This window comes from Helicoverpa armigera, chromosome 20 (genome assembly GCF_030705265.1).
Source record: "Helicoverpa armigera isolate CAAS_96S chromosome 20, ASM3070526v1, whole genome shotgun sequence".
Classification (NCBI taxonomy): Eukaryota; Metazoa; Arthropoda; class Insecta; order Lepidoptera; family Noctuidae; genus Helicoverpa; species Helicoverpa armigera.
In genome coordinates this window covers 403,188-901,808 of record NC_087139.1, presented here as the reverse complement: position 1 = coordinate 901,808, position 498,621 = coordinate 403,188, and the positions used below count along the sequence as shown (strand labels likewise).

Below are 498,621 nucleotides of genomic sequence, written 5' to 3'. Positions count from 1 at the left end.
TTTTAGTTCCTCTTTAAATTCAGTGTACGAGGAAGCATGTACAATATACCAAATACATATAATTACAGTTTTTTTATAAAATAAAATAATTAAGCTGCCATATTTACATAATACGGGTATTAAGATGTAGACGTGTTAGATATTTCTTCCATAAATATGATATTGTATAATTTAATGTTATATCTATGTAGATGACATAGTTTTGTAGTCACATCTCACCGATTTTTTATGTATTTGTTAGTATGGTAAGTTTTGGCATCCCTTTCCTGATAAACATCCAATAACTGTTTTTTTCATATAATACGAACAATCATATATTAATATCGTTTAGGTATTTAAATAATGACAATATCATAAACAATTGATTAAAATGGTTAAGCAACCGTTGGCGCGGTCGTTTCTTAGATGAATATCATCTATTTCACTACAAATTTCGTCATGTCAGAAGGCACGTTAAAATTTGTTTTCTTTTTGTCTAAAAGAACGGTAAGCATAACACATATTATTATTTCAAAATGACTGAAACATCAAGAGCACCCTTTAGAATTCTGAACCAATAAACGTCTATAAAAATCCCACAATTACAAAGTACCTCACTCCCGTTAACGACAAACTGCATTCGGCAACACTAGATGGAAATGTCAGTGTTCCGAGTCCAGTGTATCAATTTGCTTAACAAACAAAGTATCGGGTCCCGCGATAACTGACATCGGATTGACTACTCTGTGTTTAACGGGAGTTATCGAAGTGTGTGTAGCGGGGGTATTATGCTGTCTAACGGGGCTATTATGCTTAAGTCTATGTCGAAAGTTTTGTCGGTTTTTGGGGGATTTTGATTGAGGTACCTATGGGTAGAAATGGAAAAATGAAGGAATAAAGTTGCAAGTGAAGACTTTTTTGGGGTTATTTTTTTACTTTTGTTTTTATTATTACAAATTTTTTTAATAAAGCTAGACAGCATATTAAAATAACTATTTGACACTTGTGTTCGTGGAAAAAAATAAAATAAAAAGCGTTTACATATTATATTCGAGTAGCAATGATAACGATTTTCGTCATGATTATTTTGACGTAGAATATTTTCAAAATGTGATTAATAGTAAGTTCTTTGAATAAAATATTATTTTGACAAATGATATGCCAAAGCTTTCCATACTTTTATTCATATTATATTTTAAATCAACTATGTATATAGTTTTAAGTTTTTAAGAGTACACAATATTGTAATAATGTAAGACCAAAGAATAGATACAAAGATTTTGAAGTTAAATCTAGACAACATTGTACAAAATAAATGGTAATTTTAAAGATTTATTTTTCATTTTTATTTTTTAAAAACAGGACAGAGCGGAAATTGTAAAAGATGAATATACGCATATACTTAATGGTGTAAAATAAAGTTTCTGTAAAAATAAATATGGCAATACTTGGGCAAGTTATTAATTTAATGAGACACTGTTCAGCTTTTTTTAAAATTTTGATTTGTTCAGCTACTTTTGATTGTACCTAGGCCATATTATTTATTTCTTAATACACATGCAAATTACACCTCAATTTTTTATCTCTCTGAAGATTTGCCTACTGAATACAATAAAAACGAAATCAAATGTATACGTTTTAGTATAACATTGTATAGAAAATAAAGAAATATAAACTTTATATTTTATTGTCTGCTTTTATTTTAAACCTGACATTGTTTCTTTATTGTAAAGAATTTATGTTTCATAGTAAAAAGTTATTGAATTTGTACGTTTGTTTGTCAATATTGAATATCTTTGTTGACAAAGATGACCTGACAAAGCAAACAAGATTTTTATTGCTTTCTGACTTTTCCACGTATTTTTGAAAAGCTCTGTGAGATTTTCTTTTTATTTTTTATAAATCTTTTCCTCGCTGATGACTAGATGGCGCTGACCTAGGTACGTGAATGCAAGGAACAGAAATTTTTGAGAATATTTTGTTTGGTAAATTCCAATCCACTTCTGCTACTAAACAGTCCGACACATTTTTTTTAGGAAAGTGAATTCAATCAGTTTTCAGTCGGTCTGTTACCGGACAAATACCTAATTGTTGTTATGTGCATACTACCATTCATTTTCTTACTGTTTTATGAGCATAAACAAACTATTAGCCGATTAAAAATTTACGTGTGCACTCTTATCAAAAACATTATCAATTCTATACAAGAACTTTTAATACCTATTCAACACTTTTTCCTCACAATTTTCCCGTCATAACAATCCTTTGTAAACACGTCTCGTGCAGACAAATCCTGTAACAAAAGTCTAGTCTCACATTACGATTCACGAAGCATCTTTAATATGACATTAGGAATTGTGAGAGCAATATGTTCTAAGTACAATGATATTTATACTGGTAAGCGGATTGCGAGGCGACGAACTCGAGTTTATTATAAAGATAATAGGTTTCGTGTTGTCTTGTTAAAGAATATTTAATATTGAGCTTTTTAAAAAATACCCAATAATTTTTTTATTTTATAGCGATATGAACCGACTTAATTTGGGGGTAAAAGTATGTAAACTTTTACCATGTAAACTTGTAACTACATGTAAAATGTGTTCAGTGGTTTTGAGTTTGCGGCAAACATAGTACATACGTTTTAAATAAATTTTATCTTTATCTTTATGTAGTACCTATTTAAGGTTTTATATATATATTTTTTTTTATTCTTCTTTATTTAAGGGATTTTTGTACACAATAAGCGACGAGGTTTTATATCTTCCATGGTATATAATAGTATATAAGGTGCTTTAATATTACCTGCCAGGACTTGAATGGGGGGTAGTATTGCGTTTATAGATCACAATAATAAAGATAAATAATTGATTATTTGTCATATTTTTTTCATACAAAAACAAAATACGTATAAATTTGACTTAATTTATTAGTATATAGAACCATCCAGTGGAGTTACCGCGTTGCCGCTCCGTACCGAATTCTTTCCAATTTATTTCGCAAAAAGCGCGGCGGCGCCTTTCATACGCTGTTGCCATACTTATCAGACGGCGCCGGCGCGCGGCGGCTAGACAGACTGTCGTCAACGCGCAGCCCCGCCAGCCTGGCGCTGGTGCTGGCGCCGGCGCATGCGATGAACGGGGTAGTGCGGGTGAGGGTGGGGGCGCGCGGGGCTGCGGCTAGACAGACTGTCGTCAACGCGCAGCCCCGCGCGCCCCCACCCTCACCCGCACTACCCCGTTCGTCGCACGCGCCAGCAACCGCTCGCTAGTCGCGACCCGCCGCCCGCCCGCTCGGAAGTAACTTTTTAGCGGTTTTGGTTTGCGGCTGCCTTTTAAAATGCCTCCGAGACGGTATTCCAACCAAGAATACCTTGAAATGGTATAGTGCTACCGCGAGTCTATCAGCACATGCAGTGAACTTGGTTCAGCTGAGGTTTGGTGTGCGAGTGAGCCATCACACCATTTTGAATGCCGCGTACAGGTTCAGTGAACACGGCCGCTTTGACCCGCCACCCGTTGACGTAGGCAGGCCTCCATATTCTGCCCATCTTGAAGAGCAAGTGCTGGATTTCTTCCGGCGTCATCCTCTTGCGAGTACCAGGGATGCAGCTCGTGTCTTCAATGTGAGCGACAATTACGTGTGGCGACTTTAATTGTAATTTATCGTCATTTGATAATAAATCGTTATCGATAGTTTAAACAAATGTGATTCTTTACATTAAGTAACTTGTCAGTCCAAAGCCTGTTTTAAGTGTGATGGGAAGTTTATCATCTTATTTACGTCAGTTTTTTGGAAGAATGCGTTATCTGGTAAGTAATTACACATTTTAAACACTTCTTAGGTAGAGTCGAAACTAGTCAGCTGATTTCAGTTTTCATTCACGGAGCACCTTATATATGGCATACTTAAAGCCGCACTTGATGCAAACGATCCCTGGGAGAAAAACCCTTATTAATTTGTTTATAAATAAATAGGACAGCAAAAAGTGAGATGACGGCAAGTTAAGAGTATGGTACGAGAAAACATGCTGCGCCGACCCCGAATAAAATTGAGATAAGAGCAGGAAGATGATGATGACCTACAGGTAAGTGAATAAACTAATCTCTTTGTATAATACAAAAGTCACGTAGATAAATTAATACAACATTGCACTATTACCATTTAACTGGTTTACGGTGTAAGCGCTTACGCTAACCGTACGACCATCTTCAAGCCACATCAGTTTATTATGACTTCGGACGTGTGCCAAGAACTATGTATATGAGTAACTGTGGCTATGTGTGCCTGTATGTATGTGAAGTCACCATGTCGTGTAGGCAAATGTGTTTTAATGTGATTTTTTTGTACCTAAGTAATTTTTTAATTTGTTTTGAAGTAGAGAAGACAACGAAAACAAGAGCAACAGTTTTTCTTTCTTCTTTTTAATTGTGAAGGACAATAGGCTTTTTATGGATCCTGGACTATCAGCGGCCTGCGATGATTTTAATATTGACGGATGTAGTATGGTTCTATAATTACTGTTCTGAAGTGCTGTCCTCGTCGTGTACGTAAAAACTGAAAAATATGCACTCGTAGGGTTTTTAATCTGAATTAAAATTCACAATAAATAGATAAAACGGGATTAACTTTAAAATAAAATAACTTCTAGATAAGCTTGAACGTCTGCAGAATCTGTGCATTCGCTTCATTTTCGGGCTCAGAAAGTACGACCACGTGTCGGAGTTTCGGAGTCGGCTGAAGTGGCTGCCTATTCGGCGGCGTCGAGATGCTCACATACTTTCTTTTCTTTTCTCTCTTCTCTATAATCCCTTCTCACCAAGTTATCTTCGGGAACGTTTTGAATTTCTTGTTCCGAGAGGCAAACCTTGTCGTACTTCCTCATCTCTTCTCCTTCGTGTCCCTTCCCACACTACGAGCCGCTATGATGGATCGTTCACTGTTCGTGCTGTGAGACTGTGGAATTCCCTTCCACACTCGATACGCGAAAGCCAATCGTTGGATGCATTTAAGAGACGAGTAAAGGAATACTATTTATCAAGATGATATTTCTGTTCTTATATATATATATATATTATATTATATATATATTATATTCTATATGTATTATGTTTATATACTGTGTAGCTCTACTACATACATATGTTTAGTTTATTGTTATTTAATATTTGTTTAGTATTTCATATTTGTTGTGCACATATAATTGACCCTACCTCTATCGAATATCTCTATCGCTTTAAGGTTGGCTGTAAGAGAACCCAATTCTGGGTTAAGCTCGCCGTTGTACATAACTGTCTGTATCCCGTATGTATTTACTGTTTAGTGTGCAATAAAGAATAAGAATAAGAAAATTATTCAATTCTCAAAAAAGCAAGTACCTATTCATCTGTTTAATTCACTCGAATAATTTCACACAATCGATAAATTCTAATCGATTTATTCCATTCGAATACACTGGCTGTATGATTCTAATGTCATTAACACCATAAAAAAGGTTCAATCACCTAACTAAAGAGCCGTATTTTGTAAAATCTCTCAAACTTATTTCATTGGCATTAATATATTTTCCAGTATATCATAGCATTTTCTTTTAAAAAGATAAAAAACTTTATTTTCTTGGACATTTCGGGTGATTTGTTGAAGAAACGGCGTGTGACTAAATTTTAAATGTGAAATGAATAGTAAAGGACTTTTATTGCACTGTTTTCATTTGAAACAAGTTTTTATTTTATATAGTACATATACTGGTTCGCCCCGGTTACACCCTGCGTACATGGCCCTTTTACATTACTAGTAGGCCTTCGTAAATCGTAGGTACATACCAAAACGAATAGATATAATGTACCTATAACTAATGGAGAAAACCACATGAAAATATATGTAGGTTTGTGTAGTTTTTGAGCTTATCGCAAAAAATAGACAAACATTGCTGACGAATTTTTAGTTTCTTTATATGCAGTGATAATCTTGTAAGATCCAGCCTACAAAACACCCAACTTGTTCCTTACTTTAAAATTTTCACGATACGACCTTTCTACATAGCAAGCACATTTTCAATAACCTACGTTAAGATAGAAGCTGCAACAATATAGACGAGGCGATATCTAAGCTGAGCTCGTAAAACTGAGCGACTGTACCAGGCTCCTATGTGGTTAAGGAAACATTGTATTCTGTGTAAAAATCTATGATTCGTAAAGTAAACGAAGATATTTTATGGCAGTCTGTAAAATCTTGCGTGTAGTGAACTGTGATTTTGTTTACAGTTTACTTAGTTTCTCATTTGCTTAAAGTGTAACTTGATATAGTTTAGTCTAATGGTTAAATGCGACCGTTCACTATCTAGGTTTAATTTGATGGCCCAGAATGTTTTTGACAAAGATGTGTCGCAGGTTCGATTCCAACTTAAATTGCCTAGAACATTCGTATACTTTACTAATTATTTCTAACTAGCTTCCACCCGCGGCTTCGCCCGCGTCGAGTTTGGTTATATCGCATTTCCAAGAGAACTCATCAAAAGTCCGGGCAAAATATCCTATATTTTTTCAAATTTTATTAAAATCAGTTCAGTGGTTTAGACGTGAAAGCGTAACAGACAGACAGACCGACAGACAGAGTTACTTTCGCATTTATAATATTAGTAGGGATAACATATTCAACAGATATTTCCACCACATAGAGAAAATTTAAAAGCAAAAAGATGATGGGAATCCGATGGAAAAATAAGTTTTAACGCCAACAGACTACCTTCAAAATTAGCAATACATAAAATGCAATTTACACCTAAAAATCCTTACTTTTTCATTGAAGTTTCTTCAATAATACTCAAGGCTCTCGATCTAACTCTTATCTTCGTAAGTGCAACACAAGCATTGTTAAACAGCATAGCAATGAGTATCTAAACATACAATTGCTTCGTTTTACGACTAGCGCTTAGCCGCTTATATTGTTGCCCTCAGTTTATGGTTTAAATTACAAAGAAAAAATATTATAGAAGGCCCAAAGTTAAAAAAAAGTTTTAATTACGGACTTAATACTATTGTAGCATTGTCAATCTATGTGTTGATTTGCTTGATAAATATTCTCGGTGTTAGATGGCCTATTATTAAGTAAAGCTATAGGATATTTTTTATGCAGATACACAGATTTTATGTCGAAATGAGCACGTTTTCTGATCATTCAAGTTTTGTCTATAATTAGGATTGCATCCTTATTTATAAGACGTGAAATTATTTCGTATTTTGATTAGCTACCAACTGACCAATACTAGACCAACGCTAGGGGAGACCTTTTTCCAGCAGTGGACGTTCATAGTCTATGAAGAGGAGCAATTGATCTTCTGTGCTACAATTCTATAGTAACCTAACACTTTGTCATTGATGCGCTAGTACCCAGTTACGTGAAGGTGTCTATGACTTGAAACAGAGCCTTAATGAGGACAATTTCGTTATTAATTTTAGCAGGCCTGCGTTACCAGGGGTTATGTTCGGCCAAAAATAATGAGTTATAAGCATTTTATTACGAAGGATATACTGGAGAAGAATTATAATGAGTATGACGAGTTTGAGCCTGGCTTTTACTGCTATATATATTATAAGGTATATTTTTTTTTTCAATGTAAGCATATTTCATTACAGGACAAGGAGGGGAGTAAAAACTAGTTAATTACTGAGTCCAAGCAATTTACAGTAGTATTATAAAAAGTTTTTTTTGTTTGCTTGTGTGTATGTAAAGCCTCCGAAGCAAAAATCTGTCGCGGAAAAAAGCCAGTATTTTATAAACAGACTTATCTTCAGAAGAGTTATTAAAACAGAAACAGATCGTAAAACAACTCAAATCCAAAAAGACACAAAAACTAATTCCATTACATCTTTTACACCGACGACAAAAAACAATAACTTTCTTTTATGTTTTTCACAAAACTCCCACAAACGGCAGTTAGTGTTATATTTCAAAAACTTAGCAATCTTACCCAACTCTAGATCGTCAAGGCTTCAAAAATAGGCTTTCTTGTTAACATACAAAGTAAGAATTCCCTCAACGGAGCTGAAACCGGGCTTACGGCTAAATAAACAATATTAATATAAGCATACATAAGCTTTGCCATTCTTAGCTCATAAAAAAGGGATATTTCCCTACTAAACCATTCCATAAACACAGAGTCTCGACTAGACATTTTGCTGTTAACACCACCCTTATTTTCTGGGCCATTGAATCTGTTTTCGATTGCCCCAGCTGTCCAGATTAGCAATGTATTCAGATGCTACGTAACGTCTCTTAATTCTGCTATAAAAGTATAGCACTTTAGTTTATTGCAATCTAAAGTTAATAAGAGTTGAGATGGCTGCCTTTTTGGGGATTATATAATGTGCCTTTTTTAATCCCTGTGTAACAATGGAGGTAATACCGCCGAGATGAAGGTACTTGGGGAAGATATCGAATTAAGAATTTTCCCTATCACCCGTTTGGTAATCTTCATGATTTTTCATTTAATGGGGCTTACTATAGCTATCTTAGATATTATAACGTTTTTGGACTATATTCATAAGATATCAATTACAACGAAAGATTGTTGTAGAGGTTTCCTAAATATTACACTCATAGAGGTATAAATAGGTACAAAAAAGACCCAAAAAAATATTGCATTCAATACTCGTCTTCTGCGAAAACCGTCAGTAAGACTGGTAGGTAACTGAATTTTAAAATTTACGAAATTTTTTTACTCAAAAAATTGTCTAAACGCAACAACAGCATAGAATTTTAAATAAAAACATTACGAAGGCTGTGGTCGGAAGATTGGACTGAAGCCAAATTTCATCTTACGAGCTCATTTCACTTGATTACTTCGTTGCTGAAGCAAAAGAGATATCATTTTAATGTCATAATATATGTTTTACTTGCTAAGTGTTATGAAGAAGTTTTAGATTTAGGGATATTGATGGTGGGACTCCTCCTTTTTAGTGTAGTTTGAAACGTCTTTCTCTTTTTCTTTCATGTTCAAAATGTCGTTTAGCAACCTCCTTCTTAGTTATGTATGAATGTAATAATTAAGCTACTTTACATAATGAAACAGGTTATAGAGTGGTTAAAGAGCATCAAGGATATCTCAGGCCAAGGGTGAAAATCGTGATAATACAACATGAACTACATAATAAAAAAAACATAATCATTTCAGAAAAAGGAAGTTATCAGTCAAACATAAGCATTGCTTTCCAAAAAGACCGGTGGGAAACGACCTACGTTCAGCACCACTAAGTGTAAGCCTAATTTCTCATTGTACGGACTGGACATGTCGGCACACTAAGGCCCAACATACAGATATTAGTAACAAAATATAGTTTTCCCAAACTCCTGACTAACCTGTAAAATAAAACAAGCAAATGCCATGATTCACTCAATTTCACAAATCAAATAAATACGGTACATTCTATTAGTCCTTAAAACAACACGAATGAACAGTAAATCTAAATGGCTAGAACAGTCAGTAGTCAGCATTCTTAACATCTAGTATCGGGTTACATTTCAAGTAACTACAGATTGCTATGTTTCTACTGAAGCAGAGACTGATGAACGATGCAGATGTAGTATGCAAGTGCTGGATGTGGCATAGTGGAACTTTTTGGTCAGTGTTCACAGGTGTTTTTTTTTTTTTTTGGTAAAATTAATAAAAAATACTGGTACTGTTGAACTGCTTAGAAAAGTAGATCGTTTTTGTTCAAATACTTCTAAACTTGAGTAATTTTTTGCATACTACATTAATGCTCAAAGAGTGCCTCAACATTACAATAACTATACATGCAAAGCTTGAGTTTTCAAACTATGATAGCATAAAAACCAACACGCATCTATATGCGATTTATATAAAAGAGATTCTGCAAGAGAAAAGATTCAGAAGAATCTACTTTCATTTTCTTACATTTATACCTACCTACATTTACCTTCTTAATAACCAGCTAAAGTTCTTACCACATCCAGCACTATGAAAATCAAAGCGCACAACTGGACAACCATCGACCGCGGTTACCCGACGCCTGACGTTTCGCCAACCCGACTACTTCTCTAGCAAATTTCCTACAAAATGAACCGAAACCATTCCAATATGGTCTTTGTGAACCTCCCTTAGGTACCAAGCATACTGCATACCAAAATGTTGGGCAATAGTTGGTTGATAATGTGTTTTGAATCCAATCACAGTTTAAGTCGGTCCGATACCGGCGGCGAAAAACTGTAGGTCCCGGCTGTCATTTGAACATCTTTGGCAGTGGTTACAGGTAAATCTGAATTCAATGAAATGAGAAGCCAGTAATTCTGAGAATCAGTCTTACTGAGGAATTCCGTCTTACTCGTACTAAGAAGTTAGAGAGAATTGGGTTACGCGGGTTGAGGAGCTCAGATAGGCAGTCGCTCTTTGTAAAACAATGGTAGTCAGCTGCATCCGGTTAGACTGGAAGCCGACCCCAACATAGTTGGGAAAAGGCTAGGTAGATGATAATCATTACCTGATCGTCGTGATGTGGGTACTACTTATTCATCTCCATACTGACTTGTAAGCCCGATCAAACTATCGGTCGACTAAAAGTTTTCAGTGTGCGGGGTTCTTATAGTTTCCTACTTAATAAGTTACTTAATAAGTAATTTTCAATTATAAACTTGACGTTAAGTTAATAATTAAGAGCGGTAGTTTGGTTTGAACGTTGGAAGACATTGTTATTTGAATGTCATGAGGTAATCAGTCTACGAAGGCTGTAATTTGATGAGTTAAAATAAGACGCAGTTTAAAATAAACTTGGGTACTTGTAATCATTTTAAAGTTTATTTTCCAGTAGCTTTGATATTTACAAACCGCTGATTTAAAGGACATTTAAATACAATCTGTAATAATGGCAACACCCAAAAAAAGTCTTTAACCTCAACAAATAAAAACATCCATCAACAAATATTTCAATTTGAAAATTTTGCCAAAAAAAAAAATCCTAGAAAAAACCGAGTAAATAAAAACATTCATTATGAAACATGTCAACCAAACGGTTGAGACGGACCCCAATTTTCTTGGGGAGTTGGGGTCCAAAATAAATAAATAGAAGACCAATCACGCTTTAAGTCAACAAGGGCTATGTTAAATGGAACTTCTGTGAAGCGAAAAATTATGAGGTCCGAGGCATGGAAAATTTTATGAGAAAAACTTGCTTGTTTTTCTATAAACATCTAAGAAAAATGTAATTTGAAAATATGCATTTACGCAGTCCATCTACATCATTCACAGAGAGACTAAATATAAATATTGAAGCTAAATAACAAATACATATAAATATTTGCTGGATAAAGTTTAGTTACCATAGATACCTTTACCTTACATAACGAGCATTCGAATTGCGGGTTGAATTTGAAAAAAAATCGAACCGTCAAAATTTACTTTTTGCTGCCACAAATTTTACGTTTTCGGGAATCATTTATCTAAATAATGTTGTAAGTACAAAAATTAACCCATTTTACACGACATTCGTAATATCAGCATAACCCAAATTAATCATTCACTACAAACAAACTAAAACAAAACATGACCAGCCTGATTTATTTATAGGTATATCCTTAAGCTAAATCCGAAAGTTAGGCTAAACTAGGTCATAACTCACATTAGGTCGGTTTCAGCCAAAATAAACGTTAGTACGAAACTTCAGGCTGAAACAAACGTATTAGTTTTATGGACCGAAAATAGAACAAACGGCCAGTTATTTAAAGTTTAGTGAAATAGAAAAGTGTTTGATTTAGCACTTCAAAGATGAGGTCAGAGATTAGTAATCTGTTCTAATATTATCTTCAGCTGAAGTTTTTTTTTGTTTGTTAGATTGACTTACTTAAAGCCAGAAGCTACTAAGTCTGACATCAGTCTAACCAAAGGGTATTGGGTTGCTGCGGGTTGTTCGAAAGAGATACCGCGGCCCTGGTACATAAAAGGCCTATGACGGAACACGACGGCTTTTAGTCAGTAAGAGTCTGACACTCCCTCACCGCTGCTAACCCACAGCGGGAGGGGTCATTTGATGATTTTTAACATCGGAAAAAAAAAGGGTTATTGGCTTGCCTGGGTAATCGGGTTGAGGAGGTCATATAGGCAGTCGCTCCTTGTAAAGCACTGGTACCCAGCTGAATCCGGTTAGACTGGAAGCCGACCCCGACATAGTTGGGAAAAGGCTCAGGAGATGGGGAGTTTGTAGGTTCTACTATACAATACGATACTAGGCCGATTTGAGGACTTCATTTAGTGAAAGATATAGCCCATTTATTGATGGAGGCTAAAAGAGTGCTTGCGGAACTCGGGTGAAACTGTTCGCTGAAACTAGTGTTTTTGGTATATTAATCTATACTAATATTTTAAAGAGGAAAACTTTGTTTGTTTGTTTGGTTGTAATGGATAAACTATCTATATGTTATCCCGGTGCAGGCAGTAGCTCCCACGGGACGCGGGTGAAACCGCGGGAAAACAGCTAGTGTGTAAATAAACTGCGTTTAATGTTAATGTAAAAAGCAACCCTTTTTCTTTTTCAACAATATTTTTAATTAAAAGTTAGGTATCTGAAGACACAAAAGCTTAGTCAATCTCATATCTTCATATTTAATCAGCTGATTCTTTTTTCACTATCTCTAGTTACAAGCTAATTTATCCTTTGGCATGAGTTTTCTGTCACTAAGTAAAATGGGAAAGAAAACCTACTTCGAGCAAATAAACTCTTTTGCAAAAAAAACGGGCACCTATGCGAAATCTTAGTTTTAAGGACTTTGCGTGTATTTCAAAGGGTTTTAATGATTGTAGTATGTTTCTAGCATCAAAAGAGTTAGCCGACGATGCGTGAGAGTGTATTCTAAATTTGAATTTTGTACAATTGCTATGAAATTGGTTAAACCTTGTTTTGGACTAATTGCTGGCAGAAAGTTCGTCGGTGTTTTGAAAAGTTTTTGAAGTGATTTTCAGGAAAATGATAATGCAGTTTTAATTAATGATTAATGTACTTTTTTGTTAGATCAAAACATTTTTGAAAAACTATGCGTATTGGATAAAATTTTCACCTGCTCTAAATGGGCTATACTGATGATTGAGGGCAATGTTAAGAGTTCCGGTATTTTAGTGTAAAGCGTTCTATTGTTTTAGTTATTGTACCCATGTGTTTTAAAATATCGCTTTTTCATAATTAAACACTATTTAGAGGAGTATCAGTACCTTTGGTTGCGACAAAACCAATTTAAAGTAAGCCGTGCCGATCATAACCCGTCTCCTATCGGACTTTGATATTTAAAAAATACCAAACTTTGTGATAAATGTTAAAATTAACCACATGAAAAATGATGAGGAGGGTTTAAGCTATCTAAAAAGTCAAATTATTGCCTCGTTGAAGCTCTCGATAACTCCATAGGTATCGGGTTACTAAACGACGATTTAGCTGAAAGGGAGTCAAGAATTCAAAATTATTGGCTAAACGTATGTTTCTTAAGAAATGAGCAGATAGCCAATTATTGTTATGATTTAAGCAGGAAAATGCTGCAGATGCCAGAAAATCTCGGTGTAGGCAAGTTTATTTAATAAAATGTCCGTGGGATGAAAACACGCTATTTGAACGCTCAGACTCATAGATCTTCAGAGGTCTACGGAGTTTTCCAAGAGACGAGGTTATTTAAAAATCAGTGATTACGAGACCTTAAGACCTCGTGCTCACAGTGTATGCGCTATTTTCTTTATTTTGTAGAATTTCAAGACTTTTAAAAATGTCAAAGTCCGATAGGAGGCGAGTTGTGATGGGCACTGCTTACTTTAAATTGGTTTTGTCGCAGCTTAAAGTACTGATACTCTTCTAAATAGTGCTTATTTATGACAAAGCGATGTTTTAAAACACGTGGGTAAAATATCTAAACAATAGAACGCTTTACACTAAAATACCGAAACTCTTAACATTGCCCTCAATCATCAGTAAAGCCCATTTAGAGCAGGTGAAAATTTTATCCAATACGCATAGTTTTTCAAAAATGTTTTGATCTAACAAAAAAGTACATTAATCATTAATTAAAACTGCATTATCATTTTCCTGAAAATCACTTCAAAAACTTTTCAAAACACCGACGAACTTTCTGCCAGCAATTAGTCCAAAACAAGATTTAACCAATTTCTTAGCAATTGTACAAAATTCCAATTTAGAAAACACTCTCACGCATGCTCGGCTAACTCTTTTGATGCTAGAAACATACTACAATCATTAAAACCCTTTGAAATACACGCAAAGTCCTTAATACTAAGATTTCGCATAGGTGCCCGTTTTTTTTGCAAAAGAGTGTATAAATCGATCTTCATTGTAACTAGACATTATCAGAACATGGATAAGTCGGAAGCCTGCAGATATCGGCTTCTAGACTCATATCAAAAGTTTTATTTTGTCAATAAGAACTTACGTATGTGTAACATTCCAAACGTCGAATTTGGCATTTATTATTGTCGGGGGATATTAATTGTTCTAGCTTTAAGTAGTAGTAGATATTATATAATTCTTTAGAGAGTTGCTGGGAAAATCATCAATTTCTTAAGAAATCAACGTAAGGCCATCAATAGCTTCTGAACCATAATTATATCAACTTTCTGCCATTCACCTTCTGTGCACCTCTACATATTTGCACCTTTGCACCTGGTCTCCCTTGGGCAGTCCAGCTCGTATTAACATTGCTTTGTGGAGCCTCAACTTTGCCTTTTACAAAACTGCATCGCGCTTATCGTCGAGTAATGAAGTTCTACATCCTATTTATAAGTTGCTGGTCAAAGGATTTTAATGGTTAATTTAGTTTGTGTTGATGTGTTAGTGTTTAGCCGATTTTAGAAATGGTCCGTCTGATTGTGTGCTGGGAAAGTGTTGGTAGTCTAAACTATATTGATGTTATAATTTTTAATCGGCAATAGCACAGTTGATTTAGGGATGTTTAATAAAATTTAGGTTGTCTTTTACGTCGCTGCAACTGAAATTAAAAAATATATAAAAATTACAGATTGTGATAAATAAACGATTTAATTTTTCCTCATTTTTGGCAAGTCGGTTAAAATACTCAAAAACACCAAGATAACTAAGAGATCACCAGAACCAGTAACGGCCGGTTTACACATGTCTCCGTTTTACTGTTCCGGTTTATCGTGTACGTTTTTTTTCGTCGATGGCGTATGTATTTGTATGAGTGACTTCACACATGGCACAGTATTCTGTATACAGTAAAAACGCCATCGACGAAAAAAAAACGTACACGATAAAACGGAACAGTAAACCGGAGACATGTGTGAACCGGCCGTAAAGGAACGCAATAAACCAACGAAGGAAACCACAGACACCATATAATACACGAGGAATTAAAACAAAACAAACCATTTCCTTTAAAACAATCGAAACCAATAAAAGCAACAAGAAAAGCGATATTTCCACAATATTTACAAGTTACAAGTATTACCACGGCCATCATCGATCACATACGTTAAGACGTTTAACCACGGGGTTCCGTACTTCAGGCCCGTAAATAATATCATGACGCGACGTACCGTGAACCAGTTGAAATATAGATGCAATAAAGACCAGTATGTGAAGGAACATACTATGTTGTAGATAGATAAGGGATTTTGTCATTTGATGAAATGACCAGGTTAAACTTGACTCACATAAAATTTTGTTGATATTTCTTGTAAACACTAAATTATTGATCGTAAGATAGGTTCAGGCCATGGCGCTTGACTAACACTGACACAAAAATCAAAGGTATCACTTGGTTTTTCAAGCTTGATTTGGCCCAATTTTCAGCTGTTGTATATTTTTAAGCTGACCATAATATAGCCATTTTGAGAGACAGGCCGTAGGGTAGGTACTGATTAAAATTTGGACGTGTGAAGTAGTTCCAACAAGATTTGGATAAGATTGCTTTTGAAAGAAATAAAGAAAGAAATTTTTTTTTTCCCATCGCTTACTAGTAGAAAAAAGGTAGTTCGAGATACTGCACCAAAATAAATCTTAAAAATTCCCACTACGTCTCAAAAACCATCGCTATCATAATTTCCTTTAACGACTGCTCACTCATAAAGTTTGAGAATTTACGACTTGAATATGATGAGTCGGTAAAATTAAAAGACGTGAAAACTTCAAGTTTCAGAGTTAAAGTTGTTATCTATTGCAGTTCCCACAAGGGACGGTTATGGACTATAGTTTAAAGTGCATCTTAATTGTGTTTGTGGATAACATTGTGATGCTATTTTGAGCTGTCTAGCTTAGTTTTGTCTTTGAAATCGACATAGATTTTTCAAACATAGATTTAAGGATCTGAAATGACTGTCATGATTTGTGGGAAATGCGAAAAGTACTACGTATGTCTGGCTGTCGTGCTATTGCTTGAAAACTACTGAAGCTATTTGAATAGAACTTGGTAAGGATATATACTACGTTTATTCGGCGGTAGTTGTCTTAGGACGTGAGTGGAACCAAGGTGAACAGAATACCTAAAATTGAATTAACTCCGAATGAAAAGCAGTTGAAATTGACATGTAACATCCATCCCTCTATTAGCGAACTATTTACAACCTATCGTAAAACCTTTTGTAAGGAAAAAAGGTCGTAGTTGATATCCACTTCTTCACTTGTAGACAAGTGCCTTACAAGTTACAATAGGCTTTCAATCTAATTTGTAACAGTTGTTCTGTTTACAACGTTAAGTGAATGGCGATCCTGAACTTGTTATGTGAGAATTCTTTTAGCTAATTCAAGAGAATCAAAGAGAAATAGATTTGGTTGACAAGTAATCTAATGATAAATAATAGCCAGCCCCTTCTGAGGCTCTAGACTCTAGACTTTCTGCGCAGATCATTTTGTAGGTCATATTGTCATTTGAATTTTTTTGCAGCAATCTTTTTAGCAGCTATTTGAAAGTCGAATAACAAAGAGAGAAATTTAATTTCGTATTAGTAAAGATTGCAATATTTAATAAGTATTAAAATTGCATACTGTAGTGCCTTTCACATACAAAGATTCATCCAGTGGAACTGTCAACATATTTTAACATCATAATCACCAGAAAGCTCTCAAAACATCGAATTCAAAACTTCCCCGCAACACAGTATATATCTCCAATAGATGGAATTGTTGTGTAAGGAAGACGCGATTGTGAATTATTGGGAGAAATATCGACAGGAATACACAGATAGGTGAAAGCTTCTGCCCATTGGGGTCCTAACATAGATATTATGGGTCGACTTCGGTCGACTTCGGCCGAGTTGGGGCGAGATGGGGCGAACCCGGCCGAAGTCGGAAAGGGTCAGTAAATACTGATACATTTGTCGAATGATGCATGGTGTATCGAGAGTAGTTTTTTTCTGATTGATTAAACTTGAAGAGATGAAAATTGGATGGATGCTTGTTAATCAAGATGAAATGTTTTTAGTGTTTGTTTGTTAGCTTTTTACTAGTAGTTTTCGTTGGACAGAAAAACACTAGCTTCAGTTTCTGTAACAAAAATAGTAGGACACAATATGTCTACTATGCCTTGAAGTATTTTCGAAGATGCTTTAGTTATCTTACTATACACTCGGCAAAAATTCATAACTTAATACAGGTTGAAACTCATTACTTCAGCTACTAAATCATAATTTTAATTCCTTTGTAAATGTACTTGAATCTATCCTCTTTTAACTTACACCCCTTAAGCAAAACCAGCGGTTAGTATCAAGCAGAAACAAATAAATCAAGGGAGTGGATTCGGTTTTAATTCGCAGCGCTACAGCGCTTCTTAGCCAGAGTGCAAAGCTGCGTACAGCATACGTGGTCCACCTAACGCCCTGTAGGACGAGTCAGGATAAAGAATGGAGAAGATATTTCGAAAATGATGTAGATTTTGTCGACGTCGTATTTTGTCGTAAGACTGAAAGTGTTTATAAACACTTTTTATGTAAGATTGAAATTGGTGTTTCTACGGTTTTGCCCATATTCTGAGATGTATATTGTTCAGGAGTTATTTACTCATCAAATTATGGTCTGCTATGGAAGTGTTCCTGGCTTAATAAGTTACTTTTGCATTGTAGATGTGTGTAAAATTCCTCGAATTATTTACGATCGTTTCCGTTCAAATTCTGGGTCAAAATAGTTTATGAGAACTAGGCTCATTAACTAGCTACTAGCAACAAGCACTTTTCACATCAAATATTAAAATATAACCAAAAAGCCACCACTTCCGAATGTAATTTACGTCTGGAAAGAAGAAGCGGTGACTAACAAACTTCTCAGCAATAAATCCCAAAAATTCATATTCATATTTGCCTTTTTGAAAAACTTACTTACCTACAAAAACTTACCTCCTCCGCGCTTCGGACCTCCTTGTGAGATGCATTAGGCGTCCAGTTTACGAGGCGGGCGGACACGCGGGACGTGCGAGATCATTCGATACATCTCCTTCATCATATAACTTGTGTTCGATTACTGCACTGTATTCAGTATAGCTGACTCCTTGATAAATAGTTCTAGGTAAAAGGTAGGTAGTAGGTTGCCCGGGGAACTGGGTTGACGAGGTCCGATAGGCAGTAGCTCCTTGTAATGCACTGGTACTCTGCTGCATCCGGTTAGACTGTGTTTTAATATTGTGCTCGTGAAGCTAATTGAAAACATCAGGTTATAATTAATGTCCTAGAAGTGGTGTTTAACGTCTGAGGTCTCAAGAGTCTCAAAGTTACCTATATAAAGACTGCATCTAAATGTATGATTATAATTTCATACATATGTTGCATTTTGCTAAATCATGAAATTCAAGTAACAATATGCGAGTGGTATCGCGCGACATTCCTGATAACTTTTCTAACTTAATTATCTATGCAAAAACTGCAATTTAATTTTATTTTATTTATCTAAAAACAAGTCCAATTATAAACTCTGCTGTCCCACAAAAAATATAGCAACTTGATGTCATAAACAAATGAGTTAAGGTCCCTAGAGCTTACATGTTCCAACCATTCGGGCCCCTAGGGTCCCAGCAAAGAGATAAATTGAAACTAAAACATTTGTACAAGCCAGTAATAAATTTAAAAGCAAATTAGTTTTCGGGGTACGCTCTCCAGTATTATTTTATTACTCAAAACAATATGGAATAATTATTACGCGAGTGGTAAATATAAATAGGCATCTGTTGTTTAATAATTGCTTGGAAAATGTACAGATATAAATTTCATTATTGCGACTGGATTAGATAATTTGATAGGTCCATTAATTTAACAACATTAATGTTTCTACATATCTATGAATTTAATAAATTAAAACAAAAAGTAGGAAATACGTTAAACATAAAAAAAAAACTCATATTCGGTTTCATTTCATTAAAATACTGAACTAATCAAAATTTTCTAATATATTTCATGAAACTGTTTCATGCACAAATAGGTACGGTATACTGCACATCAGTGGTAACTGTCATGCACCTTAACTCAATAGTAATAAGTACGATTTTCCTATAAAACTGTTACCACTGACTTGAAGTTGACTGTACATCCTTTGACTTTGATTTTCCAAAAACATTATGAAAATTATTTTCCCATTTTTTCTTAATTAAATTCTAGTGTTCTATCAACATTGTCCACCCAAAAAATTGACACAAAACAGTTACCCCATAACAAAACCACAATCCCACAACTGGGCATACATACACATACATACATGAATAAAAAGCAGCCGCCCCACCGAACAGTCACGTACAATATTGCCTGCGTGCCGTCATCTCACCTGATCCGATGCGGACTTTAATGTGGCTAAAATGTTGAGGATTAAATGTCATAGATGGGCTTGAAAGTCGTGTTATAATACATATTTTGTGGGAGAAGGAAGGACTAAGTAAAGTGCCATATATATTCTATAGTCACTGAAAAAGTCTTGATGAGGGAAAAGTATTAGATTTTTCGTAATATTTTTAAGTAATGTTTATCTGGAATTTACTAACTCAAAATGTTCCAAGATTCAATATATTGTATATTTTCTGAAATATGTTTCATCTCACTTGATCCGATGCGGACTTTAATGTGGCTAAAATGTTGAGGATTAAATGTCATAGATGGGCTTGAAAGTCGTGTTGTAATACATATTTTGTGGGAGAAATGAGAGTAGGAAGGGCTAAGGGAAGTGCCGTATGTAGATTTTGTAGTCACTGAAAAAAGCCTTGGATAGGTAAAAGGTTTTTTTCGAAGTATTTTTTTGGTCGCTATTCTTGTTGTAGTAATGTGAATTTACTAACTGGAAAAATTATGAAACTTATAAATGTAAGAAGATACAAATGCCTGTTTTAAAAATGTCACTTCCCCAAAATACTTTGAGTTCCTATTTTATTGTGATGAAACATCGTGGGAGAAAAGTAAAAAAATCCTCAATGGTTAATAAAAAAATATTAAGGCCCAATTTAAACCTTTACTGCAGACAACTGCCCTAGTCTATAATATATAACGTACAATTATAGTATTACTTAAATTTTCTTCAAAGCAATTTTCACCTACTCAGACTTGCATAATTACAAAATGACTGTACTCCTACTTTCAATTATTATTCACCAATAACGAGTTACGAGTTCACGTACTTCAAGGCCATTTAAAATAAACGTGTAAAATAACAATCTTCGAGCAAAAAGAAATATAAGAAATCTCATTTGATTGAATACAACGTGCCTGCGTCAAAAGCAATAATTTGAATAATTAAAACTTTGCTCGGAGAATTTTGTTAGGCGTTTAATGATCTTTCTAGAACCCAAAAACGTTTTCTTAATCGGATTACGTCAAAAATTATCGTTACTTGCTTCATTATTTTTAAGACTTAATATTTGTGCTGCAATTTGAAAACAATTTTCTTGAAAATATCCAGTTTTTAAGGGATTTACTAATTTAATTTGAGTGATTAGGAATTACTTGGTAAGAGATTTGCAGTAAAGTTATGGATTAAATTATTTATCTTTGCAACTTTATTATTATTTATTCCTAAATTATTTAATATTCTAGTCTTGTTTATAAGGTTCATATTTATGTGACCTTTGGGTTACATAGTTGAGGTTAATTCTTGCTTTGAATGCAATTGCAAGCTAAATCATTAAGGCCTGATCCTATTATTGGTCTGATCTCCACAGCCCAGTTACAGGTTAAATCCTTTAGCCTAAATCCTATTGATCACTTCCCTATTATTTGAACGCACTAATTTCAGTAACTAGTGGTACAATTAAAAAAGCTAGTGGTATATAGAGGTAGTATATCTATCGAAAAAGGCTATAAGTCTTTTGCTCGCATGCGTTTAGTAGATAGTCCTCACGGCATGCCATATAGATCGCTAGTGGACGCTAGTACTCTATCTAAGGTATACCTAATGGCCGGTTTCTGGGCACCTTTATCGGTGGTTTATCTATTCACTTTTAAGGAGACATGAACAGATACAGTACCGATAAAGGTGCTCAGAAACCGGCCATAAGTCTCCATCTATAACTCTATCCCAATTACCGCAGATAACTTAAACAAACGCAGAACACACATTCATTAGCTATCACGACGAAGTCCTTCACTTTCATCAGAGCTTAGATTTGAGACTCCATTTAACAATTAATTAGTTCCCTGAGCATAGTTTAGAACATAACGTAGATATTTCAGTAATTCAATTTTGAAAAACCCAAAAAATTGTATATGGCAAAACGTAGGGCAAGAATCCCAAAATTTGTACTTACACTGAAAACATAAAAAATATCATGCTATACCGTGTCCAAATAAAATTGAAATATAGAGCAAGAGACGATGACGATGATCAAAGAACATTGACTTATTTTTTTATATAAAATGATATTATATTCTATTCCACAGGAACTTAACAGAACACAGCAAAGAATAACACATTTTCCTTCTGCATAGCAAACCAACAATATTTCCACCTCCGAACTAAAAAGTTCACTAAAATATTTATATCTCCCGCCGTCTAACTTCTAGAAACAATTTAAACTTCTGTATCTACCCTGCAATGTCATAGTGTAAGTTTTCCTAATAAATTAGTAGTACTTTATCTTAGTGTTTGCTGAACCGCTCAGCTTCCGAACTTAGGAAAGTCTAAAACAGGTGAACCCGGAGTTATGCTTATCCATCCATTTTGTACCAACTTGAGAATTGGGGGAAGTTAGTGTTTCTTGTTCCTTATTAGTGTGTAAGTGATGTCAGTTGATAACTATGTGCTTCAGAATTATCTATCTTTATGATGTTAGTATCTATGTGCTGTGGTGCTACCTTCTTTAATGGATCTTCATCACGCACAAGGAAAGTAAATGTCTCTAATTTAAGGTTTATAAAGGCGAAAATATCCATATCTGACTGGCACTGATGCAGAGTACTTTCCATCTCTAATTGTTTGGTGTCCAGTCACCCACAAACTTTACTGGTCTTAACACAAAAACTTTTAAACGTTAGTTTAAGACTTGTCTAAAAAAATGAAAAATTATGACGTTGAAATATGATCCATTTTGGAACCACACTTTTTTAGACAAGTGTTTGACACATGGTTAAGTTTTTGTAGTAAGACCATTGGTGTCTTGATCTTTACAATTAGATTCAATACGTACAGCTAATTGTCAATCAATACATGTATTTCATCTAAAAGGGCTGAAAGAGTTCTACCTATGTTTTAATTTGTACTCAGCAGTTACTTAATACTTTATTTGTTATTTAAACAACAATCAATCTCTTCATCTCAGTATGTTTACGATAGTAATTAATAAACTATAATATCTTAAACACAACTCACTTTAACCTCGTTAATTACAACGTCTCAATTTGCGAATTAATTTAACAGACATTTAATTAAACCTGTTTACTCAGACACAGTTAACAACTAAATTTAACTATAAAACAATTACTTAATGTTGTAATTTAACCTTACTGTTGTGTTATGAAAATCTAAACTCTGTTATAATTAAAATAAAATTATATAGATTTTATAATATCTGCCTTAAAGACGGTGATTGTAAAACAGTTCGACATTTAGCAAAAAAGATAGAACGCTGATAATATATCTATAATAGCCTAGAAATAGACTAACAAAATCGATAAATAAAAAACAAAGCTCAAGCTTCGATCATCATATTTAATGACTAGTAATACAACAGGAGTAGTAAGTCATCTATCCAAATCAAACAATGATAACATAGACTTAAACTCACTAGCTGAACACAGTGGTGTATCAATCCTTTCCGTTTCACACAATTTTGAAAAGTCTACATCATAAGTTTTCTTCGTTCTGTCACTGTGAACCATTTCTTTGAACCGATGACCCCATAATATGTCATGTTCTGTATAACTTGTCCTTGCTTGAACTAACTGCCCAGTAGATTCAATTACTCCCTCAAAAACGGCTAAAATTTCAAATTTTCCAACTAATAAATCTGCAGCAGAAATACTGTATAGAGGACTCTTTTCATCTATTACATGGATTACAGAAACAGGCCATAGGAAAAACGTTGACTCACACCCATTAATTTCAACTTCTAGTTCAGTTTGTTCATAATTCTCATCATAATCATCGCCAAGTTTCAAAACAAATACTGAAGCTTTGATATTTAATATTCTAGATTTTCTCATATCTCCTACTCTGAAAATCATGCATAACTGGCCATCTCTCAATGTGATAACTGCTTGTCTGCTGTATAAAATCGTTTGAGTCCTTCCTTTGGGTCTCGTTAATTTTGCAAAGAGTATCCCAACCATAAAAGCTTGAAAGATTGAGCAGACCATGCATTGGAAGCACATAGCTGTAATAGTTTGGGGACACTCCAGAGTAATGGCTCGTTTGCCGTACGCAACTGTGGTATGGACTTCAATGCTGAATAGAAAAGTGGAGGTAAATCCGTAGATATTTTTGACACAGGGTGTCCAGTCTGTTTCGTTCTGGTATGGAGGGAGATGGTCCTCAGTCAGGTCGCCATGAGTCAAGGCAATAAGCCAGTAGATAAATCCGAAGAACAGCCAGTCTCCGGTGAAAGCTAAGAAGAAATGGACAAGAGTCCACCTCCATCGAGCTTCTACCATGGTGACGAACCATCTTGAGAAGAAACCCTGGTGGTTTGTCTTGCCTTTATAAATGTTGAAATCTCCGTTTTTGAAAACGAATCTTCTGGTTTCTTTGTTTGATCGTGAGCGTGCTTTTTGAACGTGTTGTGGTCCTGAAAGGGAATAAAATGTATTTGTCATCATAGTTTTTGTTTGTTTTATGTGAAGGTTACATAAGTTTGATAATATTTTGAGTAGATAAGATATTAATCAGAACAAAGAGATATAATATGATTTACAAGTACACTTCATTGCTCTACATGGCACAATTCTATGTGTTGGCATCTGTAACTTTACACATCTGACGGGACAATATCGCATAAAAATTTGCATTTAAACCCTTTAAACCTTTTTCACGTAATGTATGGTAAATATAAATTAGGTATATTATCACTATACTCACTATTTTTGGGATAATAAACACCCGGTTCTATAAAAACAGCTTCAACTATTGAATTTTCTTCAGTATCGTCAAAATCTTCTCTGAAACATTTGAAGACTTCTCCTTCACTCATGACTGAATTCAGCTGAAACAAAACATTTAGATTTATAAAATTAATGCAGAAAGTTTAGACATTGTAGTACCATCCTGACAAAAATTACGTAGGTATATTCTTATGAAAACTTAGAAAAATATTTTTGCAAATTATCAAGCATTACAAAAGATGTAGGTTTGAGAAGGTGCAACCGTGGGTTTGCAAATATATCGTGAACAGAGTTAACGTAGGTTGTAATCCCAACAATAATTTCACAGAAAACATGTCACTATGTTACTAAGAAATTCTGAAAAGGCACTACGAGTACAGAGAATTCTACAAAGTGATACGTAACATTTTCAATTGAGTGGTGAGTGAATTGCTGTACGATTTCTCGTACTTGCCCTTTCAACATAAGGGAAACATATCGCTTTGTGCAGTAATGCATCAATGACGTTCTCTTTTTTGGTAAAAAAAATATACAATTTGTTGGAATCTGGTAAGACATTAATATAATAATAGGATAGTGGAGTTTTTGATGGAAAGTAATTATGAAATTAAAAATTTTGTTTAAAGTTAACCAGCAGCTGTAGTTGCATGAAAATGGTTTGTAAATGAAGGAAATGAAGACAGCAAAATCATACGGATGGTCACCAATCCACCGGGCCGACTGCTCCAAACTTTGCTTACCCTAAAATGGGAAGAAGGCAAAAAGATGATGATGATGATTTGGAATAACTTCTGAGGCTAGGAATGGGAGAAAAGGCCTAAACCAAATTTAAATAGAATCAAATGTAACATATTATATTATCTGTCTGTATATTTGCGTAAAACATGGTATTAAAATGGTGTTAGATTCTCGTACAAGTTAATAGTATGGACAATCTGTTGAACTAAGATAAAATTAAGCTTATAAGCAAATGTTAGGTAATAGTTGATCTTACCTCCTGTCAAGTAGTTTTGCAGTCAACAGAGATGAGCCTCAAGCACATGGAACACAAAATCACAGTAACAGTCATAGAACGTATCGCGATGTGTTTCATTCTCGCAAAGCCACCGCCTACTGATATCATTATCGCGAGATTTTAGCACTAATTACTATAAATACCTACCACACTTTGGCTTTGATAACAGAATTTGTTTATTCATCTTCAAGAGAGTTTTCATGGTGAACAAATGGTGCAAATTAGAATTTTCTTTCATATTAAATATGTGAAAAATAGGCAGCTTTACCTACAATGGGTTGTTGAAGACAATCGTATTTCTTTTATTTTTATTTCATCAAACAAAATTAGCTCTACTCTCACGTGTTGGTTGAGTAGGACTAAAATAATTTAATTGAGGAAAGATATCCATTTTCTTACTGATATCGTTTATTTTTTTTGAGTGAAAGGAAAGTATGATTGATACTTTAATATATTTTCTTGTAAATTAATCACGTTATATTTCCTCGGTGTTCCTTCCTTCCTGTAGTCTGTTGCTGCGTTTTAGAAGTATTTTCATAAAAAAAAACTGTGCAGCAATTGATTGTAGGTAATTTTCACACACAGAACCTTTGTTGTTCTACCCAAATACACCTGAAATTACATTATTTCAGCTAACAACTATAGATAAACCAATAGACAGACACACAAGATCTTTGTGTAAATAATGAAAATATTTATAGAACACTTAAACTCGTTACCTCACAGAGAGATAAGATTTCCATGACGTATAAAATATTATTTGTTTTGGCTTCTGGCAAGATTTTATGAGATATGTTGTCAAAACAGAGCTAAATTGTGATTAAATTAAAATAATTTTATAGCTGGGCTTAAGTTAGTACTTTATATGAGTCAACTGCGTAAAAAATATCTGTTTCCTGTGAATGTTATCATCTGCCTAGCTATTGAACTTTTAAACCATGTCGTTTGCCTTACCTCTGTAAAAAACCTATGAAAATATACCTACCTAGCTAAAATATTTTTCAAAACTATATCTATCCTGTATATATATCCTATATTTATCCTGTAATATATGGGAAACTTAAAAATTCAGGCATTTATTTCAGACAAAAATGTAATTTACAAAATTCTTGCATTATTAATATCACGACTGATAACGATTTTGATACTTATGTAGGTAACTACGTACCTCCCGAGACTTATAAGCCGAAATTAAATAATTTTAGTTTTAGCAAACACTTTCTATTTACACTTTTTATGACGAGCACAAATACTAGAGATTGTAGCCTTAATTAGCTACATTCAAGTAGCTATTAAATCGTAACAAATTTTGCAATAATTATATCATGCATAACTATTTCTATGAATATTTGACGAAACTTACATAGTTTAATTTAACATACACTATGAATAAAAAAAACCGCTGAACATGCACAAACAAGAACAGTGTATTTCAATAATCTATCTACATTATAAGGATTTGCATAATAGAGATAGAAATTTGAAATTACTCGTTCACGTTCACGTCAAAATTTGATCACTAGTAAGAGCAAATCTACATATAGATTATCGAAACCTGCAGTAACAGAATCGGTTTAGATCTATTTTTTACGGGAAATTCTAAGCCGAGGAAAGCCCTAATTTCTATCAGGATTTTTTCACCCCACTGGTTACACTACAACCATTTATCAGTGATATAAACAAGGCTAACGTTACGAACTTATCGCTACACGGGTGGGGAGGGTGGGGCGTCTTCTCGCCTGATCGAGCCGCCCCACCCTATCGTATCGCGTAATTCATTACGACATTATCTAACACAAGAAATTGTTTGGAAAACATCAGCTGTATTATAGATTTGTGTGGGAAAGTGGGGTAAGTTTGTAATGTCAGGTTTTTCATCTGAAGTATTTTTTTAACGCACAGACTACATCAAAGCAGAGTGGATATTTTTAAACACTCAGGAATACAATTGAGTGAGCGGAGGCAAGATATTTGAAAGTATAAAGAGATTCTTTTGGTTGTTTAAAAAAGCTTGGAATCTGAACCTTTAAAGTTATCTTAGGTTTGAATAGTTTTAATAACATAGGTATTCAGGTACTAAAAAGATGCGAATAACCTATGTACGTGTTTTATATCTTCTGATCAGATATTGACCAAAATAAAGGCCCTGTTCAATTACTACATTATTTGTATTGACGTCATAGTTTTTAAACACCAATGTTTTATAGACAAACCGGCTCATCAACCCTCAAAATCCTTAAAAACTAAGTTACACCACTTTACCACCCAGCTACATCCGGGTAAGGCCGGGTGAAAAGGGCTTCTGACAGATGACGAGCATTCCCTCGACGGGTGTTTGTCATTCTATTAGCAAAGAAAACATTTCCTAGCTTGCACTCGCCGAGTTTGGGAACCGTTGTTAGTAAGGAATTAAATAGGCTGTGTAGTGTTTTTGGAAAAAGAGGTTTTTGTTAATTGAGTTGCAGTTAGTTATTGGGTACTTCTTTAAAATAATTAGCAGTTGGTATAAAAGACTTGCAATATGTGCTCACAAAGTGTGAAAGACGTAGAGTATGTTTTAGGTATGTTGCGTACATATTTAAGGTTTTGTTTCTCGTATGAATATATGTTTTTACAAACTGTTCCCCGCGGTACTAACATCGTGCCAAGGGAACTACTGCCCGCACCTGGATAAAAGTTATCTAAGTCCTTAGTAACATTCCTAATGACTGTAAATGTTTTTTTTTTTCAAATATTTGTGAAAATTACACATTGTTCTTTCTAAACACTCATAATTATTAACAAAAGGCCCACCAAATCATAATACCCAAACACTTAACATCAAGCAAGTACTAAAACTATAAACGCAACATAAAATACCATCGTTTCACAGAAGACACCCGGACATAAAATGAGGAAGTTTCCCTAATATTAACATAAGAATTTCATCAAGACTCCTGTCCGAAGTGTGTGTGTCCGACTCTGTCCGAGAGTGTCCGGGAGTGTCCGGGAGTGTCCGAGCATCGGTCAATGTCCAGCTGAATCTCATATCCGGATAACCGAACCGTTTTAGAAACGGCTAACGTGAGCATTCAATGGTTTTCTACAGTTTTTGTATGGTTGTAAAACTATTTTGTTTGGTTTTTAACCCCCGACGCAAAAACGACGGGGTGTTATAAGTTTGACGTGTGTGTGTGTGTGTGTGTGTGTGTGTGTGTGTGTGTGTGTGTGTGTGTATGTGGCATCGTAGCTTCCAAACGGATGATCCGATTGTAATGCGGTTTTTTTTGTTTAAAAGGTATGTCAGTCGGGAGTGTTCTTAGCTATGTTTGGTGAAAATCGGTTCAGGTCTTCAAGGTCATCAGCTCGTTTGCTAGATGTGATAGGAATGTTACACGCTCAGTTCACTTGCAAGTATATGTGGGATCTGAAATTTGAAACACTAATGTCTTTTGGATCCACTGAGCTGGTCTGCTCTTAGGGCACGAAGGTAGGAGACGTAACCCTGAACTGCCTTTTAGTAAACTCATCGAGTTTGGGCTCGTTGAATTTGTCTTGACGAGTTCTCTTCATGTTTCTGATTGACGAGAACCTGATGCTGAAAATGGGATGTGGCGGATGAAACCCTGGAATGCCGGAATGAAACGGATAAACCGATTTATATTTTCGCTGAAAATCTAGAATGTTCAAAGGTTAATCTTTATTGTTTCTCAATCTGTGCAATTCTCCCAGAGCCAGTTTGTCATGAGGATTGTTAAACAGCTTCCTTTGGCCGAGATCGCATATAGCGACCCCATCTTAAGATAAAATAAATTAAATGAAAGAAGGAAAAATTAAGGAGCTCCTTTAAAAAGCATGAAATAAAATTAAATTATAAATTTAAAAAAACCCCCGACCCAAAAAAAGTACGCAATAATTATGACAAAAGGTTAAAAACGCTAAACCTTATAAAAAGCAAAAAATAACTTTTAACACTACGTAAACTAAATTTTGACGTGTCGGGGGACCGCTTTTTACCTTCATAAATACTTACATAAATCAAATGATACCTACCTAATTACAACATTCGTTTAAAAAAAAACACGTATCTAAAGTAATGAATTAGAGCGGTCCCCCGACACGACAAAATTTAGTTTACGTAGTGTTAAAAGTTATTTTTTGCTTTTTATAAGGTTTAGCGTTTTTAACCTTTTGTCATAATTATTGCGTACTTTTTTTGGGTCGGGGGTTTTTTTTATTTTGTAGGTGTTTCCTAGAAGTTTTCATTCTGAGCCTATTCGTGAGTAGGGTAGAAAAGCTTATAATCGGTTGCAGAGGAATTATTGAGAAAGCAATCAAAGAATGGATGGGATGTCTAATTTCACCAATTTCAATTGAATCAGTAAAGATAACACTGCGAAAAAAATATTACCATAGCATATATGTTTATTAAGAGTGCTCTAGATATTCAAATCTAGATAGTAAAATATTCCAATAATAACATCCCAATTAATTTTAGTATTTCAAGATTTACCAATTAAGGACTAACCTCTTAGCAGGTCCATCTTCACCAATAAACTTATATTACTAAAACAATTACAAATAATCTTAAACCAACTATTTTAACGAACTCAAAACAATAATGAACCAAAGAATTTCAATTACAATCAAATATTTAAACCATTAAGAATTTATTGGTTAGCATAAATTACTTGAAAATAAGCTTCGAAGTTTACAAGACTTTGAACAAGTGTAGGGTTCTCCTAAATCTGTAGATGTCGAAAATTCAGGCTTTGGGGGAACAGTAAAGATAAATTAACGTTGAGTCAATTAGAAAAGCCGTAGTATAGTGTATGTACTAAAACATTTTGTTGGTCTTGCAGTGTTTACAGAATCGATGGGTTGGAGTCACAAGTTCTTAAGAATCTTAAGAAACATTTTCTAACTAATCTCAATGACTATTGTATAACTATGTAGAAAGTATTTCTTTTTAGTACTTTAAATTAAAATATAAAAATTGGGTCCTGATATTTTATTTATTATTTTATTTTGTTGGTATATTTTTCAATTTTATTTTGTGTAAATATTTTGTGTTTCTCATTACTTGGAATGTAGAATCATAGTGAGACGCCTTGAATTGACTATGACTTCCATAAAGCCACGGCAATCTAATGTCAAAAAAACGCACACTTAAAAAAAAAAACTAACCAATAAACATAAATTCACCTTAAACACAAAACAGACACTTATTACGCTAAAACTAGATACAATTTCAGTAAAAAAACAAAGCTGCATTCTTCCACGTTCCTTCTCGTGTAAAATTTAAATAAAACGCTTATAAAAAGTTGAAGTAATAAAACGGGAGAATTTCTCTAATAACTTATTCAATGCAAGTTCGCCGTTCAACGCATTCATGGCTATTATCCAACCTTAAAATTTCAGCTTTCCTTTAGTAGGAGGGGATTGTGTATAGTAGTAGCGTAGCGAGAGATACCTATGCTAAAAGATATTGTTTCGAAGAATTTTTGGTGAACAATTAAATTATACTGGGGTGAGGGCAGCAGCATGATGATATTTGGTGAAAGGCAATATTTTCAAGGAGTTTTTAAAGTTGACCTGGTTTCAGAATACTTGCACACTGCAGACTAAACAATAAGCCATCAGTTGACCTGATGGTTGTAAATATGTTTTTAACGAAAATCTTTATTCTAATTAAAGTTTTCGGTCCGGTACCGGCTTAATATACGTACTGATCTTTGTAATGTTCATAATACCATTCATCTGAACAGTGATTTATGAGCCAGTACAAACTATCGGGCGACTTAAAGTTTGTAGTCTGCTCAGCAGAGGCACAAGATTAACCTGTCGTAGTTACATACTTAATATTATCATCTCATTTTTTAGTTACCATTGTGAAAAAAAAATTCTGATACTTTTACTCTTATTTGGAAACTTCCACACAAAGACACCATTAAAATCTTACTACTACTATAAAATAAAATATCTCACAATTACAGCTTGCGATACACCATCACTCTTACCCAAGGACAGTTTCACACGTAACTGTTTTCCATCTACCGACACAGTGCTTTGTTTAATCTTATTACAGTGCTATTTGTTGAAGCACTGTAGTACACGTTTATTCTAAAATGCTTGTACGTATAATTAAGTGGATGTTTGTATGTAAGTGCAAGTCTGTTTCGGAATTTTCTTTGTTTTGTGGCTATTTTATTTTATGTGGTTAGTGAGATTTGATTGTTAACTTAGTTTGTTTATAAGGATGGGTTGAAATTATTATCTGAAATGAATTAATTAACCATTCATTATTTGAGTCGTGAACTACTGAACATTGGCCTTCGTATACGTCCAGTATCTCTTTATCATATTGTTTGTCCATCTGGTTGGTGGCCGCTCTACGCTATGCTTTTCTTCATATTATATGCCACAGGCTGTATTCTTTCGAAGAGTAATCTAGTCAATTTCCTGAATATTTCTTCAATAATATTTAAATGGCCCTACTCTATTATCTCAAATACAGTTCACAGGTAATTCATTCTACAAACAAACTCTGATAGCAATCTACAGAACATTTCTAAAGCAGCAAAACCGTTTCAAAATTAGACACATCAACCCAACTTACCAACTGAATGAAGTTAAGTTATGATCAGCAACTTAACCAGTGTGATAGTGAAATTATGACGGCTATTAGTTAACGTACGAACAGTTTTCATCCAAGTTGCACCTCGTCTATGGGTGAACAGTCTAAGTAAACAAAGTTTAAGCAATAACAACTCTTGCATAACTTAAACTTATACTGTATTAGGTTTAAAATTTTCTTGCATAATGTTCCAGTTTCCTCAAATTGTTATACTTATTAGCACACATAGTTTGCTGCAAGGAAAGTTTGGTTAGTGCGTAGATTATAAACGTCTGGTCTATGTATCGATAGTTTTAGTAACTTAACTTAGGTATCGATAAAAGACTAATCATTTGCATGATTCGATGTTTTGCTCAAGTTTTTTTTCCTCGAAATAGGAAGCGAGTCATTGTTTACTCTTTATAACTATAAAATTTTACCTTCTAGCAAAGTAGCGCAGTGGAATGAAAATTTAGTTCACTTTCAATTTAAATATATCGGTAGAACTGAAAATGGCTGCTAAATGCTTCCGAGCCTAAAAGCAAACACTAATCAACACCTATCCATGAATTTATTATATATTTAGGTGCTCATGCTAATCGTTCTTATAAAGCTAGTAGACTAGCCAGAGTGAAAAGTCGTGGTGGCCTAGTGGGCAAAGAACCAACCTCTCGAGTATGAGGACGCGGGTTCGATTCCAGGTCAGGCAAGTACCAATGCAACTTTTCTAAGTTTGTATGTACTTTCTAAGTATATCTTAGAAGCCAATGACTGTGTTTCGGATGGCACGTTAAACTGTAGGTCCCGGCTGTCATTGAACATCCTTGGCAGTCGTTACGGGTAGTCAGAAGCCAGGAAGTCTGACACCAGTCTAACCAAGGGGTATTGGGTTGCCCGGGTAACTGGGTTGAGGAGGTCAGATAGGGCAGTCGCTCCTTGTAAAGCACTGGTACTCAGCTACATCCGGTTAGACTGGAAGCCGACCCGAACGTAGTTTGGGAAAAAGGCTCGGAGAATGAGAATGATGACTAGCCAGAGTGAAAGAATTAGTAACCATTAATAACCGTTTTAATTTGTAATTAAATACATACATACTCGTATAAAATCCAATGTTTTATAAAATCTTGCTAGATTCGGCATGTACTTTTATTTAAGCCTTTTATACCTAGATAATTTATTTGTTACATGGAAGACTTACAGGTAAAATAATTTAATAGTAGCACAAGATCAAACACCATATTAACCAAGCATTTTCATTCGTAGGTACCCCAAAAAATCTCCAAGTACATTACACCCATCTGCAGACCAAAACAACAATATTTCACGAGATCCAAACACACGAAAAGCGAGTGTCCAATAGCAAAAGGCCGATATTTTATTTAAAACCCCATATCAAAGGCTCACGGTACACCGACCCCCTGAATTATACACCGTCCTGCGCTTAATGGGTTTAATTTTCAAACTCTTGAAAAATATCTCTGCAAAGTTTTCACGTTAAGTGCGACCGGAGATTCGAGGCGGACAAGTTCGGGAAATCTTTTGTCAACTTCATGTGACGTGGTGAGGATGAATTTTTAATTTGACGTCCATTTTTTTTTTGGGTTAGATTTGAGATTTTTATGGCACGGTATTCATTTTGAATGGGTTTTTCGATTTGATATGGTAGTAAACTGTGGTTATATTTTTACCATAGCTATTACATTCGCTACTTTTACATTTCCCTTAAAGACTTTACATGATATCATCTGCCTAGCCGTTTTCGAACAATATTAATCTAATCAATTTGCTAGATTAGATACATAAGTCCATATTATTTTCCTGTATGAAAAATGAAAAAAAAAGAGTACAAACCGTAACCAAATTTCCCAATCCAGTCATTAGAGCAAATCACCGAATTTTCGCAAATTATCCTCCAAACAAACTCAAATCATATTTTATTATTTCCATAAAAGCTCATTTACCTACGTTCCAATTTATACTGGTACACAATAAGCATGTATCCCCCTCAAAAAAAGTTAAACAAGAATTGTTAAAGTAACAGTTTTCTTTGTATGCAAAACATTTTTGCGAGAGCGTTCAGGTGTGATGTTCGCATAGCCCATATGGATGATTTCATGCCTCATCGGGCCACGGTCGCTAGGGATCGCGATCGGAACTCCGAAGCTTCGGTTGGAAGATTCCAGAACAGACCGTGTTTTGTTTTGAGAAAAGTTTTAAAAATGTTTTTGAACATACGGAGGTAAATTGTTGTTTAGTAGAGTATTTAGTATAGTCTGTTGCGAAGTTCTGTAATCTCTTATTTGCGATATTTACAGAGCTTTCAAACCAGCGAATTTTTCGCGCGGCAATGCTAATAAGTAAAAGGTATAGGCAATGTAATAGGCATCATCGCACGAATGAGCGTTATTTGTCAATTGACAGCTATACAGTCTAAAAAAACTTTTTGTACAGAAAAAAATAATCCTTATTTTATCCGGTCTAATTATAGGAATTAGCTTTATATTTAACTCCAATCTTTACTTATTTAGCCGCAAGTAAAACATCCAATTCGCAAGGAATCAATGGATGCAAATCTGTGACGACACTAAGGAGATTAAGCTACGTTGTAAAGGATAGCTCGTCTGTAATTAGTGGGTCTAAGCTAATTGCTTGTATTGGATAGAACGGTGGTCTTGGATAGAATAATTTGTTGCTCTATTTTTATTTTTTATCTGGCTTTACACCTGTTTTTTCTATGCAACCAAAAGTTTAATGATAGTTTTAGTAGGTCCATATTTTCATCGTTATTGTAACAGTATAAACAGATTTTCGTCAGTAAATTTACGTTTTATTTTGCTTTGTCTTTACGCCCTTGTATGGGTATAATTTCTGGAGTGAAACTCCTAGAAATCCAGCTACATTTACCTTATTTCTTTTACTGCTAATGAAAATTCTATAGAAATGCTTCTTTATCCTTAAACATGATTCAATTACAGTACTATTTAATAACAATAGTAGTAAGGAAAAAAACAATAGTAGCAAATAAAGAACAAAAGATCAAATAAACTTCTACTTAGAGGAACTTTCCAATTATTATCCCTTAAACGTGTGTCGTTACTATACTTATACCAACTTAACTTCTAAGTGGAATAAATACTAAGAAAATCAAAGGTCAATCGTTGTTTTCTTTATGTTAATTGAATTAAATTTACGGGAAAAGTCATTAAAATAAATTGAATATGTAATGGAGGAAAGAAAGGTATTTACTTTTGGAGAGCACGTGGAATAGTGACCTTGTTAAACACACTGTAATTTTTTGGGCGTCTTTTGTTTTAGTTTCTTTGCACACATTTAAAATTGTGAACGACTTGTAGTTTAATCGAACAGCGCTTTCGCCCTTCAAGATTTTCCAATCGATTTTTCTTTCAATCAGGTAGTACTTAATGTTACTTACTTATTTATACCTTAATTGCAGGTGAATAGGGCCCATGCAATAGAAACTACAAAAACATATATATAAATATACATAGCAATACTATAAACGAATACATACAGTTATATGAACTATTTATTATCACTCTTTGTTTACATTTGTTATGCGCGACAAAAACTTTACTATCTACGTAAAAAAACAGCAGAAAATCCGCCAAACACATCGATACAAGAAAAACAAACGTTATTTTTTATCAATAAGCCTTCAACATCTATTTCCGAAAAACGTTAAGAGGACACACCGACTACCAAAGCGATTGATAGAAAATCGAAAAAAAAAATATATTGAGACTTTTCCCGGTACTAGTTGGTCCGAGATGCTCGTACTCCGAATTATTCCAAGCATGTTCTTTGTAAATTGGTACAGGTTACGTTGAAAGCTCCACGTGTGTTAGATATATTCTGGTCCTCAGTCGAAGAGGATATGAGCACTGGATGCACTTGTGTGTCTGACTGTGCTCTGGTAAAACTTCCTTTGTGTCAGTTCTGTTATTGTTATTTTTGGAGATAGAAGATTTTTCCCGGTATGTCTGTTTGGTTTTTAGCCGAAAATTAAAAAGGAATAGTTCTTGGTGCTTCTTTATAGCTCGCATCGCAATTCTACATGTACGAAAAATAAAAAGGAAATTAAATATTTAACCAGAAATAAAAATATTTTAGCAAATAAAACCGAGCCGTAAAATCTTCCCGAACTCAGTTCCGTCGAAACATCAAGACATTTTTAAAGCATTATTAAACAGTTTCGAGAAATATTCTAAGTGAAAATATAAGTTAACTGTTCAGTAGATGAAAACTTAATAGTCCAGGTTTCACTGCGGATTCAATTAGAGCTCCGTTCAGGTGCGACGCGAGCTGGTTTGAACCACCCGTAGCCGGTGTAAGGCGGAAATATCCAGATATTTCTAGAAATTTCACTCCACGCGCGGGTTAATTTCATTTGGTGCACAGAAAACTGTGTGAACGTTATTGCTCGAACAGTTTTTGTATATATTTTTAGAATTTATAATAATAAAATGTTGACCAAAAACAAGGGTTGTGTTCCATTCTGCATGTTGTTTTTCGTTCTCTTTAAACTCGCACGGAATTGTATTTTTTGTACGATTGTTTAAAAACTGGTGCAGAATAAATAAAAGCTTGCTGAGATACATCTGAGAGTACATAAAAATATATATATCACCAAGCATAACTTTGACTATATTTTTGTACTCAACTGTATCTACACTATGTTTTTCCCAGTCAATATTCAAAGGGTCTCGCTCTAGGATAAAGGTCTTAACAGCAACACATGTTGACTCCGCACTAGTTTGAGAGTTAGCAACTCGTCATGTAAATATGGCGGACAAGGGATGGGACATTGAGCAAAATTGTTAAGTGGGTTTAACTCGAATTTAGCGCAAAAGTTGCTCATAGTACAAAACAAGAAGATTATTACCTGATTTGTTCAGATTTTTTTATCGACATTACTAAAGATGAGAAGATGATAGGTTTTGTCTTATTGTAAGATGCTTATTAGAATTACAAACTTGCACTAAACTTTATTTTGTCATTACCTTCATCCTTGTTTTTTTGTAAGTACATATTTTCAATTTACACTTATCAATGTTATTGTGAAAACTTTGCAAGTTGACAGATAAACATAATCATTTTGCAATTAGTTTATCATTGAGTATATTGAAGACGGAAAGGACTAGGTACTCCTGAAAGCCATATACTTTTATCATTAAAAATATATAAAAAATACTTAACCAGCAATACAAAATAGCCATCACTAGTACAAACCAAACGATATTTTGATAGCGGGCCGCGGATGAGCGATGTCGCGGGCAAGTGTGTTGCTTCTGTCCCCACCAGGTTCATTAATTGTAAATGTCATGCTTGTTTTGGGTTGCACTTAAAATTTTAAGACACGTTGGGTTTTTGAGCCTTTGTATGTAAGAGTAGTATTATGTAGCTGAAGTTTGTTGCATTGGATGTGCTTATCTTAGAGCTGCTGCTCCGATTTGCAAATGAAAAAAATATCTTGTTTTAGATAGTCCATTTAATAAGTACCACGTAATGAAAGTACTTATTGATTTACTGTTAAACCATATGGCACAATAAAAAAACAGTGATTCCTTAGTAAATTTTTTATCACAATTATAATTCACACACAAAGATTTTTACAAATATGACCCGGTAAATAGAGCCGGTAGTTCTTGAGAACCTTTCAGCTCTGCAATTTTAAGCATAAAAGACACAGAAAAACGAAAGCAACATTACCAAGAAAAATTATATCACACTCATACGTAACCGTGCTCGAAAATTCACTTCCCAATCCTTCCGCAATTAACTAACAAATCACCTCAAACACTCAAACACGACAAAGACAAAACCAACCTTTGCAAAACTCCCAACAATTATTTCGGAATCTTCGCGATCATTAAACAAAAAGGACTTAAAACTTTCGATACGTGAGTTGTGTTTATGTTACATACGGAAACGGAAGTTCGCAATGCGGGTAGGTACATAAAGGAATGGGCCAATCGAGTATGTTACTGTAAACGCTGTATTCGGCTGCATCGTATATCTTTTCGACGGAACTTTCTAGAATTTAGCAAGCGTTTGACCTGGTGTGTGAGTGATTTGTGAGTGCTCGGTGTTGGTTTGAATCCTGTTTGGAACAGTGTTAGTGCCAATAGGCGTTAAGAGTTCGAAATGAATGTTCGGACTGGATGTTTGGGATTCGGGTGTCGACTATTCTTGGTCACAGGACTATAAAACTTGAAAAAATAAGAAGTAGTTATAGGGTACGATGTAGGTACAGAAGGCTTTTACAAATGCGGTTGTTATAAAGTTCCTTACACAGACACTCTTCATCACACTCAGATTTACCACTGTTTTATTTAATGTATGGGTTCTATTTAAACTTTAAAATAACGATAAAAGCGTGGCTTACCACCACAATCGATAAACACCTACAAAATTAACCACCGAATACCCCAAAAAAGGAATTCCAATCCCATGTCAATTTCCCTTTCTTAACAACAAAATACTCTCACAGCATCCCTCGACAAGCTTCGGACCCAACCATGGAAAACAAAATAACTTGCGGAGGTGCCATAGCGGAAAATCTCTTAAGAAAGTAGCACGCTAAAGTGCGGGTGTGCGGGGGATGAGGAACGCTGCTGTCTTCGCCATTATACGCCTTCTTTGGACCCGCCCATTTTTTGTAATACCAAACATCGTTGACAAATGTCTCAAAGAACCCAAACGCCTCGTTAGTTCACTCATAACTGATCGTTTTGGTCTTGCCCACCGTACGAATTTGGCCTAGAAGAAGGCGCCTGATCTACCTACATTATGGAAACTCCGCTTATATGTCCTTATTCTGTGGACCCAACCCACGCTTCAAATAGTACCTACCCACTTAGGGCATGTTTGTAGAGATAGAACGAATATGTGACGTATCACAATATGGGATCGACTGGCTAACTTACTATAGATCCTTGGTACCCTAAATAAATATTGGAAACTATGTTTGTTGAGAACCGAGTGTCTGGTGGCTTAGAACTGTTTGCGGCAACTTTGTAATTGATTGGATGATTTTTTAACCTGTTGGGGATAAGGGGAGATGTTCGGTTGTTTTAATTGGGGAATAAAGCTAGGGAACTGTTTGAAAATGTATTCAAAATTCATCTATTAATAAAACATATTATATCTACTATTTACTTCCATACAGATCTCAGGAACTATCATTTTAAATGTTGGTTAATGGTTGATTTTTAACCTGTTGGGGATAGCAGTCTGAAATTATAATCGGATTCTAAAAAAAATCTTAAGATACATAAATTGTTAAATATTATACACAGATTCAGATGATGAAATTCGATTGTATTAGTATCTGTGTCGATACCAATGGGGAACTTATATTTTAAATACCTAAACCTATATTTTAAATCAAAAATTTAAAAATCAAATAAAGACTTGCCAAATGATCACTTCATTTCTTAACTATTCCACTTACATAATCCCTATTTCCTTCCCTTTCATATACCAGACATTAAAAAGAGCCAGCAACCGTTCAATAATAAGGAGTTACCGAGAAATTGTGAACTCAAGTTTCCAAAATGGGATTTGTCTTTCGAGATCTTACAAAAGTGCTGAGTCAGCGTTTATCATCAGATCATAAGAGGGTTGAAACTCTCTTTGCTGATCTGAATTTGGACATGCTAATGCAGCTCTTAATGAAGAATTACTTGCAGATAGGAAGGGAACTTTGTCTTACAATGTTTTGGAAGAAACTTTAACTCGGTGTGATTTTTAAACTAAGTTGTATGGTAAGGTTTTAGTATCTTTTCTATATTTATATTGAATAGTAAACACACGTACAGAGCGGTACAATAGATTGCCTGTTTATTACGAAATTTTCACAAATACATAATATAACGAAACAATAATTATGTAAAGCTCTTCCTATGTTTAATGTTGCTAAGGATTTTTGGGACGGAATTCGAATTCTTCAAAACTTACGTCAAAAACTATACTAAGTACTACAATAAGTAACCGTTTTCCTTGATACATCAGTACAAAAAAACACGCAATATTTTCATATCGACAGCCGTCAACGAAACACAGATGTTTATATACACAAAGCCTTTGAGCTATGAATATTTTAATTTCCGGTTCGCCCGACACTGAGATTAAGAAGGTAAAGTATGAAATACTTTATTAACTGTACCCGACTGTACCCAGCTTCGTTTTACGTCCGCTCCCAATATGCAGTCTATCTCTTGTTTTGCTTACCAGAGATAGAGGTTTGATATTAGCCTCATACAAGTAACTGACGTTGACTGAGTTGACTGCCTCGTTGGTATAGTGGTTGCGGTCTTGCGGCTGCTGTGCTCGAGCTCTCGGGTTCGATTCTGGTGCCGGCCGAAATCGCTTTGTGGGTCTTCTTAAAACTTTCACAAAAGCAGCCAAGTAGTCTGGGAGTTGGTGATTGATTTACCCGTGCATTGGAGAGTACTTTAATGTCGGTCCTGCGCCTGATCTCTTTCAGGTCGTGTCGGATTGCCGTCTCATCGGGTTATGAGAGTGAAGGAATAGGGAGTGCACTTGTGTCTGCACAAATGCTCGTGCACTATAATAAAATGTCCTACGCAGCTGGCTGATCTCCTTAAAATCAGAACAGCCGCCGCCGTTTCCAAAATCAGCCGTGGACGCCATTACATACAAGTAACGTCAAATTCCTATCTCTAGTTAGCTAAACAACAGATGGATAGATTATTGGAAGCGGCCGTTAGCATAATGTGGACGAACTGACGACCCGTTTTTGTTTTTTTTTCACCATGAATTTTAAATCAATGTGTGGGCATTTGAGGATTACCGTGTTTTTTTGGGTGGATTTAAAAATGATTAAGGCCTTTTTTGGGGAAAAAAATGTTTTGTTCGTCGTCATTATTAGCGGTTTAGACTTTTAAATTGACTGTATTGAAATTTGAATCTGTTTTTGCGATGTTGCTATTTCGTTTTGGAAATACTATATTAGCATTTATAGGGATTTTTTAATTGAGTCTTATTGCTCAAACAATGAAAAATCTTCACAACCTTTTACTACAGCAATCTTTATACATAGAAATAGTTAAAACGAGTCCAATAAATTAGCTAAGTCTCTTTGCCAACATTTTGAAAGAGTTCACTTGGAAACCAACAGGCACGCTCAATCACACCACAAAACACAATAAAACACAATTATATACAAAATTCCCCATTACCCGCCGATTTCACTAACAACCCGTCACCATGACAACGGCTAACAAGCACAAAAATATATTTACACGGCGTTCCAGCCAAAAAACGTACCTTTTGTTGAACATAAAATTAATTAGGCAGTCACAGGAAAATTTCCAAATTATAATTAGTACTCCTGAAAGTTACGGGACAACAATTATTGTCATTAAAATATGAAAATGTCAAAGTTAGTACCTGAACATGTTTTGATTAGCTATTTTGATGACTGAGAAATTTTGTGACGCGGTGTCGAAATTAAATTTCGCTAAAGTTGAATGTTAGGCATTCTGATTGTAGCTTGTTACCACATATTTTAAAGGGCAATAATTTTCGAAAATTAAATTAGGCATTATTTAGATTATTGCAGAATTGTAAGCTGGTTTCAATCGATTTTTTGTTCTTTGTACAGAATATGGACGTTGTCCTCATCTTAATTATAATGTGCAGAGTATAGTATCAAGCTACCTTTATAATTATTAAAATGTTAACTTAGCAATTAGCCGCACAATAATATTAAAATTCTTAAAACATTGTTCCAGAGATAAGGTTTTAATGTCACAAAATTGTAAAATTCCACCTTATCTCCCTTTTAATGTGAAGGAAAAACAATGTTTTAGGGACGTTTGTCACAATAAAGAATACACAGAAAGCCAACTCTGTTCAACTTTGTAAAGAACTAGAAATAAGTAAAGACAAAAGAGAATAATTGCGCGCAATGCCTGATCACATGCAATTTACATGGGTGTCAATTTAGAAATACTGACTTGTAGTCGTTTGGGGAGGCCTATGTTTCGCAATGGACAGCAAATAGCTTTTAAGCTGGTGACTCGCGTTACTGGTAATGGCGCTGATCTTCCACTCAGTCTCAGATCTTTATACGAGTGCTTAGTATACTATACTCGTCCACCGTGCCTTTGATCTACTATGTGCTAAGGGTTCTTGGACAATTTCATTTTTATCGAATTCATGATCGTTAAACTTCTGTTCATGTACTTTTGCTACTTTATGTAGGGAATGGATTTACGGTCGCTGTAACTAATTGAAATTATCATTAAAAGTTTTTTATTGTTCAGATAAAGGTGAGTCTATGTTTAATTACAGTTTTGTACCTGCTGCTATTGTGTTCATGCCTTTTTTGAACTTGAAAATGTGTTTGTTTTTCTCAAGCTTATTTGTTAGAGGTGTCTGGCTTTTTAATTGGTCTGTGAGTAGTATTTGTATATCCACTTTTTTCGAAGTTGTGTTATTTTACTTGTATTAACGATATTATCATCAACTGCAATATATATTTTTGCATTTTCAAATCTGGTTTCAGTTTTCTGTTTGCCTCTATCTTGGTCATTATTCTGCTAAACAGGTATTTTATAGTCTGTTCAATTCTTCTTCTTTCTTTTTCAATGTCTTCTTCAAACTAATCATCATTTATACCTTACAACACCATTTTGTGGTGAACTTCTTCAAAAAAATATAGGCACACCTTCACCAACACAATTCTCTTATACTCAATCTTCTAACAACTTTCAACATAAAACTTAGCACTTTCAGTTATAAATTTAAAGGCAGAATCATTAACAAAAGGTGTGCCTTACGTTTAACTGTGAACTTTGATCCATAGTCGAATGGTCTCGGTGTCGTTTAGCCATCGATTACTGGGAGTTTTTAGAGACGTTGATAGATCGCCCCCGGCCGGCGATTCTACTTCTACCGGTTATACCTATTCTTTGAGGGTTTAATTCATGAGAACTTGGTATTTTGTCTTCAGGAAGTGTTTTTTCATTGTATGTGTGGGTATGTGTAAAGGAAAACTGATTTTTAGGCATTCATATCAGTTTAGATTGGTTGAGCAGGGTAAGTTAAAGATATTCTATTCTTGCAGGAAAAACCTGCAAGTGCATTTCAAATTGTAAATAAGAAAAACTCATACAAATCTATTTACCACCAATTATTGCAATTGCAAAATATTTTTTATCTTATATCGGGTGTGTCGTTCATAATCACATTAAATTCTATCACATGTACTTCATAATATTCATAATTACATAATCCATTCAGTGGTTAAGCCACAGGACTCATTTTTCGTTTTCATAATTTACAACATCATGTGTAAAGCAGAGATAAAGTTAGGAGTATCGAATGTTTTGATCAGTTGACAGCTGTCAGTTTTCAAGGGAGAATTTCAGCTGTTTGTAATGACTGACTTCTATATGGTGTTCTAATTTTCGCAAAATTACTTTGATTGAAAAATGCATTTTTTTTTATTTTTACGTATTTTTCTTTTTTCTTTGTGTTAATCGACATATATCAACCAGTATATTAACGCATTTCATTTAATGTGATTATGAACGACACACCCGATATATAAGATACTATATACATATAATCTTCTTATAGATCTAACATATAAGACTAACTTCAGCCAGTACTTAGTTTTCACCCGCATCCCGTAATATTTGTATGGATTTCGTATTGCACTTTCCTTCACAAATATGTAGGTTAAAAATATTCCTTTCCCCGTTACCGCTTATAACTTAACAAGTATAACGTACTGTCATTTAGTAAGTGTAAATATAGAGCTAAAACTTTTCTATTACTGCCGTTTGCGATTGGCCAGATATTTCGGCGGGCAGGTCTTCAATCAACATTCTTTTTTTGGTAGATTGTGTGAAAATATTTTTATGTACTGGTTGATTTGTTACAGTGCTTGATGTACAAAAATATATTATCAACTTTAATACAGCGTTGTTTGATATTCCTGATAATCATTATTTTATTTCATGAATTCATACAAAAATGCTTTCATGTTGAACATAATTATTTCGTTGAAAGTTAACATATCTAGTTAGCTGTGAAATTAAAAAAAAAATAACAAAATGGCTTTACCTATAAATTACAAGAAATTATCGATTGATTTACAAGGATAAACTATTTCCACTGTTAGATAGTTACTTCAAAGTTTGACAGTTACTCTAACTTACTTTCATAAACAGGCATTACCTTGTCTGTGCATATGCTGTAAATATAATAAGATCTACATAAAATATTGGACTTAAGTCCAGTTTCATGGGTGAGTGTCTAGACGCATGGATCATTCTAACAAGGAATGTCACCCTGTATGTATTTATGTCACTTATCTATTTCAGTTATATTCAAGCAAATATATCGTTCTGTTGAAGGAAAATACGTATCTGTTTTATTTATTGGCGCTTTATATCGAATGTACAGCAGTATTTCATTATTTTAATAAGTCGTATCAGTCCTAATTGTTAATCGTCATCTCTCAAGTAACATTCCATGAAGACGCAAAATATTACATAGATACCCGTAATACAACTGACCTCCTAGCACCTTGTAATCCATAAAACAGTGATAAATGAACTCGTGTAATACTTTCAAACATAATAGGCCTACAAATTGAATGTACAACGAAACTAGCTTTACTATATACATGTTATTTGTCTTGATTTCACTAGCAGTAAAAGAACCAACCTCTTGAGTATGAGGGTGTGGGTTCGATTCCAGGTCAGGCAAGTACCAATGCAACTTTTCTAAGTTTGTATGTACTTTCTAAGTATATCTTAGACACCAATGGCTGATATAAAGGTGAAGGAAAACATCTTGAGGAAACCTGGACTATTAAGTCTGAAATCGCCAACCCGCAATGAGCAAGCGTGGTGATTAATGCTCAATCCTTCTCCATGTGAGAGGAGGCCTGTGCCCAGCAGTGGGACGATAAAAAAGGCTGTAACAGTAACAACAGTAACACTAGCAGAACAAATTTCATGGCGTGAGAAATGTTCCGCGGTAAATTACTAACAATTACTACTTCATATAGGTACTACATAATTACTGCTGTTACTAGTAAAGTGATCAGTAATGTTTTGGTGATTGGTGTTACGAATTATTTTTATAGTCCATGACGAATGTAATGTCATAACAGTAGTTTTAAAGACTGCCTCGTTGATCTAGTGGGCGCCAAGTGCGTGTATAGTACACGATACCTCGGGTTTGATTCTCGGATCCAGCGAAAGTTGCTTTATGGGCTTTAATTTGCTTTATAAAATAGCCTAGAGTCTCGAAGTTGGTGGCAGTACAACCGTGTATAGGAGAGCACGTTAATGATGGCCGATCTCTCTCCGGTGGTGTCAGATTGCTGTCCTATCGGGCTATGAGAGTGACGGAACAGAGAGTGCACCTGTGTCAGCGGAAATGATTGTACACTAAAATTGTATAAGGGTTTTTTAAATCTGTATTTATCATTTACACCCGTCATATTTTTTAGGTACCTATGTTGTAAAATAATGAACAAACATATTGACATACATCACAAAACAAATACAACAATTTACATAGAACTGATTTGTAATTAAAATATTTCCCTGTTGATGTATCATACACCAAAATATTTGCTCCAGGCAAACAATGTTTTTGAATTAATATTCGTGTACCTTTTACTAAAATTTTGTTATGATATTTTTGTCCACGTAATTTATGAATAAATTCTAATTTTACCCTTGCTTTTGCCTTTTTGAGAGGAAAATATGGATCATTCAGCCTCTTCATTATTTTACGGAAACCTTGTTAAAATGTATTAAATATAGTACGTACCTTCAAACATTGCTATCTACTTTCACACCAGGACTCATCTAAGCCATTTTCTTTCAAAAGATACTTCCATTATTATGAGCAAGTAAGCAATTTGCAAACACTATGTAAACAATATCAATATTATACCTAATGTAAAACAGCACTGCATAAGGAATCAAGGATGATCAATAACCATCATAACTTCTGAACATAGACAAGACATGTATGTAAGCCAGTCCAAACTTCTAGAAAGTTTCGTAGTTTACCTGCCTTACATAAACACGAATCACGAGGAAAGAAGAGTGGAGATAGCATAATGCAGGTAGGTCAGGAGCCTTCTTCTAGGTCAAAAAGGTACGGTGGGCATGATCGAAACGATCCTTTACGAGTGAACTAACGAGGCTTTCGGGTTCTTTGAGATATAGTGTACCCAAAAAAATACTGCGAATGTAAAAAATCTTTAACAAATTGGATAAAATTACTAAATTATGACGACACCGAGGCACTCTTGGAACACATTAAGTAAAATTTTTATGCTAATCAGGTTGTAACAATCACACAAATAATTCACCCCTATATCTATAAACAGCATATGCACAACATACTAATACTCACACACACACACACACACACACACATACACACACCCACACACACACCCTCACACACACACACACACCCACACACTCACACACACCCTCACACACACATACACAAATAAGATAAAGAAATCGTAGTTGTAATTAGTTTAGATTTTGTATTGCTTAGCTATGGAAGAGCGGAGCTCCCCAACACAGGCATTACTTGCTTACAGGGGAGCTCCAAACACAAAAATTAAGAATGTAAACTTTTTGTCAGCTAAGCGGGCTCTAAACCAAGAGATCAACAAGCACGTACGACGCGACCTCCGGTGCTCCAATACTCTTGACATTGAAAGAGCAATTGAGCTGAATCGGGGGTCAAAGGTGTTCGTACAATCTCTTGGAAGAAGCCACTTGACGAAGCTGACCACAACAAGTGGAGAAGTCGTTTCTTCGGTGCCGGCAGTCCTTTCGGAAGTGGAAAATTTCTATGGCCGGTTATACGCATCGCATGCATCTCGACCTGATCCCGGAAATGAGGATTCTAGAGCCACATTAACGCGCCATTTCACCGAAGACCTGCCAGAAGTCAGCAGTGGCGAAATCGAGATCGCTCTGAGACAGCTCAAAAATGGAAAAGCCCCTGGCGAGGATGGCATTACAACAGAGCTATTAAAAGCAGGAGGAAAGCCCGTACTGGGGGAGCTCCAGAAGCTTTTAATGCCGTCCTGTTTGAAGGAGAACTCCAGAGGCGTGGAGTAGGAGTGTTGTCGTCCTGTTCTTCAAAAGGGAGACAAAACCCAGTTGAAGAACTGTCGACCCATTTCCTAAGCCACGTATATAAGCTGTTCTCAAGAGTGATCACGAACCGACTTGCGCGAAGACTCGACGAATTCCAACCACCGGAGCAGGCTGGGTTTCGGAGCGGATACGGCACCATAGACCACATCCACACAATGCGGCAGATTATACAGAAGACCGAAGAGTATAATCAGCCCCTGTGTCTAGCATTTGTGGACTATGAGAAGGCCTTTGACTCGGTTGAAATCTGGTCTGTTCTGGAGTCCCTGCAGCGTTGTCAAGTAGATTGGCGATACATCCAAGTGATGAGATGTCTCTACGAAGCCGCTACAATGTCCGTCCAAGTACAAAATCAGCAAACAAGGCCCATACCGTTGCATCGAGGAGTGAGACAAGGGATGTTATTTCCCGAAACTGTTCACTAATGCAATGGAGGATATGTTCAAGACGCTGAACTGGAAAGGACGTGGCATCAACATCAATGGCGAACACATCTCTCACTTGCGATTTGCTGACGATATCGTCATCATGGCAGAAACGCTGCAGGACTTACAACAAATGCTGAACGACCTGGCTGAATCTTCTCTACGCATCGGCCTACGGATGAACTTGGACAAAACCAAGGTCATGTTCAATGAACATGTTCTACCGGAACCGATTGCGATACACGGCGCCGTTCTCGAAGTTGTTCGGAAATATGTATACCTCGGGCAGACATTGCAGTTAGGTAGAAACAACTTTGAGGACGAGGTGAATAGGAGAATTCAGTTGGGTTGGGCTGCATTTGGGAAGCTACGTCGAGTCCTAACATCGTCGATCCCACAGTGCGTAAAGACGAAAGTCTTCAATCAGTGCGTCCTACCTGTCATGACTTACGGAGCCGAAACGTGGACACTGACGGTACGGCTGGTCCACAAGTTTAAAGTCGCTCAGCGGGCTATGGAAAGGGCTATGCTTGGCATTTCTCTGAGGGATCGCATCAGAAATGAGGTAATCCGTCAGAGAACCAAGGTCATCGACATAGCCCACCGAATCAGCAAGCTGAAGTGGCAGTGGGCTGGCCATATTAGCCGAAGAACCGATAACCGTTGGGGTAAACGAGTTCTAGAGTGGAGACCGCGCCTCGGCAAACGTAGTGTAGGACGTCCTCAGGCACGGTGGAGTGACTTGCGCAAGACGGCTGGCAGGAGCTGGATGCGAGTAGCCGAAAATCGATCTCAGTGGCGTGCACTTGGAGAGGCCTATGTCCAGCAGTGGACTGCGATAGGCTGATGATGTATGTGAAACTTTTTGAAGCAATAAACCATTTGTTTGTATTTGTATAGTTATCGGCACGAATCTTGAACTCTAACCTATATCTGCGCAGAAGTGATTTATTAGCAAAGAACCAATCCCGAGTGACGGCTATGACGCGATGCACTGCGGGCCAATCACCATTTTTGCCCGCCCCCGCGCCTCACTTCATACCACAAAAGGGACCCAATAAACTACTTCTGCGCAGGTGAAGGTCAGAGCTCAAGATTCGTGCCGATAACTATATCTGTCAACGATTTTTTGTATTACAAAAAATGTATCGTGTCCAAAGAAGGCGTACAAGGGCGAAGACAGTAACGTTCCTCGTCCCCGCTCACCTTCATTTTAGCGCACTACTTTCTTAAGAGGTTTTCCGTTATGGCACCTCCGCTAGTAATTTTGATCTCCATGGTAGGAATATTGTTGCGGTCGCGTGAGTATGTAAATAATGAATGAGTAGGAGGATGGGGATTTAAGGACCTTTGTGATGTACCCGGATATTGTTGTATGATGTCCGTGTCCAAATTTAGATTTAATGGTATGAGGTAAATTGTAATAATCCTATTGATTATACGGCTATTGGAGAATGATTGTGAGTCTATTTGCGAAGTATGAGCATTGATCATTAGGCTTGCAGACAAACTCACTTTATTGTAGGTTTCACTCACTTTATTTGGTTAGGCCGAAGCCGATAGAATAAGTACCGAACTAGTGTACGACATACCATTTTACAATTATTTTTCTAACATTACTTCTTTATGATATTTATGAAATAAGTAATCGTTAGCATAATAATAATAATAAATCGAAGCAGAAGAGTCTCACCTTACTAAATACAAAGGTTACACTTATAAAGAAATCTATATAACTCGGTCTTTTCAAATATCGGCACTAATTAAAACGATCTCTGGGAAACAATTATATTTCACGTTGGAAGTACATAGGCACCTAGTAAGAAGACATGTCAGTGTTTCACATACGTAAAATGCATCTTGCTCATGTTCATTCCATTCTTTCATGTTCTCTCAATCGGCCTTTCCTTCCAAAGGCCGCGGCCACTCTTTGAAGATCTGAAAATTACCTTAAAATAAGCCGACACCATCAACCCAGGTGTCTTCAACACACTTACCCAAGTCATGGGAAAAGCCACCACATTAAAAAGCAGGAAGCTAGAACAAACAAAATGGATATGTAGTAATAGCAAGAATCTACACATACTAGGTCGAGTGCCTGTCCACTTGCTTGAACAAATATTGGCCAAACAAGTTTCTGTTATAATAATGTTTGTCGCCAATGTTTGTCTTATTGGTCGTAATGATGCACTGTTGCATGTATGAGGTCGTCGGTAAATGGGGACGGTTTTTTTTTCTAATTGCTTATTTATTATTTTTAGTTTTAGTTTTAAAAGTCGTTCGAAGAATTGTGTTTAGTATTATTTTTAGTAAAATATCAAAAGGACTTTTGATATTTTGTTTTTGTGTTTTTCTGCGTGCTTTTTAATGATGAGCCGTAAATATGGCTTTTCTAGGAAAGCTATTCTTATTTTAGGGATAGCTTTTTTATTTGATTTTAAATTCATTTTGCAGCCTAAACTATACCATAAATATATCTGTTAATTTAATAATATAAATTAAAATTACACATAAAGTGAGTACACTTTTTCCAGTAAGCGTTTCATAAAGGCGGTGTCACACTAATGTGATGTTAGGTAACGTGACGCTCGGGAATAGCGGCGACGTGAGACTCGCGACTATTACTATCGTAATTTTTATATGATAAGTATAACAAAGTAAAACGTTTTTTTGTCTATTTTTGTTAATATTTTAGAAAGTTCATTCGGTTCATTAAATGGAGGAAATAAAGATAATAATATTTTAGTTCTAACAAAGATAACCGTCAATATAGGTACATATTTAGAATTTTTAATGAACGATCATCGAGGAATGAGAAAATGTTTCTAGGTAGAGTTCATCTCAAAATGTTCGCTTTTAAGCTTGAACAGATCACTTAACACCTAATATGCAATATGATACTCCATATTATAACAAATTTAACATTCGTACCTACTACATTACGTTACCCTACTGTCTTTTACATGTTTATCTTAAAATCTAAGATAGTTCACTAACATCGTACGTAGCTCTACAACCCTCCAAAAGGAAATCAGAATCGACGTAAAGCTCTCCCAAATAAATATTTCAAAGAGCATCCTGTAGAACCTGAAAAAACACGAGTCACACGTCACGAAAAACAAAACGTCTCAATCTGCCGCAAAATTAAGACCTCCATAAACCACTTTACGGAAGTGCTACAGAAACCCTCACGTTTTTGTGTACACCATAATTTACAGATGCTACCAACGTGTCGAATGTTTAACTAAAAAAACAAAAAATAAAACAAAAAACGGCACGTGGAGACAGAGCTTTAAAGCGCAAGTTCTCGCTTTTGTGTATGCGTGGAATGCATTTGTGTGCGTGCCGTTGCAGGTATCGCTACGGACTTCAGTCCCCATCGGGCAGTCGACGACGCGCGTTGTGTCGACGCTCTCTCCCCGAACGAAAGCGTTCGACGAAAATCATTTTCGCGATCGAAGAAAATTATCGAAAAATTTTCATTCGTTGGATTTTTGGAAACTGTGAAAAGAATTGTGTGTTCTGTGATTTTTGGATGCTCAGTGGATCGAGTGTCGACAGTTTTTAATGGTTTTTGTGAATGAATGTACAGGTGTGAACTCGTGAATGGTTTTGGTTTTTTTGTGGGATTTAGAAGCAAGTAAGTTATAGACAATAATTTTATTTGTCTACTTATATACCTAAATGTTCTATAATAATAGGAATAATTTCAATAGGAAATCAACTGGTGTTAATAAGAAAATATTATAACTAATGTAACAGTTCTATGAATAAACATAAAGCCATTGGAATAAATTAATTTATTGATACAGTTTGATTCCAAATTGATGATAGTCTAGATATTATAAATGAATCCTCATTTAATAATTTATTAGTCCGACTCACTGATGATATAGATGCCTAATTAAAAATCGATAGTTAATTGCAATTATGACAAGACATGTTTTGCGAATTGGAACCGTGGACTGGAAATTAATTAAAATTCTTAAGTATCATGTTGGATCAATCACTGCTGCCAATTATTTTTTAGCTAATGTAAAATTATCTACACATTTAATCTAATCTATTTATTAACTGACCACCATGTCAATTTAAAAAGCATATTTTTTTATTGCAATCAATTAGGTAGTTTGTCGATTTTTTTTCTAACAATCATTTGTTTTACTTTTTTTTTCTTACGGTGCGAGTACAAAAAATAATGACTTACCGCTATTGTGTTTTCAAACTGATTGTCATTGAAGAAAAAATATCCGGTGGCGAAGAATAGAGTTAATTATTGTTAAACTTCGATTTGAGATCGATTTTTGAAGGTCAAGTTTGGAATGACATTTAAAAATGTATCGAGTATCGACCTTTGGTAAAGTAACTATTAGGTAATACTCGACATTTATTATTGGGTACAAAACTACTATTTATTCTTGAAATATGAAGCTTTGAATTTGATAAATGGACTTGATTGGGCCTTGTTTTAGATATAGAGCAGTGTTGCCTTAAATATTGAAAGGTTTTCAATTAAAATGGAAACAGAAATATAGGTGTCATATTTACAGGTCACTTTGAGTCTGATATACTTTATTCATAAACCAAAGTAAAGCAATGTTTTATTTTCATAAATTGAATGATTTTTCGTTTGGATGGAACTATTATAGATCAGTGTTAAAATGTTTTGGTATATTATGAGCGTAATTTGCGGAACCTTCTTCTCGAGTGCTCTACTTATGCAGATGTTTTAATACTCATCTTTGATAATGTAACGCAAAATAGAAAAATATTGACTTACCTATGTCTATTTACTTATGTCTATCTATCTGATCGATCGGTGAACCAATTGGAAGCCTTTTCAGGTTTCAGTAAATGCATTATTGACACGATTTAATGAAAACTGAAATAGGATTAATAACCCATGAAGTGCTGGATGTAAGCTCATAACTGCTAGAAAAATCTACATAGTACCTTAAAAAATATATAGAGTTAAGTAAAACATAAAAAATCTACATCTTATACCTATTTAAACAAAGCACTAAGGCAGTCTATGAGTGAAGGTAATTTCTTGTGATTTTCGTCACGCATAAACTTCGGCATTGAACCATAATTACTTATGGTCATAGACCTAAATTTAGGCCAGTTCAGTCTAGACGCTGTTACGTTTTTGTTAGAATATGTATATAACAGCCAAAATAATTGGTTTTTGTAAGGGTATAAGTCGTCGATAAACCTTTCTTTGTAAAGTAACTACATACATACTTGAGTTTGGTTGCTGGGTTTTTGTTACTATTTCAAGTAAAAGAAACTGTACCTAGAGTTTTCGATGAAAATTGACACAAAGTATGTAACACAAATCTAAAGAAATTCTTGTTAGTCATAACCTATTATTGATCAGGTTCTGCTAGCGTTTCAGTCGCATCTTCTGTGATAACGGCTTCACACACGGGGATTGAAAGTAGCTATATTCTTCCTCGATAAATGGAATATCTAACACACATTTTTTTAAAATTCAGTCAAGTGGTTCCCTAGATAAAGCGCCCGATCAAACTCTTCCTTCAGCTTTATAATATCTATTAGTTTAAACATTTTCACACCTTTCAATATTTCACTAACAAAGTCACAGTAACGGTTCGTTTCGACATTTTTCTTCAATTAACTACGATTTCTTGACCGAGTTACAACTTCAGACTTTAATTGCCAAACTTTTTGTTGCGAATATAATTTCAGCATTTAAGTAATTTGTCGCTAACTCGAGTTTCTTTGAAACTGTAAAAGATAAGACACTGCAGAGGAAATTATTTGCAAGTTTCTTGTTTTAAAATGCCCTGTAATAAAAGTAGGGATTGTATTCTTGTAAACTTATTGAAGAACCAGATCTTAGCTCGGACCTCGGACTTTGTCCGAAATATGAAGAGATCTACGTTTCGTATCTGAATGAAAATGCGCTATATTTGTTTCAAACATACTATACCTATCTCAGTCGGTTCAACCGTTTAACACGAAATGCTAGGTAACAAACAAAATCAATTTTGAATGTGCAATATTGGTATAGACGTTATTTTTAAAACCATTAATACCGGTCTAGTTGGTAAAAAAAACCTTTTCATTCAGCTTATTGCGAAAGATATAGATGTTCTCTTATGATTCATAACATTATTATGATCGTTCTTCATACCAAAAATTCCAAAGTACTGCACCAAAAAAAGTTAATTTCACGCCATGTGTCATCGTGAACGAATTTCAGGGAATTCGGTGATACATTACTGGCAACCCTTTGACGCCCCCTCCGTCACATTTTATTGCACCCACGAGGGTCCAAGGGTTCACTGTTATTTAGATGCAGTGAATTATTTCCTTTACGACGTCATATGCCAAGGGTTTAACATTATCTCTCCTTGGACACCGTTTATTTCTATCAAAAGACTTTACTTTAACAACTTTGTGAACACTTTAAGTTAAGCTTCGAAATTATCAGGCTATTTTATTTGGACTAACAGATATAAGATTTCAGTTACGTATGCCTATCTTATGTATCACTCAATCTTCAAATTGAAGCACCAAACTTCTGCCGCCAGATTTCTTAAATTGTCACTCAAATGACCTCAAAATACTGGCAAAAATCACCAGTCATTAAACTTAATAGCACTCAAAATAAAATCTGCCTGTACTGTAAACACATAAATGCAAAGCAAAAATTACATAAAGATTTTAAATCGGCCTAAAACTGCTTCTATCTGTAGTCCAAATATAAGGGCTACTACACATGTAGTTACCTCATACCCCCATGAGAAAAACCTTCCTAAACTGTTTAGTACAGGCGTAAAACACCTGTCTTTTCATTAAGTTAAACGCAACCGAGTAAATAGTCATAAAATTAACGCCCATGGGAATCTCCCCCTTCGTTGACAGTGAACTTGAAATGGAAAACAAATATTTAAGAGAAAAGGGTTATGTTTGAGAATGTGCTGTTTTATACTTACTTAGTTACTTGGGAAGATGGTACCTCTGGTGATGTAAAGAACAGTAGACTTGAGTGGCAATTCAAATATGAGGTTATTTATAAATTGTTATCTTACTGTAGTTTTTTAAGGTAATTGAGTAATGATACAGTAAAAAATTACAAAGGGTATTCGTTGAGACTATTTAATTAGAGTATTGACATCAATATCAAAGTTTAAAGTATGGCATTTATTTAGTCAACGATTGATTTCAAGTTAATCATTTGAATTATGAGGTCAGAATTTTGCCACGCCTATAGATTGGAATAGTCATGTACTGTCGCTGTACAGGCTTATCAAAACTAATTTTCTACATGATTCTGAATTGAAAACACATATCAATCACGTATCAATTCAAACCTGTTAGATACGTTTTTGCCACTTTTTACGAAACTATCAAAACATCAAGCTACCGACTCAAGGCGTAACATTGGCACCTTCCAATAACTCAGCAAGAATTCTCGTCTGTTACGTATAAAAACATAATTAGCGCTTCTCGAAGCGTAATCCCCTGAGATTTATCATGAAATTAGCGAGCCCCAGAAATAATGGACGCTCTCTTAGAATTTGAATATTTTCGTTCCTCCACATTTTCGAGATTTTTAGAAGAGATTCAAATGATTCGGTCTTGGGAATTGAGTATGAAATGCCTTTTGAAGGGGTGGGTGAATTGTGATTTTATATATTTTTGCCATATTTTCATTAATTTTGTGATAAATGGTTGGAAATGACACTGATATTTATCTCTCTTTTATATTAAACTAAAAGTGTTAGTATAGTTTTTTGCAGAAAACTTTAGTTTTCACCTCATATTAATGGTAGATGTACTTATTAAATGAAAATTAATTTAAATAGCGCTCATAGAGATAAAAATACAATACATGTTACACTGTAAACCCTTTAAATGGGTTCTCGCTGTGGCGGCATATTGGGCTGACAAAGTGTAGTCTCACAGACACGAAAGAAGAAGAAGAACCCTTTAAATTATAAAGGCCGTCGAAAACACAATATTCATTAGACTTCTCAGGCTGATTGCAAAGTATGATATAAGCTTAATAAAAAACAACTCGTTCGACAAACTTACCCTACGATACTACGAACAAAACCCCTCTAAAGTCAGCTTCTAACCTCAAAAACGAAATTTAACCCCATCAAAAATTCACAGACAGACACAACACTGCAAGTAATTTCATATAACCAACAACATTATACAGCCCCTTTTTCATGGAACGGCGGTATATTAAAAAATAAATATATAAATATAATAAGCCACCGTCCCTTTCATCTGCATGTCTGGATAAAACGCCTCGCTTGGGCTCATCTTGAGCCCCTACTTACATTACAATAGGTAATTGCTTGGGACATATATTATTATGTTTATTTTGTGATTTTTGATGTAGTTTTTATTGAAAAATAGTATGCTTTAGGTAGGTTGCTAGTAAAATGAAAAATTTGAATTTATCTAAACTAATATTCGGTATAGGTTGGCTGAAAATTTTATTTGTCAAGTTTGCTTCATTGTGTTAATCTCAGAAACTACTTGGTCGATTTGATAAAAAAATTACGTGTTCGATGGAACAATGTGAATTCAGCAAGGTTACTGTTTATTTGGGTTCATTTAGATTTTTTGCGGGTTCAACCACTGAAGAGAAGTTGAGAACATGGAATTTTTATGAGCATGCTTGAATTTCAAGATTGATATAATAGCCATGACAACATGGCATGTTTTAGAGGAGATTCAAGTCGAACAACGAAACTATATGTATAGAGTAGATGACTATTAAAGCGATTTTTTTTCACACACTTTATCTAACCTGTAAACCTAGGGCTACTATGTAATGACTAGCCTAGTGCTATCGATCCGTATAGTAACAGTTTACTAGGAAACCAATAAAACTCATTATTTATAATTCAGTCATTGGAGACTAGATGACAGCTTTACTACATTGTATGATATTACCACCTTACCCACTGAAATACAAAGAGGTACTTTCGCATTTATAATACTACTAGCGACCCGCCCCAGCTTCGCACGGGATTACCAGTATTTACCCACTATTTAATGGATGTTATTATACATATAAACCTTCCTCTTTAAACACTCTATCTGATAAAAAAAACGCATGAAAATCGGTTGCGTAGTTTTAAATATTTAAGCGTACAAAGGGACATAGGGACAGAAAAAGCGACTTTGTTTTATACTATGTAGTGATAGTGAAGTAATGATTGTAAAGAAATATAACATTTTACCATACACTATAATCCATGTCAGAGGCAGTCAGGCGGATTAGAAAAAACTCTGACACTAGGGCTTGTTAGGTGTTTAAAATCTGCAGCTCTCACGATGACAAAAAATAATTTTAGACTAGGGTTGTTCGAAAGAGTTACCGCGGCCCTGGTACATAAAAGGCCTATGACGGAACACGACGATTTTAGTCAGTAAGAGTCTGACACTCCCTCACCGCTGCTAACCCACAGCGGGAGGGGTCATTTGGTCATTTGATGATTTTACGTCGCTAAAAAAAAAAAGACTAGGTAGGTACTTGTTCCTAGTCGTAACAATTTTTTTTATATAAATACAAAAGCTATACCGTCCTTTGTACTTAATGAACAAAAAAAAGTCAGTTAAAAACACTATAATCATCTTGTCGAATCATTCAAAACATTATGGAACCATATTGACCAAGAGTTTTTTACATCAACCAGTAATTAAATTATTAATATCAAGCTTGACCTTTATTATATAACAACTAGTGTCAATATTAATAAGAACCGTGTTCCGGTTCATCTGAAGAAAAAAACAGTATTTTTTTGATGATAAATAAAATTCTGTGATGAACGGACTTGTTTGTGTATGTACTCGTAAATATTAAACTACGCTTCGACTTTATCGAATGATTTAAGGGCCTTTTAAATTAGAAAGATTAAAACTACTGTTTTATTCAACTGCACATGGAGTAGGGGTTAGGGTTTTTTCATGATTATTTTTCCGACCCAAATAACCACCAATAGAATTGCACCATTCGACGTCACGTGGTACAACCTACATGGTATTATACTGAAAATTTTTTGAATATTTTCTCTGGTCGTTGCTACGTCAAACTGACAGGTTGTGGCCGACATTTGGGACGGAAAAATAATCTCCCGAATACCACACGATAATTATCTGGCATTTCCTCAGGTTTCTGCAAACAAATAAAGTCGTCAAGTTTTTCAGGAAAAATCACTCGCGCTTCGCGCTCGTTATTTTTTAACCTGAAAATCTTGACTCCTTCATTTGTTTGCAACGAACCTATCGGGAAATACCCGATAATTTTGAAGCTCTTGTGGTATTATAAGTGATAATACTGAATATGTCAATTTGTGGGAAATGGTTTTTTTGGTGATTAAGTACATACTTTGAATAAATTACCAAGAATAGTATGAAGTTCAAAGTACACAAAATAAATCAAGAGGAGATTTTTTTTATGCTATGTATTAGTTCTAAGTCATTTTATACGTGAATGTATAGAATATAGCTTATTAATTTTTTTCCGGATTAAAGGTCCCTTCTCAGCCAAAAAAGTTGCGAACTTATGAGGTCTTCTAAAATTGAGGATCCAATATTTTCAGGTGCTTTACCACAGAGTATCATTAGCAGACTAAAAATAAATTGTCTAGACGTTCGTGTATCGTCTTATATTTGTGGGCAGTCCACCTACATAGGCTTTAGCTTAAAAGTAATCCTTACTAATATTATAAATACAAAAGAAACTCTGTCTGTTTGTCTGTGAGTCCGCCCTTCACGTCAAAATTATTGAACCGATTTATATCTATAGGTAAAAGTTACTTAAAGCCCGAGAAAAGTCATAGGATACATTTTACCCGTTTTCAGGAAGTTGGTCTTTCAGGAAGCGGGTGATACACTCGTGAATTAATAAAACAATCAGATTTTTAATTAATTGAAACACGTATTTTTGTATTCATTGGATAGAAATCAAAAAAATACGTTCTTATGAGGAGAGATTGAAGTATTTCAGAATGAAATCTTTAGATACGCGTCGTAAACTCAATGATGCTATTTTTGCGTGCAAAATTTTTTCCCACAAAATTGAGTCATCTCAGTTGCTGGCTCTGTTTAGGCTTCGTGTGCCGTCGAGAATTCCACGTAGTCCTATCACACCCTTGTATGCACCCCAGCGAAGAACAGTGTTGGGCGCTAATTCTCCCTGCGCAAGGCTCTGTAAGGTCATCAATGGCTGTAGCGATAGATTCGACTTGCATTCACACAAAAGTAAAAAGTCTATTCTCTCGGGCCTGACTGAATTCTGACAGTTTTTAGTTTTTCTGTATTAGTATTAGTTTTTCTGTTCGTACTTATTATTTTTTACTGATGATAATTTATTGTAATGTCAATCAATTAGTGTTGTTTTAAATTTGTTAACTTTTATCGCTTTCTTCCTTTTGTAATTATGTACATTATCACTTTTATATATACTGTTTGGCTTACTTATTTAATTTCACTGTACTTGTAAATTAGCAATTACGTGCATGTCTATACTGAAATGTTGAGTTTACCTATAAGTAATTGTTGTACAACTGCTATTCTACTGTACTAGCTCGTAAGTTCTTGTTTCTTGTATAAACAATTGTTGGTGAACCAGATACATAAAATAAAAATAAAAATAAATAAATAGAATTAAACGTTTAACATTTCCCAGAGCACATTTCTGCTTATACCTGTTGAAACTAAAAGGTTTAACATTATGAGTTATTTAGATTTATTCGTAAATCAGATTATTTACGATCTTAATCAGTTGCCCTTTACCCTTTGAGGAAATGCCATTAAAAGTGTTGTAATTATTACGACCATGAACTTGTTTTAGATCAATCTGATTTCTTGTAAATAACATTAAATTTTAATTCGTAAACTAGTTTATATTTCGTAATATTATTATCACATGTTGTTTCTTTAAGGCGTTAGGGGTAAGAAATGTTGTCATAACAAAGATTAGGATTTGTAAAAAGAAATAAAACTACAAAAAAAAAAGAATTTTTGCTGCCACTGAAAATTACACAAAATATTTTCTGAACCAAGACTCGAACCTAGGACTTCCTATTCAACAGTCGTTTCACTTACTGAACCTACAATTCATAAATAATTCAAAAACATTTCATTAAACCATATTTCAAGTAAAACCAACAGATTAATCTTGTGTTATGAATAAACATTAAACTTGATATAGGCGTTTGAATTTCACGCATTGGTTCATTTTATTAGCGGCATAATTAATAGTTTTTTAAGTTACACTAGTTAATAATAGGAAAGACATATCAACTAAGAAACGTACTATAAACAAGGGCAATTTAAAGATGGGTCACCATAACCATTTTCATGCAATAAAAAGATTATTATTATCAGAAAGCCTTTCAGCCTTCAGTACCTAACAACGCGTAATCCTTAGTTATTGTGTGTTGGTGGTGTATGTTGATAGATCATGATAGAGGTGTATATTGAGATAGATGAGAAAATAGAATCGAACAATACGAATAATATAAGCCCAAACACGAGGTTGTTTACATATTCAGTTGTCGAGTTCCCTCGACCTTCTCAGGTCTCCATCATCAGATTAGCTCCAAACCTTCACAGTTGCAAAGGTGTCGTCAATACAAAAAACCTCTCGACGTACTAAAACCTACCTTTGTTCCTTCTGTTTACTAGCCAGCCAGCTCCAAGACCAGGCTAACTTTTTCGAAGCCCCAGCTCCTTTTGTTTTACTTGGTTAATGAACTAAAACAAGACCATACAAGCCCTCCTGCCAAAATTCCCCGAAATATACCCCATTTACTCCACAGGCAAATATCACATGCCACAACTACCCTACGTCAAAACATGAGCCTGAGCAAATGTATGGGAACCAACAGCTGATTATCTTTCCGCTCGACTTCCATAATGATGCCCTCTAGCTGTGGGCTTCAGCCATCACATTTGGCATATTAATTACATTCCTACTGGCCACGGCAGAATAATATTGCTAATGTGCCTTTTGATCGAATTTGGCATAATTGATATTTATTACTTGTGCATGATTTAGGAGAGATGAATTATAGCTGACATTAAAAGAGACTTCTGTGAAACTATTAAGTACCATTGTCAATAACAAGTTTAAAATTGCCACTACCAATTTTTCAAAAATACTCAGTAAAAAACCTCCCTCTAGTTCAAAATATTTAACTAGTAGAAGGTGCATTGATATTTTTTTTTAAATATAGGTAAAGGAAAAGAGCCTTTGTTTCAAATTCGTTCTTTGTATGAAATATAAATTTACCCCACAATAAGAAACATCATCATCATATCAGGCAATTGCCATCTACGACAAAAAGAATAGTGACCTCTATACTCTAAACTTTTTATACTACCATATTGATTACATTACCACTCAATGAGGTAACATTTCTTGCTACTTCTTCCATAATTTAATGCCTTTATGTCAAATATTTCATAACGATCCCATACATTGAAACCAATATAAGCTGACCTGTGTAGAATTCTGGAACTAAAATTCCAAGTATCTGAATCTTTGATTTATTTTCTTCATCTTTACAATTAGAGTTGCTATGAAGTACGGAATAAGGAAAGATGAGCGGAGATGCCATAATGCAGGTAGGTCAGGCGCCTTCTTAGGTAGGTCAAATACGTACAATGGGCATTACCAAAACGATCTGTTAATAATAAACTCGAAGCTTTCGGGTTCTTTGAGACATCTGTCAACGATTTTTGGAATTACAATCATGGGAGGGTTCCAAAGAAGGCGTATGAGGGCGGAAACAGTCAGGTTACTCGTCCCCCGAACACAAAAGTTTTGGCGCGCTACGTTCTTAGGAGATTTTCCGTTATGGCATCTCCGCTAGTCATTTTGTTCTCCATGCTATGAAGTCTCAAGTTATATTGGTGATATTTCTTTTGCTAATAAAGTCATAACGACGTGAGATATTCAAACGAGTTGTGATTGGCTATCAGCTTTTTTGTATTTTATCATTTTACTGACATGTCGAATTTCTTATGATGTAGTATCAAATGATTACTGTGAAGATTATTGTGGATGTCGTAAGGTTATTTGAGGAACGATATCTAATGAGTTTATCGTAAATCTGTCAGTGTGAATGTAATATAGAAATGTGTGGTAGGTAGAAAGTGAAGTTTTATGTAACAACATTTGGTAACATAAAAGTACTTTATAATAAAACAAGGTCAGAAAATAGGCTATTATTAAAATAGTCAATATCAAAAGAGGGACCAAAACAATAGCGCTTAGAAGCTTAAAGTTGGTGCTGTATTCTTTAGACAAAAACTTGATTTCAAGTAGATTATTAACAAGTGTTAATAATTCAGCACTATATGACCTAGCTCAAACAAAACCTACGTCTTTGAACAGCAAAAAAACTCAATCAGGAACGCTAAAATTATATTCGCCTACAAAGCAATCTAAAGCATCTCATTACAGCTTATTATTCAAAACTTAAGCTAATCACTGCGTCGATCAATCACCACGACCGTCAGCCAATATTAATGAGTACTAGAGTAACACGAGAAACTTTTTTATTTTCCAACTAATTACTGTGTTCAATATTATGTTGGCAGGAACTGTTTGTTTTGTAAGTGGACATAGGCACGGAAATAAGTGTGTGTCTTGTGTCAACTTTGCTGATATGTGGAATGTTCCAGTGTTGGACCGTGTTCTAATTGCGAACGGTTGAATTCGCTTGAAGTATGAGAATCCTATAAGAACAAGGCATAGCTGACATATTTGACAAAGGAATACTTTAATTGCGCTTTACTTCGTTATACCTATTGGTAACAATTTTGCCTACAGCCTCCAGGAAAATAATCTAGTGACAAAAGACAAGCTCCTTGTCAGTAGATCTTTTCCCCCATCATCACTCCTTTTCAATATAAGCGAGGATCGAGGAAGTACCCACCGTAGGCAACACACTCAAACTCAACTATATCCTATCATCACTATATCCCATAATCCAGCCGACCCATACGCACAAAACCTACCCTTAATATTAAAATACACCCTTTCTACCATGTTTGGCTTGAATAAAAAGCAAACTTAGAGAATTACCGGAATCTATGTAAATATTGACGTCGACCCTTCCCGACTTTTAACCTTTTTTTGGGGATCCGTTTGAAGGTCTCTATTGGTTCTTCGTCAAGGTCCTTTTAAATGGGAATAAATAGAAGAGGAGGATGTAATATCTGTTCTTTTACACCGGAGCTAACAAAGGGACTTTTGAAAAACCCTTTTTTTAATTAAGCAGCAACAGCCCACTTTATTAAGGTAGTCAGTTAAATTAGAAGGAAAATTTGTTGTCTATCACAAAAGATTTTGAAACAATCCTCCCTTTTCCTTTCTTTTTTACCTGTTGTCTAATACTATTCGTTAGTGTGTCTCAGCTATGATCCTCATGTATCCGATATGTCTAGATTTTGCTCTTTGTATGGATCTGTGGACATCACTTCTTTTATTCCTAGCATTTTCCCTCATTATAATTTTGAAGGTTTCTTTGGGTTTCTTCTCCAATTCAGCATTTTTATTTTTATCTATCAAATAAAGACTTTTCTTATTTTGATTTGATAAATGAATTTACTATAGTGTAATATCTTCAGAGTACTTACATGCAATTGTAATAAAATGAAAACCTAGTTAAGTTTAGGCCTTATAAAAAATCGATCGTACTTCGCCTAGGTATCGTTAATGCGATTAAACCTATTAGGTATTTTTCCTTTCGTAGAACTCCTATCGTTTGGCTGTTGTATAGTGTTAAATAAAATGAAATTAGGTTTTTCTACCCACCTATTATCGTTTAGATTTGATTACATCGTCGTGCTAAGTGAATTGAAAAAAAATCCATTGTACCAACAAATATAGGTCCATTGTTATTGATTGTTAGCTTTTCAGACATGTAATCATTAGGTTTACTAATGTTTATTATCATTACGGAGCTTTTAAATAATCCATCGATCACTGTACTACACAATTATCACCAAAATGGTGCTATAAAAGCAAAATGTAATCAATTATTTAAACAGAACAGTTTGACCTTGACTGAAACTGAAAGCTAAGTAAAATCCTCACATTAACACATAACCAAAGCCAAACAAATACAAATTAATCCCTAATAATTGCAGCACTTCTAATCCTGATGCCTAAAAACTCCCAACTCAAACGCAAAAGTCCCCGAACCTTACCTATGCGGATTATGTTAATTCTGAGGGTCCAAATATTTCGTTTAACATTTAAAATAATTCCGTCCAGTTGGTACGTGTAATGGAACAAGTTAAAATCTACTCGCTTGTTAGGCGGTTATTAGCTGAAGTTTAATCTGATTAAATCTTAAGCTCTGTTGTTAATTTTTAGCGAAGTATTGCTGGATTGGTGTTGGAATTAGTGAGATGGGTGTTAGTCTGTTGAATTTTGGAAAAGTAGAGTTCATTCTTTTGCGAAAAGTCTGAAAAGGAATACTCGAGACTGACAAATTGATGGCGCACTATACCACTCACTTTAGAATTACCTTGAGGTGACGATGTTGGTGAAACAGTTAGAAATCGATATTAATGATGAGAATTATAAAATTATTTTCTGGAATTTAGTTTTAGTAACAGACCTTATCTAGACCCTGTTAGAACTGTCGGTCATTGTTCAGCTACGAAAAAAGATCTAGCTATTCACCCACTTTATCCACATCATTTTCACTGGAATAATGTTAGTAATAACACGTGATAATGCCCTGAAGTCTGTTCTTTTAATAAAAATGGTATCCGCTTCGTCATAACACGTTGTACTTTCCGTTGGTTAGGTAACTTGTTGCTAGGGGCTTATGAAGTTATGATTTTACTTGTTACCTAATACTTTGCTTCTAGTTATTGTGAGTTGGGGCTTTATTGTAAATTTTGGGCTCCAATTTAATGAATCTGGATTCAGGGGATCGAATTGACGGTAGGGTTTTATGACCCTTAAAAATGAATAACCACAAAAATGAATACTTTTGGTATTATTTTATATTCTTTCAAATGTACTTTGTTCTTGTTTCAATTCTACCTTAATATTTTTGTTTTAGCCCGTAGTAACAAAGGTTTTACTTCTGTAATCCAAATACTTACCTCTAGTCGACTACCATCTATTCTAAAGCCGAGAACGATGATTTTTTTTTTTTGAAAAATGTTTTGAATTGTGGCTCTCTAACCCATCCACAAATCAACCGTGGCAAGACCAACTAGCTTCAACATATTCTATTAACCTGTCTGTCCATTACTAACCCACGACAAAAACCAGACATACCAAAGAATAATTGAATATGATTTGATTGCACTGACGAGAACTGATGGATTGACTCATTCATGACCACACATGGCTACATAGTAAAAAAAACTGTTACAATCTACTACAGAACTAAATTGATCAAGATTGTAATAATATATATTCTTAATTGCTAATATTGTTTGTAATCTATCTGAAATATAATCCTTTCTTGATCTGCTTAAGCGAAAAACAAATTGCCTGAGAATTTCTGAGAAATCCTGCTTTGTTTTTCTTCATCTAAGCTACAATTCGTCGGCAAATAGGCTGATAATACCGTTGCTTAATCTATAAGTCTATTACGGGTTATAACAAATATATTTACGTCATTAGATACAAATGTGTTATTGTCACATGAATGTCAGCATTACATCTAATAATAGTTTCAAGGGATTCTAAGTATTACCTTTATTAGGATTTTTTAGAAACCCATGTATGAAAATGACACTCATCATAATATAACCCAAATAGTTCTGGCATTGATGAATAGGTTAAAAACTTAAAAGAACCCAACCTACTGCCCAGAACAAACCCATAACATTAGTAAAAATGTTTCAGGTGGATGAACTCAATAAATTCCATCAAAAAGCTCTATAAAAAAATAGCAAAAACCTAAAACAAGAAGTCGTGTAACCAAAAACTATCTCCAAGCAGAGCAAAATTAATGATACCAATCAAATTAAAATTACCATAAACTTTATATGAAACGGTATGCAAACGACCATCGTTTCCCCATAGAGGCCTTGCTTCGTCAACTCACCATTGTACGTTCCCGTGAATACGTGTTTTGATTTCACTTATGTCAGCAGCACCATTGATATCTAAACAACCAAAAATCGTCTCTATCTTCAACCACTCAAGGTTGGTTTTCAAGCGGTTGGGTGTTAATGTAATAGCGTTTTTGACTTTTGACTTGAAGACATGTTGTCAGTTTGTATTGACAAGCAATTAATTTGAGTTCTTCTATTGTGCTTATGTTGTTGGTTAAGTAAGTTGTGATATGGATAATGTCTTCGTTTTTATTATTGATAGTTCCGCGATCATTAATTTTCTTCATATTGAAATCAGCAATTTAATATTCTTTTATTATTTAAGTGCCGTCGTGTAATTTGACTCTTTTAGCCTTATAAGTTGTTTTAATTGCATATATTTTACGACCGAGATTTCACGGTTTGGTTTGACCTATTTCTTTGACACAGTTCAAACTTTATTTAATCACTTGAAATTGTCTTTTGATGTATGATATTTTGGTAAATCACCTTAATTATGAAATGCCTTATCTGTAATATCGCCCTAAGTTTGTTTAATTTTGCCTTGTATGTTGTATTTAGTATTACAAGCAGGTATACGTATTGTGCAATATACATATTTCATCGGAACGTCCATCAAAGCTCATCTTAGATTCTAGTATATAAGTAGGTTTATGCCAGTGAGGCAGAAAGGTCAAAGTATCTACGTTTTGTCTCTTAAGGTGCTCCTTAAGATGTTTGTAGGTACTCGTATTACCAGCGATACTAGAGAACAACTTTAGTACCGAGAAATCCTGGATGAAAGCAATGAAGCTTGCGAAAATGGGGCTTGTGGAATTATTGTGATTTTGTGCAGAAATCAATTTAATTAGGAAGGCGTTTCTTGCAGGAGGCCTACCTTCAGCAGCGGATGGACATTGACTGATATGATGATGATGACGATATAACTCGAACATAGATAAAAAACTAAACTAAACTTTTATTCAAGCGAAACATGTGTACGACAGGCGACCACCTTTACTTTTACTTTATTACAACTGGCATAGATAAATAAATAAATGTGTCATATGCACTGTCACGATAATTTACAGTTGATTGTCATGTCCATGTAAGTGATATTCAGAAGTGTGTCTGTGTGTGTAGCGGTTGTCAATTTCTATTTGTTCATTTCTTCTTATTCTTTGTCGTTATACCTTCCATGTAAGGTACATTAGTATATCGTCTATGTAAGGTTGACAGATAGGCACCATATGATTTATTTATACAATTTTAACGAAAATAACTTTCTTATTTGTTAAAATCTGAACTTATATTATAGGCTATTAAATAAAAAAGGGCTCAAACTTTACTAAAGTACAGTAAAAAGAAATTACTTTCAAAAATTAATTAAATTTTCCCAAAATTTCCCCAGACAATCTTCTATCTTTAGACAATGACGAATTTAGGAGGTCCAATTAAAATTATTATAAAACTAATCCGCTTAACGTTTAAATTATTATCGTACACGGTACCTCTGACCCTAATTAATTAAACAAAGGGTGTGATTAAAAGGTAATGGGACCAAAGAGTTGGGTTACCCGCGAGATAGTTCAGAAGAACGATCATTCAGAAGCATAATATGGAAAAAACTTCATAAAAACACATAACTTCCCAAAATATTTTAAAGAACTTCAAAGCGAAGGTGATTTATATAGCAGCATTTTTGTTGTTATGTAACGTAAACTATTCCGTTTTGTTATATCACTCGATATGTTAGCAAAAGCACTTGACAAAAGTGGGGACAATAAATTACACCATATAATATCGACTGTTGTTAAGTTAAAATATCCAACGTATCCAAAAAAGGCGTATCCTTCTTGAACTAAGAGCAATTTTTAAAGTAAAAATAAAAATATCACCAAAAAACAAGTAAAATTCAATATAACAACGCTGGAAATACGCAAGCTAAGCTTCCATGATATCTTCTGACCTTATTTTCCGTCATACACCCTTATCGTATAAAGTGGTCCTTTTGTCCGCTGTCTCTTTGGTACCAAAGGTTTCCAGGGGATAAAGTACTGAGTACTATGTTTCTAGGATTATTACGCGATTAAGGCGAAGCTTAGAGATGGTATGAGTGTACCTTTACTTAAGTGTTCGTGCGAGTGGTTCGGTGTTAAGTATCCTTTGCTTAAGGGAGGTCCTAATTCGTCATTTTTGTTTAGGTAGTGTAATGAAAAATAGCACTTGAGTTAGAGAAACGAGAAGATAAGAGATTCGTGTTTTCGTTGAACTGGTGATATTTTTGTTACGACGTTTATTTCTTCCTGTCAATAGATCATCTACATATAAGTGTTTTTTACATGGACAATTTTGTGACCTCTTATATCTTAGTCAATGTTTCTTTCATCAATTCTTGGAAACAACACGTAAATTCGCAAGGCATCCAAATCAAAACAAAACTGTTAGCGATCCCACGAATTTCACAACTAGAGGTATATTACTCCAAACATTTTGTCCAACTCAGCGATTAAGAAAACAAAATAATTACGGGCGTACTTACGCAAGCGAGCAATTTTCCGCTGGCTCGTCGTACTGTACATTATACTGATTGTTTTTTTTTACTGTCCGATGTCCACTGCGCAGTCAGTACTGTGGAGTCCGGTGCTTTCTACTTTAATTGTTATTATTGTACTTGGTTGCAATTGAAAAGATCGCTAGTAGAAAAGACAGGGATAATCGTGTGTTTCAGATAGGTTTCTGATGAAGTTTTTCTTGAAATATGTTTATGGACGACATAACCTTCTTACTTCTTATACATCACAGAATCTAAAAGCATATAGCTTCATAATACGTATGAAATGTCATGACTAGTTCCCCCGATGTGAATTCCACCCTGACCCCAAAAACCAGCGTCGAAACAAAATACCAAGTATCACTTCGTTTGTTTTAACAGCCAAAATATTTATCTGCCCCAAAAAACGCAATATCATTATTTTCATCAACTTCGGATATGCCCATTAAGTACCTCTCGAGGATTGCCTTCAAAAGTTCGCGGAACAAAAAATTCAAATAGCAAGTCCGGCTTCAAAACCATGACAACGTAGCGATCACAATCATTACCATTAATGTATGTAGGCGTACGTTTTACTCCATAAACGGACTGAGGTCATACCCTGGCATTTTAAAGAATTCGTTTCTAAACAATGAGGCCGTGAAATCTGTTGTTTTGCTCCCCATTGTGTTTGCGAATAAAGCGAAAGTCCATTAAGTTGGGTTTAAAAAGATATATCTAATTTTTTTTCATGGAACTCTGGCTGTGAAAGAAAGCAGCGTTTTGGCTTGTTTTCCTAATGGACGAGTTTTAAGGGTCTTATTTCACAGACAATGTGCAGGGAATATTCGGTGGGGTAGGTTTGTAACTTGCGCAGACTTTTATGTGGGCGTTATTGTTTGGCCCTTCAGATATCGAATTTCAGGTGCTCCATTTTTTACTTCTGTCTTACCATACTATGGGTCCTTTGGTAAGCAATAAATAGCGCTACGTATTCAAAAGTTACCACATTATTAAACATTCACAAATTACGACCACTAGACCGATAATTAGTATCGTTTGTGTAAGGTCATACAAATTGGTGCCTCTATTCAGATTGATAGACCTAATTTATTCCATTCAACTTTAACAAGATACCCATGAATACTAAAGGAACTTTCACAAAAGTCTAGACCCGGTCTAGTAATGTTTGACACTTAATTTTTCAAACCTACCCTGTAAACTGGCGGCGTATTCACGTTAGTGCACTTCAGAGCCCTACGGGAAAAGATATCCATCTACCTTCACACAAGACTCGGTACTTTCATACCACCAGATCCCAAAGCACGCATACTTAAAAGATATTACGTTCCTCAACTCAACGTTATTTTAAAGAGACCGTTGATATTTAAGATGTAAGCCATTTTAATATCGGCTTGCCATTGAAGACGCTTTATTGGCGAAATATGAAATTTCTAAGAGGGTCTACATCGAGGGTGTCTTTGTGAAGAGATTGGTGCAATTTTGTGTCTTATAGGATCTTAATGGTTATTTAACGTTGAGGAAATTAGGACAGTTAATTTGTGGAGTAGGTGTGTTTTCGAAGATGATGTTAACTTTGATGATCGATAAGATCTTTTGGTATTCATTTTTAACGAAAAAAATGTCTTATGCTATTTGAATAATTAGAAAAGAAACAATAAGAATTATGACTTACAACATATTACCGCATAAAAGTTAAAATTAGCTTACTTAATAACATGCAATTATCTACACGACAAAGTTGTCAAGTCCAAAACTTCAATCACACGACGGCATGATGTAACAGCGACGGAAGAATCCATTATTGTAATGACGAAATACCGCTCAAATGACAAACAACATTTTTAGCCACTGTTTACACACAATGACGACCAAGTGCCGCTCATTTCAAGTTTTAAATAAGTGAAAGTAAACCGACTGACCATTGTGTACAAGGACCATTACAAGCACTCTACAACACCTAAAACAAATAACCCATCATTTGAAGTACAGCCAGGCTTCGTTATTACCATTAATCAACACACTCAAAAACTTTGAATGTCAACGCTTTGGGCATATTACGTCATCATTCATACGTCATCATAACATATGAAATATTCACCGATCTATTCATAATTAATTATAAAAAATGGCTTACCAAAAAGTGAACTGTAGATACAGTTATTCGATTTTATTCAAGCATTTCAATACTTCCGTAAATGTCGACGAAAAAGTCTGCTCCCTCGGTCTCATGGCATTTAATAATTAAAAATATCAATGAAATGTTCGCTTCGGATTGATTAAATTCTTTGTTTGGACGTATCGTAGTTTTATACTTTATTTAAATGTTGTCCGAACGTGTTGTAGCATGTTTGATTTAACAAGGTTACATCGAACATGGGACTGACATGAGAGTGCAAAAATAAGGGACAATTGTAACTTTTTTACTACCTTTTTTGTAAATATGGTGATAGATTTTGTCGCTATAACGTTCATGATTTACAGAGACGTGTTAGAGCTATCAGAAATGGTAAGGTTTTTTTTCCTAACTCGGCTATGCGATTTGTGCTACAATTTGTTCTTTATTATGGCAAAAGGACCAGCAATATTTGGTACTCTCAAACCCAGCGAAACACCAAAATTATTCATGATTATTTATAATCAAGACTCATAGGTGAGCGGAACCACAACAGCTGTACCTCAATAATCCACTTACAGTTTGCCAACTTTGCTAATGATGCCGAATACACGGACAGTTTCCAATCAACAACTTGCATATGCAAATAGCCTGGCTTCGCCCGGATTCTGCGTTATCCCATTTAGTTCCCATTTCGGACCAACATCCGAGCTCCTAATTGCTCGCCCTGTATTAACGATTCGAAGGGTTGAATTTATAGGGGATGGGATTCCGTTTTGTTTGACTATCGTTTTTTGATTTGGGGTATTTTGGATTGAAAGTTTGAGATATGTATTCCGTTTATGAATTGGTTTTGATGCATGGAAACTTCGAGAAGCTATTTGGTCCGTATGTAGATTTATTATTGTACATATTGTTAGTTTCGTGTTTACTTATGTTATTTTTTTCTGATTGAGTTGGAACATTCGCGTAATTAGGTATGTTTTCTTGTCAATGTTGGTACCTAATGATCTTAACTTTTTAGTCTAGCAAAATTTTGTTGGTTGGACTCATAAGACTTGGTATAAGTTAAAAGCAATAAAGATTCAAGTTCACAAGAAAAAGTGATAAATGCGATAAATATTTCAAAAAGCCTGAAATTCCATTGAATTACATTAATAATAAACCTCGGACGAAAAAGTCGCGGTACGATTTAATTTTCCTTATTCACAATCTTTTAAATAATATAGCTGAAAGAGTATTTATTAATCGTTATAAATTATTTTTGAAAGAAAATATTATTTTCATTAGATTGAAATTTAAATTGGAATTTAAGACTTGTGTATTAATCAGGTGACTTTATCAGTGACCAAATTAACGCACACAGAAGTACGTAAACAGATTGTAAAGACAGATCACAATAAATAGGTAGATGAAGACGATAAAAATAAACCTATCTCCTTCCAATTAAATTCTAATTTAGCACCACGTTAATTAGCATCAAACCAGCTTATCTACCATATTATCTACCAATTAGTAACACGTCAAAGCAAACTAATAAAGACGAGATAAATATCAACATTCTGTATAGCCTATATACCAATAAAATATTTACATACATCTGGCCAATTTAGTTCTAAACTCCCTGAGGGTGTAATATATTATTCTGGAGGGGAGAGAGGAGTACAATTGGCAATAAATATGCGTTACTTTGCAATAACATACGAAATGAATGGTTATTGTTAGTGGTTGTGGTTCCATAGTTTGACTAAAAATATGGCCCAATATTTGGGTTGTGTTAAAGCCCTGTTCTTGCATTTCAAAGCTGGGTTCAGACGATTGATTTGTGAGGTTATGATTAGTTTCTATCTTTGGATCAGGTGTTCCTGTTCTGTTCAAGCGTTTTGTATTTACTTGATTAATGTGTTCTGTACATATTTGGGATGTTCACATTTTCATTTATATCGATGATATGTTTTGTGGTTTAGATTCATCATTTCTTCTTCTGGTCTAATTTCTACAATGTCATCAAAGCCTTTGTCAGATTCATTTGTGTCTGTTTCTGAAATTTCCTGTTTGGACCGGTCACACGTAGCTTCTAAAACATCGGTTCGCCTTGATTTGATTTGATTGTTCTGTTCCGCAATTGCATCGCTCGCGATCCAAACTCCTTTTTCCAAAATTCCTGCTGTTGAAATTGGTTTTCGTTTGTCAGTAGCCTACCTACGTACCATTTTGAGCTACCAATTCATTCATAATGTCCCCTAACAATGACGTGCAATGACTAAGAAATAACCACGATCATGAAATAGTAATAAACTAAGAAGAAATAAGTATCATAAACAAAGCCTTTCCAAATAACTAAACAGTAACCGCAATTCCCAAAAAATATAACAAATAATAATAGAATAAAATATACTCGTACTTTTTATTTGTCCCAAAACGCTTATGACAAAATTTTATTGCCTACTTCGGAATAGTGCGAAAAAGGTCACACCTACTCCAAACAACGTTTCAAAACTACAGTTTTGCCCCAGTTCGGGAAATATATTCAAGTCGAACCCGCGGAGCTTAGCGTGATATATGTGCCTTTTAAGCTATCTATGTACAAATGATTTGTATCCTGTATTAATTTTAACATTCCCATGTTTTGTTTAGAATTTTGCCGAAGTAATTATTTTTATTCAAATTGCTACAGAATTCAGAGAGAGGTACCGTTCCTTGCGAACCAATTTAATTAATAAGCAAAGTTATACAATATGCTTCAAATGAATTCATTATGTAAGTCTATTGAGTGATATGTAAATAGTTTATGCTATGTATCGTGTTTCATGTTTTATGTAGTATAACTTGCGGTTCAGTGTACATGGTCTCGCAATTGGAGCATTTGCTACGAGACATCATGATATATGGTGACATGTATTAAACTCAAGATGTTAGTTTGTGCGGCTTTGAGTCGTGCCAGCGCATTTACTTGCTTCACTGTGTTTGCATTCAGCTCGACACTACCAAATTTAATAGATGTAGCTACTGATTTTACTATAAACAATGTTATGTAAGAAACCCAAAAATAACCACCAAACGCGGAAGACAAAGTGAACAAATCCATTTTCGCAACAGCATCTCCCGAAAAACGAGAAGATAACAATTTATTATGATGTTTTGACTAAAAGCTTATGAAAGGAGGTTAATACACCTAGACATTATCTTGTCAAGAGCCCTGACAAGGAAAATTCACTTATTAATTCATCAAGATTCCTCCTAAAAACAGATGGGGGTGGCAAAATATGTATTTTTTTAGCAACCTCTTCCTTAGACACCTTCGTCAAACGAATTCACCCTCTCCCGAGATTTTTAAATGTACAGAAAATATCACACTTAATTACGGTCATTTCACGCGGACGTTTAAAGCTTGCCTAAGTAATATTTAAGGGCTTCAAAATCCCTACCTTCAGAAACGACGTTAATGTATTTTGGGAATACGCCTCTGTGGCGAAAGGAATTTTTTAATTGAACACAATGTTTCCTTTTTTGTTTCCTTTTATGCTAGGAAATAAGAAATCGTATACATGGAACAGTTTTCCTAATACAACTATTCTTTGAAGACTACATACATAGAATTGTTAGATCTTCTAGATTACTAATTAGGTTAGTACATCAAGGATCAGATTCTCTAAGACATAATAGGATTACCTTTGTTTTCGTCTACATTTATATTTTCAGATAATACTATAATATTATATCATGAGTTATTGTATGCTCACATAAGAGCTATTCTGAAGTATACAGTAAGTAAACATGTAGAGAGGCGAAATTTTTCAACCGAGAATTGTATGGCCCACTCTCGCTTCTTTTGACATTCTAATAAGCCTTTTTTCTCGGTCCTCACAATTCGTAACCAGCTGATACAACATTTCCCCTTCTCGATGAGCGTTGAAATACCTATATGGATAATAAAAGTCTATTCGTGTAAAAAACGCCTCGAACCGGGATGATTCACTGAGGGATACGAGTGTGGGATAAAAAGAAGTAAATGGACTGACCATTAGTTTCCATCCCTTTCCGTGGGTTTTCTTTAGTTTTATTTTATACTGGCCCGGATCGCGACCCCGGTTGTGGTTTGGTCTATTTCTGGATCGTCTGTGATATTTTGTTTTGAGATGAAATCTTCCAATACCGCGGAAGGATGGGTAATCAATAACGGCTGTCGGGCTTGATAAATATTTACGAATCAATTTCCAATACTACAATTTTGGGCTTGATGAACACTTTGATAGGCCGTGGAGTCTAAACAATCTGATTTATCTTCAATATCATTAGGAGACAGAGGCATAAAAGGTGTCTGAAATGAGCATTCTAAAATTAGGAAATTATATTTCTGTTCAAGCTCCAGTTTTCTGGATGAAGTGTTAAAATTAATTATTGCCATTTCTATCAATTTTCTTATATCATCAGGTCTTACGCGTACAACCGTCCTGACAGTTTCATTTAATATAAAAGAATTTCTTTCTCCCCAGTAAGCAATTCTGTGTCTGCTACTTGATTAATTAACTTGTTAATGTTTTTTTGGGGTTCTTGCTATTCCTTTTTGTGTTGCTTCAAGGATAAATGAAGGGATCGGATAAAATACTACTAATGTTTAGAAAGGCAACAAAATTTTATTGGGTTACGCCGGGAGTAGATTAACGCAATATCTGCCAGAGGGTTTATGTGATGTTTTTGGTGTGGTACAATTATTAACTTTGTGAATGATTAATCTTATCTATTCGATAGAGTGGAAGTTATAAAAATAATAGTTGAGTAGGTTAGGCGGATTACGATTATGTCTTAGCCTATTACAAAAGCATTTCTCAATTGAAACAAATACTATACATAATCGTAATCTCAAACCTAAAATTGGTCTTTTAGCACTTGACAGTTCTAATACGAATATAATAGAATTGCAGGAACTAACAATCATGAAACAAAAGAACAACACAATATTCCATTCCATAACACTTAAAGCCTATAAGTACTTTAGTATATTATTACACCAATTTGATAACCCGACCCCTATAACTTTCAATAAACCCCATTTACTTGGGCCACTTGCTTCTTCAAGCACGTTCGAGCACGCTAAAAGTACACGCTCCGTGCTATCTTCTTTATCTCATAAAGTGTCACGTTTCTTTGTACCCTCTATTATAGAATACTAGCGTTTTAAGTCTTCTAAATCATGAGCGGTAGCGTTTTTATCACAACTATTTCTATCATCTTTATTTTTGTTTATATTTTGAACTTTAGTAGGATTATCTTCTTTACAATAAATTAGGTTTTGGAAAGGTATTGGGTTGCCTGGGTAACTGGTTTGAGGGGTTCAGATATCCATCGCTCCTTGTACAGCACTGGTACTCAGCTACATCCGGTTAGACTGAAGGCCGACCCCAACATAGTTGGAAAAAAGGCTCGGAGGATGAGTAAGTTAGGATTTCAACATTCATTTCAATGGCAATTTCACTCATAATTTTTTATCTAGGACAAATCCTACATTGTACAATTACATTGCCTAGATACCTGGTACTTCATCCATTACGTAATTGTAATATTTTCCCCCTTTCCTTTGACTGTCTCCTGAAACGTTTCCACTATCATTGCTATCGTCAACTTCAATATTATCTTAGTTACAACTGTATTGATATTGTCTCGGTATTCGGACTCGACTATTTTGGTATGATTTTATGTAGTATTTTTACAATCAATTTGTTTATTTCTAGTTCATAAATTGTATCGTCTGATAAATTGCGAGCTCAATAATAGGCTTTTGCATTTTTTTGTTTCATGGCCGGTCTATATTAGAAGTTTTAATTCATCATAAGTTAAAACCTTTACGTACTAGGTCCTTTGGTAACACAAATATGCTGAGTTCTAGAATGTTGAACTTCTAAGATAAATAAGTAGGTAAAGTAATAATAGCCAAATGTCAAGGGTTACCTCGTTAACCGGTCTCATTATCAGTGATATATTCACAATTTGACGCCAAGACATTATTAATTAAGCTTTATTTATAACAAATTGGTGCCTTCCTGTGTTTGTAGATAAGTATAATAATTTTGAAGTGATTTAATGTTGAAATTGTGTCAAAAAAACCACTAGCGTGTTACTGTTTCAGAACTGTTTTTGTATAAATGATGAATGTGCACAAGAATATTCTTTAGTTTAACAAAAAACAAAAAAATCAAAGGCAAACAAATAGAAGGTTTGTAAAGAAATTTCACGGTACTACTACCTTTTATTCAATGCTGTTAATTATATCGTACCCGGATAGAACAATTAAAAAGCTGTAACACTTGACAATCAAGCAAATGATGTTGATGAGGTGAAAATAAGAGCAGGAATGAGCAATTGAGCAGATTGTAAGATTCGTGTTAAGTAAATTGGGTTAATTAATGATCCTTGAATGTGGTTGAGTGAGCAAGCTGTTACATTTGTACGTCATTAGGCTTGATGTGTTGTGCGACTCAAATTGAATCCTTCTGAGAAATATTTCTTAGATGAATCCAATGGACGTGAGAGACAACATAATTGCTCAATTTAAAACTATGGACACATAGCCCTTCACTTTAATCACTCACGTAGTTTTAAAACCTTTAGTTAATCTATGTCTTATAAATGCCATCATTGCCTATTCTAATAGTGTAACTGAATTGTTAAGTAGTGTTCTACCAAGTATTGATTACCCATTAAGTATTTTCTTCAAATGCCACCTTTATTTTAATAACCTTTCAGTGTGCCCTTTAACATGTTCATTTTTCATGATTTATTGTTAAATGTCATATTTGTAACGCCCATGCTTAAAATAAAGAGGTCATTGAGTAAGGTCATTTGTATTAACAGGATATTTTTTATTCCATTATTCACCTTTGCTTATCTTCATCTACCTACTTTGTTTTGTCTTTTATCTTTACATTTGTCCTTCCGATTACATGCTATTACTTGCCATATTCAAAAGACTGGAATAAATGCCTGTGGCATTAAATAAATTAATGCTTTTATTTAAGAAAAGTAATTCACTGGTATGTTGATATTAATCAATCACAGGAAGGTATTAAGCCAAAATATTGGAAGACCAACGAATGTATTCATAAATATACAGGATATTTACGCACATATCCGAATTGAAAAGCAACGAACCGAATTGATGATCTCTCATAACTTATACCACATCATTAATGTGTCTCTTTGAGTGAAAATTTTGCGGAAAATGATAAATAACTGTAGTGACGGGAGCCGAATTTTGATGGCCACCCTTTTGTATCGTATCTTGTTTCTGAGTGAGCTTATCCGTTCTTCGTATAATAGTGTGGACATTTGCCTTGTTATCTGAGAAGGGGCTCGGACCGATATCATGGCTAATGGATTTAATGGTGGCAGGACTTGATAGCTGATAAATTTTACATAAGTTTGGGTTGGATACGTCGGATCTTTGATGCTTTCAATTTATGAAGAGGTGAGAAGGGCTTAAGATGTCAGGTGCAGGTACTGTTCCCTAATTGGTGTTCCTTTTCTTTGTTTATCTTGTGTGTGTTGTTATTTTTAGCATGTTCCTTTCCTACCTTTTCGGTGTTCGCACCGGAAGAGCTTATAATGATGTGTGTTACAAAGTTCGGAGATTTACCTGTCATCACGTTCCGAACTTTCTCCGTATCGTCAGATTGTTATCTTATTTAATACTTAAATTTTTAACATTATTATTATGTTTTATAGAGAATTACTTTAAAAAATATAAGTTATAACATTCTCTTAAATATCTTTAGTTATTATGTAACTTCAAAAAGTATATTAGTTACATTATCTTTTTCGGCTTTTCCTATCTAAGCCTTCATATCATTTTATTCGTTTTTAACATCTAATTAACCAATATCAGAATCAACTAGTTCTCCCACTGTCACCGAAACTATAACATTAAATTTTCTATATCCAAATAGCTACGGGTTTATAGTAGAAATATTTGTGGAATGCAAATTAATTAATTCGAACTCTCCAATCATCTGATTTACATACCAAAGCTGCGTTATCAAACATACATTTACTATGTATAACTATGAATGTGGTTATTATTGAGATTTTGATTGTATTGCTGGTTTAATGTGTTTGCCTATCGTTGGCCTAAACATCATAATCAGAGGTTGTCATGTTTCGAAGTTCATCTGTTTTATGGTTTACCAATGATTGGTTGTGTGCAACTCATTAGCAATTTGATTCTTCATCAAGTTTTACTGCAGTTTTATAGATGGAATTTTTAGTATTTTTACTATTAACACTAGCTTGAAATTGTGGATTTGCCGATATTAGGGACACATTAAAAAGAATGAGCTGTATTTTTGTTGGAATATGTAATTCTTTCTTATATTCCGTCGAACTTAAATACTATGCCATAACATTTATAAGCCTAAGATACACTGGTCCTCTGGTTAGACTTTATGCTAACTCCAATGGTTGGAAAGGGCGAGGCAGATTGATGAACTTTGTTACTCAGTGCTTATTTTTTAAAAACATAAAATGCAAATACATGATAACGTTACTTTTTATTTAGATATTTACATACAGAATCACTGAAAAAGATCCCTCTGTGGTTACAAAATTGTTTTCAGCTTCGAGGAATAAAAACTGTAATGTCACAGTCAGACGCAAAGATAGATTAACTGTCACTTTTATTACTTTGTACTGTTATTTTCCATTCGTCAAAGTAAGTAAAAAACTGAAGAGCGTAGTGTATTAAACTCATGTCTGTATTTTCATAGCTTTGGAGAAATGTATTATTTTTAATGCAATAGATATTAAGATTTTTGTTCATTTATTTGTCGGTCACCTGTCTAAGAATTTGGTCAACCAAATAGATTTTTTTTAATTTCGACAGTTCAATACAGTCTAAATACTAGACTACCTTCCGCTAACGGATTCACCTGTGTTCTATGGGCACTACCTACTCTGTGCACCCAGATAAAAAGAAGATAACTTATATGACCTACCTCGCTAAATAGAACAATAAGAACCAATACGTTTAACGCGTTCAAGTAAATAAACAAACTCTTCAGCTTTTACTACCACTATAGATTCGTGCACCAAACCAATTTATCTGTCTGTACCAAATATTCCTCTCCGAATATCTTTTATTAAAATATCTTGCACCGACCCACGGCATGTCACGCCTCAAAAGGCGACTTACGGCGTCCCATAGACTAATCTGACCGTTATCTTCAGAGGTCTACAACAGGCCTCTCAGAGGGCATTATCAGTGCCTCCGGCCCTCCATTCAGGGCTCTAAGGCACTCCAATGCTTTGTCCATTATGAAAATTTTCTCCCCAGTTAATATTTTTTTTTTTTTATGAAGTCGCGTGGGAAGGAATATTTTATTTATTTTGTTTAGGAAAGTGTTGAATTACTTAATTAAGGTATTGAGGTATCAGGTGGCTGTTTTTTGTTTTTTTTCTTTGTGAAGATCTGCGGAAGTTTTTGTGAGGTATTGTTGGATGAGAATTGAATTGTAAAGTTTTTTAAAGGTTGGTTCCTGTTTGTTGTGGTAATTAGTTGATCGTAGCTTGATGCGCAAGTAAGAACAATAAGGGTCCACAAATTTAATACACATACATCTGTTATTTTTTCAAGTCCTTTGCAATTACTGCCAGTTTCCTTATCCATTATTATTATAGTTATATTAAGATATTTTTTGTTCAGCCACAAAACCCAACCACACAGCCATACCCCCACAAATGCTTGCAATAAAGACGCACCCTTAATTAAACTAGAGTGACAGTTCTAGGGAATAAGGATAATAATATCCCTCGAGGCAGGACAATTACTTATAACCCTCAGAATTTCTAGTTATTAACCTAGAAAACGAGAGCCCATATACATAATTGTATCAAATTAAAAAGAGTTACCCGTCACCCCCTTTAATTTAGTCGCATTGACCTACAGGCGGTTTTTACAGGGTTGACCGACAAAAAATGGTTGGCAAGCTCGTATGTTAGAAATTTTGGGAAAAGGATTATAAATGTGAGTTTGAAAACTATACTGGCTCTAGGAATATTTATTATTTCCTTTTAGTATTAGGGGAAGCCTTGCTTCAGTACCGAGGATATTCTAAAGTGCTTGTAACATAGCTTATTTTGGTAGCAGTGGTCTTAACATTGTTTTCGGTCTATGTAGATTTCAGCACTAACACTTAAGCACAGCTGAAAAGAAAAAAATAAATAAGGCTCTCCTTAAAAGAGGAAACAGATTCTGAAAACCTGCAAACAAACTAAAAACCCCACAAATTATATGTATCACATTAAAAACCGGCGCGAATAGGGTTACCACACTTGGCCCCTTTAATTACACGCATTGACCCGCCTCTTTGCGCGAACTTCTCGACGCCCTCACTTCACACTTTTGTGAGACTCATAATAAGGCTGGCTTAAATCTTTTTCTGTGGCGAATTAAAAAGTATGTTTGTAAGTTGTATATTCAGAATGTGTTCTTATTTTGCATTTTGACGTTTGGAATAGTAAATTTTGTTTCTGGTTTTTTTTTTTTTTACAATGACATACCTTTTGAATAAAGATAAAAATTGCGGCAGTGTTATGTATTTTACATGTAGAACCGTTTTTGCTTGATTTCTGACTATGTATACTTTTCTTATAGTGTATAGAAGTGTACTCAAACATCTAGACCAGACTAGCGACCTTTGTTTGTTGGGGTTTCCCGACCCCAAATAGCAATATACATATTTCGTTATTTAGACATTAATTATAACACCAAATGCCACAAGCCACGATATAATAACAAGATCAAATAAAATCAAAAACATGAAACACCCGACATTTTTATGACTAATTTAAAATGTTAATTAAAAATTTACATCAAAGATAAAAAGTTCACGTTACAAAATTAAAAATCAAATTCTGTAAAACAAAATTAATTCAGTGTCAGTATGGAGGAACAATATATAAATTTTATTCGACGCACGAACACACATGAAATTAAACAAAGTTTAGCGGTATTAGCATTGTTGAACAAAGTCTGTTAATTAAACAATAACAATTTCAGTAATGTTATTGACTTTTTAAATTCAAACACCGTTTTGTGAATGAACGGATTCCTCCGAAGTTTTAAAATAACCCTTTCACGGGGCTCGTGTTTAATTTGTTGGAATTAGTACGTTATGTACACGCGTGGAGGAAAATGTTGGCGCTTTTTGCTTGCTTTTCTAAAATAATTTATTATTGACAATGAGAAGTATGTTTTTTTTTTATAGTATTTAATAAAGTAATCTGACAACGATTAGATAAAAAAAACCGGCCAAGTGCGAGTCGGACTCGTGCACGAAGGGTTCCGTAAATTACAGTTAAATCAACCTATCTCAAAAACTATAAGAGATACTTTGATCAAACCAAAAATCGTTGAAAGAGTTAATTAGCATGCATCACCTCTATTTTTTTTAGAATTTTATACCCCGTAGTTATAAAAATAGAGGGGGGGGGACATACTTTTTACGACTTTGAGAGCTGATATCTCAAAAACCGTTCACTTTAAGAAAAATGTTTTTTAGAAAACTTTATATCATTTTAAAAGACCTTTCCATTGATACCCCACACGGGTATGTACATCGAAAAAAAAAATTTCATCCCTCAGTTACATGTATGGGGGGCCCCACCCCCAATTCTTTTTTTTACTATTTAGTGTCATATTTTTGTAGCGGTTCATACAACACATATTCCCATCAAATTTCATCACTGTAGTACTTATAGTTTCCGAGTAAATCGGCTGTGACAGACGGACAGACGGACAGACGGACAGACGGACAGACGGACATGACGAAACTATAAGGGTTCCGTTTTTGCCATTTTGGCTACGGAACCCTAAAAAAGTATTGGGCCGTAAGGAACTCTAGAAGTATCAAACGCATTTAAAAACAAATGAACAAAAAAACATGTTTAAATATGGAACTTTTTATCTCGTTTGGTTTTTGATATAAAATCAGCCTGTGCTTTTAAGATAAAAAAGGTTTTAGTCTATCCTATTTAAATAGATTCCTAAAAGCGATGTTTATTTAAATATTACTTATTAAAATAAAAGTTTGACTATTAGCATGTCTGGCTTGTAAAATATGTTTAAGATGATAGTGAATGGAATTTTTGGATATAAATTCCCGGAACATAATTCGCCTCATATTCACATTTTATTTCGTTCGTATTGTTATTTTAACAGCTTTTTAAAATATTCTGCTCTAAATGTTTAAGCCATTCCTAATTTCTTAACAGCCTATTATCGTTTACTTTTACATAATTATGCAAGTAGTAAAATTATTTTTATACCTCTATCTGTCATTCGAATAAATATTTATTCCGATGTGACACCTATCAATTAGATATTTTAATGCTATTTAGATTGTTTTAGACGTCGGCAGTAAATTATTAGAGTTCAGTCCATAAATCAGAAATAGTATAAAAAATTGCGACAGATTTTTGCCAATTTGTGTCTAAGATTACGATTTTATTATGTGTGATAACAGTTTTATAAAAAATACTTTTGTCCATAATATAACAGAGTATTGTTTTTTGTTTCAGAAACCTGCTGAAAACAATAGGAACAAAAGATGTAAGTAAGACTTATTTAGACAAAATAAAAGCCAGGAATTCCTTCAAACGTATGATGCTTACCTTTTTAAACGAACCATACTATTGGCCAGACCAAGTAAAAGAAATTAGTTCAGGTGGGCCCCCTCATCCGCTTCGCCGGTCAACCGTTCAATTGAATGAATTGAATGAATCGAACGAATCGTTCCCTCGATCGGGTACGCGAATTCGATAGTTAACGACAACATTCCATTTAACAGTCGGTCAACCCTACATCGGATTAAGCAGTCCTAATTTAGAGCCTATTCCTTTGACGTTAAGGTCCGCTATTTTGGTGACACTTTTTTTCGGGGGCAAAGTTAAAATTGTTTTCAAAGGGAGTTTTGTGATGACTAAAGAATTGATTAGTCACAATGTTTTATTACTTTATTGGAAAATTCCAATTGTTTTTCGGTCTTTTTTAGGGAAAGTTGCTTGTTGGGTGGTAAATACTTGTTTTTTTAAGGCCGTTGGGTCCCCTGCGGAGGAACACCGAAGCCGACCAATTTTGTACATTCAACAGTATGCCTTTTCTTAAATTCCTTTTTACTTTGTTCGGAGCGTTTTGTTTTTTAGGTCGAAAGAAATTAATGTGAAAGGGAAGGCCATTGTTTAGGACTTTAGTAGCGGATAAGTAACTTTTATTTTATTGCTGAAATTACTAGATGAATACTAAAGCTTATCTACACGGTATATCATATAAATAACTTCGAAGATGAACTTTGACCTATCAAAAAAATGAGATGTTATCTAGATAAAAATAAGCTATTCTCGAGTAAAGAACATGGTAATATCTGAAATTGACAAGCTTCTACGTCTCAATATGTTTTTCACGGCACTTGATTTTCAATTGTTTCTTATAAGGTCACGTAGGCAATATTCGATGGCATACTGAAAGACTTACAGTAGGAAATCTAGTATTCATGAAGTACAATAATTTATTATTAAGTAATTTAAAAGAAAGACAAATAAGTGTCATAGAACCGAACTTATGAACGTCGACACCTATCATCTTTGGTGCTAAATAATCAGCACTATGTGAGAAACTTTTATATAAAAAAATATATTTCAGTGGAACAAAAATAAGTTGCTAATTTGTAGGTATAAAAAATGTCATCATTAGGTTAGATGCAAAGTCAATTAGAACATGCTTAGTAATTACTTTTTATAGTTTTTTGGTAAAAAGTTACTAGTTGACATTGACGTGATGTTTTGAGTACAGACCTATGAGTTTTTTATTAGGGTTCCGTAGCCAAAATGGCAAAAACGGAACCCTTATAGTTTCGTCATGTCCGTCTGTCCGTCTGTCCGTCTGTCCGTCTGTCACAGCCGATTTACTCGGAAACTATAAGTACTACAGTGATGAAATTTGATGGGAATATGTGTTGTATGAACCGCTACAAAAATATGACACTAAATAGTAAAAAAAAGAATTGGGGGTGGGGCCCCCCATACATGTAACTGAGGGATGAAATTTTTTTTTTCGATGTACATACCCGTGTGGGGTATCAATGGAAAGGTCTTTTAAAATGATATAAAGTTTTCTAAAAAACATTTTTCTTAAAGTGAACGGTTTTTGAGATATCAGCTCTCAAAGTCGTAAAAAGTATGTCCCCCCCCCTCTATTTTTATAACTACGGGGTATAAAATTCTAAAAAAAATAGAGGTGATGCATGCTAATTAACTCTTTCAACGATTTTTGGTTTGATCAAAGTATCTCTTATAGTTTTTGAGATAGGTTGATTTAACTGTAATTTACGGAACCCTTCGTGCACGAGTCCGACTCGCACTTGGCCGGTTTTTAAAGTTATATCAACGAAAGTCATAATATTATCAGGGCATCTAAAGGATACGGCACGAACGTAAAATAATACATTTGCATATAAATTGTATGGACAAGGGACTGATGTCTACATAATTGCTATTTTCATAACTATTTATTTAGCGTTTTTAAACAAAAATGGCGTCGAAAATTAAAAAAGTTTGATGAATTGCGTCTGATGAAGTCTTTTTGAGTGAAGCGAAGTCAATTAAGTTGGGTGTGTGTTGCGAATATATTTTTTGTTAGTGTGTTAATCAGTACTTAAATAGTTGAGTATTGGAAAACTTACAATAGTTTTACCTCACAAAGCCTTTGCAAGGTTTTTCATTAACTAAAAGAAGTTTTGATTTAGCAAAATAATTAAAAAGTGATAAAGAATCAAATGATCAATATAAAATTAAAACATTTGTTATACATTTATAAAGAAATTATTAATTATGTGTGTAAAGATGCAATTTGTAATCAAAATATGCAAGTGAAATAACTAAACATAATTCTAACAGCTATACCACCAAAAACTGCCTTCAAATTCTACTTAGCATCAAAAATGACGTATCAACAATCTACATAAACGTCGTAGTTTACCTTACAAGCTATTATACGTCAAAACCGCGTAATATCAATGTCTCATCACGGTGTTGGAGAGAAAATTGCGCTCCAACGTCACTCAAAAGCAAAGTGCTTCAAAGGGCAACACTTTAGCGTCAAAATAAATTTACCCTTGAAAAGGGGTAATTCTATATTTTCTGGAGAATGGAACAAATTTCCCTGTCTCACTTTAAAAGCTGTATTATTTTGAAGGAGTTTGCATTTTAATGGGTGTTTAATTGATGATCTAATGATGTTGTTTTCTGATCATTTCTTCTTTCATAATCCTTGATTCCTACTGATATCTGGCAACAATTCAATAAAAAGAAATTATATTTTAGTTCGTATTTTAAATTATTCCAATTAGGGACGTTGAAACAAAGTAATAAAGAACTATAAAGTCGCTACTACTTTATTTTTAGGGTTCCGTAGCCAAAATGGCAAAAACGGAACCCTTATAGTTTCGTCATGTCCGTCTGTCCGTCTGTCCGTCTGTCCGTCTGTCACAGCCGATTTACTCGGAAACTATAAGTACTACAGTGATGAAATTTGATGGGAATATGTGTTGTATGAACCGCTACAAAAATATGACACTAAATAGTAAAAAAAAGAATTGGGGGTGGGGCCCCCCATACATGTAACTGAGGGATGAAATTTTTTTTTTCGATGTACATACCCGTGTGGGGTATCAATGGAAAGGTCTTTTAAAATGATATAAAGTTTTCTAAAAAACATTTTTCTTAAAGTGAACGGTTTTTGAGATATCAGCTCTCAAAGTCGTAAAAAGTATGTCCCCCCCCCTCTATTTTTATAACTACAGGGTTTAAAATTCTAAAAAAAATAGAGGTGATGCATGCTAATTAACTCTTTCAACGATTTTTGGTTTGATCAAAGTATCTCTTATAGTTTTTGAGATAGGTTGATTTAACTGTAATTTACGGAACCCTTCGTGCACGAGTCCGACTCGCACTTGGCCGGTTTTTTTAATTCAAATTAGTGCCAGCATGCAAAGGGTTTTATTCTTATTTCTAGCACAATCAGATACATGATACACATTAATCCACATATGTATACTATAATAACATGTAGGTATATGTATTTTTTTCCTAAAATTGGATCGACTTGGGTAATAAAATATTTAGAACGTATTGTAATTCCAGTTGTAAATGTCAGGACGGAAATAAACCGGCGCCACGGATCTCGTTAACATGATGTTTTCTGATTTATTTTCGATAAACCTAAACAGGATCTTAGTGGGATCTTTGAAATAGGATACATCTATGCCAGTTTGATATACATATAATAAATTATAGAATAGATAGTTAAATGTCCATGTTGGAATACATTTTGTTTCTACGCATCTTTCTATGTTATCTGCATAAATTAACAGTTTTTGAAGCCACATTGGCGGATTTCGAAAACTCGAGCGATATCGCCCTCTCTCGTCATCACGTATGAATCGAGTGGCATTGCTCGAAAAAAAAAGCGGAAAATCCGAAAGCGTGAAAAAGCTATTATAGTCAAAATTGTTCCTATAGACAGTAGTGACAAAAACTATAATAATATATGCACCACATTATTTCAATTTTATCTCTCGTCTTAGTATTAACACATAATCCAATCTAATTTCATCCGGATTTGATTACAAGTTATCGCTCAAGCCTAAATGAGGGCGCCATGACACTTTTCATTACGAAATTGGCCACTCTACTTAAATGTTTTTTTTTTGTTGTCATATACACGACAAGGGATTTAATTACATAATGTAAAAATGCTTTAAAAATAATGATAACGATTAAAATGCCATTAAACAGTTTCTAATTTTGAATGAAAGGGAAACTAGGGCGGTATTAATAGCTGTATGTTTTTGTATGGAAAATAGGGTGATGGACAAATGTTTGATTTTGAAATGTCTTTGTGTTAGTAATGTTACGAAAATTAAAACGCAATCGTATGATATCAATTCAATTGGTAGCAAACTCATTAAGTATTTTTCAAATATCATTAAATAGGACTCAAATCATTTTTTCACAGAAAGAAGGATATTTATGTTATAATTTGAATTATAGAATTATTAAGGAATTAAGGATTATAGGATTATTAACTAAATAAGATTTCGATCGTTGCAATTAATTCAGTATGCTAAATTACCAATTGATTTAAACATGTTGAAAGCCATACATTTTAATACTAGAAATTCAAATTAAATAATAAAACAAAAGACTGATACAGATTTTATTACCACAGACTCACATTAAAATGCGCTCACTGTCACACACACAATGACAAAATCGCACACACACACATACATAAAAATGTCAGTAGCATACAGTAGGCTAAAAAAACAAGTCATTTGGTTATTTACTCGATGTTCCGAGGTTAATACCACTACTCATCTCAACTTATTTTTTGTATCAATTTTATATTTATTTTTCTTAGAATCGAGTCAAGGTTGTCAAGGCCGGATTCCGGTTGACGACCTACCATTAAATTTTTATTAAAAATGTCGTTAGCAGGTGAGAAACAGGCTCTCTTAAGACGATATCCATTAATGAAAATTTTTATTATTGCTATTGGAAATATTAATATAACCAACGTGACTAATGACGTATTTTGCTAAATGAACGTTAAGGTAGTTTTGCCAAAAAATACTGGTTAGTTGGTATTGATAAAAATAATATTCTTGCTAATGTATTAAATATGAATAAACTGTCACAAAGTTTCTCAAAATATCAAAGTTTTCTGACAGTTCTTTGCTTGAAACTTTTCAAAGGTCATTGAAATAACTTTTGTTTACTCGACTTGATTTTTTACAATAAGGCATTTTTCGAAAATTTTTAATCAAGTGTTAACTGATCAATCCTTCTCCGTGTGAGAGGAGGCCTGTGCCCAACAGTGGGACGATAAAAATGCTGTAACAGTATTAACTGCTCAAGTGATCACCAATGCACATATTTCAATACTATTTCAATTCCACCATGTTGTAACCATTTAACTAATTCTAATCTAAGATCCCTCATGTTTTACGACAACCGGCACCATAGACACGAAATATTGGCCATTTTGAAATAGTTTTATCTATTTTATTATCTCGAATGATACCGTCAAAGATAGGATTATGTTAATACTAGCTGTCTTATCTATGAGTTAACATTAACTTTGCATGTGTTATGATGTTCGATTAAGTTCAACTCTTTCGGTGTATGGGCGCCTGGTACTTTGGCTAAGATGTTTGATACTTTATTGACCAATTTTTGGTTTTCTTTAGGTATAATGGAGAACAGGTAGAAGAACCATTTAAAAACAATGCAAGTACTTACATTTTATATCAAAAATACTCACATTACATAACAAAGTACATTTTAAATAATAAATGGATGCTACAAAGGATCCGAAACATCGGGATTCAATAATATTTGAATGCCTTGAAATTCATCATTTTCCTAAACAGATCACTTTGAATCCTAATTTAATTTATGACGATATCAAATTCATAATTACTGAACAGGTGCATACAAAGGCTGTATCATGTAGCTAACGAGTAAGAATGCTTGTTGCAACATGCTGTGACGTCCAACAATAGTATTTCTTAAACAGCAGGAGATATGTTCAAAGCTGTTTGTAGTACAGGAAGAAATAACCACCACCCACGTTTTTAATTAGTGAAGAAAGATCACGCTGCGCTCCTTGAACAACTTAAAGAAATAAATACAGTATTTGGTAATTTGATTACAGAAAAGAATATCATTTGGTTGATGACAATGATGAATGTGGATGATTGGAATTTACGAAAAGGTGACTGAGATAAAGAACTTGATTTTGCACTTAAGGTTGATGACATGTGACATTTGAATTTAGTAATAAAAGCTATAGATAACATTGAAGATCTAAATCTAGAGAGCATTATTAACACACGAGTGAAAATAATTCAGAGTATCATCTAGTATAATTCTACCTATCTGTAAAACTTATTGATATCAACACGAGCGCAACGGAAGAAGCTTATTCTAGAGAAAATATGAGCTACATGCTTTTTATACTGAGACAGCCAATCCCCCGAGATGTAGGAGGGAATATCATTCATGTTTTTTATTCAATCGGCAGAATAATAATGTTATGAAGACATGTAATCCTTGCCAAAGGGACGGAGAAATCTGAGAACAAATACGATAGTATATAATTATGAAGGAGACTGGTTATTTTTGTCCCATGAGGCTAGCCTGACTAGTGCCTAAAAGGGAGACTTTAGTATAGATCTCGACGTTGGTGTACTAGCGGAAGTTGGTGACTTAAAACATCATAGTTTCTTAGAAATACTACTGAAGCTTTAAACAAAACATACTTACGTATCTAAAACTCCTATATCTGAGATACTGTAAGTAAAAAACACAAATTGGCCTAAAATAAATAAACCAGTACTTCGAGGTCGAGACCTTTGCCTCAGGGTGATGTAGTAAGCCCTCTAAAAACGGATTCAACTATTTTTGGGACAAGATAAGCTCAAAAAACAGTGGGATCACACTTTGATTTTGATGTCGACAAAGTATTTCTTATTTGTGTACGTTTTTATGTTAAAAGGGTACATTATTTTTCCCTTTTCTAGTAACAATTTTTTTTGTACTTTATATTGTTTACTAGAGTCAACTGTAGCTGTGCTAGCAATTTTATCATCAGAAAAATACCGAAACATGACTTTTGAAAAAGGTAACTTAAATAAAATTTATGGCGAAAATCCATCCACCCGATCATCACCTTCTAAGCGGTAACAACAAAAATTCAATAAGCATGTAACCGAACGCCTCGGCGAAGTCACAGCGCGCGTTCTTTTCGCTCAAGTTTGAGCAGCGAAGTTGCGCCCGGGGGCGGCGCTCTAACCTTTGTTCGACGTCTGATTGCCTTGTTCTCCAGGGAATCGAGATTTGAATTTATCATTAGTACTCTCCCTGCTGAACTCGATGCGGTTGGACCGCTCAAATATTCAGTAGCACCGCTTGTTTCCAAAGCTTTTTGTTTTTGATGTTCCTCAAGGCCCCCAAATTTGAAATTCTTGGAGAGTTCTCGAAATTTCGTATCAATTTCATCCAGTACTGTTTTTATTTGAGCGATTTTGTTATTGAAGTTTTAAATGAGATTATTGTTACGAATGAATATTACGAGTATCTCTGTGGGAACTAACGACTGAAATCGGAATACTGTTGTGTCAAAGAGATTTTCGCTATTGAAGAAGTCTGTGTGTATAATTCTTATTCAAATCTTAATGTGAATTGAGGCGAAATATTTCATCTTTAATCAAATAGAAACACGATAAAGCTATTTATGGAACCAAGGAAAAGTTGGAATGATTCTAACCCTTTCCGTGTTCAACCGTTAAATCATCGCGGCAAACTTATTTGACAGTGGCAAGTTTGTCACAAATCAGTTTCTTTGGAGTTGATTATTCACACGCAATAATTTAGCGTGGGAACATGACATCCACAAGTGCGGCGAAACTGTGACAAATATTTGAATGACATGCAACATTTCACATCCCCGAAGTAGTCACGCTATACAAATACACATATATTATGTGAACCGATTTGGAGTAATTGGAGGTTGTTTGCTTGGTTGCCTTGCCTTTGTGAAGGGGTATTGGCAATTTAGAATCGATAATATTGCCTAGGGGCGTTATCTAATAGCTTTTAGCTATTGACATCTTCCAATGAAGCAGAAGCTATCCGAATTACGTCAAAAAATTCATATCTGTTATGGATCGAACAATGTTTCCATAGGAGATATAGAAAACAAATAGCAATATTTACATCATTTCACAAATATCCACTACCGAAACAAATCACAAAGGGTTCAAGCGTCTCACCAATAAGCCGAGGAAATAGCCAAGATTACCACAGAGATTACTGCTTCCAGTACAAAAGGAAAAACAACCGTGACTATACCTCAGAACATTATTTCTATAACATTCCCATCCGCGCGATCAATAGTAATCTGATTGCCATTAGTTATATCGTTCATACTATCATAAGGAAAAACTTGCTTCGAATATTTTTCGTCCGTTTCGGTTGAAACAAGATTTGTTTTCTACTTATTGTTTGGAAAGATTGCGAAGTTTTGTTTTGGAATGAACTGAGGAGGAGGTGATTACAATACATTATCATTCTGTTTGTGTTTCTTTGATTTGTTGATGTCTTATGTTTTACTGGAATCTTACTAGATCTTTGACCTAATGATGATGGCCAGCATTGCTTAAATTAAGCATAACGTGGAGCAAAGTTTATCGCCAATTTTTTGGGATTAGTGATTTTACTGTGACCCTAATCAATGCTTTCAGTCCTACCATTTCACGGTAAAGAAGAATTTTTGTATGGTGTTATCAAAGAAGATGCGAGTAATTCGTCATACCACAAACAAAGAAAGCTTGATCCGCAAGCATATGCACCTGATCCTAAGATTTGAAACCAGCTCAAACCCAAGCACGATCTAATGGGAATACAATCCCATCTTATTCCCATCCGATACGCCTCAAATTTTAAACTCAGCATAACTGGTGGGAATCGTACAACTTAGGAAAAACGTGTGCAAGGAATTTTAAAAATTTCATCTTTCGCGTGTAAAGTTGTGGAGAATAGTTTTTGATTTATCTTGAATTGCGGTAGTTTGGTGTTGATGGTGAGTCGCACCTGCATCATCCATCTTCGACTTGAAAGCATTTGATGGATCCTGAAGTTGGATCAGAATTTATTTCCGCTTGGTTCCATTCTGGTACTGCGGATGTCTAATCTGCTTCTTCACAGATTAAAAAACAACAACATCTTTGAAGCGACCCAAATATTTTACAAAGTCCAAATAACTAAAATATGGTCATATCAGTGTGCTAACTTCTGATTAAAGCATAAACTCCAAAATTACCATCCAAACTCACTTTACTACAGCATAAATATCGGAAGGCCATCAAAATCTATCCCATATGAAAACATGAAAAGTCAAACCACGTATAATCCGGCTAAAATTAATCAAATATGACACTACCATTGAGGGTCCTATTAATCCGGGCGTTTCATTTTAATATGTATGTAAAATTTCAAAATCAATTAATATTCAAATAGAAATTTTATCGGTAATCAATACGTTTACGGAGTTGGGTATTTATGTAAATACGTAATAGTGTCGTTCGGTGTGATGCTGGGTGGGGATGGGTTGGTTATAAACTTGTGAACTTTAGGTGGGTTATAAACTAGGGTAGTGTAGAAGATGAATTTCGTATTCTATCAATGATATATATGTTAAAAAGGGGGAAAATATATACTAGTTATGTGTGCTATGATGAAACATACGATAATTTGTTGTTATGCAATCAAGCTTAAGCGCTTAAAGCGATTGAGATAAAATTTGGCACAGATATACATAGGTGGTATCTATCCGAGAGATCATAATAGTGCCCGGACGCGAGTGAAGCCGCGGTCAGAAGCTAATTACATAACATTGTATTCAAAAAAGACTAAATAGACTTATTCTATTAAGAAAGTGTGATATGTCCTATCTACGTTTAATTTTTGTTCTGGGTATTCATTCAATAAATATCAAAGGATACTTATTGTCCTATTTTTACACTAATTCATTCTTCCAGCTCAAACAGCCAATACACAACAAGATCCAGCCTTGCCGTTCACTCAAAGATCTCATTCAGTCATTCATCCATTCATCTCGGTCGGAAACTGTCCTCTATACTCTATGGGCTTCAACCACAGACTGCGTATCGAACAATCTAGTTCGTTCTTGTGTTATAGATCGAAGTTACATTGTGGTATAGTACCTACTAGCTTACATTCAAATTTCTGAAGGCCTAGTAAGTATAAAGTAATTGTGTGAAAAGGTATGTTCAAGATAAAACAGAAAATGCCCTATTTTCTGAATCAAGGAATTTTTTATTTGTTTCTTTATAAAATAATTTCGCATCAGTTGGATAACTTTAACACAAAAAATAATGATGATAGTTTTACAGGTTTTGGAAACAAACGCCAAGCTATCGAAAATAAATAATAAGAATAAAAATGGTCAGTGTTTATTTTCAATTTGAATTATGAAATATTTGACATTATTATAGGCGATTTTGCGATTGCAATTATTTATGAATTTCGGCTTGACAAAGCATATCTGTATCGAGGTTTCACAAAGGTTGGTCAAGCTAGCTTGTAAAAGTATTTTAATAATAAGACACTGGGTATATCTAATAACATAAAAAAATCCGTAAATCCCCAAATTCGCAGATACCAAGAGAGAAAAATAAAATGAAGCAATAATATGTATAATCCAATAAAAATACACGATTTTTCGATAAGTTCTTAGAATATACGCCTGTGTGAAACCCAAGCATTAATTAATAGTCATTAAAATACACATTAAGGCAACGTTCGTCTGTCGATACGTAATATATGTTCGCGTATACTTTTTAAGGTCAATATAAGCAATATATGGATGTTATCAGGAATGTTTATCGAACATCAAATATTTATGTTATTTATGTAATAGGTCCAACTATTTTATTATATCTTGAAGTTACTTTAGGTAGGAATAAGTAGAATGGTTTGAAATGAGTGTCTAAATGACTTCAATTTTGAAGAAGACAAAGCAATGTCGATAGCTTAAATTTCAGCAAAGTAATAAATCTTTAAGAGAGATTATTTTAAATCACAGTTTTTACAAGTAACTTGATCATAACCGGAAAATAACATAACAATAAACAAAAAACCTAATACCCAAAAGATTATCTTATTACACTATCAAAATATCTAAAGATTAACGTGAACAGGTGTCAACATAGATCGATAAATAACAAAATATTTCATTATGTATGGACGTGTTAATTTAAAATTTAAATGTGGCTGGAGTCGGTTACACGCCATTGAATATGGAAGACCAGACATAGAGGAACCATAACAGTGTTGTGTAACAGTGGCGGGTCACACACTACCACGCGTGAATATTGTGCATAATGGCGCGCAATTTCGCGAGGCAACTAAATACGTTAGGACTTAGGACTCGTTTCACATTTTGATCGGTAGCTATTGATATGTGTGATACACTGATGTAATACATAAATATTATTCGTACATCATACTAATATATCTTCGTATATCTACTTTTTTAAGAAAGCATATATAATCTACCCAGATCAAAGCCATTGAAAACACAGTCTGCTTGATTGTTCGGCGTTGTTGTAATTTATACACCAATGGGCTAACATGTTTTAAACAGTACTAATGTCGCTACCAATACTTCTTGCTATCATCAGTTAACTTTATAGAAGAAATCAAGGGAATATTTTCCATGTATTCATCAAGTCATATGCCTGCCAGTAAGAATCGCAGACCGGTGTAACGAAGCTTAGAGTATGGAAGTGTGAGATCCGCTCCAAGAATGTATGTTGTAAGCAAAATTCGCGCTACTGGTTGAACATTAAAAACATTTCCCAAAACTTCTTGGGGGAACAAAATTCAGCTTTATTCGATGCGAACCTAAAACAAACTTAAAGTTCTTGGGAAAGCGGTTTCTAGAGACTAGATTTTGGAGTATATACGTGGAATCACTATATTCATTTCTTCGTACCGATCAGATAAAATGTAGACACGTGCTTAAGTTTATTTTAACAGAAATGTTGTCTATCAGTTTCTTAGTTTTTCAGTTCTCGACAAATAAGTTTGACGCTGCGAAATTATCTCGACTAATGAGTTCACAATGGTCAAAATGTGCGAACAAGATGCTACTGCAAATGCGCGAGGTGACAATTAATAGCCGACTTCAGAGCGGTAAAGTAATTTGATAAGAACTGAACTGATAGACTTTCTTCATAAAGATAATTTAATCTTCAAAGCAATTTTACTGTCATCATTATCAGGCTGTTTAGTAGTGGCCTGTCCTTAGATCGAAGTATGTAATTTGTACCTGAACTTGAAACCAGTTACCTAATTATAGCACTGCTAATGACCTCCAAAAATTACAAAACTCCACGTGTAACAATTAAATACAACTTAGCGACGGAAATAGATTTTTATGACATTTTCATAGATATATTAATTTAAAAAGAGGTCAATATCCTTCTAAGTGTCGAGTTATTTGTATGAAGAAATATTTGTACTGTAGGCGTTAATCGACAGGATATCCAACTAATTTGTCTGGTAGATAGGTGTCTATTTTGTTCTTAGAGCATGTAACTAACTGGAGCATATAGCTATGTGAACAAATGTTTGTAAAAATAAAATTAAAACTGGTTTCAAGAAGGGTTTGGTGTGATTTTATATGTATATTCGTTTTTGTTTGTGCGTCACGAACGCGAATAAACCCAAGTCCCAAAACTTTCTCCTAAACCGCCTCAAAATCATTTCATCAAGATTGAGAAAATCGCGAATTTACATTTATATATTTATTCAAACTGTGAACCTATTTTTTTACGCTGGTTAAAAAGCCTGCTTATTTATGGATACATGTTTGATGCGTATAAAAGCGGGAATTTTCGTCTCATAAATAAAGCAAAGGAGACACAGCAATGGCGTTTCCACTTGGTTGAATGCTCTAAGGTTTCATTCGATAAATTGTTGGTTTTATGAGAAATCGACGCGTTAAAGTAAATGGTTGCGCAAAAAGGTTGTTAGCGCAGATTGATAGCGTTTCAACACTGCGCTAAGTATGTCAGTGTATGATACATAGCCATTAAGGCATTAGTTGGTACATCTTGATATTATTTAAAGCTTGATTATGTTTGAAGAAGGATATGGATATTTGTTACCACTTTACCTCAATTGGTTTAACTTTTAAGAAGTTTGCGCAACACACATTACTTTTTAACCGTCTTCCCAAAAAAGAGGATCTTAATTCATCCGAAATTCTTAAGTAAAGAACAAATTATGTTTAACATGAACCTTTCTAGAACATGTAAGTCTTAAAATTATATCAAGTAAGTGTGTTTATTCTTTACTTTTCTTGTTGTAAAATGGTTACCACCTGTCAGGACCACACGTTTCCTTTAGTCTTGTGGTTTCCTGTTTTGAAAACAGACAATCCTGTGTAAAAGGATAACAGAGGAAGTATGCTTCTTTTATATTGAACTATGTAATCAGAAACAAACAAAAAAAAACAGTTCTTGAGTATAAAGTACAGAACATATTTTTTATCTATTCATTAATGTAACAATTTGAATTTGAGTCGTTACGGGTAGTCAGAAGCCAGTAAGTCTGACACCAGTCTAACCAATGGGTATTGGGTTGCCCGGGTAACTGGGTTGAGGAGGTCAGGCAGGACAGTCACTTCTTGTAAAGCACTGGTACTCAGCTGCATTCGACTAGACTGGAAGCCGACCCCAACATAGTTGGGAAAAAGGCTCGGAGGATGGATAATGTAACAATTTGAGCAGAGCAGCAGTTTTCAAAGTATACCTACGTGCTCTATTTTAAAGAACATAATCCACCCACATTGATAATTATCATCAAAGCAAAAATCTTCATACTAAAAAGGTATTAAGCTAAAAACTTAACACGAAATATTTCAAACACACAGCAGGCTTCTATTTAAAAAACTTAAAACTATTATTTTTCTACCATCATTATGAGATTTTATTTGCATAAAATTAGTCGCCACATTAGTACGAAATATACATATTGAAACAATATTTATTTAATTTTATTCATAAAATGCGGTTTTTGAACTCGAAAACTTGAAAGAAACTACTTATAGTTTCTTTTTAGAATCAAGGTCGTGATATATGAACTACGACCCGATAATCAAACCACTAATCACCAGTTTTATGAATGATTCCTTATCATTATTGAATTCTAGTTCAAACGTAGTAATAACTTAAAACATGAAAGCAGTTCCAGTTTTCAATAAAAGGAAAGTGTGGAGTAAATAAAATGACGATCGTCAGCCTTATGTAACTGTTGGGTCAGTCCGGTATAATATCATTTTAGAAGGGAAAATAAATCTACTATATATTAGGTGCATAATTCCAAAGTGGACGTCTTACGGAGAATGTCATGAAAAGTGGTATTTAAATCGGTCAACAATCTAGGCGTAATGATCTGTCTTATCTCCCAGAATGGCTACGAAAACAGCATTGAAATCCGTAAAGAGTCTGTCGTATTCCTCATCTCTCAACACTAACCAACACTGAAGACAAAAAGAAAATTCGTCAATAAAACAATTGAAAGTCAAAAGCCAAACTCCTTTCCTCACTCCATTGACCTATACCTCCTTAAAGCATTCACAAAGTTAACATTGGCATACATACATAAACAAAACACAAACAGTACACAACTTATAACTTCCATAATTCATTCGTCATGATTTCCAAGCACCAAGAACCACGGTCGACGTATAAATAATTAATGAAGTAAGAAAAGCGAGTGAAACACTCCAGTTTTTACGCTCCAAAAGATATTGTTTTAAAGCTCTTAAGATTTAATTTCCGTGGTGATGGGGCGAAATGTAGCGTGCTGGGAAGGGAAATGAGATTTCTTTCAATGGACTTGAAGACTAATGTCCACAGAAGATATGATAGGGGAATATCATTTTTGTAGTGATTTGATATTTCAAATTGTTTTGTCTAAAAACAAATTTCTTTAGAGCGGTTTACAGAAATTTGTATATGAACACCATACCGTAGGTCGTGCATGGCTATTTAATTTCATGTTTAGAAATAGCTCATCATCCTCATCATCATCCTCCGAGCCTTTTCCCAATCATGTTGGGGTCGGCTTCCAGTCTAACCGGATTCAGCTGAGTACCAGTGCTTTACAAGAAGCGACTGCCTATCTGACCTCCTCAACCCAGTTACCCGGGCAACCCGATACCCCTTGGTTAGACTGGTGTCAGACTTACTGGCTTCTGACTACCCGTAACGACTGCCAAGGATGTACAATGACAGCCGGGACCTACAGTTTAACGTGCCATCCGAAACACAGTCAATGGTGTCTAAGATATACTTAGAAAGTACATACAAACTTAGAAAAGTTGCATTGGTACTTGCCTGACCTGGGATCGAACCCGCGCCCTCATACTTGAGAGGTTGGTCCTTTACCCACTAGGCCACCACGACTACTGTTTAGAAAAAGCTGTCTATAGAATATACACGATCATGATTCCAATTTCTTATTTGTTGACCATTCTTGCATACTATGTCCGACCTAACTTTTTATTGGTATTCTTCCCTGTCATATTGTCTTTCACGCCATCCATTGTTTTTATAGTTGTCCTCTTCCTCTATAGAATATACCTATATCACATGAAATATCCCTGTATAAAACACATAGGTTAAGTTAAAGACATAATAAGGTGCACGTAAAGCTAACAGGGTTCTACCTACAAACACTGTCACACAGCTAATGTCACCTAAAAGCTGCAAAATCACCCATTTTTATTCGACCAATCAGACCTACTCAAACTATGCTCTAACCTAAACCATTAAACCTACCGCACATAATACCCGTGGCTACTATTTCCCATAAAACTGGAACATAAGCTATAACCAAACACATTTCTTAGATCAATCAATAGATTAGCTTTGTATTATGGCTATTAATTTCCACATAATTACGCTTAATTTGCTTTTAAAGCTATATTTTTGACGCTTTCCAATTATTGACTGTGTTAACGTGGTTTTAAAAATATTATGATATTTGATTCCTTAATATTAGGTAGCTGTGTATGGTTTTCATGTTGTGAGATTCTTTTTTGATGTTATCCCACACGTTTTTCCCATGCAGGTATGATTTATTTCTAGGTATAGGACTCTAATACAACTACAACACTTGTAGTCTAATGTGTTAATCAGATTTTTATGTAATACTTATATAAGGTGCTGTTAGGTAACCCTATGTTTTATAATATATGTAGTTAGGTATAATTTAGCTTTCCTTTGAAAATGGACGCTCATATTTTATGAAAAATATGAACCATTTTCATAAAAAAAAAAATAGATTATTATCTAGGAGCAATGTTATCAAACTTTTAAAAACAGTTTTTATACGTTAAAAAAACTCGCAATAAAAATAACTATTTTAGCTCAATAAAATCAGATTACTAGATATAATCTGCCATTTGACGGACTTCTAAACCGCAATACGTCAAAAAACTTCATAAATAAATAAATACTTAAGCATATTTTATAACGTTAGTCGAAGACTTATTAGATTGAAATTTTTGAGTTATTTATTTGCGTTTTTCGAGAACTTTGATGTCGCCGGTAGAATTTTCTGGGATTGCGTTATTACTGTTAAAACTATACCTGACCAAATAAGTATATGTGTGTTTAAATAATATCTCATAATATTTTTTATCAGTAAGCGGTAAAATAAATGAAAGATATATTTTGTATTTTATTAGTGTGCTAATTTAATCATACTTACTTACTTCTTGTATAATTTCAGTTTCATAGTTCTCTCTTTTAGACGATACTTTAAATTCTTTCTTTTTTGTCTCCAAATATATCACCCATATAACAATATTCCTGATTTATTTAAAGAACTCTAAAAGCTATACTTAATAGAACATTATTACTTATACCTACCATAAAACTAATTTAGTTTCATTATCACAAAATTTCACTCACATTAAAGTGTTACCTTCCGATAAACCGGACTTAAAAAGTAATTTATTGACATGCCCAATAATTATTAACGTAGATTACTTTCATTGAATAAATCAATAAATAACGTTCACTATCTGGAGCAATTCAGTCCAATTTTCTACGTTCAACGTATCACTAATAGTATTAAGTCTTACATCACTTAATCTTTCTCGTAAAGTAGGAAAAACATTACTTGATTATATCGTAATAAGAAAGTGGGATGTTACACTTGACTCTATTTATGTAGCCGAATGTACTTAGTGACTGATAATTTCATCTATAAATGGTCACCATTTAGAATCCTTTACAGAAAATAATTTAGATTTAATAAGACTCATATGACTTTATGATAATCTAAACGGCATCTGTCTTGTTTTTTATCTGTGATAACCATGTTTAAGGAATCTCAATCCTTCTCCATGTGAGAGGAGGCATGTGCCTAGCAGTGGGACGATAAAAAGGCTGTAACGGACTATGTTTAACGTAACGTTTAATTCTTTTAAATCCACAATTTGAAATTTTGTAAGACGATGCAAGTTCACTTAGATTCATAAAATCATAGTTATAAAATCAAAATCTAAGCTTAGAAGGTAAGCTTGAAGGCTCGGTCATATACGGCTCAAAGCTTAACAGTCTCGAATTTTCCACCATTTTCGGAGATATTAAATTTTCCCAACAAAAGAATAGGTAAGGTATCTGGTTAGCTGGAAGCATTCCTAAAGTAATATCAAAGCCACACATTGCAAGTATTCTTAAAAAAGTACTTAACCCACTATCACCGCTGCATTTTTCTTTTGCACCACACGAGAACAATTTATGTTATCGCTCTCGGAGCTTTTAGAGTGAATTTCAAATGTCTTTTTGTAAAAGATGTAGCCACTAGTGCTTTACTTTTATTTAATTATTCATGAGATTTTTGCAAGAAGTAAGAATGATGGTCGATAGAATATTGTCCACGTCTATGGGTAAAAAGTTTGTTATAGCATTGGATAAAAGTAAAGAATTGGATAGTAGTGTCTGTGATTTGAGGACTAAAATAATTTGATCCGTATAGTATATTAACAGGTAGAGAGTCATAATTGTCAAGTTAACGTGATCATGAAACTGTGTTTTTTTAAACTAATTCCTTTTAAGCTTCGTCAACTATTATACCTACTAATATTATAAGCTGTTCCATCATCTTTTGAGAAAAATATTTCTTGAAAACTGAAGAAAAGGCGCCTACACCATGTCTTAACATCATGTTCGACACGAACGGCCCACGTAGACTCAACCTAGACTATTATCATTAAAATATCAACATATTTTATTCACGGTATACGGTACAAAGAAAGTGGGTTTTCAGATTATTTCCAATAGAAATGTTAGCGTTAAAATATCTATCAACATGTATAATAAATCTTCTATACATAAATATGCTTACAATGTTTCTTCATGTAGGCGTTTGGTAGGTAGTGTAGGATGGGCTAATGTAAATTCATTGGTAAGCTGTACATTTTGCTTATCAATGTCAGTTACATAATTTACTCTGCTTTGATTTGGATAGTGTTACATTTCGTTGAAAGCATTTTGGGTCTGTTTGGCATATTGAGACCGTTTTGACTAAAAAATGTCTCAAACAAAATTGCTTTGATAAGTCAGAATAAATGACTTCAATAACAATATACATTTTTGTTCTTGAGTTCTTGATATCTAAATTAAAATCAGGAGCTTAAAATATGAACACACTTTGGCTACAGTTTTGTTTCTTAAATCAAGTAAGCTTATAATTTATTTTTTGTTTTAATCCTTACCCATATTTTGAACACCAACTCAACACTTTACCTTAACTGTAGGTACTATAACTAGTATAGTTGGATCTTAACGTCAGCAAAAAAAGATAACCAAAGCTTCCTCATCGGAACGTGATGGAGCTACCAATTACCAGATTTTAGTATTAATAACATTAGTTAAGATTAATTCCTAATCGGCTCTCCCACCCGCCTCGTTATTAGAATTTTATAAATTAAAACCAATCTTCCGTGCCAAGATTGGCTCCGTTATATTTCTAGGTTACTTTTTATGATCATTTTATTTTATATCGTCCAGATAAATTGAGGGGACAAAATTATGATGATGGTTTTTATCTTAGTATGGTCTGTGTGCTTTCGAAAACCTTACTAGTACTATAAAGGTAAAAGTAACTTTGTTTAACGCAATTAATACAGGACTACTATTTACCCAATATTGTGGAAGCTGTAGTTTATATTATTTTATATAGGAAGCTGTGGACATAATAATTTGACTATTATTTACCCACTACGTGGAAGCTGTAGTTATAAATATTTTTATATATTAAGCTGTGTACATATTTAATGCGTAATAACCACGGGTAATAACTAACTTCTGATATCGTTTTGGTCTTAATTTAATTTATCCAATATCTGAAATCAATCAATGCTAATCCAGATTATAAAATATCTGTATGATTACTATAAATTAGAATGCATTAAAACACTTCAGTTTTTTTAACAGTAAACATCCAATAATACGTAAATTGCAAGTTGTATGTAGAAGCAAGAAATAGATCTCAGTGGCGTGCACTTGGAGAGGCCTATGTCCAGCAGTGGACTGCGATAGGGTGATGATGATGTAGAAGCACATACTAAGGCCGTCAATGCAAACATCAGTTTTTACAGAACGATTGTTTACCTACCTACTACTAAGAATTTTCAGGTACAATTTTAAAGCACACAATTCTTGACAAAACAGACATTTATGTGGTCAGTAAAAATAGCCTTGCACGTGAAACATATTAAAATCACAATAAGCAACTCTTTTAGTCTGATTACACAATCAAGGTAAAACCGAGTAATGGTCGAAATAATCAAATTAAGGGTATGAGGGTTACCGTCGTTAGTGGCTTGTGTTAGTAAACTATGTTGCTCTGGGTTCAACAATATGTGAGAATCAGTGAGAACGTATTTCACCTGCTTTTTTCTAAAGTTCTATATTATAAAACTAAAGTAGTTTGGATTGCACGTGCTAATCTTAGGAACTACTAAGCCAATTTGAAAAAACAGATCTGTAAAAACAAGGAAAAAAATGTTTAAACTAAATCTTATCATAAATCCTCTACGCAAAAAAAATCACTCGAAAATTTTGCAGAGGCAGATTTTTCTAGCAAAAAAAGCACTTTTAGTAACTGGTGTAAAAGCAAGTAAAAACATGAAAAAAAAACTGAAGTGTGTAGTTTAACGCGTAGGCAGGTAAGTATCGAGGCTTCGACGATTTTCCATTCATGAATCGAAGGTTAAACGAAGCGCTGTATTTGCGCCCCTCTCTACTCTTGGGGCCAGGAAACCTGTGGACAAAAAGTAATTATTATTTAAATTAATTTATTTAATGGAATAAAAAAATGTGGTTTATAAAATGCAAAATTGACTCCGTAACAATGAATATTATTGAAACAATTAAATTAATCCCAAAAAAATATAAATTGTATTTTTCATGTTAATATACCAAATAATTTTAATAAATAGTTTTTTTTTATACAACATAACACCTATTTTCCATGTTTTATTTGTTGATAAAAAAAATCTTATTTTTATTTATAGCTTACTTCATATTGCAAGATTAGGCAGAAGTTTTTTTGTGAAACCTATAAAAAGTGAATGCATGTGTGTTTTGTATGTTAATGCTTTATCTTATTGCGGTTATAAACACACATTTCAACATAATTACTGAACAAATAAATCTTTCATGCGCGTGTCAGATTATGGTATATTTCTTGATTTTAACTATCTTTGTAAACGAACTTTAAATGTCAAATATTGAATATTTTTACTGTCTCTGTAAACGCACATGAAAACGAGGGTACCTTTATGTAATTGTTTTATGTTCATTAAATTTTATATCTAAAATCTTACATGTTTAATGATAAAATAAATATTAAAATTATCGTTATAAGTTTTAAATAAGATTTGGTGTGTTTAAATTAGTTTATTTCAATTGTGAATTTAGTTATTTGTGTATAAAGCTTACTTGTCTGTGATTGGTCAATTTTGGCGGGATAGTATGACTGTTCGAAATAATGTTTTAAAATAGTCATGGCACTTTTCTGGTGGACGTTGAGGTGTAGACAACACACGAAAGTTAAGTATTCTTCCTGATTTATACTTTCTTACTATGATGTGATTATTGTGATTTTTATTGTAATTGTTGTTTTATGTATTATTGTGCTGATGTTTAAAATGTATAGTAATCTATCGCTTTATACATGTCTATAAGATATATTTATGCTGTACTTGTGTACTTACCTTGGGTACCGTATGGAATTATTTCTTTATGATTTATATGATTTATGTTCCAATAGTTTATAACCATACAGACAGAATTGTGTTGCTGGGGAGTTTGTTCCACCACTTCTTCTTCCCAGCAAAAACACATAGGAAGTGGTGAAGGGTGGGCGTTTTGGGGGCTGTCTATTGTAAAATCCTGACGTTCTAAAAGTGCTGTTTTGCAGCCAAGTTTGAATAAATGATTTTTCATTTCGAGTTGATTTTGATCATAGAAAATGTTTTATTTATTTTTTATACCTTTATGTTTTATTCATTGCTTCCTACACTTATTCTTGGGATTTCAATAAATAAATAATACATTAAATTGCTCTATTATGTATCAAAATCTAACATCAGAAGTGGGATGCCCTGCTTCCAATTATATTTTTTTAACATATGGCCATGTTTCAGGATGGATACTGAGACAATCATAATGATGTGGCGCTTCCAGTCTTTGATCTGAAAAAAAAAACGACAACGGTGCTACCAATGGTGCAACAACATTGAAACGCTCGCCAAGGATCTCACCTGGAGTAGCATAGAAACAGTGGCTAAGGCAGGTAAGGCCCTTAAAGGGTCTGCTTTGATTTGGTTGGATCGAACGTTGTGTCTACAGTGGTTTATGTTGAATACGGCTTGTAATCGTTTGTCAGACTGGCCAAGCGGTTTGTAGAAGGTTCAGACTTAACTGTTAAAAAATCAATAGGTTTTACTCCAATTCGATTACTTATTAGCTGTAATGCCAATATTAAATCAATTCACTCGCCTTAATGATGTTAATGTTTCTGAACCTAGTATATTGATGTCAGGGTAGATCGAGAATTAGCACGACAGCGGTTGCAATCGAAGGCCATAAAATTTCAAAATCGTTTTGATGCTTGTAGGCGAAATACTATAAATTTTGAGATTGGAAATACGGTTAATGTCAATTAAAATCATAGGCGTCATGACAAACTCAGTCCTAGATTAAGGGGTCCATATACTATAATTTGTATTCTTCCTAATGAGAGGTATATTTTGAGGGGTCTAGGTAATTCACGAAATATTATTATTGCTAAGGATAAAAGATTATGGACCGGTGAATGGGTTGATGATAATGCGTCTGAATAGTATAATGTCTGAATAGTATAATGTCTGAATAGTAGTTTGTAATGATTGCTGTTTATTTTGTCAGTTGCTTAAGAATAAATCGATTATATATAAAATCATTGTATTAACGACTAATGTGTGGTTTAATTCTTATTGTAATTACATAATTAAATAGTAGACAAGATACTGTGTAGTTACTGTGAGTGGTTGGAATGTTTGGCCTACTTAATGTGAAAAGTGAGGCGGTAACATTGTTATACTGTAGTTGTTATTCGTCTACTTAATGTGAAAAGTGAGGCGGTAACATTGTTATACTGTAGTTGTTATTCGTCTACTTAATGTGAAAAGTGAGGCGGTAACAATGTTATACTATAGGTGTTATTCGTCTACTTAATGTGAAAAGTGAGGCGGTAACATTGTTATACTGTAGTTGTTATTCGTCTACTTAATGTGAAAAGTGAGGCGGTAACAATGTTATACTATAGGTGTTATTCGTCTACTTAATGTGAAAAGTGAGGCGGTAACATTGTTATACTATGGGTGTTATTCGTCTACTTAATGTGAAAAGTGAGGCGGTAACATTGTTATACAGTAGTTGTTATTCGTCTACTTAATGTGAAAAGTGAGGCGGTAACAATGTTATGCTGTAGTTGTTATACGTTTACTTAATGTGAGAAGTGAGGCGGTAACAAATTGTATTAGTTTTTAAGTTTCTGTTATTCGTCTACTTAATGTGAGAAGTCAGGCGGTAACAAACTGTATTAGTTTTTAAGTTTCTGTTATTCGTCTACTTAATGTGAGAAGTCAGGCGGTAACAAACTGTATTAGTTTTTAAGTTTCTGTTATTCGTCTACTTAATGTGAGAAGTGAGGCGGTAACAATGTTAAACTGAATTCGTTTTTAAGTTTTAAGCATTACCAATGTTTTGTAGACAGTATAATATAAAGAGGTACTTCGAGAGCGAAGTACAGGTCAGTATGGCCGTGTCAGATTATGGTATATTTCTTGATTTTAACTATCTTTGTAAACGAACTTTAAATGTCAAATATTGAATATTTTTACTGTCTCTGTAAACGCACATGAAAACGAGGGTACCTTTATGTAATTGTTTTATGTTCATTAAATTTTATATCTAAAATCTTACATGTTTAATGATAAAATAAATATTAAAATTATCGTTATAAGTTTTAAATAAGATTTGGTGTGTTTAAATTAGTTTATTTCAATTGTGAATTTAGTTATTTGTGTATAAAGCTTACTTGTCTGTGATTGGTCAATTTTGGCGGGATAGTATGACTGTTCGAAATAATGTTTTAAAATAGTCATGGCACTTTTCTGGTGGACGTTGAGGTGTAGACAACACACGAAAGTTAAGTATTCTTCCTGATTTATACTTTCTTACTATGATGTGATTATTGTGATTTTTATTGTAATTGTTGTTTTATGTATTATTGTGCTGATGTTTAAAATGTATAGTAATCTATCGCTTTATACATGTCTATAAGATATATTTATGCTGTACTTGTGTACTTACCTTGGGTACCGTATGGAATTATTTCTTTATGATTTATATGATTTATGTTCCAATAGTTTATAACCATACAGACAGAATTGTGTTGCTGGGGAGTTTGTTCCACCACTTCTTCTTCCCAGCAAAAACACATAGGAAGTGGTGAAGGGTGGGCGTTTTGGGGGCTGTCTATTGTAAAATCCTGACGTTCTAAAAGTGCTGTTTTGCAGCCAAGTTTGAATAAATGATTTTTCATTTCGAGTTGATTTTGATCATAGAAAATGTTTTATTTATTTTTTATACCTTTATGTTTTATTCATTGCTTCCTACACTTATTCTTGGGATTTCAATAAATAAATAATACATTAAATTGCTCTATTATGTATCAAAATCTAACACGCGCATCATTTATCCGAGCATACATATTTCAATCAGCGATGGCCAAATGATAAACACTGATGAGATGTGTATTTTCCTTTACTGTGAGAATGTAAACACAGATCCATTTCAATGAGAGATTTTGTCCAACTGTACTTCCTGTTTTTTCTTTCTTGTTTTGCACTTTTTAATTAATCTTCAGATGAAGAAGGTAATAAATGCAACTTTAAAAGTGAGCGGATGACTTGCACATACATATGAAAATACCAATCCTGTCCGCCTGTCGCGCTTTCAGGCCACAACCGGTCTATAGTGTGAAAAGGAAATAGGCTACTTTTGTACCCGGGTTGTATAATTAGTTTCTTTAGGAAAATTATATTTTTTTATCATTTTTAACATCTTTACCAATAATTATTAATATACATATCCATCAACCTACTTTTAAAATATTAATTTTCCCAAAACAAAAATCCAATATTTTAATTCTCGCTAATTTTATGGCCCTAAATAATCCCTATCCGTGAATTTCGTCCCATAACTCCATGCTCGGGTGTAATCTCCGCGCGGTGAATCTTAAAGCCTGCTGTGATTGGATCGCAGACGTTTTTATCACATTTACCGAATACCCCATGGATGGAAATTTATGTGGGAGCCAGGATAATGTATGGAAGTTCCTATTATTTCGACTTTTGCTTGTAATTATTCGGGGAATTGATTGGGACTGCCGTGTTTTGGAGAGCGCGTACCGATGTTTTAATAAAAGTGGGTGTAAAAGGTAGATTTATCACATTTTAGATTTGGTTATTTGTAACTTTATAACGGTGGGTTGTAGCGAATAGTTTTCTTAATATGATATTCCGCGATTAGTGTAAAAGTTGGATTTGAAGTACTGCGAAGAATAAAAATAAAAACGGATTTTGACGGGTTTGTTATGCGGTCGATATGTGCGTAGGTGTCAAACACCGTAATAAAGAAATCAAACCGAACAGCATAAATAAAGCATTAATCTTTTATCAAACCAAAAAAACTTTCCATCTCTTAATTAAGATCATACAAAGTGTCAAATAATATAAAATATTTGTACGCATTCCGAATAAAATTGCAATAATATTGATTAGTTTTTCGAGAAAATACTGATGTATTAACAGCGCGCGCCATATTTTATATTTTGGTAATATTTTTTACTTTTATTTCTGCGGAATAATGGGCCATTTGGACTGCCGACGTTATATCAATCAATCGGCTTAATTTTTATGAGTAAAATCTCTGAATTTATGGCCCTACTTATATTGAGAAGACGGTAAGATTTACAATAGGTATTTATTTTGAATAAATTATTGGTACTGTTACAAACTATGCTTTTGTGAACGTTTAGCTTTATTGGCACGCTAATTGCTGAATGATGTTCGTTTGTTATTTTTTTATTGTTTTATACGAGTGCTCCAGTTTTTTGTAGTTCCGTAAGCTTTTTGAGTTAATGTTATACTGTTTCTATACAAAAACTGTATTTTCAGTTACATTAATACGTGTTACAATCTGACTGAAAAAATCCTTAAAAATGCTCGTTGTTATTCTAGGTATAGGTACATAATATGTAGACATTTTTCAATCATCATCACAACGACCTTATTATCTCTAAAGTACAAACACTTCTCCATTTCAAAAAGTAGACTATAAATATGCTGCAAGCTCCCAACTTTATCCCTCTAAAAGAGCTTTAGACCCAACTCCCTAAAACACATAAAACCGGTCTGAAACTCGGTCTAACCCGTACACATACACACATATAGTTAAATGTATATACGTTAGAATTTCACAATCGTTTGCGAATCACTAATGAAGTGACTGTCAACTGTCGGTTTGTCCGTCAACGGTGATGACAAACGTGTTTCGATGTTACGGATATTTTTAAATTGATATATGAAATTGTTTTATATCCATCTATATACATAGCTTTGTTTATCTGTGGATATGTGGATGTTTGCTATCACTTTACACAAAAATCTGCTCAATGAATATTGTTGAAACTTTACAGAAAATAGGTTGCACAGGCTCGAAGATATAAAAGTTTGATATCCCCACCAGCTTCCCTAGCCAGACCATTAGTTCTGTGTTGTGGTATAAAACAAAGTTTTGGTTTGCCTCAAACACCTATCTGCTCTAAAATGACAACCAGCTGTCCAGTCCAGCTATATCTAGAGGGAACGTACACACATCCATCAACTACCTACTAGATAACTCTAGCCATCTAAAGAAGACATACATATCAAGACCCCCTAACTAAAAGACAGAATTCTACACAAAACATTCGAATTTCACACGTCCCACTAATGAAGCGGCCGTCAATCAGACCGTTTGTCCGACCGTCATCCGGCCAGTACAAATTAGTGACAACTCCACAAGAATTAACGGTCTTACACGGTGTGAGTGGCGGCTACACATGCTTCGTAATTAATGAACCTATTGTTGGTAAAAAGGTGTTATCTACATGTGATAGTTAGGTAAAGATTTGATTAATGGTTCTAATGAACGCTATGCTTTTAGTAAGTCAAGTTAATGGTTCTGTGTTATCATTGTAGTCGTTTTTGGGTGAAGACTATTGTTGTTTTCTTATCAACAAGTGGGATTTGTTGATGAGTCATTGAAGTAGTTCTCAGGAGTGGAATAAGTTGAGATAGGAATAATTATAGTTATTCAGCAGCGGTGGCCTAACTCGCTTAGATCTTTGGTAAAAATTGTTAGTGCCATATTTTAACCATCATTATCTTCTGGAAATACAATTATGTAACTTTATGAAAATTACAAACGTGTTAAATAAACCAAGAAGTGATGTTACATACTGCATTGATTAATAAGTTCACAGAATGCCTAATAACGATATGCAACTGCGTCCTAATGTTTATAAAATAGAGCATGAGAACAGCCAATTAGCAAGATTAAAAATAACAACATAAGATATTCCATAAAAACACAGTATCGCGTTATTTACTTTATGCAAATAACGTATAAATAAAAAAATAAGAATATTCCTCCACAGAAACTGCATGAGATTAGTTTTAAGAATAATGGCGGCTATAATTTGTGCTGGCTAGTCGGGAAATTAAATGTTGTCCCATTGGTGCTTAGATCATCTACCCAATTGGAAGCGCCGTAAACACAAATCTAAGTCTGCAAATCAGGTGAGGGACGAGGCACTGCAAAAAAAGTGATAGTTAACTCATGCATTTTACAATCAAATCTTTACTTACACACATAATTTTATGTTACTTTTCATCTACGAACGCTTTCTCTCCACCACTAGATTGGTAGAAAATGCGTAAGGCGTTAAGTCTTTCATTGTACTTTGTATGAAGTTTTAAATAAATAAATCTTGGCGCTCATAACACAACAACCACCAGCGCTCTCGTAGCTTCGGATGAAGGGAAGGCACACTTATGGCGTCTCCAGTTAGTTCAATGCTCTAAGGATCAGTGGCGAGCTCCGAAAGGGTAAAGCATCGCCTTTTGTTTTACAAGTTGCCAGCGATGCGGGAAAAAAGATAATTCACATGATATATTTTTCTCCTCTGATTAGCATTACAAAGTCTGTATACGGGTTGCTAAAAATCTATGTGAAGTAAAATTGAGTGTGTTTTTGTAGGGAAAATGTTCAATCGGAGTATCTACATACCTATTGGAAAATTTTGGAAATGATTTAGATATTTTTAGGGTTCCGTAGCCAAAATGGCAAAAACGGAACCCTTATAGTTTCGTCATGTCCGTCTGTCCGTCTGTCCGTCTGTCCGTCTGTCACAGCCGATTTACTCGGAAACTATAAGTACTACAGTGATGAAATTTGATGGGAATATGTGTTGTATGAACCGCTACAAAAATATGACACTAAATAGTAAAAAAAAGAATTGGGGGTGGGGCCCCCCATACATGTAACTGAGGGATGAAATTTTTTTTTTCGATGTACATACCCGTGTGGGGTATCAATGGAAAGGTCTTTTAAAATGATATAAAGTTTTCTAAAAAACATTTTTCTTAAAGTGAACGGTTTTTGAGATATCAGCTCTCAAAGTCGTAAAAAGTATGTCCCCCCCCCTCTATTTTTATAACTACGGGGTATAAAATTCTAAAAAAAATAGAGGTGATGCATGCTAATTAACTCTTTCAACGATTTTTGGTTTGATCAAAGTATCTCTTATAGTTTTTGAGATAGGTTGATTTAACTGTAATTTACGGAACCCTTCGTGCACGAGTCCGACTCGCACTTGGCCGGTTTTTTTTTAAACTATAAAGAGTTTGAGCAACTTGATTTTCTTGACATTTTCTTAGAGCCATCATATTTTTTTCGCCATGTCATGTCCCCTTTAATTCTCAGTAAATAGCATGTTTATATGCTTCGCAGAATAACAACATGTATACGCTGGTATCACTCTGTTAATCATTACTTACTGCTTATTCCCTAAATCCTCCCCAATTTTAACATACACAATCAAACCCGAACTTTCTAGAACAAAGAGCTCCTAACGCGATAGTCACGTGACATCAAACACGCCTTGATTAACGCATGCCATGTGTACATAGGTACAAACTGTCTATCTCCCGATTGTCTGTTCTATCAATAATTGCTTTTAATCATTAACCGTGGTGTTTGGACGGCCGTATACCCTAATTGGCTTTAGTGCGGGACTGACTTAGTGTGCAAAGGATTAGTGATGCTGCCCGATTGATTGGCGTTAGTGTTGTACTTGTGTTGTGTTCAAAGACTTTGGATTTCACAGGGGTTACTTATACATAGCGCATATTTTTTATTTCGTCATATATTTTAATAAATACACTTACATTATTATGTATTTTGATCAAAAAGTGCAACGCAACAAAAATTACACTTATTTCGTGAAGGTAGATAGATTAATAGATACTTAGGTAAATAGTTTGTCTGTTTATATATCAATAATTGCTTTTAATCATTAACCGTGGTGTTTGGACGGCTGTATACCTTAATTGGCTTGACTTAGTGTGCAAAGGATTAGTGATGCTACTCCATTGATTGGTGTTAGTGTTGTACCCGCGTTTGTGTGCAAGGACTTTGATATTCAAAGGGGTTGGATTTTTTTTTGGAATTGCTTTTGTATGGTCCTTCAAAAATATTTTCGCAAAACTGAAATATTTTTCTGTGCGAAAATATTTGGAGTTTCTCTGATACTGCGACTTCGGTCTACCTATCAGTCGTTTTATATTAAAGTTTTCATTTATCAAAGTCTTTTGTAACATTTTGAGCAATTTGCTTGGATTAAATATTGATGAACCTTTTTTGTTAGACATTACTAGTTTTCGTTTTCAGTTGATTAATGAATTTTTAGTACTATAGAAATTCTAAAACTTCAAACAATATTCATAACTTTTTTAATAAATTATGTCATTTTGGTAAGTAATGCCTTCCATACATTATACGCGAAATTTTCGTTACCGAAGCATTAAATATTCATAGATTTAATTAATGAAATTACTAAAAGTAATACAAAATTGGAAACTTTAATTACTAAGTTAATGTCGTCTAAAGGACGAAAGTCAGTTTACTTGACCTGCAAGATTGAATCTAAGCAGATTATTGTTAGAGATTATTGACTAATTAAAATCTAATATTTCTGATGATAGGTAAGGCTTAGCCTCAATTAATTCTTATTGTGGTATATCTAAACTCTGAAGGTTAAGATGCAAGTAAAGCAGAACTGAAACTTCAAAATTCTAGTATAGTGGTAATGCAAAACATTAGGAGGAAAGAACTTTAAAGTTTGAAGTCATCAACTTAGTTCAGTTTTTGTATAATTTATTATTACATGTTTAGAAATTTGGATTGTATTTAACGTTCACAGGAATAGATAGAAAACTATTGTAATTAATTTTATTTTCTTTTTAAAAGAGTGTCCATGGAGTTTCTTGCCGGTTCTTCTCCATGACCACCAACTCTTTGGAACCGAGCAGTAGCTAGACTTGGAGTCCTTTTGAAAGAGCTTTTATAGGCCTATTTGAAATAAAAAAAATTGAGCTTCAGTTTGAGTTCAACAAAGGGATACTAAAATAGTGATCGTGATTACGGATCTATAGATAATCTTCTGAACAAGGCTTCTATAAATTAATAACTCTCTATTATCTGCTACTAGACTAACAAGTCTAGACCAAACCTAAAATATGTATACCTATCTAATTGCCAATACAGCTTGATTTGTACTAATACTTCGATAATAAATGGGCTAGACAATACATAATAATATAATAATTCAATATCCAATATAATAGGCCCTTTAGTAAAACTATTTTCAGATTACACTCAAGAATAGGCTTGTCAATAAAGACTTTACATTGTGTTTAAACCACGGAGAACAAAATGACTAGCGGAGGTGCCATAATGAAAAATCTCCTAAGAAAGTAGCGCGCCAAAATAAGGGTGAGCAGGAGACGAAGCACGTTACTTTTTGCACCCTTTTAACAACCATTTGTATAATACCAAAAATCGTTGTCAGATATCTCAAAGAACCTGAACGCCTCGTTAGTTCACTCGTAACTGATCGTTCTGGTTATGCCCACCATACTTATTCGACCTAGAAGAAGGCGCCTGTCCTACCTGCCTTATGACATCTCCGCTCATCTTCTTACTCCATGGTTTCGATTATTTTGAGCGTACCCCGTAACCGCTGGTATCTTGGCCAGTATGCCTAATCTGAGCCTAACGCTCTCCCGATAATGGACGAGATGTAGACGTATCGATCAGTCGATAGTTGAACTAAGTGTTAGATACGATTAGGCTATTTTCTTTAAGCATCGCTTTAGAACATAGAACAAGGACCTTTTGGCACAAATAGTTTGATTTGAGCGACAACGTAGTCGTATTAGATATTTTTTTTGACTTAATGACTGTAGATAGTAAATTATAAAATAAAAAACTTCTTTTAGAAATCAAATCCAAAGTTAATAAAATAAACAAACGAATCGTTAGCATATTAGTTCCTGTCTTGTAAGAAGAGTGGTAGAACTTAAGAAACAAGAGATGTTTTGCGTATTGAAGACTAGAGGTATATTTTGGTGTAGTATGTTAATACAAACAGTAACCAAATTCCTTTTAATTGTGATAAATCGTACAGTCATAGCAACCACTTTGGCATCACACCTCGAACTATTGAGGTCATAAGATAATCGCCCAGTGGTACCAAAAAACCGCTAGTCACTTCCATTTCACCATAGATTTGGGCGTCGATAGGAAGCCGAAATGGATTTCAAGGAACTTTCCTTGGTTTTCGTAAGTATGTGCTGGCAGTCACGTAAATGCCTCGTTTAGACGGTAGCTGCGGAATTTTTGACTGATAATACGAAGGTTTTGCACTTGGAGGCTTGTTCGAAAAAATGTTACATGTTATGATGATAAGACACATTTTCATAACAATTAATACTCCTTTAATAACAGTCGTTACGAGTAGTCAGAAGCTAGAAAGACTGACAGTGTTTCCCGGGTAACGGGGTTGCGGAGGTTAAAAAGACAGTCACTGCTTTTAAAAGAGAGCATCCGGTTAAGACTTGAGTACTTGTATACCACAGTCATGTGTCAGCCAATGTAACTTAGGGTAGGTAATTAATTAGATAGTTCAACTCAGATTTGCGCGCGGCTCTATGTGTGCGTCGGCTTGTAAATATACAACTTTCATTCGTGTGACAGTGACGTCGTCCGAACATGACGTGTTCTTGTCGCTTTTTGTTATGGGTACAGTCGTTTACGAAAATACTAGTTATTCACGGAAAAATTATTAAGGAGCGTTTCAAAAAAAAATTAAACAACATTCAAAGCTTTTTATTATTAAATATAGTTTTTCATTATTTTCTCATACGTCTTTTCAAATTGACATTGACAGCATCTAAGAAATAAATAAGGTGAAATATCTAAGATGAATTAAATACTCCTTACATATTTTCTAGCTCGGGGTACGCGGACAATAAATAAAAGTGTGGACTAAGAATGTAAAAAGAGGTATAATCTAGTATAATAATGTAAACTACATGTGTTTTGGGAATTTTAAAAAATTATATTGCTTCGCATAATGTCGACCAAAATAAGACGAAAATAATGAAACTCATAAATTAACGTTTAAGTCAAATTGATGAAGGGATGTCGGGTAATACTTGTCGACATGTACAAAAGAAAAAAGAAGAATACTATAGACATTTTGACATGGAGTCAGAATTTATAATTCACCTTGGAGAGCGAATCCGAAAATTCATCATTTGATTTTTCAAGTAGCGATTCATAATCATTATAAATAAATAAACATTAAATTACGTAATAACTGTTTTTCTTTAAACACCCGTATACAACCCCTAAATAACTGTATTGTACCCGACTGTACCTCTTGTCACGCACACAAAGTCACTGTATATGTACACGGGTTACCCACACATATGGCCGCGCGCACGACTGAGTTGAACTTACTATTATCGATATACGATAACGTGGATTCGACAACGCTATAAAAAATAGAACACAAAAAAGCAATATGTACACAAGACCAGTAGCCAATAATTCCGACACCCATAATTTAAAAACCCACCAAAAAAAGAGCACAACAAACACAAAATTAAATAACGCCATCGATATGTATCTGCCAATATTTCCTAGACACGAACCAATTACGGTTTCCAATAAAAGCCGACCAAACAAAAAACAGCAGACAACATACCCTTAATCTTTGTTGACTGGGGCTCAATTAACTCGGTCGGTTAATGACGCGAGTGTACCCACGCGACCATATTGTGTCGTTTAGGGAGTATGCATACAGTACATAGACGGCTTTGTGAGCGAAATGTACTGGAAACAGAGGATTTTCGGCGTAATGGATAGTCCAATTTGCTTGGATGGTATAATCTTCCGTCTTTTGTTGAATGGTTAGAAATAAGTCATGGTGTGGTCTTAATACTAAGCAGTAACTTAAATCCTAATGAGACACAATACTACCAAGAAAAAAAGAAAGAGAGCATAAAAGTCATAGGTATAAAAGAAGATCATACGAGTATAACGGCTGAAGTTTCAAAGAATGTCTAAACGGAAAAGACATAAAATTAAACAACCGCAGCGATATAGAATAAACTAATGGAAGAGCTAGAGAAAAAAATTAATATTATAAGATAGTGAAAATGGGTCCAATCTAACCAACGACATATCAAAATTAGTAGATACTATGGAAGTCCTTATAATTCCCCAGAAACATACTTCTTTGACATCAACACAAAATTCATTTCAGATACAATCAACAAACTCATTTTAGTCAAACGACTAGATATACACACACCTTTACCGACTGCAGTAATGATAGTAAATGATAACGATTCAGGGAAATTGTACCGTTTGTTTGATTTCGATGAGGATCATTAATTGCGTACGTCGGGCGTTAGGAAAACATCAAATGTCTGTTCATATTTGTATATCGTGGTCAGTTCTTAGAATATCCACTGGATTGGAATCGACGTGTCCTGTTTGTATTGACTCGTCTTGCTATTGTTTTGCTTGTGTTTGCATGGTTATGGGAATAATAATTTTCTGGTTGCTGTGCTTCCTCGATGAAGTTGTAAAAATTTAGATCTTCTCAATGTTTGCATTTCTTTTTTTTTGCTATAACATTGACAGACAACTAGGTGGTCTGAGAGTGGTTCTTATCATTTAAATTCAATCAAAATCCTTAAAACCCCTTGATGATCTTCCAGACGAATCTTTGGCCACGGTGGCTCTTCTATCAAAGGATATCAGCCAGCTGCTCAAGCATTTGATCAGACACAGGTGCACTCACTCTTCCTTCACTCTTTTGGACCGATGGAACAATGATACTGTCGGTGACCTACAAAATCTTGAAATACCTATCATCAAAATCCAAGTTATCAAACAGAAACTCTATTAGATAAAAGGAAAAACTTTTTAATGATTAGAACTCAAATTACGAGAGCTTAGTGTTGGAACTTTTGTTGCCAAGGGGAACTTGTCGGGTGAAAAGTTCCTAATTGATCTATTGATAACGATTTTAGTTCCAACTTGTTTAGACAGTGTTATGTGAGGGTATTTTCACACAGGAATTATCCCCCAGATTGAGTTATGGTGCTAAGGTCATTATGAAGTTACGTAGTACAGAAGAAAACATTTTGTGAAAGTAGGCTACAATATTGTGAAGAAAGGAAAGAAACACCTTAAAAAGTGCTCAATTTTAGCCTTCAGTCATAAAACAACAAGGTTTTGAGTTCTCAGTAAGTTCAGGTATTCTCCTCTGCATATATTTTAACAATTATTTCCAATAATTCTTCTCAGTAGGTCAGGATCTAAATCCTCCGAGAAACCGTCAATACTGTAATATTGTTTTACTTTTATTTTACAACGCTGTGGTATTTCTCACAATTCCCATGAAGCTCTCAACTAGTTAGAATTTTTTCTTCGAAAAATAAAAATATCTTATTCATTCGTAGGTGGTACTCCTAAGTTATAAGCAGAAATAAATTGTTGTGCGTATATTTCCACATTTTTCTCTCAAGTTTTCAACAGTATAAGACTTCCTTGTATAAATCTTCACGGAGTAAGGAATTCTGGACATGATTCAATTATTTATTCAGTTAATAGGTCACTGCGGAGTTGTTTTGACTTTGTATTAATTTGAGTTACTGTCTTGTCCAGTTCTTTATGTCGAGAATGAACACTTATTTTATGTTTTAATTCCTTCCGTATTTATATAATATATGTATTTAAGAACATTTTAGATGTTCCTTCTCAGGAACTCGAATTTTCGATACACGTCGCAACACTCAATTGATCGGCCCTACAGTAATTGGGCCCTCAAATTGTAAATGCTTGGAAAAAAGAAAGATAAATACATTTTTCTGCGAAATAACCTCTTCAATTTAATGCCACGTTTGATCGACTTTATTTTGTTTTATAGGTACCCGTACATTATTTGATCTATTCGAACAATACAAGGTCGATTTTCACGAAACTTTTCGTACCTCTTATTTGAAGTGGTACCCTTATCTTTTTCAATGGGATATCCTTGAAAATTACTCGAAATCTCTGCTCCTAATATTGACCCTTAATACTGTCGGTTTGAACGGAGCTCCAGGGGGATTATTGCGGATCCCCTTTACAAGAACCAGCTTACTGTATTATGTACTGTTTGAGAAGACCATGGGAGTACGTGGAGTATAGATTTCCATTGTTACTGCAATGGAAATGGCATGGGGTATTTTATGCTTTCTAATTATTCATGGTTAGTAATAATAACCTAGGTACAGTCTGCTTATAATGGTCCCTGTGATCTGCAATTCTTAGTTGTGTGCAAAGCCTTAGTTTTTCCTTAGGACATAGTTTATCCTATACTACCTTTACCTTTACTACAAGTTTCAAAAACGTTGTAAAAACCCAGTTTCTGATCCAGAAACTACAGCAATAAGAGTTCGCCACTCCGATATTACGTCAGCTTTCAATAGGTCATTTTGAAAATCAACGTGGCCTCTTTCGGCTGTGGAAATCCTACGGCTAAGATGATGATTGGTAATTTCAGTTAGATTAAGAACCCATGCTTTAGAAGTTCTTTAATTTCTGAGCTCCCACATCATGGTATTCTTAGCGAAAAATGTTTAAATGTCACATTACAGTTTGATGTTTTCTGTTATTGCCTGAATGTGGGTTACATGCGTCGTTACAACGCTGTCGTTTAGAAATATTATTGCTTTCGTGTTATTTCGTATCATTGTCTCGTTTATGGGCGCCGTCTTTGTGGGATTAGCTACGGTTCAAATGTTTAGTCGTTTTGTACGTGGACGATGTTATAGATGTTAGTATGGGGCGTGATGATGTTGATATTTCACTAATAACTCATTCGGATTTTGTTCGGAGGTTAGTAGAATAAAATTAAGATTTTTGGAATACCTTGAACTTGATACACATTGGTAAAAATTATTCATTCCCAACTTGTAATAAATTTATGAAAACTCTTAATTTAATGACAGTTATATCGCTATCATATTTTTATATTTATAAATATGCGATCTTGGTTTCCACGTATCACAATACATATTGTACCTGTAATTGCAACAAAGTCACCTCTTTAACCGAAAAATTACCACCAAAGATAAAGTCCTCATTCTCCCAAATTACACCTAAACATGTTATTCAAGTAAAACTTTCGGGAAATGACAACAAACAAGCTTGAACACTGAACAGGCTTCGTGCAAACAATATCATGTACTTTCAGAACTTGTCTCAAACTCCAAGCAATTATTACTTGACAAGGGACCAAGTTTCAAACACTTGCTACCTTCGATGGAATATTTTTCGATTTTGTTTTAATAACCGTATTGATTTCAAGATTAAAGCTATTGTTGTTTATGAAGAAAGTTAGACGTGTTGTAGAATATTCTAGCTTAGTTGAGAAGCTCGTGTTATTAACGTTGTCTTGAAAGCAGGTCTAGACAGCGTTGTCTAGGAGTAATTACTTTTTATGACACAATGTAAAGTCTGTCGCGAAAATCCTTTATCATACTGTGTATGTAGTAGAATTCTAAATATTATCGTTAGTAGCTACATTTTGCTCCTCTCCTTAGACATCAGTTTCGCAGATTTTCATAACATCGTCTATATTACTTTTACTGAATCCACCTACAATGATTGGATCCCTTAATGTTTCATAAGTAAAGATAGGAAAGTCCCCAGCTACGTACTCATTTCTTGTACCACCCGAGGGGAAATATGAGTGACCTATATTCCTTTCGTAACAAATCATGTGTATCCTAGTCACGTAATATAGGTACAGATCTAAAGTTAAATACAGATTCTACGTTTAGTATGGAATATCTAAAGCTTGCTGAGTCAGCAGTAACCATACTTTGAGGTAAGACTCCTGAGGATGCAATAACATTCATTACATGAGTTCCGCTTACCACAGGTGCTCGCTTGGAATTAGATTTAGTTTAGCATTTCTTGCGATTGGAATTTTGGCTGGCTACTTTGGTTCGTGGAAATTTTTGTGTTGGGTTAACTGGGGCTGGTATTTTGGCTTGTACTAGAATATTTTAGGAATGAAGATTTAATATCAATTAACTTATAATGTACCTATCATTTTTTATGTCAAAAGTGACTAAATACCAAAAAAATGTTCAAAGCAATGAAATTTTAAGCTCCCTATCTTCAAAAAACGCCGTTAATTACAATTCCCCCAATTTCCAATAACAAAATTAACATCGGTATTCAAATTGGGCGTAAAAAGGAAGCCGACCAGGAAACAGCAATGAATAATACTGGTAACGTATTGCTATCCTGCCAATTTCCTGCGGTTAGCTCCGGATCCTGAACACTGGGCTCCCAGCTCCCCGCTGTATGCTTAACCACATTATCTATTCAGGAATTGATTTGTGTTTGTGATAATGGAAGGTAGTGTACCCCTGCATGAATATGTGAACAGGTGCTCTGGCAAATTTTGCCAATCGTGGTTTGGGTGTAACCGAAATAACATCCGATCCCTAAACTTGTAATTAGAAACCGGTGAGCAAAAAGGAATTTAGAAAATTAAAGAAAGAAGAAAAATAAAAGAAAACAACTTCATTTCGCCGACAGGAAGAAATAAAACACCGAACAGTGATTAATTATTAAAACTCGAGTTGACAAAACACCATTTTATTCGTTCGAACTTTGATCGAATCACCTCGAAGTTTCAACGTTTATCTTTAATCAACTTATTAATTTCGTTAAAATCAAACAGAAAAATAACAAGTTCGTGTACACCAATAAAGGTTTTCAAATAAAACGGAAAGTTGGACGGTGATCACAATGAAATTCCGATAACTGAGCCTTTAGGGGTCGTTCGCAAACAGATGTATTTGTTCAATGTATAATGAAGACTGAGTTAGTTAGGGATCAAGTTTTGGTTCCCGAGGGCGCGCCGAGATGAGATATTCCAGGTTCCAATTGTCTACTGTTTGAAGACTTGGAATTTGAATTGATGTTCGCCTAATTATTGTGGGTAACTTCCATCATATATCTATGTGGAATGTTTCTGAGGGTGGATCAGATATCAGTGTTTAGTTTGAAGATGTCCTTACAGATATGCTAGGTATGTATTCCGACAAATACTTGATTAAGGTATCGGATTACCGAATCGTGTTATATACCGAAGCAAGATTACTCCAAATCGAAAGACGCGAAATAGAGAACATTATATTTTCGAAATAAAGTCTCTAAATTCGGTTCACGAATAATTTAGCGAGACGCGAAACCTCGAAGGTCCTTAAAATCTTGATGACAAAGTTAAATAAAGCGAGAAATAATCCGCCAAATGAGTTTTAAAATTCTGAGCTCGGAATAAACCTTTAATATTTCAACTTGTCTCAAGATTGTAATTATTATTATGAAAGAATGGGTTCAAACTATAGGTACCTAACCATGTCAATGATATTTTTAAACATTCAAAGTTCTATGGCTAAAATTAACCAACCTACATATTTTTGATCAGCTTATCACAGTAATATTACAATCCAATTAATAAAATAATCGTATCGGACATCTATATTCAGATTACCAGTTCTAAATTAAATCAAGCTTTCAAATACACTGAAACATTATCTATAAAATACGCAAATAATTTGCGCTGAAACAGAAATTTTGCAAAACATGTTAACACTGAAATCCAACGACATATGCCAATGTAACAGAATGTCGATTCGTTGTCAATAAAGGACAGAATTGATGAAATTAAAACTTTGATGGACGTTATACACTCGTTAATACGTAAAACTGATCAATTGGAAATACGATTTTAATTGTTTACTTTTGTTTAGCAAATGTTTTTGGGATCAATGATAATTGCGTTTCTGCTGTTGGGGCACCAATGAGTTTGTTTAAGGTTATTATTAAACCGTTTGAATGTTTTTGTAAATAGAATTGTTGGCGTTCGCTTTTTCCTTGTTTCGTTTTGTAATTTTGGATCAACGTCATTTATGAAAATACTGCATTTTACCATTGAATCATCAGTTGTAACTAAATAATTCATATTGGCACTTCTAGCAACTAGATAATGACCAATATTCGGATGTTAAGGTTTATATTCAGTGTGTTAGTTTTTCGAAGTTCTGGCTGCAATTTACCACAAAGTCACACTCGCCAATTTTCATATTATTTGAAAAGAAATCTTCACTTCTTTATTCTTTCACATTCTTCTCAATTTCTAAAACATTAGTACGGAACCTCGAAGCTAAAAAATCATAATCATCTACTGCTATGAAAGATGTTCTATCAAACATCTCCGCCATATTTCTCAAAGGAATATCGGATCTTCATACTTCAGCCATCTCCATAACGAGTGACCCTGGAGGAAATCGCGAGCACAAACCGACATAAATCAAAGTTTATGTCCTTAAACAGGTCAAGAGTGAGTTGAGCGTATGTGCGATTCCGTATATTTGAGTGCGATGCATAAAATATATGACTGCTTGTTTGTTTGTTAGAATGTTTTGCTATCTAATACTACAAACCCTTGCCTTGCGTAAAATTTTACAATTTTTTTTACTATATTTTTTAGGATTTGAGGCGCTTTAAATTCCAGGAGCTGCAAAGCGACAAAAAGTGCACTTAATAGTTTATATTTGGCCTATTCATGAGATAGTATCCTTGACGACAAAAGACGGTACGATATTTATAATCGATTCCCGATATTCAGCTACAGAACCCCAAAACATGACACGTCTGTCTCAAAACGTATTCATATGATCGTAGACAGTAAAAGTAAAGCAAAACAATAAAACGGATAGTTTTATGTGCGTTTTATATCGCGAACAGGTGAGCTCGGAGGATGTTCCTATATTTTATCGTCCGGAACTAAATTCCTTATACAAAAGAATCCACGGAATTTATAAGAATACCGGAGATGCGAAGACAAATATTGCTTTGAATGCATCTGGATTTCAGAATTGTTGAATCCAAATGGTTGTTATGAAAATATTTTACGTAATTCGTTCCGAGTATTGGGTGTACATCTTGTTTTCATTGATGTTTTATTTTATCATTTGCTGAATGAACGATGAATTCCTTTACTTTACTTTTATTGGAATTTATTTTAAAGTAAGTTGTTTGTTTTGTCTCTTTGAGATGTTTAAAAATGTATCGGAGAATTGAACCGTTCACGGTAAAGTGAGATCAGTCACTGAACATTCAGGTTATTATTTAAAAAACAGTAATGCTTAAAAAATCTAGTCACTTCTAAAATCTAGGTGACATAATTCAGACTAAAAACCTAAGTTATAAACAAGCCGCAAAAGTAAAGAAGCCGTGTAATCAGATTCAATTTCTTACTTTTCCCAACAAAAGATTTACATAGTAAGTAACTTAGAAGATAATTCAAAACATTTGTTGTGAACAGAAAACATTTACAACAATTTCATTTGGAAAGCCCGATGTAAGCTGAAAGAACTACAGTCCAAACCTTACTTGTACAAGAAAATAAATTGGATAAAGATATTTTGAACTCGCTTCAGGGGAAATGCCAGGAAATTCTCTGTGTAACGCTCCAACGATGTTAAATTGTAAGAACGTGGTAGCAACTTCAATTTATAGGCTCTGTTGCGACTGGGCGATTACTGCAAGGCTTTTGAAGTTGCGCTGCACACTTTTATGAGCAAAGGGCTTAGTTAGATTTAGTTGGCAGATGTGAGACTTTGATTTTTATGAGATTGTGGTGACTTCTCGTTGTGGAGACGCTGTTACAATTTCCAGACGTCAAGGTGAAGATAGAGCGACTTTCTAACGCGTCTATGTCCAATTGTAATTTGGTTTTAATTGAGAGTTTGTTGGTTAAGATTTCACTCTTAAATGACTGAACTGATTTAAATTTTTGCCATGAAGTTAGGTAAGTATTAAGCTAAATAAAGTTATCACACTAATTGCGCAGGTACTTATTTATATTAAAAAACTAAACTTTAGAAAAAATATTAACAAAAAGTAGGTAACCTGTTTCTGTGTTACACCGTACTCTCACTTATGGTATGAATTAAAATTAATCGTTTGTAGCACGATATTATTCGGTTGACCATCCGCTGATAGCTTGAGGCGAGCTAATAGAACGGACACGCTGCTCCGTAATGTGACCACACACGTTTACTTTGGAAATATACGGGGTGTATCTTTGAACGGACAAGAGCGTTTTAGACGCTCTTCTAAAGAAAAAGATTCTTAACAGTATTAATATATTTAATGGCTATAAAAACGAATAAACAAAATACTCATTCTCTTAAGCTTTACGCACAATTATAAGTTATTCGGTCACAATAAATCTCGAAATCAGACGAGGTTTCATTAAAATTTATTGCAACGTCGTAAATATTATTATTTAACTAAAATAAATGCAAAATGCTATCTTGCCAGTACATTTTTAGAACATAGGTAATCTAAATTTTGACAAATATTTTATTTTTAAAGTAAAATATGTGTACATAATTATGTATAAGGTTGCTTAGATTTTAATAACGCTTTACCTCAACGAGCACGCTCTTACTATAAACACGTATGTTTCACAAACCCTACAATTAAAAACGATATTATCTATAACCCGTGTTACCTATCTGTTAAATTATACAATTTTAATCTCACGTTAATGTCCAACAAGTTTATTTACCAGTAAATATTAGTTCTTAAGCAATACAGTCAGTTTCGGTACTACGGTTCAGTGGAGACGTTTAAATTGATTAAGAACACCGACTCAGTTAATTAAACGTTTTATTTTAATTAAGAGTGTATTTAGTTTGACTGTCGTTACTTTGATGTGATATCCGGGCAATGTATTTAGCGTTGCTTGACATGAGAGGAAATTAATTTAAAAATTTAAGCAATTTTGTTTTTTAAGTCCGATCAATGCAGTGATTAAAATTGTGGTTTTCGGCATGTTTTTTTATGCAAATTTTCACGTTTTACCCAAAATGTTCTTTGAGAATATCTCTATCTTTTTCTTTTTAGTATTTATTTACGACTTACAGCTATTTATGCCTGCTACTTGACAATAACTAAGAAACTTTTCATTTTGGTCACTTTGGTATTCTATTAGGCATTTTACTAAAAACAAAAATCACTCATCCGTAAACAAATCAAATATTGTCTTGTTTATACAAATCGGGCTTTAGACAAATGCCCCAAAAAAAATCTTAAGCTACAACAATGGATATTAAAAAAGAGCAAAAAAAAAATTCACTATCAACATCATCAAAAGTTTAACATGAAAAAGCTAAATCAAACCATCTTTAAGTGAATTAACTAGTTCACCTAAATTTAAAAAAAGTAGCAAAAATTACAGGAAAAACAGTAGAACCCCAAAGCAGTGCAGTTGCAAGACTCTGTATTTTTACTATGTTGAAAATTCTTATTATTCTCTTTAAAGTCGGGAAGAATTCGGTCGAGTGGCTTTGTTATTTTTCATGCTCTTCACTGCATTTGTTTATTTTGTTCAGCTTTTAAAAAATAAACGGCGGGATGCCATTTTGTTAGGCGATGAGTTACGAAGAACAGTGGCACTGAGTGGTGTTAATTTATAGAATGGTGAGAGCAGTCATTTGTTTTTTAAGTACCTAGTGATAATGGTGTTTATGTTTTTGAATGTGCTTGTTGAGACCTACTAATGTCTTTTCAATTTTAATTGTCTTTTCAACCGACTTAGAAAATAAGTTAGTTTGAACTGGGAGTATACAATGTATGTTCGTGCTCGATTATCTCACGTTTTTCAATCGATTTTGATGTGGTTTTCAGGATAGTAATTGTCACATTTATAAGGTCATATAGAGTATATTCATAAATTTTGTTTTTATGCAAATCTAAACTAAGCGGTCCATATAACATACCTAATATCATCATTGGCTTTTTAAATGAGTCAAAACACAAGAATAATATGAAATCGAGAAACAAAATCAAATAAAATAATTGATTGCGTTCGAATCAAATTAGGTGCTCACCAAGTCACTGGATAGATGAAACGTCGAACTATCCAAAGGGAGCATTATCAAAACCCATTCCGACCAACTGAACCTTATCAATGGACCATTAAAATTGTCCTATAATATCTTCCCTCTGAATTCTGTCTTCAGGTATTAAAAATCAAGACAAGATATTGCTATTTTAGACTAAAGCAATTTCCTTACCGGTTATACTTAAAGTGGCACGTTCCATATAAAGCTAAGTACATACTACGGGTACGCGCAGTTACGCGTTGATACACCTTTTCTGAATGCGTCGCGTGGAGTGAGTCGACACCTTTTAGAACAAAATGACTAGCGGAGTACTGGAGATGTTATAACGCAAAATTTCCTAGGAATAGAGCGCCAAAATGCTCCCGTACACCCACGGGAGACGAGGAAAGTGACTAATTCTGCCCTCATATACCTGTTTAGAACCCGCCCATTTTTTTAAAACCAAATCACCAAATGAATCAATACCAACTTTTGACAGATAACCTTACGAGGCTGGCATAACGCAGCAGCGTCAAAGCCTCATACAAATAAAAAAATAAAAAAAGACCTTTGACAGTTGTCTCAAGAAACCCGACCGCCTGGTTAGGTAATAGTTAGTGATCGTTTTAGTCGCGCCTACCATACGTTACTTTATCTGCCATCTTTTCTTTCTCCGTAGTCAGCAGACATGATCAAATAAGCATCTGTAGGTACTGGATTATTGTTTGTTATGTACACGTAACTGACTACGCGTATTTTAGAACATCTTGTGTGTACGCAGCCTAAGGTATCCGCATCGTCTTCAGATAAGCAAATTAACTTTAAATTAGTTATTAGAGCTCCTGCGGTACGTTTTTTACTTTATTATTATTGAGATTTCTACGCTTCTCGCACTTTTTCGAGGCTACGTGGAAATTGTAAGGTCGATATTGTGTTAAAAGTTGATCAAATTGATAGAGAAAATTAGGTCGCGTGTTAAAATACTGAGATACTAACTTAAGTGTCTAAGTAACTAGCTGAAAATGCTTTATAACAAATGCAGTTAGCACGGAGGAATGTTTTTGAAGATGGGACTGAAACTATACACACTCAGTTGCAATGTGATTAGAAGTCAGAAGAACCTTCTGTAATGGTTTGTTTTATTTATGGTAATTTTTATCAACCCGGATACTTACGAGTTACACTTATCTCCCACACTTCCAAATACCTTAGGAAGGAATAGGATTAATCTGATTATTTTGGTGATTAATGTTCATTCCTATCCAGAAATGGACAGAAGTACCTACAAGTTTTCATCAGATAATAATCTGTACAAGAAATGATGAAACAAACACCGGAACACTTTCTGTTTTACGAAACAAATAATATCACCAATCAGAATTTGTTCTATCATTCCAAGGGACCTACCAAAAATCGCCATAATACCAGTAACTGCAAAGAGCCTATGGCAAGACTTCAAAATTCACTTTGCCCAACAAAAAAACAACTGCTAGGTACAACAAATGACACAAAACAAGATACGATTCGTACAATTTACAGAATCTTGAAATAACCAAATTAACTTTAAATTAGTTCTATGAGTTCTCCGACTTGTTTTTTTACTTGATTATTACTAAGACGGTCGACGCTATCTTTCGTTATCTTTTCTCTTATTTTTTCTTTTTCTTTTTAGACTTCGCCGGCTTTAAATAGGAAGGATGAATAAATGTGTTTTGCTTTGCTGTAATTATTTGTCAAGTAGTTCTTGTCTTCGCTTTAAATCACTTTTAAGACCAACGTTGGTGTTTATTGACTCTGAATGAGAAACAGAATTTGACTAAACCTTACCTAATATTTGAACAAAGAGCAATCACTTTTTAAAAATACCTCAAAATAACAATAGTAACAAAATCACATATAAGATAGATAGGTAACTAAAATGAAAGAATCAGACAACCCCAAAACACAATACAATATTTTCAGTCATATAACAGCTATTGTTATCAATTTTAATGAAAAGAGGTTGTATAAGGTCGCACCTAACTGAACCGCTTTCGCACTAATGAGTCGCAACCTTGATTGTAAGTGTGGATTCAGACTAGCGTTTTATAACGGTTCAAGAATGAGCACAGCGTTAAGCTTTTCATTTTACGCCTACATTTTAAAACCTCATATGGTCTTAGCCTTGATCACTGTAGCGATTTATAGTTTTAACTTTGGCTACTGGCTACTGTTTATATACGTGAACCTATATGAGCTTCATTTCGACAACTTTTTCCTTATTCACCATTCGTAAGGGCGGTGAAGTGCTTATAAACTCCTTTAAGGCCACTACAACTTACCAATTCTGGTTCGTATAAGCCAACGAAGCAATGCAACTATTCCGAAAGAACCGTATACGGGCTGAATAAAGCGCTAGTCTGAAATCACTCTTATAGGTATAGAAACGACACTTTTATTTGAAATCTTAACGAGCATATTTCTTTTCAAGGTGAGCATAGATTCTATGCTGGCAGCCCTAATTGGATCTGTGCTATTTTGAATTTCTTTTTTTTAAAGTTCATTGAAATCTTCGAGACGACTATTATTGTGCTTCATAGCTAAGATTGCTATAATGAGGTATATTTGAAACTTCACAAACACATTCATATAACTATTGATTTATTTATTTATATATTTTTGTAGCCTGAATGGGCCTACTGCCTATTATAGTAATCTGTGCTACTGCTGGGAAAACCTTCTTCATTTAGTCTCCACACCTCTCGATCCTTCGAGTGTTTCTACCTCTATGGCAGTTGTAGGTTGTCATTGACATTTATAATTACAACATAATTTTCAAATAACTAACTCTGTGGTATTTCTATTTACCTGTACAGCAAAAAGTTTTCTTCGTTTTATCCTACCACTCTCCCAGCTCCACAAATGAGTTTGCATTCAAAAATCTTTTCACAAGCTCTAAACGTTCTGTTTTACTTTAATTGCCATAACCTTCCTTTTTCCCGCCCCAAAATTAGCAGAAAAATGCTTAACAGCTTTTAAGCTAATGAGCTAACCTTGACTACTGTTGACCTAGACTGGGTTCATACCAATTATTTACAACTTAGGCAGATTTTTGTTAGCCAGACTGAATGTTGGAATTTTAGCTAATTTGAATTTTACCCCGAATTTCGTTATGTTAATATTTTTTTGACGTTCTAGGAATTTGTTTGAGTAATACGTTAGTTTAGTGGATTTTGTTATAGTTAGTCGTGAAAAGGGTTTTTTGAAAATACAATGATTTTGCTAAGTAAAAATTCGATGAAAAACTGAGTACGTTTATTAATTCATTGCTTAAATTATACGTCTCATACAACCGCACATTACTCATTCACCTACAAAGAAAAAAAAACTAATAAAACATACACCATTCGAACCGAAATAAAATCCGGCCGAACACCAGGAAACGGTGGGTAGTCATAAAATATAAACGCAGCTGATATTGCGAAAACGCCCAATGAGTACAGTTGATATTTCGCTACCGAAGCGCCGAAGCGGCCAATAAGTCTGAACCGCAACGATATAAAATATGTTTGATGGAAGTGACATGATATGCTATGGGGTTTTCTACAAGTAGTACTGGATTTTTTTTCATGTTTCTTAATCAAGAGCTTCTCAAAAAGAGAAAGCCTAGAATACTTCGAAAGTCAGAACTGTTGAAAAATTTGACAGCTACGGTTAAAGGAAGACCTCTTCTATCCACAGTCATGTCTTTTTATACCATTTACCTCGATGACTTCATATTTTGCGTTCAAAGGACAATGGGCACTTTGTATGGGATTTGGTACCCGCTCCAACAGTAGCGTATGATACATCATTAGAAAGGTATTTACGTGAAGAATAATAAAAACTAGGGGGCTTGCCTCAATTAGCTGTCCGATCCGAGTAACGATAAAAATTGAATCGACATAGAAACAAGTATGTCATCCATATATGCAAATTCATTAAGAGGCTTATGTCGTCAGTGTAATAATTTTAAACTTAGTTAATAGACATCTCACATTGTTTGAGATACACTCTACTATAATGTAAAGGTTGTAATAGTCTATGGAGTCATACTACGGAAACACAATCGTCATCTGATTTGACAAAAGTTCAAAACATTTCTATTCATCTTTTTTTAAGAAGAAATTCTTCATTATCTCAGCACCTCTTGAGGAGCAAGATTAAGTCGTAATATGTACTATTTTAACATCGTCTCCTGACTCATCATCATCCTCCGAGCCTTTTCCCAATCACGTTGGGGTCGGCTTCCAGTCTAACCGGATTTAGCTGAGTACCAGTGCTTTACAAGAAGCGACTGCCTATCTGACCTCCTCAACCCAGTAACCCGGGCAACCCGATACCCCTTGGTTAGACTGGTGTCAGACTTTCTGGCTTCTGACTACCCGTAACGACTGCCAAGGATGTTCACTGACAGCCGGGACCTACAGTTTAACGTGCCATCCGAAACACAGTCAATGGTGTCTAAGATACACTTAGAAAGTACATACAAACTTAGAAAAGTTGCATTGGTACTTGCCTGACCTGGGATCGACCCCGCGCCCTCATACTTGAGGTTGGTCCTTTACCCACTAGGCCACCACGACTTATGACACATCGTCTCCTGACTCTTCAACCTTAATTGATTGTAAATACTGAAAGACTTTCATCAAATACATAAGCTAGTTCTGCGTGAACTGCAAAGGTTTGCACAGTCTTTTTTTAAAGCAGTCGGCAGGCAAACATTTTAAGAAGGCCAAATTCTTGTCTTTTTTTGTTACTTTACCAGATTTTATTCAATACAGTTGGATTTAAGAACTACATCTACGTTGATGATTTATGAACATTACACATTCTATTAGTCGATGTCACGCGAAATGGACAAGGATTTGGGACTAGTCGTCATAGTAAACATTTTTTGCCTTGCCAAGACCTACGTAATGGTACTAGAATCGACACTGTTGGACAGGGTACCAAAACGCCCATCGTCCTTTAGAAAAATGGGGAAACGATTCCAACAACTAGATTCATAGTGGTTGGGACTTGCAATAGTTAGTTATATGTCATTTACATATCATGTGCCAAGGAGACGCCTTCATTTTGTATCTGCATAAATACCTACATATTCAACCTTCTTTCTTATTGTCATCTTAATTAATTGAGCCATAATGAAAACATAACACAGAGATAATTGCTTCTCATAAAATTTCTGTTGCATATATCAGTATGGAAAACTCATTAATTAATTTAATTTGAAAAGTCTCATATAAATTTTAATTTAATTCGCTTTACGTCTTCATATAACACCGTTAGACACATCAAATTTAATAAAGCGAACGAATTTAATTTTGTGTCTCACAATAAAGACCCGCGTTTAACTTATTCGGACTGCAACCAAATTGAATCTGCTATGAAAATATGAATTCAAAATCCATTTAAGAAACTTCAGAATAGACCTCTTTGTACGCTCTTGTCTGTGGTCGTAAATTGAAAAGTTTGTATGAGAATTTTGTAGTAAAGTGGAAAGTTTTAAATTTTTTTTTTGAACTATATCGCATTCTTGAGAACGCACTATTTTCTTATTGGGAAAATGTTAGTTTGTGATTGTTTATGTCAATTTTGCTACAGCTGTTTTGTTTTCCAATGCATGTGAATTCGAAAATGAAATACTTTCAGAAGTATTTTTAATGTTTTTCGACCTTGTAGAATGGATTTTAAAAGTGCACAAAAGTATACACCATTTGTACTTCAGGATCCGTTGTTTAGTCATACAGACATTATTTTAAAACGTCACAGCTCATCTAGTGTCTCTATCTCTTCGTCAATAGTGTAAATGATTTTTATTTCAATAGGAAAATGCTGGATCCCTTATAAATCATGGGGTTCCGTGTCAAACTGTCGACGCGGCCCATTAAAGGGTGACTCGGGATGTTTCTAATGATGCTTCACTACGCGCTTAATGGGTGCGGATTGAAAGTTGCTCTATATTTTTGCTTAGGATTTTGTGAGGTGAATTGTCTAACATTATTTCTAAAAAAAAAAAGAATTACTTTATGTGCGTAGCAAACTCCTTGTTTGTGAACATTTGCGTCAAGAAATCATTTGATACTGTCTACTTCATCGGCTTCTTCTCCTTCTTTAAGATATTTTGTAATCTAACAAAACGCTTTTTTCACTTGTCAATCTCTTACGTATTTCATCACTCTGAATCCCCAAAACTTTTCACAAGATTCGAAAACTAAGTACATGACACGATTAAGTTTTTACTATTTACTGTATCGACATAGCCACTTCCAAAACTTAAAAACGCCACAATAATATTAAAAAACCATAGAACTAATAACCCATGATTCCCGATGGCTTGATTTAAAGCCTACACATGATCGGCGCGCGGTCACAGAATTGACATCGCTAAAATATGGCCGCGTTCTGAAATCTGACAGTGCATGTCTGTGTCAACGGGGCATGATTTGTGGATTGACTTTAAATGATGTCTGCATAGATTTGTTCGGGAATTTGCTGAGTCAATCGGATTTTGTCGCTTATTTTATGATGCACAGGATGAATCTATAAAATAGGTGCTATTATGAATGTATTATGAATTCTTCTAGAGGAGTCTTAGCTTTGTGACCTGATATGGCTGAATACTCACTCTCTATCGCTTTGGTCTTTTTAAAAATCAAGGAGGCCTATGTTCAGCAATGGACGTTTTCTCATGGTCGAGTTGATGACAATGTTTTCATAGAAATTTTGACATGTATAAACCTTTAGTAAAACAAGCGTGACACTATGTATTTTTAAATAAAAAAAACTTTTCTGCATCGCATATTTGTCCAAAAAATTCATTCGTGTATAAATACAAATACAAATATGTAGTTTGTGAACACATCTACGTGTTATATTTGCAAAGCGAAGTCAACTGAATTGTATGACATGCCAATTAAAAAATAATATTTACAGGTACTTGTGTACTGGCAAATATTATTTTTTCATTAGCTAGCGAAAACCTGACATTGTTCAAACAAGGGTGTGCCGTCGAATACTGCATTAATGGTTTGAGGAATTTTTCGTATACCATCAAGACTTTGCTATACTGTGTAAACATTGATTATAGTAATTAATCTTGATTACCTAAACTAAAATTCTCTTCGTGGAGTAAAGTAACTTTCTCTTCTTACTAATTATGATAAAGCTATCAGAAACTTCTACACCGATTTAGTTTTTTCAGTTTTACATAGCCCATGATAGATCTAGGAAGGCTTTAGGCAACTTTTATACGGGTGCGCGGAGCATCTCCTACAGGATGCGGGTGAATCTGTTGGTTAGAAATAACCTAATTCAGGGTTTGACATAGCCACATTAAAAACATACCCATATTTTTTTCTCTATTTCAAGACATGGGCGACTTACCCCAAAAAAATGCCAAAACGCCCACACCACAAATTCTTACCCAAAATTCCTAATATTAACGACGCCATAGGAAAATCTCTTCAATACATCTCGTAAAGTTGGCTTGTCAACTCGTAAGTGCTGGAACTTTTCTGATTACCCTCAACTTTGGGTAACAGGAAAAATATTGCCGTCTCGTTATTTTCGACGATATGTTTTTGAGTATTTCGAGAACGGATCAGCTGTTTCGGTAGTGGCATGTGAAAAGTGTGGGATTTACGTCGAAAATAGTATGAGAGGTAGATAGATCACCATCTACAAAAAACTTCAAGCATTTTATGTCAATTGAACATACCATATAGATACGTTAATGTACACATATGTACATAAATAGTGAGAGCCACTGTCAGAGCATAACTGATAAAAGGAACGATTTTTTACCGATGGAATGGGCATTTAATAACTTTAGTGATTTTATCACCGAAAATGAAGTTTCGTGTTTGATTTTAGAGCTGTATTAATTTGAACAATAATTCCATATAAACATGTATTTAGTGATTCTTTCCTTCCTAAGAGAAAGAAAACTATCTGTAATCCCAAGCATGAATATCATGCATTATCGTATTATAAATGTAAGCTTTAATTTCCTTTCCACTGAAATCAGATAGGTATTTATTTACCAACATTAATTATTGAAGTATGCATGCACTTTTCATGAAGCATTCATTAATATTCAGTTTATTTTGTTTCAGGAATCTGCAAATGTAATCCACCGGTATGTAGTGTAAGTATTTACATTACAATATTATATTTCCGTCGACATTTAAGCTCCCACAAATATTGATGGATTGTGACATTTGGGTAACTTTACAAATAAGATATTATGGTGAATTCTGTAGCATTTATCGGCCTTGTGAGCACTTGCCTGTTGTACAAAGAAACATGAGCATTGATGACGCTTAAGTATATCGAAAATTTCAGATTTTTAGTGCAGGTTTCCTTACGAAGTCACCCTAGATAGGGTCCAATATTTTTTTCTAAGAGAGAACAACAAAAAATGCTTTATGGCTGCTTACATTTCAATAATTTATACTGTTAAAGAAAGCTCTTGTTCTTGCCCTAATTTTTTTTTGGTTTAAACCAAACCTAAGATAGCTACATACATTTATCTATTTCTCTCCTTAATCTACCAGAATGTTAAAAAGCCACTACCTTTCCTCCTAACGGTAGAATAATATTTATAAAAAGTATATATATCTAGCATTGACATTATTTAAAGGTATATATGTATTTATTGTTATTATTTTATATATATATAAACATATATGTATGTATATATATTTAGTTTATAATTTAAGTATTTATGGTAATAATATTTAGGTGCGCAAATTGCAGGAGCAAGTGTACACTTAGCCTAACTGCCTACCGTATAATCTTTTCCTTCTCGTCTCAATCCATCCTAAGGTTGTCTGGAAGAGATCGCTCTTAGCGATAAGACCGCCCATTATGTCACCTACCTTAACTAGATTTAGATCAAAATTGTAAAATTGGTGTACCTAATAAAGTATATCTATCTATCTATCTACCCTCATAATTATGATCACCTAGCCAGGACAGCTACATATTTGATGAAGACGAATGAGCGGAGCCTGTTTTAGGCCAGATAATGTACGCAATGAGTTATTGTGGAACGTGGTCCCCCATCTGTCATTATTTGCGTATAAATGTGACCTCTAAGTAAAATGTATGGCGATAGGATCAGGCTTTCATTTGGTATAAAAATGAAGCTGGGTGTACAAAAGTACGACTGGTAAGAATAGTTTATTTTTATGAAATTACTTTACTAAGCGATATGTTTTAAGTACCTTAATTTCTTTTTGAAACATCATATCATATCCTCTTGAATAATCATTTCTATTATTGAAATAGGCAATATATTTTGCTGAAAATAAACCTGTGTGTATTGTTTTGCTTATTAGTATACTAGATAAGAATTTAACATTTACCTCTATGGGGCACATATCAAAAGTCTATCTTTAGTAAACAAATCAATATATAAATATAATATTAGGAACGGCCCTATATAGCGCTATATGTATGTGGCTGTATCTGCGACAGTTAGATTGAGCACCAATCATAGCGCTCAATAGCGATCACGATTGCAAATATCATAATTTACCTGCTCTTCTAATACACATTATAAAATAACCCATTCCTTAGCACAACGCCATAAAATTCCACACACACCAATTAACTCCCACCATGATTTCTTCCACACAGTTTGCCATTTAACCAATAAATACATCTAAACTGTTAGATAAAAATCACGGTAACTATATCAAAGGGGAACCGCATCGGTATCGTTAAACTTTTATTGGTCTATTACTGTTTTATAACAAAGAATATCGAGAGGGAACTCGGTTGCTATAAAATCCTATGTTTCTGATGGTTATGGTCATGAGTTATGAACTTAAAGCGGGTTTATTTGCGCTAATTACTTTAATGGGAATTGGTTTTATTTTGATTGCTTTTTGTTTATGAAGATTGTGGTAGGGTCAACTCCGAAAGCGATTGACATAGGATGTGTTCATCGCCTTTTGGGGCTGACTGTAGGTATAATAATATCGCTTCTTGGGTTCTTTTATTGTTATATAAATTTTTATTCATTTTAAAGTCGACTCAAAGAATACTTTTTTCGACCAAAACTACCCTTTATGTATCCTATTTTATTGGACTCAGTTTTGTCACCTAGACAGACTAACTAGGCTTTAAAAATAATTAAACATATAAACATTTCATTTCATCATCATCCTCCTGCCCTTATCCCAATTTTATTTGGGGTCGGCGCAGCATGTTTTCTTCTTCCATACACTTCTATCTGCCGTCATCTCACAAGTAACATTCTTTCTTACCATATCTACTTTCACACAATCCATCCATCGTTTCTTTGGTCTTCCTCTTCCACTATATCCGTCCACGTTCATACTCATCACCTTCCTCACAACATGACTCTCATTCCTCCGCATCACATGCCCATACCACGACAGCCGGTTTCCACGCAGTTTTTCTGATACCGGCGCTACTTTCAAACTTCCTCTTATATACTCATTCCTTACTCTATCCATTCGCTTAACTCCACACATACCTCTTAACATTCTCATCTCTGCCGCATGCAATTGTCTTTCATTCGTAAACATAAACATTTCATTTAAATGAATCCAAAAAAAATATATACCTATACAATCAGCCCCAAAAATTGAAGAAAAGATCCTGATGTTCAATGAACATAAATTTGGAAATAATAAAATTGATCTCAATATCTCAGACAAACGAACGTTGTTTTCTAGTACAAAATACGAAGTCTGTATCATGTTATCAACGATTTACGTTATGTAAATAATGTAGTACTACAAAAATAGCCATTCGAGAACATCCTGTACGCTTATCACCTGTACCAAGCGTAAACAATTGTTCCCCTGTATAACTTCGTTTCCTTTGAACGTGGCCCCTTTGTAAGACCAATTGAATTAAATAAATAAATAGTACACACTTAAAAGAATGGCTAATGAAATACCAATGTTCAGCTATTACGCGTTTAAACGTTTTACCGATACTTTGATGACGAAATTAAACAATCTTTTTTTTTCTTTTGCTAGATTGGTGAGGCATTTGCTCTCTCGATATCGATAGAATAATATAATATAACTTCTCTTGGCATGCAAATAAAACCATGACATGTCTTCTTCTTCCATAAGAGTGTTCGGTGCTCCTACTCTACCTACCTAGCTTTTGACTTGAACAAAACTTTGACTATACCTACTTGTTCTTGTGACGTAGAAATCCGTACCCTTACTATATTAACATTGTAAAACTAAACATTGTTGATTTACTTGATTGAACGCTCTAATTCTTTAATATAATATAAATCCTTTCAGTGGTGGCTACCTTATTAATCGAGAATGGCTATAGGCAACTTTTTATCCGAGTGTTCAGAGTAGTTTTTACGGAATGGAAACCACTCCGTTATGCTAGTCAAGAAATAATAAATAAGTAGTTAGAAATATTAAATACACAGCGGCCATATTGTACACGTTTCTGAGAATAAAACAGAACTTGTTGAAGCGCTATTTAATTAAATACTTACCTTCTTAATTGCTGAAAATTACATAACCTGTTAAACTTTTGTTCTCTCGTGTAATTCCAGGAATGGATTTATTGCTCTTAAGCAGATAATATGTAATTAATTTCTAAATAAAATTAAAGGGTTTAGCTACAGATATTTGGAAATCCATTCAATCATGCGTAAATACAATATATACATATAAAATATTACTCTAATTATATTTTTCTGACAATCCATAAACTTTGATTTATATTTCAAGTAATCACACAAAATATCTAATAACTACAAACCTATACTTACCAAACAAACATCCATCAGCAAACAACCAAAGAATCTATCGATAAATCTCCCAAGTCCATCGATAACACGGCCCACATCACTAGTTTGACAAAGGTCAAACCCTACCGTTTTGCCGCAAAAACTCCGGACATGACTTACATGGTTGATACGGGACTTAATTAAACGTATTACTAGTTACGCCCGGGATTAGTCCCGGGATCCATGTATTTGTCATGCTGAAGTTAAGGAAAGCTGGTAACTTGTAATAGTTTTGTATGCTGCTTGTGTTGTTGAATATTTAAAGATTAATTTCATGGCTGTTATTATAACGTCATACATTTCCTTCACATTTAACACGTAATTTTGTCCAAGATATACAAGTACTTGACCTGGAATCGAAACCGCATACTCAATACTTGAGAAGCTGGAACTTTTTACGACTTCTAGGCCACCTAAATTCACAAAAATGGGCTTACACTTACCTTTCTCCAATCATTAGGTAAAAATAATCATAAAGAGACACAGGTAATAATATTGACTCTCATATAAAATTCGACTTAACTAATAACAATAACGAATTTCCCACCTAACCTAATAACTCATACAAAATTAATTTACTGACGGCAAACAGCCATTTAAAACCAATAGTTATAAATCTTCGCAGATAATGTAAACAATATTCAAATAAAAGCCTTTGTTATGTTTTATGGCTTTATAATTTACAAATATATATCGATAAATACATAAATTGATTTAATAAGCTAGCGAGTAAATATATTATTAAGTTCTGTACTTATTTTGTTTATGACCTAATGCGTACTTTAAATACGAAATTAACTAGTGTCTGTACGTTCTCAATTTACTTAAGATAAAATTTTGGTATTAAAGCTTTAACATCACAAAAAATTATAAGTTACTTTCAATCCAATACCTAACTAATTCCAACTATGATAAAGGCAAAGTCAGGAAAAAACAGCTAGTATTATAAAATGATATTTTCCGAGCAAAGCTATATTCATGCAAAGTGGAGCAGTATCAGATACAGTGTGAATCCAATCTAACTTTAGATTCTATATAGAAACACTGCGACCTACTGAAGCCTACTTCTGAAAAATAAATTACTTCTGCAAAATAGCTCTTCCTAGACTTATATTTCAGTCCATATTTTTACCTCTTACCTAATAAGATATTTTTACTTTTTAAAACGAGTTGACTGGAAGTGATTGAAGAGGTAACTCATTTTTACGAGCAGAAAAAACATACTTTACGATATCTACGACAATTGTAGGTCTTGTAAACATCTTTAACTGCCCTATTATCCTGAAATAAGCATTTAAAAATATCTTGGCTATGAAATCCATGTTTTTTTTTATAACCGTAGGTAAGAGCAACCTTTGCAAAAGACACCGCACTGTAAGAAGAACAGTGAAAAAAAATACATCTTTGGATCGATATTTTCATATTTATTCCTCAGAATACGTTCACGTTTCCGATCTATTGAATATTGATCAGTTGTATAAATTATGTCTAACACCTGTTTATACGGAAAATCGTCGTGTTGGCCAAATTGGCACTTTACATTCGGAATCACCACGAAACTGTGGACAATTTGCAACTTACGATACTATATCCCTACTAATATTATAAATGCTAGAGTAACTCTGTCTGTCTGTCTGTCTGTTACGCTTTCACGTCTAAACCACTGAACTGATTTTAATAAAATTTGGTACAGAGATAGAGTTGACCGCGAGAAAGAACATAGAATAGTTTTTATCCCGGACTTTTGAAGAATTCTCTTGGAAACGCGATATAACCGAACTCCACGCGGGCAAAGCCGCGGGAGGAAGCTAGTAGCGATATAGCCTTATTTTAATAGGTAAGGGAGTTGTACAATTAATTAACTAGAAGATAATACTGTTTGCTTTCACTTGTTCGAGAGTAAAGTTAGCCTAATGTATTCATAATTCATGTTGTTGTGTTGTTGTAGGCTTGTTGTTGCCTGTGGTTTGGCTCGGGTTTTCGCTGTAATATGGTACCATAACTATGTCCTTTTGCAGGTATCTCTGTAGCAGATTTCCTTGGAATATGATAAACCATTCAGCCATTTCATTATGCAAAAGCCACTTTGGCGCTCAATTTACATCAAAGTTAATAGCAATATTAGAGTAGTTTAATTTCTCAGAAAAGAAACTACTATACTACTAGGAAAAAACTGCAGAAAAAACAAATCAAGTGAAATTAATTCTATTATATGTGCACAATGGTAGCCATTAGCGCATAAAGAAGTCTGTAAGCATAGACACTCGAAAGCGGGTGACTCATACTTGTGTGTGTAAATGCTCGGCCACTGGACCATTCCAAGCTCACGCATTTGCACACACTAGTGTGGCTCACCTGATTTTGTGAGATAAAACATGGATACCAAAAATTGTATTATTATACTTAGGTACTATAGAATCAGTAGATAGAAATACCGATTATCCTGCTGATTCCAGGACCAAGGTCGAGGTGAACACGGCCTCTCTGAACGTCTGGATCAATCCATTACAATCCATTAATATGTAATGTGTCAATATCCATTAGAATCCATCCAGATTCTAACAGATTACTCTCGAATTTATAAATCTCAGGTTTATTATCAGAAATATGGGAGACATGTCGTATTTCAATGTGTTTTATTATTTAAACAATATTTTTTATTCGGTAATGTTAATGTGTTGGAGTTTTCGGATGAAGCAATCGATCAGTCGGGAATCTCTATAAATGTCAAATGATTCAATAAAATACAATAGAAAATTAAATCATGATAAGGACAGAGTAGAAATAAAACGCAAACAAAAATCTAATCACAACAGAATCTTAGAAAAATATAAGAAAGCCAATACTGTTTTCCACTGCATGAACTATAAACAGTAAAATATACAGCAAAATGGTTCAGACTAAACAAATTAAAACATTCTTAAGTCCATTATTAAACCAGGATTTCCAGTTCAGATTACGATTTCTGAGAACTTAAAGAAAGAAACAAAGTGTCTGGATGTTTGCTCTTATAAAATTTTCATGTTTTCTCATAAATAATAGACGAAGAAAGTCTTCGCTTTGGCCGGGCGTAATTGCAAACCTTGGTATTTCAGCACGCCATACTGAAATTAAAATAGAAGCCGTTGCTTTAATGGCGAAATTCAATGCCTAGAATGATAAAGAGGGTTAAAGAAGTTATTACGCTAATATTCTTTGAGATGTTGAAGGTACTTTGGTTTCAGGTAACTTGACTGACGTTGCTTTAGGTTTACTTTGAAGGAATAGCGTCGTAGTTAAAAAGTATGAAAGGCTATGATTTATAGAGGCTTTGTCATTATGGGGCACTAGTTATGACTTAGTGGATGAAATTAAAGTAGATAATGATAAAACCATCGAACGGAAAAACTGTAGGTGAACGCCTAAAGGTGAAGAATAAGAAAAAGTAGTTCTCATTATTTACAATAGGTCTACAGAACAGTAGAATACATTACCTAATATTTTTATAGGTAATTGAAAATGAACTACGCCTCTCATTCACATAATATCTTTCAGAATTCTTAACTAGTCATTCTTCTTTAATGCTTCCTTCAAAATGGAATTCGAGAAATGCTTTGTGATTTAAGTCGAACCAGATTTGATATCGTCCAGGTGTTTCTTCTATTATTTATCGCTATCGACATTAAAATTTCAGACCTTTCAAGAATTTTGAAGACTCCATTTTAGGCAGGTATTTTGGGACTGTGACAAGAATTTTGAATCTGAGATGAATTAAAAATTTAAGAAATATTTTATTTAATGTTGAAACTAAAGCATTTTTATCATACTCGTACTTTTTTTATTTATTGTATTTTCTTTTTGAATACCTACTGAATAAATCATATTTTGGCGAATTATTAAACTGGCTTGTCAATACTTATTGTAGCTGACCAATATATTGCTAACCAACTCCTTTTCCTCTTACTACTTTATGGATAGTTTTCTTGTTATTTCAAGTTAAATCCAGTCATACTTACCTGGCAGTTAAATTAAAAATAACTCCCGACTCGCTCGGGACTTCTTAAGATTTTTCTGATTCAGTATTTATTTAGTCTTGAGTTTCCTCTTTACTAATTCAAGAATCTTCCAAGCTATATTAACGTTGGGTGTCGCAGTGTTTCCAAAACCACTTAGCAAGTTTTAATTCTTAAGATCACATAGTGCATAAATAATGTAAGGCTGCCAACTTCCTTACAAGTTCCACTAAGATATTCTTGCCTTTCATACGTCAGCGCAACTTGCCAGCGTCACATATTTATAAAATTTCCATTTAATATGACCGGCGCAGTTTTCAACGAGATCTCGTTCGTAATACGGATTCTTTCACGAACTGCTACTTTCAGAATTGTGTCAAAAGAAGCCATTTCACATCTCGAGCCATTGATCAAAGTGCTAAATGTTAGAGTACTTTGAAACCTTTACCACTTAGGAACTCTCCAGATGTTTTGATTAGATTTTCGTGTTTGGCAACTACTCAAAGTTTGGATGGAATGGACTTTTCAATGGATTCTAAAGACATGATTATCTTGAAGATGTGTCCCTGTGATGGCGAAATTAGTGAATTTTCCTTGTTTCAAAAGTTACATTTTAGGGTGGTGTGGGGGTTATCAAAAGTTTGTGTTCCATCGCGAAGAATCGCAAAAGACGGGCCCTTAATATTGTTCGGAGTTTCATTCCCATTTAACGAATTTAATTAACTGTATTTACTATTATAAAATAAGTACTATCTAGAGAATCACAGATCTTTTTTTGAACAGCTTTGTGGAAATCACAACTCAAAATCTGTTTAAGAAAATTTTATAAATATCTTCTTAATTGGGTTCATTATTTAAATACGCCATCAGCCACCCCACTTTACAGGAGATATGGACGTACTCAATTTTTCTTTCACGCTTCAATATCCATGTAGATTGACTATTAAAATCCACTTCCAGAGTAAAGTTTCAAAAGCCTATCTCAACCTCGTTAACACAAACGTCAACGTTAAAAACTTTAACCTCGATTCCCAAAGCAAATTATATTTCATTTTTATTTGTTCCCAAACAATTTTCTTCATCTACGTCTACAATTTCAGCAAAAATAATTTTTCGTCGACTCAGACCGTTAACCAATTTACTGAGAGACGTGACTCTAGCTATTTATGGGACAAACTATTTGATTTGGGCCCTCAGCAAACACTGACCTTTGATCGTACCTCTGTGATATAATTCAAAGACTTTTTCTATTGACCTTCCAAATCAATTTTGTTTTATTTGTTCCAAAATAATGTGTAGTTTTCACTTTACTTAATATTTGGATTTAATATGTCTGTAGCCGGTGCTGTAATATTAAATTCTGCTGTGATGTGGGTTAATATTGATATTGTTTTGAGTTATGTTTTACGAAGTTTGTTAGAGGATTTGTTTCGTGTCTTTTATGTGAACTTTGTGTCCCGAAAGTTGGTGTACTTGATTTTGTACGGGCATTTTATTGTTGTTTGTACTTTAAATCAATCACTTGATTTTAGTAGATTTAGAATGGTATGTAAATTGTATTTAGAGACTATGTTGATCATGGTTTACATGATGAAATCAATTGGCTTGACTTGACTTATATATGACTTATATTGCACAACTTGTAAATAAATTAAATTACCACACAGTAAAACTTTTTAAATTATTGCAATAAATTGACCGTTAAGTAACTTTTTATTTCATAAAAAAATATTTTCTTGTTAATTTAAATGAAAATAATTCACACATCTGTTTTTCGCTGATCTCACCCATTTTGACGAATTCATATCATTTTTGTGCAAACATAATAAAGTAAGTACGAAATCCTCGATTGTACTGTATTGTGTACAATAATATTCAGAAAACTGACACATTGTGTGGTAAACAGAATATAAATGGTTCACAAAAAATGACACGAATATGTCATCCCGTGAAAATATCAAAAGTGGTTGAAAATAATGAAAGAAATGGTAAAATATGGATGATGTCCTGACGCCATATAATTAGTGTGAAAATTCATTGATATATTTAATTAATAGTTAATTTTAATTCTGTTTTTGTTTTGTATAATTCTGTTAATTTTATATACCTTCCTAATTAATTCCATTAATTACGGTTCTGTAATTTAATTCGCGAAAGTATTTTGTTTAACCTGATATTAAAGCTGCGGATCGTGTCCAAAAATCCAAACAAAACGAAATTATGGCTGACATCAAAAAATTCTCAGTAATTTTCATTACCGAAAATCAGTGACGAAACACGAATCGATCAATCAGCTACTATTTTCCAAAAAGATTTAATCAAATGAAATTTTATTACAATTAACGTTGAAAAAGAGCGTTTTTGCCCAACTGAAAAATCGTTTCCCATTCAAAGCGTTCGCACAAAGGAGTCCAAAACAAAGGCTCACCACTACAATAAAAACTCGGGATCTTTACCTTGTGAACCTTTTTCAGTGTTGCCTAACCTTTTCCCGCTGATCCACTTCGGTTTAATAACCTTTTGCAATATTGCAAGCATAATGGGATTTCACAATCCGATGCGTGCCCGTCGGCTATGAAACGCCTCTTTTGTTTGCTCTAATTTTTCGGAAATGACCGAATTTTGGTACAATTTGGACGAATCGTTGTCCCACTGACATTTATGTGCTGTCAGTGACAATTAGAGGCCTTTGCTCCAAAGTTCTCGAAGCAGTTGTAAATTGTGAAAGTTGGCTGAATAGTTGGATGTACGGAATTATGTCATCCCTGTATTATTAATAACGTTTACTTTCCCTTTGATAAAGACTTAGTTTGTGGTGAATAAAGTGTCACACTATGTTTAAATGGTGGCAAATTGTGAATTAATTTATCAGGTAAATGGTGTCAATTTTGACAATATTTTTGACGTTCACTATGGAGGAACAATTGGCAATACCAATGACATTAAGCTTAGGACACACATTAAGAAAGTTATGAAAGAGTGTGTAAAAATGTTCTTTAAATAGGTATAAGTGAAAGTAAGAAAAAACTAACGTAATTGAATATCCTAACTGTATTCCCTATAACTAGTGCAATACAGTTATAAGAATATAATAAGGACAGTTTTCAATACAGGCCACGTACCGTAAAGCGCTTGGCTTATTAATGGACCGAAGCTTTCAATGTCTAGCCATTTTGTACGTGATTTGAAGTAATTTATTATCTAGAAGTACTTCAGCAATATTGATAGAGCATGTTCGAAAAAAGCGCAGCAGACCAGTGGTAATAAAATTCTAACTTGTTCTTTAATTTTTATTAACTGTCCAAAAGACTTATTTCTGAACCAATCAATCTTGTAGTCTAAATATCTACTCCATTTAAGCTTATCTGCAATATTTCTCAGTACTTGAATATATTCATATTAAAGTATTAAATATTTGTTACACCATTGTAGTTTATTACCCTACCATAAAAGGAATCATTGTTTACCATACACTAGCTACCGTATTATATTCAAAAATATCGTTTAAATACCAACAACCAGTATCACCATACTTTGACTTAACATTGAAATGTAAATCCACCAAAAGACGGATGTCAAAGTCCATATTTCTATCACACCACAATGAAAACACATAAAGATACTATCTGGAAACTCAACCATATTCGGCCAAAACTTTACCTCGGTCCACGGAGTAAGGAAAGACGAGCGGAGATGCCATAATGCAGGTAGGCCAGGCGCCTTCTTCTAGGTCAAATACTTACGGTCAAATACATACGTACGTCCAAAACGATCAGTTACGAGTTAACTAACGAGGCGTTCGAGTCCTTTAAGACAACTGTCAACGATTTTTGGTATTACAAAAAAAAATGGTTCCAAAGAGGACCACTCTCGTCACCACCCGCGCTAGTTTCTTAGCAGATTTTCCAGTACGGCACCTCCGCTAGTCATTTTGTTCTCCATGGCCCAGTACCATTATCGGGGCCATCGGTATATCATCTTCTAACATAATAAAACATGGTGGAGAATAAGGGGCACCCCATAAAAACGCCATAAACCCATTCAAGTTTCGTAGTTACTTCAAAGATGTGTCGGGCATTAGTAGAACGAAGTAATTTACGCTTTTTTTATATCCCACTTGAATCGCAATGACAATGGACGCCGTATTTGCTGAAGATTTAAGATTATAGACTTGGTTGAATTGTTATAGCTGTGATACGTTCTTGGTGGTGAAAATTGGACATTTTTGGAACGGTTTTTTAACGTCTGGTAGGATGAGTTAGTTGATGAAATTTTTAGGGAAGTAAAAAGCATTGTGATCCTTCTCCGCGTGAGTTTATTTTTACTTATGAATATAATTTTTATACAAGAGAGCGCTCGTAAATTATGGTTTGATTGGGAATCCACGACAAATTACATTGTTTTTATTGGATTACTTATAATGAGGGCGCTATAATACCTGTTCTAGCAAGAGTATTAAATAAATCTATAGCAAATAATACATCGATAGAAATTAAATATAATAGCAAAATTCGTGAATTCATATTTCATAGCGCCAATAGATAAAATACATAGCTGTAAACTTATGCCAGAATTTCGAAATTCCAGGTCAGAGTTGTAATTAAGTTTTCCTGTCCGTTAAATTAAGTTTGAAAATTGCTGTTAGATTTTATTTTATACTTGGGAGCTATTAACTGCTGATTGAATTTTCATGTAGCTTGTAGTTCGAACTGAATTCACCATTGCTGAGTGTCGTAAGAATTTGTTTTATAGTGTTTGCACTAGTAATTTCGATTTAACTTTCAATTGATTTTAAGTGGAGTTTTACTAATTTAAATTTTGCTTTACATATTTAATCATATAAGTTAAAGAACTGAAGATTAAGTTTCAAGTAATTTATGATTTGAAATTGATGTTAGCATAATTTCAGATAATGATCTACATGAATATCTCTCAAAGGCACACACTATCTTATCTTCTATTTTTTCGTTATTCTGAGAACACTAAAGGGTCTTGTTGAAAGCTTCCTTTGACGGCTGGTCTCAAATCTATCGATCTTACAGCCCTGAGGAGGTAAATCCAGGCCCTTATTCCGTTCCTTTCACAACTATCAACATTGTTACAATCTGCTGCAAAGCTGTCTGTCTGTTGTCGATGCTAAGTACACTGAAGAGAAGCTTTAGAATATTTATGAGATGTTTATCAGCCAGTCATTTATTTTTTGTATTTTTTATCACTATTCAATACGTCTTGCTTTTAAAGAAGCGTTGAAAAATTACTAAACATTTTCAAACTATAATTTGATAAAATGTTTTATGAAAGGACTTGTCTAGGTTCGCCTTACATAATAGCACTTAGATTCGGAAACAAAAATCAATTTGTCCGCGTACGTGAAACAGACAACACGTTTCGCCCATATTTCGTCACAGTATGACAACTTGAAATAACTAACACAATTCGGAAACATAAGGGCAAGCCGTGGACAAAATGTAGTTGATAATAAACGATGTTATCTACCAAATCCTTGAAGTTTGTGCTCACGGTCCGTCGACCCTTTTTCAAGTCGTTTTCTCCCAGGATGGTAATATTTAGTGTTCAATCCGGGATAGCTTTGATTTTTAGGGTTTACTTCGAGTTATCGCTTTTGAGCTGGGTTCTAGTAAAATGCTGTTTATGTCTGGGATTGGAAACTGTATTTACTAGTGGGTGGGGGTTATTTTTGAATCCCTACTTGAGTGGGGTTGGAAGTATAAGGTTTCTAAAGAAAGTGTAAACGATGTTGATATTTTGATTCTTGAAACCGGTAAATTGAGTTCATCTTTCACTAAAGCCATACTCCTCAAAATTTTAGTATGTAGATTTACTTACTAACTAAAGAGTATACGTTTAGCATAATACGGATACTTTTTTAGAAAAAAATAGAACCTGAAAGCGGAAGATTAAGTTCTAAAAGAGAGAGCAACTAACGAACATGCAACTTTAATAGGAAAAACCTTTTACGTAGCTCCTAGAGAACAACACAATGATATTTGGCAGCAAACACTAATAAAAGTGACCGTTACAATGTTTAGTAGTGCCAAAGTCTGGTCTGTGCCAAACTTAGTCCTCTTCTAGTCTATTTAGTGCAAAATTAACTTGTAGCTGTTTGGTCTTTGGAGCATCGTTCCTAACGTTTAGATGAGCAAGGGATAGTTTAGCTTAAAGTGTGAAGTTCACTTTATAGCTTTAATCCTGTTCATTAAACGATAATGTTTTTTGAAGAGATTATCTTGATCCACGTCATCATGTAATTAAATTTGAGAATGTCCCAAACACGAAATCTGATACGAAATTTTCAAATCAATCTACAAATCCAACATTCCAATCTCAGGTACAAACGAAATAGCGAAAAACATTAACCGTTCGTGTGCCCAAGGTAAATGTAATTCACAGGGCAGACGACCTCAAGCAAGATTAAAAAACTTTTCTGCCCTACCCCGTGGTTTTGCGAGGGCAAAAAAAATATTAATGAAATTTCACGAAACCTCGGCTGACCGAAAGGAGGGAAACTTCATCAAAGTATTTTCTCTGTTGCGGATAGGCAATTAAGAAATTCAATTTTGAGATACCGTATCGGTTTCTGAGTACCTAAGTGTCTGAAGGGTTAATGGTTGTCATCGGATCATTTAGGAGTCAATTTTGTTTAAGTGGTATCGGATACGTTTTGACGTCGATCTGATTGGAGGAAGGAATTACGTCAATATTAATTACGAAGTGTTTGGTGACCGTTAGTGTACCTCTTAGTTGTTGAATCGCAAAGAAAATCGACTTAATTTTTCTTTAATCAACTATTTACACTAGACCATAGAAGCTAGAATAATAAAGAAATATAAGAATGCTTACTTACATACTTTTATAGGCCAAAAAGGTTCCATAAAAAAATCCATCAGATCTTATATGATAAAATTAATCATACCAAATTCCTGCTACCATAAAACGAAAAGAATGCCTACCACAAAATTTTATCTCATAATCCTTACTATTAGCACCCAACCCTGCTCAAATTCCTTCCCATAAGCATACAACACAAAATAATACTGATAAAGTCGTGCAAAATGATTTAGTGATATAAAAGAGGCTCATATACGTTGAGTGAGAGGGGCATAATTGAAACCGTATGATTTATACGCTGGTACGTACTTTTATCTAGGGCCTTATTTCCAAAGCAAGAGTAAACAATGGTGAAATGGGTGAAATGGATAGAAAATAATGGGTGTAGGGAAGTGTTTTCAGCGCTATAAATGTTCGTGCTTCGCGGAGTTTCTGTTGCACTTAATTGGTTTTTAAATATCGTGTTGTATCACTGCGGTTTGTGTTTTTGATTGATGGCTGTTTTCGACGTTCGTTTTGTTGGAAGCCGGCTGTTGTTTTAGCCGAGTTATCGGATCTTGAAAGTATCGTTGTTTGGAAAATGTTGTTTTATTATTTTCTTTGTTAATTATTTAAGTGTGGTTTGTTGTTTTAAAGGAGTGCTAAAATATTTTAATGGCTTTGAAAATGTAATGTATTTGACCTGGCTTTTTGTGAATAAACTTGTCGTTCATACTTTTATCGCTTCTTTATGTTTTCGTTAACTGAAATAGTAACAGGTAAGATTTATGACACATTTGCAAATCTTAATATGAAGATTCAACATCTCAAGTAATACTTATTTATGATCAATCTATACCCTATCGGAAATTCCTAAACGTGCATGAATATCAAGATAGCATAAAAAATGTCTATGCTAAAACTTTTATGTAACCCTACCTCCGCTCACATCAGCAATGCAGCAATATTTTATATTCCAATCCGCCCAACTCTGAGTACCCGACCGATTCTTATCCCAATTTCCTCAGAACTGATGTAAACACAATGAAAATACCGCATCCATACCGTTCCTCCCCCCTCTCCTCCCGAAAGGGTTCCTGGGCGGAGTCAGTGAATTATGGTCTTTTAAAATCTTTTTTTTCTTTGTTATCTTTCAGAGTTTTTCGTTGCGATAAAGAAGATTACACCATTTATCTTAGGGTTGACTCTGGAACATTTGTGCATTTTGTATAATTTTATTTTTTCGGGTCTTTTTGGGTTGTAACATTTACTCTCATGTCTGGGAGGTCCTTTTATTGATTGCTTTCGTTTTCAGATGTACGGATCCCTCATATATCTTTATCTGCTTCTGTTATTTTTTGTGTACGATTTGTGTTTACATAGGTACGGAATTTTGTATAAGATGAATTTATTGTAGTACCTACCTACGGCCTATTTGTTCTTGTTATCTCTACCTATAGAGCGTTTACTGTGTCTAATGTGTATAAATTGCTGGGCTCAGACGACAATTTGTTTTGCGTTTTTCTCTATTTTTTATCCTATAAGCCAAGTAGTTATTTTTTATCTTCCATAATTCTTCCATACAAAAAAATCTATCATCCTGTTCAGTTTCGTCAAAATTTATTTTCACTTAAAAATCGAATCACACGTGCCTTCAAGCACCAATACCTACCGCACAGTCTAAACAGTGCTAAAATATCACTTATTCATGAATAAAATTACCAGAAGCAAATAAACAGGGCTCGTGTCCAAGTATGTAAAGACAACCAGTTAAAACAACCAGCGTAGCAAGAACCCTCTATGTAAGAAAATGTAAGTTAGATGGAGGGTCGATTTTTATTGGATTTTTGGCAATAGATGTTCTGTTGACCGTAGTCACCAACCACATTTCACAGTTGATTTCTCAAAATTTATTTAGCTGACACCTTTTCTGACAGACCATAAACACGCTACTGCCACTAAAAAGCCGATCTCAAGTATTTATTTCCCAAACACGAATGTATTAATTATTCATACATTAATAGACTGTACCAACATCTCAGCCAGTAGTGTTTCCTCGACGATAAAATAACATTGTGCCGAATAATTACGTAATAAATTATGTATGAACGTGAATAATTTCACGTTTACGTGGACGATATGATGTTAGGGATACCTATTATTTTGGTTGTGTTTTAATTGTTTGGGATGAGAGTAAACATTCATGGGTAATGTATGGTACGGTTAAGCGGGGAGAAAAGATAGCATGGGAATTGAATTTTATGTATTTTCGGAGAATGTATTTTTTAAGGCTTGTCTTAAAAAGTCACGGGACCAATACATCAATCTCTATATCTTTCAAGTTATTTAAATTAGTTAAAACTTATTCATAGTTCAAACCAAATGGCTCTTTAAGTCTTCATTCCATTTTAAAGCTCCACCCCGTTCATATTGATATTTAATTTAACAAAAAATATCTAGCCGAAGTTTTAGAATATTCTAGAAACAAATCCTTTGAAACTTTCGGCTCAAGTCCCACGAAGTCAAAATCTAATAAAAACTAAAATACTCTTAAACTAATGTTATAACAAGCAACAAGTTACCAAACTAATTCTAGGCTAAAACGTTTTTAATTTTGTATACATTTATAAAATGTTTGAAGAAAAAATACTAGCTTCTTCGTAATTTCAGGCTTTTCATCTTGTAATCTCACTCTTATTTTTTTACTACTAAGATCATAGTTACTTACCGAAAAGTAATCCTATAGTTGTATAATAAAATGATAGAAAGTTACCATACCAAGGAGTCAAATAAATTACTACAACTGTAGAGTCTGTTTAAAAAACCTATATCTCTCTAGTAAATATTTCTTTTCTTTAAACCAACAATCAACATTAAACTCCCATAAAAAGATTATCATCACACTACTGTTCGGTATCTTACTTAGAGCATTCACCCTAGCGGAACCGGAACCGAAACCGACAGGTACTGAAACATCGTTCAATTTAATATGCAGTACGATCATAAAATCACTGCCTGATTGAATCTTTTGAGGTAAGAACCAAAGTACGATTGAGTATCTTCCGAAATATCTGCTCATTTAAGATGGGACAAAGTCGACAAGGGCACAGGACGAAATTAACAAACAGAAGCATAAGTTGACATAAACATAAGCACATACGAGCTCTCTTTACATGCCAAAGGGTACGGCACGACAACTGCTTCTCCTGTAGGTGAAGTTATCTAAGGTATCTTACATCTTCCAAACCAGAAGGTCAACCATTTCCTCACTGACCCACAAACTTTCAACTGGTTTGGATGTCCAACATATGCTCTTAGATAGCGAATGAGCTATAAATATTATTAGCTGATTACATTCAGCTGTATTAGGTTAATTTTCTTTGGAAGATTAGTGTGGATTTTTGTAGAAAGTTGGCTTTGTGTAGAATTGGTTTTAGATTATCTTTTTCATTAGATAAGTATGTAAGTTGCATTTTTCATCGATTTTAGAGTCACTTTATATTTAACTGGTTACATCTATTATAACAGTGTTTTACATAAACTGATTAGCTAACTATTGTTTAGTTACACCAAGTAAATTTTCTGACTGTCAAAAGTCCTTTAATGAGACCATAGCTGCAATATTTTGTTCGAACTACAGTTTAACATGCATATGTCCAAAGGGCATCAATCCATCTATAGACCACTTCTTGTATAGCTTACCTTTTATCAATTGATCTAGCTAATATGTGTTACTAAGCCCAATGTCCCCTGAAGTACAAAATTACTCCAGACCAAATTACTAACTACATAATCATTATGTATACCTAAGATTTTACTGTTCTACATAATCACCCACAATGGATTAAGTTAAAAGCTTTACCTATAGGTTACAATAACTTACGTGGTACAAATAACAACTAGTAGTACCTCAATGTTTGCGTAACCTCTCGGCTGATTAATATCCCAAATGAAAGTTTAAGACGTAGGAATTTGGTGTGAAATAACAACGTAGGTAATACATTTGTTTGTAGTAGATTGAAGTAAAAATTCAATTTTATCAACATGACAGTGGAATATTTTATCAGTTAAGCGACAAGTATCTTATTTTTACTATCAGGCTGGAATTTTTGGGAAACCTACTTCGTGTCTTTTGTAGCTTTAGTTATCAATCATTTTAGGAATATAAAACTCAAATAAAATAATCACCTTCGAGTATTGAAGATATTATCGAACTGTAATGTAATTTGTAATTTAACAACGTTTATCTTGTTGGTAAAACACTGATGTACGTTGAAGACCTGTAAGGCCCTGTAATTCTTTAGTCCAGACTGATGGATTGGTAGAGGCATGAAGGGAAAGATTGAGTGTTTGTTTAATCGGTCTCCATTTTTTGTTACTTATTACTTCTAAAATTTGGGTTTTAGTAGATTAATAAGTAGCAGTACGATGAGATTTTACCCTTATTTTAACCTTAACCAATAAGCGTGTTTTTGTCGGTATGACAAAAACTTATATGAGTGCTATTTTTTCTCATACATTAACTTCATCTTTTACTAGGCTTTATTTCCCAAATTCTGACTACTATTTACCCTCCAAATCTTTGACGCCGTCCAGTCTAAGCATGCACAATACAGCTACATCTCTGCCCACCCATTTTCAGTAACGTCAGCATTTCGTGAAACAGGAACATAAATAGAACACAGCTGAAACAATAATGTATTCGACGACGTCTGTTTTACTACATTTTGCATACATTATGTCTGTGTATTTATGTCTAGTTGGGACTTAAGTATAGTATGGTATATCTTATGTGTATATGGTATGAATATATTACCTATTCCTATGTAATATATGGTGATAATTTTATAGAGGCTCCATAAAGCTGAAGAGAGAAGTCGAATGTTTGTAATTTCGGGAATTGATCGACCGGTTTAAAAAAAGCTGTCAGAGCTCGATAGCCCATTTACAGATGAAGGTTTTATGCTACTTTTTATCTGCGTTTGCTAAGTAGTTCTTACAGGATGTGAGTGCAAAAGCTGGCTGAAGCTAGTTGATAGTATACCTTTTAAGACGTCTGTGTTGGTATCAAAAGCTCAATGAATGTGCGTGGGTGTTTAAACTTACTGCATTTTATCAGATACAAACATCTGTAGGCGTATGTGTATCACTGCATATCATATTAATATAACATTCTTAGATAATAACTTTGATATGACTTGATATAGGGATAGTCAGTTCTCCATTTTAGAAGCAATATAATGCTTAAAAATAGTAACTCATATCAGTGAAGTAAGTTAATATTAAAAAACCTCTACAACGATTGCTATCATTACAGGTATACACACTGCCTAAATATCATGAGCAAACTACATGAACCAATCTACTAGCTTCACCATAACATTTGTATGAATATCCATTAACCGTGTTCAACAAAATCGCTCACGAATTCGCCCTAAGCATCTCTCAAACTTTCACTTCAACTATCATAAACGCTATCTCGGAAACGTTGAGAAATTTAATACACCCCAAAATCATATAAAATGGGTCATTTCAATACCTGACCTAGTTACGATAAACAGGTTTCAAAACGACATTTAACCTGACTTATGATACCAATACCTTTTACCAAAGTAATAAGGTCTATATTTCTATTACACCACAAACTACTAACTCGTATCATAAACCACATAATAATATTATAACAATTTTCCTAAACCAGGTATCCTAAAATAATATATTTTTACGAGAACTACCATACGATTCTGAACGAAATACTTAATATAAGTTAGTCGTTTTATATCAGAAGTTTATTGTACGTAAAATTGAGTCGGACCAAGCCATAAAAATGATTTAGGCTATGTTGGCTTAATTTTACAATAGGTATAAGCGATTATGCTGAGTTCCAAACATTTTGGTATGAAACCCTTAATTTAAGTAAAAATATCGCGCAGTAAATCATTTAAAAGGCTGTTAAATTAATATGTATGCCGCCATTGTAAGGGCTGTTTCAATGTTGAGCGACGCGATAGCTTCAGAGAGCGATATTTTATTACCTCATGCATATTGAATGGGTTGAAATGTTTTGTGCCATGATTTAATCTGAATTAAGATTAATGTTTATATTTTTACATTATATTGAAATCTTGTTTCGAGCTTTAATTAATCTGTGGTTTAATTAAACCATTAATATTGAATCACATTTAAAACCATTTCAAAATTTCTTACTATTTCAGATTGTCATTTATTCCTGTAAAACAAAGCAGTCTCGAGTCGATTTTAGTAGCAATCTTTTGTCTTGAAAATTCAGCCATACCTATGTACTAATATTAAAAAGCTCTGTCTATTGCGCTTTGAAAACAAACTAATACATACTAACTAATACACTACTAAAACTAATTAAATGTGGTCTAAAAAATGGCTCAAAAAAAGGACATAGGCTACCTACTTTTACACGGGTGTAGGATGTAAATAATTCCATCGGGACGCATGTCCACTTAGAGCAACTAGTTGTTTATTGATGTATTAACCCGAATTAAAACCTATTTTGCCAACATAATTAGATACACACTTATGTCTTTAGTATATCTTACACTACATAACCACCACAATCCTTACACTGCCTTGCAAAATTCGCTCCATCCGCCCCCTGAATAAGAATGAACTTTTTGCGCCCCATTGTAATGTCAGCTAACATTATTCGGTTTCTTCAGTAGAAACTGCTTTAAATTTCAAATATCACTTACCTATGTTAAGAGTTTATTAAGTTAATATTAAATTACTTTGTACTGCTTTAATCGTGGAAATGGAATATGAAAATTTATTAACACTTGTTTTACTCAGTTGGTTTTATGAAGTTCTGAATTTTATGCCTCGAGGTGTAAAAAGAGGTTGGTTAGCGAATATTGGGATGATTGATATGCTTATTTGTAGGCCTTTGAGATTTTATATTTCTTGAATAAGTATAAAAATACTTACTTGGTTTCTTATAAATGTTTGCAAAATAGGCTGTTATAATATTTTTTTTTAATACGCACCCCGATCTGATTTTATATGACACTTACCAAATTAGGGCCATAGAGATCCTGCTGTAGTAACTCCAAAACTACAATACATGTGCGAAATAAGCACAAGATTCACACCACATGTTCAACACACAACAAAAACAAATAGGACTTGAAATAACAGACTTACAAAAAATACTACAATCACTTTTACCGCAGTTCTATGCTCAGCAAAACCGAACAAACAAGAAGAATGTAACTTAGGTTTAAGACATAAATCTTTTACGAAGTCAAAAAAACCTGAAAGTTCAATTCACGAAAAAGTACTCTGTCAACGAGTCTAGACCATACAGTAATTTAAAGGCACACTTTCTTTATTATATTCGGACCCTCAACTCATTAGTTCGCAAAAAAATATAGAGCGTGTAACAGACTAAATGACAAGGGTAACCTCCTGTACCCTGTACCCATCTCAAATGTGCAGGGTTACCCAATGTGTATTCTGTTTTCCCTGCTTTTTTTTTAATAATCACCTTAAAAACAATACTACCGGAATTTCCTCCCACTAAAATTATTGAACTGAGAGACCTAAGAAGATGTAATCAAAACCTGGTAAATAACTAAAAAAGGTAGTCAGCAATTTTTAACCGACTTCCCAAAAGGATGAAGTTATATTTCTGGGTAGAACCAACACAGCAATGACCTTGAGATGCTTACCGATTTGTAGACAAGTATTTTGTATTCACATTTTTAGTGTTTTTCGAAGCAGTTTTTTATTTTCGAATTCAAAACTGTAATTATTAAATATTTTACCCTGTTTTCTGGTAACCCTGGGAGGTGTGTGGTCAGAATACAAATGTAGCTGAGAAGACCCAGCGTACTCCAACGACTTCATTTAGATTTTACACAGAATATTTACATGTTTTGACATTGGTCTGTGCAAATAATAAGTAGCTTCGGATTTTAATATCTTCATTTCTGTTACATTTAAATTAAGTTTCTGATATTTGCAAGTAAGCACAATTATCACACAAGTTATCTTGTACAATTTCATCACATTTTTTCGTTTTACCGGCTATACTCACGGATAAACATTTTATTCCTTCTAGAAAAATACATAAAGAAAATGAGAACGTATTATAATGGGCAGGAACTTCGTAGAGAGAATTCTGTAACTAAATACATAAAATATAAATAAATATAAACTGTTATGTATAAGGACCAAATACAAATCTATTAGCGGCAATCTCATCAGTGTACCGAACTGTTTGTCGTGCCAAATTCCATGGTAAGCTTCGAAACGGGCAGAATAATCAATCACTATGGCAACCCATCCGTCTCCCACCAATTTGTGGGGAGATACGTAGCTGAAATGACTCCACAACCGAAATTAGGGGAAATCTTGAAAAACATTATTGATTTTATTATGCATTGGTAATTTTTGGAGGTTCTCTCACATTCCAATTCTGTATTGTTTATATAAACTGACATGCATTCCATATACTAAGAATTCTATGGCCATTTATAGGGATCATATTATTCTTCCCTATTTCATTTAATTCTTTCCTATTTCAACCACTTCAGTAGTCAAAATTAGTCACATTCGCATTAATAATATAATATCATATCATATCATTTATTACATTCCATAATGTACATTTGGTGGAAAATATAAAATAATAGTGGTAGTCACAATTATGGACCCTGATGGGCACAGGAAATAGTTAGAAGAGAGGAAGGCGTTTAATGTAATATAGTAGGTAGTATGTAGTATATTATTTAAGTATTTATTTATATTATAATATTGCGTATATCTTCGTGTAGCATAACTTCGCATACATACATAAATACTACATACATACATAAATACTAGCAAGAATGGTTATTGTTAAGTGACAATCACTTGTAGATGTCAACACATCACACCTTCGGAAGGGAAATCTTTTCAAAACCCATTGAAACGCCTTGGATTGAAAACAGAAAGGAAAGAAATCCAACTCATTCTAACCGTTCTATAAATTATAGGTATACCATTTTGAAGTACTTTTAAAAAAACTGAAAATGGCTATCTCTTAAAATCTGTTTGTTAGTTTTTAATTGAATCGAAAAATGGCTAATAAAAACATGTTTGCATGGAATCGAAAGATGTTAATTGTATGTATATTGATCTGAAGAAGACCGTAACTAAAAAATCAGTAAAAAGGGCATCCATCCGCCTAGCCTTTTCGAAATTATGTTGGGGTCGTAGAATTGTTTTATCAAGGGTTGAGGAAAACAGTGAAACAAAGAAATATTACGTAACCCCCTTTGCGAAGTTTTAAAAACTTGAAATTTTGAGTTATTACTGTTCCGTGTTGGGTTTCCTGCTTGTTATTTTTTTCCTGTTCAATATTTTTGTAGGATTCAATTTGCTACGATTTATATAAGAGTTGCAAAAGTTACTTGAAAAAATCAACCATTAGTGAGTTGTTACGCTGTTGAAATATTGTCACGTTTATCGAAGGAAGGGAACATATTTTTTGTAGGAGGGATTGCACAATCACATCGCAAACTTTTGTTTTAACGAAAAATGTCATTAAAGCTCATTTTTTTTTAATATTTTTTGTTTTCTGCCCTTTTTAAATGAAAAAAATGCAAATTAAAAATCAGTATTTTAACATCCCAATCAATGCACCTAGATGTTACCTAATCTTCAAGTAATTAATTTTAGAGCTTTTCATACCAATCACCATTTTTTGTCAAAATGGAAATTAACCAAATTATCTCTCTTTACAGGTAATAACCAAACCCAGTGACAAGTGCCAGTGAAGTGTAGTGTAGTGAGCGATATGCTAGAGTGAATCAGGCCAGTCGGGGCCAAACCAGGCCATTTAGGTCATGACCAGGCCGAGGCTCAAATGCGCCGCTTGGGCCTGGCTGGCGGTCCTCGCGGCTTTCGGCAGAACCACCGCTTATACTGATACCGAGGAGTTCTTGAGTGATCTGGATAAACCAGGTGAGTTTTAGAATGTATTGTAGGGTAGTAAGTATTGAAAGTATGTATGGTATAACGTTGAGCTACAAACTGAACGAAACCTTCGTTATTTTGATAAGAATACTTATGTCCTTTGAATTCTGAGACCTAGTATTAAGAATTTAAAGAAAAACATTTGTTTGTACTTTTAGTCCACAAAGATTGCAAAACTTATCCGTATCACTACTTATTTCTGTCTACTTACTAAGCATTTATTTATGACAGAAAGTATTTATCTCGGCCATTGCTCTCAAACTAATTAACTCCCCACCGATAACCATGACAGCCACAACATCATAACTACAAGTACAACCATTTCCCAAAAACCCACTTATCAATAAACTATTCACATGAGAAATAAACACATAAACTACATTTACACTAAAATGTAAACATTAAAACTAAAAACATTTACGACGATCTAAATAAACAGAAATAGTAACATTTCATTAGTTCCCACAAATTCAAATAATTTCGATTAGATGCTCGCTTTTTAATTATCTTTGGTTCACGTAACCCAAATAATATAATGTAGGCAGTCCAAACTGGTTTGGACATAAGATAGATGTTGCATTGAACGAAATTTATTTTCGAAGAACAAAAATGTTGGTAGAAACGTACATGGTTCATCTATCAACTAACCTCTTTCTTAGTAATTATGTAGGAGTTTCTGTTTTTGATATCTTTAATTTTTGTAGGAAAAAATCTCCGAATTGGATAACATAACAAGCTACAAAGCTATTTTGATTAAGTTGCAGTGTACCGACAAACAAGGCGGAAACGAGTGCAAAATAATGTCAAAATATCATTATTAAACTGTACCTCCTACGTATAAGTGTAAATCATAAACCTTAAAGCAACCTATTAGAGAACCATTAAACCTAAGTAGCCATAATCATTACCTACTTAAATAGTCCAACATGCCCTAAAAATACACCGATTTATTATCAAAATCACATGTAACATCTATATTTCGTCGAACTCCCACCACTGAGTACTTACTTTCATAGCACAAAATTACAATATTATTATACCGTTCAATCAATCACAAGAACGCGTGGGCGCATGGATAATGACTTTAACCGACTTCCAAAAAGAAGGTTATTTAGCGATAATCATCAATATTCAGTAGTAGTTTAGTGTGCTATTATAGTTAATACGTAAGTATGGTAATGTTATGACTCATTTAGGAGTTATAGAAAGTAAGTGGCAAAGAAACAGCCGCTGGTCGATCGATCATAAGGTTAAGCAACACTTAGTGAGATCGGTCCGTGGATGGGTAACAAGATACCCATCGTGTAAATTAATAATTTGTAAAGAACGTAAAGTTGGTAAGGTAAAGTCGGTAGGTTTAGTATCTGTTATGTGGTCAGAAGCCAGAAAGTCAGTCAACCACTCTTATCAAGGGGTATGAGGTTGTCCGGGTAACTGGGTTGAGGAGGTCAGATACGCAGCTCCATGTAAAACACTGGTTACTTATCCACGATTTACATAATATTTTACAACCACTAAACACAAAACAATGTTAAACAAAGTTTTGTATGCAAATATTTGCTACAGAGCAATATATTAAATATTCATTTGGACCACAATTGAATACAGAGTTTCATTAAAGAGCTTTTAGTTTTGAGCTCTTAGACTTAACAAGAGCCCTTAGAAATCATAAAAATTAAGACGAGAAATTATTAATTAAATTACGTACGACCTTTTTGTAAAGTGAGTCTGTAGGTATTCGTTAACTCGTAGTAATATTTTTAATAGTAAGATTTAGAACTCCCGCACACTGTAGACTAAACTGTCGGCTTGATAGTTGACCTATAGTTTAGTCTGAAGATAAAAGTTGCGAAAAATATGTAGTCGGCCTCAAACAAGCCCGATATCTGATCGTTATAATGTGCGCGCTACCATTTGATTCATTTCCATACTGATTCACGAGCCCGAACAATATATCGGACGACTAAAAGTTTGCCGTGTGCTCTTACAATTACTATTACTGTTATTTAAGTGCCTACTCGTGCTTATAATATAGGTGCCTAGATTTACGTGAAAAAAGAAAACTACCATTCAAAATAAAAACCCGTGTCCTTTCTAAGTATAAATAAACTCCATTTTTTCGTAAATAAACAAAGCTAGTTTTCCAGTTCTGTATTTGTAAACGAACAAAAGATTTATTTTCTCTTTTCAATTGAGATAACTACTTCTAGGAAGGACTAAATGGACGCTGGATTTTATTCTTTGCTATTTGAAATTCTATGAAAACGTTTACCTACGTACTAAAAAGTAGAATAGTCGATGTCGTTTTCATTTTGCTTTAACGAGCGAATAACTCTGTAACTATGTATTTTCAATCACTAAATGGGTATTAAATTGTTTATCTAATATTTTAATATCTCTTTTACATAAACAATACTTACATTTTGAAGCTGGAGAATTTGTTTGCTTTAACGCGATTATCTCAGAAAGTTATGGACCGATTTCAAAAATTCTTTCATTGTTAGATAGCCCATTTGTCGAGGTATGCTGTAAGCTTCCCTGCTGTAAGTACCCTTTGTCCGGGTGCAGGAAGTTGTTCCTATGAGACACGTGTGAAAATTTTTACCCCCTATCTACCTAGAAAGGGCGCTAAATATCACCAGATAGGAATTTCACAGCGAACGATTTCCTCTGACCTCCGAAGCAATGATATATGAAATGAACTGTATAAATCGATTCAATCTTACTCTTGATTCGATTCGCGTAGGTTCAGTTATGCACTCGATTTCACACAAATTAAAATAGATTTTTCACGTTGAACGACGTAATATGTTACTTAGGGCGGACTTTTGGGTGGTACTTTAAATCGGAAATTTGCTTAGGCACACATGTTAGGAATGGATAAGATGAAGAAATTTATTAGATTTTATCCAATAGAATTTGCCTAGACTTTTCATAACATGGTATCAATAAGATTTCAGTGTAAATTATAACCCTCATCTTCAGAAGTAGGAACAGCAAAAACTGTGGAATGAGTAAAGTTTTCCATACTTTAAAACACACACCAACATCAAAAGGAAAGTGAATGGTCACGACATAGATGGTCAATGTACCAGCTGGCTGACCATCGTGACCATTGACCATCAGTCATAACGTATCATAAAATACCAATATTTTTTTTAAAAGAGACGCCTATTTTATTGACACTGTAACTTTCCTAGTTTTAGAGATTTGTGAAAAGATCATTCTTACAGTAATATTATAATGCGAAACTCAGCTTTGTTTGTCAAAAAATTTACCTTTCACGCCTTCAACAAATGAGCGATATTTTTAACGCATCGGGTAAAACCGCAGCAAAAATCTAGCTACAATATAAAACAACACACTCAGCAGTTATGAACGCAATAGCAGTTAAAGATTGGAATCGCTCGTAAGCAGTAGTTACCCTTATTTATACCCTTACGTAACACAGTGACCCATTTCCCTAAGCGATATGTTATCTTTCCCATCTCATGTACTTTACTTTATGTATTCAACAACATAAACGTTATGAAGTTATATTGGAAATCTGTTATGAAGTCTGTTTGTGTTATGTAGTAAAATGGTGAGCAGTTTGCAAGCGTTGCAAACATACCTCTCTGCTAATCTAATATATTTTGTCACTATTCATCAAAATAAGTCATGATTTTACTAAGTCTGTGTAAGTTTTTTGTTTTGTCAATAAAAATTCGATACTCCATCAAATTAATATTCCAAGAAAAAGGAACCCTTAGATCGGAATCCCGATGAATTTTAATTTACATCCAACGAAATGCGATCCCTTTTACCAATAATGCCACAAATCATTTTCAAAATTACCATAAGAAAAAAAGTACAAGAAAAAGTCCCATTATCATTAAAAACAGAATCGCTGACAACCCCATAATGCTTATAATGAGTTATATAGACAAAAACATGAAAAAAATGTTAAACGTAAAGGCGTGTTCAGACGCAGTTAGCGGGAATAATTTAATTACTATAAATATTTATATTTGACCGGTATCTAGTGAAATGTGTAGTTAATGGGAAATGCTGTAAATTTTTAATCAAATAGTTGAAAACGCTCGATTTTGTTTTAATGAATGCAGATTTCTGGGTAATTTGTAAAATAGTTGGCATTTAGCCGCTGGCTGTGAAAGAGAAAATATAATATCGAATTTAAAATTCCGTTTTTGTATTTTCTACGTATTTACAAAATACACATATTTTCATTTAAAATCGTAATTAGAGAAGAAACAAATGTTATGTCTTCGAATTATATTTTTAGTACATAATTATGATAATCAAAAGCCTCATATTTTAAGTTTATGGAGCATTCAAATATATTTTTTTATATTCGCGCAATGGCCATTATGATTATGATTAACTCAGCAAAGTAAACTCCAAAAAGATTTTTGGATTTTTTGGATAATCCAATAAAATAAGTTTCGGTTTTCTCTGATATAAGTAATTCTACTAGGTATAGTCCAATTTGATAAAACAAGCCTTAATCTTGCGAATGACACTTCTCACATCGTATGACATCTGTCTTTGTGCTGCGTCTGTGTTCTGTCTACGATTACAAGGTTAGAGAAATATCTCATATCTTCAAGTTATTTTCTCGCAATAAATGTGTAATGAAATCGTGTACGGAGACAAAAATATTGCCATTCGCAGAGGAATGGTTGAAAAAATAAATGAACAATATCTGAGTTCGTAAATTTTGATTGAGAATTCGCACAGATTTATAGCCTCTCAATACTATACCAATAGTCTTTAAAGTAAGAATAATTGTGAAAAAGAAATCCGCTACAACACATTAACAGATACTAATAAAAGTAACATTACCCAACATACGGTACAAAAAACCTTGAAAGCATAAAAATCCCATAATTATTACTACCCTTTCGCATTCTATACTTAGGTACCCATTAACCTTGCACAACATACCATCCTACTATACATGTCTGAAAGCGCCCTTACTTCAAATGGTACATTGGTGGTACATCGGTGGTACAGGGCCTCATACATTCCACTGTCATTGTACCAGCTTTTATTAGCTTTTGTCACGCGTTGCATGGGGAATATGCCATGGTTGAATCGTCGTGTGTTCATGGGTTCTGTAGGTAGGTGACAGGTTTTAAATGAATTGGTAATTAATTGTTTATTCTAAAGTAATAATCTTAGGACTACTTAAGTATTTTTTATTAGGCTCGGGTTTAGAAATTGACATTTTATTTTTCTTTTACAAAAACTTTCATTACTTTTTCTACTCTCAATTCTTATTTTATTGAGTTCAAAGTGTCTGTTACAAGTCAGACTAAAAGCCTGAGATTTATTTCTTCATAATTACATTTGACGCTCCAATCAGACTTTAATTAAACCTTACTGCAGATATGTCAGTCTTTACGAGAGAAATAAAATAAATAAGGCTGTTTCTTTACTTTTATAAATCTGATTCATCCTTCACGCTCTCTACGCACATTTATTATTACAGCCAAAGTCAATTTCGTAGTTTCTGCGTTACATCTCGACAAACCTCTTGAGAATCTCACAAGATTAAATATTTGATTTAGTCTCGGTATTTTTCTGATGGCCCAGTAATAGCTTTTCATTATTTTCTGTCTTGTATTATTATCGGCGTTACACATTTCTCGCGTTGAGCACAAAAAATCGTATGAAATATTTCATACATGAAAAGAGGATCTCTCAACCTCATTCCGGTTCGCTGATCCCTAAAATACACGAATCGTTTTTATTTCAGCAGATTATAATACATCAAAGACTTAACGTATGGCCGAACCTATACGATTCTTACTAGATTACGGACGTAACTCATCGCGATTCGACATTTATTTGTAATAAACATGATATTTTCGGGTACTCATTTCAAAATTTAATCTACAATACGTATTTGTGCGGTTTGGGGGTCGGTCCGTGAAATATGGAAGCGGTTATATGTTTCGTGTGTTAGAATGTTTTGTTTTAATTGATATTCTTGGTGGTCTTGATTGTTAACAGTTTTATTTAATTGCTACACGATAATATGATGGCGATAACACTGAACGTTTGTTTTGAAAGTAAATTGCTTTAAACGTCCACGTAGCGGGAGTCATTTTTTCTTCAGGATTTTTTTTTCTATGTGATTACTTGGTAGAACGCAGCCAAATACAATTCTATATTTTACTTGTACTAAGCATTCATTCATTTAAAATAATTAAGTATTTATCACACTCTAGGCTTTTGAAACTTCAACAAAAGTTCCAAAAAGGTGCTTCAACAGCCATATTTATATTTTGTTTTCAACAATAAACATTAAACACAATAAATAAATACCCCACAACAATAGAGAACAAGCCATATCGCGTGCCGTTTACCTTTCTGAGAAATTCATAAGCCCTTTTTGTAATATCATTTAATGTCAAAATATGAGACAGTAAATGATATTCTGTAGACACACGATATCAGTTATATTGAACCGTATTTTAGTACTTTAGTTATGAACATGTTAGTCTAGACTTGCTGTATAGAGTCTTAAAATGCATGCATGTTTTAGAGGATTTATACAAATATTTTTATTAAAAAATTTGTACGGAACCAAACCAATATTTCTGTAAAACACCAAGTATATTAAAGTTCTATTTGTTTGTTTATAAAATTGATTTTATGGTGAGAATTAAATGGTATTAGAGGCAGCGGAACGGGTCGTAAGATCATAAAAATGTGTAAGTTGTCATATCATTCTATTGTCGTCGTATTAGTGTCGACGTCGCTCGGATTAATAAGCATTTTATTAAAAACTCGTAAAACGATGACTTTTAGTGTACGGCTATTTTATACCTACACAATATTCATTTGTTCCTACATTTTTGTCAGCAATCTCAGAAAGGGCAGAATTAAAAAATCTTTCAGCGTTAGATAGCCCATTTATCGATATAAAATAAGCTGCTTTTATATGAACGCTAGAATTAATTCCCAGGAGCATACATTAATGACATAATGAGATATTTATTACAAACTAATTCCAAAAGCTATTACAATAAGCTACAAGATTTAGTAGGTATTACAAAATTCAGCTATAATCACTAACAATTCGACAAACCCGACCACAAATCGAATACTGATTTGCAATCAGTAATTTTGAAAACGGAAACCTATTACAGATTATTTGAAATGCGGTTCCGGTTTTCCTAAATTCACAATGTAGGTGCCCGAATTAAATGATAAATGGTTTCGACTAGATTGTGTCGGTATAGCAGTATTTTATAAGTTTTTAACAAACTTCCCAAAAAGAAGAGGTTCTCAATTCGGATGTTTGTAGCAATATTTCTATGTTTCAGTATGCTTCTGAGTACTTCTTCTAGTCAGAAGCCAGTAAGTCTGACGCCAGTCTAAACAAGGGGTATCGGATTGCCCGGGTAACTCGGTTGAGGAGGTCAGATAGGCAGTCGCTCCTTATAAAGCACTGGTACTCAGCTGAATCCGGTTAGTCTGGAAGCCGACCCCAACATAGTTGGGAAAAGGCTCGGGAGATGATGATGATGAGTATGTTACTTCTTCACTCGTGGAACTAGTCTGAAACCAGGTAGAGAGATTTTATTCCGGGTTCGTAAACTATAACTTGAGAAAGCTGTTGAATAAAGTGGAATAAGCTAGTGGTTGTATAATTATAAAAATAATAGCCAATTATCAAGTTAGTACCGGCTAATTGCCTAGAAAATTCAGGATTTACATAAATCAATAGTCTACGAAGCTATTTACCCACTTATTAACTACTACTAAAGCATCCATTAAACCTATCCAAGCGTTAATTGGACTTAATAACAAGAGAAAATGCATAATTGACTTCATTATAAAGAAAAGCCACAAGTCTGCAATAGATGGAGTCGAAGTAAATTATTCGTGGAAGCATTAAAATAGAAAATTTTATTCCTAGCTTGGAGCAACTCCGACGAGTTTTATATTTATGAGATGTTTTTGCTTGGAGCCAGAGTTGCTGGTTGCAATTTAATTGTAACAAACTCATAAAATATAAGACTGGAATAAGTTATGGTTCTGTGAAATAATCCTTTGAATGTTTGTTAAGAGAAATAAGAGAGGTATTCAGCTTTGGCACATCTCGGTTTGCTTAACTTGAATCTGATGTCATGTTTTTAAGTTAAATCAATGGAATTCGGGATCAAAATGTGAACAACAAATTAATAACATAAATAATACTGAACAGCTAATTCAGTACATAAGCCAAAAAAACTTAATTATAAATTATTAATAGCAGATTAAAGGAAATCTTTTAAGAGTCTTAATAAGACTTATAAAAAATACATAACAGGGAGAACTCGTGTAAGCAGCTTCAGTTAGAAACTTGAGGTAACTTTCTTGTTACCAACCTCGCCCATTTACCCCGAATAATACGTACCTAGCTTTTCTCATTTCTCTCAAGGCTCTCAAGAAAAGTCTACACCCGAAAACCTTCCATTAACCTTTAGAAATATCGAAAGAATTTTCGCTGCTAACCTAACCCCCTCACCGCGATCTGGCGGCTGAAGTGGGTCGAAATATTTGGCGTGCCAAGTGCCCTACACAATGTTCCATCATACTGTCTTCGTCAAAAATGTTGTCGAAAAACTGTAAGTGGGGGTCGGTGTAATTAAACCTCGGCATTTGACGTAGAAATGCGTCGATGAGATTGTTCAAAGGACCCCGGCGTTGCGAGGGTTGAAAGGGGGCCGTGCAATTATTTTTTACGAAGCTTCGGGTGTTAACATTTTTGTATTGATGTAGGTGAGTGCGGAAGTGTGAGATGGGACTGAAAACGGAATTATTCTTTGTTGTTCTCACTTTTGTTTGGAGGTGCGATCATTAAAATAAAGAGCCTGGCTTTTGGATGGAGATAATGCGTTTGTATGACTAAAATATCGTGCTTCTCGCGACGGGGGCACATTGTTGTTTACTGCCGCCGCTTCCTAAATAATATGTATGTATCGTTGCAGGAAAATGATACGATATTTAAATGAAAATCAAACCAATTAGACAGCCTCATATCAATCAATTTAATTGCAACTTCAAAACATTTGCAATAAAAATCACTTGTACTTCTCAAGAATATTAATACACCAACTATGGAGCACAACTAGCAAGCCTATTTTACTTACCTTCTCAAAAACTATGAGTTCGGTTCTCATAAATATTCAGTTAAATACCACAACAATATATTATTGTGTATGATACCTTTACGCATTGCAAATGTTCGCAGTACGAGTGTAATAAATCATATGGCAGAAATTATGGGCTTTCTATGTGGTTTGTGTTTATTTTTAAGGGTAGTTATTAAATGCAGGATTTGTTTGCTTTTTAAGCTGTGTGTGGTCCTTTATGAATACAGCTCTTTAATTATTTTTCGAATATAGTCTTGTCAGTTCCATCATTTTGCTGTTATGTTTTGTATATGTAAGTTTTTTAATATTCATAAGTTTAAGTGTCCTGTATTATAAATATTTAGCCAGTCTGCATCTTCTAGGTAGAATATAATTATTACGAATAAAATCAAAATTCGATACTAATATAATTTATTTCTAATGAAAATATCTACAAGATGTCTAGGGTTGCTGATACATGAATTCCATCAATTCGTCCACCACCTGCCAATCACTTTGCCTACAAATAACATAAAGAGAAATTCCCATCCACACTAAAAAATCACAGAACAATTCCCAAAACCCACAAATAAATTGTACAAAAATATTAAACAAAAACGCATCTACCCACACACATTGAAACATGCGTCCTTTAAACCCCAAAAGTCATAAATAACTCTGCATGTCAAAGCGTTACATGTTTTTTAACTAAAACCCTCTTTTTTTGTTGTCGGCATTACTATCTGAAATATTTCAATAAGTCGATAACTGGCCGCTTCTGGTTAACGTTATTGTTGGATCAAATCTAATCTTTTATCTCACAGTATCAGGGTCGTTATACAGAAGATGCGTCGCTATAAATATGCGGAGATGTAATGTTGAAGGAGATTGTCAAATTATAAAAAGACCGTGGGTCGTGTGAGAGTAAGCGTTAGTTTGTTAAAGTTTAAGAGTTGCATAGAAAACTTAAATATTGTTTAGCCAATATACGAATAAAACTGTAAAAAGCATTAGAACAATATTTTATTATAAAATATATTCGGCGCACTGGAATAGCATACAATTATATTGTGACGTTGTTGTTCATGCAATTTTTTCCAATAAATAATATAAAACAATATTCAAAAATGCCTGTTTATACGAATTTTCACAACCTAAATTATTTGAAAACATAAGCACCAATGTATACCACTCCAAAAAACACAAAATATTGCCCCACATAGCACATCTTTCACTACAAAACAGGCCTAACCACTAAAACTCCAATCGTCGTGTGTGATCCGATATCGACAGAACATTACTTTTTATCGGCGCGTGCGCTTACTATCAGATTATGTAGCGATAACAGACGCTTGTTAAGATCTTTTTGATCTTGAAGTGTAGGAGTTTATTTGTTAGTTTTCTTATTACTCAAGAGAATGCTTAGGACTGATGGTGTGTTGAAATAGGATATTGTGATAGTATCTTTTTTGTCGTAGGTTTTAGGCTAAGATGTCATATGACGTAAAAACTGAAAATCTATTGATGGACAAATAAACATTTGCACAATTCCGATAAAATCTGTAATCTGTACGTATCTAGTTTTTATTTACAACCGACCTAAAACGTTAAGAAAATATTAGTAGCGACTACCTAAAAATGGTTTCATCATTACCTACTTAAGATTTGATGCCATTCATAGTACCTGTGTATTTTTTTTTTTGTATAAATCACAACCGTATGCTCTGAACAACTGGATAAAGGGCTGCTAATATTAGAAGTTATAAGAGCTTCACAAAAAATCTAGAACCTTAGATAACCTCAAAAAGATCAATCGCTAAACCGAAAACGTAGGTGTATGAAAAAGAGATTTGTCTATACCACGGAGAAAGGAAAAATAGCGGAGATGCCATAAGGAAGGTAGGTCACGTCATCACGTGCCTTCTTGTAGGTCAAAGTGACGTATAGTCTACTATATGTGATCAGTTACTAGAACTAAGGTTCCTAATCAAATCAAAACCAATCTGTTAAATATTGGTCTTGCTTGATTGGTGATTTAAGTGTGAAAATAAATGGGCGGGTTCCATAGCTAGTTCCTCGTTCCCCGAACATCCGCATTCTGGCGCACTACTTTCTAAGAAGATTGAGCATTTTGACATCTCTGCTAGTCATTTTGTTCTCCATGGTCTATACAATTATAAACATACTTATTCCAATCCTACATAGGTACACAGCGATTCATTTAGAATCGTAACAAGATAGTGAGATTGGGTTTTTTAGATCCTAATTGAAATGTGATTTGATATGGATCGGTTGGAAATCAGATCAGTTTTTCGCCCACGAATAGATGACAAAGAGTGCGAGGGATTTCGTGTGGGTTTTTTTGAATTGAGAGGAGCCTAGAGATTGTCGAGTGATTAAAGAGTTTGAATACTCTGATTATGATTGTTATCTTTGACAATAGTATTCGGTGTGAAATTATTGTTATTTAAAACCTATTAGCAGTTTTCTGTACACAAACACAAATATTCGTGGATTTACCATTGAAATCCGTCAAACGATCATTTATTTCATGCTATAAATAAAGGTATGACACTAGGAAATTAAATAAAATACAAAATAGCGGTACGGTAGTACCTAGAAAAAAAATCGTACCTGGAAATGAGCAGGCATCACATTAATTAATTAAATTATTTGAATAACGAGTAGGGACTTCTAGAAACGTATTAACTATTCTATTTAATTAAAACAAATAAATACCTATCACTAGTTTTTCAACAAATTGACAATTCTTTGAAATTCGTTACTGAATATTTCACATTGTCCAATATTTTTGTGAATAACAACAAAAACACTTCTATTATTAGGTAAGTAAATTATCGACTCTTTCAAAACGAAATCAACTGTCAAAATAATCTTAGTGTTGCAGGTTCTGAAAATAGTCAGCCAGATGTTAAGTTTCCAATACAGTGACAATATAGTTAAATAAAAATCTTACTTTAACGAAATTCTATCTAAAAGAAGTGCAAAATAAAGTAGGTAGCACATAAAACAGTGGGTCTAAACAATAAGCTTGGTTTACACTGGCGGGCAAAAGACACTGCGCGGTGGGCGCCGCAATGCGTCATAATTCGACTAGAGTGACTGTAAGTTTTGTGGTTCTAGGCGGGATAAGTTGTGAACTATTGTAAAAAAGAAGTAGGAAGATATTGTGGGTTTTTTATTGAGTGGTTATGTTACTCGATACTTAAGAGATACCTATCATAAACTAAGTATTGCAATCAAGATTTCAAACATATTTTTTAATGTTATAGTTGGCATAGCATAGATTGTGGATACTTATGTTCTCTTATGACATTATATTTTTTAATTAAAATAAATCGATACCATTACTTAACGTCAATCTATATCAGCTGCTTATAAAATAATTAAAGTTAAATTATTTAATTACTTTAAGTGGGCGAATTATCTCAGATCCAACATAACCACCATTAATTTATTTAACAACCCACACAACCGAATCAAAAATTCCTCACAACATTCCCTTAATTTTGTTACTTAGAAGCATAGTGGGTAATTTTTCCCCCTTAATAAGACCCCCATTTATCCTATATTAAATCATGGTCACCCCAGCCTAGAGCTAGACCAACCACGACTGTAGATCTTAAGTACTAAAGCTGTTTCTAGATAATTAATTTCGCGACGGGACGTTGGGATCAAGTGACGTTAAATTAATTTTAAACGGACCGCCGCCATAGCATTTTAGTGTTAACTTAGGTAGTTGGGTAATGGTTTTATTGGGTAACCCTATTTTGGTAGTGTTAATGGGGTACTATTACTACCTACTGCTCTACTTTTGGCCCAATTTTTTGCAAGGTATTCATTTTGGTTTCGTGAATTGTATATTTTTTTAGAGTTATTACGTATCTACCTATCGATTTAAATCCTCGCACTCTACAGTTGATCCGCAGCATCTTTTCTTTTTTCTCTTCCCATTGTGACGTTACGTGAATCCAAAAGTAGTCGTTAATTTTGTCTGGATCTCGAGAATAGTTTCTTTTGTTTGTCAATAGAGATTATAAATGGTTATTTTAATACAAATTCAATACACACATTGAAAATTTCATACACATTAAAAATTATTGCCAAGTTTCAAAGTCAAGTCGTAAGAAAGCAAACAGATTACATCTAAACGAAACAATTAGCCCAAATGATTTTATTCACGACTTAGGAAGTTCAATAAAATTGGCTTTTTGCTGCTTTTTATGAAAGTAATCAGCTGATTATCATAATAATGTGATCTACATAATTTTAGGCGATAATTGCAAAGCACGTGGGATGGTGGGCTCCGATTTTAACTATAACGATGCAGGTTTAAAAAAAATATTGTTGTTTGTAATAACTGTCTGTGCTAATAGGCATATTTCTGAATTGCATAATTTTTGGTTAGAAAAGTACCTATTGATATGAAAAATACGTCTATCAGGAGTTTTCTCAAAGTTTAAGAGAATAAAATAATACTCCTTTTCCAATCAAAATCAATAACGCCATTACTACGCAAACTTCAAAATTACATTACGAACTAAACATTGATTTACAAATAGAAATCAAATCATAACTTGACTTTAAATAAACGCTTTCAAAGTAATTGGTTTGTCAAAATGTTACCTTACGTCATGCAGCGATAGTATCTTCGAAATAAAAGTTAAAATAACAAGAAGACAAAGGGCAGAAGGCCCACTTAAGCATTTATGCTTTATTGTTAAAATGTTTTACGACTACTTTAGTAACTTTAAGTACCGCCCATGGTTATATTATAAGAGAAGCCAATTAGAGATAAAATTCAATAAGTATGCGTAAATTATTGAAACTCAGTCAGCAGACTTTTATAGCCAAATATACAAGCAACATTTCATATCCAAGCACATAAGAAAATAGGTGGTTTAATGTACTTTAACATTAAAATGGCAATGACAACTTAAGTTAAATCTTTATATCATTCTTGTACTTAATTCTTACCTAACAATGAGAAGGAAACTTTTCACACGAAGCAATCAAACGTTTTGACAAAGTTGAACTTTTGTATCTCGCTGTTTCATGTCCAAAGTGACGGTTTTATTGCAAGCCGTTGTAAATAGCAATAAAGTTACTCGCTCAATCGCGCCGCGGTCCCATTGATTTATAGCTGCTACCTTTTAATTAGCACTTTGACGTAAGTCGGTTTAAATGAGATCTTAAAGATTACGCATATATTTATATCAAAGTATTAAACTATGTGATGGACGAAAAAATAGAGCATTTGTTGAAGAAGCATTCTGTTTGTCATACTTTTTTTGTTTGTACCCTAAAGACTCCAAAACACGTATATAAGTATCATACCCAAGTATCATAGGCTATATTTTATCCCCTCACAGGAGATGGGTAAAACCATGAGAAAACGACTATTACTACTACTAACATAAAATGTCGGATTGAACTACATAGGTATATCATAAAATCCACCTCGTCTTTTTCTACCAAGAAATCAATTCTATGAAAACAATCAGGCTAACAATTTGACATAGTTTTTCACCCCATATAAAGAAAATACACAGTAACATAATGAAGTTCAGAAGTTTGTCGTAACTTTGTAATGGGGTGCGTATTTCTGTATCAAGGTCAGTGGTACATGTCGCCCCTACATGTTTATTATGTTGAATAGTTTTAACTTGTAAGCTGCATTTTATTTATTTTGAAATAATGATTTACATTGAGTCTATACTGACATTACAAAACTTAAGAATTTGGTTGTTTGATTGAAAGCGCTAATCTCAAGAAATAATCAATTTGAAAAAAATATTTATTTGATTTTTAGACAATCCATTTATGTAGGAAGCCTTTAAGCTACCGTTAATACGAATTTGCCGATTAGTTTTCACTTCAAAGCTGCATGCCGAAACTAAGAGCTAAAAATCAAATATATCTAAATCTGTTCATTAATTTCCATTATTTGAATGAAATCAAATTTTCTACTAAAAATAATTATTATATTAAATTCCAGTTATGGGACAATACAAAGTACACAAGTGGTACATTCTACCCCACAAAGTAAGCATATGCACCAGAAATTCTTGGAACGAATGCAATCTTTAACCGCATAATTATTTACAAGGCATGCGACTTCCGTTTCCTGAAGATACGTTTGTAAATTAAGTAGGTATGCTATTTAAACGTAAATGCCAACTTGTGAGTACTTCATTTTGTTATACTAGGTATTTCTAGTGGTTCCACTCGCGTCTTACAGGAATAAATAATCCTAATTAATGGTTATCTAAAGCGGTCTTTAGGATTTTATCTGCCACCTGTATATCTATTTTTATAGATTACTTTATAGATAAAAACGGCTAAACTGATCGAGATAAGTACCAGAAAACACAAAAATAGGTGATGAACTAGAGACAAAAAAGAGGCTACTTCCAAATTGGGGTAATGGGGGAAGTGGTCCAGAACGGGAGAAAAACCGCGATCGGAAACATGTAAAAATATAAACAGCGAATATAACTCATTGACCAAATATTTTTATAACTTTTGAGATATGCAAATTAATATTTAAATACCGCACGCTCTGGCCCTTCACCTTCTTACTTAACACATGATATACATAACAAGTCCATCTTTTAATTATAAATTAACAAATACCAATTAACAAATTATTTCCAAGATCAAAAGGTCAATTTGACCTTTGATGTCTCTATAAATATTTAACGGTTAGAGTGATTTTGGGGTCATGTGGTACCTACTCAATGCCCCCTGGTAAGTAGTACCTATATTAAGACCTATGTATTGGGTCTGTGGTACCTTAGGTCACTATCCTATTGAATAGAGTGACCCGGAAACATTTGGTACATTTGGAATTAAACTAATTAAATCAACGATATAAAACTTTTAGACGATAAATATAAGGATCTCTTAATAATACTGATTTTAGAATATTTTGATACCTACTTACCTGTCTTACATAAAGTTTTTCTTTAGTGGTTATTTGGAAAAGCATAACATTTAATAGTTATGGTCATGGGGGTCGAAAATACAGGATCTTTACTAAGTAAAATCGTGTATCTTATGATGTAAATGGCCTACATTAAGATAGAATGGCTGTCTGCAAAGGACTCGGAAGTTGGATGCGTAAAGCGATTGTGTGAATTGACATGCACGATGTTAGGAGAGATCACCAAATTAAAGCTACGTTGAAACAATGGTGAGGATAATAGAGTACCAATGAAAATGCATCAAAGTTCGTAAGTTGGGCATTATAGTCCAGTACCGAGTATAATTGTATTTTCCTTTTAAATATCTCAGATATTTTCCTTCAAGATCCGCAGTTTTCATTGTTAACAAACGACATTTCCTTCCTTGTTAACCGAAAACAAAACAGCTCACTATACAGCATGATACAAAAATATCAAATGACCTTTCGACCTTTGTAGAATGGTTCCGCCGGCCTTGCTCAGGCATTTATGTTTATTGATGCTTCAAACGACCCCGACTTGTTATTTATTTGAATGGATTTCATAAATAAGTAATGCAATGTTTTTTCCATGATCTACAAGAGAATTTTCTTTCATATTTCGCTTTGATTTCTTCGTTATGGATTCGATATTTTTAAGATGCTTGTTGGAGCTATAGTTATTTTTGTTGGGGAAAAAGAAGTTCTTTTCCTGGTCTTCTAATAAGGCTCTTGGTAGTTAAGTTTGTTTGTAGTAAATAAATAAAATATCACGATACTTTCACACGCATCCGGTTAGCCCCGAGGTAAGTCTTACGGGGTGCTAACACAACTGATAAACTGCTTAAAATTACACATACATACATACATATATTCACAGGTATCTGTGGAGATCTAAGGGGGAGGCCTATGTTCCGCAGTGGACGTCCTATGGCTGAGATGATGATGATGATGATGATGATGATATTCATAAATGGATACATATTACAACACCCAGACCACAGTTAATAAACTAGCTTATCACACAAAAGTTGGCTGTACCGGGAATCGAACTCATGTTCAAAATTTTCAGATAACCGCAATAAAACGCGCGTTTCTTTGCTTTATCTACAGGGCCTACTTCTTCAATAAATATAACAAAATAACAAGTCTAGTTAAACAACAATGTTTATTCAAACAATTCATCATCAAAACCTTATAAAATGCAAACTCCGAAGCCTGACACACTTCGGAACAAGAATCTAGTGCACGACAATTTTCCGTGACGTTGAAGCATTGAAACAAAGTCATTTTGCTTGCATTTAATAAAAATAACACTTTTTTTGAAGCGAGCTCAAAGTAAAGGGTTCTGAAGTAATCGAGTGTCATTACTCGACTATGAATAAATTACACAAGTTCCAGACCCGCTTTGGGTGTTGGTTTAAATTTTGAGCGAAAGAGATTATTTTTTGTGATCTCTCATTTTTTCTAAATTGCATTTTGATTACGTTTTTGAGAGGTTTTTGGTGTTGTGTTTTGATTTTAAACCAGAAAAAGTGTCTTGTAATAACTATGGAGATAAAAATGAAATCAGAATTTTACTATAGTCTGTAGGAGTTAGCATGTCTATCAAAACACGACAGATTTAATAATTATCGTTATTAAAAATAGTTAGGCCAAAAATAATAGCCAAAAAATATACTTGAACATAAAAGCCACGATTTATCTACGTCTCTTAGTTTCACAGTAACCCTAAAATGATGACGCTATATTCTAAAACTAACCCCATCCTGTATCCAGCATGAACCGAGTGAAATTCGTTATTACATCACATTTGAACCCTGCCCGCGTTAAAATTGCCGCAGGCCGCGGGCAAATTCACCCCGTAAGGTGCGGCTTTTTGCTTCAAAAATATTATTAAAGGGTTAATGTTAAGGGTTATTCATAACACTTTAGCGTAACAACGGGTTTAGAAGGCCCCCGCTTGTACCGGGTTTTTGGGCGGGATTTTCGAACACATAAAAGTTCGCTCGTGGCTTGAATTCGGAATCGAAGACGGATGTTAATCAAAGTGTGTCGAGCTCTCGTGACAGTTTATGTACAGAAAGGCAGGCTAAGCATTGTTAAGGCTTTATTGGCACTGTTAAAGGTGAAAAGGAGGGACTGTAAATGTTTAGGTGTTTTGTCGTCGCGTGTTGATTCGAAGGCGAAACGGTTGGCAGTTTGTTTCGCAAATTCTTCTGTGTAAATCAGGTTTATGATCGGTAAAGGGAACTTGTTAAGGCGTATCTTGAAAAGCTTTGCATAATCATCTTGAATGAAGGGTGTATATAAAAGGAGTAGTGAACAATGCGGGTTCTGATTTTATAGGTAAGAAAGCTGCTTTACATAAACTTTACCTAGACATGATTGTGAAGTGTATGCTTACAGGCGATTTATTTTCAGTAAATATTAAGCTCGGTATTTTAGTCTGGATTTTACTTCCCTTAATCAATAACCATAGGTAATATATTACACTGTACCATGTGTTCTCGGGGAAAAATGTACCAGTAAACATGATTGTACCAGTAACGTTCAACAGCAATTTACAGGGGAAATACATCCACAGTTTGTTAGCAAAACCGATTTAGTAATTGTGCTCAAATTACAACTGATTTAAGCCCAGATTGGAGCACTTATCGCCAGGTGTTGTGCTGATATATTGAGCCGTTTAGATAAACCTTATGACTGCAATTGTTAGATACGTTGTTTATGCTCAATTGAGATATTTTGAGCCGATAGTTTGTTGTTGCATGTCGTTTAGATAATACATCTAGGTTATAAGCTAGTGGCCTATGACTTTAGATAGTGGTTTGATCTCATATAATTTTAGTGTATAGAAATACACTATACAGTGGTTTGTAGATATCAATCTTGGAACTACTAATAATGTACGAGTTTATGGTTAAATATGAGGTTATCGAATTTACAGCTCAGAAAAGATCTTAAGATTGTGTAGGCTGGGTTAGTAGCTGGAATAATTTTCCCCGTATTTTTAACACTCGACGAAAAAATACGGGAGTTATAAGTCAGTTCAATACAATTTTAATACCGGGCATTAACAAGATAACGATATTAATGAGACTAAAAGTAAGTCGTGTCATTCTTAAAATTACGTGGATATCTGGTTTTTTCCTATTTATCATCATACGTAAACACTATATAGGTATATATGTACCTAAATATTAGATACAATGATAAAACATTCCCAGTCCCTATCTTATTAAAATAATTAGAAAAGTTTTAGTAGGTACTGTAGGAAATCTTGGAGTACATCTTAAAACAAAAGTTTATCGAAAATCTAAGGGCTGACATTACTTCATTAATGTTTCTAATAAAACAAGTTTTCCTGTTAGAATTAGACGTTCTTACTTACTCTTAAGTACCAAAAATATTCGAGAACAAAACTGAAAATCGAATACCTCATAATTACCTGTAGAGAGATAAGTAAAATCCGTAAAATAAAATTAAGGTACAAGCTTTTTTTCAATAAGCAATTTTTTATCTCACTTCAGCAAAAAAACATTCGTGTTTTATCGACACAAAACAGAAAATATGAAGCATTTTCATGAAACTATAGATAGGACACGTCTCCTTATAAATTCAGGTTTAAAAAGCCTGAAAGACTAGACGGAGCCTTTAATATTATGAACTAGCTTTCGCCCGCGGCTTCGCCCGCGTCCAGTTCGGTTATATCATGTTTCCAAGAGAACTCTTCAAAAGTCCGGGTTAAACACTATCCTATGTTCTTTCTCAAGGTCAACTCTATCTCTGTACCAAATGTTATTAAAATCAATTCAGTGGTTTAGACGTGAATGCGTAACAGACAGACAGAGTTACTTTCACATTTATACTATTAGTAGGGATGAAAAAGGTCTGTGGTCGTCCATAATGTAGGCATGAATATATTTTTTATAACAATAATAAAACGTTTTTGTTTATTACCAGAGATGTCGTACAATATTAGTTTTACTACTCATTTTATGTTGTGTGAAAAAGCTGTGAAAAGTGTCAATTTTTTCTTGGACTGGCACTAATATCTATATTTTTTGTGTTAAAAAAGATAGTTTTTGAAGGAACTGAAAGAGTACAGTTACCAATCCTACAATGTGCATTAAATAACCCAAAAGTTAAAAAGAGCAATTACAAAAAAAGAACAACAAATTAGTTATTACCGCAACAACTTCAAATAACTCATTCCTAATAAATTCACAACTCTTACCGAATAAAAGAAACCCGTCGTAAAAGATGTAAAAAAAGATAACCGTACATTCAAAGACATTCTTTACCCTTAATTAGGCTTAAGATAATTTGATGAAAACAACCGCGAATAATAATGCTTGGGAAACTCGAAAAAAATGGCTGAGTTTATTTCTGTATTTTTTAATGTTTCAGAGGGTTGAAAGGGGCTGTCTCAACAAGGAAATTGGAGGAGCGCCGCACTTGAGTTGAATAGTGTCGCCAGATATTTTGCGTTCCTTGGGAATTGTCTTTTTTCAAAAAGATCATTGGAACAAAGTATTTTTGGTGTCTTTATTTTAAGGACAGTTAAATAGTATAGAACTTTTTGCGACAAATATTTTAGGGTCCGTTATATTATGACTCACCTGATGTAAGACTGTTCAGCTAATAATTTGAAATCAATTTTCTAATAACAAAATATGCGGCGCGTATTTAACAAACTGTATTTCAGCTTATATTTTTCTTAAAATAATCAGGTTTAGCTTAAATCAATTTAAGCAGCCACTAAATAATAAAACTCCCATTTATTTGAAATAACACAAAGTGTAACCGCGATAAAAGTCGTTTTATTTAAATGTCAAATATTCGCGTAAGTGTCAGAAATCAACCCAAATAATCTAAAGTTCCCCACTAATGGGAAGATTATCCCATTCCCAACTAAAATCACGGTGTCACTACACTCAAACAGTACACGTCACGGTCTAATGTCATCCGCGTACATTTATAACAATATTTTGTGCGCTTCCTCTCAGTAACCCGACCTTTTATTTAGAGGAAATTACCCTGTCCCCGTGTCCATGTACTTTGCTGACTTTAGCTAAGCAATATTATGGGTGTACATGATACCCGTAAATAGGGAAAAGTGGCTTGTTAATAAATGCTGGCAACCATTTTTATTTAACAAATTAAAACGACATTTAACAATTTTTATTGCGTTCTGAGGTATATGTTTTCTGCACATGGTTAAAAAGTAGCGTATTTACTGTAGTGTAAAAGGACTGTACCATTAGAATGTAGTTCTATTCATTAGAAGTTTCTTATATTCATACATGCTGCAATGTGGTCTTATTTCAATATAATACTAGCAATGCAGAAGTAGCTTTTTCTGAGAAATACTCGGTAGGAAGTAATAATTTCCTTCAGAAATAAACGCCAAGTAATTCCACTTCAATATTTTTTTTCCAGAAACTAATTAATAAAAGTCTTTCCCAAAAATCTTGCATATTTAATATTCTCAGAAATTCTTGTAAATAAAATGGGGCTATTACTTCTTTTCAATTAAATATTTTATTTTAACACTTATATAAAATTGCTCATATTTCTTTTTATTACAAAAAAAAATCCTTTTCATTGGGAATTTAAATTACCAATAATTTACTTTTAATTTAATTTATATAAAGGTGTACTTTACAATATAATATCACACTCTCCCACGCTTATAAAAATATTTGCTCATATCGCTGCTTCAAACCCTTTACTCAGAGGAAATTAGCTTGTCAGGAATTTAAATACAGGTCCTTTTTGTAAAAAAATATCATTTTTACTCAATTTTGTGGTATAGTTAATTCATGGACGTTTTCGTAAAAGCAGAATAAGGTTTACACAAATTGAATATTAATTTAGTAATTCCCATCGGTTTCCCATCAATGGGAATTTCCCAGTGAATACTGTAAGCTCTCTTGAGTTTTACGAGTTACTTAGGAATTAATAATTGTTGAACAAATTATGAAGTTATTAGCCACAGTGGTGTATTCTAACTAACTTTGGTATCTCTAAAGCCGATAGAGACAGTTGCCTAACTGGTCTTTATAAAATGTTTTTGGATATTGTCCCTTTTAATACCTACTTTGTAGTTGCATATGTTTTGCATGACGTGAAACCCGCTTTTTCTCTTCTCTTAAGTAAATGTTTTATCGAGTTTCATTATTAATTGAAACTTTACGCTCACAGAATTTTAATAAAGCCCGCTTCTGTGAAGGATCAGTTGTCCAAAAATAGCAACGTTAATGCAACAGAATTTTAATTTTTTTGATACTTCTTAAAACTGGCTCTGTATTTATTCGTAGAAAAATTCCCGCAATTTCATATTCAAGTTATTACCCTTGAATTAAAATTAAGCAGAATCGTATGTATTCGCATAAAAATAATTCAGTTTTCTACTTAAGTTTATTACTCAACAAACAGTTTAAAAACATAAAATTCTAAAGCACATAAAATAAACCTTAAAAGGCTTATGAAGCTGAAAAATACGTAAACCTGTTCACACGAGTTCCACGAATATTCTTTTGTGTTCAGAATATATTTTTTTCACTGAATTACAGCGGTAGCTACGCCAATTCTGAAATAATCAGCACATAACATTTACATACATAGGTACTTGAGAGATCCACCAAAAACGTATCGTGAACTGATTACCATAATATTCGCAAGTCCATATCCAATCTCGGTACTTATATCTCAATGTTTGAGTACGAATTATTTTTCTTTGAAACCTTCATCCGTATTGTTCGCAAAAACTTTGAAACAACTTCACAAACGGAGGGCACCGTGATATGAATAAATTAGAAAAGTTCAGTCTTACTGTTGGGCCAGAGAACTAACGGGATTATGGCCATTCTATAATGTAAGTACTTTAGTTTGTGAGAATATCCTTACTATGAATTTTGTTCAGAATCGAGGAGCTTTTAAATGTTTAAAGTTTTTGGTCAATTCACAAAGATAAGGAATTGGGTTTAAGTATAATGTTCCATAAAGTCCTTACTACATCTAACGCCTTAAGATACCATCGTTAGTTCTACGTAGGAAGCATTAAGCTACAAGCTGAACAATAAATAGGCAGATACTAACTTTCGATTTCTCACCTAACCAGTGTCGCTAGGTAATAAGATTGGTTCTTAGCATCAAAAATATGTCAAGGTAAGTCCCAAAATCCGTATGGCCACAACACCTGCTGAAATCGGACAGTTCAACCCTCGATCCTATTTGTCATACCCGTAACTACCAATAAGGCTGAAAGTCAGACCACCGACCAAACGTTACGATATTGGCATACCGCTGTAACTGGGTTACGGAGGTCAGGTGCCAGAGCATCGAGTTAGACCGAAACTTGATGTCTGTCTAGTTATAAAAATAGTTGTTACTACAATTCGCTAACAATGTCAGTTCGAGTAGTTAGGTTAGGAAAAACTGTTTTAGAATTTTGTTATTATTCTACAATTGATTCTACACCACTATACTTACTTCATAATATACAACCTGCTTAATTACAATTTATATTGATACCTATAATAAATCTAAATATATCTCGCACTAGCAAAATATAACAAAACATTTCATTTATTTTCTCCTTATTTTCGATAAAATTGCTAGACTTTAGCACATTTGTAATATTGACCCCAAAATCATTATAGATAAATCTATACTACAGTATAACAGCACAATACACGCAGGAACACAAATGCGAAAACGCCATGCATCACGTACAAAACTGTAAAAAACGCAGCAACAACGCAGCGTCAACGCACCATAAAACACCGTATATTTTTCAGCGTGCAAATATAAAACGCTTTTGAACATGCACAGCCCTAGGGATTTACCTGTCTTTTCCGGAACATAAAACTCCTCTGAGAGAAGTTATTTTGTCATCCAGTTGCCTTTTAGGTGTAATCAAGTGACAAACAGATACACACTGTTATTTTTCGGGATAAAGCTTTATTTTTAGAAGTTTTTTGAGGTATAAGAATGTAACCGTGTGTTCTGTATGGCTTATTTTATGCATGGTTTGGTTGTCATGTTTGAATACCCACACTTAGGTGGGTATATATGGCTTTGGAAAATATCTGACATTTTTAACGCACCCGTAAGGTCGTGTTTCATTGTTTATGAAGAGCCCTTTTGTCCGTTAGTAGGGTAATAAGTAGGCCGACTATACCTATGGCTCATTATAGACATTGAAGCAGGTATACCTACTAACTATGTTCGTTAAAGCCACATCAGCTGTTAAATCAATAAAAAGTCTGGCCTTTTTTAATCAGTTCAGATAAAAAGACACCAAAAATAGTCGCTAATTTCCTGCCCCCACGTTTAACCGCGACCGCGAGGTTAAAATTGTCTTCGCTATTATAATGGTTATATCTTGTCAGGTTCCGCTGGTACTTTTAGTACCGCGCTACTTTTAGTACTGGGTACTTTTTGGGTACGCTGGGGAAATGGTCCTTTTTTGGGTGCACTGGGAAAATTTTCCCATTCGTTGGAAAACTTTTGACTACCGTCAAAGGACGGTATTGCTTCGAGTAATCGTCGTTTGTAAGGGATTGCGGATTATAATTGGGTTTGGGAATGTGTTGTGTAAGTGCAACTGGGAAACGGTTGTGGTTTAGTTGTTTTCGAGTTGTTCTGTTGGGAGCAATGCAGGTGTTTTGGTAATGTTTATTGTTATTTCTATGTTTAGGAACTTGGAAATGGATTTCGTCAGTAAGTTTTTAGAGATAAAACTAATTTGAGTTCATGAAGATTTGTATTTTGTTTTGACAGATCTGAAAAAGTATTACCCTGGTGTCATTTTATGACCCGACCAACCATATCACCATTCCCACGTCTCTCAAACACGTCACAGACACCATGACATTTTCCCCAAAAATAGCATTATCAACCCCACAACCACTTCACAGATAATCCCACGTTCCCAATCCGTGCTCATTACAGTAACTTTCAACAATAACCTTACAGAATTCCCCCAACATTTTCCCATCGATTGGTTCGTGTTCACCGAACACGTGATATACTCGCATTTTATTTTTAATTGACCCTTTACTTCTGACATTTTCCACTTGTACTGAACACAGGATTTTTCGAGCTATGCTCGTGTCACGTTTTGAATTGATTCCTTGACGTATGTGTTTTTTATTATGTGACTTACCTTTGACCATCATCTTTTTATCCCCCCTCGCGAAAAAAGGGGTGTTAAAAGTTTACCGTTTGTGTGTCTGTCTGTGGGATCGTGGCTCGAAAATAAATGAAACGATTTGGTTACTTTTTTTGCCTTTAAGAAAGGTATTCCAGCGATGTTTCTTAGACAGCGTTTTATCAAGACCTACACAGATGTTTTAAAGTTATAAGTAATCATTTAAATAGACTCCTTTCAACAAAATCTATAAAGTTTCAAAAGACTGCAGTCTATACACTTACTGGCATATTCCAAATCTATCACAATTACATCAAATCAAGTAGGATTACGTGGCTTTCACGGAGCTCGTTTCGCAAATTGCTGAGATAAAAGAATTCCTCGGCGTGCATTTACGAAGCTGGCTCCGTTACAGTTTGCACATTATTATGGGGGTGTAATGGCTTCATGGGTTATGAGACGGTAGTTTCTTCTTTCGAAATAGTTGCTTTAGTTTAAGGAGGGTTTTTTAAAGTCTAGATAAAGTTTGTTTAATGTTGGTTTTTTATTTGAATATCTTTTTTTGCTTTGCAGTTGTGATTTTTATTTGTAATATGATCTATTAATATGTATAACTTATTAATACTTTGTTGATTGAACATGAATAAAATAGGCAGTAACAGATATACCGTAAATGATAGTTTAGTGCAAATACATTTTTTTCTAACATCATAAAAATTACAGAATGTATCAAAATAATTTGCACAAAATAACACAACCTATCATAAACATACCCCTCTCATATCCCAAATACCAGAAATTCTCAGAATATCACAATAACATTTTGTTTTACCGAACAAAGGCAACATATAGACATTTTCTAACTTATATCTAGACCTAAATGAGAAGGACTTTTAATACCTAAGGTTGCCTAGCAACCCTTTATTTCATTTTCCTACATTTGCTCAGTTTTACATGAAAAGGCGAGTCTGAAACCTTTTCAGATTCTCATGAATTTCAAAGTTCACGTTGACTTGATCGCGGAATGAAAAATATTGGTTGAAATTCAAATAATCTGAGATACATTAATGTACTGAATGCATAATGATTTTCTTGAGAAATGGAACAAAGGTCTCAAGGTTTTGTAAAGCTAACGAGATGTTTCGTAACTTTGGAATGTAATTTTTTATTTATTTTGGAATGTAATTTTTTATTAATTTTTTATTTATTTTACAGTTTTCCGCTGCGGAGTTAGATTCTAGTGGATCATAATGTACAAACATAGCACCACAGCTCTCGTCAACTAACTTTACCGGTCTGAATTCAGCCCTTGGGTACTCCATGAATGCGAAAAAATTTTTTTTTGCAGAACTTTGATTCTTGACGAGACTAGTGTAGAATCATTCCCAATTTCACTGAAATATTTATATAGCAATCTTATAAGAGCAAGCTTTAAAATAAATTCCTAATATTACCCGTTAATTCTAACCATCAAATACAAAACACCAGAATATTCCATCATCCGTTGTTACAATCCTGTACAAGCAATGTAAGTGTTTAATTAGTCAAAATCAATTCACAATCGCTTTAATTGTTCCCGTTCCGAATCAAGAACGATAAATCTAAGGGCGTTTGTGTTTTGTTATACAATAGATCGGCCCAATGAATGCTTGTCGTAATATTATACGGCCCTTCGAATAATATATGGGTATAGTTAGACTAGGTTTTGGGTAAATTTTGGGCTGTATTGTATGAGTCATAACAGGTATGGTTAATTGTTTAAAAGGGTGCTGCAAATTATAGGTCAGTATATTTAGTAGTTGGTATAGGCCTTTGTGTTTGGAATGGATATTCATTTGCTTCTCGCTCGTGGGAACTACTTTACGTAACTGGATAAAATTCTATACCTTCTCTCGATAAATTAACTATCTAATACTAAAATACTTTTCCAAATCGGACTCGTATTTTCTAATATTATAAGACGTTTAAGAATATGTTAAGACACTTCAGTTTTATAATATCAGGATAGGTCTTGGTCGATGTTTCAATTGTTTGCGCTCTTAAATCTTTTGCGATCAAATATAAACATCTTTAAGCTAAGTAATTAACCGAACAATTACTAATGATTAAGTACTGACAGCAAACCCTAAATATAATTCTAACCTCATAATATAAAGCCTAAGTGTACAAAGTACTTACGTATAATACCATTATCTGGACCACTTCATTCAGATATTACCGTAACACATTATCATTTCAGTAACATAAGAGGATTCTGAACAATCAAGCGCTCTGCCGAACTTAGCCGAGTATTCCCGAAGTATGCCGAAGTAAATTAATTTAGCAAAATTCGTATTTCTATGAATAATTACACATGGCCCGTTGATTTTGTGTGTGAGGTTATAATTGAGTTTCGAATGTATGCAATCTGTTAAACCTTTGAAGGTCGGGAAATTGGTGCTGATGACAAAATGACGAGTCTATTTATAAATTAATCTTTGAGAATCTTGGAAGGGAAGCCTACTTTTCTCTTATCTTTATCAATTTTGTAATAGAAAGTATTGTACGCGTACGTTTAAGGACTTATTGTGGTGTAAATTGAGTACTTACCTACAGAGATAGGAGGAACAAATATATGTTGTTTTAATGGGTAACTTCAAGGAATCTGAACCTCTACAAGTATCTATTAGGTCTAGAGTAGGTAACAGATTCATTAAATCAGGATTATTTCTAATTTCTCTTCAAAAAAAACATCCTATTTTCCCCATAATATTCTTAAAGCGCGTAATACTAAGAAATCCCTCTTTGCTAAGCAACAAAATAATGGCGGATAATCTTTTTTATATCAGAGAGTAAAACATGAAAAATATATTATACGTAACACGGTAAAATACGTTTTTTTTATAAATAGGTTTCCCATAACATTTGTGGGTTGAAGATAATAATTTTTGAGACATGAGGATGAGATTTAAAGATCAAAGCGGTTTTGGTTGTGACATGTATGTAGGTAAGTAGATAGGTACGTTTTTCTTATTTGCCTTATGTTTAGGGGTATATTATTTGAGATTTTCTAGGTATTAAATAAAAAATATCATGATGATCAATTATATAAGTATATATATATAAGTTTTTATATTCCACTATATTCTGAATCCTATACTTGCTTTATAATTTGCTATTGTCGTCTTTCTACCTATTTGCATTTCGTCTCAATCGAGTCTGATGTATGTTTACTTAAGTTGTATGAAAACTACTTGGAACAAATATATTTTTTCATAAAATTTTCCACCTTAACCCCTTAAAAGAAAGGTAAGACTATATCCCAAACATATTAAAAGCAATCTTGGCATCACCCAAGTTCATTGTCACAGGGTGTTCACTGTTCAGGTATAATTGCCAGCAAGTGTAAATACAGGGGGAGGTCGTTACGTGTGTAATTGTGCCTCTTTTTATCCCACTCGTTATTATAATGTAGCCGCAGCCGTAAGGGTGGGGGCGTAATGCAAGCGAATAGGTCAGTTTTGTGACATTTAGTTACGTAGGTATGTGAAGTGTGAAAGTTGTGTGACCGTGAAGATATTTTATGCTTGTTAGAAATAAAAGTTGGTGATATTTGAAAATGGCATATACCATAATGAGAAATGTCTGTATGTAATTGTCCTAGCTTTACATAATTATGTAAGGTTCGGTAGGTCCAGACAATGTCACAAGGTTTAACATTCTCTATTATATTAGTTAAGACATTTTTAGTGACTTATCCATCAAACATACAAGTAACCAGCTACGAATATATCATCGCAAATATACACACTGAAAATTAACACCAAACAAGTCACCACATACTTAAACAATTCACGAAACATAACAAGAACTCACTAAGAAGGCTTACACGCACAACTACCTAAATCCCCTCACGATACCTCAAAATATGTTAAATCCAATTAAATTATTTCACAAAACGCAATTTCAATCCGCTTACCCGTCACTGGGACCCCACCTTGCGGTGTGTCGGATATCCGAAAACAATAAAACGCTCGAGCGATTTTAATCCTTTAAGGCTTTGTCTCGCAGACCGTTAAGGGTCGTTTTTGCTTGATCAATCTAATCCATATCGTTGTAATTGTTCGTACATTTCTCTTAGTTCCGAAGGATTATTTGAATGATCTATTTATCTGGTTTGCTGGTTAACACTCGAGTGGACTGGCAGATGGGATAGGCTTACGTATTCTGGTAGGTATAGAAATAATATTGTTTTGTTGGAAGAAATGTTTATTGGTTGCTTAGGGATTTTGTGTACGAAAATAGCTTAACTTAGCTATTTTTGTACAATAAAGACTTTATTGGCTTAGGATTTAGGAAAATATATTTCTAGATTGATAAAACAAACGCCTAAGTTATAATGCCTTAATTGATTTTATGCACTATCTATAACAAGTATACAAATTTCAAGTGAATCTACAAAACAGTACTAGTCAAGAAATAAACTCATAACTTACCTGTGCCATAATAAAGATGGATTTTAGAAGATCAGCACGAAATCCGATATCATCCATCATAGTCGCGTTTCCTAGTTTTTGGTTTTCTTTCATTTTTCCTTTCAGCTCATTTTTATCGCGCACAGAACATTTTGTGTCACGCTTTCACAGTTTCAGGATTGTAAAGAATTTATTTAAGAATTCATTGTTTATCGAGGAAGGCTAGTTCTTTTGACCTAATAAATTCATAGCTTTGATGTGTAATTAATAGCCATACCTAAGTTAATTTGTAAAAGTCAATACGGTCTTATAACCTCGTTTTAGGACTTGTAAAATCAATACTTCCAATTGAAGGCAAAACTACTTTTATTTGATTTAAGAAACATATCCAAAGAAATGAATTTGGGAAATTCAAATGATCAATGGTCACGAATCTAACGTTACAAATTACATTAAAAACGGCGCCAACGGATTAATATAATCCCCAATACCAAATGATAATGTTGACTAATTCGTTCGGTAATCTTAACGCCTTGCACTGCGGTGTAGGCAGGCCTAATTTATAGCTCTCTCCGTGAGAAAGAACGTTAATCCGTAATGATATATAATTATTGAAAGTGATGCATTTCCACATAGTTTTATTGGTTATGTGGGCTCAGTGTGAAGTATAGGGTTTGAGAAAGTATTACGTAAGTGAAATGATTTGATATTGTCATGTGAGAAATGCGTTCTAGTATGAAAGTCTTTTTGTTTTCGATCTTACATTGTACCTATGTGTTATTTTGTTTTAGATAAAGTCACTTTGTAATCATGTTTAATCTGATCCCAAGTTGGGCCATAAATTGAAAAAAATGAGACTAGGAAACTCTGAGTAATCAATGAATTTTATAATGCAGATAAGTGGTTAAAATTAAGCACAAATATGAAACGGTGAAAAAGGCGTTCACCCTTTCATGAAGAACTTTTAATAAATATCAATGACATTAAAACTTTAAATGTACTATCAACCATTGAAGCACCCACGTACTTTTCAATTAAAAAAAACCCTCGACCCAAAAAAGTACGCAATAATTATGACAAAAAGTTAAAAACGCTAAACCCTATAAAAAGCAAAAAATAACTTTTAACACTACGTAAACTAAATTTTGACGTGTCGGGGGACCGCTTTTTACCTTCATAAATACTTACATAAATCAAATTATACCTACCTAATTACAACATTCGTTTAAAAAAAGAACACGTATCTAAAGTAATGAATTAGAGCGGTCCCCCGACACGACAAAATTTAGTTTGCGTAGTGTTAAAAGTTATTTTTTGCTTTTTATAGGGTTTAGCGTTTTTAACTTTTTGTCATAATTATTGCGTACTTTTTTGGGTCGGGGGTTTTTTTAAATTTATAATTTAATTTTATTTCATGCTTTTTAAAGGAGCTCCTTATTTTTTCCTTCTTTCGTTTAATTTATTTTATCTTAAGATGGGGTCGCTATATGCGATCTCGGCCAAAGGAAGCTGTATAACAATCCTCATGACAAACTGGCTCTGGGAGAATTGCACAGATTGAGAAACAATAAAGATTAACCTTTGGACATTCTAGATTTTCAGCAAAAATATAAATCGGTTTATCCGTTTCATTCCGGCATTTCAGGGTTTCATCCGCCACATTCCATTACCAGCATCAGGTTCTCGTCAGTCAGAAACATGAAGAGAACTCGTCAAGACAAATTCAACGAGCCCAAACTCGATGGGTTTACTAAAAGGCAGTTCAGGGTTACGTCTCCTACCTTCGTGCACTAACAGCAGACCAGCTCAGTGGTTCCAAAAGACATTAGTGTTTCAAATTTCAGATCCCACGTATACTTGCAAGTAAACTGAGCGTGTAACATTCCTATCACATCTAGCAAACGAGCTGATGACCTTGAAGACCTGAACCGATTTCCACCAAACATAGCTAAGAACACTCCCGACTGACATACCTTTTAAACAAAAAAAACCGCATTACAATCGGATCATCCGTTTGGGAGCTACGATGCCACATACACACACACACACACACACACACAGACACGTCAAACTTATAACACCCCGTCGTTTTTGCGTCGGGGGTTAAAAATATAATGTTTTTAGTACACCCATTCATTCCCAAAAATAGCCTAAAATTTACCATTTTCAAAATCAATTTATAGTACCTACCTACTTTCTAAAATGACCTTTAGAAATTACACATTGAAAAAATTACACTAAAGGTCACAGTTGTTTAACTACTGAAATCGCGGCAAAAAAACTTTCAGTAATTGATCAGTTTTGAAGGTCAATCCTCTTAACTTAAGTGACTTAAAGCACAATATCGGTTTCACTAAAAGAGTACTAGAGAAGGCTCTTGGATTGTTCGAAAAAAGTACTGTGTACCAGGAATTTAAAGGAATTCTGAACTATAAAAGTTCAGTCACTACACTTAAAGGCAACAAAGTTAGACTAACTGATAAATCTATACTAATATTATAAAGCTGAAGATTTTGTTTCTTTTTGTTTGTTTGAACGCGCTAATCTCAGGAACTACTGGTCCGATTGGAAAAATTATTTCAGTGTTAGATAGCCCATTTATCGAGGAAGGCTATAGGTTCGTGCAGAGATTTCTACAGTATGCGGGTGAAACCGCTGGCAAAAGCTAGTTATAAATAACTAGATGATATCAAAGAAAATTTGGAAGTAATTACCTGTTTCCTGTGGTTTCACCCGTGTCCCGAGGGACGAAATAAGTCTGTAGACTATCTATATTCCATAATTTCTTGCAAATTGGTTCAGTAGTTTAAGCGAAAACGTACAGCAGCCAGACATATTTAATACTAATAATATTACCTACTAAGGATATTTTTAAGTAACTAGGCAGCATTTTCTCATTTATTTCGCACTAAGATTGTCCTCGAAAATCTTGTCATACTTAAAACGAAATTATACCACTTCTAAACTGGAATGTTCCAAATATATAGCTCAAATTACCCATTAGGAGGCACGTGGTACCCTTAATTAGGAGTTTGGGTACAGACATTAGAGTACTCTGTTTGAGGACAATATTCTGAATTTAATGAACAATTATGAGTCCTGCGTCGCGTCGTACAAAATTAAATTTATATTGTTTTGAGTACCGTTGATGTAGGTATGAACGTCATTTTAAGTAAGATTAGGCGGAGAAATGGCGGTGTTAGATTAAATTTCAAAAATTCTAAATTCTTCTTCAGTGACTACCTTTTCTGTGGGAAATCATCAACCCTTCACGCTGTGGGTTAGTAGCGGGTCTACTCGTTACTACTACGTTAGAATCTACTGACTAAAACCCATCATGTTCTTTCTTCAGCCCTTTATGTACCAGGGCCGTGGTAACTCTTTCGAACAATCCCGCTGCATCGGCAGGCTTTTCCCTGGTGAGCCCCGCTGGGTTTTCTGACTCTTTTAGTGACTACTTGCCTACATGTTCAAAAACCTTATCTCCTGTGGTCTATTTATAACTTCTTAGCAAACTTTTTAATAATTTATTACATATGGGAATTCCCAGTAGTAGCCTGGTAAAGTCAAAGTAATTTCGCCCACTATTGCATTGTAATTAAACGTGACTAAGTAGCAAAGTAGGTGTGTATAAGTGGTTCGTGGAAAACCAGCTTGATATTAACTATTCTGTTTGAGACAAAAGTGACTTCATGAATATTTTTTGTAGCTTTACAATTATACATCTGAGTGTATTTCAAAGCATAGAACGCTGCCCGTGTCTTTTTAAAGTTTAATATTTAAGTTAAATATTTTTATGTTCTTCTAATACCTATAATCACTATTTACACACCCAAAACATAATATATAATTTCTGAAGATACAGTCTTAAATAGAAAAAATCCTGAAGCGGCCATCTTTTGTTTAATTATTTATTCTGGGGTTACTACATTTTTTTCAAATGGGAAAATGGTCCATAGCTTGGGATTATTAGGTACCAATAAAATATCATTTTAATACAATTTACCCCAAAAATAAAATGTAATTTCCTCTCTTCACAAGCAGATCAGCGTAAAACACGAGAGTATAACAAAATAATTTATGTATGTAAACCTTATTTCCAAGTATAATTCGGGAACAAAATTGAATTTACAATTCCATTTCGATATGACACCGACGGCGAATAACATTAATCCATTTATTTTAATAGAATGTGGTTATTCTAAGGATTATTGCCGTTTCATTTTGTAATTAAGATTAAAATAGTTTAGTTCGGCCTTTTTAATAAAAAAAACTAAAAAAAAACTGATTGGAATGATATGGATTCTTAATAACGTTTATATAGTATGCAATAAGAAATCACAACCAAATGTGGCAAAAACTCTTCAAAGTCCTACAAAAACCAGAACTTCATACAAGTAAAACAATCCAGATGTTAGGCCCAATTCCGATACAACTGTAGTGCGAGGCCTAATAGCTTTTTGTTGGGACGCTCTAATTAGCTCCTAGCTACTAGTGTACTAGAGCGATTCATTGCCACATGGGAGAAATAGGGACAGAAGATCTGCTCCTTACAAAAAAAACAACTAGGTATGATTTTCAGGACAGTTTGGAGGACCATGCATTTATCTATCCGGCATTTCTTCGTTCAAAAAACTCGAAATAATCTTTGAAAAGTCTAGGCTATTTAGAAGAAACTTGTAGTAGATCTTGGGTACCATCAAACTGTCAGGTTAACTTCATAGTAAGTAACATCCTGATCACTTATTTTATATAGGATCCCATTATCATTGACCATTTAACCAGAGACCTTTGACCAGAGCCATTTTAATGGGGGAACAGTGGACAACTGTTACCTGTAACCCTTATTAACACGTTCAACGCGGAACGAGACCTTTTAGTTCTCGTTTGTGACGTTTTAGTATCGCGCAAGTGAAATCCTATGTCCATCTCATTTCGGCAAATGATATTTCTGTATGTTTCTTTACTGACAGAGTGAGACAAATATTTTTGTTCACATTAGGTACATTGGATGTAGTATTTTTATGAATAAAAACGTACGAGATCTAATAGGTCTCGTTGCGACCAAATAGTAAAATTTTGCATCTAGCGCCGAACGAGAACTAAAGGATCTCATAGCGATCTCGTGCGAATCCTCACAAGAAAATAATTAGTGTCGTGTCAACTTTCGATGTGTGCATATCAATTACGCTATATAATCCGGTAGTGACCACTGAACACAAATATATAGTGAATACCAAGAAGAGACGTTGTGTGAGTTGCTATGAAAAGGCACGAAAAACAATGACTAGCAAGGAAGCGGATAAAAAGACAAAACAGGTAAAAGGTTTCTGTGTGAAGTGTGAAAAAACTATGTGTCTTCCATGTTTTAATGAAAAACATTGTCATTTTTTGCACTGAATAGTTTATTATAATAAATGATTAATTTTATCGATAATGTTGTTGGTCTTATTGTTTCTCATCACTATTTTTTTATCGATACTATGCAATATCTGCAAAACGAGATCTAAAAGTACTCGCATTTTCTTGCTATCTAGTGCAGAACGAGATCCAAAAGTTCTCGTTTTTCTATTTTGTTTTGTTTTCCATTATTGTTTTCGACATAACTTGAGGCGGTGAAAACCTACTGAAAGGTCTGATCATCTCCTACCTACACATACAAAAAAAATATAAAATTATTCAAACTTCATAAAACTATTGGGGTTTGAAGTGACTGAGTCGTACGAGATCTGCTGGACCTCGTTGCGTTATTCCTGATGGATCACGACGAGAACTTATAGATCTCGTTGCGTCATATTAACTAGATGCATAAATGGGCTTCCGCGATGAACGTGTTAAACTTATTTTAGTTAAAATGTAAGTCCTTTTTTCCGCGTATTTTGATTATTATAACTCTTGACAAAGATAACCAAGTTGTGTGATGTGGCCATACTGAGTGTTTCCATTAATGTGGTTTCGCAATAGGCTCCCACAAATAATGGACAAAACTTTTGTAGGCACCAATGTAAATAGATTTTCCTTATCTACTGATATTCGGGTGTGAAGTGCGTGGGCTGTATATTATCTAATATGAAATTGTAATACGGGAAATTGAGTAGGGTAGCGTGAAATAGTTTGTTCTTACGTCTTTACGTAAATGTCGTGGTGGTAAATAGCGTTTTGCTGGAATGACAGGAAGGAAAGATTAGCTGATGGATATTTTTGGCAACAAATTCCTTCAATAATATCTTATAATGTCCTATAATGTTCCACTGCTGGGCAAAGGTCTCCCCATCTAGTTTCCACACTTCCCGATTCTTTCACGCGCCATCTCTTCCGGGGCCTACACCGTCTGCAGCGTCCATCTTGAGGTTTTTTTGATCACTGGGTAACAATCGTGGCCCATGTCTCCGGATGCATGACAATAATATCTTAAGATTTTTATATTATTGGAATAGCCCTGTAGTATAGTTTACTCACTAAAGTCGAGCTCATACTCGCAGGTTTTTTCACCAGCTTAGTAAGTGAGCACGAGCTACTAGTCAATTGTTACGCGAATGGTCCTCTGATCTGCATACATACTGGGCTTAGTTTTTTGTATGATAAGCCGAGATTTGTAACCATTGATTACAGAGGCTTCATTGGTGATACAATGGGTGTACTCCAAATGTATAAAAAATGAAAGCCATAAAATAGTCCATACTTTTTTAGTGAGTTAGTTTTCAAATGCGATTTGCCTTTGTATTTGCTTTTCACGAAAATTCTGCTTTTCAATGTATTTTGATGAAACATGAAACTAAATTGTTTTTCTATTTTGTTACAGGTAAGCGGCATTTCACTACAAATTACCAAACATTTTGTAAGTAAGACACTACATCGACGATTTAATTCTGGCTCTACGAACATTATACAAAAAATATTTCTCTCTTAAATTCATTAACCGCCAAAGTATAGTGTCGTCATTGCTTTAAAAGGATAACTTTTGTTTTATCATATAACAGTTTTAGTGAGTATAGACTCCAGTTTAGGACCATTATATTCATATAAATCACAGGGACCAAGTATTTAAAGACCCCTAAAGTTCAGATCTTCAGAACTAACAATACCCAACTAAGTTCACCAACTGAAGTAGCGGCTTGTTATCCACCGATTACGATTAGGTCCGTATTCCAGAGTGGACTCCATTAGGCTTATTGGTTCCTTGGCAACTTGCCATCACTTACCGAGAGAATTTTTCAGGACAATCCAAAATGTTTTACTTGGAAATTCAAGTAGTGTTCCAAAATATTTGGTTAAAAGGCAATTTTGTTGCAGTTCATTTGTTTTGAAATACATTGTTTTTTGGACTTGTAAGTTGGATTTAATTTTGCTTCTAATGAAAACAGCATCAAAGCTTGAACTTCTCTCTACTAAATAAAATATAGCTTATGTTACTGGAGAATAAAAAAACTGAAAGAATGTTTGAAATGGTTCAGTAGTTTCAGAGCCTTCAGGATACGAATACACAAACAAATGAACAAAAATGTGTCTGTCAAAAAGTAAATGAGTAAAATACAGGTAAACAAAACTAAACAAAAACCAAAGAATATTCCAGAACTCACTCGTTAATCAGCTACTTCATCCTATCATCCCCTCCGTTACATATCAGCACCTCTGTATGATTGATACATAATCCATTCAAAATTAGACGCGCTTACCACCTGAGCCCCGAGGGAGGGGGTGATAAAATAATCCCCTGAAGTGTGACGTCACGGTTCATTGATACTGGTAGGATTATGTGTGTGTGAGTATTGATGTGATGCAACTGATGTTTTTTTATGAGGGATGTAGTGAATGATGTTTCGTGGTTTTTTTTAAGGGAAGCCGTGACTGCTGGGTTGGGAGTTTCGTCTAGATTCTTATCACTGACTGCTTAATACCATTTTACTATAAGTTTCTGAAGAACCTAGAGTTAATTTCCAGATATAATAAATACATCTACGTTAATCTGAACCAGTACTTAGCGTTGATCACAAAAGAGTCAAGGCCTTCAAAATACCTTTTACATTAGACTGGTCTATCACAAACCTACCGTCCCATTTGGTCGCTGTACAAATCTACTATCTATTGAATTTTAGCCGTAAAATTCCTGACCATACAGGGCCGTACAAAAATGGGTGCCAAAAATGGCTGGCCGTCAGTAATTTACGATCTCATGGGCCGGTCCAGACGAGGATAAACGGGTTCATATAAAGTGCTTCCCAAATTTTTGTTGGTGCTCTTTTTTATTTTAATTTATCTAGCACGGCGAAGTGGGCGGTGTTGCCTGCCGTTATTTTGTGAATACCCTGTTTTTACGTCTGCCCTATGAATTGAAAATGTACAGGGGTCTTTTTGGTTGCTTTTTTGTGCTACATTTTATTAGTTTGCCGTTGGGTTTCTTTTGTACACACACATACAAGACTACATAAGTACATTTAAGTGCGCAGCTGAAATAGTTTTGGGAGCAAGATATGGGAAAATTCGTTGAGCTGATGTAATTCATTCTGCTACCGCATATTGAAGGTTCAAAATTATTACCAGCATGTAAACGTGTATTACCATGTAAATGTTCGTGAAGAAACTCGTAATTTTTGCCTACAACATCGTTCATTTTTTCGCTCGAAAAGCCTCGAGCTCTCAACTAGAGATTGTATAGAATTTCCCTGATAAAAACGTATAGAGCTATTGTTGTGAGTTTCGTGAGAGCTCGACAGGGCTCTCTCGGCTTTACTTAATGCGAACTAACTCGAAATTCAATATTCAACACGACATTTTGGTGTAAACATCGCGTGACGGGCGCCGGGGCGGTGGTACAAGGGGTGAGCTTGAGGCGTCATAATTAATCGCGTTATAATCATGTCAGTGACAAGGGGTGAGAGATAATTTCATAAAATGAAGAAGCAGGGGAAATATAATTTGTATTGCACAAAATAAGAAAGAGCGGTATGAAAGAGTATATAGCTTTATGTCATTCTGAATGAATATTTCAAGCGAAAATCTATGCTTGCAATTTATAACTTTTAATTATTTACCAATGCTTTTAAAACGCAGCAACTTATCCTTAATCAACAGACGAGTAAATAGGTAACCAAACATCTTCTATCACTCGTAAATCGCTATTTCACCCGCCCCGCGACCGCTTATAACACAACCCGCATGTTTTGTTGCGTCATCGATCATCTTCACCGACGCTTTTCGCTCGCCCCGTTCACGTCCAAAATTACTTACGGGACCTAACTACATCTCTACGTCGACAAAAAATAACGCCTCAAAAGAAAAAAATATAACACGTACGTAGAAAATTTCCTCGGCAAAGCCCGATCGGTTTGACCTCATTTTATAGTTCAATAGGTTTTGCATATAGCTTTGAGAGATACTTAGTTTGAGTACTGCCTTTATGAAAAAGGGAGGGGTAAATTATTTGTGAGAGAGCACTAGATGCTGGAAATGGCTTTGATTTAGAATTTAGTTGTAGTTGCGGTTTCTTGGTGTCTTCTACGATAGTGGAATACTACTGTAAAGTCTTTGCGAGCAGTAGTAAACTGTGTTCCTATTGTACTGTGTGAACTTTTGTTAATTAATACTTTGAATCAGGTTTGAAGCTTAATCATTAAATTTTTCTAAGCCTAATATTAAATCATCTTAAAGTAAGGAATTGTGAAAGGCGAAATTTTCTTCGAAACGATCAATATAACAGACGTAATATGTTCGGAACCTTCTTAAAGCTCTCCAGATTCGATATCTCACTGGTCCAAACGTGACGAGTCACGAGTTACCTACAAATCCAGTCCCATCTAGCTACTTTAAAAAAGACACCTACGCAACACCTTCTCAGACATTGTCGGACCACACACTACCACGCTTCACACTTTATTCTGAGTAACAATTCATCTCTTCAATGTTACAAGACTTATTTTTGGCGTATCAGCCCAAAACACGTCCACTCCAGGACAAAGTCATCCTCCGAGGTTCACCACTTTGCTCAGTCTTTAGCAATCAGCATCCACTACTTCTCACGACCTTGGCCAGATCATCCCTTCAACTAGTCTGGGACCTGCCCACGCTGCGTCTTATGGGGTCGTGGTCGCCATTTGAGAACTTTTGTACCTCATCCACCATTTGTTCTGCGAAAATAATATGCTAAACATTACCACTTCAGATTTACAATCCTGTGGGTTTGGGGACTTGCTTTAAGCTTAGCGAAAAAAGCACAGTCGAATAAAACTAGAGCTTGTCGCGTGGCGGTCTGAGATGAGCCTTAAAACCCGGCAGAATTACGTCATACGCTACGGGTATGAGGTAATGCAGGATACAAGACGTCATTATATTTATGAGGTACACACACGAGTGAAAAAACATCAACGGTGACAGCACGGAATAAAAAATGGCGGATGCTCCGAGAGTTACGTGTCAGTGTGTAGTGGTAAATGTTTCCTCTTGTCTTCGTTTTCTTGGAATTTGAAATAACTTAAGCAATTTTTGGTTTTGACTCTTACTGTCTGGTATGTGTTTGTATTGGCCAAAATTAATGGAAGTGATAAAGGCTAGGCTTTCAGGAAGTCTTTTGTAAAATTGAGACCTAATTTGCAAAATGTAGCAGATAATTGATAATTTACAGCGTTTCATGAGTTATTCTTTTTTATACGATATGTTAGAAAAAATCTGTACGCGTGCAATTATCTTCCCGATTCTAAATCACCGCACTTTTTCAATGACCAGCACAACTTAGAAACTTTTACTTACTCACTCCTTATCTAGACACACAATTCCTCCGACCTGCATATCCATCTTCCCGACCCTTCAGTAATACAAATGCGTCGGAAAACAATGGCGTTTAACCCTAACAATACGTTTACAACGGCCTACCACGCAAGTAGAAAAATAATGAGCGGCGTCGACTCGCCTAGTGATTTCAGGCGTAGTTCACACAGGGTGATTAGTTCGGCTACAGCACCGCATTGTGTGATACGAGCCTTAGGAATGGATGACTTGGTAAAGGTTCTGATGGGAGTTCAACTTTGCCTTTGTAGGTTGCGTAAAACGCAGAGAGACAAAAGACAATTAAGGACTTATAACTAAACATATTATATTCCAAAGGTAGACGTAAATATGACAGGAGTGGATGTTAACATGATGACTGATAGAGAGGATGTGTGACGGCGAAAACTTTTTAGTAATAAACAACGGTACAAATATCTATTTATACGTAGACGTCTGCCTATCTTCCAGGAAAAAAATACCCAGTGGTTTATTAAGAGGAGTTATTTTCCATGATGCCTATCAAACCGCCGACCTGTATGTCAGTCATTGTTATTTACTCCCTCCGTTCTTTTATTAGCTGTAACGAAATTCATCACAAAGGTCACAGCAACACGAAGTTCCTTTATTCACAATGACGGCCTATTATGTACGAGCGATTTTAATCTTTACATGTTAATAGTTATAGGTGAGAATGGCGTGCAGGCTGAAAGTTTTTGTTGGTACCTAGTTGGCAATTGAGAGGCACTTATCGCGTTATCGATCGCTATAATGTAGTTTAAGTAATGCAGGTATTCATAAATTTATGCTTGTGTGTGTTTAAACTTTCGTTTTAGTTAAAAGGTAGTTGTGGTTGGTTATTTTGCTGATGCTAATGGGGTATGAAGGTTTGTTTGAAGTCAGAACTGGACTGGAATTTAAGATTTTTTTCTCATGATCTAATAATTGTGTTAACTAAAGTCAACTATGGCCTAAAATGTATTATCATCAATGAGCAAGGCAACATTGATTTTCTAAGAAAAAAAAATATTTCTTTAATAATCTCTTATTCCGAAGAATAATCCTATATTATTGCTAATCAACTCAGAAAGGATTTAAAGGAGCAGAGAATACAAAAAACCGATTTCCTCGAAATATATATACACATACATTTTTTACCTGAAACAGAGAAAATTGGGTTAATCTCCGAAGGATATAGGTATAAGTAGATATAAAAATATATATCTTTTAAAAAGAAACATTTGGCGATGTTTAATACGAGAAAGATCAAAGGATATCGATTAGTGTGCCGTTTTCCCGATCCACGATCATTTTGGGATATATTTTTTTCGTACTTTGGACATCAAAAGGTTTTTAATATACGTACTTATTTGTACTTCTGTAGGGAGAAGGTGTCTGTCGTTGCTACTTAATATTATAAGTTTAATTATTTAATACTGTTATTTTTAATTCATTGACAAACAATCGAACACCAGGTTGTGAACAAGATCTGCCAGGCTGTTCAGGGTTAGATGATTCTCATCAATCTTCTCATTGTATTAAATTAGATGGTTGTAAAAAAAGTACTTCCTTCGACACACAAAAAACAATAAAATTAATACAAAATGAAAATAATAATTGTAACAAAATAGTAATGTTTAGTGATGAAATTGGACAAAACATGTGTCACAAATTACATCAATATTTAGGTGACCAGGTAATAAACTATTGTATGCCTGAAGCTACTTATGAACAAATATTAGACAAAATATTAAGCAGTAGTTACTGTCCAACTACTACTTTAGTTGTACTAATTGGGAGAAGAGGAAATGCCACTGTTAAAACAGTAATTAAATACTTTGAGTGTTTATCGCAATTAAATGTAAATAAAATAGTTTTATATGCTTTTCCCTATGGCAAGGGCTTGTCGCAGACAGAAAATAACCATAGACATAAATGCAATCTTAAATTGCAAACTATGACATTGTATAATGAAAAATTCAATTTTATTGACTCTAATGTACTCATTAGTAATAATTATTTTATGACAAATGATAATTATTATATTTGTAATTTTTATAAAGGACAAATAGCAAAATCGCTATTTTATTGTATTTTGAACAAAGCCAAATGCTTGGCTAACGATACTGCTCCTATTGAGCAGTCTAGTTTATTTTTTTCACAGAACTTGGAATTAGTTCCAAGTGATTTAAACTCCACCACCAGACAATAGAGCCAATCTCTAGCAGTCAATCAATTATTTTGAATTGTGACATAAATGCAATTATATGTTCAAATATAAATACCACAAATAATGTTGTTACTTCTAATCCATCAAACCCTTTGAGTATAAATACTAGAAACAAACACAATCTGAATATATTCCATCAAAATATTCAAGGTTTGATTGGTAAAGAATTGGAATTGGAGTTGTTCATGAACTGTAATAATATAGATATTTTATGTTTAACTGAGCATTGGCTTAAAGAGCATCAGTTCATGTTTAGCTTCAAGAACCATTGTGTAGGCAGCTCGTACAGCAGAGTAAATATAATACGTGGTGGTTCTCTAATAATTCTTCGCAATACTATTAAATTCAAAGAACGGAAGGATATTGTGAACCTTTCTGTTGAGCGAGTAATTGAGATATCATGCGTTGAGCTTGAGCAGTTCATTGTAATGAGTGTATACAGGCCCCCATGTGCAACATATACAATTTTTGAGAAGCATCTGGAAGATGTATTATTCAAAATTTCTAACAATAATAAAACAGTTGTCGTCTGTGGAGACATTAATATCAATATACTGGAAAATACTGCTATTGTTAATAATTTTATAACTCTGTTTCAATCATACAACTTGTACAGTACATTTCTCGAGCCGACTAGAATAACTAGCACTAGTGCTACATGTATAGATAACATTTTTACTAACTTAAAACCTTTACACAAACATATTTTAAATGTGTTAGATTCTGATCACTCTGGTCAATTAGTTACCTTTCCCATGAAAACTATCAGAGCTCAGAGAAAAAATGTAAGTTTTATTCCTGTAAACAAACATCGGTTGGAACATTTTAAAAATAACTTGATTGAAAAACTGCCTGAATTGCCCTATCATGATAATCCTGATCAAGCTTACACCCTTTTATTCAACTTAATTAATTGTGAATTTAAAAAAGTTTTTACTACTAAGTCCATATCTGTTTGTGATCAGGTAACATTTAGTGATTGGGCAACGCCGGGTATTTATAAAAGTAGACAGAAGTTATTTGAATTATACTATGAAAGATCATTCAATCAAGATGAAACATTTAAACAGTATGTTAAAAACTATTCAAAAATATTTAAAAGAGCCTGCACCTCCGCTAAATCAATACACATAAAACATAAAATAAAAGCTTCTGGTAATAAAATAAAAACTACGTGGAATATAATCAATTCAGAAATAGGCCGATCCACTGTACGGAATCGAGACTTCCACTTAAAAATAAACAATGTAGACGTTAAGTCGGACTTGGGGGTAGCATCTGAGTTTGAAAATTTTTTCACCAATATCCCTATTTTAACAACCAGAACTCTTATGTCGTCTTCCAGTTCGGCTTTACAATATTAAAAATTGTGTTGCGGAATGTGACAAAGGTTTTGAATTCTCAGTTGTTAGCTCTAAGGATATTATTCAAGCGTATAAAGATCTCGATGTAAAAAAGACTGCTGACCTTTGGGGATTGTCAGTTCAGATAATCTCATCGATAATTGAAATAATTTCACCTTATTTAGCAACTGTGTTTAACTCTTGTGTTGCATCTGGTGTTTTTCCTGACTTAATGAAACTAAGTAAAGTAATTCCATTGTTTAAATCTGGTAGTACAACCGATCCATCAAATTTTCGGCCAATTTCAATTTTACCCACTTTGAGTAAAATTTTTGAGAAGTTAATATTACGTCAATTGTTGAGCCATTTTAATAGAAACAATTTGTTGCACACTAAACAATTTGGATTTACCAAGGGTCGTTCTACTACGGATGCGGGCGTGGAATTGCTTAAAAATATATTCGAGGCGATAACCGTTGGGGTAAACGAGTTCTAGAGTGGAGACCGCGCCTCGGCAAACGTAGTGTAGGACGTCCTCAGGCACGGTGGAGTGATGACTTGCGCAAGACGGCTGGCAGGAGCTGGATGCGAGAAGCCGAAAATCGATCTCAGTGGCGTGCACTTGGAGAGGCCTATGTCCAGCAGTGGACTGCGATAGGCTGATGATGATGATGATGATGATATTCGAGGCCTGGGAGGATTCGCAGGATGCGCTCGGTATTTTCTGCGACTTGTCCAAGGCTTTTGATTGCGTGCACCATGATATACTCATCAGGAAACTTCACCACTATGGTATCAAAAATAAGGCTCTTGACCTTCTGACTTCTTATTTGCATAATAGAATTCAGAAGGTAGATGTCAACGGTAAGAGGTCTTCTGGATCTACGGTCACCATGGGGGTTCCGCAGGGTTCAATTCTAGGCCCTTTTTTGTTCCTTATTTATATTAATGACCTTCCTTATCACATAAGGGATAATCACAAGATTGTGTTGTTTGCTGATGATACTTCACTCGTTTTTAAAATCAAGCGCCAACTCGACAATTTTGACGAAGTTAACAATGCACTCTCTAAGGTTGTTCATTGGTTTAATGTCAATAATCTTCTTTTAAATGAGTCTAAAACGAAGTTAATTAAATTCTCAACGCCCAACGTAAGGCAGTTACAAACTAATGTACAACTAAATGGAGTAGAGTTGAAGCCTGTTGAGTCAACGGTATTTCTTGGTTTGACCGTTGATTCCAAACTCCAATGGGGCCCACATATTGTTAAACTGTCAGGAAAACTTAGTTCCGCCGCCTATGCTATTAAAAAGATCCGTCTAATCACCGATGTGGACACAGCCAGAATAGTTTATTTTAGCTACTTTCATAGTTCAATGACGTATGGGATCCTCCTTTGGGGAAACTGTGCGGATGTTGAAACTATATTTATTTTACAGAAAAGAGCTGTTCGAGCCATTTATAATCTGGGTCCAAAAGTTTCTCAGAGAGAAATTCAAAGAAATAAATATTCTGACTGTTGCCTCTCAATACATTTTTGAAAATTTAATGTACGTTCATAAAAACATATCAGACTTTGTTCAAATGTCTGATGTTCATAGCATAAATACTAGGAATAAACATAATCTTGCTGTACATGCTACTCGCCTCCACAGAGTAAGCAACTCGTTCATGGGTCAATGTATACGCTTTTACAATAAACTTCCCAAAGCGGTTCGTGATTTGCCTATCAAGAAATTTAAAAATCATATAAAATCCAAACTTTTGAAAAAAGGATATTACAAAATATCTGATTATTTAAATGATAAAAAAGCTTGGGAATGAGCTTCTCGCTTGGTGAGTGATATCTTTTCAAATGCCTGTGTATTGTTACTTTTGACATTTAAATATATATTATCATCAGATAACATTTTATTAATGACATTGTTTATTGACATTTATATATTATAATTGTATTTTTTTTTATATTTTTTTTTTTTATTATTATTGTGAATGTGAGTATCGTGTATGCGAGCAACATTATATATTCTTATAACATAAATACTGTCTGGCGGGTTTGAGTATTTTTGAATGGCCTACGCAAATGTTCTGCAGATCTGGTATCGTCGTGTGACAGGTCGTTGAGCTCCCTAAGATATGGTTTGAGCTACACGACGACTGATGCATGCGTGCCGTCTGTTGGGACTGGTCAGCTCCAGCCTGATGTGGCTCTTTCCTCAAAAGGCCATTCCAGACCGCGTACATGGTGACACTCACACATGATATTACTTGATTTATAACATGTTTGGACTTTAAAAGAGACTATGACCCTTGAGTTTGTTTCGGCGTTTCTTCTCAGGGATCAGTCAGTTAGGAAATGCCGACCTCAGCATTCTTAAAATGACGTGTAAAAGTGATGTAATGTCCAACTTGCAAAATAAACGATTTCATTTCATTTCATTTCATTTCATTTCATTTCATTTCATTTCATTTCATTTCATTTCATTTCATTTCATTTCATTTCATTTCATTTCATTTCATTTCATTTCATTTCATTTCATTTCATTTCATTTCATTTATGAGATAACAAAATAGAGGCCACTATTTCATAAGTTCAAACGCGAATAAAAAGAACTTAGAATTTAATTTTAAAATTTATTTTGTCATTTTAAAACCAACTTTCTCGCTGCTTATGTCCTGAGCAACTTTAAAACTATTTTTAGACTACATAGTTCTCATAGGAAGAATACATAGGTAAGAATACCACATTAAGACCATCTGAATACCTACTGTTTGACGAATGAAATAAACTTTTTTATTTCATATAGAATCATGAACATGAAAGTTACCACAGGATACGGGTAAAACCACGAGTTAAGCTAGTACACTTTATATTATGCAAGGGACCGTTAAAAAAATGACGTTTTCAGGAAATTGTCTGTCAGTTCGCAAAAGTTGAATACAAAACCGGCCAAGTGCGAGTCGGACTCGTGCACGAAGGGTTCCGTAAATTACAGTTAAATCAACCTATCTCAAAAACTATAAGAGATACTTTGATCAAACCAAAAATCGTTGAAAGAGTTAATTAGCATGCATCACCTCTATTTTTTTTAGAATTTTATACCCCGTAGTTATAAAAATAGAGGGGGGGGACATACTTTTTACGACTTTGAGAGCTGATATCTCAAAAACCGTTCACTTTAAGAAAAATGTTTTTTAGAAAACTTTATATCATTTTAAAAGACCTTTCCATTGATACCCCACACGGGTATGTACATCGAAAAAAAATTTCATCCCTCAGTTACATGTATGGGGGGCCCCACCCCCAATTCTTTTTTTTACTATTTAGTGTCATATTTTTGTAGCGGTTCATACAACACATATTCCCATCAAATTTCATCACTGTAGTACTTATAGTTTCCGAGTAAATCGGCTGTGACAGACGGACAGACGGACATGACGAAACTATAAGGGTTCCGTTTTTGCCATTTTGGCTACGGAACCCTAAAAAAGTCGGCCGAATTTCCATGTGATATTTACTTTCGCATTTTGAGTGAAACGGGACCGAACAAAGGAAATTGGGAGAAATACTTTTTATGGACATGTTATATTATATTTTGTTGTGAAAACTACGTATCTTTGAAAGATGAACGCAAAAAAAAAGAAATCAAATACTAATGATGATTTCGTAGCTTTATTAAGTTTCATCATGTCCTTTAGTCTATTCTTTAAAAGCTTACTCACCTTTCAAAAATAAAACTATCATCATTGTAATTTTCTGAACGATCCTTCTTTGAATGTGGGAAATCATCAGACCTCGATGTGAGTGCAGCGAGAGGAAATTTCAGACTTTTAGCGACTACAATCCACCATTGTTCTTTCTGGAGCCCTATGTATTACTCGGTAACTCTTTCGATTTTCGAACAATCCCGCAGCCCCAGTAGGACATGAAAATCCCTGCTTACAAAAATTTTACATGAATGATTATTTACTTTTCTCTCAAAATTAAATTCTCTAATTAGGCGTGCAAAAAACAACAAATTAATGGTCCAATTTATCGTTAAAACATTATAACTGTCTAATCTAGATGGTAATGTACATTTCGTAATTAGTCCGCGATTCGGAACGTCGAATATTCCGAAGCGATTCATGTACGTATGTATGTGTCTATGTACTTCACGATATTAATTTATTACGGAGTTAGTGGTGAACGAGAAGCGGAAATTATTATTGTTATTTTAGTCTCACTGTTGGGCAAAAGACTTGTAACATACAGAAATGTATGAGTGAAGTTCTTGTCATACAAACCTGTTTCGAAGTTAGCTACCAATGGGTTCATCAAACGAGCCAAAAAATGATTCCTTTTTATTATAGAGATAATACCTGTTTCTAGCGGTTTCACCCGCGACCAGGTGAACATAGCCTAGATACATCATCATTTCATCTTCCGAGCCTTTTTCCCAACTATGTTGGGTCGGCTTCCAGTCTAACCGAATGTAGCTGTGTACCAGTGTTTTACAGGGAGCGTACCCTATATACGTAATAAGAATAAATAGCCTAGATACATCACTAAGGGAAATAATTATTACTTCAATGAAATCAACTCGATAATCACATCAGACTAATTCCGTAATTCCGTATTCCCGTAATCACTGTCCCATTATTTTAGTTTCAAACCATCCAATTGGATTACGAGTAAGCCATTACGGGTCATAGGCGATAAACTTTTCTATTAACACGTTGACCGCTCGTCGCTTAAACCGCTGAGTTATTAAACCACTAATCAGGACTGATATTGAATGCACGAATATTCTAGCCGCTGAAAGCGCAGTCGGATTTCGGGACAATTTTTACGCTTTAATTTGTCATTGAAATAATTATGATATGGAGTTCCTGGCTAAGAAACCGCCGCTATCGGTAAAAAGGGTAAGTAACGCTCAGCTGGTTGGTTCGTGGATAGGTTACCATCTATGTAATATCGAACGTACATTATGTTTAATTTATAGGCCCCGTGTCGTTTGAACATTTTTGACAATCGTTACGGATATTCGGAAGCCAGAAAGCCTGAGAATAATGGGGGTCCCTTCTTTAAAACTGACACTCAGCCGCATCTGGTCAAACTGGGCGCTTACTTCAATTTAGATGGGAAAAGCCTAGGCGGATAATGATAATAATTAAATCATCATTTTTATTAAGCAGATCATTCGCATATAAATAATTAACTTGATTTGCGGTCATTGTGTCAGGCATTCGTTGAATTTGTAATTTTAGTATAATTAATTTTCCGAATGGAAATTCGTTTATTTGAGTGTTGCAACTGTTTTAATGGATTTTTCCTGAAACTGATACAAAAATAAATAGTGGCATTGATGTGACCTTCTGTGTAACGTAATATGATAATTGGCCGTTAATGAGAAGTGCTAATTAATTGTGACTATTTATCGAAAATTAAAGTTAATATGCAGATAATATATGTAATAAACATAATGATACATATCTAAAAATTAAAAACCGATCCGATAAATAGTTCTCGAAAAATATATCTAACAAAATTACCAAACATTTATTTAGACAAACAAAAATTGAAGTGAAAAACAAGCAAACTACATTCCCAAACGACAAGTAGGTATTACAATACAACACGCGAAGTAGTTTTAAAGGAATAATAAATAAATCGGTGCTTCAGAAAGTTTTTCATACATAAAATAATATAACAGCTCATGTGGAACTGAAAGTTGAACAAAATGCAATACACGAATACTGTAACATGCAACCGACAAAACATGAAAAAAAACCTCCTCTACTGGAGTAAAAAGTAGGTAATTTTATAATATTGTGACATAAGATGTCACAATATTATGAAATCACGTTTCCTGCTAATATTATAAATGCGAAAGTAACTCTGTCTATCTGTCTGTCTGTTACGCTTTCACGTCTAAACCTCTGAACTGATTTTAATAAAATTTGGTACAGAGATGGAGTTGACCTTGAGAAAGAACATAGGATAGTTTTTATCCCGGGATTTGAGTTCTTTTGGAAATGCGATATAACCGAACCCGTCGCGGGCCAAGCCGCGGGCGGAAGCTAGTTTAGAATAACTAGCTATTTGAGTAGGTTTTCTCATATTATTGTCGATCTACATTTTTACTAATATTTTAAATGCAAAACTGCGTCTGTGTGCCAACGTTTGAAGCGATTGAGATGAAATTCCCTGGGAACCGACTCGGTCTACTTTTTATCCGGGTGGTAAAAGTATTTCCCCTGGGATGTGGATGAAACCGCGGGCGGAAGATAGCAATTTATAATGGATAGTGAGAAAAAGCTTAAGTTTGCTTTCCAATTAAGCAATTTAACATTACAATGTTATAAATTAGGGTGAGTAAGTTGTACTTTGATATAACTGAGACAAAAGTCTTCGTCTTGGAACGTCCTTTACAAATATCAAAATGAAATACATAGACCATTCTCCTAGTCTTTTTTCTGATACTTTAATATACAAAATTCCACCCAATTTTCATCATAGAAAAATATCATGCTCAAAAATGAATTAAAACATCAAAAGTATTCCTAGAATGTGAACTTATCGTCTCGTTGTTTATATGATGAATGTGTGTGTGTTTATGTATGTGTGTGTATGTACATTATTCTTGGCGAACACATAATAAAGTATGTACTCCGCGATTGTTGCGGCTTCGAGTTTCTGTTGTCGCTTGCTGTCGTGTTGTGGGTAGGGCGAGGTCGCAATGATAGCGGAAAATTTGACTAGGTATCATTCATGTCGATTGTTTCAGTAGCTTGATAAAGGTAATTTAATTCCTTAAAATGGTACAGCTATATAATCGAAATCGACACAGTGTAAAAAAGTTTAATGTAAAAACTGTAATTGAAACGATTTCCAATTATTTCTTTAATATCCTATGTAATAGTGCAATACAGTCTCATGAAATATTCAAGTTTACTAAAGTCACTTTAATCTATTTAATCTTTTAATATTTAACAAACGGCCAATGATAAATTTTTAAACTGTGTAATTTGTATTTGCTCTTTTGAAGTCATAGGTAACTGCGTTAGATGCTTTATATAACACGACAAATCGCTTATAAATTATCGCTGACACTGCAACCTAGCCCACACACCAAGTTGAATGAAACTTGTAACGGCGTTATTTTATTTCATGAAAAAGAGTTCATTTTCAAAGTTCATGAACATGCTTCAGTTGTTCTCAAGTTATGTTCTGTGGTTAAATTTGTTTTCCCTTGATTTGTTTCTTAGATACTGTTTCTGTTTTACGTTACAAGTACATTATGGCTTGTGGTTCAATTTATTGTTTGAGTAGCATTATTTTCATAAAGAAAATATTTTTATTTTGAAGGTTCAATGGTCTCACTATATGAACCGTTGACAGTAATTCGCATTTTAGGTTTTAATTTTCCGTGGAATACTAAGTGCCCTATTTCACTTGCGAAAGGGTCCCCGCTCCGCCCCGCAGTTACTAGCACATCTCTTGTGTGATTTTGGGCCTCAAAGTAATTATTTTGTCAAAACAATCCATGAATTCACAATAGTTTCTAACGCATTATACTTCATTATGACAACTTCTACACTTCCATTAAAAAAAAAAAACATAAGACAACATCTCAAACACAACCATCCACCAACACACACCCAAACACAAATCCCTTTGTGAAATTCACTATTAAAGGCCTCGCATATAACCGGCCTCTCCTACAACCAGCCTCGCCTATTACGGGGCATAATCCAAGACGGTAAGCGCGCCACTTATGCCTCTTACGACGTATGGTCAGGATGCCTCCACAATGCCCATAGGAGACGTGAGTGGTGTCTCAAGTAAGTCCGGACTTGGACGAATTTGTCCCGGATTTTTGGACCGTAATTGGGAATTATGGATGGAGAATTTTTGGGGGAATTATTTTGTGGTGGATTTTGATGTTTGGTAGAACTGATTCCACTTACCTATGTGCTAATCAAGCTGTGCCTAGGATTTTTGAAATTTCGTTAATGCAATTGCATTATTATCTACAAGCTGTTAAAACGTTTATATTGAAAAATTGTAATAGTAACTCTAACTCAAACAACAACAGTCTTAGTACAATTCATCTCCATTCCTGATTTTGGAGCCGTCTCAAACTCAGCCTACTAAAATTTCTCACTGTGTGGGCTCACAAGTCGGCAACATATTTCAGCAATTTGCACATTAAATAAATAATTGCTTGACCCCGATTCGTAAGGCAATATATCAGTATTCATATTTGAGCAGTGAAAAGGCGGTATTAATGCATAAAGCCACAGTTTCAGCTCTCAAACCCGGCTACATGTTTAACCGCGGCCATATTGTAATGTGGACCGGGTATTTCTCCACGATGTTTGTGCTATTGTATTCCTGCTAGGAGAGGGTTTAAGTTATAGACTTATTAGAGGTTAGCTTTAGGTTATTTGGTAAACGAGGGATAATAAATGGGCTACATTTTGCACCTATGATCTTTGCGAGTAGCTTGACTGTCGATTTTTTTTGTACTCAAAATAGATCTTGCCAAGACTCACCTAAAGCCTGTCTTGAACATTCTTGTTCTGGAATATCAGATGCAATTAAAAACCGCAGATTTAATTGTCGTCGACAGTTCAATTTGAAGATAATCTTGAATAACCAAATTTTTTGTCGAAGGATACCTTCTCGTAATAACGTACGCACTCATATCAATCCGTACTTACATTGTTAAGAACTATATCAACATGATATTCGATTTACTTCAATATTTAAGTAAGAACAAATCATACAATGTTGCTTTATTTAAACTCTGTGCGTAAGTTTCTTATTTGCACCGCGCTCTTATAAGCATATTTGCAACCAAAGTTTTCCATAACCATGTACAAAGGTTTAATAGTATTTGTTTTAGAACGTACATACAATGCTTGATTTCTATGTCACTTGTGTGGTTTAGAAATTAGTTCTTTAGCTGATCGTCAATTATTCTATTCTATTATCAGTAGAAGAAGAAAAGGGTGTACAATTAAAATCAAAAGTACTTTATTCAAAGTAGGCCGACAATTTTCAAAATACAGACCCACGAAACGCCCGCCACTTCCTATGTATATGCTTTTGCTAGTGAATAAGAAATGGTGAAACAAACTCCTCAGCAACACAATTCTGTCTGTATCGTTTGAATCGCGAGAGATCCTCTTCCTGATAAGTTGTATATACATAGATGATTTCCCACATTAAAACAGATGAAGCCTAGAGAACAAAAGCATAACATACTAAGTAAAAAAGTAATTCCAATTATAAAACAATAATAATAACCACAGATGACAGATGGACAGTGGCCCAGTGTGCACAAACCGCTATGCGGTTGATTATCAATACTACCACAACAGATTTCGTTGTGTGGTTGTATGCATTCGCTAAATTGACCCCTGTGTCACGTTTGCTTTATTGGTTTTTAGGCTTTTGTATTTTCGTAATTATTTTGGCTCTTGTAATAAAATGTGCTTAAAAATCACCATTAGGAATACTTTTCTTTCTCTGCAAATAGCGAGCAAAGCAGGCATCTAAAAGCAAATGGCAATAGGCAATGTTTAATACTATACACAGTGCAAATATAGTTACCGGCAAGGATATTGAGCTCTCGGCGGAAGAGTGGGGATCGCTTTGCGCACTGTACACTTAAGGCAATAAACCAATAAACCGGGCTCAATATCCGTGCCGATAACTATAAGAATTGAGAACCTATATCTTTTTGTGAAGTGAAAACACCAAATCATTGACCTTGTAATCAAGTTGACACGTGTCAAATACTCCAAAATAACAACAAAATTAACAAACAACTTCTATTATTGTAATCCTAACAACTCCAAAATGGTCAACTTTACGTTTTAAGATCAAAATCACAAAACAGATCCCAAAAGCCTATGATAAACAAACAACATATATTTTATAAACAGTTAAGTGGCGAAGTTTTTACTGGGAAGTAAACTGACGGATTTATCAAGGGCCCTTACATACGGCCGGTAAAAAAGGACCCTAGATCATTTAACTAACTGGATACGCCTTTACCGTATCTTCTTCTCTGACAAATATACGAGAGCACCGCTCCTACCTGTGTGTTGTAGAACCAGCTATCAACTTACCTCAATGTATCAAATTTCAATAGGTTTTCAACCTTATCATAATAGTAGAAGATTTATGTTAGGTTGGTAAAATTTCACAGATTCGGATGACAAAACGTGAGCTGCTGGAGTCTGTAAATGTATATTACAATCGTACATGCAGTGTGTGCGTCAAGTTTATGCTTATGAATAATTTGTGATAATTTTGTCTTGTACATACGTAACAGTAACAACAAGAATGCATAACTGAGCTATCACTCTTTGTTGCGTTGCCTCGTCTCCTCATAAATTAACAGCCCTCACTTAGTCGTGCTTAGATAAAAACTCTCCTGTTGGTTACATGCTCTTAGGTAAAAACTCTCGTCGGAATAAATACCTCAGTTCGGGAGTGCGGGACTTTAATTTATCGCTCCCTGCGGATCGGGCCGGACAGGTATAAACGTTCGACCGCTCCCCAACTTAAGCTATAGATTTGCGTGAATTTTTCAAGGACTTTTTACGGCTTGACTTACTAATGTATGGAGAAGTGTTTTTGTGTATATTGAAATATTTAGAAGGAGGAGTAGGTAAAATAAATAACAAGCTTAAGGTTTCTCACTTTTGGTTTGATGCAGTGAACTTAATATCATAGGTTGAACGCTTGATCCAAACAATATGCTGTCATCAAAAAACTTGCAAAGAGTCCATTTGTCCAAAGTCTGTTCATTTTAGTAGTTTGTTTTTCTATAATTCTAAGATAAAAAAAAGCAACTCGCTCCAATAATATTGCAAAGATATCTTCCATTTAAGTTTCCTCTCAACAAACAGCAAACAAAACGCAATTAGCATTACATTCAAACACTTAAGTAAACGCTCCCATTATCCATCTTTGTCGAGCCAATTCCGTATGTATATTTGCACTGATCTCAAAAACTGCTGCACACGGTCTAGTAATTGACCACCGTTGCACAATTTGTTGGTTTCCATTGGAGAGGCTTGAAGGTACTCAATGGGGTCGGTCAGAGAAAGTAAAGCAAATTATATAGATTTGAACAATGATGCGTTAAATTAGAACATAATGGTGGGTTATTAGAAATAGATTATAGTGTTTGATTATCGTGATTGGTTGATTATGTAATACGGGTGTTGATTTTTGGTCATTAGATTTCTTTTTGTGGGAATGTAATGCGGGATATAAACTTATATGAAAAAACTTGCCTCTACTCGCGATTTTGCTTTGGCTTAGAACATTTAAGTTTAAAAGTAACCCTCTGAGTATTTTAAAGTTAACCCTGCAACTGCGACAGCATTGTTTATTTTTAAGACATCAGTACCCAATAATATTACTGGAAGTTGTCGTCGATATAAAATGATTTTTTTGATGAAATAAGCCGACGATATTCTTGTGCAATGTTTAATCTTAGGCTCATCCTAAAAGTCAAAAAATAAACCGTATTAGTTATGTTTATATTATAGAAAAAAATATTTTCTTACGATAAGAGCAAACGAACCTTGAACCTCTAAAACGCTACAAAAAACCCAACCCTTAAAAAAACTATAGTCCGGTCCATTAAAATGCCCATGCTGAGTTAATAGATTAAGGCTTATCATCAGAAAGACTATTAATAACTCGTTTTTTTGTTCACAGGTGAGTAATAGTGTTTCTATGGCAACATCAAAGGTAAACGTTTATTTAGATTTTAATAAAGAATGTTATGGTTGTGAATTGAGAGATGATTTATTAAAATATAATTTAGTCAGTCTTTATACATAAGTTGAGTCAGCTTCTAAGTTCGGAAGTAGACAATCTGCTGGATGATAACGACATAAGATGGATTCTATAACCTATTTATTCGTGGATTTGGGAATAAAATTAATTAACTTATGTGATATTAATAAAATAAATAATAAGGAGGATAAATATTAATAAATAAGGATTCCTCTATCATATTTACTACTTTATATTTATTCTATTTACTACTGATCTCCAAACCGATATCGTCCATTCCAAATTGACGATTGCAAGTGGTATCATGTAGGTAAATTGCACAAAAGAAATAGCTCTAAAAATGGTATCTTACTTTGAATACTATAAAATCTTGATTATGTATTACACTTTTTAAGTCTTATTCATCATGAAATAATGAAATCACCATTGTACCTATATGTATTTGAGCTCTGAGAATTACAAAATATGAATTTTCCAAAATTGAAATGATGTAAGTAGGATTGACTGCATATTATTAAAGACGCTGTTCTTCAAAGAGCATTATATAAGTATTGTTCGGTATTATGGAAACAGATCTCATAAAAGTTAGTTTATTTCTTCAATAATTTCTTTGGACATAAACGGACAATGGTTTTATTGTGATGGGACATTATTATTACCTATTGGTATTTATTTGATAGTTTGGTCCATGAATGGACACGTTAGAGTTACTGTATTTTTTATGCATTTTAATAGATTATTATAATTTTGGTCCTTATTGGTTATTCCCGAGTTTAGGTAACTTTGAAGTACGTACGTTCTAAATAAAATACTAAAAACTCTAAAAAAGCTTTCCTAAAAGCTAATTTTGGTCACCCATCTAAAACCTGGCCGCGAGAAGTGTTGCTTAACTAAACAACCCAACTAACTTCTACGGTTTGATTTAGCCACGAAACCCAAATAAACAGGGAGCTATTAAAATGAAAATAAAAGCTCTAACTAATCTGTGGTTCACATTCACACGACAAAGTGTATTATAATTATAATTCCATACAGCCAATGGCAGTAACTCATATTTAAATTTTATTATCACTCAAATATCCTTTTGGCTACGCAGGAGTATTATAATGTTATGAGAGCTGTAACTTCTACATTATCTTTACGACTATTATGGATGGTACAAGGCAGAAGGTTAAGGCTGATTTTTAGTCTGTTGTTTTTTCTATTGAATTAATGTAATGTAACTTAAAACTTTGGCTACACTTAAAGGCGTTACTGGGTATATATCCAAATTCGAAAGTAGAGTAGTTTAGATAAGTACTATCATGAGGCTTCCCTTTTAGAAATTCTGTCATGAAAACAACACAAAATAATTATACGCTTAACTTTATGTTCATGGAGCAATTTTAAACAAAGGCAAATGAAAAATAAAACATGTTTTTAAACTTTCGCGACTTTTATCATGTACTTTAAGGAAAGAATCGTATCTCATAAATTAATGATGATTACCCTTTTTCCAAAGTTCATGTTTAAAAATAATATACCTACTTATCTTGAGTTTTCTATAGCTTGCACCACACCCAAAAACCGCTATAAAATAGTACGAGCAGTGAAAAAGACATCAGGACCCGTGAATCCGTGGAGGTGTGAACCGATCACACACACACACACTATTTACGACTTCCTAGATTTACTGTGCCATATGTTTATAATAATATATCAATCACAGTTTGGGTATTAGACTGTCTTATATTTTATTGAAGTTCATTAATAAAATTGAAAATACGGAAGAGATGACAAAAGTACTTCAAGTGATCTTCTCGAAATTAGAATAAAAGTATTGTGTGTTATTGGCATTGCAATTATGATGTGTTTCAAATTTTAGATCATTTTGTTTAGCCGTTAAAGCGTGATGGAGGCACAAACATGAAAATACCGAACCAATAAACTTTCACGTTTATATCACTAGCTATTCTTCGTGGTCGTACCCACGTCCCGAGGGACCTTTTTCTTGCACCAGGATAAAAAGTTTCAGGCTTTAGACTGTCTCTGCACCAAATGCCATTTAAATTGATTAAGTAGTTTTGGCGTGATCGGCAACAGACATACAGAGCTACTTTCGCATCAACATAATCATAAGTGGTAGCATTAGTAGATACATTTTTTTAATATCCATTTTCCTTACATGGAATCCTTATAATATGAGGAATAAGATTCTCTCTTCACATGTCTGTTAAAAGTCGATTACGCAATCATTATAACAAAACCCTTTTAATTAGCTGTTTGAATCTGTGTTTATTTTCAAAGGATTAAACGGCGCTAGAAATATGATGCAAGCCAATTAATGTTCCGACAATTTATTGTTTTAATGAGATTTTATAGCGATGTTTACTAAAAGGATTAAATTGTTTATTTGTTTATGTTGTTTTGAAGATTTGTTACGGAATATTTTTGATGTTCTTTGGAACTTTTTTGTTAACCGTGTTTATTATACTAGCCTGCCGATATTTTCAAATCAAAGTCATATCAAAAGTTTCCTTCATTGAACTTGCTCTGAATTCAATGACTATTGAAATATTTAAAACTATGTTACTTGTATATTTTTGATCAAAATATCGCAAAACGGTTGACCTATTTCGAGAGATTCGACAAAAAAAATACACATCTCAACTTTGGACTTTTATCCAACGAACACAGAACAAAATATCCTAACGAATCAGAGACAAACGCTCGGTATCTGTCATTTTTACTGACGACTCAACACTGAAGATACGCGTAGTGAATGGGGGTGTAAGGTGGGGTGAGGTGGGCTGTCAGGTCGGGTGCCGGGGTGTGTTCAACCCCAGCCTGAGCTACTCATCCGCAACAAACGATGAGCACTGATTAGCGATGTTGTTGTTTATTCGCAGATAATTATATGGGTGGTGGGATTTACGTTGTTGAAACATACTACTACTAGCTCAAAGTTTTGAAGGGTTATGCAAGTTGAGAATGGAAGGTATATTATAGGTATTTTGTGAAACCATTTTTATGGTGTAGTGGCATTTCAGTTGAAAGTGTAGGTATTGTAGCTTATATAAAGCTACGAATTAGGTAATAAAAACATTTGACTGCATAAAGGGTTTTATAGCGCATAATGTTCACGTGGATTAGTTGTTAATAGTAAGAAAGGTATACATCTTTTAACTAAGAAATGTAATACGAAAAATAATATTTCTTGTAGTGTCTTTAGTGTTTGAATTATTGACATTATGTCAAAGTCTAAAGTCACAAAGGCTCTATGAAAAAAAAGGCAAGAAGTTTTAAACCCCTCACATTCCCACTCATAACACACAATGGCAACAAAACCTGAATTCATCTTTGTAAACTTAAATCCTTCCACTGTTATTAAGTTCAGGAGAACCATGGCTTCTTTGTGAGCCTTCAAAAGCATTCCAAGGCTCTCAAGCAAAGCTAAATTCCTCATACATTCCACCAATATGGACGCGGAACTAATAAAATAACTAACAAAATGCTAAGAAATTGTTCGCTTGTAACATGAATAGGTTATTTCTTATTTTATGATTTGTTTGTTGAGCTGCATTTTTTTGAAGACTAGTGTAACTTTGTTTGAGGAATTTTCACACTGCAAACTTTTAGTCGGGCAATAGTTTGTTTGGGTTCATAAATCAGTATGAAGATTAATGGTAGTACGCGCATTATAATGATGAGGTATTTAGTCGATGTCAGACCGACTGAGAACTTTGATTAGAATCTAGATTTGATCGAGATTCGATCAATCGGGGCAACTGCCGGCCGACTTTTTGGTCTACAGTATGCGGGTACCCTTAGTTAGGGTTTCGAGGAAGAATCTCTTTCAAGGAAATGTCGGTAGGAAGGATATTTTTGTGTAACAATGCAGCATCGCTGTACCCACGCTGTTTGGCAGAACAAGTTTTTAGTTGTCTGAAATATTTTTCGTGGAAACCTTAAACTTGTATAAAAGACTCATAGAAAAGATTTTTTCCTGCTAAAATGTTTATTTTAGACCAATAACTCCTCTCAGAAATCGATATTATAACGATAGGTATGAGAATGTCATCTACGTATGGTTAATTATTTCATTTAATAGTTATTAAAAAACTCCAACTTCACACAGATATTTTCAAAATCGGATTTAACACAAGAAATCCGAAATCATTTGATAAAGTAAATGATAATCTTAATAAAAGTGTAACAAGTCCTTTCATTGCTGGAATCCGCAATCAAAGTATATAATGGAAATTATTTGAGAATTAAATAAGAGAACAAAACTAACTAGCCACGAAGCAACAAATTAAACAACACAGATATTCGTTTGATGTTTTCTTTCATTAGCTTTCTTTAATGAATACTGTTCATTGTTTCTTTGAACTTTGTCATTACTTGTCTCTGGATAGTTTTTGTCTTTGTAAATATTTTGTTTTATATTGTTTGGTTTTTGTAAGCTAGTATGTTGGGCGTGTTCAGAGGTGGAAAAAAATAAGGCCATTGTTTTAAATATATGTATCTTTGTTGTTTTGATGCTAGTATGTTTGAACTCCCAAAAGTTAGCCTAATGTTAAAGAAGATCATGTAAATACTAAACTTGATAAAAAATATATAACTTAATATGAAAACCAAACAAAACATAGGTAATTCATAATGACAAAAACCCAAAAATGAACATTACGAAAGCCGCAATGTTTAATCGTAATAAAACATTGTATTAGCTAAAATATGTTAATCCCAGTTCAACAAAGTCAAACACTGTACAATGACTTTTGGCTAAAACGCTAATCAAAGCAGATGTTTGGGGTTGAAATCCTATTAATTCGGGACCTTCTAATATAGCCCGATGTTTTGTATGAAAACGGTCCAAAGAGATTTGATTAAGCAGAAAATTTCGCCTTTTTGGTCATTATTGGAAAGGCTGGAAAAGTTCGCGTTGCGGTTTGTACCTAATCAGGAGGAATGGTCTAATGAAATTCCTTGAAAAATAAACTTGACTGAGAATTTATTCTGTTTTCAAGGGAGATTCTTCTTCCAATAATGGATAGGTCTGTAGTTATTTATGGTTTTCTAGAAAGGAAAATAAAATGTACTTATGTACTTTTAACAGAATTTGTCCATACCTTTATATGAACAGGTACTCACGTGTTTATTATTCTAATAGTAAATCTATGAAAGCCAAAGAAAGTTTCTTCTTGGAATTTTTCTTTCTTCTATGTTTCCAATTCTATTCACTCACTGACTCACCATGCTAACATCCATCCATACCAAAGCAGCCCTATGATAATATACAAACAATTACGTAATACATCCACCTACTGAAGCACAGCCATGTTCAAGCACAAGGTGTCACCCTAGCCCAAGTGTCACCCTCTGGCCGAGGCGTCACCCTTAACCACGGTGCATCTAACACGGCTCGATGTGGCAGACCGTGTAATTGTCACGACACATCTTGGTGACAGGATCCTTCATCGTTATGTAGGTATGTTACGGCATTTTAAACTGTGTGAATTTTCCCAAACAGATTTTAAAATAGGAAAAAAAGAAAAATATGTAATTCACACCACTATAATATTTGGAGACAAAAATATCTTAATTTTTATCAGGATTAATTTAGCTTTTCTTTAATAGGACCATTACTTTAGTCATTACGTGATGTTAACAATCACTACTAATAATTGATAATGTAAAATGCCAAAGTTATCTCTATACGGCTTTCGTGAAAACGGATTTACATGAAAATTGATAAACAGATAGTGTCTAAAGTTGGTGAAAGGTAACAGGCAATGTTTTGATACGGGTGCAAAAAGTTTCGGTTCAATCGGGACGCAGATGAAACTACTAGTAAGTAGTAAATAGCTAACATTGACCACCCCTGCTTTACACTGTCCTAATACTGAAAGTACTTGTAATACAAATTCAAGAAAGATATTTTGTTATTTGTGATATTTTAAATGACAAAATGTTCTGTAAAATGGCTTTACTTCTATCTGAACGAGCTGGTTAGTGAAGTACGTTCGTTATCTGGTCTCGTTTGAAAGGAAACAAGCACCGGTGCACATCAATAGTATTATCTATTATCTTTGATCCCTCTGTGAGGGTCCGACTTAAGAATATTCCTTGGCTCTATCTTTACAATTATGTGTGTTGGAGACATTTCATGTTGAAGTTGCTTTTTTTGAAAATTTTATGTTTGATTGAGTTTAGACACATTTGTTAAGGTGTTAAAAGCCTTAAGTTGGTTAGGTTGGATTAGATCTTCTCCAACATTATAAGCTACTGGTAATGGACTATAGTTGAGTATCACAAAAAATTGTACTACAGGTACCTACCTTAACAGTGCAGAAATACGTGAAGCTAATCTCAGACAAAAATATTTATTTTTGAACAAAAAGCAAATCATCTATATAGATGCACATATGTACATCCAAGTTAATGGTGACCAAAAGCACATAAAAAAAAATTGAAAACACAAACCTCTTTTTGCAGTCAGCTAAAAACAATTTAAAACAACGCACACAACATAATCCCTTGATCCCCGCTATTGGGATTACAAACTGGGAGAACAGCCCTAATCCGGTTTTATCCAGTTTTCATAAATCCTGACACGTGACCTTAACGTCTATTTATAATTGCACATCTGTCCTTGGAGTCAGAGGTTCAGGACTCTTGGATTAGTGGTGATAGATGGACTGGGGACACCTGGGCTCTTAGAATTTGTTTAAGTCTGTTTTTTTGTTTATTGAGGGATTTTGAAAATATTTTCTTTGGTATTTGAAGTCTAGATTATGATAGATGATATTGATGTAAGTTTTTTGAAGATAGGCAAACCGTTAATTCACCTATTGAAACGAATGTAACACATGCATCAGCCAGCAGCCATCGTGTGACGTACCATCGGATCTTTTTGGAGCATAAAATCTTAACCTTAACAAAACGAGGGATTTGATTGATTGAGCGTGAGAAAGGGCGTAGGCTACTTTTCATCCGCATGTGAGATTAAGTTGCACCCTTTTGACGTAGGTGCAACCGAGGGCAACAACTGGTTTCATATAACGTAATTATTCCCCTTGTACGCATTATTATACAAACTCTCTTAAGTACTTAGCTATTGGCAATTTGTATTTAGATAGGAACCCCTATCGTTATGCGACTGTTTCGCTTCCTCAGGCTAAATTAACTCTCAATTGCTATTCATAGATGGCGCCACTCGTTATGCAAGCCATTTCAGCCAAGTTTCAAAGAATTCCTTATCATTAGGTAAGTGCTTTGCAACTTAGATAACGGCACATAATGTTTTATCACCCCATAGTCTAGTAAGGGAAGCGCTTTTTAACCCCCGACGCAAAAACGACGGGGTGTTATAAGTTTGACGTGTCTGTGTGTGTGTGTGTGTGTGTGTGTGTGTGTGTGTATGTGGCATCGTAGCTCCCAAACGGATGATCCGATTGTAATGCGGTTTTTTTTGTTTAAAAGGTATGTTAGTCGGGAGTGTTCTTAGCTATGTTTGGTGGAAATCGGTTCAGGTCTTCAAGGTCATCAGCTCGTTTGCTAGATGTGATAGGAATGTTACACGCTCAGTTTACTTGCAAGTATATGTGCGATCTGAAATTTGAAACACTAATGTCTTTTGGAACCACTGAGCTGGTCTGCTGTTAGGGCACGAAGGTAGGAGACGTAACCCTGAACTGCCTTTTAGTAAACCCATCGAGTTTGGGCTCGTTGAATTTGTCTTGACGAGTTCTCTTCATGTTTCTGATTGACGAGAAACTGATGCTGGAAATGTGATGTGGCGGATGAAACCCTGGAATGCCGGAATGAAACGGATAAACCGATTTACATTTTTGCTGAAAATCTAGAATGTCCAAAGGTTAATCTTTATTGTTTCTCAATCTGTGCAATTCTCCCAGAGCCAGTTTGTCATGAGGATTGTTAAACAGCTTCCTTTGGCCGAGATCGCATATAGCGACCCCATCTTAAGATAAAATAAATTAAATGAAAGAAGGAAAAATTAAGGAGCTCCTTTAAAAAGCATGAAATAAAATTAAATTATAAATTTAAAAAAACCCCCGACCCAAAAAAAGTACGCAATAATTATGACAAAAGGTTAAAAACGCTAAACCCTATAAAAAGCAAAAAATAACTTTTAACACTACGTAAACTAAATTTTGACGTGTCGGGGGACCGCTTTTTACCTTCATAAATACTTACATAAATCTAATGATACCTACCTAATTACAACATTCGTTTAAAAAAAAAACACGTATCTAAAGTAATGAATTAGAGCGGTCCCCCGACACGACAAAATGTAGTTTACGTAGTGTTAAAAGTTATTTTTTGCTTTTTATAGGGTTTAGCGTTTTTAACCTTTTGTCATAATTATTGCGTACTTTTTTTGGGTCGGGGGTTTTTTTAAATTTATAATTTAATTTTTCCAAATTTCTTTCGTAAAGCTATCTTGAGGAATGAAATTAATTGAATGAGAGTCGATTGTGTAAACTGATACCCATAGTATCAGGAGTTTCTATTTCAAATATTGAGACATTCATGCCCCATATTCTTAGCGTTACTTAAACAAGCTTTTGGACCACTTTTCTGCGCAATAGGTCTCTTGAGATGCAGAAAATTGCTAAGAATAATGTAGTGGTAAATGGCTTAAAGTACTTATAGTGTATAAAATAAACACGTAACTACTTAACAAGCCTATTGATCTTGCGATTTATTTAAGTACCAAAGTTCACTGACACTTTGCATTGCTTACATCATAAAATGCAATTGTGTGTGAAATATACAAACCGACGGACATTTTACTGCCTCTAAATATAAACTTTATGATGTTTAATCAAACGTGCTGTATTTATGATGTTCTCGGCTTATATTAGGAGGAAATTAATTAGCTTTTATAAACAATGAGTTACGATCTGCGAAGGCTGCTGGCAGAATTTAAACGCTTCAAAAGACTGCATTACATGACACATGTTATAAACATAATATACGCAAAAGTCTTCTGAATTGGAAGAAGATACCTACCTCGAATTCAGGAATTGATGACCCAGCTTGAGCTGAAGTTTATTATAAAGACCTGACCTAAAATGACAATATAGACAGCCGCTTATAAGAATGGGAGTTCTTTGATCTTACAAACGTTGAAGATCTTAACTTCACTAAGCTCCCCCCATACAAAAAGTTTGCTCTCAATTGCTGCTAAATATCATTAAAAAGAACTCCAAGTGCGACCTATTAAGGAAGTCTTAATGAGGTAACTTGAGACCTAATTACTTTAAGAAGCTACTGCTGAACTCCGTTTGTAACTTAGCGAAGCTAATTAAAATAAACACAAATAGGCCATTGATGCTTGCGTTAATATCTCATTAGGTCATGAGAAAATTAATGAAACAATAAAAATAACTGTTACAGACGATATATCGGTTACACAAAAAGTTACTAAAGATAATTTGATGTGGGTATTACGAAAAAAACTCATCGTGCCAGCTGCGCGCCAGCATACAAAGATCTGTTTATGTTAAGGTAGCATATGTTCACGTGTTTATATTCCGTTTTGCGTCCGTGTTTAAACTGTTGGGACTTTTTTTGGAAATAATCTGTGTGTGATAGTTTTGAGGGTTAGAAGTTCGAGGATTTTTGAGGATGTTAAAAAATCTGCAAACATTATGTAAGTTGACCCTATCTTATGTTAGTAATAGTTATTGAATGCTCGTGTTTTATTTAGTACAAATGTTTTATTTCCTGAAATCTGGCGAGCCACACTTCTTCGTGCAATGCACTTGCTCATAGTCATTGTATGCATTAGCTCCCGAACTCTCAGTAACTGTCGAATCGCCGAGTCATACAAAGTCATGCGAATGTACATTTAACACTCACGAGTGTGTCTCACCCGTTTTCGTGACATAGAACATACTACACCTAAGTCACTCGACAAGCTAATTTACGACTAGTGACTAAAGCTGCACCCTGAATTTGTCATGTAAACCAATCCGGTCTTAATCTTTATCCGGAAACCAACTTCTCCAAACCGCAGCTACCAGAGAACTGAGAACTGTCAACGAAAATAGGATTCACAAACCAGACATTACTTCGAAATAAATCATCGTTAACGACGACACTGCTACGAATCGGCATTGTGCATAAATTATAATACTAATCAATAACGTGAACATCAAAACATTTAGAAAGCCAGCTTCCATTGCAGACGTTTCCCGTCGTTTCTCAGAACTATTTGAGGCAAGGGAACTCCAAGCGACTGTCTGTCCGTCCGTTTGTTGAACTGTTACAATAAACAGATCCTGTACGTTGAAACTGTTTCAGTCCAAGCTGTGAGATTGTAATCTGAAGTCTTGTTGCCAGAAACTGCTATCTAGATAATTTTGGTGTAAGTCTGAATTTTGTGTTCGCGGTTAAGTTGGGCGGCCATTTTGGATTTTGTTGCAGAGTTTGATATTGATTGTGGTTTTCTTAGCTCTCGTAACGGAGTTAAACTACATTGTACCATTTAGATTATACTGAATTATCTATAAGTGACATGGGGTCTTAGATTATCTTTCAGATAATATTAAACACTTAAGTATAAATGCAATATTAATAACGTAATTCGTGAACTTTTTGAGACTCTTTTAATTTTAGTTACCTCTACAGAATTTTAATCTAAACCATTTCCATTTTGACCGTACAATGAAACCCTTTGAGCCACACTTCAAATCCCAGCCAGGCACAAATGGCTAGATTCCATCAGTGGCCAACGTACCTTCCTTAGAATTCTGCTAAACCATCGACCATCTAGATGTTCATGGAAGCATCTGCCGTGAAGACAATGCGAAATGCTCTGTCGATGTCCGATTTAATTAGAATCGCTTCATTGCACCCCATAGGTGTTGGTGAATCGTTCGATAGATTACATGGATAGATTATATCAGGTAAATTTGATGCTGCCTTTGTAGACTGGCCACTTTAATGAATGAGGTCTGTTCAAGACGGGATTTGGTTGAGTTGGTTTAGATATTATTGATAATGTAGATATGGAGCACAAATTGGAGACTTAGACATGTATAATAATTAATCTAGTTTGTGATACAAATCTAGATAATATAACTGATATTCAAAGGGAGAAATTTGATGAGAATATATATGCTAAGACTTTGTTGAATGTCGACGCAGCTCTAAAATACATTGTTACTTTTTGCTGCAGGAGGCAATGTCATATAAATAAACTTTTACAAGTTACAAAGTGAATTCCCAAAATGATATTTTTAAAAGAATACCCACCCTTTACTCTTAATAAAACATACACAAACTTAACCTTTTCTCAGTAAGGAGGAGATAACGTAAACAAATTAAAGAGCCGTATGTGCGCATACGTTGTCTACCAGTCTGCTTATTTTGATATTTCACCCCACTTCAGTATGAGAACGATCTTCAGTTCAGAAACCTTTGTGATGTTTTCACATAAGAGAAAAGATAACATTCGAGTCAAATGTTGGGAAGATATAACGAAGTTTCACAGACTGAAATTCAGAAATAATATTTATTTCCAAGGATTGCGTTATTACTTCGAAACCAAGTTTGTGCAAACAATTTTCTTTAAAAATATTCTGTAATTATTCTTTGTATCAAGATCCACTCACGATCCTATATCACTCATCCATGGTGTACTAACATATATTTCGACTAGAATAGGGACTCTTAATTTGTTTTGATGTTTCTAGCGAGTTAAAAAAAAACTCATTTCACATCGCATTGACAAAAAAAAGTGTAGAAGTGTTGTTCCATCCAATCTGCAAAATATCAATATTTTAATCTCATCAAAGACACATTTAATGTTAAACAAAATGCAAGTTTAGATGGCACTAATCTTTCCTTGCAAGATTACTCTTCACAGTACACTGTAATCTTCTGTTTGCTAGTGTAAATCTCTAGTCTCACTACAATAGTCGGATAAAAAAAGGTCTAGAAACATTCAACGCTCTAACAGCTTTATGTCTAGAAAAACTAACATGTCCAGTCCTTCTTTTGCATTCATTCTCCGCAGTAGCAGTCGGGATCGCAATGCATACATGTCTGATTTTAGAGACACGTACGCTATTCTCATGAGAATCGTTTTCATTTTTATTGTTACTTTTTTTCTTATATTACAGAGATCTTCAATTATTTCTTTCCATTATTCTTTTTCCATTTTTCTTCTCTATTTAGTTACTGATAAAAAAATGCGTTCAGTTCTTTGTTGTCATTTGTTTCCTTTTCATCCTTTTACATACCACCAACAAATTCGATACACACAAATATTGCAGACGATAAAACAATGAATTCACACACTGCAGCAGAAACACCCGTATCTTCAAAACAAACAACTCATACTGTTCCCTCGATACGAGATAGATTCGTTCCTGGCAATCGTGTTTTTATATTTTTTTTCTCTACGGTAGATGTTTGTGTAAACGGTACGCCAAATCCGGCCTATTTTTGTTACCGGCCACTGAACCGATTCCAGCTTTGTTTTGATTCCTACCAATCAGAAATTCAATTTAGCACGGGCGTACATATAATCAAGACTTTTTGGGGTATATTTTATTTTTATATTTTTGAAAAGCGTTTGACACGATATTCATAAAAATTATTGAATTTAAGAACCGTTTTTTATTTTTTTTTCTGTTGCACTTATGTTAACACAAAAGTTTACTTCCCTAGAAGATAATGATAATATTAATTACTACGTGCGTATTAAAACCCGTAAGTTGTTTCGACACTACCTACACAAATCAATGCTAACAGTTTAAGCTCCTCAATGAGAGCCAGCAAACAGAATCAATTAGTAGAAAATAGCCAGTCAATGGTATTTGATTTCAAACACTATTCATTAGTTACTATTAATGCGTATTTGTGTTTGTGGCCATCACATGGTATTATGTGTCCTAATGCTCCATCAGCTATGTGAAACACTTCAATTACTTCGTTGTATGATGGACAATGTACATTCAATGCTTATAGAATTGCATTAATTGGGTATTTGTTCTACCATATAATTTCCTTGTTATTGTGTCCCATTAGTCGTGGTGGCCTAGTGGGCAAAGAACCAACCTCTCGAGTATGAGGGCGCGGGTTCGATTCCAGGTCAGGCAAGTACCAATGCAACTTTTCTAAGTTTGTATGTACTTTCTAAGTATATCTTAGACGCCAATGACTGTATTTCGGATGGCACGTTAAACTGTAGGTCCCGGCTGTCATTGAACATCCTTGGCAGTCGTTACGGGTAGTCAGAAGCCAGTAAGTCTGACACCAGTCTAACCAAGGGGTATCGGGTTGCCCGGGTAACTGGGTTGAGGAGGTCAGATAGGCAGTCGCTTCTTGTAAAGCACTGGTACTCAGCTGAATCCGGTTAGACTGGAAGCCGACCCCAACATAGTTTGGGAAAAAGGCTCGGAGGATGATTATTGTGTCCCATTAGTATGTCACTATTTCGAGTATCATACATACACCTGACTTACCTAATTACGATGAGATGCTACTAATACATGTAGCCCTTTCTTCAGTTGACACTCCCCTCCCACAATAATGCTATGCAGCGCAAAGGAGTGTCAGACTGTATAACTATAACCTTCGTGTACCAGGACCGCAGTAACTCTTTCGAACAATCCTGCAGCGACCAAAATGTAGCCTGATACCTACTGCCAACTTACAAAAACTCACACACAGACAACTAGGTACATAAAACTTAAAGAGTCTTTTAGATCCGCAACGGCTACCAAATCCTACCATTACATCAATAACGTGACGGAATTGACTGCAGTAACTGATAGTTACCGATTATTTCTCCCTCCTTACCGACGGCTTGGTAACAAGTCTTCAGTTAAAATAACCAGTGGCTGTCGTAATCGTACTAACTGAAACGAATTGGTAATCTTATACTCTAAGCTTGGTTTACTATTTAACAAGACTAGTATCAGTTACTTCCCTGAGAGTTTTGCTAAAGGTATACAGTTGTAAACTTGGAGTTTGTTGCTTTTCACTGTTATTTTTTAACTGGCAATGCCCTTCGGTTTTGCCCGTTTGATGTCTGATTCACTATAACGTCGATCTCTTCGGCTTTGTTACTTATTCATGTTCTCTTGATATTGTCTTAATGGAGTTCTGGGAAATCAAATGTTACATGAATATTCTAGGTACAATGTATTAAGATTCAGCACATCTAAGAATCCAATATTCGTTACTGAATATTAAGATTAGTCCGACATTAAGACCGGATTGGTCAGACTGTTATAAAAGCTTTCATTTATTTTGTATTTCAAAAAGATTTATCTAAGACTTTATCCAAAATAATCTTTACAAAACTTATTTAAGTCAGCTTTTTTAAAAGTCGGCCCACAGCTCCCAATCCTAAATAGGCACTCGCAGCAAAACCTTTCAACTTTTTAATTCCAGTTAAGAAACTTTCCAAGTAAGTGATTTAAGAAAACACTTATATTTCACCGGGAATCTTAGAAGAGGTAGCATAATTTCCGAAAAAAATCTAACCCTCAGTTTGCTAATTCCGGAAACTTTCGGCGGAGTGTTCGAGGACACCTGTCGACCGTTACGGTAAACTTGGGAGATCCCCCCTTTTTTACTACCTTTTGAATCGTTTATCTCAGCGGTGCTTTGGGATGAGTGTATTTGAAACTTCCCGATTGCCCATTATGCTGTTTTTCTTTTTTTTCCGCCGTCGAACTTTTTCGAACGCCAATTGTTGGGGCTTTGGCGAAAAAAAGCAAATCGCTGATTTTCGGGTCGCGGGGTTATGGCCGGTTTGTTGCACGCTGTGACGTAATCAAGATTTTTTTGAACAAAACAACGTATATTTTTTCCACAGATGAATGCATACGGTTCCGGAAGATGTACGTTTCCAATAGATGAATTTTGGTTTGGTTTTTGTTAGATACGTGTTTTTAAACGAACGAAAAGATTTTTTTGTGTTTCGTTTTGCATATACGACAGCAATTTAAAATACGAGTATTTTTCGAAACAATGCTCCAAGCGCATTGTCTCGCTTCATCCTTAAACAATGGGAGGATAAAATATTTGTATAATAAGAGATTTTTGCTACGAAAAACAAAAACTGCACACGTTATTAAATATTTTTGTTAGCGAAGTACCTACCAAGCTGTGCTTGTTTTATTGGCCTGCTGAAAAGACCTTCAATCTTTTCATGAATATGCAATTTGCTACTATTTTAAAATGCTGTTTTTACATTTTAATCTTCGCTGCGGAGATTTTTTTCAAGAATTTACTCTGAATATTTTTGTTGCCATTGAATATTGCATCAAACCATTTCGATATAAAAATAAATACAAATATTTCATTGTTGTCTATAAATTCAAAACTTTCTCATGCTAATAAGGTGCATCAGATAGCTGCCATTGTTATAAAAATAAAGAGGTTGCGCAATTCAAAAGTCGACCTTGTCGGACGACATCCATATAAATATGGTAAGAAATGCATTTCCATTTTTATTGTATAGAAAAGGCCAGTAAAGTATAATCTTGATAGGCGTTGTAACCTGTGACTTGAGGTCAGGCCTATTGTGGCCTACGCAATGTCGTAAACGATAGATGGTATGACCATTTGTCATAATCTCAGACTGTATGCGACGGTACCGAAGCTACAATGTGAATTGTAAATTTTGGAATACGGATTATGGGTTAGTTAAATTGGGATTTGAATTGTAAAGATTAGGATTTGGGAGACGACTTAAGCTTAGGAGTGTGTTGGTAATTACTATTAAAATGGTGGGATCACAATCTTCTAAAGATACCGATGTTTTTCTTCTTGCCAAGGCAGTAGGTACTAGTAAGTACATATATTGGCTACTGTAGATAACCACAATTTTTTAAATAATATGAATCTAATTACAGCTAAGATCTTGGCCAATGTATCTCAATATAACACTCAAATTCTCTATTTCTCAATAAATCGTTCACCAAACATTATAGACGTTAGGGAAAGAATCAGCAGTTAAATGCAAATCTAAAAAAACTTCTATAACTACGAAAAATAACAATAATTATGACTACAGATAAGAAATTAGACACTATTCATCATAACGTAACCAGCTCAAACGTAGTGAGAACTCCGTATAGCGCCACAAAATTAATATAACCTTTAACATTGATTAATGGACCAAGAACCGACTTGGAAATTATTTGAATAAGTCCCACTGGTTTGCAGGTTATCATTTATTAATATTCCTTTTTTGTTAGTTGTAAAATATGGTATTTTGAACTTAATGTATTGTTAAATATGTCTAATAATTCATCATCATTGGTCCATGATTGTCTCATTAGGCTAGTTCTCATAGTGAGAAATCATGTTCATTGATCGCCAAGCTCATTTAAAAATGATATTGACAATATGAGACAAACAAAGTTTTCCGTAAGTGATGGCTAACAACACACCAATATTTACTTAATATTATGAATGTAAAAGTAACTGTCTTTTTGATCGACTTCACTACCGTAACTACTGAACCGATTTCAATGAAAAGTGCACGGTAGTTTAATTAGGGCCTGAGAAATGACAAAGGTTACTTACGTACGCCAAGCACGGAAAATGGTTTCTTGAACCCCGGAGAACAGGTAGTACCTAAAATAAAAATATTGATTTAAAATGTTGACATAAAACTTGGTGGGTTTGGAACTTATACTTTTGTACTTTAGAAACAGGTGCAATATGTATAACGTCTTTTTCATCTAATCCCAAAATGGATAAAACTATCTTATTTCTATATGATCCAATAGAAAGTGTACATTTCCAGCGACTGAGTTACATAACGTTGCATTATAAACAAACTGAACTATATCGGGATCAAGACGGGAACATATAAACATGAGCTATAATGAATAACAACGGGTTTATGCCTTATACAATAACTTTTATAGAAATTACTTCCTGGGTCAGTTGTTTGGTCTGGTTTTTTTGTTTTATGAAATGTTTTGTTTTTTGATATTGTAATTCATGTTGAATATAGTAAAAGTATTTAGTCTACTTTTTGAGACTGGTGTTTTTGTTTTTCGTTTTAGTGAAAATTAATAATTTGCTTTGATATTTTAATTTGATAGAACTTATGACCCACATATTACAAACTTTGTTTGGGCGTATAAATCTGTATGAAAATGAATGATAGTACATTACAAAGATCATTAGCAGGTAAGAAAAAGCCTGAAAACGTTGATTGATATCTGAGGGCACGGCAGTGCCCCAGCCAAGACTCGAGCAAAGCGGGCACGGCCGTACCATCTTTTCTCGAAGCGTTTCGCGGCTATTTCAGCCCTCTGTATCTTCCATATGAACAAAGCTAGGAGTTTAAGTTTTCGACGACCGAGAGTAAGTATTAGAACAAGCTCAGTCTCAAAATTACAAGACATTTGAATAAATACTTTACGAGTTATGAGCGATCAAAGTTACACCATTTTGTCACTGACTCACTCACTGACCGATCATCAAAAGTCTAAGGTACTTCTAGCAAACTTAGAACCTTCAAATTTGGCACCAAGATAGGTTATTAGCTACATATAAAGGGAAAATTATAAAAACCTTAAAACTTAATAAAAAAATAGGTAACAAATTTATATTTGCGGTTTTTCAAGAACATTGTGTATGAATTTTGACTGCATTGATAACTTTGTTATTTATTTATGTACAAAATGTTACTATTTGTTTTATTGTTACGTAGTGTGGTGTATTGTTATTATGTACTAGCCGTTTTCACGCGGTTTCACCCGCATCCCGTGGTAACTACTGCCCGTACCGGGATAAAATATAGCCTATGTTACTCGTGGATAATGTAGCTTTCGAATGGTGAAAGAATTTTTAAAAACGGTCCAGTAGTTTTTGAGCCTATTCATTACAACCAAACAAACAAACAAAGTTTTCCTCTTTATAATATTAGTATAGATTAAATATACATACGTATGAATAAAAAAGCTAGGTTAAAATGAAATGAATAAAATCTTTCATATTAATGCAGTGCGATAAATACTGCATGCTCGCTCGATAGATGACGTTGCCCTGGTCTAAATCGCGCTATGGTTTCGTTACATAGCTTAGTATAAGTAGGACTTAAAAAAATAAAAAATAATTTCATGTGATATTGCCATCTACCTCTGAAATAAATCTCTTTTATTATAAAAGATATTCGATTAAATAATTCGACAATTTCGAAATTGTTTAGTATATTTTAAAAAAAATGTTGTTTACGTGCTACTTTAGGTCTACATATTTAGTTTGTTATATACTTAGAGAAGAAAGAGACCTACAAAAAATAAATTAGATCCCACCAAAAACATTAAATGTAAAAAAAGCCAATCCTCTACGCAATTCCTCCACCGTAAAAAGTTTTGAGATCGCATAGAAGCCAAGTCCTGTTCAACTTTATTTGTAATAATAAATCAATATTTTGTGACTATATCAATAGTTTTGTTCACATTACAATAATATTGTCTTGGCCATGAGCACAAGTTAAAAGTCGCTCCTTGAAATAATGTGTAAATACCATTGAATTGATAAATTCTATATGGACATAATTTTACGATTGGACTGATTGGAATTTGAGATCACCATAGACTAAACATGCGCCATAGCACATGCAGTTCATTGATGTTGGATGATACTGACTGTCGGTCATTTAGTAACAATTGAATAAATTAAAAGTATTTAATTCTGCGATATTAAACTTCATGTTTGACTTTCACCTCTCCAAGGTATGCTGTATTATATTTGTAGTTTATTGTGCTCATGGCCAAGTTAATATTATTGTAAAGTGAACGAAACTATTGATATAGTCACAAAATATTGATTTATTATTACAAATAAAGTTGAACAGGACTTGGCTTCTATGCGATCTCAAAACTTTTTACGGTGGAGGAATTGCGTAGAGGATTGGCTTTTTTTACATTTAATGTTTTTGGTGGGATCATAATTTTCTTCAAATAAAAAAATGCCTTCCATTAGGTCAGCTGTAGGTTTGGTAACTTTAAAGTGACCACCGACCATTTATCATATCGTTCTTAAACTAAGCCATAACCATTCCAATTTAAAACAAACTCCACGCAAAATTTTAAATAACAATACAATTTTCACAACAATACAAAACAAAGCTTACTTTACATTACTTTAAGAACACTTCTGCGTACGCCTGTACCAAGTAGCCAACCGCAGGTGGTAAACTAATCTCTTACAACACAAGTACAGTCGCCCACAAAACGCGACCTAGATAAGAAAAAAACAATTGTTTTCATTGTTTTATTTTGTTTTTTTGTTTTACAATATTTTATCTGTTTGTATGACAAATGGCCAATTATTTTGTGTTACCACGAACGTATTGTGACTGGCTTCTAGTTGAGGTGGCTTTATTTTATTTTTTGGATGTAAAAACGTTGAGCCAATCGAGTTTTGTGTAGTTGAGTGGCGTGGGCCGGGCTAACGACTGCACTATTGTGTCTGACAATATCAATTTGGAGTTTCGATTTTTTGCTGCGACAATTTTTGACGAATATTTAGGGCAAGAATTTTTGATATAGGTACATAGTTTTGTGTTATATAGACGTTTTTGTATAGCACTTGAAGTCAAGTATTCGTAGATTGTTGGCCAATACATTTTTATTTCTATTAAAAAGTGAGTGTTCATTGTGGATGTTTAGTTGTTTATGTAAAACGGCATTTTAAGGATCCGATAATAAAGGGTTACATAAAATTTCTAACGCCTGTTATCTCGTTGTAATGAGTCTTTATCAGTCGCGAACTTCAACAAGCTTTATAACAACCTGATCTAAAAAAATACTTATTACAATGTCACAATGATAAATGCTCAATCCTTCTCCATGTGAGAGGAGGCCTGTGCCCAGCAGTGGGACGATAAAAAGGCTGTAACAGTAACAGTAACAATGTCACATGATATCTATACATTATCAATAAAATATCAACAGCTACCGAAAGATATGAGAAGCTATCATTTGTCCCACATGCGATTACTGTACCATTACGATGCGAGGCGATAAACAATCTATGACATTACTGCACCCACGTGGTAGTACACATTTAATTCGGCTATTGTAGTGTCAGTGATGATAACAACTATGGTATATAAAGTTTTATGCGTATAAGAGGAAGTGGATTTTATTGAAATTACTTTTTTGATATGGTTTAATTTTTTAGTCTTTATAGTGCTCCGTTTATAGCTAGTTGTGTTCGGAAACTAGATAAAATGTACCATTTAACTGAACCTATATCTATAAGTCTTATCGTCATATATCATTCTTTTCATTTGAACCAATTTATCTACTGTTTACTAAAAATCTCAGAATTTACTTTTCAATCTCCACAATACTCTTTTGCAAATCATGAATTTGCGTCAAAAATTTCCTCTCTTAATCCAAAATTGCAATTTATTCAGTGTTCTTATACCACAGCATAGGTACAAAATCTTCACCTATTCACACATTCACCAACTACGTCCAACACGTGTTAAACAGCGAATACTTACACAAACAATGTCTAAGATATTTCATCTAAGCCGTATACCCTACATTGTAGGTCCGTTATCCTACATTTCATTTTACGACTGAGAAGATGGCTCCTAAACTCGCTAGCATTCTGCTATGTCACGCTAGGACTTTAGTACGTTACTTAATGTAAGAACGGCGAAAATAGACTTAAGTGATTCGGACTAAGTATGTATGTACTTACTTACATAGAGTGTAAAGGATAGGTTTGAAAGGATAAAAGCTCTATTGAGAAAAAATAATAAGCACTAAAGTTTTTTTACATTTCATGTATAGAGATCTTATAGATTTATTAGTATTGGTAAAAGAAAACTTAATGAGCATTTCTGCGATAATATTTTTATATGCTAATATGCTGTGGCCATTGCCAATTTCTTACTGAGAAATCTTCATGTACTTAGTTAGTACATGTTACTAAAAAATCAGAGTTAATCAGAGTATGACTTGATTATTCACATTTCAGATAGTTAAACCCTATAATGGTGATGAAATATCAAAATATTTTAATACGTACTAAAATCAAAATTGGTCCGCTTTGAAATCGGGTTTAATTTCCAATCGCTAATGTATGCTTTACTAATCGGCTTACTAATTGATGATAAATTTGACGTCCGTCGACGTTACACTGACTTGGCTATAATAGGATTTATTTTGGAACCAACTGATGGTTGTGGGCGGTTCTGCATTTAGTGATAAGTTGCTTGTTAGTTCAGTATTATGGGATCGAGTTATAGTGACCTTTTAGAGGTTGAGGTGAATACATCTTAATTTGTAATGTGTGGGTTCGGAGTCTAAAAATATCAGTGTGAACATCAAAGTTGTGTGTAGAAGGTAGTTTCTAAGTTTGTTTCGGCTTTTGAAGCCTGATTTCAAAAGAGGGTATAATGGGACCGCAATAAAATGGACCAATGATGCTAATCAGAATCTAAATGAAAAGACTGAATAAACAGGTGAATGGTGGTGGTTCAGGTAATTCTAAGCCCATAGTTATTGTGTATGAGAGTCAACGAAAAATTATCACGTATGAGCGTATTTGGATACATTTTCTAATGTAAATTGTAGTCTGATCCACTTATCAAACAGAGTAAGCGCCCACCTAACCGCCAGCTCACTGCAGTTATTCAAAACCAACCCCCTTAAATCCGACAAAACTCAGATATCATACCAGCCCATAGCCAGGTATGCATTTCCAAGCATTATGACGTAACACAGTGTAGAACTAAGCTATGACTTCCCTCAATTATAAACGTATACTAACTTAAACTGGCGCTTAACTGAACAGTTAGTCGGAATATATAGCTTAGATAAACGGGCTACAAGCTCTAACGGTTAAGGTGGTGGTACACGAGACGGTATCAACATGTTTGTTTGTGTATTCTCAACAATTTTTTTTTCGGTTTTTGAAAATAAAAACGTTAAATATAGGTATGGAGAATAAAATAAATTAAATGTAACACTATTGTACAAGTTTTTAATCATATTCACTGCTAAAGAAGTTGATAGATTGAGTCATATTTCGGTTAACCTTGAAATAAGTCAATAGCTTTCAGCTCGACGTTATTAATTAAATGTTTATGTTCATTTAAGTTAACATAAAATCTGCACTTTTGAGCATTGAACTGTATAAAAAAGCTAGCAAAACTACAACTGTCTGAAAACTCCCTTACTCCCAAACAGAGGCATCCAACACGGTAAAGGTGAACTTTCCAGAATGTTCTGATAATGCCTCTAACATAACACTAGCTGAGAATTTAAGTATCATAGCTGTTGCAAAATTGCTCACTGCTCGCTTTTGATTGTACGGCTTAGCGAGTTATGTAGGTTCGTGGATGCCAAGCATTAACTTTTGGAATTTAATAACATTATAACGAACTGTTCTAGTGTTTTAATAAAGTTAAATACGATTTGCTTTTGTTAAGTTTTTAAGGAAAAATATCGCTTAAATTATTTTTTGTGCTCTTTGCTGTTGAAAGGTACAAGGAATATTTACATTACTTGATTGTGAATTTATTCGAGTGTTTTTTTAGCTGAAAGCAATGGAAATATTGGAACTATAGTTTTAAAGCACTCGAAGTTGAACAAAGTAACTTCTCAATAAAATACAAACTCTATAGTTTGTCAAAGTTTTAAGAGTTATTGCGATTTTCAATATCGAACCAGTTCGAAACGAGACATAAAAGTGGTATAGATCAAATCAATACAGAAACATTTTGTACTACTTTTACTGATTATTTTCTTTGAATTATTCCAAAAGTTTTAGCAATAGATTTTGTTCATGTTTATTAAGCCGTTAGATTAATAACAGAGCTCGACAGTGTTTTGTTTTCCTTCGCCAAATAACAATTTTTATTAAACTTTTTCAGTATGATGAAAAACAGACTGTAAAAATATGGTTTTTGCACAAAATAAAAGCTGAAAAAATGCTAAGCCTCTTCTACAACAAATTCTATAAAACGATGCGAAAAACTTCAATTACAGTATTTTTTATGCACTAAAAGACTTTTTAATGATTCATAAATTTCGTTTTACATATGTAAACGGTTTTATAAAAGTTGCTATATTTTAGAGAGCGGGAATTTGAAATATTTTCATAAAACGTTGTATGTATTTTTTGGATTAATCTGTTACCACTATTGATTGCTGTGTACAAACTAATATTTGCTTTGAATTTTTAATATTTTGTAACCTTGTCAATTAGTTCTGTGAATATTTCATGTTCTTTGCAATAGAGTACCAGTTTTATTGTATTGTAATTTTGTAACTACATATGTGTGCAAATCAAACGCCAAATTGAGGAGCTCGTGGCTAAGTAACAGCCCCATGGGTCGGTTGATCATAATATTAAGCAATGCTTGGCATGATCGGTCCGGGGCTAGTTGACCATCTTGTCATGACGAGTTCTTCCGTGTTCAAAAAGTGTGAACCCCCTTACACCCCTTGTATTTATTTTTGAGCCCTAATTATTCACATCAAAATATTGCCCACAACTTACAGACCAAAACATACAACCTTTCAAAATAATCCCAGTTTTTCTCCTATCTGAAATCGGCACCACGATTTATGTTCCGCAGTAGTCAGAGTTAGACCATGCTACTCGCGAGTGGAGATGTGTTTGCTCACCCGTGGCTCAACCGGCTTTACGAAGAACTCACGCTACTATGGGTTCCCGTGAACTTTTTTAATGTTAAAGTTTATAGGCTTTGCAATTTTAGTCATTTAGTTTTTTGCAATTTTATTATATTTGTGAGCTGAGTTTATATTGGGTAAATCTGTCTGTCTAGGACTTATAAACCTACTTAAGCTAATCTATCAAATGTCTAGGATTTATTAGACGTATTTTCTTGGAGATATCGCGAGGGTTTTTGTTGGTTTTTAATTTAATATCAAAAGATTGTTATAAATCTCATTCATAAGATCGGATTACGTGACAATAAATTGTTTCAATATTTTTATTCAAAACACTCCAAAATATTTGATCTCTATGATTCGTGCTCGTATACCTTAAAGAATCGAATGCAATTTCGATATTTGGTTTAATTTTTACAAACAATATTTACTTATTTACCTCACGTGTTACACACACAAGGATCAGTTTATCCTTAAATAAAAACTAGATCCTCCAAAATTTCGAGAACCATCAGTAGAACAATGTTTGCGCACTCCACATTTTTGAATGGGACCCCTTGCTTTTTGATTTCTAAATAAGATACGGTTTCAAATCTCATGTGCCAGCCAGACACATTCAGTTATTGAATGCAGCTTTTTGTGTCCCAAAGATGTTTGGCAAGCTGGAATTTTCGTTCCCAAAGCCATAAAGAGAGACAAGAATTTTGCCAGAAAATAGATGTATGTTTGTTCAGAAGATGCGGAGTCTGATTAAGTTTTTACTGCTGGTATTGAAGAAATTGCACGCTTAGATTGAAGATTGTTGGAATTGCTAGTTTTGTGATTTGACAAAGGTTCTGTTTGAGTTTCTATTGTGATTGTAGAACTTTTTAGTGCCTAATAACGTCATGCTGCGAAGTATTTTGATTACTGAAAAAGTTTTTGGAGCTAGATTTTTTGGTCGGTTTATTTTATTTTTGATTCTATTAGGAAAATAAAGAAGATGTGTGTGCAATATTATATTTGGTTCATGTTTAAAAGTATCATCACTTTCTAAGAGTATCTTTAAGACCCATAATTTCTCCTATTCCAAAATGACATAATAATACCTAAAACCCTCATGTTACATGACAAGCTCTAGTTTCCAATAAACAGGAGCAGTATTTCAGCATCGCATTTGAGGACAGCAGAGGTAAATATATGTGCCCTCCGAATTTCAAGAGGCACGGACGTTCGCCCACCTGCGTCCCGGCTAAAGAGAAGTTATGCGTTCAATTTTGTTCTGTGAGTGAAGGGGGGTATGAAGTGATGGGAGGCAGCGATTTGTAATGTTGTTTGTGGATGGGCAATGTCTAAAGAATGTTAGAGAAAAAATTGCAACTGTATGTGTAATTAAATAAGCATGGGTGTACCGTTTATTAATTTTGATCTGCAACACCACTGTTGCGTATTCTAGGCTATTTTCAAAAAGAGGAGGAATATAAACCTTTAAAAGTAAATTAAAAGGGGATGTAAGAAATGCAGCAACTTCTTCCATAAAACATTGTACTGTGAAAATGGCAATACAATGACAATCGATGACGAAACTTATTAGTATAAATAATGTATTTTATATAATTCAATAGGTAGGTATAGGTAGATAGAGCAGCACTTTGAAAACTCTTTTTTATATAGAACTAAAACTTTTACACTATAGATATTATTATACAGGCATATAGCCCCTCCGCCGCTATTAAAACTATAACCCGCTACGTCTTATCACTTACTCCATACCCCAACTGTCATGATAGCATCAAGAACCAAAATAGTGCCTCGCTCCGCTGGATCTCTTATTTCAAACACCTTATTTGCTCCCAAACACTAACATTTCTCTTCTAGTTTCCTCCTAAAAGCTATTTTTAGTGTCCTTACATTTTCTTTAATATCTGTGATATAGGAGAATGATAATAGTATCTCATTTCTGAGGCACTGAATAAGGAATGAGGGTTTTCTCTTTCGTGTAATGGACGTTCTTGAGATGCGTCGTTATGTTAATGATATGAAAATAGTGGAAGGGCTAAAATTTACTTCTGTCTGAGCGATGTTAGAATATCCTTGGCAAGATACTAAGATTAATTTAGATCACACCAGTGTCACTTAGAAGAAATAGCACTATTCTTATAGGTTTATCTCGTTCTCAATCCTTTTTTCCCCATGTTATTTAAAAATCATGATCCTTGCGAGAAAAAACTCGGAAATCGTATACTTCCCTTTATGGTATGCCCTCAAATCATACGACAAAATTTAGATAAATCTTCAGCCTCAAACATCAAATTACTTTCCGGTCAATACCATTACTACAAGAGTCCTATAAACATTGGCCATTACAATAAAACATGTGTTAGTAAATGTTTTACAGCCGCACTTTATAACGAAATAACTTACAGTATCCGATCGACGGCGGAAGATCACATCACACTTATAAGAGTGTTAGGTTGCAAGGTGGACTAGGGAAGTTAGGGTTCTGTACCTTTCAAAAATAAAAACATCCAAATTGAGAATGTCCACATTTTTGGGAATTTTGTTAAAATAATCTTAAATGGAGCTTAATTAACTTACAAAAAACTTATGACAGAAAAACTACATAGATGTACCTAAGTGATATTTATATTCATTATAGTGTTACGTGATTCGTTGTTTGCTATTAGATTAGTAATTACTTTTTATTTTACACTGGCTGTTTCCCCTGGTTCCATCTCTATGTTCCGAGGAAATTACTTTTCGTATCTGGATACAAAGTAGCCTATGGCCTTCCTCTGGGCCTAGACTTTCTACGTCCTCTATCATTTAAATCGGTTTAGTTGTTTTGGCATGCAAGCACGACAGATAGATAAATTACTTTCACATTATAATATGGGCATGGAAAGACAAACAAAAAAGGTATTAAAGTTCGTAACGTAGCCTTAACTTACACGCAAAACACGATTTTGCACGGAACCCTAAAAAGGGTAAAACACACATACAACCCGACACACAATTTAATCTCATTGCCTGATTGACACGCTTACAATGTCAAAAGTGACCAATGACCATAGATGTCCAATGACACACACGCGTGTCTCAGATAAGTCTGTGTTCACCCTAACACTCTGGTTAAACTGTGGGTGGCCGAACAGGGAACAATAGGAACAGAAAGTGTTATGGTCACTTGACCCCATGACAGTTATTGGCTCTTATGTGATCATCGGGTGTAGGTAGTTTTTGAGTTATTTTTGTGTTCTTTTTGATAACGATTTTTGTATTGTTTTCATGTTTTTTTGTTTATTGTAGGTAGGTGGTATTGCTATTTTGGTGGTAATGGTTAGTAAAGTAAGTTGAGTGAGCTGGTTGATATATTTTAACAGAAAATGAAACTCCTCTGGGGCCCTTGATAATATGCTGACCAAGTTATTACTATTTATGACCCAAATTCTTTGATTTCCAATGTTTAAAAACCTATATAAAACAAAGAACCTTATAATAATCTCTAAATAATAAGAAAATACTAAAATAGATATTAAATCACTTTAAATCAGCCAGTTCACCTCTAACCTTTTCAACCTTCACGGAAGAATTTAGAATTAACGCATACCAAAAATTAATTATAACAAATACCTTTCAATTAATAATAATTTCATCTCAATTTTTCATATTAAACAATTAGAAGCTAAATCTGGTGACAAATTGCTTGTGGAATTAATCAGTTCTTCCCAATTTTGTTCATTCATTAGTTAGTCAATAAATTAGGTGCTGGACTGAGTTTGGGCAATTTTTCGACCATTAAATTTAACGTGGGTATCGATCGGGCTAGTCGTTCATCACCCCACATTATTCTTGGTTCTATCGTATCGCTGACAGAAGGTTTTGGCGTCCAATATCTTAAGATATGTCGCAAGGTTTGAGATTTAGCGGGAGAAAGCACGGTTACTTTTTGATAGGTGAGATTTTGTAAATATTTCCATTTAAAGCCTCTAGATAAAAAAATAGTAGAGTCTCTTCAGGTAAAGGAGGCGAAATAGTTTCTTATCTATAGACCCCTAAAAAATAACAAAATGGCACAAATATTGTTTATGCATAAAATCCATCACCTAAAAAAGAATAACAAAACTCTTGACGTGTAGAAGTGTTGTTTTCGACCTATTTGCAAAATTAATATCATCTATCATTTAATTAAATCCTGACTTTGTTAAAAAAAACATTTCATAATACATATATTGATGTTCCTATCCTAAAAGTAGACTACATAATTCCACTTTCAACACTCCCAATTCCCAAATAACTTTTCGGCCTACATCAATTCAATGGGACGGTTGATCCAAAAAATACAATATTTATGTACCCATTACAGTCTATTTAGTCCGATATTGGGTCCATAAATATCTTCAAAAATCGCTGGTGCTCCCAAATTGGACCATCCCGGGGAACTAATGCCTGTCACTGGGGAAGAAGTATCGCTTTATATAAATTCTCGAGTTCAATTAATTTCTGTTATGTTGAGCTGGTATCGGTTTAATTAACCTTTGTAGGTTATGCCTCAGATATGTAGGTGATATGGAAATTTCTGAAATAGGTAGGCGTTGTTATGCCTTTATGATGTCAATTATTGCTTTTATTAACTACGTCCTAGTAATAAAAATGTATTTAAATAAATACACTAAACATAAATGTCAAAACAAAAAAAAACATTTCACTAATGTTGGTCACCCATCCAAAGACTGACCTCAGTAACTGCAGCTTAACCTTGACAATCATGCAAGCGGCGCACTTTAACATCCTACTAATATCCGACTAATATTATAAACGCGAAAGTTTGTATGTATGTATGGATGTTTGTTACTCTCACGCAAAAACTACTGAATGGATTTTAATGAAACTTTACAATAATATAGCTTATACATCAGAATAACACATAGGCTACAATTTGTAAACATATTGTTCGAAATACTAAACCTGCGCAGACGAAGTCGCGGGCACCAGCTAGTACTACCTAAACTAAACAGACCAAAAGAAAAGTAAATAATACGACCATATATCACATTTGCTACCAAAGAAAAAGCGGAATGAAGTAGCAATATTTTTCATAGTACACCAGTGATGGAGTTTAATAATTCACATAGCAACAAGTTGGATGTAGTGGCGACAAAGGCCAATGTGACGTAACTATGTACGTACCTACTGAAAAATGTTGAGCTGACGGAATAAAGAAGCAGGCAAAAAGAGACGGATTTATTTGTTTAAAGGAAGAAAAAAAGAGATAGATTGTGTCAGTAATACCTACCTTCTAAAGTAGATAGCTAGTTAGCAGTGATAAGAAACCTATCAAATTCACACTTTTCAGGTATTCTCGGCTCAATAAACCAAGTTCAATAAATATTCCTAAGTTTCCTGTTATCTACATACTAGCTGTTTCCCGTGGTTTCACCCGCGGCCCATTGCAACTACTTCTTGTATCTGGATAGAATATAGCCTATGTCACCACAGGATAGCATCAGTTTAGCAGTTCCGGAGTTTTTAACGAACAATCAAACAATGTTTTCTGTTTGTAATTTTAGTATACTTAGATCAGATACTGATTATCTTATCCCACACTATACATTAAATAATCCAAAATAAATTAAACGTAACCTAACAAGTTAATATTAAACAAATTAATTACACTTTCTATGTAATCGCTTCTAGTTTCGTGTAACTAACATCATTTACTATCTAGCTAAAGCTTTAATTACAAATTAGCCCACGGTTTTCATACAAACTTAACGAGGGGTAATCTTATTTAATTGAAAATAAATTAGGTTGTGTTTTACAGTATAATGTTGGTTTATGATCTTTATCGGTTGTGTTCATGAAATTGATTATCTAGTTGGTAATATGTAGTTAGATATTAGATACTTTCATGAGGATAGAATGAAAGTTAACGGAGATATTGTTATGAGTAGAAATGATTTTAAATAACACTAAGCCTTGAGGCAAGCTATTTCAGAAGGACCTACCTATAAAGGTCATACTGATTTAAATAGTCCACTAAATGTCCACTACTAAACAAAAGCCTCCTCTAAAACCTGGGATGGTTTGGAGAACGATTTTTTCCACTCTGTAATTTTAAGAGAATATTATGAAAATGTGAAAAACTGAGTCTTTGTTACATCACTTGCTACACTGTAGTAGTTTACTCTAGATTAAATCGACACGAAATCTCAAAACATAATATATAAAAAGAAAAAAAAAATAAAGAAAATACGCAGACACATTCATCTTTGTTTTGTCACTATCCATTTTTATCTAGCCACAATAAAAGCCGCTATTTCTCAACAAACAAACAAAACTTGTGACCTATAAATTCTTGAGCAACTTAAATTCTAAGAAATATTACCTCTAGAATAGAAGTAGAAACTATTTCAGATAGTAAAGGACATCCTAGATTATTCTTGTGAGTTCGTCACAGATTTGTTAAAAAAAGAATTGATCTGTTATGACCTTTCTGAAATCATGAATGTGTCAGCTGTTTTATATACTACTACTTACTATGAAATGTTTGATTATTCTAGCCAGTGATTATCAATCTGCAAATAAATGACTGTCAGAATAATTCATTATGTGTATAAGTATCTATGTACAGTCATTTTTTTCATTTCATAGAGGTCTTTGCAGGTATTATGGAAAAACAAAAGAATTTATACTACAAAATAATAATTATTGATACAGAACTAAATAAATGTTAAAAAATCTCGGTTTTAGGTAGATGAAGATAATATATTGTTTCATCTCTTACAATATCAATTATGTACTTAAAAATAATAATGTATTAGTTTATAAGTATTGTTATGTGTATCTTATGTGTGTATTTGTATTTTTATGGGCCCTGTTTGCCTTAAATAAAGGAATGAATGAATAAATAAAAAGAGTATAATATAAGTACTCTCGGCTGTTTCATACCAATACGTTACGAGCTTACACATAATTGCTCAGAAGCAATCTCGAGCTCGCAATTATAGAAGATTATCTTCCTGCTTTCCTTGTTATTACATTATGATAAAGGCGATAAAATGTTGATAATTTATAATGAAAATAATCTGATTGTACCATGTTTACTATACAACAACGAAAATGAAAAAAGAAAAAAATGAGAGAAGTAATTAAATAATCTTTGAGTAATAGAAGCTTTATAATAACCATTGTATCTACTATTTAAAGACTTATAGAACAATACTTCAATACCAGTCCTAAAGATGATCTATCAAATAACTATGCAGACAAAAATAAATTAATGATCCTCATTAATCAGTTGACTCGCATATCAATCAAATGAATGACACTTTCAACCTTGACTTGAAATGTACCAATACTATATTTTTTTTGCATACACTGACTAATACACCTTAATCACAATAATTATTGGGCTGTTACCTAATCTTCAATGGCAGATAATGGTCCAAGTAAAAAACATTAGCGAAAAAAGAAATTGAATACAATCAAGCCAATCTTTTTTCGTTTAACATTAGATGTTATAGAAACACTAGTAGTTTATAGAGTTTTACAACCCATTTCCCGCATCCCGATAAAATATAGCCTAAGTTCACTCAGGGATAGTGTAGCTTCCCAACATTAAAATGATTTATCAAACCAGTTCAGTGGTTTCGGAGCCTAAAGCCAAAATTCAAATATCATTTCAAAGTCAAAACCATTAATTGAAAGTAGGCTAATTAGATTAGCACTTTTCACGATAATATTTACAAAGTACAGATCGCCTAAAAACGTCTCCTTTTGCGTTCACCTTTATCGGATCCAAACAAACTGCTTTTTCTCCCCTTCACAATTACTTATTTAAAAAGACAGTTATATACTTATAAATAAATAACCTGTAAAAATCCCAATTTATCGCATACTTCTACAACTTAGACCACAAAATCCCAGAATTTCGTAAGTCCACTTCAATGACACTAGCCAGTGGGCGCTGATCGATGCCCCACAGTTCGTTATACCACAAGTGTAGAAACAATTAGTTTTTATTACAATGTCCAACAAAGGTTTCGTTGTTTTGTCTTCGTTTCATGGCTAGTACATGCCCATTAAGTAAGACCCTGTGGGCTTGGCTTGATAGGAAATAATTAGCGAGTAAAGAATAGAATGAACAATAGAAATATCATTCGTGAAAAAATTATACTAAAATAGATATTTTGCGGCCTATCGTTATTAATGATGAAGAGTTTGAATTAAATAAGACTTCAAAATTGTGAGATAGACATGTCTATGAATATGAATTAGATTAGATTGGGGTAGGACTCAAACATGACCAAAAGAAATATAATGAAGATAAATGAAATAGAAGATGAAATAGCAAAATCTATGAATATTGAGGTTTACTAGTGTTTGTCTCAAATCAAATTGCTTCTTAATTTTTTTTGTTCTTGAACTTAAATCAATTAAACCAACAAAAATAACAATCATACAAAACTCAAATTACTCTGGACTGTGTAGGCGACTATTGTGTGGGTAGTTAATGTATTGTTGAAAGCACACATTGTGTGTGAAGCAATGTCCTACGTATTAGTAATTTTATATTGTTGTACTTTAGTGATTTGGAAAGCGCGATAAACTGTAGGTCCCAGCCGTCAGTTCATTATCTTTGGCAGAAACCAGAGAGTCTAACTACAAGTCTTACCGGGTAACTAGGTTGAAGAGGTCAGATTTGCAGTCGCTCCTTATGAAAGACCCCAATATAGTTGGGAATAGGCTAGGCAGATGATAATGTTTTATTTTATTTTGTTACAAGAAAATAGTAAGGCTTAATAGATTTCTGGAAAATATGTTCAAACAGACCCTCAACATTAAGGTGAGGCTTCACCATGTGAACGCAAAGCTTCAATAAGAGCTACTTGAGCCTCGAACACACCCGGCTTAAGACAGTGTAACACTGTTTACGAAGTCCGGTACACCAAGTTTTAGCACACGTTCCGGTGTTAAAACTCCTGTTGCTATATTAATTACGTGGAGGGAGAATAAAGTATTTATTCTGGTTAAAATTTTGCATATTGTAAAATATCGTTCTTCGAAATTTATGCTTTATCGATGACATAGTCAATAATGTTGTCTGTTAGGCTTGAATGTGTGGGAGATAAAATTAAGATTATAAACATGACAGGTACTTATTACCCTAATGTCTTGATTGAGGTACTTTGCTACTTGTACTTATTGGTTTATCAATAAACTTACTACTCAATAATTAGCTCCTCAAACCCGTCCACTTCAAAACTCATATATTCAATCATTCCCTGTAACAGTAGGTATCTCGGCGTCATATAATAAGACTAGCTTCGTGCCTCTGATAGCGCTGCAAAGCCTTTATTATAACTGCACGGCCGAGTTCAGCCGGTTATTGTTGAAACTCTCCGGAGAATGTCGGACGGTTGCTGTCTTAAAATATTTCGGGAATTCCGTTGGTGAACTCTGAAATAGAAGCTTGAGTTTAAATAGCTATGTAAATGCTGTTATTGTAAGAATATTCTTAACAGTAAAAAAATCTGCTTTATATAAAAATACTTTGACTAAAAGTATTCACTACCTAACCACTATTTCTACTGAAGTCCACAAGAACAAAGACAGCAAAATAATAATTAAGATTAGCATCCTAGCGTTTCGGTCGTAATAGTTTTTTCCTCTATTCCAAATGAGTAACTACTCAGTACAGCTACCAAATCGGTATTACAAAAACAATAACTAAAATAATAGTCGTTTTGTTTTTCATTTGCTACTGGTCATAACAAGCAGTAATAATATCTTTCTGTGATATAATTTACCCAGCCCATAAAAAATACGGAAAAATAACGAAAAAGGAAAAACCCCAAAATCTCAGTTTGTCTTACTAATAACAACATCAGAAACCTATCATTATAATTTATTGCAAACAAAACAATATTCGAAGACACTTCGAGTGTATAATTATGACACCCAGTCAAATTAAACATAATAAGCAGTTGTTGGTGTAAAATAATAGTTTATCTAGCGTGGAATTAACGATCAGCTTTTATCAGATAGATATAATCAACGAAGATACTTTTGTAATTAAATTTTTATTTATAAATGAAAATAGATTTTCTAATTATTTTTCTGGTTTAGTAATTGATTCTGTAACAAGTTTATTTAGTAATAAGTCTGTTGTGGTGCATTTTATGGTGTAGTCGGCATTTTGTTATACTTGGATGATTTATTAATATTTCTGGCTAATCCTCGCGTTACATAATAGCTGGATATTGTCACGAGCCTAATATGGGTATTTAAAAGTGTATGCAATTCATCATTTTTTTTTAGTTTAAAATTTTAATTTATCACTTAATTAACTTATTGCCAAATTAGCAACACCATAAATTAGCCATCATTATAATTATGAATAATGATGGCATTAATAAAATCTGAACTTCAATATTATACGCGAAACAGGTTGTTAAAATTATCATCATTAAAATTTTAAGGATCGCCATTAATGGCAGGAAATGCCATAATGATTCACGAGTCGACATAGTTCAAAGATGAAGTAAGTTCGCACCTTCGAGGATTGTTGAAAAAACGTATTTTTTATGGATTTAAGTACGGTAAAAAAATAAATTTTCGGCAAGCCTAGGTACCTCTTGGAATTAAATTAACGAATAAATTAGTAAGTATCTGCATAGTCCTGTTTGTTCTTTTGCTGATTTTGACTTTACTGATTCGTAACAGATAATAGCGGAATTCCTATTTATTTTTATCCCTGTAACACGGTAATTATACTAAAATTGGATACAAAGCCAAAAAATGAACAAACAAAATTCACTAGAGACTGATATTCAAAATTAATTTCATGGAACTTCCTTGAATACTGTTTACTAACACGACCCGAATTAATTAAGAAGCTAAACATAATAACAGCTAAATATATTTACACAGAGAACAATATTAACTATAACAATATTTTCCCTAAAAGCAATTTCCGAGCACTGATTTAATATAGATTAATCATTTAATTATAACCATAAATAATATTTTCACAAAACAGCTCCTGAATGAACAAAATTTAAGCTTTATGAATTCTTTAATCTCGGATTAGAAATTGTAAAAGACTTGATTCTATCGCGGTGATAAAGATTTTATTTTTATTGAATTTTGATACTCAGCTTTTCTCTCTTTAAAGGCTGTTAATGTTTTGCCATTTACAGATGTAGATACTCTTACTATGTTTAAGGCCGTCAATAATAAACTTGAAAATAGGTCATTACTAAAAGAATTCTGTTGAGATATATTCTTTTTCCTTATAAAAGAAGTATAGACAAAACTCAGCGTCTGTCCACAATCTGCTTGCAAAGGATCGTGAGATATTTTGGCCATATTGCTCGCAGAGATGCCAATAATTTAGAGCGCCTGATAGTGACCGGGAAAGTAGAAGGAAGGAGACCGAGAGGCCGAAGTCCCATACGGTGGTCTGACCAAATTACCAAAGAGCTGGAGATGCCTATGAATGTTGCATTGCATCAAGCAACAGAACGCAATAAATGGCGACATCTAGTGGACAAGATCAGAAGGAGTCACGATCCTCAGCAGTGAGGGAAACGACTAAGAAGAGAGAGAGATAAAAGAAGTAATACCAGTATAATGAAAGGGTCATTTATTTATCCATAGGGTGAACTTCAGAGAATCGAGACTGTTTTTGTCAATTATAGCCAGGATTATTATGAATCCAAGCACATGACCACTAGACGAATAAAAACCGTTGGTAGATCAAAAGTTTTTATATCAACAACAAAATCCACTATCAATAGTGCCATATTGGCCAAATTGCACAACACAACCAAATAAATAATATCAAAACTGAATAGCAAACTATCAAAACGGCTCATCTATACAAAACCTAAACTGATGATGAATTTCAACGGAAATTCGGTCCAATGAACCTCATGATATCATACCAATAGTTTTAAGCAGAAAAACAATATGACTAGCCAAACAGTTATTCGTACTTAGATTATCATCAGACTATAGTTCCGGATGAATTTAGTACACGTCACTGTGAAACCTTGGTCAATACGTAGAATTTAGAAGTAGGTATTGCAAAAAACGTGTTGTACGACAGTGCAAAAAGCTTGTTTTTATTACTTGTTTGTTTGAATGGATTAAATGTATATCTCTATTGTTGTCTAGGATGATTGTGCTAATCATGCCTGTCTAGAAGTTTAGAGTTATTCACTATTTTTTACTTTTCTGCGGTAAGGCTGCCAAAGCGGATTCATAATGTAATTTTGGTATACTAGCGGTATTCTGCGAAAGTCTTTCCCACGCGTATTTCCTCACATTTAAGTGGGTTTCGTAGTTTTGATCTGAAGCCAGACAGAGAGACAGACTTACTTTCGCATTTAAAACATAAGTAATTATTAAGTAGTCCACAAAAAATCCTTTTACGCTGACTATCTCAAGTCTGAAACCAGTTTTATGATTGACATCTACCTGATTAGAAATCCCGATAGAAACATGTCGTGTTTTGATATCGTTAATGTCCTGAGTCGTTCGTCTATTGTTTCAACTTTTTGTGGCACGTACAACAATAACCAAATTATTACACACTCGTAACTTTTGCGCAGAAACATGAGAGACTCTCAAAATTAAAAACAACTTTAATATGACTGCCACCGACAAATGTACAAACTTTTGACATCAGAACAATATAACTTTGAACGACTAATTTTCTTTAGCAACGACTGCTTCGTCTTTTATTGCGAATACTAAATTCTATTACAATCAGTAGACACTGGAGAATTTTCGCGAAACACCATTAACAAGTTTTTGAAACGATAAAATTAAAATGTCTCAAAAGTTTTTCGGGTCACGGTATTCAGAAAGTTGACGGGCTACGTCAAACTCGATTTTCGGTTTTTTCGCCGACTTCGAAATTGTCCGCGGTATTCTAATGTAATTAACATTGAAATAAAACTTGACTCAGTTCTAGTTAGTTTGAGAACTAAACTTTATCATGTTTCGAAATATAAATCAAACTTTGAATGGTTTCATTAAATTATTGTTCAAACTTATTTAAAAGTGTTTTCTTAGAAAATTATACCTTCTTATATAATCTTCAGTTTGAACATTTAAAAGGTTTGCAATAATTTTAATATTTATGCTTTATATTTCAACATAGTGACTGACTTTTTGGAAAAGGCATTATCTAGGTACGTTTAAAAATCCCTAGAATGTTAAACTATACTATCAGTATCAACACCTATCCCAAATACGACCTTACTCAAAAAATATTCACCAAAAATATACAAAAAGAAGAAACATGTACCCTCAAAAATGTATAACCTTCCCGGTCGGTAAATACCCTAGTGATTTACTTGAACAATTTGCATACATATCACATTGCTACCATTTCAAACGCTCAAGTATATACTTGGACCTCATAATATATTAGACCGAGTGGCCTCCAGGATACCGTATTTATTATACTTATATTTTCCTTTGTACGTTATATAAACTAAGTATTTGTACGTACAGTTTCCTGTTTTTTGTTTACCCTGCCCTCTTTTAGTTGATTCAATTATATTGCGAGATCAAACAAAGGATCTACCTGTACATAAATAATAATTATTTTCTTCCATTTTTGTGTACTGTAAGAGAAAAAATAACTATCAATGTTTCTGTATTTTTGGTACCAATTAGTTCCGGCTTAACGACAAATACACGTCAATTGAAACAGTTGACATAGTTCGTTCAGTACCTACTTTGTGAAAAACTATCTCTGTTTATAGTTTTCGTCCAAAAATAGATCGGTATACAATTCCAATACAATAGATTTATACGCCCAATACATAACAAGTGTAGGCACAAGGGCATCTAAATACACCGTTAACGCATAAATCTCTACATAATAAAGACAGTCAATAAACAAGAAAAATGTAGATACATGTAGGCGACTAGCGGGTAAGTAGACAGACCCACCCACACAAGATTATCTATTGTGTTATAAGTGTTTATATAATACTGATATTCTCCTTACATTTCCGCGTTGGTAACAAAGAACCTATCTCTAACAGCTAATCGGATTAGAACTATATCAAATTGCTCAAATGTATGACAAATAAAGGGTCATTTGGAAATGTGAAATTTTCTCGTCGATAAATGTGGGAGTAGCGTTAACAGAATAGGTACCAGTTACATAAATGTATTTTGAGTGTATTGTATGATTTAGAAATATTTTGATTCCTTCGAATTTACCATAGCGTACCTAAATACTTAACACAAAATGAGCATTCAAATTACGTTCCTATTTAAATAAAACCTTAGTGAATCTATTTACTTTAGATACTGCAGCTTTCACGGTTATTTTGGTCCACTATTCAAATTTTAACATCGTAAAACTACAAAATTAATTCACAATTTTTAATACCCTTCGTGCTTCGCTTACAAAATATACAAAAAACATCATCTAAAACTTTTGAAAAATTCAATTTGGAAAATTTATAACGGGCTACCGGATATTGGTAGTCGAACCACCCTTTCGCTACCCGAGGGTACATTATAATTATTTTAAAATCCCCCTAGACTATTCCGTAACTCAATTTCTCTGTGACAAGAGGTCTGAAAAGTTGTCAATTTTATGTAACAGTAGCTTCTGCCTGCGGTTTCAGCCGCGTCCTGAGGGAAATATTTCCTGCACTTGGACAAAATTATTTTCTCGATGAAGAGGATATAACACTGAATTTGGATTTTGCTTAGTAGTACCTGAGATTAGCACGTTGTAACAAACAAAACCTTCAGCTTTATAATACATATTAAGTACAGCTTTTTGTGTTTTATAAACATAGTGTTATCATAGCCAAGAAGTCACTACCATAGTTATACAGTCTTTAAATTATTTTAAAAAGAATACAAGAAAATAGTCGCGTAGTCATTACGACAACCAGGATCAGTTTTCGAATTTTTGTTGATTATCTTTTAAATTCGACGAAAAATTCTTAATCAATTCCCAACAATGTCCCAAAAAACAAAGCGTGAAAAATCTTATACTAATAAAAATTACAAAATATAGTAGGAACAAGCCGTTCGTGCTATAAATAACCTATGGGCGAGTACTAGGAGCACAGAAACGTAAGTTGGTGGGTAATTTTCTTCACTGTTCATTTCCTCTGTGCGGTAGATGAGTGGGGCCACACGGGGCCATTTTGTGATTTATATCGAGTGTTGTTAGTTTGCTAAATTGGTAGGTGCTGTGTTTTGAATGGCATATCGAATAAACTGAAGGATTAAGGTGGATAATTAAGTGTATCGTGTTATACCTATGAATTTTCTTCCATGTATTTAATTCTTGTAATAATTTGACTGGTACAGTGTAAAAGATAATTCTCTGAAGTTACAAAGAAGAATAAAGAAATCACCGAATCAAATGAAAACTTAACTTGAAAAAATCTTAAAGAAAAAAAAGTGTCAACCAAAAAATGTTTCCATAAAAGAAACCAGCCGTGAATAGAAATAACCTTTAATAAAAATAAGTTTTAATATAAAGTAAACGGGAATGTAAATATGGGTAACGATCGAACTCAAACGTGACCTGGATGCGCGAAACCACAGATTTCGGTTACATTTACCAATATCCGGCTTATATTACATTTAAATTATTCTATCTTATCTTACGAGTTCTTATCGGCGATGTTTTTATACTTCGTTTTATTTTTATGTACGTTTTTCGATGAAAGAAAAACAATCGGGTTTAAGATGGGATGAGAGAGAACGGATGGAAGAGGTGACGTGCTCGAGTGAGTGCAGTCATGTTTTTTAAACATTCTGTGTGCAGAATATATGATTAGGATAGAAGGGATACCGACACTATTACTGAGAGATGAAATTGCATTCTATTTCTCGAGTGGTTAATAAGTTTGAATGAGTTTTTGAAGAGATAATCTAAGTGGCTTTGTATGCAACCAATCTATTTATGAGTGTATGTTATGTATTCACGTGATTACTTTTATATTGTTTTCTTAACAATTAGTCGAAAAATACTGATAATTAGTAATATACATAGCTACTTTGTTCATAAAACTCTCAAAAACTCCAAAAGCACATTCGTACATTCCCATCAAAGAAAAGAAAACTCCAGATTTTTAACACATCATACCCGCATTTATTAAATGAAATAAAGGCCACATTTCTAGCGGGTAGTGTGTTTCAGCGCTGAATACTCGAAGTAGGTCAACAACCGGGTGCTTACACGAAAAGTTTTCACTTCATTGACGACATGCTGAATCAAGTCTTGAGTGTTTTGATTTGCATAGTATCGTGGGAATTATGAGGGAAGTTCGCATGTGATAAAGTTTAGATAGTTATTTCTTTTGTTATTTATTTTTCTTATTAGCTGTTCTCCACGGTTCCACCCTTGTGCCAAGGGAACTGTTTTGATTATCTGTGCAGCAAATATTTTAATCAGTTCAGCAGTTTTGGTGTGAAAGCCGCACAGATAGACGGACAGAGTTAAATTTCGCATTTATAATATTAGTTACAACTATACGTTTACTTAAGACTACTATAAATAGCTTCTTTAGTTCAACAAGCAGGGAGTGTCAAATTGTTACGGGCTTCAACCTAGTCAACTAACCCACGCATATTTCCTGAGTTGCGGTAAAGAGGTGGCGTTTTTTTCTAATTTTTTTATGTCCTTGACAGATACAACCTGAAAGTTATAATGAAGTTGGTAAATTCTAGTAAATTACCAATAACCTTTTAAAAATTTTAATTCCTGTAACTATTAGCATTTTTTACTCAATATTTTCGTTAGGAAATTGTCCAAGTTACCTTTAGACACAAATTCCCTAGATGTTTTGGTACTAAGTCGAAAATTCTATCATGAAAAGAAAATCCTCTAGAGATTTTTAACACACAAACATTAAAGAAAGAACAAAGAAAAAAATTGAATTTGTTCGCTCGGTTTTTGCTTTTATCTCTAAGATTATTCAATAAAACTAGCCATTGTGTTATCAAACGATGTTCAAAAAGTTAGAAAATACTTGGTTTATGTCTATGCCTAATTGCTTCTAGAATTATAATTTAGTTCAGTTGTTATATTATCTTTTAAATAGACTGACAGCCTTACTTATAAAAATCAACAAATCATCTTCTAAGTATTGTTTTAACTAATTACTACTTAAAGCCTTAAGTAGTGATTGAAATATTTTGACCTATAAACGTTGCTTAAGCATGTCTTAAGTAATGAACAGATAATGTCATAAAAACATACTAATTTCTCAACACTACCGGAATGTTGGTAGCTTAAAAAAATATTTGTCATCAAAACGTTATGTAATGGCAACAATGGCATCCGTAAAATATAAAATTAAAAAGTTGAGCTGTCAATAAACCGGAAATGAAAAATCAGCTGATAAGAATCCAGCCATTTTGCTAATTACCGGGTTAAACAAGGGTGTGAGGCTACTTAATTTGACAGCTCATTTAAGACATTGCTAAGAAAATTATTTAGTTCAGCCACGTTTATGAGTAAGATTTTTTCTTAAACACCCCTTAAGTATAACTTATTATTTAATTCACGTTTATAAGTAAGACTGTTAATGTTTAAATCCCAGGAACTACTGGACAGATTTGAACAATTCTCTCAGTCTTATATTTTTCAATGAAGGTTGCTTGTATTTGGGTGCCTGGATAAGTTGCCACGAAAAGCGGTTGTAACTGCAGTAAGCAGGCATTTTTTTAAATTGCTTAGACATGGTATCTTACAACAAAGTATACGGAATTCTAATAAATATTTCACGTCACAAAAAGGAAAAATCTGTCCAGTCAATATCAAAATTAAACTTTACATTTGAACACAATTTTATGTGGGCGGTTTGCCCTAGTCTATTTTCTTAGAAGAGAACAGATATGAAAATACACTAGAAAAATAGCCGAGTTTTTGTGGGCGTATGCCAAGGTAAGTCTGATATAGGTACTTCGTTCTCATGAATAAAATCATTGTTGATAGTAAAAAGTTTATGTAGCATTTATAGACCAATCGATAGTTCCAGCCTATATTCGATTTTTATAGTTGCCGAAGTAAATGAATCATTATTTTGGAAGTATTTTTGGCTCCGTATTAGATATTTAAGAGACTATTCGTTATATACTGTAAGTATCATAGTTATCTCACGTCTTTCGTTGGCCAGTAATAGAGAAAAAATGATCTATAATCTTCAGAACATCACAAAAACTTCGCAATCTTTATGATCCATCAAAGCATTTGTTTGTTATACAAGTCCTATATCTGAAACACATCAAACAGCATTTGACTGAAGTTAGCATGCCTACCAGCAATGTTCATGTTACTTTTTCACCAAAACTACTCCGTGACGGAATAACAAGGAATATTGCGTGTTGCCCAAGGCACCACAATTTGTGCGAGTAGAAGGAACGCGTGAGCAATTATAGACATTATAATTTGTACGTTTAGAAAGAGAATCGCGTGACGGGAAATGAGGAGAATTTTTTGAGGGCCCGTAATTATATTCAGATTTAGGATGTGGTTTATTGGATAACATCGTAGGTCATGATTTTATGTTATACATGGTTAAACTGGGATGGAAAAATCCTAAAACGATATTTGGTAATGACAGTATACCATGGTAGGTAGGTCCATAGGTACCGGACGGGTCGTTCAATACTTTCCTTGCAGTCATATACATAGAGAAAAATAATCATGAGGAAACCTGGACTCTTAGTCTAAAATCGCCGCTGCCTTAAGCAAGCGTGGTGATTAACACTCATTTCTTCTTTGAATGAGAAGAGGCCTATACCCTGCAGTGGGATAATAAAAAGGCTGATGATGAGGATCCAAACAAAGTTAATTCATATAGGTACTTACAGTCACGAAGGCATGAAATGACAGTTGCTTTAGAAATGGAAGATTCCATTTGCTCGAAGTTCCAAGAATGTAGGTTAAGTGTCACAATTTGAATCAGTGTGCAAGTCAATTATGTTGCCAGTGCAATCCTATTACGGAGTTACTGTAACTGAGGTTACCAATTATTCTCTCTGCCATCTGTCGTCCACTGGTGAACTACTTGGTTAAACTGGAAGGGGATATCAAATAGTTCAGCTTCTAAACTTTGTGTTATATTTTGATTAGATATCAAAATGAAGCAGATGTTGTGACAAAGCAGTTTATAACTTTGAAGTGGTTTAGCCAATATTCGTGAATTGTGGCTAAAATTTTCTATGACACAAAAAACTAAACCATTCGGGTTCATTTGCTTGGGAGCTCCGACTTTACAAACAGAACAGTTAACTTTATAACACTCTTCTTTTTGGATCGAGGGTCAAAAATAGTACTGTAGGGACCGGAAAGCTATCTTCTACTTAGATGAAAAAATCTTGATGGCAGAACTGACAATCTCACGTATAAAACTACAATTATATTTTAAAAGATTGATATTCATCTTTTGCACCAGCATTAATTTAAACATGAATAAGACCTCTACAGTACTAATTATAACCTTTCTCCAACAGTGCCAACATCAGACGTGCAAGGCGTGTTGGGGAAGAAGGCATCACTGCCGTGCGACATCCAGCCTCTTCACTCAGACGACGACGTGGTGATGGTGCTGTGGTTCAAGGAGTCGGATGGTGATCAGCCTTTGTACAGGTAAGTGCATCTTGTAATAGAATATTTAAGAAATGTTCTATGAAGCAGAGTAGATTAGCAGAACCCCGATGAGACAAGAATTCTTAGATGGTATTTTTGGTCGATTATAAGAAAAAGATTAGATTATTATTTTACTTGACCTGTAAAATACAACCTTCAGATTAAATAGGTAGTACCCTAAATACCTCAATGTTAGAGGTGGTCCAAATATTTTATCGCTTTGTGACAATTTTATGCCGAAGCGCGAAGGTATATCGCTAGTATCATTACACTATGTTACAATAGCGTATAAATGTCCCCGACCGTAGTAAATGCCTTTCCTCTTTTAGATAAACAGCTCAGGCCATTAAGTTTGTTTCCTCGCGATGTTTTACTTGAATAATATTTCTATGATACAAAGGTTCCAGCAAAAATGCTTTTGGTTTGCTCTACAATCACTTCCTGATAGGAAACTTGTATTGTATTATTTTTGCATCAGAGTTAAATTATTTCTGCGAATATTTTTGAAATTGTGGGACGTAATTTGATACTGTTTGGTAGAGCGCTTAAACTAAATCAAACATTAGTGTGTGTCATAGTATCAAAAATCGCTGGAATCCCGCCTTCGGGTATATAGTCAATATTTATTTACTTCACCAATATAATCACTAACAAAATGACAGCTTCATAACGTTATATTTTATTTATCATCAAGAAATATAGTTACATTTAAATAAAAGCTACAAATATCAACACCCACTCGAATAACGTTGAAGTAATTATATGTACAGCTGGCATAGAAAGCTGTTTATTTTAACAACAGGGAACACTTTGACTAATGGTCCTGTACGTACACAAATTAATATTGGAGCGATTAATATTGCTAGTACTCTAAACATGCTATAGTACTTAAGTGAACCGAATGACCTAATTCTGGTAAGTAGGGAAGCATTGCTTGTTATTAAGCTATATTAAGAAGGTACGCTAGTTCATAATATTGAAGAGGATAGAATCTAAATTACTTTAGTACAAATTTTATTTGACCGATGTGCGCGTATTGCAATTTTTTGCGTTCGAATTATGGTATCTACTAGCGATCTGCACCAAAATTATGCATTAAAATCTTCTTTGTGAATCCCTTTTCTCAATGGTGAAAACTGTATGAAAATCCTCTGCGTAGTTTTGAATTTTTTTAACCATACTTAGGGACAGACAACAAGGGATGGGATTGTATCTAACTATCTTATTTCACAATGTTACTCACGAAACCTTTGCATCATAACAATCTCCTGCTAATATAACCTTTTTCCTATCAGCTACGACATCAGAGGCCGCTCCATCAACCAGCCGAAGCTGTGGTCTTCCCCCACGGTCTTCGGGAACCGCGCCTTCTTCCGCGGCAGCGCCACCCCAGCAGTCCTCATGGTGGACAATGTGATAGCCAGTGATGCTGGCGTGTATAGATGCAGGGTAGACTTCAAGAATTCGCCTACTAGGAACCTCAAAGTTAATTTTACTGTTATTAGTGAGTATTAAAAAATCCTTATTTTTTATTAACCGACTTCCTAAACAGGAGGAGGTTCTCAATTCTTCGGAATCTTTTGTTTTGAAGTATTTAATGTGATACCAGTCCAATTAAGAGAAGACGAACGTTGTGCCGTATAAGGATATTAAGGAATTAGTACTCGACAAGCAGAAACGAAAGGAGCTACACCGACAAGAGCTAGACTCTTAATAAAAGTGTGAAGAGATTTAATAATTATGATGATGGAAACTTAAAGCCGAAAGCAATTATTTTGTCCCGATTTTACATTATTTGAGCAAGATTGAGATAACCGATCTGCCTCGATCAAGCGTAGTCTAATCAATGGTCATAATACATCCTTTGTCTGTATCCAGCATTGGCTTAATACATAGGTCGATGAAGATTGTATGTAATGCAGCTAGCAGTTACACAAAGATAGAGAAGATTTACAACTAATACATTGCAGGATGCTTGTGGCAATATATTTAAGTAATTTGCTACAGAAGTCTTGCAATAGGTATTGATAATGATAATAATGGTCTTTCTTTCTCCACAGTCCCACCAAATCGTCCAACAATATTCGACGCAAAAAGAAGAGATAGAACGAAACTAGTGGAGCCTTACAATGAAGGCTCCAATGTCCTCCTTATTTGTGAAGTAGAAGGAGGTGAGTTAACATTTAGGTTATAAAGTAATAATAGGAATATGATTGTTCGAAGTTACCAGACCTGTTTGAGATTTTCAATTAATAAGTATAGGTATGTAATATGTCGAGACTTAGCTGGTGCTCTCCCTTGCTCCCACAATAATTATCTTTCAGAAAAATCTCACCCGAAAAAATGTCGCTCAAAAATCACTTAGCCTTGCAAAGTAAGGTATCGATAAAAAAGAGTTCTCCCAAAGTTAAACAAATTCAAAAATAACAACAACTACTTAAACCATTCACATAAAAGTAAATTATCCGAGACGCACAGATTCCCTGAAATAGTAAACGTTTCAGAGGCTGTTTAATCTTGGTCTAACACGAAGATGTCTAGCTTAAGCTAATACAGCTCACTGTCAGAATAAACCTTAGATAGTGAAATTGTAGGAAATGAAACAAGCTGTGCTGCACGTGAACGCATTTAGCAGAGGAATTAACATTTGCATTTGCAAACAGGATCGTGTTCTGTAGGACAGATTTTATTAATGCTTATTTTCTGATACGATTTTAGGCGTAATGACTCAAATGACACACTTAATGTTAAATACGACAAGTTCAACATGGTGTTAATAAATGATAGTGCTGTCTTACCTGTCGTTTTAAAATTGCAAAATGCTTAAATCATATTTAATCCTAGAGATGAGCCTATCCAACCCGACAGGTGTACTAACTTCATCCTTGCATTCAGTTTTTCGTAATTCGATAATTTATTGACAAAAAAAAAACTTGAAAGTAACAAAAGAAGTTACAAAACAAGTGTCGATCAAAAACCCAAAAATAAACGAACCCCTCCAACACCATTCAAAAAAACAAAAACAACACCCGCCCTAATCCTTAATGACCCAAATAATTGATAAAACAAAACGAATCTTTAAAGCCATCCGACCAATTAAGACTCATAATTGTAACTTTCCGATGATAAATAATAAAACATTGTAAACCCATACAATTTGGGTTCGAATAGAACAATGGCACCGTAAATGATAAACACAGGACTTGTGGGCGTTAATGATGGGAAATATACGAGAATGGTTATGATGTTGTCGATAACGATAAATCTATTTTACAGGTTACGATTATCTATACTCGACATCAATTGGGTCAGGAATTCTGGGATGCATTTATTCCTACGAACGTTAATATTAATTGCGATGTTAATGATAGCGATTCCCAAATTGGTAATTTGGCATTTCGCTTATTTTAAAACTGTTGATATTCCTGGAAACCATGCTCGTGGTATATTTAATGAAGCCATTAAACACAGAATTAAAGAGAAAGCTTTTAATTCGAAATGTAAACTAGTTGCTTTTATATCTAAAGTTGCAATTCAAAAAGTCTGATCATTCTTTTAATCCAGATTTATTTTGTAGACAGTGAATGTTCAAATATTTTCCAAGACAAATAGCCATCTTAATTCTGAAATTACTTTAGCATATTTCACTTCTTCGTGAAAGCCTAGTTGTGTCAGAAAGAAAAATGAAGCCATTTAAACCCCGTTATGATTGGAGCGACAATTTGTCAATAAGAATAATGATGGTCACCACCAACTTCAGATATTTATCGACAAATTAATGTATCTATTTCGACACTTTATCGATTTTCTTGTGAACTGTGATTTTGTTGATAAATGATTCATGTTTTGGGTTTTTTGCTGTTGTTATTCGTCTGGAAATAGACCATACACGGTCCTGATTTTTATCAACTAACCTGTGCTTAGAGTTTATTGCCGTGAAATATTTTTGTCAACGAAAATTGTGCTTGAATTTTAAAACACTTTCTTTTTTATAGGAAAACCAAGACCACGAGTAACGTGGTACTTGGAAAATGTGGTGATAGATGACTCCTTCGATCAGCGTCCTGACGGCGTGACGGTGAACACGCTGACCTTCCCCAACGTGGGGCGACAGCATCTGAACGCCAGGCTCGTCTGCCAGGCTTCTAATACCAACTTAGCGCAGCCGGAGACCAAAGTCTTAATTTTAGATATTAATTGTAAGTACCTACTTTTTAGTTATTTCTTTGAGTAACGTCCTGCCAAGGCAAGCTAGTTTGTAACTGGTTCATAGTAAAATGGCTGAATCCGAGTCAGATAAAGAGCTAAAGCTTTAAATAGAAACCTATATTGTAGTGCCCTAAAATCTTTGGCAATAACAGTTATATCAAATGTTAAAATTGCATGCATGCCTGTGAGAGACAAAATGCAATTTTAAATGTAAGATATATTGTATTTTTTGAGTTTTGTTACAAAAATATTCTGATCCAAACATTATTTTATATAAAACAGCCCAAAGCCAAAATTGATTTAGTTTTTTTTTTCGTTTCAATGAACTATAAATATTCTATGTATTTTAACGCTTCTAAATGCATGTCAATTTGTACACGCATATTTGACGTAACATATTTTCGGAAAATTGTTCGGTATTTAGCCTATTTTGAATACCAAAATTGTTTTTGATTGGTAAAATGGGGTCTAATATTTGATTTTGTTTCACAGTGAAGCCAATTACTGTGAATATATTGACTAAGGAGAAGCAGGTGTCAGCAGATAAAAGGTACGAAGTGGAATGTAAGACTACAGGTTCGAGACCCGAGGCGTATGTCACGTGGTGGAAGAATAACAGACAATTGAAGAGGATGGCGAAAAATGTGAGTTTATAGACTAAATTAGAAATATTTCAATTTTTTGTATTCTTTGTAACTACCGTAGAAGATTCAATATGTGCCGTATTTTGACTCACTATCATGTTTGGGATTAAAGCCACAATTTTATTTCTGTCAAAGTACCTGTTAATATATCCCCAAGTTGGCAAAATTCTCAGACAATCTAATTACATCAAAATCATAAAGATAGATGGAACCCTCATATTTATGCAACAAGCAGCAAAAAAACAACAAACTGCTCTAAAATCAACCTCCCTACAACGTTCAAAAACCCTGATTCCTTCACAAGCAAACCAATCTCAACACCAAACAAGCAAAGCATACAATATCAAATGCAATTTAACGTAAAGCGCATCTTTCCAGTTTTCCGAGAACAACGAAACACTGAGCGTGTTGAGCTTAGTGCCAAGCGTCGAGGATGATGGCAAATATTTGACGTGCCGAGCTGAAAACAAACATATACAGGACTCCGCGATTGAGGACAAATGGAGGCTCAATGTTCACTGTGAGTATTGAACGGTCCAAGCTTTGATTGGGGAGATGAATGGCTTCTAAGTGACGTTGTGTTGAGAGATCGAATGGATATCTTGGGAGGATTGGGTTAGGGAGAATGGTGATAACAATATCTTAGTGAAGGGATAGATAAATAGTATTCAAATATAAATTATGGATGCTTTTTTCTTCTTCTATATTTGATAAGTATGCAAGGCTTTTTGTGTTTGGTTTTAGGTGTGGTAAATGTCGATAAGATAGTACGATTCCTTGAATTAGTTTCTTTAACTTTTATCACAACTAATGTGTTAAAGTTCTTCAAAAGTGTGGAAATTATATAACAAGGTACACTAAACTAAAACAACACAAAACTTTAATATCCCAATATTAGGTGTAATAACTTGCGCAACATGAATTTTCTCATTTATTTTCCAGTAAGAAACTTTACAAATATCTTCAAGCTAAGGAACTTCGTAGTGTAATGAAAAAACTAATTCTAAACTAAATATCTCTGAAAGTGGTGTTTGAACACGTGTCTCTGTATTAACAAGTTGGTTATTTCAAGTCATGACGCTAATTCTGATATCAACTGATTGGATAACTTCGAAGCAAGTTTCTTTGTTAAAACACTGTTTTTCTTTCACATCGATTCTCTCGATAACATTATTATATGAGTGTAGAGTTGAAAGATGTTTTGAAATTGCTCAGCTATTACCGTTTGATCGAATTCATGTTGTTCTAGTAATATTACATTACTCACAGTTTGTCTTCGTGACTCCTTGAAATTGTGAATTGAAGTGTTGGAATAATGTCTGCTTTTTTATCTTTCTTTATTATTTTAGCTGAAAATGTTCTGCATATTTTTTATGCATTTGAGTTTTTACTTTGGTGGTTATGACTATCGAGTTAGCTATATCATTGGTTTGAATTGCAGTAACAGAAATTTTTGAATCTGCTGCTAGGCTGTGTCGCGGGTTCAACTTAAATTGTCTCAATCCTTAGTGTTTTAAAAGTATATGAGGTGTGGTGTATGTCTGAACTTAAGCTATAGAACTGAAGCTATATTCGATATCCCAGATTAAACGATTGTCTGTTGTCTGTTGATTTGTGTCAAGACCTCAAAAACGTTCAAATTCTGGACATCCATTTAAAACAGTAGCTCTAGATACCTGTGCTTATAATCTTGCTAACTAATCGTTCTATTCACAGATGTCCCCATAGTGGACCTGAAGATGGGTTCCAACCTAAACCCTGATGAGATTAAGGAAGGCGACGACGTCTACTTCGAGTGCACTGTCAAGGCTAATCCCAAGACGCATCGTCTGGTCTGGTTTCATGATGTGAGTAGCCATTGGAACTTCTGTTGAGGATATAATGTTTTGTGTAACTAGTTGATCAAATTGAAAATAACAATCTGTAGTAAAGTTACTGTAAGTTGAGTATTATCATTATTTATAACATGTTGTGTAAGCATAGGTATTTGCACTTTGTGGTGTCCAAAAAAGTTGCTTAGTTTTTAAGGAAAAATAATATTAAGCAGGTTCATAATTTTCATTATAACGATTTGACAATTACGTACTTTCTTGTTGCGTATAATGAAAACCAATGTTTCCAATGATTTCTCCAAGTAGGTACTCGTATTACGATTAGGAAAGTCGCTAACGATGTACTTCGTATCTAAGCTATTTTCGTTAAGCCTATTTTTTCTGAAAATTACGAAAAAAATGTAAGTACTCCTTAATATGATTATCAGCAGCTATATTAGCAAAAGAACCAAAAAAAAATTCTCGGTATCCCACATGATGAAAATTTATCTTAGATAGATATTCTTAGAAAACAATACTTTCATTAATGAAGTAATTTATTCATAAGTATATCACGTGGTCCTTCTAACAATTTCACTAGAAACCTTTATTGGAGTGGAATACAAAACATAAATGTGGTACAAAAATTATTCACGAGAGACCATAAATTCTTTACGTATAGAGCTTCCAGGAAATGTCTGTGTTTTGCTGCATTTTGCTGTTAAAAGACATTTAATTTATAACGTTTTGCTTTGGCAGCGAATAGTACGCCATTTGTAATTCCATGTGTTTGCTTTGGACTTCGTAATGGGGATGCTTTTGTTCTTAATTATGTTGATGTAGGTTTTAAATGTATGGTTTGACCGACGTTATGTCCTCTTATTGTTAAAGTGTTTGTTGCATTTTATGGTGCATAATTTTTAATACCGATTAGGTAAAGAAATATTGGGTCAGTTTTATTAATGTGATGTATTGACAGTTTTAAATTGCAAAACCATGCACAGAACAGCGACTCATGAGTATTGATGTATCCATAAAATACCTATTGGATATAAAATGAAATAATTCGCCTGCTCGTCAGTAGGTATAATGGTTCTTTTGGGTAAACTTACAGCTAAATTCTAAAATGGCACTAAATTTTTTGGATTACTCAAACATCATTATTTCTTTACATTGTAAGAAAGAATGATGTTTGAATTTCTGCGACAGACATACTTTTTAGTCGAACCTAATCTCCCGTTTAATTATATTAGTCTTTTTCCTGAATCTCCAAACTTATGTTTTTGTTCTATTCCCTCCTAGAACTCAGAAATCTTCCACAACGAGGCCGCAGGCATCATCCTGAGCGCACAGAGCCTGGTCCTACAGAGTGTAACGCGGGCAGCGGCGGGGGACTACACTTGTATGGCGGCCAACAGTGAGGGGAAGGGGACCAGCAATCCTGTTACACTATTGGTTAGATGTAAGTACTTAGTGTAATCATTTACTCTGAGGACGTTCAACATATTGTCTATATGAGGTAGTTGTAAACAATGAACAAAAAATTATTCCCTAGGGTTCACTCTATCACCACAAAAATTAAACTCGTACAAAAAAATTACAGTTTTGTGTTCACACAATTTAGTTTCGATATTACAAAATTATGCAGTTATCTTTGATTAATTTACAATAGCTAATTTTATAATGTTTCTCACACAGAATTGGCTAATCTAAGGTTGCATGACATTAGAAAGAGTGTGTAAAAAGTGCAATTTGTAAGTAGGAAATATAAACACATTTCCGTATCAGCTGCAGCCAACACTCGGACTCATGTTTCAGATAGAAGCGCGTTTCACCAGGGACTAAATGTAGGGTTGTATTATTTTGGGAAATATTCAAATTGATACAAATTCAACTATACAGTCTATTTTAAAATTTTAATTAGAAGAAATAATCAAATTTATTTGTTTAAAAAACTTAAAAGAAAAACACGGTAGTCATGTATTGTCATCAGAACTCTGAGCGTATACAAAATTTCATCCTAATCGAAGACCGGGAAGTGGGTCAAATTAAGATTCTAAGATTTTCTTATATACATAGTTACAAGTTAATAAAGCAAGCAAGCAAGCTAATAAAAGCGTGTTAAAATAAATAAAAATCTTGGCCCTTCAATTCGAAACAACCAACACCTAAAATTTTTGCTGAAACAAAACACTACACAAAACGTCGATTTATCTGAATAAATAGCCAACTTAAAGAATAATAAAATCTGGACACTACTGCGTGACCCTTTGCATAGTAATACGAGAAGGGGTCAAGGAACAATCTAAGATATTTATACCTAGATAAATAAACTATACATACGTAGTCACATCTTCATATATTCAGGTTCATTTTGTTCCTCTACTTTCGATCGAGTCCTGGGAGGTATAAAATAATTCATACACCTAGAAAACGACCCTTTATTTTAGTTCTAATTTCAAAATAATATGTCATACCAAATTATAGGAACACATGTATATTCACAACTCATCAGAGAATATTCAGTACATATCAAAATTTCTCATTGCCAATTCAAATCCATGTAAATAGCAACCCTAATTTTCGAGTACATTCCATATTCGTTTGAGGTTAACAAAATTTTCGAGTCAGCTAGATTGCTTTGGGACCTAGATCCAGTACGTTTGAATAATGCTTTCAGGAAAGATGTTACGCGGACATTTGCCGGAATAATGCCTGAAACTGTGTAACGAAGTAATAAGTGTTTGCTTAGTATATTCCATGGAGTAGGGAAATGAGTGGAGATGCCATAATGCAGGTAGGTCAGGCGCTTTCTTCTAGGTCAAATACGTACGTTGGGCATGACCTAAAGATCAGTTACAAGTGAACTAACGAGGCATTGGGGGTCTTTTCTACTGTACAAAAAATGGTCGGGTCCAAGGAAGTATAAGGCCGAAGACAGTAACGTTCCTCGTCCCCCGCACACCCGCATTTTTCCGTGCTACTTTCATACGAGATTTTCCATTATGGCACCTCCGCTAGTCATTCACTTCTCCGAGATACATTCAAACAATGTAATTGGAAGTTTAGTAGTACAATGTGACTATAGAACAATCACCGTTTGAATATTTGGTTTGGGTTTCTGAACGGTTATTGTACGGTCACGTTTAATACGACCAAGTTTTCGGATGTGAAATGTATTCAGTAATATTATAGGTAGTTTGAGATTTACTTTGCCTTTGAATTGAGTGGCAATGACCTTTGTTACTATTATGTTGGATAGTTAGTGATATTATTGGAATAGGTAGATTAGTTGTGGGGATGTTAACTTCTGTTTTAAACTATATGAAAGTTTAGTAAAAGGAAATGTCTGCTATTCCATAAACTGCCTTCAGTTTAATGTGTCCACCGCAACACTAAAATCTTGGAACGTTCCGAGTTCTTATCTACCGACACTAAAATTAACGATGCAATAACTACAAAATGCTTGCTAACCGAGCTTTAAACGTAAATAACAGCATTCCACCAGCAAAGAAAGAGAATTCTCTCAACCGCAAAAAGTACCCAAATATCCAGACAATAGTTTCTTAAACTGTCTCAAAAATCTCCACTAAGAGTACTCGAAATTTTCCACCCGAAAAAACGGACAATTAAGAACGCAGAACTAAAACATTATCACTTAAAACGGTACAGAATTATATTAAAATTTGTTGCGAGACAAAGGTGGGTTAAAATACCCTCGGGGTAAAACATCCCCCGCTTCCGTCAACCGCGGATGTGGTGTAAAAACCTTAGAAAATGCAATTTACTTGCAAAATGTATTAGATGTTGCTGAGAAGATCTTAACATTGTCTTTTTAAGTCAACGGGGTTGTTTGATAGAATCCAGGTGGATTGAATGTTGGATTAAAATTGGGTGAAAAGTATGCTGTCGGAATATTTTAGAGAATATATAAAATTACGGGTCTTGCGATTGAGAGGTCATGTATTTGAGGCCCACACATTGATCTATTGATGTGTACATTTACTTGTGTACTTACTGTATGTATTTCCGGTTGGAAGGGTCAACAAGTCCATTTAGCAATGTGCAAGTTGCTATGAAGTTCAAAAATTATAAATACTTATTTACTTTGACAGAAAAAAGGTTACTGAACTACCAATAAAATTAGTCTTACTGGCTTCAAGTTTTATGAAGTTCCAAGTCCCATCTTCTTACTAAAAATCCATATAAATTCAGCAATATGAACGTAAAACTAGTCCCACGTCACAGGTTGGACTTTATCATTAAAACTGCCGGCCAAGTTGGGTGCAGCACTTTTATAACGATCGCCAAGTTACTTCGTTGTGTTAGACGATGCGATGTCATTTTGTACTCACTTGGACACTTGAAGTTTGATATTGTTTATACTATAGTATTTATTACTTGGGTAAATTAACCATGTGTCTATGATCTTAATGTCTCGTATAATGTGTTTTTTTTTACAGTTTAAACTTGCCAAAAAGAAAGAAGTTCTTCTTCCTTGATTTTTCTGTTGCACTCGATAGGCAATAATGTTTCGAGAATAAGAAGTCTTCGCACTATTTATCTTCAAAGAATTCAGCTTCGCAATTTAAAATCTAGCGTATTCTGACATGGACGATGTCTTTTGAGGGATAAATAGCGCTGAAATAGGCACCCATACAAGATTTTTAGTCGACATTTCTCCGGTCTCTTTCCAACTATGTTGGGGTCAGCTCCAGTCTAACCGAGTGCAGCTGAGTACCAGTGTTTTATACAAGATTTTTAGTTTGTAATAATATCAATATTCTTCTCTCTAGATGCCCCAGTCTGCGCAGAGAGAAGAGACGGCGAACTCTTCGGAGCGCTAAAACAAGAGACAGTCAGTCTACACTGTTCTGTGGATGCCAACCCTGCTCTCGTCTCCTTTCATTGGACCTTCAACAATTCTGGAGAGCAAACTGAATTGCCGCCTAAGTAAGTAACTTCATAATTTATTTTTTAACATATTTTGGATAGAACTAGGCCTTGTTTAAGTTGTAAGTGTTAATTTAAATATCTGAATTTTAGCCGCAATTTTTCGCCCGTTATAACTTCTGCTGACAGCATTGATACAAAAATTCTAAATTACATATTCACATACATAGGTTAAAAAATAATTAATTGGTTGAAAAAATCGATGTACTTCACATGTCTTTCACTAAGTTGAAGTGGCGGGACAAAAATCCCCTATGAAGGCTATATCGGATGAATGTTTTATATTTTTCTGTAATAATTCTAACCTAATGAAACAATTTTTAATAAGCAGCATAAATTGGACAACATTGCTCATTTACGTATTTTGGGTATCGCACCCACAAATTATTTATTAGTTATTATTTATGTTTAATCTGCGGATAATGCAGTGAGCTGCAAATTACCTTTTGGATTTAATAAATATTTTATGAACTATGCAGCTGTTAATTTATCAAGCCTCAATAAATAAAACAAAATTACGATTTGGTTTCACTGGTTAATTCTAATAATAATTTTAGTAAGCCAGATAAATGCCGATAAATAACATTGCTGAACCGTTTTTTTATTATTTTTATAACATTCAAGTGAATGTTTTATTTCACGAAAGCGAGTGAGCCATCCTTGTGTGTGTAATACGTAAGCTTAGGAGCACTTTATAGTGACCAAATCACCACCCAGTCATATTAAGACAATATATTTTACACACACAAGTATAACTGAACCGCCTTCAATAAAATATCTATAACTTTTTTAATACGCTCAATGTCTGTTCTCTAATTGATTGGTGATATATTATTTTATTAAAATTGGCCTAGTAACTGCCAAAACCTTACATCATCGCAACATTATTTGACACTGCACGTCAAAACAGATCCTTTTATCTTTTACCCAGCTACTGAAAATAAACAGCCGTGTACGCAATTCTGTTTAAGCACGTAAACAAATGATCCGATGAAATACGATATTAACATCAGCCACTCATTTTAGATGTTAACAATAGTTAAATGTTAGTTGTAGTGTTTATTGTCAAACACACTGAATGCGATATCAAACGGTCACAAAATAAAGTGCTAAACTAACCATTGGCTAATTCTGGTGTTTGATACTTGAATTGTATATGGATTACTGTGTTATTGTTTGGTATTTTGATCGTATTATTGCATTTATTTGGATGTAGTTTTCCCGTGAATCGCATGGAAATCGAAAACATTACAGTTGCTTTAAAAAAAAAACTGATGATATTTAGCATAAAATATGCTAGACTCCATACATAAAAGTATTTGCATCGTGATGATACCTACTAACTATTCCATTAAAATGAAACACTAAGGGTCAATTCACACTGAAAGAGCAGCGGCCGGCAGCGGCCGTAAGAGCACGGAAAATGTAAGAGCGCGGCGCGATGCGGCGCCGCGCGGCGCCGCGCGGCCCGTGGCGCTCACGCTCAATCCCTTGCAATTACGGCCGCTGCCGGCCGCTGCCGGCCGCTGCTCTTTCAGTGGGAATTGACCCTAAGGAGCGGGTCTTTTAAGAAACGATTTGTTTTGATCATGAATTGTAGTTTTTTTACGGTCTGGTACCAAGACGCATTGTTTCTTCTTTTTAGGAAATACATATTATAATCTCTTATTTTTCTGTGCAGATTATACAGCAGTCACGGCCATACTTCTACCCTGAACTACACGCCGACCACGGACATGGAATACGGTACTTTAGCCTGCTACGGAGAAAACGCAGTAGGCCAACAGAAAGTGCCGTGTCTATTCCAATTAGTGGCTGCAGGTAAGATAATCACACTACAATCATTTTAAGCTTTTAACCTGGCACAAAATAACTGCGGTATTTACAAAATTAAATTAATTTAGAACAGCGATCCTGACATTGAAATAATATGACCTTCAAACTTTTGTGAGAAGAGCATACTGCATTAATAAGGCTGGCAACAAACTTGCGTCTCCTATGGTTGTCCATGGAATGTGCGGAGATAACTTAACATCAGGCGATCAGTCTGCTTCCAAAAAATGCGCATACATAATATGTATAATTCTTACTTGTATCTACACACACATACACAGTTGAATCTACATATAAACTGGATGTAGGCGTAACAAATAACAAAAGAACGCATGCTCTAAAATTAATGGAAAACCTGCCTACCTACTTATAATATTGCAGGATTTAGGCCAGGATTAACTTTGATACTAAAATAACGTTCCCAAATCAGTCCCAAAATAACCTACTAATAAACTTGGAAAACTAATAACAAGATTAGGTCCTGCGTCATTCCTGTTTATTTATAGATTACGTCCAAAATTATATTAAAGTTGGAGTTTTGATTAGCTGTTCTTGACTTCTAAAAACTTTAATAGACTACTTAATTATATCACTTGTAATAATTGTTATCTTGTCAAAAATAGTTTTCTATGTAAGTCAATTAGTCGATACTTCCGTCAATTTTGACGTAAATAGTCTAAATAGATAGGTACTCAAACTTATATTTTTTAATATGAATGGGGTTGATAATAATTCTCATTTCCCGGTCCTAAATGATGTCCTCCTAGCCGTTTATCGGCCACGGTGGCAGTTCTCATGTAAGGAGATTAGCCAGCTGCGCAGGACATATTATTGTGCACAAGCATTTAGGCAGACGCAGGTTCACTCTCATACCCAAGGCTAACCAAAACTTTATTTTGTCCAGGACGTCCATTCCACCTGCAGAACTGCTCGGTAGCCAACCAGAGCATCGACTCCTTGAATGTGGAGTGCGTTGAGAACTTCGACGGTGGACTGCCACAAACCTTCCTCATGGAACTGCTGGAATTACCCTCACTTATTGTAAGTAGTTTTTGTTCTTAATTTTAAAATTGGTTTCTTTACATCTCTATGGGTTGATTGGGCATGAAATGGCAGTTGAATCATCTTGCTGCATTCACCTACACCAATCTATGTTATGTATATCTATAATATTATGTTTGCTCCCTAAAGGCTCCAAAACTACCTACATAAACAATTTGCAAAAAATCTTTCACTATTGGAAATCCATATTATTCCCGCGTAACATAGTCTATTTATTTGGGTACGGGCAGCAGTGTCCACGGGGCGCGTTTGAAACCGTAGAGAAACTACAATACGAAAAAGTCTGTCACTTGTGTGTCACAAATATTATTTAATTTCATTGTATGAAACTGAAATACCCTAAAATAACAAGGAAACAGCCAACAATGTTAGCATTATATCTTCTTGCTGTTGGTCCTTTTAAGTAAGTAATCTTCACGAGTACAGAGACTTTACGTCCGCAGTCAGGAAAGTACCACTTTGCTTAATAGCTCATATTTTCACTACGGTATGAGTCTTATGAGGTTTGCTCGACCGTTAAAAGAAAATATCTTGTACTTAATGTTGTGTAGATTTCCTTCATAAATAAATAAAATATTGTGTATAAAAACAATTACGCAAATTAACACAAAAGAAACAAAAATATCAGAAATTGTATATTATAATTTGATGCTTTTGATCAGCCATCAAGTGCACAGCCCAAAATCCAGGAATTCCAGTTAAGCCGAGATTTTCGTATAAATATTTCATGCAAATAATTTTGTTTTCAGTTTTCTGTACATAAAATGAGCCTAGAAATGTTGCTTATTATGACAGCATGAAAATTGTAAGGAGCAAATGAAAAAATAGGTCATAACGTATCTCTTGGTTGCTTCTTTTGAGAGATTTTTGTTTTAATTAAGGAAGTCGCTTCGAAAGCTCTCAATTTTCCAGCGTTCCTTCTTTAAGAAGAACTGGTACAAACTACAAATATTTTTATGTATATTTGCGACTTCATTTTTTTGCGTCTTCTAGCCATGCTTTTCATATTTTTTGAATATGGAAACATTTTTTCATTTTCATGCAGCAGTCCTACAAATCGGATTCTCCTTTGGAGTAAAAAAGTTTATAGGCCCTCGCTTAGTTAAAAAAAGTGTATAAGCCTTGAGGTGTTTCCAAAAACCCCTTAAAGTATTACTAGCGCTTTTATTTATTCCATCATTAACAATCCATTATTTCTTAGGTCCGCTACAACGTATCAACCAACCGAACCCCTCCGTACTTCGAGATCCGAGGTCTTCCACCAGGAGTGAGCTACAGGATCGACCTGTATGCTGTCAATGCTAAGGGAAGGAGTGATGTGTCAACTATTGAAACTGTCACGCTGAAGGGACAGGCTAAGTTTACTGGTAAGTTTTTCGATATAGATGTTTTTTTTTGATGGGTTGTGACAAACCCTACCAGTCGAGTCTGCTATTGATAGGAAAGGTAAATTTGTGGTTCCAAAATTGTACATACTAATCTACCGACTTATACACTTTCTCTTAACAAACTAGAGGGGTTTTTGTCTGGATACTGTGACTGAAAATATTAGCAGCAAAAAATTCGAAACATTTAATTTTACATTCAGTCAGAACGGCAAATGTCATAACCTCATGAAATCGTTAATTGTAGTTGTGAAATATGTCGAAATTAGTAAATACGAACATCATGTTATTTACTAACCAAACTATCGTGACTAACAATATCAGTTAACATGTTCTACGAACCTGTTAAAGTTATGGGGCATTCAAATCATAGGCTTTTATCCAACAAAACTTCAATGAGTTACACAAATTATTATTTAAACCAACATAAATCTTGTCCAAATATAGAGCTATAAAAAAATCTGGTGATAGTAAACTACGCCCTATACATGGAAAGTTTTCACTAAAAAAACGTATATACACACACGTATTTCTTTACATTAAATCCTAGAACTCAATACTGTGTCCACTTGATACTTTTCCGTTTAGAATCTGTTGCTAACGCCATTGGAACTTCCTCCGAATAAGTTCTCACGCTCCAAATGACGCCCACATTCGGTTTTGTAGTGTCAATAGAATATTACAGAAGGTTCACTTGATTTTTATAATAGTTATCAGTAGGATACCTTCGCATACTATGAAGATGATATTCAAAGTCAAAAATCGTTCATAAAAGTAGGCTAATTAGATTAGCACTTTTTAACGTCGAAATTACAATTTTTTTTTATTTATTCCTTTATTTCAGGCAATTAGGGCCCATAAAAATACAAATACATACATATATATCATTCATAAAAATACTTATAAACTAATGAGTAGTCCCCCTAGTATTATTGAGGAGTTCATTTCAAAGCGCTAATCGAAGGAATGACTGGTTCGAATTAGAAAAATCTTTTAGAGTTAGATAGTCCATATATGTATTCATAAAGGATAAATATTTATATGCTTTTTTTCTGTTGGTATGAACAAAAATGGTACTCTGAGTAAAAATGCCAATTAAGTTCAAGTACCTCTTTTAAAAAAGTAGTACTTTCATAGTAATGGATATTTGATTCGTTTTTAACTCAGATGGACTTATTTTGACTGTAATATTTTGGAGTCTTGTGAACACTGGTTTTACTGTTTTAATTTTTACTTGTCCTATGTCTGAACCTAGAAGTCTGAAATTGTTTGCTTATTTGCGATCCAATTCGAACTCTTAAACCATTATAATGTATTTCTTTGTATTCAGTTTTATTGACTTCCAAACAGTATTGGAAATTCTATTTAAAGAGCTTAGTATTACTTTTTTAAGTGAGTTTGCTGTGGTATTCGAATTTCGTTTGTAAAAACCTGAAAGCCTTGTTATTTATTGTATTTTTTTATTAAAGTACCTACTATGTTGTTGACCTTTAAGCCTGTATGGGTGGGTCGTATGTTAATCTTGTACTGAAGAAGAATACATATTGGAAAACTAAAGAGAAATAAATTTTGATTGCCTACATTAATTTAGCCATAGCGAAATTGTTTGTGTGGTGAATTTACCATCTACAAAACAAGATATTGAGGAACCATGTACAGTAATCACTAACTCAAGTACACAGTCCAACAAAACATAAAACTCATAAAATCAAACCAATCTAAAAATCACAAAACAAACTAAATTTCAAAATTAACCCCAACCAATTTCAAAAGCAAAATGTCATTACAAAGTCTTAGAAACTACACAAGGACCTATAAACCTATGGTTACGACCTAGCATTTAATTCCTAGATGCAAAACTAGGCTCAGTCTAATAGCTTAGTCACGCTAACTTGAGCTGGATTTATTTCTCGATAGTAAAATGAGTAAATACATGGTTCGGTTGTTTATTCTTAGAAATGAAACGTAGTTTGTATGAAGCTATGGTTAGTTAGCCGTGATTTGAAATTTGCAAGTTTACAAGCGATTAAATGGTGATTTGAATGACTTAATTTTGTGATTTGAGTACGTTTGTTTGTTCTTTATATAGCATTCCCTACTAGATTCCGTACGCGGCTTCGCCAGCGCAGAGTTCGGTTATATCGCGTTTCCAAAAGAATTCTTCAAAAGTCCGTGATAAAAACTATCCTATGTTCCTTCTCAAGGTCAACTTTATCTCTGTACCAAATTTTATTAAAATCAGTTCAGTGTTTTAGACGTGAAAGCGTAACAGACGGACATACAGAGTTGCTTTTGCATTTATAATATTAGTAGGGATTAATAGTAAACCAGATAAATTAAATTAACATGACATTTTTAATAGCATGCTTGCATTTTATACTAGGAACACTGACCACTTTTATCATGAGCCTCGCTTAGACTGAATTTCAATACCGCCGGCCAAAAACCACAGAACCAATTTATAATAGCTTAGCACAAACCTACATAACAACATATAGTGTAGGTATATTATGAACTGACCACAGAGTTCATAACCATTTTGGTTTTCCCGTATACAGGTACATAAACGTATAAACTACCGCAAATTTTAATAAGTAGAGGCCGCTGCGCTTTTCAATAAAGCACTTAATTTTTTCAAGTAGATTATTGTCGAAATTGGTGTTATTATTATAATGTTTAATGTAAGTGTGGACTTGAAAGTTTGGAGAAACTACTGGATATTATTACAAAGATACTAACATAATATCATCAGAAAAGAAATGTGCATTAATCACCATGCCTGCTCAAGGGCGGATTGACAATTCAGACTGTTTGTCTGTAATCCCACATCTTTTCTCAGTCATTGGCGTCCAAGTTATGCATTGAAAGAAAATTCATATAATTTAACTCTAACATAGACACATGTATTGATGATATTGATTTGGAATCAAACCCAAACAGACTTTCACTTGAGAAACAGGGGCTATAAACACTATGCGATTGTAAACTTACATCCCTCTCTGTCATCAGAAATAAATACGAGAAAAGATCTAAACAAAATTACAACCGACAAAGCCACAATCCACAACCCTATCTTATTCACACCACCGTGACATCCGCCTTGAGCTACAAACAGTCACTTCAAGGAGAATCAAAGTGCATTCCACCCACGGTTCACATCTCTCCAGTTGGAACTTTGTTCGTGAAGCGTTCACACCTGATTGACTGTCGCCTCAGGGTAGGAACGTAAGGTGTGAATGCGCTGTTAAATCGCTGTTTGGTCGGGTTTAATTAAAAATCGTAATATTTCTCGTTTCTTTATTTATTTTTTCTTAATTAAGGCACAAAGAAATAGAAGATGCTATGTAGCCATATCAGTCAAAATCAGCCTAGCGTTAAGTGTTCAAAATGAAAGTCCGTTCACGAGATTTCTAAACGAACCAATAGTTTCTGAGATTAGCACTTTCAAGCCTAATAAACCTCTAAATAAACTGTTCAGTTTTATAATACTGGTATTGATGAATACAATAAGGTACATATTTATTGGTATCTTAAGATTAATTTCAATAGACCTTATCTAGAACAGATTCAATAAAGGACAAAGCAAAAGCCACTTTATTAGGTACTGAAGAATTAGCTTATTTCTCAAAGTAGGAACTTGAAGAAACATTGGAAGGAAGTTTTCCTTTGAATCATCTCGTCGAGTTATCAGCAGACTTAGTTGTTCTTTACTTATTATGATTTATTTGCCCTTCTTTTATTCAGTGGCGTGTTTTATAACTAGATCTAGAGAATTCTGTCCCGGTGGTTTTAGAAGTAACAATAATTTTAAAAAGTTAAAGTTTTCTTAAGAATAAAAGTCTGTAGAGTTAATGGTTACATCCTTGGGTAACTAATATTATTACATGTGACAGTAATACTGTCTATCTGTATGTAAAAATGTAGAGGTAGAAAGTAGTGGTTAAATGGGTGGACCGGTAATTTAGAATCTGAGAAAGAACATAAACAATTTTTTATCCGGGCTAGAAAATTTGTTTGATCGCGTTGAAAATGAAACCCTGGACGACAGATAATTTTTAATTATTTCTGTAATAGATGGTGTGTATGTAGTATAAATAAAATTAATCTTACCAGGAATTTCTTTGGCTTCAGACGATATTAAAAGCTCATAAATATTAGTTTTGCTTAATGTACAATAAGTTTAGCGCCTACCCCCAGAGATTTGCATATCGCGACGTAACACTCACGTTTCTATTAAAGTGGCGTGTTCATAGTTTTTCAGTATTTACTTACAAAATTACAGCATTTGTCACATTTCATGGCGGTTTTAAATGATTAAAGTTTGCCAGTTATTTATTGCAATGTTTTTATTTAAATTTTATTGCCTTGCTGTTATTGTTGTTTTAATATTTTTTTCAATTAATGACAATTACATACTTAACGTTATTATATGTTTCATTGTCATTTTATATGACTCCACCAGGCTTTATGCCTTGTAAACTGTGTGAAAAGTTACTTTTATTTTTAAAATTCAAATGCCCTTTGGAATTAGATAAGCAGGTAAGTATTGCGACTATGTTGGTAAACCTGCATCTGAATTGAGATAAAACATTTGTACCATTTAGCAGGGAAATGTATAAAATAATTAAAAAACTTTTATTTAACTTTTTCTTTCTCCTTGCTGAAAAGGGAGTTAAAAATAAAATAACTTCTCTCCACGTGCACATCAACATTGTGCAGAAAGCCTCTGACGCTTTAAAGACTTTTTCAGTTTTTAGATTTAAAACTAACTTCTTAGTTTCCCCAACAGGTGAAGGCAGCGCACTAGGCATGTCTCCGGTGCTGGCATCCATAGCGGCCATGTCGGCACTGCTCGCGACCGCCGCGTGCGGCGTGCTCGCGGTGCTGTACAAGCGGCACGCGGCACGACATCGACATTTACCGGCTAAACATGCTCCACTGAGGTATGGCGCTTATTTGTGTTTAAGTGATAAGCATGAACATCAATTTTTCTGCTGGGCACAGGCTTCCCCTCATACAGACAAGGAGTGAGTGGTAATCACCACAGTCGCTCAAGGCGGATTGACGATTTTAGACTCTCAGGTTTCCTAGGATGTTCACCTTCACTTTAACTAAGTCATTGGTTCTTTTTCAGGCTGTTGTCGATTTGTCTAAAAAGTAATTTAAGTCGGTCCTGTAATTCTGGCGTGGCAAAAGCCTGACAAATAAATATTGGATAACTTTGTTGGTCAATTTAATTCGGGTTATATAGAATTGAGTAAAACCTATATTTTTAATATGGTACAATTTTACCAATACTTATATCCCAATGCCTAGAAGCTTTCATCCACCGGCCGCATTGCGTCTTCAAGACTTTGTAAAGTTTAATCGATTCTAGTTCTCGATTCTGAATCAGTCGAGTTCAGGCTTGTAATTTGACTTCCGAACTAGCGCTAGTATTAGTCCTCTACCAAGATCTGCCTACCAAGAAGTTGCATAATATTGAGTCACTAAGGTATTTTGTTAATCAACATACAACTGTTACAAAAAATGCGAAAGATTGTAAGGGTACATGGTTGAATTTATGTATGTGTCATTGTTGCTCTTTCATGCAAAAACTACTAAATTGATTTTGATGAAAACTGGTAGAAATGTTACGTACGTGTCAGAATAATATAGAATTCTTCTGCATTTCTGTATGTAATACCTAGTCTAAGCACCTATTGACTTCTTAATATCAGAGTTAGTTACTAGCTTATAGACCCTTCTAGATTATTTAAACACCACCTTCAGCTATCCTTCAGAAATTATTCAAATGACATTATGCTATATTTTACGAAATTTCACTAATAGCTACTTAAAAAACTTCTTCAACACTCAAAGTGGTTGAAAATTAAGGTCACGCAACACGCCATATTACATAAAAATCCAGTTCATGGCTGAAATTGGTAGTAAAACATGTCTGAAAACTAAAATGTCTAATTTGAAAGTCTAAGTTAAAACAGTCTAGGTGATTATTACTCAAATATTAAAGAAATTATGTCTCCAAAAGTAGTTAAAGATTTTTGTCTTCTCAAAACTTCTCAAAGCCTACATAAGTGCCGAACGTCTTAACAATTACAATGAATCTTATTTACCAAATCCTTACTAAGATAATTTGAAAGTAACTCTATCTGTTTGTCATCGCGCTTTCACGATTAAACTACTGAACTTATATAAATAGCTAATTACATACCTAGATAGTCTAGAGCCTGTAAAAGGACAAAGACTACTTTCTATCCAGATAAAGGAAGGAGATTCGGGACTCTGGTAGAACCACGAGAAGAGCCAGTTAACAATATTTAATTTTTAAAAGGAATTGAATTAGAATGGATATGCAATTACGGCGAATTTTCTTTTGGTTCCAAGAAGCTGTTACTTAATTATACTCACACTCACGCACAGACAGCAGAATAATATAAATTATCTGTAAAAACTAACTACAATTTTTCTCAGAATATATTGCGCAAAACCACATATAATCATATGTCTCCACAATTCCTAGGAGACGGGACTCATCTTGAATGCACACGGTCACCCATCTAATTATTGGCCTCGGCTAATTAGCTGTAATTAGCCGCTATGCTCTATTGATTTTGAAAATTTTGAAAATTGATTTTGAAAATATTATGTTTGTTCGCAAAAACATCCATAAATTCACAGTTAAAAGTGACATTCACCAGATAAATACACGTAACAAACATAAATTAGTGGTTCCCAAGTTTAGGCTAACAAAAACAAATAAGTCGTTCTTAGGGAATTGTGTACGTTTTTATAACAAGCTACCTAAATGTATCCTTGATCTCACGGATAAAAAGTTTAAGAATGTAGTTAAAAACATTTTGATTAAAAAGGCGTATTATAAAATTCAGGATTACATTAATGACAGTGATGCCTGGCGTTAAACTAATATTGTTTTTTCTTTTTCTCTGCACATGTGGCTTCCCCGGCGACCACGGGCACGGGAGTGCCTCCGCCCAGACCAGCCAAGCCCAAGCCAGCAAGACCCCAAATTGTATTATATAATAACTGGGTTACCCAATATATTTTTCTTTGAATTGTATAAATTATTTTTCCAGTAACGATTGCACAAAAATTATCTTGCATAATTTATTAATACATTTTTAGCTCAATTTGGATTGTATAACATTCTCAGGACTAGATAGAAAACTGTATGTTTGTAATTATTTTTATTTTCTTTTAAAAAGAGTGTCCATGGAGTTTCTTGCCGGTTCTTCTCCATGAGACCAACTCTTTGGAACCGTGCACCTAACTTTGACGTTTCGAAAGAGCTTTCATAGGCCTATTTGAAATAAAAAATTTTGAGTTTGAGTTTGAGTTTGAGTTTGATTAGCAATGGCTATTGTGTTTAGACGTGGTTTTGAATTATGAGGTATTGATGTACTTACAAGGGGTTATAGTAGGGTTACAATGTCCTCTTATAAGTTTTATTGCGATTGGCGTTTTACGGGACTCTTGAATCTCAAACGTAACTTCTGTGTTTCCATTCCATCATTCTCATACAAATTCAAGGTAATTATGTTGCAACTAAGTTATTGGATCTGCATTGTGTGATAAACTAGCAATGCTGTTTTCGAGATGTGCTGTGAAATAAAGGCTCTTTCTTCTATCCAGAGAAATCCCTTCAGAATACCTTCTTGCAGTATATTCCGAACCCTCAAAATCTTTATCTTCTCATGTGACACCTACTAAGCATCAATTTCTCCCAACAGTGAAGCAATGTACGTAGAACGCGCGCCCCACTGTCCGACTCCCGTCAAACAAGAAGTGGAATCCCGCGCCAGTAGTACTGAGCCTCGTGACAGAGGCGAGCGAGGGGAGCGAGCGGCGCGGGGGGCGTTACTGCACACCGATCCGAGAGACGCTGATGATGCTGACCCGGATATTATACCCAGTTTATATGGTGAGTGTTTAATGGAGTACTTACAAGAAGTGGAGTCCCGAGCCAGCAGTACTGAGCCTCGCGACAGAGGCGAGCGAGGGGAGCGAGCGGCGCGGAGGGCGTTACTGCACACTGATCCCAGAGACGCCGATGATGCTGACCCGGATATTATACCCAGTTTATATGGTGAGTGTTTAATGGAGTACTTATTAGAAGTGGAATCCCGTGCCAGCAGTACTGAGCCTCGTGACAGAGGCGAGCGAGGGGAGCGAGCGGCGCGGGGGGCATTACTGCACACCGATCCGAGAGACGCCGATGATGCTGAAGCTTGTGGCACATTATAGCAGCACGACAACAGCACGGCTGCAGCACGGCGTCGCCTCGAATTAAGACTACGGCTAGCTGCCAGCGCGCCAACCACGCGCTGTCCGCTCGCCGTCAGCGCGCCGTCCGCTCGCCGACGGCGCGCTGGCCGCGAGTTGTAAGCTTGCTGTCACCGCAAACTCAATATTATTTTAAGACGATTATGATTGATGTTATGATTGAACACGACGTAATGACGTTGTTTCGCTGCCGGCTCGGAGTCGGCGTGCAATTAGCACGCCGTCGGCGCGCTGTACGCATGAGGACCGCTCGCTTGCAGCACGCGGGCGGCGAGTCGAGTTGTGTGGAAGCGGCAAGCACGCTGACTGCTCGCCGTTGGCTTTTTCATATTGACATTACGAAATATATTATAATATACACGATTTAATGCTCTAAATTGAATGACAACTTAAATGCTGGTGTGGAGCCGTGCTGTTGCGGTGCTGCTGTAATGTGTCACGTCCTTGACCCGGATATTATACCCAGTTTATATGGTGAGATTTTGAGTTGAAGAAAAAAAATAGTTGATCAACAGCTGTTGTCCTTTGGGGATTTGTGTGAAAGATTGTGATATAAAGTTGCTATCTTTAAATACATTTTGCAGTGCAATGCAAAAATGCAAAAAATGCAAAATAAAATATGTAGTGAAAGAGAAAATTTGCGGTAATCTATTTCACCTATATTCCATGAGTGTATGTTGCACAACTTATTCATATAAATTGGTGCAGAAGAATACACGATTTTCAAATAACTTAATGTGGAGAATTTTCTCCAACGACCATTCTTATTGCAAATTTTTGTGGGTAGACACTGCGTATCTTGTATATGAATCTTCCTTCCAAGAAAGAAAAGATATGAACCTGATAATAACGATAACGTCTCTAAAATCTGTCCTTCTCACCCCAACAGAGCGAAGGCCAGTATCAAACGGGTACATGAGCCTGCAGCGGCCGCCATCTTCGGGGAAGATCACCAAGCTCAGCGGAGAGGACGTGAGGTCTGAACCCGACGGCGGCGCCTATTACACAGACTATAGGAAAAAGGATTATAGGATACCTTTAACTAGTGTGAGTATTATCATATTACTATGACTAAGTCGTCACGGGACGTTGTTACTTTTTTTCGTAATCATCAATAATGACTGCATGAGGTAATTTTTATTTCGAAAGGTGATGAAGGCCCTTCATGTTTTGAAAATGGGTTTTAGCTGAATTTCTCTTAACACCTTATAAAACTGCATTTGCAAGGCAGAATAAATATTTTTGTTGAAGGAATATTGGGTACCTAGTCATCTCCCGGGAAAATCCTCGGGAGATGACTCATAATTCATACCATTAAGACAATAGCTGAATGTCTTCCATAACCTATGATAAAATAAGGCCTGAAGATGAACTCGTTATGTCATAAATTCCTTACCGTTTAAACCTGTTTTATAAATCCTGATATCTTCTATACAACACTTCTAGTTCTAACAAAATCCTTCTCTTCCAGTCGTACCATAGTTTAGGTCGCGTCAACAAAGGCGTGAACGCATGCAGTCCGAGCTCCGCGACCGGAGTGACTTCGTCTCTAACCGCGCACCGACTTCGACCCGAAGTCGTCACGACTTCGCATCGGGTGCAAGAGAGTTGTATATAAACACAACCCATCCTGTGTACATAGCCTTTATACTAAGTAACGACATAAGAATAAGTAATTTGTATAGAAGAGACAGCGCGACACTTTATTGCCTACTTTTTATTTTCCTCTAAAAGGACTCGGGGTTTATGTCTATAGTTTTTTCTACTCTAAAAAGACACATTTCTATGACTATGGTTTGTACAACTCTAAAAACTACACTTTTAAGCCTACAGTTTGTTTTCATCTGAACAGATTTAGACACTAAAAACTTTCACAGATAAAGAGATGGATTGGTTTAACAGCCTAAACTTTGTAGACTTTCAGACTAATTTTATTTAGGTTTGATTAAAGTAGAAATGTTAGTTTCCAAAACATTTTCAAGAAAATCAACTAGAAAAACTCTGTGTCTATTTGACCTGTCAATAGGTAATGGTTGGCATGAGGTAGGTAAATAAAAAGCTTTTATTTATTAAAATATGGAAATGTCGCTTCTACACGATTTAATTATTCTTATGATATTGACTGTGTTCCTTTAAAGTCTAATGAAACGAGATTTTTGTAAAAGATTTATGAATTTTGAATTGTATGTTTGTATGTGATACGCTTAGTATGCCGTCGGTCGGTTTTAATGTAAATACTAGTTAATTAAGTTAAGACGGCTTCTATTTTATTCGTCCTTTCCCTTCATTTAATTTGTGGATTTCGGACTACTAGGGAATATTCTAGACTTTCTGATTTTGTAATTTTATACCTTGTTAGTGTGTTTAAATTTAAAATTAACTCCAAAAGTTAAATACCACTTATAAAGCCTACATTTTAAGATTACTCATTACTCATTGAAGTTACAATTTAATTTGAGAGTTAAATGGAAAAATTATTTGTAAGTGGTATATTGAATTAAACGATCAATAAAACATTAATTCTGCAATTGGATATGGTTTGTAAAAAACATGCAAGTTCTGGCAATTATGTAGTCTTATCGTTCATAAAAGCTTTTTACTACTTACTTAATTTAAATGATCACACATTTAAATTAAGTACGAAATGGTTTTCATTAATTTTCGTTTCTCGCACATTTGGTTTGCATTCGATATTCTACTGTGGCGTTTATTTAAATAACAGTAATTTTAAAATAAAATTATTGTTAGTAAGTGGTACTGTCTACATATGTAAGCACTTGTTAAGTAAACTAATTTTAACAAGTCATCGAAAACCTTTTAACACTTTAACGATCCAATAAACCAATATTCAAAATGTTACGAAAAGTGACAAAACAGTGTCATATTTGTGACGAAAAGTATTAAGTAATGTGACGATTTTGTGACCAAATGGGAAGATTTAGAGCAAACATTTGACAGTAAAGTGAGGTATGATTGATTCCTGGAAAGAAGTTTTTAAGTTAGTTTTTGTTGATCAGTTGAAAAGTGGAGCAGTTTGGGCTAGGAGAGCAGCGTTTCCGAAGAAAATTTAATTAGAATAAAAACACCAATAGCTAAAAAAAGCTTCTAAGTTATTGCAATTAAAAACAAGTAATTGCTACACATGGTAAATATAAAAGAGTAAGTTCTGTTAATCATTACCATTACTTATGAGGATGTAATTAGCAGGAATAAACTACAAATAGAGTATTATATTTTACAGAAATCATTCTGATGAAATTAATGTTAATAAATCTTAAAATCCCTTTTTTGATACGGTTTTTGAGCACCTAGTAAAGCTACTTGTAGATTATCTCTTGGTGAAAATTGGTTATTTATCTTAAATCTCCTCAAAAGGAGAGTTATTTATCGCTACCCGCTCCGCTCATGCACCCGCTAACTGTCTACCCCCACCACACACACCAGGCCACACGCGACGTATCGTTAACTCGAACGACAACATTTATCCACAGTTCACGCACCGACAGTTATTTAACTCTGTTAAGTCGTTGTAAATTGCTCACAACTGGCAACACTGTGTCTATGTCTTAGAACATGTAACTAGCTGGACCCGCCTTGAGCACAAATGTGTGTGAAAAACTCTGTCAAATTACGCACGGGAAGTAAGTGAACATAGCAAATAGTGATAGCTCTCTCATGCATTTTTGATCACATTGCCACTGCGCGAGTACACGACCAAATGAAACTTGTTCTATCACCAATGTCAATCACACACTTCTGATCTAGTTAGTTAAAAAATCCTTTGAAACTGCCAAAATAATAAAGAGCCTTTACAGTGCATGGCGAATTTCAATAACAATAAGACCACTCTTCAGAACATCACAAATTTCGACTTTATATATCGCTGTCCCCACCGAATAATATCGTAGTCGATTGTTACGATAGAAGTGCTTTTATGGGGAATTATTGTTCTAGAGGTGCGATTACACCCTGTGAATTTTTTTCACGTGATTCGTGCTATTACTTTTTGAGTTAGACATTTTGTAATGAATTTACCCATAGTATTCTACTCTAAATATTTACTCTAGATATTTCAGTAAACCGTTATTACAAACTTATTCAAGTAGAAAAAATAAAACTGATTTCGGTAAAGTATGTTACCATATTATTCGCGTTTACTGTTACCACAATAGATTGTTTTGAGCAGTGAATACTATGGCAATAATAAGTTACCATTATAATGAACATCGCTACTTTACAGTCAAGACAATCGCAATGGACTATTGCCGTGAGTAGGTCATTGTCAACAATTTACATGAATAAAATCGTATTGTGCATTATGGTTCAAAATTGTGTTCCATTTCTGGTAATATACATTTTTAGCTATTACTTAATAAGAATAAATCCAATATTTATTTATATGGCAAATAAATATTTAAGAAAAAAAAAGCCATTTTTTGATATACCAACGATGTTGTTATGTAAACCTGTTAAGAAGTTATAAGCAAAAAACGGTTTTTTATTTTTCCTGTAAAATTTAAAATTTTTGATTACGATATTATTCGGTGGGGACGGCGATATACCTATTTGATTGTTTCTATAAAAAAAAAAACTTGTTTAAAGAGGTTTCAAAAATGTCATTGGTTGATAGTCCATAGGAGCATCAGCTTTGCTCTCCTTCCTTTGGCACGGCAATGGCGTTTCCAGTGAGTTGTATTATCCAATGTGTATGCGCTAGAGTCACGCTTGACAAGATAACGAGTTGTCTTGCGGCGTCACTTTCATGGTGTTGATGTGTGGTTTTAATGTGGTAAGATATTTAACTTCGATATGAAGTGATGGTCAGGGATTGATAGAAAAGTTAAATGTAATTGAAATCTGGAAATGGAATATAATATTTCGCATTTAAACGCACAACATTTTATTTATTATCTTTTATGCTTTGTTATTTTTTACACTGAGAGAGAGTCTGTCTTCCTTTGAAATTAAATGCACAAAACTTTCTTGTTTTGCAAAATAATTATAGGGACTATACCTATTGGAAACCACGTAACTAATTAGATTTTTTTCAAAATATTTCAGCTATTTACAATGTTAACCAATTTTTTCTGTTTCGTTTTGTTTTTTCTGATTGTGTACTTTTCTGCAATATTTTTATATAAACTGCTTTGTAACAGAACAGACAGCATAATTGCCATTTCTAGAACATAAACGTTAACTTGTTTCAGTGTATAATTAGTTAACAGTGTGCTCAGTGTAAAATAACTCTCTAATCAGAACTAACAAGTACTGTTAGATAAATTATTTTTGTAACCAAATATATGCTCGGTGTAATTGAGTTTGTGTGTAAAGGCGATACTCTACTCAAAGCTATACTTTTAAATGCTAACACAAAATGGTAAAAACAACAAACCTGTTAATTTAAAATTGAAATCTACAGATTTCACTATAGTGAATATTATGGTTACTTTTATACATTATTTGGGAATGTGTGGGTATATATTTGATATTTTGTCAGCTTTCCTAAGCTTTTGATACTGTATTTGTAATCAAATAAGTTTTTAGTCCTACATGAATTTGCAGTTTTTTCTGAATATAACGATTTTAATGGTACCTACTTAGATAGAATTTATTGTTTAGCAAACTTGTTGTTTTAATTAAACCAATTTTTTAATTTTTAAAAGTAAAAAAACTCTTGTTTCTTAAAGCTATAAAGTGATAACTGAAAAAAATATATAGCTTTAACTGGAGTGTCGCCATAAAAGTGTAATTTCATCTGCTCAAGATAATCAAATGTATTTGTACTAACGGATCGTGTTTGTGAAGTAAATTGTTAGTATTAAGTTGTTTAATGTTTTGCTTTAAACAATAAGAATTTGTTGTGTCTCAAGAGATTGTTAAGCGGAATAAACTTTTATGTTTGTGTGTGTTGCTGTTTTGTAGTATTACAAAGAATGTTTCATAACGTTAAAACATATGCTGGATTTTAATGATAAAACAAGTTTGTTCTAAAGAATGTAAATAAAGAAAACATTAAACAATTCAGATGGGTCTCTGAAAAACACCAGAATCTTTTTACCATTTATAATCAAACAATCTCGGAAATTAAAGTCTTTCAAATAGGTACTATCAAACTACAACCATTCGTATCCCCCAAAATAAAACATAAAACTCTTTTACACACAATTTACACTCCCATGTCCTAGGTCAAGCTACGCGAGCGATGCACCGTACAGACGACGCGGACGGCTGCAGATAATACTGCACTTTATTTTAATAGAGCGAACACGCGTCGTAACGGAATACTGCGCGCCGCAGTGGGGAAGGTGGTTTATGTCGTCAAATCGATACTTTGGATTTTTTTGTGGAGGTTGTATTGAAATAAAGTTTTTGGCTTAAGTGTTTTGTTAGATCTATTCTTTACTAATATTATAGATATGCAAGTGATTCTGTCTGTTAGTCGATTTTACGCCAAAATTACGAACCGAGAAAGGTCACAAGGTAAAAAGTAACTTTCAAACCAAGGACACAAAAAATATAAATAAAGTAAATCAAAGTGCGTAAGGTAGTGAAACCACCAGAAAATTAAAACGAAATACTGCATTATAAAACAGCAACACATTCAATAACCATCTTCCACGTCAAAACTATATTTTGAACTCCATTGCGTCTTCTAAACGAATCTTCCTGAATTTCTGTACATAACACGCAATGGATTCCACACAACCTCGTTCCTTGTACTTTTAGTACCCGCGTCCATTTTAAAACAGTTTTGTAATTATGTAAAATTGTAAATAAAATTAATTTTAAGTAACGAAATTATAAAATCTAGTCTAATTTAGTACTAACGGTGCTAAGTATTGTACATTATTAATTAATTGGTAACAAAAATATAGGTTATTGTCAATTGCCGACCTCATACTAAGTATGGGACTTTAAATATTGTTAAAAACATTGTTTCTTGTAAATGTTTCCAAATAAATACAATGTCAAGCATTTATCAAATATTTTGTTTTATTATAACCTTTACAAAGACAATGGATGCTCAGCCTTTACTTAAGATCCAGAAGTCTAGCTTTCTAGAAGAAAAACCAGTTATTGACCAAAAATCTTACATTTCTCCACAGTCTTTAGCTGATTTTGGTATGGAAATTAGTAGGGGAAAAAACAACTTATTCCAAAAAAATGGTAAGTAAATAGGTAATTAGGTGTAAATGAAAATTGGGCTAAAAAGTTCTTATAAATATCCAAAAATATGTACACATACTTCCACATGCACATTAAATCTAAATCCCATCTATGTACCTTTATTATCGTCTATTGCCATTATCCGATGTTCCCACAGTCTCAAATGCCGACAAAGTATGGCTACGCAAGAAAAACGCTAAGTAAATAAATAATTCAGCCATAGCCGTTCATAATAGGTAGGCAAATATACCTATGGAATTATTTAATGGTAAGTATGAAGTTCCCACCACATACAATCACGTTTGGCAATCTTTCCCGTTTATCTTCATTTTATTTTCATTTCTCAAAAATAAAAATTTACTTTGACCTTTGATGTAAGTACGATAGCATTTTTCTGTGTTATGTACAATTTCTGTGGATCATATATTATGCTAAAATAGGGCAAAGGATCAGACAACACTAGGACACTAGGGACAACGCTAGGATGATGATGAGGGCAAAGGATCAGAAAAATATTACCTCTAATTTTACGAATATTAAAGTATCAGCTTACTCTAGTCAGTTACTTTTTTAGAAACCAAACTGAATACCGACAACCTACCAAAATAAAATCAAAACCACTCTTCCTTTCTACTACTCTCAATACTGACAAAAACCTACACAACAGATACACCCCCCATACCATACTAGGAATATCTCATCGAGTTCGTGCGACACTAAAACCGACTGCATTCACCTTATTGAGCAATTCTCGTGACTTTATGTACGAGACGAGGCACAGTGAAATAAAATCACTGGAATCACTCCCCGATGCTATGCAGTTTGAAACTGAGAATTGTACTTGGGTGGAAAGCTGATTGATATGCATTTTATTTGGGTAGTTTTAAGAGTTATTTCCCAGCTTAGTGGGTAAAGTCGGCCTCTCAAGGTATGAGTGGGTTCGATTACAGGTCAGGCTAGGAGCTAGGAGTGTAAGTCATTTTTCTAAGTTATTTTATTTTTATTTTTTTATTTATTTATTCGACTTACACGGCAGCCAATTACATAAATCGTAAACTTAAAATTAAATTTAAAATAAAAGCTTAAAAATACAGTTAAATACAACTAAAGTATAAAATAATATTTAAAAAAAAACATACATATAAAAATAAACAAATAATATAGTAATATTATGATTATATAATAATATTATGTACTTTCTAAATATTAATTGTCTTAGACACCAATGACTGGTAAAGGTGAAGGAAAACATCTTGATCAAACCTAGACTGTGATGTACTTATGAATAAGAAACCAGAGTAGGTATTGCTGAAAAATGCAATGCATACCACGACTTTGTTTCTTGCATCACGATTTTATAAATGCCCTGAATTGAATATGCTTTATTACTGCCATAAAAAACTAGAGAAAAAAAATCGTAGTATGTGCCAGTCCCCACAAATGCTATCATTGCATTCATAGTGTCCTCCCACTGACCTCCGCTAAAGTCGGTTAAAGAAGGTCAAATCTACTTTAAAAAGCTGAATACCGGAAACGGTAACATTTCAATTCGAAGTTTAAACTCATAAATGGAATTATCTCTACATTTCTTTTATTGACCATTTCAATTTTATGTATAAGAAATAAGGGCGAAATTGCAATGGCATTCAATTTGGAAAATTGAAATAAAATTTTGTGGCTATCTCGCTGCTTACTTACTAATTCAGGGTTGGTTCAATTAGAAAGTTTATAAAGCAACGATCTTTCTCTTTCATCGCTATAAGTTTTAATAAAATTTTGACAGTCACAATAGCTACAATTATATGGATTTCCTGTCAAAAATAAATAAAAGTTTAGTTTGCTTTATTAGAATTTCATTAACTATAAGACCGATTTAAAATAACTTCAGTGCTAGACAGCCTATGAATCGAGGAAGGTTATAGACTATTATAAAGTGAGAGGAGCGATTATCACGGAACACTGCAGGTGAAACCGCAGATTGAAGCTAGTAGTAAGTATGCGAAAGAAGCCAATAGTAATATAAACGTCCTGCTTTAATAACTTATATTTTACTACGAAACCAACATTTGACAACCCTACTTTAAATCCCAAACTATCAGTACAGTACAGAGCAAGCCACATTTTTATATCGCCCCCCACTGCTCACAATAACTAGTGAATTTATGACAAACAAACCGACGAACATTACTATAGGAAACACTTTTACAGCGTCGTTAAACGCCATAATAATGACCATTATTTATTAAAATATTTAAATGTCAAAACAGATGGGACTAATGTTTGTAGATAGTGTAAGAGCTGGTGATTGATTTAGTGATTTTATTCGTATACTGCTATTTAACTAAAAAAAGACATTTTTCACTCTACTAGTACTGTTTTTAAATCATTACAATCTTCTCTAATACCATATATCAAGGCGTAGAACAACTTTTTCACTCGCATATCCTGGAAACTGCTGAAAGTGCCCAGATAAAAAGTAACTTATATTATAGTCTTCTTCTACAAAATGGCTATGTAACACTGCGATAATTTTCCAAATCCAACTAGTAGTCACCGGTGAGACAAGCAAAAAAACTGTCTTCAGCTGTATAATATTATGTAGTATTTAGATAAATTAATAGAAACCAATGATATTCTACTTCCTTTACATAATAATATCATAAGTAATAAATGCAGGTTTTAAATTCATGCAAAACCAGTTTAAAATCTCAAGCATCATTTATAACAAATGATACACAAACTACATAAACCAAGATATGATTTGTTATCCAACTCCCAAACAATATTTACAAATTGCTTGAGGAAGTCGTTAATTTAATATTTTCGATGTTAACATGCTCACTAAATAGCTGTCATCAACGGTGTTCTTAATGAATAAAAGCTTTTTATTTAATGGGGTTATAGACCATGGTTCATGGGCACCATGGCTGCTTGGAACGTGGGTGTCATACAAATCATGGTTATATTATTTAGTTATTAGTGGCGGATCTACCGGAGGCACTGAGGCCCACATGTCTAATTTACTTGTGACGTGTCACTTATTTCTTCGTTTTATGCACTGTATACAAACTTATGTTAGTACTACACCTGTGAACTTCCTTATTTACTCCCTTATACACGCCTATAGTACCTGTATTTTATGCACTACATCTATACATTTTCCTAAATACTACGACATTAAACTTATGTAATACAGACAAGCATCAATAAACATCTAATAATCTGTGTGAACACTTAGGAAGATTTTTTTACCCAACAATAAAACAAACAAAAAATGTAGGCTTCGAAACGACTGAACCAATATGAAAAAATCACAGATGGAAAGCTACATTCTTCCTGAGTAACATACGGAGTATTTTATCCCAGTACCGGGCAGTAGTTTCCACGGGAAACCTGCTACATAACATAATTGCATAATCCATAACAGCAATAAATTTATTTGTGGTCAAGATTTCATAATTGGGTAAAGTGGGGAAATAATGTCATATTATGTCCCAGCTCAACATAATTGACTTACAAACATTTCCAACACCTTTATCAAAGGTAGAAGTTAAAAACTGAGTGTAACCCAATTAAAGGGTCGCTTATCGGCCCTCACTATTAATAAGCTCCTCATTAAGTATTAATTGATTGCTCAATTAATTAGCTGATTAAATTGACGTTCAATCGTGAACTTTGAATATTTTATTTTAAAATTTTACCCCTATTTTTATACAAGTTTTTATAGGGCCTTTTTTTGATAAAATTTACAGATAGTATGTATAGGGATGGCTGAACTTCGATGTAGTTGGATCTGTGTTATGAAACTAAACAGGCGATAATTTTTTCGATTACCTACAATAGTAGCTATTTAATATGGCCAGTTTCACCAGTTACCTATTAAGTGTCTGATATAGCAGAAACTTTTGGATTCACAGGTCTCGGATAGTAATATCAGATAACAAACCACTTCGGTAACCAGTGAAACAGGGCCTTACTGACTAAAATATTAAGGTAGTCACAAGAACAATATCCTAGAGAAACTTACAAACGAGCAAACACAACCAAAGGATTAAAAAAAAAAACAAATCAATAAAATAAAAAGCGATCAATTATATAATAGCCCAATTATGAAGCTATTAACCACGGCACATTTTCCCCACTCTCCCCCAATTACGATATTACGGGGCAAGCGTGAAGAGAAATTAAAGTTCTTTGATCAAAGGTAAATTAGTTGGGACTTGATCAATATGGTGTTTATCTATATGTGGGAATGTGTCTGTAGGTTGATGGTTGGTACCCTTTGCTTTTTGAGGTTTGGGGCTTTGAAAATAGCGTTTTTTTTATGTGGGTTGGTGGAGGGTGGGGTGGGTTAATGGTGTTGGGAGTTTTAATGTAGAATGTTGAATTAATAAAAATCTGGCTCTATCAAGAACGGTTCATTATTATTCTATCTATACTAATACTTTAAAGTTAAGAAGCTTGTGTCTATGCTAACACAAGTTTATCTCAGAAAGTACTGGTCCTATTACTGGTACTATAAAAATCGTAGTGTCCATTTATCGAGAAAGGTTTAGTAAGTTTTATCCGGGTGCACGAAGTACTTCCATTGTATTGTATACACTTGTATGTCACGAGTAGGTGAGTAGAACTAGTGGACACTAGGTATGTCTTAATATTTTAAAATTTACCGAACTTAAAGACCAAAAAAATATAAATATTTTTTGTAATTTTTCCAGGACTTTACTATTTTTATTTGGCAAACCAAATCAAAGTAGTTTCTATTTTTTCCGAAAAGAACTGACTGCCGAAAGTAGACACTGTTTTCGTGGCCACAACATGTAACCGGCAAAGTAATTTATAGTAAAGATAAATAGCTCAATAAACCAAAAGTCTTAACTATTAATTATTATCATTTTAACATTAGAGTGATGGATAGACGTTTTTATTTGCTGTTGTAAATTGGGACTCAATTTATTACGAAAAAGATGGATGTGTTATTTATTTATTGTTTTAGAGAATTTAAATTGTTACTTTTTTAAAGTGAGATATGGGCTTTTCCTTTGAGAAAGAGAATCGTCTCTATCCAGGCAAGGCTATACACATAGTCCATTAATTTAATTGGTTGTGCATTATTTACTTCATATAGAAACTCAAAACAAGACAAATGTGCATAAAAGTCGAAATACTATTTTTACTTTTTGCTACTAAGAATTCCTTTAAACACTAATCCGAAAACAGTTCCCTACTTAAGCAAACAATCAACAATCGATTCTTAAGAACCACTTCTATCCAGTCCGGAGCAGTTCGAACCAGTTCAAACCGGTTGAAACAAGATGGCTGAGCTAAAACAAAGAGCTTCGGCTGCACAAGTGAGTGCTTCTCGTTTATGAATTCTTAGTATTTCTCCGAGTTCTTAAATGTGTAAGGATGTTTATGGATCCTTGTTTAAGAGTTCTCGTGTTTGAGGACTTGAGGTGGATGTTTATGTCTCGTTTGTTGATATGACAATAGACCACACGACTCTTGGTTTCTATTTTTGTTCCTAGAGACAAACTAAAATTATTATTAGCTTTTATGACAATTGTTAATTATTGCTGTCAATGATGTCAATTTGTAAAATCGGCAGATAATATAGTAATAGTATAGTTTAAATGGTACATAATGTTCCTAACTGGAATCGGTTTCCCCAAATCTTTTTAATAATCATTTTAATTCACCTGAAATCCAACCTACTAATATTTCAATACAAGACTCCTATACCAAAGACAAGATACGATCATAAACTAAAATAAGGCACGTGCCCTTAAAAGCCCAAGTTCCAAAACTCCTTTGTTAACAGAATCCGTTGCCTAGCAACTACAAAGATACCCTAGTGATAAATTAACATTTTGATCGACCCATCTTGGATTATAGAAGTCATTTACGTAAGCAGCTTTCGTATCCTATCAATTTCATAGAAAATTTACGGGGTCCCATCAAAATTAGGATCTCCTTTTGTTTATAGGGTAGGTACAGATGTTTGGAAGGCCTCGTAATAAGTCTAAGGCCCTTCTGTTTTATGTCTCCCTGATCTGAATAGGGATCCCATTTTATAGTTTTGACCTTGATTCTTTGTTGAGTTAATTTTGGAATTTTGTGACAGGAAAGGTTTTTACTTTGCTTTGGTTCCGTTATAATTTATGTGTACAAAGCCTTGATCATTTCACGATTGCAGTTTGTAACATACGTGTTAGTACGTTCCCCATTATTCTGAGGTACAATTCGCCCCATAATCTGAGCCGCCATTATGCTTGGTTCGTAACGTAGACAGCTAATGCTAGAAAGAGAGAATTTCATATAACCGCTCTTCAATATTCAAATAGTTTTTCTTAATTAGTAGGTAGTTACCGTCCATGGCATAAAATGACAAAAATAAACTACAGTATTTTCACCTGCCATCTGGTCTATTTCAGTTTATAAACATCGTAAACTATAATAACTATATTAAAACAGAACTAACACTAAAAATGGGTTAAGTGCCACTCAATTATAAACCGTATTTCTATACAAATACGATGTATATTATATTTTCGTAGCGTGTTTTATTGATTCATTCTGTTTATAAAGAGCACGGAATAGAGTAAATATTTTTTCTGTATTAATATGGCAAATAAAAGAATCACCTGTGGACATAGAATTATTAAAACTATAGAGGATCCTAAAAAAACATTTCAGTCAGCCTCAAAAGTCGCAGGACACCAATTTTTTAAACTGCTAAAAGGTGTACCTAACATCCATTTTAAAAACCTCGCTTAGGACATCATGCAAGGGTGGCTAAATTATCAAGTCATCATTTAATATGGTTTATTTGATTTACAAGTCTTTACATACTGACTAAGCGCACGGGGTGTCATAAATATCAAGCAAAAAGATCACGTTAAAGAATATTTTGTTTATAGTGGTTATAGATGCAAAGAAATGCATCATCATCATCAGTCAAAGTTTAAGTATCACGGTTCATTAGATACAGTCTGGTGATGGACTAGACAGACAAAACGTGGAGGTACTTTTTGGGTACCTACGATAAAAATGATTGTCGAAAATGCATGTAAAATCTAACAATAAAGACAGGAGCAACCATTATAATTGCTGCTACGTCTGAATGGAACAATTGGCGAAGTTTAATTAAGGGGCTGTCAGTCGTATCGAGCCTCATGCGGAATGTTCACAACTTCGCTTTAAGTGGCGCTAGCTCTGTTTGGTGTACGTTAGAACTTAGGTGTTAGAGAGTCTTATAGACCTTTAGTTATATTTTGGGAACTGAAAATTTTGGAAGTCGGATGGTCAGAATTTGGGTGTTTGCCTGAAGTTCAAAATTGAGAAAGGAAGAATTGGATTGGTAGTAGAAATACTGTTCTGGAGATACGACTGTGTGCAAATGAAGAAAGTGTCTCAAATGTTAGTATTAAAGCCAAGAGGTGAGGTTTCCGTCACATTTTAAAACCATTTTGTACTCAACTTGTAAAACAGGGAGATCCCTGGCAGTTTAGTTTGATCTCGTGAATAGCCAGCCAAATAAAAACGTTGCTGCATTATTAACTGTACTTTAAGATACTTCCCTTCACCCCACAATCTATAACTAAAGAAATAATAGAACTAGGCGTTGTTGTACATCAAAACTAAGAGGCTGTCGGTTACGCGGTTTGCAAACTTAGAACTTGGAATTTGTAGCTGCGGTGGAAGCGATCTAGAAACTTGCTATGGTCGATAATACACCCCCAAGTTATCCATACAGTTTAGGGTTTGTTTAGACTAGAGGAGTACACTTGTACAACTATTTGAGAACATGATAAGCCTCTAAATATAAAGGAATTGAGTAAGGAACAAGGTGAAGAAAAACATGAACATAATTTCCAAAATAACCAGAAATTCTAAAAAGTTGTTTGTGTCCTTTGAAATGTGGATCAAGTGGCTAAGTTCGCTACACGATACCTACTTCTTCGACGATAGCACACAAAGACTCACTGTGGTCATATGTTTTCGCATCAAAAATATTTCCTGAACCTAATAAATAATTTATCCATAATATTAATAACTAGTGACACACATACATGTCTTTACTGATGTACTGTCCCAAAAACTGTAAAGCTATATTTTTAACCAACCCTTTAGTAACATATATCATCATTATTATTCCAATCTATAAATAGCTGGCCGATATTAACCCGGTATTTAGAAAGTTCAGTACAGAAGATTACAATCAAATTAACTACAATGAGCCTAAAGCTATAAATGAACAATTAAAAAAAAAACGTTAAACCCTTGTTTAAATTGTCACCTGTTGTATTAGAACTTGTCTAATCGCTTGCTAAGCCGTAAAAAAGGTATTTCCGTAATGATTGTTTATGTTATAAACTGTAGCGATATTTAGAAAGCAATTTAATCACGGTTCAGTTACTATGGTTCAGTTAAGTGATTCAGAAAAAAAATATGCCTACAAGTATCATATTATGTAGTTACAGCACGTCATTCATAGTGTCAGTCAGAAACATGAAATATAAGTATTACTGGTGTTTTTGCATCATATTCTCGATCGCAATGTTATATTCATTTTGAGCCAATATTATATGAGAAAAACCTAATGATCAAATGACAAAACGCGTTACACATTTGATCTGGCCTTGAAACCGCCTTGAACTTGAGCAATCATTTGAATTTTGAGTTGGTTTATTAGAAATAATTTTTGATTGTTAAAAACGCTATCTCTTGTCGCTTAACCCACCCGCTACATTTAATTCTCGTCAAACATCACAAGTGTCGGCGCGTGTCCAGTGTTTGTTCGTTTTTTACACCAGTTTAAACTGAATATTGACAAGTTATAAATCGGACATGTTGTAAATATAACACGAATAAAGATACGTTTGTTTTTGTCGGAGGAACGTTGAAAAATACTGACTGATACTATTATTGAATGCCGATTATAACGTATCAGATTATGGAACTGTCTTCACAAACTTGTAGTTGATAAGTCGACACGTCTGATTGTAGATTTCAATACAAATAGAATTTTATTAAGTTTGTGAACACATTTATGTCGACATATCCATATCTTAGCAAAACATAGGTATCCATTACACAAACATAACCTAGGTACATACACTTTAAACTTACTTGTGCGCTCAATTCTTTATCACATTTGTTTCTTGATCTAATCACGTTCCAAATTACAAGAATACCAACGAACCAATCCAAATCCCTCTCCAGCTACAAGATTCATTACCTCACAAACAACAAACTAGAACCACTAAAATTCTCACAAAAAACTACTAACAAAGATCTTTCACCACGAAATCGGAAAGCTTTTAAAACAGTGGAAGAATTAAACTGCTCTCAGTCCGCAGTTTCTTTAATCCAGGTGGAATCGATTGAGCAGTCCGCACTCTCAATAATGCAGCTGATGTTTAAAAAGAGTCCGGAGACTGGAGCGCTCTCGGTGCTGTTGCGATGCTTTTGTTTAAAGATTGGGTCTTTGTGTGAGGCGGCAGCGGGAGCGATTGTGGAGATCTGTACTAAGAACGAAGTCCTGTATAAGAGTAAGTTTATTTATTTGCGCAAGCGTAATAGAACCCATTTACAGAGGAAAGCAGAAGACTTAGGTACTTTTTCCAGATGTGCGTGGTTCCTACGGGAAGCATAATAATATCATGTTAAATCATACACACAAAAAAAGTATCTTATATTTTGAATTTTCTAAAGAAAGGCAGATTTATATGGAGCTTCTAATAATGTTCTTGGTTGTTAAATAATCAATCAGTTATTAGTTTCTAAATCGCGTCCGCTCATGCGATGACCGCACCCTGTACCCGCACAGAGCTCCCTGATTACGAACGTACTGAATACGATATTCGATTTGAAATTAAAATCAACACCAACGCAACGGTCCCACCACTGTTTTTAACTAATTACAATTTTAATTAAGATATCTTGTGAACCATCGACAAAGGAACATTTGTATTGAAAATTCTCATTTTCTGATACAGATATCAATTCGTAGTATATTTTTTCGACATGAAAAATGAGTATTATTTCATGAATATACAAGGTGAAAAGGAATATTTAAATATTTGCGGATAGTTTTGTTTATTTTTAATAAAAATGTGATACAATATTTTTATTTCTGTTTGTACCTACAAAATTTATTATGAAGTGTCTATGAGAATATTTTTTATGTCTATCTGTTGCGGGCCATTTTTTTTGTTAAGTATTTGTTTCAATCGATGTGGCAGGATACGGTTAGTAGGAATTTATTTGTGTACAAATTTATCTTCGTGTATTTAATAGAAGTCGCTTTAGAACTTTCTTATCAAACAATGTTACCATTGATCAGGCTCAGGCAAATGTGGATCATTTTGTAAATTAGTTTCAGAACCGATTTTGAGGTATATAGCTACTAGCCATATTAACAAAACGGGTACAAATATAACATGTCGGTACTAGCTAAATAAAGTAGGTACATTAGTTAATCGTAAAGTCACCATTAGCGCTATTATGACATATTTTACACGCTCATAAGAAAAACACAAGTGGAGTAAAGTTATTACTGTAACGCCAGTATTATCGTAATGTTCGTGGTTAATAGTAATTATTGTAAAAACAACACGAAAAGCTAATTCACAGAAACTTTCGTATGTATCGTTTTTGTGGCATTTCAAAGTTGCAATATGCAAGAGAAATATTAGAATTTTCCATCGTTATTTTAATGCATAATATTTGAATACTAAAAATAGTGATTTTAATAAAACCTTTGAACATTTGTCGTCAGAATACCTTCTTCAAATTTAAGAGGACGAATTGGAATTTTTGGCGCCAAGGATGTCAATTTTTCTCAGTAAATACAAAACGGATCAAAATACAACTTGGTTACCTGAAAGTTCATGATATAAGCCTTATTTTGTTAGTTGTAGAAACATGATTAGGTAACTTTTATAACAGAGAAAAATATATCAAACATACCTCTAATTAAAAAGAGATTCACATATCATGGGCAAACGGGACCGATTTAAGCCTCTTAACTTTTTTAGTAGTTGAGTATATACATACTCTTTAAAATGGTAGTAGGAATTTTTATTAAATTATCATTTCTAAATATTAAAATTACAAAACCATTTTGTCGCTTACGACTTTTAGTTATAAGCTAGCGCGCGTATTGTTATCCTCGCCCCGCTCAGACGCTCCGACCCCTTTTGGCGCCTTAGATGCGCGTGCCGGTTATGGAATTATTGTTGACCACTTCCTCGCCTTAACCACTTCACTGTCCACGATGTAGACACAATAGTTAAACAATCGGTGTGTATCACATATGACTCATGGGTCAGGGAAGTTATTAAGTTTTATTTGTAAAAAAAAAACAATGTGAAATATATTAATAACAAGTGCTCCAGATATTAACAAAATACAAACACGAACCTATCAAACATACAAAAAACAGTTTTGACCCAAAAACAAATGAAATGAATTTCATGAATAAAACTACATATATCGGTAAAATGTTTTATCCCATATAATAAAAACAGGCGCATGAACTTCAATCAACAATGTTTCATTATTTACAGGTATAAACGTCAGTTTTCAGGCAACTCATGGAAACTGAAAGCGCTCATAGTTCAGCCTGAAACATTTGTAATTACGCAACCCTCAACTCTAGGGTTGGCACCATTCATTTCACGAAAATTCGCATTTTTTTTTTCATTTTACTCTAGTTTTTTTACGTGTCTGCGAACTTTTTCGCGTATCTAGACGGAATATACCTACCTTATATATATATAAATTTTTTTTGAGGTAGGATATCATCAGATGGTTCCATTCGCTGTGGGTGTAGTGGGGAGGAGTCAGACTAAAACCTAGTTAATTCTGGAGTTCTTTGTGTAATGGCTGCGGTTGCTTACTTCGTATCGTTCGCGAAGAAATAATATTACTGGAATTGAGTAACTTAAGCAATGATTAGTTTAAAAATCAGTCTAGTAACAGAGCTTGTTAGGCAAGTTAAGACTAATCAAAACATACTCATTATTAGGTACTGAGCGACATCACAATACAATTCTGTAGCACGTAGGTAATTGTGTCAAATTCGAATGTTGTTTTTTTCTAAATACAATCTAAAAAAAAATATAATTGAGTTTTTTTTAATAAGTAGGTATTTTTCCAGTACCTATTGTTTGAAATGGAACGAGAAAAAATTGGTATAACAAGAAAAAAAAAGCATAAAATGACGTAATGCTGTTTACCTACCAGCGTCAACCCTTGTGCAACTCGCGGACTGATTGCAAAAGTTCAGTGAAAAATATCGAAGCCTTTTAGCCTACCGTATTTTTATTTGAATGTTATTTCAAAAACAAATCCCCGGTCGTTGTTAGTGACACACTTACGTATTTCAGTTATTTTCTTCTATTGTTTTATCATATTAAGGCTGTATTTTTAGGTTGTGTATTGATATCATACTTAGGTACTGATAGATTTTGACACATTATCTAACTTTGTAGTTATTCGAAATTAATAAAATAAATTCAACGGACGTTGAATATAGGTACGTAAAGATTGTATTTTTTTAATAATGTAAATTAACTTCTTTACATAATTACCTACCTATTAGGCACGCCATTGATCGTACGTCGTTGTGCCTATTATCAGTTATAATTTCCTTGTATACCGAATGCTCAATCATATCATTCAACACTTATCGCAAGCCAATAACTTTATTCAACGACAAGAATGTCAAACACGACCGAAGAACGCAACCGTCCGTCGCCGTTGCACGTTGCCAGATCGCACATTCTGCCATGACGACATACATACACACTGAACGCTCGTGTAGTTATTATCACGCACACAATCGCAAGAACATCACGCGCCAACCAACTGACGCGCACAAACGCTGCCAATTAGGACGACGCCTCACGCACACAAGTGCACGCGCGTCTGACGTCGCGCGGCCGCGTCGCTCGCACTGCCCGGCGAGCTGGCAACGGCGCGTATTTATTTTTAGTACAACGGTTGTCGTGTCGATCGCATCACGTGTATTAATTCTTTATTCAAAAATTGTGTATAATACATAAGGAATAAGCATCGAAAATAGTGTAGAATTATTATTTAGATGATTTAAATTAAGTGTGTGCGTTAAATTACCAAATTAAAGTGACATTTCGTGGTAAACTTCTATGTTGTGTTTCAAGTACGATCGAAACAAAGTTGCACTGACGTCAACGTGTTTGTTCATACGAATTGGAACCTTATGTGCAGTGAATACTGTTCAAGACTGTTTGGCAGTTGTTTATGAGATTATATGTCTTTATTAGTTACGAAGTGTTTGAATACTATGAACCTTATAGAGAGGTTGATAAAGGAGGTTGCGAGCAGACCTGTATTGTGGAACAGATATGACAATGATTACAATAACAGATCGGCTATGGATAAAGAGTGGGAAAGAATCGCTGGATTGTTGAACAAAGATAGTTAGTATCAAGTTATCAACGTCACTTAAACAGCGTCTTATTGTTTCTTTTACTAGATCTTTTAATCCAGTTGACGTGTGAAACGTATGGTTTTTCCTTACCATTCTATGATGCTGTTAATTATTGTTTATACCTATGTTAACTACCAATTACCATTAGCGATAGCGAGTATTTGGAATCTAAGTTGAATTTATTTTAACATGCTTACACATCAAGCCATTTATTATTGAAATAATATTATTTTGTAATGTTATGGTGCTTATCGTATTATGCAACGTAGTGTAATCTTATCATACTCAACTAAGTATCTATATACTGAATTACATTTCGTATGAGTTGATACTGTAATAATAGAGCCTACACTTACACAAAGATAATAAGGAAAAAGTATTTTCCGGATACCTCGGGACACGGGTGAAACCTAGGGAATAGTCAATAGCCTACGATTAAAATTAGTATGCTTTGTGTATTGTATACCTGTACAAAATAGCTATTACAAAGCGTAAGAGTAAGTTGGGTATAATTGTTTCTTGTACGCACTAGTTAGAAACCAATTACTTGTTCGATTTTAATAATTATGTCAGTATTAGGTATATTGCATTACCGAACGGGTATTTATCAGGGTATGCAAAGTTCTTCCCCCGGTATATGGGTGAAACCACTAGCGGAATCTAGCAATATTATATTGACCTATATTTATTTCTTGTTACAGAAGATTTCGTGAAACTAAAATGGCGGAACTTAAGAGACCAATTCCAAAGGGAGTACAAGAAAGTAAAGGTACCTTTCGGCAACCCTACCAAGCCTTACATTCACTACTACAGAGGCAAATGGATATACTTCGAACAAATGCTCTTCCTCAAAGAATTCGAGTTACCACAACCAGAGTCAGAAATACAAGAAGTAGAAAGTATAAAAGAAGAAATAATTGAGTTTGAAGATAACAATGTGTTTGGGAATCAAGTTGATTATAATAATGATTCGGATTATATTGAAATTGAAGCTTCAATGTCTTCGAATAATGAAGAGCAGGAATCACATTTTATGATACTTCCTAAGCTTGAATTGTTAGAGGAGAAGAGTCCTGAAGAAACTAATGCTAATGTTGTTGACAGGAAAAGGAAATCTATAGACAGTATTAATAAGGGTGAAAGTCAGGTTCCAGTTAAAGTTAAAAGACCTTCAGTAGCGGATGCTTCATGTAATACAGAAGAACAGAATGATATAGATGATGATCTACATTTTGTTAAGAGTTTAGTGCCATATTTTAGGAAATTGAGTCCTATTAGAAAGTTGTTGGTAAGAAATGAAATACAAAGTCTGTTGATTAGGGAGAGTCTTTGTGAAAATTGTAAGTTTGGTAATAATTCGACGCATAAGTGTTAGTAGTTTCGTATTTTTATGTAATAGTTAGTTTTAATGAAAGAAGCTGTGATTTATTATTAGTTTACATTTGTACCATGTGCATCTTAGATTCTAAAGTGAATGTTTATCGGTATTCAATACTTGCAAAGTAATGATTAAACTCTTATTTTATTACGAATGTGTTGTTTAACTTTATTTTTTAAAATGTGATAGCGAGTTTATTTTGTTTTAATAGTAAAATTGCTAAACGGATTATGATGGCTATCGTTAAATAACCTAACTTAAACTAGGTACCTATATCTATTTTATTTATGAATATTATGTCTATTTTTACAAAGTTTATTCAAACAAAACCGGCCTATGAATTTGTTTAACAAAAAGCTAGAAGTCATTGGATCATAAAACAGTGTTAATTAGGTAAAGTCGGCAAATGACGTTAATCAAGGCTAGTGAACCAAGGAAAAATGTTGTATAGTAAAAATTTTATGTCCAGTACGTTTTCTATTAAAACTTGGCATTTATACCAGGGAATTACTGAATGGCTGATGACATAATCAATGGGGATGATCGAATAGATGGGTTCAAGTGAAACCCCATATGAGGTGAACAATATATCAAATCTAGGTAAGTGAGTAGATGATATTCGAGGTGGCAGAGGACGATTTAGGGTCGATTTATACTAGCGCAGAGTCGAAGCGCATCGAAGCGTCAAATTTTTTACAACTAAAGCGGAATACGCGCGCAATCTCACGAGTAGTAATGGGCATGGGCATCAACAGCAGAGCTATTGAATCACTTGCCAGTTGACGCGTTGGTTCGCTACTGGGCGCGAGAATGCGCACCAATTTGTGTAGTTCGCGCGCAGACGCGCGCATTCGTCGGAATTCTCTTTTTTAAATCTCAGAAGTAATGTGTGCGTTACACCTTGGAGTTAAGGTTGAATTTGTAATGTTCAGTTTTGGATAGACGCTTCGATGCGCTTCGACTCTGCGCTAGTAAAAATCGACCCTTAGTGGAACAATATACTTAACTGTACAGCAGTAGAATAACTTGAGATGCAATGAAAGCAATGAAATGTGACTCAACTTTGAGACATTGTAAACTTTAACAATTTGCCATAAACAAAGCCACGTACTAAAACAGATGATAAAAATTAAAACACAAATAAAACTCCTACGCACACAACATAATACGCGGACTTTCTCTACAATACGATTACTTACCGACGTTAAAGATGAAATAAAATGTGTTATAAACACGAGAATTCTTTACGCTGACCGTAAATTAAATTGACGGCTGTCTATCAAGTTTCGTTATAAATGGGGCGATAGTTTAGGACGTCAGATGATATACTTGATGAGCGTGAAGATAAATAATTATCTTTATAAGATATCGAAGTAGATATAAAACTTAAGACATTTGATGAATTGTTAGGTACAATACAATAACATAATATTTTACTCATGACCGTAGTTTTTGTCTAAACACATATTACAGAGCTGATGAGTTTGTCTGTTGATTTTTAAAGCGCTTACCTCAGAAATTACTGGTCCAGACTGGATACATCAATAGGCATGTATAAGATTATAGATAGCTTTCCAATTGGAACACCACAACGCTACTTAGCTTCAGAAACATGTCTGCAGCACCTTTCCCAAAATCATAGCAAGAGCAAAATACTTCCAAAACCAAACCCTCAAACAATAATCAAGCAATTAACAAAGCCTTAAAGCAAACAGAAAAGATAAACGTCGATAGGATCCTTTCATCTTGTGGACTGGGAACGCAACAATGGCGGCCCGCATCCCACTGTTTGCGCGGCATTAGCCCGGCTCCCAGTTGACATACTTATCGATTCGCTGATTGTCGCGTCAGGATAGCTTAACTATGCTTAACGAGCTAGTTTTCCAACGTTATTTTGTCCTTTTGTTCTGAATTTTTTTTTGCTATTTTGGAGTTACCAAAAATGGGGCGTGGTGTATTTGAAACAACTTATGTTTCTAGATATTTAGTGGTAGAATGGATGAACAGGTTAAGAAGTGAGTAGACGGAGATGGGTTATTTCCTGGCTCTTTGAGTATTTACGTCTGAGTTCTCGTTTCTCGAAAAACAAATACTTTTTTAGATATACATCATTATGTGGTGTGAGACAATACAATACGTGATCTCAGATCAAACCACAATTAGGTATATTATTAGTTCAAAGGTTCATGCAAATAGTAAAAATAGCCATAAGTACAAATGGTCAAATCGACCAAACCCTAATTGATATAAATGTAGCTCTCAGGCAGCTTTTGCTCTTTAGTTATTTATTTTCCAATTCTCAGCCAAAACCTAAGCTTTTATAACTTCAGCAAGTCAAAGTAACAATGAACTTACAACAATAATACATCAGTCATCGCCAAAATTAGAAATACCAATTTCCTTTCACGATTTGAACTCGATATGCAAACAAAACCAAGTATTACCGAGCTTTAACATAAGAAGAATAAACTCGTATAAATTACGTCAGAAGCCCAACCATTTGTACTAATACTTTATCTATTTATCATTATCGTGACCTATAGAAATTTTGAGAAAGACTAATGTCCAAACATTTTTGAGAGGACTTATTCTGGTAACATTGGATGGAAAAAGTGTTTTTTTTTCTTGAGGTCAATTAAATATTTTGTACTAAAAATAAGGATCTTATAAGAGAATCCTTCTTATGGATATCATGGTAAGGAGTCTGTCATTGCTTTAAATTAATACTATGGCTGATTAAAATGATAACCCTTATAATATTAAAAAATATCGACGAATGACTCGTGTCATATAAGACTCATTTCACTAAAACATCTATAGCTACTTATTTATTCAATTATCGATTACGATATCGGTTTAAGCGACCATAAACATTAATTCGAATAAACCGACAAAAATTCAAATCGATTCCAATCACACATAAAAAAAGGAATCGAATAACGATCTGATTCGATTATTAAAATCGGTGTATCCAGAATAGGGTTCCAGTTCAAGCCGGAACGAACCGGTTTGGTAAAGTCTCGATTACTCAAATACCGATACTTTTGTTATCGATTCCGTTGTTATTTCATTGTGCTGTTTTATCGTAATGGGTTATAGGACATATGTCTTATATTTTATTGCTAAGCCTTTGGGACCTTTGAACTCGGAAATAGTAAGATCTGGGTCCGGAACATAATAAATTGTAGATATTACGGTGGTTCTTTTGTTTCATGTACTGTGTATTTCTGGTTTCCTTGTAGGCTTGCCGATCGAATAGGAAGCTATTGTGTAAAGCAATAAATTAAGTCGGTTTTGATTTTATACATTTAGCTGTAAGGTATATTTCCTGAATGAGCATTCAGTTGAAGCAAATTAATTACGTCTCTCTCTGTACCTAATTGACGTGTATGCTACTATGGGATTTCTCTTGATTGTGGATTTTTTATCCTACCTACTAATGTACTAAATTATAACACTCAGTATTTTTTTAAGCGGGGAAATCATCAAAACTAAATTACTCATTTCGCTGTGTCTCTATGGGTACCAACCCTACAGCATGTAAGCAGCATTCACTTAAATCTAAGAAAACTCAATAGTTTCTTAGAGCAGCTACAAAGAAAAGTAATAACTCTAATCTGTTTTATTACCAATTAAAAACAATAACACCACAAACTATCAACATCGGAAAATAATAAGAGAATAAATAAAGCCGCTGAAACATCCAGAACAGGAAGCCTGAAGCGCCTCAAAGCCTTCCCGGTGTTTTCCAAAGTCCGCTTAAGAGTTCTCAAAGTTCAGTATCCACCTGTCCACAGTTGTTTCAAGAAAACTGTTTGGCAGTAAAAGATTCACCTAGTGCTGAAGTTCAGTGGAGAATTTTATAGCTGTTTTATTCTTAATTTTCAGGTGAACTTCGATTTTTTATAACAACGCTTATATTTTCTTTGCAAAAGAGCGCGGTATGTATATAAAACATTATTCATTTTAATGCTCATTTTATCATTTACTCTTTAATATTATGAGTGTAAATGTAATTCGAATAACAAAAAGCCTGACTGCTTCAAAACGAGCTGTTATTGTAATGTATTGCTGTATCATCACTTAATAAGTCATGTTTAAAATGGATTTTATCCAAGCAAGGATAGGTGTCAAGATTGCTAGTCTAGCTCTTATAAAAAAAAATGTAAGAGCACATTGTGTATCTTTAAAAAATATTTACCATACTTTGCATATCGGACAAAAATATTGTGTTATCCGTTTCATACATAGATTTTATCATCCTTTCTATTAAAATACGGCTATTAAGAAGCTGAACGACATCAAGTATCAATTTTCAAGCAACAAGACAGCATCAACACCATTTGACGAACAATGACATTTGCGCAACGAGGTCTTCCATTGCTGCACCACCCACGGACGCGATCGGCACACTTGGCGCATAAATATTCATTGGACACCAACCGTTGTGACACAAACGATCAGACGTCACCTCCGCGGAGTTCTTAATTCAATTTCATTTGAACATTGTTTTTGATTGGTACGATCAGAAAAAGGATGACTACTTATATCAGTAGTTACGAAAATGATAAAGGGTTACATGAAAATAGTTGCAATATCTAGCACATAGTTTGCTTATTATATTGCAACAAGTTATATGGATAGAAAATGTTGATGTTCTACTTAATGAGCTCTATTTATTAGGCCGAAAAGTGGACCTTTCATAATATTTTAATAGCTTATTCCATTTGCAAATAATGAGAATACATGTTATTTTACAGTTCAGAAATAAAGGTCTTGAATTTCCTAATGCATATAAATCTAGATAGTGGCATCTTTTTCCATCCATCAATGGAAACATACGATATACACATTATACCTCTATGAGCTGTGGGTCAAAGTAAAACTTTTAATCTAAGTTTATTTTGCTGACTACTCGTAACAAGCATCATACACGCTGTGAATATAATTTCTGGGAACAATTGAATGTGTCTGAATTGAAACCAGTCGTTATCTTGTCAAACAATAACGCGACACGGAAAACCGAGTTCAAATTATGTTCAACAGATATGTTAACTGTTTTGTTTAACCTATTGGGTTTAATTTGACGGAAAGTTGGGTATTTTAACCGATATTAGTACCAATTTTGTTAAGCAGAAAAATGGTTCAATAAGTATAAGAGTGAGTGCCTTGCCATTTAAATAGTCTGATGTCCAAACTGATACTACGTTTGTACCTAAGATCGAAGCTGCGATGGTGAAATAATTGTAAGAAGTTATGTGCTACTTCAAACTCAAAATCCTCACACGTTGAAGCAAGTACTCATCAGAAATAACGAAAGTGTAAAACGAAAATCCAAACGAAGACCAAAAACAACCCATAAACAGCAACTTCCATCGTAAAGAACGTCTACAACAACCAACAACCTAGTTAGCACAAACTTATTTCCCGCTCACCCAGCCAAAGCTTATTTGATTCAATGAACGAAATAAAAGACAAAAAGGTCAACAATAAGACTCGAGACTTGAAAACTTGCATCTGCAGTTACTTTCCAAACTAACCGCCACTTCCTAGGACTTGGCACATACAGAGTCTAGACTCAGCTAAACTTTGGAAACAAACAAACCGACGGTTAACTAGTAGTTCACGAAACAACTGAAGCCATAGTCTCGGTTAGTTAACATGGCCATTTGGCTGCTGCCTGAGGCACTAAATGTAAATGATTAATTATTTATTAGGTATGTTACTTACGAATTTTGACTACAGTTAGGAGCAGTTTGACATACTTTAATTTATATAGATAGAGTCTGGATCGAAACCGCCAGTTTCGATACATGAAATCACAAGGATGACTGATTGTTTTATAACTAGCTTTTCTCCGTGGAAGAACCACTTCCCGAAACCGGGTAAAAGTAGCCTATGTCCTTTCTTAGGTTGAAGACTCTCTATTCATCAAATGCTATTCGAATCTTTTTGACAGACAGGCGGTACATGGAAGCTTTACAATATTAAGTAAGGATTTGATAAAGCTTTTTTCTCGTACCGTTTATTTCTTACGATTTTCGTTCTTCCAAAACTTCGTCGTTTCTTTCCTTCGAAGTAAACGTTAACGATGTCCACTATATTATTGATGGTAAGCTCCGATATCGAGGGAACCTTTCTAAATATCCCATCAGCTAGCGATTACGGTGAAGTTTTCAAAACCATTTTTCGGTTATACTTTCCATTACCATTAATCAGTTGGAAGTTGAAACGAAGTTACTTTACTAATTTATCTGTGTCACGATTTTCAGGAGGGACAAACAAAGTTATTGACACCGTGACTTCCGACGGATGATTGATTACATTCAACTTTGTTGGTATTTTATTTGACGTTTTGATCGGTGTTTTCATGCGAAATTACAATTTGCGTAAACTTGTTAGGTACCGATGTTTGGTGTTGAAATGTAATTCTCAAAGTTTTTAATTGACAACTTCGTGTGTCACTCAAAGTTTGTGGTTGTTTTGAGTGCGGTTTTAAATCGACTAAGTCGGTAGTGGAGTAGGATAATTATGGATTTAAAAGTGACCATATATTGTAAAGATTGCTATAACTTTTATAGTACGAGGAATATACTGCATCAACTACATCGGTTTGTTTGCATGCACCGTTTAAGCCGCATTCTTTTACTCTAAGTCTACAGAATGAAAAATATCTTCTGTTGTCACCAACAGTCCCCAAAAAACTCCGTATCCCGTTCCATCAAAATGAAATACGAGCATCCACTCCAAATCCACTTTGTTTAAAGATAAGGATTTTTGGAAATTAAATCCAGAACACTTATTCAGATTGTACAACTTCCTTATACAAAATTTTGGCAGAAATTTATTAACATACAAGTGTGGGGATTTTTCCGTTGACGAGGGTCCGGGGTACAATCCAGCGATGTAATTGAACGTGCTGCCTATATTTGTGGGGGATGGTAACTTTGTGCCTGGAACGAATGGTTGTGACATTAATAAGAGATGTTCCGCCAACAATGAGGAGTTGTGAGGGATGCTGGATACGGATGACGGTGCTAAATGATGCTCGTTGTGTGCCTGATACGCGGTTTTATTTTGGCAATGTGAGGGAGGGAGCATCGTGTCTTACAATTACCATTTTAAATTCAATTCTTTATGATGAAACAGTACAATGTTACTTGTGAGATGACGGCAGACACAAGAGTATAGAAAAAGAAAACATGCTACACTGACCCCAAATAAAATTTGGCAGAAGGACGGTGCGGATAATGATGGAACACTACAAGAAAATCGATTTGCAAGTAAACTCAGAATACTGAACAAATAAAACCTTGCTCCAATAATAAAATTCATTAAGTAAACAACCAAATTATAGGCAAAATTAATTATCATCATAAACCCCATCCCATCATTTATTAACCGCAAAAAGTAACGCAAATTGTAACATCAAAACCTAATAAAATTTTAATGAACGCAATAATGAACAGTACTTCATTATGGAACTCATTATTGAGCAATAATTAGCTCTGACTTTTTAAATAATAAAATCGAAGGCTTTTAAAGGTTCGATTCAATCGGTATTAATAGGACGAATTGGGTACGTGACCGAGTCATGGGAGATAGCGAAAACATTTTAACCAAACACTGTAAAAATTGCAATTGTTAAAGTCTTTTTAGATGCACCAAGTTAAGGCTAATACGTACCTCTACAGGAATGCCACTAATGATTGGACCCGAAATAAAAGTCGATGTGTTCATTTATATTTATTCGTTTAAGAAAGAACACGTTGTAAATGGAAACAAATGACGTGATGGAAATTGCATTTAAGGAAATTAGTGTGTCAAACATTTTAAATGGTGCTAATTCTTGAGTACTACTAACAGTTTATGCTGAGTCTTCTCTTGCAATATGAAATAAGAAATCTAACCTTCCTTCAAGCATAGTCGGCTAAAATATATAAAACCCTCTTCCTGAATTCCGCTCCTCTCATCACAACCCCCACTTCTGATTCCATCACGCACAGTAGCAATTTGAACGATTTTTTTCGTGCGTGCTACCCAAGTAATTGTTAGCATTAATTCGGCCCACACCGCACGCGATCCAAATATTGTTATAGGCACTTAAATTTATTCCCCATCACAATATCAGCTGGCCTAATGGTGGTTTCGCTGATGCTGGGGGATTTCGGATTCATGGGGAAGATTTTCTTGTAAGATTTATGTTTTTTTTTTGGGAATATTGAAGGAAAGAGTGAGTTACAGTTGAGTGAGGTGGGAAGTCGTTACTAATGTTTGATGAAGTGTTATAGATAAAAAGTAGACTACTGCTTTTCTCGATACATGAGCTATATAACACAGAATAACATTTCAAACCATTGTAGTGGTTCCAGGGATCAGCGTGTTGAAACATATAAAATCTTCAGCTTTACAATAATCTACACTAAAAGGTTTCATCGAAAACAGTTTAAAATAATAATACACAGCAATAAGACACAGCTGATAATATATGTATTTTGATTTCATTCCTGAAGTCCAGCATTCTCTGGTTCTATTTTGGAAATTATCTAGTCTAAGAGTATCTATTTACCTTTATGTTGTGTTAGTTCCCTAACTACAGTAGTCTCATCTCCCTAATTTGAAGTACAAATACTAATCCGTAGAACCTTTGGCAAACAGAATGCCGAATGACTGTAAGCGTTTCAGCCGTAGCTCATAAACATGTTTAATGTAAAAGGGTCGTAGAAGGTCACCTTGTTAGATACTTACTTACCAAAGTAACTAATATTCACAAAAACCACACTATTCTTTCTTTCATTGAGTTGTAAGTAGTGCAGTCTTGGGAGTGGTTAGTAGTAGGTACGATGGCTGATAAAGAGGAATGGAAGTGGAAAACAATATTGTGATGACCACAAATGGACTTGGTTAGGAGTCAGAGCCTATCTTGATTCTTAAGTAGGTATACAAAATAAATTACCTAATATTACCTACTCTCCTTTGATATACTTTTCTATTAAGCCTACAACCGTGGTTATATCAAAGATCTAAGTTGCTTTTTTTGCCATCGGTTATGGCATTCAAGTCAATTATGGACTAAGAATCCAAATATAAATATACTGGCATTACTGAATAACTACTACTGTTCTGATGACTCATTCCAGAATGTTCTCATATAAAACACAAATTATATGACTACTAATAAAATGTGGACTACACATCGCGTGTTCTAAATAATGGAAATTTTTATTTCTAGCTTCGAGTTAAACTTTATTGGGCACAATTATACGCACTGATATATCTTTGCATGCTATATGTCTGACTAGTTGTTTTACGTGGATACACCTTTGCCTTTGGAAATAATATGATACCTATAGATATGTAGAAAAATGTTTGCTTACGTCATTTAATGAACAAGAGTATTAGCTATAGGATGCAGTTCTAGCGGTGCATTGTGATTTCAGATTTTAAAGTCTACGTTTCTTCAAGATGTTTTCCATCAGGTTTTCTGCCTTTCTTACTTTAAGACACATTTGGAAAGTAAATAATATAACTTAGAGAAGTTACATTGGTACATGTTTGATCTGGCATCGAATGCGCACACTCGTTCTTGAGAGGATACCATAGGCCACCACTACCACGATCTTATAAACCCCTTACATAATAGACTTGATTTTTCCTTACGCACACAGCAACACATCAAGGTTAGTTGTAATATGTGGTTATTTCATGAACTAGGTAATTTATTAAATTCAATTTGTATGTCTAGACTAGACTTGTAGTATGGGTATCTAAGTAAGGTAATTGTATTATTCATAGGCAACAAAGTGTTACCAAGAGTTTGAGGAATGGAATTTTCTTAGTAGGTACCTAAAAATATAAGCCTGTTGTCCATAGTTTCACCCGCGTCCCGATAGGACTATTTGCTGCATCCGGATGAAAAGTTTATGTTCTTTATCAGGCCCTAGCTGTGTACCAAACATTTAAACCGGTTCAGTAGTTTTAGCGTAAGTGCCGGACGGACGCATTTATGACATTAATTAGGACTGTTTCTAATGCATTTAGATTTGGATACAATAAAAACTCTCTTAACGAATCTTTAACATTAGGGTAAAAAATGTAAATAGCCTCTGTTAAAAATATTCCGCATATTACTATCACTAATCGGAAACTGAAACCGCTAACATCCTTCAATCATGCAAAAAAACAAAAAAAAAGGTCCCCACACACATCATCTATCGACATTTATCATCGAAAAACAACCGAACCGCGATAGTTACAGCGGTCATTCAACCCCTACTAAATTCTCATACCAAGCCTACAACCACCGACCATTTGCATAAACTCAACATACATTGCGTATCTAGTACTAATAACGAGAGATGGATCCTATACAAATGTGTCAATGGGTATCGTACAAAGTTTTATTGAAGGTGATGCGTTTTTGTTATGTTTTTTTTGCTTTTGTTCGTGTAACACAGTTTTGTTCATGGAGTAAGGACGGATAGCGGAGATGCCATGAGGAAGGTAGGTCAGATGCCTTCTTGTGGCTCACGGTAACGTATGTAAATAGAAATAAAGAGGCGTTCAGTTTCCTCGACAAATCAAAACCAACGATTGGTCTTGATTGATTGGTGATTTTATTTTAAAAATAATTTGCGGGTTCCCCAGAACACCCGCATTTTCGTGCGATATTTTCTGAAGAGATTTTGCGTTATGTCATCTCCGTTAGTAATTTTGTTCTCCATGGTTTTGTACAATTTAGAAACGTATGCAAATATAGGCGCCGCTAACGGGTGTTGATGCATTTTAATTCGGGTTTTGTTTTATTTATATAAAGGTTTTTCTATATTTTTTTTGTTACAGTATTGGTTCGTATCGTGGTAATCAGATTGTGTGGTTTGTTAAATTGTTTTTTTTTTTAGTTTTGTTATGAATTTCTAGTTGGAAGTGTGAAAATTGAAATTATAAAACATTGAAGGTAGGTAAATACTCGTATTTAGTTTCAGGATTCATGAAGACATTTGTTGTATAAATAACTAGGAATTCTGCTATTAAATTGGTACGAAAATAAACTGAAATCAGGTAAGATACCTACTGAAGCGTCAGGTAATTTGTAACTTATATCCACAAAACTGCAGATAACTGTTTCCATAGCTAATAACTTAAGAATAATTTAGTTCAGACTTGGGAGATAAAGGCAGTTATTTATTTTGAGAAGATTATTTTTAAAAAAAATCTAGAATATTCTAACGCTAATGTCAGTGTAAACACATACACTAACACAACTAGATAACATTAACCCTCAAACACTCGCGTCCCCCGAGCCCGATAACCCTGCAACTGCAGCTATCTGCAATCGCCAATACTATCTAAACGGTTACATCGGCAAATATTCACACTAACATATAGAATTTAAAATTCAATTATGGATGTTGGGGGAACATAATTAATTATTAATTGAGGGGTGTTGTGTGAAATTCAAGGCTATAAACATTATGGTTGCATTTTTACACAATTGTGGCAAAAAATCTTTGAATTGCTTATGCGTTATCATTTTGAAATCTAGGCTGAAAAGTAGGCTAGGGTAACTGGTTAACTTTTCTAAGTTCTTTAGGCTCACTGTTGAAAATACATGACATAGAATATATAAAATAATTTTTATTATTCATTGGGTACTGATTTCAGGCATTTTTTTACAATTTACGTTTAAAACAAAACTTTACATGTAAGCAAGATAAAAGTCACGGTAACGGTAATACCTATTCCTCTCATACAAGAGCAAGTATAAAAGTACACTTCAGCGCAAATACTCGTAACATTACACTTGAAGTAATCGTATTATTCTACATAGGTACTTGTACTAGAGAACTGAAAAGTGGCTAAGTTTGTTATAAAAAGGCGTAAAAACAGACAAGAGTTTCTCATGTCTATGTTAAGGATAGTGCGTGTATGAATATTGGTTATGTAACCACAACTAATAATTTTTAGGGTTCTATATTGTAAAGCTAGGCCACATTGATAGTGGTGAAAGGTTTTGGGAGCTGTTTCTCGTAAATAAACGTTAAAAAAGTGCTATTTAGGAACCCAGTTTGAATAAATGATTATGGGTTACTTTGAGTTTTAGTCAATATTTTTGTCTGTGCAAATTTTATGCTATAAAGTAATTATTTGTCAAGGGTCTGGTTTAATTCTGTATAACGCGCTTACAATTAGTGTTAGTTAGACCTAAATCATTAGCTATACCTACATTTGCTATTATTACGTTGTAAATCAGCAAAATCTGTCGTATATAGCCACAATTCTGTACTAGAAGTTACGGCTTCCAATTTGTACACTCGCACACAGCACGTTTAACAACACCAACAAAATTAAATTCTATTTTCTAAAACCATTTTCGTGAACAATTATAAATTTTCAATTAAACACGTGAAAATATTTCCCCTATCACGTGATACAAAACGCTAAAACTTCTAACAAATTACAATATCGAGATTGTCAAATACGACCACAGTACCGCGTACAGTTGTGGATAGGGCTGCCATCTGTCCGGGTTTCCTAGTTTGGAGCCCGTCCGGGGGCCGTCCGGGCAGAGTTTGAAGAAATGTCCCGTGAAAACCCGGACCATTGTATGATTTTTTTTTAATATGAAAATTATAGGTCTTTTTATTTTTACATAGTATTTTCAGACTCATCGGGGGAAAAATGCGATTTACGAAAAATGACCGGGTTTTTGAATCTGTGTCCGGGTTTGGTGAAATTCTAAATGGCAGCCCTAGTTGCGTACAACGCGCACAATGCGTAATTTGTACAGTCGCGCACAGCGTGTTTCGACGTAATTACATATGTTAATTCAATTCTGTGGGCACGGACACGCGAGGCGATTTTTGTGGCCAAGACAACTCGCCTTTAATTGGGGGTTTCTGACTTGACACTTACTATTTAAGGGTTGAGTTTACGCGTGTTAAATTCTTCATAACATTTTTTTTGTGGTTGAAGTGGTAATGAGTATGACGAAGTTAAATATTTACTGGAATTGGATGTGACGACTCAAGACCAATACAATATTCATACTGTGTAATAACTCATAGTCATGATTTAGTTCTTTGACAGAAAACTAACACGTGTATTTGATGACAGTGACAACTAGATTTTAGGGATGGGTAGCTATTAACATTAATCATCACTCAAAAAGTCTTCAAATACAACCCAATACCAATATTTTTTGGCTATGTTTTTTACCCAGGATCTCGTCATATACCTACTGGAAACAAACTATAACTAACTTGAAATCAGTACCTATGCCTATGAACTGAGCATTAGAAACGATGATCATTAATTCCAAAAATCTAGGTCGCTTAGGTATTTATCCAGTCTATGAAAAACAAAACAAAAGCCAACCAATACATTATCCAATCGCCACCAAATTATACGTTCTACTAAACATATTCAGAACAACCGTAGTAAGTAACTAACACATTTTAACGAATAACGAATGGTTAGGCGTTCGCGTGCTATGCTGTCCGATTCAATTTGATTGGCTACAATTAGGGGCGGGTTGTGCTCAAAATAAAACAAAAATATACTACAATAGGCCACGGGGTAATTTTGCTAGTTTTTGTTGGGGTGTTATAGAAATATTGTGAACTGAACACCTGGGTTCTATGCGTGGAAAAATACATTAAAACCGTTATCTGTTTAGATTTACACAAACAATATTTCACCAAACTATAAAACATTTCAGTAGCCCGTTCGACAATCTGAAATATATGGGTATGGTTGCCAAAATGCACCTTTGCAGAGGCTACCAAAGAAATAAGTTAATACATCCCTGACCAGTGCCTAGCTTGCTTTCAACGGCACTCTGTGTTTTTAAAATGGAACAAGATAGTCATCTATAAACGAATACATCGTTGGTTATATTCTGCAGAAGGTCATTCATACAGTTACAGCCTTTTTATCGTCCCACTGCTGGGCACAGGCCTCCTCTCACATGGAAAAGGATTGAGCATTAATCACCACGCTTGCTCAATGCGGGTTGGCTCAATGAAGGTCATTCATACACAATTAGATTGAAGATAGAAGCAAACACAATAATTACAACCAAATCATAACTCCATTATACAGCAAACGATACCATCCCAAAACGAGCGTAAACAAAAACCAACTTTACTAACCAAGCAGAAATTCCCATGCATCAAACTGCAAACCAAAACCGACATAATTCAAGCACCTGCATTTACTCGGCATTCATGAATCTTAACAACTCCAGTCAATACTAGGTGCACACCCAGCGTTGCTCATTAAAACTTGTCGTTGAGCTAATAACTCGCATACCTGGGTAAAGGTGCTGTTATAATGAGCGGCTTCCTTTGCTGTATTTTGTACGACATTTGAATATTTTCTTTGGTTTGCTACTTTGTAAGATTGCATGATAGTTTGAATCTGCATCAGCAAGCTGTTTATTGCTTCATTAAAAGAAAACATTGATATAAAGATAAAGAGTTAAGACTATGTTTTTCAAGCTAATGCTAATCGTTTCGCAGACCAAAAAGGAGGTATTAAACGAACACTCGTAATTTTTTCACACGTTTTTATAAAACCGGTCCTTAATTAAATTCGGTCTCCAAAACAAAAAAAAAACAAAACAGTGACTCTTAGATGAGTAAAACTCAATTCATTAAAATTTTGGTATTCTTCTTTACAGGCATTCTCAATTCTTCTGCACCGAATTTTCGCAAACCAGCACACACCTTTACCCAATACGGATAAGTTTCCTTTAAGTTATGTTCAGCCGCGGTTTTCAGAGTATATGTTGAATGAAGCAGAGCTTAATCAAATGGGATATGTTTGAACAAACATACAAGGATAAACACGTTTATTACAGACCAATTAAAATGTTCGCTTTTGAAGTTCGGATGAGACACGACTGTTTTGCTTTTCGTTGTTTGTTCAAAGAGTTTTTGGTTTGTAATGTCTTGTGTAGTGTATTTTTTGTGTACAAAGAAATGTGAAATATGACTTAACGACTGTATTTCATATATGGATAGACAGGAGTGTAACTGATCTACTAACTTTTATTTTGATAGTTATTTTGTTTAGATTATGCAACAAAATTTTTACAACCAAATTTTTATATTTCGATCTCAGATTTTGAAGTAATTCCAACCGCATCCCGAATAAATTTTATTGTTTTCTGCATCTGGTTAAAAAGTTGCATATTTCAGCTCTTTTTCAGTCTTTTGACTATCATTGCCAAACATCAAGACAGAATTACTTTGAAATCAGTCGGCTACAAATTCAGACATCTTTCCACTACTGAAAAATTCTCAATGTCACAAATTATGTCATTACGTGAACAGAGACGCGAATTGAGGACATAATGCAGATCACGCTTGACCATTACCAATGAAACAAGCATTACAATAGATCAATAGTGAATGTCAATGCGGCGGTTACTCGCTTCACGTATGCAAATTATATTATTGAGCTCACAATATCAATGGCACATTGTCCGTTTGTGCTTTCAATATTTACTTGTGTGGAGTAATTTTGTAATCTGTAGAAATCATTTTGGGTGTCGGTTTGTCAAATTAAAATTGGCGGTCTTTGCTAAGTCTAGATTTTTAAAATTCTTTAGCTTCCTTTAGATTTTTTCCTTTATAATCAAATCAAATCAATCAAATCAAATCACCTTTATTTTCAGGCATCCAAGGCCCATAGATAAATACCTTAAAACTAGCATACATATGTTATACAAAATTGTTAGTAAATAAAAACTTAAAACTATGTTAGTAGCACTTCCTTATGCACTATGACACTGTGCGGTCCTGTGGCACTTGTCCGCGGAAGCGACGGAACACCACGTCCTGTGGCCAGAAGTTTTCGTCCAACACGAGGTGCAGGAAACACGTTGGCACTCGCACCACGAACGCCTTGAAGTTAGCGTTATGGCGCGACTCCAGCAGCTGCACTCTCGGGGCGTACTTCAGCTTCTGACGCACGTACTCCACGATGTCCTCCGCCTTAGTGGTGTAGTGTAGGCGGGAGATGTACACCGGGGTGTTCGGCTTGGCGGCACGAATTTTGATGTTTGGCTCAACAGGAGCCGTACCGCAACGATTCTTGTTGGTTCGCTGACGGCGCTTCCTCCTTTGCACCGTAACGAACCCCTCATCGTCAGCCCGATTCTGTCCCTTTACGGGCTTCTTCGTAGCATCAATTTTGCTACCTGTGACGCTAGCGTAGTCTCGACGTACATTTTGATGTTTCGCCGAGGCTGCAGAAACGAGCAGCTGATCGAGCGGTCGAGCGGCGGCGAGCGGAGGAGCCGCAGGGACGGGCGCGGGGCAGCGGGGCGCACGAGCCGCGCACTGTGCCGACTCAGCATTCGGCGGTGACAGCGGTGACGGCGACAAAACTGCTGACGCGAAACTTGCACCCGATACATCGAGGCACGCTCCGCGCCGCATGTTTACGTTCGATGCACCCACAGGTGACCCAGTTACAGTCACCGATTTACGCAACTCGTTAAGTTCGCTGCGCAAATCGGCGACTGTAATTTGGGATGCATCTAACTTCTTCTGTACATCCGCAAGACTTGCCTTTAGAAAGACGATGTCTTTCAGCAGGCTCGTAACGTCGACGTGGTCGAAGGTGACGGGCGGAAGCTTATTCAGATCCTTGGCCACAAACGTCGGCACGTCGTCTGGATCGGTCTCCTTTAGCAGCGTGATGATGTCCTGAATGCTCTTCTTTGTCCCGTCACGCCGGCGGGACACCATCTGGTCGCTCTTGTTGAGCAACCTGTACAGCAGCTGCTTTGCAGCAGCGACGTCATCCTCGCTGAAGTTCGACGCGCAGATTTGAACAGCGGACACCTCGTCCATCACGTCCAGCTTCTGCTGCAGGAACGCCAGCAGCTCATTCGGCACGAGTTGTTCACTCATGGCGATTAAAAAACGACTAGCAACGGCTTGCGCCGCGCTAAATTCTTATTTGTAATAAACAAATATACGCGTCAGCAGCACGACTGCATCGATTCGCAGCTAGTACGAGAAGCCAAATAAAATATGTATGTAATATAAAGTATGTATAACTTAAAAAAAATACATAGGATATTTGAGTGACTTGGAATCGAATCCATAAACTAGCCCATAAAAGGTAAGTGATTTAACCATAAGACCACCACGATTTCTTCGATTAGGCTGCCCACGTCAGGCAGAAGATTTTCTGACCGACTTTTTGTAGGTCGTGTTCGTTGCACTATTGCTATCAGACTGTTAATTGTTTTCATAGATATAACCTCAGAAATCCATAACTACTAACCCTTCAATACAAATCCCTACCACTCAGAGTAACCCGTAGCGTGACGTAACAAGTTGGGACATGTTCGCGTGACGTCACTGTCCAGCACCGTGCCACTACATCCGTACCGGCTCTGCTGAGGACTGACTTATTCTGGGAGAATCGTTTAGAAGGGTAGTTTAAAGATGGCGGATCATAAGAAATCGCGAATTTTATTTAATAGAAGCCGCTTGCATCCTTTCTGACAATTATAGGTGCGAAAGTAAGTGTGTCTGTCTGGCTCACTTTCACGCTAAAACTAGTGAACGTAATTAAATGTTTACCACACATATAGTAAAGAGGCAGAAAAAGGGCATAGGCTACTTTTTAGTAGAGTGCTCTAAGAATTTCTGGGGGACGTGGGGGTATCGCTAGTGGAAGGAAATAGTAAGAAAATATTAATAATCTTGTGATGTTATTTTTTAATGATTTTATATCTACCAATAACTTAAGTAACCAAGTAAGTAAGCCTCAAATCCTTCTCTAATTCGTCGACCAACAACTCTGATTGTACAACAAACACACAAACAACCTTACCTCCAGAATACTACCACCGATATTTCAGTAGGAACCTCTTTTAAGTAAACTTCCGCCATCGCTCCGTGCGCCGGAAAGAGCAGTCGGGTTACAAAGCGGAGCAATATTGCTCTACATAGCTCTATGTAGAGTTGTAGAGACTTGTTAAGATAGTACGTTTTGTGATGTTAATTGTTGTAATAGTTTGGGATTTAATATAATTGTTATTATGAGGAAGTAAAATTAAATGCATTGTCCATTTTACAAATGTTTCTTCCCAGGTCACAATATATGCTCTCTTGAAAGATGCGCCAGCTATATAGGAGGACATAGTAACGTTATAGTGCACGAGCATTTGCGCAAACCCAGATGCAATCTCAATTCCCCCACTCTCACAGCCCGATGGGACGGAAATCAGACACGACCGGAGACAGATCAGGGGCAGAATAGACATTTACGAGCTTTCTAAAGCACGAGAATATCAAACACAATACCAAAAACTGTCCTCCTTACTACATCAATAATAAACATTCCTTCCAACATCAGAAACCCGAAAACTTCACAAAACAATCCACAGTCTAATCAGTATTCAAGAACATCAACCATTAAGTGAGCTCATTTGTACCAACATAAAGAACCGAATAGCCTGGTAAAAGCTAACGACTACACTTAACAACAAGAAAAAATACCAAGAAAAGAAAATCACAACTAAAACGAAATAGTACTACTATAAAAGTATTCGAGTTCCGCGAGATAATGAAAAAAGTTGGTCAAATGATCACCCCCCTTCCGGCCGAACAGGGACGCGGATTTCTTAAGCTGGGTAATGTTCTGCGCTGAGATGTTGTAGGGTTCGAGTGTAAAAATGCCGTGCAAAACTGTACTTTATACTTGACCATCGGATGCTACATTGTAACTCAATAGATGATGATACGATTGTTATGTAAGGTTAAATAACGGTTTATTGAGAGAGATACAGAGAGACAAAATATTATGTGAATACTGAAAATACTGCTCTAGGAGTTACCTACTGTATTTAGATTGAGATAATTTTGTTTTTGCAAAATTTTGATAACTCAATCTAAATAAATAAAATCTACAATACAGCAGTAAAATTTAGGTATAGTATATTTCAACTGCTTAAAATATACCTGTATCAAGTCTTAAATAAAAATATACCCAACTTCACAAATTCGCGTCGTCGAGTCCTCCACTCCTGATTCCTTACAACTTCTGAGAGATAATTACTTCCTAGATGTTAAAACTGGCGTCCTTTATACTCGAGACAAGAAAAAACCTCTTTTTTAACTCCCTTAATAAACTAGGAAGCCGGTTTAAGTGAGGGTAGTTGGCTAATGTTTAACGATACACTTAACTATTCGTTTTATAGTTTTAAACTTTGCTCTGTTAAATGAATTTGTTTGGTATTTACCTTTACTGCCGTAAGAAGCCATAATTAATGTATTTATTGGTATACTAACTGCTGCCTGCGACTTCAGCTACTGGGTGATATAGAACTACCAATATTATTACGGTATGTGTAATAATAATATGTAAATAGGAGATGTTTTAGATTTAAGAAGCTTTTAATAAACTATTAAAAATAATTAATTTAAGATTTAGAAATATAATTCAAGTTTTTTGTCCAATTAGTTTTACTACCGGACAGTAATAAAACACTAACCTAAGGTCCAAAACTTAACCATCGATCTATAAAAAAAAAAAAAAAACAATTAGAAAAACAACATAAAACTTTATCGTGCGTTCCCTTAATTAATTGATCTAGAATCCAACATAAAGGAACTGTAAAACACTGAATTCCAAAATAAAATAGAGCGACTAAAGTTAGGCTATCCGTTTTAGCCGGGCGTGCGGTTATCCGGGTTACCCGGGTCTGGCCCAATCACGTGGAAACATACCCGGTACTGATAGGACCAAATTAAATATAGCTCGGAATTTTAAACTAGTGGAGTTTATGTGACTATTTTTGGAATTGCGGATTATTTAGTTATAATTTTTGGACTTTTTTGGAGGCTGGTTTTTAGTTTGAATATGTAGGTTATATACAATTCTAGAAAAATCTAAAACTATGTTGAAAAATAAAATTAAACCCGCAGTGAATTTAGTTTTATTTTATACATTATTTTTGAGAACTTTCAGGTAAAATTAAACTCTAGGCATAACCAGCTGTTTAATATGAAATCGGCGTTGTTTACTCTATATCAATGATTATGTAAACTATTGGTTACAGTTTTTCTGCTCTAGTCTAGTAAGTAAATAGAGAGTTAGGAAAGTATCCTATACATTGATAGGTACTAATTCGAACTAAATAATAATTTTGTAGCAGTTGGTAAGTATTGTAGTAAGTATTTAGTTTAATCTTGTTACAATATTCAATATGTGAAAATACTGAATTTGTATTCTATGTAAACACACGAGTAGGTACATAATTGGTGCTTAAACGAAAACTGCACATTGGTTACATGGGTCTGCAACGCCATACACATTATATAGATAAAATCTACGTATTTTAGGATCAAGTTGACACAGCAATACATTTGTAGATATTTTTGGAAATAAATAAACATCTCACACATCAATATCGTATAAACCTGAAGAGTTTTGTTTGCTTAAGTGCGCTTATCTCAGGAACTACTACACCGATTTGAAAATAAAAAACAAAATGACAAATAGCAGACACAAAAATTACAAACCCCCACCAAAAACAAAAAAAAACAAAAACACGTAAATCCACTGCATTACAACACGAAAGGGTTAAAACAATTTTCTAAAATAAAAGGCGGGCTATTTGTTTTAACCCGCCGTGCGGCCAGGGGTCTAAGCGACCAAATCGCTTGGAAACCGAGCGACAGTCCCGATGACCGGCCGAATTAAGTTCGATTGCGATCGGCCGAACCGTTTACGGGTCAACGTGTCCGGTTGTGCAAACATTATTTGGTACATACAGGGTTTTAATGTGTGTTGAGGTGTTGAAAAGGGAGTGTCTGTCAATCAAATAATTTGGTAGCAAAAACTGGCACCTTGATATTTGACAGGACGTTAAAAAGAATAAGACATTGAATGTACACAAAATTCTCGAAATGCAATCAATTTATAGCTCAAGCTGTTGGAAAATTTTTACAAATCTCTTCAGTAGCTTCGGAGCCTCCAGAAAAACTGGATCTTAATACAAAGAAAATCTAGTAAAACTACAGGCAATTTGAATTACGTTTAGCTCTTCAAAATCTTAAGAGATTTGAATCGTCGGCTTTTCATTTACCATGCTCGCAAATAGATTAACTCGTATTAATAGCATGCACTGAATTATTCTCACAGCATTTTCAAGTGATAAAGTTGACACTGTTAAAAAAGCACTCTTCTTACTTGACATAAACAAAAGAAACTGAAAACACTTTCATTAAAACCAATTCTATCTAAGACAAGAACAAAACGATATACAAAATAATTGCGGATGTTCTCTCCGTTACCGGCAAATGGGAGAATTCACATCCTCCGGATGTAGGCACCGGCGGAAGTTTACTTAGGCCGCGCGAAACCGACGCCGGCCGCGTCACCCCCGGTTATGTTCTGAGGTGAGTTCCTCTCGTGCGATTTGGAGATGCGATTTTTTTGTCGCAGTAGGTTCTAAGTGACGGTAGGTTACTTTTTTATTTTCGTCTGGTGACTGGTGAATTTCAATTGTCAGTTAACGGACGAACTCCTATTGATCATCATCAGCCTAGCCTTTCCCCAACTATGTTGTGGTTGGCTTCCAGTCTAATAAGATGCAGCTGAGTAGGTACTTACCAGTGTTTTACATGAAACTTGTAATTAATATTATAGTCATAATTAAATTGTACTTCTTTGTTAGTTTCTTAGTAATGTAATAAATAAATAAGTAGTTTCATATCCGTTCGTTACACAATAAACTACTATTTTGACTGTTTTCTTTTGTCTATCAAAAAAATTACATCATATTGATTGTTTTTTTCTCAATTTTTCTTTTTATATTATTTTGCCATGTTTATGTCAGAAGTGTTTCCTTTGTCATAACTCCAACACACATACACATGTAACATCCATCCAATAAATCACCTCTACCTGTAATACACGTAATACACAACAATTACACGAAAGTATGTCCGTCGTATGTCATAATTAATGCAAATTGTGTGTGACAGCGTTAGGCTAATAGATTCATGTATTAACATGGTGATATTAGCTGTCTGTCAGGACGTGCTTAGTGGTCGTCAAGTTGATCTGTGTTAGGACATACGGGATGGGAATTCAGTTACATGGATGCTGGACTGAGGTAAGAAAAAATGTAGAGAAGTAGTTCTCGATTTTTGGCTAGGAATTAAATAAGGGAAAGTACCTATTTATTTTCGTTTTTTTGTCAATCATCGGTTATCTTAGGAATTGCATTGTGCATATTTTCTATAGAAAAGCTCTAAAAGAAAATGTCTGGCAATTGAAAAACTGGCCCTTATTCAAATAGTGTCTGAATTTTAGTATTGTGATTGGCCTCTTGAAATTTCTGTGTGTTTATTCTCTTTTTCGCATCACATTTTCATTTTTTATGTATTTAAAAACATCTACACCATTATACCATCTAACACGAAAAAAGCGCACGACTATTCCCCCTTATCAGAACCACCCCTTATCACTATGTTGCGTGAGCCCACCAGTTAGACCAAAGCGAACACACAAAAGAAACGATAAGGCCCAACATTACAAGCATCCCTCTTACAACGTATAGAAATTAAGCCCCAGCCTACAGCCGAGATAAATGTACCACTCTGATCGCTACCAGCTAATGTTTTAGTGCAGTAAGTGGGTAAAAGGTATGAGTTTTTGTTTGTTATAGGGAAAGTCAATTTGCGGGATTGTCGATTTGTGGGATTGTCGATTTGTGGTAGTGTAAGTTCTGTTTGGCATGAAAGACGTAATGGGTGTACTGTGTAATAATGTGTGTAAGAAATATGCTGTTGCAATCTCACTGTTGAGATGGTAAACTCACTAGAAACCGACATGCTATTGCAATAGTTGTTGACGTATAGCAAGAAGGAGTTAGATGTGGAAGTGATAAAGTAGTCCCTTTGAAAAATACTTGAAAACATTATAACTGCTCTACATTTAGGAAAAATAACCAGCTTTTCACTTCACGCTGATCCAAAATAATCTATTAAGGAGTACACTCCTAACAGGCTTACGACAACCAATAAATGGACGAACCCAAAAAACTTTTACAAACGCTTAAACATTAATAGAAAACAAGAAAATACAGAGAAAAGATGGGATGGTAGGAAATTAGAGGGAGGGCCGCAGACGCGAACCATTTGTCCGTCTGTCCGTTACACTTAACTCGGGAACCTCATTCGCTTAACACTCACCTGGGGAACTATGGAGAGGTCATACGGGACAGAAATTGAGACATACCCGTAGGAAAAAATTAACATGGATAAATACTGGCTTTAACTAATATAGGTGAAGGTAAAACTGCCTGTCTATCTGTTTGGACTTTCATGACATATCTATTGCAACAATTAAAATGTTCAATACACAGAATGTTTTAAGCTTGAAAAAGGACGTAGACTACTTTTTATCTAAATAGTTCTGTATGCGGATTAAATTTGGGTAAACAACTAATTATGTATAGACGATGTAGATAGTATATTGAATGATGTGGAGACGCTGCTTTTTATAAAACCAATGAAAAAAACACACACTTATTCCTTTTCCTTACTACAGAATAACGGTTGCGGGTGGTTCTCAAACAACTTTATTCTTAACAAACGCCCCAAATATCGGTCCGTGAATTTCCATTCTAATACAAGCCTTCTCCAGCCTCTTAGTTTAGATGAGATTAGATTAAACGCTTGGCCCTTAACAATACACGAGGGACTACATTTTTTTACTCAAAGTGCTTTTTAGGGACCCTACAGAACTGTTTTTTGGTAAATTGGGCACAAAGAATTGAATAATGTATCCTATTTTATTGTAAGGATGGATTACTAGTTCTTAACGAAACTTTGTTCGAGAGATTTGCCTTGACAAAATAAGATGGCAGGTAACTTTATCGCTGGCTTGAATTTGTTTTTTTGTGTTGGTGTACTTTTTAAATGTAAATTAAGAAAAAAATATGTACATACATAGGTATTTTTTGTGCATTCTGTACCTATATTTTGTAAACCTTTCTTGTTTTTTCAAAATCATCGGTGGCGTGCTAGGGCCAGTTTCTAAGCAACTTTTAATATTTTTAAGAGAAAAGAAACATGTTGTGCTAATATTTGTTGTTGATTTTAATAAATATTATACTACACATTATCGATTCAAAAACAAATACAAGTGGTGATACAGAACACAGGCAGAGCCGCAATAAATCTCTTGTATTACGAATGGGTACATAAAAATTCATTGCTTTCCTTCGATTTATCTGAACAGTTTTCTTTTCATTGTAAGAGTATTATTTTATGCACCCCCAGTGAGCGGTGCTCCTAAGATTGTGTTAATGTGGATAAGTATTGGTGTTTGATGCCTACCTAAAACTGAAATATTGTGTAAAGACATAGAACTTCTTAGCAATACAGTAATTCAGAGTATTTTAGGACATAATTAATTTAGTTGTCTACTTTCCAAGGATTAATATTTTTATATTTTTACCTAAGTGCCAAAAATAGTTACCTATGCAATGAGTAAGAAATTAGTTTTTTTTATTTCTTTAAAATAAAAAGCCATAGGGGATTTTTATGTGATAAACTTCACCCAAGAATAGAAAATGCAAATAAAATTTCTTTAAAAAAAAACTCAAGAATCTACTTTAAACACAAAAAAAAACCTAAATAGATCGTGCATCCACTATAAATTACTTTTCTTTTCCACCCGCTAACAATCTAAGCCCACCTCGGTTTTTACTACCGATTGGAAATGAGTTACAGTTGAACAGAGCTATGGATTTCATCCCGCATCGCTATCATGCGGGATATATGGAGAGGAATTATTGCACCACCCTGTATAGGCAGTAAGCAGGCAAGAGTTACCACCGTGCAAGGTAATGTATGGTTGCTGTTACTTTCTTGGTGTTAGTTCTAACATGTTTTTGTATCGATTATAGGTACATAAGTAGTTGGAAAACATGGTCTTGATTTTCAAGTAGAATGTAGGTATGAGTTCCACCTATTAGTAGCAACACTATGTATTATTTCGAGGGTGAATAATTATAGTGTCCTGTGGTTATGAAAATAAAGTGACAGATAGGAATAGTTATTTAGTCCGTCTTTGTGTCTGTGTGCTTTGTGTCTTTGTGCTTTGTGTTATTCATGTTGCATAAAGTTTACATTAACAAAAAAGTCTAAAGAAGAGGTTTTCAAGTGCCTTTAAGTTAAACATAGTAATTAAGAACACAATTTGCATGATAGCATTGTGAAATATAAATAATGAAATGGAAATGTATTAAATATTGTATGAAAAGTTATTGCGAAATATTTTATTTACAGATCTAAATAATCAGTTACTAAATATATCACTTCGCATATAAAAGCCTACGTTTGTATGTAATATACCTACGGATATAAAAATAAACACAGATGTAGCTTACACTTACAATATATCCACCAAAAGATAGGTACCTAATAAGAAAGCAAGTCTCACAATGAAGCTATAAACATTCGATATTATAACGTAAATGGAGATTCTCCTTTACTTAGTAGGGAGAGCGAAATATTTGCTATGTGTTGGCAAGAAAATGGCGATTTGGCAGCGTCTGGGTTCTCGTAATAAAAGATGATCTCTGCACGAATGCGTACGTTAAAGGGTGCTGCGATTGTCTGGCGTCTGATTCATTTTATGACTGGCTTTGGAGTAAGTAACGTTATATCACGCCTGAATTACTTGGGGATCAGCAGGGGCTTAGCACTAGTGTTATTTTGTAACAGCTTGTTCGGTATAGAGTAAATAAAAGCTACTTACTGATTGGAACAGGAGTGATGGTGTGAAGGTCGCAGGCATGTGAGGTTTACCTGAAAATGAAGCGAAATAGTACACATTACTACGGTAAAATTATGTTCAAGGATAGTGTAGCTTCTGATTTATTCTAATAGGTTCAGCAGTTTCGGAGTCTTCAGGATAAAAACTAATAAATACATTATCTTTAAAATGATAACCTGAATTTATTGAGGTATAAAAATGGCCTTTCCACCAAAAATTAAGCCTACATAATTAACAAAACCGTGCTCAAACTAAACAAAAGCGAAGTCCCGGACAATATCAACAATGACCATATTTCAGGCAACATTGACCACCGCGGCGCCGTCCATTGTGTCTCAATCGGCCGGTCAATTTGCATAATGACCGTTATTTTGTACGCGCTGTGATGTAAACCCTACACTTTAATATGGAGTTATTTTCAAGTAGTTGTAAAGATTATTAGGTCAGATTATTGGTGACTAGGTGTGGCTTTAGAGCCTAGCACACTGCAAACTTAAAGTCAGCTAATATTTTCTGTTGCCAATGAAGGGGAAGGTGTAGTAGATTTTAATTTGACTATATAAACTAACTATATATGGAGTTTAGTCACATTCTTTATTGAACACCAATATAACAGTTTAGGACGATACAAACAATGCATAGGTACTCATCCTTACGTCCTCACCTCAATCTAACATTCCCGTCTGTCACTTGTTTTTAAATTTCTTATATGTATTTATGTAAAAAAAGGTGTGCAAAATGAAAAAGTCTGGGAAGACGGTTGTTAATATTTTACACGCCTTCTCTATAATAATTAAGGATTTATTTAAGAAACCTACAACAAGTTTTTGATACTACGTTCTTGCACCTACTTACTCTAGGTAACTAACTATCATAAACTTGCGCAACCATAATGCTCTTGCAATTTCACACTATTCGTTCAAAACCGATTACAATGTTAATAGTAGCTATCGTACCAACCTCATGGCAGTCATTACAGAAATCCTTACATAAAGTGCACAGCAATCTCGTTGAAATAATAACACGGTAGAACGTCATAGATACTGATAATGCAACCTGCAATGCAAATTGGACACTGATTAATTGATAATAAGGTTTAATTTGCATATTTATTGGAGTAAGACCAGTGTATGGATAGTTTAATGATGAATAGATGGATAGGACAGGTCTGTCAACACCTATAAATATTGAGTTTAAACTTAAACTGTTGTAATTAAGTGTAGCGGGGAGATGAGTAGTCAGGCGATTATAATTATTATTATTCACAAGCAACAGGTGTGTTTTATAGTGATGTTGGTAATATCGTTATTGGTTTCACAAAATTAACTTGTTTAATGAGTGCGTCAAGAATACCAATGACGCGATCTGCCACCAGCTTTTAACAAAATATTGCTATAGGTACCACGATGGTAGATTGTACAAAAAGGCCAACATAATAACACTTCCAAGACACTTTTTCCCATTAATGAAAAAGTTAAGCATGAAATTAAATTACCAGGTTTTCAGTCCAGATCTGATAAGATATATAAAAAAAAATTCAGTGGTTTTCTTATACAAAACTTAGCACATAAACCCAGTATTCGTTACTGATCATCGTGTTTACGGACAGTTTACAGGCAGTTGCAATATTTATGCGCGCGCGCAGCAAATGTGCGGTAATGCATGCACTTATGATAATGTGAGGCGAGATTCACACCTGATAGGTTCTGAGGATGAAAGAGTTTTAGCTTCAGGGCATATTTTATGATATTATAGCTTTTGTGATATTACAGAACGAAATGAGGAAGATTTGACATGTAATTTTATGATGTCGTAGCAAGTTTGACATTATGCAAGAGCCAATAGTAGAAATCTTGTAATACTGGCATGTAATAAAAATGTTGCATACACGCAGAAAAAGGCAAAATAAATTCTGTTTTTCTCCGTAGATATGTGTCACCAGAAACATGCAGACCCCTCAATAATATCTACTACATTTCCAAGTTGAAAAATCCTCACTATTCCCACACCCAACAAACCCAATCCAAGAACTAGTTTCAACACTAAAATTTTTTACTTAAAAAGTACGCAATAATTATGACAAAAAGTTAAAAACGCTATAAAAAGCAAAAAATAACTTTTAACACTACGTAAACTAAATTTTGTCGTGTCGGGGGACCGCTCTAATTCATTACTTTAGATACGTGTTTTTATTTTTAAACGAATGTTGTAATTAGGTAGGTATCATTAGATTTATGTAAGTATTTATGAAGGTAAAAAGCGGTCCCCCGACACGTCAAAATTTAGTTTACGTAGTGTTAAAAGTTATTTTTTGCTTTTTATAGCGTTTTTAACTTTTTGTCATAATTATTGCGTACTTTTTTTGGGTCGGGGGTTTTTTTAAATTTATAATTTAATTTTATTTCATGCTTTTTAAAGGAGCTCCTTAATTTTTCATTTAATTTATTTTATCTTAAGATGGGGTCGCTATATGCGATCTCGGCCAAAGGAAGCTGTTTAACAATCCTCATGACAAACTGGCTCTGGGAGAATTGCACAGATTGAGAAACAATAAAGATTAACCTTTGGACATTCTAGATTTTCAGCAAAAATGTAAATCGGTTTATCCGTTTCATTCCGGCATTCCAGGGTTTCATCCGCCACATCCCATTTCCAGCATCAGTTTCTCGTCAATCAGAAACATGAAGAGAACTCGTCAAGACAAATTCAACGAGCCCAAACTCGATGGGTTTACTAAAAGGCAGTTCAGGGTTACGTCTCCTACCTTCGTGCCCTAACAGCAGACCAGCTCAGTGGTTCCAAAAGACATTAGTGTTTCAAATTTCAGATCCCACATATACTTGCAAGTAAACTGAGCGTGTAACATTCCTATCACATCTAGCAAACGAGCTGATGACCTTGAAGACCTGAACCGATTTCCACCAAACATAGCTAAGAACACTCCCGACTGACATACCTTTTAAACAAAAAAAACCGCATTACAATCGGATCATCCGTTTGGGAGCTACGATGCCACATACACACACACACACACACACACACACACACACACACACACACAGACACGTCAAACTTATAACACCCCGTCGTTTTTGCGTCGGGGGTTAAAAAAGACATCGATCTCTATTACAAGAAAGTTTACTGCAGACCAGCAATCCTCTTAAAAGGATTCACTAATCAAAACTTCGGAGTACACCCACCAGAAGGGCAATCAAAAGAAAATTAGCTTGGCCACCTTCTTACAATTTCAAATGGAAAAACTTGGCCATCAGTACGGAACCAATTTGAAAGTCGCAAGGGACATAGTCGGATTAATTAGAAGGAGGTTCCAGACTCCTAACCTTATGATTGGTCCAAGTTGGTTTAAATAAAGCATCGGGTTTTTTTTTGGTTTACCAGTCTTTTGTGGGTCTGTTGGGGGTTATAGAGAGATGTCTGTTTTCTTTTTTTTTGAGTAACGTCAAAGGGGTAGTATAAGTTAGGTTACTTAAATTAACTTTGAGTTTCACATGTGTTTACGAAATAGAGTTCCTTCTGAATGTCAAGGTGTAGGTATCTACCTACAATAAATGGTTAAGGCTAAAGTAAAACTCCATAATAATAATATTTCCAATACTGGGACTTTTGAAGGCTACTGACTGCCTTTCACAGCGTCAGAATTGTATTAGTTTTGACTTTAATTATTTTCAAACAGGAGTGTATCTATTTCCTTTCACCATTTACCCTCAAACCCCTCATAAATTCAAACTGACGACTAGAGAGTAAATAAATCTAGTTTTACAACAAGTCGACCTAAACTCCCTGAGCGTCCTATGTCCTAGAAACGTATAACGTATAGGCACAGAATAAAGATGTACAGTTGTGAAGGTACCTACTTACGTTCGTAAAAATGTCACTCGCACATGCACGTGCATCGACGAGCTTCAGGGTCCATAATTGTGACATAAATTACCTGTAGAACAACAACTGTAAACATTATGGTATGCATTAAAGAATTGTGAGAGCTTTTACGTTCTTCTCTCGGTGCTGTCAGTTCTGAGTGTTGTACATCGAGCACATGCGTGTGTGAGTGACGTTGTTACGAACGTTAGTACGTAGCTTCACAACTGTTTACAAGAGAATATATTTGAACTGTGGTATAGGTAACGAGTTGAATGAAAGCCTCGGGAACCTCGAGTTAGCAATTTGTGGTAACTTCACGCTATGTAAGCGTAGTGTAAGTTGCACAGTTGGGTATTTTTTTAATGCTGTAGGAAATAAAGTTTGAAATGAAAAAAGTAGTTTCAAAGGTGGTGAAAATCCTTATGAGTTTAGGTTATCTTCATTTGAAATTATAAGCGCCAGAGGATAGCACCTATAGATTTTGTGTGTTTATTTTTTTCTAAATCTATTAAGATGAAATTTACCCCTGCAGATTCTACAGTTCCGGGGTCCTGGAAACCATCAACATAACATACCATCAACATATATCAACAATTTATACCGATAAAACCCCGTCAATCTGGGTTACAAGTATTCAGATAGTGGATGAAAATATAGCAATAATCACAGTTACATTTAGTTGAATATCATACTTAGTAGCTACAAATATAAACAGAAATCCCCAAACATCAAACCACTCAAGATACAGTAACCAAATATTCCAATACCTCGATAACTGGAACTCTCTAATAACAAAGTTCTAGACAACACAATTACAGACAAACTGACATGAGGCCAAACTTATGTAGGTGAACTGAATACGGGATTTATTGATTCCCGGACAAAATGCGGGACAAGCTTCCGACCAATACGTTTCCAATTACGATGGAACTTTCGAGAACGTCCAACGAGGATTTTCCTAAGTTTAGACTTGAAACTAGGAGTTTAGTTTTTAATGACTGTTGAGATTCAGTGGATGAGAACGGGTTCTGTCAAATATTGGTGATTTTATTTGGGTAGGTTTTAGTAAATATAGGAACTCGATATTTATGTGTTCTAATTGTAGAAGTTGTTCTGAAAAACTACTGCATGTGTAAGCTCGAGAACGCTGAATATAGTCGGTTGAGTGGTCATTTACACATACAAGTATGGATTATTCGTTTTCATGAGATATAACATCTACATATACCTATACGTCCAGATAAGTATGAAAACATTTACCTGAACCTGATAAAGAAAATGTGTTTTTTAAAAAGGAATGCTTTGTAACAATATAATCCCACCCAAAATAAAAATGTGAAAGACTGCCAAGTTCGATAATATGGGAATGCTTCGCCTATAAAAGAAGTGAGATCTGAATAAGTACCAAGTTCCATACACATACCTCAGTTAAAAATAGTTACTTTTTAATGATGTTACTTGGCAAGTTTTCATACACCTTGTTATAAACCTACTAAACGCAATGAATCAAGTATTTAATTTTCTATTAAAACTTGCCAAGTAATCATCCATCGACCATTGGAAGTGGTCTAGGTTTTTGATGAGTGAGTCAGTAAATCAGTGAATAAGTGAATAAGTGAATCAGTGAATAAGTGTATAGTAAAAATAGCGATTTTCTGACGTCAATATCTCAAGACCTACAATAGGTATATTAATGAAATTTTGTATTTTAGATAAGTGAGGGGGTCTCAACAGATACTAGAAATTTGATATGCGTAAATAAAATAGATTTTGAGTTACAGGGGGGTCGAATTTGGCCCGAAATGGTTCGTGTAATATAACCCGCGGCCGGTGTGTCGCCTGTTTTGCTCGAACTTGGCGGACACACTGCCGTGTGTCTAGATGAAACCAAAGGACAGCATTCAGTTAGTGAATCATACCTACATACTAAAATCCATTTCACAATACAAAATCGTCCGACAAAAAAAACCATTAACACAAAACTTGACACCAAAATATAATAAAAATCGAAGGCTTCCCCGCAGCCCTGGGCATTCCGGATATCTCCACTCCCCGCCCGCCCTGCCCGGACAAACTTCCTGTACGACCGACTCCCGGAAACCGGATGTAGTATCCCATTCGGAAAAACTCGGCAAGTCTTAGTCTATTGGATAGTTCTTGTAGATGTCCTGCTATTGGGTAAGTTGATGTTCTACTGTTTTGTGAAGCTTAAGAGGGGTTTCGTAATGATTTCGCTTGTTACTATTAGCTTTGGCAATGGACTGACAGTTATATGAAACAAACATATTTTAACTAAAATATGTATTACTAATCTGACTATAAGACCTTTATATAATATATCTCTAAGTATATCTTTTCTTCTCAATACACAAGAACTTATGTACGATTTTTTGTCCAAGTAAACCACTTTCTTATAGCTATGTAAATCCAATATTTTATTTGAAAAACATAGGTCTAACCAAGATTAACAGATAAAATATTGTTTACATACAGAATAGCCATCATCTCTAAGTTAAATTTCAAATTATGATTCCTTGACTTCTGTGTTAATTCACTTATGAAAAGTTGTTAGTACAACATCTGTTCCCTATAAGAGACTTACATTAAAATCATTGAATTCCAAACGTCAACACAGAACGATAATGACGTCACACATAATGAAATGAAACAATTTACTCCAAATTAAACGAGTTTCGGCTTAACGTAAAAGATAATTACTTGGTTAAAGTCAGTATGACGTTTATATGTTCGCTTGTATGGCGGATGTCAATTATAATTGCGGTAAGGATATTGAAACAATAAAATAAATTGACAATGGGCCCTGATTTTTGTACACATTAAGTAAATTAATTTGATTACTATATGATCCTACACAATATACTACTTTAGCGCCATCTGTGAGGTGTTTATGTTACTATTTCTTAAAAAACTTAAAAAGTATGTTGTATTATGTTGTCTAGAGTTTTCTTGAGCAATTTTATGTTTGACATCAAAGATGACGTCACACGACAATTTATTGTTTTGAAACTCAAAAATCAAGTTCGCTAATTCAAATCTAAACAATGATAACACCAAACCCATATTGATCCACACATAACTCACGATAGTCATAAAGCTCTTAACAAACATATATCAGACGAGAAATTCCGCACATACCGTAAATTGTTTCAACAAATCCCACTAAATTCTGCTAAAACGAGCATTAGGTACACAGTATGAGCATTTAATTACGGCTCAACAATCGAGGAGCCACAAGCCCTAAATAACGGGATATTGCTAATCATATATCGATCGTAGTGACAGAAACATTAGCGTGGGTTTCATAAATAAACAGTTTCTGTGATAGTCGTATGTTTTGTGTGTTGGTGGTGATTTAGTTTTAGGTGTCGATTGGTGATTATGATGTCAGTGTAATGACCATTATTACGTAAGTTTTTGGAGATTTGGACTTCTTTTTGAAATTAGTTTGTATGGAGTTTCTTCATAAAACCAACACTTAGGAATTCTGTTACAAAATTGACGTCTAGAAATGTTTTATAAGTCTTTTGAGTTTCAAAGTTCGAGTTTAAACGTATGATTCAGATGAGGAGTGTAGCAAAAAGGAATTTCAGTCACAATGTAACTGTATGCATTTTAAAGAATAAGTTTATGTTCAGTCAATATAAAATTTGTCAACTGCTCTTCTTTAAGTTCTATTCTATTTACGACTTATTTTACTCTATGTAGATACAGCTGGTATGTTTTGGCATTTTTTTCTATAATCAAACAAAATTATTTCAGCAACCAAATAACACAGTACTTACCATAACAAGTACAGCATTACCATGAATAGACAATAACGTTGATAAGGTCTATTCCGGCGTGACAGCCTAAATGTAATTAATAGTGATTTTATAGCCGCCATGTTTGTCCAGTCATAAACAGTGATTAGATTAGCGATTGGGTTAACGACTATCAGGTACTGTGAGTGATTATTATGTGTTTTGTCGTCAGGCTTGATTTATTTGGTGTTCAGGTGATTTGGAGATATGAGGGTACTTAGATCGGGACCTATGTTTTACCTGAAGTTGTGTTGGTTAATTATCTTGCTGTAGATTACAATAAGTGACCCACCATGATTGGACATTAACACATTAAAAATTGTCAATCTCTAATCGAAAAACAACGGATGGATTAAGTATTAAAATCCGCAGTTTGAGAATAAAAAACATAAGATACTTCAAAGACCCTCCTGCTATAAGTGGAACGCAAGTTTGGGTCGTACAAAAAACTCGTTGGGTAGGTACCACTGCCCTAAACCAAGAAGGCAACTTTGTTACATTTTCTGTAGTTCATCGATTAAAAACACCAGATCTTGTAACACAAACATACAAACCCATCAAAAGCCATCACCTTAAACCATAAAGGGAATTGAGGAAAATTCAAAAAGTCTCACCACCATTCGTCATTGTCAGACAAACGTCAAATTAGTACAGCAAGGAGTGATGGAATCTAGGCTCTGATTGGCTGGAGGATCATCCATCATGTTCGTTTATTGGCTCGACAGAATTGTACCGTCTAAGTTGCGGCGTTTTTATTGGGACACTGTGACTTAACTAGTTGGGTACTTTATCCGGAATTCCGGATTATGATGTTCACGAAAGTTTGGTGTGGGATTTAGAATATTCATCGAATGAGTGTAGGTGTCATTACACTTGTACAAAAAATAATGCATTTGCTCCGCTTTGTCTTTGAATGTAATTTTAAACAAACAAGATTAGTTTTCTAAATTGTAAAATAGACTTATAATTCTACGCAACGAATCCTAAAATCCACTTAATGTTGCCATTCTAAACGTAGGTAGTTTTCGTAGAACCAGATTTCATTTAGGTAATCCGTAACTCACAAAATGCAGGAAACTCTAGCACAACTGCACCTGCAGCCAGTAGTCCTTACTCCAGTTATTTAGCCAAGTCTGACTGTCCGTTAAATTTCACGTTCGTTGAACGCAGTAATTTAATATTAGAGATAGAATTTAATATTTCAAAATCCAAATTCAGAGAAGAACTGGGGTTAATTAAGCAATTATTCCAATTTTCGACGAAATATTTCGGGCTGAATTGGTTTTTGGGGTTAGTTAAAAAGTTAAAATTTTAGACAAATCTCATCAGTCTATTATAATGCGAATGCGTCTCTCTTTTACATCACCTAATGTAAAAGTAATCAAACTTGTTATAACTGACATGCTTATAGGCTTTTTCATAAAAAAGGTTCCACAAACATCACAAAAAAATCCTCTAATACTACCAAATTTGACCTTCACAAGAACCGTTGTTTTCTTTTTATCAACGTCACATTCTTATGCGATGTGGGTAGGTTTATTTATTTTCGCCATTACATCAGCTGCTGGTTCAGAAAAGGTCCAAGATTAATAAGAACTGGCCCAGTAATGGTACCTTTTTGTTTTATTGCACTAAACAGTCTTGACGTGGCCCATTAACCGGCCCGCCCCATTCATTCGTTCACTCGTTCGTACAACGATCACCTGGGGACTAGGCTAGGTTTCAGATAATCGGGGGCATTTCTTATTTTGTTTTTCTGGTTCAGATGTTTTGGCTAGTTTTGTTTTGCGGTTGTTGTTTTCTAGGTCTGAACCCGATTTTGAGTTACATTGCCTTATTGTTAAAGAATCAAGTTCCTACTATTGTTAAAAAAAGTCCAATTTAAAAACAGTTTTCCATGTCAAATGATTGGCAAAATGTCCCCTTACAATCGAAATGAAATGGAATTATTCATATGAATCCCAAACAATAAAATTCACAACCGAATATTTTAAAACGACACAATTTTGTAAGTTAAACACAAAACAAGTGAGGTTCGGCTCAATAAATCCTCGATCCAGTCCCCGGTGTAATTAGGCTGGCGGTAGACTCGCGGGCGGTAGACGGCGCGCAGTGTAGACACCGCGTAGATAAGCTAATCGCCTATCTGCTCCGTTTCAGGCCGGCGATACGATGCCGACTGGTGAAAAGATTTCAGTAGAAATGTTTTACTTTCGTAAAGTTTTTAGCATTGGCTGATTTATGAATTAGAATGCTGAAAGCTTGCCGTTAGTTATTGTGTTTTCGTCGGATTTATAAATAATGGGTCCTTAGTAGATGCAGTCCTATTCAATCCTCCACCAGTTGCATTTATTTATCAAACGATAGGAGCATTAAAGTCTCTATCAAATACTATAGCGCTAACAGAATTTCTGCTGCAGTCCTGCTACCATCGAGAGATCATAGGATTAATCAAAAAAAGGTGTGCCAATTTGCAAAATAGAGAAAAGCCGAAAACGATTATAATAAAATTAAGAAGTAAGAAATGATAAGTCCAAAAATCGCACCAGCTAAAATAACATGTTAAGCCAAAAATGAAAATGGTTAAAGATTCATTTTGGCAAAGTTAATCAACAAATGTAGGAGCTAGGACCAGATGGCCTCCCAGAGGCTCGATGGGATATCAAAATGCTATTCCACAATAATTTTAATCCACTAATTGGACACGCCGTGCTCTCCCCAGAAGGGATAATTAGCAAATTGGCTGATGATATTATTTTTAGTATTCGATAAAGGTCGACCCTCCATACTGTGGTATAAGCCAAAGACAGCAGAATTTTTATTTCATAAAATAATTCTCATAAAAAAGACCATTTTACTAGCGAGGGTGATTTAAGCCCTAAATGATAATGAAGGTCCCCAAAATTCTAAATTGATTTATAGGAATTCGACTCATCCAATTTTAGTTTTCCGCTTCGGTCTAACTGAAAATTCATTGGAGCATATAAAACAGATGGCATCTGCTACCTGATAAGCCAATACCTGACCTGTGATTGGGAGATTGAATTTCATTATTCTTGTGAACCCAAATCGTCGTAATTGTTAGATTCCATGCATTTATTGATGGGGAAACTTGCCCAAAGTTACCAACTTTTGGAAAGGTGAGCAAAAGGCGGAATTTCCCCGCAATTCTCTCCTGCATTGAACCAAAAAGGTTTGGCGATCCACCTCATTTTAAATTAAGCAATTCAGATATCGCTTATGATAATCCCCCCACTGTAAGGCCTTCGGATTAATTATATTTTATTAATTTTATGCAGATGTACCGAAGCCGTAATTTCTCTTGTTAACGATGTTTTAATTATTGTAATGTGATAATCATGCCCGCATGTTAAAGTATCTTATGAAAACGTTATTATCGGGTTCTTTGTTTTGGAGTCGAGTGTAAGTTGAATACAATCGTATTGTTACAATGGAATAATAAATGGTAAAATATTTAGGTTTGTTTACTTTGGCCAACGTTATGGAGCGACCACATTTTTCAACACAGTTATTTTAATTAACTTGCAGAACATTTTTGTAAAAGTCAAACTTTTAATTATTTTCACTGTTATGAAAGACAACTCTACAAACATGTACTGTGACTATAATTGTGAGATGCACACTGATGTGCTTATGCAATCTGATGCTATTAATTGAACACAGATTTATTTTTGTACTCGATGATTCATTCAGGTGCAAGTGCGTTCGTAAAATCAGTGCAAGAAAACCTATTAAAAGATCTATGAATTTTTAAGAATTTTAGTACATAAACATTAATACACAGACACCAGTATATATTTGTAAATAAACGTTATTACACCCCAAAACGTCTAATCGTCATCAATCGTTGCAAAAAGAAGTGTCACAACAACCTACCCCACAAAACCACCTCTAATTGGAAATCACCTCATCATCCACCCACAACCCCAAACTTGCTCAGTTACTTCTCCATTACGAAGCCAACACGAATTCCCAAGCCACTTCACAGGCCCTTACAAAGCAGTCCTTCGATATTAAATTGAAATTATCTACCATCGGCATCACGGCATTGAATCCTCTACAAACGCTATTAAATTCACTCGACCTAATTTCAGATAAGTCGCAAGGAATTTATCTGTCGTTAGCAAAAAGAGGAACACAAAGGCATACGGTACTGACTCCTGAATTAATTTCTCTGCCCGCATTTTGTTCAGAGACAACCTAGATTTACCATTTACCCATACTACTGTTGCCTCTCCCGATTGGATTTTCCAATGGCATTATAATTTCGTCTGTTCTTACGATAATGGAAAGGTAATGTAAGCTTCTAATAAAAGAAAATGTTCTTTTAAATAAATTATTGGTTTCAGTACCTTCAATTATGGAGTAACTAAATTCACTTTTTTGTACAGAAATCTACAGTGGTATATTCTCAGAATGTTTTAATGTTTAGTAGTTCAGTGCCGGTAGTATTTACTTGGTTTACGGAGTTTGCTGATTAAATTGAACACTAATTATGGTGCAAACTGTTGAGAACACGCGCAGGTAACTTAAGTTGGGGTTAAGTTAGGTTGCTACCACACATTTTCACTTTAAGTTGATTTAGAATGTGTTAGTTGAAAATAAAACTCATAGGGACTAAATGAAACTGCTAATAGTTTTAGTCTTTCGAATCGGAAATTGGTCTTTTTAGTTTTTTCTCGTCCTTAATTTCAATTTTTGGTCCTTTTATATATTTTGTTTACCAAAAGTGTGTTTGTATTTAATAAGAAATATTTTGGTATAATGTCAACAAAGCCTGCTTTGTAAAATAAGGCCTTCCCACGCCTTTATCAGCGAAACAGGAGACACGTGACCAGGCTTGAAATTTTATAAAAATGTTTCAGTTTTTTTCCGTTTTCCCCTTTTAAGAATGCGTGACTTCCCTCTATTTAAATATTTACTGGACACATAACTTAAATCTTAATCGAGTTACACAGTTACACGAATACCATGGTTTCTGTTTCATATAATATATGAAATTCTTTGGGTTATCTTGATAATAAATAATGGTAAATTGTCGACGTAATTTGTATTCTGTATGCCTTATAAATTATTTTTATTGAAATACATACCTACTTTTTATTATGTAATCATAATTATATGTATCAAAAACTTGAACCTATATTTTATGTCCGTATCGCGAGATAGAGAGGACGCCTGTGCCCAGCAGTGGGACGATAAGATAGGCACATGATAATGATGGCGAGATACATAAAATTTTACCTTTGTCCAAAATTTTAATGATTTCATCATCATTGTTATTTCAATTGTAAATTAAGTAAAAGGTTTTTCTCATCACGTAAACATTATGCAGCTCATAAATCCTGAATAATTTATATGGCGAAATACCGTCCCGCAATACACACTTTAATTCGAGAACAGATAGTATACGCTTACCGCAGACCACCCACGTGGTTTCGATGCACGTTCGCGATAAATCTATTTCTCTATAAATTCGCAACTGTCCATTATGTGACGTCACGACTCGCAGTTGACACGCCCCTTTAAGTGAAACTCTCAGATGACTTATTGTTATGGTCCTTTTTTGTGTTTATGGGCACGAAATAAATGGTCCTTCTGTACTGAGGTGAACATCGTGATTGATGCTGATTAATTTTTCTCGCAGTTTCGCGAAGCTTTTTGGAATTTCTTTCTGAGAAATGGAACGAGGTCGGAATGGGGTGTTTCTTGTTTTCGCGTTGTGTATTATGAAGAATTTGTAATGGTTGAGTTGAAATACTGGAGTTGTAATAAAAGTTAGGGAGACTTAAATGTGCTGAAGTTAAGAATTATAAAAGTTTCGAGTGTTAAAATCTTCACGCCTGTTTATTTTTTGGGGAAAAAGGCAAGCTGCATTCTTTGACCATCCTCTGCCCTTATGAATTCAAAATCTTATTCTCAGCATTAACAATATGATCGTGACCTACCACCACAAAACCATAGACCCTAAAAGACCAAACACCATAATTCCACCACAAAGAAGTTAATTTTCCCAACTGTTATATACTACATAGGTCCAGCTTTCAGTACATTTTGTCGACTTAATTAACGGCGGCTGCATCAGAGCATCCGGTTTATGTACTTCGAAGTTGCGGTTTTGATTCCCGCGTGCCAGAATATAACCTGTTGTAATTATAACGTGGTGTACAAACACTGGTAAATGAGAAAGCCTTTATTGAAGACTTGGTTTTGGACGTGGCTTTGTTTTGGTGAAAATAGATGTAGAATAATATAGAAAGATGTTTCTCTGACAGGTATTTCAAGACAAACCATAATTGCACTATGCACAAAGTACATATTATTTTATTAATTACTGGCTCCAGTCAGCGGTTTTACTCGCTATTATACGTTATACGTAATAATTATATTCTTATATCGCATCTTAGTGCCAGTGCCAATAGGTATAGGTAGATGTTTTTACAAAATCAATCTTGTCTCTTCTATATTCTTTACAAATGGCACCACTGATCTTAAAGTAAGAAGTAATATCATGTGAGCATTTTAGTGTCAAATCTGGTGCCAAATAATTCTCAGTTATAATAAAGGTCTGCTCACTATAAAAGGGAATTTTCTCCAAACTTTATTCCACTACATATAGCCAATATTTCATCAATTCCAGAACCATTTAATCCCAAACCTAATCTCCCAGAAAATGTTGCCATAAAATACCTATAAATAATTCCAACATAAAATCTAAAGGATTTAAAGAAAATTTTCAATATCTGTCGAGATATTTATCGTCGCCCTTTCGATCCATTAGACGGGGTGGGGGCGGTTCCGGTCTCCGGTTCCGGCGGAAGTTAGAACACATGGCTCCAAGAGTTGGTCGATCGTAAAAAATATATCTTATGAAATATGATGTGTGTTGATTTCTTGGAATTTATTCAATGTGTGAGTGTTCTTTGGCCGAAGTAAACTTAGCGTACCCAACGGTACTAGCTTTTAGTCGGCTCGATGGTTTGTTTAGGCTTGTAAATCAATATGAAGATGAATGGTAGCAAGCACATTTATTTGCCGGTATCAGACCAAATGAAAATATGATTTTAATTAATTTAATGGGTATGATACCAATGACTTACCTACCGACAAGTTTGAATATTGTTCTGAAAAATTAGATTTTTTTAACCCGTTTGTTAGGATGAGAAAATTATTAAACTGGCCTTTTTGGGTTTTGGGAGCCGATTAAAAAGAATAAAAAACACTTGGTTTCTTAATGTGAATCCTACTTATATTATAAAAATGCGAAAGTAGCTGTCTGCCTGTCTATTTGACGTAGAAATATATTCGTGTATTTTTTAAATATGTATGCAAAGGTCTGGAAGCCTAGAAATTGTAGGCATATTTTATGTTTTTTCGATAGGTCTGGTCTATATTTTATTTTCCAATTCTTCGAATTCGACATTTATCAGTTTCGACATATATAGAGGGTTTTATTGCTTTATTTGTTTTTGTAATAAAGTAGATATGAATACAAGGCTGAGTTGTTTCTAGATTCTGGGGAAAATATCCAGAATTTATCTCAAGCCTTCTTTCTGCTTCTTTCTACTTTATTTTCGTTTTATAAATCAAAATTACTTTCTAAATATTTATGAATGTTATTGTATAAGGTTGATAATAATATTATACATTATTACCCACTAGCTTACCACCGTGATAAGTAACTTATGTCCTTTCTTAAGCAATAAACTATCTTTGCTGCAAAAATCGATTCAGTAGTTTTCTCGTAAAAGCACGACAGACACAGACGCACTTACGCTGTTATAAATTAGGATGGACTTAAGCCTATTTTATATTGGTTCATGTTTCTCTATTTAATATTAACCACACCACCAGATCCTTAGCTATTTTCCACAACTTCCTAAGTAAACAAAAAAACTCAATTTCCTTGCCAAACTATCACATCTTACTGGCAACCTTTCTGCATATGCTTAGTCACCCAAGTCCTGATCCCATATTCATGGCACAAACCCCCAACTTAAAGGTCTATGTCATGGAGGATAAAATGACTAGCGGAGGTGCCATAATGGAAAATTTTCTAAGAAAGTAGCGCGACAAATGCGGGTGTGCGGAGGACGAGGAACGTTCCTGTCTCCAGCCTTTTTTATGTGAAATCTTCAAATGACTCCTCCCGCTGTGGATAGCAGCATCAGGGAGTGTCAGACTCTTACTGACAAAAATCCATCATATTCCTTCGTAGGACTTTTATGTACCAGGGACTCGGTAACTCTTTCGAACAATCCCACAGCCCGTGTAGACCTGAACATTTATTGTAATACAAAAATTGTTTACAGATGTCTGAAAGAACCCCAACAGTAGTTCACTCGTAACTGATCGTTATGGTCTTGCAAACCGTACGTATTTGACCTAGAAGAACGCGTCTGACCTACCTGCATTATGGTATCTCCGCTCATTCCCTTACTCCATGTCCCATATCAACGGACGCAGGAAGTTGTCGGCCCGTCTGTCCCAACTTGTGAACTACTGAACAACTTATGAATTGTTCGCTCACAATTGGCACCTGAAAGTTTTTTGTTGAATGTTCTAGTTTGCTCGGCGGGACGTTTCATGCGTGATAAGGAGTTACAAGTCGTGTTAGAAGTTTTGTTATGTGCTGTTGTTTGTAAAATTGTGTTTTGGTGATGTGGTATTATTTTTTTAGTGCATTACGAACTTAAATTAATGTTTTCCGATCTGGCTCTTATTTATACAAAGACACGAGCTACACACTGATATTATCTCTGATTTATAATTATTAATTAGATCAAAGTATAATAATATTCCTTGGATATAACTTTTTGCTATTATTTGAAAATTGTAGATTAACACGGACTTACTACATGAAAATGGCTTGACCATAATTAGTGAACAATATTAAAAAGAAAAAGTTTTTCAAACAGAACTTGATTAACCTTTTAGATATTGTAGGACAAACAAACATTATTACTTTATCCAAACAAATCAGCTCTTAACTAATTTATCAAGCTGTGTATTGCTCGGGGACCACTAAAACGTGTTTTTGTTGTTATTAACAAAGGACTATTATTGTGACCACAGAATCACCAGAATATAGATAGGACACAATTCTTTTATATGTTGATGAAGAGAATTTTGATTTTTGTTAGTCAAGCATGGTACCTACTATAGCCACTATAATGAAAGGACAATGGGCACTTTGTATGAGATTTGGTACCCGCTCCAACAGTAACGTATGATATATCATAAGAAAGGTATTTGCGTGAATAATAATAAAAACTATGGGGCCTGCCTCAATTAGCTGTCCGATCCGAGTAACGATAAAAATTGAATCGACATAGAAACAAGTATGTCATCCATATATGCAAATTCATTAAGAGGCATATGTCGTCAGTGTAATAACTTTAAACTCAGTTAATAGACATCTTACATTGTTTGAGATACACTCTATTATAATCTTAAGTTTGCAATATTCTATGGAGTCATACTACGGAAACACAATCGTCATCTGATTTGACAAAAGTTCAAAACATTTCTATTCATCTTTTTTTAAGAAGAAATTCATCGTTATCTCAGCACCTCTTGAGGAGCAAGATTGAGTCGTAATATGTACTATGTTAATATCGTCTAATGACTTTTCAACCTTAATTGATTGTAAATACTGAAAGACTTTCATCAAATACATAAGCTAGTTCTGCGTGAACTGCAAAGGATTGCACAGTCTTTTTTTAAAGCAGTGGGCAAGCAAACATTTTAAGAAGGCCGAATTCCTGCTTTTTTGTTACTTTACCAGTTTTTATTCGATACAGTTGGATTTAAGAACTACATCTACGTTGATGATTTATGAACATTATGCATTCTATTAGTCGATGTCACGCGAAATGGACAAGGATTTTTGACTAGTCGTCATAGTAAACATTGTTTGCCTTGCCAAGACCTACGCAATGGTACTAGAATCAACACTGTTGGACAGGGTACCAAAACGCCCATCGTCCTTTGTCACAAAAGAGGGGGAAATTTTCTATTTCTGAATCAAAAAAATGTAGTCAATGACTTTTTTATTGTACCTAGTGTAAGATGGCCATTTCTTAAAAAAAAAATTGTAAGGATATCCATGAATTCATAAGAATAAATCATGAGTACATCTCACTAAGTTTCTCAGAGACTCAAAAATTCTTCAAAGATATTTCAAATACACTAGGCCATTTCCATTCAAACTACATCTGTGTAAGTCCAGCCACTTACGTATTTGAACCCAAAACTATGTATTTGATTAACTACAGGACCAACTTTTATAGGACCGGTCCACGATCCTAACTTAGTTCCAACTTAACAAAATAGATACGACTCACAGTTATGCAAGTTAGAGTTAAGTGACTATTGTGGTACTTAAGCACTAAGTTAGTTGGTAACTTGAGCTTAGATTATTTATGTGAGTAGGTAAGTTGAGGTGATGTTTCATGTTTTAAGTAATAGCTTTAAAGTTGTGTGAAATCTAGCTTAGAAGGAATTGTGGATTCGTTGGTTAGTCTTTGTGGTATTTAGGAGCAAAAACTAGAGTTATTTTATTATTGTCACTGCTTTTTGCTTTTTTTTGCGGGAAAAGGTTCGGGAGATGACTGCTTATACAAACAATTTCATCTGCGTGACATTGACTACTTCGCGCATCTGGATAAACAGTACTCTACTAGTTTTCCTAAATAAATTGGCTAACTCATCTAACTCTGGCAGATTTTTTCAAATCTGTAGTTTCTGGAGCAAACAAACACGACCATAGATTTGTAACATACTCCCAAATGTAAAGATTCAAAACCATCTTAGCTAACAAATCTACGCACATACATTCCATCACATCACTACTCCACACTACTAACTAATAAAGGTGCAAGTGAAAAATTTCAACACTCTAAAAAAATCGCACCAACAAAACTCAGAGCGTGTTAAAAATGTATTTTGAATGGCTATTCATTAACCGGCATCCTGAGCGCTGTTGCGTCATGATAGCGATCGCGAAGAAATTACACTTCCTTCCTCATGGCCGACCAGCGAAATACGGTAGTTTGAAGTAAAAGTGAGGGATTTATACTAACGAGTCTCTATTAAATGTTTTAGTTGAAGTATGGTTGCTGCTTGTGGTCTGTCTTCGGGTATTTTATGGGTAAAGGTGGCTATTGTTATTTCTAGCATTGGAAGCATGTTTCAAATTGGACTAGTAGTTTCTAAGATTAGCACGCGCAAGCAAACATGTATTCTCAGCTGTCAGCATATTCTCAGACATTATGTTAAAATTTCCTTCGTTTTACATGGCCTTTAGTTTCCTAATGACATCTATACTAATACTAGCTTATGCCAGTGGTTTCATTCGCAGCTTGGGAAGAACTAAACTGTAAAGCTATTTTATTACCAAGTTTCATCAAAATCCTTCCAGTAGCTTTTATGTCAAAGAGGAATAAATATTCATACATTCAAACTTACGCATTAATAATATTAGTAGCATTTCAACAAACGAAGGACGTTGACAAAAAAGGCCAATTTAAAAAGAAACATTGTACAGTAATGAAACAATAAAATAAAAAGATAACGACAGAAATGCAAATGAATCTAGTTTTAAATTGAAATGGCCAAGCGTCCAAGAAAATTACTATTCGCTGTTTCAAATGAGCAATGTTGTACAGTACGCCATTTTATATTTTGGGTCCTTTTTTACGAAACTCCTATGAATATACATTTTGCTGTTATTAATATTTATATTCTGATTTTCTATTTTCATTCACTGAATCTCTGCGTGGAAAATGCTTTCACAAGTTACCAAATAAACACGATTGCACCTTATAAATAACTATTTAACTCGACAGATTTGTGAAATCAGCAAATACTACGTAAGCGCAAAACTTCTAAATCCCACACAAATTGCAGTATTTACTTTTCTCCAAAACCTTAAAATAACTACTCAATCCGCTAACAAATTGGCAATTAACTAACTTATTTACACATTCCTTTAAAAACTTCCAATCAGGCTTAATTGCGCATCAAACGCGGCTTTTCACTTTGCAAAAAAGTCAGCATTTACAAACTGAGAGGTAAATTCACACACATTCCCAATAAGGATATTACAAGCCGGCCTGAACCGGTGGGAACCGGTTTGGACTGGCACGGACTGGATGAAGGACCGCTAATTGGCGACGGGACGCGTTTAGCAGTAACCACCGGCCATCTTTCACACCTTCGCACATTAATCTCTGAAGTTGTTAATAAAAATCATACGATCAATTTTAATGCGAATTTACTCTTATAATTAGTCGAAAAATCTTTGAGCACAAAATCTTTTTTAATGTACTTACCGTCATGAGAGTTATTAGCTTTTAATACATGTACTTACTTCACAAAATCCTACGTAACAACTAATGCAAACTAGATTGACAACAGTTAAATGACACTTAATTGACGGATTAATCACGTCAATCTCGAACCGGTTGGAAGCAGTTTAAGCCGGTTAAAAGCGCGTAATTGGCGACGAACGCTGTATAAAGCGCTAACCACTAGTATTAGCGTTATTTCACGTCTCGACACTTTAATGTGTGAAGTACTTTATACAAGTCATACGACAAATTGTTATGCACTTTATGAGCTAAAGTTTAGTTTGTCAGTTACTCGCAAATTCCACAGAAGCACTAAAAATACAGCTAATTAAAATTACAGAAAATTAATTCTACTTTGTATATGAATAGAATACATTTTAGGTAAGTTGCAGGTAAATTACTACACTTAGTGGCAATAAAACGGTATCATTATTTTAAGTTGCAATTCTTTCAATCATCATCTTTCAAATCAAATTTACCTTTATTAGTGCAACTAACAAATAACTCATAAAACTAGCTACTAAATTCCTGATGCATAAATATTTTCTTTCCCATACATACATCAAAGCAGTTATTTTTAATTACCACTAAACATATTTTATAGCGTAGCTGGGAAGGTGAAATATGTTGTGTTGCTATTTGACGTTATTATTATAAATTGTGCTGTAATACGCATTTAGTATCAACTAACCTAGAAATTAATTTAAAAATAGCACTGCCTCCTAAAAATAATGATTATGTTCATTTTCGTACACCTATGGTAAAATATGGAGAATAACTTTACATATTTCAATATTATGGTGTCACAAAAAGTGTCATCGGCCATTCAGGAAAGAGAAATCAAAATCAATCATTCGCTTTATTACTCTAATCAGCACCACAAACTTAGCCAGACTTCTATCACCTAACACCATCAATTCAAGATAGAAATCTTCCTCATTAGATCCAGATTATCATCACAAAGACCAAACGCATAATGAAAGTAGTTCAACATAAAATACGGGCGCATTCATTGGTAGGACTTCCATTACCATCTTGTCAGACCTGTTGATCGGATCGGCGTTATTGGAACCGATTTGCGGGTCGGTCCAATACGTCGTTATCGCCTCGGGCGCATAATTTGCGCTTTAATGTCACAAATGAAGGCGGTGCCCGGTTTTTTTGGCCCGTAGTGTAATTTTCGATGAATTGATGAGTCGTAATTTTAGGTGAGAGACTGGGCTCGTATTAATTTATTGATTGCCTTGATAATGAATTGGGGTGTACTTTTTGGAGTCGTTATTTTTGGTTTTTTGGAGCTTCCAAATAAAGTTAATGTTGACGGTGAAGGATGTTTTTAAATGTTGGTAAGTACAGACCATGGAATTATTTATGACTCTGTCACTAAGGGAAAGTTCATGGTTGCAGATAATTATATATCATTAAACTTTAAATGATAAGATTAATATAGCTGCAATGTAAATGTCAATGACCACTCGTAACTATAACTCTAAACCCATATTCATCTAAAGCCCTTTTCACAAGTCGCATATCGGAAGCGTCCGACGCGTCAAAAAACGCTTTCACGGATACGCACGTTGTCGCGTGCAGTCGGAAACATTCGGACGTGAATGACGCCCTAACACGAACGTCCCGGACGATGGGTGTTTCAAGTAATCGTAGGATATCGTAATATCTATGGGATTTGGTGATTTCAAAAGTTATGTGTTATAGTTATTCCTAAAATTGCGTTTGGATTGTATGAAAACATGTAGAATGTTTTTTTACTTTATTTTGTCTTGAACAAAGTTACCAGTTGTTGCCCACCATTCATCCCGTTACGATAGGGAACAAGATAAAATATAACCTATAACATTCCTCAATAAATGGGCTATCTAACTCTGAAATACTATTTTTCTAGCTTTGCAATGGTACTACCTATACATGTTTAGTACAGTGTATATAGTATAGTGTAAGTTGTTTTCGTGTTCGTATAAAACATTATTTACTAAATGATATCAAAGTGAACGTGTAGTTCTTCCCAACAAAGTCTTTGTCTATAGTTATCGACCTCTTCACCAAAGCTATGACCCCTCTTACCCAACACGAAAAACATCGAAAATAATACATTTAAAAATATTCATAGCGGAATCGGATAAGCTTAACCACATTAAACGCCCATTTACCGTTCTGGGGGTATCCAGACTAAATGGTTCGTTGAATATTTTTCAGTCGCCATTGTTGTGTAGCTGTATTTCAGAGCCGAAAGATTTATATTTTGTTGATGTTGTGTTGGTCTGTGTGACCCGTTCTGTTTGTGTTTCCGGGTACTGAGGGGTTTTGTGTGAGTTTTAAAAGGGTTTTTATGGGGTTGGTCAGGTGGCTCATGTTAAGACTGTGATGTGATAGTCATGTGTGAAAGACACTTTTTATCGTCATGTCTGTTCACTATATTTGACTTCTTTAGGTACATTCAAAAAAATAAGAAATAATCCTTATACTAGTCGTGTAACGCGATAGTAACTCAATCTTTCTGCTACGCTTTCACGCTAAAACTACTGAAGTGACCTATAAATTAAAGGTACATAAATATATAGTCTAAAGGTTGAGAAAGGACAAAATATGCTACTTTATATCCGGGTCGATATCTTTCCAACATGGATACCTAGACATATAAGTATTTTAAGAAACAATACATCTAAAGGATGTATGTCACAACACAAACACCCAACTTACTTAGGATACCATCTAAACACCGCATAAACTCCAACATGCACTCGAATATTAAACCAACTATATTCACGGGAGGATTGAAGGAATTCAACAAAGTGAAGCTGTATAAAAACCGAGTTAAACTGCGGCACAAGTGTATGACAACTGATAACGGGGCACTGGCGCCCTCTCGCGGGGACCCACTGAGTTAGCGACGGAGTTTACGAGATGTGGGAGTTTTAAGATATGTGTAGCGTGGTGTAAAATGTTTGTAAAATGCGGTGTTATTGTAACGGATGAGTTCAATATATTTGTTGACTTCACTTATAACAATATGATAAATTACGGAGACGAAAGTTCGTAACTTTAAATTATCAATTTTACAGACTACACGAACATCATTGTAGACAATACCATACGTATGCTTTCTAAGACGGAAACACTTTTAAGTATAAGATTGTATTTTGAGGAAACTCACTTCTATCGATTTAAATCTCTGACTTTACACTGTGTCACACACTAAATCACTATATTGTTCCTTGGCAATATCCACTCTGTAGGCTAGTCAAAAATATTTATTTTTATTTGAACAGTCTCACAGACTATCAAATGAGTAATCTTTTTTGCTCCATTACTACAAATATTCTTATTTCAAACATCTTCACACAAACACGACTTACATAAAAGCTAATTGTTCCCTTAATATGTCTTTTGTACTCATAATTAAGGCCTAGGTATAAAAGAGGCGTCCCTAACTTTGTTATAGAAAAGTCTAGACTATTGTGTGATAAAATCTAGTAGCGAGTAAACGTAAAGAGATAAGTCTTTGTAGAAATTATCTGACAATGTGTTTTGTGTGCAGGCTTTACTTAATTTACGTAATTGTGATAAAAATGCGGCTTTAGGCAGATAAATAAGAGAAAAACATTGTATAAATCCATACTTAATATTATACAGCAAAAGAGTTATATTATACTCGCTAATCTCAGCCACAGATGGTCCCATTTGAAAAAGAATCGATTGTTTAGTCCACTTATAGTCTAAGATCCGACCTTACATCGACCTTCACCGACTTGAAAAATTATTAAAAATAGTCTGTCCAGGATTTTTTTAGACAACCTATTTTAAATATATTTTCTAATATATGAAATTTGTCATAAAGTATATTTTATTCTATTATCAAGTCGGTGAATGTCGATGTAAGGTCGGATCTTCCACTATTATATAGAAAGGCTGTACCCAAAGTACTTTTTATCCGATTTCACAAACTACAGAGTAGTTCGCACAGGATGCGAGTAAAACCGCTTGCGGAAGCTACTCATAAGAACCATACTAACTACAGACACAAATTCTCAGAATCACTAAAACGTAATTGCAACACATTTTAACATTACCAAGCTCATTAGACCTTCAATTTCTTACTACACGTACCTACATATATTAAAAGCAAAAAAGCACATAACAACCATGTCTCATAGAATTCTAAGAAAATTTCAGAAAAACCGTTCGTCCTGGCTACTGAATATTATATTAACTAGCGGGTGGTTTTTTGTCATTCCGCCCAATTTGCATGTTATGAGCAAGGCACGTCGCCTCGTGTTCTTTCAGGAAGGTTACGCTTTCACGTACCTACAAAGGCTTTATTGTGTTCTTAGTAGTTTGCTGAAATATTTTTTTTTTCATTAGATCTAGTTTGATGATGGATGGATAAGGGCTAAGATATGTAGTAAATGTCGATGGTTATGGTCGCACCCTACCTCTACATTAATGTAATAAAGCAGATTAGTTTTTTGTTTGTATGCTGAAATGCGCAAATCTTTGGAAGTACTGGTCCGTGTTTAAAAATACTTTTTCATGTAAAAAATCCGGGTCCGGGTATCCGGGTGAGTGAAGTAGTTCCCACGGCTGAAACCACTAGTGTAAGCCATATAAATGGTGGTAATGGGCAAGGAAAGACGATGATACTGTATTTGCAGTTATTGATTCGATACTATTGGTTTTGTTTTTTTTTTTGCCTTAGAGGATGTTCCTTAAGACAATAGGAAAGACAAAGGGCCGGGCGAGTTGGTTCACACCAGCTATATACTCCTTCACATACAAATGTGGACAAAATATAAACAAAGACATTGACTAGGTAACATTGCTCGCTTAAGTAACGGAGGTAGTAAATCTGGGTTCATATTCTAAGGTTATTAAATTCGTGGCTCCATGCAATAGAAGGTTTACATAATATTGAGATTACAAGGAAGGTGGTCTCAAAAACAATCAATAATAGCACCTTACATACACATTACATGTCATACTTTTAAAATAAAGCCTGGACAAACTCTGGAATGCATTTTGTTAAGTAAATCATTTTCGTTAGCAAAATAAGCGCCTACAACTTTCAGTATAGCATCAGATCAATGCGCTCCACTGACATACGATAACATTTCTGCAGGAGCATTCGGGCTCAGACGAAATTGAAATCCCAGCGAGTCCACACGCTATGAAAATATTTAAAAGCAATATATTTTTCGTCTAAGATGAGTATCACATAAGTTTGGATTACAATTGCTTGGGATCTCTTGCAATAAGAATGGTAATCTAGAATCTGAGAAAGGACATAGCTTTTTTTATCCGACTGCGGGAAGTGGTATCAGGACTCAGGACATGTGTACTTATTTAGTATTCTCATATATGCTTTACCTAATTCAGTTCTCTCTAAATTTATCAATGTAGGGGTGCAAATCTAATAGGCATTCATTTATTAAAGTAATTGTTTTTTTAACAATAAAAAAATATCATAGATACATAGCAAAATTTATCTGTGAAAAAAACAAAATTACCCCTAAATAAAAACTCATTTAAAATCTAACTTCCAAGCTCATACTAACTTCAGTCCCCAACAAACAGTACACAAATCTATCAGTTCCCAGTAATTGAAGTCCCATTAGTTGGGTGATGAAAATGAAGCGGCCCCGGGCGGAATCAGATGGCAAATAAAATGCGAATCGCCCTTTTGTCTGCCCCGGGCGGACAAGCAAGATTCAATTTGTCAGGAATCTGGAAGTGGTTCAAGTTGTACGAGAGGCAGCGGTTTTAGTCTGTGTTTGTTTTTAGATCTGTGGTTGTGTGGTTTGAAGCAATTGAGGCTTTATAACTTTTTTATAAAAAAATAGGCTAAAATAGGGTCCTAAGTTATTTTTTTTGGATTTAAGCGATGCGACCACATATTATTTTTATGGATACATCCATGAAAAATTTGCGGTTTTTTTTCGACACAATACGGGTTTATACTAGTTTCTTAACCCTGGAATATAAGGAACCACTTAAGAACACAGTTTATTACTCTAGAAAATATTTGTTCATATAAAGTCTTCCGACTTTATTGCTCTACTTCTGAGAAAACTTTTATTAGGTTTACGTAGATCATGAAAATTCTAAGGTATAATATTCAAGTTTTACTAGACGCAAACGTTGGAATTTGAAGGAACAATATCATCTAGGCGATAAGACAGCCACTGATTTTTTAAAAGACAATTTGTATTTTGTGAATTTCAATAGTGTTCTCGATCATAATCAGTAAAGGTTTAGTTAAATAATTATGTTTAACGTGTTTTTTCTTTCAAAAATATTCCTGTGTTCTCCTATGACTTGGGGTCACAAATTGGTGACACGAAGAGGACACCCCGGGGGTCCAGGGTTTTTGTCGTCCGACACCTGCCCAAAAGATCCAGTTTCTTGTTTGTGAATTCTTATTGGAGACAACTGATAAGTTCGCTTTTAGTTTACACGATTTCTGGTGTGAGTGTACAAAGTATTAAATTACTGGACTTATCAATTTACAATGCTTTCGATACTTCGATAATAATTCAAAATTATTTCAGAAATACAGTTGTTCTGATTTTTTAAATTATGTTACAATAGTTGTTTTATCTGCATCTCGGAGGCGCTTAAGACATTTTATAGCCTTCCTCCCTAAATGCGCTAACCTAACCTAAAACTGAAATAATAATTTGAAGACCGGACCAGTAGTTCATGAGATTAGTGCGTTAGGACATAGATACAATAACTTTGACATAAAAATAGCCTTTCCATTTACTCAACTCTTCAAGATGTATGATTTTTGTGCTATCTTAAAGATCACTGAAAAAGACACATTGATAATTCTGCTTTAGAAACCCGGCACTTCCCAGCATACCTCTAAACTGGACCACACACAAATCGTACACTCTAAACACCTCACAAGTCATAGGGGAAATCTATGTGTCCTTCGAGTGCCGACATGTTGCCGACTTGCTCGACACGCGTGTTCTACACGCTGACTGTACCTGACTCAGAGTTACGGCCCATTAGTCTGTTGTTGATCAACGATTCACGTGTAATGGGAGTTATGTTAACTGTATATAGTTAAACTGTGGTCAACTAGTGTAAATGTGAAAGTTTGTAGGATGTAATGGCTACGTTTCCTCTCAATGAACTTGATTGAGCAATAATAGCTTATGTATCAGAATATCATAAAGGCTACTTGTATCCATGAGCGGGAAGTAGTTCTGCCGAAACGTGGGCAAAATTGCTGACAGAAGCTAGTAAAAATTTAAATATACATAGGTAATACAATACTTATACGGTATGTATGGGATAAAAAATAAAGTGTGTCTTGTAAGTTAACGTTACAAGGAGTAATTAGACTATCTATAAATAATTAATTAATTAATTAAATTGTATGGATGGACCAGAACATAAATCTTTTTATTAGGTCGTGGGAAGTTTGAAAATGACAAAGTTTTTAATATATATTATTTAAATTGCCGGCGGACGTTAACACGTCAGCTTTCGGCTTTTGCTGAAAACCAGCGCTGAGACTCTGTCCAACAGAGTGACAGCAACATGCTGAGCAAGGGCCTTTTCGCGTGGATGTGACGCATATTTCCCCCACTATTGTGTATTGCCTTCTGTAGTTCTATTTTATTATTAATTCGTTTTTGTTTGTATTATTGTTTGTATTTGTCTATGCGTTATGTCCATGTGAATAAACGTATTTTCTTTCTTTCTTTCTTTCTTTCTTATGTAACAATTTAACATCTGATATAAAAAATAGGAACTAGCTAACTGCTTTGATTCTGTGTTGTAAATGCCATTTTATATGGCTTGTGTAGGTGGTAATTAATCGTTATTTATTATTGGAAAAATGACATTTTTAAATGTCATTGTGGTATTTTTGTTTGAAAAGTTCAGTGTAAATTAAATGTAGGTGTTCGGTGTATATTTATTACCAACTGACCCACGTTCTACCCGGGTAGACAGGTTACTACTTCAAGCACCCGGATAAATAGTACCTATATTAAAATCACATAATATTTATGATGTCCACCTAGCCGATTATCGGCTACGGCGGCTGTTCTCATGTAAGGAGATTAGCTAACTACGCAGGACATAATATAGTGCATGAGCATTTGCGCAGACACAGGTGCACTCACTATTCCTTAACTCTCATAGCCCGATGGGACGGTAATCCGACACGACCGGAGAGAGATCAGGCGCAGGACCGACATTTACGTGCTCTCCGATGCACGGGTGTATCAATCACCAGCTTCCAGGCTCCGGGCCGCTTTGTGAAAGTCTTCTAAAACCCACAAAGCGATTTTGGCCCGACTAGGGAATCGAACCCGAGACCTCGTGCTCAGCAGCCGCACTTGCGACAGCTAGACCAACGGGGCAGTTAATATTTATATGATTCTAATGTATAACCTATCTTATGCGTTAGGTCGGGAGCGCTCAGTAGTGGCCTTCTCGCTGAGTCATACAAAGACAATGTGCATGCTACACACACAAGTAAGGCTCACCCGCTTTCGTGAGATAAAAGAGATCTATCCAGGTAGCATTTCGGTCAGCCAGTCAAAGGAGTAGGCAACAAAGTAACAAAGGACATCCTTTGTAAAGGGAAACGTACGTTGATACAATAAATTTTAGTCTTTAGCTTTGGGCATTGAAGCTTTGTTCAGGACAGATGGATCTGTAATTCTGGAATAGTTTTTAGTTGAAGTCATGGAGAACAAAATTCCTCCCTCTGAGGTTGAAGTAGCGATAGGTTAAAACCCATTTGAAAAACTTTATAACCACAATAGGATCTTCTTGTGCTAAGAAACTTTACCATTTGCATGGTTTTACTAAACCTCTTTTATGGTGAGTTTGGAGCAAGCAGAAAATATCTCAAAAGCCTCTAGTATCACATATTTACTAGGCATTTTCCAAGCAAAATCAAAACCATTGAGACACAAACACATTTCCAATTTCTGATTACTTCATTACCTTTATCAACCATCAGAAAATTTTCCACCCTTTAACCGAGTCAACTCAATGAAAACGCACCAAAAACCCTTCATTACAAGCCATACACCATAAAAGTCACACAGTTATTATAGAAACAGTAACCAGTGTTATGGTCCCCATCATGGAGAACAAAATGAGTAGCGGAGGTGCCATAACGGAAAATTTCCTAAGAAAACAGCGCGATAAAATGCGGGGGACGAGGAACGTTACGTCTTCGCTCGTATAGGCCTTCTTTGGACCGATAATTTTTTGTAATACCAAAACTCGTGGATAAATGTCTCAAAGATTCTGAACGCCTCGTTAGTTCACTCGTAACTGATCGTGTATTTGAAGTACAAGAAGACGCCTACGTGCATTATGGCATCTTTTTTTTGGGAAATCATCAAATGACCCCTCCCGCTGTGGGTTAGAAGCAATTCTCAATTCTCAATTCTCAATTCTTTATTGCATACCATAATGTATTACAGGTTGTTGGTAGGTTATAGATATTAGTCACAATTATGGACCCTGTCGGGCACAGCAAATTACCAATAAGCATGAGGGAGTGTCATAGTCTTACTGACTAAAACCCATCATGTTCTTTCGTAATCTTTTTATGTAATAGGGCCGAGGTTACTCTTTCCAACAATCCCGCGACCCAGTGCATTATGGCATCTCCAGTCATGTTTCCTTACTCCGTGGTCCCCATAAACTGTCGCTGGTACACAGCTCAGCCAATCTTAGTTTACAACCAATAAAGATGGCGGCATAAATTGATACTATAAATAGGGGACTAACTTGTTTTATGAGCTTTTGAAAGTGGTGGTTTTCAGTTTGCGAACTGCCTTTAAAGTGGGTATGGCAAGAATTTTAGTGTTTTTCATAGACAGTTTTACGGCATCGGTCAAAGGTTTTGGACTTTCTTAGAAAAGTTTTTAAGGTATTCGAAAAAGAACGGTTCTAAGAGCGAACGGTCCTTTCAGACACACCATTTCAGAATTTAAACTGAATTTTACACTTATATTTATTTTATTTATTCACCTTTTTTGTTATTAATTTATGACTAAGACAGGTTATTGATACTTACTTAACCAGGAATTGAACCCGCAAACTGGTACTTGAGAGGCAGATGCTTTAACCACGAGACATCCTTCATCTATCAAGCCTTAGGCACACAAACAAAGTCTCAAAAAACCCAACTACCCACAACTCTAAGAAGTAGAAAGAAGCCACTTAATGTATTAAGTGACAACTTGAAGATACACTAGCGAAGCATACCCAGTCCGTTTGTGTCAACTGAGTAAGTAAAGCTAAGTTGTCAAGTGAGAAAAAACGTTCACCTGTTTTTCTTATTTGTGGACTGTTGTTATTTATACAGAACTAGCTTTCCGCCCGCGGCTTCGCCCGCGTGGAATTCGGTTATATTGCGGTACAAATCACAACTATAAGATAACTTCTCATTCCCACGGAAAAATCTAAGAAGCGCGATGTAACGCTGGATACGATTAGTTGTTAAACCAAAACTGAATGGTACACTATATTATACGTTTTCCCTTGTGGAGCAAAAACATGCAGATTTTGGGCACTGGAAACCCGGGAACACGCTACATAGAGCTGACCATGCGATAAACAATGTTTTTCTAAGTGTACTCCAGCAACCCTTAGAGTTTGGCCTTGTGCTTTATTAATGGTCTTTCGAACAACCCGCAGCCCCGGCTGGCCCTGGCCCTACTGGGCCCCACTGAATTCGCGGCGAACCTTAACACCGCGATACAGAAAAGCACAACGCCATCTATCGAGCTATCGGGAAGCTCGCGATTGAACAATGAGCTACAGGTTAAAGCGCGAGATATTATTGCACTTCTTACGTATCTTAAAAAAATAACGTCACCACGTTTTAAAAAGCTATCATTCCACTTCTTACGTATTTTAAAAACACATCGTTACCACGTTTTAAAAACACCCAGCGCCATCTATCGCATACCTCAAGAACTAAATAACTTAACTAATACTTATACCAATTAGTAATTCGTTGAATTATAGTTATTTCAGGATAAGTAGATGTAAAAAAAACAGTTAAGACGATAAAACAAATTGTACGTCATCCCTCGGGAATTCCTCATTTTCGAGGATTCATTATCGTATCATTTAGCTTCTAAATTTATATGTTCATATTCGTTTGCAATATATAAGTAGATGTAAAAAAAAAACGTTTAGACGATTAAACAAATTGTACATCATCCCTCGGGAATTCCTCATTTTCGGGGATTCATTATCGTATCATTTAGCTTCTAAATTTACATGTTTATATTCGTTTGCAATATATTACCTTGTTTTAAACGACACACAGCGCCATCTACAATCCATCCATCAAGCAAACAATATTTTTGTTTTCCCTCGGGAATATCTATTTTTTTCGGGATAAAAAGTACCCTATTATTTAATCCGGACTTCTAACTTTACGTCTGCAAAATTTCAAAGCAATCGGTTCAGTAGTTACGGCGTGAAAGCGGAACAAACAAACAAACAAACAAACTCACTTTCCGATTTATAATATTAAGTAAGGATTCTTTAAACTATGAAATATGTGTGTTATAAGTTTGATCGCTATGTGTTTCTATCTGTGGCACCGTGTCTCTGAAACGGATGAGCCGATTTGGGTGCAAGTCGTTTGAGATGAAAGCTGATATTCCAGCAATAGTTATTAACAATTTTATCATGCTTGTAGTATACGGCAATGTCGTAAACACGGTCAACCCTTTTGGTAATATGAATCAAACTACTCAATAAATTGTAGAGTGTAATGTAGAAGTCATTTATTAATTCTAGTGTATTTATTTGATAAAGTTATCGTACACAATAAGGTGATTTCTTACAATGATGATAAGTAGGATCCTTCACACTAAATACTTAATAGCAGCCCACATACAAGCTTACTTTGTGTTTCCAGGTAAACTGATGTTTACCCCTCCGTAGTGGAGTAATAACCCCAATAGCAAGGCAACATTATAGGCGTTATTATTTTACTACGCAGCGCGCGTAACTGAACTAAATTATGCATTGCTGCTAATTATACACCTCGAATTTTCCTAGCTCGCCTCCTATTATTTATTTACAGCCTTCATTGAGGTTCAGCTGCTTTTTTTGTAGAAGCGTAACAAATAAACTAACTATGAAAATGTGCTACCCTGGCTCTGTATGGCTATACCTAGATCACATAGGGTCTTTCTGATGAAATCAGTCTAGATGTTCGGGGAAGAACCTATTAAGTCGATTTGGAGTTTATCAAAAAAAGACAGACACACGGTCGAGGGTACATATAATAGTAAAATGATGATAGAAGTAAAAATACGCTTGAGTTTTTGAACATTTCAAGTAGTCGGTAAGCCTCTTCTCTCCAAATGTTCTAGACTTAATCCAAGTACCTATGACAGAAGCTTAAGTACTCCAAAACAAAACAACGCACATCCTTCAGGTATCACAGCGATAATCAATAAACCATTCCAGCCAGTCGGAAACCACATTCATTATTCAGCGCTGCAGCGATTGTATCAGCTGTGTAAAATTACACTTCCTTCCCCTAGTTACGTGGAGCGATCGCTTGAAGCGCTACAGCGCTCGAGGTGTAAGGGCCCGTAACTCGTTCCTTCACGGGCTGTTGGGCAAACAGCGGGCTTTATAAAACTTTCCTGAGTGTTGAAATGTGAAATCTTGCGATTTTTTCGCTGGCTATAATGTTCTATCGATCTATGTTTTGGGTTTCAAATAAGTTAGGGTAAAATTGTTTACAGGGTATCGTCAAATAAGTAGGTTAAGAGAGTTGGGGTTACCGCCATATTTTTATACATTGTGAACTTTTCACGGTTACAGAAAAACAAGAACAAGCGTGGTGATTAACGCTCATTCCTTCTCTGTTTGAAAAGAGTCCTGTGCTCTGAAGTATAAAGGCTGTTGGCGATGAAAGAAGTTACAGTTATAAAGTGTAACACTTGAGATTACTACATAGTTTGATATACTAAAAACACAGTCATCATGATCAAACCCTGTACTGACGCATAACATAAGCACATTGGACAAAAGACCCACAAATTCAGCAAACAGACGACCATTAATCACCTAGTCTCCCAAAAGAAGCAATGTAAGTTTGTAGAACCGCATCTCATCTGTAATAAATAACTGGTGGCGTATTTTTTATTTATTTAAGTGCAAGCTATCTCTGAGAGAAGAATTATGGCCGCGACGTGACGACTTAATCTCTCCAATGTCTGTAACAGCGGGAAATGTGTAAATAATTTTATGTTCTAGCTTTTCAGAGGTTCTTTGTATGGTTGAGAGATAATGTGTATTGTTACTATTGAATGGGCTAGTTTGGCTTTTAGATTTATTTTGAAGATTACCAGTTGTTTTTTGTTTGTTATTGAAAATAAAATTGTCGTCCGCGTCAACGTTTTCAGTTGTTGGTTTTGTTGTTATTTATCTTTTAAACACATTTTTATATGGAGTATTTTATACGTTACCTCAATCATAATTGTACAAATATATAAACAACGGTAAAAATAATACACGAACAGCAAGAAACTCCGAAAAACAATCCGCATTACCATCCATTTGCATCCAAAAGCTCTCAAGGACCTCACATGCAATTCAGTTGCTCGAGCCAGTCAGTTCGTCGTTTCCAAGCACTAGTTGCAATTTGCAACGAAAACACTCCTTTATAAGACCGAACTGCAGTAAAAGACTTATTTGGCTCCGTACGCATCCTATTCAAGAGGCTAAGTAAGGAAAAATCGGGTCTCCTTTTTTCTAGCAAGCTTTTCATGGTAGTGAAAGAGGTTGTCAATATTTTGAGCGGTATGAATGGGCCTGTGTAGTGGATGTCAATGGGGGTTTAAGTGTGGGACCCGTTTCCATTGGTGTGATTTTGTGTCGATTTTTTAAGTGGGGTTATGGGGATGTTGTGTTGTGATGTTGGGTCATTATGATTGAAACTGAGATTCTAGTCTCAATTGAAATAAAATAGAGGCAGTGTCCTGATTACAAAGTAACGCTCTATTTACTATTTACTACTAATCTAACGAAACGGTTAAAATTCATGAGATGATAAATATTTTCTGTCATCCGTTCTTTAAGTCTAACAACGTTGACAACTATTATTATTACTTATCTATCAAATTAATTTATATTTTTGTACCAAAATTAGCAAACACATTTTAAAATCACAACTTACTACCATTTTCATTTTAAAGTCACAAATCTTACAACATTACTTTAAATTACATTAATCACGACTGTTAAACATACACTCCGACCCAAACATTTGTGTCGACACCATTGGCAACGCGCTCATATCGTGCCTCCCCTTTTGAGATAGCTCAAAGCCAATTAGATGCGGCGACAAGCCGAGGATAGCGCCAGTGAATGGCTATGTGGCGCCTTTACAAAACCCTGTTACGAACATGTGTTTAGTTGTATCTGATGCTGGGAGGAGCTGCCAGTCATTGACGGGCTGTCTAGGGTGCTAAGTACAAGTTACAGATCTATCTACCTTGTTTAAAGGCTGTACTACCAAATTTCATTCAGATCTGTAGATTTGACGTAAAAACATATAGAGTTACTATTAGGGTCCGTTCAGATAGACCGGGTCGGAAAGCGGAGCAAATTCTTAACAGTTTGAAAATTGAGTACTTAGTATTTGAAGTAAGGTTTATTTTTGCATGCGCACTGCTTTTGTCATTGAGAATGTTCGAATGCGCTCGGTGTGAAACAATAAGAGGAGCCGACCGACTCCGATCGTGTATTTTTTCTTTACGTTTGGCTCCGTTTGCATGTTCTTTAATGCTCACGCAGCCGATCGGCTCCGGTCTGTGTGAACAGAAAAATGCGCGCCGATGCTCTCCGACCCGGTCTATCTGAACGGACCCTTATGCTCGGTACAAAAAATCCACCCTTGTGACAGACAAACAGAGTAAGAACTAAGTGCTAGCTATACAGTACTGTGGTATGTTAGGTTCGCAACCCTGAAAAAAACACAATATTAGAACTAAACCCACCAACAGTACCTACTTTTCCTATCAAAATATGTCAAGACTTGCACTCCCCAAGCTGTGCTCCACCCCCCAATCCTGGTTACCAAACTTGCCCCTTAATTAAATATCTCAAGTTGGCCAAGTAAGTCAAATTTAAGCGAGTTTCAAGCACCCATTCAGGTGTTGTCCATAATAAAACCAAGTTGTAAGTGGGACGTAAGTTAGTACACCGTTGTCTTAGTTTAACTTGAATGTATGTGACTTAAGTACAGTTGCGTTTGCGATTGGGAAGCTGTTTTCATGTACTAGACTATTAGTTTTGCAAGTTTTGAAATTGTATACGAGTATTGGAAAGTAAGAAAATAAACTTTTATTTTTTGATACTGAAAAAAAGCCTGCACTGATGATTTACTGCCTGCCTAAAGCCTGCACTATTTAAAACAAAAATCAAAAACTATTAGGTACGTATATAGTTATGACATTACTGTATAACAAAATAATAGATACGGTGTTTAAGTAAGAAATCTTGAATAAAATCTCCACACCCGCATAAAGAAAACCTAATTGCTGGGAAAGAGACGAAAAAATATCAGAAAAAAACATTTTTAACGCTTCCTTAAAACGCTGTATTCAATTGGCTCGCTAATCAATCTTAGTTCTTCACCTAATTAGAGTCGACTCAACAAACTTCGTCATGAAAGAATCTGTAGAAAAATAAGGGCAAGCGATTATTTGGATCATTGGAAGGGGTTCCGTAGGGTTTTCACGGAAATAATTTCCTTTACATACTATGCTTGTCAAAAACCGATGCTATCATCGTCTTTAATTTTTATTTATTTTCATACACATAATATGTAGATATTAGCCGGCCCCAACATAGTTTGGGAAAAAGGCTCGGAGGAGGGGGATAATATGTAGATATTAATTTATATGTTCATTAGGTAAAATATAGTAATTCCCCTTCATATAACAAACTGTTACCAATATCAAAAGCTAGGCGTATCTGCCACAAAGTATTCAGTGAAACGAGCGTGCTCCATATTCGGTGCAAAATGAATAATCAAATTTTGTTTTATTCTACGCTGCATCGGGATTAATTCCGATATAAAAATGGCAACACTTACCCATTTTTATGACATTCCCGCGTGAATCCATTGCATGAATTATTTATATTTTGTTGCACTTCTAGAGTTGTACGTGAAAATGTTTTTATTTAAAAATATAATGGTTTGGAAATATTGTGGTTTTAAAATGCACCTGATAGAAAAATTAGCTATTTAGACTATGATTTTACACACTAGGACCCTTACAGGCATAATAATATGTAAGACAGTGCTCAAGTGTTGAGCAACCTTTATTTGCTTGCGGAACCCCAAAAAGACGCCGGTAATATTAGTGACGACCCTCTGACTTAGCAAACGTTGGGATGAATTAGGAAGCTCATATTTCTAATCTGGGTATTAGTGTGTAATCACTTACTCATTACTTTTCTCTTGGTATCTCTCTAACAAAATACATCCTTAATGTCACATTTTTTTTTTGGATTATTTGTCGAGCCTTAGAAACAGGGTCAAACAGCCCAAAAGTATCAGAATTATAGATCTGATTAACAAGCAAAACAATAGGCACAGAAGGACTGCCTTAAACCATACAATTTATCTAAGATGATGATTTAAACCTACCACCAAAGCCGATACATACAGTCAGGTGGAAAAAGCACGTTATTAAATAATTAGTAGTAAAAACAAAGTAAATCCACAATGTATTTAGACAAACTCAGCAGTGGAATCAAGCAATCAGGCGGATCTTGGGGCGGATGAAAAAGGAGCGGCCGGCCATGTTGGCACCGTGCCGATATCCGATGCGAACTGAATCGCGGTACTATTGCTACTCGACTATACTTGATACTTGGCTGATACTTGGCTTACATATTTATTTTGTCTATTTTATCTAGATTACACATTTATTTTGTCTAGATCTATGCTAATATATAAAAATGAAAGATTTGTTTGTTTGTATGTTTGACGCGAATAGGCTCTGGAACTACTGAACCAATTTGAATGATTCTGTCACTGTTAAAAAACTATACTCTTTGCTGTTATGGTAATTTGATTATATATTAGAATGTTGTTGTTAGATTTTAAGATTTTGTTTTGTAGTAAGGAGGAAAAAGCATGTAATTAAATTATGACTATTACCAAAACAAAGTATAAATCCAAACAAGTAAAAAACTTACCTTGTAGGTATATTAAAGTGATCTTTGTCACTTGTGAAGATGATAATATAGGTAAGTAATTAGGCATAGCATGTTAATAATTATCCACTCGACAAAGCTCAAAAAGTCCTATAGGTATGTAAATAACACCAACATTCACAAAACTCACTATTTTACGTCAGATATAACTTTAAAACACCCTGTAGCTTGTTCAAAGAACATTTTGAACACACCCTATGACAGGCTACAAGCGTAATTTATTCATGAGTTCCTCTTATAAAAGTTTTACAGTTTCAAAATTTTCAGTCTCACATTTAACAAGAAACATGTTGTGTGATGTAGTTCCAAAAGGAAACGAAATAATTATTGTGTTGTTAACTTCTTTATTTTCTTTTGCATTTTACTGTCATGTAATTTTAGGGTTCCGTACCAAAATTGAAAACAGGATATTATGAAGTCTTCGCTGTACCTGGGTTCGTCCGTCTGTCACCAGGCTGTATCTCATTTACGATGATAATTTTAAACACGCTTATGTTAGCTTCGCTTGTGACTATTTATGTAAGAAAATCTTGGAATCTTAATTTTGCCCACTTCCCGGTCTTCAACTATTGCACCCGCTCTTGAGTTCTGATGATAATACATGACTAACGTGTTTTTTAGTTTTTTTTTTTTGCTATATTTCTCGGTTGTTTTTCCGATCGACTTGTAATTGCACAGTATTTTTTGTAAATTAAACACACATCATGATTACAAATTATTAAACTTACCTACTGTTTTTTTTTTCAAAAGTTAACTAGCGGTTTATTTACGGTCAACAGTCCGTATAAAAGTTTCATACAATATAATTACAAGAATATAGTCGTTTATCGCCACTATACACTACATAGCCTGTCAACCATATAGTTTTATGATGGATTGAGTTTAGCTAAGCTACTTGAACAAAGTGCTAAAAGTAATTAAGGAGTTTTCTGCATACTTGTTTACTGAAGGCTAGTTTTTCTTAACAGTTTGAGAGAATTACGCGTAAACGCTTATTGATGTGATATAAAACTCATGATTCTAAGCTAACAACCATATCAAGCTTAGATTTACCAAAGATCTTCCTTTACTTTTACTGAGTGATTGAAGTACATACAACTTAAAACCTGGACTCTAATCCGCACAATCACACTTGAGAGGCATGCCTTCACCATGCCTTCTTCTGTGCCAGTTTAAATACTTATAGGCGGCTGTGTATGCTTATTGTCCGGTTGTTCTAAAACTGATTTCCAAAAGCCCGTCTTTGTAAGACAAAACTTCTCATTCCCACACCGCCTATCTTCACCCAAATTCGAGTAACAATAGTAGCACCACCCAAGATTAGACAGAGCCGAGACAGTTTCATTTGGCGTGTCTGCATCGGAACAAGCTCTGAATAGCAAGGAGCCAGCTGTAACCGCTTTAAACTGGATCATCCGGACAAAATGGACGCCCAAATTGTATTGAAGTTGGTAGGAATTGTTTATGAAGCTAGGAGATAAGTTCATTAAGATTTTTTTAGGGATTAAAATGATATTTGAATATCATTAGTTTTTGAACATGTCTTTACCAACACATCATTTGAGAAACAGACAGACAGACAGACGGACAACACAAGTGATCCTTTTGAGATACGGAACCCTAAGAAGGACAACTTTGGGTATAAAACAATGAGGAGCTAATGAGTATAGTTTTCTGCATTAAAACTGACATCTTCCTTTTCATTCTAGATCATTTAAAACAACAATTCTCTAAAGCTAAATCAACTCCTAACAAAATGTTAAGAAAAGCACATAACCCTTAAAAAACATACTTTTAACTAGTACCTGCACTCCAATTTTCAAATTCCAGCTATATTTTTCAACCCACTAGTGATAACCCCACAAGACGAGTGTCCCACCCAGAATGGAACATGTTTGTATAATGGAACTAAGCCGAGTCTGGAACTTTGTACAAACTAGTTATTTTCCTATTGGAATTACATTATGAGAGCGGTTAAGGGGCGGGATGTAGTTTCCTGGTAAATTGCCTGTGTGTTGAGGTATTATGTTTTTGTAGATAAAGTTAGATTGTATATGACTATGATAGTGGTTTTAATTTATTTGCAACCAATGTTTTTGTCGAAATAATATTTATTTAAATTGCCAGTAACGTGTGATTGAGAATCACCTTAAAGTAGGTAAACTTGCTACCTTTTTATAAAAAACACGAGAAAATTTTGTACAAAAAAGATGAAGCATGATTTGTACTATTTTGTTTTTATCGTAAAGGCTACACTGAACATTTTACTAAGTTTGTAAATTGACATATTAATGGTAATTTTGAATCTATTTGTTTATTTATCTCTTTACATGCTTAGTATGTTACCGATATCATAAAATATACATAGTTTCAGCTGAAAATGAAAAGCACAGCATCCGCCTTAACCGTGACCAGCCGGGGAGCTCTTGAACTTATTCTTATTAAACTGGAACAAACTTAACGGCCGATCTTATATGAGTACTGCAATATTTCAGCCGCTATTACTACGTAAATCATGAAATCTCAACTTTTGCACAGTTAATAACATTTTCAAAAGAACTTGGGATTTCTGTGAACGTTATATATTTTGTAATATATTAAAGAGTGATTTTGTGACAGATGTGATTGGTTAAAGGCCAGGAAATCTGAGAAAAACTCTTGCCTGTCTGTAAATATTTTACTTTAAAGAGAAACATTCGTCTACATGTAACTACATACATATTTATTTATTTAGACTGCGCAATATTTCTAGAATTTCAATATCAAAAAGTAATCTTCACGTACACATTCCACGACTTCCATTCTATTCCATTTCCACTATCATATTAAATGTATGCAAACAAATTTAAGCGCACTCACACACTCAAAGTTTCGCGATAAAAGGCTCTAAGAGGTCATGAACCGCGTAGCAGTGCTACGAGTGTCGCTACGAGCTGCTACGATAGCTACGGCGTAGACCGAAAATAGGATTGTATTGATTTACGGCCAGAGTTTATTTGGCATTATTTATTAAAGGCAAGTCATTTGGAGGTACAAATTGTGGTGTTTTGTTTCCTATGTGAATTTACTTTTGTTTTGTTTTTTTGGCTGGCTGGTGTCCGCATTTTACAAGGCTATTTGAGATCAATAAGTGTGACTTGCAGATTGTTGTATTGTATATTGAAATTCTTCTTTGAAAATATGAAATCATGAGCACATATTTATGTAGGTTAATGAGCAACATGTGCATTAAGTCGATTATCTCTAAAGAATACGATATGTAAATTAAATCATTCCGTTTTATAAAACTTTCTTGAAAACCAGTTAAAACATAGCGGTACTAAAGTCATAAATAAAAAGGTATATAATCAATTCAAACTCACAGACCGATAACCGATACAAACAACCGTAACCTAAAACCGAACATAAAATTTAATAACCATCAAAAATCTTCACAAACTCGGTCAGAACTTCAGAACACCGTGTCATCGTCAGACCGAATTCTGAATCGTTAGAAATTTGCATAATTGCATCACCGGAGGCTTTCATAAAAAATATATTTAGAGACACCTGGCTTCCTTCTAACTTTTGCCTCTAAAAAATTATTTATATCAAAGTTTTGTCATAAATCAAGATAAAGTTGTTTACAAAGTAATCTCGCGACCCGGTTCCTTCGCGAATATTTTATATTACTGCTGTATATAAAAATAAATGACACTTTTCAGTTTTGAACGCTTTGAATGATATGTTTCGGGTTTTTGTACCTGAAAGCTGGTTACGTTGGTGCGTTTTTGTTTTTTGGTGTAATTTTTGTGTATAGCATGCAAACAGATAATGTAATTTAAATTCAGATTTGAATGATTTACTTAATAATACCTAAAAGAGAAGTATACTGATGATTTGCAGACACTACGGGACCTTTAATAATATTGGAGGGTTGGAGTATATGACATTCAATAGGAAGAATATTAAAAATTAAATACCTACCCCACTGATATCAATTACCTGCCCACGTCACCTATTTATTATTGCATTCAAACATAAATAAACGAACCTAAACATCTTTCCCCGGGATATAATATACAACCAAAGAAATTACGTCAAATCAATACAGTAATCCAATTATCACGTCCCGACGCTATCCATTTCAAGATAACAATAGATTTGAGCAAAAACTCTCATCTCCAACTTGATATCACTGTATTAGTGACACAATTGCGACGAAAAATTTACGATTATTCGAAAAGTAATCGAGATGTCGACTGCCTAGGGCACCTCCTTATTTGTCCCTGAGGGGCGCTACCTTTCACTTGGATCATCGAACCTACTGGAAACGCTAACGTGATGCGCTTCTGCCAAAAGTATGAGAACTCCGGTCATTCTTGTATGTGTGTGTCAAGTTTTTCTTGTGTTTCTCAACTTTGTCATGTGTATGCGTAGCGATGTATAACAGTGTATGAGCAAGTTTACTTAATTTGTTGTGTTACCTCTGCGAGTAAATTAACATTCTTTTCTTTCATATAGATTTATACTCATGTCGGCTCCGGTTGATTATATACTCTAAGACCTTCAAAATGAAATACTTTTTCCAAAACGTTCGATAAAACTTTCAGGTACATTACTATATTTTGGACCCGTATGAACTCTTAAACGTTTAGGGCACCTAAACTATTCTTTGGGGCTTTTAGGCTCGTTTCTAAAAGTAGTTGTACCTGAATTTTTATTTGTATTGCTAGACTTGAAAGAGTTTATATAGGTTTTAGAAACTTTATAATCTACTTTTTACAGTTTTCAGAATTTTACTCCGTTGGGTAAATACGTTTTACATAGTATTGTCTGCTGTACTTGCCTATTTCAGCGTTTGTAACCATTATAAGTTCTTTCAAGCATTTTACATTTGATTTTGTTTTCCTTGTTTTAGGTCACATTAGATTGGTTTATTTGCAAAGATGATCAACTTAGAATAAAAATAAAAAAAAAAACCTATTTTTACTTTCACACCCATTAAAGTATAGAAGCACCAAAAAATCTCTCTTTCTCAAGGGGAAAATCAAACGAACTTACACTACAATGTATTTAGCACATTCAAAAACATGTTTAATATTGTTTACCACTGCAAGACATTCTCAACTTTCAACATACAGCATCACAAAGCCAAATCCCCAACTTCCTTAGTTCCTTACCAAGCAAATCCTGGACAAGTCACTAGAGCAGATATATTTAACGCCAGCCATAAAATACTTGGAGTGGTCAGGGGTCTCGCAACGCCCCGCTGTTTATACCCGGGAAATAATGGCTGTGAGAAATAATTCTCTCGTTTTAAAGTACGTATCTTTTGTCTTGTGGGACTTGGTGTAAAGTGTATCGGATTTTTTTTTGTATTGAGATTGGAGTTTTGTACCTATGTTTAATTATTTTCATCTGTCAATTGTGTAAACTATGTCTTGCACATAGATAAAAATGCGAATGTCGCCGTCTCTAGGATATTATTTTCTTCCGTGCTAAATATTTTTTACATTTGTTTAGTCATTTTAGCGTGAAAGCGTAACAAACATACTTACTTTCTCTGTTATACTATTTTTAGTTTCTGCCTTCGCTCTGAGAACTATTTATCAATATTTCCAAAACTATTAGCGATCTTCTATACGGTATCCTTTTATAATCTGAATCAATTATGCTTCTTCTTACTTGTGGACACCCCAATACTAAACTTCAATGTCACAATGCACTTCAATTATTTCAATTAAAAACTGTTTTAATGAACACCGAAATATATTGGCTAAAGTCAAATAATAAATAGCCTAAAAAGAAGAAATAATGACTGTTTCACGCCACAAACATCGTGTCTAAATACAAAAACATTAAACGACTTTTATGTTAAACACTTTAAACAAAAAGTAGCATTCTAGACTTTGTTTAAACGTATGTAAATATGATATTTATTTAAACGAGTGTCTAAATGACGGCGTAATGAAAAAATAGAGTAATTTACTGGGCTGTGAATGTCATTCATGTTATGTCATACAGAGGTTAAGCTGTAGGGTTAGCAGAATGTGTTTTAGGGTTGTTACACATTTTTCTAATGATTTTACCCACATCGAGATAATTTGCCCGTAGCCTAGATAAAAAATATTTTTACATGTATTGTATCTTTCAGGAGTAGGTAGTATATAGGTACCTTTCTACAATCAGAGCAGGCTTAGCCATTTAGGTAACCTTTTAGTTTAGTAAGAGTGAAATAACTACATTTTCATTTAGAATTTATTAGTTTAATTCCTTACCAGAGCCCCTATAAAATGTCATATTTTTTCCGACTTTTTGTCTTGAATATATTTTTCTGAAAATATTTGCAATAACCTATCCCAGTAACCTAGAAATTTAAACTACACTAAGCCAACACGTTACCCCATTAACACTAATTTACACCTTAATAACTTGCCAAAAATACAACAAGGCATAACATTTTGAAACGTGTCAACCCTAAATTTGACTAAAATTGCGTTTTAACCCTCACGCGCTAGGCCTTGCAGTATATTTACACTTTACGTTTTACGCGTTAATTAAAGTTTTTTTCAAAAGTGTGAAGAGACTGGCCACTTTGATTTTATGCCGTTTTTTCATAAATTGAGCTTTGGAGTCCAATTAGTGGGGGTTAGTGGGTGTAACATATTGGTCTTTGATTAAATGGCCATTCAATTAATGTGTTTGTGTGGATTGTATTGGTTAAGTGTAGTTATGACGTAGTAATTTCTTATGACTGTTTTGCGGAAACTGACGAAAAACATTATACAGAATTTTTAGTGTGCTTGTTTGTAGTGGTTTATATTTCGTTTTTTTTTTGCGGCTAATGAACATTTGAGTCGCGGAGAATGGTGCTCAGAAACAAGCCTAAACTAAAGAAAACTGCGTGTTTAACATCTTAATTAACTTTTCTATCCAAACACATTTACAGCAAAAAATATTTCTTAAAAAGTAAACACACTACACGAATATTTTTTTCCAAAAAACAATGTAAAACCAACAACTCAACACTACATCTCAAACACAAAAAAAGCCTCAACCTAAATATCGAAACAAAACACCGTTGGACAATTAAAAAGCGTTGCTAAAAAACGTAAAAAAGCGTAAAAAATATGAGAAAAAAAAGGTCGTCACTTGAGCAATGTTACATAATTATACAATGGTTGTATTTCGCGAAGGTTGCGCGGCGCGTCAACAGTTTCCAACAATGAATGCTAGGGGGCGCTCGAGAGCTTAATCGCTACGTTACAGCGAGTCCGTTGTGTTTTAGTTTTAAAGCAATTTTTTGTAAATGTACTTATGGTTTTTCTGTTGTAATGTTTTGGATTGGTGTGGTGATTATTTTTAGGTTTATTTATGTAATATATCCTGATGTTGTTCCTCAAGAAGACTAATAAAACATTTTTACTGAATTGACGCTTTAACAGGCAGAAAAACGCACAGATGGGCAGATTTTATTAGTTTTATAAGATCAGAGTCATTCATTAGTCGTAACTTTAAGTGGCTTTAAGCCTGATCATTTAGGTGCTTTAAGTAGCTTGTATATTTTTGAAGTAGCCAAAATTAATGACCACTTTAAATCACCTACTTCAAACTCTATTAATTAATTAATAGGTACTTTAATAAGGTATGTATAGTAACTGATTTAAACATCATTTTAAAAGCTCTAACTTTAAAATAAATGCTAACAAACAGCTATAAAGCTCAGTGGCACTTCTCCCGTGTTCCACTTAGGAAGTGATCAGCGCTCATTAGCGATCCTTCATCCCCGTTCAGCCAACACTTAGGAATATATCATTTTGTGGACCTGCTCATTTCTTTAGTAGCTCTGTGGATTTTCTTTAAAAAGAAATTTTTACTTTTTTTTTTTATAAATCATCTGTCTAGCTTTTTTAACTGTGTTGGGGTAGGTTTTGTGTTTATCGAGATGCAGCAGAGTACAAGTGTTTTACTCTCTGGAACTCGTCAACCCAGTTACCCTGTGTACGTAGTTTATCATAGTTACACACAGACTTTCTAGCTTCTGACTACTCGTAAAGACAGTCAAAGATGTTCAACATAGATAGAAGATATTGTAATATGACCGAAAATGAAATTCAACTGCCAAAAAACCTTAATAATCTAATTTCTCTACTCACTAAAACTGGCGGCAAAACACTAATGAATATTTTGCCATTAAATATGAGATATTTCGTTGGCACTATATTTTATTTATGGTTCCCTGTAGCGTCCTCTGGCGTTATTGTTTTAAACTGTTGACCCGGGCATCAAGTGGCAAGCGACGCCCCGACACTAGTGCTAGTGCGGGGAAAGCGGATATTTGTCGGATATTTTGTGTAGCGGATATTATTTGATGTGTCATTGAGTTTTTTAAAGACAATGAGTATCTGTGAGTATGGGTTACAGTTAGGGGTAGCTACTAGTATTATAGGGAATATCATCTGTGGCAATTTTTCGAAATTATCTAAATATGTATATTGTTAGACTTGGTGTTCTAATACATAAAATGCTTTATTTATTTAAAAAAAAATCGTATCTACTTATAGTCTTATACTTCACATAAATGAATCTTCAGTGTTTCCTCTTCTTTATTTCACAACTCCATAAGTACATAAATATAAAAATACTTTAAATACTCAGCAAGAATTAATCCGCTTCAAATAACCGCAGCGGATACGCTGTCACATCACTAGCGGGAACACGGCGCAGTACTTGAGAGTTATAACAATGTTATATGAAAAATGAACTTATGAATGCTATTTTTTTTCCAGACGCCATTTATACGAGTTTACGTTGAAAAATGTTCTTTTTTTACTTTATAATTCAGTTTTGTTGTAATTGTAGTGGGTGGGTGTTTTGAATTAGGTATGTTCTAAAAATAAACTGTCATTTGATAGGATTATTAAATCGAAATAAAAGAGTACACAATACATAATATGTAAGTGTTATTTTGGAGTGGAGTGTTCAGACCACTTACACCATTTGATTAAGATTTCTATATCCAAAAGCTACAAATAATACTTGAGTTACTTTGTACTTGAGATTCACTGCACTTAATCTAGAATTGCATCTGACCTGGTCAAATCTTCGCCATTTTATGCCAAAGCACAGAATTTGAATACAGCTACAAACAAAAATAGATTATAACCTAATTCCATATTCAAATTCAAAGCTCACAACAAAAACAAACCGCAGCTTTCAATTGCACCTCGGTATCATTTTTGCCCACTTGCAGACCAGCTCCATAATACTCCCAAGTCCCACTTCCCCACATTATCTTCCCGCATCTCCGACCAAAGTGTAAAATGCAGAAAATAAAATTTTTCCTTCTCCCAATATAGTGTATTGTAGTGTACGAACCGTTTCGGAACCGTAAAGTTGCCTTTTAGGGACCAGCATTTCCCACTCAATTTGAATTTATATTCGCGAATAAAACCGCTGGAAAACTTTAGTTTTACGTTGGAAATGTATTTTGAATATATCGAGGGATGCACCAGATAATGTGGCTTGACTGTGTTTAGAAAGTTTCTGGTTTTTTAGTTTTTAGCTTATTGGTTTTTCTGTTAAGGTTCTCTCGAGTTTGAGTGTAAAAATATTGTTCTTATTTGGAATTAGAATTTTGAAACTACTCTATTAAGTAACTTTGCAATGTATTTTTATGTGCTACGAAGAACATTTATTTCTCCTTTGCCATACAAAACAGTTAATCTTCATTACATTCTATACTTTTGTAATAACTTTCTACTGACGACTTATCCCTCCCTCCTCTTTTAGCCTAGTACAAAAATAAAGTCATCAACAAACCACGCTACGACAAATAGCCAATAACTCTTTATATCGCTCAATAAACTAGGCCCAGCACTTCACATAACCACCCTGGTGTAACTGCTCACCCCTTGGAATAAGCTTAGCATTACACTAAGAGCCCATTATGCCATAAATAGGCATCCAGTATTATCATGCTGCGATGGTTCGTCGCTGTTATGTCACACAGTAGAAATATGTACAGAAGTTTAAATAGATGGCAAGACTTATGACTGCCATTGTAGATTTAGATCAAACACTGCAACTTTGAGTTGGCTGATATTTTGATTGGGCTGGACAACGGTCTAATTTCCTAGCTCCCATCGGTAAGAGACCAACTAAAATACCATATGTATAACATGACATAATATATATGGGTAACTTAGAAAATTAAAGTAGTATAAGTTATTTGATTCTTAATTCATGTTTTTAGTAGAAGTGTTATATTGGTATTTTTATTTTACCTAGAATCGAACATTTAAGCACTCGCACCTGAGACCATTAAACAACTACGACCACATACTATTGCGTGATTAAGAGGCTAATGTGTATCTTTTTCATGACACCGTTTTCATTTCATTTTGAGGTCTCCTTTCTTTTGGGTTTTCTATCCACTTCCTTGTATGTTTGCTTGCAGCACTCGAGACGCGAGGATTAGTATTCAACGGGCGTTCAGTCTCCAAGCAAAATTCAGGAACCGACGCTGTTTTTCGATCTTTATTAAAAAGGCTCGTGTGCAATAAACAAGATTTTGTTTATTGTCATTTTGAGGTATAAGATAAGATTTATTAAGATTCATAATATAATTTTATTACGATCATCTTTTTACTCGTTCGGGGATCTACTAAATACCTACTACATAAAATACAGACAGAGAAATAAAACCATAGTAGTATTTTTTGGGTATTTTCAGTAGGCGACACAAATAAGAGTGCTCCTAAATTAGGATAATCTAGAAGAAATCCAAAGGCACAAACAAATTAGTACATTAATTTCATACAAAGTACATGGAGCGGTGAACCGAGATAATACCAAAAAGCAACTAGCGGAAAATTACAAAGCTTTAACTGTAACGCTTTGCTGAAATAATCATGTTCAACGATTATTCCACAAAACGTTAATATTTTAAAAGTTTTGTGGGCAATTAGCGGAGCCAGCTAGTTGGTAATTCAGCCGGAACGATGCTACCGTGCTGTGAACGAGTGAGGTGGGGTTATAGTGATAGGAGCAGCGATAGCGGGTTGTAATTTGTGATCGCGTCAAACTTAGAAAGTAATTTAATGTAAAGTAAAGAAAACTTATTTAAATCATTTATATTATATGAGCTTTTTATTTCTTTTCTTCATTTTGAATGCAAGTTCTTGTGGCAGAGTATTCTGAAATCTGGAAAGAATTTAACATAAGTTTATCTGTATGTATACTACTGCGAGCTTCTGCTTGCGGATTCACCCGCGACCTAAAGAAACTACACTCCGCAAACGGATAAAAACTTGTTTGTATATTACTTTGATGTGTAAGCCGTATCACTGACAAGTTTCATTAAAATCCATTCAAAACGTTTGCGTCTAAAACACACTCACAAACCCTTTCGACTTTATATTAGTGAATATGCCAAAAAGTGCTATTAATGGGAAGTGAGTTCCTCCGAAGATATAAACACATTCTTAAATCTACTGTTTCAATTTTTTTTAATTTTATCGCAATTTAAACTACATTAATAAATTCGATCAGGGTGTAAGTATCAGTTTACTGAACAACCCGTAATAAACTAAGATTACAAGTTTAGTAGAGTATCAGTTTCGGGCACAAACCGCAGGCGAATATTAACTGACTGATTTTGTAGTAATCGGTGACGCGGCAACTGTTACCATTTATACTGCATTGCAATTATCTTGTACTGACTTAGATTATTTGGTGCGAATTTAGATGTAGGGCTATGATTTCTGCTCGGAAAATGTCATCCCTATGACAACTAGCTATAAAGTCTTAAATCAGTAGTAAAAAAAATAATGATAAAGTTCTTAATTAAAAAAAAACGTTAAAATTGTAAGGCATGTATAACATGTAAACCATCGCTTCCTTGGCTAATTGGATCCCAAAATAGTTAGAAAAGGCTGAACAAAGCTGAAGTTCATCTAGTATTTTTTAAATAATTTAATACGTAATGTAATTAACACAAAAATAACTCACTCAATTAACCTCACCCGACCTTCAACCCACACACACAAACAAAACATCAATATAAACACCCATGATCCGCTAATCTAGAAAATTCCCGAATAACGTGACGTATCCCATTCATAGGACATCACCCGCTCGTCGCTAATCCCGTCACTAAGCTCTTACCCTTACAACACGCGTTAAAAGGGCAACGTCATCCGCATTGCAGATAAATATCATAATATTTCGTATTTAATTTAATGAATAACGTTTTATGATATAACCTACGTTTGTAGCGACATCTAGTTAAGAGTGCGTGAACTAGTAAGCGGAGTATGCTACGTATTTTCGTACGTTTTATTATTGGTAGTCTTAGAAGTGGGTTCATACATTTTGCAAGTTATTGTTTTTCTCATCTTATAACCTGTTCACACTAGAGGATTTCGCGCGTCTAAGCACAGTTTTTCTAGCATTCCGCGTGCGGTTTTAGGTGTCATCATTTGTGTAATTACTTGCCTTACAAAAACCCTTTCACTATGGCAAACATTGCCAGCTAGCTAACCCTAAAAATCCAGCTCGGTCATTAAGACCTGCACCAAAATATAATTCGCCCCATTATTTCCGTTCTAAAATCCTTTCACCCAAATAAAATCCAGTGGTGCAACTGAATTCTGTGTGAAATCAGCTGATGTGGAGCCATAAGTCAGGCGAGGTAATGTGGCCATAAACCTTCGCCCGCATCCCCTCAGATTAATCAGGAAACTAGTTTGTTCTTACTATGAAAATATGTGGAAAATATTTCCCGCGGTTTCACCCGTTTCCCCGGGGGAAATTCTTCGTGTACTAAAGGATAAAAAGCGTCCACCTATTTCTAATAGTCTCTTTACCGAATTTTATTTTAATCGGTTTCGCCGTTTAAGTCTGAAAGGCTTATAATACAGACAAAGTTATAGTTAGGATATTGTAATAACGATCTTTAAACAAAACAAAACGGTTGTTTTCTTATAATGATAAAACCTAAAAATATTTTTAGCAATGTATTTCTTTGCGATACCTAAGTAACTATTATGTACTTAGTATGTATCCGTAAGTACTGTGAAATGCTTTTAAAAGTATAGGAGGGTTTATGCAACGTTACGTGAAGCAGAACTACTGATTTCTGTTCCATTTAATTTAAAATCAAAACAAAAGGCAACACCACGTAAAACCTTGCCCTCCCCGTAAAAAGCAGTTCACAAAAAAATATAAAACAGCCATCTCCCCGCTATTGTGATGACAATAAAAGTTGACGTGCTATCACGGCGCGTCAAGAGCACGTCGCGTGTCGCGTCGCACGTGACGTACGTACGACGTGTTGACGCCAAATTAGACGGCTTTAACGTCCACTACTTGTGTGTTATGTAGGTATATGTATTATTCTTAGTATTCTTGGTAATACGTCTATACCATACCTATAGTATTTTGTCATTTTGTTTAATGGATTTTTTTAAATAAATAATTTACTTAAGATCTGTTTTGCTACTAAATAAAAGTTGACGTGCTATCACGGTGCGTCAAAAGCACGTCGCGTGACGTACCTGCGACGTGTTGCCGCCAAATTAGACGGCTGTGAACGTCCACTACTTGTGTGTTTTGTAAGTATGTATGTGTAGGAACTATTCTTTGTCTACTTGATAATGAACTTGAAAACGTCTATAGCATGGAGTATTAAATACTCCACGCTATGATGCCATAATATGACGAAATTTTCGTCATATTTTAAGTTTCCTTATTGGATTTGTTTCAGGATGGAGGCTAGGTTTTACCAGTAACAGACAATAATGGCTACCTAATTATACAGTTTCCCCATATGTATTGATGAGTATCTGAACTTAATAAAGTCTGATAATAGAGGTAGAGTTCTCTATTGTCTTGAAATAAATAAGACAGTAATTTTACATCAATTATAAAATTCTGCTAGACTCAAATAAAACGTCATGTACCTATCACTTAAAAACTAAGGTTATTACATTGTTAATACTTACAAATTAATACTTACAACAACCTATCTTTATGATGTCTAAAATGAAACGAAATAAAAGTTTCATAAGAAAATTGAACCTTTTGTATCCTATTTAACGTAAAAACGTTTTCATTGTTACCCTTACCTATCGACTTTTATTTATTAGAACCACTATCGCATTCACAGGGTTGAGTAACGTTGTGATTTTTAGAAATAACCCACAAATGTATCAATGGTTTGTTCAGGTATTATCCGGTTAGATTTATATGGTTGCGTGTATTTTTAGTGAATCATATGCATGCCCATTGTTATATGGGTTTTGCTATAAATATTTCAGGAAAAATGGTTTATAGATTAAACTTTTCAAAGCTTCAGCCAAAATAACGATATGAAAAAAAAAACAACTAAATATTAACATTGCATTGTATTCTTGTATTTTAGCACATAAGGTTATTATTTCTTGTTATATAATCCGTAAAAATATATTTAAGCTTGGCTACATGCGACCAATATTTTCTTACACTTTTTATACATTCTTACCACAGTTGCATTTTATAATAACGCCATTTCTCCCAACATCCCAATCAATAACAAAACTAATCAAGTTTAGAAAACCACTCAATCCTGCAAACAATAAACCACACACAAATCACTCACTCGTCTAATTTGATAATCTATTCGATACATACAGACTGGACGCGGCATAAATCTGAATCGAATACGGAATCGAATAGGTAGCATTTTTTATCGATATTAATCAATTTCACTCGGGTACCATCGCGTGTATTGAGAATTGCTCCCCTTTTTTTGATCACGTTATGCTTGTTAATTGTTAATGAGGTAGAATTGTTTATGAGTGACATACACAACAAATACAGGTATCTATATTTTTGAAACAACTTAGGTATCTGTTAACAAATTATAAGATCAGTTGTATGTGCATATGTTATGGACCATGTGATTAATTCGGGCATTATTTATAATGCCCGAGCATTATGAATAATGTCTAGCTTTATCGGGCCATGTGATTAATAACTATCTTAACTTCTTTATTTATCACATTGTACGGGCATTATTATATTGCTACATGATAGTTGGGCAATTTGATAATAAAGCTATATTTTATGCGGTGCGAGGGTGGCAGTTGTTCTAATAAATAAATCCTGTTACTTGCTACATATTTTATGATTATTGTTTTAAATTATATTATGTTCTATTTTAATGGAAAATTACAAGTCTAGTTACAAAATTATTAATTGGACAATTGTCATCTGATTTACTAACTCGGCCTCGTTTTTCTTGATCTCATTTTTCTTGGCTCGTTTTTTTTTTATGGTAGAATTTAATTTGGATTCAAAACATTGTATTAAAAATTGAACTTAGTGACGAAAACGAATCGCTGCAAAACCGACTCCACGTAGTCTTGTCTGCCCTACCCCTAGAGTGCAATTCAAAACCGCGTAGGCGCGGAGGGGCGAGGCGGCCTGCGAGCTGAGGCGCAGGTAGTTGAAACGCTCGCCGCCGCGGCTGAGGCTGGCCGGCTGAGCCGGCCAGCAAGCCGAAGCTGCGGTGGTGAGCGTGAAAACCATCTGCGACGATAAGCTCGCATGGCACCGCCGGAGCCCCGCAGTGCCGGAGCCGTGACAGAAGCCATGCTTGCTGCATGTTGCATGCTTACTTCCATGCTGGGTCAATTAATATGGGATGTGTTATGTTAAGAAAATGAAATTAAATATGTTTGTATTACTTTGCCCAAAAGGTCACGGGCAATATGTATAGTGCCCGGTCAATTTGATTATTTGAATAATTATTATCAAATTGCACTCTCATATTGGGCATTTTTCATAATGACCGGGCATTATGTATACTGCCCAATTTATCACTTGGCCCATAACACATACATGAAGTTTTTCATTTTCAAAGTAGATAGATATTCACAAGTTTTCTTTACATAGGTACTAAATTTTCGTGTCTCGTAAACGTTCGTGTTTCGTGTTTCGTAAACTTTACCATTTGGGAGACAATAAAATTGCATTTTATACGCCAAGCAATTAACGCAATAAATATTAGTCCACAAGTTAATTTTTACGCACCTAGCCTACCTTTTGCAATTTAACTTGTACCTATTGCGTGCTTTCACAAAATTATGCTTAGCTTTAACAGTCAAAAACTAACTTCAACTAAAAGAAAACACTCCAAAAGCTGGCCATTTTTCGTGAGACCACAATAGTGTGATTGTAAAGGCAGAGTATTAAGGGGCACATACATCAATTCGCGATAAAAGATCGGTTATCTCCGGCCCAGTTCGTATGCTGGCCGTATGCTACAATCTCGCGGGTTCAATGAATCGCCAGGGCTGCCATCAAACGAGAAAATAAAAGTTACTATGTAGGTGGTCCTTTAGGGTTTCGTAGTCTAAAATTCCGAGCTTTTGTACGTTTTTTACTGTATGAAATAAACGTTATATTCCGGTGAATATATGTAGTTACTTTAGATAGCTCACCGGCACGAAGCACTTACGAGTATGTCCTTAGAAGACCCAAAAAAATAATGAGTGAGGCGAAGAAACTGCAAATAAAATCTGGGAGGCATTCATTTTTGGAGACAGTCAAACGACGAAACATGCACAAAGGTATAAAATATTTTGAATAAATCTGAATTGAAAACAACAATACTCATAATATAACACCAAAATCAATTTCAATCAAAGTTTTTGTCCAAAAAATCATAGTAAACAGTACCTTGCCAGCCCTGCATCTAATCCGACCATTTATCTAGATTGTAGGCTGATCGAAAGGTGCACCTTAATCGGTCAATTGCTATTTATTTATTTGTTTTCTTCAATAGAACAAATGACGGCGATAGCTCAACTGATTCCAGAGATTTTGTTTTGCTGAGCTTTGAATGTCTCTTTTTGTATTGAACGGTTTTTGGTAATAGGTTTATTTAATGTTATGTGTTTTTGGTAATAGATAGATAATAAGATATTAATAGGTTTTTAGTGCCTTGTTTTCTACTCCTAGGTTTTAGTAAATAAGTGAATATGGATGAAAATTATTACATGCCAATAAATGTGCAGTACCCTACTTATACAGCATCGGGAGCTTCTAGCATGTCTTACCTATTGCTATGCTTGTGCTATTTTTCATAATTTTTAATGCAGTGTTCCTAATAAGAGCACGAATGTATCATTTATATGACTTAAGAAAGCAAAGACGTGTCTGTACTTAGTTTCCAATTTGCAATCTGTCATTATATCCGATTTTTTATTACAAAACACCAGACCCATGCCTTGATCACTATAATGCAACTTTGTATTTGAAACACACAAAAACGCCTCACACATAAAACCTCTTCCTATAATTAGCTGTTCTCAGTTTGTGGACAAAAAGTATCAAACATATCAGCTTATTTTTCCGCCGTGCCTAAAACCGGTAGCGTTTAACATTAATTACCACTGTGCTATCCACATTTCGTAGTATTATACCTAGGACACACGGTAACTGCGGATGGCGAGTAAAATAATATCGAGAAATGTACTGTACCCGTGTAAAGGATTTGATAAGATTGTTACGCTCATATAAGGACTTCTGAGGTTTGGCTATAGTATTACACATGTATCGTACTACAAAACAACTTTATATGCCGGTAGCGCCGGATGTTATAATAAAAAGATTCCATCAAAATTATTCGCGAGGTTTTGTGAGTGAGCAAAAAATTAGTACGTCTGTCAAGTCTCGGCGCAAGTCCACAGATAGCATGTGATCGAGCACAAAGGCTGCAGTTTCACAGATTTTTTACAAACGCCCATTCAACTTATTTCAACTCCCAACAAATTCGCCATCTTCCCCACCCGTAAACATACAACATAAACCGTTGCCAATGCGGGGCTCGGCGCAGCGTACAATTTATAGCGTACATTTAGTTCGCATACTTTACGCGCTGGCCTCTTAACGTCCACTACATTACGACTGCAATGCACCGATGTATCGCCAGATATTAGATGCTGTGGGATGCGTTCGTAATTATTATTGTTGTTCTTGTGTTGCAATGTCGTGGTTTACATATTAATGGGGTGTGCTGAAATGTTGGCTATCTAAGATGCATTTGTAGTGCTGCTGGTATTTAAATTACAGCATACACTAGGTCACTTTAAAGCTAGTGCGGTATAAAGTATGTAACGATGTCATTTCTCGGCTTTAAAAAGTCTCGCTACTCCGCCTTGAAGCTTGCATCCATATTTCGTACGTATTATTACGATACATATTGAATAGGTGCTATATATCTTTTACTAGCCTATAAATACGCTCAATATGTAGGTTAGTTTGTTTTTCAAAATACGCTAATATCATGACCCACTCTGGATTAGAGGCGCAGTGTGTTTGAAAAATTCTTTCAGTGTGAAAGCTCGTGTATTGTGAAGCCATAAGATACTTTATATCCACGTTCTAGACGTAGTTTCCAAGAGAAGCGGGTGAAACTGCCGAAAGAAACCAAGGCGTAAATAATCATAATATCCCTTTGACATCTCAATAATGTAACATTAATATTAATCTCTATATTACAATCACAACTTCCTGACACAAGACAATAACGGTTACGATAACATTAACGATAGTGATAGTTAACAGCTTCGTTAATTATGACTACGCACAAATTAATTAATCTAATTCCCATTAGAAGAGGCCATGTTGCCGGTATCAGGTATCTTAATTTAATTTTGTTCAATGATTATTATAGTTTCATGTGGTTATATTACAGTGGGATTTCATAAGATATAGAAGTTACCTAAGTTGTTTTTGAAAATTTTAATTATAGAACAATACATATTATGTCCCTGTCCCGTAGTTTCACGAACATGTCATCGAAACTCTTGTCCTTGCCCCGATAAAATATAACCTATGCCACCTCGGGATATTGCAGCTTCCATAAAGGGAAAGATTTTGTAAAATCGGTTCAGCAGTTTCGAAGCCTAAGGTTACCATTCTGATAACTGAGTAGTCAATACTCTTGTAGTTTTCATGTAATACAAAGTACTGTTTACAGTACTCAAATAACTCTTATAATGCCAGGCCCAAATTACTCGTATACCAGTTTCCAGCAACGACCCCTAACAATATCTATTTATTTTTAAACGCGGTGCATTTGTGCATTCGATAGAGTATTCATTAAGGCCGGCTGCAGTGCGCCTGACAAATGAATGCTGACCACCGCGCGACATGGTCCTCTCTGTGAATTAACTATACTCTATAATATTAGTAGTCTTTTGTGAGTTATTTTTAGTAAGAAGTGACTGTAACGAATGGTGATTGTATGGAGAATAGAACAATCTGCTTTTGAAGTCAGTGTTAACTAACTAGGTAACTTTAGGATTAAAATCATTAGCAGGATTATGAAAATAAGTACAATCTGAAACTTTGCTCTACCGGTATTTCGAGATTTGAAGTTCATTACTCTCTATTTTCTCTTCTTCAATGCTTGGTAATCTGAACCTTTTGGTCTATCTATAAGTAAAATCGTTCGAAAGAGTTACAAAAAGGGCTCCAGAAGAACTAAGGTGGGTGTGTTCATGCTATGTATTTCTGTTAGTCCACATATTTCAGTCAAAAGATTGAATAAACATCATTTTTGTATTATCATCCCACAGTCCACATATCAACTGGCGCTGGTGACAGTTGAGTAACATCCAGCGAGTGGGCCGCACGTCATCACTGTGCCTGCTTTCTACACTTCGTTATTATGCTTTATATGTGCTTAGTTAAATCACAGTCTAAACTAGACTGCAGTAGTAAACTAAAGTAAGTTAGAAGTATGAAAAAAAACTCGTTAATTGCTGTGGGGCTTTTTATTTGTTGAAAGACACGTTTATCCAAGTAATTGAGATACTTTTCATGTCAAGATTCATTTTTCATACTGAAAAAATGTCGTATACAATAGAAAGAAATGAGTTCAGCATTTGAATAAAAAAAACCATACAAATCGGCTTTGGTTTTACAGGCACAAACTCAGCATCAAAAAAGTAGTACTAGAAGCAAAACAAATGAATCCCGCTTAAACTACCAACACAAATTATAAAAGGTGTAGCAATCAGCTTCACGTCGATATGACGTCACAACGTGACAGTCTCCGGATTATAATCATCAATCGACAGATCGCATGTGGTCAACACACCTGTCCGACGTCACTTGCATTGATAGGCACCTCAAGTTTTGTTAAATTTTAGATGTGTGTTATAGATTGGACATTATAATTAACTGTATATTTATTGAATAATGGTCTATTTCGAAATCTCATTATATTTTGATTGCTAGTCCCCAAAACTTGCAAGGTTAAGGTATGGTAAATTAGATATTTGATGAAAATAAAGGGTTGTTTAAGTCAAAACATACTTCCTGTAAAGCAGGTAAAGGAGTCAATCATTTTGCAGATTAATTGTATGAGAAGATAGGTAGCAATACATACTCGTATATACTCCCTTTATGTCATACATAAAAACATACATGATAACTGTCCACTAATCCTACCGAAAAGAGCTTATATTAAACCCCAGTACATACGCTCATATCAAACAAAAACAATACAATAGGTACCTCTAAACAAGCATTAGAGCATGCTATTGCAGTGCAATACAATACGAAATACCAGGAATTTATTCTAAACCAAACAAAACAGAAAGTAATCCACAAAGCGGATTTGGCGCACAAACGTATGATTGACGACAACAGAACCAAATGGCAGGGTTGTGCAGAAGTACCATAATATAATTTAGGTGGTTTTAACTGGTCATCTTCTGCCTGGTCTGAGCGGTCTTTTTGGAAATCAATGGGGAAGCTTTGGATCTACGATCTTTTGATCGGAAATGATGATGATGGTGAATCTTCTGCCTAGCCTCTTCCCCGTTAACATTGCGGTCGTCCACTCGAACTACATGCATTTGTCTCCAATCGCTATCGTTCTCCTCAATCCAGCTAAATGGGCAACAAAATACCCCTTGATAAGACTGGTGGTGGTGTCAGACTTTCTAGCTTCTAATTACCCTACCTACGAAGTGCATTCCTTCTCTGTGTGACAGGAGGCCTGTGCCCAGCAGTGAAACGATAAAGAGGCTGATGATCATGAGCTTTAAACTGTCTACCCTCATTCTTTTCACCTTCATCAACATCATCATTAGCCATTTCTTTAACTTATTTTGTACAAACTACGAGTAAACCTTCTCTCCCTCAACTATAACACAGGCTGTATGTGATTGACGCTGTTGGATCAGAGCTTCAGCGCGCGGAGACAGGCAGCAGCTAGTTCTGTGTGTGTCAGACCCATAAGTGAATACGTTTTATTGTTTTACTTTTAATAGTATTCAAAACTCGCTTTAGAATGGAGACTCAGTTTTTATTATAAAGAGGAAAGATTTTATTGTTTGTTTGAAATGGCTCCGAGAGTACTTGACGGATTTGAAAAATTCTTTAATTGTTGGAAAACTACATTAATCCCGAAAACAGACTATATTTTATTCGGGTACGGGCACTAAGTAGTTTCCATGGGACGCAGGTGAAACCGCGGGAAAATAGCCAGTAGAATATTAAAAAAAAACATTGTTTGGTTAAATCAAAATACATTATAACTATACCTAGATGAAGCTGTGGAGAAGCTTTTTTGTTTAAAAATGCTCTCTTAAATCTTGATTCGCTAATTTCTAGATCATTTTAGTACTAGACAGCCCGCTTATTGAGAACTTTTTAACCGGATACACAAAGTAGTATTCACAGAGTCACATTTTATCTAAATATATAAAACTCAAAGGTGACTGACTGACTGACTGACATAGTGATCTATCAACGCACAGCTGAAACCACTGGACGGATCGGGCTGAAATTTGGCATGCAGGTAGATGTTATGACGTAGGCATCCGCTAAGAAAGGATTTTTATCAATTCTACCCCCAAGGGGATAAAATAGGGGATGAAAGTTTGTATAAAACTTTGTCAATTTTAAACCGATCGGACTGAGACTTTGCATGCATAAAGCTACTATGGCGTAGGCAACCCTTAAGAAAGGATTTTGATAAATTCCATCCCTAAGGGGATAAAATAGGGGATGAAAGTTTGTATACATCTTCTTAGATTTTATGAAGAAGTCCTGATGATGAATCAGAATTTTATGATGACGTTCGCTTAAATACAATTTTGATTAATTCAACCCCCATTCAAACCCCACGGGTGATAAAATAAGGGATGATGAAGGATGTAAAATGTATTAGTTTGAACCTATCAGTACATAATGCGACTGCTAAGTGCTAATCCTAATTATACTGTCACGTGAAAGAATGCTCCTACGGGATAAGTAGTATTTTGACTATTCTATATTGCCCACGCAGACGAAGTTGCGGGCAACAGCTAGTTATCAATAAAATAAAATAAACGTTATTTAAAATGCATTAATAATTTAAATTGACTACCCAATAATTCAAGGGGTTGTGAATTTTTTACATTCATCAGTCACATAGTGATCATTAATTGTAACTGACGATAAATCATTGGGTTTTGAGGGACAGCACTATCGGGGTTCGTTTTCACTATCGGAATTTATTGAATGTCTGTCCGGTTGTCTAGCGTTATTATTTATTTGAATTAACCCATTATAGAGCATACGATGGAGAATTTATGTTTTTTAATATCGCTTATTAAGCTCAGTTCTATATTTTTTTAATGCCTATATATTATTTATACCATTTTGTTGACGTTCCCATATACATAGCATGATAATGAAAATATTTTTACTTTGTGTATCTTTACCATATACATTTTTTTTTCAAAGTAACCACCATGATCAAAACCGCAACAGTATATTTGGAATTAAACCTGAACTTTTAGGTACAAAAATCACTAAAAATACGGGCAGATCCGCAGTAAACCCTAGCACACACAATCTCACAAAAAAGTCGTCATTTAAAATCGGCAACTGTCATTTACCATTTTCCAATACGTCGTTCGCATACGATAACGATACTGCATCGTCGCGATTTCAGAAAAATTGCATCCAATATTCACTAGTCCGGAATCGTATTGGACGGTAATAAAATTAATTTGATACGGAACCACTTTCGTTTGCGCGTGTGTAACTGGCTTAATTGTTGACTTTCAATTTGTTAAGATCGTGTGTTGAATTAAGTGAGAAATTAAGAGTGGGGAGAGGTGTGGTGGTGTAATGTGGTGTTAGAAGTCGATTTTTGTCTACAGTATACAGTAAGTATCTTTCTATCTTACGTAGCCAGCCTTACCCTATCGAAGTAAATGCACCTATTCGTGAAGTATAACCAAACTTGACATCTTGTAGCATCACACCTCAACGTTACACTTTTTATGTTAAGTTGACTTTCATACTGTTGTTTTAAAGTGAAATAAACATCATTTCTACTCTTATAAAATTAACTGCAAGATAACACGAACTTACCCTTTAGATAAAAGGGTTCTCAAGAAACCAACTAACAAACAATACATTCTAAACACTACCCTAGATGCAAGTCTACAAACTCAGTGTTTACTCACATATGGGGTGAACCGGGCGAGCCGGGTCATATGGCCGAGTTGGTCCGGGCGAACTGGGCCAAAGTGCAGGTGCCGCGTCATCTGATTTATACGACGATTTGTCATCGGTCCAAACCACAGTGACCTTTGTGTTACGACAATGTGTGGTTAAGATTCGGCCGGCTTAGGTTACGTGGGAAATGGACTTTATGGTGGCAGATTTTTCAGTAGATTGCTTTACTGAAATATTTGGGGACGATTAATTTGGAAGGAATTAAAGTAGTAGCCAGTAGTTTTTAAAGGTTTAAACGGATTATCCAAAATTGTATTAAAAATAGGAAAGACTTGATTGTCCAATGGTGTGCATCAAGTAGGCTCTAAATTACTGAACCGTTTTGAAAAATGCTTTCACCGTTGTGAAGCCTAACTGTTTGTTTTGCAAGACGTCCTTGGTATGTCTATTCCATTAAATACTCTTTTTAGACAAAAGTATAACCCACTTTTTTCAACCAAATTATACCGGAAATTACTAGCACTCTTCCCCGAATAAACTACAAAGCTACTTTTGTACCAAAAACAAATACGCAGGTAAGGTTCTAAATAATATCCGTAGAGGGAATAAGTTGCCAATATATCTTGCCGTAGCAGTTAGCTCTGGCAACATTTTTGAGGCTGAAGACAAAGCGACTTGGGGGATTAGCTCAGTGATTAATTACTAGAAGCGTCTATAAGGGGGATGTGGGGTAAGGATACAATAGTGGGTTTTCCTGTTTTGTTTGCCTAGTATGCTGAAGAACGTACCTCTTATTAATTGGAATGAATTTGTAACATGTACCTATCTAAATACGTTCAAAATATTAACAATAGATAAAAGGATATGCATTGTGTGTGTTTTATCTCGTAGATAAAGAAATATTCAACTAAATCGATTCTTCATATGTTCTAATGGGATCAACTCAGACAAATTCTCCTCCTCAAAAATAATTGTTTATCTTAAACGTATTTAAATTCTTTTGAAACAATTCTAGTATTTTTGTTGAAGACAAAAATAATCATGTTCACTTCAATTTTGCCATTAAACTTTCTTGTATCTTTTTACTCAAGATGGCACCTGCTTAACGGTTAAATTAAAAGTACAGCCCACAAAATAATTTAACACAAACTAAAGCCTATTCCCCATACTATACTAGCATACCGTCAGCAACATAGGACATAAAGCGAAGAACACACTAGGTGTCGGCTGGTAATTCGACTATTAATCACGCGACCGCGCGCCATGTGCACTACTCACACTGCATCATAAATACTCGATGCTTTTAGGTGGTACGATACGGGGACGTGACGATTTTGTTGTGTAATCGGTTTTGTTTGAATAGATGAATCATAATTTTTCGGAATTAGACTCATTTATTTGATGAACAAGGATATAGGCAAATATTGGAATAGGATAATATTGTAAACAAATGTTTAAAACAAATCTATTACTTGTGATTGATATGATATGTTGATTTGATATTATTATCTTCTGGATTTTAGTCTAAATAAACAGATTTTAAATATTACTATTTGAAATATTATTTCTTCCACATTCTATAAGTTACAAACTTCTGTAGTTATGTTTTGAAGCACTTCACGGTTTGTCTAGTTTCTCTTCATTTCTGTAGCAAGAAAGATTTGTGATAAATTCTTCAGTCTTATTTTTCTCGGTGATGCTTAAATATAATTTCATATCTTGTTATACATATTATACTTTCGTATGTTCAATATTCAAGTTTCAAAGAATAAATAAAAAAGGAAGAAATTACCTACGTAAATAAAACATTTCCACAAAAAAGTCGTGTAACATAAACCGCTTTCTCGAACCTTCATTTTTCACAAGCCACATGCATAGTTCACGAGGGAAATATTAGTAGGAAAAATGCTGAAGTTATATATTTATGTTCTACGTAGATGGGCTTGAATTAAAATTGTATGAGCTGAAAAACTGGCGCTGAAGGGATAAAATTAATGGGATGGGATATGCTGACGACATCTTTTGGGTCCCGCGAACTTGTGAATATGAAGAAAGTTGTTGATTTATTGTTTTACTGGACTCGGTGAGATAAAGGAGTTTTTTTTGCAGTTTTTATACTTACTTATCTGTGTTATAGAGGTGTTACGTGATGTAGATTGAAAAAGAAACGTGTGAAATGTTTTGAGGGTTTTTTTTTTGAAAATTACTTTTTTTTCACAAATTTATAAATTCGTGAGTAGCGTAGAGTATGTCACTGTGATACCCTAAGTGATTTTCTAGTTATTTTTGTAAGAAGCCACTTTGATGTTCAAAATGAAACGAAAATAAAATTAGTTTTCATGAACACATAGACGGATTTGAACTGTATTTTCCAATAGGTATGCCTAGATTCTAGTTAAACCATGGAGATCAAACATTATATCCTCGCAACAAAAAGGACGTAACGATGTACCGTAAAACAACGACAATAAAGTTGCATCTAAAAACAGAAAACCCATGAATATTCCATGGCTAACATTTTAATCCGATATCACAGAGTTATGATATAAGCCTAGACTGCAAAACTGTGGTTGTATGTGCTTATAGCTACGCGTTTAGTTTAGTTAAAAGTACACACACATACTGCAAACTTTTAGTCGACCGATGGTTTTTTTGGACTCTTATAAATCTGTATGAACATCAATGGTAGTACGCACATTACATAGATCCGTTACTTAGCCCGTAAACCAAAGTAAACAAAAACCCGTAAACCGTATTAAACCAAACGATTGGAATGAAGATTTTCTTCAAATAAAATATTTTTGCCAGCCGTTAGGTCTACTGTCGGCCGACTATTTAGTTCGCAGTGTGCGGTACTCGTAAATACTGCGCTATTCACAATAGTTTTAGTCAGTTCGAGCTTTGTATGTGGGTCAAAGAATCAGTATTAGTGTTGATACTGTTAGATTTTTTTTGTACTGTTGCAGTATTGTTCAGCACTTTTTGTGCTTTTAAAACTGATATACTATTACTGTGTGTGTGGGTTCGATTCCTGGGAAGCGCTTTGTGGGTTTTAGGAACTTTTATAAAGCAGCCCGTAGTCTGGAAGTTGGCAGTGGCTGTTACAATTCCACGTCAGAAGCCATCAGGCAGATTTGAGAAGACTCGATTATACCTGCAGCTCACTCGATAAGAAGAAGACTGATACTATACCATTTTAGCACTGCGCTCTATCATTTTTGCTCTCACTTTTCAAAACGGCTTTAAACAGGGACAACAAACACTTCTTGCATTTTCAAGATCCAAGTACCTATGTATTTTTTATCCAGGCATATATTTACGCACAATACACGATCAAGAAACCTACCAATGAATACTTAACCTAAAAGACTTAACAAACTTCAGTGCTGATCCATTAAACAGTAAAGCACACAGATTTGTCACACCGAACCACGTTACTGGTCCAATTAGTGGCTGTAACTACGAAGGGAAATTCCAGGAAAACCCACTACTCTAATAAGGTAATACGAAACTGGTCTGTGGCTTAAGGTTTTGAAGGTGGGAAGATGTTTTTTGGAGACATTGTTATTTTTTTTGGAAAATTCCATTAGGAGAAGTTAGACACGTGGAATTTCCCAGTGAATATTGTATTGTTTAGTGGTTGTTTTTATTTCTAATAGAACTACTACAGGTTTTTATGAGACGGTAATAGCTAGGTGCATTGTTATAAGGGTTTAGTAGGTAAGAACTGAGAAGAAACTCCGTAGGTATACTATAGACTCTTTTCAAAAAATTCCTATTACAACGTGAATTGCTGTACACAAGTCATACCTATGTACTTACTATCATACCCATAAGTAACATATTTTTATTTCATCCCTTCAATCTATAATTTTGTAAATTTTTTGGTATTTATTACATTTAGTGTTTCTTATGCCTAAAGATTGAAGACAATTTTGAGAAAAATTATATTAAAAAAACATAAGATTTTATTGAAATTACATACAGCTACATTTGTCCACACTTAAAAAATCCTTACTCCTACATATCCGTCGTTGTAAGGCAAATCCTTAACAAGCAGTTTTATCCCACACGACAAAGGCAAATCTCACTGCAAGATAGCATGCATTGCTCTAATTAAGTTTAAACAAAACATGAATCATTACAACCTGTGTAATGCGCTGCGGGGCGAGGGGGGAAGCTCCCCCCTCCCCCTTGATTTATACCCCGATTTGTCGTCGAGCCAAACCGCCCCTGATTCACCGCCGTAATGTCCTGTTTACTGATAAACACAGGAATACTGAATGCTTGTAGTTAATGAGTTTTCATTAAGTGCATTTTTGTAGTTGGTGGCTGTTGATTGGGATAGTGGTTCGATTTTTTTATCTTTTTTTGTTTAAATAGCAGATTTTGGCCGCCTATGGTCTGCGCCCTGAAAGAATTTCATACCGCACCTAGATTAAAGTAGCCTATCTCCGTCTCCAAGAAACGGTAACTCCGTATTGGTTCAGCCACTGTATCATGAAAGCGTAATAAATATACAAATGATTAACTTTCTCCCTCGAGTTTTATTTCTAGTCAGAACTGACATCACTTTTTGTGGCTTTATCGAATCGTAATATACTCAAAAATGAATCATCTTTTAAAAAGCACAAATTTTAATGAAAACAAAAACTGTTTTACTCGAAATAAGTGTTGCTGTTTTTAGGGTTCCGTAGCCAAAATGGCAAAAACGGAACCCTTATAGTTTCGTCATGTCCGTCTGTCCGTCTGTCCGTCTGTCCGTCTGTCACAGCCGATTTACTCGGAAACTATAAGTACTACAGTGATGAAATTTGATGGGAATATGTGTTGTATGAACCGCTACAAAAATATGACACTAAATAGTAAAAAAAAGAATTGGGGGTGGGGCCCCCCATACATGTAACTGAGGGATGAAATTTTTTTTTTCGATGTACATGCCCGTGTGGGGTATCAATGGAAAGGTCTTTTAAAATGATATAAAGTTTTCTAAAAAACATTTTTCTTAAAGTGAACGGTTTTTGAGATATCAGCTCTCAAAGTCGTAAAAAGTATGTCCCCCCCCCTCTATTTTTATAACTACGGGGTATAAAATTCTAAAAAAAATAGAGGTGATGCATGCTAATTAACTCTTTCAACGATTTTTGGTTTGATCAAAGTATCTCTTATAGTTTTTGAGATAGGTTGATTTAACTGTAATTTACGGAACCCTTCGTGCACGAGTCCGACTCGCACTTGGCCGGTTTTTTTAATTATCAGAACCTTAAATATCTGTTACCAGTGAAAAGACCAAGTAGATAATTTAATTTGGTAACAGTAAGAAGTGCCTGAATAAACCAATACAAACAATTTATTATTAACTAGCTGTTGCCCGCAACTTCGTCTGCGCGGGCAATATAGAATAGTCAAAATACTACTTATCCCGTAGGTGCATTCTTTCACGTGACAGTATAATTAGGATTAGCACTTAGCAGTCGCATAGATTCATTGATCAAGGTTGTGTTGTGGATGTGACCATTTATCTAAACAAAAGAAGTAAAGTTTGTGACGTTGTGAATATCTCTGGATCCAGTCAGCCAATTTGGAAAATTATAACGTATGGTGCGTAAATAATTTTCACAGGAAACAGTTATAATCTATGTCTATATGCTTTGAGTCTGACAAAGCTGTCATTTGTACATTTTCTGCAGCTGCTGCGACTAATCAGAAGCCAGAAAGTCTGTCAGTCTTACCATGGATATCGTCTTGTGTAGTTGACTGGATTGAAGGTAGCTAGATAGGTAGTCGCTCCAAGCAAAATATTGGTACTCAAACAGATTCGGTGACTGGAAGCCAACACCGACATAGTTGGGGAATAGCTGGATGGATGATAAAATGAGTCATCATCATCAGCAGGCGCATAGGGTAGGATAGTTTCACTACTGGGGAGAAACACTTGTATGACGGGGATTTTCTGTGCACTTACTCACTATGGTAAGGCTGACCCCACATTAGGCGTGCGCGATCCTCGGGCGTGTAGCGTGCAAGGTACTGCATCAAGCACGAACTCGGACGTGAGTAGCGCGGGCGCCGCGCGGGCGTCGCGAGCGAGCTGCGTGAACGTCGCGTTTTGTTGCCCTACGGCATGTGCACGCGAGCACGCGGCGCTCGAGTTGCGTTCTTACCCCTTCGCCCGCTATCCCCGCCGCCCGCTAAACGCCTTAGCAGTTAAACGTCAAGGAGAGCGGCACGTGCGCACCGCGAGCGCGCTATAGGTAAATGCCGCAGGGCAGCAAAACGCGACGCTCACGCAGCGCGCTCGCGACGCACGCGCGGCGCCCGCGCTACTCACACGCCCGAGTTCGTACTTGAAACCTGCAGTTTTGCCAAGATTTTCAAAATGTACGCTTGCAATTTGTCATTTCTTGGTGGAGCCAGCAAATCGAAAGAAACATAAGTGTTGTATACTGTGCGTCACTACCGCACACACCGGGAAAATTTCGCTCTTGCGGAAGACGTTTATATACCATATTTTGTGTCACACAGGACGACAGTATCCACCGAAACACATTCAAAGATCTGATGAACGAACAAATCAGACCTGACTTGGTCACCTGGGGCCAATCAGAGCTCTATGAAGCGATCATATGCTTTGGCTCCTACTGTTGTTGCGGTTTCTGAAAATTTATTCACCTCATTCAACGATGAATGTAATTCTGATAGTACTATTAAGAACACTTGCTTAGCGCAGAAGCTGACGTTGGCGGGTCGACTCTTTTGACTTCTCGAATAGGATACCATTGGTTTTTGTGCAATGCACACCTGCAATGCATGCTGGATTAGGATAGGATACAGGTGGATAGGATTTGCAACAGAAAACAATTCTGTCTTTGTGATTGAATGACATCAAACGTAGTTTTATATAAAAGGTGTTTTTTTAGACTTGGTTCGGGTCCTACTGAGACTGTTCGTAATCGTGACCAGTGTATTTGCGATCAGAAGTTGAAAGTAAGCATGTATCTGGTATGCGACGCGCAATGTGTTCGTTTTCAGACGCATAAAGCATTTTACGTGTGTATGGTATTAAATCGAGAAAGCTCCCATTTCTTATCTGCACTTTGTATCTGGGCTTGTTCTTAAAGCTACAGAATCCTACATTACCTACCTAGCTCACGCTTAGCAGCGCTTGCGAGAGACAGATCCTCATTTCTTCTAGGATTAAGTTTACATATTTTGCATCAGAAAAAATAATTAAGGTCTACTACTCACTCAAAGTAATTTGTTTTAAGGCCACCACATTAGTGGAAGATAAGCTAAACTATGTTTATGAAAAAATCCTGATATGAACTCCATCTGTAACTTTTAATGATAAATTAATTGTTATACTAAAGTCATCATTTTTGACATAATGTTCAAAAAATAATTTAGATGGCACCGTTTTAAATTTGGCTGAGAACTATTAATTTTCCTTTCATCAAGGTAATAATTATAATTGGATTTTGATGTGGCACGGAAAACTGACAAACACTATTGAAATGTCTATCGAAAAATTACACTACGTGTTAAAATATGGTGAATTACGGAAAATACACAACTCCATCTGTTGAAATAATAATCCTCTATAAAGAACGTATGGTAATTTATTATCATTTACCACCTCGCTCCTTTGTCAAATTTTATGTATTTTATTTAACACAGATTACCACAGATGGAGCTACTTTAACCTTGGCTAAACAAAATTTTCATTTTTTTTTCTTCCGAAGTTACTTATGAAGGTGTGATTTTCTGTGTAAAGATTAATAGGCCGATCAACTAATATAAGTACAACATTCAAATGTACAGTTTTGACAAACAGATTGCGTGTCGTAATATTTTACATCTTGAATTCACAAAATTAATCATATCTTTTGATAGAGTGAATCGATTTCGATGAAACAAAAACTAAGTAATACCCCAAGTTACGTAGAATTTTTGTATATAAGCATTGTCTGCATTGAATTCGTAGATTTTACGTGAATCCCGAACGAACAAACAGACAAACAGACAAAAATGACAAAAATGATGGAAATGGGTTCTGTTAGTTATCCTTTAACATGCTGGCTATTTTTTTTGTCAATTTCTTCAATGTACAAAAATTACTTTTCTACAGATTTATTATATGTAGGTATAGATTATGAGCAACCTGGACGGTATATTTCAATTGAAAAATAATTAATTCATCAACATCTGATCAACATGTTTTCAATAAATCATATGACATATTATTATTTATTATTGTTTTTCAGTCAACCGTATTCCTGTTTTCGGGTTCTGATAATTTGACTGAGATAATTAATAATTATATTTATGTTGAAAATATGACTTTACCAAAGAAAAGTTTGTCTTTCCATTTATGAAAACTGTTGTGTCAATTTTATTTACTACCTAACGAATTATAATTGACTACCTAATAATACTTTAGGCGGAAGAGGTCTTTTGCTTACTTGTACGCACTTCACATCTCAGTTTGGCAACTATGGGCCCGGTTATAGCACCATAGGCGAGTTTTTCCGGTTGCTCGGAATATTTTAAGGTACTGGTGTTACTAAAAATAACTTATTATTCTTAGAAGCCTAACTAACAAACAAAACGCAAATCCTGCACTTGAACTACCAAAACTTCTCAACCCTTCTTCAACAAAAACATTCAAAACAGCCACTCAAAGCTAATTCCACGACACTTTTATTCAACAAAAAATAAAAGACAGGGCACCTCCCATCCATTGTTACCAGGACTACATAAAATCCAGCAGTAACCTGGAGTAAGGCAATAAACCAGGGGTTGGAACGTGACCACAGGACTGGGAGACTGTAACTCATAGCTGATTGCTGCTTCAGCCTGTAAGTAGTGTTCAGAGTGGTATTGCACCTGTTTGTTTGAGTGCAAAATATTTAAGGTGCACTGTGACTCAAAGTGCATGGAAGTGAGATTTGAGATAAAGTTGAGAGATTCTTGACGATGAATTATCTGAATTGGACTGCTCTGTATATTAGTTATGGGTCATTTATAAAACTACGTACTCGTCCTGTCCTGTTTCTTACAAAATGTAAGGAAATAGTTGACTCAGGAATCAAACTAAATATCTTCCTCTATAACAGTGGCCCGTCCTCATGGGCAATTGGGTATTTTTAAATAGTTTACTGGCTAACAATAATTACTTAAACTGAATTATTTATCAAATAAATAGTACTCTTTTGAAAACCGCTCAACTTGAATAAGAATATTTGTATGGCGTAAAAAAAGGAGAATGCTTTGTGAAATGAGTTTTCTAAAGAATTATAGTTAACTGGCCTATCAATAATTACTAAAACTTAATTAGTTATCAAATAAATACTAATAGTACTCTTTTGAAAACCGCTCAACTTGAATAAGAATATTTGTATGGCGTAAAAAAAGGAAAATGGTTTGTGAAATGAGTTTTCTAAAGAATTATGTAAGCCTGCACTGACCCTAGCTATTACATAAGGCAATAGGCCAAATAAAACTTCACAATTTTCCCCAATGACACAACAACTTAACACCCAACATAATTCTTCACCGAACACAGTAATTTCGTATTTCAATTAGTGCACAGTGTCATCAATAACAACGTAATTAGGGACACAGCGAACACGACACTCGCCGTGTTGATGTCTGTGTCGGCTCATTAAAATGAATTATACCAGTCCCTACATGCTCTTGGTGTTGTAAATCATCGCAGTTTGTGGTGCGTTTCATAGAATACTAAACCAAACCCGGTTTAGTAAAATAATGCTTCATGTTTTTGTTTATTTATGGCTTGTGTTAGTTTGCAAAATTATATCATAATTCCCAACTATTTTGGGGTTGGTTTTCAGTCTAACCAGATGCAGATAAGTACCAGTGTGTTACATGGAACCACTGCCTGTTTGACCTCCTCAATCCAGGTTACCCCATTATACCCTTCCCTTTACCAGCTAGCTTGCGAAGGGCTGGTTATTGAACTCTCTGGTTACTGGCCACTTTTTTACCAAGTAGCTGGTCATTAAATTAGGAGCGTAATACAAAGCAGTAATTCAATACAACAAAATGTAGCAAAGTTCTACAAACTCAGAAAAGCGCTCGGGAAAATAATAAGGATCATATCAAAAAATCTAACACACACTGCAGTCTTTATACCGCACAGTGGGCCGAACTTAAAAACTCTGGACAAAAAACGCCGACCGACGCTAGTCGGTTTAACTGCCAATATCACTGTCATTTGTCTCTGGCCAGCTTTGCGAAACAAAAATTTTTATTGCACTCTTGAAACCTTATTCTGGACTCTACTACCTCTATTATAAAGGTGAAAATGCTGTATTTACAACGATAAATAGTACATTTGTACGCCAATAACAGGCTCTCAGTGACATGTACGTTTTGAAAGCGTTTCGCTTTATGTCTCTAATTGCGTTAGGCACTGAAATATTTTTGAGTGGTCATATTGAAGTTTTTGACTTAAATGGTTTAGTTTTTGTGCACTGTGCAAATAACAAAGAGGTTTGTCATTGAATTTTTATATGCGTCGAAGCGTAATATATGGCTGACATTTTATGAGTTTTACATGAAATATTAAGTGGTATTATGTTTTGTTAGTTTGAGCTCGAGTGAAGCATATTTGTCGAGAGCTGACAGAAACAATTTATTGTGTATGCATTATTGGAAAATTTATGATCGACTTTTTAAATATTTTTGTTCGAAAACATGGGGTAGAATAATCGATATGACTGATATTGGTATAAAATAAAAATTTGCTAATTTAAAGACATGGAAGACAGTATCCGAAAATGTAAAACCCAGAAAGGTGCTGTTGCCGCCATGTAAACGACGGCATGTAAACCTGCAACGTGCTGCGTGCGCCGCGGGACTTCAGGCTGTCACATTCTGTCATCAATTTGTCATGGAAGAAAATTTTTCTTTTCGGTTTTATTTGTCTCAATAAATTGTATACGATTATAGATTAATAAACGATTATAATAAACGAATATATACGTATCAAACATGGACCATCGAGCCACATGAAGCCTCGCATCGAATCGAGCATCGAACCCGCAAGAAACGGTCAGGCCGGTCGTTCCTGTTCTTCCTATCCTTTCCTTTTGTGTCTAATATCGTGCTGTATTTCAGAATTGCAGTTCGTAAACCTACCAAGTTGGTGTGCAGTATGTGGTGCCTGTCAACTTGTATTTCGCTGTTGGTGTTTATACGTGAGTAACCGTCTCTTTGTGAACCGCCAAGATGAGTGACGAGGAATACGGTGAAAGTAATTGTTCGAATGTAGGTGATCTCAAAAAACAAAGGGGTTCTTTGAAAAGGCGATTAACGTTATTTGAAAAGTATGTTAGCAAGTACGAAAATGTAACATTATCCGAACGACAGCATGCTGAGCTTAGTTTACGAATGGAGTCGGTTACAAATGTGCTAACGTCTTTTAATAGAATTCAAGATAAAATCGAGCAGTTAATAGATGAGGTTGAGTTAGACAAACAAGTTGAGTATAGAGAAGCTTTTGAGGACCAATATTTTAGTATTATGGCAATTGCCAAATGTTTAACCGATGTTGCAAAAGTTTCAGGTAAATGCGATAATTTACAGTCTATGCCAAATAAAAGTTCAATTAAACTACCTCAAATTATCCTCCCCTCATTCGACGGTTCGTATGATCACTGGCTCGAGTATAAAAATTCATATTTATCTATGATACATAAGCGGACCGATTTAGATTCAATTCAGAAGTTCCATTACTTAAAGTCTTCGCTTACGGGTTCCGCACTCCAAATAATAAGTGCATTGGAGTTCACTGCAGCCAATTATACTCACGCATGGGAGCTTTTGGAAAATAGGTACCATAATAACCGATTGCTTATTCACAACCATGTCAAATCTTTGTTTACTGCACAATCTATTAACAAAGAATCTCCTTTGTTAATTAGGAAGTTAATAGATTTAGTTTTACGCAACTTGCGAGCGCTCAAATCTCTGGACGAACCCACGGACACCTGGGATACTTTAGTTATATATATTATTGTATCGAAACTCGATTCAGCTACTGAGCGTGAATGGGAGAACTATAAGGGCACAATATCATCGGATCTGAATAAAACTAAAATAAAGTTAGATGATTTGCTGAATTTCTTACGTAATCGGGCTGACATGTTGGACATGATTCATAACAATCATACTCGAAATACGAATAACAAGCCTAGCAATACGTCTGAAGTCAAAAAACATACTAGTGCCGCCCATATACCGCAGTTACATAGTTTTGTGTCCACGCGTAACAATAACAATACGATTAAACCCGAAAAATCGAAGAATGTTTGTGTTATGTGCGGTGAAAAGCACGCATTGTTTATATGTTTTAAATTCCTTAATTTAACAGTTTCTGATAGAATTAAATTCGTTGATAATACGAGGGATTTGTGTCGTAATTGTTTACGTACAGGTCACACAATTTCTGAGTGTTTGTTTGGGCCATGCAAGCAATGCAAGGACAAACACAATACTTTACTACATAAGGATAAAAGCCATGTTATTGCATCGGTGCCGGCAGCTTCAACGGCGAGTGTTGATAGGGAGCCGGTTTCTGTTGTCTCATGTGCTTTGAATTTTGTAGACAACACCAGTGCCTCGCCAATCGAAGATGCGTCTTGTGTCTCAGTACCACAAGTGTTATTGTCGACCGCGATAGTTGAGGTTCTTGGTAGTGACAACAAATACTATACGGCTCGCGCATTGATAGACGGTGGTAGTCAGAATTCTTTCATTTCGGAAAGGCTCTGCCAACGTTTAAACGTATCATTAATACAGTCCACTATACAAATTGCAGGTGTGGGAAAGTCGGTTTCACACTGTAATAAATTATGCGATATTACCATGCGATCAAAAACGAGTAACTTTAACATTCAATTGCAATGTTATGTTTTGCCGAGCATTACAACGAATTTGCCGGCATCTCATATTTATTGCGACACTCTCCTCATCCCGGACAACGTATGTCTTGCGGACCCCACGTTCAACATTCCATCAGAAATCGATTTGCTGATTGGTGCTGACGTTTATGGGGATTTATTGGAAGCGGAGAGAATTCGATTATCAAACGGTCCATACCTACAAAACTCGAAGGTGGGTTGGCTAATTTCAGGTCCTATATTTACAACCAATTTACGCGCAAATAAGGTTCATTGTCATTTTACACAACAGTCGAATGTTGATACACGCTTACGTAAAAGAAGGTGTAAATTCGGGTTCGGTATTAACCGAAGAAGAACGTCAGTGTGAGGAATATTTTATTAAAACCACTACACGAGATAATAGTGGCAGGTTCTCAGTTCGAATACCATTGAAGAAATCAGCTGATGTTCTTGGTGATTCATACGAGAGGGCAAAATCACGCTTCGTGTCATTATAGCGGAAATTAGATAAATACACTTCGTAGGTATAAAAGGTTATACAGTGACTTTCTACGAATAAAGTTATTTAATGACCTAGGGCATATGTCTGAAATAAACGATTAGGCATGGCCGCATTATTTCCTACCACATCATGGGGTATTCCGCGAGCACAGCACTACAAAGAAACTTCGTGTAGTGTTTGATGCTAGTGCCGCAACCACCTCTAATAAGTCGTTAAATGACATACATTTAATCCTTCATCCTCTCCAAAACGACATCTTTTTCATTTTACTTCGTTTCCGACAGTATAAATATGTTGCCAGTGCTAACGTGTTATAGCTTTGCAAAATCGATTGGGCTGGATTAGAATGCCTCCTCATAATTTAAAAACGTTTGTCCAAAATCGAGTGTCCCAAAATAAACGATTTTACGGGAGACGCGATTTAGTTGCATATTAAAGGCACAGATAATCCTGCAGACATTGTGTCGAGGGGCCTCCACTTAAACGAACTCCAAGACAATGACCTGTGGTGGCACGGGCCAGCCTTTTTACAGAGCCATGACATTGAATGGTCAAATAATGTTGTCATAGATAATGAAAAATTGCCTGAATTGAAGGTTCAACATGCGAGTATGGTGTGTAGTAATCAGAATAGTGATTGCTTAGTAGATTTTAATAGATTTTCTTCATTCAATCGGCTGCGTCGAATGTCAGCCTATGTACTCAGGTTCATCGGTAACACACGTGTTAGTAAACAAGACCGAAAAACCGGTTCCTTATCTGTTGTTGAGTTGGACGCTGCAACTATTATGTTAGCACGGCTTGCACAACTGCAATCGTTCAATAGCGAATATAGCGATTTAGATAAGAAGTCGGTTGTAAAATCTAAAAGAATACTAGGTTTAAATCCTTTTCTTGATGAATTTAAATTAATACGCGTTGGCGGAAGGTTGAGTAACTGTAATTCTTTTGATAACAACAAGAAACATCCCATTCTGTTGTGTAGTAAACACAGACTGACTATGTTGATATTTGCGCATGAACATAAACAGTTATTGCATTGTGGGCCTCAGCAACTCTTGGCTTCTGTGCGTGAGACTTGGTGGCCACTTGGTGGGAGAAACTTAGCTAGGAAAACTGTCCACGATTGTGTCACTTGCACGCGACTTAAGGGAAAAATTGTACAGCCTCTCATGGGTAATTTACCCGCTGAACGCCTGGAAGCTGGGTTCCCCTTTATGCGTTGTGGGGTAGACTATGCGGGTCCAGTGATGATATTGAATCGAAGAGGGAGGGGTGCAAGTCTCACTAAAAGTTACATATGCTTGTTTGTTTGTTTATGTACCCGTTCCATTCATCTTGAACTGGTTACAAGTCTATCAACGAAAGATTATATACTTGCTTTGAAACGTTTTATATCTCGTAGGGGTAAACCAGCTGAAATTATGTCGGATAACGCAACAAATTTTGTAGGTGCTGAACGAGAATTTGTTTCATTCATTGAAAGTAACAGTAGCGATATTGATGATTTTACTTCAAATAACAACATTAAATTTAGTTTCATTCCACCGTATGCTCCTCACTTTGGCGGTTTGTGGGAGGCAGGGGTGAAATCGTGTAAGCACCACCTGCGACGCGTAATCGGTTCAGCTAATCTCACTTACGAGGAACTCAGTACGGTATTGGCACAAATTGAAGCCATCCTCAATTCCCGACCCTTAACTGCCCTGTCCACTGACCCTAACGACCTCCAACCCCTCACACCAGCCCATTTCCTTATCGGCCGGCCATTGACTGCTCCAGCCTGCAGAGATCTGACTGAAATATCGATTCATCGATTAATGCGCTACGACGTTATTGAGCAGATGAGGCAAACGTTCTGGAAACGATGGGCGAAGGAATATGTGGCGGAGTTGCAGACGCGCACTAAGTGGAAAACTCGTCAAGATTCTCTTGCTATCAATCAACTGGCTTTGATAAAAGACGACAACCTGCCGCCACTAAAATGGAAGTTAGGGAGAATCATACGAATGTATCCTGGAACCGATGGGATCTCAAGGGTGGCCGACCTACTGACGTCATCGGGCATCACACGTAGGGCATTCTCGAAAATATGCCCCCTGCCAGTGTCACCATAGCAGACGATGTGTCTGCTAATCCGAAATGTTGAAAATGTTGGAACCGGCTGTTTCCAAGGCCGGGGCCATGTTGCCGCCATGTAAACGACGGCATGTAAACCTGCAACGTGCTGCGTGCGCCGCGGGACTTCAGGCTGTCACATTCTGTCATCAATTTGTCATGGAAGAAAATTTTTCTTTTCGGTTTTATTTGTCTCAATAAATTGTATACGATTATAGATTAATAAACGATTATAATAAACGAATATATACGTATCAAACAGGTGCTGAAAAGAATACACTGCCACATTGGTAGTTTTAATTAATATATCATCGATTTCGAAAACAAACATTTAAATTAGTTAAAAACAAGCAAGATGTGCTGAAAACACGTTTTAAGTATTTGCAGCCCTTTTTCAGCAAATCTCTAAAATATCACTGCTCATTTTAATTCTTGTAAGTAACTGTTATAATATCTTATAACATAAACTATACAAGTACATTTTAATATCGCAGTTAAAACCACTGGCCGTAATTGTTTTCCTTTGTCGCGGAGCAAAAACCGCAGTTTTCAATATAAACTGCCTCAGCTGAACAATTTTCATAAGAAATTACTATTTCGCAATCAAAATGGGAGCCATTGCAGATTGTCAACCACTGTCCAAGTTGACAGCCGCTGTCAGGCAATTGTAAAGACAAGAAGTTTCGAAATACCCTCATCTTTTTTGAATTTCTCATTTATCGGATTTTTGTTTGTTGACTTTTCAAGCTTATTATGAAATGTTTTGTTTGAAAAGGGCATTATGAAGTGGACATTGGGTGTATTTATTGAAATACTTTTGGCCTACTTTTATTTTTATTGCCTCTTCTTTTGTGAACGTTAATGATACTTTTTGTTGCTTATTTTGTGTCTTTGAAAGTTTTCAGGTGAGGGTCAGTATCTTTTCATGGAAATTGGCCGAAGTGATTGTAAATTTATTTGAATTAATAATTTGAATAATTGGTTTGTAATGATTTATTAACATTAAAAATTACCCTTATATTGTAAGATATGTATTAAAACCAGGGTAGAACAAAACAACGTACACTGAAACACTAGCGAAAGTACAACGAGCACAATTTTCTCGTGTTTTTTAAACAAATCTCCCATTCAAGTTTATAATCACAACACATGAATCACGGGCGCCGACACATTATCTTCCTAACAGTAAATCCAGCAAGTTTTTAACGAGAAAAGTAACCATTCCAAAACTCATTCTACATTATAGCGTAAACAAACTCACCACATGCTAGAAAAATCACCTTGTACTTTTTTTACCTACTGAAACAGTTAAGAGAATTTTCTTCACTTTTTTTTTAGACTGTGACATCTGCCAATGTAGTATTGAACCCACGTTTTTCGACTAATTGAGTTGTTTTACGATTTCCCTTTATATTACGATACTGGAAGGTTCTTAAATTATGTTTTAATGTTTATTGGTTTTTGACGGTTCAATGGTAATGAATGTGTTGTACAAAATTTAGTGATGTTCCGAAAACGGTATAAATTATCTTGCGAATGGTTGTCTGTTTTCAGGTAAGAGGGTGAAAAATATGTTTTTTGCTTTGTATTACCTCAACATTCCTCTTGTCTGGTATGTTAAAATAAAAACTAACTCATAAATTTATAATTATTTGCTTCAAAAAATATTTTTAGTGACACGTGTGAGTTATCAGCTCTTCAAAATGTAACACATTAATTCATTCATAACCACGTGTAAAGATTTCTAAATATTAAAAAGTAATTATAGGAAGATAACATTTAAAACCTTGACACGCCACAGTCTAAAAAACATAACCGACAAAAATCACCACAGAGTTTCAAAAGACCGATGTAAATGACTACAGTTTAATTCTCCTCCAATCTTGTACGTAGCAAGTTCCAAAACTGATTCTATTTACGAAAATTTAGTTTAATTAAGAATTTATGAAACTTTGCGCTCGTTTTAAATACCCGTTGCTGTTTTCGTGATTGTTCGACCGAATAACTGTGAAGTTGCAACTATCTTGATAGAACTCAAGCGACAGATTAACGCTTTTCCACTCGCGAAATTCTATTTTGGTGCACTGCATTTTTTTACTCTGTGTCACACAATTATATTTTTGTAGGAAGTGCTTTGTGTAAGTTTCGTATAGGTTGTTAATTGTTGTTATTTTTATTATAATACGGTACATTTTGAGTGTAAATTTTCCTGTAATTTTCGTAGCTTTGAGGCGCTTCTTGGAATTTTCCGTTGTTATCCTGGTTTGGTTATTAGTATGTATAAAAAAAAAAATATCTACGTATAAGTTTATATGTATAAGAATCAATTAAAATTCTCATAAGTCTCATATTAATGTGTCTGCTTTATAAAATTTGAGTTCATTAGTTTATAATGTAGGATGTGTGTTTCATTTATATAGTGTAAACTAAAAGATAATCCCGCTAATTGAGTTCTCAAATCTTTGATTACCCTAAACAATCCTCAAAAACAAAAATCCCCAACATCAACTTCCGAAAACAAAATTGGTGACCGTCTTCGAACAATTCCAGTGTCACGACTTCCAACTCTTGGCCAGTTTAAGCCACTTAGACGGATAGTTGGCTTAAGTTGGCTAATTCAATAACTAACTCAGAAACGAACCGAATTAACAGAGGAGTTAATTTTTTAAATTGCGAAAGGGTTAAGTGTGCGGATGTCGAGTTTAAAGTAAAAACTAAATAACGTTAAAAGGCGAAATGTTTTGATGTTTGCGCGTGAATTTTGTACAAATATTTAGAGGTTTTCAGTGTTTATTTAGTTAAGTAGGTTACTTTTAGTGTTTGGCTTGTAATTTTGTTATTAATTTTATCTATTTAAATTATCTGATCATATTATTACTGGAATATATGCTATTTATTTTGTTGTAGACGTTATTCTTACGTCAGAAATCTACAATCATGCATTGTTTTATGTTGGTAAAAATCTAGTAATAGTCTGCTGCTATTATTATAATAATTTTATACTTAAATGCCAACTTTTGTAAAGCACTGGTATTCAGCTGCATCTGATAAGACTACCCCAACATAAGAAAAGGCTCGGGAAATGATGATGATGAATTGAATGCTAACTGTTAGGTACAACATCCAGACATATAGTTAAGATATACCCATCATCTATCCATTTAAAAAATTCCCTGATTTACACATAAAATAACATCCCGACAAAGACAAAACTCGTACAAACGCGCGGCACTAACTTAGTTACAAGCAACGCCATCTAGCGGTCCGCGTCGCAACCTCTTCAAAGCGCCCCCAAACTACGTTACGTCGCGACGCCCCCAATTGGATAGCTGCCGGTTTAATAGACAGGGAGCTGGGAATTTAGGAGAAGGCACCTTTTTAATTATTATTTTTTTTAATTAAGGGAGCTGTATCATACGTCTGTTTTGAAATCTCGATGTATAAAGATTTGTTATTGGTTATACTTAATTTGTTCAGGTATATTTTTTTATTTTATAATTATACAGAATAAGCAAAATCTAAGTACCTACACTGTGGAATAAAAAATATTTTTCTTTCGTATTATTACATACATAAGTTTATTTCGAAACAAAAGCATTGTCTCCTTGAGAGCCTACTTACGTAGATTAAAAAAAATATATATATATTTATAGGTAATAAGTGTATTTATTAACTATAATAATATAAATATGTATTTTAATTAAATAGATGATTCGGCATTTTTTTTCTCCAAAAAGCAGCTAGTTCTTCGTCTATCTATAATTACTATGTACTCCAAGTTTTGAGGGGCGATGTGACTTTGTAGGAAGGTGCTATCGGATGTTCGCTCTTTCAGTCTTACAGAACTTTCTCAACTTACCACTGGGGTATAGCAGTCTGGTTTATTTGATTTGTGTATTTAAAAATAGATGTGATATTGAAGATTAAGGCGATACTGGAAGTATTTTTATTTGTCAGAAATTAATATTTCACAGGATATTAATCACGCAGTATAGCATGTACTCGTAAATGTTTTATTTACGTTTAAGGACTGAAAACATGCTCAGACTTATAAAATCATGACCTTTTGAATTTTAACCTAAAATCAAATAACAGTATTTCAACTCAACCGAGCAAACCCACGAAATTCCCTAATTGTTTCATAGCCATAAATTGCTGTAATAATGTAATCTAAATTCAGCATGAATAATTCAGAGTTATTCAAATGAACCATCATAAACACCAGATTATAACACTAACAAATTAAACAAATGCAAATCTATCAGGAACAGCGTCACATAATCCAGCTGCAGCCGGTTTAGTCTGGTTATAACCAGTTCGCGCCGCCTTCATCCGGCTATAACCGCCCGAGCAAAGATTACAGGGTGCTTTAGCAACTCGCGAGGGCTTATTAAGCATCTAGAGGCGAAAATGTAAATTAGCAGCGAAATTGCGAAGTGATGTTCGACTTAATGACACTCATTCGCGTTCTTGAGTGTGTTAAGTTTCGTCTGCAATCAGCTCTCGTGGAACGTCTTAACGTTTTGCTAATAACTGCCGCCTCTGTTCACGCCTTAGTCTGTGGGTCGCTGTATTGCAGAATATAGTAATGTGTGTTTAGTCTACCTCTATAAAGGATTATTGAGGAACTGTTGAATATGGATGCATGTATAGTGCTTCACTAAATCCTGCACCAAATTAAAATAATAGTCATCAAATATCCTGAAAATGAAATATCCCTGAAACTCTAAATACTTTAACGTATAAAGTGGTAACCAAACCTCCCACAAAAAAGTTAGCTAACACTTCTCACAAAAAGTCGCCTTATAACCGAATCACAAACACCTAAAACCAAATAAAACCGTGTACACACAACCCCTAACGCTATAAAGTGAAAGGCAAACTTATTTTTCAACCGGCAGCGTCGACGGCAATCGAATTAGCGGCGGGTTCGTGTGCCCCAGACGTTATACTCGCCACACGTTACGGCTCTTAAGCAAACTTTGTAACGCCATTATGAACTTGCCACCAGTACTATGTCAAATAGGTAATGGAACCTTAGGAATACAATCTCGTTGGACTTCCCAGTTCCCAGACTTGGGAACTAGTTCTGGGAAATTGGACGCGAAACGTCCGTGAAGTTGTGGAAGTAATGGGAGTTTGCTGTCACCGCACGCGGTTGTGGTGGCAAATCCTGGTGTTAATTGTATGACACCTCTAGTCTCAAGAAGATTGTTAGTTGAATAAAATATACAAGAACTTGGGGTCTTGAAGTCCGGATAAAATTTATCCCAAATACTGTTTAAGATATTAATCGTATCTTGTTAAACATGAGAAAGCAACCTGGTGCAGATTAAAAAATAAAAATATATAAAGTGAGAAGATTTGAATAGATTGCTTAAAGTGTTTTTAAATGCATGCTATAAAAATTACAAAAATGAAGTAAAATTATTCACATTATTCGATGAGATCATTCGCAGTACGAATAAAATATGTTCATACCATTTAAATGTCTCTTTCGTCATCAAAAAACATTTTAAATAAATTATCCAAGTGCACAGTCTATTATTCCAAGCTCATCAGCCCATCCAAAATAAAGTAAGTATTATTAACGTTCCCAAATTACAAAAAAAAAAGGTAATCCTTCAAAAACTCGACGCAATCCAATTTAAATTCGCAGGTAATCTGATTAAGGTGGCTGGTAATACATCACGGAGCATATTTCTCGTATTTATTCATCAAATGGTTGAAGACTATCAATCCTTGTACAATGTCACCTCGTTATGGGTTATTGTTAGCATCGGGCATTGCTGGCCGAAATTAGGGGGCTCGTGGCTACTGGAACCTAGGTGGACATTTTAGTTGGGGTATTGTGTGGCGTGAACGGGCTATGTTAGGCTTTTCAGTGTATGACCTTAATAATGTTAAATGTGTGTCATTATGATCTAGTTAAGTTTTTCGGGTTCCGTCCCCAAAGGGTAAAACGGAACCCTATTGTTTTCGCTCCTCTGTCCGACCGTCCGTCCGTCCGTCTGTCACCAGGATGTATCTCATGAACCGTGATAGTTAGAGAGTTGAAATTTTCACAGATGATGTATTTCTGTCGCCGCTATAACAACAAATAAAAAACTGAAAAGTAGAATAAAATAAATATTTTGGGGGGCTCCCACACAACAAACGTGATTTTTTGCCCGTTTTATAAACATTGGGACGGAACCCTTCGAGCGCGAGTCCGACTCGCACTTGGCCGGTTTTTTTAATTATATCTTTGTCAATAGTAAATAGAAAAAGTTGCTAGCATTATTTCATCTATAGCACTGAATAATAGAAAATTCTTTGAAATGTAATTTCAAGTAACATGTCATCAGTAATTGTATTTTCTATTAAACTAGACTGGAGCGTTGCTAGATTAAAATTATGTAATGCTAGACTGCAGAAATGTGAAACCTTACAGTTTGAAATTCCATTTTGTATTTATTTCTGAATAAACTGAGACACAAATAACTAAAATTATCAATAAACTGGCTAATTTAAATAGGAGTACATAAGGGAGTTCATAAGAGGAGTATATAACAGAGTACATAAGAGGAGTATATAATAGAGTACATAAGAAAGTACATAAGAGGAGTATATAAGAGAGTAAATAACATAGTACATAAGAGGAGTTTATAAGAGAGTACATAAGAAAGTACATAAGAGGAGTATATAAGAGAGTACATAAGAAAGTACATAAGAGGAGTATATAAGAGGGTACATAAGAGGAGCACATCAGAGACTACATAAGAAAGTACATAAGAGAGTACATAGTAGAGCACATAAGAGGAGTAAATTCAAAAATGTTTATTGAAACTAGGCAATTTTTTAAGCATTTTTGACATCAAATTACAAAATGACGGCACCCCCAAAAGTACATAAGATATTACATAACAGTACATAAGGGGAGTACATAAGAAGAGTATGAAAAGAGTTATACATGAGAGTTATACTGAGCACGCACCACGTTAATCTGCTGCTCTCGTCTTATGCTGTAATTTCAAACTCTTAGAATAAAACCTTATGTACCTGATGTATGAAATATTTAGTTTTGTATAAGAGGTGTAAAATCAAAAACGTTCATTGAAACTAGACCACTTCCTGGTATTATGGCTGGAAAGAAGAAGCGGTGAAGAATAAACTTGCCAGCAACACAGTTGTCTATTATAATTAAATTAGTTTTTTTTTGGCGTCTTAGTGTTTTTCGAAGTCAGTTTAATTTTTTTGTAAAAAGTGTTTCTTTCTTATCTATCCAATACTCCCATTGCCGAGCAAAGGCGTTCAAATTCCGTATCCACACCTTACACACAAATGCATAAATAAAAATAAAAAACTATCAATAACCTCACCAGCTTGGAAGCTGGACGTACCCTCGGGATGGCTAACCCCAACATATCTTTACACTAGCCGAGGATGGGTAAATCGAAAAACTTTAAATGGGTCCAATTTCCAGCCCCAGTTCCCCCCATCCTCGCGAGACGTGGAGCAATTAAAAGAATTGCCCTGCAACCATTCCGACGACTCCAAATGGAAATATAGTGGTGGGGGATTTAAGCGGGGACGTGCAACGTGCTATGTTGCATTTGGAAATGATTTTAACGACTTGAGTATGTACTGTGATTAGATGCGTTGATAAGCGCACTAAAGTGTGATTAAGAGGTGTGTGGTCCTATTAAAAGTTAGAAAGTAAGAAATATCATTTCATTCTTAACGTACCTAAGAATTTTTTGCTGCCTCACTTCTGTCAAGGATTCTCAAGGTGTCTTTGTAAGCTGCTACCAGAGCTCGCCTCACAAGGCTTCATGACAAATCCATCAAAATTAAACGCATTACCTAGCCATAAACATTACAAAAAAACACAAAAACTAATCTTTCCAAAAAAAGAGATCTTTAAACACAAATTAAAACCCCGAACCTTCATAACTCATCATCCCATTGAACATCCATTATTAGCTCCTTACAAGACGCCCATAAATCACTCCAATGGGCTGGTACCCCATACCCTTGTTTACAGGTAATCAGATGCTCACAAGTACCACTTGAGGGTAATGACCTGTGTCAGTGTGGGAGTGTGTCTTGAGGACGTGTTAATTAGGGATGACAAAATATGACGTTGTCGTGTTAGTGTGTGTTTGGTGTTTCGAATTTGGAAGCTGTTGTCAATTGTTATTTTTAGCTTAAGGGAAGATTTTAGTTACAATGCTTTTGCACTAGCGAATTCTTCGTTCCGGTTCTCCGCTAACAATTTACAGTTATTAATTCAAACGATCACACTATGTACTGCGGGACAGGATTTTTTAAATGATTGCGATGAAATTCGCTAGTGTGGAAGCACTCTTAAGTATTATTATGTGACAAGATCAATCGTTAGAATAACTAAACTAAGTACTTGGAACATAAAATATTTTTTCCGTAATAATTTTTCGTAAAAATTCTGATATAAAAGATTTTTATACGAACTATATACGGTATACAGTAATCCGTCGATCAATATGCAAACTACTTGCAACTGCCGCGTCTACATACAAATTAATCTCCCGTATATTCCGTGCCAAAGATATCCGCGATGCGGCGCTTGTTCTTCGTCGTAACACCAAGAATTAAGTCTTAATAGGCTAGTTGAAACACCTACAATTACAACGAGCAATATCTTAATATAGGAAATTGTTAAACTACAACTTTGTGTAAAAATAACCAGTGTTATTCCAAAACGTTATTCAGGCGTTTGAAAAAAGTCCAATAGGTACAAAATTTTCTTAAACACCATTTCAAATGTTGTTAAACATTATTTTAATAACACCAAAATACTCTGTGTTTTTATTTATTTTGAACCTTTTTTCAGACAACAATGTCTCAAACTATTTATTTGTTTAGTGTAACAATCAGAATGGTATTCAAACGTCAGATCTTAAAGCACTGCCCTGCGTGTAAAACATCTTCTTCGTTTGCATATTTAAGAACCATGAAACTACAAAATTTCTTGATATCTATCCTCTTATTAAAGTAAAACAGCTTTCTACAAAGACTACTTCTACCTACAAATGAATCATGTAACCGCATCCTAGTTACCAGTGCAGTTACCGCTGCTGAACGCTGAGGTCCCAAAGGCCCTCTCTATCGTAACCGCAATCATTGAACAAGAATCTCTTTATAGATTCTCATCTTAGTCAATTTCTTTGGTGAAGAAATTAGAAATTGTATAGTCGTTATAAGTATACATGTTGTTAAGGGATGTTTGATTTTACTATTGTAAAGTATTATAAATTATGACATTCCCTTTATTTTTTAACAAACTATTAGTGTTCCTGGAGCGTTGGAAGAAGTGATATGAATAATGGAAACTTGATACTTTTAATTAATTAGAAAATATGTCAAGTGTCTTGACTGATCATATACATAATTTCAAGTATTTTTTGCACCTTTTACAGAGTAAAGCATATTGCAAGTTTTAATTGATTTGGGTATTGTTATTTAAACCATGATCTCTAATCAAAATTCCCTTAAATTCCTATGCAAACAAAAATATTAATAACTTACGATTACGCCTTATAATACCGTGTTTACCATAATATCTTCGATAAACGTTTATCGCTGTAAATAAAGGCAGTTGTATCGACGTGTTGAGAGACTTAGGTAAACACTATTTAATGAAATTGTCTGACTTTAGCCCGGGGCTGGGAGCAAAATAACAAAGCAATTTAAAACTCGATACTATTAGTGGAAAGGTGTGTATATACTGTTCAGTTTGTGGTACTGAATATCGCTTTTTTGGTACTTGGATCATTATTTTGGTTAGGATAAAAGCATTTACTTGAGATAATAATTTACAATATTTTTGCAGTAAAAGCTTGTAAAAATGATAACCTACAAAATAGTAAAATATATTCGATATTCAGAAAAAAGACACTGTTGACGTAGCAGCATGCTATTTCGTATGTTACAATTTTAAGTTTAAGTACAGAAGAAAACTGCAGAAATACGCTCAAGTACATGTTGGAACATCATGACAAACATTGCTCTCCATTCAGGCATTCCCTTTTACACAGAATTTTAAATGATGAGTACTTTAACATTTTTGAAAATGTTCTTATTTTTGTAGGTGTAAACAAATTGCTATGTGTGCATAGCTTTACAAGGGCGAACATAATAAGGGACTCGATTGGATATAAAGTTGCCTACTTAATGTTATTTTATTCGCTATAGAAGAATTCGCTTTTTTAACACGTCGTTTAAATTCACAGGAGCGTTTTGGTTATGGGTTTAGTGGTCAAAAGTACGAGCGGTAGCGAGTTTTCTACGGATTAGTCACATATAATATAGAAAGTTAGTTTTTGGCTTTTATCTTTGCTCAGATCTGACCAGGGGTAGTTGTGCATAGTAATAGAGAACCAGCTTTTCATCTGTTTAATTGCTTATCACCAAGTTCATAGCCTGTTCCCAATTAATACTGGGGTCGTCTTGCTGTCCCAGTATTTGCATGAAGCGACTGACTATCTGACCACTTTCCGACAGAAATAGCGATACATAAAATGCTTGTTATTCAGTGACAAATAAATAAAGTAAGATATATTCATATGTATGTAGTTTAATATGAGTGTTTTTAATGCATATTTACTCATCGTAACGTACTCCAATGTTTCAATATTAAAAGCGAGTGCGGTCACGGTGAATTGCAAATAATCTGCAGTTATAACTCTTCATCATTGAAATAAAGACTTACTCTTGTAAAATATGTTGCACTCATATATTTTTTAATTAATCAAAGTAGGTACAATTTACGCTATGTACTTATTGTGATACTGTTATGGTAGATTAATATTTTAATTGGTAAATATAAAGTATGTCATGTTTTATTGCAATTGATTGCGATAAAAAACCTGTTTTAATTGACTTTAAAAAAAAGGAAGGTTGTGTTTTCGGCAGTTACCTATATTTTATAGCTCAATACACTGACTTGACTGAGATGTATGGATTCCAAAGTTGAGGTTTTCAGTATTTTTCGAAGTGGTTTTATTTTTGTTGTCAAATGAATTTTTTGTGACTGTAATTTAAAAATCTTTTCAGCTGTTTCGAGCTTAGATGACGTGTTATCTTAAAACTTGTGCCAGCTAACAAAACGTTCTGTTCGTAAAAAACAACATTTATTTGCATGTATTCGTATTGGTTTCTCGTGAAAACTGTATTACGTTGTATATAATACACATATCTTTCAATGGGGTTTACTTGCTGAATTCTATGAAAGACAGAAATGGGGAAATTAGCGCTAAAGTAACAGGTAAAAGTCTGGTATGCCTTAACGGGTAGCAGTTTAATAGGTTCCGATTAAATGGAGTAGGTATCTCTAATTTGTAATCTATGGGTTTGTCACTGTATACAGTTGGTTCTTCAAACTACTTCTTATTTTTGTCTAAAACATATGGCGAATAGTGAAGCGTTTCGTCAACTGGTGGTTTAAAAACAGTAAATAAAATAATGGTTTCTTGTCAATTTTTCATTCGTTTCCCGCCATGTGTAGCACATTAGGAAAAAAGGAACGTACAATTTATTTAATGAATTTATATTTACTGAACACACACCTATCATTACCATAAAATCACACAACTAACAAATCTCTAACGCAACACATACCTTTACGGAATTAATACACCCTAAGCCGGTACAGTCGTCGAAGGAACAAAATGAGAATTTAATAACATTGTACAGTTCGCTCGTTACGCTCGCCCCACTGGGTTCATTTCCATGGAAATACGGATTTGAAACGACACGACTAACGTATACGAGGTTTAATATTAAAATGTCGAAAGACTTTTTTAAGCGATTGTACTTTCTTCTTCTTGGCTATTTTAGTTTATGTGTTTTTTGTTAAATGAAGCTGTGGGAATGGTGAGCTCTGTTGTTGGGGTTTTTGAAGATTTTTGACTGGGTGATGATGTTTTTGGATTTAAGTTGTGGTTATTTGCTTGAGCAGTGAAAAGACGATGTATGAAAAACTGAAAACATTCAGAATGACTAAACAGACACATTTTATAGGCTGGCGATTTGTACTATTAGTATTTCCAATTATTTCATTAGGGTTATTTCTAGCTGGAGTAATTTAGCATTTAGCTCCAAGCGCGTTATTCTTGAGCAGACACTACTTTATCTTGACACTAGAGGCACATGGAGTTTCTTGTTGGTTCGTTTCCATAAGAAACGTTTCTTGGAATCGTGCGTCTAGCATCCCGTTTTAAAAAATGCTGTTTGAAATTAAAAATACTGAGTTCAGAGTTTGAATCGCATGAACGTGTCTTTCTTCCCATTGACTTTGTACACAATAACTGTAACCCAAATTACACTACGACCTACTAAATTTATCCCCTAACATATCTAAACAGCGTAAACTATGAAGAAATTCTCCGTGACCGCAGTATGGAGGTGGCTATATCGCAATATCCAGACCGCTTCGCTTATGTATGATGTACGGCGGAATTTGTGTATGTAGGAGTGAGTTATGTGCATTGTTTAGCAGTGGGTCGTTGGGTTAATGAGTAATATTGGTGATTGTCATGGTTTTAGCGGAACTATAATTTTCTGCGTTTTAAAGAGACACATGTAGTCAATTTGGGGTCAGTCAGTCAGTCAGTCTATTGCGGAAAGTAAACTTAACATCATCTTCAATATATAGCGACTAAAGCTTTCCTCTAAAACAACAATTCTTCTTGTAATTTTAAGCTTAGAAAATCAACATTGTACAACAACACATCGCTACGAGCTACGACCTACGCGACTACGCGGCTACGAAGCCGCTACGCGCTACGAAGCAGCTACGGTTTCCCCAAGAAATGTTAATTAGGCAAACTTTGGCTGAAATTTGTGTGCTAAGAATTTATCTATATGTACATAATATGGATGTATGTATGTGTATTGTATTGATAGTTTGTTGACGCTAGTTACAAGTTCTTATTAATTATAACGTAAGGAATTTGTTTACCTTGTTAGATAAGTTTGTCGGTTGAAAATTAATTACTGAAACACTTGAGTTTGGTTTGTGTACTTTACACACTAGATATATTGGTTATCCTTTTATTCAAAAATAGTTGCTTTATATAACAAGCATTTGCACAGATTTATGTAAAACGAGTGCACGACTGCACATAATTAGTTTTTTTTTTTTAAGTTGAAGCTTAACTAGAAGTATGTAATTAGGGGTAGTAAACTAGCAAAATGCAGGACTTGCATGAAAATGCTATAAAACTTAAATAACACAGGTACTGTTTTGAAGTAATGATCTCGGTAACTTATGCCCAGTTTCACTAAGGGGTCATTTTCCACCACTATTAAAATACGAAGAAAAATATTTTAATCAAAAATTACGAGTAGGTATTAACTAAAACCATGTTAGATATTTAAAACCAACGTCTAAATACGTCTAACATTAAACTTAACACACTCAACGTCAGACTAACGCTGACCATGACGTCAACTCGTCACGTCACGTCAACGCCCGGTGACGCCACGTTGACGCTACGTTGACGACTTGCCGACAGGGATGCATACTGCGGGCTGTTTAACTAGTCTAGTGACCGACGTTCTCGACTTTACACCTGTCGCGTGTTGTGAGTTGCTAATTTATGAATGTAGGCGAATTTGTACAGAGAATGTTTGTTTAAGTGTGTTTGGTTTGAAATTTCGATAAAGTGATTTTTGGGTGGAATAAATAAGAAAAATATTTTGTGTAGGCTCAACTTTCAACGTTTACATTAAACGTATTGGCGATTTTACATTATTACGTCTATGTTTCCTCAATAAAATGCTTTTTTAATTGGCTTATGAAAGATGCGCTATACTGACTAAAACTAAGACTGCAAATCACCGCTGAGGCTTTTGTCCCCTATAGGGTCTCAGCATTATGCTGAGCGAGGGCCGTTTCACGCGGGTGTGACACATATTTCCCGTTATTTACCTTCTCGTGTCGTGTCTCTTGTTGTAATTTCCATATATTATAAGGTACTCTGTGTTGTAATTCGTATTTTTTTTATTATTTTTTATATCTAATTTTTTTTTGTTTGTTGTTTTGTTTTGTATTTTTCTCTTTTTTCCTTGTGTCACTCGCGTGAATAAAAAGTTTTTCTTTCTTTTCTAAGAAAATGTAACATTGGTTCTTACAAACCTACATGCGATGCAGCTGACCACAGGCCTCCACGATTTACATATTACTATCAATAACCAAACCTGATAAATTCAACATAAATCAATTCAACCACAACTATGATTGGCAGTATTACAGTAAAAAAAATCTTTGAATCGATTACTCGCCATTCACTCGCATATCGTCTGTCCAATTCAATCGATGGTGATCACCACTGACAGACAATTGATTTCCTGCAACACATGGAGAACAGAATGACTAGCGGAGATGTCATAATGCAGGTGTTAGGGGGACGAGGAAAACCTCAGCGGGGCCCAGAAGGGCAAAGGCCCGCCGGAGCTGCGAACACGCTGCTAACCCACGACGGACGGGACGAGGAGCATTGCACCCTTACACGCCTTCTATGGAACCCAGCCATTTTTTTCAAAATAAAATAACCAGTCTATCAAGTCCAATGTTTTAATTTAACAAGCAACCCGAATGCTTCGTTAGTTCTAGTAACCGGCCACGCCTACCGTACATTGTTTGACCTATAAGGACGCGCCTGACCTACCTTCCTTATGGTATCTCTGCTATACTTCTTTCCTCCGTGGTGCACCACCATTCAGCTTACACGTCACACTTTAATTCGATTACGTATCGAGTTTTGTAGTTATATTCGTGGTACCGAGAATCGATGCTGCTGTGAGCTGGGAAAAATTGGATTATTGCGTGTTGGGAACTATAGTGGCCATGTGCATGGCATATTATGTAAAAAGGTGTTATTTTAACTGTAAATTGCCTACCTTTAATTTGTTACATTTTGCTGTGATTTTTGGCACTGACGATGGTAATAAGCTGCAATCATAATATAAGAACGGCCTTAACATATATTGTGTTTCAGAGTTAGGCAAAGAGAAAGGATAATGCTTTCATTTTGAATTTAATTAGCCTGGGATCTATAAATGAATAAAGCTATAATGCTATTTTGACTCTATGACATGGTGACGTAATCATTTACCTAAATGTTTCACATAAATACAAGGTCTTAATTAACAATATTTATAAAATTTCTTCATCTAACCCCACTCTGGTTAAGTACTATACAATTTAACTGGACAGTAAGCGACAAAGTTAACAGTGACATTGCAGTTGAACAGTTATAATTGTCGCCCGGTTAAATTTGTTGGGTCATTAACGACAGCTATCTGCAAATAACAGCTGCCGTGAGGTTTAGCTTTAACCGAGGTAAGTATCATGTATGTATGACGTTTTGTGTGTAATGAACTGAAAGTTATAACTATTTTGATTAACATAGGGACTCTTTGGGAATGTCTATGGGCTCATATAAAATGAAATAAAAGTTTTTTATATGTACTTTAGGTACGAGGTAAAATACTGAAAAGTCTTAATGGTTATAGCTTATTGACTTAAGCTAGGAAGACATGACATAGAAACGTTTCGAATTAATTGATTATTATTTTTGGAAAAAAAAATTGTACTCGTATATTCACAACTAAATGATGACTGAAGAAGAAATTTGTTAGGTCACTAAATAAATAAAATAATCTTAAAACAGGCAGTTATTTTCAAATCACAGTACCACTACAAATAAATGTTTTTTCAAACGAGACCGCTACAAACTTTGCAAGCAATCCAGCATTATTTTGTAGTGTAAAGCTGTTTCAGGGTAAATAGGCGAGGGGTGAGGGGGAGGGGGGGGGAGACCGCAGCTCCAAATAGCTGGACGTCTGCGCTTAATGCACTTGTATGAACTGTGTTGCTGGTGACGTCGGAATTTGGGTTATTTCAGTTTTTGCTAGAAGAAGAAATATTGTCATAGACCCCAACATTGTAGTTGGGAAAAAAGACTCGGAGAATGATGATACTGCTCATACAATATTAACTTTTTGGCTCGATGGAAAAGCGCGATTCAACATGTTTTCTAATTATACTAGCCAGATAACTTTTTTTATTCAGATTGATTTCTCATAGTTAAAGAATTAAAATTAAAAGACAAACATATGATGAAATATAAACATTTAAAGAATGTAACTTGGTATAATTACAAAGGACTCTGATGGAGAAGTATGGAGGAAAAGGCAGTACAATTTAGCATTTAAAACGATGAATTGCACAAAATAACTAGTTTTTATGAAAATATAATATTGTACACAGAAAGAAAATATCTCTGGACATAACACTTTTAACCCAACTCCTTAGTTTGCCTACAACCCGCTATTCAGGGAAGTGTTACAACACGGCAAACATTTAGGTTCTCATTAAAAGTGCAACTCGTAACAATGTATCGCAGTTGCCTAAACTGTCGATCAACTGTGTTGCACGAATTCCGGGTCAGCTTTCATGGCTTTACAGGTTTTGTTGTTCAGTGTACTTGGTGGGGATTTTTCCTATGTACTAGCTGTTTCTCGGTGGTTTAACGCTCGTCCCTTGGACACTAATAATATAGATTCTCAGGCATGATGTAGCTTCCCAACAGTGAAAGTTTTTCAAATCGGTTCTGTAGTTTTGGAGTCTTTATCGTACCAATAAACAAATAAAGATTGTTTTCAGTTTAGTATCAAAGTATCTTGATCAAAACCTTCCAAAGTGACTTTTGTGATTTAAAAAACGATCGTATTTTTTTCCTTTCATAAAAATCTACTGTAATGATCAGGCACGTTTTATGACAAGAAACGTAGAACCCTATAAAAAAAAACATCTAAAACTCAAAAACAAAGTCGTTAAACCCTTCTAAATAACTAAAAACAAACAGTAAATACATTGAGACGACTCAATTATCAATACTTGATAGGCTACCCTTTAAAAATGTCGTTAAACACCACTTAAAAGTCGCCATTGGTAAATTAACTGTAGGGCAACGACATGGAAAACAAAAATGATGAGCGGAGATGGCATAATGAAAAACCTCCTAAGAAAGTAGTTGATGGACGAGAAACGTTACGGGCTACGGCTTCTTTAGAACACGAGAATTTAAAAATTTATTCTGATCTTAATCTGATCTAATATTAATCTGATCCAACAGACAAACTGTTGTATACAGTTTTGTTGAACATTTTGTACCTTTGAGAATATATAATGTACCTTGTAATAAGCAATAAATAAATAAAAAATAAAAAAAACTAAATTGCTAATCAATCAAGACCAATCTTTAACAAACGTGTCAAGGAACCCGAACGCCTCGTTATTATATTAGTAAGTCATTTTGTACCCGCCTATCATACGTTATTTGACCTACAAGAAGGCACCTGGCCCACCTGCCTTATGGCATCTCCGCTCATCTTTCTTTTCCTGGATCCCGAATATAGCCGAAGGGTGCCGAACATAGCCGAATACCCCCGAGCTATGATTTGCAGCTCTCGAAGGGTTTAATTAAAAGCATTGAGTTCTTGTCGTCAATCGTAGTCTTTTGTAAATCAAAGTTCTTTTGATATGGGCTTTGATTATTTTTTTTGTGACGATGAAAGTAATTTGAGGGTTGAACTGAAATTAAGATTGGTTTATTTTTATTTGTGATACACACACAGGTCAATGTTTCGAGATAAAACCGAAATAAAAAAAAAAAGATATTGCAATGCATATTCATAAAACTTAATTAACACGTATATCGCTTCTTTTTAAAGTTGATTTTTACTGAAAAGATTGTTTATTTCATAACTTTGCCACAAAATTTATTTAAAAAAATAAGTGAAATAAAAATACTAGCTACCTACCTCTTCAACATTGGTTATCATGGTCAACATAATAAGTATCAATTTCATAAAAAAACACATTTGAGTCTCCTGTTAGAAACGTTATATTTATGCAATTTTTTTATCACACAAATGTACCGATACTCGTGTCCGGGAGTGCATTTGAAATTCAGATTTTTCCCTCTCTATCCGGGTGGGGTGTCCAAACTTTATATTTTTCCCGAAATTGATCTTGACTTTTCGTTTTTTGTCAATTAAAAATATCCCATTGAACTATATAATGTACTATGTAATGAATTCTCCGAACTAAGAGAGAGACTGCAATAAAAATCATGTCGTATGTCTTTTATTAAATCCTGATTCTATATCTACATTTGCTAATGTTTATATTGTATCTCGTTTGTTTTTCTCCTTGTTGTAGTATCATCGACATTCTAAAGGCTACTGTAACTTTGTTTTAACTGCGGGAGGGCCCTGGTGACCTGTAATACAGGTTGTGCTGTTGCACAAACCTACGTCAGGCACCAGTCTCTCACAAAGTTAACAATATCAATTCATTGTTTTCCTGGCATATTCACAAGACTCGTACTTGTTATAATTTGTTACTTTTGTGGAGAGAAAATAGATTTATTTATTATTTATTATTATATAATGTGAAAATAATCTACTCATTTTTAAGTATTCATTGCAGCGTGTATTTTTTTCTCAATTTTAATAAGAAAATAAAATCCAGCTCCTTTTGTTAAAATCTGGGATGTGCGGTTTTGTTGCTCCTAAGTTTCTACAATCAGGCAATTTTTTCGCAGTTTTAAAATCATTATCATGGTGTCCCTACCAGAGTTTATTATTCAAATTTATTAGCACTGGCCAATGAGGAAGCATGTCCAACGATCAGCACCATTCTACTTGTTTGCTCCGACAAATGGATCCACAGAGCTGATGAGATTATGATTCACTTTCTTTAAAGATAAATAGCTTGAGGAGTTCGTGATTGCATTGCTGAGTGTTGTTTGTTTGTGAAAATTAAGATATTCTTTGTTTTTTTTTTGTATTTATGTATGTATTGTAGTCAAAAAGACATTGAATGTCTGTTATAAAGGTGTAGGCGCAATCATTATTTAATACATTTAATTGGTTAGGTATTGATCAAAATTCTAAATTATTATTTTAAGGAGACTATTTTAACTATTCAAATCAGAATGAACGAAACCTTTATGATACCTGTCTGAAATAACTGAAAATCACGAAAAGCACTAAGACGAATTTTCTTGAGCATCTCTTGAAAAAAACACAAGCACGTATCTATCTAACAACTCACCACAAAAAAAAAAAAACAAAAAACAAAACAGGAACGAGCATTTAACTACAAAACAAAAAAAGAAACAATGAAACTCCTACTATTTGCATGTAAATTCAATGTCACACGTTTAAGAAGAGCGGCAACGTCGCTCACTTCGACCTAATTAGCCACTGTTTCAATGAAAGGGTGCAACGTTGCCATTTCTCTGCATTTGCACTTCACCATCATAGTGTGAGAATAATTACTTCGTTTGTGTGAACTAAATAGGTCAAGCGTGAGTCGGGCTAACAGGCGAAAGATTCTGTTGTGCTTTTGCAAAATTTTGTTAAAGGATTTCTGATTGCTGGAGTGCAGTTTTAGTTGTTGGTTTTAATTTAAATATTTTAATTGTGCATTATTTAATTTTTGTTGAGTTTTATATAATAAAAAACTAGCATAAAAAACTAAACATTATTTTACTGTAACTATTAAAATAACAGAGATTTACCTTTAGAGACAAGAGCACGCTTAGTTACGTAAGTCAACAAAAATACTTGTAAAATCAAACCAATGAACAGGGTTTTATGTGGTTCTGCGTAACTCTAAAAAGGGTAACGGTATAATAGTCGACATTTTTAATTATTCGCAGACTCCTTGTAGTTATGTAGGGACTTGTTGGTCAACGGCTTGTCACTATTTTTAATCGTATCTAACATGACATTTTCCGTACTTGCTTCTGGATTTTTTTTGCTTAAAATGGTACTTAGCATACTTACGTTAAGGTATCATCATTGTCAAAGTGTAATTACTCAAAGAGAAAATTCTTCTCCACCCAAAATAATTTCATATTATTCAAGCAACTTTTTCAACCCATTCTGCAATTTAATGAAAGCCCTTTAACAGTCCATGGAATGATATATTAATAACATAAATAAGGCGAGGTCGGTTTATTCTCATATGTACACCCGGCAAATTAAGTCGGACCACATAAAAAACATAAATGTTTATTAAAGTGCTGAAACCTGGCATCAGGACTGTAATTTGGGATTTAATGCCACGCCACTGACCGGGGGTTGTAGCGGAGAAAAATATAAATGTGTGCGCACCCTTTTTGTATGGGTTCCGAATAATATAATTAGGAATATACACTGTGGAATTTCAAATTTTGAAAAACATAAAAAAAAAACCAAACAAGCTCCTATAAGAGAAATTGTTATTCTTATCCAAGAAAATAATGTTACTGGTAGCAAGACCTACTTTGTTCTGATAATTTTAACATACCTGGTTGGATCAAAAATTTTGTTGTTTACAGCTAAAAATAAGGACTGAATTTCTTTAGGTTAATGAAATTAGGCCCATCCCCTATTAGGTATATGCGAATAAAACCTACTTGACGCTCGGTCACAGGCACATATGTAGTTTATGAAGTGAGAGCCAATGAATATTCGATTATTGTGTCACTTATCTTTAACCAAATTAATTTTGAAAAGACTCGGCTTTTGTATGCCAATTGCGGAATACTAAAAGTAATCAGAATTTCGCACAACGATTTTAAATCAGACTGAAATACGACGCCCGGCGTATTTTAAATTTCCATTTGTTAAAAAAAACTGGGGAAGTAATTTTTAAATTTAGTAAAACTCCATGTTCGTTATTCGGAACAGGAAATATTATTATTGATAAATAATTATTGAGTTCCGTACGCAGTTAAATTAATTTGTGAAATATTTCTGCAGTAGCTTGTTTTGGAATTTATTTTTGAATCAGTGTTTAGCTAAAGGTTAATAGACTTTAAATTGTTAATACATAAATCGTATGCGTGAACCTAATCATAATTGAGACCTTGTTTAACACCTATAAAGCCTGGAAGCCGACCCCAACATAGTTTGGGAAAAGGCTCGGAGGATGATGATGATGATGTTTAATACCTATAATGTGTCATATCGCTCAATCTTCAGCTTGGAGCACTTAAATTTTATGTAACGTTACTTATCATAAAAGATCCAGAGTCATTTTGATAATTAGATATACCATTAAATATCAGACAGATAGGTACAAAAGGCTTCATGACAGTTAGGTAGGGCTCATTATTTTATTTCTGCCAAAGGAAATGTTAATAATAATGACAAAAAATCATCTCTAACCCAATATTCTCCTAATGTCCTATTAAGTTACAGTCACGTGCCAACGTAGCTAGGACGTGGCTATTCTGATGACGTAAAAAATTACGTAATAAGCCATTTCTAGAAAAAAAAACCACTGAATTCTATTTTAGATCGTGTAATTTTTTTCATACTCGTAATTTCAGCCTACGTTACCTGTAGCCTGCTTTGGGGTTTAATAGAAGCCTAACCGATGGGTTGACGTTAAACTGTACCGACTTACTTTATATATAATTGTAATTTCCTGTTGGTTCCTGTCGATAACTTTGTGTCGTAAATAATCAATAAACCTTCAGGTATAGGTAAAGGATCCTTAATTGTCTTGTTCTTAGCATGCAGTTTTAGTAAGTTAGCAGCGTAAGACATTGAAAATTAGCACAATGAAATACTCATTTTCATCGTTTTCCTATCCCAACCATTCTTCACACTACAAAAACCAGTGTAAATAGGCCAACTATCAGAGCAAACAGACTTGAGAAAGCTATCAGTACCACCTCAATGTGCGTCACATATCAGAGAAGATAATTCACGCCACAATGAAAGAGTCGTCACGCCGTGATCACGTCTATCTGTCACTTTCGCTCCGTTTAACGTCAATAAAAGAATGAAGTTACTTTTGTGGAGTAGCTGTAAATCTCGGGGATTGTGGACTTTTAGATGTGGCGATGAGGGCGACGGGATTATTAATTCCCGGTTATAACCGATCCGATCCGTAAGTATTAGTAGTATCGTGTTGTTGGTATTGAGATTTAGTTCTTCAAGTATCGTAATTCGAGCAAACAAAAGTATTTTTTTAAGGATTGAATAGTAGTTTGAAATGAATCATGATCCTTAGCCTGTGATACTGACGTCACTGACGAGATAGTTGGCAGCATTGAAACAATATCATTATAATTATTTTTGGAAAAAAAACTTAAAGACGAAGCTTTTTGTGTCAATATTAGAAAAATGATTTTTATTGTTTATTGTAAGGTTTCTAAAAAGTCCTAAGCCAGAGAGTGAACATTATGTAATTTAACTCAAGCTTAGATGTTTATATTACGTACCCGTATCGTGAGCTCTAAATAAGGGCCACCATCCGCTGAGTCGGCGGCCAGACGCGTGTACTTTATGACAGGCCCACAAAATATCGTCGCATTTATTTGAATCGCAATGTTATCATCTAAACTCGAGGGTGTGAAGCACCCTTATCATATTTTGTGGCTTTTTGTTCAAGTCTAGAATTTTATGAGCAAGTTTTTGAAGGACAGTGAAGAGTTTGGTGTTTTTAACAGTGTATCAGAAAGTTATTGGTTTTGAAAATGGTTCCCTTTTTGATTGGGTATATTTGCGGGCCATCCGTAATTCTTTTTCGCTATACGTATTTCATAAACTTAAGGTAAATAATATTGTGAAAACTACAACAAAGCTTCAATTTTCTTCATAAAAGCTCTCAAACAAACTATCCTATTCTATTTTAAAAATATTAAGCAGCTAAACAAGTTAGTAGAACTACATTCTTATCGCCGTTCATACAACATTAAAGTTTTCATTCGGTAAAGTACAGACGCGCACAAAAATGGTAATTTGATGTGGTACACTCGCTTTGCGATGTACAAAGACAAACTAAGAATATTTTGTACAAAATGGGACAATGTTTTGTGCACAGCTGGCAGCGGTTGAAAGGGAATTGTGTCACTTATACTAAGATTATATTTAAAAAGCTTATTTCTATGCATTTTAACGCTACATTAGGAAACAGGGAGCTCTTGGGTATTTTATGGAAAGATTTTTAAGTTAATGTTTTGGGAAAACATGGGTTTATTTAAAATCTGTGGCAAAATGGATTCATCTTTTTGGATGTATTAAATAAATGCACACTTCATTTAAATAACAAAAGCCGTTAAATTCAAATCCTGTTCGATGTGACACAGAAAAAAAATATTTCTATTATCAGTGGCTTAAAATTCACTTTACTTTAAAATTCTAGCATATTACTTTGTTAGCTGTAATAACATCAGCTATCCAGCCTTTTTCCAAATATCTTGGGTTTGGCTTACATTCTAAAAGGATGCAGCTGAGTACCAGTATTCTATATGGAACGAGTGACCTTCTCAACCTAATTACCAGGGCAACTCAATATGCCTTGATAAGACTGACTGTTCAACTTTCTGGCTTTTGACTATCCATAATGACTGCCAAAGATAATAAAAGTATTTCATACATTAAAAAAGTGCCAAAGCACAATGATTACTTCAACGTATCACAGATGTAGTACGTCCAGTGACGCGCCATAAACCGGCTAAATCGCTTGTCGGCGCCCATTTGCATAAACATAAACGGTACAGCGCCACCGTGGTACAAAGTGTAAACTCTGGACGTTCGAGAGGATACGAAAAATGTACCGCGTGGCTGAGGGTTTGTTGGGAAAATAATGGTGAGTGAGGATGTAAGGAGATTGCTTTACTTTATTTATTAATGTTTAGCAGAAAAAAAACTGATGGATAAATTAGATAAAGGTCTTAAGTCAATTGTTGTTTGTGTTTCATGAAGACATTTGCCCAATGGATACAAGTTACTTACTGAAACTGCATGAATAGGTACTCCCGATCAACAAGGTACAACCTTTAGGAATGTTTTTCTAATCAAAAAGTCACGTCATTATTTTTTATATCTAATTGAATTTCGATAATATTCACAAATATATTTGAACAATAGAATTATGCAGATGTAAACGTTAAAAAGATTGGGGAGAGGAAATGTTTGAGTCTCGTTTCACAATCCGTGTTTATTTTGAACATTTTTTTTATGTTAATTATATTTGAATGGGTACATTTTTCTCTGTTTTCACGGGTAGGCTACATTTTCCCGCTACAGAATTTGAATTTCAAATTAAGAACAAATCCTGTTCCACGGTTATTCAGATTTATATTCGGTTGAGGGCCAATGACGCAGAAATATGAGGGCCATCTTTCATTTTACTTTAACTCAAATTTATTTGAAACACTTCTGTCCATGATTGTACACTGGAGATGATTGTACTTTACTTTATTGGTTAATTAAATGTTTACGTAATTTTATTAATGTTTACTTGGGTTTCGGGTCGAATGTCTGTTAAGATGAAAGAGATATCTTAGATAATTATAACTTTACTGTGGTAGGCGCTTGTTTTATGCAAAATCATTTAGATAGGCATTTGTTTTATGAACACTGAACATGTAAATTCACGTAGAATAACTTGTTCTGGTTGATTGATAGCTCAGTGTCTGAATATCATATTAGGTCTTACCAATATCTTTATATATTACTTTGGTACTGTCAAAATTGTCACAGAAAATAATAATTATGTAGTACCTCTGTGTTACCCATAAATGTTTGAAGGTTTATAACATTTGTAAATTAATGTTGTAAGACGGGATTAAAAGTCAATATTAAATATTCCTAAGATCTATATAAAATCGCAGTGTGTCAAACATAATTTAAATCAAATTATGTTGTTACCGATTGAACATACACTTGCAGCCACAGAAAATGGGCACATATTTAAAACAATCGACCGCCATTGTTATAACGACATCGATTTAACCAAACAACTTAATTGTTATTGAGTGGTAATGTACAACCATCCAGTTGTATTGAAGAGTCCTTTTTGATGCAACGCGGTGTAATAAATTTATGTTTCATTGTATGTACATTTTATTTTAACATGTCACTGTAAAATAATGGTGAACCACAAAAATAATGGAAGCTTTATGTATTTACATGACAAATTGATATTTAGTACATTTATTAGAAATATATCATAAATGGGTTTTTTTCTTGTTCAAACAAATAAATTAGTAAGCACTGATTGATGCATCGAACTCTTGAGTTCGATTCAAAATACGTATTTTTTACCCAGTGTATAAAATTCCAAACCAAAATCACTCAAAACAAAAATATTTATTCTTTAAATTGACCACTGCCTCAAATTATCTGCACCGCAGTGTACCGATATCAAACAGAAAACAATGCAGTGAGTTTCTAAAAACTAGCCGTGTCCCAACGAGATGGCTTCCTTCTCCTTTGACGGGGTTAATTGCTAGCAAGTCAACACGGGCAGAAAGCTCATTAAGTCACAAGGGACGGACGTGGACCCCCACTGACGCCCCTTTCGACCCCCTTTTGACCCCCTCTCGGAGTAGGAAGTGCGTTTAACGTACTTACCTAGGTAGATTTTATTTTTGCAGTTTATGATGCAGGTTTATTGCTGTGTTTTATGTTTTGTTTTAAAGGTGCTATTTTTAAGTATTTGGAATGTCTGTTTAACGTACCTGCTGGTGTTTTAATTTTACCTACTACCTCATGCGCCACACATGCACAGAATACCCAGATCGTTTTTTGTGGAAAATCGTTTAAACCACCTCTTTAAGAATAGGTAGGTGTTTCAGATCCTTCTGAAGCCCTTCCCAGACCTGGAATAATTTAAAAAGCCCGGGAATCGAAGCTGTGACCACTACAACATTCATGCCGTCTCATTTTCCCATAAATCAGATTTCTTCTTTTCATGTAATTGAAATCGTTGATAGTGTTACAAACTCGAACTTATGGATGTTTTTTTGAACATCACCTTTACATACCGAAAATAGAATAAAGGAGCATACACACCACGACACCGTAACATCAACATATGAGGTGCTGTCGATACAAAGTTGTTTGAACAACAGTTGCAACGTCGCTCACTTGCACTCACTGCTAGTGACAACTATTTGTGTAAGAGCTGATACTGTGTTCCTACATGGTTTATCGTTTTATACGATTGGATTATATTTTAGTGTGTTTATTCCTTACTAGCTTCCGCCCGCGGCTTCGCCCGCGTAGAGTTCGGTTATATCCCGTTTCCAAGAGAATTCTTCAAAAGTCCGGGATAATAACTTTTTTAAACGTTCTTTGTCAAGGTCAACTCTATCTCTGTACCAAATTATTTTAGTGTTATTTATTAAAATCAGTTTAGTGGTTTAGACCATAGATTATACACTAATACTCGTTAAAGCGTAACAGACAGACAGAGTTACTTTCGCATTAATAATATTAGTAGGGACAACCTTGTTAAGATGGTTTGCAGATGACGTAACTGCTATTCATAACGAACTTTTTCTTATTCTGTGAAAATAGAATATGACAATGCAGTAACAAATCAACTACCTACGCAGAAAAAGTCCATGATATTTTAGCATTCGCTTGTAGTAAAACAGTCTGAGCTCGTCAGTGAGAAAACGTGACGCATGGCGCTTCAGATCAATGGTAACACAAGAGCTATAAATAAACCATCAGTTTATGATACTTCTATTGAATAATAATGATAACCAGAAACGTATATCTAAATAACGTTATTTGCTGATAACCGGTTCATTTACTCAGAAAAATCATTTCATCGTTTCAACTATTATTTAGGAGAACATTGATACATTTTCAAAAACTTATGGTTTAAAGTCTAAAGGATGGGCATTACCCTAGAAAAAATGAAAATGAGCCTCTAATGCCCGTTTTCACCAACGAATACCTAAATTTAGGGAGCATTTACGGAACACTTAATAAGAATTTCATTTTCACCAAAGCCTAGGTGTCAATTTTAACCTAAAAATTTCACTTAAACTTGGGAGCCCGATTGATGCCTGCTTAAACAACCCCTATCATTATCATTACAGAATACAAACATATTTTGAAACGTTTCTGGCGATGGATAGTGAAATGTACCTTTATATATGTTATGTAACACCAAAAATACCATGTTTAAAAAGCAAAAAAAAAAATGAAACGTAAACTTTTAAAAAGTTTAGAAGCTGTGGAGGTTGTGGATATGTAAAATAATAATCATTAGAAGACCACGTACCTATCTTACGTGAAAGAGCAGATGTCTGAGAAAAAAGTACGATGATCATGACTTTTTTATAAGATTATAGGTTATCACTTGCTATGAATGCACTTGCTAGGTCGTGATGTCGCTGAATTATTCAAAAATAGGAAGTCCTGCATGTCCATAAATATACAGACCATAACAGATGCAAATCTGGTAATCGCTGATGTAGTTTCGCGGTGGCCGGGACAACTATAGGCCTATTCAGACCTAAGCGGTATTCGCTACCACCTGCGACAGAGAAAACCCAGTGGGTATGCGTTAATATTACTGTTGATGTTCGGGATGCATGCCGCTGCTGCCGCGCGGTATGTACTTCTACCCACAGCGGCAGTGGATATCGCTCAGGTCGCTCTAGCCGCGGTATAGTTATCGGCACGGATATTGAACCCTGACCTTCACCTGCGCAGAAGCCATTTATTGGTTTATTGCCTTGTGTACAGTGCGCAAAGCGATCCCCACTCTTCCGCCGAGAGCTCAATATCCGTGCCGGTAACTATACTTGATACTAAATACCTGAGCGAAACCGGCGCGGTATCTACCTCTACCCACAGCGGCAGCGAATATCGCTCAGGTTTGAATAGGCCTTAAATACCAAAACTGCAGTAGATACCAATGATTCGAAAATGGTGAATATGGAGGAGCCTATCTCCTAGGTGATAGGGATACCCTCTGGAGGTAAGAAGTAGGCTAACATTGAAAATAATAAAACAAAGATAGTAAACAAATATTTTAATATTAGTCCTCATATGATGTACCAAACATTATCATCATCCTCCTGCACCAATTCAATTTGAGGTGGGCTGGGCGCAGCATGTTTTTACACGTCTTTCCAATTTCTCGCACCACCTGAAACTAAATAAATATATAATTTTAACCCCATACTTAAATCCATCAACTCATGGAGAACAAAAATACAATGAAGCCGACAGTAAAACAAGGAACACAGTTGTACGGCAATATCTTAATACACTATATTATTATACACAGATATTATTCACATTTACCTGTAAAGGGTTCCTGTCGCATTAAAACTATTTGTGACTGGATCCAAGCTTTGTTTTTGGCTTCGTTCGTGGTCCCATCCGTTTTTTGTTTAATATTGTGTCTCTATGAGACGTCAGCAATTTCACTAGCTTGTCTTTTTCTTCTGCAAGAAAGGTTTATCCTCGTTTTCTCTTTTCTGCCAAAATAAACTTATCTATTCAACAATAATAAACCCAAAATTAACCTCACTCTATGTACACATACACATCAGTCAATTTGACAAACGCGCGAATGACATAGGTAAAAATTCACCTATAGAAAACCTCTTTACTGTTTTATTGCATAAAACATAGCGTAATGTAGTTTAAGTTAAATTAAAATAACATCACAAGAAAAAAAACTCACAGGCTTTAGTAATATATACTCGATAGACGTTTATTTCTTAAGAAGTACAGAAAAATCATTTTATCGATAAAATATCGACTTTGCATTATCGTTTGTAGAACTAGTAATCTGTCACTTACTTAAGGGATCCATGTACAAGTGTGGTGAAAATGAATTTAGGTAGGTGTCAAATTGGGAGGGGTCCTTACTAAAAGTAGCATTTAGATAGGGAAACGGTAAGAGGTTGTTGGTGAAAACGGGCATAACTCTTTAATTACCAAGCATACAAAAACAAAATTAAATGAGAAGCTATAAACAATTACCTCAGCCAGTGGAGATCATAAAGATATATTAAAAAATAGCTATAAAGAGAAACTCTCAGTGTGGATGTTAATGGCCTGTGCCCAGTGAGAAATATTACACCTTATTCGTTTCGCTTTAATTAAACTTTCGATGCCCGGGCTCTGGTTTTCATGTGGTAAGTTACTCGCTGGAATATTGGATTTGATTTTAAATTGTTTTAGAGAGAAAACAAGGAATTTCAGTAATCCTGAATATTTAATTGATATAACATGTTTGGACTTTAAAAGAGACTATGAACCTTGAGTTTGTTTCGGCGTTTCTTCTCAGGGATCAGTCAGTTAGAAAATGCCGGCCTCAGCGTTCTTAAAATGACGTTTAAAGTGATGTAATGTTCAACTTGCAAAATAAACGATTTCATTTCATTTCATTTCATATCATTGACGTACAGAATTAAGTCAGTATGCGTATAGTTCAAGTAAAAAACAATAAATTGCTGAAAAACTATTTACTTTACAATAACTCGTATTGAGAATGGATTTGTTATTCTTAACTTAACAGTTCGTTCAATACCGAGAAGATAATCAGTTAAAGCCTACTTATAACTTTATAGGCGAACTACAGTTGTAAAAAATATGTTTCAAACGAAAACCACTCGTCTCACTGCCCTGTTCTCAAGTTACTAAAGTTCAATGCAATATTATGTTTTTTTCTACCATTTCTCTCTGTTTTAATCAGAAAACCACTAGAAGAAAAATTAAATCGCTTTTCTTAGAAAGTAACAGCTACCTACCACACGGCGCTCCCGCTGAAAGCAGTCACCGTGGAAATTGGAGCAGCTTTCAATAACTGAACTGATCAATTATAGCTCTCAAATATATGACACGTGTGAGTTTCACCAGATGAAAACTTGTTTCAGGAAGCCAGGTACGATTGTACGTACGATTTTAATTGTGTTTTTCTTGGAGCGAACGTTGTGATCATCATCATCTTCCAAGCCTTTTCCTAACTACGTTGGGATCGGCTTTCAGTTTAACTGGATAGGTATTTTAACCGTAATTCTAATTAATCTACAAAATACATCAGTTTACATGAAAAGATTTTATTTATATTTATTTCTAGCAATTATCCTCTTAATCGGTATGTTTTTTCGGTATGTTTTTTCTAATTTTTAATTAATTAGGTATTGACCGCATAAGTAGACATTTTATTTTTCCCTTGCTGAAATAATTTTCCAAAACATTACGAAGAAACATGAGAGCAGCTACAACATCATTTGTTTAGTTAACATGATATTTCAGACCTAGTATTACCCTAACAAAGGGACATTAAAGTACTTAACTCAAATTTCAATTTTCTTACAATCCTTGTCCTCCATTAAATATTTCTCGCAAGAATTTTCTCGTCATTATTACAAAATTACCGAAGACCACTTAGGGCCATTATCGTTTGCCGAGAGAAAATTGTATGCAAACAAAGTAAGGGTTAAAAAATCCACGTGAACAGGCAAGAGGGTTAAATGTTGGGGCTCGATGCAAATTGGTCCCGTGGGTCTTTCAGACCGCATTTAAAATAATACACAGTTACCCCGGTAGATTCGAAGGCAGATGGTTAAATAACTTTTCATATGTCATTTGCATTTGCCGGCTAAAAAAAGAGTTGGTAATATTTTCATAATTTGTTTATGTTCGGGATGAATGTTTGATTAGGAGAATTTGTGATATTTTTTACCTGTTGTTTTTGAGTTAGATGTTTGTTGAAATAGTCAATGTTTTGTTGCTATCATATTTTACAAAATACCCAAAACCCAGGGGAATAAAGTATTAATGAATCGTTTGAAAAAAATATTTGAAAGTTGTCTTTCAGAAAAAGCGCGATGATGTGAATGAATGATTTTGAGACTGGCTTTTGAAAGATAATAACTCTTCTTTGGCTCACTTTTTTGGTCACCAATTCACCTCTAATTTACTTCCACAGACAACGCTGAAAAAATCTAAGCAAAAAATAGAATAGTACCGCATTTCGTCATCACAAGACAAAGCTGAAATTGTGATGCTTATTGCGCGCTCACCGCTGCCCGACGGATTACAGTAATGGCACTGAATACTAAGCGGTCAGACCCGACAAGCATAGATCAGATAATACGGTACAGATACGACAGTTCTAACTGCAATTGTGAACAGCGGATTTTTATAACCCATGTTTATGTGGGTTTGCAATAAGAGATTGAATTTTGACTTTAGCTGTATCTAAATTGTCTCCCAATCTCTAATCGCAAAACAACATTGTAAACGGTTATGTGGTTTCAAAACCTTGACCCCTGGTTACATATCTCTCCATAACTAAGCTAAGAAAAAACCTATATTTTTGGTATATAATAAATAAATAACAACACTAGTCTGGTGGTTTAAAAAAATTATGCCATTTCTTTTGCACATTTCAGTACTTAGCATTAAAAATGTGTGGCGCTTTCTATAGAATCATTCAGCTCCCATTTTAAAGTCGCATACAAAGTATTCATTTAGCTATCCCAAAGTGCCTCACTGAGGCATCTCAAAATTATGCACAAAACGTTCAAATGTCATTTCTTCAACTATTTACCTACTCTCGGATCACAAAAACAGCAAAAGGCCGCGGGCACTCACGTTCCCATAGCCAACTGAAGAATAAACGGGATTACGTCAACACCCGCATACCTCTTGTCGCTGTCGGACAAAAGGTTGTAAAAGTGTTTACTTTTTCAATGAAGTGATATGATAATAATCCGTGGAATAAATATGGGGTATACAAGTTATTAGGTTAAGTTATGGAGTTTTAATAACAAAAAAAAATCTGATAAAGTCTAGTATTGGAAAGGAGTTTATTTTATCCAAAGTTCCAATTAGTTACATTAATCTAGTTAGTGGCCCGGTCAAGGACACCCTTTTTCTTATTTATAAACTAAGGTACAATTTTATTATTGTCTTTTCTTATCAATTAGGTAAATAGTGTGCCAAAATATCGTATCATATATTATGATCAGCAGCCTAACCTACATGGCAAACCAGTAGAACCTTAACACAGGAATATTGGAAATTATTTTCATACGTGTATTAGGTACTCATACATAAAATAATACAAAAGATACCAATAAACAGCTAGCTTAGAAAATATCTTCTCACGTACGGAACGGTTACAGACAAATGAGGACGTGACCTAACATTACCTAACAAAACGGTTTACTGTGTGTAATAATACTAATGTATTTTACAGGCGAGTGACAGTCACGTGTGGACCTAGGCCTTTTGTAGGTATAATGATACTTATCGAGAGGATCCTGAACGTAAATTATTGAGTTATAAATTAGAACAATAAAAATTCTACGCAATTTGCCTTGATAGTGTCCATTAATGCTCATTACTTTTCTGTACCTAGGTATAAGAAGTGACCTGTGGTCTGTGGTAGGACAAAAATCAATAGGAAAAAAAACTGAATTGTTGATTGCTGAAGATTCTGTAGATGAAAGCTAATAGTTGATAGCTTGGTTTGTTTGAATGCGCTTATTTCACGAATTAGAAGTCCGATTTAAAACACATCAATGTTAGATAGCCTATATTTGATATATATCAACGTGTGCCGATTATAAGGCCGCGAGTGGAAGCTGGTATTCCACAAAAATATCTGGATAACTTGTATGATTTTATTTATAGCCTCATATCGGAAGAATTTGTAATGAATTTTTGTATCGTTTAAGGTATGTGCTTTGCAGTGAAGTTAAAAATAAGACATCCTACGCAGAAGTGAATCTCGTCAAATGGTGTGTCTCGATCTTGTACATAGAACATTTTATTTTCTTGCGGCTACGTGTGAAATAAAACCGCTGTGACGACTGCGCCTTTAATGGGAACCGCTCATCACACAGGTAGTGTAACACTAAGGGAATGAATGTTATTAAAGATCTTTTAAGTAAAAATTAAGGATAGTTTCAGAACGATATAGATTTGGATGGTCAATGGAGGTCAACTTTTGACGTAATTGTTTATTATACAAGTATATAATAGGTAGTAGGTAACCTAACTCAACTCGCTTATCCCAATGGGTAAGACAAAGGTTTAATCATTAACACACGATAACGTTGTGAGTTTTGTTTAAGACAGTTTAAGAGCGACCCTCGGACACAAAATCATATCTATCTCACGCTGTTACACTACAAATCTTAATAAGACGAATATCCGAAAGCGGTGACACACAATCCCCTTGGGAACTACTCTAGGAACCCTAATAAAAAGTGACGTATAGCTCGCAATAAATAGGCTACCTATCGAAAACTAAAAAGAAATACTAACCGATTCGGCTGAGATTTGAGTGTTCAAACAAACAAACAAACTCTTCGGTATCATAGATGCAAGAACATTTGACATTGTAAAGATCCATGATCTCGAAAGCAGTTTCGATAGACAAGATATTCACAGCGACTTTTCTCACTAAACAAATCCTGTTACACAACGGTGTGACACGCGGCCTTTGTGCCGACTTACAAGTGAGCTCTCACAGTCACAAGTGTTTGCGAATGTCGTGCCGAGTGTCGTACGGGTAACAGGTTCCTTTCCGAGCGAAAACCTTTTTGAGACAAACGTTGGAGGACGTTGATATCTGTGTTCCTGCTTTATATGTTGAGGTAGCTTTGTTTTATTGATGTTTAGTCGGGTTGTTAGAAAGTATGATAGCCAGTCTCACGGAGGGGTCTAGGATTACTGAGGTTGACGAGTAAATGTAGCAACTGGTAGCAACTTATGGCAGCTGGTAGCAATTAGGTAACAACTCTCTATACTTATTTTGAGGGGATCCATGAGGACCCGGAAGGAGGAGACTGGAAGCCGACCTCAACATAGTTGGGTAAAAAGCTCGAAAGAAGAAGGGATCCATGAGGAGTGACAGCGATTCTGACGATCACAACAGTGGTACTCAGCTGCATTCAGTAAGACTGGAAGGTACGCCCAAATATTTAGAAAAAGGCTAGGCAGACAATGACGAGTATCAAGCCCATTTAAACACTCCTTACTAAAAGTCCGTTTCTATTTTTGCCTGACTACGTACTACTACAAAATACTGTCAAAACACACAAATCAAACCAGTCCAAGAGCACTCCAAAATAATGTTTCTCGAGAAAAATCGCCGGGTCTCCGGGAAGCTACAGTGACAAATACTAGGGATGTGCACCGATGTACGGGACCCGGGAACGGATAAGCACGTGAGTGAATTCCAACAAATAACATATAGCGGCAATGTGTTTGCTGAATGTTGGTGTCTGTTTGGCTATTGTTTTTTGTTTATTGACATTTTGTTTGTTTGGAATAGTAGTTATTGTTTTAAGTGCAATTGTTTCTTATGACTTACATGCCGTGTTTGTATGATAAGTAATTAACTATGCTCGTCACCAAGAGAGTGACAGTTAGAATGAGACAAATGGTGTTATGTCGATTCTCAGTTATGAAAAATTGGGTGCAAATTAAATTTTTTACGAGAATATTGATGTAAAAATGCCTTGGGATGTAAGCGGCATATTTCAGTACGATTGATCAACTGTAGGGATGGAAGAGTGATAAGAATGAAGGATTTTCTTGAAAATGACACTGAATTACTAGTATTAAGTACTTTCATTTTACGTTTCACTCTAATGTTGCATGTTAAAAATGAAAATATTAAACCTAACGTCACCATAATAACCGCAACCCAAAAAAGTCGTCAACCCTAATATACGCATAAAAATTACATAATAAAAAAATATCTTGTCCATCCGTACGTCGGCTAGTTTCATCAGGCCTTATATTACTGAACATAAATTTCTCATAGTAGGTTCGTGTAACTTGAGTAAGTATTTACTGTGACTAAACCGGTATATATCACGGACGCCGACCAATTTCTTGACCGAAAAATTTATAACGGTACTTTGGATCTTCCCTTGATATATGGGCGAGGGACATACCTAGGAACGCGAATCACTCTTAAGTGAAAGCGGGTATAATTCATATCGAGGGTTTAGCAGTTTTCGCGTTTGCATGTTATTTGAATAGTTTTGTGTTGTTGGTAATAAACGTGTGAGCTAAAATGATAATAGATATAAAGCTCTATATACTATACAGCTTTAGGATTTGCGTGCAAGCGCTAGTCTCAAGAACTACTGAGCAATTTGAAAATGAATTCTAAAACAAGTAGCCAATAGCCTTCTTCAATACATTCACTATTGATCAAATATCCTATATCAATATAATTATACTTTTTACAGCCTTTCACGATAAATATTTGCATTTTCATTCTGCAGCAACTTATATTATTTCATCCTGTAAAATGACGTTCATATTCTTTAACCGACTTCCCAAAAAGGAGGAGGTTATCAATTCGGCCGGTATGTTTTTTTTTTTTTTTTTCTATGTATGTACATCGATTACTCCGAGGTTTATTGACCGATTTACGTGATTCTTTTTTTGTTCGACTCGGAATAGCTGCCAGTTGGTCCCATAGTCATCAGGTCAGGATCTGATGATGGAAACCCTGAGAAATCGAGGGCAACCTTCGAAAGTTGTAGGCATACATAGGGTAAAAACTTGACACTCAGGTGTACGCCTAAAAGCACTATTCAACAGTGAAGATTTGGAGCTGATCTGATGATGGAAACCAGAGAGGGTCGAGGGAACTCGACAACTGAATATGTAAACTACCTCGTGTTTGGGCTTAAATAATTTGTATTGACAAGACGTTTCCAACAGTGAAGGTTTGGAGCTGACCTGATGATGGAGACCAGAGAAAGTCGAGGGAACTCGACAACTGAATATGTAAAATACCTCGTATTTGGACTTATATTCTTTGTATTGATGAGAACTTCCCACTTGTATGGATAGTGACTACTATTCGTATCACTGAAAAGCTTTAAATAAAAAACTTTTTTACAAAAAAATTAAACCGACTTCCCAAACCACTAAAAAGCTTGCTTTTTTAAAATAACTATTCTTAGGTGCATCGGCCTAGAAGTCGGTGGCAAAATTAACTTAGTAACATCCATTAGACACCGACTTCTAGGCCGATGCACCTAAAAATAGTTATTTTTTTGCTTTTTAGTGGTTTGGGAAGTCGGTTTTTTACAATTTTAGATGAACTTATATATTCATTTTTTACCTTGTCAACTAATTCAGCATTTTAACCAGGACAGCGAAACAAACAGGACACCATTATTTTAAGTAGTAGGTTTTGTCTAATACCTAAGTGATTAACAAGCCTTGTTTTCGTACAAAAAATGACAAACGACAAAGCAAAACTTTAGCCCTAAATATACAGAAACAAATAAGAATAAAAGTTATTTCTGAATTTCTTTACGTCTTACAACATTTCCCAATGTTTTCAGCTCGTCTTTTATGTAAATAAAACTAACTTATTTTGACAAGTTTATAGGCTTAACAAACTTGTTTCTGCTTACAAGATTGATACAACTTTAAATTTTGTTAACGCTAATTCTTTTAGGATCAGGTGTTTATTTACAGATATTTGTAAAACAAGAGAGAAGCCTATTGCTAAGTAACAGGCTCAAGAGTGGATTTCATTCGTTCCGTATATGAGTGACTGTCTTGTCATGACAAGTTCCTCCGTCTTTTAGAAGACATTTTAAACTGGTGAGCCTTAGCTATACTTACATTGCCGGCAAGGATAGTCAGAACCCAGATAACCAATTTTACAAAGGATTCCTCAGATAATTGCGATGAGGAGATCAAAAAAAGCACTGGTCTGCTGGAATCCAATTCCAGCATAGTCATGAAAAGGCTAGGCCGATAATAAACATGATTATTTTATTCCTAAGTAATAGTTTAAAATAAGTCAGAATTTCATTTTTCAAATATCAGTAAGACTTTTTTATTAAAAGAATTAAAGTCTTACCCCACAAAATCCGAAGTCGGGAATCGAATCTTGTAAACAGCAAACGTTTGCATTAACAAGTTGAATATTTCCAATGGGATATGTAAATGTGAGTCTGTCGGTGACACCCGCCCGCAGACATTTTAATATCGCGCCGGTTTTTAAGAGATTATACGCTTAAAACGAGGAATATGTACGAGAGTGATCAGTTTTCCAAAGGCTTTTTTAAGTTTCGAGCTTGAGAAAATAAGTAATTAGTTTAAGTAGATTTTTTAAGTTTTTCGTAGGACAGTTTATCTTGGCAGGCTATATCCTGTGTAAAAATCAGCATACTTACATATTACACACGTATTTCTATTAGTTGTATACTTTTATATATAGAAAACACTGAATCTGCCTTTGCATCTATGATTTTAGTATTTTCAGTCAATTAATGTCATGTTAAAATCCTATATGAAAATAATTTTCTTAGCAATATATTTGAGAAAAATGTAATCAGTAAACTGGCTGTAGCTCTGCCATGATATATATGACCAGTGAACAAAGTTTATCTTGTAATATACATATTCGCTGTGCGCAAGTCATAAGCGGCAGCGTATTACTGGTACACATTTTGTTTTATGTTGTAGACGTAGCACTAGCTGTTTTCCCGCAGTTTCATCCGCGTCCTTGGGACCTTTTTCCCTTATCGGAATAGAATATGGGATTGAAGTTAGCCTGTGTTAGGCGGAGATGGGCTCGCTTTATAATAGTTAAATATTTTTTCAAGTCTAGTAATATAAATAATGCAGTATTCAGTTCAGGAGACAAATACCAGCGGAATTTATAGAGCCCAGTTCAACATAGCCACACTGGATAACGAAAGTAAAATTTCGATATTGGCCCGGAGCAGCCCAGTCGAGCGAGGGGTTAAATTGCTATTAAAACCAATCTTTTTAATAAGTTTATAACTTTCACCACCACCCAATCGCGGTGCTATGAGTGCCATCGATATTTGCATACAAATTGCCCCAACACCACTTCACTAGACTTGAGCGATCCCGCTCCGACTCCACGATTATAAATTGTCGATATTATGCATAGTGACGTCACTATTATCGATCATATCGACGGATCGACGCAGACTATTTTATGTGATAGAAGGTTTAACAACCATTTGTGCTAGTTATTAGATTTATGATAACGCAATTTAAAGTGAGTTCAGGTGCTTTTATGTTGGTGTAATATTTTGAAATGTTATAATTTTTTTAGTTTACTTTGAAGTTAAAGCTGTTATATAAGAGGTTAGCGTTTTAGTCAACAGCACTATTTAGAAAATTCATAAGCAAATTACTCTGAAATTTTGTATTTAAGAAATACACGTTTTTAGTGCTCTTGTTTTTAATGGTAACTTTTTCGCGCATCCGGATAAAAAGTAGTAAAAACCCTCGTCAATAAATGGTTATCTATCACAATATAAAACTCTTGTAGTTCTAGCTTAGTTCGTTTAAGCATATATTGTATTTAATACTTTATAGTATAGCTAATATTATCAGGTATTCTATCAAGCAAGTAAACAGTTTGATCTAATACATCTGCAGAGTGAATTAGTTAAGTCTCTAGACGCCTATCGCTTATCTATTTGTTCATCCATCAAAAGTTCAGAACTACTTACATGCTGCCCTAACTCCCTTGTGCTTGAAACCTAACATCGGGGGAAAGATAGATATATTTTGTATGCTGTAGTATATTAGATGTAAGCATTATTTAGAAAGGTATTGTGATTTGTGATTAATGCATTTTGGACCACAATCGACTAGATTGACGATGCCCTCACCGTCATCTTTGGACACTGTTATTTACTTATTAATATACAGAATAGTGTCAGATGCACACAAGTTATCGTTTTGAACTGTAATAGATTAGTCTTGATAACAAAGTACTGAGAGTGGAGATGTGGTTAACGTATTTTTTTTTCCGAAACAAGCTGTAAGCAGAAGACTCATTATATTTTAAACCAATTCCCAAATCTTAGTGCTTAGACCTTCCAGTAATAAGATATGTCTTATTGTCTATTACAATGAGTGTGGCAGGGGGATTGCAAAGGTGGGGAGTGAGAGGAGGAAACTAAATCACTGTAACAAATGCTGTCATTACTCTCATATCAAGAAACGTGTCTATTTTGCACCTGTTGGGCCGTGCGGCGTCGCTTGCGAAATAAAGAATGTTGTAACTAAGAAATGAGAATATATGTACATATTTTGTTATTTTAAAAACAGTATTCCGTAATTTCAATGGCTTTCTCGTGAGATTGGTGCTAAAAGCAATACGTTGTTTGTTTGCAATTCAATTATATGGAATTCTCATCGGATTGAAATGATCAAGAATACCATTGCATTAATCTTACCTAGAAGAAAACTAAAGAATAAGATGGTGAACAAATTCTCCAGACAATGCATTTCAAACCCCATCAAAATTCGTCTCACACAAAAACTAGCACGATAAAACTAAAACGCATAGTTCTCGCTACACACAGACAGATAGTCGGGCGAACTTCGAGCGTATCGCACGAGTGTCGTTAATAAAATCACGTCACGGCGTGAAGTATGGCGTGATACGCGGGATTATGACGTCATCGTCGCTGCTCAGTCGAGCGGTGCGCGAGCGATAACGTGTGTGGTTACGTACAGGTGGGTAGAGTGGTTAACTTGTTGGGTGCGATTTTTGATGGCTTAAAGAGTTTTAAAGATGTTTTTTTTATGAGTTTTAAAGCAAAAATGCTTTGATATAGGAAGTGCTGAAATGTATTTTGCAACATATTGAATGTATTGCTTGGAAGACAATAATATATTTCAAGTCGGTGGCAACTAAAAAAAATATCAATTTGTTTTCATTTTGAGACAAATAGTAGGTATTTGTAGATATTGCCATAGTCCCAAATTACATGACGTTTTGGAACTACATCTAGGTATCCTGATCTATCTGAACTAATTAAATTCAGTCTGACCCAGGATTCGTTCCCAAATTCCTCTCAAACTACATCACTTTTACCTCAGATCATAATAGTTATTTGTTATACAAGAGTGCAAAGTTGCTTATTAACCGCAGGGCTCAATTTTGATGACCGAGCAAGCGAAGGATTCTAAAATTGAAACATGAGCGTAGCGAGGGAATCAAAAGAGCACAAGGTGAAAAATCTTTGCACTCGAGTGCAACACGTAACTTTTCATCCCACCTCATCGAGAAAATTTCTAAACTCAAAAAAAGAAAATGGCACGCACGCCACACCTGGCAAATTAAAAAGATGTACCTATTAAAATTTATTTATGCAAAAAGTCAGTTTTAAAATGAAACGAGGTTAAAAATCTACGTAAAAACAATTACAAAAATTACTTAATTAATTGAATAATTATTTTAAGCAGTATTTTATTTGTTTAATATGTATCGGTTTCAAAAGTTCTATCAAGATTGTCATAAAAGGAGTATTGCACACTGGTTACGCGGGAAACGCAATATGGTTCAAAAAGATGCGAAAAATTAAAAAAAAACTGGTGATTGCAAATGCGACGGGAAAATCGGCATACTGCGGGCGACACAAAACAAGAAAGTATGCCTAAAGGAAAGGAGCACAGTACCTGTTGTCTTCTACGGCGATTTCTTGTACGAGGAGCACTGCCACAAATAAAGTTCAACACAAATCACACCAATTTTCCACTCAATATCGATTTTTTATCGGAGAGAGACGTGAGCTCTCGCGCGCGTTTTCAGCCATTGATTTGTTTGTTATGTTGCACACACGACTCAAGGGCGCTAGTGTCGCCTCTCGCTCCAACGAATGCGTTGAGGTATGTGCGGGAAAAGGAAGGGAATAGGATTGCAAACACCAGTGAAATTACCAATATAACAAATTATGAGTATGAAAATTACCGCGCAACCATTCCCCCCGGGCTTGAAGGGATGCCTTCAAGAGTTGAAGCAATTTACGAAACTAAATTATTTATAGGTACGATAATTGTACTACGTAAGTATACGAAACGAAATAAGAAAATGAAAACTAAGTACCTATTTTGCCTAATCTACCTAACTACTAATAAAATTTTGAATAACGAGCTTGAAATTTATTGATTGGGCAACGGGCATAGACGCACGACGAGACGCAAGTAGGATCCAGTCGCTGTCTTTACCCGAACGACACGAGTCACTCCGGTGGAGTCAGGGAAAACCTCCTCAACGACACCCAAAGGCCATTGTAGTGGAGGGGAATTATCAGTTTTAAGAACGACGACCGTGCCGACAACGACTGGATCCACCGGCGTGTTCCATTACGACGCGATTGCAATGTGTGAATCCAATCTATACGATTTTCAGCTAACATATGACCAAATTCAGTATTATGATGTTTCGAGCAAAGAAATCTATGAAGTTCCGACAGTTCGCGTTTAGCGCCTATGTAGTTAGTCCCGTTGTCTGAATAAATTCTACTAACCGGGCCACGCCTGGAAAGAAACCGTTTAAAAGCGTCCATAAAACTAGCTGTGCTGAGATCACCAGCCAGTTCTATGTGCACCGCGCGTGTAGTCATGCAGACGAACAGACACACGTAAGCCTTGGTGGAACGAACACCTCGACCGCGAGACATGGTAACTTTAAACGGACCAGCATAATCCGTGCCCGTGTGGACGAACGGTTTAGCAGATTGAACAACACGGCAAGAACGATGATCTGCCATCTCAGGAAAGTTTGGTTTTGGTCTGCCGAAAGCAAGGAAGACACTTTTGTACTCTACTTCTAATTAAGTTTCTAGCAGAAAGTATCCAATACCTTTGACGTAAGAGTGACATCAGCAAATCAGGACCTGCGTGGCAATTAACCTTATGATGGTATTCGACAAGCAAATGGAATTAATTTACAATTGTGGAGAAGCCTGCATTTTTCTTTCCAAGCAGTAAAACCGACGTTCACTTACTTGACGCGAGTTCCCAAGGGATTCGACTTCACCCTTGAAAGGTAAAGCAACTACGTAACGTCCGTCACTATCCCGAGTGGTAGTGCGGGTGTAAAAAGAGAACATCCACCTCCTCTAATTCCCAGAATTTACGGACAGCGGAGTCCAACGGGTCCGTGGTACAACAATACGATACAGTCGACTTACTATCAACGCGTACTGGAGCGTCACCTACAATAACATAGCCAAGGACAGTTTCTAAAGCGAGAGGTGAAGCATGCGGGGGCTGTCCTTGAACTTTGTTAGACAAGAGCAAATGTGGGAAAAACAAAGCACCGATTAAAACCTGAATCGGGCCTGATGAAAAATATGTATCGTCAGCCAACGGTAAGTTTTTGAAATTATATAAAAGAGAAGCATCAACCGTGGCTGTCGGCAAACGTTCGGTAATTTTATCTACTACCAACGACTCTAAACAATAATTTATGTTGCGATTGAAACGAGAAAAAAATTTAAGGGTGCGTCCACATCTGGCGAATGCGCCGCGAATGCGCAGCACGCGAGCCGATCGCGAGCTGTCCGCGAGCTGCGCGCGTGCATTTTTGTTCGTGCGCCGCTTCTGCGCTGCACGCGAGTATCTTCGATAGTACTGAGCCAATATACGGAACTGTAAGGGCGAGAACTGAGTGCGCGCTCTATACGAGCCTTGCGTGAGTTGCGCTAAAGAGGCGCACCGAACTATTGCAGTGACTGCACGCGCGCAGCTCGCGGACAGCTCGCGATCGGCTCGCGTGCTGCGCATTCGCGGCGCATTCGCCAGATGTGGACGCACTCTAATATTTACGGAACCCTGAATTATTTTACTCGAATTACTATTCCCTTTACGGTAGAACAAGAAGGCCGATTATTTATGTTCAAACCTAAGCGTCGACAACAATCACTAGTTATAAAGTTACTTTGAGAACCACTGTCTAACAATGCACGAACACTATGTTCATTTCCATGCGAATCTATGATAATACGAGCAGTAGCAATGAGCACCGTAGTAGGGCCCCCTATGTTTACTCTCGGTATGATTTTCGGATAACGAACACAGCGCGATGTCCGTGCGCGGGGGCGCGGGCGCGGGGGTAGTGGTCGCTACACTCGATGGCAGCGGCGCTGCTGTAAAAATGGCGGGCGTAGCGGCCGGCTGCTCGGCCGCGGCAACGGCGGTCGGTGGCAGCGCGCGAGCCGCGTTTGAATGGGGCGAGTTACTTGCCGCGTGTTTGCTATCAAAGCACAATAAAGTGTGATGTTTGGAATTACATTTTTTGCAAGTAGATGTCGACCCACATGCGGAAACACGATGACCACTACTTAAACAATTTATACATAAGTTATTAGATTTTACGAATTTAAAACGTTGATCTGGTTTGTAACTATTAAAAACCCTACATTTATAAATGTAATCATGCTGCTCGCCGCATAGACTACACGCGGATGACTCAGCCGAACTAGACGTATAGGCATGTGTAGTAGTAGGTTTACGATCTGCAGGTTTTTTATTGTTGGTGACCCGAGCAACCGATAAGGACGTACGTTCCAATACCTTTATGTGGTCACGAACAAAACTATCCAATTCGGAAAAAGACGGAAATCCAGAACTACCTATTAGGTTTTAATTTACGAGTGCACTCGAAAGTACGACCCGTGTCTAAATCGAGATTTTTAAGAGCGACATAAAACAAAATAAAATCAGCGAGGTCATCAATTTGTAGGTTTTTCAACGCAGCTACAGACGAAGCGAATTTATCTAAAAATAATTCTAAATTGTTAGGGGTTCCTGAAGGAATAAGTTTAAAATCAAATAACTGATCTAAGTATGAAGTTGCTTGTTGACGCTTGTCTTCATACCTTTTGCAAAGTGAATCGAAAATAAGAGGGTAATTATCCGCGGAGGGGGTAATACCCGCGCATATTGAACGAGCCTTGCCTGTCAACTTTCCTAATAAATAATATTATAACTTCTCACAATCAGTCAGAGAAATATTATTATGTACGGCATTACGATAACTATACTCCATACAAAATAACATTAGAAATTTAAGTAAACCTTTTTTACTGTTTGTTCAACCGATTTTGACTTCTATTGCGTTAGTAGTATGATTAATGGCGGCTGCAGTAAATACTTGGTATTGTAACCACTATTTTGCTTTCAATTCCGTTCTTTTGTCTACGGAATAGAAGTCAAAATCGGTTGAACAAACAGTAAAAAAGGTTTACTTAAATTTCTAATGTTATTTTAAATGGAGTATAGCTATGAATAAAGGCCAATTTTTAATATCTCCGTTAAATTCGGGTATTTCGATTTGAGGCAAGCGGGGTGACCTTTTGACCTCAGAATGCGACTGAACTTGCAGTGATTTCCCTGCTCGCTTTATACGGCCTAAAAGGTCTTCGAAAGAAGAAAGTGCTTGATAATTGACAACATACCTAATCAGGATTTAGTTTAAGCTCGAGGGCGGCAATGTCGTCCAACACACTTTCGAAATCTGTACGCAAAGAATCTACTGTTTCAAGGTCACACAGGAAAGATTCCCTAGTGAAATCTTGCGAATCAATGTTTTTAATTTTATCGGCAATAGTTTGCATGCGAGCGAATATTCTATCACGTTTAGCTATTAGCAGCTTCAACGATTTATCTACCAGTGCCATTTTAGCGGCCTACGAATTACGAAAAAACTAAACGAAATAGGTACGTATTGAAAGCGACTGGAAAGTTGATATCTATCAACTAAGTGGGTACCTAGGCACCGGAATACGTGTGTACGCGAACTATATTTGCGGGGTTAGCGAAGTTCAACGAAATAAGTACGTGAAATACCTATCTTACTTTTCGACGCGTAAGTTAGGTAAGTACCTACGAAACAATGCGGGTTTGACGAAAACGACCTAATGAATGGCTAACACTGATTCTAAATACTAATCCGGCTATGCAGGACCAAATGGTTACGCGGGAAACGCAATATGGTTCAAAAAGATGCGAAAAATTTAAAAAAACTGGTGATTGCAAATGCGACGGGAAAATCGGCATACTGCGGGCGACACAAAACAAGAAAGTATGCCTAAAGGAAAGGAGCACAGTACCTGTTGTCTTCTACGGCGATTTCTTGTACGAGGAGCACTGCCACAAATAAAGTTCAACACAAATCACACCAATTTTCCACTCAATATCGATTTTTTTATTGGAGAGAGACGTGAGCTCTCGCGCGCGTTTTCAGCCATTGATTTGTTTGTTATGTTGCACACCCGACTCAATGGCGCTAGTGTCGCCTCTCGCTCCAACGAATGCGTTGAGATATGTGCGGGAAAAGGAAGGGAATAGGATTGCAAACACCAGTGAAATTACCAATATAACAAATTATGAGTATGAAAATTACCGCGCAACCACACACGATGTTCTAAATTCAAATCACTTTGCCGCTCTAGAGGATAAAAACGGCTTTTGCGCTCAGATATCAAAGGGTAAAACTACTCTTTCCGAGATGGTGGGATGAAAATTATATTATTTTTAACCACATTGCAATAAAGTTCTGTTGGTTGATATCAACTGCCTTTCCAGTCTGTAGACTGGATATCAGCTTTGTTTTAGACAATCGAGCGTCCTACACAAAGTTATCCATTCAATTAAATGCCACCCAACATCGGTTGGCTAACTCAAGGTGTCGTATGTCCCTGAACACATGACATCTGGTTAGATCGCTCCATGTGTTAAAATGAACGAGTGTCCCAAACTGAATTGTCATGTTGAGTGGTTCAACTTAGCGCAGTTTATTTAACGTTTCATTGTTACTAGGATATTTAGGAGAATGTCTGTCCGTTATAGACAGGAAACGTAACTGGGTTGAGGAGGTCAGATAGGCAGTCGCTCCTTGTAAAACACTGGTACTCAGCTGCATCCAGTTATACTGGAAGCCAACCCCAGTTTGAAAAAGGCTTGGTAGATTATGAGGTAGGGAGCGAAGGCGAGCAATTACCTACCACTAAAAGTGATCGTGGCAATATTTTTATTTAAGCAATTTCATATTTATGTTTTGACACTTTTAAGGTATTTCCAAACGTAAGCTGCGGTGACACTGATTCCTTACATGCAGAGCTCACTAACTTACCGTAAGTATTCTGCATCAATGCACCGACGCTCAAAGGGCGTGAGGTTGGCACAGGAAATTACTTCTACTACTATAATTAACTACAGATGCCACTATCGTATTCAGGAGTAATATTAATTTACTGGCTGATTTCCCAGGTTGGAATTGTGCCTTTGGCTTTGTGTTCCAGGTAATACCAGTGATGCATCTGCCATTGTGGGCCTAAGTCGGGTGTGGGTCGGTTCATATCTGACGGAAAATGCGTCGAGCGTATTGTAAATCGATCTGATCGACGCACTAACGCATCATCGGTTAGGTGTGAATGATTAAATGTTTATGTTCGGTCAGATATGAATCTACCCTTAGACTTCTCGATAATATGGGCTATATAACACAAAGATAACTTTTCAAACGGGACATTACTTTCTAAGATTAGCATATTCAAGCAAATAAATAAGCCTTTCTTAACACATATATATGTGTATTATGTTGTACCACAAGAAATAAACAGTGCAATAATGTACCGTTTTCTCAAACACAGTTATCAAAGAAAACATAATAACCTAATATGAAATTCAATGAACCCGTGGAAAGCTTTGATACGTAACAAAAGAATTGCCATCGAGTGCCCGCGACTGTTACCAACACTGCACACCAGGGTAAGGGCTTGAGCACACTAGAATAATACCATTATTTGGCTATTTTTCAATATGATTCATTGATTTATTTTAGGAGTGTCTGATTAGACATTTCTTCGGGGGTTCCAGAATTAGAAAAAATCACCAATGTAAAAAAAATATTTTTATTCCAAGTTCAGTCATCGACAATAGACTAATTTCTTAAAACCAATGTTTACTTTGAAAACTAAACATGAAAATTCATAGTAATAAGTTATAAGGTAACTCACATTTGTTTAGTCGAACTAAGGCCTTAGTTTTCTCCATCATTTTTTTTTCTAGTACGATAGGAAACTTTTTTCCATTTATAGATCATCAAGAAAACAAATGCACGTACCCTGGTCTACATGTCACACTCAGTGTGTTCAACTCCTAAGAAGCCAGTTACCAGTTATTTTTAATACTTCTCTATAAAAAGTAGAAATTTAATTTTCCGTTTGTTGAGAAAATAAGAGTACTTAATGCAACCGAGAGACGTCTCTGTTCTTTTATTGTAACAAGAAAAATGTTCCTTTAGAATGCAGTATTGAGGTTTTTAAGACTTCTGTCTGAACGTATTTTGTTCCTAACAAACTCTGTACCTTATTTACCTAAAGTTTTGCTATTGTTAAAGTATGATACCTTTGTTAAAATAAGGGGTGTCACGTCAATTACCTCGAATTATCTTCCTTGTGTAAAAGCCGTTCTCCTAAAGTGCACAATCATGGCATTTTTTTTTATATCAATCGGTTTTGATTTTTTTAATATTCAGAAAACTCATCTTCACTGTCCAATCCATGTTTCCTACAGGAAAACGACAAAGAAAACGGCCTATTTTCACCTTCCCAAACTAACTTACAACAAAAAAGAAACGCCCACCAAAATCGTTTAAACAAAAGGCTTCATCAAGGCTTACAACCTAACACAAATTACGTGGAGACAAAGACATCAATTGCACAAATTCCATCCATTCTGAGGCAGGCATAAACGCACAATCACAACTTAATTACCCAGGGCTGGAGTAACGTTGGCATTTTTAACCCGCTCGGAACCCGGGACGGGCACCCATCTAAATTTGCATACAGAGAGGCGCGAATGACTCAAAAATGGCTCGGTAATCGTCGCCCGGCGGTGGGGGAGTGGTGAACGGGGATTAACGAATTTTGGAGCCGATATATTTGTTGTTTTTTTTTTTTATGTATCCTTTATTTTAAAAGCACTGGTACTCAGCTGCATGAGGTTAGACTGGAAGCCGACCTTAACATATTTGGAAAAAGCTTGGGGGATGATGAGGATGATGTTATTTTTATTTATCAACGACCTTCTTGCAACTAGTTTTTACGGATTTTCCATTTCATAACAAAAAATGTTGTTTACTGATGGCGACCGTTTAATAAACTTTGTAACTTAGTAGTTAATTGCTATTTTTACATTTCTTTCCGAACTATGTCCGAAATAAATTTGAATGCGAGAAAAGCTACATAACATTCAAAGCAGTAATAAGTTTTATCTTTATTTATATTGAAAACAGTCACGTTTCAAATCAATTTGCATTTTCAGCTGCATTTTTTCAGCTAAATGTGTTTAGTTTAGGACACTTTTAAATACGGAATTCGACAGTTCACAGGCGAATTTCCCGTTACCACCTCTTTACATTCGTAGCTCTACACTTTGTAATCTCGGCGCGACTCGACACGGATATAAGTCAATTTAGCCGGGTGTAATACACCTTCCCGGGTTTAACTGCGGATATTAATACTTTTTCTGATGTTCCACGTCGCGATCATTGGCCCTTTGTTTTTTAAAAGGTGTTTGCTGTTTTTGGGTAAACGTTCAATTGCAAAAATAAGTGTTTTGTTATGCGAGCGGTGAAAGTACGTAAAGGAAAATGACACGTAAATGTTGTTGGTATTAACCCTTAAACCAATTTAATTTTTCGTTTTCGTAATAGCCCGATTTTGAAATGATACCTTCAAGTAGGTGTTTTGCATTAAAACAACTGTCTATTTATTCAAGATTTCAATATGGTGGGATTTTTGGAGAATATATACATACTTTCAATAATTATGTCATAAATTAAAGCTACATTTACGTGTATTATGTAACCAATTAATGTCCCGCCTCACAACATGTACTTATTCCACCCAGATCACCCCCAAAAACGCAAGAACAATGACAAGAGTGACCTTTTGCAAGATATATTCATGGTGCGACCAACCCGAGGAGTCATAAATCAAAGGATTGTGCGGTGGCTTAGCAATTGGCCACTACACAAGACATTCAGTCGGCTTCCATACAAATTCTTGAAGACGAATCTCTAATATTATGAGTGAGAAATAAGTCTGCCAATAAGTCCCACTGTCCATTTTTCACGCTTAATCATCATTGCTGGTCTAGAGCCTGAGAAAGGACATAAGCTACATTTTATCCGGGTGCGGGAAGTAGTTCCTTTTGGGATTTTTGTGAAACTGCTAGTACTAGAAATCCAGAGTGATAAATAATTAAGGAAAAACCTACTGAAAAAAATATAATAGGAAACAACATGGATTTTCATATTTTATATCCCAAATTCAACAAGACCCCTTTAATAACTAACCCAAGCAGAGGTGGCCATCCGCGATCCTATTTACCCGAACAACACCAAAAAGCTGCGGTCCCCATAAAAATATCCCCCTATCTTCTCAGACTCCATATGATACGACCACCGAAGAACAAACCAGTTTCTCAAGACCCCTGCAATGTTTTTAACATCCCCTGAAAATTAACATGGGACCTATGGAGTGTACTGGATGTTCGTAAACACGGGAGGAATGGGAGGTCCAAATATTCTGGTCTGGTTAAGTCTGTAGGGAAATATTGTATGCATGTACCCGCCACAGACCTTGATCATATATTAGTTTATGTAATTTATTTACTTGTGTTTGTTTAATAGAAATTGTTGGCACAAGATAGTAGGTTGCTTCCTTGTGTTAGAAATGGGAAAGTAAGTTTGTTAAGCTTTCAGAGACGGCTAAAAAACTTAAGGTAAGTATAAGTTGAAATAACGATAGAAAAATACTTTGAAAATATTTTCGAACCACGTGACGTAGTTTTTTGTATATGTAAAAGAAACCACATGAAATAGCTCGTGTTTTTATAAATAGAATGGAACATGACTAATAATAGCGCTTGTTATTTATTTCAAAGGCTTTGAAATTGCGGCCTGTCTGGCTCGATCTATATTTAGAACCTGATTGAATAATTGGTTATCTAATGGATTATTATTATAGTTAAAGATCTTGCTTTCTTCTCTAGCAAATTCATCTTTCATTTTGATTTATAAAATGCGAAACTTTTACTGTTAGCGAATATGTTTATACTTGATCAATAGCAGCGAAGAAATTAAAGATTTTTGCCTTTTAGTCCATCTGAAAAACAATCTTAAAAGCCGCCCAGATACTGTATCCGTGCAGAAACGCAAGCAAATGCAATTAGAAATTTAATTGCACTGGCTGTTATTTACAACCGGCAAGCGCATGTAATATGAATATAGTACATTATATAGTAATGCAGGTCACGCTAGTAATATCGCTGTAACAGGTGCACATGTAATTACATAAGATACGGCCACTATTAAGCAAACCCGCTGGTGTTTGTAACTCCGCCGAATTTATTGAAATGTCTTGAAGAATATGCGGGAAAATGGGTCATTTGGTTTATGTGAACGATATTATAAATTGAATTGAAAATGAAGGGAAGACGCATCTTTCTATGCTCACGGTTATACTCACGGGGTGATTGGTCATAAGGTTTTTCGTGTTTCTTTAATAAAACTCTTTTTTACTGCAGTAGCACAGATACTAATCTATGCCTACGGTTAGACTAATCTAGACGTAGGGATATGTCTTAAAATAATTTTGGATAGGTACTCGGGGAGTACTCGTGGCAAAACTTAATTAAACATCTTAATTTCAAACTTTCACAAAATCCTATACTTACACCTGAAAAAAACAACAAAAAATACCTGCAAAATTGCCCATTACGACCCCGGAAGAATTTTTCAACAAACAAGACTAAAAAAATACGTTCCGCGATATCATTTACAGGCACATCAAGAGTATCAAATAAAAGCGTAAAATGCTCAATTTACGAGGCGTCGTCGGTATGCGCTGCCACTCGTAATTATTCGCCCGGGGCTAGACCCGCATGAAAGGGCCTTAATTTTCTCCACAATTATACTAAAGACGCGCACAAAATCTAAGGAGCACTGCTTGTATATTTTTTTTATGTTTTTGTCATGAGCGACTAGCGACTTTATAAAACATTTAAGATTCATTGCGAATCGGTATAAAAACATTAAGTATTTTATTTGTTTAAAAAGGCTCTGGTGATATTTCTCTATCATAGGTCAAAAACACTTGAAAAATAGCTCCAACTACCTCTTAATAAACACATTGGGGCTACTTCCTTGCTGAGTGCTTGATAATTACATCTATCAAAATCTTGGTCTTTTATGTAAGTACTGTATTGTCTGTAAAAAAAACTCATCAATAGCGATGATATTAAAGGGTTCACAATACGTAAACTTAAACCCTGAACTGAGACACTAAAAATAAAATCGCTACCGTTTATGCTATGAACCACAAGAAAAGTGTAGCTCTAATTAAATTATCTAAAATGTCGAGCACATCGCGCTCACTGCCGCCACACGCACTTTATGAGCCAATTGTCGCGATTTACTTGTTACGATATTAAAAGTAGTCAACTGTGACCGAAGTAAAGTAAGCCTTTTAAGAACCTTTTATATACCGAGGCTTTAACTGCTTAATTGCCTACTAAACTATAGTTACCATTTTAAAATGAAATTAATTATTATCAATTAAAGTTAATTATATATATATATATAGTTAGTTACAGCCTTTTTATCGTCCCACTGCTGGGCACAGGCCACTTCTCACTCTATTATAATAAAGAGGAAACATTTTTTGGTTTGTTTGTACCGCTAAAAGCTCTGAAACTACTGAACCAATTTGAAAAATTGTTTCACTGTTAGAAAGCTACACATTTCTAGAGTAACATAAAAGCTATATTATCTCTATATTATCTATAGATCCCACGGGAAGTGGGTGAAACCGCGGGAACACGGCTAGTTATTGATACTACGGTATTATGATTAGTCCCCTAGCATTGGCATGCCATCTTAGAGTGAAAATGAAGCTTTATTTACACACACGTTCAATCAAAGAGTATCTAGATAAAAACTAAAATGAATGGCTTTGCACACACATTGCGACTATTAAATTAAGACAACGCGGCAACGTACACCATTCTAAAAACAAAAGCTAGTCGACAATCGCAAACTGCGAGTATGAAACTGCCGTCACCATTAGATAATAATCGCACATGTGCGTCGGAACTTAGTTAAATATGTTTGTGGAGTCTCTGCAGAATGTGTTTTGACAGAAAACTGCCGTAGTTAGTGCAGTTGGCGACTGTCGTAAACTGCAATAATATCGTGTCGTACGTGTGTGGGGGATGCCTAGGTACTCGTTATGTATGTTAGGATGTATGATAATATACTAACAGTGAATGAAAATTAGGGAATAAACCACGACTTAAATATATTTAAAGTGGAAATTCTCGTATAAAAAAGTGTGGTAATTCCTCGTGTTTTCTTAGTAAAAAGGTTGTAAACAAGCTATAATCTACTTTAAAATGATTAGACCACAATTATTATTCTTAATTGAGAAATTTGAAATGAACGAATCGAATACCTGGTTAAAAAAAAAAATATGAAAAATCACCGTGTTTTTTTGTCATCATTAGCACCTATTTTAAAAGAAAACAAAACCCAAAATACACAGCAAGAAAAGCTCATTTTCCAACTCCAAACAACGCCATCTATCGCAAACAGCTCGAACTTATTCGAAGAGTATTCTTTTGTAACGTTGAGTTACACAATATCGAGCAGCGCCACGGCGGTAGGATTCGACACTAAATGTTTTGTTGTGTCGACAAAAGAGGCTTGTACTTGTATCGTGCTTATGGTCGTTTACAACGTGGTTTTATATGAACGAGGTTAGTTTCAAGCTGGTGGGTAGTGGATTTATTTTGAGGTGGATGTCTAAAGTAGGTACTTGTATTTTTATTAGGTAGTATTATATTTATGTAAATCTATAAGTAATTCATTATATTGAAAATGGACGTTTCATCAGGATAGATAGATACCTAAAAGAGTATAGAATTCATATATATAAAAAATAAGAATATAAGAGAGTTATCGATGGACCATGGATGCTGTAAAGGATCCGAAACGTCGGGATTAAATAATATAATATAACGCGATAAAATCCGTAAAAGTAGTTTTATTTAAATGTCTAATATTCGCGTAAGTGTCAGAAATCAATAAGTTATCGATGGGTTAATTAAAGAATTGATAATAGGTAAGAACTTTATTACAAAAAACTTTTTTATCACAGTTCATTTCTTAATTTTCCTGTCATAAAACATTGTTTACTTCTAATGTTATATTATTAGTTAACATAATGCATTTTTCTACGAACCATCAACGACAACACATAATATTCTCAATTCATGTCTACATAATAATCTACACTACATACCCAATAAATCAAAAAACATAAATAAATGCACTAAGCATATCAGGAGTTTTGCATCGCGATATTGCAGTTGCATTGCATATCTGAATGTATTATACCGTATTGGCATAAATATGCAGGTATAATCCGACATGTATTAAGATATATGTTAGAATTATGCTTTAGTAAACTTCGAACACTTTTAGTTTAGAATGGGTCGCGTTTATGTTACTGTTATGTTAATTACCCAATTATATACATAATATATAAAAATCCTGCCCTATAATCTATAATTTATGGGGTTTCATTGATTAATAGGTAGAAAATTCGATAAGTCCTTTTGTGAACAATGAATTAAATCAAATGAATTTATATTGTTAGAAAAACTAACCATTTAATTTTCACAATCATAAGACCGAGTCAACTTTTGCAATCTCGCGCACATTATCTCCACATTTTCACACGTCACCAACACCGAAAAAGCACACAACATTAAAAAGAGGGAACGAACAAAAAAAAATCAACGAACACGTCGGCAGCACCTATCTCTTTCAGGACGTGACTCCTCGATCTGAAACGCATATACAAACAAAAACGTATATTCCCCACTACTAAATATTCTAGATGCGTTCAACCGAGAGCGTCTTTTTCAGCGTTTCAGGCATTGCCGTGAATTTTCAGTTCAAGTGCTGGGATTTGCATCATAAAGGGCCAAGCTGTTTATCCCCCAGTCCCCCCTCTCGCCTTGTTTGCAGTTTTTCATGAGAAGGTTACGTTAAAGGTATGTGGAACACTGGATTTTAGAGGTGGTTTCACTTTACATACTTGAGTGAGAAGTGCTTTGATGCCTTTGTTTTTGACGGGACTATCAGTTTGTTTTTTGGTTCAGCTGGTTTATCTAGCCTTAAAGACGATGGCACTATGATTTTAGGCGGTTTAATTAAATGCTTGCCTATCCACATCGTATGAAGAAAATAAAACTGGAAAATAAGCTAGGGATAAGTGAATAAAATAATATGTTAATTTAAATACCTATTGAAGTTAATAGAACTACACATTATTCAAACAAATATGTCTACAAACTTTACACTGTTTATCACTATAAAATACAAAAACAAAATTAAATACTCAACAGGAATAAAACGTCAAAAACGTTAGACACTATTAAAAAAAGCATTACTCAACCTTATCCCTGAGGCAAAATTTAACACTAAACTACTTTGTCTTATGACAGGCGACTGTAACCCTAAAATGCCTGAGCCCAAAATTAAATGCCCGCACTCGATCTCCTGAAAACTGGCATCAAAAAACGCCACAGCGAATTATGTCAGTAATTGCTGTGAATTCACGGGTCCCTTTAGCAATTCCTTATGGAAAATTAAGGCTTTTCAGGTGAAAATTGCATGGCGCTGGACGGATAGTGACTTCAATTTAATCACAAGAAATGTAAAAAGCGGGCATTTTATTTTATGCGTGATGTTCAAAAATAATTGATAAATAGATTAGGAGCAATTTTCTTATACGTTATTTCGTTTAAAGTTCTGTAATTTTATTCAATAGACTTTTTAAATTATCAGCATTACACGGAACGAACTTCAAAACAATGTATTTATTTGTGAGTCTTGAATATTACATTAAACAAAAAAAAACCTTGTACGTGCAAAAAAAATATGAATCTTATAAAATGTAAACATAAAATCGTAACATAAAATTATATTATTAAAATGTATTCCCAACGTGTAAAAGTTTTAACAACCATATTATAGATAGTTCAACTCAGATTTGCGCGCGGCCCTATGTGTGCGTCGGCTTGTAAATATACAACTTTCATTCGTGTGACAGTGACGTCGTCCGAGCATGACGTGTTCTTATCACTTTTTCTTATGGGTACAGTCGTTTACGAAAATACTAGTTATTCACGGAGAAATTATTAAGGAGTCAGATAAAGGGTTTAAAAAAAAACAACATTCAAAGCTTTTTATTATTAAATATAGTTTTTCATTATTTTCTCATAAGTCTTTTCAAATTGACATTGACAGTATCTAAGAATTAAATACTCCTTACATATTTTCTAGCTCGGGGTACGCCGACAATAAATAAAAGTGTGGACTAAGAATGTAAAAAGAGGTATAACCTAGTATAATAATGTAAACAAAATATGTAGGGAATTTAAAAAAAATATATTGCTTCGCATAATGTCGACCAAAATAACAAAATAATGAAACTCATAAATGAATGTTTAAGTCAAATTGATGATGGGATGTGGCGTAATACTTGTCAACATGTACAAAAGAAAAAAGAAGAATACTATAGACATTTTGACATGGAGTCAGAATTTATAATTCACCTTGGAGAGTAGCGAATCCGAAAATTCATCATTTGATTTTTCAAATAGCGATTCATAATCATTATAAATAAATAAACATTAAATTACGTAATAACTGTTTTTCTTTAAACACCCGTATACAACACCTAGATAACTGTATTGTACCCGACTGTACCTCTTGTCACGCACACAAAGTCACTGTATATGTACAAGGGTTACCCACACATAAGGCCGCGCGCACGACTGAGTTGAACTTACTATAATACCAAAAAATAAAATATCTTTCGATGTTCGGGGGTACAGTGCCTAAAGACAAAAGTCTTCAATCAGTGCGTCCTACCTGTCATGACCTACGGAGCCGAAACGTGGACACTGACGGTACGGCTGGTCCACAAGTTTAAAGTCGCTCAGCGGGCTATGGAAAGAGCTATGCTCGGCGTTTCTCTGAGGGATCGCATCAGAAATGAGGTAATCCGTCAGAGAACCAAGGTCATCGACATAGCCTACCGAATCAGCAAGCTGAAGTGGCAGTGGGCTGGCCATATTAGCCGAAGAACCGATAACCGTTGGGGTAAACGAGTTCTAGAGTGGAGACCACGCCTCGGCAAACGTAGTGTAGGACGTCCTCAGGCACGGTGGAGTGATGACTTGCGCAAGACGGCTGGCAGGAGCTGGATGCGAGAAGCCGAAAATAGATCTCAGTGGCGTGCACTTGGAGAGGCCTATGTCCAGCAGTGGACTGCGATAGGCTGATGATGAATGATGATGATGTTCGGGGGAAATAAATTGCTACCGAGTTATAAGTTGATTCATACTAAGTTACATAAATAACATTACAATTTATATTTTGATTTGAAAATTATCGAAAAACTCACAACATTGATTCATTGCTTGAATTTATTTTTGGTTGGTTATTTTTAGACTGGTTTTGACTGAAATCTGTCGACCCTTATATTTATTTCAGATCAATTTTGTATATTAAAGTTACCAGAAACTTGTCTTTAAAGTTGTCATAAAGATGGAACTCTTCAAAGAAATTATAATTTCCTAATTTTTCGCCATATGCCTAGATTTCTCGGAAAAGAACATTTAGGCTTATTTTTATTTATGAAAAATTATTTACGTATCGTCCCCGTGTCGTTGCGTCAAAACCGGCCTATTTAAAGGAAATGAACGTCGGAAAATAATGACTTTCCACCAAGTAAATCTTAAATTAAATTTATCTCAGTTTTGAAAAGCATCGGTCTAGTGAAGAATAATGGCCGATTTCAGGACTCTCCTTAATTAATTGTACTTAGGAAACTTTTGACTGATATATTGTTAGGCTACGCGTTGATTGTAAACTTGACGGTTTTGTTTTATGTCTTATTGAAGAAATATAACTTCGGTATCTTTAAGTTAGCAGGTAAAAGCTGAACTTTGAACCTAAGTACTTCTATTGTTCAAAACATCCTATTCTCCTTTTCAATATTGATTCCATTTAATCTGTTATGAAGCAAAATACACTAACAAAGTGAACTAAGCTTGTTTTTCTTTATTCAAACACATAACAACGCCATCTAGTGGCACGCACCAAAACTAACACGCCAAATTACTCCAAAACAATGGCGGTTATTCATATTTAGAGACACAGCAAAATCAAACACGACAGCTGCTCAAAGTTTTAATAAAAAATAAACTTTTCCTTCTAACAGCAGCGATCGAATATAAAATTTTGAGTTAAAAAAAATCGCGTGAAACTTTTTTCATTTCAAACTAGTAACTTTAAATTAGTTGGGCGATGTCGCTTGCTCCTTGAGATGTGCTTGCTTACATTTGGTTCACCTACACGTCAGAAAGTTGCCAACCTGAACTTTGTTTACTTGTTATAGTTTTGGGTTTATCATTGTACAGTTTCCGTTTAATTATTAAATTCGGAGATAGCTGCAACTGTTTTCAAAATACATTCCTTTGTGTGGATTTATCACTTAAACTTGTTTACACCCAATTTGCAAAATACTAGAAGCCCACGTCATATGAATAACTTCTGTCTGCCCACGGTATAACCCGCATCGCGAGGAAACTTTTTCTCATAATGGGATAAAAAGTGGCCTATAATATGTTAATCTAATATTGGTAAATCCATTCAGCTATTTTAACGTGATTGAGAAACACACATCCAAACTTAGTAATAAAAAGTTTAAGTTCCCAAAATTGCTATAATTATTTTCATAAGTTTGTAGTCCAGCTCGTAATTTAATACTTATTACTTACTATAAACAATTTACGAATTCAACTCGACGATTCAAAATCACATTAGTCCACCATAATCCCTGGAGCTCAGGAAATTACAAAAATAAAAACAAATAAACTTCAATCAGAGCGATATGAATCTTATCCCCTGAGGAGTGGGGAGGGGGGGAGTCAGGTGTACGGTTACATTTCATTTGTTGGTCAGCCTCGGGCCAGTCGTGGCTTATCAGGACTAGAATTGGTATTTTTTGCTGAATTTTTATAGCAGATATTTACTGGAAAGAACAAAATTGAGGTAAACTAGTTTTTAATAAAGTTAATGATTAAATATAAACAACAATGCTGATAGAAGAGTGTTTTTTTTGATCGTTTAAAATGGCAAGAGCAAAGTTGGTGAAAAATTAAAGAAAAACGCGCAATAAAATCTGGCACCTTCTGTCAGACTAATAGAACCCTTATTCTAAATTAGTAAGACAACTGAACTTCTAAAATATTAATGAATAAAGTGTGCTTTTATTAAACTTAAACTTAAAAGCTAAGTCAAAGGTTCCAGCTAAGTAGAAGTTCAAAGAAAAAGATGTTATAGATAAAGATAACTAGTTGGACGTCAGTTAAACTTGTAAAGAGTTGGAAAGTTAAGAAGAGTACAAAATAGATGAGTAGTTAAAAGTTAACGTGGTAATACCCGCCGAGTATTCTAAACCGCTTGGTTTAATTACGCTAAAGATTCTGGATAATCCAATTACGTTAAATTAATTCTGAAGGGATATTACATTATAATGTAGGCTAGCTACAGGCAGAAAACAAGGATTATAATCTTCATTACTCGTACAATTAAACACTCACTGTTTAATATTCCGTAATTAACATTTGTGAATTTCAGACAATTTTGAAAATAACAGAATGACGACAAAAACGAACTTCAAGTATTTGGTTATCGTAGAGAACTTCTTCGGAATCAGCCGTCCGCATCTCATCGAAGACCAAAGGACCAAAATAATATGCGATATCATTTCTATTACCGTTCTCATCATCATCACCAGCATTATCATCATGGATTTCATCACCGTTTCACGGGGTATTGGCAACCGCATCTTCGAACTTATCATAGTCATCGAACTATATGGCCTTGCCATTGGATCTCGGTTTAGAAAAGCCATATTCGATGTCATTGATAGACTAGACGTAAAATGCGGAATAGATGAAGATTATGGAAACAAAATTCGAGCGAAAGCTATTGAAATGATCATAATTTTTGTACCATCGGTATTCATGGATATTATTGGTCTAACCTTGATGAATGTTAAGACAAGTTTTGCAATATTTCTGTCGGTAGCATTTGCTGCTCACGATGCAGAAATGGGCTTTGCTGCGTTGTTGATTGAAACTATTAACTTAAGGATTGAGAATCTGAAAAATAATGCTTTACCTAATATTGGATCGAGGATTTACAGACATATTTTAATTGCTACTGCTTATCTTAGTGAACAATATACTACAAGAGTAAGTAGGTCGTGCTTGGCATATTTATAATATCTGGTTAATAAATTATTCTCTCTCATTCTTGTTGAAAACGAATTATATTATTTCAGTTACTATTGATGCTGGCTGTAACCCTACTGACAACTGTAGCATACGAATTCATTTGGGTTATCGCCGATTCCTCAACAGTAAGTACCACATTCCGAAATAAATCTTTTTTTAATCTTGTATGAATAATAAAGATTACAATAGCTCCCAACCGTCTCAATGAAGATGCCTTCTAGAAAAATCCTTAAGTATATTCGTATTAGTGTCATAAATCAGAAGATAATGGTTGTATGTGGCCATTAAGTAAGAGAGATGCCAAGATGAAATTGAAAATCCGCAGTATATTTGCCCAAGTTGTTATGGCTCATGATTATTTTAATAATGTTCTGCTGACCTGGAATTAAGATTGATGTGATGTGTACAAGCGTGTCAGGAAATATTATGAGGCGTCGCTATGCATAGGCAATGAGATGGGAACTTGTGACTCGAAATGATAGTTGCAATATTTCGCATGCGTCTCTATCGAAACACGTTTCGTTTTAACAAAAAATAGCTTTATTGCACGTAATAAAATATCGATACCAAAACAATATCACAGAACTGTCTACAAAAAATACTGAAAAGCAGATAGTTCTTTGAAAAGCATTTATATTAATTGATAAAGCATTTTTACATTTCACTGCGCAAATATTATTGATCATTTCCAAGAATTTTTAACCGATGCGGAATAATTGATGCCAATTAAGTTCAGTAATTATATCTATTTCGGATGAGCAGCTGTATTATTTACTAGTTTCTGTCATTGATTTCACGCCCTGAATATTATCCACTAGCTATTCCTAGGAACTTCTTCCTGCACCTGGATAAAAAGAAGACTATTTGTGTATCATACTTTCAAATCGGTTCGGTAGTTTTGGCTTGAAATCCACACAGACTGACGAAGTTTTATTTATTATGAAACCGGTTTCGCACGGAATTACAGTATTTCCCCACTATTTAATTAATGCTCACTATTTAATTATATATTTATTTAATAATTCATATAAACCTTCCTCTTTAATCACTCTATCTTTAAAAAAACCGCATGAATATCGGTTGCGTAGTTTTGAAGATTCAAGCGTATAAAGGGACATATGCACAGAAAAAGCTATTTTGTTTTATACTATGTAGAGATGAATATTATATGTTATACTAGCTTCTGCCATCGGTTTCACCCGCATCCCGTTTAAACCTCTGCACGAACCCGGATAAAAAGTAGCCTATAGCCTTCCTCGATAAATGGGCTATATAACACTGAAAGAATTTTTCAAATCGGACCAGTAGTTCCTTAGATTAGCGCGTTCAAACAAACAAACAAACTCTTCAGCTTTATAATATTAGTATAGATTATATATTTTTTGTATTGTAGATTATCCATTTATCGTTCTACCTAATGTGGCGCGTGGCTAGATCTATATACTCCTTGTGGATGGTGTGTTCAGCCGTGGCGAGGACTGGAACTGTGTGCAATGAATTGGCTTTGCACCTGGTTGGTAGACTCACGTTGGATCCCAGTATTTGTAAAGGTTAGATACTTTATTTAAAGTTGCGAGTTTAATTTCAATAGGTGCGTGACTTTTTGACTACCAACTTCCCGAGGGTATTGCTTCTACCAGGGTTAAAAGTAGCCTATTTAGTTTTCTCAGGTTATAATGTGTATCAAACGTCATTTAAATCCGTTTTGGCATAAAAGCGCTTCAGCTATTTGTTGGTTGCTTTGTATTTACCTATTATAATATTTTTATGTATTTTCAGAAAAGAACCCCGTCCAATACAAGACTGTACAACGATGGTATGCCATATTATTATCTCAACGACCACAATTCATTAGCGGTTCCATACTATCCCTTGGTTTGAGCACTCCCATACTTTTACTGGATCTGAGCATAAACTACATGCTCATTATGGTTCAGGTAATTGATTTTATTTTTTGTTTTATAAGTGGGAATGATTTTTTTTGTGTATGTACCTATTCTTTGCTAAAATTAAACATTTGTTTTATTTTTGCAGATGTATCTCGCTTACAAATAAACAATGAAAACGATAAAATATTGTGCATATATATAGAGTGAATAATGTGAATTTTATCGACACGTGTAAACCGCGCAACGGAGATAAAAAGTACAAAAAATAACTGAATTTTTAGATTAAAACTTATAAAAGTAGAAGAAAAATCTATGTTAAATATAGTACTTATAGAGGTACCTAGTATACAAGTTTAAATATAGACCTAAACTCCTATGTAAAAATATAAAGTTAAAAATCCACACATTTTATGTACATAAATGTAAAATTGTTCCTTTTGTAAAATACTTGTTGGTCCTACGCAAGCGAGCGGTCGGGAGCGGACAAAAAATGTTATATTTTTTTTATAAAAAGTGCCCTCTATCATGTACGCATGGTACTTCATTGGTAGTCACGTTGTCACCCAGTATTTTATCGAATGGTCGAGTGATGGACTAATTCTTTTTTTTTTAGTTTTATATTCGTACCAAAAACGGTTGTATAGGTGTCGAATTCTAAAATTAAAAGGGCTTTTACTTGTAAGTACAGGTGAAATTCAGAAAATACAAAATCCTTTACATAATGAAAAGTAACTCAGAGTCATTTATTTACACTTGGGTGCTATCATCAAAATTAAAAAAAAAAACGCAGCTCCCAAACCGGCCACCCTACACCACTTGTTATGTATTTTTGCTGGTAAGAAGTATACACAATTCAGGTCTAGGTTTCAGGAGTTATCCTACAACCTAAATAAAAAAAAATGTGTCCTCCAAATATGTAGAATTATCATTAAAAACAACGTCACCGCAACAAAACCCACATAGCAGCTAATTACGAAAACCTTGTAAAGCAATAAATAACTGGAATCCTCTATCGAGTCCGCCGAATACCGGCAATCACAATAAAACCCTCTAATAATATACTAAACGCGGATATCGATAAACCATTTACGTACACGACAAAATACGTTAAGTGGGCGGGGATACATTATGGCGTTAGATAAAGGTTAATATTATTTTTAGAGGAAGGTAAAAAGAGCCACACATTTAGAGCCACACACTGCAAACTAAACTGTCGGAACATAGTTGGTTGACAGCTTTTTTAGGTACGTAATCGTGACTCCAATCAAACTTTTCAGTCGGTCTGATACCAGCCAGATACCTGATTATAGTTATAGTTATAATTTATAGGTCCGATCAAACTGTGGGCCAAAAAGTTTGCAGTATGATCCTTACTATGTGATTAGCATATGCGTTATCAAAATCTATTCATAAAGTCAAATGCGTGCAGGCAGGAATAACTTAAATATAATTGCGATGTTATATTTCAATACTTACTGTTGTGACCCTCCAAATAGGAAATCTGATGAGAATTTACTATGCAGAAAACTTCAATCCAAATTGCCAATATTTCTTGCAACAAGTATGCCATTCTCTTCAAAAGACTGTCAAAATTTTGAGTATGAAAAAGCACCCCAGAATGCGAGTTACATAGAACTACAAGAAAATAATAATAGGCTTTGCACTGTACCTAATAGATTTATTTATTTTCTTTATCAAAAGTAACTTCACAGTTTCATAATTTCCTTAAAGATAATGCAGCCAAATATAACAAAGTTTTTCTAAAAGTTACGTCTACAGATTTACACCATAATAATAATTCTTACACCTTTACAAATCCTCATAAACTTGTAAACAAGCAAAACATTACACACCTTTATCTCGACGTCCTATAATATAAACGTAAACTCAATATAATAATGATCAAATCATTTATTAAACAGATTGCCGACAGGGGACTATTTGCGCTGGTCAATGATAAAATTAATGGGCCCCGCAGAGTTTTGTATCAGGCCGTTTGCTCGAAAAACTGAATTTATACCAATTTGTATGAAATGTTTGTTCTTTACGTTGTTTTAATGATTCATTGCTGTTCTTTTGGGAATGAAGGAAACGTTGTTGGATTGTATGATAAGTTGATTGTGATTTATCAATATATTCATATTTTTTAGTCAGGATCTTATTTTAACTAGCATTAATAATATTGCAATGTTTGCTGTAGTTTTACACCAAAACAATGTGGATACTCATTAACGCACTGTCTATACGCTTCACAGCGCAATTTTGCAACTATTGATGAATCATTGTTCCAAAAAAACTAAATTAGCCAAAACGAAAACGACTTCATCACAGAAAAAAATATCGAAGATAATGACACCAAACAGCCATTACTTTGAGAAGAACAAAAACTCTTTTCCTAATGTTTTTACAAGAAACCCCATCGCTTTGAAGCAGCTGAAGGCATTAAAGGTTTATGCTGAGCATTTTTCTTCATTCCTCGTAATATATTATGGGAGTGACGTCACGGGTCACCATTTGTCATGTCGAGTTTTGACACCATGGAGCGAGGAAGGGACGGATTAGAGGTTTGAACTGACGTATATCAGTGAATTGAAATGGCAGACATTGTTGGGCTGGCCTTTAGCTTGACGTTCGTTGTTGAAGGTTGTACTCTCTACTTTATTGTAATAATATGGTTAAAGCTGTGGTCGTGGGAAACCTTCAGGAATTTGTTACTGAAAAAGTCGCGTATGTTACTGAAAAAGAAAATTGAAACGGGAAAGGTGTAACACATTTTTTTGTTCTCCCAGTCAACTACTAAAACAAGCAATGTAGCATATATCAAACCTTAGATAGTGATGTATAATATTTAAAAGCTATAGCAAGGCTTCTAACTTAACCAACAAAAAAATTATCCAATAACATTTTCCTAGTCGACAAAAATATAGAGAAACGAGTCCATAAATGGCCCACGCTTTACAAATACCCTACATCAATTATGAGGGAAATGCCGAGGCTTCCACGAGAAACTTTCTCTCAGGTACTCATTAACTAAGTTCACGTACTAACCAGCAAAAAGACTGAGTTACCCTAAATTATTTTATCGGGGTGATCAAACACCATTTTCCTTAATCCGCGATTCTCTTGATTATCTTCTCTTAATTCACAAAGTGCTTAATTGTAATTTACATTTAATTTAATTAATGCATTTTTTATTTTGTTTTATTGCTTCGGAGTGAAGCTTGCTTTAAAAATGTTGGAGAGATTTCTGAGAATATGCCTTTTTAAAAGTTTATTTTTGTGCAATATAACAGATAAATTTTATACCTAAATAAAAATCACAAAGATATGTTCTTGTGGACAGAGAAGTAAGAATTCTTTTACTATATGTAGTTATATTTCAGTCTTCCAATTTATCGTAGCAAAAATAATTACAAAAATCAAATCCAATTCGACATAAAAAATACACCATTCTACAAAAACCTTCTTCATAAATCCATGGCATTTTCCACGGTTTTCAGCAGCCATTGTGACACCGTCGATGTACAGAATAATTGGCAGTAACGACTCAATACTGTCATTGTCATAGACATTTTGAGATGGATCACGTATGACTATGGTGTTTTTTATTTTTGTTGTTTATTTTTTGTACATGATTCCACCTGCGTTTCGATGAAAATGTTTCTTGCATTAGGATAAAAAGAAGGCAGTATGTATTCTTATCTACAAGTTCAGTTTTTATCAAAATCCGTTTAGCTGTTAATGCGTCATTGAGAAACAAACATCGAACTTAATGAGTAGTATAAATTGTTTGTAACTATTCGTAAAGTACCTAGCTCACTGTACCGTGGAAAATAAATATTAGTAAAAGATATCAAGTTAAAATGAAGCCAAAAGCTAGGTAAACTAGTACTCTTCAGGCCCGTTTACATAAATCCTTAGATCATAGAATTCTAAAAAGTTATTTCAAGCTGACAGGGATACGCGGTTTCACAAACAAGCCAGATGTGTCGCTCGCCAATATTTGAGTGCAAGCGAATGTAACGCGGGCACGCGGGCGCACTCTAATATTTGATGCATCTCGTGTGTCAAACGCATCTGCAAACGTACGGTGAATCTTCTGTTTTGCATGCGTGATGGTGTGACGATAGTTCCATGAAATTTGTGGTAATGTAGTGTATAAAGTCAGAAAATATTATCAAAATATTATCGGCCTTACTACATAAACTTTTAAACGTCAGTTTAACACTTGCCTAAAAAAACTGATTTAGACGTTGAAATTGGGTCCATTTTGCAGTCACACTTTTTTTAGACAAGTGTTCGATACATGTTAAACTTTTTGTAGTAAGACCATATTTGTTTAATCGCTAGAACACAGTTTTTGTCCAACCAATTTTTTACGACACAGTTTTCAATTTATTCTTAAGCAGTTCAAATGGTAAACTAATCCTCAAAGGGTTTTCCTCATAGAACCTCTATTTTCGAAAACGGCTTCTAATACAAACTGACAAAATACGTGACTATTAATACTAAGCACACTTTAGGTTGTAAAATAAGCACGCCACAAAATTTCGAACAACATTTTGCCATGTATTTTTAGGGAAACGATGATCGCGTTCCTGAACAGCCTTAGGCTAAAACTACATTACCTACTTGTTAAAACAAGCTAAATGAGCATCTTTGCCAAGAAAACTAATTGGAACCCGCCCAAGGGCATGATTCCACTTCAGAAAGGAAACCTTATTAGGCCGGGGTAATTATATGTCAGTCCGGGGACGCTATGGAATTTTGCCGGATTTTTTGACGATTTTTTGGAAGGTGTTACAAATTTTTTAATGGGATATTATTGCGGTGAAGCTTTGATTAATGAGTAACCGTACCGTATGAATCTGATTAAATAGTAATTTTGTATATTATTCATCATATCATAAGTACTTTTTACTTTAGGAAGTTCTTCACACATTGAGTTTAATTACTCTAGTAGGCCCACCAAAAGAAGTGGTAAATACTATCCTTTATTTTATTACCACTATGAACAATACTAAAAACAAACCGTCGAAAGAACTATTCAAAAAGACACGCGTCTCCGCCAAAAAAACCGGTTCATTATCAAATTCGCTCATTATTTGAAGCGAAGCATCATTAAAGCATGCATCGTACCTTGACCCGAGCTGAGAAGGAAGCCAGTCGTTATGCCGACCTGAATGGTGACGCCCTCGTGACGCCCGGGTGACGCTCCGGGTGACGCCCCGGGTGACAGACACTGAAAATTAACCCTTGATTGCATCGGCTGGAAAAAATACTGGGAGACGCAAGATTTGTGTGGATATGATTCGCTTCGAAGTTTAAAGTGTAATTAGATATGTTATAAATTAAATTGTGTCTATTTCAGGTTGTGTATTTATTTATTAACAACGATAAATAAAGGATGACGAAAATTATTTAGAAGTGAAAAGTTATAAATGCTGAGTCAATAATGTATGTAAGTAAAACACACACAATTTTAGGAAAAACTTACGAGAACTTACTTCTTACTATACTATTCGTCTACAGTTAAAAATAAATATCTGATTAATAACAGATAGGTACTATTTAAAACTATACTATAGCGTTAAAATTTTTGAAAAAAAGTAAAAAGATAATATTCTTATTGTATTCTGATCACTAAAGATACATAGACTAGAATTCCAGTAAAATAATAATTTCATTTGCCATTTGGAAGAAGTCTGTGTCGCTTTCCAGTTAGACATAATATCATTTTAATTGAACCAACCAGGTCCATATTGAAACAGTCAGTTTCCATTAAACCTATTTCTGCATTTATAAACGAGAGCTTAATGGCGACCCTTTTGTGTTGATATCTTTTCACTTACCTGCAATTAAACGGCGGAAGTTATTTACTTAATAACTTAATATTATCTGCATTTTATTATCTCTGTCTGGTCTGGTCTATTAGCTGAATACACACACAGAGACCTACCCCATGTATCTAGGTTTTTTATTCATTAAAATCTCAAAACAATTTAAATATTTGTAAGTTTCAAAGTAAACAGTTAGTAACATTGTTTTCTGTTAGCAAAGCATTCATACATTTCTTCTACTACGGTCCAAAATTTTGAGAAACAAAATAATAACGCCAAGTACGGACACAGTACTTTTCCCGCCGCGCTTCGCATTGTGTCGAATATTCACCGCTCCTCGTTAATAATTCCCTGTATATGTTGAATGTCTGAGTGATTTGTTTGTTACGAAGTAACTATTATAGTAATATGTGGTACAGACCAAGTACTATCTATGGCGCTCCTTAAACGCCTCGTTACTCTAGTTGTCACATAGCGCGATTCCTGTGCACGAGTTCTCGGATTTGACTCCCGTTTAGAAATCGCTTTGCCGGTTTTAGAAATTTTACACAGCAGCCCAGAGCTTGGAAGTTGGTGAGTGGTACAACCGACATTGGAGAGAACGTTAATGTCGGTCCTGCGCCAGATCTGTCTCCGGTGGTCTCGGATTGCCGTCCCATCTGACTATGAGTGATGATAGTGAGTGCACTTGTGTCAGCTAGTTGTGCACTTGGTTGATCTCCTTATATGAGAACAGCCGCAGCGGTCGACAATCAGCAGGGAGTCCATTAATATTTTGGTGCTGCCATCTATGTATAACTTATAACACTATTAAGTATGTAGTTAGTAAGTACATTTTGTAAGTATTACTTACGAAATGCACGTGATACTTATGTATGTATCTTCTACCATGAATGTGTTTCAAGTCATCATCGTTCTCCTGCCTTTACCCCAGTTAGTCTTTCTATTAAAATATGAAACATTTTATATTGCTTAGGTATACTTTGAAAGTGGCAGGTGAATTAATAATTAGATATAACGATAGATGTGTATGTGTGATCTCCTTAGCACATGTAGGTACCTAAGTTGTTTTACTAAACTGTTATGATCTAGTAATGTTTTCACATGCCTCGGATAAAACCTGACATTAAAGATGAATATCTAATTTTAATAATTTCTGCGGTGTCAACCACTTAGCACAAACACAAAAAATCGGACATACCTACTTACGACTACAAATGGCATTTCATTTGTTTGAGAAAATTCAGTATGTCATAGTAAATAACGTTAAATATTGTGATGAAAGTAGTGAATTTGATGAGTTGTTACCTACACTACTTGGTTACGCGGGAAACGCAATATGGTTCAAAAAGATGCGAAAAATTAAAAAAAAAACTGGTGATTGCAAATGCGACGGGAAAATCGGCACACTGCGGGCGACACAAAACAAGAAAGTATGCCTAAAGGAAAGGAGCACAGTACCTGTTGTCTTCTACGGCGATTTCTTGTACGAGGAGCACTGCCACAAATAAAGTTCAACACAAATCACACCAATTTTCCACTCAATATCGATTTTTTTATCGGAGAGAGACGTGAGCTCTCGCGCGCGTTGTCAGCCATTTTTTTGTTTTTTTATGTTGCACACCCGACTCAAGGGCGCTAGTGTCGCCTCTCGCTCCAACGAATGCGTTGAGGTATGTGCGGGAAAAGGAAGGGAATAGGATTGCAAACACCAGTGAAATTACCAATATAACAAATTACGAGTATGAAAATTACCGCGCAACCACACACGATGTTCTAAATTCAAATCACTTTGCCGCTCTAGAGGATAAAAACGGCTTTTGCGCTCAGATATCAAAGGGTAACACTACTCTTTCCGAGATGGTGGGATGAAAATTATATTATTGTCAACCACATTGCAATAAAGTTCTGTTGGTTGATATCAACTGCCTTTCCAGTCTGTAGACTGGATATCAGCTTTCTTTTAGACAATCGAGCGTCCTACACAAAGTTATCCATTCAATTAAATGCCACCCAACATCGGTTGGCTAACTCAAGGTGTCGTAAATTTACCGCGCTACCACTACTTTTTCAGGACCTATACCCTTATACATATGTAGGTATATCAATCGTGGGTTCAATTCGCTTGTGTACTTTATAATTTATATCATCATATTTTTAGTTACTGTTGTTTGTGTTCCTCTCCATTATTATTAATACTCACTCTACCAAAATAATGCAATTTAGAAAGCTATTTCCACTAAAATATTTGAACCACACAATTTAGAGCTATCCAAAGGAATTTATTAAATTAAACAAAACAAGGCATTTTTGTAATTGTTTTTATTAAAACATTCACAATCATCGTTTACAGTATATCACTATAGGTAATGTCAGTCGGGTTCGCCTAATAATAAAAAGTATTTTTTCATTTATTTATTTTTAACAACAAACAGGATTTAAAATTTATCAATTTCGTTTTGCCGTGCAATTTAAAATTAACATGTTGCAGTCAATTAAAAAAATCATGATTTAATTTACAATTACTAAATTAGGATTTTAAAATAAACTTTACTTTTTTTAATTGCTTGCAACATAACACTTAGTATAGTAGTATAATTTAGTTTTGTATATTTATAATATCATAGTAACAACTATTTTATTCTAGAAAAAAGTCACTTTGTAACATACTGCTCTTCAGGGCTGCCTCGACGGGAGCAATGAAGAGGCAAAGCCTTGCCTTGATCGAAGCCACGGCGATGTTTCAATTTTGCAGCGATAACATAATAATACTGTCAAAATAGTCAAAACTAACTTCAGATGCCATAAAAAATTAAAGCAGGATTCATCAAAAAGACATTAAAAAAAAAGCTCCATTGGCAAACCATCGGGTCTGAACCAGTTATTTGACTTTAATATTCTATTCGGTTAAACTTGCTACCAATTCTTTTTAGACGAAAAATAATAAAATTACAATATTTTCCCAGCTTAGACTCGCAAAGAGTTTTCAATTCGGTGTTTTACGAAGACCAGAAATTTTAATATTGTTTCGTTTGTTTGTTAGAATTGTCGGAGCTTATCACTAACTCCGCTCGACTTACGACTCCCATTCAAATATTTAATTAAATGGCCTAACTCCTTTCATACAAATGTTAATTTCTATCTAACGACTTGTTCACTCTTGACATAATCAATTCACGAGTAATTAACGTAACAAAATATGCTAACACGTCGTCCTAGCAGTTCAGAACGTAATTTGTAACTAGTACAATATATTTTACACCTTAAATATTAATTTATGTCATAATTAATTTATATAGTTACAATATTAACATTACTTTTCACATAATATACAATGCGGGTGGTGGTTTGACATTCAGTGATGTAGTGAACATACATTAAAATAGATGAATGGCTATTGATTATAATTATTGGGTAAAATGTAACACATTTTGTTAAAATATAGAACAGTTTACCATTTATTAGTGGTAACGTAACAGTAGGTTTAAACAAACATTTATACACTTATAATGAGGCAATTCCGTTTTACGTATAGTACTTGTAATTATTTTGTTACAAAATAGAAAAGCGTTGTTAACACATCTTTTTAGGTAAAATGATCATAATCTAAACAATTTCATAGTAGGAACAAACGATAGTGTAACTAGGAATTTAGATAACGATTTCACATAATTATATTATAGGATAATAGGTACTAATCATAATCATTTTCATTACAAAAAGTGGCAATAATTTTTAACAATGCTACTAACTTTTAAAAAAATACAGTGAAGTAAAAATAATTCAATTATGTCTCAACATCATTATCAAAATAATTGTTTTAATAGGTACATAATAATATCTTCAGTACAGCATTTTCATTACACTCTATTGCAAAAAAAATATCACAAAAAAAAGGAAATTACAAAAACATATACAGCATGTTCTGCAAAACTAGTTTGATATAAAGGTGAGTACATACGTGCTCGTATTTACACGGCCTCGCGCCGGGGTGCGAAACACGTCACACGTTGGATAAAATGCAGCCACTGTGCTTAATAGCCGTTTATAGGGTGAAAATAGTGCCACCGTAATGTGTATGAAATAAAACTGGAATTGCTTGGCTGTTTTTTTTTTGTAGGATGGATTTAGTTTTAAACCTGTATTGCGGGGCCTTTTGCCTTTTTGCGTGAAATAGATCCAATTTGTACGAAATGTATGATGTATGTTAATCTAAAACTTGAAGTTAAATCATAAGGCATGGAGTAAAACTGACGATTATGATACAGTAATACTCAGTGATTATCACTCTGCCTGTTACATTTTCAGAGTTTATTAAACATGTAGGACGTGGCTTGCAACTATTTATGTGTGAAACTCTACGTGATATTGCAACTACACCGCATATTTTAGCGCAACTTCTCACAAAGAAGTTCATAATTATCTAACATCGCGAGTATATTATACAGAACTTTGGGCAAATATATTACTGTACCTCAACCTCGTTTTCACAAGTTTATTCGCACCTGCAACATGTACTCTTTTCAATTCGATCATTAATCCATCAGACTGATTTCGATCAACTTTAAAACAGAAAAAACGCTTTAAAAGCTACATTTAAAACACATATTAAAAAAATACGTGGCGCCAACTATTACTGACTGAATGACTCGTTAAAAACACCCCGTATAACTCCATAGGATTGCGTTCTGTGGGCGAACGCCTTTGAGGGCGCTGCGCCAGTTATTTGCTTTACAAAGTAAACACGCATGCAGTTCGACGTCCACACGTCTGCGGCTACACCCTCTATATTAGAAATCATGGATTTACTACCAGTTACGGTACAAACTGTACATTAATCCTGAGGTGGGCAGGTCAAAGGTGTATGAAGATTTACAAAGCACTTTACGACACGATGAAACATTGGATAACGTAGTATATATTGGTTTAACGCCTATAGCCGTAACAGAGTATAATAATGAAATATTCTCTAGTTTATTAAATAATACTGCCTTCCTTAGCCGTCTTTGTGAAATCTTATAGCTTTCATCCCGCTGTTAGTAACAGGTGTTACTTTGAAGAATACCTGGGAAATATTCTCAGCCAAAAACATGGTCCTAATTAAAATAATTGTTTGTGTTGTAAAATAACAATTAAGAAAGACAACCGCGCGGTAAGTTTGTAACCCTGCCAGACAAAGTTTAAATTCAATCAATCACTTTTGCGTTCGCGTGGCATTTTCCGTTGTCTATCTTACGTTGTTTATTTTAGAAGTTTGATAAACTTGTACTAGACGGCTTAATATGTTCCGAACCTTTCCTAACATCAAGGGATTTCCTAGAAATGACACGTGTAAAACTAAACATTTTCTAGATTTGCCAAACTGTTATCAAATCTGTTAGAAGAAATTTTAATAATGTTAGCATTATCAAGGATTCCCACAGGGCTCAATACTGGGTTCACTTTTGTGGAAAATCGCTACAAAAAGGGTTTGAAAGGAGTTTTTAAAGTTTATATCCTGAGGGACAACCTGATACAAGTCACTATAATATTTTGTGTAACAATTGTTTTAAGTATTCAACTTAGTAACAAAACAGACTTGTTTTCATTCGACTCAGATACAAAACTTTAAGAACCCCTCTGTTTGGTGATACCAAAAAGATGGTAAGTATTCGTTAATCAAAATAATCCAAGTGGCAATAATTTCTTAAATTCAAGGGCCCTACACAATCAAAGAGTTACTTACTTTTTGAGTGGCAGCGATGGACTATAGAGCTTGGTTCATTTGATTGACCAGCTTTGCATATTAATGGGGAGTGAAGAGCGAGTCGTGCTCAATATACGCCATTGTTCGACGGCCATCGGGGACTGTGATACCCGCTGTTAACGTGTCATAGGTAGCTGATTGTGGTACTTGCTTATCTTTCATGGCTATGTAAATATGACAGGATCTTTATCTTTATCTTTAGGGATTTATTTGCGTATTGTGAAGATTCTAATTTTGAAATTGGCTGATGCTAACTCCGATGCGAAAAATAGGGTGTGTTATAAGCATGGCTATGTGTGTCTGTCTGTGTTACTATAGATTGTAGACGGTTTTGGATAGAAAGGTTCCGTGTTTTTACATGATGAGAAAAAATAAAGGGTGAAATGTTCCATCCAAATCTGTAGAGCCCATTTCGCGTAGTTAATAAACAAAGAATGATCATATAAATAGCTCAGAAGTATTTAAAGATGTCAGTAAAGAAGCTGACTTCACAAGAAAATACCATTATTTAGCAGGTTAAAATCTCAGCAAAATTATATTGTTGTTTCAACAGTTTGGTAAACTGTAAGATATTGTTATTTATGGCTTCAATTTGTATCAAGATTCAGCTGTTCATCCTGTTATCGATTAATTAAATTATTTATAATTGCTTTTTAAAATAAATCCCTCATAAATTGGGAGACCTTGAAAATGTTTTGCAGAACATTTTTGACACTGTATAATTTGTATTGTATTAGATGAAGTACGGAAGAATAGACACATTGGAAATAAACAACGAAAACATGCTCTAGGATAAGAAATTCATGGATATTACAAATAAGTGCTAAGTATCTATTTACATGAAAGTGAAAATAATTATTGAGAACGTATATATTTTTATGCAGTATTGAAATAATGCAGTCCAGGTTAACTTTTTACATTGTCATCTTCACTGAGAATATTACCAACTATATATGTATGTATTTCTGAAATTAAAAAGCTTAAGTTACATTTTAATTAACAGAATTAATTAAAGAACTCATACTTTAAAGTGTACCTCAAACCATATATAAGCCCCTTATACGTGGTTGAGAAGTTAAAAAAATAAATATAAATTAAAAAATACGACGTTGAAACAATTTCGTGAAAACGCGAACAAGTGGGCGGATATTTTAATTAATTAACTAGGTACGTAATATTATTTTCAATAAATACAATTAATTAAGATATAAATATAATTCCGTGTACTTTATCATTGTTATAATAATTTAATTATTATTTATTATATACTACAACAGTTTTCTCACTTAAGAGTACAACCACTTGACAAATGATCTTTGGATGTAAATTCCATCATAACTAGATTACCTACTTACCTAGTTCTAAATTGCACAGGGATAGGAAAACAGTGAATTCAATTTTTAATTAATTAAATCAAAATTTTAAATAACTTTTTCTATCTAGAAGAAATCTTTTTCTATCAGAGATAAATTGAAGAATCATCCTGGAAGAAGAATCATTAACAAATTCAGTAATTCACAAACCATAATTTTATAAATCCTGATGACGATAAAAAATCTATCTACAAATTAAAACCTACATCCAAAGACCACAGCATCACATCACTCTGTCACAAGTGTCCATCACTATCTAGAAGTATGTCTAAATGCAACTCTCGCGCACCTTTCTCGCAGTAGTGACGACTTCAGGCCGGCGCGCCGCCGCGATGTCGGCGCTGCGAGCTGTCACCCCGCGGTTGACTACGCATATACTTACTGATGACTGTGGGATGAAGAAATATATTATTTGATAGGTACTTATAAATTAAAAAGAAGAAAGTTTGGATTGTTGGTTTGCTTGACTTGAATAGGCACCATACCAAAAAAAGGATTTGAAAAATTCTTGCATCGTTGGGAAGCTACACTATTCAAGAGTAACATAGGATTTATTTCATCCGGGTTCCTACGAGATGCGAGTGAAATCGTGGGAAAACGGCTAGTTTGTAAATAATGTCTTATTTGTATTAGTTCAGGCAGGTTTTTAAAGTTTTTTCCTGAAAGTAAAATATTTTTGGGCATATTAGGTTACGTTTAATGTATACCGAGAAATCGAAATGAAAATAATATACTACAGTGCCCTCCAGTTTATGTCTCTTACACAGAAATACTCAGTCTTACTGTCGCAGCAATTTCCGAGAATATGAAAATAAAAAATAATGTTTGAGCTGCACTTAAAATTTACTGATGTTTTCGTTAGGTATATATATTGGCATCTTGAATTGAAAATTTAAAGAGACACATTTAGAATAATTTGGTTATATTATAGTGTCCCTGTGTTCCTAAAGTATTTCTAAAATAAAACATTACTCTTGACTACCAGGTATTTATGAGTTAACATTACCACATAAAAGAACTTAATAATACACATGGCATTTTTAATCCATTTCTCGCTAACCCATTACATTAAACACGTTGTATTTTTCCTGTATCTCGTCTGATGCAGTTTTCTTATTAATTAAGTAAAATGCGTCATTAACATGCAAACCAGTGCTTAGTCTGAGCAGTATATTAATTTGCGTATCGATTTGAAGATGTGCATTTGTTTGTGAGTATAATATAATGTTGTGAGTATATAGTACTATAATGTGTATTATCTCGACGCGTTTAGTGAAGCAAATGTATTAATTAATTAACAAGTTTTGTGAAATATTTAAAATGTTTAGTAAATGATCATGTATTATGTCGAAAACAGATAAAAAACTTGACTCTAAGACTACACGACAAACTTTGAGTCGGCCGATATTTTGTTTGGGCTCATAAATCAGTATGAGGATGAATGGAAATTCGCACATTACAAAGGCCTAGTATTGGTTTAGTCTGCAGTTTGCAGATGTCAGAACGCACATCCTAAAAACATTTACCGAACCGCGAATCGAACTCTAAATTTTATACCAAACTTACATCTTGCACAATTCACTTGCAAACGAAAATGGCTACGCTCGTGATTCTTGGGTAAACTAGAAAGTATAGGAGGTATACTCACAGCACTGCCTGGTATAATTGGTCTATCGCTGAATATCCTGTGAGGGTCTGCGTCTAACCCAGGAGTAGACAGCTTACTGTATTCACCTATTGGTTTCTTATCTGCAACAAAATGTCTGCAATTTATTTAGTACTAGCTGTAGCAATCTAATATGGAAAACAGGGCGAGGGCTTGTCTCTAAATCTTCAATTACCAAGAGAAAAATTATAGCATTGAAAGTCTTCGATGTCTTAATCCGGGATCATTTATTGTATCAGATGACCATGAGGGTAATAATAATTAATAGAAGTATCTAATAAAAACAATTGCCATTGATAAGATTCTCAGAATATATTTTAGTATAGTATATAAAACACTCATTTCGCTTTCATAGTACTTAGCAGATTATTTTGAGCCACAACAAACAATCGTCAAACAAGCTGGTACTAAAAACTAACCTGAAATCCCGAAACTGTTTTTTACGCATGGAATGTATCGCGAGTAGAAAAACCGAGCATAAAAATCTGCTAGTGTGAAAGCGCTGGTAACTTCTATTAAAATACAAGCAACATCACTCACAAAACCTACATGTTCAAAAATCTACATGATGAATACTTACCATAATGACAAGGAATGATATCAGGGTCCGTATCCTCCCCACTCCCCTCCATCTTCAGCTCGTACTGACTGCAGTAGTCCAGCTTGGGAGACGCACAGTACGTGTTCAGATTGTCCTGCTTTGAAAGGGACTCCACGCTTTGTTCCATGTAGAGTGCGTTGCTGGGGAAACGTGAATGATGTAGGGTTCTAGCTTAACAACTGATAAATGGTGATTAGGAGCTAAAATTATGGAAGATCAGATGGGCATTTGATGAGAAGAGAGACAATCTACAACTTACAAGAATGAGATGGATAAGAGCACGTATGAACTATAGGATACACTCTTAAATGACCACCGCTGAGCAAGCTTTGTGATAGTGATTTCTGAACAGTTGACACCTTCAAAGGCTTTCTATTGGTTGAACCTCAGAATCTTAGCGCAATCAATTGCAAGTGGTCAGATGAAATAGTCCGTAGTATTGCATAAAAAATTAAATAAAATGAAAACTCTTAAGTTACTATATTACAACAGAAATGATAAAAATATAACACAAATCAAAAACCTTTATATTTGTGGCAAATAAATGAATTCCACATGACAAATACCAAAGAATTCCCAACACAATCCCAGGAAAAGTAACTCCCGAAAATCCCAAATGAAAACAACAGAGAGCTAAAAGATACAATAGCAAAAAAACCTCAAGGTCTATCTATATCTAGACACTGAGCCTTTTCTAAAGCCTTTGGATCCGCTTTAGATGTCTTTACGCAAAATATAAAGACATACATACAAATATGTATGCATAGGTGTTCGGGTAATACACGAACCAATCTTGATACAAGGATAATCAGGGCTTTAAAAAAATAAATATCATTTCTGAGGTTGACTGTAGCGTACTGTTGAACATTAGCACGTGTTTCGAAACAAAAGAAGCTTTCACGGTATTGAACTTTACTCTAAGTAAAATGGTTTTTAGCTTCCTCGTTTCATGAATATTATACTTATTTTATTACGTTTTACGTTTCCCTATGTTTTTCTCCTCATTGTGGTGCTATTTAGTATTTTTTGTCTGTTGAAAGGTAAATAAATGTGGTGAAATTCTAAATAGGCGTCGAATTTTGGGTTTTCTACAATATTCTGTTCTTTTATTGTGTGTACATGTTATTGTTGGGACCTTCTTTATAACCATTTAAACAACATGACTCAATTTTATCTGGTCCCGAAGACACATGTATATGAGACATTTATTTATGTAATTACCATTACTTCTCTAGCCTTAAACATAAATAGATAAGTACCTAAACTTTCCAAAAGCACTCCCACTCCAAATCTTAGCCAAATCATCTAAGCCCTACAACTTTCTATTTAGCCCAACTACTCCAAAATTTTAGCCTATATAGATGATAACCCATCAACCTTACTCAATCTGTCAAATTTCTTCAATAGATTTTCAACCTTTACACAACAGTCACAAATGGTTTGACAAATTCAGGTAGGTTGACCTGCTGGCATCTGTCTTGCAAAAATGCAAAGCAATCTTACGTGGAAGGAGGATGCTTGTCTATATCGTGTCTCCTGGCTGCGTGGCGCCGGTACAGCGCCGTGATGACGCCGCAGACTCCTGTGCAGAGCAGTGCAGCTACTGATAGGAGAGACACCAGCATCGGAGACAGCGGGATTGAAGTGCTGACTCCTGGTGGAAGACAGATTAAATAGATTGGGTTAGTAGAGAAAATAGAAGGGAAAATGTTGATTAAGAATTGTATACGTAAAGCATATACAGATTTTTTTGTATTGTGTTGAAGTTGGAACACATTACAACCAGGGTCGGACTGGTTTTTACCAAAGTCAATATATCCCAAATACCTAGGGGATGCTTCCAATATTTATTGGTCCAATAGGTGAACGTATTCAGGAACAGAATCGTTTCAACAATATTTTGCTGTCATTAGACAAAAAATAGATTTGAAACTAAACATGGGTGCATTGAGCAAATAGTTTTGCAAAAAAGTTAGAAATCTTAACAATACAATGTTACCTAAATCATGCAAACCTGTATCCATCAGTAATTACCAATGTCAGTTCACACACCATTACTTCCCATGGGCCCCATAAGGAGGTCCTAATGAGGCGAGCCGGGGGACAGCCGGTGTCATCCACGTGAGCATTAACGACATCATCCTACCCGCCGAGCATGATAATTATAGATCGTTCAAATAATGAGCGAATACGACGAACAATGTGTTTCCCGGATGGTCTACTATATTGTGTTAATGGTTCCTTTTCTTTTTGTTCTGATTCAGGTTTGGCTGTAATTGGGATTGAAGATTTGTTTTCGCATTTAATGTTTTTTATATTTTACGTCCCACTGCTGGGTAAAACCTTTCCTCATTTTATTAGTTTTGGCTAGTTGGCGTTCTGTGGTGTATGCTTTCTTAGTAGGCAGACTAAGAAAGCCCTAGAACAGGTTTTAGGGCCTAGAAGTAGGTCACCCTAGAACAGGTTTATTTATCCTTTCAAACGTCTTAAAGCTTTGGCATAATAATTGAGAAGCTTACTGCTGTGGTACATGCACGCGCCTTTGATTCCTATTCATGATACATTTTTCGGGCAGTGTAACGTTTGTTATCATAATTTGGGAAAAATTGTGTATACCAACACGAAGATTTAAATATTAAATAAATAAATAAAATATTTAAGAAATTTGAAAGGTGTTACATTTATTATGTACAGACATAGACTAGTTCGTTTTTACAATGTAATCATTATTCCTTAGAAACGATTTCACGTAAATTCCTCCCCCGGGGTAAATAGAGGTCGAACAATTATTCGAATGGCCAACAGTACTGGAGTGAGAGTTTTAAATTAAGTAAATGTCTTTGATTATTTTCAACCAAATAAGAAGACTTCGAAGTCAAAAAGAATAAGAAATGTGTATTTTTATACATAAAGGATGTTTCCAAAGACTGGTAATGCATTGAACGCCTCGTTAAATCTAACTTAGCATCATCTTGCCAATATACCGTGTTTGTATGCTTTTATGATACAAAACACAATAGGTATGTGCTCGTTCCACCACTTTTGAGTATCTTCTGGGTTTTATTCATAAGAAAACCATGGATGATTTAAAAAAAATCATGTCAACGGTATCTTCTTACTCAGGGGTAACGAAAACGGCCATAAAATAACATCGATAATTATTTTAGCCCGCTTGAGTTCAAAAGCATTATCAATCAAGTTAGCTTATAAACAACTTGAGACAACTTACAGTCCTGAGAAGGCTTATAAACATTTAAAGAATTGAACTCGAGACCACACGCACGGCAGTCGCACTTACAACCACTAGTCCTACGGTACAGTCGAAAACAAAACACTATCTGGCAAACACACCAAAACAAACGCGACCTCTAAATATGCAATAACCATTATAGTTTGTGAGTAATCGCAGCATCTAATTGTAGCAAGTTGCAAACTGCCGTGAGTAATGTTACTGCACCGTACTATACTAAGTACACCGTACTGTACGAGTATACCGTACTGTATTAAGGTCCAAGTTTACAGCACAAACGTCAGTTTTCTTAAAACAATTGTTCATGTTCCATTTTATAAATAAAAAGATGTTTTTTTTTTTTAAAGGCATTTTTTCGTCGGTAAACTTAGGTATTAAGTATACCGTACTGTACTAAGGCCCAAGTACACCGACAAAATAAACGGAAGGTTTTTTTAAAACAATTATTCGCTAAAACTCAATTTTCAAAGTAAACGGTAAACTTAAAGAAAAACGGACTGGACTTTACTAAGACCCAAATTCACCGAAAACATGCACGTCAGTTTTCTTAAACACCTGTCCACTGATAATTCACGTTCGATTTTTAAATTAAACAGTTGTTTTAATAAAAATGGACGTTTCTATCATCAGTGAACTTCGGCCTAAATACAGTGTACTATAATATGGTATCATTGACTGTACTATAACAACTGGTTATTTAACTTTGTATTGTTTGGCGATATTTATTGTGTTTTAACCGAGTGTTGGAGCTTGCTTAGGGGATTAGGTTACTGTGTATGTAAATGTTGGGTGGGTTTTTAGTTCTGTGCACTGAGTAAGTGTGAAAATAAAGTTGTTTTGTGTCGTTGTATTGAAAGAAAGCACAATATTAGAGGAAATGTTAATGAGAGCACATATCAAGTGGCTAATAAATAAGTTAGCAATGAATCGCGACGCAGTTAAATGTTTAAAATATTTAAGTTGTTTATAAGATCCAAATTGTTAGAAAGATTTTTGTGACCATGAAATGAAAATTGACTCCATGACCACTGCTTTTGTTTGTGTTGTTAAAACATACCATTAAAGCCCACACTTTGACCTATTTGCAGTCGGTCCTTTTTCCCAAAGTCTTGTCTTGTTTACCCTATAAAAGTGTATTTCGGTAGACGTCTGCCCTTATAGGGAGAAGGGGACTTCTGGGCCCAGCAGTTAACTACCTGAAATATGTATTAAAAAAACCGTTACATTTTTTTAAATAAAATCACAAAATATGGTACCAGGATTCTACCCAGGAAGAGAGAAAACTTAAATTAAGATAATAAGACTAAATAATCGATTAAATAATGCCTGAAATGCCTGAATTACTAGTAATCTACTGTATTTTTATTCCGGCAACACTTGTTGGTGGCATGCGTCTGTCACTGACTGACAGATGCACTCGTTTGTTTTCTTTCATTCTGAGTGCGCACATATTTTCCTGGTTTTACTATTTAAACCCACGACCTTGGCTTTTCGACGGATCTTGCTACTCTGAATTACCTGGCTCTCGATTTTGGACAACTGTTACGCCTATCGATTGGATATCGACGACATGGATCGCTGTATGAATTGTACGATTGCGCTTGGTCGCAGTAATTCTATTGGAAGAAAAGTCTTGGAGGATGAGGCGATTTTAACAGTTATTCGTCAGTGGCGTGCATCTCAGCCTGTAAGTTTTTACCCATTTTTTACATATTCAAATCGTGCTTTTAGCAAGCCATTTTAACTTCATATCTATCGGTTTATTGGACAGTATTATATTAGATCAATAGTCAATTAGTTAGCTTAAGGTCTCTGCACACAGCGGGCGCGGCGCGGCGGGACGGGACGGCGACGCGACGCTGAGCAGTTGTAATGGTCTATTCACACAGCGGGCGTGGCGCGGCGGGACGGGACGGCGACGCGACGCTGAGCAGTTGTAATGTACTAGAGCGACAGTTACCGTCGCGTCGAGCGGGGCGGCTCTGTGTGAAGTCGTCCATAGTATCTAGACGACTACGACTTCACACAGAGCCGTCCCGCTCGTCGCGACGGTAACTATCGCTCTGTGTGAAGTCGTCCATAGTATCTAGTACATTACAACTGCTCAGCGTCGCGTCGCCGTCCCGTCCTGTGTGCCTTTAAATAGACATATATTTTAATCTGTGGAATGTGGAGTTTGATCATTTCTCTTATAAAAAAAGTGAAGGTCACCCTCGAGTCCCGATAAATCAATTTCGGTCTCGGTTGTGACATCGACATTATTGAACATGCACTAGGGGTTGAACAAGATTTAAATGGTTATGTTATTTCAGGTAACCAGTGAGAACGTTGTATGCCAAGCATGTTGGGACTTGGCCCAAGATGTGGTTCTTGGAAGACGTGCGATTGATGCACCAACCAAGTTGGCCATTCAAGCGTATGTCTCCGCTGTGGTCGTTCACTCTTAGCCCGGCGGTTCAACCACCTTCTTCGTAATGATTCTGCTCGTGAATCTGCGATATATAATGTGATTAGAGAGTGGATTCTACCACAAACGGTAAGATAGTTTAGTATTATATTTTAAATTATTTAAACTATATCTATACTAATATTATAAAGTGAAAGAGTTTGTTTGGTGCGTTCAACGCACTAATCTCAGAATCTACTAGTCCGACTTTAAAAATCTTGTCTGTTAGATAGCCTATTTATTGAGAATGGTTACATAACATTACGCTACATCCAATAGCAGCGGAGCAGTAAACAAAGATGCTAGTGAAACCGTGAGGTTCAGCTAGTTAAAATAATAAAACATTTATTTGTAAAGCTAACATGATTTAAAACTAGCACTAAATCATAAAAATAAAACACTTAACTGAAAGACAAGGGCACCCGACACAGGTTAGGTTAGGGTTATTTTTTTTTATTACTATCTGGACTACTGTATTATAGTATAATAGTGAATTTTTATTTTTGAAGGTGGACGAGGCAAGTCGTATATGCCATTCCTGTTGGATATTAGCAGACAGAGCTGCTGTTCATATGAGTACAGGTCCTTCGACTTCCTCACAAAGTAACCCACCGCCAGCCCAATCATCAGTTGGTGTTTCTGTTGGACAATTGGATGAAAATCATGACAACATTCTACACGAACCTGAGAATGTTTCCATTCAACCAGAACAAAACCAAGGTAATGATGATGTGCATGAACCCTCAGTGGAACTACATTCACCAAGTGCCCCAATTGTGGAACCAGTACAACAGCACCCTGAACCAACAATTGTATTGCCAGATTATATGCGGGCAGTTGAAACAGAGCGACGGTGCTTCATAGAAGGTTGCCAGAGAACTGAACGATATAGAGTTCCTCTAGCAACGAGAAAAATGTTGCTTAATGAGCATAAATATTATGTACCACAAAATAATCGACTTTGTGATATACATTTAGTAATTGAGGCATGGGACTTCCTTGATAGTTTAAGGAGTAATTATTTACAAACATTTACTGCAAGACATATCCAAGATATGTTTACACTAAAAGAAACCCCAAAAGAAAGGTTTTGAATTTTGAAAATATTGATAATATGGACGACCATGTTGTGCATACCTGGATCGGGTTTACTAAAGTTCAGTTCCGTCAATTATTTGATGAGGTTCCACAATTGATAGAAATTCGTAATAGTTCTTCAGTTTTAGCAGCCTATCTTATCAAATTAAGAAGTGGGGACTCAAATGAAAGATTAGCAACATTATTTAAAACATCTAAGAAAACTTTAGCCAAGTGGCTGTGTCAAGCCCGTGACATATTAACTGAACATTTTGTGCCTCGGCACTTAGGTTTAGAACACATCACTAGAGAACAAATAAAAGAAAGGAACTTAGCCATTCCTAGTGCTTTATTTGAAGGAGATTCTAGGCCCATCGCTATATTTGATGGAACTTACTGTTATATTGAAAAAGCTCTAATTATTTATATCAAAAAACATACAGTTTGCATAAATATAGGAACTTAACCAAACCTTTTTAATGGTGTGCACAGATGGTTACATCATTGATGTTTTGGGCCCCTATCCAGCTACCACGTCAGACTCAGATATAATGAGACATGAATTTTAAGTGGAAACCCACTCCAGGATTTTTCCAAAATGGTGATGTATTTATACTGGATAGGGTTTCCGAGATTCATTACCTTTGTTAAACCAATGTGGATATAGGACATACGTGCCTGCTACTTTGGCGCAGGGTGAAACACAGCTGTCAACACTTGACGCAAACAAATCGAGGGCAGTCACCATTTGCCGTTGGGTCGTTGAGATTGTGAACGGTAGGTTTAAAAGAGATTTCAAATTATTCAGGCAATGTTATTTTAATACAGCCTCAAGAAGTTTAATAAGAGATTTTAAGGTGGCTGCTGCTCTCATAAATAGGTTTCACCCTCCCATAACCGATAGAATAGACTGTGGGGCTATCATTAATCAGATTAATTTAAATATGAATAGACATAACATATTAGGTGATTTTATTGTTAACAACCAATATAATAGACGTAGGGCTGATTTTGAAACAATAACTATTCATAATGATAATTTAAATGATTTTCCCCAGTTGTCATATGATGAATTAATTCTTGTATGCTTAGGTACATATCAATTAAAGCAGGCACGGTCCTATTTTGGTGAACATTTGCGGGGAAATGATGGGTTTATAATAGAAGTGTGCAGGGAGGTAAGCAGCAGCCTTCTTCGACAGCTGTCAGCTTCAAATACTTCTTGGTTATTGCGAGGCCGAATACAATCCCGCCATATAAGTCGCAAAACATATTTTGTTTATATTTTAGTTGATAGCTGTCGAAGAGGACGAGATTCAATATTATCATATTATTGTAATTGTATTGTAGGTAGAAGAACTGTAGGCTGCTGTGCCCATGTAATGTGCATTATATGGTATCTCAGTTGGGCAAGATTCCAAGAAAATATCGTACCCCCTGCACAATTTTTAGATGACATTCTAATAATAATTGAAGATGAATGATAATACATGTTTAATTATTAAGTATATTGGTGTTTTATTTTACTTCCTTCTCCCTTTTTTAGTTTTTAAAAGGTTGGTTCCTGCTGCTTATAGGTTACAGGAAATTGCAAGTAGAAACTTGTCTTCGACTATAGCGAAAGGCCGCGTTTCCACTGACGCGGAGCTGGGCGGAGAGGAGCTTAGCGGTGCACAAATTGACCAATGATTATGCTTGAAATCTCCGCTCCGCTTCAATGGAAACAGTACGAGCGGGGTGGAGCAGAGCTGAGCGAATATTCATACATCGAGGCGGTGCAGAGCGGAGGACAGCGAGCATTGGGGTGCAGAGCGGAGGACAGCGGGGCGGTACGGAGCGGTGCGGAGCGGGGCGGTGCGTGACTCGCGTGCAGTGTGTCTGTAAAAATGCGCGATTCCAAAAGCATGCTCCACTCCGCTCTGCTCCGCTCACTGACCACTCACCGCTCTTCATCGCTCCTCTCCGCTCAGCTGCGCTCCTCTCCGCCCAGCTCCGCTTCAGTGGAAACACTGACCACTTTTCACCGCTCTTCTCCGCTCCTCTCCGCCCAGCTCCGCGTCAGTGGAAACGCGGCCAAAGTCCAGGGCACGCGCCGGTTGCCGCTGCGTAGGGTGATGTCTCGAAGATCTAACAGGTTAGGCTTTCACATGCTTCATGCATAAAACCATTACACAACCGAAGTGATTCAGAAGTATTTCGCAAATTACATAAAAAATACAATGTTATAATATAACCTAACTTTTACTATAATTCAGATAACTTGGTTTCTGGGTAGCCAAAATTCACCAAATTTTTAGTGAAGCCTTGTTATTATATCCTCTTACAAATAAGGCTACTTTGATTCAGTTAACACCTGGGCCCAGGAACCTATGGAGCCATTCCCTTCTCCTTTCTTGTTTTAATGAAGGTAGTCGTAATTAAGTTTGTTGGAAACTAAAATGTATTAATTAACGTGACGACTGTGAGAATGAGGTGTCATGATTGATCCTGTGGTACATTATGTGTGTGTGGTTTTCCATTAAAATATTTCAGTGGGAACTCGGAGTTTCGGAGTCTGGACGTATGCCAGGTAACATGGTAACATACGCGTCCACCATACAGAGAACTTAAAACATAACTTGTGAAATGTAGGCACCACAACAATTCATTCTACTTCCGCAAAAACATTGTCATAATTATTAAAATCCTCAATAGATTGCATAGTCCATCAAAATTTTCGTCCGCATCGCAGTCAAATTATAATTAAATATTTCAAATGCTGAGCGACTTATGTCGCCGGCTGTACCTACTTACTATAAATAAGTTATTTTCAGAGTCGAATTAAACAAAGAGAAAATATTCCAGCAATTGTTTTCGGAACGAGTCCGGAGGCATTTTTATTAATTTTCTTTTCATTGCCAACTTCTTGGTTTCAACTTTTTAATTGTAATTTTGGATTAGGTAGACTTTAGTGTTACGGTTTCTTTGATTGCAAAAAAAGCCTGTAGCTAATGGGCTGGTATTTTTTTAACAATTAGGCTACGAAAACAAAATTTTAGAGTCAGAACTTTGGACTTCCAGTCAGCAATTCCAGCCATTCTTACTTATGTTTCTTCTAAGGTTTTCTCTGATCTTCTTTCAAACGTTGTATGTGGTTTAGTGTTAAATTGGTTATTTGCTATTTCACCCCACAAGTGCGGATTACCATTTTGTTTGTGCATTTTGACTCTCACGAAGACACCAATAGCCAAGTTCAGACCAGCAAAGAGCCTTAGTCCAACTCACCTGTATACTTATCAGGCGGCCTGATGGCCACAGTATAGAGCGTGACCTCCTCACTCCTGCCCTTAGCATTAGCAGCATACAGCACCAGGGTATAGCTGGAGCGGCTGTCCAGGTCTCGGACTTCGAAGGTCGGAGTGTGGTTGGAGGAGACGTTTGCTCGCACCTGGGGAAGAGAATGAGAGTAAGTGAATGTTTTAAAGTTTAGCGTTTTTAAGTTCGCTCAGGTAGCTGGATATATAGGAGTTTTAATAAGTTTTTGGAATTTGAAATTTTTTTGTTATCTTGAAGGTGTAATGGTGCAATTAAAGGACCGAAAAACTGACGAAAACTGTTTCCTTTTTGTATCTTTGAAACTCAAGACATAAAATTAACTCTTGTTAACATTAATGGGGTTTTCCACAGCTGCAGTATTTACACTTCGGGACTCAAAATTCGTGAAATCAAAATCAATCATGAATCAATGAATTTTGAGTATTCTTACCATGAGAGAAGGTAGCTCCAACACTTCCATATAGAACACCTGTGGCAGTCCTCCATCGAAACCCTCGAGGCACTCCACCAGCAGAGTATCAGCACTCTGGTTCACCACCGAGCAGTTCTGCAGAGCCGTGGGGTTCCCTGCTGAAACCCACTCGATTTAGAACCTTAACCTCTTACATATAAAGCTGAAAATTATTTGGCACAGGTAAGTCTAAAAAGGGGAATTGTAGAGTGGACTAAGGCTTTTCTTAGTATTTCTGCATTGTTTCAAGAACGTTATTAAATCTCGTTTGTGCCATACAATACTGCTGTTTATGTGCATTTTATTGTGAAATATTAAAATGGTAACTCAAAATGGCTGTCGGAGCTGGTCTTGTATTAACCGGAGTAATGTTTTATGGACATAATTACGAATGATTTATTCATTTAGTGAGTTCAAGCTGGGTATGTATAATGGTTTAAAAATCCTTAAATTAACAGAAAAAATGTATTCTAGTTGCATTGTTCACATGACAATTACTCAACAGCTTTCATAGTTTCAAGTGAATAGGAACAAACTCTCAAAAATTTAACAAAAAATTCCAACTTTAAACCGGTAATTACCAATACAAATTGTTACAGAATTGCAGCAAAATATTGCATGCTGATTCGCGTAGTTTATCATCACAACGATAAACAAAGTGACGCGAACTTTCTCTCCAATGCAAACTAACTTTGTAACGTACGTTCTACAAATTGAATTACATACACACACACTATCGCAACTCTGACGCACACATGCACAAAACATCCGGTGAAACTGAATACGAAAAATGGAACCAGCGGAACTTATTGTTCGTTCAGCTTTTGGAGTACGATTGTGAAAAAATATTCGTTGTTTTCATCTTTGAAAAGGTTAGGTATATTGAAGTGATTTGCTTTTAAAATTACTTTAGGAGCTTAGGAGATGACTAATTGCTTTAAAATAAAACCTTTTTTTTTGCAAAACCAAACTTTAGAGTTCAGAAAATGAGTAATGCATAGGTAGGTAAAACGTCAAAATGAAAAAAAATAAATCTGCCTTGAAGTAGACACAATCACCACCAGTGCCTACTTTCAAACCCGCTTGTGAAAATTAACCAAAAATAAACCGGCCAAGTGCGAGTCGGACTCGCGCACCGAGGGTTCCGTACAAATCCTGTATACCTCTAGATAAAAAGTGAGTCTCGCGCCAACCGTTCAGTTTAGAACAATCATAGTTATGATTATTTTGTGAGACCAAAATAGTTCATATTTTTATTTTATAATATAACTAAAATAGTAGGCCAGTACCTTGTAAAAGTTATTTTATTAAAGTTATTTATATACAACATTTTGTAATCATCATTCAGAAATCTAATTAAGGTCATTGGGCATATCTGACCCATTTTGTAAAAACTGGCGGACATGAATCAAAGTAGTTTTAAATCGTGGAGAAGGGTATGACGTTTCTTTGAATATAAATATTTTATCAAAATTCCATGGAGACGAATGTCCAGGATCGTTTGAAAAATATAAAAGACAAGCAGTTTCAGAGGATTGTACAGGTTGCAATGCTAGTTTTTATTGTTAAAGACTTTTCATAAAGAAGGAGGATGTCAATTCGGATGACCAGGATCTGATGAGGATCTGGAAACCCTGAGAAATCGAGGGCAACTCTTGAATATTGTAGGCACGTATCGAGTCAAAACGAGACATGTGAGTGTATTTTTGAGGGTACTGGTAAACAGTGAAGGTTTTTAGCTGATTTGATAATGGAGACTACAGAGAGTCGAGGGAGCTCCTGAACGGTATGTTGCAACTACCACGTGTTTGAGCTTATTTTATTCGTATTGGCGAAGACTTTCCACATAGATAAGTTTGACTGCCATTGTGGGATCGATAGCAAAGATCAGATATAGTTATGGGAACTCCTTTACAATTTATAACGTAACCTTGTGTTGGAGCTTATTTTATTTTAGGTGGTGAGAATTCAGTACTAATGGGATCTTATATTTTTGAGGGATTAATCACCTAACGAGCCCCAGTTTCAGGTTTTTTTCGAAACTGCCTGACGACTTGTAACTGTCGAATTGTAACAACGACTGCTAGAGTGTAGGATTCGGGGCTGCTGGCTTTACGTTTCTAGAGCCTTGACAAAAGTGGAATTCTGTCCTTTTCTGTCTTTGTTTTATAAAGTCGGCTTTATTTTATTTTGTAGCATTTTACAAACAAATCCAACTTCAAACATATAAAAAAGCAACAAGAAAACAAAAGCAAGAAAGAAATTAAAAAGATGATAGGTGCATCGGTCTAGAAGTCGGTGTCTAGAGAATGCATCTATATTTATTTAACCACCGAGATCTAGACCGATGCATATAAACAGTTTTATTGTTGTTTTTAAAAGTTGTTTTTTTTTTTGTAAAAAGTTTTTATTTTTAACTTTTGTGAAAAGTTCTCGTCAATACGAATAATATAAGCCCAAACACGACGTTACTAAAACATACCGTTGAGGAGTTCTCTCGACTTTCTCACGTCTCCATCATCAGGTAAGCTCTAAACCTTCACTGTTTGATAGTATCACCAGACATACATCTGAGAATCAAGTTTTAATCCTATGCATGCCTACAATTTCTGATAGTTGCCCTCGATTTCTCAGGATTTCCATCATCAGATCCTGACCTGATGACAATGGAAATAAACGGCGAGTATACTCTTTTACTACAAAGAAATGTTTTCTCAAATCCGTCAAACTTGGTCGTTTAAATTCCCCATTGAAATGAGGAAAATATTTGATTTGATTTGATAATATTTTCATATTTTATGTAACTTCAAATTTATCATTTTCGCAATTTTTCCTTTATCTGTACTATATAACGGTGCTTCTTGCCGAATTTCAAGATTCTGAGTTCACGGGAAGTACCTTGTAGGTTTTGATTCCCTAGCGTGTGACGGAAATTCGTCTAAGGTGTCGGTATAACTACTGTATCTTTTGATCGCGTTAACTTAGAAGTTTGATTTTTTCACTGCCTAAAGGGACAATAGACCTAGGTATTTGGTATAAATTTCAATTTGATACCTTCATTCGTTTGTGAGAAATAAGGTAGTAAGTTTCATTTTATTAAAATATTTTTTTTTACATTATATAACTAAAAAAATGAGATTTTCGTAATTCTTCCTATATTTGCATTATATGACAATGCTTCATGCCAAATTTCAAGACTCTGAGTTTACGGGAAGTATCCTGTAGGTTTTGATTCCTTTGCGAGTGTCGAAAATTTGTTGAAAATATCGACATAATCGGCTGTATCTTTTGATTGGCTTGGCTTAGAAGTTTGATATTTTCACAGCTTAAAGGGACAATAGACCTGAGTATTTCATGTGAATTTCAGCTTGATACGTCCACGCGGTCTTGAGATAAAGGGTCTTGACAGACAGACAGACAGACAGACAGACAGACAGACAGACAGACAGACAGACAGACAGACAGACAGACGGACAACAAAGTGATCCTATAAGGGTTCCGTTTTTTCCTTTTGAGGTACGGAACCCTAAAAACATACAAACATAGTCGCACCTACAACATCAATTTCCTGAAACCATTTCAAAACTAAACCCGACAGAATTTTCAGAAAAACGCAAACACCTTTTTCCTTTTTCCAAAAAATCTCAAAGACATAAATAGCTTACCTGCAGCAACAAGCTTGTATAGACAGGGCACCTCCTGTCTTCCCACGGTGTTGGTGGCAGTACATAGAACTGTTCCGAAGTCCAGGTCCGTGGTGGGGGTGTAGCGAAGAGTTGACGTGTTCCCGAAGACCGTGTAGAGGCTGGTGGGAGAATATTATGATGAGTGAAGGATTAATTTTAGGTGATGTGTTGTGTTGACTTGTAAATTGGTTCAAATAAGAGAAATGTGTGTGTTTTGTCTAGAGTGTTGAGTGTCCACTATGACCTACCAATACTTTAGCCATCAGGCTATATTTGTTTAACAACATGAAAATATGTAGGTATTGCTCTATTCTGTTTTATCAGTACAATTAATTAATCTATTAAATCAGTTTACTGTTAGAGAGTATTTTGTAGAATAACTAATTAATGAATGAATAATTCTATTTGACATGATAGCGATGTAATTTTTCTGGATATCTGCTATTACGTCGCTATGATTTACGATGCTGATAAGTTGCTGATTTCTGTTAAATAACAGACCATACAATTCTCATATTAACAGGAAAAAGCTTCAAACATTTACGGTTAACCTTTGACCACAATTCCTTTAAACCCGTAACACCACACAGAACTGGCAATCAAGCGTATTCAAGTTCCGCTGTCAAACTATGCAGTTCACAGAAATCGAGGCACAATGACAAAGTGTTAGTTCGCAGCAAAATGCTGGGCTGTTAGACGATACGTGGAGCAAAATGCTAGGGTGTTAGTACCAGCCTATCTGGAACGGGATACTGCCTCGAATGACGAGTGTGACACTACACTGATTCCTAGTAGTAGATTGATACAATGAATACTGGGTAGTCTAAGTTTCAAGTGAGTGTTCGAATATACTCGGGTGCCGCCACTGTTTTCAGTTACACTTGAGAGCAATGTTGAAGAAAGTTACACGAACGATAAAAAGTAGTAGCTACTTATTATGGAACGATCAACTCGCTCTTCGCGGTTGGTCCGTGGATGAATGACCAATATGGTGACCATAGTCGTGACGAGTTCCTTGTTGAGTTGAGTTTGGAAGGCACGGTTACTGTAGATGCAAAGTTGTTTACCAGACATAAATATAGATCTAGATACATTTATGCACATAAGTACACATGTTCCAAATTAGTATGCTGAACGAAACACAGCACAAAGTCCGACCAATGTATTGCCATCCAATCCGCGTCAAACGCACTGAGAAAGGCGCCAATACCTAGTGCTTACCGACTGCACTAATTACTGTCCCAAATATGGCCGTATTAGTGACCAAAATACGGCCATATTAGTGACCGAAATACGGCTAAAGCCAGCCTATGTGGCCTATTAGCCGGCTTAAAGTTCAGCCAGTAAGCCGATTTACATTACTCACTATTTTATTTTGGTACTTTATTTTTCAAGCTTTGTGAAGTTGTGATACTGTGAATGTTTGTTACATTTCGATTGCGGAAAACAGATTGCATTATTTGAATGTACTTGGTCTTACTCGCACACTGGCAGGGATGCTCAAATTATCCTACTAATATTATAAATGTGATGGTTTGTAAGGATGTTTGTAACTCTTTAACAACTGG

At 34.8% G+C, this 498,621-nt stretch overlaps 4 protein-coding genes and 2 long non-coding RNA genes across 6 annotated transcripts; 3 read left to right on the top strand and 3 right to left on the bottom strand.

Moving 5' to 3' along the window:
- Nucleotides 1-23,098: 23,098 nt before the first annotated feature.
- LOC110372497 (G protein-activated inward rectifier potassium channel 4) lies at nt 23,099-25,634 on the bottom strand. The gene is made up of 3 exons (XM_021329252.3): nt 25,485-25,634; nt 24,468-24,591; nt 23,099-24,177 (listed from the first exon to the last, which is right to left on the bottom strand). Exons 2-3 carry the CDS (start codon nt 24,577-24,579, stop codon nt 23,135-23,137), a joined length of 1,155 nt encoding a protein of 384 aa, XP_021184927.3. The 5' UTR covers nt 24,580-24,591; nt 25,485-25,634; the 3' UTR covers nt 23,099-23,134.
- A 25,458-nt stretch (nt 25,635-51,092) lies between these two features.
- LOC110372518 (nephrin) lies at nt 51,093-284,113 on the top strand. The gene is made up of 20 exons (XM_064039836.1): nt 51,093-51,371; nt 83,047-83,077; nt 134,533-134,564; nt 158,800-159,019; nt 258,044-258,179; nt 259,475-259,683; nt 260,240-260,350; nt 262,175-262,378; nt 262,881-263,032; nt 263,411-263,552; nt 264,749-264,879; nt 266,146-266,305; nt 269,640-269,796; nt 271,478-271,617; nt 272,534-272,670; nt 273,893-274,058; nt 278,866-279,019; nt 281,828-282,018; nt 283,270-283,427; nt 283,852-284,113. Exons 4-20 carry the CDS (start codon nt 158,902-158,904, stop codon nt 283,996-283,998), a joined length of 2,613 nt encoding a protein of 870 aa, XP_063895906.1. The 5' UTR covers nt 51,093-51,371; nt 83,047-83,077; nt 134,533-134,564; nt 158,800-158,901; the 3' UTR covers nt 283,999-284,113.
- An 18,359-nt stretch (nt 284,114-302,472) lies between these two features.
- LOC110372517 (uncharacterized) lies at nt 302,473-304,559 on the top strand. The gene is made up of 2 exons (XM_021329279.3): nt 302,473-303,016; nt 303,729-304,559. Exons 1-2 carry the CDS (start codon nt 302,848-302,850, stop codon nt 304,400-304,402), a joined length of 843 nt encoding a protein of 280 aa, XP_021184954.3. The 5' UTR covers nt 302,473-302,847; the 3' UTR covers nt 304,403-304,559.
- Nucleotides 304,560-434,486: 129,927 nt separating this feature from the next.
- On the bottom strand, nt 434,487-435,405 carry LOC135118312 (uncharacterized). The gene is made up of 2 exons (XR_010277508.1): nt 434,775-435,405; nt 434,487-434,622 (listed from the first exon to the last, which is right to left on the bottom strand). It is a non-coding gene; the product is annotated as an uncharacterized LOC135118312 (long non-coding RNA).
- Nucleotides 435,406-480,702: 45,297 nt separating this feature from the next.
- LOC135118279 (uncharacterized) lies at nt 480,703-484,459 on the bottom strand. The gene is made up of 4 exons (XM_064039759.1): nt 484,332-484,459; nt 482,808-482,968; nt 482,210-482,310; nt 480,703-480,949 (listed from the first exon to the last, which is right to left on the bottom strand). The coding sequence occupies exons 1-4, from the start codon at nt 484,451-484,453 to the stop codon at nt 480,830-480,832; spliced, it is 504 nt and encodes a 167-aa protein (XP_063895829.1). The 5' UTR covers nt 484,454-484,459; the 3' UTR covers nt 480,703-480,829.
- A 4,016-nt stretch (nt 484,460-488,475) lies between these two features.
- On the top strand, nt 488,476-489,439 carry LOC135118280 (uncharacterized). The gene is made up of 2 exons (XR_010277471.1): nt 488,476-488,614; nt 489,034-489,439. It is a non-coding gene; the product is annotated as an uncharacterized LOC135118280 (long non-coding RNA).
- Nucleotides 489,440-498,621: the final 9,182 nt, after the last annotated feature.

Excerpts from the sequence above, each read along its gene's own strand:
- LOC110372517 (XM_021329279.3), top strand. The coding sequence starts at position 302,848 with ATGTCTTTATTAGTTACGAAGTGTTTGAATACTATGAACCTTATAGAG. Across the intron at positions 303,017-303,728 it reads TGGATTGTTGAACAAAGATA|AAGATTTCGTGAAACTAAAA; the intron begins GTTAGTATCAAG and ends TTCTTGTTACAG.
- LOC110372518 (XM_064039836.1), top strand. The coding sequence starts at position 158,902 with ATGACCAGGCCGAGGCTCAAATGCGCCGCTTGGGCCTGGCTGGCGGTC. Across the intron at positions 258,180-259,474 it reads GGTGATCAGCCTTTGTACAG|CTACGACATCAGAGGCCGCT; the intron begins GTAAGTGCATCT and ends TTTTCCTATCAG. Across the intron at positions 262,379-262,880 it reads CTTAATTTTAGATATTAATT|TGAAGCCAATTACTGTGAAT; the intron begins GTAAGTACCTAC and ends TTTGTTTCACAG.
- LOC135118279 (XM_064039759.1), bottom strand. The coding sequence starts at position 484,453 with ATGCTGGTGTCTCTCCTATCAGTAGCTGCACTGCTCTGCACAGGAGTC. Across the intron at positions 482,969-484,331 it reads GACAAGCATCCTCCTTCCAC|CAACGCACTCTACATGGAAC; the intron begins GTAAGATTGCTT and ends ACGTTTCCCCAG. Across the intron at positions 482,311-482,807 it reads TATCATTCCTTGTCATTATG|ATAAGAAACCAATAGGTGAA; the intron begins GTAAGTATTCAT and ends ATTTTGTTGCAG.
- LOC110372497 (XM_021329252.3), bottom strand. The coding sequence starts at position 24,579 with ATGAGTGAAGGAGAAGTCTTCAAATGTTTCAGAGAAGATTTTGACGAT. Across the intron at positions 24,178-24,467 it reads TGTTTATTATCCCAAAAATA|GACCACAACACGTTCAAAAA; the intron begins GTGAGTATAGTG and ends ATTCCCTTTCAG.